Source organism: Cydia fagiglandana, chromosome 18, assembly GCF_963556715.1.
Source record: "Cydia fagiglandana chromosome 18, ilCydFagi1.1, whole genome shotgun sequence".
Taxonomy (NCBI): domain Eukaryota; kingdom Metazoa; phylum Arthropoda; class Insecta; order Lepidoptera; family Tortricidae; genus Cydia; species Cydia fagiglandana.
The window spans coordinates 16,809,507-17,244,893 of record NC_085949.1 but is presented as its reverse complement, the minus strand read 5'-3'; the positions used below and the strand labels follow the sequence as shown (position 1 = coordinate 17,244,893).

The window sequence follows — 435,387 nt, the reverse complement described above, 5'->3', positions numbered from 1 at the left end:
CGCAAGTGCTACGGAAGTGATTTTATAAATGTAAATGATTTTATAAACGATAGAGATGCTTTTAAGCCGGTAGCTTGATTTCATTAGTATAATAAGAATTAAATAAATATTGTTTTTTTTACATTGTGAATTAAATATGCTAGTGTCCAGTAGAATTGACACATGAGACAATGATGTTCTCGCTTGATTATATTGTTTAATTTAATTTTAGTTTGCACACTTGGAGACCTTATACATCTCTAAGTACATATTTATTTATTTGATTTTTATTTTTGATTGTACATACTTACCTATATTTTTAATGTTTCTGACACTTAGAGACCTTTACATCTCTAAGTCAACTTAGGCTAGTAATTATGTGAAGCTATATTACTGTCTTTTTATGTAACATATGAGCACAAAATGCCGTGTCTTACAGCTACATGTTATTACTATTTTAATATTAATATAGGCCGGTAGCTTGAACATGTCATGCTCGCTTAAAAGTCTTTGCTTACGGTGGCGTTGTTGATCGGGTCGCCACTTTCCCGAATGAAGGTTGAGGGAGGCGATGGCTGAGATACGCGTCATACTCGTGAACGGGTGCTGTTTGTGGAGACTGGTCTGTTAAGCTAACACGAGCTATTATACTTAGTAACTTTTATTAATTAATTACAGTGAGACGCCTCATTCTGTTCTCGTATGTTTCTTTTCTTTTAATGAATGTATTAATTATACAGGATATTGACTCTTGGAGACCTTATACATCTCTAAGGATAACTTGATAAACTATATAATCTTATAGTTCTGACACCTAGAGACATTTACACCTCTAAATATTATAGATTTTTTTTGTGTGTGTTTTTTTATCTGTATTTTGTATGTATAGCTGGTCAAGCAAAGCTTGTCAGTAAAAAAAGGCGCGAAATTCAAATTTTCTATGGGACGATAACCCATCGCGCCTACATTTTTCAAATTTGCCGCCTTTTTCTACTGACAAGATCTGCTTGACCAAGTTTAATTCGACATTAAGAGACCATATACATCTCTTAGTAATTGTAATACGTTAGATTGAATTGTTAGTTTTATTTTATAAAATTGTTGATGTTATTATTTTTGCTTTTATGTAAATTCAATGTTGACGTGTAAAAGTGCCCTTGTGGCCTATTTGCTGAATAAATGTTGATGTTGATGATGTTGATGTTGAAGTATAATTGCTTGCGCACACTACATGCGCACAGCATACTACTTATGAAGAGACAGAATATTAGAGTTAGACCAAGCTAAGTTGGCAGCGAATTGGATAGCCCAGACCAAGCCCAGACTATGCAAGTGTTATTTTTAAACGTCCTAATTTCATAGAAGTAGCTTGGGATGACTCTATATTCCTTATTACGGAAGTAGCCCGCACCTTTACTCATTAAATGCTTGGTGTTCAAGAACTCGCAAGTGACTGGCGCATCGAGTTTGACTATGCTCCAGCTTCATGCTCCCTGTGCAAATATCCCATTGAGGCGTTTTTAACGAGGATTATTCTACTAGAATCCAAACGCAAATCAGATGAATCAGAAAAAAAAAGTTTGTTGTTCTGTCAAAAGTGTCAAGCACACGTGTTAGGTTATAAATTATTATTTTCGATAAAATCCATATAAAGACAAATAAATATTGTTTCCAAGTGTTACTTCATAATAAAATGGGCACCGACGAAGCCAAACTAAAGGATTTTAAGCTAAAACCGATGAAGTGTGAGCTGAATTTCCTCAGCAAATCGGACGGCTCTGCTATTTTGTCTCAAGGTAAAAAATCATTCAAATGAATGACTAAATTCAGTATTTCTTATAGTAAATGTGAAGCTTGATTTCTGTTTTATATTTTAGGTAGTACAGTAGCGTTGACTAGCGTCAATGGACCTCTGGAAGTTAAGATGTCTAGTCAGAGTATAGAGAAGACTACATTGGAAGTTCTCTTTAGTCCTAAAGGCGGGAAACCATCTGTAAAAGACAGGTAACTTCCATAATATGCTCTGCAATTTATTGGATTCTTTCAATTTGATATTACATAGTAGGGTATAATCTGAACAAAATCAAATTTGCTCCAATCTCTTATAAAACTTAGCTAATTCTTAAAAGCCTATAAAATTTAGTCTCTTTCTAACAAGCAGAAATTTCAAAATGACGGATAGGGACAAATAAATTAGATTTCTTTCATATGACATGTTCCAAAAATTTAAATATTTAAGTATTCTAAATACTGTTTTTGCTTTTAGGTACAAAGAGAATGTGATCCGTCAAACATGTGAGGAGGCTATCCTGAGCAGCCTGTACCCTCGCACCGGCATCACTGTCACAGTTCAAGAGCTGGAGGACTATGGAGGGGTGAGAATAATTCACTCTTTGTCTTTAGATTATGGCCGTGAATTTTGACAATCCTAAATAGCCGAAGGGGATAGTATATACCATACATAAGAAACGCACAACATGATTCGTCTCTGAATCACTGTCAAACTTTGGTTATGTTGGATTTTTTTTTCTGTACGGTAGTACTATTACTTATTTTGTGGTGTAGTACCGCTTACCACGCTTACCGCGAACCACACGTGTTGCCTCTCTGTCGCACTTGTAAATTCGTTCGTAAATGTGGCAGGAAGGCAACACGTCGAATGTGGTTCACGGTAAGCCCTCTGGTCTTAAATTAGCATTTATCGGCTGCACTAACACCGTGGTCTGTTACATCAGGCAGAACAACATGTTGATCTCTCTGCAAATGGTTACATCACCTGTGTGTTGTGCCATGCGTATTTTATTGCTGAACTGATGGTTAAGCACACATTATTAAATCTGTGTGTTTTAATCCTGAGATTTTTGCAGAGATTGGCCTAAATGAATAATCCTAATTCATTTTGCTCACAGCTCCTGTCAACCTGTGTGAACTCCGTCTGCCTAGCCCTAATAAACTCCGGCGTGGCGATGCGGCACGTTTTCGCAGCAGTGCTGTGTTGTGTCGACGAGCGCGGAGACATCCTACTTGAACCTGAGGCTGACCAGCTGGATGCTGCGAGAGCCGTGTTGAGCTTTGTCTTTGATGAGCGAGACAAGAGTCTTGTTACAGGTAATGTTATTAGTTTATTTAGTTTTGGGGCATATCAGAAAACAGTCATCATCATCATATCAGCCCTGTATCGCCCACTGCTGAGTATAGGCCTCTCTTCTAGCATGCCACTTATCCCGGTCCTGAACTAATCTCATCCAGAAGTGACCCGCAGTACTCCAGGTGTCGTCCACCCAACGAGCCAACATACGCTATTTGGCATATGGCGCATAGCTAAGAAGCCGATATTTGGCATGGTAATGATTGATAACACAGCTTTAAATTCAACAGTATATAATCAGATATCCGCAAGGCATTAAGGTAGCTGCCATAAGTGTCACGTCCCCGCAAAGTAGACCTTTTTGAGGAATGCCCCTTTTGCTTTAACTTAGGGTGGTATTTCACCTGTCCAATTTCTTTGGCCATTGCGTCTCACTCTCTCATTAAGCAAAATGTGAGATGCAATACACATTGGACAAAGATATTGGATAGGTGGAATACCACCCTTACCTTTAACCAGGCTTATCTCAGTGGCTGGAAATGGGAATCGTAGACTTTTCTTACTTCCTAGTTCCGCCGCTCGCCGCTAGATGGCGCTGAAACCAAAACTGACTATCCTATTATTTCAGGATTCACCGAGGGCAATTTCAGCGAAGACACGTACAGAGAGGCCATGGAGCGGTGTCGGTCCGCCAGCCACCTAGTGTTCGCCTTCTATAGGGATATTGTTAGTAAATACTCTAAAGTTATTGGGTGATAGATGTTAGGAATGGACGTGGTTGTAAATACCCTGTTAGAGTCCGTCTAAAGCTAACTTTGTATAAACTTGGCGAACCAAAATGTGAAAGCGCTGTCATACACGTAAAATTTTGATGAAAATAATATATGACGGTTATACTAGTGATGCCGCCACACTTTTTCGTTGCAGATATAGCTTATAGACAATAGACAGACTCTAGATGTAGAATAAGATGTAACATTGTTGCCAATAAGACAATTACCGTTTGGAACGGTAGCAGGAAGTTTGCATACCTACCACCGCTGCCATGCGCTTGTTTGATACCATCGTGGTCTGAACTGAAGGTATACGTTTTATTCATCATGAAAATTGGTACAATGAAGGTCAAAAATATCAAATCAAATATTTCTAATCTTATTGTCAGATGCGTAAGCATTTTATAAAATTTTGTCCCTTTGGCAATTAAACGGAATTACCTTATAAATTACCTACTCAATAATTGGCTTTTTGAAATATCAAATCTTGGAGGATATAACCAAACGCAGTAGCCATCACTAACAGGGTGCCCCTCGAAACTCTATGACCAATGGTCATACACATTGTATGGATTGACGTTTAACTGACATGGCTATTTTTACGTTACGTATACATTTGACGTGCCCCACCCCCGCAAAAATCGGCAGACTGGTTTGTATAGAAAATTACAGACAAGGCCATTTGATTATATCCTCCAAGTATCAAATCAACACTAAAGTCAACTTTGCCTTAAAATAAGGCTGAAGGGCTCCATCATTTGAGGGGAGCCGACATTTGTAATAGTCAAAGAGCTATATTCTAAGAAAAAATTGTGCCTCCTAATTTTGCAGCTGAAATAGATGGCGGTGTACTGCGCTATACCTATACCTAGGTTTTGGGGTCACTGGATTGACAAACATCAAATATTATTAACAACTAAGTTACCGTGAAAATTCATTTGCATGAAACAATGTTTGCCATATTTCACGCCTGAAACACAGGGAATCCTAGTTCAGGCACATGTAAACCATTTTTAAGTCTTTGTTTTATATGAATGTAACCATGAAATACGTGTTTCTTTTTAAATAAATTATGTTTACGTTTTTACCGTATAATGTACAGCGCCATCTACACCAGCTGTCGAATTCGCAGCATGAAATTTTCTTTGGTTTTACGTACCTTGACCTCTACTTTGTTTACATTATAAATATTTTTTATGAGTAATTCCTACCTTTAAATGTAAAAAACAATGAACAAACAAGCGTTTTATTTCCCCATAATTGTCCCTAAAATGTACAACCAATTACAGTGACGTATTTGATAGGCATCACGCGGGATCCGTAGCGCAGGGACGCAAAAATAATAGAATGTAGCTCTTTGTGTCGCCGCTACCGAATATGCAGACACGCGAGGCGGGCACACCGGGAGCAAAAATATTGGTGAAGCTATTGATGTGCCGTCGAAAAGTTCCCACAATTGCGAAACTTCTACATGAAAAATGTTTGGAAATTTCTTATGTTACTTGTATTGTAATCGAAATTTTCCATTTCCAGAGTGAATGTTTCCTTCATTTCATGTGGGATTTTATTCAAATTTCCGAGAAATTTTCTAACTTTTTGGAAACTTTCCGAAAGTTATACTTGTGTATAGGTGAAGCCAGGGGTATTTCACTCAAACTGTTCGAGCGTACTCGGCTCAGGGGGTTATTATTATTACATCTATTCGGTCGTCGGACACTTTCTGCTGAGAAAGACAGAGAAACGTGGGTATTTGTTAGAGGCAGCCACTGGCAGGCTTTGCCACCGAGGTGCTAACAAATAAGATGGAAAATTTTGATATGTGGGAAAATTCGTTTTCGCTGAGTTTAAGTTTCCCACACTCACGATAAATGCCTGAAATATGTTCCCCGTTTCGAGAAGGGTTATGGTTATTATTCAGTAATTTTTTGTGTTGTCTGTAGCGTAGAACTACCTACTGATGAGCCGATTTCGATGATTGAGATGTCAATCCATTCGAGATTATAGGAAGAATATTATATAGGTATTATATTATTATTAATTATATATTATTTTATTAAAGGAAAAATAGTTGCTCGGTTTTAAAATAAAACTAAGTGAATGAGTAAAATAAAACTAACGATTCATCATTGATACAAATAAATCGGAAAAATTCCCTACTATAAGATTTTCACTTTATTTGATTTGAGTGAAAGTGACAGTGGTCCCTGTACGCCACCTACCGCCCGACATTTGCAAAAAAAACCAAGATGGCGGATCGACGCGATCTCGAATGCAAATGGCGCTCAAACGTGCCGCCGCACATTTAAATGTCACCGGCCGGCATTGTGCCTAAATAGCCGGTCCCTTTAATAAGTATACATACATGAATAATATTAGAGAACCGAAGTTTGTATGTTTTTTTTGACGCTGTAGTCTGTAGTTGCAGCTTGACTTTATTTGAATACTTTCGTTTTATTTACATCCTTTCGTTTTTCAGTCTTTTAATAAAATTCACCAATCATCATTCTCCTGTTGTTGTCGTGGCATTTTACTAGCTTTCATTTCACGGCCTGATTTGGGAGCAAGTGGTTCCAAATTTCTTGGAAAAGTTACTTAGCGGACCCCATAGGCACTTAATAATTAATTAAAAATTCTGTGTAAAATCTTTATTCCATATAAATAAATATTACGCATAATAACAATAATACGATCTAGATGCCTCGACACTAAGAATAAGACAAGTTGTGTTAGGTCAATAACTTGGCCCATAACCTGCGTACGAACTTCTAATCTGCAAAATAAAAGATGGCCGCCGCGGGGGGCGCTTTTAATTGTAGCAGGCCGGTACATCAGGGCCTCTGGCCTGTGTGGTCGGCAGGACAAGAAGACTTGGGTTCTGTGCCAAGTGTTAAAAATATTTTCGATAAAGTTTACTTACACTTCCGAAGACATAATTTTCGCTCGTGTTTTAACAATACTCAAAATTAGTAGGTAGGTATAATTTTTAGTATTGGTAAGTGAGGTCATTTAAAAATAGTAGGTACTTACTTTAAAATAGTGGAGTAAATAATGTAGGTATTAAAAAAAAATTGTAATTATGGCTGTGTTAAAAATGAAGAATTGTGACACTAGAAAAAGCAGGGCTTCAACCATTTAGTTGTGATACTTTATTTTACGCACCATGTCAGTTTTGAATGATTCACGGTTAGTTTCACTGACTTATATCGACCGGGACATGTAACTGCAAACGTGCATGGCATGAAATATCGGGAGTTAGGAAACAATACAAAAGGTAATCATGGTTGATATCCCGATCGATATAAGTTTACAGCACCATGCTCATGTTATGGCTCCTCTACACGATGGGCCAACGCCGGCCACTCCAAGGGACGCATTTATGATATTCCTATCTCATTCTACCGCATGGCTGCGTCCCTTGGAGTGGCCGGCGCTGGCCCATCGTGTAGAGGAGCCATTACGGGTACTCCTCTGCTGACGCTACATTTCATGCACCATGTTATTACCTGTAGTAATAGTAGCGTGCTTTACGATTGTCGCGTGTGCGGTAGCGGCGCCCGAGGGTACTGACAACGAACTTTACTGTCTATTAATGGAAATGGACCTTATGTCTTAGCAGTAAAGTTCACTATTGTCAGTGCATGATGGTACCATCGACGATACAGTTCACTGATCCCTTCTGAACCTTATAACAACGACTTAAAGTCTATTAATAGACACTTTTTCGTGTCTTCGGCTGTAGGTACATGGTAGGTAACCGTGTACGACAAGATTCGCCGTGGGCTGATATTAAGTATGCGAAAGCAACGGGAGTCCTTGCACGACTGTTGCTTTGATGGCTAGCTCGATCACTTGTCTATAGAAGTCTGTCTAAGGCCCGAAATATACTCTTCAAATATGTATAATGTGCCATAAGATACCAAAGTTGTTTACAACTTGTGCCTTTTGAGTCTCCTGCTACGCTCAATATTCTAAATAGAAATCACTCCCTACGCTCGTCAGTAGCAAAAACGAACTTTACCCACTTATTCTACTGTAGTAATAATAAATGAACATGCCAGTTTCCACGAATTTCTTATTTTTATCTCGGTAGGATCAGAATCCTACCATAGCTCGTAGTATAGCAGGCTACGTGTGCAAGCAGCAGAAGTGGCTAAAGCAGGCGAGGTGTAGGGCGTGTTCAGATAATTTTGACCCCTGGGGGTCGGCGGGGATAAGGTCTCATTCAGCCATCAGTTCCTTCTGCTGCTAACTGTGCTGACTAAGTATGCGATATATCCTCGATTCCATATAAAACTTAATTATAAGTCCTTGGATTCCAATTTCATGGCTCCGCTCCCCACTATTTATTAAAATCGCGACTTTATCGTCAGAAGCGTTGATTTAGAGATCAGCCTGATGCCGTGGGAATGTCGCCGATGCAAATTCCGCGCGCGGATGAATGTCAGCCATCTTGTATGGAAGGTAGAGATGAGGAAAACAATCTTCATGTATTAAAAAGTGTCCCTCAAAAACATTAAATAGGCCGCGCCGCGGCGCCACTGTGCATCGTGAACCAATTATTGACGGTCTTTTAGCCTTGTCGGTAGTGACCCCGCTTATGAAGCAGGAGGTCCCGGGTTCGAATCCCGATAAGAGTATTTATTAGCTTTTTATTATTTGTATTTGTAGGTATTTAATACCAATATATAAATTAATATTGATATACATATGTAAGTTGAAAAAGATAGAGAACAGAAATTGTGATGACCAGCATCACTGGAGGAGGCCTTCACCCTCACAGGAGGGGTTGTTGCAGAATAAATTACAAGAAAAAAATATAATTACTTACTACTTATTACATAACCAAGCATAATAGAACATTGATTTGAGGAATATTAAATATTATTGTAATACTAAACCTAATGTAAATTTAAGTTTATAATATTGTGTTTGTTTTACCGGCGAGAAATAAAAGGCTCTTTTTTGTTTTTCGTTTTTAATATTAATATATGTAAAAGTAAAATATAAAAAACACTTACAAAACAAAAAAAAAAAACACCCGAACACATTTTTATATATGTATATAATGTAGTGGCGGATTTGCAGTCTTTGCCGCCCTAGGCCCCAGGCCCTGTAGCCGCCCCTTTCTCAGCACCCATCATATTGACTACATTTTGAGTTATTTCTTGTTAACATCAGCGAATGTTTTGTCACAATTTGCCTGCATCTGACCCTTGTTCCAGTCTCTAGGTGTTGGTCGAGACTCTTCGCTATGAGACCGTCCGCTGAGACGACTATCGCAACAATGATCGTCGAGTCAACATCCCACATGGCGGTAATCTCGTATATAAAGTATTACTTACCTAAGTATCACTAGTGAGATTGAGTTGGAAATCAAAACCTGAGTGTGCGCGCTGCGCGGTAGTTTTCAGCGAATGCGAGTTCTTAGTTCGGGGCGAACTATTAGTAATTAAGACAATAACTTGGCATTTTTCCTATTCATTTTAGTTTTGGTTTTGGCTGCGGCGTAACGTTTATTTTTATATTTTGCCAGAAAGTGGGCTCGCATAACCACGTACATATCGATAACATTTTTTAATATATGTTTGAAATGGTCGACACATCCAACTTTTATCAATGCTCCTTTTAGTCATTCTTGCGTAATTTCACTGATCGTCTCCATATTGGTTAAAGCTTTGCTTATTACTCTTAACATACATTTCTCTATCATTTTGGTCAGATTGAATAGATCGTCACTAGCATAAATTAACCCGCCGTATAAATCCATTTTATCGATTACGTCGTTTCTCACTAACAGTTTTCCCTCATTAGGACTCATTTGTATGAGTTTTAAACAATTATTGCATTTTACGATTTTTCGCAATTTGCGGACGATGTACCCAGCAATGTAAGACTGAACCGCGTCACTGGTTTACAGCCTCGTTGTAATCATGGTCTTCATAACCATGAATCAATGGTTACCAGATCCTTCGCTCCTAGTAAGTTCTTCAGCAAATCCTTGCCGGAAACATTACAACCGGGCGTATTAGGGAAAAACGAGACGCCAATCGGTAAACTTGTGCAAACATTTTGGGATCAGGGTGATCGTTTCCTCCACACGAATATCTCAAGACGGAAAAAAATCCGAGACGACTATCGCAACAATGATCGTCGAGTCAACATCCCACGTGGCGGTAATCTCGTATATAAAGTATTAGTAGGTATCACTAGTGAGATTGAGTTGGAAATCAAAACCTGAGTGTGCGCAGTAGTTTTCAGCGAATACGAGTTCTTAGTTCGGGGCGAACTACTAGTAATTAAGACAATAACTTGGCATTTTTCCTGTTCATTTTAGTTTTGGTTTTGGCTGCGTCGTAACGTTTATTTTCATATTTTGCCAGAAAGTGGGCTCGCATAACTACGTACATATCGATAACTTTTTTTGATACTTGTTTGGAATGGTCGGCACATCCAACTTTTATCAATGTTTCTTTTTGTAATTCTTGCGTAATTTCACTGATCGTCTCCATATTGGTTAAAGCTTTGCTTATTGCTCTTAACACACATTTCTCTATAATTTTGGTCAGATTGAATAGATCGTCACTAGCATAAATTAACCCGCCGTATAAATCCATTTTATCGATTACGTCGTTTCTCATTAACATTTTTCCCTCATTGGGACTCATTTGTATGAGTTTCAAACAATTATTGCATTTTACGATTTTTCGCAATTTGCGGACGATGTACCCAGCAATGTAAGACTGCACCGCGTCACTGGTGACAGCCTCGTTGTAGTCATGGTCTTCATAACCATCAATCAATGGTTCACCATTATCTAGTATATGGTCGAGGCTTTCCAGCCACGCTTGCTTAGCCTCGTTTGAACCAGTTACCATATCCTTTGCTCCTAGTAAGTTCTTCAGCAAATCTTTGCCGGAAACGTTACAACCTTTCGGAGGGCGTATTAGGGAAAAACAAGACGCCAATCGGTAAACTTGTGCAAACATTTTGGGATCAGGGTGATCGTTTCCTCCACACGAATATCTCATGACGGAGAAAAATCTCTGAAAACAAGTCAAAATTATTATTCAATAAAAAAATATAGGACCTCGGGTCTCAAACTATCTCCATAATTTTATCTAAATTGGTTCAGCGGTTTAAGCGTAAAGATGTAACAGACACACTTTTGCATTTATAATAGTACTAATATTTGTATGGCTATGTTCGTTTTTTTAGCATTAGAAAGAAGGTAAGCGATAAAAAACGTCCACAGCCCAAAGTTACGCCTCATTTCAAAAGAATTAAACCCAAAAACACCAGGCAGAAATATATTGATGGGTACATTAAGTATATGGACTAGGTAGGAACTGTATCCAAAAAAAATATGTGCCACCTGTCATGCTTAACGGAGCTCTCTTAGACAGAGTACAGAGTTTCAAGTACCTAGGGCATATTGTTACTGCGGACCTCAAGGATGATGTGGATATGGAGCGGGAGCGGAGGGCGTTGTGCGTAAGGGCGAACATCTTGGCTCGCAGGTTTGCTCGTTGTAGTAGTGACGTGAAGATAACGCTTTTCAAAGCGTACTGCACGTCGCTGTACACGTGTGGCCTGTGGGCGGACTACACGCAAAGAGCGTACAACGCGCTCCGCGTCCAGTACAATAACGCATTCAGGGCGGTGTTGGGGCTGCCCCGCTATTGTAGCGCTTCGGGCATGTTCGCGGGGGCCCACACGGCCTGTTTCCACGCCAACATGCGCGTGCGCGCAGCTGCGCTGGTGCGGCGCGTGCGGGCCAGCGCCAACACTGTCCTGGCGATGATCGCAGATCGGCTTGACTGTCCTTATATTGTGCACTGTTGCATCAGGCATGTAAGGACAGGTGTAGGTTAGTTTTGTATGTATTGTTGTGTTTTTGTGTATATATTGTATATCATTATTCTTTAATGTGATTTGTAAATTTTTAAATTTTATTGTTAATTTTAGTAGATTATATTTAAATGTAATGTTATTAATGTTGTGTAATCAAAATGCAAATAATGTAAAAATATGAGTATAATTAGCTTGAATTAATGAATTTTAATTTATTTTTTATTTTTAAAAAGGCTTTCTGGACTTTCTCCAAAAGTAAGGCAGCATACATGATGCAGATTCCATACAAGCAGATTCATATTCATTGGATTACATAATTAGTAATTATTAATTACCTCCAACGGATCTTGAGATAGGGTTGCTGTCATCAAATACTTGTAATCACATGCAACATTCAGCATATCCAAAATTTCAAGTGTTGCCCGTAAAGTTACTTTTAATCCAGTTAACGTGCTCCTTGACACAGGTATTTTTTTTTCGAGCTTTTCCCAGTCTGCAAGGAATTCTAAAAATTCCTGGATTGCCTGAAAAAAGTATTTCTTCATTAAGTAAACAAGCTTCAAAGCTATACAATGAAATATTAAGAGGAAAGGGGACGGCCGCTTCTCTACACAAAAGTATAGTCAGTAGTAGACATTTACAGATATTAGTAAGGAGCAAAAAATATATTCCATACAAATTTTTAAATGTTCCTAATTTTTATATTAAACTAAAAATTACAGTATAGGCTGTATAGGTGCCAAGGGATATATTCAGGTTGCGAGGCGGCGGCGGTTCCGGCATATTAACATTAACACATAATATTCACTACCAGCAACGCATAATTATATTAATTCTAATTATAATCGGCATAAAATATTCTTCACTATAAGAGGTATCTACTAACAAAAATACATTAAAAGGTTGGCTACTTCTGGTTTAAGGCACCGTCCGGCCGGCCTTTCTTTATGACGGTCTTCCCTTAAATGTTATATTGAGTAGACGGACTTAGCTGATAGACGGTCTTCTCCGCATTGACCTTAATTTTAATCGCCAACTATTTCTTACCTTTCTTCGTCTGCAATTTTCATTCACGTACAGAGCATCTCTTGGTATACGCGAAGACATAGCTTGTATCAAATTGAATACAAGATCAATAAATATTTGTGTTGCAGTTGAATCCTTCAATTCCTCGCAATAGGGTTGATAGTGAGCCATGGCGACCGAAATTTCGTGACCAAACACCTGTTTTTATAAGATTAATAATATTAGTTTTGATGAGCCGAAAGTCCTACGAAATAAATCCGGACAATCAATGAAAATTATTGATTTATAAATTCCTTTGGCAATGCTATAATTCGCCTACAAAATTATTATATAATAGTAACGTTCTGGCATCCTCTGTAGGCTGTCAACAAGGCGACCCGCTCGGCCCGGCAATTTTTAGCCTCGCTATACATCCTTTAATTAAGGAACTAAATTCTAAATTGAACATATGTTATTTAGATGACGGGACCCTCGGCGGCGAAGCGACTTCCGTCCTCGAGGATTTAAAAAAAATTAACATAGACCTGAAAGAAATTGGCCTCTCACTAAATTTTTCAAAGTGCGAACTTTTTATTACAGATTCCTGTCCCCGGACAAGGACAATACAATCAACCTTTTTAGACAACTCGCCCCTGGCATCAAAATTGTAAACAAAGAATCGCTTCACCTCCTTGGCTGCCCCGTCCTAGACCAATCCTTTGAAAATTTCGTTGACTCAAAAATTCAAAATTTTACAGCGACATCACACCGCCTGGCCAAAATTAATCTACATTCAGCCTATTCCATCAAAAAAGCATTGTCTTTTCGTTCCAAAATTCACGTATATTCTTCGCGGAACCCATCTTTGGAAACACCCCAATTTGGTCTCAAAATTAGATACATTGGTCGTTGAAACACTCACATCCATCTTTAACATCTCTTTTGACGAAAGGTCTTGGACCCAGGCTAGCCTACCCATTAGGTTTGGCGGTCTGGGCATCCGCAAAATTTCTTGTGTATCCTTACCTGCGTTCTTGTCCTCGGTGCATGGTGCTCAAAGCCTTATAGGAAAAATACTAGGTCCTTCTATTGGATCTATGGAGGCCGCGCACTGCTCCGAGGCCAAGAACGTCTGGTCTATAACCTGTCCCAACACAGACCTGCCTGAAAACCCCTGCTCGCACTTAATAGAGGCTTCTGTTGACCAGAGGGCTGGCCACTATTTCGCCCAGCGTATTAGCATCGCTATACAGCGGGGAAATACGGCCAGCCTTCTGGGCACCTTGCCCGTTGACGGCGATCTGGGGCAAATTTTTTACCTATAGTTTTTGTAAGTTTTATTATGTTTGTTAATTTTATTTCCATGAAAATTATTGATTATATTTATAGGTACATACTTCAGTTGCAAGAGGAACATTCATTACTTGAAAACCTTTCGGTTTCAAATGCGCTGGTGTTAACTTGTAAGCGATTTTTAAGTTAGGCTGACGATAATTCTCTTCCTCTAATACCGCTTCCCAATGTCTTTTTTTCACAGTTCCGTAAGGGGTCTGAAAAAAGAATATTACATTAGTTTGACTTCGTATTATCATTTTATACAAGGCGAAATTGTTATCACTGACCAAACTCTGAGGGTTGAATATATATATGTATATTCACCCCTCAGAGTTTGGTCAGATATAATTAATTACACCTTGTATATTTTTAAAATTATCATTACTCATGCATTACTCTTAATTAACCTTGAACTCTTGTAGCTTATCATCCAAAGTAGATGTTCGAAAACATTTCACTAAATGATTAAAATCTGAAATCATCCATAACCGTCGTGAGCAGTTACAAGGGTGTTCACAGCTAACAGTGTCTTCATTTACACCGAATATTTTCCATACTCCTCGGTTCCAAGGTGCACCGTCCATCACAACAGCATCAACACAAATTCCGCTGTTTTCCATTAAAACAATACACTCTAAAACTATGTGAATAGTATTGGCTTGGAGTTCATGTTCGGGAATGGGAATAAACTGATGCTCAATCGTGGGCACAGCTTCTTCCTTAAGCGTTTTTCTTTGTGTAGGAATATATTTGAGCTCTCCTTTAATAGTTAACTTTTCGTACATATTTATATTTTCTTCTTTAAAATGAAGATGGCAAATATAATCATTTCCTTTTAATGCAATTCCTAACGACTTTTTCCAACTTTCTAACCGTGCCGGAGTCTGAGAATTAATAGAAAAATGAAGAATTGTTGAAGTGAAATTGTGAATTTTATAAGAAAAATATAAAAATCACAATATAATATTTTATTAAATAACTAGCGACCGGCTTCGCACTATAGTTCGTTTTTTTTAGCATTAGAAATTAGGTAAACAATCTTGATGTGTCTTTTAATTGAAAAACACATTTTAAAAATAAGTTACGGCAAATATGTAACAATTATGAATCTAATACGATCATTTATATTCTTCTGCTTTCATCAGTAATAGTTTTTGAATTTTAAAAAGCGTTTTTCAATTAAAAGACATGTCAAAATCGCTTACCTTCTTGCAAGTTCTTTCTAATGCTAAAAAAAACGAACTATAGTCAACAAATTATATACGTAAACCTTCCTCAAGAATCACTCTATTGATACATGAAAATCGAACTGAAACCGTCCAGTAGTTTGTTTATCGCAAAGATACATTCAAACCCACGAACAGACAGTCGCGGCGGGGGACTTTGTTTTATAAGGTGTAGTGAAAATTACATACTTACCGTTGGTTGGAAAAAAGATACGGATTTCGTAACATTTTTCTGTTTTTTCCTCTTACGCCCACTTTGGCAACTGTTTACGATGCAAACTTTTCCCATTTTTACTATAGAAAATATATCCTATAGCGGTGGATTTGCCCTAAAGCCCCACATTCACACTCCTACCTTGTAGGCCGCCTCGTAGTCCACGTCGTTGGGTAGGATTGTGTATGGGGGTTGCGGACTACGAGTCGTCCTACCGTTTAGCCGTTTGTAGGACGGCTCGTAGTCCGCAACCCCCATACACAATCCTACCCAACGAGGCGGACTACGAGGCGGCCTACAAGGTAGGAGTGTGAATGTGGGGCTTAAGGCCTGGTAAGCCCAGGCCCGAGGTGGCTAGATAACAGAGGTGGCAGTCTATATGATGCGTACTGAGACAGGGGCGGCTAGTTTTACTGCACAAGGAAATCCTAAATTAAATAAATCACTTTATGAAAATTTTTAATAAAATTTCAAAAAACTGACAGCGCACTTCACTCAGTCAATAAGGTCTAAATTCATGTTAGTTCCCGGTGCTACCTACTAGCGCCACCGGAGAGATTTCGAACTATTCTTTATACTGACAGCTGGACACTTTTACAACCGTCTTATCATAAAAGATAGCTCTCCTTTACTTCTACACTCCATACATCTTGGTTTTCCTTTTGTCAAACTTCCCTTGATTTATTATTTGAAAAACAACCTTAAACTTAGGTAATAAGGTTTGTATTCGTAAAACATGCGTCCATAAGCTTTTATGAAATTGGTGAGTTTAGGTTGCGTTCAGTGATTTACGTATTTGGGATTGTATTAGTTAAAATCGTTTGTGATGCGCACGGAAGAAAGAAAGAACTTCTTTGTTTTGTGGTGATGCGTGAATTCGGTGAAGTGCGTAAAATTTTTGATTCATAAATCGAGATAAAGGAAGAGAGAGGAGAGATACTTATATGTTGTTTTATAATTAGGTTGCCTTTTGGTGCGACTGCAATGGATATAACTTTTATCTGGATATACTTTAGATGGCGAATCACAACACAATAGACAAAAAATCAAGAAATTGTGAGAGTCAGGATGGCGGGTGTACCTCAACAAATGGAGCTGCGGTATACGTCAGGAGTCGTGCTAGCAATGTGCCAAATGTGCGCCAAAATTGGAGCAATGTGCTCTTTAAACAAAGATATTTAAAAAATAAATCGGTTAAAGAGTAAATAATATTATGTAAAAGGTTGTGAACACTCTCTATTTAAGGATTTTTTTAACGGACACTTTTCATACACGTATAGTGTTCTCCTTGCTCTATGCCTCTACCCCCCATAAACCGAATATTCAGTTATCTCCAAAGACCAAGAAAAGTCTGCAGTCACTTTCCTTGGTCTAACTCTATGCGATGATTGCTATGGGACTATTCCCATTTACTTCTTAGGTACTATAAGCAGTACTATGTTGTAATTGTAAATGCAGACGAAGTTGCCGGTAGAAGCTAGTACGCAATAATACATTGTACCTGCGTACATTGTAGGTATTTAATCAGGCGCACAGCGGGAGGCGCCCGCGCAGCCCGGTGGGCCTAATGCCGCGCTGATGTTACTCATGCACTAAAAATAACCTTACCTCAGGTAAAGTCAAAGAGTAGTATCACTACACCTTATAAAACAAGGCCCTCGCCGCGGCTGTCTGTTTGTGTGTTTGTTCGCGATAAACCCAAAAAGTACTGAACAGATTTTCAAGCGGTTTTCACCTAGAGTCAGACCAAGAATAGTCTGCAGCGGATTTGATAGCCCACGCAGTGAAAGTGTTATTTTAAACGTCAAACTTCTATGAAATTATGACGTATAAATGACACTTGCACTGCGTGGGCCTAAGGCGTGGGCTATGAAATCCGCTGCAGATTTTTTATGGTCTGACTCTATCAATAGAGCGTTTCTTGAAAAAGGCAAAAAAAAAATCACGTTTATTGTATGGGAGCCCCACTTAAATATTTATTTTATTCTGTTTTTAGTATTTGTTGTTATACTTAATAGCGGCAGCAGAAATACTTCATCTGTGAAAATTTCTTCACGGTTCATGAGATAAAGCCTGGTGACAGACAGACGAACAGTGGAGTCCTAGTGGAGTGGAGTGAAGTATATAGGGTCCCGCTTTTACGCTTTGGGGACGGAACCCTAAAAACGACACATTAAATTAAAATAATTTTCAATTTATCACAAGGAAATCGAACTGCGGATGAAGAGCATAAAAGTATGGCTTTCGATCCTTTTGGGACCCTTAACAAAAGATTTCGGCGAATTGAGAACCTCCTCCTTTTTCGACATCGGTTAAACCTATACCGATTATTTTCTGACTAATTTTAGATTCCCTTACTTATAAAAACGAATCATTACAAACTACACTCGACCATCCTTAACAAAGTCCTTTAGGCGATCAAGAACATTAATTTCCATCGAATAAAGGATTCTTAATTATAATCACCTACATAGGTAATACACATCAATGTGTGCTTTTTACGTGAGCGAGTTATCAACACCGCCATCCCAAGCGAAATTGAACCTTAAATATTTGAAACTAGTACCAAGATAAAGCGTGTTTTCCCTTGAAAAGCAAAACCAGTAATTATACAGCGTGTTATTAAACTCTTGCCTTAATGATAGCTTGCAACGATTCGAATTTGAATTCTTCAAAACGGTTATATCCGGCGCAATTTTAGTTTAATTGCGTAAAACCACTTTTATTTCGGTTTATACAAAGTAGAGTAATTTGAAAGGATCAATTATATATATCATCATCATCATCATCATCATCTCAGTCATAAGACGTCCACTGCTGAACATAGGCCTCCCCCTTGGACCTCCATACGTGCCGGTTGGAAGCGACCCGCATCCAGCGTCTTCCGGCGACCTTAACAAGATCGTCTGTCCATCTTGTGGGTGGACGTCCTACGCTGCGCTTGCTAGTCCGTGGTCTCCACTCGAGCACTTTTCGACCCCATCGGCCATCTTCATTATATATATGGCGATTGAAAACCTCCTTTTCTCTCTTCAGTAAGATCCGCCTGATGGGAAGCGGTCATCGCACCTATGGACATAAGTAACTTCAGAGCCACTTATGCATTGTCTTGAGGACAGAATACCCGCTACTAGAAGAACCTCATGTCGGTTCGCAAAGGATTTAACTAATGAGTGTGGAATGCCACATGATGGAAAGAAATAGGGAGTGCTCCCGGTACTGGTTTTCTATGCAAATACAGTACCAGAACCGGGAATTCCCGGTTCTCGCCATACAAACTCAGTACCGGGAGCATTCCCTAGAAAGAAATGAGCGAGATGCCTATTTTGGTGTGTCATGTATCGAAGAAGTGGGAATGAAGCATTGCTCCTTTGGCGGGAGGTGCGGCGATGGAAGCGCGTCAACAACCGAATTATGGAGGGTAGAAGAACTGTTATGGGAGAATAGTTGCAAAAGTCTCCAGCTGTCACCTATAAATAGCATAAGTTCCAAAATTTTCCATAGTGGCGCTAGAGTACCTAGCTATGAACTTAGCCGTTATTGATGGAGTGAAGTGCGTTGTCACTGACTGCCTGCCTGACTGTGACTGACAGCCTGTCAGTGATTTGACACATGACTTAACATATAGACTTGGTCAAGCAAATCTTGTCAGTAAAAAAGGCGCAAAATTCAAATTTTCTATGGGACGATATCCCTTTAGCTCCTACATTTTTCAAATTTGCCGCCTTTTTCTACTGACAAGATCTGCTTGACCAAGTCTATATGTTAAGTCATGTTTTGCTTAGTAGATCACTAAAAGCGAACAGGGCAATGTCAAAATTACCATTTCATGTTGGTAGGCCCCTATTCCCTATTATTTATTTCGTTAAAAAAAAGATAATTTGAAAATTGGAACATTCGATTTACGACGCGCAGGCCAGTAGGCGCGCGCCACGCCCTATTATTATCTGTGGTCGGTTTAAACGGTTCGAATTTCGAACACATAGGAATTAAAAAGCTATTACATGGGGATGGGGGAGGGAGATTCTATTCGGGAGCTTGTTATAACAGTTATTTTTTTGACGGATCGGTGGATTTTTATGACAAATAAGGTGTAAGATCGTGCAAGATTGATGGGATTATGGGGTCGGGAAACCGCGGCTCGCGAGCCGCATGCGGCTCTTTGAAGGTACAATTGCGACTCTTTAAGCCACACCAAAAATTAATACTTGAGAGTTCTACTGAAAACAACACTTGTGGCTCTTTAGGCTACATATTCATATTTTTGTAAAAAGTTTGCCGACCCCTAGTTAGGCCATGGTCCCCACCGTACGAACTTCGTTTTCGTGAGAACTATTATATAATCTCACAGATTGATAGTTATTTTGTTTTACAAGGGGGCAAAGTTGTTGTTTAACCGCTCGTGTTAATATTGATACCCGAGCAAGCGAAAAATTCCAACATTGAACCACGAGCGTAGCGAGTGGTTCAAAAATGGAATCTTGAGCGTTGCGAGGGTTTCACAGCACGAGGGTTAAACAAAATTTGCCCCCGAGTAAAACACAAAATTTTTCACCACACCAACCCGAGGCAAATATTAAATGTAAAATATCAAACAAAATCAAACCAAATCAAATCCAAATGAATGTTATTAAATATTTATTATCCATAATCATCATTTAAAAGTCAATTCTACCAGCCAAGATAAGAAAACAACTCAAAATTTGCATTTGATTACTTTGCCTCACATGTGAATAAAATGCAACTTTGCTATCAGTTCTTGAAGTGCAAAGTAATCCTATCCGAACTGGTGTGGTGAAAATAATAGTACCATACTGGGATCTTCGAAAGATCCGAGGTTTCCCATCGTTAAGGTCGAGTGGCTACTTTAGAGATGTCAAAATGAAGGCTCAAAAGATAAATATATAAAAAAATATTTTACTTCAATAAAAAGATCGTATAATAGAAAATCTATTATTATAATTTGATAAAAATTTTTTTTTCGTGTATTCACCTTGACCGAATTTTGGCCTATTTTTTTCTATTCTGTTTTGGTATTCAAAATACGATACATCGATTTAATAGGTATATGACCTATCGGAATTATAAGTGCAGTTTTTGTTACACCCTGTATATTATTTTAGAGAGATGTGAAAAATATATAAAACCTTAACTCCTTATACAGAAGATTCGCCAAACTCGCGCGTCTGTCACACATCTGTCAATGTTATATATACTTAGGTTAGGTATGATAAATTTTGAATAATTTCAAGTCATGTCGAAATTTTGCTGGAAAGCTTTTAAAAACAATGAAAACCGCAAAAATCTGTTGATATTTTCGAGAAATTTCCATGCGTTGCTAATCGATAAAGTAGTCAGAGAATCCAGCTGTTCTTGGATGTGCCGTAGGTAAGCAAGATTCACTGTCACCAATAGATTATATATATAGGTATTATTAACGCATTTACTGCCACCCTTTTTTCCTGGACATTCATCAGGTGCCGCACTTCGCTGTCACTTAGGGTTGCCAACCGTACTATATAATATAGTATTGTACTATATTTCGGCCTTGCGTACTATATATTTTTAGGATACTATATAGTACGCAAAAATACTATATTTCGATGGGTCCTTACGCTGTGCTTCTTTTTTTCATAAATATGAAATAACAAGGGGTGCAAAAAAAGACAGAAAATTTTTGACCAAAAGTGCAAAATGTATAGGAATCGTAGAAAAATTTCAATCAAAACGCTAAAATAAGCATGTTATGTAGGAAAAACTTTTCTCTAAAATCGAAAATGGCCAAGATATTTGACCCGAAAGTTGGGAAAAGTCTAGGACTTGGAAAATTTCGATGGATGATGTGTCATTATAACACTTATTTGTTATCGTAGAGAATACGCTAAAATAAGCATGTTTTGTAGGAAAAACTCTTCTTTAAGTCAAAAATGGCCGAGATATTTGACCCGAAAGTTGAGATATTGACCCGAAAGTTGCTGTGTAATGCGCTCGTTACCACTGGCTTCAAATATTAAAATATAAAGTCCAACAACTCGGCCATTTTTGATTTTAGAGAATAGTTTTTCCTACAAAACATGCTTATTATAGCGTATTCTCTAGAATAACACAACAAAAAATAGGTGTTATGATGACACAACATCCATCGTAATTTTTAATGTCCTAGATTTTTCTCAACTTCCGGGTTAAATATCTCGGCCATTTTTGATTTTAGAGAAAAGTTTCAAATAAAAGATGCTTATTTTAACGTATTTCTACGAAAACGTCATGAAAAATAGGTGTCGTAATAACATCACTCGCATGAATTTTTTTCTAAGTGCTGCAACCCCTTTGCTTTAGTCCAACCCATGATTTTACACACGCCTACTGACACGCGCGATATTTGGCATACTTTTCATTTATTTTAAACCATCTCCTTGACTGTACTATATTTTCTTTCAGTGTACTATATATTTTATATGTAATTTTGCAAAATACTATATTTCACTAAAAAAAAGTTGGCAACCCTACTGTCACTATATATTACGAACGCGTCTGTGCGTCAAAGGCACAGCGTGAAAGTCACGGTGACGCATATACAGGGTGAAATTTAAATCACTGGCCATATTCGTTCCAGGCACTGGGTTACACTTAAGGAATCTATTTAGCGAAAAAAAAGAGTACATTTTTTTTTAATATTCATTTTTCAATTTTTAAATATTTTCCACGAGACGTGGTCACCCTATTACCACAAATGTAAACAAACCTAATAGTAGGTTTTAACAACAACATCAGCAAAACCCTTATCTGACGTTCACTAAACCTTATAATCGTTGCAATAGGGTCCACCTAGTTAGTGTTGGCGATGGTAGGCAGGTTTATCAATTTCGAGGGTAGTCTAAACCATTCCGCGCTAGCGGTAAAAATAACGGTTAGCATAAGTGATTAGTCACTCGTCACTCGCCAACCTTAAAATAATAATCGCGCGCGTACTAAGGTTTAAAAAAATGTTTTCGAACCGGGAATATTAGAAAATGGTACGGTGTTATTTATTAAGTGGTGAGTGTTTACGTGGTGCACAAAGATTATACGAAATGGAATCAGTTCCACGCCTTCGCAGACAAGGATTGAATCCAAGAGTACTATCTCGTGGGACTTTCGTTAATTGCGTCGACTTTTAATCAAATGTAAGTACATAAGTTGATTCAATTTTTTAAATACGCCTGAATGCAAAGATTCCTGACCTAGTTTTTACTCATTGTTTTTAAGCCACGGACGTTTTGTTAATAATCATTAGTCAGAAATAATATTTTAGATTAAAAATGGGTTGCCTTTGCATTTTGACGGTTCTAAGCCCGTTAAAGTATGAAGGAAAAATTAGCAACTTATGTAGGTAAGCGTCTTATCTCGCTGCAATAGGGTTCATAATTGGTGACGCTATTGCAAACAGCGGGAGGGGCGCGGGGTGTCAATGACCTTAACTGATAAGAGAGAAGCGGATGTAGTGGGTAGTTGTCGGTTCACCATAACGTACGAGGTTTTTAGGACAACTTGATGATGAGTTATTTCGAAAAAAATGTACTGAGCGGTATTAAAAGAAAAAACACGTGTTTAATATTTTTTCGAGTTCTTTCGGGTGTTTCAATTTGGCCAGTGAATTAAATTTCACCCTGTATATGCGTTTGTGGCAGTGAATGCGTTAAAGTAAAATGATATATAGTTGCTTGAAGACCAAATATTTCATACAATGTAAGCATTTGCCCCCGGTCCATCGGCTGGCGAGGCTCTCGAATGATAGTGGATTTTTAAAAACTCAAGTCTTATGAATCAGTTGCCGTCTTCCGGTTTATTTGGGGTCGTGTTGTCATTTGCTTCCTTTCAATCCTACGTCCCTTTTAAAGGAAAATGGACATTTCGTTCCGATTTATCGTCCATACTTGTCATCTGGACTTAAACCTTATTACAAATGCATAAGTTCTACCGATGATCAGCTAAGAATTTTTCTGTTAACACACCTTCTTGATATTGGTACTTGAATCCAGGCGCGGGTATTCCAAGCATGAGCCTTTAGACTGGCGCGAGGCTATAGCTCAAGCTGAGCGGACTGTGGGCTTCCCTACCTCCTTCCTAAATCTGCGGTGGCTCTTCAACGATGAGATCGCCAGCACCGCTATCCATTTGAGGAAACTGGTGAGCATCAGCAAATTCTTATTGCGTCATTTAAGGCGCATCTTAGGCTTCATAACTTGGGATCGAATACCCTTTCATCGGCATATCAAAAAAGCATGGTAACATTGGTAACCCATTCAAGGCTAGCCTAATGGGAGGAAATATGAGGTTACAGCTATAGCCTATATAGCTTACTAAAACTTACTTAGGTTTTTATGCCCTAACCGCTTATAATTCGGTATACCTCACGAAACTACTGAGAACATAGTGTGAACTTTGTTCCCAAAACTAGATAAACAATAGATAGCGTTTGCTTTTAGAGTACAAATATCTACCTATAGGTACCTGCCTCGACAAATTCTTTCTCAGGTCGGCACAAACCACCCTCTCCTGAAATCAGCCAAGAACCTCCTGATCGGCTCCAAAAGCAACTTGCAGTCAGTAGGGCTCATTATTCTTCTGGTCTCCAAAGCGGCTGGACTCAACACTAGGGACTACACTGAAGATCAATATGACTCAGGTGAGAATAACGCTGCGTATTACGTAAGCGAATAACTCGCGAACGCGACGCTGCGCGGCGCGGCGGGCCCAAGGCGCTCGCGTTCGCAACGAGATCGCCCACGTAGGACACTTCTATAGGTATGAATGAAAGGAATGATTCACCCCGCGTCGCATCGCTTCGCTTCGCGTTCGCGTGTTGTTCGCCAGTAACAGAGATAATTCAGGTTATTTTAAGAATAATAACATTTATCGCTATTATCGTTAAATTAAACTTTTAATTTATCGACCGCCGAGTTTTTCTCGTGGGATGCGAAAAGTCCTCAAAAAATCACGTAATTAATGGAAATCCCCTTACTCTTAGGAATCTTGCACTCGCAACGTGCCCTAGCCGAGATAGTCGAGATGAAGCGCACCGGCCACATGATCCACAAGACCATGGCCAACTTGCAGGAGAAGGAGAAATTCGGGGACAAGTTCCAAGACCTGCTCTGTGGAAACAAGATCGTTCTCTTGTCAGGTCAGTTACAGTTTTCCAAAAACCCCTGGACTGTGGACTATCAGTTTAAATCATGATATATCAGCTGAAACACGAGTCTACTCTCAGGCTTATTCTAATTACTTATAGGATTTGAATTCAATCTGGATTAGATATGGATCGTGACGTTTTTGGTAGAAGAAATGTGTTCATGGCCAGATTAGTCTACCATGTTGGGAGCTTTCACAACCTGCCTAGGTATATTCTTCGGTTCGCGATCGCCATTCAAGAACCTTTATAGCCCACAGCAGACAACTTATGAGATTAGTTCATATTAGGTCGGTTGGAATAGGAATTCGGGTTGGTTAGAAAATTCTAGTTCTATTCATGCATAGCATGCATGCATACTCATACTCATACTCATATTTTATTGATAATATAAATTACAGGTCAGGCTTACATGACTAAACTACATTAAACTACATACATGTATGTTGAAGAAATTCTTATCCCCAGGCGACTACTTGCTAGCCAAGTGTCTCCAAAACCTCGGCGGTTTGCGGAACAACGAGGTGACGGAGCTCATCTCCACCGGTCTGCGGGACCTCGTGGAGGGCGACTTCCTGGGCGAACGAGGCCCGGACAATACTTCCATGCCCACTAAACCTAAAGGTACCTAATCCCTTAATCCCCTATAATATTTATCTCGCAAAGTATGTTTAGGTATATGTAACTTACTGAGTATATGAGACACTGCTTCAGCAAGCGACCAACTTGAAAGGAAGCACCATCATAAAACGTTAAAATTACGAAATTCTCACTTTTATTAGCCTCGCTGCCATACTTTATCGCATACGACTCTGCTTCGAGTTAGCTTAGTGAGACCCTATTGTTATCTCCAATTATTTTTTCTTTTGTTCCACCAGCTGAAAACATAGTTGAACCCTATGACTGGGAGAACGAGTACAACTTGGAGAAGCTCGGCAGCAACTCTTACCTCGGGCAAGGAAAGCAGGAGTGGGTGCTCCGGACCATGCTTCAGTCCGGCAGCATCCTCGGCAAAGGCTGCCAGGGGGCCATGAAACTCGCCCGCCGAGGCGAAGAGATGGAGCGAAACGCGTACATACTCGGCGGGCATTTCGCTCTGATGTGGCAACTGTATTTAGACATAAAAGATTTCTTCATTCACCCACATTCGTATTCTCTGGTCGGCGCTCCTGTCATCATGGCTTTGTGGGAGTATCCTTCAATCTACGGGCATGTTTGGATATCTAAAATGGAAAGAAAACCTATAGAGATGAAGCAGCTGCATTATGCAGTACGCAGCACGCGTTCTATGGATTATTTGGCTGGACTTTTGGACGAGGAGCTGGCGGCCATTTTGAAATATAGCGACCGGTTTCCGGTGGAGGATGCGCGTGAGGCTCTGCAGAACATGGCGCGGACGATCCACGGAGAAACGCTGCAGTACATGGAGAATTGAATAAAGGTATGATATCCTGACTTTCTTTTCGCTATACTTAGATTTTCATAATGTAGCAATACGTGAAGACAGTTTTCGATGTAAGAATTTTATTCTTGTATAAGTATTGACAAAATTATAATACCAGCCTAGAGCCTAGCCACTTGAAAGGGCTGGAAGACCTAAAACAAACACATATTATGAACATCATAAGCAAATATTAGAGACATGACCAAAAAAACCGGGCAAGTGCGAGTCGGACTCGCGCACGAAGGGTTCCGTACCATAAAGCAAAAAAAAACGGAAAAAAATGCAAAAAGAAAACGGTCACCCATCCAAGTACTGACCACGCCCGACGTTGCTTAACTTTGGTCAAAAATCACGTTTGCTGTATGGGAGCCCCACTTAAATCTTTATTTTATTCTGTTTTTAGTATTTGTTGTTATAGCGGCAACAGAAATACATCATCTGTGAAAATTTCAACTGTCTAGCTATCACAGTTCGTGAGATACAGCCTGGTGACAGACAGACGGACAGACGGACAGACGGACGGACGGACAGCGAAGTCTTAGTAATAGGGTCCCGTTTTACCCTTTGGGTACGGAACCCTAAAAACGAGTAAAAATGAGCGGATAGTAAAATGTGTATTAACACACTTGTTTGTCGAAAAATAACGAACCTATTGCCTTTAGGAAGTTATTAAGGGTGACGACTAGTCTAACCCTATTAGGTTCGACTTCAGTTTCCCATTGACGTTTTCTTTTACCGACCAAAGAGCATAGGTAAGTTTAGGTACTTACCGTAAACAAAAGTTCCAAGAATATTATTGGTACCTACTTACCTGTATGAGTGTAGTGTATGCAAATATTGAGTAAAGTGAGTATGTATGTATTTGTATCAACTTAACATGGAAATCTCATTAACATATGGGGGAAATCGGGCGGGTGGCAAAAATGATGATCAGCGAAATAATGTTGAATTACCTCGTGTCCGTCAGGTGTCGTACTGTCGTCGGATCACGTCCTGTGTCGAATTATAATAAATGAGGGCAACTATCGGTTCTCGATCCATATTTTGGTAGGTACTTACCGTATTAATTAATTGAATAGGGACTAAAGTATTGCCGCCAGAGTGCAGCGCTAGCACAAACCGTAAACCATAAACTTATGTGAGTCGCTTAACTTCAAGCTCGGGTAACTCCATATGTCAGATTATGCGATTTTGGTATTATGAAAAGGTAATAGGGTAGATATTTGCTGAGAGGGTCGAATGGATTTACCCGAGTTTGAAGATAAGCGACACATGTGTATATATAAGTACTTTTAAGTATAAGTTTTTTGACAATTTTCCACAGATTATGTGTTACGAATTTATACACGTCAAAGCCAAATCTAGCACATCTCGGTCTCTTTTTGTGTACGGATGACTCACAAAACAACACGCACCGCGCTAGTTGTGTTGTGTGCATGCCCATTTGGGCATGTGCTTCGGCAGAGGGGAAATAGTGGGAATGCCGATTCCCTTCAAAGTATTTCTCGAAGATTTGTAGTAGGTATCAAAAGTATGGCATGTCATTACTACTTATAATTTAGGCACATTTATAGACCGACCGCTTAAATGAGTCCTCGCCTGCGCGGTACGGGGGGGGGGGGGGGGTGACGGGGTAGGACGACTAAGGGCGGCGGCGGCGGGCGGTCGGTCTACGTATAGGACTCTGGTGCCTATCATGTTTCTACGAATCGAGTTGGGCTGTAAACCTGTAGGTGAAAAGTCGTGGTAAAGTTGTAGGCGGGCGGAAACGAATCGGAAATTAACTCCGATGCCCCGGCGACGCGTAATGCGACGAAATTGTTTATTTACGTATTCATATTATATTTGATTATGAGTATGACTCTTATGATAGCGGAAGCAGTTATAAAGTTGACCCAAAAAATTTTTATTAAGCTATGAGCTTCATCACATATGTTCCTTGAGTAATTCTAAGCATTTCAAGCCTGGGAGGCAATAAGAAATGTGTGTCTACTCGGATTTGTAATGGATTCAAACTTTCAACCCCTTTTTAACCCTGTTAGGGGATGAATTTTACAAAACGCTGAAATTACTTTTCCTGTCTTTTAATAATATCCCCAAATACAAAGATTCAAGTCCCGCGTTCGAAAATTTTTTTGATATCCATACAAACTTTCAACTCTTTTTTCACCACCTTAGGGGATGAATTTTCAAAAACGCTGAAATTAGTTTTCTTGTATTTTAATAATATATCGTTTTACGAAGTTTCAAATTCCTAGCTTAAAATAAAACTTGAACCCCATACAAACTTTCATCCCCTTTTTAACCCCCTTAGGGGTTGAATTTCTCAAAATCGCTTCTTATCTCTTGTACACTTTATAAATGTAATCTAGTGTGCAAATTTCAACTTTCTATCTTTTGTAGTTTCGGCTCCGCGTAGCAAAAATCTCCAACCAAATTTTTCACCTTTTTACGTTTTTCTTGTAAAATTACTATGAAATTGAAAAAACAAATATCAGCAATGAATTCTACGTCTTTGGTTTATACGAAAATGGTACCAAACTTGCCCTAGTACCCACCAGGATCAGAGTAGATTTTTTTTAAAGATGACGGATGGCGGCCGTCTTTGTATCCCACCCTCCCCCCCACTTCAGGCTAGAAATGCTTAGAATTACTCAAATATCAGATGTGATGAAGCTCATAGCTTAATAAAAAATTTTTGGGTCATGTATGGCAGCGTTACATAACTGACTCCAGTATGAGTGCACCGTGTCTGCTGTCAGCTATGTCTGCTGGGCCCGGTGTGACTGTCATTTGACTAAGTCGTAAGAATTTACTGCAATCACTCAAGTCAACCGCGATGGACCTACATGCAGTCTCCATCACGGGGCGGTCAAGGCGCTCATAAATATCTGAACACGCCTCTATTATTGAGTTGTTAGAGTGCGTGTTCAGATATTGTGAAACCTTGGCCGCTCCGATATATCTGATGGCGACTGTACAAGGGGGGGGCTGCCTCCCTGGAGACTGGAGGTACAATGTATGCCCAACCTCCCCTCCACTGGACTTATCTTGAAAATCACGAGTTAAAAATACTTTTCACCGATCGGTTACGGAAAACTAGTGAAAATACGTTTTCTCTAAGGCGATACGGAAAACTAGTTTTAGCAAGGGAAAACGCGTTTTTACGGTGCCAGTACAAGGATTAGATGATAATTCTGACCTTTATGCGAGGCCTGCGACTTTGTATGGGGATTGGCAGTCTCTATTATTTACCTATCTGTTTTTATTCTATACTTCGTTTTTTTAGCATTAGAAATAGGTAAACAATCTTGATGTGTCTTTTAATTGAAATACACGTTTTAAAAATAAGTCACGGCAAATATATAACAATTATGAATCTAATACGATCGATCATTTATATTCTTCTGCTTTCATAAGTAATAGTTTTTGATTTTTAAAAAGCGTTTTTCAATTAAAAGACATGTCAAGATCGCTTACCTTCTTGCAAGTTCTTTCTAATGCTAAAAAAAACGAACTATATAGGGCAATGTGTATAAACTGAAACAAATTATACATAATGGAAACATTTATTTATAACATTAGTAAATCTCCTTCAAATAACAAACACAACGATATCAAATAACCATAAATGCATTCAAAACATAATATACCAATTCACAATCGTTAAATAACTATTCACTACAATATTCGTGTTCACTAATTAGGTAGGGTCAAGAAGGGAACAGTGGCTCGGCAAAAAATAGCCGGCTACAGTGGCTCACTCAACCTAATTCCAACATGAGAGGGGCTACCTTTCCTACTTTGGAAAATTTGAGTCAGACCAGTCTATGTAGCGATTATTATGCAAGTGTTATTTCAACGTTATAATTTCATAGAATTGTGACGTTTAAAACGTCTGTGCTATAAAAATCGCTGCAGAGCTATCTTGGTCTGACTGACCCTAAGCATAGTTGACATTTCAGTTAAGACGGTTGCTGTTAGAACCTTAGAACATCTTGAAGAAAATTAAAATAACACTAAGATACAAGAAATACTAGTCATTTGTACTATATAAGTTATATAACATATTTAACTCGCTATAGGAAATAATTATCTTGATGTGGTTATTTTGAGATCCAATAAACCTTTTACTATTTTAGTACCCAAAACTACTACAAAATTGTATGCTATATATACTCTGGCAAACCCACTTTCTCGGTAGAAAAAGGCGCGAAATAGAAATTTTCTATGAAGGGACAGACAACCAGTTGCGCATATTTTTTTTTAAATTTGTGCCTTTTTCTAATGACGGCATTAGCATGCCAAACTGTATTTCATAAAAAATAAAAAACATTTCTAACACCAAGGGTAACACCAAAGGGAATAACATGTAATTGGCAACTTTTGTAGTATAAGTGGGTCCTATGTTGACTACACTTACGGTAAGGCTGCTTTTCCACAGGCAGAGACGGGCGGATATGATAGGAATTAACCATTAGGGTCGGCAACACCCCTGATAAGAGATGTGGATAGCAACCAATGCTTTTGGTTGATTTTCGCATCTCATCTCCACCTCAGTGGAATGGCAGCTTAACGCACAAAGTACAGTAACAAAGCACAAAGTAAGTTAGTAAAGTAAAATTACCTTGACACGCGCTTATTCTCCCTTTTGGCCGCCGGACCTAGTCCGCAAAGACGCTCACTCACACGCCAGAGCAAATTTTAAGTAAACAACTAATAAAAAGTTTAGGGATTGCAAATAGTGATATCGATATTTACAATATTATGGTAAAAATCTTTTTAATTTAGCTTTGTTCTTATCCTGTTTTAATTTCATTCCAAATTGCCAAAATTAAACATATGCTTTACACCCGAAAATGTTTAAAATATAGGTATTTAACATAAAAAACAACCACTAAACAATGTCGATTCAAGACGTGATATCGCCGCACTAGGCTGTACGAGAAGTCTTTTATACAAGACAACGGCGCCCATGGACTGCCCGCAATGCAGACCGACAAGGACTGTTTCCGCGCGGATCAAGTAATAATAGTCTCTAGGTCAACGGCGTAAGCGCTTGTCGGTACGTAAACTTTATTGGCGTAACGTTAAAGCTGCGCATCATGTGTCGATAAAGTCTATATACCGGAACTGTTTTAGTGAAAATTACACGTGGGTTGAATTTTTAATGAGTGAAGATATTATTCCGGAATTAGAATCTATCATTATAATTTACATTAATCTATAGGTAAACTTATCAAAAAAACGTTCAACGACTTGTTATAAAAAAATTACACATTAACTTCAATGTTATAACAAAAAAAGTAAAGTCTGATAAACAGGTATGTCCCTGTACCACACTTGTGCGAAGCGGTCGCTGCGGTGTATCCCTTCCCACTAAGCTATAAAATAACATCATTTTTTTTTATCTCTTCTGCAATTAAATAGTCCACAATCTACAATGGCAAATTTACTTGTCTGACTCTACTTTATAGAGCTAAAGAAGCTACCTGAACTTTAAATATAGTTATGCCTACCTGACTCTCGTTCTACGTATTCTAGTAAGTAGTTACCTACTATTCGTTGAAAAAAATTGGCGATTAACAAGTGTTCAAATACTTAGATAAAAACATATTTCTGACTTTATATTTACTTTAAAAATTCCCATATCGAGTTAACATTCCCATCCCTAGCTGTCTTTTATACAAGACAACGGCGACGAGGAACATGAAAAATGTTGAAAATTGGAGCAATTTTTTTAAATGCCTTATTATAAAAGAAGGGATTTATATAGCGGCTTAAAAAGCAAATAAATGAAAAAACAAAGACCTTAAATATGAACACGAGTGTAAATGAAATTGCAATTGTTATTATTTTCACATTAACTCAGTGGTTGAATTTGTGTCTTGTATACAAGACGACGGCGCCAGCATATCGTTCTATCGTTGTCTTCTATACCGGACAACGGCGGTCAAAGGGTTAAAGTCTTAACAATAAAGTCGCGTCCAGATCATTTTGAACACCTGGCCCACTTAGCAACTTCTGCTGCTGACTGTACAGTACCCGGCGATAAAGAGACAATTGGACACGAGAGAAAAATACAACGTTCTCTGAAGCCGAAATTCCGATGTGCAATATTTATTGCCGGATACTGTAAATAATATTGTCTTTTTCACTGTTCTACATTAGTTTGAAGTTTTGTACAATGTAAACAATTAACAGGCATAGCACACATTAAATATCTCACTGATAAAACAACATTTTGTACAGTTTTGTGCATCACAATTAAATTATATAAATGTAAACCTTATACCAAAGTGCATAAGATTCAAAATGGTATGGTACCTTAAAAACTCGGAGTAATTAACAATGGAGCCGCCATTAACAGGCGTTCCCCTCTGTCGAAAATAGGCGGCCAATGGTCAACCACATGTCAACCATATGTATGGACTGACGTTTATCTGACATGACGTACCTATACATTTGATGTGCCCCTCCCCTGCAAAAAACGGCAGACTATTTTGTACCGAAAATTATAGACATGGCGTCTCCATTGGTTATATCCTCTAAGCTTGAAAAGGATATATATATTATAATTAGCTAATTTCAACATATTTATAGATTTTTTATTAACCTTTTAATTGTATGCACTGACTCATTATCACCAAACATGTCAGCAAAATACTCGGCTTTCCTAGCATTTTCTAAATGAAGTAATCTAGTCCTTTCTAGCGCATCTGTTCTTAACACTTCCCCTTTCAAATATAGGAAGTCTACATCAGCTACATTGTCTTTGGAATTATCTATGATTTTATACAAATCTGGTTTTTCATTTAAGGCAAATAACACAGGCGCGCTTGCTAAAGAAAAAGACTCCTTATTTTCAGACGTGAACTTTTGTAACTCGCTAGCGGATTGCCAGGCTAAACATAAGTGGCAACCGAACTGATAAGCCTTCTCTTGCTCTGTTAAGTCTTGGCCTCCTAGCAGTAAAGCACCTTGACAACCTCTACCAAACAAAGAACCACCATTATACATAGTCCGTAAAGTCCACTCTTTAATCGGTGATCCTAAAACACCTTTCGTAGCTAAAGGTAGTGTGTCCGCACATATTTCAAACTCATCCACTCCTATTTGATTAGGTTTCCCTGGCAACGGCATGTTCTGTTTATCCCGTTCACCGTAAAACTCTCCTTCACTGATATCTCTAAGTGCTGTTGATATAAGATACGATAAATCCTGGTTCTTTAATCGTGCTAGCATACCGTTAGCTGTTACGAGTAAATAGTCACCGATTAATAGGGCTATTTTGTTGGCAAACATGGACGTCTCTGTGTTTTTGCCTCGCTCATTAAATTCTATGTTGAGTAAGCCTCGATGGACGTAATGCCCAGTACGGATCATTTCTGTGAGCTCTGCCAGTGTCCTCTGCTGCTCGGAGGAGGAGTGGAGTATGGAGTTTGATTGTGGAGGCCGGATAGCTTTGGAGAGTAGCAGGATGACCAGACCCCATGGTTGGAGGTTGTTGTGCTCGTTGTAGAGGACTGTTTTGGCTGTTTGTATGATTGGATGATTGCTGCCAACCTGAGGAATAAGATAACTATCATTTATATTTGTGAGTCTGCAATCTACATTTCTTAGGGTTATTTAACTGAAATGGATTTTTATTAGGGATGTTTAGACATTTATAAACAACTTGATTCACTTGTTATCTCTCTTTATTTAAACATACTAATACATTTTATAGCTCAAACAGCTTATTGCCATAGCAAGAGCTCAAATTATAGAGTATATCGTCGGATGACAAGCAAAAGTCACTAACTAACATCATTGAAATTATTGGACAATCCCAATAAGGCCTAGTTTCCCCTCTGGGTCGGTAAGTCAGATGGCAGTCGCTTTCGTAAAAACTAGTGCCTACGTCAAATCATGGGATTAGTTGTCAAGCGGACCCCAGGCTCCTATGTGAGCTGTGGCACATTGCCGGGATAACGCGAGGAAGATGAGAAACCGTGTTACAAGTGTAATAAAGTGCATTGTTACTTTAATTTTTTGATAGTGAGTTTTGCTTGTCACCCGACTAATATACATATTTTTTGCCTATATACTTGTTTATTTACATTTTAAATCATTCCCTAGTCTATACAATTAATAATAAACTGTAGAAAAAACATAGACATACATATCATAATTTTATTCTTATTACTAGGCAAAAAGGTGATTTTTTTTTTACTTGCCCTTACAAACTATTAAATAAACATTAATGACAAATGGTATTATTTCCAACTGACACTAATTAGACACAGAAGATACTTGTTTATTTAGAGGTTAAATAAACAAGTCCCTATATAAGGAAATAACCTTGCAACGCAAGCGCGGTCACATGGTACCAGTTGCATAATTTTGGTAACTCCTTCATAATAAACAAAACACTATGTTCACTTTAAATTTTACTAAAACCTTGTACATAAAATTGATTCTACTAAAATTTCCACGAATATATCCCATTTTTAACACTATAAATAAAAGAAAATAGCGTAAATAGTAACGTAACACTACTTACTACTTTGCGTAAATGCATAGCCATATTAGCGAATTCGTCGCTCAATAACCATCTCAGGTTCATGAAAGAGGTCGGATATCCAACTATTTTCTCTGCTTCTCTTATAACTTTGGTCCATTGTGCGAACGGAGGTCGGATTAAATAGTCTTCCTGTGTTACGTTGGTCATGGTGGATTCCAGGCGAATTTGATGTGAAATTAACGCCGTTCGGCGCAAATGGCGTATTAATGCGTAAGACATTTTTGTTATAAGGGGTTTTCTGGCACTTTATAACACTTTCACATTTAAATTATGAAGTTTTTTTTTATAATTTATCACAACACTGTGCGATTAGTGCGATTCGCCGTTGTGGTTATGTCACATTTATTTTGACATTTCCTTGCTACGTTCGGAAACTTTGCTTCGGATTGTGTTGGGTTCGTTCAGAATTTGTTCAACTTGTTTTTATTCGGTTCGAGCATAGTAGGTATAGTTAGTCAAGCAGTGGCCTATTTTATAAAGCTACAAGTTACAATTTACAAGCGGAAGTCTCTTTCTAACCCTATGTGTTAGAACGAGACTTCCGCTTGTAAATTGTAACTTGTAGCTTTATAAAATAGGCCACAGATCTTGTCAGTAGAAAAAGGCGGTAAATTTGAAAAATGTAGGCGCGAAGGGATATCGTCTCAAAGAAAAATTGAATTTCGTGCCTTTTTCTACTGACAAGTTTTGCTTGATCATCTATAGCACCCTATAGAAGTGGTATACGCGTGCCTCCGTGAGGGACAAAACATATGCAATGGGACAATATTAAAAACACGTTTTAACATTCCTGACAACATAGGTACCAAAAACAATCTATGTAATTCGGTCGGGTTATTTGTTGCTCACCATAAACCACACTAAATTTATGGTGGGGAACAAAGAAAAAGTGAGACTGTGATAAAGACAAGCAATAATACTCCTACTGCAAGTTTCATAAGTGCATCTCGTTCGGTCGTTTGGCCCCTCCCCCGTTTCATCTCTATATTATGGTACTCTATGGGTTCGAGTAAAATGTTCAAATTGGCTTAACCAGAAAATACATATAGTCTGGCAAACACGTTTTCACAGTAAATAAGCAGAAAAAATGTATAGTCTATCAAGCCATTTCCGTCAGTAGAAAAAGCAGCAAATTTAAAAAATTTTGGCGCGAAGGGTTTTCGTCCCATAGAAAATTTGAATTTCGTGCCTGTTTCTACTGACAAAGTTGCTTGACAGCCTATATAGGTAACCATCCTTTTATTGGGTGCTAGTACTAGCATAAGACCAATACAGTATAATTTTCTCTATGTTTGAGTGTACCAGCGAATAGTCAGTCAGTCAGTACGTACCGTAAAAAGTCTGTAGCGATTTTGATAGCCCACGCAGTGCAAGTGTCATTTTAAACGTCAAACTTCTATTATGAAATTATGACGTATACTTAACACTTACACTGCGTGGGCTATCAAATCCGCTGCAGACTTTGTTTGGTGCTACTATAGATGAAGAATAATTGAAGGTGAAAATACGGGGCGAACCTCGGTAGTTCAGTTGGTAGAGTGGCGGGCTGGTATCCCAGAGCTCGAGTTTCACCAGAGACAGTATATAACCTCCTTATTCATAAACGCGCTACAAAACTCAATTAGCTAATAATTACATACATATAATCACGCCTATTTCCCGGAGGGGTAGGCAGAGACCACGGATTTCCACTTGCTACGATCCTGACATACCTCTTTCGCTTCCTTCACATTCATAACATTCCTCATACACGCCTAATATAGCTAATAATTGTTTGTCTTTATCTGTCATTTTGACTTATTTGTAAAAAAGGGATAAAACATTATTTAACTAAATCGGGCCGTAAAGTTTTATGAATAAGGGGGTAAATCTTTACACTTCTCCTTTATTTCTAAGCATTCAAACACCAAAACCACAAACTTTTATGTCCATACTATAAGTGACATAGCATCTAACTCATTCACGACGAATGATTTGACCATTTTCAGTTATCCTCTATAAATCTATAAAGATTCTGTTATACATAATACCTGAAATCAATGAACTGCGCTCGCGCACGCGAGCCGTATAACATTGGCCATTTAACTCGGACGCAATTTATTTCGACTATGTCCACCTAAACCACGTTAAGGCGATGCGCTTACCTCCGTTCGCCTAAATTGAATTATCTACTCATCGCTTGAATATGCAAGGGCGTTATAGAGGCAGATATGCACGAATGAAGTGGTTTGGGGTAGGCCCTTCAAGACAAATAAAAAAGCTTGTATCTGCTCCAAAGGGTAAAAACGGGACTCTATTACATACTAAGACTCCACTGTCCGTCTGTCTGTCACCAGGCTGTATTTCACGAACCGTGATAGCTAGCTTGATGATAGCTAGCTAGACAGTTGAAATTTTCACATGTTGTATTTTTGTTGCCGCTATAACAAAAAATACTAAAAAGTACAGAACCCTCGGTGGGCGAGTCCGACTCGCATTTGTCCGGTTTTTTATGGTATATGTGGCAAACGAGCAGACGAACCGCCCGATATTAAGCAATTGCCGTCTCCCATGGACACCTGCAGCACCAGGCTTGCAAAAGAGCTTTGCCGGCCATTAAGATGGGGGTACGCTCTACATCTCTATTCTATTCTATTCTATTGTCATTGAATAATTTTCTAGTCAGTGACAATATTAGACATCACGTTGCCCCTTAAGAGCCAACAGTGGTCATTTCTCCATACAAACGTACTCGACTGTTTCCTCAGTGGGTTTTGATGCTAGAGCAATGATTTTTTCAACACAGATTTATATTGTCAATATCTGTGTCAGACCGTTTTGCTTTTTCTGATATTTTTGTTTTTTAAGGCGCTAGAAGCCCTTCAAAAATGGCCAAAATGTCCTCATTGACTATGCCGCAATGAGAGGCGTAGTATTCAAACCTGATATCAATTAGCCAAAAAAGCAAAACGGTCCGACACAGATAATTTTATAATCATTTAGATTTCCAAATTTGGTTACGATTGGTTAAGTTTTGGAGGAGGAAACAGTCGAGTACGAAACCTCGATTTTTGAGATTTTTACGCAGGGTTTTTCGCCTTGTCCTTATCACACTAGTTTTAGGAGCCGCTTCCGTTAGCGAGACGGGTATATTTACCTAAAATATTTAAAACTCAGCTCCTGTTTCATCTTAACAGCCCGCAGAGCTCAATCAAACGAACGCAGATCAAAATGCAAATGCACATTTAGTCGTTTCGCGGCGAGGCACCGACCCACCATAAACTGCCAACAAATTATACACCGCGTTTATTTTTTAATTGCTACGGACCAACCAGCCAGCCACCGTCTTGCCGGGGGCAGCATGGGTTCTATTTTTGAATTATGGCGCGCACACACGTGATTGGCTTGTAACTGTTCATTATGCAGGGCAACAATGCTTCGAGTTTTGGATCGACTAATGTGCTTGCAATGTTAAAACTGTTAAACATTGTAAATGCGTACACGTACCTAATAAGTACCTAGGTGCGCCCGGATCTGGCAAATAGTCCGTTAGCGCGTCTTCGTAAATCGCTCGCGCTATGCAGCTATGGTGTTAGGTTTAAGTTTATAAAATACATTATGTATGTTAGTCTGTAAGGTATTTGTAATATGATTAGATTAGATTCATTTATTTCTTATTGTAAATATATATACATTAAATTTTACATGTTAAAATAAAATGCGTTTCACAAAAAGATCGTCACATCAAAAATATCAATAATATGTAATAAGTAATCTAAAAACAATAAAATAAAACAGTAATATAATATAATATGGGCCTTGTTGCCTGAATTAAATTTCTAAATAAATAAAAATATGCACACGTAATGCACGGGAGCGGGAACAATCAGCACATCTTCCCGCGTTCGTGCGATTTCATAATACATAGGTATACCTATTTTAAGTAGCACTTGATATACTTATGTGAAGGTGAAGTTGACGAATTTTGTAAGATGTGCAAAAGAGATCGATCGATAAAATTGATGAAGTTCGTCCACGTAGGTACCGCCACGCGTAGATGGAACTCGATAGGTACCCAATTACCCATCGGCTACGATTAAACGCCTTTACTTATGTGCTTCGTAGAATCAAACTAAATGAGATAGAGAGAATAGTGTATGTTACGTTAGGTATATTATATGTTTTCCTTTCTCCATACGACCTGTGATAGGGGCCTAATTAGCACAAATTTAATGTCCTCTAATTAAATTTTGGCTCTCCACTCTGTGTCAATTTGATAGTAAACATGTGACAAATATGAAGATAAGTAAGACCATTATTTTTACTGCTCTCCACATTCGTATTACCCGTTGAAACAATTCGTAATTGCCTATTAGGCCTAGCGCCGTTGCAAAAAATTACAGGTCTACCTATAGGATAGGAAACCGGTACTTAACACTTACTGACGAACATTACCTAAATAATTGAAATCAACCCATCAGTCCCAAAGCCCGGCCATCTTGGTACCATAGAGAATACGGGTATTTTATCTGCGCGCCATCGCTGCAATTACTTCCTAATTGCGGAGCCCAGCGTGAGGCCACGCCTCGTCGAATAACAGCCAGAAATTGTACTTTATATTCTAATTTTGAATTGCTTGCTTTCTTATATAAAATAATACCATGCCTCGACGGAGAATTTTATTATGTAAGGTGTGACAAAAATAGTGGGGATGTGCTTAAGGGTATATTCGGTTTCGTGTTCTAATTAGGAAAAATTAGTCCAATAAAATATTTTACGCGTTTGTTTGACTTTTGTATGGAGGGACTTGGACGACCTGCCCTATAGAAAGAAAAATTGAAACGGGTCCCGACATTCCCGACTAATCTATTTTTTTACACCTCGTAGGTATTCATTTTTTTAGGTGGATCGTTTGATAGTTCCGGTTGTTTTTTAAAACCTTGGTGTGACCAAGAAAAAAAATCAGGAATTGCCAAAAATTAAGCTAGAGCTGGACTGCATTTCCCTAAAGTAAATCAACTCAAAGAAAAGTTAGTCAACTTTGGATGATAAAAGTTTTAACGTATGTTTTGTGCTGTAATCCAAGTGTTACGGAAATGGAGATCGTTAAACTTGAATTGTTTACATCTCTTAATTTGAAAATTTGAACGCATCACAACAAAACAGTTAAAATTTAACGCTTAGTTAAGACTCGTCTATGGCCACCGTCCACTTATAAATATGCATAGAGTAATTTTTGAAAAGCGAACACTTAATAAGTGAGGTGCGGTCCTCGGGCGGACGCTAAATTGCTTCTTCGGTTATTATTCTCCCCATCGCCAATCCTATCCATTTAAAACCAATTATGTTTTATTATAGTCAGAGGAGTAAAGGAAATTACCAACACGCCGTCCGAAAAGGACGGCCGCATGCCGCATCCACAGACAAGAAAGCGTAAGCGTAACTTTTTTTTTTAAAGTGCGCGTACAGGCACGGGCGCGCTGTCTTGGAGCCGGGTCGTGAATGGAGGTCTAATGGACGCTTGGAAATATAAAATTAAATCGGAGATAATGAGTTACATAGGCTATCACGATTCGACGGGTCGTGGAAGGCTTTTGTTCTTGAGGCCGTTGACCCGACCGGTTCCTTCGCGTGATTATGCGTCTGTAATTAAAATCTAACTTTTTGTGCTTTGTTTCACGAGGCTTTTTAATGTTTGACAGGAGATGAAAGCTATACGGCTCGCTGGGGCTATTAAGTTGATATGGGTACTTTGCCCGTGTTGTACCGAGTGTTAACTGTTAAGTACCTAATAGACAACGACGGGTTTTTATGATAACGGAAATCCGACTAAATTCTTTGATTGTTTCTCTCAAGCCACAAGCAACATGCCCTTATGTTATGGCTACCAGTATTTAATTCAACTTAAATTGTTATCAGTTCACCTGCAATATATAGGTAATTTAATATCTTAAATACCGATGTCAGCAATAGGTACCTACCTACGACACTTACCTACCTACCTACGTGGAACAATCTATTTGTACAGTAAAGGGCCAAAAAGAATGCACATCGGCAATCATCGCATTTCCGAATACAAACGAATGCTCATTTCCATGTACATCAATTATTAGGTTAGTCGTTTATCAGAATTTGAATTTAGAACTAAATACTTTATTGTTGTTTTGTTTTGATTTCACGTGAAATATATAGAGCTGTAAAACACGATGTAACTATTTTTAATTATTGCTATATTCTTGTTAGGTAAAAATAATCTTCATAAATATATATTTTATATAAGATCGACAAAAAGTGTAATATTGTAATGACAAATCTCTGTTGAACCTTCTTAAAATAATTACTTACATTAACATCCTCATGTTTTTTAAAGTGGTTGGCTTCAGATAAAAAATATTTATAAACATTGTGGATAATTTCGCGTGACTGGTAGAGTAACGGCTTACCTTTTTTCCCTATAGATGCCATAGTACAAATTTAATTTTATGGGGGTTTTAGCAGCTCTATATATATATTGACTTAGATAGGCGACTGCACTCTCTCGCATTTGAACCATGACTGACAAAACAAACGTCATGGTGTGTGCGACACAGATATCGCTATACGAAGTCGAAATTAGCCGATTGCCTCTTTCTAAAGCTCGATGTGCATTCTTTTTGGCCCTTTACTGTACCTAGGTACAAGGCTATAACCGCGAAAATCGAAGTTCGCAATTTGCGGGCATTTTCTCTATCACTCTAATTACGCCTTCATTGGAGTAAAAGAGAAAGATCCCCGCATTTTGCGAATTTCGGTTTTCGCGGTAGCCGCTCAAATCCAACACCGGGTTTCAACCGAGTTGACATGAGCCGTCTTATCCGTTCCTGGTAAGTGGAAATTATAAATTATGGAATTTGAACATCAAATCGACACACTTTTGGTAACTATTATATACAGACAAACTGATACACTAAACTGAAACTGATCTTTTGAACTAAGTTCTCAGTCTCTCTTAAAGGAATTTTGATAGACTGCCGTATTCGAACTTCAAGATATTCACAAGAGACGACACGTACTAGATCCATTCTAGATACGTTATAGTGTAGATATCAACTAAGTTCTCTTTTGCAACGCAATTCGGGCAACCAATGTCACTTTTACGTTAGATAGAGTAAGATATCTATTAGATGTGAATTGGATCTCTAAGTCATATCCTGTGGAAATCGTTCAAGAGTATCTCCAGAATCGCGCAAATGTCAATTTTGATAGGTTAGATCTTAAACATATCGTTATCGTATCTTGGTGATGTCTAAAAGATATCTAATATATATCTATTTCAAAATCCGAATTGGGCCCAGAGACATGGGTTTGTGCAAAACCATTGAGTTAATTTAATGTAGAATCACCGACTTCAGTTATACACATGCCATCTCCTGACTTAACCTTTCATAGTGTACAATACATATAATGTGTGTGGTGAAGAAACCTTGTGTGTTCCAACCTCGGTTGTGCTGAATAGAACAGAATATAATCGTTCCCGAAAAAAAAGTCTGAGAAACAAGACCATCAAAACAATAAAGTTTGCTAGTTTTAAATTTTTTCTTAATTTTAGATATAATAGTTTAGAATTAATCGTACATTTTTAAGATGCAATGGAACACACTTACAAGGTGGTTACACTGAGAGAAAAATCATCACCAGGAATTAAAAAACAGTTCTGTACTGGGGGAAAAAAATGAAGTTTTAGTAATAATTATGGACGTTTCACTATTTCTGTAAAGTTTATTTATTTCTACAAACAGCTCAGTAATCCCAAATATAATTTCAACAAACAGATAATAGAAATTGCAAGAACTAATAGAAATTGCAAAAGTCAATTTGTTCCTATTAGTAAACTCTCCTTGTCCCCGGATTAAGTTTATTTTTGTAATTCTAAGTGTATTTTTGTTGTACTTTTCTCTCAGTGTAAAAAAAGGCTTATTATTATGTTGCAGCTCCGGGCAAAAGGGTTATGTTATCTAAAGCAATCGAGGTAGGCATTTCGAATTGGTTAGTCTGTAATTTTAACAATCTTTCCATCTTACGTTAATTGTATCTAACGCCTACATACCCTTAACAACATGACAAATAATTATACCATTACAAAAGTAACTGTTAAAAGAACAGCTAACATTTTGACAACTCTCATCGACATGGAACTGTCAAATATTCTAAAAACCGAAACAAATGGCGTAGCATTTAATTGTTGTTAATTTAAATCGGTAATTATCGCCCCGGGCAGAACTGTGATGGCGCGGGCGATCACATTATAATTATTGGCCGTCATTGTTATGGCGGGCTTACATGCTTAGATAAATATATTTTCTTCCACTTTGTAGCTTGGGACCAGGTTTGTCCTTAAATTATGTCCAAAATATGGGTACAGAGCAGAGCCCAAATGGGAAAGTACCTCCACCTTACAGAAAACCGCAGCCAAATATGTAACACTAGATTTTATCATCCCATTAAAAAAAAAACCATTTATTCACGGAACAGCATATTCTTACATGATAAGTACAACCTCCGCCAAACTGTATAACAGTTTGTTGGCAGAAATAGGCTCCTCTTTTTACATACTGATTATAGGCTATTTTACTTAATTTAGGTATTTTAAACTATTTTTAGATACTAATATAAGTTACAAATCTAAGTTCAATATAACATGACATTCTTTAACTTAAGTTTATCCTAGCTTCATATTGTTTTAACATGAGTTTTTTTAAATTTAGACTTAAATACATTTTTGCTGGTGCTTTTCCTAATATTTAAGGGCATGTTGTTATAGATTTTAGGAACAAGATAGGACCTGGTCCTCTTGCCATAATAATTAACTGTTCTAGGTACAATCAACGCTTCATTAGCCAACTTTCTACACAAAAGTGGGTTAGTTACCGGGACTTTAAGCTCACATGGTCCATATTGTTCTAGTGCAATCTGGAATGCTACTTTCTCAAAGACCGAAAGTAAGTTTCATAAGTAGAGTTGTGTCCTGCCGGTGAGTAGTTGCCAGAGCTGACGAGGGAAATGCTCTTCTTCCTCGCGTTGTCCCGGCATTTTGCCACGGCTCATGGGAGCCTGGGGTCCGCTTGGCAACTCATCCCAAGAATTGGCGTAGGCACTAGTCTTTACGAGAGCTGACGAGGGAAATGAAATGAAACGAAATAGGCGTCATAGGCTACGGACACTGCTAACCATTAGGCGGGCCGTTATATGGTCAAAATACAAGTAAATGTTTACTTAGTTTAGGTATTTATACCTTAGTTACAGAGATAACTGACCCCCTGCAAGCAAATTCCTATGCAGGGTAGTTTTCTGGGTGGGGAGAGGGGCTTATATAGTTTGACCAGAGACTGACTCATTTCAAACACAGACAAAGAGAAATCACACCGTCTTTGTCTTACTGACGGTACTAGCATCAAAAATAAAGCGATGAGTATAGTTTGTTTTTGTTCTTATTTCCACTTACAGTTTGCCTAACTTGACATGCATGTAAACGCGCCACGAAGGACACTCAATTTTTATGTAAATTCTCTCTGGCCGTTTTACTTTTAATAGACGACTAGAGGGCGCGTGCGTCGAGTCGATTCCTAGACTTATTTTAATTAAGTTGTGCTCTTGTCCGTATTGTAATAACAGGGATGTTATTTATGGATTTATTTTGACAGTCAAATTTGTCTTCGAGAAGTCATTTATTTTCCAATAGGTTAATCCCAGTTTTCGAATTTAAACTGTCGTGAGTACTCTTTGCTAACATCATCTTTTTCATCTTGACAACGTTTTACAATAGGTACATATGACCCTTTAAACTTTTAACATATAAGTACGCACGGAAAGTGCTACATAGGACCATATGTAGGTACCTACTATAATAATCTATATTAATCGTCCTATTTTCCCGCATTAGTGCGGGAATAATCACTTTCGATTGCATTGTAGCGGTAAATAATTATAACAATGCAATTGGTTTTAGTCAGTTTTTCTGTTACAATTAAATATGCACAATATTCAAATATTTAGTCTTGCAATGAACGCGAAATTTCACAGAAACCTATAACTGAATCAAATTTAAATACCAAACATGTACAGCACAGTGCAAGACCCCGTAACCGATTCAAAAAGTGCTTTTTACTGCGCGTTTATAGTGAGTAAAGCTTTTCTTCCACTAAAGATGGGAATTAGCTTACAATGCATGCACGGCCGGCTTTGATGTGCCGACGGGCTATCGGGACACATGCAAACTTACTTTTTTGTAAAAAGACGGGTAAACATAGGCGAGTTGAGGGACTTTTTTGTGGCAAAAGCTAAAAATGAATCCGTACTAATATTATAAATGTGATAGTAACTGTCTCGGTCTGTTTGTAGGTAAGTACCTAATGTCGGTCTGTTACCTCTTCACGCTTAAACCGCTGAACGGGATGAAATTTGGCGTAGAGATAGTTTGAAGTCCGGGAGAGGACATAGGCACAGAATAAATAATAGTACTAGGTACAGAAGACTCACTCTCTAAGAAAACGCGTCTGTTACGATCAGCACAGATATGGCCGCTAGGTGGCGACAGCGCCACGCGCGGCTTATGGCTTTCCCCAAAATTGGGGTCGAACGGATGTACTTTTAGCTACCTATAGCAAAGCGACGAAATCGCGGAGTGAGCCACGCCTGGCATAGGCCAGTTTTTATGAATCATCATCATTCTAGGCAAGTGAAGTCGAGGGCAGATAGTCTTGATACGATAGTATAAAGAGTTTACTTTGTAGTTAGAAAGACAGTCAGCGAGTATCACTCTTAAAAACTATAAGATATTAATATGGGCTACCAGAGTTTATTCCTCAAAAATAAATAAACAACTAGGGCTTCCCCACTTACCTCACTAAGGTCGGTATTCTAGTTGGCCAATTTCGTGCATTGAGTCTCAGATCTTTCACTGAGCAAAATGTGAGACACAAAATACACATTCGACAGGTGAAATACCACGTACCACCATAGCTTAGAAACGAACCCAACAACATGGTTGATTTCTGCGCGTCTACTAAGTTCCGCTATTCAACACTAGGTGGCGCTAGGAGTATCGTTTTCAATTAACATGAAGTTGGAAGTTAGTATTATTCAATTAACATGAACGTCTTCGTATAAAAATGAACAATTTAAATATTTAATAATTTCTGCACTCATTTCCTAATTATGATAAATTTTACGATTGTCAAACAGTAATACTATGTGCGTTGTTTGTATAAATAAACTAATAAGGTGATAAAAATGGTATTCGAAGAAATTATGTATTAAATCGGATTATGTGCCAATTTATAGTTTAAATACTAAGTTATAGGTAATAAAGGAACAACATAACGTTGACAAACTTAAGAGCAGGTGCGGCGCCGTTTTTATGGGCCCGTTCCGAATAACGTCCGTTTTATGCTTGAGGCGTACGTGGAACTGCTGAACTGGGTATTTACCGTCTACTGAGCTCACAAATCGGTACTTTTAGTTGCCTATTTACTATAAAGCTATTACGTCTAGTATTGCTCTTAAAATTAGTATAGTCAGCCAAGAAAGTGGTCTTCCAATTGTCGATTCTATCATCTGATTGATAGAGTCGAAAAGTGGTAGACCACTTTCTTGGCTGACCATACTAAAAAAAAAACAACCCATTAGGTACAAAAGTAAAGTACATATATGTCAATAGCTCAAAAATTGTAGGTACTTACTTAAATAAGTATAATTACTATAAATATTATAATATATTTAAAGAACGTGTTTTTAATCGATATTTTTTCGATATGAGCTGCGGTTTTTAAACTTGATAACCATCAGATCACATGGCACATAGTCAAATGGCTCCTTAAACCAGTTGAGGGTAGATGAAAACATTAGGTACATGATCAAATAATGTAGGTTAAAGTCAAGTCGTTCAGGGACTGGTCCAGGTGGTTTTGTATTTGGTTGGTTAACCAATAAATGTTATAACTACCCGAAAATTTAAAAATTGTTTGTTTACTTTTATTTAAATACCAAAAGATACAGAGTATACATAGAATAAGTTTACTTAACCTTGTTTTAATCATACGATTCACAGTATCAATAAACTATTATGAGGTTTTTTTTATTTAAAAAACTGTCTCGTATATTTGAATTTACGGTGAAACACCAATCCCTAACATATTCACAACTACATACCTTCAATAATACATATATGTAGACCGCTAAAATTATGTCTGCTTTTCGGCTTTGCCGTAACGTTTTGGCGTAATCAGGTAAAAAACTGATATTTTTATATATAAGGTGCTAACGAATTAGTCACTGATATTTTTACAGATAGTACTCGGTTCTCGGAGTACATTTAAGTATGAAACATCATTGGTTTTACTATTAGAAGTACCGAACAAATTAATTTTTTTTTCTTAGTATATGACATTTATTTCAGTTTATCGTTGGTTTTGTTATGTTTTTTTGGAGAAAACTAGGAAACAAATTTGCTACGTTAAAACACCCTGTTAATTACAGTTAAAAGTTAATTGTTTTAATGCAATGTATTATCTCTTAAAATATCCGTGGCTAATTTGTTAGCACCTTATATACATTCACATGTATGTATAAAAATAAGTCACCCGCAAGATAAGCTACATAGTAAAACTAGTAGATCGCCCGAAGCTAATATTTTATAGTCTGTAGCCTTAATAATTCCTACGATTACGTATTTAATGGTGTCGTGTAGATCACGATAACAATTCAAGATATCTCGGAAGATATAATAGCTCAGGTGTCACTATGTGGGTAGATCTTATGTACTAAGTAGGAAGTAGAATAAATAAATGTGACGTTCCACGGGTAAAGGTACCTTATGGCGGTCGGCGCTTACGCTATTATTAACGACGCTCCAATACGAATGCGGTGCTACGTAACGTAAGCGCCGACCGCCATAAGGTACCTTTTCTCGTGGAACGTCACAAATAGTTCCATTAAAGTACCATTATCAACTTTAATAGTCACCGTTAAAGATGTCGCCAAATGTTGTGTTCGATTCGAACTTTAAGTACGTCAATTATTAGATCTAGAAACGATATGGATTAGATGTGTCAGTGTCAGAAGTGACGTTTTTGTTTGAAGAATCTTAAAGTTTGAATTGGGCCGGTAGGCATGGAAAGTTCATAGTTCACTGCAAAGTGACGATGATCAGTTCGCTGCTGTTTTAAAATTTGATAGAGCGAGTTTCATCTCGGAATTTTATGTTTGTGTGGATTATTTCTACTAACTCTGTGTCAGTTAATTTTTTAGCTGTTTAGGTAGCTAGCTAGCAGGCAGTATGCCAGCATCGTGCTAGTTTCATTTCGGGATTCCCTCACAATTAGGTATTATAGCACTTGTATAATAATGTTTGTGTGAATTATTTCTTCTAACTATGCATCTCATGTTTTACAGTAAGGACGCTGAACACGCAGAATTCAGACCCGCCATATACTTTCTCTGTCGTGCAGCATATGTGACGTTCCACGGAAAAGGTACCTTATGGCGGTCGGCGCTTACGTCACGTAGCACCGCATTTGTATTGGAGCGTCGTTAATATAGCGTAACTGCCGACCGCGGAACCGGAACTTCTTTTACCTGTGGAACGTCACATATTATATTAGTGTCCCGCTGGCACAGAGGGATTGACTTCCGGATCATCGACGGGACAGATATATCTTATATCTACCTTTAAACGAGCAATTCGTGTTTATTATATGTATATATATTTCGGGGATCTCAGAGACGGCTCTAACGATCTCGATGAAATCTGCTATATGGGGGTTTTCGGGGGCGATAAATCGATCTAGCTAGGTAGACATCTCTAGGAAAACGCGCATTTTAGAGTTTTTAAATATGTTTTCCGAGCAAAGCTCGGTCTCCCAGATATTAATTATTCATCATTTCTCATTTCAGCCATACGACGTCCACTGCTGAATATAGGCCTGCCCCTTGTTAATTATTATGCACGTGCAATAGAGACAAGAAATGGCGGGACATTTTTCGTGCTTATCGTCCTTACTTTAGCTCTATAGGTAGCTAGCGACAGTCGCCTGGAGGCAGTAAGTCAGCATCGAGCTCCTTCATTTCGGAATTCCCGCTCAAAATCATTGTAGCAATTTTCCGGGGCATCCGTCGCGAGACGCCGCGCTCAGCTACGAGATAGGCAGAGAGCCAGACGTACAATTTTCATCTTGTACTTACAATCAAGATTTAATTTCCGTACAGTCAGCAGCAGAAGTTGCTAAGCGGGCGAGATGTTCAAAATTACCTTGACGCACTCTTATTCTCTTAACAATAAAGTCGCGTCAAGGTAATTTTGAACACCTGGCTCGCTTAGCAACTTCTGCTGCTGACTGTGCCATTTAAAATGAACGTCAAAAACGTCGTACTATTGTCACTGTGACAAGGTACAAAATCGTACTGAAATTAAATTCCTTGACCGTATTTAAGTCCTAAAATAAAATATAACGAAAAGTGACTTTTTAGTAACATTTTTTATATAGGTACCAGCCTCCACTCGTGACTTAGATCTTAGATCGTAATCGTTAAAATTTTCAAGTTATAAAATGGTATCCCGTCAGTAGGTATCTAATACAACGCTTTTATTATAGGTATATATATTTAGATTTTTGTCGGTTGTGAATTCATGCATGCATGCATGCATGCAGGTATAGGTAGCCTATAGACTTTTGATTGTTAACGACGAAAATCTTTTTCAGGGGCAAACGTTTGCCTGTAAACCACAGGATTAGTAGGTTGGTGTACGGTAGTTTCTATATTACTTTTTCTAAATCATTTTGTATGTTTTTGGACATTATGGATGGAGCAATTGCAAGGGCGTCGCCAGTAGATGGCCTAGAGAAGAACTGTATACCTACTGTAGTCCCTCAAGATAAAACCTCGCTTTCTCAGGTCTTTGTATACGAAGGGGAGGAGGACAAAGGAAGATTATGTAATACTCGATTTGATAAAATACAGGGCAGTGAAACTATTGAGGTATTGGGGACAATTCGAGTGGGTAAGAATAGGTACTTATAGTAGGTATACCACAAATAGTTTTTAATATATTGTATGTATATACAATCATCATTCTCTTGCTCTTGTCCCATTCACTTGGTGTCGGCGCAGCATGTCTTTCTCTTCCACACCTCTCTGTCGCCCGTCATTTCATCATTCATTTGCGTTCGTTTCATATCATCTCATATATAATTGTGTATATAAGATGATATGAAATATGATAATATTATCATGACGAATTAAAACCTAGCTCTCGGCCTAGAGTGGTGGCGGGCGCCGATAGGGTGGCGCGGGGCGCGAGGCGCGAGGCGCTTTAGCGTGCGAAAATTACATTCCGTGAGCGCCTCGCATATCTATCACTGGAAATTCGCGCCAACAGAAATGCCACTGTTGGGCATTTTGGGCACGAGCAGTCTTCTCAACTCTATGGTCATTGGGCAATGATCTTCGACTGCTAACATCGAAATACGAATAGAAACCTGTTTCCGTCATTCGCTTTTCCATAATTCGAGTGACAAAAAAAATCGAATGCCGATGTTCTCTACTACTTGGCTTCTGCCTCTTTCAAAACGACCTGCAGTTACCTAATACTGGAAAATAGCGTCGGGTAGAAATGCCAATATTCCCAATGGGCATGAGTGTAGCAGTTTAGTGGCATGAGTGGTCATTGGGTACAATAGGTGACCAGGCATTGCGGCCGCGAGTGCATTGGCGTCGTCTGAGGCACGTCTACACAGACCTAGACTGCTTCGCGCGGCAGTTTCCTCGCGAGGCAGGTCGTTCTGTGTGGACCCGTCTATTGGTAAATAATGATGTTACAAATTAGCGCCACCCTGGGATGAAATGCCGTGTTCGACCATTTTGGACAACAGCAAGAGCATTTTGATAGGCATGTGCGTGGCATTCTCAACTTAGTGGCCACGGTTGTTGGTGAATGGTCATTAGCTCATGAAGGAGGGTTGGGCCAACCGATCATTTTATGAAATGATTGTCACATCATGAAATGATCAATTCTATAATCTGGCCACGACATACAGAACCCGACCGCTTTACCTCTAGCCCACCAGCTCTAACATATCTAAAAACCGGCTTCCACAAATACCAGCAGACGTACACCTTAAACAACATCCCTGCATTATTAACCTCGCTTCCCCATCAAACATTCAACTGGTTTAAAATGTACCAGTAGGCGAATGTTTACACCGCGTCGATGTGTGGCCTACGAGTCTTTTATTCGGGGAAATTTGTGCAGAAACGGTTCGGGAGAGGCAGATTTAGACACAGCATTGGATTTGAGATAAATTATTTCTGTACGTGCTGGAAACAGGGAAAAATTTCGACTGTTTATGTAATTTTTATCGATGTCTAATAAGGCAAGTGTAGTGTGTAAGGATGACTTTAAAAATGGACCACTAATGATGGGATTAATGTAATCATCAGGTTATCGATTAGAGCATATTATTCGTAGCTTACTGTCGTTACATAATAAATAATAGTACTTGGTACAGAAGGTTCATTTTCTAACAAAACGCGTCTCTTACGTTACGCGTGATATAAGCGCAAGCGCGAGCAGGCGTGCGTTCCATCCATCGGTGTGCGGCAGCTAGCTAGACACCAAAATTGGCGTGGGCCGCATGTACTTGTAGCGAGCTGTCGCACCAAGGAAACATGAATCTGTTGTTTCTTCATGCCTCAAATGGGCTGTAAGTACGCCACCCTATAGTTGGAAGCCCAACAAAAAAGCTGCCAATGTACCGTTATTGTATCTATATTAAAACAGTTCCGTTACTTAGAAGTTGGACCTTGAAATTTAAAACAGACCTTCTAATATGGTAACGCTTCACAAAGGAATCATTTTTAACCACTATTACCTACTTACGTACTTGACTTAAAGTCCTATGTTCCCTAGGTGGGGCAGTCGGCGCCCATATTGCGCCACCATCTCGTGCTGTCTTGGGCTGGGCCATTATAGCCCGATTGTCGTCAACTCGGATGCCACTGAGCGCCGCCCGATTGTTTGGGACAGCCTGCTTTCTCTTGCCTTGCGGGGTCCATTCTAGGGTCTAAGTACCCAGGGATGTAGTCAGGATACCTTCTAGATTGTAATTAACCCCTAATGTCGGTTGTATACACGCGTCGAAAGCCTCTCGCCGAGAGAATCCAATCAGAGACGCCCGAGACGAGACAAGGAAGAGCGAGACGAGAAGGGAGCCGCATGTACACACTCTTCTCTGCCTGTCTCGTGGTCTCTCGACTAGTGTGTACAGCTCGCATAAGAGGGTGAAAACTAGCTTGACAATTAGTAACAACTGTGCGAATGAAATCACGTGCAATGGCTAGTATTTGTATAGATTTTTTCAATGTAAACAGTCTTCACCGATGTTTCCAAATTACCGCTGTTTTTTTTCCAACATTTCTTACTCAGACTAGACCGGATACGAACGTTTTAAAAGCAAGTACTTTTCATCAACGACCAAATGCTGTAAGAGCATGTAATCTTACAGGTCTTACTGCATTTTACTAGACAAACGGAACTAAGGAGGTGGTTTTTCGCAAATGCTGTAAAGGTATATAACAGACACAGGTCTTTACAACCTTCTAGCTGGAAAACAGGATAGGGGTGGCTGTAGAAAGGCAGCAAGACTCAAACAACTTATAGGTCTTTACTCCCTTTTACTAGGATCGCAGTGGGGGTTAGGGGGTAGGGTGGACGGCAAATGAGGTGCAGTAATGCGTTTCTGATTGCGATGCAGTTATTGCAGTGCAGCGCGGTTTAAATAGGTGATGAAACGAACGCTGATTAACTGAACGTATTTATGGTTTTTGGTGACGTTCGGAGAGCAAAGTGGAGGGAGTTGGTATTGGGCTATTGATGCTTGCATACCAAACTCGTATTTTACACGTGATTTTCTTTAGTGGAAGCGTAATTCAAGGAAATTAGAAAGAAACAATAGTACATTGTGCAACGAGGGGGGTAAGCGAGATTTTGTAATCGAGGTCTATAATTCCCGACAGCCGCAGGCCCCCATCGGAAGTTATCCATTCCATAGGGAGTTATAGTTTTTTTTATCACAATCCATAACTCCCGAGGCGTGGTGGTGGTACCTATAGGCCTTTTCCCTTCAATACACCTGCGTGAAATAAGATCTTTTTATAAGCTTATAAGCAAGTGTGATGAAAAAGATAATATAATATCTATGAGTGTAATGAGTATGTTATTAAACATCTACAGTCATTAACAAAAAAATCTGATGTCCATAACTATATCAGAAATAAAAATAAGAGCACCGTGAACAAAGTTTTGTACGGTGCTCTAATAAGCTTGCTATCAGAAAATTTCGTGTCCGTGAAGTATAACGCTACGTCTTACGTAGGCGAACAACGCGCGAACGCGGCGCGGCGCGGCGCGGCGAAAGCGGCCGCCGCCGCGCCGCGCCGCGCCGCGCCGCCTGACATTCGCGTGCAAATCGCGCCGCACCGCGTTCGCAACGAGATCGCTTACGTAGGACACTTCTATGGGCATCAAAGGATTGATTTCGCCGCGCCGCGCCGCGCCGCGTTCGCGCGTTGTTCGCCTACGTAACGCTACGTCTTACGTAGGCGAACAACGCGCGATCGCGGCGCGGCGCGGCGCGGCGAAAGCGGCCGCCGCCGCGCCGCGCCGCGCCGCGCCGCCGGACATTTGCGTGCAAATCGCGCCGCACCGCGTTCGCAACGAGATCGCTTACGTAGGACACTTCTATGGGCATCAAAGGATTGATTTCGCCGCGCCGCGCCGCGCCGCGTTCGCGCGTTGTTCGCCTACGTAAGACGTAGCGTAAGACGTAGCGTTAAAGTCATTCGTTGTGCAATGCATTCATTTTTATAACAAGTTACCTGACGATGCTTTAAGGCCTTCCAGCTCTTAAGAAATACTTCAAAAAATCTTTGATGTTGAAGGCTTATTACAGAATCGAGGACTACCTTTCAGCTCCTACGACCAGTGCTTTTTAACATAAATCAATTACTTTAATGCATTTAGACCAATCCACACACAGAATTCATTATGCTACACCAAGATCCCATAACTCACAGGACGTCGATATCTTCTAATAATCCAATCAGAGTCCCACCCGAACTAATGTTATTGTCAAACACCATTATACCCAGCGGCCAACTTAATGTCCAGTCACGTACATACGACAGGGACACAAATATGTAAACCCCATGCGCTAGACCGAAATGAAACTAATCAACTATGTGCACTTCAATTATGAAGAGTCGTTATTCATTTATTTGCAAGCGAATTTATGCTTTATGACACAGTTTGAACCGCTACTATTGGGTAATGCCTCGTTTTTCAAATTTAGAAAAATCTTTGATTGTATTCTATTTTCTTTTACAATTTAAATGCAACTCTAAATTTAAGAACATAAGATTAAGTTTTGTTTCTTGCGGTTTTTCATTAGTGGTAGAGTAGTGATGTGATGACATCGATCTTGTTTCTTTTATCGACTTGCCGGTCGGAATTGAAATGAGGTAATAAAGAAATTGCGATTCCTTTTATGTATCTTTTTAACATTTCTGATGGGCAGTAATGTATTCGATTAATTGAATAATCTCTTTAAGCTGCCGCTCGGTTGTGGTACTTGTTTCAATGTATTTTCTACACGTGGCATTCTGATTTTGTAGTATTTTAATTACGAGTTTTATTTTGTTTTTATCTGGGAAACTGGTTATAGGGTCATTGCGTCAGTTTACCGTCCAGTGCCTATTTCCATCCACTTGGCGTAGTTGCTACAGAATTGCGTTTAATTTGCGAATGACGGAAACAGGTACTGCCGGCCTAGCCAAGGTTACAATCGCGCGAGGTTACAAGAAGGCAAGGTTACAGGCCCATTTACATGGTTCGAGTTTCTCGCCCCGACCGTGCGATTATCGTAGCACGAGGAAAAATATAGTATCATGTAAACTATACGTACGATATCGCACAAGACCGAGCGATAATCGCCTCGCCCTTGATGATTGGATGTCTCCGTGTAAACAAAATTTGAATGCGAGAATCGTACTTCGAGTTCATGAGCTATTCAGTCGCTATCATGAGTGTTTTAATCTTTATTTTATTTTCATTTTGGACCAAACTCTTTAATTGCCACCTCATGCAAATATGAATAAAGTGCTGCTTCTCTTGCATCCTTGTCTTTGTAATTGATGTCTTCCTGGTTTCATATTTAAGCATTCGTAGTTTTTATACATCTGAAATAACCTTACGTATGTTGAAGTTCCAAATGTGTACGTTTTTTTGGGAAATTTCAAATGTTTTATTAATTGCCATAACTCAGAACAAAGTTTTTCTTTTCAAAATGCTGTTGTCTCCCGCTAACTTTATTTTTCTTAAAGTCAACGCCATTACATTTTAGCTAAGAGCCATAATAAAATAAATGTAACTTAAATTATATTAAAATTAAAAATAATGTGAGTAATAAGTAATATAATTACAAATATTGACAGTATGGTGGTAATCATTAGTAAATAATCACGTAAGTTGACAGGTAAAACTCGTATGAAAATCGGTTCGCACCGATTCCTGCGATACTCGCACGTACGTGAAAAAATGTCATACGAGAACCAGTTTAGACAAGTCGAGAAATCGTATGCGAATATCTCCCTAGAACGCAGCTCCCCGTGTAAACTATTTCGCCTGGCGATAATCTCCGTTCGAGTATCGCATGACATAATCGTAGGCGAGTTTTTATTTCTCGCATGAGTGTAAACGTTTTTATACGATAATCGCCTGACGATTATTGCATACGATAATGTCATACGATTTCTCGCCCCAAAACGTGCGAGAAACTCGCACCATGTAAATGGGCCTTACAAGAGCGTAAGCGATCGACATCTTGGCTACGCGGCCTGGACGGTAAACTGACGCAGTGACCCTACGTTAGGTTAGGTTAGAAAATTTCCAAACGGCAATTTCGTTATAGATCAGTCAGAGGGACATAATCTTCAGAAAAACGTTTTTTATCGCTTATTTCATCAGGCAATATCACGATCTACCGATTTACGCAGTCAAATCGCAAATGACAAAATCGTGACCAGGGGTCAAACTAACAGTGACCAGGGGCACAGAAGCCGAGAGGAGCTTTCCGAGCAGTTTGTCATCGCTGACTGATGGAGATGGTATCGGAGTCTAAACAGTGAGCGTTCTATTGCCCACTAATGAGCCGATTTTATCCACTTCTACACAGGATGATTGCAATACGGGTCATTCTTGCTTCGGGCGGATTTATTAACTTGGTCCACAGGCCAATTCGAACGTGTAACACATGATATCAGGATGACATTAAACTGATGTCGTTCAGTTCTCGTGCGTTTCGCTCGTACTTGTACGAACAAGTATTGGCGCGGGCGAGACGCACGATAACTAAATAACATTATTTAAATATCATTCAAATAGGCATCCTAACCTAATCATCATATATTATAGCGGCTACGGCCTCTAAAATAATAAACAAGCTACTGTAGCAAGGTGCACGCAACATAAGACCTAAGCTTTACGAGGACAAGAATAGCCATAGCACTCGTAAATTGAAATATCCTCGCGGTGCGATACTTAAATCGGTAATTTGCAATAAACATAAAAGTTTTACGGAGCGCCGTAGATCAAAATAGATTGCGCGTCTAATCTTACCTAGGATCGGCATGTTTTCTGCGTAAATCACGAAAAATAAATGCATCCTATATCACTATGAGTACGGATTCGAACGGGACGGTCGGTATCAAAGTGAACTCCTGCTGAGCGCAAGCGTTCGCGACATGCGCCTACCAGCGCGCGGCACCGCGCAGCGTGAGCCGGCCTTTAAACCGCTGATGCCGTAATAAATCGTATTTTAAAACCTCCCCCCGCTCCTGCCCGCCTGGTACATCGGCTGCAACTATTTCAAGTTAAATGGACCAAATAACTGCTTTGATAGCCAAGCCGGACTGTCCGGCGGCGTTTTAACGATTTTTCTCGAAATCTCCGTTTTCACTGAAATTATTTTTATTGTTTTCACTGCGGTCGCAATGCTTTATAACGGTTAGTCTCATTCGTTGTCTTCCGCGTCATTAAATTTCTCCCACGCAAGCTGTTCCAGCTATTTACTTAGTTTATTAGTAACCGCGACTGGGCAAGGAATAAGCAGTGGCACAGAAACATCGTTCAAATATTTCACGACCTAAATATTTGAGTCGTAAGTTCCAGCCACAGTAGGTCATCTGTACCGAACACACCATCAGCGGCCGGTAAATTTTGGCATCTTACACTGCGATCTACATATCTAAATTCGTAAGGCAAATTTTCTTAAACTTTAAGAGGAAATAGATATAAACGCAACATATTAAAGAATATCATGGGGTCCCTTTGTTTCCCATTAAATTTTCAGTCATAATGTATTGTTTGTCATATTACTTATAGTTAGTCATAAAACTGAAACCGTTAACTTTTCAGGATTTTCGTAAGGTTATTCTATAAATTATTAAGTTTGTTTTATGGCAATGCTGAAAAGTTACGCAAATCTGAGATAAACCAATTATGACGAACGAAAATCCGGACAAACAATACATTATGACTTAAAACTATTTGGGAAACAATAGAGACCCGAAAATCATCATTATAGTTAAAGTCGTACGTACCTACAACTAGGTATATAATAAGATACAATACCTAGGCATGTTATGCATGTATTGTAGGTATTATAATTGAAGGGATGTTTACAAAAACAACATGAATGACTACACTGGTTGACACCTGAAACGATTAACAATGTTCTTAAAAAAGTGTCAACCGCTCTAAGCAGTTATGTTGTTTTTGTAAACATCCCTTCAATTATACCTTATTAACTGACACATCTAATCCTTAAACACCCCGTCATGTGAAAAAACCAAAGAAGAGCTAAAAATTTTTTCACTATATCGTAGTTAGTGTCATAGTAAAAGTTGCGCAGTATGACTTTTACATTCACTTTGCAAAATCTATCTATGTAACCTAATGAGCAATTCTTGTTTATTTATATACATATATATTTAGGGGATCCCGGAAACGGCTCTATTTTGGCTTAATTTCGAATTTGCTATATGGGGGTGTTCGGGGGCGAAAAATTGATCCAGCTAGGTCTTATCTCTAGGAAAACGCGCATTTTTGTGTTTTTATAGGTTTTCCGAGCAAAGCTCGGTGTCCCAGATATTTTGAATAGGCACTATAAGGCGTGTTCTGATTTTTATAACAGGTTGTGAATTAAACCTAATATTAAAATCAGAATACTGTAAGAGGAAAAATCACTCCGTATCCGACACTGATCCTAGTTTCGTAGAAACTTGTATGCAGAGCATACCGCATTTGTGGGCACATAAGCCGTTTTACTTCAGGGACAATGACGCATGTCCGCGTATCGCCCAACGTCCACACGGTCTGACAGTGAACCTTATTACTAAGAACATAAGAACCACCTTTGGTCAGGTGCTATACGGCTGCGGCCGCGTGAGTGGTGGCACAGTTTTACGCATTTGTTTTAAATGGCGTTGCTCTTTGGATGATGATGATGATAATGATGATGATGCATTCCTGTTATCCCTCATTAGGGACATAGGGCTCGCAGAAGAATCCTCCATTTGTCACGATCTTGAGCGGCTTCTTCCAGCTCTTTCCAGCCGAGTCCAGTTGAGCCAGTCTCTTTCTCAACTGATCGCCTCCATGTAGTACAAGGCCTCCCCGACCGCCTACTGCCGGCCGCATGCCAGCGGAGACCCTGCTTGGCCAGATGGCTGTCCGGCCTACGGAGTACGTGTCCGATCCAGCGCCATTGTTATAGCGGCAACAGAAATAAAAAAAAAACAAAAAAACAATTTTGTGAAAATTTCAACTGTTTTGTGAAACAATTGTGAAAATTTCAAAATTAGCTAACACGGTTCTCGAGTTACAGCCTGGTGACAGACAGATAGACAGACGGACAGCGGAGTCTTAGTAATAGGGTCCCGTTATTACCCTTTGGGTACGGAACCCTGAAAAATCCATCTCCCGGTTTCCGATTGAGCTGAAATTTTGCATGCTGTATAAGTCGGATGACAATGCAATATTATGGTTTTATGGTACCATCGAGCTGATCTGATGATGGAGACAGGGGGTGACCATAGGAACTCTGTGATGAAACAACGCAACCTATAATTGTGTTAGGGGTTTTTGGAATTGTCTCGATGAGTATTAGTTGTCGGCTGCTATTTAACTGATCACCAGATTTAATAAAATTTAATACCAAAAAAATCTACTTTACCACCCTAAAATAATGAACGATCACCAAAATTATAACACCATTTTAATGTGAAATGATTACCAATTTTATTACATTTTACTATCCTATTAAAGGAAATGACACCAAATGAATCATTATTAACCCAAAAATTGTAAATAATTACCAAATTACAAACCCCAATTTAATGTCAATTGATAACCAAATTTTTACATCGTGCTATCCTATTAAATAAAATGACACCAAAATAATCATTGTAAACCCAAAAATAGTAAATGACCACCAAAATTAGAACTCCATTTTAATGTAAAATTATAACCAAATTTTTAAATCTTGCTATCCTATTAAAGCAAAGCAAAATTTTCTAGTAGCATTTCGTTTCTGTGTGGGTTGCAGTTCAAACCTAACCTAACCCACTTTTCTAGTAACATTTCGTTTCTGTAAGGTTCGCAGTTCAAACCTAACCTAACCCACTTTTCTATTAGCATTTCTTATCTGGAAGGGTCGCAGTTCAAACCTAACCTAACCCACTTTTCTAGTAGAATTTCGTTTCTGTGTGGGTCGGAGTTCAAACCTAACCTAACCCACTTTTCTAGTAACATTTCGTTTATGTAAGGGTCACAGTTCAAACCTAACCTAACCCACTTTTCTAGTAGCATTTCGTTTCTGTAAGGGTCGCAGTTCAAACCTAACCTAACCCACTTTTCTAGTAGCATTTCTTTTCTGTAAGGGTCGCAGTTCAAACCTAACCTAACCCACTTTTCTAGTAGCAATTCGTTTCTGTAAGGGTCGCAGTGTTAACCTAGCCCACTTAACTGATAGCAGTACAAACCTAACCTAACATACTTTTCTAGTAGCATTTCAGTATGCCTACCTAAGTTATGCGGTGCGGGGTACGGGGGTTGAGCGGGAGGGGCTAGTAATTTTGGCATCATTTTACTTTATTTGGTAATATGTATAAAATTTTTGGTGTCATAGTGGTTTATTTAGGTGAAAATATCGCATTTATTTGGTCTTCAAGATTTGGTGATCATTAATGATTTTTGGTAATCATTCAATATATTTGGTATTCGAATACAATTTGAAGTGCAGTCGTAATTAAAATGGTGGTACATTTGTAATTTTAGGCCTTATTTTTTTGGTGTTCAGTAATTTTTTTTGGTAAGCATGATTTTTTTATTTAGGGTACCAAAGTATTTTTTGGTGGTCATTATATTTGTAGCCTTAGTTGTCTGTCGTAAGAAAAGTACAGTCAGCGATAAAAGCTTGTACTAAAAATGAAATTTTTGCCAAAAACTTATTATTAATTTAGGATACTACATATAATTTAGTTACGTGTAGTTTATAAGTTTTTTTTACATTATTTAAATTTATTTGCTCAGATAAAAATTACAACTCATAAATCTAATGTGATATATGATGGTGTACAATACCTCACGTGAAACAAACTATCATCAAAATCATTTATTAAATTAAAGAAGCGGTCCTTTTTATGCAATTGCAGCAATTTGATATTTAGTGACCTGTCACTTCCCTAAAGCATTCCTAATTCAAGTGAAATATAACCAGTGTCCTCGTGTACAAATCAGACAATTACCAGTAAAACACAGCTAGCAGCCACCGTGGCATCCATCCAGTGCGTTTTCAAACGTTCTAAATCGCGAGCTAGCCCGGTGTTCCAAAATACTTGGCTCTGGTGCGTCGAACGCTCCCGGCCGGCCGGTTCAACCCACCAGCGGTGCGGCAACTGATGTGCACCAGGCTTCATTATGTTACATCTTCCTGAATCTTAACTTTGGTGATGGAAAAGGAACCTGGTGCATTAAAATAAGTGATAGTTGGTTCCGTCTGGCTTCAGCAGCATCAGCTGACGGTCTGTCCACCGTGATACGACCGGCTGACGAATTTTTCGGATTGATTTTTGATGGTTCGCCAGACTACCATGAGAATTGGACTCCGTTCGAAGCCATGTGAATGCGGCTGGATGGTGGTCGCAGTGAAAAACGTCCGGCGGTCCGGCTAACGATCGTGTCCGGACGGACAAAAATGGCTGATGTCGCTTTAACAGTGGAACTTACCGACTGACATATCATTGAAAAACCAAATCAAATTCGTATTTTGAGATTAGATTTTCACCATACGAACTTCTTCTTTAAAAATTAATGGCTTCCATCAAATTTATGATGCTTTTGGCAATGTCAAAAGGTCGAAAGTGTCCTTGTAGAGCATGACGTGCTTCAGTACATGTTTTTAGTAAAGATGGACTTTACAAATAACCACGACGGATTGCCTAAAGAAGGTAGGTAGGTATTTGGTAAAGGTAGGTGGTATTTGGTAAGGTAAGGTAAGGTAGGCGTCGGTTCTAAAACAAATTTTTGACGTACCTTAAAATTCGAACTACTTAGGCCGTAATTCTTCATCAGCTGGACACTTCCACGTTAGTTCACTGCATAAATAAGCTATCAATATCACACATTAAACACCAATAATGAGCAAATAAACAAAATGGCGTAGAGTCTACGCTATTATGAAATTTAACCGAAAATCCATCACCAATTTCTACTTCGGGGGCATTCATTAATTACGTCACGTACGTATTACGTATTAGCGTAGGAAGAAGTAGGGTTACAATTTTCGCGATGTTACATGTTTTTAGTAATTTTATCGCGATGTTAATCTTAAAGTACTCCAGAAAACTGTAATTCCGAATCTCATTGTAGTAAGTCGTACATTTTTGAACGCAATCTAAATTAAAGTGAACTATTTGAAAGCTCCGGCGACAGAGCTTCAGCAGGCTGTATCGCATTCGGGGGCTAATTTAAGAGGGCCGCGGGCGACATGTTTATTGGTTAATTAAAGTTTTACGGAACAGGTACCGGGGCGGATTCTGTATACAAAACGAGTTATCGGGGAATCGAGATTAGGCGGAAAGTACGGGGCGCAAATCAGACGTTTTCAGTGTCTCAAAATGGAAAACAAATTTTACTAAAGGTCCATTTGAAATAGTCGGAAACTCCTCATATTTTTGCGTAGGAATCGTAATACTCGGTTTCCAAAATGAATATTTTCTTTGTGTGCAGTGAAATTTTCCTGAATTTTCCGAGAACCATTTTAACTTTTTGGAAACTTTCAGTACCCAATCTTACACAGCTGTAGCTACTCTAAAACACTTACAATACAATATTAGTAAGTTTTTAATCAATTTTACATATTTTTTGAATATTTTCTTTGTTTATTTAGATTTTTCTAAAAGCTTATATTTTAGTGTAAATATTTAAGGCAAGATGAAAAATGCTATAAATAGGAGTAGCTCACAGGCACCAGTTTGTCGTTAAATAATGCAGCTATAAAATATCTCGAGCTGCAGATTCGTTGTAAAAGCTTACCGAGCGATGGCGCGTTGATTCAGGGGGGGGGGGGGGGGCAGTTCGCCGGACGATATAAGAATAAGTATCCATTTATTGCCACACAGAAAACAGACAAGTTACAAAATATAATAAAATAAACTAAAATTGGCATGTGCGCGGCAAAAGGAACGGGCTCAGCATACGCTGCGTCAGCCATTTCATTGCAAATCGCCTGCGCAGCGCTGATTTTCAGTCCGTCCTTTTCACTTGTACGGATCTGTCAACTTTTGCGTTTAACTGACAGGCTGATATCGTCCGGCGAACTGGTAATCTGTGGGCCCCTTAAGGAATAATTATAACTAGCGGATAATCTGTTATTTTTTTTACCGTTCCTTACGGCTCAGCCACGACATTGAGTGGCTTGCGACGGCGGCAGCGATAACCATAGGTTGCAGCGAGACACAGCGATCGGATCCCTTTCCATCTATGGTTGTCGCTCTAGCCGTCGCAAGTCGCTCAATGTCGTAGCCGAGCCGTTAGAGCTACTCGCTCTTGCTCGTGCATCTAATCGCAACACGGCCTGATGCTTCAGTCCGAGTAACGGATCGCACATCTGGCGGACGATATTAACTCTGGGCCACCTTTTATGAAAACTAAAAACACTCAACAGGAGGCAACTAATTTTCTTTAGGACAAAGGACAGTCGAAAGTTTTAATTTATTACCCATTTTGTACCTTGTCACAGTGACGATATACAGGGTGTCCCAGAATTCGACGTCAAGCCGTAAACGGATGATAGACCAAGTCATAACAGTTATCATAAAAATCCAAAAAAAAAATCCAACTCATGTTTTTTAAAAATTATGGTCACTTTAAAAATTCACTAAAAAATCCACACCTGTAATGGTTCTTTAACTCTTGTTACTACAAATTCCATAATTTATTGTATTTTTTTTATTATTGTGTAATCTTGAATAATTACAGGGTGTGGATTTTTTTGTGAATTTTTAAAGTGACCATAATTTTTAAAGAACATGAGTTGGATATTTTTTTGTATTTTTATGATAACTGTTATGACTTGGTCTATCATCCGATTACGGCTTGACGTCGAATTCTGGGACACCCTGTAGTATGATGAGGTCTAGCCTCTTGGGGTTCAATGTCCTAATACTAGTACAAATTACCTCCAATGAAATTTAAATCTTAATGAAATGGAATAGTTTCTTTTATTTCGTTTCGTTCGATTTTAAAACAAAACAAATTCAACTCTATTTTCTAATACCGTTGATTCAAATTCGATTGCCAATTTACCTTGTATGGTGGGCCGCTAGAGGCTAGAGACTTCCATATTGATTGTCACTGTGACAAGGTACGAAATGGGTCATAAATTAATACTTGGGACTGTATAGTCCGACGAGAAAACGTAACGTATTTGACTGTATTTAAGAATTAATAATTTTTCGTGACATCACATGCTAGTGTTTCATATAGATTCCGTAATAGAAATGCGTTTTGACAGTTCCTAAAAAAAGAAACTGATTTGACTAGTAGTTAAATACTCTATTGGAGATCTAAACTTATTTAAGTTATTTATTACAGGGTATTTGACTACTCTAGTCAAATCATTTTTTTTTAACCATCTAAATGATTTTGCTACTATGGAAATTCTATAAAACACTAGCATGTAACTTGAAATTGAAATTATTTATTTCAGGCATAGAACCCATAGTGTTAGTACAAAATATATAATTTAACTACCTATATCTATGTTAGTGTACAATATGTAAAATAATAAATACCTAAAACTACTTAATACTATTTATTTTGATGATGCGTTGGGTTCGTGCAATTGATTCCAACGCCTCATCAGTGGGCAGTCTACTCTATCGACAAATGCGCTTAGGAGACTGTTGGTGCTGCCCTGCACTCTACGCAATAGGGATGCCGCTCTTTTACGCATAATAGCGTAAAAGTCATCCGTACGGGCATCGGCGAACATCCCCGACGCACTGCAGTACCGAGGCAGACCCATCAGCATCCTAAACGCATTATTATATTGCACGCGCAAGGCATTGTACGATCGCTGCGTGAAGCCGGTCCACAGGCTGCAAGCATAAAAGGACTGACAATAAGCTTTAAAAAGTGTAATCTTTACGTCACTGCTACACTTTGCAAACCTGCGCACCAGCATATTGCATCTAACCGTCAATGCCCTGCGCTCTCGTTCCAAATCAGGATCGTCATTAAGGCTCTCGGTGAGCCATTGGCCCAGGTATTTAAAGCGCTCCACTCTCCTCAGAGCGGCACCATTTAATTCAACCCTAGGAACTTCCTCCAGTTTCTTGTTGCCGGCCCTGAAGACGAGTAGTTCACTTTTTACAGTGTTATACCTGAGCCCATGTCTCCCCGCATATTGCTCACATATTTTTAAGAGCTTCCTGAGCGCTCTGATTGAGGGAGCCAGCAGCATCATATCATCGGCGTAACTTATGTTGTTGAGGCAAGTACCGCCAATGTAACAGCCAACCTTGGTGCCACTGAGTTCCTCAATCAGCCCATCCATGTATATATTAAATAGGGTCGGAGACGTTACCCCCCCCTGCCTCACTCCACAATCCAGCACGTATTCGTCTGAGTGTATGCCTGCCCACCGCACAGAGTTGATTTGATTGCTGTACCAGTATTCAAAGACCGCTAATAACTCTGCCGGGAGACTGGTCTCGGACGACACCTTGCTCCACAAGATGTTGTACGAGACCAGATCGAACGCTTTAGAAAGGTCCAGAAAACAGGCATACACTGGACTATCTTGCTTTCCATAGTACTGGATTGTACTTTTTAAACAAAAGATGGCAGACTCCGTCGATACTCCTGGCTGGAAACCGAACTGAGCATCCTTCGGCTTATAGTGTTTTCGAAGTTGCGCATCAAGAAGCCTGTCCAGCACCTTAGCAGTGATTGTCGCCAGCGAAATCGGCCTATAGTTGCCCAAGTCAGACACATCCCCCGTTTTGTTTTTTATTATAGGCACAACAGTAGTTTTCATTAGTGCACTCGGCAAGTACGAATGACTAACACACAAATTAAATAATAGTGCAAGCAAAACGTAACGTAACCTAATGTAACGTAACAATCAAATGACTTACTCTTTATGGTTTTATACGGGGTTTAAAATATAAATTGTGTCTAAAAATAACTACATACTACGTTTCTCTACTAATCTTCTGGTGCTTCATTTCATGTATGGTGTAAAATAATTTATTTTAAATACAGTCAAATACCCTATTGAATACGCATCAGCCCTTCTCTGCTGACGCTACCCAGCACCTGAACGGCGAAACAATAAGCAGAGTTTGCGATTTATCTCCGCGATTACGCGCACTTTCTAACGCTACTCGCAGCGCCTGGCGATGGCGGTTACCTATAGGGAGCGGAGCGGACGAAAGGTAAACAGTTTTAGGACCTTTATTAGTAAAATAATAATTATTAATCAGGTAAATATGGGTAAGTGTGACCGCGGGATAAATGTTGTGACCTGTTTAGGCAGGGTCTCTATTGTTTCCCAAATAGTTTTAAGTCATAATGTATTGTTTGTCCGAATTTTCGTTAGTCATAATTGGTTTTTCTCAGAAACGCGTAACTTTTCAGGATTGCCATAAAACAAACCTAACCTAACCTAACCTATCTACAGCATAACCTTACGAAAATCCTGAAAAGTTAACGGTTTCAGTTTTATGACTAACGATAATATGACAAACAATACATTATGACTTAAAACTTTATGGGAAACAAAGGGACCCCGTTTAGGCATTGATTAAGACGAAACAGGAGCTGAGTTTTAAATATTTAGGTAAATGTACCCGTCTCGCTAAGGGCTCCTAAAACTAGTGCGAAACTAAAACTAGTCCTAAGACAAGGCGAAAAATCCTGCGTAAAAATCTCAAAAATCGAGGTTTCGTACTCGACTGTTTCCTCCTCCAAAACTTAACCAATCCCAACCAAACTTGTAAATCTAAATTATTATGAAATTATCTGTGTCGGACCGTTATGCTTTTTTGGCTAATTGATATCAATTTTGAATACTACGCCTCTCATTGTGGCGTAGTCAATTAGGTCATTTTGGCCATTTTGAAGGGCTCTAGCGCCTTAAAAAACCAAAATTTCAAAAAAAAAGGAAAACGGTTCGACACAGATATTGACAATATTAATCTGTGTTGAAAAAATCATTGCTCTAGCACCAAAACCCACGGAGGAAACAGTCGATTACGTTTGGTTGGAGAAATGACCACTCCTGTTGGCTCTTAATGTTTGCTGCAAGTTCATATATATTTGCTACTAAATACAAGTAGCAAATGTACATATTATACTACTAGCTTTTGCCCGCGACTTCGACTGCGTGGAATTAGAACCAGCACTTAAAGTACAGGGACTGGATAAAATCTGATGGCAATAATTTCGAGCATAATTTGCTTAATTGCTTACACCAAATACACCAATTAATAGGCACTTCCTTAATTTTCTCATTACCACTCTTAAAGGCTTGCTACACGGTCGCCGACAAGCCCCCAGACCGCGTGGCCTTGGCCGGTCCCGGACCGTGTAGACAGTTGTTACCAACAAAATTTGACCAAAACTGACCAAGGACAGACCAAGGTCAGACGGTTAGAAGGCTTGTCGGCGACCGTGTAGCAAGCCTTTTAGTCTATTCGAGGTCCTGAAAAAGGTGAAAAATAAAGATACTACTCCTAAAAATACGTGTGGTGTACCTCATTAGATTCGTCATGATGTCTAGAAAAATGTATTGCGTGTATTCTAAGCACACAATAAATATCAAAAGTTATGAACGAACAAAAAAAGGGAGAGACTATTTTTTTACCCTCTTTAGGGATGACTTCCGAAGTAAAAACTACCCTATGTCCTTCACCGGGATTCAAACTATCTCTATGCTAAATTAAAAATATATCCGTTCAGCGGTTGAAGCGTGAAAAGGTATCTAACAGGCAGGCAGAAAGACAGACAGACAGACTTTCGTATTTATAATAGTATGGATTGCTGATGATAATTATGCGCTCCTAGTACTCATGGCTGACGAAATCTGTTGTACCCCTGGTTACTTTCCTATGAGTGCTCTCTAGAACTATGCGCGCCTGGTACTGTTACTGTTGACGTAACGCCACTGAGCGCCTAGTAGCTAGAGATCGTATTTTCTAAACTAGTTGCTGCCTTCGACTTTGATTAATAATGACAATTTATTTTAAATAACGGGATTCGGAAAAAATTTGTTATAAATAATTAGTAATAAATATTAGTAATAAAATTAGTTATAATAGTTGTATCGTAAACGATACAAGTGCGGAAAAGAGGAAATTCGAAACGAGTGGCGATAAATTAAAACACGACCGAATGGAGTGTTTTAAATCGACACGAGTTGCGAATTACCTATTCGCACGTGTATCGTACAACGTTGTACAGTACATATGACCCTTTAAACTTTGGACATCGCACGAAAAGTGCTATTTTACGCACTAGTGCGGGGAAAGAGGACCATATGTACTGTAAAGGTATGTTTTTATCGTAAAATAACGATTTATCCTGGACAGTTGTAGTGTTTTGCAGGTAATGTAATGTTTATAAAAGGGGCACTTTTCCCTGTAGAATAATATTATGTTTTTAGGGAAACTCCCATAGTATCCCGTCAATTCTAAAACTCATCTAACTAAAAAGGATCACAATCAACTCCAAAATACCAGGGCAACAAGAATCGCAAGGAGTACTACGCTACGCCGTAGCGCCGTAGCGTCGTAGCGTCGTAGCGGCGTAGCGGGCGTGGCTCGAAAATGGCGGCCGACAGTGAGTAATGGCACGCTGGGACGAGTCCGGTGACGCGTGCCGCAGGGTTGCCAACCACCTTACTAATATAATAGGTAAATGTTATTGTATGTCTGGTTGTCAGAGTCAGACCTTGCTATATAGAGTCCGTACTTTGACCGAGCGACCTTTGAGGGAATGTTGTAAATGTCATATTTTCATAGAAATCTGACATTAATGATGACATTGCCACACTATGTCATTGAAAATGCCATGTAGAGTTTGCTTCGTCGGACTCTAATTTAATTACAACGGTCAGAGTGTGGAAGGACTACAATAAATGTCAAATTCATATTATTGTGAAAAATATATTATTGCTTACTGCTAAATATTTCCTTGGAACGAAAGCGTTTTTTTACTAAACAGCTATTTATTATTACACAGCCCAATTAGAAACGTACACTGACAACAGAATGATATTTAAATTATGTTATTTACGGCCAATACAAACGTACCATGAACCATCTCCCACACTAGTAAGCGACAGTTCGTAAACCTTATTACAAAAGGCATAAGGTCCACCGATGGACAGTTAAGAGTTGCTGTTTGTACAGTCGACGTCAAAGATATGTTAACACTTTTGCACCTTATGCCTTTGTAATAAGGCGAAAAATGTAAACATATCTTTGACGTCGACTGTACACTAACATCAGAATTACATGTAGATATGATTATGATATCAGTGTACGTTCGAATTGGCCGTAGCCTTTTCCCATTAACCTACGGCAATTTTGAGCAAGTTAAGAATATTTTATTCGGTTTTTCCAAATCGTGCAAATATCCAAATTTAGCGAAACGATGTAATGTAGGTAACAACAATGTATCAATAAGGGACTGATTACGGTAGCTAGGTAAAAAGAGTCCCGCCTGGTAATCATTTTTATATTATGAATTTCAGATTACATATTGTATGCTTGAGACGCTTGGGGTGTCCTTTCAAATAAACTATTTAATAAAATGTGGTTGTCTTTAAAGTCGGTTTACGGACGATAATTTTGCGTGATAACGTCATAAGAAAACATTACTTTATTACCATTACATTACGTACCGTTACCATGGAAATCTGTCCACAACGTTACCATGGAGATCTGTCCACAATGTTACCATGGAGATTTGTCCACAACGTGACACTTCTTCGTGCATGCTACAGGTGTTCATCGATTTATAAGACGTTATCACGTCAATACAAATTCAAGTAGTATTTTTATTTTATAACATCGAACCATATCAAATCATAGTGGCTACCTAAAATCCAATATTTAAATTCAAAAATGGTTACTACAAAATAATTCGCGATAAATAAATAATTCCCACATCGCCAACCCTGTTTTTTTCCTACAACGGAGCACAGTAAGCAACGCACCGATTGTATCGCTCGCGGATGCTCCGAGCGGACCATTTGTCAACCTTAGCCCCCCCTCCCCTCCACCCCACCCTTCCAACTCGAAAGAAACGCCAAATTGACATAGCTCCAGATGAAACTGGGGGTATAGATTTATGTAGCCTTGGTATGTATATGATGGATGTATTGTTTTGATGATGATTTTACGGGCCAATTCATAAATTTTGCATGAATGAAATGGACTAGTGTGCAGGTTTTTGAAGGGTCGGCAATGCGCGTGTAACCTCTGGAGTTGCAGGCGTCCATAGGTTACGATGGCTTAACGTCAGGCGGGCAGTATGCTTGTTTGCCATCGACGACCACGTTATACCAATAAAAAAACCGGTCAAGTGCGAGTCGGACTCGCGTTCTAAGGGTTCCGTACATTACCCAATTTTAACAATGTATTTTTTTTGTGAAACGTGTATGAAATGTCTTTAAAAAAACCGTAGGGGTCGGATCAAAAACGAAGTAATTAGCCCGACTCACGCTTGACTGCACATTTCTAATAGGTCTTCCTGGCATCTATAATTTTGTGTATTTTTTTAAATATTTTAGACCCAGTAGTTTCGGAGATAAAGAGAGGGGGGATTTTCGGACAGACAGACAAACGCACGAAGTGATCCTATAAGGGTTCCGTTTTTTCCTTTTGGGGTACGGAACCCTAAAAGCTTCCAAATACGAATGTTTGATGACTTTGATGTTATTGTGTTAATGCAGGTTCTGTTCTGTCGTATCATATCATAACAACAAGGTGCGGTATTCAGATTACACGATTTGTTAAAGTTTTGATTTTGTTATTATAGAACTTTAACACAACTTGCACTGTGGCTCGTGCACATCAATAAGTGCAAACTGGATGCCTTATGACATGACCCGCAGTGCATTTCGCGTGTAAGAAGCGCAAATATTAGTTTTCGTAAAATACCTACTACCTAAGTACCTATATATTATGTGGCTAAAAAATAACTGCATTCCCGTTGCCAGGGAGGTTTTGGGAATATACTGAGCAACTTATACTATGGGACCAACCCCAACTTCGCGAAAAAAAATTGGCTGTTTCATACTTGTTACTAACATAATATGGGATTAGTCCTAGTTAATATAAATATTATTCATTCATTCATTCACACATTTTGACTGCCTCATTTTCTATGGTAGGGTAATTTTTTTCTCTACCTCCCCGTTATCTCTTGAAATAGAGATTGTATGAAAATAGTACTTTTTGCCAGTAGCTATACTTCTTTCTTAAGGTTTTCTGTAACCCTTGCGAAGCCGGGGCGTCGCTAGTTCATCGATAAATTTCAACATCTACACGACCTAGATTCACTCGCAAAACTATCCATTGTTTGTGTGAACATTTATCCGAAGTTACTTCTTACTGTAATAGGATTCAGATGCAACGGACAGTGTTGGATTTTGAAAAAATGCTAGACTAATGTCTAGATTATGCCAAAGATTTTTGAAACACCTATGCTAAAATAATGCTAAAATATCACTTGAAATTAGACACTTAAAACACATACTTTTTCCATTTTTACCACCTTTTTCTACTGACAAGATCTACTTGACCAACTTTATATAGTCCGTAGACGTCCATCCGTCCACAAAAGTCAAAATTCATATGAAAATATGAACCACATAAGGCGATGGCGCATATTGTTGCTGCTAAGTTGGTGCAAACTTGGCTTAGACTAAATTATGCAAAAAAATATGCCAGATGCTAAATGGAAAATTTTGGTGCCAAAGCGAGTGAAAATATGCCAGATCTGGCATCATTTATGCCAAGTTGGCAACACTGGCAACGGATGCTGGTTCTGCACTTTGGTAAAAACAGGCGACGTAAGAGAAATGACAAGTCACTACTTAAATAATTCGATCTTAGGGACAATAGTTATTTTCACTACACCACCTCGGAAAGGCTTACTTTGCACTTCAAAAACTTTGCCTCACATGTGAATAAAATGCAACTTTGCTATCAGTTTTTGAGGTGCAAAGTAAGCCTTTCCGAGCTGTGGTGAAAAATATTACTCCTCCATTTTCGTAAAGAACATGCCTGATTTTGTACGGTTAAAAGCACGTAAAAAGTATTAATTTATGACCCATTTCGTACCTTGTCACAGTGACAATCAAATATGAAAGTCGCTAAAGACCTCATACTTATTGTCACTGTGACAAGTCATAAATTAAAACTTACGACTACCAGTACGGATATGATGGTAGCATTTGTCTACGTGACAGCGTGATAAAACGGTGCCCGTCTCTTTCTATCCCGTAGAGTTAAAAAGTGAGAGTTGTTTTATCACGTGGATAAATGTGGATAAAACGATTCGTAATAGGCTTGCAGGAGTTCTACCAGGAGCCTAGTCAGGTTAATAAAGTACATATATCAGTAACAGGGAGTGCAGAAATGCGCGAGTCAATACCTAATTTGTGTGAAGTACCAGGCTCCCAGCAGTGTCCTGCAAGTAGTGGTACTAGGATAGCAGAACAACGAAGGTTTCCCTAGACTTATATCGACCGGGATATGAACCGTGATTACCTTTTGTATTGTTTTCGAGCTCTCGATATGGTTTGTTTGTTTGGTATGAAATGTACATTTAGTTCGACCTTGTACAGTCACCTGCAATAATATGTTACACTATGAAGGCCGCAAAAATATCTGACACGATCTTATTTGTAGAGCCAAAAGAGCGTGTCACATATTTTTGCAGCCTTCGAAGAGTAACATATTATTGCAGGTGACTGTAAAGTCAACGGTAAAAATATGGGTGTACAAATCATTTCAAAAATATGTCCCATAGCTCTTATGTCAGTGAATTAAGAACTATGGGACATATTTTTGAGTAAGTTGTCTACACCCATATTTTTACCGTTGACTGTAACAAAATATAGGCAAGTACTGATTTTCGAAATATGCCATTTGCAATTTAAAAATCTCGTTTTGACCTTTGATAATTAATAGTGTTTACGTAATTTGAAGCCTTTGTCAGGTCTTTGTAAGTGGGCGTTTCCAGTCTGCCATTTATTTTGTAAAATCATGAGGTAATATAAAGTAAGTTTAAAGATATTTTGCATATTCCGTCAATCAAGTTATTTTTCGTTTGGTAATTTCGTGATTGGTATGGATTGTAGGTTTTAATGTGATTTGTAATTCTTAAGTGTTTATGAGAATTACAAATATCTTTTTAAAGAAACACTCAATGCTTACCTATACTTACCTAACCTTTATACCACCGTGCAAATGACTCCCTCTCGGCCCGAAATCAGGCGTGGCTCACTCCGCGATTTCGTCGCTTTGCTACAGGTAGCTAAAAGTACATCCGTTCCACACCAATTTTGGGTAAACCCATAAGCCGCGCGTGGCGCTGTCGCCACCTAGCGGCCATATCTGTGCTGATCGTAACAGACGCGGTTTGTTAGAGAGTGAGTCTTCTGTATGCCAATAGACGGGCGTACCGGACCGCAAACTTGGAACGGTCCGAAGGTCTTGTCGATCGAGTGGGAGGTAGTTCGCCGTACAGTCAGGGAAGAAAGTGGTAGCCCACTTTCTTGGCTGACTATACATACGTCCGTTAAGAACGCAGCTATAGCGTGCTCCACAGTTCGCAGATCTGCGTAATCGTCTCCACACTCGCGTTTGCGGCTTCGCGCCGCGATTCGGCCACGAATGTGAAGCGGACATGGGTGAACCAAGAAAGAGATGTGCCCGGACCAACGTAGCGGTCCGGTATGTCCGTCTGTTAGCACTATAAAAATGAAACAAAGTCACTTTTTTTAAGGTTTTAATATTTTTTACACAATTCGTAGCATTCATAATGCCGACACTGTCCGTCAGTCCGCCATCAGCTGCCATACATAATATAAACCAGTTCTATCATGTATATTTATATTCATATAACGTGTGCCTCACCGAAATTATACAATACAAATATATAATTAACTTTTTTCTCGAACCGTTTTATAATAATTGAATCGACGACAGACAATGCTCTCTTTATTAGGTACTATATTTACAATAACTTGATGACTTTCAAATCAATTATGTATAATGTACATATACATATATAATAAAGAGAAAAATCAAAATAAAATTCTCCAATTAATACATTAATATCTAACAACTATTATTTAAGATTTTTCTCTTAATAAAAATATATTACACACAACAATAATAATAGGGCAATATCAACAAAGGCAGATTGCAAATGATACCGAATATTTAATACTGAAGTTGACTGAACAGAAAATATAATACAAAAAGACATGACGTGTAATTTATTTGATGATATATTTACAAAAGTTAACAAACCCTTTTACTAAAATGAGACGAGACAGTGTGGGTTGACTGAGGCGAGCTACTGTCTTCCAGTACTGGCCATTCGACCATATCTGTCACTTTCTATACAGTGTAATGCAAAAGAGATAAACTTTATGTACTTATTAAGTGGTGAAAGATATTACGGTTAGTTGAGCATATCTCTAATTTAGTACTACGGAGTCTCTCTCTATATTTTAAAAATTGCAGGCTACGTCAGAGTAACCGTTAGAATTAGAACTATCCATATGACCTCAGCAAAACCACATTGTCTTATCTAAAAGTGTCATACCAACGGTCAGAAAAATAACTTTTATCCCATTTTAGTGTGCGTTCACAAGAGGCTAGTTGTTAAACTTTAGACTTGTTAAGAAAGCTGGTATTTTATGTTATATTCGATTAGATTTTTTTCATGTCTCAATTGACACTAATATGGATAATATCATTCCAACGAAGAGTCGGCAGCAAGCTCGTTTCTCCATACAAACGTAGTTACGCTCTCATTTAAAAATGACTAAACATTGTTCTGAAATTTTGTACTTACAATAGGATAAGCTATAGCTTGTGATTGATGATTGATACAAAAAATACAGCGAATTCAAGTTTTTCATGAAAAACTTGTTTTTGCTCTATTTCGTTTATTTTGTAAGCTGGAGCTATATAAACCAATTACAGGCATAGATATATGTCATTGTATGTGCAAGTTTCATTCCAGACATTCATTCATTGTTTCGGTCCAGAGAGATCTGAAGGAGACCGAGATGGACGCAGCAACAGCGCAGGATAGAGAAAAATGGAAAAGACAGACAAGGAGAGCTGACCCCAGATGATGGGAAAAAAGCTTAGGAGAAGAAGAAGAAGTATGTGCAAGTTTCATTATAATTCAACACGTCGTTTTAAAATGAGAACGAAACTCCGTTTGTATGGGAAGGTGAGCCGGCCGCTGCTGCTGACTGTTAAGTGAAGATTTTGCTTCAAGAGTATTTCGTTATTCAAGTTTTTAGTTCTGATTTTTATTTTTATGTCACTTACTCGCTGTAAAGTGGGTTTAAAGTATTTTTCTGCCTGTTGGTAGGACACTTCCCCACAAGTCTGGTAATTACCCTAGGTATAAAGCTTGTTCCGGATAACTAATCCTACAGTTACCACGGCCAGGACCAATTTGACGTTTATCCCGTTCGTATACATGCATAAGGCTGTAATGCGAGCATTACTTAGTGTTCTCATCGTTACGTGATTGTTCCGTTTGATATAATACGATTTTAGTCAATATCGGAAGAAAGGACTAAATTACAGAAGAATAACCCCCTATAGCTTACACTGGTTTAGTACTATACTTGTCGTTGAATCGGTTCGTATAAATAATGTTTGAAGTATGAGGTATGGTACTAAACTCGTGTAAACTAAGCTTAAGATCAAGTTTGGCAACGCTGTCAATAGGGAGGTTTACAGTTTTTTCTTCATGTTACACGTAAAAATGATGTCAAGTAGCAAGTAACAAGTTAATTATTACTTTATTATATTCATTTGTTATTTGCTAGACGATGATATACCTATTTATTGTATTTTATTTTTTTCCGACGTGACTAAAATCTTTGGTCTCACAAGTAAAGGTTCAAAATTAATAGTTCATGTTAAAATACGGAACGTAATAGTAACCTATGAGAAGCTCTCGTATCAGTCGAGGTCACACAGACGGATACAGTCCACCATTTTGAGGTATGTCTTTATGGAACTGTGTTATATCGCGTCAACCATACATTTAACTTTATTATGAGTATATCGATTGTTTTGTTCCGACAATGTTTTCAGGTGGTTTATCAAGCTGGTAGACTGTATCCTTAATTTCATAAATACCATTTTTACAGGGTCATAATTAAGAACGCGCAATTTTATATTTCAAGGTATTTCAATAGTTCAAGAGCCTTTGCGTTTTTTACTCGATGACCCCTTGGTCTGGTGAAGGCATAATATGTCAGGTATCCGCTACAAGACAAAATAGACGTAAAATCTCTTTGTTCAACATCGTAAAATATATTTTTGTCATCGTATACATCGGTTACAAATTGTGCTACATTAATGAACACCAAGGCAAGGTGAAACAATCATACCCGAACCACAATATCATCACAATAGTATATAGATAGGTATATATATCAAAGATATGTATTCAACCTGTAACGCAAAATCACGAAAAGTTTCGTTCGCAATTAAAATTTACTTGGAGAAATTGACGTTACTAGAAGTACGACTGAGCGTGATGAATAAATAATCGGATGGTAACAGACGCAACGCCGGCACGACAATACAAGTTACACAGTAACCTGCGGGAGGGGTGATCTGTGTAGCGACTGGCATATACGAGCAGGCTCGCAAGTCATCGGTCGAGTGACTTGAAACGTCTGAACGCGCCATATAGTTTCAAACTCATATATACCAGTCCATACACAGGGTGGGTGTTGAAATCATAAATAATCTATTTATTACATACATAACGCCTTTACAAAAGTACCATTTCTATTATCATTCGTCCTCCTCGACCCAGTACTTCCAGTGATAGTTACATTACAACTTACAACTAATCAATTATTTATATTTACGTAATAACAATACACAATTAGCTATAAATATTTATACGATAACTATCAAACCATTTTATTGTTACATTCATCGATCTATGCTCCGAGTGATAAAACCGTTTATTTATATTAGGTGATTGCACCGTTCATTAGCGTCCACGTTGTCACTTTTTTTACATTTATTTAAACATTAAAGTTGACTTTAAATCTTAATTTAGGAGATCGTATACTGTTTCAAATATTACAAAAATGTTTTCGCTTTATGTACACGTAGCATCCGTTCTCCTTTAGTGTCGCACGCGTCACGTGACCGTCGCGTGGGCGTCACGTCCCGCGTCCCGTATCACATGAGGCCGCGCTCGGACTCGCGTGCGGAGGCCTCGGCCGCGGCCTCGCGGTCGGCCTCGAGCGAAGGCCGAACTGTGCGAGTTTAATTCATGTCTGTAACAAATTACAAGGTAATTATTATTTTTTACTGATAATGATTTGCAAATTGTCCTAATAATTAGCATAAGATGATGTTTGATGTTAGTAACTGACGATTTGTAATTGCTAGTTTAACATTGAATTACTTAATACTGTTTTGGGACATTACTTAAGTCGTCTTTACTTAAGCAGTAAACTTAAAAGTATAAATAAATAAATAATTATTATTCCCCAACATTAAATTGTTATGAATCTGAAGATCATTGTGTTATATTACTTGATTAAGACTGGTTTAGAAAGCGCTATTACACACCACAATAAATTGGTTTTATAAGTAGGTGTGGCAAGTCCAATAAACCACTAATTAGAGTTACTTGACTCTTTACTATCCTAGTGTAAACGAACCATACAATTGTAAATGATCTGAATTAGTCATGTTTTAATAAATTCGTCATCAACTCATCATCATTCAAAATTCATGGAGAACTTAACATATTGAGGCCGCTTGAGGCCAAATACATACAAATAATTAAGTATCCTTCAGACCATCGAAGTTAACGGAGTGAGGGTGCGCTTTGCGCACTCCGAAATTAATAAACATTATTTTTGGTAGGATAAAACGCAGAGTCCGAAGGAGGCCTGTACATCACCTGCCTTTCCATTATGCAACCCAAAGACCTTAGTTAGTAAACTGTCCCAGTACCTTAGGAAGTTCAGGTACAATCAGCAGCAGAAGTTGCTAAGCGGGTGAGGTGTTCAAAATAACCTAGACACGCTCTTATTCTCTTAACAATAAAGTCGCGCCAAGATCATTTTGAACACCTGGCCCGCTTAGCTACTTCTGCTGCTGACTGTAAACTAGCCGTCTATGCCAGAAGAATAAATGAAAGAGACTTACATGTACAAAGTTCCTTGTATTAGAGATGGTGACCGTAATACTCGGCCGGGTACTGCGCGTAGCCGTGATGGAAGGCCGGGTCCGTGGGAGGCCTGTGCATCATCTGCTGGCCGTCCATCATGTAACCCATGGTGGCCTCGGGGCTGTAGGCGCCGCTGGGGCCCGCGTGCGGGAACACTGCGGGGTAGAACACTGGACGGTTAATTAGGCTGGCTGTGCGTAGTCTTGTTGGGTTATGAGGCCCTGGTAATCAGGACTTACATACAAATAAAAAAATTGCTGTACAACAGGAGCATGTGACACCCCTGGAGGTACAAGTGTTCATAGAGTTAGACCAAGATAAGTCTGCAACGATTTTGATAGCACACGCGTAAGTGTTATTTTAAACATGAAACTTCTATGACATTATGGGCCAGTTGCACCAACCACATTTGACAGACTGATCATCGTCAGCCGGCGCGCCCCGGCGCTTTACTATGAAATTCTCCATACATAAAAATTTTGCGAACTCTTTAACGATACGAACAGTTTGGTGCAACCGACCCTATGACGCTCAAACACTTAGTGGTCATTGTTTTTAGCTGCTCTTAGAATATTGAGGACTGGAATACTAGTATCTACAATAGGTATATTTTGATAGTTTACAGTTTTCCCCTATATAATTGTGGTTTCGGTTTTTGATTCTGTATTTAAAATGAGATGAATTTCTATGCTCTACCAATCAGACCGTAATAAAAAGGGATACCAAAACGATTGCAACATGATGTAAGACTTATTGCCAAACATATTTGCATCTAGGTATAGCACAAATGAATTGTTACAGTTACTGCGAACGACATTTTTATTCGAACGGGAAGACGAGAACCATTCCATCGCAAACTTTCAATAGCCCAATTTAAACTCAAGCGACAAGGATGCAAAACAAAAAAACGTCCCGATTGTCATTCGGAATCGTAGGAATTCGCTCAATTTTACCACAAAACTGTTATGTCTTCCGATTGCGATATTTCGTGGGGATTATCAATCGTAAAGTAATGGTGTTCGTCCATTATAGACGGCGATTTCCGCAATCCTCGTGGGGTCTTTATGGTAGCACGCGCCATTGGCTCAAGAGTTCGGGACAAACACGATCGATGTCAACCTACCCTCAGATCAAATATCACCGTTTTTTGGAGACCTTTTAGTCTGATAAGTTTTTGTCTTTCGTTTTCCTTATGAGCCTAGATATCTCGGTTCTTTGATGCCCTAATGACATATTGTTTTTGTCGATGTGATCGATTATTATGACTACGAAAAAAGTTCTCAGTCATTCTGATCTCGCAAAAATTCACTGTCAAGGGAAGTTTTAGCGACGCAGCAGTATTGGAAGTGGTCGATACAGAGACATTGAACCGGTAAACCGTAGTTCCTGCCACGGGGACAACAGGAAGCAATAACGGAGCCCCCGAGGAGCCCCGCAGCCCCCGCGTACCAGGAAACTATGATTTAAGACGATAATCCTTGGCGAAGCTACTGGACAGTGCAATAGAACTAGATTAACGTAACGATCCAATTGTCTAATGTACCAAGGCTTCAGAATTCTGGCGGCGATGCACTTTAAAACAGGCGTAGACATAAAACAGAGGCGAATTCTAAATTTCCCCGTCGGCGGATGTGGACGCCGCCAAGTTTGCCGACGACGGAAAATGGAAAAACCGGAGGGTGGAAGGATAGATGGAAAATTGTTTTGGCAATGGACTAAAGAAAATGGCCACCGCATTTCCTGTGGTCAAGCCAAAAGGCGCTTTTCCAATCACTATATTATTCGGCGAGCGCGTTTATTATTCGCGCTGCGTGCGCCGCCCGAGCGCGATGTCTCAATCAATCGGTTTTTGTTTACGCGCCGCCATATGTCAATAATGTATTGTTCGAGGCTCATCTTGAGCGAAAAAGGTAGGTGGTACCCGGTGGTTTATTAATAGGAGCCGGTAGGCGCGTGGCCGTGAGTGGTCCGACGGGTACCTACCGGGTGGCGCGCGGACAGGCCCCGTGTTTCAGCGGAACGGCGTTGGCTAATGAATTTATTATAAGGGCATAAATTGCTCTCTGATGCGACGCCATTACCGAGCCGGCCTGTAAATTACAATTCGTTCGAGCGCGGCCATCGCGTATTTCCGACCGATCGTTTATTGAGCTTTTCGCAAGGATTAAATTGTGTTGCTCTCATCACTCCCCGTTCCGCTCGGCTTATTGAAAACGTGCACTACGAATTAAAAGACGATGCGATTCACGAAATTACAGGCAGACAAAAAGGGAGAAAGATCTGTAATCCCGAATAGGCCCTCGAATACATCCACACATCTAGATAAAGGTACCGAGCGAGCATACATTGGCGATAGTCGCCGGAGGGGCGAGTGATGGATCGCCCGGGACGGGTCAACGAATTCGGACATTATTCTTTTTTACCCTTCTTGCGTTCCCGGCGTTCGCAAGAGTAAGCCCTTTTTCTGCGATGTCCTTTTTTTCCCGGGTAGAATTTTTGTCCCGAACATTCTATGGAGTGCGCGACCATTACAAAGTAAAAATAGAATTGGCCGTTTGTAATTCCATTCCGTATTGTGGGTAGCGACGGTTATAAAAGGTTCTCGTCATAAATTGAGCCCGTTCTTGTTTTATTTTCTTTTATTTTAGCTGTGGTGTAGGTAGCCAAGCTAGCAGGCGAGCTACACACACTTATTTTGTTTAATCTAGTCATTATTTGAAGTGCGCAGCTGAGCCAGGGCACCAGGAGGGCATAACTCGCCGGCGGTCAGCGCTAAAAGCCGGGCAAGACGGCCGGCCCCGCGGGACTTACTCAGGTGCATGCGACTGCATACTGTATGAACCTCTCTGTGGTCAGCAAACTCAATTTTCGACTTCAAAGTCGTTTTCGAACGTGCGGCTTCCAATTTCAAACGCGAACGTAATGGCTATTGATGGGGGATTGGAATTATTGCCTTTGGAAAGGGTCAAACGTGCCACCCCTTATTTCTGAGAAGCATTGTGGTACATTTTAAATTGAAACCTAGTTTAAAGCTAATAGATGTGCAAGAAAAATGTTACCTGCTCTATTTGATTGGTCTATCATTGGCTGCACTATCCTACGTCTCGCATTGATGAACCTGAAACAAGGAAAATAAGAGTTATTACATTATACATGAATATGGTAAAAGTAACGTTATTGACAAAATAACGGTTACATCACGAAAACGTTTTGCAAACACACCAAAAAACTGGATGTTTCCATACCACAGTATGAAAATTGACATGAGAACATTTTTAAGAACAAGTAGGGAAATTAAGGGGGCTTTTTAATAGGTATTTAAGAAATCAGCAACTGTTATGTTTGAAGTTGGTGCCAAGGAAGTTATAATATCGGTCAATAATACCCCAGTAAAACTAAAATGCAAAAAATCGATAATTGATAACCCAAAGTTTGAATACTGGTATCATTGGTACAGAAAGAGCATCATAAGTGAGTCATGAGTATACATATTATTATACAGTAATCAATTATCAGTGCAATATGTTCCGTGTCTGCTGAATAAGTAATCCGACTGCGCCCCCGACCGGGTGCATTTCCAAATTAACTGTCATTATGAATTTTGCACGAGTTCCCAGATATTCCTCTGATTGCTTTGTGATTCGATTAGTTTTTCACGTAATTATTGTAATTACGTTGAACTGACTGATGAAAACTCAAACAGGTATGTATTGAAATAACATTTAGTAGTTTCTAGTAAAATAGCGCAGATAAATGCCAGGTATATAAAACTGGTTTTAGAATAGATATATATTGATCGCTACTTGAGTACATATAAGCAAAAATTGTGATATATAAACTATTGAGTATTGCTTAGGATTCCTCGTAATAATGTTTAAACTTCTTAAAATAATGAGATTGACTATGTTATTCCATTTTGCGATTAAACCGGTTAGCACATCACTAACTATGACAGTAATGTAAAGATAGTTAAATAAATAACAAATGGTAGTAACTAAAAACTGTAAGTATATTGAATGTATATGTATGTAAGGCGTCATGTTGTATTACATTGGCAAGAAAACTCGGAAACCCAAAGCGATATCTCGTAATAAACATTAGAAATTATCTCCAATTTAAACTTTGTAACGAAATGGACATCGGCAGAAGGGCCACTATCCCCTCGTAATTACTTAGAGCGGAACACGCCGATGCGACTAATGTTTTGTTAATATCAAGATTAGTTCATTAACTCTTCATCCGGGGCCTGCAACTATATTCCATTCGTATATCGAGTAGAGTCCTACATAAAACCAGTATAACATGAATGTGAGATCCGTGACTATTGTATAATGGGTGAAGCACATTTACACTGGAGTAACTGAGGCTTAGACCGGTCTGTTTAAAGAGTACAGAATACCAGCCCTGCACCCTTTCGCCATGTGTAGCACGAATTCAAAATGGCGTAAGCATTACGCTTAGGTCGCGAATTATGGCGTTGTTCGACGGATGCAGGTTTTACGACGCTTGGGATCTGTTAAATCGTGCTTTGTTTTAATTTCGGCTTTTGTTTTGACTGGATTTTTCGATTATACATACATTGATGGAATTAAGCTGGTTGAAATTTGCTTTGTATTATAATTATTTAGCCTCCCACAGTGGCATAAGCAGATGCATCGTCGAACATTTTGTTGGTTTCCATAATTATATTCGTACTTAGTGCATTTCTACGTCTACTTTTATTATGGCCAGTTATATAGCTAAAGAAAAAAAAACTAAAATTGAAAGTACGTACATACTTAATGCGTGAAATGGCGCGTATTTGATAGATATCGCTCGCCATACAATATTAACGCGAGGTTTGAATACTCATTGTTCTGAAAACAGCGACTAGCAATTTAATTTTAATCCCTTTTATCTCATAGATACACCATCCATAAAGCACAACTACAAAATGAAATAACAGATCTACAAACGCAACACAGAATTTACATTTGTATATTATTATTTTATTTGAAACATAATGGCCGACCCCCGATAACCAGGGGCTCATAAATCATAACAGATCTGGATTTGTTAATTTTGCCGGGGGGTTTTAAAGCCAGGGTGTCAAATGGTCATAGTTGCATTGTCCGATGCACTCATGCACATGCGTCATGATACATCTGTTTTCTATGCAAATGCGACTAATTGTAATGAGATTTAAGCATTACAGTGTCAAATACGACACCCCTCGAATATGTCGCCATTACTCCACGCGTCGCGTAGACCCATTATTATTATTGTGAGATTTCCTTGGCTTTTCCTAAATAGGAAAAGTTAAAAAGGCAATTTGGTTCCTGGAACACGTCCGCCGCTCGCATCGCAACGCCTTCGCTCAGCGAAGAATAAAATTTAATTTCGACTAAGTTTTTGGATTTTAATTACCTGAAGGCAAATTAAATAACGAGCAGGGGCTGAGGAATTCCGTTAATTCTCAGTCGAGGGAGCGAGTAATTTAAAATTTATTGTTTCTTCAAGAATGTGTCACGTGGAGCGTTAGGTTTATTGCGCAAGGCTAACAAAGGTTGAAGGCTGTCGCTCCAAATGTAATTATTGCACGCCCCCTTTCAAACAAACAATAGTGTAGCGCATATACCGTTTTTCCGTAGACATTACTTACGGGTTTTCACCGTTCGGCCGCTTGGGTGAGTAAACAGAGGGCAGGTGGGCGAAAGTGAGGTATTACCTAAGCAATAAATTCCGTTTTTCCCTAATTAAGCTTTAATTCCTTGCGAGTCGCCGCGCCCCGCGCTCCTCGGGGAGCTATACCTCACCTGAGTCTCAGTAGATTGAGTTTTTCTTTTTAAACCGTGTTTATTTTTATCTTCCGATTCGAATACGAATTGTCATTAAAACCAGACCGATTCTTGTTTTACAACAGATAACATAATCATTGATCCCATAAATGTAAATTTTATACGTTCTGACTAATCTTGAACGGGCAACGGTATTCCTAATCGAGCAACGGTATTGTTTAATGTTCTTAACGCCTAATTCAAATCATTTAAATTACAAACACGACCGGACCTGAAAGTTTTTATCTCCGGGACTCCGGGCAAATCCCGAATTCGTAATCCCGGGTACCAGGGTGACATAGCTTATCGCCGGTGGCCGCCGCCAAATGAAGGCATTAGTTTTCATAAAGCCGCCCAGAGATAGCCCTCGGTCACTCGCCCTTACTTCGAGCTCGTCGCTGCGCGCCTGGTATCTAAAGATTGATAAATTGACGCTAATATTAAGGATCCTTGGAATCTTCTTAAGGAATACAGAGATTGGGGCTGGGTAATGGAAAATAGTGGAATTAATCATAATGTCTGAGAGGACAAAACACGCAAGTTATTCAATAGGGCTAAGAGGACAGGGGAGTGGGAGGTCTATCGGAAAGCCCTAAATGAATACAGTAAAGAGATTAGGAAAGCTAAGAGAGCGTCATGGAGGAGGTTCTGCGAGGAAATTGAAAATACGCCTCAAGGAGCGAGACTTCACAGGATACTCTCCAAAGCTAGAAGCAATCAGGTAGGCCTTCTCAGGAGGCATGATGGCTCCTTCACTGCTAGTGAGACGGAGACTTTGGAGCTCTTAGCTGAAACTCACTTCCCAGGGGCAGGACAGGCGCACGAGTCCCAGGTGTTCAGAGGCTTGCATAGGCCTCGCCCGGAGGACTGGAGGCAGGCTGCCCTCGTCATAAGGCCCGGGATAGTGAGGTGGGCTATAAACTCTTTCAAACCTTACAAGACGTGCGGCCTGGACGGAGTAAGCCCTGTGCTAATGCAGCGAGGAGCTGAAGTCCTAATCCCGCATTTGGTTAGAATCTTCAGAGCTAGTTATGCCTGGGGACACTTGCCAGAACAGTGGAACAAGGTCAAGGTATTATTTATACCAAAGGCTGGGAGGAAGGATTACGCTTTAGCCAAGTCCTTCAGACCGATCAGCCTTTCCTCGTTCCTCCTTAAAACCTTGGAAAAGGTAATCGATAAGTATATCAGGGAGAGCTGTCTTCTGAGAAAACCCATACACGACAGCCAACATGCTTACCGCAGGGGCAGGTCTACAGAGACTGCCTTGCTGGAGCTAGTTGACAGAGTGGAAAGGGCCTTGGAAGACAAGGACATAGCCATGTCGGCCTTCTTAGATATTGAGGGCGCCTTTGATAATACACCCATTCGGACACTGGTGGAAGGGCTTAGGGCCAAAGAGGGGGATTCCACCACTGTCCGCTGGGTGCAAAGCATGCTCTCAAGCAGAGTGGTTAGGCTAGACTTGCTTAACACTACACTCGAAGTGGCCACTGTGAGAGGCTGCCCGCAGGGAGGTGTCCTATCTCCCTTGCTCTGGACTCTCGCGGTGGATGGACTTCTGCACAAGATGGCGGAACTCCGAATCGACACTCAGGGGTACGCAGACGACCTTGTTGTGACGGTGAGGGGCAACTGCCAAAGTACTTTATCAGACCTTATGCAGAGGGCTCTCAACACCATAAATACATGGTGCGGAGAGAATGAATTGTCTATCAATGCAGATAAGACAATTATAGTACCATTCACGAACAAGAGGAAACTGGACAAACTTAAACCTCTTGTCATGAATGGTAAAACTATTCCGTTCTCAACAGAGGTCAAATATCTGGGGGTAACACTGGACCAGAAACTGACCTGGAACAAACATGTGGACGGAACCATACAAAAGGCCAGATCAGCCTTGGCAATATGCTGTCGTTTAGCAGGCAACAGATGGGGTCTAAAACCCAAAATTGCCTTATGGCTGTACACATCCATAGTGAGGCCGATAGTGTCTTACGCCTCTGTAGCATGGTACAGGAAAACGACGCAGAAGGTAACAGTGATGAAGCTTGGCAGCCTTCAAAGAACTGCCTGTGTCATCGTCACTGGGGCCATGTCATCCTCCCCGACGGCAGCCCTAGAAGCCATACTAAATCTACCGCCCCTCCACTTACATCTAGAATTGGAGGCGAGATCTAGTATGCTTAGAATAGCGGGCGCGAGGAGAGGTAATTGGTTATCGCAAACTCTGAGACTGTTTAAGGAATCAGTGTACGATATTCCTGTTCTTGGGATGCCATCCGACACTATGTCACCCAAATTTTGTCCACTCAAACTTTACTCAGTGGAAATCCCCAAACGGGAGGACTGGTCAAACAGTCAAATCAAGTGGAAAGAAGGAAGCCTGAGGTGGTACACTGATGGCTCCAAATCCGGATCTGAAGTAGGCTGCGGAGTATACGGTGAAGCGCCTAGGAAAAGTATCAGCTTAAACCTAGGACGTTTTTGCTCTATATTCCAGGCAGAGGTATACGCCATTCTGGAATGTGCGTCAATCAATCTGCAAAGCAACTACGGCAACCATACTATCTATATCCATTCGGATAGCCAGGCGGCACTCTTAGCCCTAACCTCCGATGTCACCACATCGAGGCTGGTTGAGAACTGCAGGCAACTATTGAACAACCTTGGAGCCAGGAACAAGGTTGTTCTACGTTGGGTCCCGGGGCATGCGGGTGTCGTAGGAAACGAGAAGGCCGACGAACTCGCGCGAGCAGGGGCTAAGGGGAAGAACTACAGTCCTGAGCCCTTTTGTGGTATCCCCAAAAGCCTAACGCGGCTCACCCTAAAGACCTACTGTCACTACAAAACCATTCAACTCTGGAGAGAAACAACAGGTTTGAACCATTCCAAAGCGCTTATCAAGGCCTTCAGCAAAAAGGCGTCCTCGAACGCCTTAGCGCTGTCTAGGAACCAACTGCGCAACTTGGTAAGGGTGCTTACCGGGCACTGCGGCCTAAATAAGCACATGCACACCATGGGGAAACGTGACATAGGGCGGTGCAGACTCTGCATGGAGGCAGAGGAGACGCCCTTACACATCCTCACAGAGTGCCCTTGCCTAATGCGTACTCGTGACCTAATCTTGGGCGGACACATATTACGCCCGGAGGAGGTAAAGTCTCTCGAAACCAAAAAGATCCTGCAGCTATTTGAAGTTGCAGGGTTGGATCGAGAGTTGTAGTAGGTGGCGATCACAATAGATCAGGAATGGTCGCAGTGATACATAGGCTTTGGAGCCTTATATAGCCCCTAATAAAGAAGAAGAAGAAGAAGAAGAATGTCTGAGAGGTGCTTGAAAGTTTTCCTACTCCTCCTACATAAATATAAGGGGACAATCTTAAACAAATTGTGATAGTTCGTCATACTATGTATAGGGCTGATAGGGTATGTATTACTTACTACTGATGAATACCCAAACAATAATACATGCCAAAGGAACTTCTAAGATCGCTTTAGTCACAATGATGAAACTTCGTTACAAAGCGTCTTTGAATCTTTTGGCAATAAAACAAACTGTTTAGTAGTAAAAAAATACGGCATCCATGGAGACATCTCTATTACACCAATTTGTACCCTCTACTGATGGTACAAATACGAATATGTATAGTGGTCTTCCCCACAGTCCTAATACTTATACATTATATAAGTTATTTGCCAGAACGTAAACAAAATACAAGTGGTCCTAATTACAAGCACACTGGTCCAAAACTACGTCACCCCGCAGGGTCCCCATAACTCATTATTACCAAGTTGTTTTTCCTGCCGTGCCCGTGACGCCAAACTGCTTTAGTTTATGCGTGTTATCTACCCTTGCCTAGCGATTGCCTCGGACCAACTGGTTTAAACTGAGCTTGAGATATCGCGTTCTTATTGTAACGATTTTTTTAAATATTGATACGTATTCAAGCGTTTTTATCGCCATACTTTATAACTAGCGTTATTTAACATAACGATATTAAATTAAGAACCTTGCTATTAGTTACTATTAATACGTTTAACTAATATATAATATTGCGGAGTAAAAGGTCAAATGGTAAAAGTCATCTAGTCTAGACCTATTTTTGTATCAAGGCCTTTCTCTGAATTTCTTTCATCTTCAGTATACCTACTTAATTACAGTTATTTACATATACCACCGTGACATCAGTGACTCCTACAGCTAATTTCGAAATTCGAAGTTTCTGTATACAAGTATATAGGTATAGAATGATATCCTTGTCACTCTAACCCAGCAAGAGTGATAGGGGAAGCAAGGCTGAAACTTCTTTTTTTTTTAATTTGCGGTACCTAACAGGTTATAAGTCTGAGTGATGAAATCGCTCGTTCTATGTATGCAAAGACAACGCATTACACGATATGTTTTGCGGCTAAAACGTTTTGAGGTTTGTGCCAAACTGAACTTGCGTTTAACTCTTTTTCAAAATCTAATTTATTGAAATCAGAAAACGTAATTTATATCCAAAACAACTTGTAAATGAATATTGTGGTGTAGAATACACAATAGGATCGACAGACAAAGCTGCAAAATCTCGCAGATTTGTAACAGAGTTTCTATAGAAATCTCGGTCCGTCAAAAGGGTGAATAATTCAACACTCGTGACTGTAAGTAGACCTTAAGTCTTTGGTATAAGGACTATGATTGGTTGATGTTGGGAAATGTTCGTGGGATTCAGTAAATCCACTCCGGACCGACGGACAGATCGCGTTTTGATGTGTTGCTATATCTGCTGATGTACTTGGTGATTGATTGAGGGTTCTTGTGTTTTCTGGGCTTTTTTGAGAAATGGGTGAGTTTAAAATTACTGGTAAAAGTACTTTTTTTTTGCATGGAAAATTGTGTCACTCTACAAGAATATGAAATCGATTAGGGGCATTTCACGCAAATGTCATAGCATTGCATTCTTCTAAAACTTTAAAAAATGATGAGAAAGCGATATTTGGTCTAGTAATATTTGAAATAAATCGGCAGCGTATTCTCGAGCTTTAGTTTTACTTGAGGTAGCTGCCAAAGAAGGCAAAAGTATTTACTAAGCGACATTCTCATTGAAATCCCCATTAAAACGTGATGATGTGAAATTGCTATTTTGAGAGATTTTGGAGCGCACATACATTTACGGCATTGACAAAAAATGTGGGATTTAGAAAATCTTATTTGACTCACATCAATATGAAAGCAAGAAATTTTTTTTAAATCTGAATTCCACGTAAGATACACAATGATTCTAAATAAGAAAAAGTCAGAAATACTCAGTCCAGAGCCTGTAAAACTTGAAACCCGCTCAAACTTCAGTTTTCCTCAAATATTTTCAAATATCTCACGTCACGAAAGCTCGAAAAGAAAACAAAAGGCCAGTGAAACGATAGCACGTACAAATTCATCTAATCCATACGTCCCTTGGTGGACAATAAATATTTTTCATGAAATCCAACGGTCGGGCGCCGCATAGAAACTGCCCCAAATCAGGCAATTATAGGTGCGACCAGTAAATACTATAACCGGGGGGCAAAGATCGTGTACAATAGATGGAGTAAGGTCATGTGGGGTAAGAGAAACATAGTTTATTTTGCTCGGGGCAAGAGAAACAGTATGAATTGGTAGTTGCAGTTTGTAGTTGTATTTTATAATTGTTGATGTATGTCTTTTCCATATCTCGAGACCATGGGGTCCCGGACCTTTGGGAGGCATACGTGGGGCCGAAGCCAACAGCGCAGAGGCCCTTTAAGACACTTTAATCTAAAAGCAAGGGATACATATGGCGGATACCATCCCCGAACGCACAATGTGATACATCCGGAGATGGTCCCCGCCAGGTGCAAAGACTATTGCAGTGCAGCACTTTTGTGCTGCGATGGGAACTAAGGTCATGGGCTATAGATTTGAAAGTTGGATGGACTGGATAATGGGCTATGGGAGAGACTAGCGGACACCTGCCGTGACAATCAGTCTCAAAATTGTGTAAGACAGGTGGTGACTCGCCTACTCATTTAGTGGGCTCTACAACGGCCGCACGCACAGTGCGACAATAGGGCAACACTTCGGAGCGGCTGTAAGGTTGTCGAGAGGTGAGTCTGCGGTAGCCAGATCCCGGTGATCCGTTCAGCAGGCCGCCGGCGTTATGACATTTTACACTTCCAACCTGGAGCATAGGTCCCGCTCTTGCGACTCCACTCTGGTCGGCCAATCAAGGCAAGCACAGAGGCGAGGGCCAGATGACAGGGCCCTCTGGAATAGGGGTCCGCGGTGTCGCCACTCACCGTCAGCTCGCCACAAGCTGCCCCCGCGGGGTTGATGTATTATTATTATTTTTCCTTGTATGTAAATTCAATGTTGACGTAAAAGTGTCCTTGTGGCTTATTTGCTGAAAAAATGTTGAAGTTGAAGTTTCCCTACAAATTATTCCACACATCTAACGTTATGCGAAATGATTCGAGGTGACCAGCATTGGAGCTTTAGTAAGTTGGTATGAGAGCGCAATCGTTTGCATCTAAGTTTAGTTTTACTAAATATATTTCTTTAGGTTACATTACAATCTTATTTTATTATATATAAGTTCGAGCGGGATGCATAAATTGAGATCATAATGTGATTTGTAATTAATAAGACTCCTGTGCATGCTCAGTAAACATTAACACAAATTGAGTTTTGGGGAACCTTGCATGTTGATATATTATGGACAAAGCGGTAACCGGGTTATGACGCTCTAAGTACTTTTCAAAGAGCGGCTTCAAAGTCTTAGTTGTTAAACCCATAATACTGTGTCTACAGGAGGTAGTCAATGAAATAGCATAACCAGGGATCACAAGTAAAGGACGGTATAAGGATTGTTAGGATAACGCCTTGGGACTTCGTTATTCCATACAAACCTTCGCTGACAATTATTCTTATTACTTAGTTTTGATATAGCCACGCTATAAATGGTTTTGGCGGTATTTCTGATATTAATAGGGTTGCCAATTGCAACAAAATCATAGGGTAATAATATGTGGCCGCATAGAATTCGATACAAGTTGCATCAAAATTGCATACAACTTTTAGGATGATACGTATCAAAATATGTATGGATTGCTTTAGGCTATAAACTATATCTGTGCCAACTACAGCAAAAGTTTTACAATAAGTAGATACTGAAAAATGCTGTACTATCCCTAAACTGAAAGGAAAAAACTTCACTAAAATAACCATTATATATTTGGCTAGAATAAAGGAAAATTACATTAAAAGCGTCTTTACTCGTTATTCGTAAACGTGATGCTTCGTTGTCTAACAAAAAACATAACGTCAATATTTCCTCGCATATATGAAAAATGTCCTTTTGTATATGAAATAATAACCCTAAGGCCCACTTGCACCATCCCACTAACCCTGAGTTAAGCGGTTAAACCTAATAATCTAATGTCAAATTGTACTGGTAACCATGGTAACTCTAGGTTTAACCGGTTATTCTCGGGTTAGTAGAATGGTGCAAGTGGGCCTAAGCAACCTAAACATGCCTATTATTGGCTAATTTTTTTAAACGTTACTTAAACAGAGACTATTACAAAATTCGTTCCATCATTTTCATAGTATAGGTCATGTCAACATACTTCGTCAAAGCGAAATGACCAACCACTGTACTCTCCCCTCAGTTATTAGAATAAAACTCGAAATCAGTATTGCGACCCAACAATTAACAGAGTAGGTAACATGTGCTCCGTAACTCATTTCGAGTGATGAGACCCCCAGAGGTCGGGGCCGAAACGGCGATATATTGCTCCCAGTAATTACCAGGCGCCCAGCGGATTAAGGAGCCTTAGACTTAAAATGAAGCATTTTCCGCTTGGTAATATATGGGGGCGATTTTTGCTTCGGTTTATGTTGCCTTGGTGGAGTGTATTGAATTGTTGCCCTGGCACTACTGTTATTTATTGCGATTTGCAATGGACATAGATTGTCCTAAATATGTCACTCAACGTGCGTAAAAAATAACGTTAAGTACCTAATAATATAACGTTTTTACTTTATATAACGTTATATATTTTTTTTTGTAATGTAAACGAATATATATGAATAAGTAGGCACAGTTTTAATACAATTAAAAATATACATATTGTTGCAAAAAGTGGACAAACTAGTATTTTAATTTTAAGTGATATACCTACATAGCTTCTAGTATAGACTTATGTAAGTAAATAAAAATGTGAAAGATTTTGACCAACGAATTAAATGGTCATATAAAATGGTATAATTATGCTACAACGATTGTACCTGTCCTCTTTTTTTTAAAACTGACAGTAGAATCTGGCTAAAACAAATAACTTTGGTACTTTATCACCCATAGAGACATGAAAATGAATCCAACCTGGCGTATAACAAATTAACGCTTGCCTAATTATATACTAGGGCGGCATAAATCGGCAGTAAATATCTTACAGTCACAGATGGTGTCAAACCGGGGCCCTGGAGTCAGCGGGCACGACCCTAGACCCTCGTTTTTCGTCGTAGTGTTGCTAGATTAAGAAATAGAAAATGCTAAAAGTAGAGCTTCATAACGCCAATTTTGTTGTCAGTGTCTTAGGGTGGTATTCCACCTGTCCCATGTCATTGCGTCTCACTCTCTCATTAAGCAAAATATGAGCGCAGTCACATTGAACAGATATAATACCATCCTTAGAGGCGTGTAAATATTTTTTTGAACCGTTGGCTTGTAAAGATGCTTGTAAACTCGACTGTAGCAACGATATTTGGAGTTTTATTGGGTTTGATAATAATATTGGTTTAATTATTTACTTAATTTTGAGAACGTAATGCCAAGTATGTTAGTATGGCCGATTAGAAATCCGTTGTCATCATACTCATACTCATTTATTTATTTATTAGGTACCTACTTATATTACTCATGGAAAACGATTTTCCTATAATATGCCTCTGTATAGTTTTAAAGCGTCTTATGAAATATATAATGGATCTAGAGTCCGTCTAAGCTAACATTGCACCGATTTGAATATAACAAAGTGAGGAAGTTTAATTATTTACCTCATTATTTCATAGAAATTGTTTGGTCATTACAAATGCCATGTATAGTAATTTTACGTCAATAGAGTTCAGCCAAGGCAACTCTATCATGACTCAACCATAGAAGAAATAATAGTACTACCGTACAGAAAGGACACTTCCTACAAACCCGAAGTTTGACAGCGATTCAGGGTCAATTCATGCTATCCCTTTCTACTATATAGCACTATCCCTTTCGGCTATTTAGGGTTGTCAAAATTCAAGTGATTATCTTATCTGTGGTCGTGCACGCACAAGGAAGTCAGGTGGTGCTAACCCTAATAATTGCTCGGAGCAATGCTGAGCCGAACGGGGCCGAGTTCGACCGAAGTCAGGAGTGTCTCACCACTGGCTCAAATCTATTGACGTAAAATTACCCAGAAAACCGGGCTAGCTAGCAAGTCTGGCAACACCGAGGTTTCGCGGCCCTACTCGAAGACAGGGTCGCAACAGTAACATGCAATCCCGGTAATAGGTCGACCCGGCGCCATATTGTGTTGATTGCTGACGTGCACGCCGATTTTATTTCTATCAGAAGGGTTGAGGTGCGTGTTATTTACGGTACAACAGTTGCGAGCGAAATTGAGCTAATTTTCGTAGTAATTTGATTTAATTAGATCAGAGACGAGTTAAATATAAACGTTTAATTCGATACAAAGTCGCAAACCTTGGCGCTTCTTATAAAGGAGCAATCCACGGGCTGTCCCGTACAAACGCATTTTATTTCGTGTGTTGCGACTTTTTTTCGGCATTTAAAGCAGGAGATTATTTTTCTGTGGATATTTTTGTCATTGAAAAGGAAACTCTTATACTTGCAAATCTTCAGACAATTTCATGGAATGCTCCTAAAGACACTCAGGTGGTGCGATGCATTTATTTGAAAAGTGTACGGCACTCCCGATGATAAGAGAACCTCATAGCCTATAGGCTGCTACAATGGGGACATTAAGCACGTTAGTATTCCTTTTTCTATGGGCTATATGGCTATTATGTACCGTAGTATGTAATGTACCATGTACGATGATGTATGAGCTGAATAGCCAGCCGCGTTCCTACCCGTCAATAATTGGGATCCTAGGATGTTATAATTAGAAGTATGTGACGTATACAAATGGTAATAGGTATAGTTAATAATATAAAACGAACTTTGATTGGATTCAGATGGTTTCTTGTTAATTGTATGTATTATATTACGAGTATTATGTAGGTTTAAATATGTATGTCGTTGCTTATGTCATGTATGTTAAATTTCAGCGATTAGTAGCATCGCCCACAATCTCTCTGTTTTGCCTTAAGGTTGACTGGTAGAGAATGCTTTTGGCATTAAGTTCGCCTTTTGTACTATAAGTTTACATTTGTGCATTAAAGTTTAAATAAATAAACCTCTCTATGTGACGTCATCTTATCATCTTCTCTACACCAACTATGCCAACGACTTTGTAGATTACCAGTATTTATTATTAACCCGTCTCTGATTAGATTTAGATGCAACCGCTAATGAGGGTGGCGCCGCCTGGTGGTGGGCTTGAGAACTAATTTGCTGTGATGGATTGCAATGCAGTTGCCGACATATGTATCGTGATATGATGTTATATGTTATGACGTGGTGACCTTTTGCCTTTGTTATATTAACATGGTGTTAAGGGGCCCACTGATTAACAGTCCGCCGGACGGTATCGGCTTGTCAGTTAGAACAAAATTTTGACAGTTCCGAACAACTAGCCGATACCGTCCGGCGGACTGTTAATCAGCGGGCCCCTTTAGATCTCTCAGTGGATGTAGCTCGTCCTTATTTAGTGGTATGAGTGTAATATCATATCAATATCAAACGAATAATAGTTGAATGCCGCTTGTGGTCATAAAAAGGCATTTTTTATGGTGTTTGGATGCAAATGAGCGGACGAATCGCTTGAAAGATCGAAGTTATTTGTTAAGTTTGTAAAGATTACGTGCCGAGGTGTCACCAATGTCACCATACACGTAAAATTTCTACGAATGTTTATTATGAAGCTTCCAAGCTTCGTCTCTTCAAAGTCGTCAGAAAGTTAGAGGAAACGGACTCTGGTGAATAGAATCGAATTTAGAACATAAATAGTTATTTGTTTTACAAGGGGGCAAAGTTGTTGTTTAATCGCTCGTGCTAATATTGATACCCGAGCAAGCGAAAGATTCCAAAATTGAATAACGCAGCGTCTTACGTAGGCGAACAACGCGCGAACGCGGCGCGGTGCGGCGCGGCGGCGGCGCGGCGCGGCGCGGCGCGGCGAGGAAGAAACAAAACGTTGATACGTATAGGTGTGTCCTACTCACTCAGCGAAGCGGCGCGGCGCGGCGCGGCGAGGCGAGGAAGAAACAAAAGTTGATACGTATAGGTGTGTCCTACTCACACAGCGAAGCGGCGCGGCGCGGCGCGGTGAGGAAGAAACAAAACGTTGATACGTATAGGTGTGTCCTACTCACACAGCGAAGCGGCGCGGCGCGGCGGCCTTGTCCGGCTAGGGAGACACTCCCGACCGCCTTGGCCGCACACAGACACGGTTTATAAGAAAATTCGTATTTAAATTATGAGTAAACTATGTCTTTTAATGCAAGTAAGTGCAGCGTTCTTCGTTGTCTGAAATTTTGGTTTACTGGCATTTTGATTTGGCACCGCCTTCAAAAACTAAGTACACAATTACCCCGGTGGTTATTAATTTGCTTATTATTAGGTATTAATTACGTTTTGGCAGAAATTGGTTTTACGACGGGATAGGGACTGGAAAAGGATAGGGGTGGGATCTGGGTATATAAAAAAATATTTTGTGCTTTTCAGCGGGTTGGGTTTTTGAAAGTACCTCAAAAGGAAAAACAGAACCCTTATAGGATCACTCGTGCGTCTGTCTGTCTGTCCGTCTGTCACAGCCTATTTTATCGGAAACTACTGGACCAATTAAGGGGTCATCCATTAATTACGTCACACCAATTTCTAGGTTTTTTGACCCCCCCCCCCTTGTCACACTTGGTCACATTTGGCAAACCCCTCCCCCCCTAGTGTGACGTCACATTTTTTCTACGAAATCGCCAAATCGAATTAAGTAAGTACCTAAGTATTATTAATATTTTATCAAAATATTTTTGACGATATAAATATTAGTAATTTTATAACCCAAAACTGCTTAGGAAAGAAAATTAAACGATTAAAAACTATTTTCGTTTTAAAAACTTGTTATTTAAATGTACAGCGAACTAAATAATTTAAATAAATTTTCGGTTACTGATGAAGTTAAAGTGACGTCACAAAGTTTGTGTCTCCCCCCTCCCCATGTCACAATATGTCACATTTTCTTGACCCCCTCCCTCCCCCTAAACGTGTGACGTAATTAATGGATGACCCCTAAGTTGAAATTTGGTATACATATGTACATTAGTAACCTAAAGTTAGACATGTTTTTAGGGTTCCGTACCCAAAGGGTAAAACGGGACCCTATTACTAAGACTTCGCTGTCCGTCCGTCCGTCCGTCCGTCCGTCCGTCTGTCCGTCTGTCTGTCACCAGGCTGTATCTCATGAACTGTGACAGCTAGACAGTTGAAATTTTCACAGATGATGTATTTCTGTTGCCGCTATAACAAAAAATACTAAAAACAGAATAAAATAAAGATTTAAATGGGGCTCCCATACAACAAACGTGATTTTTGACCAAAGTTAAGCAACGTCGGGAGTGGTCAGTTCTTGGATGGGTGACCGCTTTTTTTTGCTTTTTTTTTTTGCATGTTGGTACGGAACCCTTCGTGCGCGAGTCCGACTCGCACTTGCCCGGTTTTTATAATTTTAAAATACATAGGTTCGAAGTTAGCCAAATAATGACCATTCCCCCTCTTTATCTCCAAAACTACTATGTAGGCCTAAAATTTTGAAAAAAAATATACAAAATAGTTTTTTCTTTACCTATAGATGTCAGGAAAACCTATTAAAAATGTGAAGTCAAGCGTGAGTCGGAATTATGTACGGAACCCTAGAAACGCGAGTCTGACTCGCACTTAACCGGTTTTTTTAAAGAAATTATATTAAGTTATTTTGCTTTTATGTTTGTTTATTTATTTATTTTTGTTTCATTATGACGATCGGTTGATCTTGCTGCACGCACGTAATATAGGGACGCACTCCCACTCCCACCCACTCGCACTCGCACTCCCACTCCCTCTCCCACTCTAAATCCCACTGAAAACCGCATCAAAAACACGGACAAACATACATACATATATTCAGGTCAAACTGAGTACCTCCTTTTTTTAAGGCGGTTAAAAACAAAAGTAGTTGCTCTTTTCTGTGAGCTGTAGACTTCGCAATTAGCTTAAAAAAATTAAAATAATTACAGCGAACTCAGAATAGTCGTAAGTGCCATAGACGCTACTGGAGTCTTTTATGCCAATTTCCGCGAATTTGAATATTTTTTAGTTTTGTGCCTATAGAATACAGGAAAAACCTATAAAGAAATCAAACGGGAGTTGACTAATCAAATCAAAGCCGTAAATTCTATATACCCCACGCCTCTAGCCGCGTCATACTCGCGTCTAAAAATCAAATGGATTGATCGCGCCAGATCCGCGCCGCGCCGCGCCGCCGCCGCGCCGCTTCGCCATCGCGTTATAATCGCTCACCTAGGACACTTCCATACGCAACAACGGTTTGTTGTTTCCGTGCCGCGTCTCGCCGCGCCGCCGCCGCGCCGCGCCGCGCCGCGCCGCCCGACATTCGCGTGCAAATCGCGTCGCGCCGCGTTCGCAACGAGATCGCTTACGTAGGACACTTCTATGGGCATCAAAGGATTGATTTAGCCGCACCGCGCCGCACCGCGCCGCACCGCGCCGCGCCGCGCCGCTTTCGCGCGTTGTTCGCCTACGTAAGACGTAGCGTAATGGTTCGATAATGGAATCTTGAGCGTTGCGAGGGTGTCAAAGCACGAGGGTTAAACAAAATTTGCCCCCGAGTGAAACACAAAATTTTTCACCACACCAACTCGAAGCAAATATTAAATGTAAAATATCAAACAAAATCAAATCCAAATGAATGTTATTAAATATTTATCATCCAAAATCATCATTTAAAAGCCAAATCTACCAGCAAAGATAAGAAAACAACTCAAAATTTGCATTTGATTATTTTGCCTCACATGTGAATAAAATGCAACTTTGCTATCAGTTTTTGAAGTGCAAAGTAAGTCTTTCCGAGCTGGTGTGGTGAAAAAATATTTATAAATTCCAAAAGCTGTTCACAGTTGCAAATGCAAACGCACTAATCGCGTTCTAAATCCAAATAAATTGAGAAAGGAACGCGCGAAGCTCACACTGGGCCGCGTTCCATTTGTCAATCTAACGACGCGGGATCAAAATTGGCCACCTGACATAGACAACGGATATCTTTATCTGTTTTTTTTTTTAATTTTGTAATGGCGTCCTCGCGTGTAAGCCACACGGGAATTAGCGGTTCGCGTAGCGTAATCGCCATGTCGCAATCGAAACTAACAATGCCGAAGCGCGCGTTTTTTGTTTTTCGCCCGAACGAGATAAGGCGGTTGATTGTACCGCGTTCCTAGTGTGAATCTTTGCTTTGGATTTAACGATGTCGTTCACATGCGATGTGTATTTGCATTAGTAATCTTGGGAAATTGCGTTTGAACTTTATAGTTGCGCTTGGTTAAAAAGTTATTATAAACCTTACGTGGAATGTACTTATACCGCTATTTGCATAGAAAGCTTTAGTTTTTTTTTACATTTGCATGTGAAAGTTTCTTATAGCTATACGTTTTTGTACGATACATGTATTTGAGTACCTACTGTTGTTCGAGGCTGATGGTGTTATGTAAAGAGGGATATTTTATATGTAGAAAATGGCAACCCTAAGTAAGAAAGTAAGTAATTTATAACGTCCCGTGGTAAGAATGCTTCAGATAAACAAGTTGATCGAAGACGCTCTCAGTTGTATCGCGCGATATCATGACGCCGACGCCGTTTTAAAACATACATTATTTTAATGGAGCCGGTGACGACGACGCCAGATAAATAGTTTATTTTAATTATTACTAATCTCCCGTCTTTGAAGCACGACAGATTTCAGAATAACGTATGATTTATTTATTGCAATATCAAGATCTTATGCTGTGCGGGACAGTTGCCCAATTCCTTATTTCTGGTAGATTTAGATGTAACATGTTTATTAACGTGTGTCTCCTTGGACGTTCTAATTGCTGGTGAAATATAGCATTCACCGGCATCAGCAAACTAGACTAATGACCGTCCTCGGTGACGCGAGATGCGGCGATAGCGGCTGACAACCCTGTCGACGACATAAATCATATGGCAATTAAGCTTTTTAAACGACTCACAGATTTACGACAATTTCCAAACGATTTATTAAACAAGTAATTAAACTGAAATGAAAATGGAACTCACTTTTGCTTTTTAAAAACAAAACTGAAATGCACCGATGAATTTTAAACGTGGAACGGAAGTTCGAACGGTTCTTTTTCTAAAATCGGAACGTGACTGAAATGAAATTGGAATGCACTTGTTTTCCTTTATAATTTGAAAACGAGCGCGGAAAGCGAGCTCGAAATCATAACGAATAGATTTCACCGCTCGATAGCTGTATCGCGCGAGACAAAAGCGACTATAAATAAAAGGATGGTTAAAATTTTAAGGGCCGGTCGGGTTCAGGCGCGCCATTAGAGGCCCTTAGCGGACGTAACGAATGTGTCTCTGGGCTCGAGATGCCAGCACAGATCGGACAATTGTTACCGGCCAGCGTGAAATCCGCCATAACGACTTATAAAAGAAAACCGATTTGATTTCAGAACGTATGAATGGAGCCGCGTTGATCGGAGTGGTTTGAATCGACTCGATTTGCGATTCGCATCCATTGGCATGTCATATCTATTAAATAAATTAGTTTTAAAATGCATACAGTATTTTTATTTAGAAATGACCTCCCCCTGTATCGTATATTAAGTTTTGCGTTCCATTTCACGCTTGCTTGACACGGTGATATATTAAAATTATATAAAAGTAAATAAATAATGTTGAACCAATCGCCGCTGCGGCTCTTTATGTAGATAAGTCTAATGCGATCGGAGCTGCGACCGGATGGCTTATTATGACAATTTTATTGCCGAATATTTAATTAAATGTTAATCTTGACACTTATTAATTGTTTTACTATTTTATAAGGTTTTAACGACAAAAATACCGAGGCTCATCACCATTATAAGAAGCGATTGCCAACCAGTTCCGTGTGACAGGTGATGGCGTTTAAGTAATCGTTGTCTATAAATCAGTTGCGCTTAGGAACGTGTAAAGTTTGAACATTTTTATGGCGTCATGTAGCTCGTGTGAAGGCGATGACGTTTACGTCTGGGAATATAGACGTGTAAAAATGTGGGTATGACTTCATTGGTTTGCAGCCAGGTTTGTTTGCAGTTGGTGCGTCAATGTGCGTACGTCTGTGCAGTAACGGAACGCAGCGGACGCGGCCTCGCGTCTTCCTGTCACAATTAATTTTCGGGCGTGAAAATTGGCGCGAAAACTGTCGCTGCCGGGACGCGGGGGGTGCGCGGGCGGGGCGCGGGGCAGCGCCACCACGACTGGAATTTTAATTACGCACTCGTATTCCGAATACCAATGTCGTCTTGTTTAAATTAAATATAAATTATTCGCTCCTAGGCCCCGGTGCACTCCTGGTATTGTACGAATTGCGAAACGCTGAATAAACCGGTTTAATTAATAATTTGCTCAGCGATTTTAATAACGACTTGCCGTTTGTTAAAAATTAATGTCGCCCACAAGATTCAAATTTGAACATACAAACTAGGAGCGATTACCGTGGATGGAAATTCCAAACATAATTAGACGAGACGTGTGCACTTCTTACAGCGTTTAACAAACTTTGATAAAAAGATTAAGTATGACAGTTTGAAATATAGCCACCGCAGTAAGAAAAAAATAACAGTGCAAAACTTTCTCGGGCGGAGCCGAGTCTCCATTGTTGGCAACTACGCCGAGTTAATTTTGTAGGAAAGAAACAAGGCGAGGCGCAGGTGTTCCACCGCCCCCGTTGTATTAATTTGAGCGTCCCGTCTAATACCTACGTATGATTGCGTTACAACAGGCGCAGCTGAATTTATAAGCAAAGTTGCACGCGTCTGTTGCCCGTAGCTCTGTGCAGATTATGATGTCTCCCGTGACAACTTGGAACGCACCCATTACGCCGCTAGTTCATTCCGCCATTACTGAACGCGTCTTTAATTGTAAATTATTGCCTCGCGGCGGCGGACATTAACATAATTGTTTCAAAAGAATAAGTAAACGATCTACTACAGATCGTAGTAAAGATATTTCGAGTAATTAAGAGGTATATTTGCATAGTGATGCGGTCGGCGTTGTGTGACATTTTCCTGATTCGCCATTTTGTTTTTTATCTCTTCGCCGGTTATCATCTTCTTAGAACTGAAATATAGGGACGTTCATTAACTAGCGGTAATGTTTTTTTTATCTCTCGCATCTCAATTCCGGTTTACAAGAGAATAATTATGGAACACATCAAACGCTTAAGCACACATTCTTGGTCGTTAAAATCCTAATTATCATTTTAGAAGTGGTAAGTATTCGTTTATTACATGTAGTACTACACTAGTTTGTATGCTCAAATTTGATAGTCAATTTTAATTAGGCCATCCTTGGTTTTATAATCTTTATAACAATTTTATTAGGTGATTCACTCTGGCAGGTACTTTTTCGGCCTACTAATAGGTGCCTTCATTAATTAGCTAAAACATAATTACTCAAATAGGTTTTTACACATGTTTTTTTGTAATTATTTCCGGCCGGTACCAGGGTGTAAGAAGCGTAAAGAGCGCAACAGTAAAGCGTAAAGCGCAACCATAGAGATTACAAGTTAACTTTTCCGATCACAACGCCACAGACAAAGGTTTAAATTATCCACGGGTGGATTGGCAGACGGATCCACCCTTTGACAGTGCGCGGGGTGACAAATTGTCTGTTATTTCGCTATCTACCATGAAATAACACTTGCATTCATTACACAAACTTTTGATTATATTAACTTCGGGATATCTAATCTCCTAAACACATTAATGCGATTATGTAATGGTGAAATATTATTCCTTGCGGCAATAGAAAAAACATGTACCATAGATAAGATTATTTTATTTTGCAAGTTTTTAAGTGCTAAAATGAACATTAAAAAAGTTAATTAAGGGCAAGCAAAGTTTAAACCGTTGGAGAATCTAAACAAGCTACGGCCATAACTCAAACGAGGAGGCCTTAGGAGGCCGTTGATAAGAAAGTTTCATTACCCGAATGCTGAATTTAAAACCGGGCTTAATCAAGTTTACGGGAATTATGAGGCTTATCCGAAATCAAGCGCCACCTGTGTGCTTAGGGGGCTGATTGTGCTTTATCAATTTGATAAGGATTTTATCTCATTTGATATGACCTTGAGTCTGGTCCTCTGGTGTCTGATGCGGACTAATAAGTGTGAGCCAAACACCTTATGAGACTACTGGATTTCGTCAGCACCAATCACAGGAGGCCGCTCACGGTCAAGGTCGTCTCAAAACAAAATAAAAACCATATAAAATTGTCGAGGCAGAGGCAGATCAAAAATTAGATGGCGAAACGACCTGGACTCATTCTGTGGCGACTGGCGGGAGCATGCACAAAGCCGTGACGAGTGGCGAAAGTCAGGGGTGGCATTTGCCCAGCAGTGGGGCACAATATATAATTCCTTTTTTTAGCATTAGAAAGAAGTTGCAAGAAGGTAAGCTATCTTGACATATCTTTTAATTGAAAAACGCTTTTTAAAAATCAAAACCTATTACTTATGAAAGCAGAAGAATATAAATGATCGTATAGATTCATAATTGTTACATTGTTGCCGTAACTTATTTGTAAAATGTGTTTTTCAATGTATAATTTTATTACAAAATGAAATGTAAATAGATACAGAAATTTAAATTTCAATTAAAAGACACATCAAGATTGTTTACCTTATTTCTAATGCTAAAAAAAACGAACTATAGGCTACTAAAAAAAAAATTGTCTAGACAGAATCGGCCTCCTGTGTGCTTAGGGCATTTCGTTTGTATTGGATATTAGATTTTGCTTGGGATTAAATTATGGCTTGTAATTAGAGCGGGTGGAAAGCGCAAGTTTGCTTTCATCTTTACCTGAAATTGTTAACGGGTTTCAGGGGAAATGGGTGTTTGAATTGATCCTTAGGGCTCCCAGTTTTGTGACTTTTACAGTAACATAAAAGTGTGAAAATTTTACAGTTGAAATGTAATATTTCAGATTTCTTCACCATACCTACTGACGGACATATTTTTCACATTTGGGTAACTATTTTATTTCTAAAGGCATATAACCAACTTTTCAAAACCACATTTATTTATCTACAGCTGTGTTTTTCGCTTGTCAGCGAATTGACGTTAGTCCACTATATTTTTTGTAATGTTATAATTTTTGTATCATTTGAACGTTCTTAAACAAAATCGAGAAATATACTTTGGTAAAATAATAATGGCTTAATGCACATAATATACCTACTTACTAAATTTAGCTTCCAGATATTACTTCACGTACTTAGTTGTTTTGAATAGTCTATTGACTTTTTCGGCCGGCGTTTGACTCGTCCATTCCAAACCTCAATTTCAAATTCAAAGGTCTCCTGTTTAACTATAGATTAAAGCGGAGATTAAACGTATCTGCGAGTATGTTTGTTTGTTTCGTTAACTAAGTCGTTTTCTGTTCGCCGACAGCGCCGGGCCGCGGCAGCCTTCCCTAACCCCTTCAGTTTGATAAATGGCCAATTACAGAGCGGGCCGCCCCGTCCCTTCTGTTAGCTTGTTGCCTATTTTGAATTGCTTTTGCTTTTTCGTTTAGATTAATATCTAAATAGGATAGATACGGATCCCGCTTATGTATTTACGTTTTTAAACGTAAATTTCGGGCACAAAGCCACCTTTTGTCCGCCTTTTTCGCGCGGCATTGTTTTAAAGTCTTAATGCGCATCTTTGTTCCACTGTCTTGCTCTGTAATACTTCTTTGTGTTTTGAGTTAATGCAGGTTGCTTATGAAATCCTGGTAGATTAGAGTTTTCAGGTTGGAAAATACGCCGCTTTTCACAAAATACCTACTTTGAAAAAATGGCTTACCAATAAAAGTTATACTTTATGAAAAGTTGTACATTTAATTCAATGTGAAACTTTTTAAAAATGTAAAGGCTCAGGTGTTAAACATTCGTGAATTCTTAATTCCCGTCATTAGATGATAAGGGTGCGGTACGACCCTCTGTTTATTTTTCCTGTATTCAAATTCGAGAGTGGGCATAATTGCACAAGACTTAAGCCTATTTAATTTTTTTATCTCGGCAAAGCCGATGCGGCTCATTTGACCGCGAGTCTATGCGTTCATTTATTTAAATTGTCTATGGTTTATTTTTATCTGTGGCCCTCTGGCTAAATGCTTTGATGATTTGTAATAAAAAAAAAGTTTTATATTAATGCAGTACCGAGTTAGAACTAGATAATACAAAGTTTTATTTTTGAGAAATATAACCAGATAATATACATATGTCTTGAAGTAGTGTACAATTATCAAAGCATATTTCAATACACAACAAATGTTTATCCTCGTAAGACCACCCATACAAAGTTTCCCTACTTTCAATTTGAACCCTATATATTTTTTTACATAACATATAAAATTTTAGCTCCATTCATAAACCCATCCATATAATGTCCAGTAACGCTCCGTTCTCATGTCATATTACATATAATAAGCTCATACATACAATAGTTGAAACGAATCCAAAATAAGGCCCAATCACGACTCGTCACCGATTAAGCGCACGTACAATGGAACGTAATAACTATCATTAACTTACGCATTGTGATAGCAATATCTGTTTCAATTGCTCAGCGGAACCAATGAGTTTACACCTTTTTTATAAGCCACGATGCGACCGGCAATTAACTCTGTGTAATTCCATTTTTGACTGCAGGCAGCGACCGCTATGCCGCGCTCCAAATTTATCCGTAATCGTAGGTATAAGTAAATAAATAGGTATAAGTAAATAAATTTGAAATGACGTGAAAAAATTACGCGACCGGATGAGGACACTTTACCACGCGTGGCTCACTCCGCGATTTCGTCGCTTTGCTATAGGTAGCTAAAAGTCCATCCGTTCCACACCAATTTTGGTGGCTAGGCTAGCCATAAGCCGTGCGTGGAGCTGTCGCTACCTAGCGGCCATACCTGTCCTGATCGTAACAGACGCGTTTTGTTATAGAGAGTGAGTCTTCTGTGCCTAGTACTATTATTTATTCTGTAACTTTACCCTACACAATAAACTATGAAAATCGGTCGTATCGTCGTCGTGACGTGTAAAAACCCGTGGGTGCGCCAGCGCAGTGGCGCAACCAAAACAATAGTGAAAACAATAGAAAGACGCCATGAGAAATGGGCCGAGCCGGGAAATTGATGGCCAAGGTGTAATTTTATTACGATTTGGAAGCCCCTGTTCTAATAAACATAGTATGTTCAAAACATGGGCTTTTTTATTAAATAACGCTAGAATAAAAAAAGATCTCTGCTCTATTCAGTCAATTTGAGACCACAATTAATGAAAATGTTTTTTCTAGGCCGGAAGAACGCACAAAATCAAAAATCGTGGAAAAGCCTTTGCAAAGCTAATGACTTAAGAAAAAAAATCTGTGAATATAAAAACACCAATAATTATAGTATAGAGTTGAAACTAAATATCAACTCGTATACACCTTAGGCTTTCATATGAAAATTCTTATTGTTCTGTGTTAAAAATGTATCGGGATGACAGATGTGTACGAAAAGTCACATCAACTGAGTATTTCAATACGTACTAAAAGCTTCAATAAGTGTTTTCTTCAAACAATTGTAACCTGATTAAGCCCCGTAGACGCGGAAATGTAAACAAAGCCAAAGGCACGCACACACATGAAATCAAAACTTTCAAACTTCTGCAATCAATGGCCGAATCACACAATACTGTCGTACATACCGACTAACTGTCCCTTGATCGATGTCGTCTATTAGTGGGACATTATCGCAGCATATCTCAGCTGTGGGTGTTAATACTGTTAAGCCTAAAATATGGACATTTTTAAACTGAAGTTCCGTTCGTGTTAAGGCTAAGTTTCTTCAATATTTTTTTCTAACAGATGTTGGTAAAACTACCCCTTACAGCATATCGTGTATATATTTACCTTTAGAGAAAGGTGAAAAATAAGGAAAAGGATTTTTAATGTAATGGCTATTACCTAAATGTTTTCTAAGTTTCACACGCAATTTATGAGGTATTTTTATTAAAATTATCTTCTTATACGATATGATATATTAATAATAACAATTTCAGCCTATAAACGTCCCACTGCTGGGCACAGGCCTCTTCTCATGCGAGAGAGGGCTTGGGTTATAGTCCCCACGATATGATACAGGAAATTATACTAATTATTATAGAGAATTCGAAATTAATAAACTACACAAATTAATTGTTTATGTAAATAAGGCGCAATTGATAGTTATAAATTAGGCCTTATTTATATTTTTTGCCACATATATTTTCAAAACAAACCAAGTAGTCAATTGAGAAATCGTATTTTTATAAGTAGGTAGCCTTAAGCAAGTTTGTATAAATAACGGCCATTTTTAACCGAAGAGTATCACTCTCATTAATTTGTGTCCGGATATAAGTAAACGTTGGTTTCGCGCCATCCATCTTGGATCGGAGGTCGTTCACTCGCTACCCACGTGCTCATGGGTGCCTAGTACTTCGCTGATTGTTTTTTGTTCATTAATTTAGTTTAATTAGTTTGTTTTTGTTGGAAACGGAAAAAAAGTTGGGAAAAAATCGACGTTTAAAGTTTATCTGAATAAGTTTTTATGTAACTGTAAAAACATTGCAAAACAAAGATAATTGGATAGGTTTTCCAACAAGGTGATTGTACTCTATAGCAGAGCTCAGTATTATATCTATAGAATTAGTGCAAAAATAATTCGCGTGAACCGTGTACCTACTTGACCAGTTTGATAGTTGTCAGATCAGATGTTAATCAATGCGATATCTTTAAAGTAAATTGAGTTGATCATTTGATTCATCAATAACTGTGAATTTTAACAGTATAACGGCCCATAGTAAATAACACTGCACTGTGCAATATATTATAATCAACTGATTAATATATTAAAAGTACTAATAAGGTATATCCACTTCAGAAATTCGCGGTTGGCCCCGAGTCCCCAATGTGGCTGGACAGAATAGAATTCGAACTGAGATATGTATGCAATAAATTTACAATGATGTAATTTGGCAGTGTCATCATTAACGTCAAATTTCTATTAAAATGACGTCCACTGTGGCATTGTTACACTTTATCACGTCAAAATCGATGCATTAGCTTACTCGAAAAGTTCACTGACCCCCAATCAAGTGGTTAAACTAAAAAATATGGCCCATAACGGTATATCGTTATCATAATCACGAAACAAAAAGCCTAAACGCGTTAATGCGTGTTCCCGTGTCGAATATTAACTTTTTTATTTCTAACTTTTTCGACATCAATCACTGGGCCAAATTGCTCGGAATATGGAACTGTGCGTTGAAAGTGTTTTTTATCTTTGATTAGGATAACGGTTGGCAATTTATTCCGAATGCGGGTTGATACCTATTTTTTTATCTGTTTAGAATTTGGTAGCAACATTCCGAAAATTATATTTTTACACTAAATTATTTGAATAATTATTAAAAGTTAAATGCACTATTTCGTAAAAGTCTTAACTACAGCTTAGCTACATTAATTACTTGTTATGTTCATCGTAATTAGAAGATTAGCGTAGTATAAATGCAAACAAATTACGAAATACATACTTAGAACGAGTAAGTCAAGTAGCACAAATAAAAAAAAATATGATGAGACTAGAGATACTACATAACTTGGGGAGAACGAAACGTCATTTTTATTTTTTTAATTTAATTGGGGTATTAACGGAACACAGATAAAGTCAGTCAGCGCTCGTTCTTTTTTTAAATTTTATCTGATGGCTTACCGTTTGAATTTAAAGGTACGTCAGCCTGTACGAAGTTTTAATAGACTTGCTACAATCAGATCTTTGGACTGCCAGACCGGATTCCAAGGAAATTAATCGTTGACAATTTTTTAAGGGGGTCGCAGGCTATTTTTGTATTATTATCTTTTGCAGAAGTTGTAAAATTTTCTACCCCTTTTTGTTTATCTTCCAGGCCCTTTTGCATCCGAATTTTATTTCTTTTAACTGTTTAAACATAACATAGATGGCATAAAAAGTATGTCAATTATGCGTCACATTGTACAACCATAAAGTCACATATCAAATCAATACAGTTTTCCTTCCGGGCACAAACATAGAAAAGGCAAAAAGAGAAAATTTGGTCACAGCGACCGACCATAAATCCAGCTCGACTGGTGCGAATCGCTCTAATTCCTTTGTTTGCTAAAACCGAAAACTGCCACGGGCATTCAGCAACGAGCAATACAATATTTTACTCTTTCACACTTGACCGATTTTTCTACGTTAGAAAGTGATAGACGTACACGTATTTTAACTGCACAATGCTTATTATGTGCACGTTACGGTCTACAATCGCGGTACGCAGCATTCTTTGGGGATAAAACTTATTGTATCACCATTCATGTATTTATGTGATTCTGTTCTTATTAGGGAGTAGGTATTAGGTATTTCATTTCTATATTTGCTGGGGTTCCGTTCTCGTAGTTGGCTCGGCTGTCGGTAGTTGGAGTGATGCCAAGTGCTATGTTAAAAGCTCGGAGTCGTGAAAAGCTTTGTCCTAAAGCTATGCGCTTTATTTGGTGCTTTCGGATCGGTATTATTTAAAGTGTGGTGCAAGCCGGTGGGATTATGTTTATTACACTTAACTGTATTGCTGTTAAAGCGGCTAAATTAGTTGGAAACTGTGAAACAAAGGTATTATATCCGCGGTTAACTTTGTTACGGATAAATTAATGAAAAATTAAACCAGGAAGAAAATGTATTAATCCATTTTGAATACTCACGAATCGGCAATCTATAAGCGAGTTGGACTATAAAATTATGATTCAATATTACCTGGAACCTACCCGCTCTACTTCAGGTACATTAAGCTAGTAACTTATGAAAAATGAGACAAACATTCATTCTACAATTTTTTTAGCTAACAGCGTCGTCGTACGAATCATGTTCGAACACAAACAACATTGGACCCGATTCGGATTTTGAAATAGACATCTTTTAGACATCACCAAGATACGATAACGATATGAGATCAAACCTGTCAAATTTGACATTTGCGCGATTCTGGAGATACTCTTGAACGATTTCCACAGGATATGACTTAGAGATCCAATTCACATCTAATAGATATCTTCCTCTATCTAACGTAAAAGTGACATTGGTTGCCCGAATTGCGCTGCAAAAGAGAACTAGTTGATATCTAAACTATAACGTATCTAGAATGGATCTAGTACGTGTCGTCTCTTGTGAATATCTTGAAGTTCGAATACGGCAGATTGTGGTCTTGAGCACGAACAGGTCAAGTTTGAGGCTCGTGGAAGAACATACATAGTAATTTTTATCAATCATTATCATATCATATTAAGCATAATCGCGGGCAAAAGCTAGGCTAATATAAAATTCTGTTCCGCCTAAAAGGCCTGCTACACGGTCGCCGACAAGCCCCCAAACCGCGTGGCCTTGGTCTGTCCCGGACCGTGTAGACGGTTGTTACCAACAAAATTTGACCAAAACTGTCCAAGGACAGACCAAGGTCAGACGGTTAGAAGGCTTGTCGGCGACCGTGTAGCAAGCCTTTAAAGCTGGTTTGGTAAAAGTGACAAGGAGACATAAAAAGCCTATAAAATTTTGACAACGAACGACGTATAAATTTCCCAAACTCCGAAAAAGCGTATGAACACATCAGATCGGTCATGTAGCTGCCAATAAATCCTGGCTACCGCAACAATGCCAGCAATAATGCCTTGCATTAGCCAGGACACAATGGCCCGCTGATTTATAACGCCCCGGATAAGATGGGGAAACGATGGATGAAACCAGGACTTCAGGACTCTAATGGAGTTGGAATGTTTAAAATTCAGATCCAGGTTTAGACGGGATAGGATTTTCTTTAAGAACGATAGATTACGATCGTGAGGATCGGTGGATTTTCTTGAAGTTATAGGTACCTAGGTTGTAATGGTGTTTAGAATGTTCCTCGATAGCAAGGTCATATTATAGATTGAAAAAAAAACGATATCATATAAAACCTAATACCTGGGAGACCGAGCTTTGATCGGAAAATATATAAAAACTCAAAAATGCGCGTTTTCCCAGAGGTAAGACCTAGATAGATCGATTTTTCACCCCCGAAAACCCCTATATAGCAAATCTTTTCGAAATCTTTAGAGCCGTTTCCTAGATCCCCGAAATATATATAAATAAATAAATACCGGGTGTGGCCTGTAACACAAGCAAACAATTAAAACATAGATTGTACTCCTCAAACGGTGACACTTTTGTTCAACAACTTTTAAAAATTATGAATTATTTAGACTCCCTATTTTTCATACAAAATAAATATTATCTTCAATGGACGCCGTCACCACGCCATATCACTGTGATTGACGTTGCTTGTCACGCCTTAAACATAACAAAATTCGCAATACATTGCGTCTTAGAATAAACTTTAAAGTGTATTAAAAATCAAACCACAAGTTTTTTTTAAAAGTCGCTGAACAAATGTTGGTCAGTATTAGGAGTAAAGCCTACAGTTTAATTTTTTGCTCATATTTCAGGCCACACCCTATATACAAGAATTGCTAGTTTATAGGTATAAGATTAAATGTATGACTGATCGTGAGAAAATTAAAGCTCTGTATCAGCATTGAAACATAAAAGATAGGTACAGAAGAAAATTACTCCAATCCTTTTGTTGGAATTGGGGAAGATGACTTTTATATATTGGAGGAAACAGTACTCGTAAATAACTACACATGTATAAGGTAAATAATGTGATTTAAAATTTACAATGACATTTATTATACTCAAAAACAACGTTTAAGTATAGTTACATATTTAAATACATTTTCCAAAAGTCAACAAGGCTCAGAATGAAGTTCTCTCAACTATCATGTCATAACGAGAAACTTTTTAAGCAGAAACAAAGCCTGGCCAGCGAACCAGCTCTGGTATATTTACACTTCAGCAGAGATATTATCCTCATTAGGTATTCTGCAAAGACGGCCAACAATTATTGCGGCATCCACTAGATAGCTTTAAAAAGGCCAATGTGAGTAAAATACCTTTAAAGATAAGTCTTTTGTGTTCTGTGCGATACATGCACGGCTCACTTACAAGCCTGCATTGCAGCCGCGTGCCAAATTTTTAATTATTCAAGCTACAAAACTTCGCGAATAACCTACATACGAGGCATATATACTATATGGTCCGTATACTACATACCCGCGTCAGCCTTCGCAATAAAAGGGATCAAACGCGAAACTAGGACCCTTTGTCACAGTTTGACAGCTCAGAATGTAGTCTATTAAATTTTAACCGGCCCTTCTCACCTTCGCATTTTTATTCAATGTAACTCCTAAACAGAAAGGATACATTATAGATACGCGACGGAGCAGACACGTACAAAATGAAAATAGGGGCGCCGAGCGAGGGTGGTATGGAAATGTTGGTCAAATATATCATCCGGTGCCTGACAGGCCAATTCTCTTATCGCGCGCGCCCGCCGCCGGCGCGATCTAAGCTAGCTTAGCTAATATAAAATGGTTTTAAATTCAAGTTTAATTCGGGCTATCTGCAGCCTCCCGCACCGTCGTAAATACGCCCGCCACACACAAAGGGGCGATTTACGATTTTGACGGATTTCGAATATTTTAGCACCAGGATACCAGGATTAGGGAGAGTTACGCGAGCCGGCCGGGCGTCTTACACCGGCCCGTCATCTTTCTCCAGATTTGGACGATAAAGATGGCTTGGGACAGTTATACTCTATAGAAAGGTTTCTTCACAATCCCCTAGCTCACTCGCATTCTCCTTCGCTTTCCGCTTTTAATAAAGCGATAATTATTTAAGCGAACGAACTAGTATGGGGTTCTTAGTCAGCAGCTGTGGCGGTCTTTACTGCCTTAATATCGCCTGCTACCGCACAACGCTACGTTACGAGTTCACGCAACTTCGTTGCAACTTGGAGCGGCTTTTCGATTATACGAACGCGTTGTCTTGTTAAGCAACTTAGCTTGATTTGTGTCTACGAAATAATCTGTTTGTCTTCTTTCCGCCAAAATAATTCTTTGTTAGCAGAGGGAGAATCTGCACCGCATCAGTTTACAACACCAGGACATCATAAAGTGTAAACAATGACGGCGTTTTCCATTACAATATGTTTACCGATCCGTGGAGCGGCGCATTATGTATGTTATCCTGGTGGGACGCGCGGGGTGAATTTATGAGGCTCTGGTAAATATTTGGCGCTCAGAGTTCGGACGCTCCGGTCCTGACAACGGGAAGATTGTCGGCAACTGTTTGCACAACGGGATATGGTAATTTTTCAGTTCCTTTAAGTGGATTCTGTTCATACTTCCGCTGTATACAAGTATAGAACCTTGGTTAATCCAAAAAAATATAGCTTGTCGAATAATCAAGGAGCAGAACACAGAAAATGGCGTGGTGTCAAGAGTCATTGGATATTATTGGAATATGTATCATTTCTTTGGTTGGATTTTCTTTTGCAGCACCAAAGTCGAAGACTCAACCGTATACCTCCTGAATGCAATTTTTTCATATTTTTCAGCCCGATTATCTTATCGTCAAGTGAGGTAACCAAGGGACAGGTGGGGTAACATTAGACAATATAAATATTCCCCAATTTCATGAACGTGGCTGACTGCAAGCATTGCATTTTTAACAATCTTTGAATCAGGATTTGCTCGTACTACTCTTAGGGTAAAAATTTCAACTAGCTTAATGAGCTCATAGTCAAAAAACATAGCCTAATTTAATGTCACCCCTCCTGTCCAGAGTTACCCTACGTCACCACGGTACCTATATTAGGTTCATAATTATATATAGGTATCGTCAAGTGGGGTAACTGAGGACATGAGAGATGACTCTAATTAGAATAGGTTCATAACTAGATACTAAAGGCCAAGTTATCACATTCACGAATCTCTTGGGTCTTTGAATCTTATCTCTTTTGCTCCGTAGATACAATCTTAGGTCACCAAAGCTTATCCTAGCTAAAACAAAGAGCCGACGTCTACTATCATTAAATTTCGTAATAGGATATCATAAATTGCAGTAGGTCGGTACCAGGCTGGGCCGCTGTCATCGTTTGTCAGCGCATTTCACGCGTTGTTGGACAATAACGCAGCCGGGGCATTGTGCGCGGCCGGCCGTCTGCGTGACGTGATCACGACGCGCGCGCGATATGCTGACGCTGACCGCCGCGATCTATGCTACCCTGGTACATAGTACTATGTCACACTGACAGCTGAAATTCTAAAGCACTAAACCAATTTGTGCTGCCATGTCTTTTCCGTTTGCACTTAGGGCTGATTTATATGGACGGCTGGTGCGTAATTGGCGGCTGGTGGAGCCGAAAGATCTATAAGCGCTTAAGAGGATATTGGAGCATTCTGGGAGCATTCTATACTGATATTACTGGTATAGTAAAGTAATTCTGTAAAGTACCTCTATGTAATCCAATCGGCGGTCAGTCGTATTCGGGGTATTCGTTTTACGAACTGAAGTACCAAAATTAACCCTCCCCCCCTGAGTACTTACCCGAAAACTTACTATAGGTACTACTTGTAAAGATGGCGAAAACATCCTCAGTGAGACTTTACGGTTAAAACAGGCAGTAATTCTCAATTGAAACACCCGACGCACCCGCGTATGTGGCTTACATGCACCGCAATCAAATTTATATCGGGGCCCGAAAAAAAACATCAAATATGCTCGGTATGCGTCCGTGAGATCAAATCTGAATATAAACCGGCCGGGAAAAAAAAGAAAAAGTAATCCCTGGACCCTGGACGCGTAAATTCGAATCAAAAGGAATCAAATGTCACTTTAGGAATATTTGTAATTGTGTGTCCTCTTAAATGTCTTCTTGTTATATTTGAGTTACTTTGTTGTATTTAAATATGTATGACGTACTATATGAAAGTGTACTGTATGTATTGTCGCTATGTATTTAAGTCTACGTCCTGTCAGAAAGTTTGCCATTAAGAAATAAACAGCGACAATTTTGACAGACATTGGATGTTTTGTTTGACTGCTGTCATAAGTTATAAATTTGGGAAAGACGATCGTTGTTATTTCAATATTTTCATGTAAAATCATGTAGTCACTTAGCAATAATATTTTGCATGAGCGAAAAGAAATATCTGGCAAAATTATTTATAGAGCCATAAGAGCTTGTCATATTATATTGTTGCGTTTTTAATAAATCCATAGATAAATTACGTTTAAGGCCTGTGCACACCGGCTTGCGTGTGCGTGACGTGCACGTGTGCGTACGCTAAAATGTTGAAGCTGCACACGCACACGTCACGCAAGCGGTGTGCCGTCTCTCATAAGAATCTGTATACTACAACACCGCACGCGCACTTACACTTCACGCACACGCATGCGACGATCCGACGCATCCGACGATCTGGCAAATGTCGCATATATATAACTGTCAGGTTACTTGGTAATCTGACAGCCAGTCGTGCAACCATATTACTTTACAAGCAATTAATACATGTAACCTTTTTGTTTCTGTTTAGCTTGTTTTCGAAAATAATGCCAGCGTGAGGTCTACAGGTAATCGACAGAGCTAATTGTATTTTTTGGAGAAAAAAAACATCGTGTGTGGCATTTTTTGGACATGACTGAGTTCGTTAACCTTAAAGTCCTCTTACCCTAAAGCACCCGCCGTCTGTCTGTGTGTATGTTTGTTCGCGATAAACTCAAAAACTACTCAACTGATTTTCATGCGGTTTTCACCTATCAATAGAGTGATTCTTGAGGAAGGATTAGGTGTGTAATTTGTTAACCCGTGCGAAGCCGGGGCGGGTCGCTAGTTGATTTATAAGGTGTAGTGACGATATCTGTCAAACTCTCGACCCCTTAGTCAGTTAATTCGGTTATATCATTTTCCAAGTGTATTTGATATCAAGTGGATATCAACAGAGTTATTATTCTAAAACTGGCGGCAATAAGTTACGGACAGACAAATGAGTTGTCACGTATCGAGATGGTATCTATCCGGGTTCGATTCCCGGTGTCGTATCACACTTTTGCGATTAGTGTTATTTGTTATTAAAAGGAAAGAGACTAAGTTGTTTTAAATAAATACCTACAGAAAGTAAGATTCTTTGTCCCTATCGCACATTTTTAAAATAGCCTACGAGTATGTTGTTTGTTGGGCAAAGGCCTCCCCTTTCTCGTCGTCGGGTCGTTTGGATCGGACTTAAAAGTTTTTTTTTATTATACCTTCTTACTGTAAAATCTTCTCAAAAAGTGGACTTAGTGACGTTTTTACCGTTGAGCTTTAAAGTAAGATTGATTTTGAAGATCGATAAATGTGGTTTGTTACGCAGTGTGATGTTTATCCTTACCTGTAACAAAATAAAACACAATTAAATATTATATGCATAGTATAAGAATTCGATGTTAATACTGCCTAATACATATTGTATATATAATTATATATCTGACTTCTGACTTAATATATTGCTAAAACTCTCTAATTGTTTGCAAGATATGCATAATAGTAAAATTGTCTGTGCAAAGCAAAAATTTTAAAAAATTGTACCTAAGTTTCATCTATTTCTCTAATAAAGTCAAAACTGATAATGATAAGTTCTAAAATAGAATATTATTTATCCAGGCAATACATCATTACATTACGAAAATTACGAGTACAGTGTTCACAAATATCTGAACACGCCTCTATTATCAAGGCTTTAGAGGAGGTGTTCAGATATTTTTGAGCACTTCGGCCGCTCGGATATATCTGATAGCGACCGTCCATGGGAAATCCCACCAGGCAAGCATAATGACCTAAACTTGCACCTTGCAACCCTCAATCCGAAGTCAATTGCAAAAATTACGGCATATGTCAAATTATCATCTAATCGAATCAAGGCTGAATTACTGGCCTCAATCAAAACGTTGTTGTAACGTAATTGTCCTATAAAAGTGGAATTACATGTAATTTCGCTGTTTTCGCCGGGTAATGCCTGGGTAGGGGATAATGAGATAGTCAGTTGGTATAAGTTATTCAATGTTTCGATGACATGAGGTGAACCTTGTAGTGTAAAATGGTGCATTTAAATAGATGAGGGCTTTCCCTACGGCGATCTTGACTTGAGATAAGAAATTATTCGATATAAGTAAGTTCTTAAACTCAAATTCGATGTACTCTTAACTTACAAAAAATATGTCCCATAGTTCTTAATTCGCTGACTTAAGAGCTATGGGACATATTTTTGAGAATATTTGTGCGTCAAAGTTGGACCTCTTACAGAGAAAATAACCGAGACTAGATTGAGATGGTTTGGGCATGTGATGACAATATTGTTAAAAAGTGCCTTTCCGTGACTACACAAAAGAGAGGGAAGGCTACAGACTATGTGGATGACTAACGTCCAGAAGGACATGAAAGAAAGTGGACTGTCTGTCGACGATGCTAAACAGCGGAATATATGGTACGGTAGTACTATTAGTTGTTCTGTTATATGGCGGCTCAAAATCAAGACAGCCGACCCCGCGTAACGGGATAAGGCGTGGACCAAGAAGAAGAAGATTTGTGTAACTATATTTTTACACTTGACTGTACACTGATGCACAGTTCTGCGCTCACACTTTTAGTGTTACAAACATATAGGGAGGGCGATTCTCAGAGATGACATTCGGTGCCTGACTTCGGTGCCAAAAATTTTTTTTAACTTATATAATATGCGAGTTTATTTCCTAAAATCTACCCTTAATATAAAAAATATTGGTAGTGGAGGCCTCCATTAGAACCTTATAGTTTTCAAGATATTTGAGATTTAAAAAACACCGAAATCATGTGCAGGCACTGAAATCAATTTGCGTCACCGAATTCAATAATGCTTACACCAAAATCACATTTAGGTTTTATATCTCAATTATATAATTATTTTAATCATATTTTTCAATCCTATTTGTTGATAAGCGATGTAACAAGGCTAATGATCTCGAAAGCTTACATAAATTTAATAGATATAGACTCAAGATTTTAAAATAACCAAATTACGGCTTGTAAATCAACATCTCTAGAAGATATCCCACACTATATTTATTTATTTATTTATTTAGATTTATTTAGATATTTAATTCAGGCAACAAGGCCCATATTACAAATACCTTACAGACTAACATACATATGTATTTTATAAACTTAAAACTAAACACTATATGACTATATGACTGGCCTCATATAATAGGGTGATGTGTGGTCCTGAAACGAGTTTCAGACATGTCGACATTGTTGACCACAAATTCGCACATTATAATCATTTATTCATTGCATTATTATATCCATGAAGGAGAAGATGTTTGTTTCACGCAATCCGACCGCACACGCATCTAAAAAAAACTTATGTTACCTGCACCCGATAAACAATACACCCTTGAGTGGTGTTCAATGCTCATTAAATATTTAATGTACTTATAAAGCAATATGATACAATACGGAAAACAAGTATTTTTTTGATAAAAGAGTTTAAAAGCGTGAACTCCGTCAATTTAAAACTAAAATATTTCAAGTAGTTGAGTAATGCTTGAAGATCCAATTACCAATTAATTATGATCTCCAGCACCCTCAAACACTTGAGCTAAATTGTAACAAAGTTGTTGACAAAGACATAAGACATTGAGGATTGTTAAAACATTTGCTGTCTTCAATTTGTGTCTATGGCTATCCTTTAGAAATATCGATCATTAGAATGCTATTTTATTTTTAATCCCTTGTTCTGTACATCCTGTCCCTTGGGTTCACCTTGCATAGTACTTACATACACAAGTTATTTTAAAAGAAGTGGGATCTAATTGACTACATTTATTTAACATGGCTGACATGTTTAAAGGTATCGAGGTGTAGGGCCTCCGGTGATATAGAGGACAACGAACATAATTTACTTAATTGGTTGGAAAAGAATATCAAGACAGAGAAAGAAACATTGGGTCTATACCTCTGGTTTAAAAAACTACTCATAGTGAACTAGTGATTTTGTGTACCTACTATGACATAATTTACTTACAAACATAATTTTACGTTTGTACAACGTATCTTTCACTTTTTAGACATGATAAATTAGTACAACAAACTAGTTTACAAAGCAGGATTTGAATTCAGTGATCACTTTTTTGATATCGGTGGTCAAAAAATCCACCGAAACCAGGGAAATCAACACCAGCGATATCAAAATTAATCGCTTTTTAGCAATTACAGAAATAGCATGAACGATACAGAGGAGATGTAACAATGGTGGATTTACGTACTCTCAATGACTTCTTAATCACTTACATAACGATAATTGCACTAAAACTTTCGGAGTAAATTGCACCACCGATCTCAAAAAAACATAGGACCAAACCCAGCGAAGGACGGATAAACGTTTAAAAAATCACTTTATTGTACTGTGACTGTACCTCTACTTTATCCAACGGTTAAGGCACAACTAAAGCATACTATGTATGACATTGTATGAGACACTGAGTTCCTGGTCTACAACTTTGAAGGAGTACTGACATGTTTTGCAAATTACACCGATATCAGTCACTAGCCCGGGACACATCGTAAATTTGGTTTTATTCAATGTGTTGAGCAAACACATTATTGTGATATAAAGAATATGATAAGCTAACTAATACCCTATGCGTGAATACCCATAATAACTCCGATCTAATGCCCCATCTTGAGTAATAATTTTTTGTTTCATAAAATCTGGGTGCGGGACAAGCCCACCGAACATCATTTTTGGCATTTGAATATCTTTTTCTTGTATTATATAAATAATAAATAAATAATTTGATAGTGTCCCAGACAGAATATAAGCTGAAGATCATGCCTAAATTAATTCAGATTTATTGAACAGTAAATTCAATCAATTACTGCCCCGGACACGTAAAAACGGCCCTCCTGAGAAATGCCCAGGGAAAAATAAGTTTTTGTCAAAAATTTCATTTTTGGTACAAGCTTTTATCGCCGACTGTACTTTTCTTACGACAGACAACTAATACCCATCGAGAAATTTCTAAAAACCCCAAACACAATTAGGTTACGTTGTTTCATAACAGAGTTCCTATGGCCACCTCCTGTCTCCATCATCAGATCAGCTCGATCATAATATTGCATTGTCATCCGATTTATACATGCATGCAAAATTTCAGCTCAATCGGAAACCGGGAAGTGGATCAAATTCAACTTGCAAAATTTGATTACAGACAGACAACGGTCAGGTGAAAGTAAATAAAAGCTTGTAAAAAACATTGTATCTATTATAAATTGTAGGTTTAACAAGTGTTGTTTCAGAAATTTGATGTTTCTCATAGCATTACGACACTACTGTATACCATCGTACAAAACTGACGTGTCAAAGCCAGAGTTCGGATGAGGCGGAGTTCGGCGTGAAGGAGAGATTCCAGCCTTCGATGCTTTTGACCGCAGTGCGAGGCCAAAGGCCGAGCTGCAGGAGGCCCAACAAGTCTCAAGCGCTCACAAGTTGTATAATGTATTGACTGATTTGACTGATACAACCTTTTCCTATGGCCTTTTCAAATGATCAAAACGTCACATCCAAATTCTACTAATTTTATAAATGTGAATGATAATTTCGCATTTATACTAATGATGAATGTTATTTTTTCCTGTTTTTTTGTACAATAAAGTGTTTTTAACCTGAATATGGATACAGGGATGATTTTTATTCAGGAATTTATCCCCTAAGGTGGGGGGGGGGGAATTACGATTGTTTTAGTACCTATACATATAATAAAGAACAGTACCTAGTGCAGTTTTCAAAACTAAGTCGCGGGTAAAGGCTACTTGTTCAACAGTTCAACTATAAAAAGGAAAATAAACATAACTCTGTGCCTAGGGAAAGAATAAAGAACTTTTTTCAAGCATCCACGTCGACAGTCACTAATCTCAAAGTGTGGCAATTCCGTTGCGCCATCGGCCAGTCAGAGCCGCCATGATATGTAAATTGTACCTAATTGACCAATTTGTTCCGTTTGCAACTAATTCAATTGAATTTTGTTTACGTGACCGACGCATTGTTGTTTTTAATGCACGTAATTTTAAATCGTTCCAGCTACGCCATCTATTATTAAGTACTATTACTATTGTTGGGGTAATTTAATAATTTTCGCTTTATGATGGTAAATTGTCTGTGTATATACAACAGATTATGTTTATAAGTGTGTGAACTGTGATTATAGTAATTTTATAAGGTTTGTTTTGTTTTGGGGAAAATTGAGATTCAACAGGCGAAATAATAATCCAATTTTGGCAAAGTTGTCGTAATTATGAGTGGGGCACGGGCCAGGCGCTCATAAAGAGTAATGAGCGGCGCACAATGCCCGCTCTAATTAACTATGAACGAGCGATGCCTACTTCCAAGTTTTTCTTCAGATTTCCCGACTGCCTTAACCGTTATAAAAAAGGAATTCATCCCATCCCATTCTCTCAAGTTGCACCTTGCACCAGGTTATTATTTCCTTTTCGCTCTTTTGTTTCAACGATGTCGACATCTCGCTCCGCGCCCCGCCCATTTGTAAAATCGACTGCCCGCGCCGTCCTTGCACCTGTCTCTTTCGTGTCCGGCTGATTTATGTGAGAGTGAGCGGGTTTGATCGACGCTTTGTTTTTCCGCTTCAACAGTCGGACGCGTTAGTTTTTTTTTCGAAAAAGGCGCGCACTGACCCAAGGATTAGGTTATACGTTATTACCGGGTGTAAATTCAGATAATGCGTCGCGATTGCGACGCGAATTCCTGCGGCTCGGGTGTCGTTAGAGCTTTTTTTTTGCAATGCGCAGTAAGTGCGCCGTTTTGTAAAACTATATTTACGATAATGTTATCTCGCGCGGTATTACATTACGTACCTACACCGCGGGAACGCCGTGATGCCCGTGATTAATGATTAACTCGCCCGAGGCGGTTTAAAAAAAAATCAATTCTAAGAAGCCCGAGGTACCTACAGTTATTAGAACGTAGCATAATCAAGCCATTAGCGGTGCCCATATTGTCATCGTGCTATAAATCGGGACGGTTTCGTAAAAAAAGCGCGGAATTAAGATTTTAAGGCTGGCCGCGGAATGGAGGTAAAAACGGGCAGAGTTGACAAGTTGAAAAATAGCCGCGGCTTTTTGGCGGGAATGCCATTCTAATCAAAATAGTTTACGCGTCGATTGGCCCATCGGTCTGCCGGCGTGGGAACGCTTTTTTGCATCGATCGTCTTCCAAAACAAATCGTTCTCGTATCAATTTAACTTTTGAAACAAAAGCTTGACAATCTAACTGTTATAAATCAGGAGAACAAATAAAAACGCCCGGCGAGGTGAAAACGTTATTATCTTTATAATTGCACGTCAAGGGGAGAGTGGGGGCATTTGGCGCGTTTTTTCTCTCGCGATGATATATCGCCCATGAATACGGGATACGCGACACCTGCGAGGCGAGGCTTCCTTATGAATCCGAAATTGCGACTGTGTCAGACGTGTTTATCAAGTAATATTTAAACTGCCAGAAAACACAAAGGAAAAACGTCACTATGAACATATACTTTTGTTACGTACGCTTTTCCTTCGCGCATTTTATTCATAATCATGACAAATAGCCGCTTTATCATGTTTGACTATTGCATTGTCTTCACGGAGATCGGAATCAGTATTCTACGGCCCGAAATATGTTATCGACCCATCAAAAATAAAACATACGATAACAATGAACTTACAAGGCTAAAATCAAACATAAGCCAACAATATACGCTGTAAGTCGTCTGTGCGCGCCGCCGCCCCGCCTCGGAGGTAACAAAGCGCCTCACTATCGATGTCTCTGTCAAAAACTGTCAAAAACCTGACAGGCGCCGTGTCAGGCTAACGAGCCGTGCGGGTCGCCGCGTCACGGTGACGACGCGCTTTCGAGCTGTTGCTGAACAGCGCCACCTATCGGCGAGTAGTGGAACTAGCAGGGGTGTTTTTCAACTTGCTTACCAAGCGAATAATAATCGACCGCTCAGGTGAGCCAGTATAAACATGGAGCCGATTGTTTCAATCTCGAGGTCAGATTAGACTGGTTAGTTTTAGCGTGTGACTCGGTAATCTATAGGTATGAATACACGGAAAGGCTATTGAGTGATTATTACCAAAGAAAAATAACAATCGGTGTCTGGATATAGAAATACATAAAGATGCAAATGAGCGCCCCCGGGCGGCGGGCGGTGGAACGAATTTATTGCAGCGCGCGCACCTCATTATCGCTAACAAGCCTTCGAACTCTTTCTTTACCCCATAAATATTATATTTTACACCTGCGTTATGTCGAGACGCGAATGTTCGGCTCCTCCCGCTCGTTATTTGCCCTAATCGCTCCCCTTGTGGTCCCAAAATTCTAAAGCCTTTACTAGTATGAAATCGAAATAAAATCGAGCTTTTTGCGAAATGAACTCGTTTAATTATTGCATCTACCGACGTATAGATGTCGCTGGCTGTCCAATTGATGCCGCTTTAAAAGTAGTTGAATAGCTTATTTATGAGAGCAAGCTAAAAAGGGCAGCGTGTGAGGTCGACTTTTTACATTAATGTATCGGGAGAAAAATGCCGTTTTTTCGTGTTTGGTAGCGATAAGACAATCTGTAATTTTCTCGTCTATATGCAGGTCAGTGACCTTTGTCGGTAGGTGGCCAGTCGGAAGGTATTAAATTGATATTTATTAATTGAACTGCAAATTGAATGCATTTATAATACGCATTTTGTAAGATTTTTTTGTAGATTGTTGAAATGTCAGTAAGTAGTATCTTTTGTAATTACATTACATACATGTTTTGATAGATAAATTAAATTCTGTAATTGATTCTAATGAAATTATTAACGGCGTTAATACATACATTACTACTCGTATAGCGTTAATTTTAAATACAAGTTTCGACATCAATCGGAATATCGGACATTTCTTAATTTAATATTAGGTTGTATGCTAACTTTAACGCTTTTATAGCCGTTCTTAAATATATCAAATCAAAAACTATATCAAGTACCTACCTATACGTAATCTTATTGGCTCTATAAATGGCGTTTTTTTAACGTATAGTCATAGATATGTGTATAGGTCATAGTAATAATGTTTTACTATGAAATCAAATAGGTACATAATTTGCTAGATAAAATTTACTCGGTATTTACAGACATTTTAAAAACTATAGTTGAGATGGGACATACAGATTTTATTGTACGCTTCACTCATTCGCTTTTTAGGGTTCCGTACCTCAAAAGGAAAAAAACGGAACCCTTATAGGATCACTCGTGCGTCTGTCTGTCTGTCCGTCTGTCACAGCCTATTTTCTCGGAAACTACTGGACCAATTAAGTTGAAATTTGGTACACATATGTAAATTAGTGATCCAAACATGGACATATTTTTTTATAATTTTAAAATACATAGGTTCGAAGTTATTTAAGAAAATAGTCAAAAAATGACCATTCCCCCCCTTTATCTCCGAAACTACTGGGTCTAAAATTTTGAAAAAAATACACAAAGTAGTTCTTTACCTATAGATGACAGGAAAACCTATTAGAAATGTGCAGTCAAGCGTGAGTCGGACTTGTGTACGGAACTCTCGAAACGCGAGTCCGACTCGCACTTGGCCGGTTTTTCCTCTAGACATCGTACTAAAGTTAAGAGAATCAAACGCTAATTTTTGAACAACTTTACAGGCGGGATAATTTTTTAATACTTTAGACTCAATTGAAAAATTTGATAAAACGGGTTAAAACTTTTGATATTTTGTCCACCGGTTTCTGAAATGTGTTTGACCCAGCTGCACCTAAACGTTGAAAAAACCGGGCAAGTGCGAGCCGGACTCGCGCACGAAGGGTTCCGTACCATAAAGCAAAAAAAAACGGAAAAAAAATGCAAAAAGAAAACGTTCACCCATCCAAGTACTGACCACGCCCGACGTTGCTTAACTTTGGTCAAAAATCACGTTTGCTGTATGGGAGCCCCACTTAAATCTTTATTTTATTCTGTCTTTAGTATTTGTTGTTATAGCGGCAACAGAAATACATCATCTGTGAAAATTTCAACTGTCTAGCTATCACGGTTCGTGAGATACAGCCCGGTGACAGACAGACGGACGGACGGACAGTGAAGTCTTAGTAATAGGGTCCCGTTTTACCCTTTGGGTACGGAACCCTAAAAACCGCTTTGATAGACCCTAAGTACCTAAAGCATAAGTGCAGTCGCGTGAGCGTGCCTTGTTTTGCGTGCTGAGCCGTGCTTACGGCCCGGGTTTGCATCGAGCAAACCCAGAAGTCATGATTTTAGACTTATGGGCTTTTGCTAAAGAGGTGGAGGGACAGGGGATTAATGTATGTATGTATTTACTTTATTGTACATAGAAATATAAACACCAGAAACACAGTTACAGAGTCAATTAAATACAACAAAGGCGAACTTATCCCTGAATGGGATCTCTTCCAGTTAACCTTTGAGGAAATGAGTAGGACAGAAGTAACGATGAATGACAAACAAAGGCAAAAGTGTACAATCCCTAAAATAAATAAAATGCACGTTTTGAATACACATTACATACTTCAAATATACATAAATAGAAATATAACAAAACAAAAGATTAAAGATTGGGATTAAAATATTTGAGTTGGAAATACTGTAAATAAACTACAAATATTTTGTTTTCGAAAATGGTTAATAAAGGTGACTACCTTAGTAGCCAGAGCTTTCACGATTTTTGTAGCCTAACCTAATAGTGTCAGAATGCTGTAGTGTCAGGATTAGGGACCAATGCAGATTCCTTACAATGCTCCTATATTGGCTATTATAAAATGTTATATAACATCGTGTGGCAATATTGCCATAGAACGAGACGCGTGGAAGAAAGAGAGGGAGGCCTTTGCCCAGCAGTGGGACACAACAGGCTAACAAAAAAAAAAAAACATCGTGTGACAGGGACAACATAAGAAAACAATGTACCTACTATCACGCTATCCCTGTCACATTATGTTATATAACCAGCACCAGCCAGCATAAGGCATCCTCGGACGCTCTGGTAATCTTTAAAGGTTCTTGGATTTTCTCTATTATCAAAAGTCGATTCGATTAGAGTCTAATTTTGAAATTATATCGATACAAACCAATCACTAGGTACTTTAGGATTAGTATACAATGGTAGTAGTGTAGAATCATAAAAGTCGGTCAAACCCTCTGTATTTTACCTTAATGTCACGAAATGTTGATATACCCAAAAGGGAATCTCTACTATGTAGTCTATAGGTATTTTGTTCATGTATGTATGTGCATTACTTATATTGAAACCCGAACACCACATAAATCCAATACAGGAAAATGAACACTTGTTTTATTCGCTTCCCAACAAATAACAAGGAGTCGCGAGATTATTGTCAAGATAGGAGCAGGAATATCACCGATTGATACCGCTATGGGGCCCCTCGGGACCTTATACTGGGAAAAAATATCCAACTATTCGTACCTATACATATTTAATGGCGAGGCGTGGCCACAATATCTCCAGGAGTACCAGGCGAACAGAAATTGAGAAGCGTTATCGTATCGAAATCCACGGTATCTGGGCCGGCGGTCTCCGAGGAAATCATTGGGAAGGCATCCGGAAAATTTACCGCGCATTCCGACTCATGTGGCGTAACACACCTGCCTCTTGCTTATGCGGACCTAGTACGTGATCTATTTTGTTCGCGTATATTGCCTCCTGAAAAAGGATTCTTTATTTTGTGGTACAAAGCTATTAGGCGGCCATCGATTGAAACCCTAAATATTCATAAAGAAAGGGGTTATTTACTGAATGTCTAGCTATTTCAGCTGGGGCGCCGTAATGGAAAGTCTTGTTAATTATTCAAAATGTCGACACTATAATGGGACGTGCGTGTATAAATATTCAATAGCCGATCGGATCGAACGTTTGCAAGGCTATGTTATACGTGAAACAAATTCCAGTTATCCAAATAACCAAACTTTACATGCGGATAATTGATACAGGAGTTATGGTTCGGGAAATGGAAAGCGTTTTGAATAGGCGTGCTTTGAAAAGAGTCAAAACAGCTACTCTTTATGAACACCAAAATGAATTCTTCTATGTGGACCCTTTTTAATTCATAATACTTAGCAACCCTATGAAAATTTTTGTCCTTTTTATCTAACACAAATGACAAAGTGACGGATAAGGAAGAACTATTATCAAGGGCTTCTTAGAGTAAAAAACCGTTTATGAAAACATCGTATGATGTCATTGGACACAGTAATCAAGGCGCCACTGAGATTGAGAGAAGTTGTTTGTTGCTACCTAGAAACATATATACATAGGTATGTGCAAACTTAAGTAACTAGTAATTAATTATATCCGAGTATTTTCTTACCAGATAATATTCTAGAATGACGCATATAGACTTACAGTTGAAATATTCATAAAAAAATTTTTGGACAAACATCCGTTCCGTACAACATTAAAAGTGAATGTTCTCTGATTCCAAAATCACCGTTTAACAATTTTACAATTCCATAGAAAATTAGCTAATTGTCCAATTAGAAATTGTGAACCGCCACACGACCGGAACCTGCCCAATTAGAACACATTGTCAAACCGAAAACGTTGAATCAAAAACCGCAACCACGGCGTACAAACAACGAGTACTCGTTTAAAAAATTCACAAACGACTTGACATTTGGCTTAAACAGAGCACTATTCGGGTAATAATCGTTGCGGTCTCGGTGCGGGTCAAAATAGGCCAATTTGCGGTTGAGCCGAATGACTTCAAAACATCGTGACATTAACGCAGGATCTCCGCTCGCTGATTGGCCAAATTGTTTTTGAGTGCGCACGCGTTTCGGTCCGGTAATTGTACGTTTCGCTTCGGATAGAGAATAACGGGATAATTTCAGATTGGAGTTTAAAGATTTCGCCGGCCATCTTTGAGGTTATGGCGGTGTAATGGCGGTAATCCTTGTAATCGTGTAAGCGGTGTAATAAGCGTAATTCGTGTAATCGTGTAATGAGGATCGCCGGCCATCGCTGTGACGTGGTAATGGCGAGACGTGACTGGCCATCTAATTGTTTTGCTTTTAAAGTCAGATGCCATACGTATTGGATCCCAGTTAACTAAATATAAATCAGTTGCCCAAGGCAATTGTTTATTTTCAAGACGAAAACAAATGTAACCAACAAACTATTCACTAAATACTCACAAGGACACATACCAAACTGCCCGGCTCCGATTTGATTTATTTTTATATATGTTATAGAGTAGTCTGAAATAACAGACACGTATTTTTTTTAGCTGCTTAACTCAACTTATTGGGAGAAATTGTCCTCAAAAGTACTGAAAAGCGAGTGAGTGAGTGGTAGTAGTCGTTTTGTAAATCCTGCACCTAACAATCGTCTCTTAAGCCCAGTGTTTGACTGGTAGAGAATGCCTTATGGAATTATGGAACTTGCTAATTATGTAAACAAAAGTCACTAGCTAGTAAATTCATCACTCACAGACAATTTCAATATGGCGGTTTGTTTACATATTTAGTTAGCAAGTTCCATAGAATGACATTTCACCCAGTGAATCTAAATAAAAGTGTATAAAAAGTGTGTAAAAATACGTCAATATTTAAGCCAAGCTAACCAAACGAATGAACTCTCGAACTCGCAACTATCCATCATATCACCCACAATAAGTGCCACCACATTAGCACGCGGCAATCAGGAAGGTAAGTGCGTAATTTGTAATTTGCGTAATTGTAATTGCGGTAATAGATCCGGCTCCGGAGGCTGATTGGTTATCTCCGAGATGGACTTTGTTGTTAGATATAGGTACATAATTTGCTTTGGAATTGTAACTATTAATTAACGTTGTCTAGTCAAGATAATCGAAAATGGTCGGTACAAAAATAAATTGTATTTAAGTATATAATAAAAAATTTAATTATTTTTATATTACTAGATCTCTTCAGCCTGGTCTACAGCTCAATACAACGTTACTCTACAACTTTTAAAATCCTAAAAGGTCTATAAAAAATAAAAATACGAGGGATCTCTATTTAGTTAGTGTAGGTAGAGTTATAGTACCTACCTCTCAAAACGTAGGATGAAACATATTAAATATTTTAGCCTATAAGATCCTGCATTAAATAAATCAATTTAAGATCCACTTATGCTCTGAGTATTAGTCTAAAGCCGACCACGGACTAACAGTCCGCCGGACGATATCGGCCGGTCAGTTGTTAGAAACTGTCAGATTTTTGTTCTAACTGACAGGCCGATATCGTCCGGCGGCCTGTTAGTCAGTGGTCGGCTTAAGTCCTTTATATTGGGGCATGTTCACCACTTAACACAAATCTTTTTAATTATACCTACAACTAAAAAAAAATCTACCTGACATTCAGCTATCTATATCTATTACCAGGTTAACATGAGTATGTAAATGCATAGACCGAACGTGGACGGCACCAAGCCTTGTACGGCGGGCCCCGCTGAGCTTGCAAATTGCGACAACTCATTGTTCTCCAAATACATGCTTGCCTGGTATCCGGTGTACTGGTACCAGGGGACGAGATACCGGAATGAATAACCGAATAGATAAGCATCGTCGTTGAGAAATTATCGAGATAGCTTACGGTGTACGGTTAGCACGAGTTTATTTATTGAGTTTCTTGCGTCAGGTTTACATTTCTAGTAATTCTTGTGATGATACTATAACTTCATTCATTCTATTGGAAAAAGGCTTCCATCTTTACAATAATTTCTCCAATGCCAAGTAAATTGATAGCTGGACGTTACAAATACCCACAGTTAATCCACAGAGCAACATGTACCTACGTGCATATGCATAAAGTTCAATATCAGTTTTGACACTTCGATGACGTGGCGTCTGGAGTGACAGCTTTTGTGCTTGACACTGCGTCGAAAAACTTACGAAAAAATAGTTAAATGATCATTCGAATTAGGATCAAAGTGCTATGACATGTGCAAACTGTTAGCATTAAATTAAAAGGGTTACAAGCGTAAGGACATAAAAATCCGATATCAAAGAGACTTCGATGTCCATATATCAAGCCCGGTAGTTAACATAATATTGTCTCAACTGTCAGTCAAACGGCGTCAATCCAGAATAAAATTGATTTTTAGTATAGCCTATTAAATTTAGACGTAAAAACGTCGTATAGTGGACGAATGTATTGGGATGTTTTTCCAGTCATTTTCGGGCCGAGCGCCGCTTAGGAATTATTTTGGAATGATTTACGGCGCGTCTTTATTTGAATGACATTTTATTTGCAGTAAATATTGTGGCGTTTACGAAGGATGTTTATTTTTATTAATTGCTTTTTCTGTAATTCGATTGTTTCGTTAAAATTTCTACAGACGTTGCTACAATAGCTTGCGATTATCGCTGGCTAAGTAGGAGTAAATCAATCGATCTATCAAATGCCTTAATGTATTTGCAAGTCGTATGCGATTATCGGTGACGTATGGAGAGGCCTTAACTTAAAACTTAGTAAGTAGTGTAAGGTATATTATGTATACTATCACAATCCTACAAAAAAATCACCTCTAGAAAGTTTAATGCCCAAGGCCTTTAAAGGCGGACAGCCTTTAAAGGCCTGTTTTGAATCGTTTTTAAGAAAATAAAAATTGAATTGTCCTCGGCAAGTTTTGAATGACTAGAATCGAAAGAAAGTAACTATCAATAGTTACGTACAGATGTAGTGTATAATTGTTTTCTATCGGAAACGTTCGTATTTGTCATGCCACTTCAGTCAACCCCAGTACTGTTTGTACCGAGACTGACTGAAATAACAAGACACGTTCGTACGTTTCCGTGAAAATACGACGGAGAATAATTATGCACTACATCTGTACCAATACAACAATTTTAAACTATAATGGATACCTACCTAAGTTAGGTAGGTATAATTAAGTTCCAATTCCGCCTGGTACCCAAAAGATCACTCTTAAATTACTAACGCGACCAAGCTAACATAAGCGCGACGTGCCGTTCGGGTTCCCATGTGAGGCATTACAAGACGAGCATGGTCATTAGGCGATATTAGCTATTAACCGGCACCCCGGCGAGCATAAGTTACCTCTTGCCGTCTGCGTACCTGGTGCTTTGTTCGATGTTGTTGGTAATTACTTATTTTGTGCTTTAGTTTTGACTAGCGACCCACCCCGGCTTATTTATACTATACTATAGCAAATTATACACCGAAACCTTTCTCAAGAATCACTCTATCGATAGGTGAAAACCGCGTGAAAATCCGTTCAGTAGTTATTGAGTTCATAGTTAACATACAAACACACAAACAGACAGACGCAACAGGGGACTTTGTTTTATAAGGTCCACAATAACTTAAAATATCGATAAGGACGATAAGTGATAGATAGATAGTATTGAATATTATTCATCATAAATGACTTTATCTATCAAGAAAACTGACTAAAACTCTTCTAAAAAAAGCAGCCGCTCAAATCTCTATTCGCATTCTAAGCCCTCCGGCCTACATAATAAGGGTCACAGACATTGCCACTTCGGTCGTAAACTCAACAAGTGCAGAGGACTTTACGACGTCGTAAACGTCTCTGTGACGTCTCACTGAGATCTGACGTTATGCTTTACGTCTATTTACACTCTTTTATGACAATAGTACAACGGTTGTAAAGTTCTGATATTTTTCGCGAAATTGAGCGCTGTTATCGTTGTAGGCTAGGAATAGGCTACTTAGGAATTCTTCGTTTTATGTTGAAAAGTTCTCATGGTGTTCTATTAAATGTAGGATACGTTGATGTTCATTCCAATCAGTTTTAGATACGATGCGCGTGTTTAACAGCCGTATTCGAACAATGAGATACGTCAAATACTAGATATTGAAAAGATATGGAATAGATATGTCATTGTCAAACAAGTGTCAAAAGTGACGTTTTTATTTGAAGAAATGTCAATTTTGACACTTGTTTGACACTGACATATCTAATCCATATCGTTTCAATATCTAGTATTTGACGTATCTCATTGTTCGAATACACGGCTGTAAGTTATTGACGAAAAGTGCTTTCACTATAGTAATTCTATTATTCTAGAAAGGATGACTGTAATTTCAAAATTCTAGTATAATTTTGGAAGTAGAGTTTGTGTTATTAATTAAACCTTTTTTTTTATTATGAATGGGCTTACTCATGGCCACAGACTAGCCGACGAAACGCCGCTTTTGGACGAAATGGACTCCGAACACAAGAAAATTGTATTATTTGACAAGAAAAAATAAGAAAACATTAATTTTATCGATTCCAAGATGACTTTCTGAATCACTCATCGATTTCATCCCCTTGTCGCCTTACGCGACAAATCTATTTATATTTTCGTCAAGTATAATTATGTATTTACCAGGGCATCAGGACCCCGTTACAAGTAAAACAACCCGCTGCCGATTCCGCAAACAGAGGGCGCCTGGGGGGCATTAACTTTACTACACTCAGCAGCACGCATATAAAAAAAAACCGGGCAAGTGCGAGTCGGAGGCGCCCACCGAGGGTTCCGTACTTTTTAGTAAGTATTTGTTGTTATAGCAACAGAAATACATCATCTGTGAAAATTTCAACTGTCTAGCTATCACGGTTCATGAGATATAGCCTGATAACAGAGAGACGGACAGATAGACCGACCGGACAGCGGAGTCTTAGTAATAGGGTCCCGATTTTACCCTTTGGGTACGGAACCTTAACAATGCTTAAAGTCACCCGTCTGCATATTTGCTGATATATTTGTGTGCTGATTTAGAACACTCTTTATATTTGTGCCACGTCGGTAAACAAGCATACGGACCGCCTGATGGTAAGCGGTCACCGTAGCTTGGACGCTTGCAACTCTAGATTCCACGATTAACATGAATATCATTAATATGACAATTGGGGTATTTAAGTATCATGTATAGAGTTAGACTAAGAAAAGTCTGCAGCGATTTTGATAGACACGCAGTGCAAGTGTTATTAATACGTCATCATTTCATAGAAGTTTGAAATTCAAAATAACACTTGCACTGTGAGGGCTATCAATATCGCTGCAGACTTTTCTTGGTCTAACTTTAGGTATTTGTTTTAGAGTTCCCAGTATTACATGCGCAATGCCATTTACTCCGAGTATCTCTCCCATTTTGTATTATATTTTGTTCGTTTCATTCTTCAGATATAACATGCAGTTTTGATTTAGTCATGATATCCGTGTTTATACACTTGTAATATGTCGCCGTCGGCCTCGCTTCAACATTGTTGCCGTAGGCCTCGTTGCCACGCTGGCGGGGCCATGATTAATCGTCAGGGGGCCGCAGATAGTGCAGGGTGCTGTTATCTTTGCTATAATTAGTAAATGCTTTAAAATAGTTATGTAACCCTCTTGTTTATACAATGCATGTTGTTAAATGTTATTTATTTCTATAATATGTAGCTAATCGGTGAAAAAAAACGCATGTCTTAGTCATTTTAGTCCGACAAATATTTTAAGAATAACGTAGGTAATTAAGACAGCAACCAAAATATGTAGGAATTAAAACTAATCTTCTTAAGAAATAATAGTAACCTATTATAAATATAAAATATGTAACAATTTTGCTTACGAATGTTAACGAAATATTAAAACATTTTCAGTGAAAACTTTGGGAAACCGAGCGCGTAAAATTATTAAAGACAAGTATGAAAGGAATGCGACAGTATTAATAATATTCTGCGACGCCATTCCTCACGTCCTATCGGACTAAGTCCTAATTAATCGGCGACAAATTGCCAACGGCTAGTTTTTGTGTAATTATCCCTTGCCGCCATTTTGATTTCACCATGCGCGAAATTTAAACGGCGCAGGTTTGCCAACGTGATGAAATGACATGTTCAATAGTTGAATTTCCTTACGATTTTTTTTTTAAATGCCAAATGTTAAAGGCGTAAGCTGTTTTTTTATGGCTCTTAAGGGTTCAAAACGTAGGGATGTATTTTAAATTCATTTTGATACGCGATATACCTAAACCGTTTTTATAGTCTTTTTTTTAAGTTTATTCTTGACGTGAAACTATTACGCGTAATTTTCTCAAGAAAGTGCTTAGTCCGGTCCAATAATCAACTTCCATTTTATAAGACGGCAAAATACCATTGCAATTGCTCATTCGACCACTTAACAAAAAGCCAGCACTCGACGCTAACAGACAATCGACTGGACAAAAACAAGTCCTCTCATTTCTTCTTCTATAGATACTATAATTAATTTGTCGATTAGTAAAAAATACGTCCCGACTCCCGATGTTTCTACGTTGCTTTTAATTCCCTACATGTACCCGATATGCCGCGTTTTTATTTAGAAAAACGCCTCTGTAAACTCAAGCAGTTTTGGCTTAAAGAACTCACATCCAAGCCATAATTGTTAAAAAAAAAACTGCAGTTATAAGAAGCGTTTTGAAAAACGTCTCAGCAAACTCGTACGACTCAAAGGCGCATCAACTTTTAAAAATAAAACACAATCGGGAAAGTGAACACAATTCAAAAATGGAATTCGCACAATGAGCGACGCCGGAACTCGCCGATGCCGCCCGACTGCGCCCGAATGCTTCCGAAAATTGTCGCGAGGGCGGCACAGGAAGATGTAATGATGTTTGTCAAATGGAAAATGAGATAGGGAAATGTAGCGACTGCCTGAATTTGCGACCTTTTCGCTGACGCAATTTACCCCCGCTTACGTTTCAACCTAATACTTCATTATACCGTAACCGTCGATAAAAAATGCCACGATAAATGATACAGATTACGCTAAACGGTTAAACTGTATACATGAAAATTAATTAAATGCTCTAATAAGCTATGCCCTTTTCAATAAGGAATGTTGACATTTAATTAAAGCGAGCCGCTCCATTCTTACAAGTTGAATTAAGCGGTTAAGATACGGCGAGATATGTGATATTAAATGGTCAGATTAGCTTTACTATGCCGACCACCGCGGCAGGTTTACATCACTATACAATGCCAGAATCTTTTTTGTTTTTAATCCATGATTCTTAATTTGAAAAACACTTAAGGAGTGTAGAAGCAAAAACGCCTCTATCTTTAAGATATTTTACTTTTGGCTTAAAGTACTCGCATCCAGGTCATAATTGTTTTTTTAAACGAAATTTATATAGATCTATGTTTTTATAAACTATTACAATGAAAAGAAATAGTTTATAAAAGAACTTTAATTTACTATCATGAACACTTCATTCGATATTTTATATTTGAACAAGCAGATTCGAAATTCAAATATTCGCAAAACGTTGACGTTCCATATTCAAACATCCAACGCTCATCATAAATCTCTACTCAGCTGATGTTCGAAATTCGAAACAGCGTCGCTATCGTACCGCTGGAGGTCGGCGTGCGGTGCTCAGATAAAATAAATGGATGCTGTGAAAAATGATGACGCCCCGGCGCGGAAAGACATCTGAAAGGGGTCGCTACCTCCACTGGGTCAAAATGCTTTTTGTGTTTTCCTTTACAGCAATGCTTGGAGATATTTATTGTCGAAGGAATTTTTCGATGGAATATTCCAACTAATTTGTTATGTTTCTGTCACTGGCAGAAATATATCTTTTTTTAAGCAAGTATGACCTGGATGCGAGTCCTTTAAGCCAAGTCTTTGTTTTTTTAAACACTTCATTTAAAAGAAATGTATCTATTACGGAGCAATTTCACACGTTTTCTTGAGTTTTTTTTCCGTTTTCTCCTGGGGCGTCCGTCCCGAAGTTACTAGGGTCGTAAAGACCCGAAGAGGTCGCTTAATACACCGTTAAGTGGTCCGGATCTCCAGCGTCACGCCACTCCGCGCCGGCCACTCTTATTTATTTAGAAAATGGTTTAGGGCCCCCTAAGTTTTTCTATAATATACCTCCTGAATTACCTATGAATGAATTATGATACGAATAATTTTGAATACTTATGCGAAATTATTATGTATCAATTTTGAAATATATTGTTTAAAAAATTATAAGAAAGAATCTACAGTATTTAAAGTAACATACCAAGTACTTAGAGTTACATAAATACCTCACAGATACAGGAGAAAGCAAACAGCAAAACCCACTTACCTGTAAATAAAGAACGAGAAAAATTAATTTACATTACAAAAGTACCTGCCTTTTAAATTTATTTATACAGAAAGCCTTCTTAATTAAAATTAATATTTACAAGACGAGATAAGAACGCGGAAGTAAAGATTTTGAAGCCCGCGTACCATGGAATTTGAGATCACATTGATATCATTGTAATAGAAAAAAAATCGCCTTAAAACGGCCTATTTAAAGTTAGACTTTAATTTAAAACGACGCAGCGGAGCATTCTAAAATTAATAACTTGTAAGTAATTACAAATAATCCACCTAAATTGTAATGTTTTATGGAAATGTCAAACAACACATAATCGCCGACGCGGGGTGAAGATCGCTCGGTACGGGGGCACAGTAAAGGGTCTAGAAATAAGGGCCTTTAAGGGACTCCCCGAGTTATCTCGGGTAGTACCATCGTAAAAATAAAGGTTTACTAGCCCGTAAAGAAAATTAAAATGAATTATTTTGACGAGTGTAAAGGGGTTTTTTGAGGCTTAGCCCCCTCTTTATGAGGTAGAGGTGAATTGTTATGGCGTCATGGAGCGTAATTGTTTTCCTTGTGTTTAATTCAAGCTTGTTTTTGGCGTGATTATTCTTCGGTAACTGCTGGCGGGATGCGGCTCGTAAAATTAGGGTTATGCTGGTAAGCCTGGTTATGGCGTGTTTGCCGGTTATTGGTTGATTTCAACGGCGTGTTATAGTTTATGCTAATTTATAATCTATTAAACTTTAGTGAGCTGTTCCTATTCATTGTCAATTACGTGAAATCGAACTAGGAGCCCAAATCACAATTTTTAATTTGTTACGGTTTTGATTTTACTTTGATACCTTGAAGATCACTCACGCTGATTGTTTCATGCGAAATGAATTATTTACTTATTTTAAACTTTATTGCACAATATAACAAATAAAGTACAAATGGCGGACTTAATGCCTAAGGGCATTCTCTACCAGTCGGGTAGAGGTCGTATCAAACCAGTTCAAAACCGTGACGAGTTGTTAAATCGGAATGTGGCACTAGATCTAAATAGATCAAATGTCGAGTTCGAAATTACCTTTAGATTCGTACTACGAAACTTTGTTCGAAACCCAGTGTTAACAATTTCTGACTGCGCCATTTGCCTATACGTAACCTTTTTATTATGTGTTAGATTCTCCCTAAATATATATTTAAAATTCAAACGTCAAGTAATGTTTTATGAACGATTTCCGAACATGTTAACAACAAAAGCCACCCTTTCATAGTAATTTTATTGATAAATCCCCAATAAAACCAATAAAAAACCGAATAAACACCGAAAAAAATCAACTAGGATCGCAGAAACGCAAGAAATGTCCCATTGTCGCCGAAAATGGGCCGATACGCATCTCGGCTAAAAATTCAGGCGATTACAGCGCAGAATGTGAGTTTTAGCGCTGTCAGAGCCATCTAGTGGTGATTTCTGGAGGGTCTGGCCGTTGAGGGATCAGGGTTTTAAAAAGTAATTTTGAAATTGGTGCGTTTATTTGTGAACTAAGATTATAAAGCTTAGTTGTTAGATTTAATTAGATTTAATTTGGAAATCTTGTGGAGATTCGTAAATATGAAATTATTTAAATAGTGTTTTAGTAGGGTTCTTCTAGCTTTCAGCGTCATTTTCAATTGTTATTGTAGATTTTAACATACTTACACATCATAAACATGTCGCAAATAGGTCGTTATAATAATAGATTACTTTTTCAACCAAAAACATCACTTTTGACACTGACACAGTATCATATAACGGAAACAGATCGAATAACTGAAACTCGAATTGGCCCGTAAATCCATACCGTAAAACCCCAAAGTGTAATCCGTCCTAACACCTACGAAATGCTACGGCGTAGCAATCGTAGCACCGTAGCGGTATCTGCCATCTACGAGCTTCCTATGGGGCCCTGGTGTTTTTGATCCCATTCACATACCGTTTCTATGGTAATTTCATGGTGTATGGGATATATGTGTGGGAAAGGGTGTTCAAGTTTAGTATCAATAGTCTTTATTACATGTTCAAGCGATTTCAAATTGTCAGCAAACTTTTTATACCCTAGTTCAGCAAAAAAATTAAGTAATTATCGTGTTTTTGGAAATAGCTATTTGTTTTTAGTGATGTGTGTGATATGGCTGTATAAGCACTGTTTTAAACTTTATTTCACAATAAAAAATTGTACAAATGGCGGACTCAAACAGAAACTTATAGTTAACGATCTGTATTTTTCCTTTTTGTTTTTCTTTTCTTGTACGTTACGTTGTGGACAGATCTCCATGGTAACGTTGTGGACAGATCTCCATGGTAACGTTATGGCCAAAGTACGCAATTTTTCATTAATGTTATGACGTTATCACGCAAAATTGTCGTCCGTAAACTGACTTTAAAGACAAGCGTTTTTTTTTCTACCACCGTTTCAAGACACATTCCGTTTGAAGACCTCAATGTAACCAAATATAAATTTCCATTTAAAACTCAAATAAATTTAAATTCATATAAAACAAACGAACTGAGACTTGAGACCCACTAAACGTATACAAAAATCCAGGGGTATTAAACCTAAGTGTCGTTCGCGAGTTTTACGGGCCAGGGATCGTAAACCGCGGGCCGTGATTCCTGATGGACAATTTGAGAGTTGCAGGGGCGCACAGGGCTGGTTCACATTTACAACTACCGACTTTATCGCCGAAATATCTTGAAAAAACTGTTACTCAAATTTAAACTTTATTTTGTAAGTGTCAAAGTGGTTTTTAGAAATTGTATGTTTAGGGAGATAGAAGGTTGGGAGAGTAAGTGTTTTTTTTATTTTACGTTTCTTTTGTGAGATGTAAATGTGTTTATAACCTATTTTAGGGTCTTATAGTTATGGATGTTTTATCAAGATGGGTTTGTGATGTTGAGGGAATTGCTACGGTGTTTTTTATCTTATCACTACAGGATGCTGTAGGTTTATGGTGAGTATGTGTTTTTGTTACAAGGTGTTAATTTTAAGAACGAGGTATCGTATCATCAAAGAGAATTCGTTATAGAGGAATATTGTCAAAGTAAATTATGTAGTCAGTACATTTACTGCCATCTCTCGACACAAATGATTAACACTTTTAAAACGCCATTTGACTTTGAACCTTATTTTTTCATCGATATGTGTTAAATTTGTAAAATATAAAAAATATTGCCATCTAGTCGAGGATGGCGGAAAGATGGCAGTAAATATACTGACTACATAATTTACTTTGACAATATTCCTCTAGTCTACATTCTCTTTGGTATCATCAAGTAAATCGATGGGGTTTTAGAACTAAATTCTATTGAACGATATTTATGTAATCGTATAGAAATGTAGTAAGTAATTTCAATTAAATAGCGTACTATAATAACGACAATAAATGTATTTCGTCTTATAAATGAATAATTATATATTATATATATTATAGAGTGTCTTTCTTCACCCATCAGCCCATCAAGAAACAATGGTGTTCCGGACATTTGGGAGGCGTGTGCGGAGCCGCAGTCAACATGTAGATGCCCTTTTAACACCGAGCGGATGCTGCTCTTGCCTGTGTCATGGGACGCACTGATTATAAATTCTATTATTAAATATTTTCTTTTCTAGTAAAAATCATGTCCCGTGTACGGCGACCCAAAGCTGTCAAAATTAATTTGTGACTCAAATGTTTTTACAGCGAATCTAAAGGTTGTTTACTTGGCGAGTAAAGCGTACCCTCCTCGTAAGAATGTACTTCAGTTAACACTTTATTGTTACGTTATGAGTGATGCGGACCCGTCTGAGGTGTGGGGCCTATGGCAGCGGTTTTAGCTTTAAGCAACCCGCTGACGCTTATGCGACGTGGTGACCAATGGCGTTGGCAATGGCGTCCGATTAAACGCGACGCTTATGTGTACACAAACGCTTATGCACACAATGACCATTAATAAATGTGTGTTTGTCTGTTTATAGCAAGTCTGTCTTTTATGAAACGCAATAAAAAAAATATGCCCGAAACTAGAATTTAATTCATATCATATTAATAAATGTGATTGACTTATTCTTCATGAAACTAAATCCATATTTGAACCAAACCTTTTTTTGTGAATAATGGTAGAAATAAGTTTCACATTGATATTTGTATCGGTAATCCATGTTTTTTTCAATTCGGTTCTAAAACGCTAGTGTAAGGTACAATGTTCCCCGCTAACAGACGGCCGCACCCTCGCCGTTTACGAGCTACGTTTTACGGCCTGCGAATTACGCATTGGGACAGGTCGGGTCTTTTAAGGTCTTGTAGCTACTGACAGATGCTCGACATAGTCGTCACGGCACGGGGGAGTGTGGAAGGTGTTTTACGTGTCAACTTATATGTACAAATGGAGGAATAAAGGGTACAAAACACTGCTCGTCACTATTGATCGTCACATTAAATAGAAATTAACTACATAAATGGAACACCAAACTAAGGGCCCGATTCGGATTTTGAAATAGACATCTATTAGATATCTTTTAGACATCACCAAGATACGATAACGATATGTTTAAGATCTAACCTGTCAAACTTGACATTTGGGCGATTCTGGAGATACTCTTGAACGATTTTCACAGGATATGACTTAGAGATCCAATTCACATCTAATAGATATCTTACTCTATCTAATGTAAAAGTGACATTGGTTGCCCGAATTGCGCTGCAAAAGAGAACTAGTTGATATCTAAACTATAACGTATCTAGAATGGATCTAGTACGTGTCGTCTCTTGTGAATATCTTGAACTTCGAATACGGCAGTATAGCAAAGAGCCATGGAGCGCAACATGCTTGGGGTGAAAAGGATTGACCGGATCTGAAACTCTACGCGGCGCACCATAATAGGCATTGTCGTTGTCGGGGTCACAACCGCCAGGCTAAAGTGGGACTGGGCAGGCCACATACGACGTATGCACCCACAAAGGTGGGCTAAACTAGCCACGGAGTGGGTGCGACAATGTAAACGCCGGCATGGTCGGCCTAATGGCTCCTCTACACGATGCGCCAACGTCGGCCAATCCAAGGGACGCATTTATATTTATTTATTTAGATATTTAATTCAGGCAACAAGGCCCATATTACAAATACCTTACAGACTAATGTATTCGGATTCGGATGTAGGTTGTGTATGTGTTGTATTTGTGTGTATGTATGTATTTATGCGTTAGAGGGAGCAAGTAATATTGCTATCTTATTCTACCGAATAGCTGCGTCCCTTGGATTGGCCGACGTTGGCGCATCGTGTAGAGGAGCCATAAGCGGAGATGGTGGGTCGCCCTGGACGCATTTCTCAGCAACTGGACGGATACTGCAATTAATCGAGAAGCTTGGAAATCTAGGAGGCCTTTGCCCAGCAGTTTATAGGCTTTGCAAAAAGTCTCAAAAGTTCGTCTAATAATTAATCTGTTAAGCAGTCGATAAGCCGCTATTAGGTCCTATCTATGTTTGTATGTAACTTCACTAAATTGGAGGTATACGGGTATCTTGTGTGCGTGTTTAGTGTGATCCTGCCTAAGCCTACTAATCTCAACTTGTCGTGTTTGGTTCCGGCTATATCTAAGTTTAGAAATTTGAGCCTTGTCCTTTTCTAAGTAATGAAATTATAGAGGTTTTGATTTCGGCATTTACCTATATTTTTGTTTTATTTAAGTATGGTATGGTAAGTATGCTAAAGGTAATGAAGCTATAGAAAAACATGATTTTAGCGGTATACAGGGTGAAATTTAAATCACTGGCCATATTCGTTCCAGGCACTAGGTTACACTTAAGGAATCTATTTAGCGAAAAAAAAGAGTACATTTTTTTTTAATTTTCATTTTTCAATTTTTAAATATCTTCCACGAGACGTGGTCACCCTATTACCACAAATGTAAACAAACCTAATAGTAGGTTTTAACAACAACATCAGCAAAACCCTTATCTGACGTTCACTAAACCTTATAATCGTTGCAATAGGGTCCACCTAGTTAGTGTTGGCGATGGTAGGCAGGTTTATCAATTTCAAGGGTAGTCTAAACCATTCCGCGCTAGCGGTAAACATAACGGTTAGCATAAGTGATTAGTCACTCGTCACTCGCCAACCTTAAAATAATAATCGCGCGCGTACTAAGGTTTAAAAAAATTTTTTCGAACCGGGAATATTAGGAAATGGTACGGTGTTATTTATTAAGTGGTGAGTGTTTACGTGGTGCACAAAGATTATACGAAATGGAATCAGTTCCACGCCTTCGCAGACAAGGATTGAATCCAAGAGTACCATCTCGTGGGACTTTCGTTAATTGCGTCGACTTTTAATCAAATGTAAGTACATAAGTTGATTCAATTATTTAAATACGCCTGAATGCAAAGATTCCTGACCTAGTTTTTACTCATTGTTTTTAAGCCACGGACATTTTGTTAATAATCATTAGTCAGAAATAATATTTTAGATTAAAAATGGGTTGCCTTTGCATTTTGACGGTTCTAAGCCCGTTAAAGTATGAAGGAAAAATTAGCAACTTATGTAGGTAAGCGTCTTATCTCGCTGCAATAGGGTTCATAATTGGTGATGCTATTGCAAACAGCGGGAGGGGGGGGCGGGGTGTCAATGACCTTAACTGATAAGAGAGAAGCGGATGTAGTGGGTAGTTGTCGGTTCACCATAACGTACGAGGTTTTTAGGACAACTTGATGATGAGTTATTTCGAAAAAAATGTACTGAGCGGTATTAAAAGAAAAAACACGTGTTTAATATTTTTTCGAGTTCTTTCGGGTGTTTCAATTTGGCCAGTGAATTAAATTTCACCCTGTATATGGAGCATTCCATGAAATTGTCTACCGTTTGTCCCGTACAAACGCGAATTTTATGATGATTTGCAGATATAAGATGTTTCCTTTTCTATGACAAATGGTCAAAAATATGCACAGAGAAATAATCGACTGCTTTAAAAGCCGAAAAAAAAGTCGCAACACAGGAAATAAAATGCGTTTGTACGGGACAGCCCGTGGAATGCTCCATATGTGGTTATGAATTTATGAGTGTATTCTAATGTATTCTCATGTCGTGTTTTTGAGGTCCCAGTAATAAGTACGATTATTTTACAGTATTTGGGATCAATAGTCGGATCACTTGTGTAGAGTCAGCATCAGATTGAGGTATTAAGTGGGCTTCGTAAAGTTGGTATAACTTTTTACAGTGTGTTAACAGTAGTTGGCAAAACTGGCAGCCTGGCCTATACAGCCATGAAAAACGTTGTCGCCCTGCCTGACACTGTTTGTATAGTCTGCAAAAGACTGAAAGGCCTTTGATGATGATGATGATAACAGTAGTTATGGGTGTTACGTGTGCATAACGAACACCACACCCGCTACTTCCGTCTGTACCTCCCCTGAACAGTGTTGCCAACTTGGCATAAATGGCAGATCTGGCATATTTTCACTCGCTTTGGCACCAAAATTCTCCATTTAGCATCTGGCATATTTTTTAGCCTAATTTAGTCTAAGCCAAGTTTGCATTAACTTGGCAGCAACAATATGCGCCCATCGCCTTATGTGGTTAATATTTTCATAAGAATTTTGACTTTTGTGGACGGAGGGACGGCGACGGACTATATAAAGTTGGTCAAGCAGATCTTGTCAGTAGAAAAAGGCGCCAATTTGAAAAATGTATGTGTTTTAATTTCAAGTGACAATTTAGCATTTTTTTTAGTATATTTCAAAAAGCTATGGCATTCTTTTGGCATAATCTAGACATTATACTAGCATTTTTTCAAAATCCGAGTTGGCAACACGGGAATTGAGGTCTATCTCCCATGCTATTGTAGGAGCCAATTCCACGGGAGATGGCCCCATTGTCCTACGAGGGCTATTCCGAAGTAATTGATAGTGTATTGTGCTTTGATATAGTATTGGCCAGTTTGTTACTATGATGGTTGCATGGAAATTAGATTTGATATGTGAAGTGGCTGTATTGTCCATCGGTAAATGTCTAGGTACATTATAGATACATACTGCCGTATTCGAACTTCAAGATATTCACAAGAGACGACACGTACTAGATCCATTCTAGATACGCTATAGTTTACATATCAACTAGTTCTCTTTTGCAGCGCAATTCGGGCAACCAATGTCACTTTTACGTTAGATAGAGTAAGATATCTATTAGATGTGAATTGGATCTCTAAGTCAAATCCTGTGGAAATCGTTCAAGAGTATCTCCAGAATCGCGCAAATGTCAAATTTGACAGGTTAGATCTTAAAAATATCGTTATCGTATCTTGGTGATGTCTAAAAGATATCTAATAGATGTCTATATCAAAATCCAAATCGGGCCCATAATAGGTTCAGCATAAATGGGAAATTATTAGGATTAAAGTGAGAATTAATACAAATCATCTGTCCTTTTTTGGCTTTTTTATAGGCATGCTGTCCACCTGATTGAAAGCGGTTGTCGCAGTCTATGGACGCCTGAACCAAGACGTGTCGCCAAGTCACACGCACATTGCCGATTCTCTACTCTTGATGTTCAATACCTAAAAATACTAAATGTATGCATTATTTCAAGCGCGCTAAGATGATCAAATTATTACTGTGTTGTATCTAGTTCACAATCTGTAATAGGTCGAATAGAAAAAGACAGCGAAGAAATTGTACCTTATTTTTTTAAAGTTTAATTTAATTTGACAAAATAAATTCCCGTTTCTATTTATGTTGTCTAATTAAATATCTCTACTATCAGCAAAACACTCCGATAATTCGAAAATGGAATCACGAGGGATGAATATAAATTTAAAATGTCCCTCCTTATCAATTACAAGTACCAGGGCCCCAACAATGAGAAGAGACGTTTCCTTATTCCTATTCTTTGCCGAATTTGCATCTTCATACAATCACAATTAGGGGCGCGCTCATTAATTCGACAGGGTCCCAGAGGCGGAACGCGTACAGTCGTTTCAATTTGATAAAGGCAAGATACAACCTTGTCGTTGTATAATTACGGCGTTTGCATCAATGTTATGCGCTAACTAACCGTTACATTCAATATTGGATTGGAATTGTGTCCTAAGAGAAAAGGAGAATAAATTAAGGTAGATAGGTACGGCCCTATTTTCTCAAAGTATCTAATATTTTTAAGTGGTAAGCTCGCTGAATAGTTGGACAGACACGACTAGATGTCGTGGAGATCTTAGTCTTTAGGTCCTTTGGTCCGTCAAATATTATACATTAAATTAGATTGATATTATTATGTTAAATTTGTGGGAAACAAGCATACGACCCAACTGAACGTAAACCATCACCGTAGCCACTTGCTCTCTAAATGTATATAATACCTTACAGGTCAAAATAGTACATAGTTAAAAAATTGGCAACCTAAATGATTCCCATATTAAACTTTCGCATATTAAAGTCGTAAAACTAACGACACATTAGACAACCACAAAATACCCCAAAATGCACATCTTATGCAAATAGTTAATTTAGAGATACGATACCAGAATAACATAAATCGACGGTAGCATTAATAAAATATTTACACTGTTATAGCTCTCAAGAGAGAGCAATCATCTGGGGATCTCTGACATAGCTTACCAACTCTATGTGCATTTAAAAAGTAGCAGGAAATTCAACTTTACTCCAATAACATAAGGTTAGTAATTGTATGAAACTTCTAATGCACTTAGGCGAGGTATCTAATGTTCTAAATGTTGTAGATCTGGACACCTGTTTATACAAGGGACCAACCCTTCCTTAATGGTTTTAGTGTTAGTAAAAATGTTTAACTCAGAATTAATATTTCAAGTGTTTGACCGGGTGTGAATACTTGATTTAGGTGTAATAGGATTTTAAAAGGGTTGGGATTGTTTGATGAAATTTGTATAAGGTGAAATTGAAATTTTTGGTTTTATTGTTTTTGAGGGGAAAAATTTGCGTTTTTTACACTCCATTTAAAAGTTATGAAATTAAAAGGAAAACTGTGATATAATGGTAAATAAAAAAGACCGTTATAGTTAAAAGTAACTTTAAAGGGGCCCACTGATTAACAGTCCGCCGGACGGTATCGGCCTGTCAGTTGTTCGGAACTGTCAAAATTTTGTTATAACTGACGGATACCGTCCGGCGGACTGTTAATCAGTGGGCCTCTTAAGAAAGGTCACCACATTAATCGTTTTAAATAATTCATAAAAAACGGACAATAAAGAAGACTCATTTAGTTTACATAACTATGAAACAAAGACAAATGCGAAAGTAATAGTACATACACTGTATGTAAATTGTAAATACAGTGAAGGTAATGCTAATACTAAAGGCGTAGGGCTTTTATCAATAACGGTAACTTTTTAAGTGATGCTGATTATAATCAACACTTTCCACATTTGAAGATTGACACCATAGAGCCATAATTACCAGTTTAATGGTATAGCGGGACCTCAGACGAGAGGAGACAAAGCCTCCGGCGACCTCTGACCCCGTCACTCAATCTCTAGATTCGTGAGGTCTTCAAATAATGTGCCTTAAGATGCGGCAAACGCTTTTGGTATATTGAGACAAGAAAAGAATTTGAGCCGAGGTGTGGGTATTAATATGTCTTAACCTCCTGAGACCCAAAAGCAGTTGTTTTGTTTTTGAATTTGGTATTCTGTGTTATTCAACAAAAGTTCAAAATAGCTTGTGGAATACGTACAAAAAATTGTACCGGGGGTCCCAGGAGGTTAAAATAATGTTGATGAGATAGGCTCAGGACCGGGATAAGTGGCGTATTCGAAGAGAGACCTATGCTCAGCAGTGGGCGATAAAAGGCGGTTATGATGATGAAAATAATGTGGTTTTAATTGTTGTCGATACTTTATTCTGTAGAGATTCAGTTTTAGGGCTGAGTTAGATTGCCAGAGTTTCATATATCGTAGGTACTATTGTTGCAAGCCTATATTTGTAGTGGAAAATTTCATATGAATTAAAGGAAGTTTCCAGTTTAAGTTCTCATAGGAAATTTCGAAAATTTTTCATTGGTAAAATCAGTAAGTAGTAAGTTTAATATTAAGCTACGGTATTTTAAACCTATCAGTCGAGCTATAGTTACACTAGAATAAATTTTTTTTTCACATTCAATACTGATTTCACTTATGCGAGTTATGCGAAGTTCTAGGCATGTGGATTTTTATATTGATATATTAACAATCTGATGGTTTTCGGTACAGAAAGGAAAACATGCAAGAAAATCTACATAAGCTACAATAACAAGCTTTTGCTAACGACTGATTATATTGACCAAATCAGGCGTCATAACTTCTAAGTCACTTAATACACTAACAACTGATACCACATCCATATCAAACCGGTTCATATATTTCTATACATCGTATTCGCCCGCGGCAATGTCCGAGTCATTAAAGTATAATGGGCATCTAACATAATAATATTATCTGTACGTGTATACGCTGACAATGAGCAGAGTTCATTAACTTTGTATCAAGATTTATCGCCGGTGCTGTTCCTGGTAGATGAATATGATTCAATATCCTGGTTATATTAACTGTTACCTACGAGTATATATTGCATCTTGTATCTATAGGTCAGTACTTAGTTCATACATCGAATCTGGAATTGCAAGATGCTCTAGCAACGTTTCAATACGGGCGCACCGCTCTTAACGTACATATAAGTTAGCAGAGATGTGAAAAATACTTTATAAAAAGTATTTAAATACAAAATACAAATACTTCCTTGATAATACTATTTCAAATGCAAAATACAAAATAGTTTTTGAATTTGTATTTAAATACAAAATACGAAATAGGTATTTTCAAAATACTTTTTAAAAATACAAAATACATTGCGATAAAAGGTATTCTGAGTAGTGAATACCTAGTCTAAATTAAAAAGTATTACTCGGAATTTCCGAGTTGAAAAGACTCTTTATTCTTTGAAATCAATCCTCTATCTAAAGTGCAAATTTCTAGTTGTTTGCTCTTATTAACCGGTAGGATGTAGGCATGGATGATGGTTTTTAACGGCCAATTTTTAAAGCATTAATTTGTAATGTTTTACTGCTAGTATAATGCCTCTCGTTAGTGTGATGAAAACGTCTCGTTTGTGTTTCACCAGGGCAGAAAAGTTTGTTCTCCTCTCGTGCCTTGAAACCCTCGCAACACTCAAGATACCACTTTTTTAACCACTTGCTACGCTTGTGGTCATGTGCGACGTTACTAAACAGATTCAACAGTTCCATGTTAAAAGAATGAGAGAGTTACCAGGATTGTAACATCAGAAGAGATTGTAACTCCTACCTACATTACCTACCTACTATAAAGTATTTTGTATTTTGAAAATAGAAAATAGGTCCCAAAAACTATTACAAATAAAATACAAAATAGTTTTCTTCAAAAGGTATTTAAATACAAAATAGGTATTTTGCATTTTGTATTTGCATTTTAAATACAAGTATTTCAAATAAGTCACATCTCTGTAAGTTAGAACCCTCTCTTGTGACATAGCAATATACAGGCCAAAAAATAAGTACATTCTCGTTGCCAGGGAGGTTTTGGGATTATACTGAGCAACTTTTACTATGGGACCGACCCCGAAATCGCGAAAAAAAAATTACCCTCCCATAGGAAACGGACCAGCCAAAATTTATGACACAGTCAAATTTTTTTCGCGATTTCTTATTTTTTGGCCACCTTGTATTTGAAATCAATATTGTGCGTCCGTCACCAAAACACCAACATGACAAAGAAATCAAACTATACCCCATAAAGAGATGAATGCAATATAGGTATCTTACGAGAAAGCTCTTTAAATGAAGAACTAAAATACCTTATTGTACTAAAACTGTTGTCTATTTTACAACCGGAGGAATTGTTCTGCAGTGGGACGTACAATTATAAGTAAGGTCTAATTTTTTTACGGTTAAACTCAGTAATTTTTAGTCATTTGGGCTTCGTCACCGCTGCTCATGCTCTGTTAGTGCTTAAAAAAGGAGACCTAGGCTCTCCGAAACATGTCGCGAAAATACTTGAGATATACCGTAATAAGTTTTTGGCAAAAATGTCATTTTTGGTACAAGCTTTTATCGCTGACTGTACTTTTCTTAGGACAGACAACTAATACTCATCGAGACAATTCTAAAAACCCCTAACACAATTAGGTTGCGTTGTTTCATCACAGAGTTCCTATGGCCACCTCCGGTCTCCATCATCAGATCAGCTCGATGACACCATAATGTTGCATTGTCACCCGACTGACGTATGTATGCAAAATTTCAGCTCAATCGGAAACCGGGAAGTGGATCAAATTTAACTTGCAAGATTTGATTACAGACAGACAGACAACGGTCAGGTGACAGCTTCAATTAGGTCCAATGATAGTGACCAGAAGCTATATAATTTATTATAAGAAAGGTCCCTAAAATCACGAAGTTTGAAGTGGTATCATTGAAGCCATCGAGCGAGAGCCACTTGAGTCAAAAGCTACTTATATCACTTCCGGTCAATAGACGCTAATTACAATAATATTATCTTTATGATATTTAGAAATCAGCATGGAGATTAAGATACTGAGAGCTTCAGTGAGAAGTGTAATTATCTATTTATGACTTGCGGTTTTTTTGTAGCTGTACATAACATTTTATAAATAGTTTCGAGTTTCGTCATCCGTTCTCCAGTTATAAATTCTATGTAGGGTGACTGCTATATACATAACAAACAAACTAATTGAGATACTTTTTTGTTCTAGTTAATATTTATCACAAACGATTTTAATGATTAGTAGATGGAGCACTTTATCAATGCGGCTTTACCCATGGCTGTTTGTGTAGTAACTGGCCACTCCTTACAAATCAGAAAAATACAAGCCAATTGGAACCTTAATATTAAGAGTGGCTATTTACTATATACTGTGGCTATAACTATAGCAGTCACCCTACATAGAATTTAAAACTGGAGACCTACTTAAACCTATACATTTTAATATGTATTAAACCGTTCCATTAATACAAGTACCTGATTAACATTAATTATTAATTCAAGGTAAAATAGGTTTTAATTTTAAACTGCCGGTTGGTTCAAAATGAAAAAAGTCTTCATACAAAAAAATGCATCCTTTAAAAGGTCGCCAAAGCGAAAACAGTTGCAACAATGCACTTTTTGTCACTTGCAACAAAAAGGCTCAACCTACACGCAAATTCACTCGTACCCTCGATTTCCCTAAACAGATAAAATCTCTATGGTCGAAAAAAAAAAGGCGCGAATTGAAGTCGGCCATTTTAGGGCTGACAGTATCGTGGGCCATTCCTCGCGCATTTTATGATTCTGCCGCGACACCCACACGGGCTTATATGGAGATGCAGACTGTTTGAGTGGTAATTTACTACTGTAATGCCGGCCTTGGTACTTGGTACTTATAGGTTTAAGTGGGTAAAATTAATAATAATATCGACGTATCGAATCGGTAATCTGTTTAAGTGACATTTAGGTAGTCGTATTAATAATCAACGTATTCTTAGGTATAATCAATAGGCAGTTTTTACTATTTAATACATTCAAGATGACCGTACGGTGCGAAGTCTTGCAGTTTTAATAATCCGATATGGTTTCTGTTTCTACTACCCTGTTAAAAATGTTCAGATGATGGTAATGTAAAAATGTTCATGTAATCATTAAATAGGCCCTTCTAAAAATATTTTTTTATACTAAAGAATTTGTACAGCAGACATTAATGTCATGCTGATGGACACAAAGTTCTTTAGAAGACTTTAGAAGACCAACTCTAGGCACATCGCAATCTAACCCCGTAAAAAAATAGTAAAATCTAAACAAACCCCAAGAGGAAAAATTACGAAACGGAATCTCAAGTCTCAAACAATATCTCTAGAATACATCTTCAAATAATATAGAAGCATACATAAATGACGGAGGGATTTTAGAAGGCCAACTCTTGGCCCACCGCAAACATATCTAATCTTACCGAAAAATTACTCGCAAAAATATACTAAAATCTAAACAAACTCAAAGAGAAAAAAATCCAAAACGGGGTCCCTGCCAAGTCAAACAAAACCTCCAGAACATATCTGTGTCCCTAGTGAAAAAAGGTATAAGTCTTGGGCAGCACAGTTGTAAAAGGGTGTAAGTTCTAAGTCACACCTGTGCCCTTTTACTCCTAAGCTGCGTGAGACTTGTACCCTTTTTCACTGGGGCCACAGATATTCAACTATTATTATAGAAACATACTGGAATCAGGTCTGATGGCGCGCGGCGCTCATTACCAGTCGCACTAAATGCCATCGCCTTCGTCGTAAACAGCGCGTTTTACGCGAGCCAATGATCACCTCAACCATGTTAACTGACCCGGGAATAGATGGCATTTGACAATATGCAACGCTGTCGTTTGAAGACGTAATTGATGTGGGTGAAGTAGAAAGTGACATTAGACAGACGATTTAGGAGAGTTTGAAGGAATGTTCTATTGCCACGATACTGTTGTTGAGGTTTTATTTTTCTGACTGTAATGATGTGCAACTTATAATACTGTGAGGTAATTAATGTATGTACTCATCACTCATGATTTTATTAAAATGTGCCCCTTTGAATATTGATTGATAGGTATTTAAAATGTTAGTTAATTATTGTGAAGTGTAAGTAACCAAAATTGTTGCATTGGTTCATATTGATAAACATTGTGCAAGTTCACGCCATTTTATCACAAAAATACGACAGAAAAATGCGATAGAAGTCTTCAAAAAAGTAATAACAAATTGCCAAACACCAGGCTATCATGCTCGAATAAGATGTCCAAATGTCACTTATCACATTTTATAGATCCGGTCGCGTGTCACGTTGTCCCGAAACCGCGCGCTCCGCGGGGAGCCACTTTTCCGTACATTTAAAGTTACCTCAACGAACATAACCTGGTATTAATTTACGATGCAAGTATTTGCATATTACGAGGTGTTTTTGACATTCATTGCAATTAATATTTGCTGTCATATTGAAATATGAGTAAGTAATTTGCTATTTCTTCTAGTTCTCCATCAGACAGCTTGTATTAAAGTTTCTCAGTAATACAGCAAATACATATTATTGGAATTCGTTTTTAGAAAACGCCAATAGAAACTTAAATAAGTAATGTATGGAAATGATCACGTTCCACTTTGTTCCATTTTTTATCCTGGTGCATTTCGTTTTTCATTGGCATTTATCTTGTCGATAAACAATTGCAAACTTGTTACGGTTCCGGGAGATTTTCTGTCCTCTTTTTCTATAAAATCGTGAAAGAAACATTGCAGTTTGATTAATTTCTAAGACTCACCAATTATTTACTTGTAGTATCGTTAACCCTGTGTCCTGTGCTAGCTGCTTCTTTTGGTCTTCTGAGGGGTACGGATGCTGGAACAAAATAAAGATCCATATAACTCCAAAACTATAAGTCTACAATTAAATTTCAGAACATTAAGGACAATATACGATTTTAATTACAACTGTGCCGAAATATCGGGAAGTCGTCAAAACATTAAACAAAGATAATACATAGTTTTTAAGCAGGGCAATGTTGGCGTTTTAGGTATGTTTATGATAGTTATTCACGACTTATCCCTGACGATAAATGATAAAAAGAGTCCCTCATACGATTGTATCGTGAGCGATAAAATTAAAATCACAGAACCTGTGATAAAGGCAAACATTTTTAGGCATTTTAAGCGAATCCCACAATCCGTGGGAACATTAAAAAAGACAATAAAACCCGGGCCGGATTTAAAGCGAGCCTTAAGTGTAAACAAATTCGATCTAATGCACTAATTACAGAAACCTTTTTCCAACACTGTTAAAAAGTTAGGATCGCACTCAATGTCTAATGAGCTAATTGAATTGAGATCGGGATGCAAATTGGATTGGATGTGAGTGCAGTCGCTTCAGGGAATCGGACTTGATTACATTTTGGGCCCGATTCGGATTTTGAAATAGATATCTAATAGATATCTATTAGATATATTTTAGACATCACCAAGATACGATAACGATATGTTTAAGATCTAACCTGTCAAATTTGACATTTGCGCGATTCTGGAGATACTCTTGAACTATTTCCACAGGATATGACTTAGAGATCCAATTCACATCTAATAGATATCTTACTCTATCTAACGTAAAAGTGACGTTGGTTGCCCGAATTGCGCTGCAAATGAGAACTAGCTGATATCTAAACTATAACGTATTTAGAATGGATCTAGTACGTGTCGTCTCTTGTGAATATCTTGAAGTTCGAATACGGCATTTTGTTTTTGCAAGTTTGGTACGCAAATAGATTTGTAACGGATAGTTTTTGGAGGGCGAGAACAAGTTTCATTGTTATGAAGAATAGTTATTTGGATTGGTGTCTTAAATCGAATTATAACTTGTATAGACGACACGAGAATTCATATGCGAGTTTGAGTTGAGTTACGTTAAATTGGTCGATCGTTTGATTTGGATGTAACGAATCTCGCATGCGAGTCCTCGCACAGTCTATCTGAGCTTATAGTTCTTCTTAAAACTGGTTACAATCATGAAATCATGCTGTTAAACCTGTATTCTTATTATTTATTTATTGAAAAATGTGGAAAAATTAAAGGCACATTCGGCAGATTTGAAATATAAAGCAGTGAACCTTGTCAAATAAATGAAGCCCAACGAAGGTTTGAAAAATTGCAAAGTATGCCTTTTATCGTATGTTATAACTTTCTCCAAAATTCATATTTATGTGTAAATATTTCCACTCAGGTGACTCATGGATGGTTTTATGTCCCCATATCTTTAACATGATGACGGAACATTCGTAAAATTACTTTATGGTCGTGTGTGTCATCGCTTACAAATTAAAAGATGTTATTTGGATATTTTTATAATTTTTTTAAATATTCGGCTGTAATATTTTGTCAAAATGGGCCATGAATCTGACCGAGATAATTATTTTTAGTTGATAACTTTCAAATTTCGGATATAAATAATGTTTATCACTGACAAGCAGTGCCGGATTTACCACTAGGCTGAGTAGGCTGAAGCCTAGGGCGGCAGATTTTAGGGGGCGGCAAAATTGGGTCAAAAAATATTTTATGTGCTGTTCAGATAGGGTAGACCAGAATTTTAAGAAAGCATAATTTGTCGATTTTGCCGCCCTCTGTCATGTTAAGACCTTCTTGAAGTACGGAACCCTATAAATGTACCTACCATTTTCTCGAAAAATTTCGCGCTCGCTACGCTCGCGTTTTCATTTAAGTACCTACATTGTTTGTGACCCATGACCCATCTGACTACATTATAAATTTGGGATGGTCGTCGATTCTTGTATCTTCGTGGTATTATGGGTTCCGTTTTTTCCTTTTGAAGTACGGAACCCTAAAAATTTACCTACGTACTATTTTCTCGAAAAAATTTCGCGCTCGCTACGCTCGCGTGTACGTTTAACTAACTACATTTTATTGTGATCCCATATCATTGAATGATATCACAGAACCTAGTAGAACGCCAGCTGTAATGTCCACGCTATCGGAGCAGCTTCCGTCTACTATACGGCTCATATGCGTCTACCGGATAAAAAGCTAGCGATCCATTTGTATGGCATAGTCTTTCGAGCAGACTCAATGCCAGACCCGACCGAACTCCTTAGCTATATCCAGCCTGACTGCCAATGCCTCACCTTGATTCTCAATGGCCAAAACCCAGCGGTACCCACCGGTCACCGATCAGATCAGGCAAATATAAAGAGGTTGCATCGTCATTGAGTGACAAAAACGGCCTATATAAATCTGTATGTAGAATGTGACATTTGTGACGTCACCTTATATGCATTTTAATATGGCTATGGTGTGTTGTACTATAAAATTAAACGCCTCTGACAGGAAAGTACTTTAAAAAACCTATAAGCGAGGCGGATAGGGGCGGCAAAATCGGCATAGCCTACGGGCGGCAAATGTCTAAATCCGGCACTGCTGACAAGTTAAAATAGGTATGTGCCATTTTGCAAACACTAAAATGATATTAATATCAATTATTAAGTCCTTACGATCATTTTATCGAATTTCTCGATAGATTGTAGTTAAAATAAGAGATGCTTTTTATTGATAAAAAAATATTTCGAAGATTAGACTTAATTAAAAATTTTACAAATGAATTCCCTTGCGTAAAGCATAATGTCTCATTTAGGTACAAGATCAGTGGCCAACCCTTTGACAAACATTATATTAGTGAATATCCATAAGACACCTTCATTGTTAGTTGGCGCACCGGCGGGATTCGAACCGCGTTAATAATTTATACACACGTGACTGGGTTCTACTAGGGTCGCATGAAATAGAGGGAGGTCTCTGGAGCCCGCAAAAAGCTGAGGTATTCCAGTTGCTATCCAAGTACGGGGGAGACGAAGGCTCAAGGATAATAGCATATCCTATAGAGAGCTGCTAGAGTTAGACCAATATAAGTCTCCAACGTCAAACTTCTATGAAATGATGATGAATAACGCCAAGCGCGCACCACGATTTTAATTTTTGCGACACGATTTTAGAATCGCGCTGTAATTTATCGCAGAAAATTCAGTGCGCGCACTGCGATGAAAAAGTCGACGATTTGTTCATTCTCGACATGGATGTCGTACCAGTCGCTTGTCGTGAAACAATATGCAATCGCTGTATGACTGAGTATTTATACCACAAAGGTGATCTCCTTCTATTTCTATAATTAAACGGTCAACATCTAGCGTCTCATCTTGTAACTCCATTGGAGAAGCAGGTTCCGATATGTTGACGCTTGGAGAGCGAAATGCCGACTGAGGTCCCGGCTGCGATTTTATTATCGCAGTGCGCGCGGGGCCATACAGCTTCGTATGCTGCAATTCACTTTGCGACAATCGCGTCGCGCGCTGTCGCGGAAAAATGTAACAAATCACAATTTTAAAATCGCTGCGATATTTTTGTCGCATATGCGCGCACCGCCATATAAACCCATACGTTACATTTCTGCGACTAAATTATCGCGCGACAAAAAATCGTGGTGCGCGCTTGGCTTAACACTTGCACTGCGTGTGCTATCACTTATTAATATACTTAATATTAATAGTAAATAAGAGCGATTTACAGCGGCAGTTAAGCCTCAGGGGGCTTTGTTCGCTGTCATGATTTTTTTAAATGTATTATTTTATGTTAATAAATAAATGAAAAAAAAAAAAAAAAAACAAAATTGTTGCAAACTTATCTTGATCTAACTCTAGATTTTTATAGAACCAAGTCAACTGGGGACCAGATTTACTTTCTTTTCACATTCTTAAACGTTCTACAAGTATTATATATATAACGTTTTTATTTTAACTCGCTATTAGCTTCGTTGGTAGGGTCGCCATGTGATGTAAGGGATTCAATCACACCTACTCGAGTTCAAGTGCTGTTTTAGTTATATTCAGATATTTCATTCTTTATCCAAGTAATGACATTCCTTGAAGGGAATTCTGATGTAGATCTACAGTTACAGACCTAAATGTCACGTTATTTTGGTTTAGTTTTAAAAACCAAATAGCCCTCGCTACAATGGAGACATTTAAGAAATATTTCTATACCTTACAAAGCGCCTCGCCAAACTTAACCATTGTCGCCTGTTTCTACATATAAGTTACCCCAGATCTCGAGCTCCATGTAAACTGGTTTTCTAGGTGATATTATGGTAACATAGTGTGGTGCTAGTATAGTTCGGAGTTAGGTTAGGACTCACAATTTTGCGGGACGGCTAAAGTTAGTTCAGAATAGTGAATAACTTTTGGCTTTAGTAATTTAGGGGCTATTATAATTACATACGTGTCCTTTCAACTTGGTTAACCGACTTTGGCGGGATAAGTTATTGTGGCTGATGTGTTTGACTCTAAACCACATCTACAATATTTTAAGCATCTATTTCTAGTAAAGCAGTTTCTGTTTCTGTTAAAACTACACTTTTTGCTTTTATTCTGGACTCGCCATTTAATTTGGACACTCTTGAGTCTTTTAAAATATGTACCTACATATTTTTTTCTGTCATAACGAAATGTATGCAAACTACCCATTTTCAAATTTTGTAATGGCAATAAAGGTGATTTCATACATACGAGATGGCGTATTATCTTGTAAAGCGAGTTACACATTGCATGAAGGGTGAGACCCTTCACTTTGATGTTATTTGATTATTTTTATTCTACTAACCCCGTAAACTAGGTTGTACAGTAGTATAAGAGTTCGAAACGGACTTATTTTAAATCCATTCTACACACCTCGTCACGACACTCCTCGGTACGGAGTGAAACATGTCGAGCGTTTTTCGACTTAATACGTGTCGTGAGTGACCCGTTCTTAATATATTTTTTCTACTCCCGTACTTTTATTTGTCATTTAAAGGGTTGTGCATACACCTTTAAAACCCTACCTTAGCCTCTACCATCAGTTGGCAGAGTATTTTTCACTTACACTGGGTGAATAAACGTGCCGTGAGTCACGTTTTACGTTTCTTTACGGTCTTATGTACCTAACTTCACTCCACTCCAAACGATACTGTCCCTTTCTAACTATACTAAAAAACAGAGCAAGAGTTACGAGTATATCGGAGTTTTATACAGCGCCTCTAGGAGTCACCTAATGAACTAAATAACAAAATTGTCAAATTTTCTCACGTCTACGTAATTTACTATCTATGCATCTCGCTCTCGCATATTAGTGCAAGTGAGATGCACAGAAAGTAATGTTACATATACTGATGGTAGCCGTGAATATGGAGGGTAGAGATAAGGAGAATCCTTTATGACTTTATGAGAAAACTCCTTAATGGGAGAATATTTGCAAAAACTGGGCACGCTGTCAGCTATTATAATTTTTTTACATCTCTCCAGAGTAGCGAAAAAAAGAAAACCCATAAACTTAGTCTTTCATTGTATTAATACCGTACTAAAAATCATGGCGCTGTCATTTTCTTTACAAAACAGTCTGCCGATTTTTGCGGCGGAGGGGACATCAAATGTATTGCTATTTCTAGATGATTTGTACGTAACGTACAAATAGCCATGTCAGTCTGTACAAAAGTTTGCACAATTGTGCAAGTTTTTCGGCGGTGTACCCTTGTTTTGCCGACAAACTTTTCATCGAATATTATTTCATCGACAACAATTCATCGAAACGTTAGTACTAGTAATATTGTTTGGCGTTATTTTGTTTCATATACTATTTATTTCAATTTTTCTTACTGCGTAGAAATAATATTCAACGAATATTACTTGATCGCTAATTCGTTTCAAAATATTTTGATTGGCACAACTACTAAACATCGCAATTCATTTGTGCGACGTATTACTTTAATACATTTTTATATGTCGTACTATACATTTATACATTTTTCTGTTGTAAGAATTTTAGATTTAGGTTAGGTTAGGACTGCGACCCCACACAGAAACGAACGGCTATCAAAGTCGGTTTAGGTTAGGTTAGAACTGCGACCCCACACAGAAACGAACGGCTTTCAAAGTAGGTTTAGGTTAGGTTAGAACTGTGACCCCACACAGAAACGAACGGCTTTCAAAGTAGGTTTAGGTTAGGTTAGAACTGTGACCCTACACAGAAACGGACGGCTTTTAAAGTAGGTTTAGGTTAGGTTAGAACTGCGACCCCACACAGAAACGAACGGCTTTTTAAAGTAGGTTTAGGTTAGGTTAGAACTGCGACCCTACACAGAAATGAACGGCTTAAATTATACCTATTTATAATTTGGCCAAAATGAAAATGGCAGCCTTGTTTCGATAAGAAATATTACAAATTGAAGTAATTTTACGCGTAATCAATTTTATTAAATATAATACAAAATGAAATAAGAAAACCCGTAAAGAAATACCACGATATAAACTATATACAAAATAACTCAAGTACCAATTAAAAGTCCCCGATTTAAATTTACTAGTATCGATTCTTCGACGCAATAACTTGTCGATGAAATAAAAATACTTGAAACGTTGTCTTCCAAATAACATTCGATGAAATGTCTGTCGGAAATTCAAGGGTAAACCGTTTTTCGGCAGAGGGGTAAGTAATAATGTCAACAAAAAAATAAAGAGTATACCTTCGAGACTACTACGACTATGATATTTGATTTATTCGGTTGTCAATATAAAACAAATGTAGGTGTTCTTTCTTCTCGTAAGAGACGCCATTACTATGTAGTCTTGCTTGAGATTAATAAACATTACCTATATGGTGTTAAAACAAGCTTTTCTTTCCTGCTTGGAACCCTAATCCTAAATCCTAACAGTAAGCACTCAATGGCCACTCCAGTTATTAAATGCTCTAAGACCAATTTTGTCACTATTTTACTGACTCAACCTTCATTCTACAATTTTTTAAAGATTTGACGTTGCCATAGTTACAAAAATTATAAACACGTCAATGTTAGTAAACAATGTATAAATTAAAATATATTGTATTCAAGACAAAAATTGCAAAATATGATAATTACGTAAACATCATTAATAATCGAGTTAAAATTATGACTTTGCGTGTTAAAAAATAGGAAGCAAAGTATACGGCGCGATTATACAGGCCTATTTTGGCTACATATTTATTACCTATGACGAAAATAGTACACACATGAGAAGAAATCTTAAAATATTAAAATAGGTATGTATTATATTGGTCCGCTTCAGTCCACATCATGACAGCGGCCGTCTCCTACTACTAAGTAACATTATCTAATAGAGTGTGCGGAAAGAGAAGAGTCGTGAAATTTAGGGGAGCCCATACATTATACCTACGACTCTTCTCTTTCCGCACAGACCCTACGTATGACCTTAATAGCGATCTTAATTTTATAGTACCTATATGATCTCGAGTATATTTCAGTGCCAAGCGCCCCATTTCCAATACAAAATGAACCCACGCAGCGGGTTTTTGGCAATAAATGTGTTTAAATCATATTTAAATTTTCAGATTCTGAACCACCAGCAAGTTTTTGAAGAAAGTTTTATATTTCCTGTTACCAAGTTTACATGAAAAACGATTACCTAGGTACCAAACACAATAATTTGAACAACGGAAAATTAAATAATACTTAGTACTTAAAGAAAAATAAATAAACTCACAGAACATTTGTATGTTTTATTTTATTTAAGATAATAATGCTTAATAAAATACGTAGCAATTCTTGTGTAAATATTATAATAGGTCATGCGGTATGTTCTTACTATTTATGTGTAATGTGCACCCAGCAACAAAAACAGCAACATGTCTATGTACCGCTCCTTGTATTGAGCCTTAATTCTTAATACATATGTAACTTCTACATGCATACGCATGCATACATGATGCAATCCGGGTTTTCATGGAAATGTTGTTTTCAATCAGCTTCTTGCCTAAAACCAAAAACTGCTCGTAAGCAATGTGATTTTCGCAAAAGTAGCAGTAGAAATAGGAAAATATGATGTCAAGTATAACTCATTACCTTTGTACTAAATCAGCCTTTTATCGAACTATTAATTGATTTATCCCTTAAAGTTTTGCTTGAAGTGCACGTACTGTTATAAATTAATACATATTACGTTGAAAATTGCATGGATATTTGTAAAAAATCTGCGTATTTGTTGTGATTACAAGTTGACAGAAATGACACGTTGGAAACGCACGTATTTTTCGTGTCACTGTCACGTTTACTCGCGTTAAATATTTACGCAGAACAATTCTGGCTCAGTTTTCATTATATAATTAGAAAGAGAGCGTTTTAGGTGTGAAGTTAGGCAAGTATGGAAAACTCGCGTAAAAACGTCTATAACTCATGGTACCAATTGAATTTTTTAGTTCTTTACGTGACCGGTAGAGGCTCTGTACATTTACTCCATACATTTTCCTTAACTTTCTCACTGTCTTCACTTCTCACTGTCATTCACGAAACTGATAGTAGAGCTACTTATATGTAGTTGTAAAGACAAGTCTTAAGTAGCGATGGGCGAGTCGAGTTATCTGATTCGAATAATCCGAATCAACCTACAGATGAGTTGATTCGAATCAAGACTATTGGCAATCCGAATCAACTCGGCCACTAAACTGACTGGTAACTTGGTATCCGATCCGCTGACTCGGCGAATGAATCGCCAATTCACCAACTCTCCGAGCCGAGTCAACGCTACGCTAAGGCCATTCAAAAATAAACCTTAATTCGATAGCCCGAAGGTTCTTTTTACAACAACTGCCGCTTGATTCGCCGTTTCAATCCGAGTTGACTGGTACTATGACCATTCAAAAATAAACCTTAATTCCGTAGCCCGAAGGTTCTTTTTACAACAACTGCCGCTTGATTCGCCATCCCGAGTCGAGTTCACTGCTAGTATGGCCATTGAAAAATAAACCTTAATTCGGTGCCTTGAAGGTTCTGTTTACAACAACTGCCGCTTGACTCGTTTGCGGCTCCGCGGCCCGTGACCTTGTCGCGAACCACGCAAACCGTCGAGTCGAGTCAGTTCGAATTTCAACTCGGATCAGTGGCCGAATCGATTCGAATGATTCGAATCGAAAAATAGTGGACTCGTCACATCGCTAGTCTTAAGTCTATTCCCCAAAAAAGAATTTGTGCATACAAGCAGTATATTTTTGGCGATTTTACGATACTTCGTGTAATGCCCTTAACTTAAAAAATATTGAATGAAATACAGTGTTGCCAACCTTATTTTAAATGTCATCTCTGACAAATAAGTGAACCATAGAATTTATTTTTAATTTCATTCATTCATTCATTCTTTTCCCGCGCGTACCCTTCATTTTTGCTACTTCTTGAATTAAAAATATTTGTTAAATTTACAATTTTATTTCAAAGTGTTCGTAGAAAAAGTATTGTTTGCAACGTTGTTTAACTGAGTAAAAAATACTCGTGGCGTCTTTATTAACAATTTTCGGCTTCGCCTCAAATTGTTACTCACGCCACTCGCCTTTTTTGACCTCTCTTAAACAACGGTTGCATAATATACTATAATATAGCCATTCTACGCTATATAATCCGTTTACATAGCTTTATTACAAAATTAAGAGGTCTCCGTCATAAACTGAACAGTATGTAAAATAACCATATCCAGCGATCGGAGAGCGCAGAGGTCGCTAGATGCGCCGATATGCGCCCGCGCAATTGATACGTCAACCGCCATTGTGCGCCATTGCGACTTTTGATATCGCAATTTGTTTTGATATTGATTTGAAATAAATTTTTAGACACCCACGCGACATGCTTCGGAGATCGTAGGCAAAATGGATCCATTTTTAAACGCGCGAGTGGCTAAAATACGAGAGAAGAGAAATTAAATTTGTTTAATGATTTGAAATTATTCTCAATACATCTCGCTTATATTACATGAGGTGATTTTGATAATTTTGAAATTCACTGACATGTACGTAAAACACCTGATTTTATCGCGTTTGGGTTGGCACCAACTAGAATTTGTTCTGTAGAACCTAAAGATATAGGTATAGAATGTAAAGTCAAAACAATACCTATTAAATCAAGTAAATGTTGTTAAATTTCGAATGCAGCTTATTGTGAGGTCCTCCTACACGTTTGAATAGGTACATTTTGTAAAAAGCGAAATAGACATTGCAAGGTTTTCAGTATTCTATATTGAACTACGAGCATTTAACACTTGTGAAACAGACGCCTATCTAACCCCCCTTTTTCATAAACCTTGGCAAACCTTTGTTTTTTGTCCCATTTTAACAAGCACAAATATGTGATAGGGACAAACGATTATTAACGGATTTTTAGAGTAGATGGACGTTTATGTTTAACGCTATTAAACCATTTATGGTAACCGCTTATTATCAACTGGATATAAAAACTTCAGATAGGTACGCTAGGAAAACTTGATGTTATTTTTAAAGTGTTAGTGAGATACCAATACAGTAGAACCTTTTTCAGGTTTTTTTATATTTTAACGATGATTTATAGGTCAATTTTTAATATACTGTACAGTTTTTTTTACGATAAATGGTATTTTCGTTTGATCTCATCGCAAAAAAGTCCGAATTATGACTATCCGAATTAGTCTCACTCGCAATTAGCTCGGATAGATCTCGCAATTAGATATTAGATTAGGGTTCTACTATATATATGTAATGAAAGTAAAAATGAACTAAAACTAAATTCAAGCTAAAATAGATTAAAAAACCCAGCGGCATTATATCGTAGATGCTAGCCTCATACACTAATTATAAAATTGTTTTAAAAATCTGTTATGTTTCATACTCTCCAGTGAAGAATCAAGACGTTACCCCGTGCCTATATTTACATATTCCCATTCCCGCACCCCATAGATTTAGGTGCCAGCAAATGGATTGTTTTCTCCACATAGGTACCGAAATAAAATTTATAGTCTCTTTTTACCCCGCGGCCCGCTCGTGCGTTTTTCCCCATTTCGATTTATTGCAAACTTATGCCGGGATAATCGAGATTTTAATGTACCGGCAGATTTATAACGGTATTGCTTTTCGAAATTTGATATCTCAATAGTTGCGCGAAATTACGAAATTATTGGTTGGACAAAGGGAGTGTAATAATCGAATTTAAACTGTCGTGAGACATCATCATCATCTTCCTCGGATCCCGGCATTATCCCGGCATTTTGTCACGGCTGATGGGAATCAAGGGTCCGCTTGGCAACTAATCCCGAGAACGTTATCGATATAAAATACAAAATAAATGATAAATTGACATGTTTCCGTATTTTTACTCTATGCAGCCAACTTTAAGCATTTCAGTTTTTCATTAGAATTTTCTCGTGATCAAAAAGTGTAATAATTCAACATAAAAAAGACAATTTTACGTAAACATAAAGATAAGATAAAAAAATAGTTTATTCAAGTAGGCATATTACAATGCGCTTATGAACGTCAAATAAACCTTTACCGGCTCCAACCGTACACCTCTGCCCCGAGAAAATTTAAATCCCCCCTCAATTATAACCATAAAAAACCCATCTTATAAAACGCATGGAAAAAGTCTCACCATCATCATTGGCCTGTCACATCAATAAGATGATGGTTTAAGCAGCGTCTATATTAAGAGTGCGGCACTTCCGCAAATTACTATGAAAAAAGTCTAGGCATTTAATTAAAAGTAATAATTTGAAACGCCTCATAAAAAACGTATGTCGAAAGGTTAGTCAATACAATGTACCTCCAGGTATGGTTTTATGAACCTCCAGGTCTTTTTAGTATTAAGATTTATGTGCGTATTACGCACCTCTAACATATGTATCTTATATGACTGTATGTGTTCTGAATAAATAAAATAAAATAAATAAATAAATAAACAATGTTTATAATTAAACATTGTTTTACTCATTGTGTAAACCACCTGTCAATATGTCCCGTGTCCGTCAGCGTGGGAGGTCCAGGTTATGCACTAATGCGGCTAATGCAACTGCAGTGTTTATCTTGAGATTGTTTGTTCAATTAAAAGCATGACAGTATAGAACTGACAAATTCGAGAATGGAACTTCATACTGCACTCTAGGGGAATGAAAACAAATCAATTTGTTTGAAGATTTCTATACAGATACCCATTTTAAACGGCTTTGAGTGTACTTAGTATCGGTGACATAGAACGTGACGGCAATCTTTAGTACAAAATATTTAAGATTTCTTTTCTTCATTGGTATACGAGTAATATTTACGTCACCTTATATGCATTTTAATATGGCTATGGTGTGTTGTACTATAAAATTAAACGCCTCTGACAGGAAAGTACTTTAAAAAACCTATAAGCGAGGCGGATAGGGGCGGCAAAATCGGCATAGCCTACGGGCGGCAAATGTCTAAATCCGGCACTGCTGACAAGTTAAAATAGGTATGTGCCATTTTGCAAACACTAAAATGATATTAATATCAATTATTAAGTCCTTACGATCATTTTATCGAATTTCTCGATAGATTGTAGTTAAAATAAGAGATGCTTTTTATTGATAAAAAAATATTTCGAAGATTAGACTTAATTAAAAATTTTACAAATGAATTCCCTTGCGTAAAGCATAATGTCTCATTTAGGTACAAGATCAGTGGCCAACCCTTTGACAAACATTATATTAGTGAATATCCATAAGACACCTTCATTGTTAGTTGGCGCACCGGCGGGATTCGAACCGCGTTAATAATTTATACACACGTGACTGGGTTCTACTAGGGTCGCATGAAATAGAGGGAGGTCTCTGGAGCCCGCAAAAAGCTGAGGTATTCCAGTTGCTATCCAAGTACGGGGGAGACGAAGGCTCAAGGATAATAGCATATCCTATAGAGAGCTGCTAGAGTTAGACCAATATAAGTCTCCAACGTCAAACTTCTATGAAATGATGATGAATAACGCCAAGCGCGCACCACGATTTTAATTTTTGCGACACGATTTTAGAATCGCGCTGTAATTTATCGCAGAAAATTCAGTGCGCGCACTGCGATGAAAAAGTCGACGATTTGTTCATTCTCGACATGGATGTCGTACCAGTCGCTTGTCGTGAAACAATATGCAATCGCTGTATGACTGAGTATTTATACCACAAAGGTGATCTCCTTCTATTTCTATAATTAAACGGTCAACATCTAGCGTCTCATCTTGTAACTCCATTGGAGAAGCAGGTTCCGATATGTTGACGCTTGGAGAGCGAAATGCCGACTGAGGTCCCGGCTGCGATTTTATTATCGCAGTGCGCGCGGGGCCATACAGCTTCGTATGCTGCAATTCACTTTGCGACAATCGCGTCGCGCGCTGTCGCGGAAAAATGTAACAAATCACAATTTTAAAATCGCTGCGATATTTTTGTCGCATATGCGCGCACCGCCATATAAACCCATACGTTACATTTCTGCGACTAAATTATCGCGCGACAAAAAATCGTGGTGCGCGCTTGGCTTAACACTTGCACTGCGTGTGCTATCACTTATTAATATACTTAATATTAATAGTAAATAAGAGCGATTTACAGCGGCAGTTAAGCCTCAGGGGGCTTTGTTCGCTGTCATGATTTTTTTAAATGTATTATTTTATGTTAATAAATAAATGAAAAAAAAAAAAAAAAAACAAAATTGTTGCAAACTTATCTTGATCTAACTCTAGATTTTTATAGAACCAAGTCAACTGGGGACCAGATTTACTTTCTTTTCACATTCTTAAACGTTCTACAAGTATTATATATATAACGTTTTTATTTTAACTCGCTATTAGCTTCGTTGGTAGGGTCGCCATGTGATGTAAGGGATTCAATCACACCTACTCGAGTTCAAGTGCTGTTTTAGTTATATTCAGATATTTCATTCTTTATCCAAGTAATGACATTCCTTGAAGGGAATTCTGATGTAGATCTACAGTTACAGACCTAAATGTCACGTTATTTTGGTTTAGTTTTAAAAACCAAATAGCCCTCGCTACAATGGAGACATTTAAGAAATATTTCTATACCTTACAAAGCGCCTCGCCAAACTTAACCATTGTCGCCTGTTTCTACATATAAGTTACCCCAGATCTCGAGCTCCATGTAAACTGGTTTTCTAGGTGATATTATGGTAACATAGTGTGGTGCTAGTATAGTTCGGAGTTAGGTTAGGACTCACAATTTTGCGGGACGGCTAAAGTTAGTTCAGAATAGTGAATAACTTTTGGCTTTAGTAATTTAGGGGCTATTATAATTACATACGTGTCCTTTCAACTTGGTTAACCGACTTTGGCGGGATAAGTTATTGTGGCTGATGTGTTTGACTCTAAACCACATCTACAATATTTTAAGCATCTATTTCTAGTAAAGCAGTTTCTGTTTCTGTTAAAACTACACTTTTTGCTTTTATTCTGGACTCGCCATTTAATTTGGACACTCTTGAGTCTTTTAAAATATGTACCTACATATTTTTTTCTGTCATAACGAAATGTATGCAAACTACCCATTTTCAAATTTTGTAATGGCAATAAAGGTGATTTCATACATACGAGATGGCGTATTATCTTGTAAAGCGAGTTACACATTGCATGAAGGGTGAGACCCTTCACTTTGATGTTATTTGATTATTTTTATTCTACTAACCCCGTAAACTAGGTTGTACAGTAGTATAAGAGTTCGAAACGGACTTATTTTAAATCCATTCTACACACCTCGTCACGACACTCCTCGGTACGGAGTGAAACATGTCGAGCGTTTTTCGACTTAATACGTGTCGTGAGTGACCCGTTCTTAATATATTTTTTCTACTCCCGTACTTTTATTTGTCATTTAAAGGGTTGTGCATACACCTTTAAAACCCTACCTTAGCCTCTACCATCAGTTGGCAGAGTATTTTTCACTTACACTGGGTGAATAAACGTGCCGTGAGTCACGTTTTACGTTTCTTTACGGTCTTATGTACCTAACTTCACTCCACTCCAAACGATACTGTCCCTTTCTAACTATACTAAAAAACAGAGCAAGAGTTACGAGTATATCGGAGTTTTATACAGCGCCTCTAGGAGTCACCTAATGAACTAAATAACAAAATTGTCAAATTTTCTCACGTCTACGTAATTTACTATCTATGCATCTCGCTCTCGCATATTAGTGCAAGTGAGATGCACAGAAAGTAATGTTACATATACTGATGGTAGCCGTGAATATGGAGGGTAGAGATAAGGAGAATCCTTTATGACTTTATGAGAAAACTCCTTAATGGGAGAATATTTGCAAAAACTGGGCACGCTGTCAGCTATTATAATTTTTTTACATCTCTCCAGAGTAGCGAAAAAAAGAAAACCCATAAACTTAGTCTTTCATTGTATTAATACCGTACTAAAAATCATGGCGCTGTCATTTTCTTTACAAAACAGTCTGCCGATTTTTGCGGCGGAGGGGACATCAAATGTATTGCTATTTCTAGATGATTTGTACGTAACGTACAAATAGCCATGTCAGTCTGTACAAAAGTTTGCACAATTGTGCAAGTTTTTCGGCGGTGTACCCTTGTTTTGCCGACAAACTTTTCATCGAATATTATTTCATCGACAACAATTCATCGAAACGTTAGTACTAGTAATATTGTTTGGCGTTATTTTGTTTCATATACTATTTATTTCAATTTTTCTTACTGCGTAGAAATAATATTCAACGAATATTACTTGATCGCTAATTCGTTTCAAAATATTTTGATTGGCACAACTACTAAACATCGCAATTCATTTGTGCGACGTATTACTTTAATACATTTTTATATGTCGTACTATACATTTATACATTTTTCTGTTGTAAGAATTTTAGATTTAGGTTAGGTTAGGACTGCGACCCCACACAGAAACGAACGGCTATCAAAGTCGGTTTAGGTTAGGTTAGAACTGCGACCCCACACAGAAACGAACGGCTTTCAAAGTAGGTTTAGGTTAGGTTAGAACTGTGACCCCACACAGAAACGAACGGCTTTCAAAGTAGGTTTAGGTTAGGTTAGAACTGTGACCCTACACAGAAACGGACGGCTTTTAAAGTAGGTTTAGGTTAGGTTAGAACTGCGACCCCACACAGAAACGAACGGCTTTTTAAAGTAGGTTTAGGTTAGGTTAGAACTGCGACCCTACACAGAAATGAACGGCTTAAATTATACCTATTTATAATTTGGCCAAAATGAAAATGGCAGCCTTGTTTCGATAAGAAATATTACAAATTGAAGTAATTTTACGCGTAATCAATTTTATTAAATATAATACAAAATGAAATAAGAAAACCCGTAAAGAAATACCACGATATAAACTATATACAAAATAACTCAAGTACCAATTAAAAGTCCCCGATTTAAATTTACTAGTATCGATTCTTCGACGCAATAACTTGTCGATGAAATAAAAATACTTGAAACGTTGTCTTCCAAATAACATTCGATGAAATGTCTGTCGGAAATTCAAGGGTAAACCGTTTTTCGGCAGAGGGGTAAGTAATAATGTCAACAAAAAAATAAAGAGTATACCTTCGAGACTACTACGACTATGATATTTGATTTATTCGGTTGTCAATATAAAACAAATGTAGGTGTTCTTTCTTCTCGTAAGAGACGCCATTACTATGTAGTCTTGCTTGAGATTAATAAACATTACCTATATGGTGTTAAAACAAGCTTTTCTTTCCTGCTTGGAACCCTAATCCTAAATCCTAACAGTAAGCACTCAATGGCCACTCCAGTTATTAAATGCTCTAAGACCAATTTTGTCACTATTTTACTGACTCAACCTTCATTCTACAATTTTTTAAAGATTTGACGTTGCCATAGTTACAAAAATTATAAACACGTCAATGTTAGTAAACAATGTATAAATTAAAATATATTGTATTCAAGACAAAAATTGCAAAATATGATAATTACGTAAACATCATTAATAATCGAGTTAAAATTATGACTTTGCGTGTTAAAAAATAGGAAGCAAAGTATACGGCGCGATTATACAGGCCTATTTTGGCTACATATTTATTACCTATGACGAAAATAGTACACACATGAGAAGAAATCTTAAAATATTAAAATAGGTATGTATTATATTGGTCCGCTTCAGTCCACATCATGACAGCGGCCGTCTCCTACTACTAAGTAACATTATCTAATAGAGTGTGCGGAAAGAGAAGAGTCGTGAAATTTAGGGGAGCCCATACATTATACCTACGACTCTTCTCTTTCCGCACAGACCCTACGTATGACCTTAATAGCGATCTTAATTTTATAGTACCTATATGATCTCGAGTATATTTCAGTGCCAAGCGCCCCATTTCCAATACAAAATGAACCCACGCAGCGGGTTTTTGGCAATAAATGTGTTTAAATCATATTTAAATTTTCAGATTCTGAACCACCAGCAAGTTTTTGAAGAAAGTTTTATATTTCCTGTTACCAAGTTTACATGAAAAACGATTACCTAGGTACCAAACACAATAATTTGAACAACGGAAAATTAAATAATACTTAGTACTTAAAGAAAAATAAATAAACTCACAGAACATTTGTATGTTTTATTTTATTTAAGATAATAATGCTTAATAAAATACGTAGCAATTCTTGTGTAAATATTATAATAGGTCATGCGGTATGTTCTTACTATTTATGTGTAATGTGCACCCAGCAACAAAAACAGCAACATGTCTATGTACCGCTCCTTGTATTGAGCCTTAATTCTTAATACATATGTAACTTCTACATGCATACGCATGCATACATGATGCAATCCGGGTTTTCATGGAAATGTTGTTTTCAATCAGCTTCTTGCCTAAAACCAAAAACTGCTCGTAAGCAATGTGATTTTCGCAAAAGTAGCAGTAGAAATAGGAAAATATGATGTCAAGTATAACTCATTACCTTTGTACTAAATCAGCCTTTTATCGAACTATTAATTGATTTATCCCTTAAAGTTTTGCTTGAAGTGCACGTACTGTTATAAATTAATACATATTACGTTGAAAATTGCATGGATATTTGTAAAAAATCTGCGTATTTGTTGTGATTACAAGTTGACAGAAATGACACGTTGGAAACGCACGTATTTTTCGTGTCACTGTCACGTTTACTCGCGTTAAATATTTACGCAGAACAATTCTGGCTCAGTTTTCATTATATAATTAGAAAGAGAGCGTTTTAGGTGTGAAGTTAGGCAAGTATGGAAAACTCGCGTAAAAACGTCTATAACTCATGGTACCAATTGAATTTTTTAGTTCTTTACGTGACCGGTAGAGGCTCTGTACATTTACTCCATACATTTTCCTTAACTTTCTCACTGTCTTCACTTCTCACTGTCATTCACGAAACTGATAGTAGAGCTACTTATATGTAGTTGTAAAGACAAGTCTTAAGTAGCGATGGGCGAGTCGAGTTATCTGATTCGAATAATCCGAATCAACCTACAGATGAGTTGATTCGAATCAAGACTATTGGCAATCCGAATCAACTCGGCCACTAAACTGACTGGTAACTTGGTATCCGATCCGCTGACTCGGCGAATGAATCGCCAATTCACCAACTCTCCGAGCCGAGTCAACGCTACGCTAAGGCCATTCAAAAATAAACCTTAATTCGATAGCCCGAAGGTTCTTTTTACAACAACTGCCGCTTGATTCGCCGTTTCAATCCGAGTTGACTGGTACTATGACCATTCAAAAATAAACCTTAATTCCGTAGCCCGAAGGTTCTTTTTACAACAACTGCCGCTTGATTCGCCATCCCGAGTCGAGTTCACTGCTAGTATGGCCATTGAAAAATAAACCTTAATTCGGTGCCTTGAAGGTTCTGTTTACAACAACTGCCGCTTGACTCGTTTGCGGCTCCGCGGCCCGTGACCTTGTCGCGAACCACGCAAACCGTCGAGTCGAGTCAGTTCGAATTTCAACTCGGATCAGTGGCCGAATCGATTCGAATGATTCGAATCGAAAAATAGTGGACTCGTCACATCGCTAGTCTTAAGTCTATTCCCCAAAAAAGAATTTGTGCATACAAGCAGTATATTTTTGGCGATTTTACGATACTTCGTGTAATGCCCTTAACTTAAAAAATATTGAATGAAATACAGTGTTGCCAACCTTATTTTAAATGTCATCTCTGACAAATAAGTGAACCATAGAATTTATTTTTAATTTCATTCATTCATTCATTCTTTTCCCGCGCGTACCCTTCATTTTTGCTACTTCTTGAATTAAAAATATTTGTTAAATTTACAATTTTATTTCAAAGTGTTCGTAGAAAAAGTATTGTTTGCAACGTTGTTTAACTGAGTAAAAAATACTCGTGGCGTCTTTATTAACAATTTTCGGCTTCGCCTCAAATTGTTACTCACGCCACTCGCCTTTTTTGACCTCTCTTAAACAACGGTTGCATAATATACTATAATATAGCCATTCTACGCTATATAATCCGTTTACATAGCTTTATTACAAAATTAAGAGGTCTCCGTCATAAACTGAACAGTATGTAAAATAACCATATCCAGCGATCGGAGAGCGCAGAGGTCGCTAGATGCGCCGATATGCGCCCGCGCAATTGATACGTCAACCGCCATTGTGCGCCATTGCGACTTTTGATATCGCAATTTGTTTTGATATTGATTTGAAATAAATTTTTAGACACCCACGCGACATGCTTCGGAGATCGTAGGCAAAATGGATCCATTTTTAAACGCGCGAGTGGCTAAAATACGAGAGAAGAGAAATTAAATTTGTTTAATGATTTGAAATTATTCTCAATACATCTCGCTTATATTACATGAGGTGATTTTGATAATTTTGAAATTCACTGACATGTACGTAAAACACCTGATTTTATCGCGTTTGGGTTGGCACCAACTAGAATTTGTTCTGTAGAACCTAAAGATATAGGTATAGAATGTAAAGTCAAAACAATACCTATTAAATCAAGTAAATGTTGTTAAATTTCGAATGCAGCTTATTGTGAGGTCCTCCTACACGTTTGAATAGGTACATTTTGTAAAAAGCGAAATAGACATTGCAAGGTTTTCAGTATTCTATATTGAACTACGAGCATTTAACACTTGTGAAACAGACGCCTATCTAACCCCCCTTTTTCATAAACCTTGGCAAACCTTTGTTTTTTGTCCCATTTTAACAAGCACAAATATGTGATAGGGACAAACGATTATTAACGGATTTTTAGAGTAGATGGACGTTTATGTTTAACGCTATTAAACCATTTATGGTAACCGCTTATTATCAACTGGATATAAAAACTTCAGATAGGTACGCTAGGAAAACTTGATGTTATTTTTAAAGTGTTAGTGAGATACCAATACAGTAGAACCTTTTTCAGGTTTTTTTATATTTTAACGATGATTTATAGGTCAATTTTTAATATACTGTACAGTTTTTTTTACGATAAATGGTATTTTCGTTTGATCTCATCGCAAAAAAGTCCGAATTATGACTATCCGAATTAGTCTCACTCGCAATTAGCTCGGATAGATCTCGCAATTAGATATTAGATTAGGGTTCTACTATATATATGTAATGAAAGTAAAAATGAACTAAAACTAAATTCAAGCTAAAATAGATTAAAAAACCCAGCGGCATTATATCGTAGATGCTAGCCTCATACACTAATTATAAAATTGTTTTAAAAATCTGTTATGTTTCATACTCTCCAGTGAAGAATCAAGACGTTACCCCGTGCCTATATTTACATATTCCCATTCCCGCACCCCATAGATTTAGGTGCCAGCAAATGGATTGTTTTCTCCACATAGGTACCGAAATAAAATTTATAGTCTCTTTTTACCCCGCGGCCCGCTCGTGCGTTTTTCCCCATTTCGATTTATTGCAAACTTATGCCGGGATAATCGAGATTTTAATGTACCGGCAGATTTATAACGGTATTGCTTTTCGAAATTTGATATCTCAATAGTTGCGCGAAATTACGAAATTATTGGTTGGACAAAGGGAGTGTAATAATCGAATTTAAACTGTCGTGAGACATCATCATCATCTTCCTCGGATCCCGGCATTATCCCGGCATTTTGTCACGGCTGATGGGAATCAAGGGTCCGCTTGGCAACTAATCCCGAGAACGTTATCGATATAAAATACAAAATAAATGATAAATTGACATGTTTCCGTATTTTTACTCTATGCAGCCAACTTTAAGCATTTCAGTTTTTCATTAGAATTTTCTCGTGATCAAAAAGTGTAATAATTCAACATAAAAAAGACAATTTTACGTAAACATAAAGATAAGATAAAAAAATAGTTTATTCAAGTAGGCATATTACAATGCGCTTATGAACGTCAAATAAACCTTTACCGGCTCCAACCGTACACCTCTGCCCCGAGAAAATTTAAATCCCCCCTCAATTATAACCATAAAAAACCCATCTTATAAAACGCATGGAAAAAGTCTCACCATCATCATTGGCCTGTCACATCAATAAGATGATGGTTTAAGCAGCGTCTATATTAAGAGTGCGGCACTTCCGCAAATTACTATGAAAAAAGTCTAGGCATTTAATTAAAAGTAATAATTTGAAACGCCTCATAAAAAACGTATGTCGAAAGGTTAGTCAATACAATGTACCTCCAGGTATGGTTTTATGAACCTCCAGGTCTTTTTAGTATTAAGATTTATGTGCGTATTACGCACCTCTAACATATGTATCTTATATGACTGTATGTGTTCTGAATAAATAAAATAAAATAAATAAATAAATAAACAATGTTTATAATTAAACATTGTTTTACTCATTGTGTAAACCACCTGTCAATATGTCCCGTGTCCGTCAGCGTGGGAGGTCCAGGTTATGCACTAATGCGGCTAATGCAACTGCAGTGTTTATCTTGAGATTGTTTGTTCAATTAAAAGCATGACAGTATAGAACTGACAAATTCGAGAATGGAACTTCATACTGCACTCTAGGGGAATGAAAACAAATCAATTTGTTTGAAGATTTCTATACAGATACCCATTTTAAACGGCTTTGAGTGTACTTAGTATCGGTGACATAGAACGTGACGGCAATCTTTAGTACAAAATATTTAAGATTTCTTTTCTTCATTGGTATACGAGTAATATTTATATCTACCGAACTATTTATATCAAAAATATACTACCAACTACCAACATCGTAAAGTAATACCTGGCATCCTTCATTCTAAACTTTATAAACAAAATTTAAATAACAATATAAGTAGCAATAACTCTTGTCAGACGCCGCAAATAAATAATAAATCCTTATGCATATGCGATGAAAAATTCAGAGCATCGCAGAAACCGAAATTCCCTAATGATATGCTCTAGAGGAAATTCCCGCGAAGTGTATGGCGTATTTTACAATTTTCCCAGCTTTCGGTGTTGCCATAACAATAATAATATATTCAGGGCCCCGGTGATTTCCAGACGTGTCGTAAAAATCATAGCGTCTCGGAGGTATCCCGGTTTCAGAACGTTCCCGAAGACACAACTTCGTATATGACGGATTATATTCTTCGCTAGTGTGACGTGACGTTTTTGGATTGAAACGTAAATTATGCACACACTTTGCGTGCGCGAAACGCGTATGAATACACAACCGTATTCCCTTTGTAATTTCTTTGCAAGGAAGCATATTTTCGCATTTTAAATAAACTATGAAGCGTTATTTACTGAATAGTTGTGTTTCGTTTGAGGGCAGAAGGCCGACCACAAATAGATGTCAAAAAAGTAGGGTCCCCGAGTATGGGGCCTTTATATCTCACCAGGGAGACATAAAGGTGCGGAGGTGGCCCTAACCCTATCGAAGCGATGTGACCGGCTGATGGATGGCACTATCGCGACCCTCCCTGAGTGTATCCTTCTGTTCCGTGCTTCGCGTTTCTTGTTTATTTATCTTGTTTATGTGCGAACGAGTGCGAAACACCCATTCCATCTGATTCTTAAACCTTAAATCCTTTTTGTTGCTTAAAACACGTCGCTTTTATTTTCTTTATCACTCCATTGGATTCTATTCTCGCCGACTTGTATCCTGCGCGCGAAAGAGGCGTTTTTAAACTGATAATGGTAAGTGACGTCTAAAATAAGTGTCGTAAGTGTCGGACAGTGTGTTAATTCTGTCTAGCCAATTAACTTTAAAACTGTTTAAAATAGGAATAGAGCAACCGAAATATCTCGAGCAAGCTTAATTGAACGACACCTGCCAATTTTTGAAAAACTCCGCACTTTTTCGCCAGGAGCGCACAATTCAGCAGGATATAAAGAATTCAAAAGTCCAATTCGGGAGTTACCGCGACAGGATAGCTTTTAAATTATGCAGATCTGTAATGGACGGCGAGCGGAGCATTTTAGCGAACGAAAATAGTTTCCGAGCGTGACTACACGCCACCATTTTAAAACCGGAGTGATTTTAATTTGACAGTTTCATAAAAACATATTCGCATTTCATATTTAGTAAATCCTCGCTCGCATGAATAGGGATTACGTTCGAAAATCAAAATTGAAATTTGAGAGGCAACGGCGGGCTGAATCGGCCAATGGAAACAAAAGCAGCAGTCAGACGGTAAATGGTCGATACTAATCTCGGAGCCGGAACAGCCGAGCTGACGGCCGTTCGGAAGCCGCAACTGGGCTAGGAAATGAGATAGGTGCGCACAACTCCTAGTGTTCTCTGTTAGCCTGGTACCTGGCGCCTGTAATGTGACGGTTCTGACGGCTTAATGGAATTGGGACGAGACGCGTGACTCAATCAATGGAGGGCATCGTGCTAACAGAACATTTGTATCAGGTGCAAAACTATCTACAATCTACACCTGTACTCATGTTTCCATATCAGTCGGAATGTTTACTTAATTAATTACGGGACGTGGTAATTATTTGAAAGCACGAACGTGGCCTTTTTTTCCAGACCAATTATGGAGTAAAAAATATGCGGTACGTATACAGAAATGTAGAGGTTTTGCATATCAATCGGGCGAAAGAGGCGGTATCATTAAATACGGCAAAAACGATTGTGTCGGGCGCATCAAAGGGGCAAAGAGAAGACTTATTCATGAAGCCTTCGGAGGCTGAATGAAGCTTGGAAATGTCGCTACCAGGGCTACACACGTTCTGCGGTAGAAAATGTTGCATTTAAAATAATGACTTAAATTTATGAAGGTTAAGTTGCTTTTAATTGTACAAAATAAGGTCTTGTGTGGTATGATGTGTGTCATGTTTAACATACATATCTATATCTTTAAATATATAATGCGATTATACTATTAACTTGGTTAAGCAAGGAAAATAATGTAAAATAATTCTCGATTATTTATCTGACACAATCGTTCTAATAGTTAGAAAACTCGTATATTTTTCATTTCTTTCATATTTATAAATGTATTATAATTAAAAAATAAACTATTTATGGTACTACTGATCTATAGTACCCTTAGAGCATTTAATAACCGGACTCGCCCTTAAGAGCTTACCCCTCTGCCGAAAACCTTGCACAACCGAAAACCGTGCAGGAGGGCAATTTATTCTGCAAACTTTTGTATGGACTGACATGGCTATATGTACGTTACGTTACGTTAAGAAACATTTGACGTCCCTTTCCCCGCAAAAATCGGCAGATTGTTTTTTTACAGAAAATGACAGCCAAGGCGTCTCCAGTTACTAAATGCTCTAAGATATTACCTTATTTCATTTGAAATTTACTTTTATCTCTATAAAAGTTCAATACTTGTACAAATACTTACGCCATGACTTAGGAGTTAATAATAATAACGCAATAAAAACAAACATTTATCATGTAACCCTTATAAAAAATTACTTGTTTCATAAAAACTTCACATATATTTGAAAATGAACTAGAACCGTCGCAAGTGCTACGTGCAGCCCTGTCAATGCCGCTTTGCATACAGCCCGTAAATAACGATACGCGGCTTAGATACCGGCCTAAAAACTGCCACAACCTTGCTTGACCTGTTGAAACGTTCTATAGTTTGTTTAGTGCGGATTTTGTACTATAATGTTTCTTTATAGTTTCGATACGCGGCTTAGAACCCGGTCTAAAAAGTGCTGCAACCTTGCTTGACCTGTTGAAATGTTCTATAGTTTGTTTAGTGCGGATTTTGTACTGTCTATAATGTTTCTATATAGTTTCGATACGCGGCTTAGATACCGGCCAAAAAACTGCCACAACCTTGCTTGACCTGTTGAAATGTTCTATATTAGTTTGTTTAGTGCGGATTTTGAACTAAATAATGTTTGTTGTGAAATGAAGGCAAAATTATAACGATGTGCGGCTTAGATACCGGTCTAAAAATGGTTGCAACCTTGCTTGACCTGTTGAAATGTTCAATAGTTTGTTTAGTGCGGATTTTGTACTATAATGTTTCTTTATAGTTTCGATACGCGGCTTAGATACCGACCTATAAACTGCCACAACCTTGCTTGACCTGTTGAAACGTTCTGTAGTTGGCTTATTTTATTGGTTATAATGTTTTTAGGCCCGATTTGGCTTGCACCTATAACCCAGCCTTAATACTGCCCGCAACCTTGCTTGACCTGTTGAACTGTTCAAAAGTTTGTTTAGAAATTTGAACTATAAAAACGCTGTTCTTCCAAATTGACAGATTTTTCTTCCGAACTTGCACACTTGCACATTGAATTGATGATACACACTTAAGTGTCCCACTGATTAACAGTCCGCCGGACGGTATCAGTTGTTCGGAACTGTCAAAATTTTGTTCTAACTGACAGGCCGATACCGTCCGGCGGGCTGTTAATCAGTGGGCCCCTTTAGTCTCATTTATACACTCGATAATTCATTCGATTGCAGACTCGAACAGCGCTGTTTCAGCTCTGATTAGTGCTGCGAATTATCGACTCGTCAGTTTATCGTGGATGGAGGCATATCGTGGATGGAGGCGTAGTGTGTGTCGCTTGCACTTCGCTGAGCGTTATGAGATACGAGAGAATGCAGTGTTTCGAATCAATATACACCGTGTTTTTATTGAATTCCGTTAACTTCGGGGTATGGTTAAGTATGTTTAAAAGAACTAAATGGCATAGTTATATCTTAAAAAAATATTTTTTTTGAGCTTTTCTTAGGAAAAAAAAATAAGTTTAAAAAGTAATTAAATGTAGCATATAGCGTTGTTGTAACATGGACATTACATTTAACTCAACAAAACAATTGAAGTCTGTGACATATCAATGTCATTTCGTAGATCGATCGACCGAGATTGTACGTATACTTAAGTTTAGTAGCAAATGTATGAACTCATTCTAAACACTAATCAATATGTAAACCGGCCCTAAGGCAAGTGTACACACTTGTAGAGGCCTTAGAGGAAAAAATAAATTATTGATTATCTCCGAAATGGAGTTAATTAGAATATCGGTGTCTTTGAGAAAGTTACTTGATTTAAGCTCAGGAATGCACCATTGAAATTAACGGAAATCAAAAAAAACACGGTGTAGAAGGGACCATATCTCTCGCTATATCGTAATCCCGTAAGGGAATCGTATAGGTGGTGTAAGCACGTACTGCTTGCCCTTATAAGTTATAGTTGGTCAAAGACGCCAAGTCTTTTTACGATTGATTCAAGATTTAAAATATTTATTCTTTATTCAGATAGGTTAAGCGTTGATCAATTAATTTTGAGCTAATTGAAATCCCAATAGTAATTTGGGAAAAAATACCGCATTAATAACATTAATCGCACTTTCAGTGTCAATTAATCAATCGCACCGATCTGTATAGAACAAAGTGTGAGAGTGTCATTAAGTCATTATTACAGAACTTTGACATTAATGAATGACATTGCTTCACTTTGTCAGTGCAAATGCAAACTATCTATAATATCTACTACTATGACTATACCTAATAATAGTTCTCTATAATAGTTCAGCAAGCTTTCGCCAACTCTAGCTAATCCCCAAGTCCGCACGCGGGCGCGCATAAACAGGCGTCGCTGACAAATTTCATATCTAACTGATATCGAGCCAAGTAAATCATTCCTTTACGTCGCCGCGTGAGTTATCGGTGTGAACGCGGCTTTATTTCACTGCCGGTGCGTGGCGCGGTGTGTGTACGCGATGCGGTTTCCTCGTTGGTTAAGGTTGACACATCTGCATACATCTGCGAAGAAATTGTCCGAGTGGATATGACGTCTGACTTTCAATCCGGAGGTCGCGGGTTCAAATCCTGGCTCGTACCAATGAGTTTTTCGGAACTTATATATGTACGAAATATCATTTGATATTTACCACTAGCTTTTCGGTGAAGGAAAACATCGTGAGGAAACCTGCATACATCTGCGAAGAAATTCAAAGGTGTATGTGAAGTCCCCAATCCGCATTGGGCTAGCGTGGGGACTATAGCCCAAACCCTCTCGTGCTTGAGAGGAGGCCTGTGCCCAGCTGTGGGACGTATATAGGCTAAATTATATTTATATATAAGGTTGACGAAATACAAAAAGCGCTGGAGGCCTAGCGGTAAGAGCGTGCGACTTTCAATCCGTGGGTTCAAACCCCGGCTCGTACCAATGAGTTTTCGGAACTTATATACGAAATATAATTTATAATTTACCAGTTGCTTTCCCAACGTTGCGACTAATCCCAATAAGACCTAGTTTCCCCTCTGGGTTGGAATGTGAGATGGCAGTCGCTTTCGTAAAGACAAATGCCTACGTCAAATCATGGGATTAGTTGTCTAACTGTACCTATGTTGTAACTGTATGTTATCTACACTAAACTAAACAGATCAAGACATTTGGGGAAATCTTGGAAAATGTGTTAGGTAATATAAGGTGCAGGGGGAAATTTAGACTGCGGGATAATATAAACTAATCGAAATATCTTCCATATTTTACATTAATAACTAGAGTCACATACACAACACATCTTTTTCGCTATCTCGACATATACATATATGCCATTCTAGTTACTCGAAAGAATGTAAAATATGGAAGATATTTCGTTTAATTTAAATTACCCCGTAGTCTAAATTGACCCCCTGCACCTAGTTGAATTTTTTTGCATAATTCATTTGTAAATTTGCTCAACAAACGAATCAGTACGTAAATTAAGTAATTAGACTCTTTAATTTATCCTATGGTAAAAGATAATGTTGGAGATAAATTTACTGTTTAGATTTAATCCAGGTTTAACTCAAACATCTACCCGGGAAGCATAAAAGTTGAAAGTTAGTGGCAACGGCTTAGCCGAGCAAATGTTTGAACAACACATCCGTCCCATGTTTGCCTGGTACATAGCTGTGTTGGCTATAGCTCCCGTTGCTACCCTGGTACAAATCAAACATTTGGCGTCAAATAAGTTGCCTCCGTTTGATAAGATAACATTTTAAGACTTCATTTTTTCGGTGAATGGTTGTTTGTTTTTTTTTCGTATTTTACAACGAATTTAGAAATTTCTTACTTAGACTTCAAGCTTTTTTTTTATAATAAGAATTGTTACCGCTTCTCTTTTTACGGTTCCGTACCCAAAGGGTAAAACGGGACCCTATTACCTACTAAGACTCCGCTGTCCATCCGTCCGTCTGTCACCAGGCTGTATCTCACGAACCGTGATAGCTAGACAGTTGAAATTTTCACAGATGATGTATTTCTGTTGCCGCTAAAACAACAAATACTAAAAAGTACGGAACCCTTGGTGGGCGAGTCCGACTCGCACTTGTACGGTTTTTTTTAACTCATTTTTAAAAGTCGCTGAACAAATGTTGGTCAGTATGAGGAGTACAGCCTAGAGATGTGCGCCGATGGCAAAATCATCGGCGGCGGCGTCCGATGATTTTTTGACCGGCGGCGGCGGCGTGATCGGCGTGAAATCGGCGTGACATAAATTTTGATACTGCATGAGAACGTGGCTGTAGAAACTCTACATTAAAGCCTTTTGAATATTTACTATATTATGTGTGTTTTCTAAATTATTGCCGAAAATTATATCCCGGCATGTCACTTGGCAACCATTTATTACCAATACCAACCTAATAACGGTTACCAACGGTATGTTTAAATATTAAAATAAAAAGGATGCTATAAAACCCTACATTTTAGGCAGTATTTTTACTTACTTTGTAAGCGAAATAAAAATAAAACACAATAAAAACAATCTTTAAGTTACCTTAAATCTATATTGATTTTTCCCAGCCGCTGTCGCCTCACGTAGGATTTGTTACGAAATAATGATGAATAATGTACATTTGTCTGAACTGAAGTTTAACAGAAATGTATGTTAGAATAAAGATGTCATCGTTTTCGAAAGTAAACTTCTCTGGCAGGATGATTCGCTCAACAGAATGTCTTTGAATACCCGTTTTATGGAATATTAAGGTCTACATTGTTTTCTTTACTGCTAGCTTAGTGATGATACTTGGTGATTTAAGTTCTTATAAGTAGATATAATTGTTTAGGTATAGCTTATTACAAAGCTTTTACCTGACTTTTATAATTTTGATTGTAATATATATTGTTAAGTAAAAGAAGCTGATAATCACAATGACTAAGAATTGATCGTGTGTATTTTTTTTTATGAAATTGTATATTATGCGATAATTAAATCAAATCATATCTATATCTATCATATGATGACATTGATGATGATGACCCTCATGCGTGTCACCAGCATCATACGAGAACTCATAAAATACACAATTAATTATAATCGTGGTGACAGCTTGCTGAAGATTCTAAGAAGAAAATAGCATGTTTATGTCCTAGGAAATGAACCTGCTATTTTCTTGACTTTAATTCACTGATTAAATTGACAATAAAGATACTATTGATGTTAAACAAAATGCGTTGTACTAAAAAGCTGTGCGATAAGATATCAAATAATAACCTGCGATCCAGAAACTAGATCTTGTTTAAATTAACGCTAAATCGTTATCACAGCTAACACCGTCACGACAAACATGATGCTAATTTGCTTCACTGGCAAATAATAAGCGAAAAAGCATAAGAATCTTTAAATTATACATCTGACACTATCTACTCACTACGCAACATGGAATAAGACACGATAGGTATCAAAATTTCCCACGCCGATTATACGCCGGTCAAATTTATCGGCGGCGGCGGCGTGAAAAAAATCGTCGGCGGCGGCGGCGCGGCGGCGCGGCGCACATGTCTAGTACAGCCTACAGTTGAATTTTTTGCTCATATTACAGGCCACACGAAATTACTTAAACATTCTACATTGAAACATCATTAGCGTGTTTCAGCACACTACAGCGCCATCTAACGTCTCACTCATCACTTAAAAACTTCAACTCGCACTGTGAAACTGTCACACATCTCCGTTTAATTTTTAACACCGTGTGTGTCCATTAATCAAGCGGGTCCCGCCCCGACACAGTTTTGGCGGGCCCGCCGATTCGTGCGGCGTGCCCTGTCACCTGTGTGGGTAGGTACTAGGTACCGGACATATTCGTACAGCTTTATGTCTGGTATATTGGTTATTGACCTGTAGACGCGTATTAACTGCATTGATCGGAGAGGATGGTTATACTGGTCTATGTTGTGAAGCTTTGCGAATGTTAGGCAGTGATTTGGGTAGATAAATGTCAAGGTGTGATATTGGTAATGTTCGATTGGGTGTGAGGGATTCGGTCTCGTACAAGAGTCAAAGTTCTCCACAAGGCACCGAGTTGGAGCAGTTTTTTTTTACTTTTAAGTAGGTAGTTCCCCCTTTTTCAGTTTTATGTAGTTTTACTGTTTGTTAGTTTTAAATATTGTATTATCTGTGAATAAACTCGAATTTTTAAAGTTCTCATATGTCCTATCCTATGTTATTTATACAATTTTACTTTAGTACCTATCGGAATATATATTAGATGAAATATATCTACATGCATCTAGGTTACATGTACAAATATGTATAATGTTTTAGTTAAAAAATCACTAATATTTAATGCTAATACTAACGTTGTTAGTTTAATTTTATAACCTATGTAGGTACGTATTATACGTGCAGACTTATTGACTATAATACTTGTATTATAGATTCCAGATATCCAACTAGCTTCCCCTGTCAAGCTATGGACCAAAGCACGGATATATTGTAGAATAGCTAATCCCTCTCGTAAGACGTCCGATCACACCCGTCGGGTCCCGATAAATCAACCGGACCCGGTCGGATAATTGATGTTGTTCCATTGTACGAGTGTCGAACGAGGCGCCTGATGGCCGCATTTGCATTCGGTTTTCCAAATTCGAATTACAGGAGTTTAGGATAGTCTGTGCGAAAAGAAAACACCGGCCAAGTGCGAGTCGGACTCGCGCACGAAGGGTTTCGTACGAATACGCAAAAAAGGCAAAAAAAATACGTGTGAATGGGATCCCCGTCAGCCCCACTTAAATATTTATTTTATTATGTTTTTAGTATTTGTTGTTATAGCGGCAACAGAAATACATCATTTGTGAAAATTTCAACTGCCTAGCTAACACGGTTCATGAGATACAGACACCCAGACAGGCTTGGTAACAGACAGACAGACGGATAGACGCACGGACGGACAGTGGAGTCTTAGTATTAGGGCCCCGTTTCTACCCTTTGGGTACGAAACCCTAAAAAGTCTTAAACTTTGGGGATTAACAATTCATCAAAGAACATTGGGCATGAAAATGAATGAATGAATGAATGAATAATATTTATTTCAGGACTAGTCCCATATTATGTTAGTAACAGGTTGGGTACATACTTAAATTTAGTGTTAGTGCAACGAGATGGTTTAAAAATGTGCATTTAAAGAAACACTGCCAACTTTTAATGTGAAAGAAAAAAATGCCTTTCTAGTTTAAAAGTGAGATTCAAAAAGTTGAGCCATTTTTTATCTGAGATGTAATATGTAATAATGTAATTGCTACACGGGAACGTGCAGTTTTTAGTTTATTTAGCGCAACCCCAATTAAAGCGCACGAGCGGCCAAACACAAGTTTTTCTAACGATTCCCACGAGCCATGCGCGCGTAATTATAGGTTCAACTTTGTAATAACATATCACTTCAATAAAATTGTATATCATTCGGTTCCTTTCCCGCGCGGGTGATTAGGCAGCCATCTTGTGGGCGGGCACACCCGAGGCGACACGATCCCTGATTCCATTTTCAAAAATAACACTAATCGCACAATCGAGCACGCGCTCCTCCGAACGTGTGTTTTTCAAATTGGGAATGTCCTTTACCGTTATTACTGGGCGGGGATTTGACTACTGTCACTTTTGACAGCTGTGATTGACATTTATAAATACCGCGAGTCAAGTGAGAGCTTGTTATATTCCGTTCAGAAATGTACGAAACGTTTTTTATTAAGACGGAGAGCTTTTGATGTCACTGCGTTTTCTAAAATCTGATACAACGATCCTGACCTTTATTTCCTTTGAGTTAAGGTTGAAATTCGTAGATGAGGTTAGATTTTAGAACGTGTCTTCGAGGTATAATGTTAATTAAGTCCCCCGTTTCGCCGTACCGCAGATGATTGCATATTGAAACGTCAAAAATCAGTGTTTCTTTTTACTTCTCATTTTTGGCCAATTCCAATATCCTACACGTCACGAGGCGCGGACAGCGCCGGATTTGAGAGACGTAATAGAGAACAGACTGTTTTCCCAGGAAATAGACGTGAAATTGGAATTTTCAATTTCATTTTTAGTTGTCTACGTACTGAAGAGCTGCAAATGGACGAGTTGATTACTCGGAGGATCCCCCAAGTGACACGTGATATGCAGGCGGGGATACGATTTGGTTTCCCGAACCCTTCAAGCGGGTACAATTTCACGAATATCTTCCGTTGGCTGGGATCATGGATGAACTTTGCGCCAAAAAAAAACATTCGCAATTTCCGGGCCGGATGCTTTGCATAACGCAAGGATGCATCTAAAAAGTTTAATCCAAGAAACGGATAGAAAATCATTCATTCATATTCATAGTGCAAGCGAAGCTTTCACGAAAATGGCTCGTGTTCTCCGGATGAGATGCATGAATATTAACGCGCAGCTACCAGGGCGCCATAACTATGTTAGAGCTACTCGCAGCGTACGCTGCATTCCAACGGTGCCCCACGTTTGAAGTTGCGCGCTCCGTTCTGAAATTTGACATTTTGACAGCTCCCGACGTCGGCTGCCTTGCCTCCCCCCACCCCCTCCCACCCCCACTGGCAATAATAACATTACGTATATGAGATTCGAGTTTCTGCTACGTCTGACTTCTGATATGAATTGTTAATGCATCGGTAATTGATATTATAATTTGGGTTCGGTTTGTTATAATAACGAGCAAGTGGTGAGCTCAGCTTACACTTAGGGCTACTTGCACCATTCACTAACCCGGGATTAACCAGTTAAACCTGGAGTTAACATAGTTATCAGTACACTTTGACACTGGGTTAACGGTTTAACTGCTTAACCCCGGGTTAATTCCTACTAACCCGCGGTTAAGACTAAGCGCCAGCACTTGCACCATCCTTGGTGCAAGTGGCGCTTAGTCTCTTATTTCTGACTCTTCTATTGCTTCAAAGCCTGTCTCATATAGACATTTGATCCTTACAAAAAATAGAATCATTATGGTCCCTTATACATATTTAGTCCTCTCAATAAAGGATCTATCGAAATCACAAAAAAAAACACCAATCCAATTTTCATCGTAATATAACTCTTGTAAAAAAATCTTATGAAGTACTTCATTAAGGTTTATATAAGATACGTTATTTTCATATTGCCTTTATTTTTGAGCAACGCATCTATAAATTTTATAATGACTAGTTAAGGTGCATCCTCACCGCAGTTAACTTTTGTGAAGCAACACGGTAACATTAGGTAACATTTGTGGCCTCACCACCTTGTACCACCTTGTTACCTAATGTAGCAGTACCTATTACTTGGAAACGTTCTACAAAAAGTAACTGGGATGTGGATGCACCTTTAGGCTAGACTTAACTGAGTGGAAAAACCCGCAAAAAATATTTTAAATGTAAAATGGCCGTCCGTCAGTCTAAATGTACACTATTGGGAGGAAATGGAAAACCGCGTTAGTGCGCATTGTGCCGCATGGAGCTTTATGTATGGCGTTCTTTTGTTTTCAGAAGAGGCAGATCGAATGAGGATTCTGGTGTAAATACAGTTTTTTTAAACCCTTAGGATACTGTGAGGGGAATGTAACCTTCCCTGGTCCGACCCCGAATTAGTGGAAACCAATTATATTATTATATTATAGGACATTCTTACACAGATTGACAAGTCCCACTGTAAGCTCAAGAACGCTTGTGTTGTGCGTACTTAGACAACGATATATTTAATATATAAATACTTAAATACATAGAAAACAACCATGACTCAGGAACAAATATCTGTGTCATCATGCCCTTACTGGGATTCGAACCCAGGACCATCGGCTTCACAGGCGGGGTCACTACCCACTAGGCCAGACCGGTCGTCAATTTGTCTGGTAAAAGCCACATTTGACCCGGGGTTAACCTGTTAAACCTGAAGTTACCATGGTTACCAGTTTGACACTGTGTTAACGGTTTAACCGGTTAACCCCGGGTTACCGGGATGGTGCAAGTGGGCCTTAGGACACTAAGCGCCACTTGCACCATTCCACTAACCCTGGGTTAACCGGTTAAACCTGGACTTACCGTGGTTACCAGCACAATTTGACATTGGGTTAACCGGTTAACCCCGGGTTAGTGGAATGGTGCAAGTGGGCCTAAATGGGCACCTTCCATGATTTTATAAAGCGCTACCCACGGTGCGAGAAACGGGCGGTTATACCGGTTATCCATAGCCACGGTATCGCACGTAAACATCAAATTTTATTGACACCGTCCGCGAGCGGTTTTTTTGCACGACACTGTGCGATGATACTGAAAAGCGGGTGTTTTATGCGTTCACATTGACTTATTCTATGTAAATAGATTTAATATTATTTGTTGATGTCAAATGAGAATTACTTACGACATATGAAACTGACATGTTATTTTTCTTTTCTATTGGTGCAAAGAGAGCAAAGAGTTAATTTTACTGAGAGTACTGATTTAAAGTCCTGAGCATGGTAAAAAAAATGTGATAGGATCACGAGCGCAAAGAGAATTAGGTACTCGAAGATATTGAGCGTCGCGAGAGACTTGAAAGATAGCATGCGCCAATAGCTTTTCTCTTGTGCTTTTCATTTGATTATAAAATACAATACAACTCTTTATCGCACACCTCAAGAAAATAAAACAGAGAATACAGAAACTTAAAGAAGTAGAGTAAAAGTTAACAACGGGCGATCTTATCGCTAATAAGATTATAGGTACTTAACGCAACGCTTTTAGAGACTTGAATATTTAAATACTTTAAAAATACCCCAATACATATAGTGCCAAAACTAACGTAACTGTCAGATGCAAACGCCCTAAAGCTTTCCTTCAGCAAGCTCAATAAGTTCCTATTTATACATGTCAGTCGGATCGACTATGTTAACGATATCAAAGCGTCCCGATTGCGTTTGTAACAAAGGTAAGGCAAGTAACAGAGGTAACAAAGCGGGCCCTTGGGCGATGCTAAGAGCGCCTAATCAACTGTGAAGTCCTTTTGTAGTTTCTTTGAAGCTATGATGCCTTGGTACTTGCGTCACATGATGACTGAATTTTCAGACAATTTTGTTTAGTTTGGAATTTTGAAGTAACATTTTGGTTTAGAATATACTAACTATTTAGTATTTTACGTAAGAAATATTTGTGTTTATACAATTTTGATGATATGTTGGATTTCACATTAAGTACCTACAAAGCAAATCTATCTATAAGAAAGAGTCTCTTGTCAAGGGAATCATACTTTATATTTCTTATAAACCCGAAAGAATGAGTACCTATATTTTTTTCCTACCGTTACTGACAAAGTTGGTTTGCTAGACTATGAATATGTCCATCCAAATATTAACACAAGACTATATATAGGAAATAGGACAATATTGACGTGATAACGTCTTATAAATCCATGAACACTGGTAGCATGCACGAAAAAGTGTCACGTTGTGGACAGATCTCCATGGTAACGTTGTGGACACATCTCCATGGTAACGTTACGTCCAAAGTATGCAATTTTTCATCAATGTTTTCACGCAAAATTATCGTCCGTAAACCGACTTTACAGACATCCATTTTTTTTGTCTGAAATATAGTTAAATTAGTACACGCCAAATAATTAAAGCTCAGTACCGTTAATCATTTGCTCTTAGTTAGCGAATTCAATTCGAATTCTCAATAATCCCCGAACCAATTGGACTTACCGTTTCCCACATCATAACGACAAAGCGAGACAATTAGCCGTATATCGATCGCGGCGGGCGATAAACGACATAGACGTAATCGAAAGACAAAACATAAAGGCGTGTTCGCGCGAAATTCACGAGCGCCAACAATGGTCGTGTGCCAAGTTAGGGGGGAAAAGCGGGTAGGTACAGTTTTAGTTGAAATTTTTCTAAATACTTTCTAAGGACAAATAAACTGTGTTATTTACTTTTTGCTACCGTGCGGCTAGTATAATTTAAAGCCTAACCAGTACTATATGATCATTGTTAAGAGGGCGCTGTTAATACTCATGTCCAGGGGGACCGTTCAGTATAGTATGAAAAAATTAGGTCGAGTGTAATCCCGCAACATGGCGCGTGATCAATATATTCCTGTTCAAGCTTTACATCGTGACCAGTGATGCGAGGCGGTCTACAATTTCTATCGCATTCATTAGAAAGAGGTAGTAGGTATTACGCGTCTCAACTCGCGCGAGTTATACAGGACTTTTGTCTGTCCAGACTCCTAAAATAACGAAATTCCACGTCTGCATAACACTGATAATGATACTTGCATTCAAACAAAACATTTCCATTTTCCGCCGCCGCCCGCCACTTATTCCCACCGCTTGCATCACTTTTGCAACCAGCATGCGAGTATTCTCGAGTCATGGTATACTTATGGAAGTTTGGATCATTTTATACTGGTCAGGGGGGAGTTTAGTAGTTGTGATAGCTGTGTGGATACGTGGCAAGTTCTCATTGTGTCCGATAACCCTGTCAGCGGCGTGACGGAGTGGCGCGGTTATCGCTACCATTGTGCGCCATTGTTGCCCTTCGACGTCTTCATGCGCCCCTGGTACAGCCGTGTTTGTTTATTGTTTTAAATGCGGTTTTGGGTTAGAATTAGGAGAAAATGGCGTTGATTTTAAAGAAAATTTCAGACCTGCTAGCATGAGTTGCGTTCTCTAGCGCGACTTCAAGTAGGTATGGACTCGTGCGCGAGAACGCAAGTTATGATAGACCGCCAGGTAATTAGTGTTGATACTAGCTCCAGAAAATTTGCCTTGCCTTGACGCAAAATAAGAGGTTACTAAAAACTTGGCTTCTATAGTTGACGCCATACATACCTACTTCAATGTAACGTACTCGTTTAATGTAACTTTCTACAAAATATCTTTTTCTACAATTTGACGCTCTACGAATAAAGCGTCAACCAGAAGGACCAGCAGACCTTAAGACACACCAGCGGTACTTTATACAAGCACCAAGCTAATCCTTCATGGCATTTGCAAAAGCAAAGTGTGGCTATGTCATCATTAATGTCAAATTTCTTTGAAAATATGATGTTTATAATGGAACCTTCCTCGATTATTTTATTCAAGTCGGTGCAAAGTTAGGCTAGACGGATGGTAGGCATACGTATTAATAGGTATTGATTTCTCATGAAATTTTGAATCACAAATGGAACGCTCGTAAAGCAACCGCCATTATCATTCCCGTTTCCCACTTATTCCGTGTTTTACAAAGCTTCCACGTTCTTCAAATGTTTTTATTCGAAAATGGAAAACTGGTGCATTCTATTGCTAAGTTCTAGTAGACCACACCATAAATGGCGCGTATTATCTCTTCTCGAGCACGCCTGTTTTCCGCTCGCTGTGTATAGATTTCCCGGGCTCCTGTGATTGGTCGGGAGACAGCTGTCTTAGTTTTGATTGGTCGTTGTTATACAATTATAGGTTATTGGGCGGATTTCGTTATTAAGTTAGTATTAAATTATTGAACAGTGCGAATTGTTTGTGTCGTATTGTCCTGTTAGCAAGGTGTGTAAAGCTTTTGGTGTTTTAGCTAACTTGTTTTATGAATAATAAATAATCATAATATAATTGAAAGGCACAACAAGTATTTAAACTTTATAGCACAACGAGAAATGTACAATTGTCGGATTTATAGCCAAACGGCATTCTATACCAGTCAACCAATAGCGTCAAACATATGTATGTTGAGGAAGGAGAAATTTATAACTTACGGCGCGATTCGGGAAATGAATTAGACATTCACTAGATATGAAAGAGTAACGATATGTGACGTTCCATTGCAAAAGCTACCTTATGGCGGTTGGCGCTTTCGCTATTATTACCTATTATTAGTACCTTTTTCCGTGGAACGTCACATATCGTTACTATTTCATATCTAGTGAATGTCTAATTCATTTCCCGAATCGCGCCGTTATAGATAATTACGACGGATTTTCTCTTTTAAAACCTACAATATCTATGCGACTAGATCCTCCTAGCGCTTAAAAAAACATCTAAAGACTAGATCGCAAAAGTAAAGTAGTAGTTTATTAATTAATTCCCCTGTTATTATCCTCGATAGTGTGAGTGCAGTTTGCAAATGTATCAAAACGGCTTAATGTTGAAATTATCTGTATTTTAATGTCCGTAACGGCTTTCATGTGAATTATTATGCGATCGTTAGCTTATAAAAATCTCATTGGTTTGTAATTATCACTAAAATTGTAAGTTATTATATTACTTAATACTTAAGTACATTATTTTTCCCCAAAATTTGTTAATATTGGGTATATTTATTCATACCGATGCTGTGTCTACGTTCGATCTTATTTTGGGTAATGTCCTAATATTATTCTTGTAAATCAATTTCATCACAATAAAAAATAATGACTTTAATACGTGAGGTGAGAAGTGAATGTCACATCAAATATAATGTTATTTAAGTTATTCAAATATAATTGCGATCATAACTAATCATAAGAGTTCTGAAAAAATCCTTCAAATTCATTCCTTTTATTGTTTTTTTAGACAGTAGTATAGCTACTAAAGAAGACATACATATTTAAAAAAGAAAGATAGGGCCGACTAACTACTTTAAAGAAGACAATCGTATCCAAAAGCGAGTCACGATAGCCTTTAAAAAGTCTTCTAGACAATGTCTATGAAACAATTACTTAGCCTGGAAGGTGCAGCCAGGGTGGTGGGAGTGGGGGGAGGGGGGAGCCATTTTCATAATGCACTGCGAGTTCTTTAAACTTTAAATAATTGGCTGCTGCGACCAGGTGTCAGACGATTGGGGTTCCGATGGAAACGTCTTTAACCCCCTCTAGTGTTAGTAACTTGTGCTTTATTACACTTTCCCGATGGAGTCGGACCAAGAAAAATCTGCAGCGGATTTGATAGCCCACGCAGTGTAAGTGTTATTTAAGCGCCATAATTTCATAGAAGTTTGTCTTTAAAAATAACATGTACATTGCGTGGGCTATCAAATCCGCTGCAGACTTTTCTTGACTCTAGTAACTTTTACTTTAAAATATTGGGGGATGAAAAACGTAGGTATTTTATTAAACTTTGTTAACTAATTATGTATCTGTAGGTCCCTTTGAATGGATTAAGATGGATTAAGTAACTCAAAAAACATGCATATTTAATCTTTCGTTGCGATAAATAGAAATATTGAAAACTTAATGGGTGACCTTTTTATTATAAAGTTAAAGTACCTACCAGTTGCAGAGATATGAAAGAGGTCCTACTGATTATAGTTTAAGAAATAACTTTAAGTTAAGTTTTTCAATATTTTTAGCTAGAGCTAGAAATTCTTACTTATAAGAAGTTTTTCTTTAAAGCTGACCAGTCCGCCGGACGATATCGGCCGGTCAGTTGTTCGGAGCTGTAAAATTTTTGTTGCTGTCAAACTGACAGGCCGATACCATCCGGCGACCTGTTAGTCAGTGGTCTGCTTTACTTATACTGCTACTGGGTGGCCTTTTTCCTTTATTTCGTCTTTCAGAGGTAAACCTATTGTCTAGTCTAATGTCTTGACAGTTGACAGGTCGTCATAATCGCTAAGTTTCACGGTTCAACAGTTAGACTAGCCCACTTCTTTCACATGCAAAACTTTGCCGCCTTTGTCTACCGAATGTTAACAATTTACGATGTTTTGCGAGTGCATGCAAGACGTAAGAAAGATTGACGACTTTTTTTATCAATACGCGTCCCATATGCGTTAACTTTTTCAGCAATAACGCCATATTTCCGGAATTCCGGCGTACTTAGTTCCCGACAATATATCCGTCGGGCCGGGCGCGCAAATCCGGACTGACGGGGGCTCAGACCAATTCCGCTAATGGCGGCTTAAACTTTACTTTGCCGGAGTTATGAAGCTTTAAAAATACAGTGCATTGCCAAACCTTGCTGGAGATTTTGTTTTGCACCAGGAAATACGTACCTGTAACATGGAGAATAATTATTAGAATTATGCAATAGGTGTTAAATAATCAGGAAATACTCATAGGTATGTCTGCAGCGACTTTGTCATAGACAAAGATAGGAAGTGTCACCATAAACGTTAGTGTGGCACTTTGTCACGTCAAACTACAGAGTTAGCTTATTATAATTATATTAAATTATTGGGAACCTCGGAGTGTCCCACTGCTGGGCAAAGATCTCCCCCCACTTTTTTCAGACTTCCTGATCCTGTTGTCTCGCCATCGCCGACGTGGTCTGCCAGATCCTCGTTTTGAGCTGGGCGCTCAGTGGCGATCTTGGCCCACAGCTTAATTGTCATACGGCAGGCAAAAGACAAAACTACTTATTATTACATACCTTTATCTATTATCGTGATAAGCTAACAACAGATTACATGAGGGATTGGCAGTTAAAGTTATTAATTGATCATAAATACGAATTATGCAATAAAAATAAACACAAAACAAATTATAATTGTAATATATACAATTGGTGAAACATTTTAAAGCTTTAAAGTGTCAAAAGATCGTTTCCTTGTTTTCTCATAAATAAACTCAGTTTCATGCTCCAACTCACCCAATCCAAAGGTAACGGATACCAGGATACCATGAGTCCCGGGGTGGTCAGCGTGCCTAATCGCGCAAGAGGTATTATCGCGCGGGCCGACTTAATCGCCCGCCGGCACTGATTAGCTAAGCTCCCGTCTATGCCCCCCTGGTAGGAATTATGCAGGCACGACTTGCCCTGACCCCTGGTATGATAAAAAGGATAGTAGAACTAATTTTATGTAGTGTTTGTAACGATACTCATACTTTTTGTGGTTTTGAAGGGCGTATGGTCACACCATACGCAGTAAAATTTAGCATCTTAAAATGGTGGACACAATTAAAACAAATTTCATGGGAATATAGTTATTTTTTATTTTTTTATTTTATTTTATTTATTCAGAACACATACAGTCATATAAGATACATATGTTAGAGGTGCGTAATACGCACATAAATCTTAATACTAAAAAGACCTGGAGGTTCATAAAATATACATGTAACTGAAAATTGGTATACAATAGGTACAAGCATAAGCCCAAGGTAGGATACATACAACAAGAAGCAAGAATAACTCATTAATACTTACAGCAAAAAGTCGGAATAATAATAATAATTACAGCGAGGGTCAAGAAAAGAAATATAGAATTCTGAAAATAGGAAGCGTAGTACAGTAAAATAGATAAAAATCAAGGAACAATAGCTATCAAAATAAAATCTCAGAGAGTAGGTAGTTACAGCGGGTCTCTATTGTTTCCCAAATAGTTTTAAGTCATAATGTATTGTTTGTCCGAATTTTCGTTAGTCATAATTGGTTTTTCTCAGAAACGCGTAACTTTTCAGGATTGCCATAAAACAAACCTAACCTAACCTAACCCATCTACAGCATAACCTTACGAAAATCCTGAAAAGTTAACGGTTTCAGTTTTATGACTAACGATAATATGGCAAACAATACATTATGACTTAAAACTTTATGGGAAACAAAGGGACCCCAGTTACAGCAATAATATGTTTTCCTTTAACATGATTTTAAGTGTAGTAAGTGATTTGTGAAAGGGATCAATCCTGCCTAGATGTCTATTACAATAGTTGGGCACTCGTCTGAAAAACGTATGCTGCGCATATTTCTTGCGAGCAAAAGTAACGTGAAAAAGGGGCCTAGAACGTAAGGGGCGGTGCGGAACACTAAAAAGCACTTTTTGTGCGGAACACTAAAAAGCACAGTTATGATTTGCATAACTTCCATTTCATGTACCGATGTCGACAAAATGGCGATGGTCGGTTGCACCAAATTGTTCGTATCTCTACAGAGTTCGCAAAATTTTTATGTATGGAAAGTTTCATAGTAAACCGCTGCTGACGTTGATCAGTCTGTCAAATGTGGTTGGTGGAACTGGCCCTACGACAATAATTTTATAGTTCTATAATTTATTATTTGAAAAAGGACAGTTTTATTTTAGTGATTAGGGTTGAAAAGATAAATTAATTTAAATTGAGTTTTTTGCATTAACAAAACACGATAAAGATCTTTTAACCCAAAGATTACCAGTTCGCCGGACGATATCAGCCTGTCAGTTAAACGCAAAATTTGACAGTTCCGAACAACTTACAGGCTAATATCGTCCGCCGAACTGATAATCTGTGGGCCCCTTTAGAGTCAGACCGAATGTCAGACCAAGCTTGCATACAACACTTCTCCTTTGTTCTATTCTTAGACGGACGGACTCTTTCCATTGCTTTTACATTTGTTTGACAAAAACAGTCTTTGAAAAGAGGGTTAATTTAATCTTCCAAAAACTGACCGTTCTCACATTTAATTACCGATCTAATTAAAAACATTGACAAAGGACAAACAGGGCACTGTCACCTGCACGATAACTCACGCGGATGCAAATGTACCATTATCAGCGGGCCGCACCCGTCAGCGTTTGCGTATGCTAATCGCGAATATTAAAATTAATACAAATACCGCCCTGGGCACGTATTTTAGTATTACGAAGCTTGTGATTTATTCATTCACTAAAGTTAGGTTTTATTCGTTAATGAAGGGTTTTTGTGTGTTTATTTTCAATTTTAGTTGATAATTCTGACAAAGCGAAAAAAACTATAGTTGAACGTGAATATTATTGAAATTTCATTTACATCAATTTGGTTCATAAAAACCTACCGATATTAAATTCTAGGTTCAAATCTTAAACATTGTTAAACAAGAGTTAAAATTGCGTATCTATCTATTATGAATATGAAGGGAAAATTAACCCAGTTGTCTTATATACATATAAATTAAGTATGTATAGTTTTCCCGAGACTGTCTCATTTAAAACATAGATAGAAATTATCATACTATCTTTGCCCAAAGCCGACCACTGACTAACAGACCGCCGGACGATATCGGCCTGTCAGTTAGAACAAAAATTTGACAGTTCCGAACAACTGACCGGCCGATATCGTCCGGCGGACTGTCAGTCAGTGGTCGGCTTTACGCTAGTACCTACTAGCACCCAAAAAAAGCTATGAGTATAGGTATAGTTCGTTTTTTTTAGCATTAGAAAAAACTTCAAAGAAGGTAAGCGATCTTGACATGTCTTTTAATTGAAAAACGCTTTTTAAAAATCAATAACTTTTACTTATCAAAGCAGAAGAATATAAATGATCGTATTAGATTCATAATTGTTACATATTTGCCGTAACTTATTTTTAAAATGTGTTTTGAATTAAAAGACACATCAAGATTGTTTACCTTATTTCTAATGCTAAAAAAAACGAACTATAGTGCGTTTTCTTCTTCTTTACTGACGAATTGAGTTAGCCAGATTATACGTGTAGGTGGCCATTTTCATTTTAACTTGCACTCTAATGCGCGACTTATATAAGACGTGTTAGCTTTCAGTAACGTCTAACCGTTACATTACATTCACAAAATGTACCTATGGGATTTGACATTAACCGTCAGTTTTTTAACGATTGCTAATCGGCCGTTAAAGGTGCACAGTTAAGAAAAGAAAAGAAAGAAAATGCCCAGGTACGTTTCCAAAAATTAATTCTGTTCATTACAAACTCAGAAATTCAGAGTAAACTAGCGTAAACATAACACCTATAACTTCACAGTTACCCCATTCTATATAATTCGCAATAATCCCAACATCAAAACTTCCACGTTACTGCAAACTGAATGGGTTACAGGAAAAATTTCACGCTGCCAACTCCCCGGGAAACTTGGTGCAAGTAATCTAAAGTTAGGTACCAAGGCAGCAGAGGCTATTTAGATGCACATCTTAACTCCGCCATATATCTAGATTGTGGAGTAACTCGGAAAGTGTTTCCCGCTTTTTTAATTCGGAAAAACAAGATGGCGGGAGTTTGGTTCAATTCGGTGTTAATTGGAAAGTATGTTGTTTTGGAATTGGAGTTTTTTTAGCTGAAAGTTGTTGTTTCGAATAATTGGAATACATTTTGCGTTGTTTCATGCTTCTCCAACATCTATGTTTTTAGCTCTTTTTACTGAAAAGCAGTTACAGATGTAGTGCATAATTATTTTTGCACTATAAATTATATTGCAGAAATGTTTGACTAATTCGGGGGAACAACAGTAAAATTTTACATTATTTCCTCTTTTTATAGTTTGTCACGAGAGACCTAATGAAATGACTCATGAAACACAGCTATATGCAAAATACGTAGCAGGAACTTCATAATGTACCTACAGATCAATATGCACGCTTTCTACCATTACTTAGAATAACTGTTTTCACTGTCCATTAGTCATAAACAACGGTATTCACTAATGCATTGAAGTATTCGCGTTAATTATAGGTATTGTATTAACTATTAAATTATCGCAATTGAATGTTCGCAGGCACATTTGAAATGAATTCCTCCTCTTGAATTAGAGGAGGTAGGAGGAGAGGGTTATACAGTTATTATGTATATGTTGGCGGTAGATCGTAAAAATCGGCATATCAAGATATTCCTAGGCATATCATGAAACGCCGCCATTTCATGATCTGACTAACGACTACCAGCCATATCGTTCAAAGCTCAACGTTTGACGATTTGCCCGGCGAGTAAGGACCACCTTATTGTCAGAATGGCCAAGTGTCACAATGTCTAGTGTCAAAAAGTTCGAATGTTTATACACGGTGTAACATGAGGAAACCGAATAATTTTAACCACGCATTTCTGAGGTCACAAGAAGGAAAAAATGTAATATGAGTTTAGGTAAATTTCGCTAAAAAAAAAATTTTTTTTGTTTAGTTTTTTCAATTTTTTGAATGTATTTGTGCATAAAAAATAAATGTTATTGACAAACTGGTGACTTAAAATTGATTTATACATTTTTTTTTTCGTAAAACCTTCTTTTTGTAAAGTGTTACTTGTCACTTTTTGACATCTATCAATAAGAATATTTAGACTACGTCCCATAGCAGCAACATTACCATCAAAAAAGCCTTTTACATTATGTAACAACAAAAACTTGTTTATTTTTAAATTAATATTATCTCTGAAATTAAGCGTTTTTAAAAAAAAGTTTATAGGACATTTTTGTCTCTAAATATGATCAGGAATACGCTGTTAAAATTATTCGGTTTACTCATGTTACACCGTGTATAAACGTTAATTAATATACCGGGCCCTAGTGATAGGGGCCCAGGTGACAAAATGTTCAGGTGTAAAATGTGCACTTTTCAACCACGAACGCTGGTATACGAGTACATATAGGCCTCGAAACGATCTAAAATTAAGTTTAGATTGTATTATTTATTTAATATTGTCTCAAATACTTCTCATACGCATATACTACGCTACAATTTAATACAGAGATACATCGTCACACTCTTTATTCCCCAAGGCACATTAAACCATATCTCACAACGCAGGTGTATTCACATAAATAGAGCCCTTTTTAATATACCCTAGATTTGCAATAACACCAGGGCGTCACGGGTAGGGCGCAATAACTGTGACATCGGAATACATTAATCAAAGAGGTGTTACTGGTGTTAGGCGAGGTTTTTGCGGGACTCGGGATATTGCGACGTCAAGTTATGGTATCCTGGTAGGTTTAATAACTCACGAGTGGATTATGGGAAGAATATTCTTGAAGAATTGTGTCATGGGAGGTTGTGTCAGTAAATAAGATTAGTATGTGTAAAACATAATGCCGTTGAGAATCTTCCTTCCATACTTTTTGTTTGGCTTTCGCGACGTTGAGGATTTTCAGTGATAAATACCTACTGATTTATTTAGCTGGCAATTAAGTAGACTCTGATAACAGGCGTTGAAAATCATCGCCAGCCAAAATTTATGAACCAGCCAAATTTTTTTCGCGATTGCGTGGTTGGTGCCATAGTAAAAGGTGCTCAGTATAATCCCAAAACCTCCCTGGCAACGAGAAGTAGTTATTATACGTAGCCAACCTGTTGATTAAACACCCGTTAGTAAAAATCTTTCTACATCGATTACGCAAATGTAACGATTTGTTGATAAAATAACTATTATGGTTAAAGTTTTGACAGTAGGCTAATCGATTCCTTTTTAAACAGATAACGTAGTCCATTTAAATATTTTATGGCTTTACCTGGCAAAATCTCAATAAAATACCCCTACATGCAATTTCATCCATTTCCCATATTTAAACCCCCGATCGCAACCTGAGACGGACCGTTGTCCACTCCTAGATACGTTATCTTAACGACCGTCCCTGGGGGACACCCTGCCCCCCTCCCCCCTGATCTCCCGGCTGATATGATGCCCTGGTCAACTCTAACTACTAGCTTTATGATAGTTGTTGTTAGGATTATCTTATTGTTTAGGTATTTATAATGGCCACGTAGCTAAACGTTTAAGTTTAGTATTTAATTAAAAGATACCTTATACTTACAATTAGCTATAACTATAAGTAAAAGTACGTGGTTTAATAAACTATATATTATGAAAAGCTTGGTATGGACAAAGTTTTTATTAAGATACGCGAACGCGATAATCCGTAACTTGGATATGTTCGATAAAATGTTATTTGTTTCGTACACAAGTGCAAAGTTTTGTTCTTTACTAGAATACTTATCATATTATATGTACGTATCCGTAATAATAAATACACGTTTTTTACTTTCAGAGAGAGTATACCTATACAAAAATACTTTGGCGCTAATTTTAGCGTAATTTTTGATTATAAAAAGTAATGTTTTATTTTTGAACAAAACGATTTCACTCTGTTTTCACACAAAAGTCGACACGGACAAATCAATTCAAGAAATTATTGCAAATGCAAACGTCTGTTTCAGCTTGGGCAAATATTCTTTCAGATGTTACCGGTACCTCTAGAGGTCGCATTTCTCTTTTCTTTCTCAAAATGGCGGAGCCATGGGAATTCGTGAGGTATAGGTACCTCTACAGCTCATAGACTCACTAGTATAATAATAAATATGTTAATATACAGTGGAAGGACCCGGGTATGTCCTGGACCCGGGTATGTCCTTAAACTACGTCCTAGACCACCGGTGGACGGGCAGCAGCGTCCCTCAAATTCGGTGTACTCGACTGCGATCGCCAACCCGCCTGCCAAGCGTGGCGATTATGGCATTCACCCCCCATAAGGGGGAGGCCTATGTTCAGCAGTGGACGTCTTATGGCTGAGATGATGATGATGACATATTGACATACATTAACAGAAAAATATGTTTAATAAAAACAAATCCGGGAAATTAATACATTGTCATCGGATATAGTTGAAGTGTGCCAAAGGGGTTGGCGTCCCGGGTTCGAGTCCCGATCAGGTTTCATGTTTGCTTTGTGAGTTTGACGGGATAATAGGAAATGTGTTTACACTAATAAATATTGAAATAATAATGATTCTCCTTGTTGAGTTGATAAGGCTATGCGCGAAGAAATGATACAACTAAAATCCTTGCTAATTATATGACATTTGGTTATTAAAAAATACTTATGAAGTCAAACATATCAAATAGGACACTAAACACGTTAAACAATATACACTCAGCGTCAAAAAAATCGCACATCTTAACTTTTTTCTTTCAAGCGGTTTTAAACCTTATATTATATAAGGCAAGATAAGACTATGGGGCCTTATTTGAAAGGTTATGAAACCCTCTATTGGAAAATGTCGTAAAATGGACGATCTACCCCATACAAAAAGAAAATTTTCAGGAAAAACGAATCAACGTGTATTCAGGTTAAAATTGCAAAGAATAAAAACACTACAAAATCGACAGATACGGAAAAAACTAACTTAAAACTAAACTTAAAACCTAGTGCTGCCTCCTCTCGCCTTCCGAGTAGCCTCCATGTGATCAGTCATGACTGTCATGAGTGCCACGATGTGTTTTTGAGGAAAGTTGCTCCACTCCTCAATAATGGCGTTTTGAAGCCTGTCGAGAGTGGCAGGAGCGGGATCAGGCGACCGAACCCGCCGGTTTAGCTAATCCTAGTGATGTTCTATTGGGTTCAGGTCAGGGCTCCTTGCTGGCCACTCCATTACCGTGATCCCAACCTTCCACATTTAGTCTCACCCAAACAACGCAGTGTGACAGCGGGCGTTGTCATGCATAAACTGGAAGTTGGGTCCAACAAAACCATCATATGGTATCACATGCTCCTCCAAGAACACCGTTATGGAACGCCGAGCAGTCAGGGATCCTTGCCTGTGACCACCTTCAGTGCGGGAAAAGCACAGGAGATCAGTTTACTCGTCGATCGAAATGCCGCCCCAGAACATGCGAGATCCGTCCCCTAAGCAGACGGTTTCTTCAGTGCAGGCCTGCGTAAATTGCTCTCCCTGCCTCCTACACACCCCCCTTCACCTGTCGTTGGTGTAAAGGCACACCCTCGTCTCGTCGGAAAAGAGGACATTCCTCTATTGTTCAAACGTCCAATCTTCGTGCAGTCGGCGAAATTTCCTCCTTGCTATTCGATGATATTGCTTTAATTGGGGGCCTGTAGCAGCTCTACGGGGCAACATCCTCTTCTCTTCCGGCTTTCTTCCGATCGTAGAGATGCTTACTGCTGTTTTTTGAGCTGCTTGAAGCTGCTGCGGCAGCTCAACAGCCTCGGAGAAACGGTTCTCCAAAGAGTTCGCTACAATGTACCGATTGTTTCTAGCAGAAGAGCAGTGTTGTCGTCCAGGTCCAGGCCTCCTGATGTAACCACCAGTCACCTGGAACCCCAGCAAGACTCAACGCACTCGGAAACCGCTTATGTTAAATCTTTCAGCAACTTCTTGCTGCCATAGTCTTATTTGCAGCAGTGCCACCTCTTGAGCTGCTTCTTCTGGACTGGTATCCATGTCCAAGGGTTTTTTCTTGATGTAACGGTTCAGTAGTAACCTCAGTGACCTCTGGAGTGCGAATAAACCATAACTAACCTTTACCTTCCATTTTATACCCGTCTAGGATTGCACAACAACGGACCGATTAAAATTGGATCTCGGCCCTTTTTTAAACAAAACGCCTATGTTCGGCGATGGTTGTTTTTATGGACAATAACGGTTTATCTTTTTAAAGTTCATTAATTACGCTTTCAAATGATACCAATATTGACAGGGTACAATGCATTAGATAAGAGTTATATTTGCTTGAAACGAATTTTTGGCGAGGTGCGATTTTTTTGACGCCGAGTGTATGTTTACGCATTTGCATGAGTATGAAGGAAGTTTTGGAAGGTAAAACTACTATTACAAGTCTGTGTTTTTAATAAAACGCTTGACAAGTTTTTTTCAGCCTTCGCATTTTTTTAAACCGGTGAATAAGGGCCGTGTACAGTCACCTGTAATAATATGTTACACAACGAAGGCCGCAAAAATATCTGACACGCTCTTATTTGTAGAGTTATAAAAGCGTGTAAAATATTTATGCGGTCTTCGAAGAGTAACATATTATTGCAGGTGGCTGTACGGTCGCTTGTCACGCAGATCCTTAGGTAAGGCTTTTATCAGCAGTACAGATCCTACAACTAATTAATACGACGATAGGTAAAACAGTAGTATAAGACTGTTACATAATGAAAGGCATTCAAAATACGAGTGTGGATGTATAAAACGGGCTGAAAGCGAGGGTTTTAATGCACAATAGTGTTCAGAAACCGCATGTTACGACCGAGATTTGTTCGACTTTGAATATCGACATTATTATTTTCACGGGATAAGTACACTTTTAAGGGGCCCACTGATTAACAGTTTCCCGGATGGTATCGACAAAATTTTTACAGTTCCGAACAACTGACAGGCCGATACCGTTCGGCGGACTGTTAATCAGTGGGTCTCTTTAAAGTGTTTGTAAATTCTGCAAATAATCCACAACAAATCAAACAAAACAACCTTATAATAACCATAAACCACCAGGATAACATAACATAGAAGACAGTTTATAAATAAAATATGAAAGTATAAACGCTACGCTCCCGCGGCGTCTCAAAGCGAACCCGATACGAACGTAACTCAACACCGCACGCCTAGGAATCCAGCGTTTCGCTATATCTCTGCCATTCTCTGATTTCCTAGTACATGCTAATATTAGGAATACATTTTATGCATAGCATGTGACTTGATCGTTAAAAGTGGTTTAACAGCGTGTGAATTCTATTTATATTATTGCGCATTAAAATTATGCAGTAAAATAACTTGAAGTAAATCTGAAAGTAATTCGCGCCACGAACTAGTATATACACTGCTAGGCACATATCCTACGATTTTGCATCCCTACCCCATAAGAAAGGCCTCATTATACATAATTAGTTTCATTTCTTTACGATAAGTACATGTTTTCCTTCACTGAAACGCGACTGGTAACAAAAAATATTCTTTCGGAAGTTCCGATATACTCATTGGTACTACGAGTCGGGATTCGAAACCACGACGGCTAGTTTGATGGCCTCTCCTGATTATTAAAATTATTAGTGCATATTAAATTATTTGCAAAACAGTCAAAACATGTAATACACCCACGTAAGGCCAAACACCGTATCGCTAACCGATTATTGATCGTCGGTTAATTCAATAACTAACTAACCGGCTGGACAAGGTATTAACCGGTAATTAGAGTCAGTTGGACCACCTGCCGGTAATGATGTTTCATGGTTATACGTCTTGTATGAAAGATATACAATTATACAGGACAGGACAATTTATACAGATATACATTTGGGTAAGACAATAAGGAAAATATGAAAGGATAGAATATTTACTTTTAGGATAAACTCTTTAAGACTTGATGATATTTTGGCCCTATCTCTTTTTCAACAGTAGGTAGGTAAATAAAAAAAACTTTCAGTGCGTTTCAGTTAACCTTTTTATAACTTTTCTAAATTTCAAATCGATAGCGTAAGGTTTCGAAGATATTTAGCGATGTGATTCATGTGACAGACAGACAGACGGACAGAGCACGCCACAAGGATTCTTTTTCTACCTTTTTGGTATCCCTACCAAAAAGGTAGAAAAATAATTCTTAAAAATATGCTTTTTATTTCAAAATACACGGTGTAACATGAGTAAACCGAATAATTTTAACCACGCATTTCTGAGGTCAAAAGAAGTAAAAAATGTAATATGACTTTAGGTCAATTTCGACAAAAAAATATATTTTTTGTTTTGTTTTTTTTTCAATTTTGTGAATGTATTTGCACATAAATAATAAATGTTATTGGTAGACTTGTCACTTAAAATTGATTTTTACATTTTTTTTTCGTAGAACCTACTTTTTGCGAAGTGTTACTTGTCACTTTTTGACATCTATCAATAAGGATATTTAGACTACGTCCCATAGCAGCAACATCACCATCAAAATGGCCTTTTACACTATGTAACAATAAAAACTTGTTTTTTTTTAAATTAATAATATCTCTGAAACTAGGCGAATTTCAAAAAAGTTTATAGGACATTTTTGTCTCTAAATATGATCAGGAATACGCTATTAAAATTTTTCGGTTTACTCATGTTACACCGTGTATTTTAGTTGACATATTTGTTTTACTTTATACCACATCGGTGGCAAACAGTAATTCTGCCTGCCTAATGGTAATCGGTACCGTAGCCTATGAAAGCCTGCAACTCCAGTGCAACTTGCGCGTTATCGATTGTTTAAAAACCCGTAGACTCCTTTTGAAAAACCCCAATGTATAGTCCCATACTGTAATGTACATAGAGCGTTGCCGTTATCCACTCAAGTGCAAAAAGTACCAATAAATGTCTCTCAAAATATACAACCGGACTAGGTAAACCCATATTCAAAGGGCTTAGCCATTTTCCACCATTTTCAATCGAATAATCATCTCTAGTCATCCCGTGAAGGACACATCATTTCCTCACTTCCGGTGGATACGCCGAAACTACCCACTTTTTAAGTCCACGACGTTTATGCCGGTCCGACAGGAAATTCGACTTTGCAGGAAATGGAGTGTGCGAGAGAGACGGCCATATACAAGGCCAGGTAGGCTCGAGGGGGACGGAAGTCTTAGTGCATTCGGATGGGACACTATTGGGTTTCTTGCGTGATTTGAAATCTAATGCCTGATGTTTATGATACCCTGGTCGGGTGTTAGAAAAATATCATTAAAGAATAATGTACTATGTATGTATGATAATACTATTACTTATTCTGTGGTATAAGTTTAGGATACAATAGCCATTTAATATGAATTCAATTTTAATTTAGCATAACTACTAATAGGCCTTACTTGAGGATCTCTACAACAACCGATCGTACGCTGCTCATCCAATAGTCCCCTGAGGACTCCCCTGCGATCTTCACCCGTTTCTTGATCCATCCTAACTGGGGTTTTCTACGGAACCAACCCCGTAAAAGGCTTCGCAACCAAACCAAAAAGGAAATGAAACTGTATCATGTCTGAACCTATCTGTTTTTAACATAATTTATTACCCAAAAAACTCACTCTCCAACTCCCAAAATACTAACTCATAAATTCCTTACGCAACCAAAATACAACTCAATTTTCACGTTAAAAATCTCAAGGAAAGTTTCCTTAAGAAGGGTGAGTCGTAAGTTTTACTCGGGCAAATTGCTGCAAATCCTGGCAATGAGAATTTATTAATATTGGAACACTGTGTTGACGGAGGGACAGAATTAAACCTTAAAAGGATGTTATTTGGCGCCAAAATATAAAGCAAATGAATATACGGGGGTTGTAAGTCTGAGGAGGGGCAAATTGAGTAGTAAGTTAGGTTCAGTGTGCCGTTTTAGTTCGGAGTTGGTTTAGCATTAAGGCATGTCTACACTCCAAAAAGAGGGGCGTTAGAGTCTGTTCGGAAAGAGAAGAGGCGTGGAATGTATTGGGCTCCATACATTCGTGGATTCTCTTTCCGCACAAATTCTATACATTTGACGCCAATGTCTGTCTGTAGCATCGTAGCTCTTAATACACGGATGGACCGATTTCGATATGTTTTTTTAACGTGAAAGCGAGTTGCCTTGCAGTGGTTCTTAGCTATATTTGATAAAAATCTATCCAGTTTGAAGAGTATTCTTTTCCAAAATGATGTAAGGCATTTTTGGGATAAGTAAAATGGTTTTTAAAATCTTATGATTAGCGTAGGGGTTTTTTTTAAGTTTATAATTTATAGTTGGTTGTAGCCGCCGTGCAGGTCAGGATCTCGACGACTCAAATAAAAAGCTTCGATTTGAAGTAAACTATTATAATTTCAATAGGTACTGGTTTTACAAGGGTTCCTTGACTAAACGGTTAAATGTAAAAGTGGTGTGGTGATTGTATGGAGGCTGAAGAAAGAGTGATTTGCATAATTTGAATGTCCGAAAATAGTGGTTAAGATTTGGGTGCCTCTAATTGGCCGCGATACATAATATGTGGAGCGCTCCTATTGGTGCTTTAGAAAAAGCTTCCAAATACTAGCCGAGCCCGACGGCTGCGTTTAGTTACTGTATTATACAAATAAAGGTTGCGTTCGCAACATTGGTCAAACCAACTTGTCAGTCAGTAAGAACCAGGAAAACTATACTTATCCTTTTGTTTTGGGTGCTAGTACTAGTTTATACTAGACAGAGAGAATCATAATATCTTTATCTTATGATAAAGATATTATGATTCTCTCTGTCTATGATTGAAATGAGACAGTCCAATGTTTTACTACTACTTTAAGTTACATGGCAATCAATATAACATGCATTTGACACGAGCAGAATAGAGTAATTTATTATTTTTTGAAATCTGATTTGAAAAATACCCAGGAGTGTGGACACAACTTTATTAGTCTTGGTACAGTTTGGGTGTGGCAATATGCGTGTGTCAAGGTTTTTTGGATAGTGCCAAAATTGTGACCTAAACCTTATTATATATTTTCCTCTTACGCAGTTAACATTTCAAATTGTTGGAAAACATTTTGGATGTACGTGTGATCGAACAGGTAATTTTGTATACAATTTCCCGTAAAACATGCCAGTTTTTTTCAATTTAACTACACTTTTTTGGAAGTAATGTTAAAGTAAGATTAAAACCTGACCTACTTATATGATCACGCGCCATGTTGCGGAATTTCACTGGAACTATTTTTTCATACTATACTGAACTGTCACTCTATACATGAGAATAACTGTTACAGCGCCTAAGTAGGTAATTACTTTTTGACAAGCCTCTTTACCGCCTGTAAACCGCCATAAACCGTATTTTTATTTTTCACCCCCTCAAAGGGGTTGAAAATGTTAAAAAACCGGGAAAGTGCGAGTCGGACTCGCGCACGAAGGGTTCCGTACCATAATGCAAAAAAAAAAAACAAAAAAAAAATGCAAAAAAAAAACGGTCACCAATCCAAGTACTGACCGCGCCCGACGTTGCTTAACTTTGGTCAAAAATCACGTTTGTTGTACGGGAGCCCCATTTAAATCTTTATTTTATTCTGTTTTTTGTATTTGTTGTTATAGCAGCAACAGAAATACATCATCTGTGAAAATTTCAACTGTCTAGCTATCACGGTTCGTGAGATACAGCCTGGTGACAGACAGACGGACGGACGGACAGCGAAGTCTTAGTAATAGGGTCCCGTTTTACCCTTTGGGTACGGAACCCTAAAAACCTACCAGGCCACCATAAACATGGAGCATAAAACAATATTCCCGGGCTTACGCGACTTATAATTATTTTTAGCCCCCCAAAGCTCAGGGATTTGTCCTAAGTCGGCGTCCCGATATTATTTCTGGATCTTAGCAGGTGAGTATTAAAGGCACGGATAAGTTTAAGATTAACGGGATTATGGGAATGTATGATAGATGTCGCGGATTTCGACATTTCTTGTCGGGAAGTGTCGCTTTCCTGGATACGTCGATAAAGTCTTGCAATGTGGTTATTTTTTATGCAACTATGTTACACCAAGAAAAGTCTGCAACGATTTTGATAGCGTATGTGTTATTTACTACTGATAGTTTGACGTTTGAAATAACACTGCTGACTTGTCTGGCTCTGGCAATAATTAGGGTTCGCAAAACTTGACGTCCCTTTGCGTGCACGAGCACAGATAAAATAATGACTAGAATTTTGACAACCCTGAATAGCTGAAAAGAATAGTGCCATACATTAGAAAGGGACAGATGATTCGTCCCTGAATCGCTGTCAACCTTCGGTTTTGTAGGAAGTGTCCTTTATGTACGGTAGTACTATTATTTATTCTGTGAAATGGCGGAAATATCGTGAAACAACTACTGTTTGGTACCTATAGATAGACGTCTGAATGACATTTAAATTCAAAACGGTTATCGCAACACATCTGACTTTCAAATTCAAATCTTTTACACGCAGATTGTTACCGATTATCAGTATCCGATTCTGTTTAAACAATTTGATTTGGTTTCCAGTTTTTGATACGACCTTGAGGTCCTTGAGTCATGTTGTCAAGCATCTCATGCGCACTAATAAGTGCGAGCGAGATGCCTGAAGACGGCTCCCGGGGGCCTAGCCAAGATGACAATCGTAGCGTAGGTAAGGTACATTGATAAACGCCAAACGAATTGAATACATGTACTCGTATAGGGCTGACAGATGCTACATTATAGGGTCGATCAACTATTTCTTGTTGTTATTCTGTCCCATCAGCCAGGACACAATAGTAGCATAGTTTCTTAGAAGAGCTGCTGTACTATGTTCTACAAGTGTGCTTAGTATATATCCCATTATGGAAAGGCCTTATAACTACCAAAACATCTAAGTTTGGTTCATTTAAATAGGAAATAACTAGTATTTTAAGAGTGACCCAGGAGACCGTAACCATGGCAACTAGTGACAAGAAAAAGTTGATTCTATAGATGTATAAGGGTATACATTATTTAAATTTCGATACGACCTTGGTCCGATTCTAACTTTCTCCGAATTACTATTGAAGGTCGTATCAAAAAAAAATACACTGCATCTGTTACAGAATCGGCCACTGTACTGCGTTGAATATAAATTCAATACATGAGGAGTTTCCTTCTACGTCTGCGTTCGATTTGGAATTAATTCAAACGATTGGATCATGCAACGGTCAAACCGTGTAATCACAAATCAAACGTTCCATATTCGAATTTGGTGCTTGTGGCCAGTGTTCTACGGTTATTGCTATCGCTGAAGAGTCGAACTGTCAATATTGAGCCACTCTACCTAATTTGCTTGTTAATGAACATTTCTATCACTTTTCTTGGCCATCTGTCCTTATGTTAACCTAAAAGCGTTGCTTGACCCTAAGCTGCATTAGCTGCATCATCACATTTTATGGTAAGACAGTATTATTTTTATAACATTGGTTTGTACGACAGTTCGACTCTTCCTATGTTTTATCATTTCAAATATATGACGGCAGATTACATTTCTTTCTACATACATTCTTGACGTAACATATCCATAGTGTTATACTCGTACGTTTTCTGTGAATGCACGGAAGATGCGTTGCGAGTGTGGTGACGTGTCATTATTGGGTAATATTTTCATCATCATCATCATAATTTAAGAGCATGGCTCTTGTCGGTGGAGTGTGCGCCAGTTTTCGCGGTCCTCGGCCAGATTCTTTAGGTCCCTGTAAGACACGACATTTGCTTTTGCTTTTAGTTGTTGTGTATAGCTTGCTCGTGGTTTTTCTCTTCCTCTCCTAGCTTCGATTTTGCCTTCTAATATATGTAGTTTAAAAGAAAGTGTCGTGTCTTATCAAGCGACCTTTCATTTTGCCTCGTCTATTTTCTATGGTCCTCAGTAAGTTTCTCTTCTCTCCAACACTTTGCAGCACTTGGGTAATATTTTATTAAATGTTTATATAATTCTAAACTTCTCTAAGTTGAGCTGCAGGCGTATTATAGATGGTTTTATCCGCGTGATAAAATAGCTGTCAGTTTTTAACACCGCGGGATAGAAAGTGACGTATACCGTTTTATCACGCTGTCACGTAGACAAGAACGACCATCATATCCGTGCTAGATCGTTAAATCGGCTCACTCTGTAACATGTATATTGAACACATACGGCATTCATTTGTTTGACCGCGGCGCAGGTGGCTGTCGTGTCCCGATCGAATGAATATTACAAGCGCGTCATGCTGACAGCTATGCCCGATATAGGTCGGATGCGCTTTTTGAGGCCGAATGAAGTATTTAAGTATTGTCTATGCCTGGCCATTTTCATTTCATCGATTTCAATGCTGAGTATGCAGTTTATTTATAGTTGGTCAAACCAATTTGTCAGTCAGTAAGAACCAGGAAAACTATACTCATCCTTTTCTTTTGGGTGCTAGTAATAGTGTTAGACATAGTATGATTCTCTCTGTCTATGATTGAAATGAGACAGTCTATATGAGATTTTAATAAACTGGGTAAACAGTTAATCACATTTTTGCATAACAGCGTGATAACAAAGTACAAAAATACGATTCAAAAACGGATTAGGGATGTTAAGAGTTAACATTGACATGTCTCTCTGTTGTTGTAATAAAAGCACTTAGCGCTAAGCGAAGCAATTATAAGTAATTTGACCGTAATGCTGTAACGAAACGCTAAAAGCTCCCTAATTCGATTTTTCGGCGAATTTTCAACTCGAACTCTAAATTTTTGAAAACTTTGATTCAAAGCTTGTGTTGTGTTTTTTGGCTGACGCTATTCGTAATTCGAAATTTAACTTTTGCGTTTGTTTAGCCCACAAATTCGATTGAGTGCAAGTTTTGCGAAAGCAAACGGCTTTTTTGCAAGTGCTTTAATTTCCAAATATGTAGGTACTGTGTTTGTGTGTTCCAAATATGTACTGAGGAACCTGTATTTTGTCCCTTTGTTTATGTATAAATAGTTTTGGTAAACAAAGTTGCTCAGAAAATGTATGGTACTTCATTACGAAACATTTTTTACAAAACCGGTTTTCTTCACAAAAATGTTTAATCAACACAGTGAAACCTTACGACCAAACCAAGCGCAATTTCATCTAAAAAAATTACGTTAAAATCTTCCACTGAGTTACAAAACATATGGTATTACCTAACTAAACGGAAAATTACATACAAATATTTGTCCTATAAAATGGGAATTTCATAGCTATTATAGTTATCCAAATGTTACAAAAAAAATCTACCCAAAAACCTGTCAAAAATTGACGTCAGCACAAGAAACCAGGATCCCAGCGCAGCGCTGCAGTGTTGCGTAGTAATTTCTAGAATAGCTTCAGGGGGAGGGCGCCATTTCATTACCGGTCCGGATTCGCGCACATAAATCACCAGGGCCGAAGGAGTTCAGGTGACGTCCTCTGAGCCCGGTATTTGTGTTTCACTCCCGAATCCTACTTTCTTTATGGCTATGAATTCGGCGTATTCGCGAGCGCTTGAATTATTTAAGTTTTAATTACAAGCTTTTGGATTCATTAAATATTACCAGCATAGAGTACCTACTTAATTTGCAAATAGAATCTTTGCTAATTAATTCAGGTTTTATAGATTTTGTTTCTTTATAATTAGAAACGTACTTAACAAGATTTTTATATGCGGCGCAGCGACATGAAGTGGTTGGTAGATTGATTGGTAGCTTTTACTATAAGGTTAGCGGATATCATAGCCTATGGGTGATCGCTTCCCTAAAAGGCGTGATGAGCTTTACTTTGTCATTTATTTATAGATTCATGGAGATAGCACAGCGTCGTTTGGAAAATAAGCCATTAATATCCAAATAGGTCTACTTGTTGTTTCCATTCTGGTTTGGAGCCTAGCTGCCGTGTTATCGTGTTACGTAGATTAACTTTATTTATGCTCGTACTGATAGATATAAAACTAGCAAAAACATCAAAAGTTCAAGACTGAAAATCTTCTCTCTGATTTGAAATATGTCTTACCCCAAAAATGATTTTACTTTGCACTCCAAATAAGAAGTCTTGCCTGTGCAAATAACCGCCAACATTGGAACTTGGAATAATCATACAATTTATTTCTTAATTATACTAGAAAAACGCTTAAAATTAAGTAAACCTAGACTTATACCGACCGGGATATAAAACTAACCGTGATTACCTATTGTATTGTTTTTTTTTTTTTATTATTATTATGAATGGCATATTTTGACGCAGTTACATGCATCTTCTTCATCGTTGTAATCAGTAATCACGGTTCATATCCTGGTCGATATGAGTCTAGTGAAACTGACCGTGAATCATTCAAAACTACACTTTAATTCATAGGCTTTCATGCTTTTAGGTTGTAAGACCGAGATGATTTTCCATTCTACGTGTCCCACAGTCCGTAATTGTTTCAGTGTCTGAGAGCACTTTTGAGTCCTTTGTCTACGCAATGAAAAATTTATTACACCCACGGGAAAATTTAATTGAAAAGCGCTGAACGCGCCGCTGCCTCCGATTGTTCGCCGCCATGCGTAAAGCCGAGTTGTAAATGTTTTCCAAGCATTCATGGACCAATTTAATGGTAACGAGTTTACGGTGAATGCGAAAAATTGAATTATTTATTAGAAAATCGTCACGCGTCGCGCTTTGGGGGTAAATTAGTGTTTTTATACAAAAGGTTGACTTTGCAATGTATTTTAGATAGCATTAAAAGAAAAAAAAAGAAATTTCGTTTAGCTTTGCGGTTCAAATATATATCCATACTCTCTACAGTCTCTACAGTCATTGTCAGTTTCAGCACAGTGGTTGACGGTTACCTGCGTTTGCCTCTTATGTTACCTATTATCTCCATGAATAATGGCAGGTAAAGCTCACCTCACTGCCCTTAAGGCCTGTGTCCGGGCCGGAGCTACCGGCGCTTCATTTTCTATGAAAACTATGGAAAGCATCACGTGATCACCTGTCATCAGTCGTAAGAATAGTAAGCGTCGGAAGCTCCGACCCGGACGCGGCCCAGTCGGCCCGGTCTAACGTGAGTCATCCTTAATGTCTATGCCATGATTCCGTTTCAATCCTGGATTAAAAGCTTGTTGGAGACCAAGTCAGGTTAAGGCACTAAAATAGCCACACTTTTTACCGCTTTGTTTTCAAACTTACCTTTAAGTCCACAGGATATTGGTGGTGACCTTGGGGAAGATGCCTCGTTTCATTCGTTTTTCTCGCCGTTGGGCACTATAAATGTTCTCGAACTTACCGTCAAGTGCTGAAAGAGCCACGCCCGCAGGATATTGGTGGCGACCTTCGCAAAGATGCCGCGTTTCCTTTGGTATTTCTCGCCGCTGGTCACTATAAATGTTGTCGAACTTACCGTTAAGTGCTGAAAGAGCCACGCCCGCAGGATATTGGTGGCGACCTTGGGGAAGATGCCTCGTTTCTTTTGGTTTTTCTCGCCGCTGGTCACTATAAATGTTGTCGAACTTACCGTTAAGTGCTGAAAGAGCCACGCCCGCAGGATATTGGTGGCGACCTTGGGGAAGATGCCTCGTTTCTTTTGGTTTTTCTTGCCGTTGGACTCGTCGTCCTCCTCGCCCGTGCCCTCGCCGGAGCCGATACTCGCGTTACTGGCATCCCCTGGTGACAAACATATCAATTTAATGTTAGTTGACAATACAAATAATATGTAAATACAATAGGCATTTTAAAAGAATAGGTAAAACGAAATTCAGAGAAACATTCCTCAAAATTAAACGGTACTGATTTTGAGGAAAATCTAAAGTTCACAGAGTATCACATTCATATCACTTCAGAATTCAGTTATCGTTCGTAACATCTCATTTTATTTTACATTTTGATCTTTACAGAAGTTTTTGACCGTAAAAATCGTAACCTTTAATATTTAAACTTTTAAACTCGTATTAAAATCTTTTTAAACTCATAGAAATCGTAGAAGAACCGTTTCCATAGAAAAACTATGTATACAATAGAAGCTAAATAAATAATGTTAAACCATGTACATGTGTACCAGGCTCGCAGAGATTCGCAAGCATCACCTTATCAGAGTTGCGTCTGGCATATTAATTAGCTAACTCGTATTTATTTAATCACCTGCCAGATGCTATCTTCGGTAGTAATTAATTTGTACCGTCTTGGGTATCAGATTTTAGTCTTATTGTGATCGTGAGATTATGGTTTTGATGGGTTATTTACTTATTTATGCTAATTAGAGAAAAATATATATGTATTTTGTCATATAAAAAACTGTTTGGATTATTGATACTAGTTGATTGTTCCGTGTTCTAATAGGAGTTTACGTAACTGTTACATAATGACAGGCATTAAAATACGAAAGTGGGTTTATTAAACGAGCTAAAGATAGTTTCATAATAATATCACACGAGTGTTTAAAACAGAATACTTAACATTTACATAGATAAGAGATTTGTTGTAACAAAACAATTTATCTATGTGCTGGCCATAATTTACGGTTTAGCGGAATGAAAACATTAAAAATATAATTAAGAGTAACATTAAAAGGCAACAAAAATAAATACAAATGTGACTTTTTTTATTAAAAGAGAAAAGCCCTTTCGATTTTGGAAAGAGTATCTTTTTTGTAGACACAGACTAGGAAACATGGCACTCTAATATAATTGGCAAGTACTCGTACCAGGCACACAGAAGTGTGGAGCACGATAAACAAATTAGCGCGCACTGAGCCGCATCAAATATTCATCGGAAGAACAAATCGAATCAGCTCTCCGTCTTACTGCGAGCCGTGTACCTTTAAATAATAAAACTGCGCTTCCGTCTGTTCGGTAAACGATTGTAAAATATTAACTTAGTTTACGTGACTGTTACATAATGAAGGACATTAACATATGGCTGTGGGTTTATGAAACGAACAAATCAAGTTTCATACTTAATAGTAACAGGGTAACTCGTGTGTTTTAATATCAAGTTATGTTCATATACATAGTTTTATCTACCTACACACATATATTATAAGCTCTCTATGTTTGAAACTGCATTTATATAAAATATAAAACTCGTACCTACAGGTAAGTTATTTTGGTGCTGGTTTTGTAATCAATATTTAATGTCTGATAATTTAATTTTTTTAGTCAATAATATCGAATTGGCGCTCTTCAGCGCATAGACAGTAAAACTAGTGATGTGCCCTGTCGATTCCGAGTAGATAAAAATTACAACACAATGTCGAAACGCATCGCGATATTCGACCGGTTGCATTGTGATGTTAATGGGGGCAAAGTAATAAAATTACTCTTAGGCCATTACGTCCCCTTTAATGTGGGCTATAGGGTGTAACAGTAAAACGTTTGAGATTCGCAAACAACTAACTGACTGTCTTTATAATTGTTTTATTCGTGTGTGTACTAGGTCAAACACATTTTTAGAAAAAGGTCATTTCTATGGATATTACAATAAAAGTTAATCACTCTGGTATATATGTGACGTTTCACGGCAAAAGGTACCTTATGGCGGCTGGCGCTTACGTCGCATAGCGCCGCAATAATATTGGAGCGGCGTTAATAATAGCGTAAGCGCCAACCGCCTTAAGGTACCTTTCGTCACATATAGTCTGGCACATTAAACTCATCCCTTTATTTTGGATGTTGGTACTAGTGTAAGACAAAGACAGTATGATTCTATCGGTCTATGTATGAAATGATAAAGTCCCGGGCCAATTTATATATACCTCGTTTTTCTTATTTGAGTCTCAAGTACTGAAAAAATTTACCCTCCTGCAAGGTGCAGCGTAAAAATTCGCTTTAGATTCCCAAAAAAAAGTGCAGACTTGTAAGGTACAGCGCAAAAATTATGTTTAGTTTTTTAACTTTGCGATATCTGTAGAAAAGACGCGAACGAGTTAACATAGTATAAATGTGTATGACCCTGCTGTGTTTTATTTGGGTTTTGTATAAATGTAAACTGGGTTATTGGGTTGCTGGCATGTGTGTCAGTGTCCCGTTTATCGAAAAAATTCTGGGATAGTCATAACAAAGGTATAAAAGTAACGAATGTAGTAAAAAAATATAATTTATAGGTAGGTTCATTCTTGACAATTTCATCGGCTGATTTTTATGACTAAGTATTATTTCTATTTATTTATCTATTTTCCTGTCTCTCTGTAAGAAGAGTAGGTACACGTTTTTAAAAATGATTTCCAATTTTTTTTAATTACGTTACTACAGAACATTCATTAAACTGAGACTTAATGATCAAATTCAGTCTCAGTGAACAAATATTATTGAACCAAAACTAAACTAACAATATACCCCATCAAACGTCACCCTGTACAGTACCGTGCAAAATCAGAGTGCAGTACCCTGATGCAGTATGTAATCCCCTAATTCATCTTACGCACACACACGCACACCCCTCCCATACATCTGCGTGTGAAAAGTCAAGGGGTGTTCTATCCATCGCTACCAAGCTGTACGCCAAACTAGTAGACCCCTCTCATTATGCAACTGTTGTATAATACAAGGTTCTCATTACCCTGGTCTCGTTCCCATGGCTTGTTAGCAATGAGAATGAGCATCAAGAATGTTTAAATTAACTTTGCCATAATGGAATTGCATCCAGTGTTGGCGCTTTTCGGGTGCTGTTACTAAATAAATTTGGCGTCAACAGGAGAATGAGAATTGTGGAAGTTCGCTTTGAATGTGAAATGAGTTACGTTAATGTGATATGAGATTGTTTCATATTTTTAAGTAAGTTTCCTTGATTTGTCATGTCTTACTTAATTCTGTGATTTCTTTCTTGTAGGTAAATTAGTTATATTTATGTTGACGCAAAGTATTTCTTGTGCAAGTTAAAGACCCAAAACTTCACTGACTACTTTTACTTACTTAGTTACTTTATGGTTAACTTACTGTGTTTATTTTATTATACTTCCTTTTATTGATTTTTGAGCATAATATCTTCACATTGTAGAAATTGTACAATTGGTACACTTTAAGTTGAAATGCTTGAAAATGGTTTCATTGCAAATATTATACAACTAATAACAATTGCGTAAATAAAAAGAATAATCAACTCTCTATGTGTACATATATATATATAGTCCTCCACATCGATTTCGATGACGGCGACCTCAGCAATCAAGAGTTTTTCCTCTTATGAGCTCTTTTAATTGGCTTGTGACATCTCACATTACACAGCGTCAGAGATATTAAAAAATAATCAAATGAGTGTAGAATTTCGCGCGGTATCAATTATGCGGCGGTTCCCATGGCCGCTCATTAGGGCTAATCCTGGGCCCCTGGCCTCCTGGTCCCCTGGCAGTGTAACCGGAGATGCGCGGGCGCCGGCACGCGCCGGGACGCACGTTTAGAGTTGGGGAAAATTTGCGGAATATCGGAGCTACTCTTCTAATACGTCAGAAATTAAGAGAACACAGGAATATTTTTATGGCTCGTCTTAGTATAACTCGGCTTGCTAGCATTCTCAACAAAATCAAAAGAGTAGTGTTTGTGACATGGTAAATAACGCTCTTATAGCCAATAGGGAATATTACGCAAATCACAGGGCCTATCGCGAAACACGAAAATCGAAAGTTCGGTTTCTGCCTCTCTATCACTCTTGCCTATTCGATCGATAGAGAGGCAGATAACGAAATTTCGATTTTCACATTTTGCGGTAGGCCACCTGTAAACAAATCGCCTTGATGCATCAATGTCATAGTGGAAACTTGTCAAAAACTGTTTAAGGCCTAGTATGTATAAGTTACTCTATGGTTTACTATTTGCACTAGTGCTTCGCTTAGGTGGAAGAACATTGCAGTAATATTTTCTATTGAAAAAGCACGTCAATCATGTTTTTCTGGGGACAATCTAACACAGATATCACAGATCGTCCTAGCCCCAAACTAAGCAAAGCTTGTATTATAGGTACTAAGGGGATAAATACACAGAAAACATCCATAACTCAGGAACGAATATTCGCAATAAGCGCACTAACAATTTGCCATGCTAGAATTCGAGGCCGATCTCCAGCTTCGTAGGCAGGCTAGGAGGCCGTTTGAATCGCAATCTTCGCGTAAAACTACAAACGTTTCTCAGCTTCCAAAACTCATTGTCCCTCGTCTGGATTTATGCGACCATTACATTAGTGCAGCAAATGAGAGCTATCGAGTTACGGCAATCAGCTGGAAGTGCTAGGGATGGGACCAGAAGGAAAACTGTCGATAACGGATCGAGAGTCAACATTTGAATTTAAGGTGGCCACTGATGACGAGCCTTCCAACAGTCTAAGTAGCGTGGCTACAATCCAAAATCGGTCCGTGAATGTCAAATGTGTACAATGTGTAATATTAGGATGCCGTCCATTTGAATGAATCGATTGTAACGGCATCCATTTGGAAGGCTCGTCAGTGGCCAGCTTTAGATTTACGTGCCACCAGCTTTTAAAGATTTATCAAGATGCACTGACTGATGTATCATTTACGCGTCTTTTTATCCCTGTATTTATATTATATACACATATTTGTGATTTATCGAATTTAAATGATGAGCTAGGCTCTCCGAAATATATTGCAAGAGTGAATAAAAATAAGCGAGCTAAACCGTAAAGTTAGCTCAACAACTTATGAAGTTTATCTTTATCTGACTATTTTGCATATCTCAGTAGATATAAAGTATATCATAAAATCTCTGTACATATTTCCATTCCAGCTATAGGTAAAATATTACATTACTCCTCGTAATAAATATAATTAAATCACTATGAAATACTCATTTAAGACCTAAAAATTTTTTTCTGATAAAATTTTTCCATCCTTTGGAATGGCTAACACGTAGGTATATTACTTATATTAATCTACTTCGCTAGTCTTACACTATTTTCAAAGTTTTTAATTTAGCGAACTTTATTATGATACGTACGCTTTGTTAATATTAACAAAGATAAATTCATCGATATCCATCGACTTGTTACCGCCCTGACGGCCGCGGTGTCGTAATGCGCTAACCGATTTGATGGATTGGCTTCTTTGCAGTCCCTTCTATTTGCAAACACCCTCGCAGGGATCGGCGGGGCGCGGGCGGGGGGAGGGGCTAATTAAAATTGGCACCCAACGTGGGACCCTTAACACTACGCACAAACTTGAACATGCTGACAGCTTCGCTTTTATGTCGCTGACTTTAGAGTTGATTTTAGAGTGAATGGTTTCTTTTTGGGTTGGTAAGGATTTGGTTGCAAGTGAAAATATTGGCTGGTGACGTAATGACGTCATTTGCGTCGAACTGGATGTAGACGGGGGAGGGGGGATTAATCTAGGGTTTTTTGGGCACTATGCGGGGTGATTAATGCCAGCATTTCCATAACTTTAGCGTATGGGACTGTTTAGATTTATTCCTTTTGGACTTTGCCTCTTTTCATTTTAACTGGAATTTACACATAAAATACACATTTTTGGATTTAGTTTCATAGCAATACTTGCACACTCGTACCTGATTATGTAATGTTATTTTATTACATAGAGCCTAAAGGAAAAACAGAGGGAAAGAGGAAGACCGAGAAAAAATATTTCAACCAAATAAAAGAAAAGGTTCAGGTCGTGTCATACCGGAAGGTTAAGGAGTTGGCAGAGGACCAGACGAGGTGAAGATTGCTCCACCAGCAAGAGCGCAGCTCTTAAATATAAAGAAGAAGAAGAGTGCTTTGCATTATTGATTGAGCAAAGCAAAGGTCTCCATTTTAGCTTGACCAAAAATCATGTGTGTGTTCATGTGTCCGGCTGTTCTTGATTCTCGTGAAATTTCGTTCTAAAATTATACTGGTATTTTTTTGTTACGGTTTTTGGAAAATTTTAAGTACGTCTAAGTTACGGGGGTTTAAGTGATCTACGACTCATCACTAGTGCAATTTTAAATAAAACACTTTTAAAAAGTTCGTATGCTATACTCCCATGCTTTGTAAGCGTTTATACACACAGAGCAGATACAACCCCCTCTACCTACACAGAGCAGATACAACCCCAAACGCCACGTAGCGCTTACGCCGCTTAATTACGGCCATAGACAACGGATGAGTTGACACTCTATTTGTGGGCCGGCCATTTGCATTGCCGGCTCCTTGAGACGTGACGTGCGGGAAATTAAGTGCTGTGCTTTTGCTTTTTAGATGTCGTTAGAAAGGTTATGATTTTAACAGTCATATACAATTTTTATGTATTAGTGTGTTCCAAGAAATTGTCCACGCGGAAAATTATATTAGCTAAATTTCAGACACTAAATTGACAGTAGGTAAGATGGAGTAATCAAAAACTTTGAGTCACAGTATTTTAATCGATCATTATGGCCGAGGTTATAATATACTGTATAATTGTAAAATGAATCCAGAGTTTACCTAATGAAGTAATAATGTTTTAAATGAAGCAGTCAGTATGAATACGCGTACATAATTATAGAAAGCAGTAGATACAGTCACCTGCAATAATATGTTATAAAACGATGGCCGCAAAAATATCAGACACCATCTTATTTGTAAAGCCAATTGAGCGTGTCACATATTTTTGCGGCCTTCTAAGAGTAGCATATTATTGCAGGTGACTATACCTATGTCTTCTAGTATTTTTAAATTCCGAAATTTTATTGTTACAACAGTCATTACACGATCATAAAGCAACATTGTCTACGGCCCTAAAATATCATTTTACGATTCCGCCGTCACGTCTGCGCGATTACGCAGCATTGAAAATTAGCTTAATATCTCGAATTGACGATTCCGGGAGGGAACGACCAATTAAGAGGGAATAACACTCGAATCTGGAATTATCCCAGATAGCGAGTTACGGGGTGCCTTTATAGACCATTATGGCGTAGATTACTTAGTAGACGACGCAAAAACACCCGTCGGTTTTACTTTGCTGGGTGAATATGTTACGGGTCAATTTGAATGTACGCTGACATCAGAATTGTATTTGAATCATATTATCTAGTTATCGTGCCGATACATGTAAGTACGGTAACTATACGAGTAATAACATGATTCAAATATAATTCTGATGTCAGTGTATTGTCGAATTTTCCTAATAGTCACCAGTGTTGCCAACTCGGATTTTGAAAAAATGCTACACTAATGTCTAGATTATGCCTAAATTATGCCAAAGCTTTTTGAAATATACTAAAAAAAATGCTAAAATGTCACTTGAAATTAGACACTTAAAACACATACATTTTGCCGCCTTTTTCTACTGACAAGATCTGCTTGATCAACTATATATAGTCCGTCGACGTCCATCCGTCCACAAAAGTCAAAATTCATATGAAGAAAATATGAACCACATAAGGCGATGGCGCATATTGTTGCTGCCAAGTTGGTGCAAACTTGGCTTAGACTAAATTATGCTAAAAAATATGCCAGATACTAAATTGAAAATTTTGGTGCCAAAGCGAGTGAAAATATGCCAGATCTGGCATCATTTATGCCAAGTTGGCAACACTGATATTCACCTTTAACAACGTGGTTTCGTTTCAGCATTTATCCATACTTTTTTGGTAAATCTGAATACGTCCGTTATATTCTGAACTTTGTACAACAATTAGCTACAATATAGAAAATATGCCATCTGATTGTGAATCAGGCGACAGTATTTTTCAAATAACAATAACAACTGGATGGAGATGTCGATGTAGTATTTTTCAAGAAAACGGCACCTGTTTGTCTACTTCCCGGTCTTCATGAACGCTCCACGAAGAGTCTATATGTGGTGATCTATGGTTAGGAAGAGTCCCGCTTGAATATTTTGTACACACTAAATGTTCGCTAGCTTTACGACCCATTTCAAGTTATGACAGTTTAGGCTACGACCCCTCACCAGGTGGGAACTATGAACTAAGTAGTCTGTCTGATTTCAGTGTCCCGTTCCGTATTTGAGAAAAACGGTATATTAGAGTTACATATTAGTCAGTCTGATTTCAGTGTCCCGTTCCGTATTTGGAAAAGAACGGTATATTAGAGTTACATAGTCAGTCTGCTTTCAGTGTCCCGTTCCGTATTTGGAAAAAAACGGTATACAGTTCAGACTAACTATAGTTAGTCTGAACTGTATATTAGAGATGCCTAAACTGAGAATGCCACCATTTTGTGGTTTCAGTTTTTTTTCTACAAAAGATCCGGATGTAGAACGAGCCTTGTGAACTCTACCTTGCCGAGGTTTTCCCAAGAGATTCCATTATGGGGTTATAAAAGGAATACACGAAGCCCTTAAATCAGTATATGGTCGGTAACGGGCATAATATGTACATCCATAGACTTGACATACGGCTCGATTCAACTTTAAGATACGTCAATTTAGATTAGATGTGTCAGTGTCAAAAGTGGCGTTTTTGTTTGAAGAATCGTCACATTTAAACTTTCACGATTATTTAACATTATGAAACTACACAACGGGACTTAATCGCGTATTTAAGTTTTAAGATTTACCTCCGACGTTTCGAGGACGGCGGAGGAGGGCGGGAGTCACATTTGACACTGACATATCTAATCCATAATGTTTCTAGATCTATTAATGAGGTATCTTAAAGTTCGAATCGGGTAGATAGGTTACGGTTTTACTGGTTCATCAGGCGGTCTATAAGGAATGACTCGGTGTCTGTCCGTCTAACACAGATTTTTAAACCTAAGTACATCCAAAACCGCAATATACCGTTAAATGAACACCAGACGCCCCACGCGCATTGATTTCAATTTTAATTTTAATTGCGGAATATTATACAAAATTACATTACTTAATATTCACCCCCGGACCGTGATTTTTGCATATTTTTAACCCTACGGCCGCACGGGGCCGCGGCGGCTGATAAAAATCGCATATATTAAGTAAGAGGGGATTTCAGATAGCCGGGGTTTTCATTAAACCCGATACGGCCGAGATAGGTGTCGTATTTTATTGCTGGGAGCTTGAGACGTCTTTTAAATTGTGGAATCTGAGATTGCGTTCCCCGGTCTTTGGGATAGTTGGAATCTATTTAAATCTTAAAGACATTGTAAGTGGAAATTTAAAACTTGAAAATATACATTTCTTTTTAAATTATAGATACTTTTTTTTAAACATTGCAAGTTAGGGGTCGTCCATTTATTACAGTACAAAATTTGGATAGGAAAAAGCTTGTAGGTACGTACTGTCACATTTGGCATAACCCGCCCCTACCCTTGTTGCTGTCACGTAATATGTCCAAGAAAAATAATTAATTTGTAGAGATCTTTAAGAAAAAACCACGTTTTTTAAAGCGTAAAAGTTTGGCAATGCGATACACAACGTATGGTAGTTTCTATAACTAAGCTTGCCAACAGGATACATATGTCACAAACGATGTACACCCAGATGCAAAAGTGCATGGCCACCTTATGAATGAATTACATTCATAGTGTGTCGACCTGCTGGAAAAACCTTACTTGATAGGTACCTACCTCTTATTTTATTAAAAATAATTATTTTATTTATTTTATTAGTTTTAATTTATTTAGTTTTTATACTTAATTTTAATCATAGTTTATAAGTTTTGTTCTACAATGTTCTCATATTTATGTTTAATATATACACCATTTTTTATATCATCCATAAACTAAACCTAATGCTAATGCCCATCATTAGTGTAACACATTCAAAGAACAAATAAAAAAAAAAAAAAAATATTTTTCTACGCAACCATATCATCCGAATAAACTTTTAAATAACCAACGGAATTTGACAAGCGAATACGCATTAGTTGCATCTAAATAGGGTTAAACGCCGGGGGTCGACGTTTCGACGTCCGACGCTGACGTTTGGTGACGTTTATGACGTTCATGAGCGCTGACGGACCGGTGACGTGATTCGATTTTGATGATCATTAAAATGGTAATGTGATAGACAACCGCAGACTTCCAATGAGCGTAAGGGGCCGTTCATAAACGATGATCTTACGTTTTTTATGCCCCTTTTGTCAGGTGGTGTGTTACACTTGAAATAACGTAGATAACATATTCTAATATATAGATTTTGGTATATTAATATTACGTAAATATCAGTGCATCTAAGAATATATCAATATTTTTTACAATTTATGAAACAGTCACCAAAGAGTACTATGTAATATGAAAAATAGACTTTGCTTTCTGTAGGTATGTATATTTTCTACACTGATTCTAAATTTTTAAAGGGTCGATACTTATTATTTACACTTAAAATATTTTTGTGATTTTATAGGGTTGAAATTTTAAAATTACACAACCGCAATCGGAACCTGCAGTGGTCCTCAAGAAAACATCTATCTACAGAAAACGAAATTGGCAAGAAGCTTGTCAAAATACATAATGATACAATTAAAACTCTAAATTACAGATAAATGCGTAACATTAAAGCTCTCCGTCTACGTATCTAATATAAAATTTACTATCTTGTCACACAATTGCCCCCACTTTATAAACGTGACACGTAATTTGTGGATGACCCCTAATGGCGTCAAAAATCACCATAAACTCGTAACTTTTTTTACGACAAACGTCAAAGATCAATCAAAGCATTCAATATTGATTTAAGTGACGCATTTAAATTGCGACCAGAATTAGCAATTTACTGCCAAATAAAAAGTTAGGACATGCAATCTTACGCTATTAAATACCTCTCAGTAGGGGGTTAAGGCGCTGTGAGTTCAGGTTCTTGTCAACTCACAGAAAAAAAAGGGCAAGTGCGAGTCGGACTCGCCCACCGAGGGTTCCGTACTTTTTAGTATTTGTTGTTATAGCGGCAACAGAAATACTATCACGGTTCGTGAGATACAGCCTGGTGACAGACGGACGGACGGACGGATGGACGCACGGATGAACGGACGGACGGACGGACGGACAGCGGAGTCTTAGTAATAGGGCCCCGTTTTACCCTTTGGGTACGGAACCCTAAAAAGTAACCGATGAGTTCGATCAAAAAAAAAACTCGCTCGCTTTGGTTCTAAAATTGTTACAAATTTTAAATACTTAAGACCTATGTTCGTGATATTTTTCTATAGAACGAAAGTTGTTAAATCAGGATTCGAATACAGTAAATTACTAGGACGCCTAAAAATTGCTATTCATACTTTCCGGCTACCGTATTATGGTCTAAAGGGGCCCCCTGATTACCAGTCCGCCGGACGGTATCGGCCTGTCAATTAGAACACAATTTTGACAGTTCCGAACAACTGACATCCCGATAACGTCCAGCGGACTGTTAATCAGTGGGTCCCTTAAAAAAGCGCTGCGATTTTCCAAAAAATCCTGGCTGAACCTACGGCACCTTAAAGAACTCGCAGCGGGGGATTAAATGACTCTCGGTAGGTATCCGTTTGATTGTGCCATATTCTTTTACGCGCATTTTAGGTTTGTTTAATAGTAAATAAAGATTCAGATGGAGTTTATTGGCTATTAAACATTAAAGGGGATTTGAATGATTCCTTTTTAAAATTATGATTTATTTATCAGTTACTAATAGAGGCGGACCAAAAAAGTCTGCAGCGAATTTGATAGCCCACGCAGGGCAAGTGTCATTTATACGTCATAATTTCATAGCGGTTTGACGTTTAAAATAACACTTTCACTGCGTGGACTATCAAATCCTCTGCAGATTATTCTTGGTCTGACTCTAGTCTTCTTCCGCGCGCATTTTACTGTCTGTTGATGTTTGATTGTCATTTAAACTAGGCCCCCTGTACGGCTACCACGTAATTTACTTTCTGTAGGTACATCTCGCTTGCACTATACAGTGTGGAAAGATAAGTCGGGCCCTGGAGGGAAACTACCTTAAATCCTTAAGCTGGCTCATTTTACTTAAAGGAGACAGTCCTTTATTTTTAAAAATAAACAAAACTGCATTAAAAGCTCTTTGGTTTTTTTCTTCAATTTGACTTGTCTAAAAAAATCTTGAGTTCTAAATATTAGATTTTATGGATATTTTGTACGACAGACGAGTGTAAGACCTAATGTTTCTTGGAGAAATGTTATCATTAACATTAACTGTATCGACTAGTAGAATAAAATTGCGAGATTTTATTTTTTGTAATTTTTAGGCGGTTCGAGTCCCGGGCGAGGCAAGCGAGTTTTAGAAAATCGTTGAATGCAGTTTTGTTTCTTTTTAAAAATAAAGGAATGTCTCCTTTAAGTAAAATGAGCCAGCTTAAGGATTTAAGGTAGTTTCCCTCCAGGGCCCGACTTATCTTTCCACACTGTATAATATGCCTGAATGCCTAGAAAGTAAGTAACATAGACGTGAGCGAATACGTCAATGTCAAAACTGGTGGTGGCCCTTCTGTGCCCTGTTTATCAAAAGCTTGTATATAACTTGTAATACAAGTGGAAGTCCCTTCCTAACAAAAGCTGAAAAAAAGGGACTTCCACTAGGCACTAGGTCTTTCAAAATAATTGTATATGGGGGCCGCTGTGATGGTTTAGCTGGAGGTTGTTGTGATGGCCGTGAAGTCTGAAGATGCCAGTTCGAATCCGATCTGGGACACTGGAGACCTTACTTATTCTTTACTATATGACATTAGGTTTAACAATTCATTGGTCATTTTATCGTGTAAATATGAAACTACATTTAGCCAAGAATATAAATTGTGTAAAAAAGGAATCCCCAAGGCTCCAACCCACGCGGGGAACACGCATGGACCAGGGTAGCATTAATCGAGGAAGAGACATATTGAAAGTAAAGACTGCAAATACCATACAATAACAATCTGGTGAGTGGGCGATAAAAAATCATGGAGTTCTACTTTTTACAACATTGCAATCTACATCGTACATCGTACATCGTATCTGTGGCTTTAGGCGTGTTGATCATGGTAAAGCTACCGTTCGGATTCAGAAGGCCTTACCGCGAACCAAGCTCGACGTGTTGCCTCCCTGTCACACTTACGTACGAATTTACAAGTGCGACAGAGAGGCAACACGTCGAACGTGGTTCGCGGTAGGCCCTCAGATATAGTACACCAGTGTTACTGCTGAAGTGCTGACATTCACCGAAAATAAAATACAGTTAGACCAAGAGAAGTCTGCAGCGGTTTTGATAGCACACACAACGAAGTATGACACTTGCACTGCGTGTGCTATAAAAATCGTTGCAGACTTCTCTTGGTTCAACTTTAGTAACTTATGGTTATGACATTCTATACATACGTTCCAGGAAAATCTTCGGTACTACCTACCTACCCTTATGGCCTACCGCGACAACCAAATTTTTCTATTTTGTATCATGACATTCATGACCATTTTGCTGTCACTCGAAGATGAGTGTGGCAGTGAGACAAGTCGACAAACGTCCGAAGTAGTTCGGGGTTATGGCCCAGTGTTTCATCATCATCATCATATCAGCCCTTTATCGCCCACTGCTGAGCATAGGCCTCTCTTCGAGTACGCCACTTATCCCGGTCCTGCTGAGCCAATCTCATCCAGAAGTGACCCGCAATTTTCCTGATGTGTTCAAAAAAGGGCGTTCTTGGGACGACCGACTGGTAGCCATCCAGTGGGTCGGCCCAGGTATCGCTGGGAAGACAGTGTGGCGGCGGATCTCCTTCAGCTTCGCTTCAGTAACTGGCAGGAAGTTGCATAGGATCGGTACAGGTGGCACGCTCTCGTTTCGGAGGCCAAGATTCTCTTTGGATCGCTGAGTCAAAATAGTTAGTTAGTTTAGTTTTAGTTTGTTCAAAAAATGCCCAGTGTTTACGTATGTTTAAGTATAAGTCTGTATTATCACTGGTCACTGATCGAAGTCGCCGTGTGCGGTCATATCGCGTATTTATGAACACCCATGATCGCCGTAACGCAATACCGGTGATTAATTTGGGGGCTCCGGGCTCCGCTGTTGTCCCCGACAGGCCCATCTTTTATCTTAATACTATTTCACGCGAATTCAATACGTATTTTTACTAAGTGTGACTGAAGTATGGTTCAAGCAGGTTTTAAAGGGTACCCCTGGCGTTGCAGGCGTCCGTAGGCTACGGTGACCGCTTACCATCAGGTGGGATGTATGATTGTTTGGCGTCGTGGCAAAAAAGGCTCCTTAAGAAAGCAATGTAAGAGTAAAAATTGCAGGTGTACCTAGCGCACGCATAATTAAAAATTTCTAGGCCTGGGAAGATAGCAAATGACTCAACCTATTTGCCGTTTTAATTTGGCAAACGATGTACCAAACACCCTGTATTATTATATTTATTGTTATATTAAAGACAGTTTTTTGTAACGCGTAAGAACGCGTAGGTATGTAGTTACATCTGACAGATGACATATCTACAGTTAATTGCTATTGACAGATACATTTTAAACACAGCCTTTTTGCTTATAGTTTGTATTAAATGCCATCTGCCGTATACAGTTATAATGTTATAAATTACCGACGTCAACTTAATGCATTTGTCAACTCCGTTTAAACGTGAGAGTTTTATTTATATACGATTCTATCAATGATAAAGTATACACTGTTATGTCTCTCATGTTCTAGTATTTCAAAAAAATGCGTAAGCATTTTGACAGATGACGCCAACTCCATACATTAACATATTGGGTAACCGAGAAACCTGTATCATACATGTATCTCGAGACGTAAATTAATACCAAAACAAAACGAAACTAACTGGAAATATTATCAAAAAACCGCACGGCGTCATCGGCCCTTTACACTGATCCTCGATACTTTGTGATACCATCGCATTCTGTGCCTTCAACCGACCGTCCCACCACCACCAATCTAAAACCAACCATATCTTTAAGTGTATAAGAACTAATATTAAATGAAGTAGAAAATTAGCTGCATTAAATTAAAATTAAAACCATAGGTATGTGAAAAACGTATTTAATTAAACGCGCAGCGCCCGCCGATCAGTCAACGCAAGACTATTTTCAAAATGGCGGCAAAATGAAGGATTAAAATATAGATCCGGCTTGCGAAGGCTGCATGCTAAGCGTAGGCTAATTATTTGTCCGACTGACGCTTTATAGGCGCACGTTTTTAGAATATTACGGAGTTATACCACCACACAGATACAATACAAAATATATTTAGGTACTTAAAAGAATGGCGCCAAATATTTAACTAGTCAGCGCTGCCAACTTAGCGCGCGAACTGTCATCGATTTGAAATTAGAATGTTAAAATCGAATGATTATCTATGGTCGTAAAACTCTCGTATTATATTGCCCTGGTGCCCTGGGTTAAATCAGATGTACAAATATCACTGTCAGTGCGCGTCATAAACGCACCAGCTATTTATTCCGTACGAAAATAGCGTGTCGCATCGTAAAATGCAGTTTTGCTGCGAATAATCCTGGGATTAAGTGGACTGATGTCGTTTTGGTGCGTCTTGTGTGCATAAATAAGAGCCGTAACAAGCTTGAATAGTAATTGCTCGCTTGTTATGTTTTCCTGGTGCCCGGAGTTAATTAAGCCGCGTCTATTATTTATAGTTGTTTTCTGACCACGACCATGGGTGAGATGGCTTTTGACTTTTTGCCGGTGTACTCATAGCTGTACTAAATTACTGTTAGACGTAATGTGTATGATTTCCGTGATGTGAATCCTCGAGGCTCCTACAGACGCTGCAAAAAATGGCATGCGATTTTAGATAATTGATCGACCTACCTACGAATTAATACCTAGACTAGCGTCCTAAACTTATTGGAAAAGGCGCATATGACACCTAAGGCAACAGCAAAGCCAAAAATTTGTTTACAGTACATATGGTCCTATTTTTCCGCACTAGTGCGTAAAATAGCACTTTTCGTGCGATGTCAAAAGTTTAAAGGGCCATATGTACTGTAAAACGTTGTACGATACACGTGCGAATAGATAATTCGCAACTCGTGTCGATTTAAAACACTCCCTTCGGTCGTGTTTTAATTTATCGCCACTCGTTTCGAATTTTCTCTTTTACGCACTTGTATCGTAAATAACTATTTTGAAATTTTTCCAGAGGATTTAAATCAGCTTTTAGGCACGTTTCTTTTCAGGCATTGACCTTAAAAATCGTATCCTCGATTATATGACGTTACCCTCCAATAAACAGTAATGTAATCGGAGTACAAATGACCAGGAGCTCAAAAAACCTCGTCCAAGACAAACAGACGACCCGCCACGGAACCCACCCACCTCGTTAAACTACCAACCTAACAAAACTAACTGTCAAAACCTGCAAACCAATTTCAGATTTAACGGCATGTAATTAAGGTTTAAATTTTAATGGCGGCATCGTGACATAAGGCGTTTCAAGGTGCGGGGCAAAGTGTGATTTATTCTTGAACGTCGCCAGAGTCAGTTGGCAATGTTTTGATAGAAGTGTTCGCGGAAATCGTATTTTTTTTTATCCAAGTTGGGGCCAAAAACAGATTTTGCAGCGAATTCCTAAATGTTGGATTATTTTATTTTGATGAGTATTTCACAAAGGTATTTTATGTACACTTGCGTTCCTGTCAGGACTGGAGAATAGCTAACAATAATTGCCAAAACATGGACATATGTACATACCAACATTACAATTATACCTAGGTAGTCTGTTAAACGTAGGAAGTGTAGGAACCAATATTTGGCAGTTATATATTATAACATTTATAACGACGCTGGATGCGGGTGGCGCAAGACCGGTCATTGTGGCACTCTTTGGGGGAGGCCTATGTCCAGCAGTGGACGTCCTCTGGCTGATATGATGATGATGATATTATATAAGATTATTAGTTAAACCGTATGTCTTAACTTCATATTGTAACCTGTAGTCGCCCAGGGGCCCATCAAAATTGCATGTCTTGTCTTGGCAAGTTTTGATTCGTGGACGACTAAAATATGTATGTATTATTATTTTTCAGCTAGATAATTAGCAGAGCTCGGCGGGGGTGAGCTGTTTTCAGAGTTTGCACAACATGGACATGCCTTGTCATTCGATGGTATATGTGGTGTAATTTAATAACTAAAGAAATTATTTTATTTAGGCTGCCTTTCCGCTACGATCTTTACGTCGCCATTAAAACAAATGAATCAAGCAAGCTTTTTTAGCAAACCTCTTCAAATAATATGTATATCTATCCATATTCTACTATTAAAGTTTATCAAGTGATATGATATGATATCAAACCTCTTTAGATAGGCAATAAATCATTTATTTTAATATTTTTTTCTAAGGTGTATCTATATTAATATCTACACTTGACATAAGTGACGTCAAAATGGTTCACCCCTGCCGAGCTCTGATAATTAGATATGGTATGCATAGTGCATTTATGACTACAGCGCTAAGAAATTGGCATAGGCAACTATGACGTCAGACTTGACAGAAGTTTGGCAGAGACACAATGACGTCAGCGACATGTAATCACATTTGCGCGATCAATCAGCCGCGGCTCGAACAACCGCGTACAATGGGCGTGTTTCGGACACCGGAATAACAAATATTTGTCACGTCGAGATAATCTTAGGGCCTACCGCGAACCACGTTCGATGTGTTGCCTCTCTGTCGCACTTGTAAATTCGTACGTTAGTGTCACAGGGAGGCAACACGTCGAACGTGGTTCGCGGTAGGCCCTCTTGTATTGGACATTGGACTTTGTTATCGTAAATATGTAGGACTAGCTTTTGCCTGCGACTTCGTTTGCGTGGAATTAGTTCCAGCAGTTAAGTATAGCGCTTGGATAAAATCTAATGGCAATAATTTTGAGCATAAATGCTTACACCAATTATCAGGCAATTCAAATTATTTCTCATTTTCACCCTCTTTGGGGAAGACCTACGACATAAAAACTATCATGTCCTTCCCCGGGACTCAACATATCTCTGTACAAAACTGTACAATTAATTTGAACCGATTCAGTACGTAAATCTGACGTTATGCAATGTAACGTTAAAAATAACCTCAAACGTGCTATGTATCCGTCGGGCACCAGCTAAAAGGCGTAAACACACCCGTTTATTTTTAATTACCCGATTCTGTGAGTGGAACGCATCCTTAGAAAACTCAAACCGTACTTTTCTTGGAAAAACAAATCTTGTTAGCGCGCCTTATGGTCTATGTATTTTTGTAAATTAAACTGGTGATATAATATATACAATGTATAACACATTTTAACATTAATTGAATGTCAACGCGTTCTGAGACAATTTTACGTTGACGAATACGTTGGGGTCGCGTTCTATTTTTGAATTTGGTGTTCTATTTTTAATTTGTTTTCGTGGCAGCAGATTGAATTTGAGATTTGAAATTAGAATGACAGGTAATATGTAAATAATTTATTGCCAACTTAGACATATTTAAATATGGAGTTTATCTTAAAAACGGCAGTATGATTTCACGCTATATTATTAGAATTGAAATATTAGGACCAATAAATTTTCACATTATTTATTTAATTTATATGACATGCTCCTTAATTCATTTTCCTAGAACATATTTGTCGTACTTTTTCTATTTTAGTTAACCTAAGCGTTTGGAGATGTCGCGTCAGGCCGTTAAATGTAGATTTATATGCGAAACCAAGATTTATGTGATGGCCTGATGATGGACGTTCCAAGAAACGGTAAAACTGAGACAATGTTAACTTGATTGAGATAACATTAACGGCATATAAATTAACATAGCATGTTTTACAACGTCTTAAACGTAAAGATAACTAATATATAATATCCTTATAGTTATTTCAGCGAACGGTGTCAGCCAAGAATCTCGAACAACCAAAGAGACTCTTGGGTGCAGAAGACTCTTGGACATCGTGCAAATAGTCTGTCGGTTCCCCTCTCTGCGTCGCTGACCACCGGCAGCTTTGGCCCTGCACTGCACCCGTTGCTCCCGGCACACTAGGTTAAGTAAACTTAAGTAGGTACCTCTTATAACTTATTAGCATTGTTTAAAACTCTGTACCTATAAACCCCAACTTGGAAAAAATGGTTGTCTGTAAAGTCGGTTCACGGACGATAATTTTGCGTGATAACGTCATAAGAAAACGTGTCCGTAATGTTACCATAGAGATCTGCCCACAACGTTACCATGGAGATCTGTCCACAATGGACACTTTCGTGCATGCTACCGGTGTTCATCGATTTATAAGACGTTATTACGTCAAGAACTGAATAATGAAACTGGTATGGTTATTATAATATTTATAATATTGAATATAACTGATAAACTCGTATATTTCAAATAACTGTTTAAAAAGATGTCGCGCGATACACCTGCCTCTGCGAAAGTACTAGGGCCGTATAAATATTAAAGAGGCAAGCCCGAGCCACATTTGCATACGCTGTTCAATTACGATCCCGGAATATGGTACGCATTATAGCCAGTTACCTATATTGTTATGCTTTTCTGGTATCCGCATGATTGTTTCTTGTTCATGTATTTTTCATAAGGGGGAATTTTCTTTTATGAAAATGTGGTAGGGAATTGGAACAATAAAAATATGCATTTAGTAAGATCCCATTACTGTATGAGTAGATTACATATTAGTTTTCGAACAACTGGTATCTATTCGAATTCTTAAACGTTAAACTTACGGCCCGATTCCAACAATGTTTATAAGAAGTCACAGCGGTACGATACTTATCAGTTAGTGTCAAAAGTGACGTTTTTATGGTTGAAGAAATGTCACTTTTGCCACTGTCAGATTTGTATCGTTCCGCTGTGATTTATAAGCATTGTTCAAATCGGGCCGTTAACTCATTAAAAATGTTTGATTTTAACCATAGGTACCACTTCTAATTAGAAACTAATTTACAGTCTAATAAGAATAAACTGTGATTATTTTTACTTCCCTCTTACAAACTTTGCGTTACTTCCACTGCTAGCGCCACCTACCGGCGAGTAGCGGCAACGCGATGCCAAAATCGATTACTCCGTTTCAATTAGAATCTAACCTCGGGCCATTACCTGAGGCGTTGTAATTTAAATAAAGAACGTGGTTACCATGCGAGACGACCATTTTCTCAAACTAGTTTTCTTTTTAAAACGACAAATGGCCTGCGGTGGGCCCGACCGCAACGCTCTATGGCGTTTATGCCTTGAGCATTATGGCTAGCTCTTGTTAGTGCTTGTTTTATTGTTTTTTTTTTATAATTTCCTAACAAGTTAGCTGTTACCGCAGTTGTGGTAAGTCGATAATCGCCAGGTGCTATGCGCTTCAAGTTGTACCGCAAATATATATTTTACATTGTCTATTTTTTAATACAGCCTTAAAGCCTGTATTGTAAATTAATAAAAAAAAAACTTTGAACCAACTTTATCACAGTTTTGTTTTCATATCAAAATGTACTTAATATCCTCAATAAAACATCCATAAATACTTCTCACCCTCAGAGCATCAGTATCTGTACTGAACGGCCCTTCACTCAACGATAGCTAGTCTCAAGTGACATTATCAATGAGTCTCTAACATTGTTATGTTGGCAGTATAGGTACCACCTAAGCCGACAAGTCAGGTATCGATCACTGGGCATTATTAGTCGCATGTCTGTTTAATCTGTGCGATTATTTCGAATGACCTACGTACATTAGATGTAATCCCATAATGGCGGTGCTTGGTGTTGCCAGTGTTTAAATTTATACCCTTATGTGGGTAAATGGTAGTATCAAAATTAACTGACGTCGTAGTTAATGTGAAATAAAAAAAACTTTTAAAGTAATCATTATTAAATCAATAATTCAGATTTAATATATTAACATTGCAAATGATATAAAAATAAATGACTATGAAATAAAAACTCTTCTATAAATAAAAATATATGATAAACTGCCAAAAACTCCTCTAAACTGTTTGGAATATTATTAAAAAATCGACCGCAAATGAATGGATATTGACAGCGAAGCGGGAAGGCACGAAGACTTTTTCTTTTTCTTATTGAGCCAAGTGACGCCGACGGAGTGCGCATTATGCCAGCCGGTGTTTTTTTTTATCCACCCCCACTCAAATTACTCACTCAGCATGCGCGTAGTGTCATTATACCTAATTTTATATAAAAAATACAGGGTAAACTTATCGTTTTTCTGGTGTGAATTATGCCCTTACGCGTTTGGCGTGCCGCTTAAATGATACCAGGTTTAATTAAAAATCGTCTCGATGACCGGTGTCTCGGGTTGAGGTTACATCGGCAACTTTTACAATAAAATGTAAAAAATAATAAGGACCGTAGCGAAAAAGCAATAACATGCACGTCAGAAATAACTTGAATTACAATTTTAATCTTGTCAAATCCCCGTTTTTATTGGCATCGGGCGGAGGACATAATTTTCGTTTTCAAAGTTTATATAATAAGGAGTACTGGCTATAAGAAATCATATTAAGCCGAGGGGTTCTCTCATATAAATTCGCGATTTTTATAACCGCCTCATTATTATTTTTGAACGCTTGAAATGGCCGCTTATGAATAAAAAGTTGTCTTTATTTTGATGCAAAAATATTGTTAGCCGACAAAAAGTAACGCGAGGGCGCTGCGTAGGCTTGTTTTTATCGGCGAATAAAATCATGTAATAAGCGAAATTCTCTACAGCGATGACATATGTCGGCGGGCAAAAACGGAGAAGGTTTTTCTGGGTTATAACGGGCCATTTAAAATCAATTATATTGAGAGTAATACGAAATGTTTAGGTTAGTTAGCAATCGACGGCGGCTAGTTTGATCGCAGGAATTATAAAATTCCTCGGAGTCACCTGGTCTGGGCCAGAGCTGCATTCCGGAGATACCTGCTCTATTACCAAGTGCCCGTTTTAAATCATACATTTTTTAACACAACGTTTATTTTAAGTAGATGGCTATTCTGTCAAATTACTATAATTTCGGTCAAACATAACTACGACCTGTCAAAATTGGGGTCGGTAAATCATCGGCTTGACCCTTTTTTGTGATTCTTTAATAATTTCTTTAAGGGCTTTTTAAACGAGGTGCATATTTGGAATAGCTGCTGACGGGTACGCTATGGGCTCACTAAGTGGAGCAATCAGTGGAGGAACCATTCTGGCCCGATTAAAATAACGATATTGACTGTCAAAACTCTAACAACGCTTTAGAATGTTAACGGCAAAGGAAATGAGCAGGCTTACGTTTTAGAAGTTCATGAATGAAAAGAGCAAGTTGAATGAATGAAGAAAAACAAACAGCTTTATCCGCCTTGGCCGATACGAGCGGAACTATCGGAGCGACGGAGATTTATTCTCTCTCTCATTATTCATATCTCAACAAAGAGGGGCATAAATTACAAGCCCCGAAAATATCTAAATCCTAATCCATTCGCCTCGCCTGTCCCCGACTGAATCCGATTTTAAAATATTTATGAAAAGGCAACAAAAAATCTAAAAAAACAACTCCAGAGACAGATTTAAAAATAATAAAAAAATACACGAGAGCCAGCGTCGGAAAAAAGTTAAAATGATTGTAGGGCATCGAGTTGTTGCGTTGTTTTTTTACGTATCCCAGTTTCATTAGATTCGTTTCAATTCGGAGATTAGTCGGAGAAAGGTCTCTTAAGGATAAACGCGTTGATTTATAGGGATTCTTTGGACGATTAGAAGTAGGCAATTAATTGTAGTGTGAGTGAGGTGCCAAGGAGTTGGCGAGTCGGTTGCGGAGTCAATTGGGCGCAGCGCATACGGTATTGTGCGTCCACGTGCGCCGGCCCTGGCCGTGACAGTTCCGAAAATTAGTCACGTGGCCGTTAATAGCCGCGAGGGTGGCACTCGCTTTTTTCCCCAGTTGTTTACAACAGTTGGTGGCTATCGATCCGCCCGGATATAGACGTAAATACAGCGTTATTCATCGGAACGCTGTTTGCCCGCCGCCCTCGTTTTTGTTGTCTCGGCTGTTTTTCATCGATTTCCCGCCGGTGCACGGTCCGGCTCATTGCGGGGGTATTATGTGTTATCTTCGGAGGTTCTGCGCTTTTACATGTAATCGGCGGTATCGGGCCGCAGGCCGTGCGTGCGTGTGTGCGTGTGTGCGTCGCTTCGGCTCTCGGGGCGCACTGCTCGATTAGCGCGGCCGGCACCGCCACGCCGCCTGATTGGGCCATCCATCACAGCCGCCGCCCGCGCGCCCCGCGCCCTCCACCCTCCGGCCCTCCGCCGCGAGGACTCCTCTCGCACCCACCACGCGAATTCAAACCTTGTGCAACCCCCCAAAAGGTCACAGTCGCGCGGAGTGGTGCTGGGCCGGCGCGTTAATGCCGCGACGCGCGCAACAGAGATCGAGGCGTATTTTTAAGACGGATACTTAGTGCGTTACATTATTATAGTTTTGTTTTTTTTTTCGTCTCGGCCGTGTAACCCACACGGTTCGTGTTTTCATATGGCGGCCGGGTCGACGCACCGGCCGGTTATGATACCGAATGCCTTTAGATTTTTGATTGAGGTTTTATTTTATTTGGCGCGACGTTCGTCCCGATTACGTTTCTCGTATTCTTTTACCGCTCGGCCGGTTTTTGTTTCGACGCGTTTCATTGTTCGTAACAAGATCGATTTTAACGATAAGCCAATGCTTCTAATGAAGACGTGGGTGTGCCCCGCTTTAATGACTGGGGCTTTTAGCGGCGAGCTACTAGCGCAACCTGCGGCAGCTCTCCATTACCTGTGCGCCAACATTGCACAAACTACCACCAACCTAGCGCAGCTGTCCTAACATCCAATATTGCCAGCGCTAGAAAAAAAATTCCCCCGTTTCGAAAAACGACTTTAAAAAAACCAATCATACTGCTATTAGCATACCACGGCGTGGGTGAAAGGTCGAAGAAGCTAACAAATTGCATTCTCACGCGCGGACCGCACGACTCGAAAAAAATGCGGAAAACCGCAAATTATAGTCAATATCTTATTGGTATCACCGAAAATGGGTGTTCATTATTAATATTGCCAGATTTTACGAGGTATTTACGTTGCTTCCGCGTTTATTGGTTTAGTACATGCATTTTACGAGCGCAAGGCGAGCAGTTTGCTCGGGAAATATTATCTCGCAACGAGGAATTGACAGGTGACATGGACGTGAAGTGTTTTACGACGGGCCGTGTTTTACTGCGGGTCTAGCCTTAATTAGAACCGCTTTATTTAACGAAGGGATTTTATGTGGACGGCCCGTAAAGAAATAAAATTGAGGTGGCGTGTAGGTACCTATGGGTACCTATTACTCTAGTTACAATTAACTATGCTTACCTATAAATTGTGGGGTAGGGTACCTAGTACTGTAAAATTTTGATCCATTGGTTGCTGTGATGGTTGCTTATAAAGGGTCGTCCATTTATTACATCACACAAAATTTCGATTTTATTTTATACTATTCTAATAAACATTTTAATTGTGTTTCTTATCTCGGTTTAAACTGTTCTGTTTAAGGGCAGGTGTTAGAACATATAAACCTAACAGGTTGTAAACATTATGCCATGAGCTGGCGATTATTTTGTTTTATCTGTGGTTTTCTATTTTGTCAGTGTACTTGAATAAATTAATATATATATCGTTTTTCTGTCTACATATATAATGTTTTACCTACTCTAATCCTGGTAGAATTCCACTCCAAACCCAATACTATACCACTACTATACCTTATAAGTTATAGTGACATAACGTGCGAATTTTTTGAGGAATTTTCCCTTATATAGAGTGACGCCTAATTTTAATTCTTCGAAATCTGTAGCAACTCCTCTCATGCATTTAAGTTATGTTAATGACCCAAGCATTGCTTTTATAGCCTTGACTCGATCATCGACATCTCGATACGCGTCATTGCTGATTGCGAAATGATCACACGGCGTTATTAGCCTCAGACAAACTAGTATAAGTATGACCTCGAGTTCCTAAGAACATATGCATGGTCACAGATCATATGTTTACTGGTTTAAGATAGTTCTAGAATTATCAGCCCTGGGGGCGCGGGTCGCGCCAGTAATGAAGTCTGACCCGATCGCATCGCCCTTAAAAGGTTCAAGCGAAATGAGCGCCCCGAGACCGCTGGCAACACTAAAATGCATTTCTGCTTCGGCGGTGAGCTTTGACTTTCTCAAACCAGATGAAGATTAAAAAGATGCACGTGAAAAAGGGTTTAAAGACGTCCATGTAAAGGAGAGATTGGTGTAATGAGTGAGTGGCGGTTAAGTCGTTCTGGAGCGGAAGGAACGCTAACGAACAACGATTCCAGCTCTAATTTGCGGACATGGCGAACGATCGATCTCATTGGACTTTTGAAAAAGGAAACCGAAGGCACCTTATGAGACGCACAAATTGAGCAATTTAGTGCTTTCCTGCTCACTCTTAATTCTACGGGCTCGCTCTGTTTCGTTCTATCTAATTTCGAATATTGGAGGTGAATTCGAAATGAGAATATTAAAAATTTGTTCGTTTTTCAAGTTTAGGCGGGTAATTATGAGCGCTTGAATAATGTATGCCTGGACAAATGGCCATTAAATATTAAGATTCGAAATTCGAATTTTGACAACAAAAAATACAGTTAATTAACAAAACACGTGTAAAAGCAGCAGTATGCTAACTGCCAATCAATCAGATGGTAATAGAGTCGTAAAATAAACATGGACAACTCAATGACACGTTGTAGGTACCTACACAACATACATGCCTATTCATTTAAAACACAATAGCTTTCGAAATACATTGACATACCTACTAATTTCTTAATAGTTATTTTAATACTTAAACAAAGTACCTACTTGAAAACACGTTTCATCAAAATACGACTTGTGATAATTGCCTAAACTAAACATTACCTAATACTCGTAAAACTAAAAAAAAGTAATTTTATTGTTTTAAGTAAATCTAGAAAAAAACTATTACACATACAATATTAAATCCTTAGTAATAGTGTTGTTGTTCTTGTTACATGAACACTGGTTAAAGATAAAATTGATGAGAAAGCACTAAAGCTTCAATAAAAACTAAAAGTCGCGTTGCACGTATTACGAGGCATTTATTACAATTCTCATTAACGCACGTAATTAATTATTACTTCTTAATAGATATTTTTCCTCCTAATCGGGGTAAAAACAGCGCTTGAGCGGGTAACCCCGTGGCATTCCACACCCGTTACTATGGCAACCGACGTCGTGCATCCGACTACCAACCTCCCTCTCCCCCGCACACAAATAACGACCTTATTTTTTACTACAAAAGGATCTAATCAGAAATACCGCTAAATGAAGTTATAACATTCCGTTACGATACCCCACAATCGTCAATACGCGCTCGTAACAATGAAATTGCGACCTTAATGTCTGCCAGTAACGCGCCATTTCGAATGCGCAAATGACTTAAGAATAGCGACATAAGGAATTGTTTTATCTCTTTCACACGTCGTAAAGACGAGATCTCGCGTGCTCGCTCGCTAGTCCTTTCTTTGAGGACGGAATCGATTCTGCCGCGGCGTCTCTTTCCTACGGAGTTTTTGTTCACAGTTATCCGTCTTCGGCGTTCATTCGAGACGTCAGATAAAATCGTTATTGTAACGAACCTCCGAATAAATTGACTGCGCTTCTTCCGATTCCATTTGCGATTCTACTACTTTATTATATTTTATCTGACGGATTTTTTCTTTTCACCGTTCTCACAAACCTTACGGTGCTCTATTATTCATTCAGTATCGATGTTTCGAAGAACTTAGAAATCTTCATATCAAATGAAAATGACCGTCAACTGTGCAATGGCCGGTAATTGATATAGTGTAATGGAAACAGGCAATGGAGCTGACGTGTTAAAACAAGAGGAAGACAGATGCGCGCCAATCATACGCGCGAGAGCGAAATGGATATTCCCGCGCGCCGGACGCCATAACGGTGCAAGTGCATTTCATTGTCAAGCTAATTGTAACCGTAAACTTAGTGTCATTGAGCTTAATTTAGATCGACGGGTGACCGCGTAGTGTTATGACAGATCGCTCAATAGATGGCGTTACGGTATAAGAGCGGTAATTTTGGTCGGCAGTAAAATAAATTTGATGACATTGTAAAGTTGTTTGGAAAGTGTTTTGTGCGATTATTGTGGGCTATATTCGTACTAAAGTTGAGATAATTACTGGATTTTAGTGTTTAATGTCTGATAAAACGTTTCATATAACGATCTTAAGTCTTTGCAAGGCAACGTGTTATTAATGGGATGGGTTATTTCTTAACTTAAAGCACCTATTTGAATAAAATGCAATTATATTAGTTATGTCCAAGGCATTAAATTTATGTTTTGTGGCTTTATAGTGTAATAAACCTTATAATTAAACTTCGATATGAATAATTAGGTACTTAACTTCTCATTTACTTTTCAAAACCGCTGTTCAGATCATTACTAAAACATGCGTTATTTCTATGAATTTTCAATAGGTACTTACTGTAAATAATACTTTTAATATTTTGTGAATGAACATTATAATTATAATAATATTTATACTTGGTTTATATTTTTTGACTCTATCCCTTTGCCGATATCAATTTCAATTTTTTTAAACAATGCGACAACAATTTAAAGTACCTACCTACCTATTTCTGTGAGTGTTTAATCCTAAAAACAAAGAATTATATAGTTATACAATGATTTATAGGTTATATTTTGAATTGACCCACAGTGTGATGACCTTGCAAGACGGATGACACTCGAGCGCCGACGCTCGATACAATCGACGCATCGGCTCGTTACCGCATCGATTTAACTGTCATCGGAATCGATTGTTCAATGCGGTTGTGCCGTGGACAGAATTAACCGAGTTTCGGGTTGAAAACGGGTCACTCACGCAGGTTTACTTTTGTTGTTGCGTGAGTGACCCGTTTTTAAATATGTACCTAACTAAAATGTTGTTTAAAAAGCATGTAGGGCTTTTATTGCAGATTGAATGTAACTTCTTTGATTCTTGTGAAATAAAGGTTTCTTATGTAGGTAACATCAACATTACCTGCTTGAATTTGATTTGCTGTCTATAAGCAAAATAAAACACCATTTTGCATAAATTTTAAGAATGGCATGTTTTTTTTTGAAAATGCCGTGATCATTATACCTATACCTTCCTATCAAATAACGTTACCTATAGGCACCTAACTATAAATATTTATTTCCTTCTGTATACAATTATACCTAACAATCCAATTAGGTACTCATGATTAGTGTTTTCTCCATGTCTTAATTTTTACATTCAAGATGCTAACAATTTTTAACTTTTGAATATCCAGTAACACGTTGGAGAATCGAACCCACTAAGCCACTCAGCCTCAATCTAATCTGTTCTTATTTTATCCTTATCGATGGCGATAGCGTTATCGTTGACCTTGCCAAGACAAGATTGCTCTCCGACGCTATGATGGATGGCTCTACGGATATTTGACTATAGTTGCGATAGGTACCTACTTTGAGTTTCTTTTTAAATGTATTAGCTGTTTTTCATCCAGTTTCTCTCAAAACGATTAGTACAGGCAACATCCTTGTGCAGTATGTTGTTAGTTAGTTAATTTTGCTAAGCGTTTTTGAAAATCGACATGCACTGTGCCTATTTTGCGAAAAGCCCTACTCTAACTACCCTAGCTCCTCTACGAGACCAAGCAACGTCTTCAGGTTGCTAACTGCCTCCTTCAGTGTGCACGGATTCCCTAGGCATTGGCGTAGCTAAGCGCGCCCGGAATGCCCTCGCGCGAGGCCCCTGCGGTCGGGCACATTGAAAGAAAAGGGCCTCGCAGATGCGACTTCGCTCACGGCTAGATCCTAGGTACTTGCTCCAGTATGTTGAGAAAGAGACTGTCTAAACTGGACTCAGCTGGAAAGATCTGGAAGAAGCCGCTTAAGATCGTGACAAATGGAGGATTCTTCTGCGAGCCCTATGTCCCTAATGAGGGATAACAGGAATGCATCATCATCATGTTATACTTACCAGGGTATTCTCCCGGGCTGCCTAGGAACACGGAGGAGTAGACCCGCCGCGCCACGTCGGGCGGGGACGACCACTCGCGCCGCGACGGACACCATTTGCCTGGAACATACAAACAAACATCATAAATATAATGAAAAAATGGTTGTCTGTAAAGTCGGTTTACGGACGATAATGAATGAATTAATGAAATTTTATTCCAGAAATAATCCATATGTGTTTAAAGCTTATTACATTTAAATTTGCATTTAAGACTAATTACGTAATAAAATACAATTATTAATTAAATTAAATTAAGACTTAGAATTTAGATAATTTTGCGTGATAATGTCATAAGAAAATGTGGCCGTAACGTTACCATGGAGATCTTTCGACGACGTTACCGTGCATGCTACCGGTGTTCATCGTGTTTAAGACTTTATCACGTAAAAAAAAGGAAATTGAAAATATTTATTTCAGATTATCCATATTTTTGTGTACATGTACAAGACTATAATAGTAAGTAACAAAGAAAAAAATAAAACTATAAAGACCCGTTATACTCAGATATTATAATATATTTATAGCGAGTCACTCACGAACCGCATCAGAATTGCGTGAGTGACCCGTTATAAATATACTAGGGTATGTTCAATTTTATTGTAGGTACTTAGATATTGGTTGATAGTGAGAAACAAAACGATTTTTATTGAATACTCTTGGTAAGGTAGGTATACTTCTTCTCATTGGTCAAAGATAGTAAGTACAATTTTTACTGTATATATGTATATAAAGTAATTCGGATAAGATCTGTGGGATCCACAATCCTGTTTAGATCCGGATTGCAAATGTATGTTTTGTTATGTAGTCCATGTAGTTTGAAAAATCTTATTTACTTGTAGCATATTTGACAGCAATTTTCAAGTAGGAACCTACTTATATTTATTTATGTTAACATCAAACCATTCTTCATAAAACATCGACATTCCATATAGCTTATCAAACATTAGGTATTTCCACATTTTTTGTCTTCTTTTGCTTAAAAAAAATAAACTACTAGCACATGACCCTCCGCTAAAAGCCATTATGTCTACACATGGGACGATTCTCGCCCAATTCCGATTTAAGAAAAAAACTGCTACATTAGTCCTCCCGCCTATCTAATGGATTCAGCCAAGTCTCACAGGACCCAAGCGTCATTACGAAAAAAAAAATAAAAAAAAGAAAGTCCTGGGAGAACGAAGGTGTTGCCAGCAACACCCTCTGTTTTCTTGCTAGGGGAGGCAATATCATACACCATTAACAATTTTGGTGCTTTTTTAACGGTGTCGCGGAGGGTAACATGCGTCATTGTATCTTGGCAATAATAATATCATAATAATATGCCTTATAGCTTTGCGAAATCCAAAACTGGTAACCTAATATAAAATATAAAAATCTTTTCAATATATATCAAAAATAAATTTAGATACAAATAAGGACATATTTAGTGTCATCACAAGTTTTTTTTAAAGTGAAACTTTCGTGCTGACGTGGCCGATCAAACACACAGCATACAATGCGCAATAATACTGGTACATGTGTATGTAAGTACAAAAATAACCTATCAATAATAAGGTCAAGCTGCACACCTCTAGTAAAATAACAAACAGCTGTATAAATGTTAAAAAAATACCACTTATGCTGCTCTTTTTATTTTAATTGACGAATAATTACGAACGCTGCGTTAGTTGCCGCGGGGGGCAAAAATCGAACTTCGAAAAGAACCCAACCGCCATTATTTTTACCCGCTTTATTCCTTTTTCGAAATTCGAACAAAGCGCTTGGGCAATGGTGCATGTATGATTGATAGCGAGCGACGCGGGCGAAATGAACATTCGATCTTTGAAAATAAAAGCCCTTGACCTCCGATCCTTTTGTTATTCAAAATACATTTTTGTTATCTCCGCTACATCCATGCTATCCCAGTGCAACAATTTTATCGTAACCCCAAAATTACGCCGTAAAGTAAAATTACATCGTTGAAAAACTCGAAAATTACCCCATCACGGTAAGAAACAAGTTAACGCCATAAACAAATACTAAAAATCTGGTAACCGAAATAAGGCGGCACTCTAAATAAGAATTAAAGTAAAATTGCTGAGGTGTGACTCCCCCGGGTAGGGTAGGCGAAGACGATATTCATAACGCGAAAAATTGTAATAACCTGCTGAATATCAGCTAGGGCGAGGTGGCGATGCCGCGTTATTTATAGGAGGGCGACTGGCGGGATTTGTTAAGGAAATTGTCTAAATATGCCCGTTAGGATAACGCATAACACATCTACATCCCAAAGAGTAACACGATCCCTACAAACGCCTCTAATTCCAAATGATACGCTACAATACCCCCATTACCGAAAAACAATGGCCGTTTTACAAAAACATAGCAATTACACATTCATAATTCTTTTTTCACGATACCGAATTAAAACAATTGGTGGCTCGAAAGCTGTTTTGATTTCTATCATTCTTGAAACGGCGGATTTGTGTTCGGGCAACAATCCGTGCTTAATAACAGTGATTGCGTGAATCGGGAATTAGATCTTCCCAGGGGGCGTAATCCAAAGAAACCTACAATTATTTTTACTCGATAATTACTATTAATTATTGCCCGAGCGATTCTCCGACTCCATTCGAGCTGTTTCGGGCTAAAATTGCTCCGGTTCCGAGAAACGGGGTTTTTGTTTTAATTTTGTTTCATTGTTAAGTCGTCGGTGTTGCATTTCTGCTTTTTACACACATTTTATTACGCTTTTGTCTTTCACTTAAACATATATGTCTTGATCGGATGTGTTTAGAAAATATAATCATGGTGATTTATTTAGTTAACCTATTACGCGTATTCAAATCAAAGTTATACACAACTAATATTTTATTTAACTGACTTGGAACGTAATAACGATTAGCACGCACGTTTTAAGAGGCCATTAGGATTCGATACTGAATAAATTAAATAAATAGTTAAATTCCCCATAAATCTTAAAATACGTTAAATTTCCGTGTCCCAGGTACCAGGGTGTAAGCACCTGCCAGGAGTAACCTGCATCCGAAATATAAAAGCAGCCGAGGATGTCCCTCTTCTCACGATAAATCACTCGGACTTTTTCTGCTCCGGAGAGACACTCCCGACTCCCGTGTTTTATGTGAGCCTGGTTTAGTCGAGGCTCCTTGCCTATGTTTTTTTTTCTCTCAGTTATTTCGAAATGTAAGATGGTTTAGAGTTTACGGTAAACAAAACGAAATACTACTATTCCTTTCTTTCTACCTAATGCCAAAAATATAGGTATGTATGTACTTAACTCCGTATCGGTTTAATCGTGTGTCGATAGGTGGCAGTAAATTTACTATGACCGTAACTCTCTATACACTCTATTCTGTTTGTTAATGCCTAAAGTGCCGAAGGTGTTTTATAATTATAAACTTGAACAAACTACTCAGCTTAAACCTAAAATGTTAGAGGAGGTAAAAAAACATTGGCCTCGTTATATAAAATAACTAGATAATTGAAGTAAAAAGCCCGCATGAAGATAGATGACAATGTAATTTGTAAACTTATTTGTATTCGCATGAATATCTAAAAACCCTTAGAAACAGTGGATGGATGGCCTTAATGACATAAATTTGAATCTGACGGCAAGCACATAGTACAAAAAAAACCGGGCAAGTGCGAGTCGGACTCGCGCATGAAGGGTTCCGTACCATAAAGCAAAAAAAACGGAAATAAATGCAAAAAGAAAATGGTCACCCATCCAAGTACTGACCACGCCCGACGATGCTTAACTTTGGTCAAAAATCACGTTTGCTGTATGGGAGCCCCACTTAAATCTTTATTTTATTCTGTTTTTAGTATTTGTTGTTATAGCGGCAACAGAAATACATCATCTGTGAAAATTTCAACTGTCTAGCTATCACGGTTCGTGAGATACAGCCTGGTGACAGACAGACGGACGGACGGACGGTCGGACAGCGAAGTCTTAGTAATAGGGTCCCGTTCTACCCTTTGGGTACGGAACCCTAAAAATGACTTTAAATGTAGCTGTTCGTATGCACAAATACGTCGAAAAAGTTTAATTAGAGAATTCCTGAGGCTACTCCAAAAGCTTTTAATGTATCCTTTTCACATAAAAAGAAATATTTCTAAACCTATAAAACATTGAATACCTACCTACTAATAAAGTTGCATTTTAACTTTAGAATCTAACAATGCATTTGACTGTCTAATAACGACTCATAATCGCTTTCCGTCCTCTCAGCAAACAGTGTAACCTGTCATACTCCCAAACTATTCGAAGACACCGTCTAAGTGCCTATACAACCTCTATACGCCGGGTATAAAGCAATTTCCCTAATGGCCGATGGCTCTGCTGATCCCGCCCGTGTTTGTATATACCCATATATAACCTCTATAGGTAGCTTTCCATGCGTTTAATGACAATTCGTGACATAGCGTCTATAAAGCCAATTCTGTAAAAGTGATCTCATGTGAGTTATCTCCTATTTTTTCTGCGATAATAAAGACAGATGTAATTTTTTAAAAACACATAACACCTACTTAAAAAAAGATGTACAGCAAGTCTTGATTAATCTATTTTTTGCGAGTAAAAGAGTAAAACTGTGTGTAACAGGTTAAATATAGTTTAATTAACCATTTAAAGCCTTATTTAGAGATTATAAAACTCATGTTGCTTACTTGTTAATCAATATTTTAGCATGTAACGATGTTTGCTCCAAGTAGTCGTATAAAAAGCCTCTAAACGACCTAAAGGTTTTAGCACCTGCGTGAGTAGCCGGTAAAAACATTCGGCCATTCAAAACAGGCGTATGTCCCCGAGCGTGCGATTGGTTATAAACCTTTTTATAATACAACTAGCTTTACTAATAAGGTAATATGCTTGTTAACCTACTGGTAAACGTGGAAAATGTCAAGTTTATGTTTTACGTTTCTATTTATGTCTCAAGAAATTACGAAGCTGTAGGTTATACACATTAATCGCTTTTTTGTGGTACGGAATTATTCTTATACATATGTTCATTTATTTTAAATATAAACTAATATATTTGACAAATTGGACTTCATTGTATATGGTCTGGACTGATATATGTCGTTTGAGACTCGCGACTCAAGCTAAAATAGTACGCAGCCTAAGTCCAATCACAGTACTGCAAGAGTTATACATGTATATCCACGCAAAGAAGTTATCTCGTATCTTTATCAGTTTATCACAACGAAAATTATAAGGTGAGAGCTACTAAGGATTTTACCCATTTTAGTTGTTGAACGACCTAATTTCAACGTTCAATATTTCGGCTAGTGAAAATTTTCAAACGGCACGGCATAAGTTCTGTTCTCGAAAGTTCCGAATTCAAAATACCTACCGCGATATTTCATCGCATAGCAGTCAGCAAGCTCAAACGCCTTCCATGCCTTCACAAGTCCGCCATTACGGACGAACCTGAAATTTCCACGTCCCGAACTAATAAACCAACAAAAATGCATTTTTAAACTGAAACTTACCTAATTGCTACCATTCGCAGCTCGAAAACTAATAACTCTAACCCAAAGCAATAAGACTTACAATTGTTTGAACGGAATTTGTATTTACTATCTTATTGGAGTTCAAACTTGACGGGTAGACTTGGAATCGTCATAAGACGGCTCAGGGGCGTCAGTGGAAAACGCGTTCTATTTTGAGTCGGTTAAGGTTTTGTTTTAGTTGGGAGAGGAAAGGGTCGTTGGCTCAAGGGGTGGTTCCATGGAATCTGACGTATAACTCATCCGTAGGTACGGACGGACGGATCGATATTATACCTACCTATTAAGCCGTGTTTGTTTTTCGGCGTCTTGCAGTTACGTAGTATACGTAGAGACGTGTTGGAGGAAACTTTAGGTGAGGTGAAAGATATAGCTCTTTCATTTGTTGGAGCACGGATGTTACATTTAGACCAGCTTCCTGGAAAGGGACTTAGCGTTTCAGGAAAAATGTTTTGATTGAACTACGTGTAAGTATATTTTTGTTCTAAAAAAAGGTATCTGATTATAAGACGTTTCATAAGCATTAAAAGGAAATGATAAATAAAAGAAAAACATGAATAATACAAGAGTCATTAAGAGTTTATATCTCTGTAATGTTAAGACTTAAACACACATGTATGTGTAAGATGTATAAAACAAATGAGTGTAATAAGTATGTTAGAATTTTTTTTTGCCTTAGGTCAAAAGCAGAAACATCTTTTGATAAATATCAAAAATGATCGGGAGCATTTCAAACAATGCCTTCAGAGATAAAAACTATTATTTCGTGGTTCATTGGACTTCTTTCAAGTTCTTCAACATTATGACGGTTAAGTTTTTACATCCCGTATTCGAAGATACGAACCTTCGCAGCATGCGAGCTTTTCCTTATCTGGTAAGAAATCGGCCCAAATCCACAGTTTTTACTCAGCACCGCAAAAACACCCTTATTGTTCCACAGTTTAAAAACAGAACACCGGCCGCAAACGAATTCGAAATAAACAAAAAGCAGAAAACGAAAAAAAATTCAAACATCGAACACGGGAAACCGTTAAAGGTTCAATGGCCCCGAAACCATGATGGCGGAAGGCTATCCATAACCGGGTGACAGGAGCTCGCGTTTTTCGCCCGCCGTTTGACAGCTGTCAAACGCGACCTTGACACTGCTTGACAATCATCGATCATGGGTCACGGCCGCGGTAGGGTCAACGGCATAATGTATATAGATTAGCCTGATTTGAATTATCACCTAGACCTATTCAGGAGTAAACAGGATATCTATTTTAGGCGCTGATCTTGATTATTAATGTCGAATTGAAACACAAGAGTCATTACTTCCGAAAATTCACAGTGAACCCGCTAGGCAAGTCCTTTTTTTTGTACTGAAATTGAGGAGCGTCGCGATCATACATTTAAGTAAATTATTTACAAAATTGGAATCATGTTTTTGAAATAATTGGTTCATCTTCTGGTAGGAATAAATATAAAATCATGCATGACCCAAAAAAATTATATAATTTTCAGTTGGGTTGCGAAAATACCGGATTTTCGTAACTCAGAGGAAGATTTTTAGGACATACCCACTGTGAAATGACGCTTAAATGACGCTTTCTTTACAATATACCTACATAAGTGCGATTTCTATGCACCAAATTTTATCGAAATCTGACGAAACATCAGATCTGACAAAATAAAAGAGGCCCTCGTATTTTAAAGTCTGGGAAATAAATTGAAATCATTTACAAGGATAAATTAGATGTCGAGATTTCAAATCCAAGCATTTTTGTGCATTCGCATAGCAAATCGTACCCTCGTGATGGTCAATGGTGTCCGTATAGCCTATGGAAGCAAATTATAATAAGATATGGTAAATCTCAGCACTCGCACTACCTTATTCTGAAATGCTTGGCAGGGAAAAACTTTACTTATATCCTAAAAGTTGGTTGGAAACTTGCCATATATCAAATTATATTCAACTATGCATGAAATACTGGTAAGTCCTCTGAGCTCACTCTGATTTTAGTTGCTAACTTCTACAAGCTTTATAAAAGTTAAAATTGTATACGCATGCTTTATAAAGTTTCGTATTTTTAGGTTCCTACCAAAAGTTTGGTAATCAGGACTCAATTACTAAACTAAGTCAAGTTGGTAATTAAATACTTTTAATTTATCATAGGCATCATAGCAGACATTAAGAAAAATAATGAATAAATCCACACAGACCTAACTACCCGAAAATGTACAAATTGTTTGTTTACTTTTATTTAAATACCTAAAGATAGCCCGGGGTTAAGCGGTTAAACCGTTAACCCTGTCAAATTGTACTGGTAACTCTATCTCCAGGTTTAACCGTTTAACCCGGGTTAGTGTAGTTTCCCTTGTCTCATGTTCCTCCCTACAGTTCCCTAAAACTAAACTAGTGTAGTCCGTGTAAGTGTAGTGTAAACTATGGGCGTGGTAATGGTGTTCTGATGATGACCGCGAGGGGAGTCGCTCAAAAAACGCTCCCGACTTTTCCAACTTTTAGGGGCTACTTTACTAGCGCACCTGCTTTTTGTAAAACTAGGAGATTTATGTGTAGTAAAAGTTAGCAGATTGTTAAATGCTTAAGTATTAATTTCTTACAATAAGTTCCAGTTGCACCAACTAAATTTGACAGACTGATCAACGTCAGCCGGCGCGCCCCGGCGCTTTACTATGAAACTTTCCATAAGTACATAAAAATTCAGCGAACTCTTTAACAATACGAACAGTTTGGTGCAACCGACCCTTAGTCTGTTACAATAAGCCTGAAACAACAGTACAAAAATTAAAGAAACCATTTGGAAAAATTTTCAGACTTCATACAAAGCTTGAGTTAAACCACGAAAAGTTCTGTAGCAATTTTGATGGCCCACGCAGTGCAAGTGTTATTTATATACGTCATCATTTCATAGAAGTTTGACGTTTAAAATAACACTTGCACTGCGTGGGCCGTGAACTATCAAAATCCTTGCAGATTTATCTTGGTCTAATTAATTCTAACAGCAGTTTGATTTGAAGCTAAGAATATTTTTCAGTAATGTAACATTACCATTAAAAAATCATCCACTGCACGGAACTGCCCAGAGTGGGGCGAAAAAAAAAAGAAAAACACTACGAGTCGAAATGTGCTCGTCACGCGGGCTCGACATACCGTGGCGGTACCATTTTCATAAATTTCACAACCCTAACACACAACAATCAAAATTCACCTTTATCGAGATTAAATTAGGGTCGGTTTTACAAGTTGAGCATTATAAGGCGTTTTGAAAATAGGGTTGGCGCTCGTATAAATGCGGAACGTATAGAAAAATGTGATTACTCATGCCGACGCCGAGAAAAAAATTACAAGCGGGTATGACACGGCCTTACGAGGGAGGCACGTTTTTGGAGCGTAGGTCTCTGAGTTTATGGGTCAATGATCTTGCCTGATTAAAAGGTTCAAAGGTGATATATTGGCGGGCTTTGTTGATGGTATCCGTGATTTCACTGAATCGATACAAGATTTTGTAAAGGCTTGATTACGAAAGTAAAATTTTACGTCTTTTATTTGACTAAGAAGAACGTATCAAAATTAAATTCAGCCGTTGGGTCTTTAAACTGTGCCAACATACCTATTACATACAACATACATTACAACAACATCATACATACCTATTTTAAAAATATCAGTATTTTCATCAGTCATTCGAGTCGAGTATCCAATCCAATAAAAAAGTAGAAATACATAGGTATACTTAGATATAAAAACCATACCTAGTTTGAGGTTTTTATGGTAGAAGCTAACAGTTATTAAAAAAACACATACACACACACACACACACATATTAGCTAGCTCGATTATAAAATGTATATATATCAAGTAAACTGCTGATATAACAGAAGTTTCAAACTAAACGTCGTTGTTCAAATTTAAAAGTATCTATGACTGTTTTGCAGTGGGGTGTAGTTTTGATGACAACGCAATATCGTCAGCGGACTTGTCTTTCCTTAACAACTTTCTGTTAAAACTTTAAGTTTGAGTGTTTCTGCGTAGAGAATTGTGAAAACTAGCACTTTTACATTGTTGTCCGTGACAGGAAATTCGACAGCATTTTGTGACAACCCTGGGTTCCTGCTTGTTCCAAAAGTTCAGTGATATTTTTGAAAATCTACTTTTAATTGTTTTTGAATAAAGTAATATGAATGTTTTGTGCAATGTCAACGGCCGTGTATAAATGTGAGTTAATAAATGTCAACGGTGTTCATAATCTCTTCTCCATTTTGTTTCATTGTTTTGAAACTGCAAATTATACAGGTTTTTTGTTAAGTAGCAACCGAAATTAAGAAAAACTGCCTAATTAAGAAAAACCATAGGAATCTTTCCAATATCATTCGCGATACAACCCAAATTACCAAGCTTAGCAGAAAGTAATTAGCAACGTGAACGTCTGGCAATGGCACCCCGGCGGGGCATCCTCAGAGCATCATTCCAACAGCCTTCCAAGCTCTAGTCTTTAAAAACCAGTATAAGAGCATACAACTACAGATGTAGGTACTTGGAGGTCAGGTTATAATGGTGAAGCTGGAAGATGAAGTTGGTGTTGGTTGCGTAGGCGATGGGAATGGGGGCTGTCTGCAGCACGCTCGAACTTGGATACATCGCTCTTATGATATTATGATCCCCTGGTTGCTTGGATCGAAATTTGATATAAATAATTATGTACATTGTATCCGAAAATACTGGCAATCTACTTAAAATAGGCGATATAAGAAGGATTGCACCTATGACAGAGCCCTGTGGTACACCGGTGCCTAACCATTTTGGACCTATAAATTGTTTCTTTGTTATAATTCTCTCAAATTTCCATAAGAAATCACAAGGAGATCCACAATGTACTTTTTACAAGCTTTTATTTAACTTGCAATGTAGGTAAGTATTTATTATATTCGGGTAAAATCATGCAAGCCGAATTAAACCCTTCCAATAATTCGATTGAGCTGAAATTTCACATACATAATGTAAGTTGGGAGACAATGAAATATTATGCTACCATCGAGCTGATCTGATGATGAACACAGGAGGTGACCAAATGAACTCTTTATTGAAACAATGCAACCTAATTGCGTTTGTTAGGTACAGTCAACGATAAAATGTGCATCAAAAATGATTTTTTTGACATAAACTTATTTAATTTTACAATTCAAAAAATATATTTTCATTTATTTTTCTGTAACCTCTCCAATTTCCCGGCACTCTGTATCATTAAACCCCCTCAGGTGGAGGGGAGGGGGGCGCCCTCCGTAACTAAATTTTGAACTGTCACGCAGATTAATGACGTTAGACCGCGCGATACGCTAATGCTTCCATAGTGTGGATACGACGGAGTTTGAAATTCGAATGTGGTTTGAAATAGTACGTTATTCATTAGTGCACTAAAAAAGGAAATTCATTTAAGAAAACTAATTATTTACCCTTTTAATCGAAAAACTTAGTAATACAAACCACTGTTTTTTTTTAACAAACAAAAATGTTAAAATGTCGTTTTAAATAACATTTGATTCACAAATGTTATTATTTTATGAATAAAAACATTATGGTCAAAATAAAATCGGTAGTAGTAGTATTGGTGCAGGGTTGCGTAATGCATCCCAACCATAATGTGATTTATAGTGTTTAGTTTCAAAATATATTTTTATACAATATGTATGCTAGTTTTAAGGTATTTATGTATGGGCCAATTGGTTGTCGGAAATAAAGATTTTCATTCATTTTCATCATTGGTATTGTACGAGCAACTACTCCACCGACAAGAGCCAGGCTCTTAAATTATGATGACGATGATAATGATGATGATGATGATGATGATGTAAGAATGATTTAATTCAGACAATATTCGAAGCTCCGTAAGGAACTATAAAATAAAACTCGTGTGATGAGCACGTACAATAATTATTTTTGTTATGAATATATCTATTGAATACATTCAAGATTAATGTGAGACTCGGTGGATTTCCAAGTTTGTGTAAAATTAACCCATGAACAAGGCCGAAGATTTATTTGCCATTTTAGATATTTTTACCATTAACAATGAATTAGGTCCCAATTCCAAAATCAAACTAATTCGAGAATTTCTTAAAGGCGTATCCACATTAAGCTCACCCAAAAGAATGGATTTCCGAAATCGATCGGTCCAAATGCTCCGAAAATATTCACAGCCAGCACATGTCGCCCGGTGTGTATGTATTTTTGTATGCCATGTGTTTAGGCATGTGTTCATGTTATAATGTTGTGTTTTTAAAGTTATTCTTAATGTATGATGCTATAAGTAATATGTTTTGAGGTAAGCTAGTAATGTTCTGAAGTATTTTTCAACGATATCATGATTTTGAAAACCGTAATACCACCCAACTATATTCCAAAAGTACTACACAAGTACTACACAAATTAAATTAAATAAAACTCTGTCAGTCTGTCTGTCACCAGGCTGTATCTCTTGAACCGTGATGTATTGAACTGTATCTAGACAGTTAAAATTTTCACAGATGATGTATTTCTGTTGCCGCTATAACAACAAATACTAAAAAGTACGGAACCCTCGGTGGACGAGTCCGACTCGCACTTGTCCGGTTTTTTTATAGTTTGGCCATAGACTGGTCTCATTTCAGACACAGACAAAACCTAGTTATGTTTTATATCTAATATACTATAATTCGAACGCGTGAGTTGTTATTTTGAAGTTAAAAAATAACTATTCTGGTACACTTTTCATTCAAGTAAACTTGAATGTAATAATCTGTAGCTACATGTGTGATCCTGTAATTGGCTTTCCATCTCTTATTAATTTGGGATACTCTGTATAGATAGCTGTTGGATCTCCATAACATAAATAAATAAATAAATAAATAACGTACCTACCTATACTATATAAGTACTTACGGATATGATTGGTCGTTCTTGTCTGCGTGACAGAGTGTTAAAACGGTGTCCGTCACTTTCTATCCCACGGTGTTAAAAAGTGACAGTTATTTTATCACGTGGATAAAGATGGATAAAGCCATCCATAATACGCCGGCAGATTCTTTAGTTACATAAGCGGGTAATATAATGTTCCAATAGATTAAACATAAACGATAATATATCATTATGTTATCTACGATAATACGTATTTAGCAGTCACTAAAACAAATTTATACTACAATGCAACCAGCCGTAATAAATAATTACACCGAGAAAAACCGCAAAATGGCACATTGTGCGCAGATTAAAAACACCGCCATCTAGACACTAAACACATTAATTAAAATTAAAGTGACATTCGGTAAATAAATGGGAAATTAACGAAACCACGATTTATCGGCCATGGCGGATACAGCCGTTAGATAAATATCCCATGTTATAAATAAACCGCGACCTACCCAACTTGAATAAAAACCGTATTATAAATTATGAAAAACATTACACACGAGCCACGAGTAGTAAACGTCACTACGATCAGCTGATCAAATATATTGCTACTATAAAAAGTGAAAACGCGCACTACTCTGTGGCACGAGCCTTTGTCTCGCTCGCGCTACCCTATTTTACTCTTGTAAAAGCGAGACAGAGCGCTCGCAGTGCCTCCGCCGCGTAAAGTGATATATTTAATGTCAGCTGCGTTTAGGACCTCGTGAGTCTACAAAATAATAGATGGTCACAAATAAATTACAGCGAGTGCATTTCTGAACGAAATTCGGCCGGTTGTCGACCTCGCGCGTAAATCATTGCGCGGCGTGAAGGTCGCCATCTTGGAGTGTTCCAAATTTGAATGTTTGCTCGATTGCCGCGCTTTTGAATTTCAATAGGGGCGTTTTGTGGATTGTTTATGTCGTTTTTTCTTTGGTCACAATATTTCTTCTAAAAGTCGGAGTTTAGAGTGATAAATATCTAAATTATGTTTGCAGTTTATTTCATAATAAAAGAGGTCTCAAAGTGGCAGTTTTAGGGTTAAAGCCCTGGACTTAGCGTTCTAGAGTCAGTCATACCTTTATGAGTCATACTCGTATATGCTTATATGTCATAGGTATGTTTTAATTTTTACGTGTCGATTTAAAACACTCCCTTCGGTTGTGTTTTAATTTATCGCCACTCGGTTCGAATATCCTGTTTTTCGCACTTGTATCGTAATATAGGTACTATTTTTTTAGTTGATTATAATATAACAATCACTATAAAATTAGTTGATTGCATTCGCTCATTTAACTATCCCCGTCATAATTACAAAATAATTCTTACCAGAGACTAATAGCCATATCTATCTGGCGACGCCATCACGCGTCATATCGCGTCATCTCTATAATGGCAATTAACTCTAATTACGCGTTTTTACTTTTTACTGACAATTTTGCATTTGCACATTCTCAAATTAGCTTGTGCATCTGATTAGATTTGGAACACGCGTGTTGATTCGTTTCAGCAGGTTTTTGCTGACTTGATTGTATTTTTTAAGGTTAATTTATTTTTTTACCGGATTACGTACATATACCTACATATTACACGATGGCTAAAAAATAACTGCATTCCTGTTGCCAGGGAGGTTTTGGGATTATACTGAGCAACTTTTACAAAACCTCCCTGGCAACGGGAATGTAGTTATTTTTAAGCCACCGTGTATGATTATGTCTGAACTTCTAAAGTAATCATCTTGTAAACACAGCTATGCTCGTTCGTTTGATTTGACCTTGAGCGACATACAAATTCCATAAAAAAAATTAATAGCTTGGCACTGCTATATAAATTATATTATTTAAGTAGGTATCGAATAAGATCTAACGGAAATAGCTTAATGGTTAAATATATACAGGTATTTTACATGAAATAACGTAGAATTATTTTTTATAATGTTAATATGTAGAGAGGAAGATGGGAACTTTATCTGTATAGAGGAGTGGTCGTCTACTATACTCTAAAACACTTCCTATTATTTTGAGAAATATTAGATACTCAATTACACAAACGGGTCTACCGCGATATAATTTCATTGTTTTTACCTTTAATTCCGACGTTTCAGCGGTAGACCCGTTTGTGTAATTGAATATGTGTACAAAACGCGAGAGTTTAAAGTGTTATAATATTAGATACTGCCAGTCTTTTAGACTAGACAGTGATCACTGATCACTTAATTGTACACAACACGTACAAAGTACAAAGTACAAAGGCGAACTTATCCCTATAAGGGATCTCTTCCAGCTAACCTTCGAGTAGGTAGATGACAGGAAAACTCCAGTCAGGTTAAGTCGTATGGTCTGACGAGTGTCTAATAGACGTCCCACTGTTGTAACCATATCGATAACCGTATATAAATAAACGGCGGCTAATTTCGTTTTGTTGTCGATATCTATTGGATTCAGATGCCATTAATCAAAATTGGGGTTCCCTAGCCAGCGGTGCTTATTGGGTGAAAGGGTTCGATTATAATCAGCAAATTGTGTGATGCAATTTGTGGTTACAGTGATTTCTGAATTATAAATATCATTGACAGCAGTATTGTCGACCGGTCTGGCCTAGTGGGTAGTGACCCTGCTTATGAAGCCGATGGTCCCGGGTTCGAATCCCGGTAAAGGGCATTTATTTGTATGATGATTCAGATATTTGTTCCTGAGTCATGGGTGTTTTCTATGTATTTAAGTATTTATATATTATATATATCGTTGTCTGAGTACTCACAACACAAGCCTTCCTGAGCTTACCGTGGGGCTTAGTCAATTTGTGTAAAAATGTCCTATAATAATTATTTATTTTTGCGAAAACATTTTTTCTACTGTTGTAACTACATACTTTATTTTTGTCTTCCATACATCCATGAAACCGTATCCGGGGAGTTTTTTAACCCTTCCAAATTTTGCATGATGTGGTGATTATAATGAGTAACTTTTATTATGAGACCAACCCCGAAATAGCGATAAAAATTTTGACTCTCCTTAAAAAAACTTATTTCCTTTCCCGGTACAGAACTATTTCCATACAATATTTCAACAAAATCAGTTTTGCGATTTAAGCGTGAAGAGGTAACAGACAGACACAGTTACTGTCGTATGGGGCTATTCATAAATTACGTCATTTCATTTCAAATTAGGGGGGGGGGGGGGGTCTGGACATCGGATGATGGTAGAATGACGTAGGAGGAAACGGGGTCATTCGAAGCATAATTTTCGGATGATTTTAGGGGGGGAGGGGGTCGAAAATCGTCAAAATTTATAATATTAATACTGTTAATAGTAGGCATCTAGGGATACTAAAGGCTTCGGACTTAATTATATGATAAGAAAAGTAAAATACTTCACACAAAAAAAAAATATTTTTGAAAGATTTATTACATTTTTTATACCTACTGAACCCTTTCACGCACACTCAGATCACAATCGTTCAACGAAACAATACTCATTATACCTGTAATTAATATCCCACGGATACCGACATGAGCAAATCAACAACTTCGAATATCCACCTTCTCACTCACACCCGCCAAGACAGACAGAGACGTACGAGTTCAATTTCGAACGTCCATATTTTATGATAAATAGCGAAGTGTATTTTCGTGTTCGATTGATTGTTAGTTTTTATTTTTAATTTGTTTTCACGTTCTGAATTTAAACGGGTAATTCTTGCAAACACGTATTGCGGCTTTACTTTTATTTAATTTTCAACTTTATGCGGTTGGAATACAGTTATTTTTAAAAGAAATCCATTTTAAATTATCCAGCTTGCAATTTTATCCCTCGATATTGGTTCCAAATTTGAAATTTAAAACGTTTTAATTTTGGAATTGGGACGCGTTTATAAATGAATTTGTCAATCTGCCGTTTTTGCATAAAAAGTTATAAAATGTCAAAACGATTGGCTATCTGTGACCTTTGGATAACTTACATTTAAGTTTTATAGGCACTTTAGACATATTTTAACAATTTATTTATTTAATCTTTATTGCACATAAGGAATTACACTGTACAAAAGGCGAACTTAATGCCATAAGGCATTCTCTACCAGTCAACATTTAGGCAAAGCAGATAAGTTCCAGCAGGTATTTACGTTTGTTTTAAGACTAAATAACTATTATTTAATCTCGCAAATATTATCATTGTTAACCATTTTGAGAAGAAAACTACACTAATTCGAAATCAATAAAAAATAAATAGTGGTTTCGACCCCGTGTCATTTTACGAGTTTACACCGTAACTTAATTACAGCAGAGGTGATTTTCGATTACACGCGTTCGTCTCCTATCAGAAACGTCATAAAACACCTTTAAATCTACGATTAATTTTCAACCTTAATAGTGAAGTTTTAGAGTTCTTTTTTGATTTGTTGTAAATCGGGTTTGTTCGAAAGCTAATAAATTAACATGCTTTAATGACCCAATCAAAGTTTATGACGCTTGGCGAATCCCCTCTGACTCCTGGGCTCCTAGTCTTCAAATTGACTTATTTTTCGTATAAATATAAAAAAGCGCGTTCGGCGCATAATGATTTTTCGAGTTTTATGAAGATTGGAATTTTTGTTAACACAAATTTTATGTGTGGTTTGATTTACGGCGTTACTGCTGACTCACCCATTGCATCTGCAACAAAAGAAAACACGTCGTTAGAACTTATGACCTCCTGGTAACACTGAACCAGAAAATTTCAAGTTGACATTAATATTTAACTTAAACAAAAAAAATACGCTTCCATCAAATTACATTTTTAATACTTTTTTAATTATATTTTAAAGGACTGATTTGTAATTTTTGTAGTAAAAATAGTTAAAAGTATACCTTTTGACAGTGTGACGTTATTATGAAACTCGCTTTTAGCTCGTTTCATAAAGCCACGCTCATATTTTAATGTCTTTCATTATGTGTCAGTCACATTAACGACTATTAACAACTATAGAGTATAATTTTGTTTATAAGTATTATTATGAGATTATTACCATAAGAACACAGCATATAAAAAAATATAATAACATGACCTGTAAATCTATATATAACACACCATCAGTCGCCTGTCAAATGTCTGTCAATTGACTGTCAAGATACGATAGGATAAGATAACGGCTCCTTCGATAGCAGCTGATAATTTTTGAAATATGTGTATTATTTTCTTATGTATGCTTTGTTGAATAATGTAAGTAGGTACCTATATATCAGTGGCGGTACTTCCATACAAGCCCAAAAGCCGGGCTTGCCTTAGTTGCCTTACCAAAATTACGTAGTGATAAGATCAATAATCAATATAGATTATTTTTAAACCGCGCGCCAAATGAACAGCGTGTTGCAAAATTTTGCCGTGGCGCCTCCTCCGCGCGAAAGAAATCAGGCGTAGCATGAATATCTGCTGAGAATTCAGCTATCCTGCTCGCACTCGTCGGATTGCGGTTGCAAGCCGACGAGTGCGAGCTTGCTTTAATATTTTTTAAATTATATTTTAAAGGACTGTTTATTTGTAATTTTTGTAGTAAAAATAGTTTAAAGTATACCTTTTGACAGTGTGACGTTATTATGAAACTCGCTTTTAGCTCGTTTCATAAAGCCACGCTCATATTTTAATGTCTTTCATTATGTGTCAGTCACATTAACGACTATTAACAACTATAGAGTATAATTTTGTTTATAAGTATTATTATGAGATTATTACCATAAGAACACAGCATATAAAAAAACATAATAACATGACCTGTAAATCTATATATAACACACCATCAGTCACCTGTCAAATGTCTGTCAATTGACTGTCAAGATACGATAGGATAAGATAACGGCTCCTTCGATAGCAGTTGATAATTTTTGAAATATGTGTATTATTTTCTTATGTATGCTTTGTTGAATAATGTAAGTAGGTACCTATATATTTCAGATCTAGTTAGACAGAAGGAATAACTATTAAATCAAGAAATAAAAACCCCGTATGCAATGTGCTAAAAAAATAAATCTTAGTTTTGCTCGACTTGGCGGGGGCACTGCCGTGCCCCCAGATGCAAAAATGACTTGCATCATTTTGGAAATCGATTTCTATCAAACATAGGATGCCGATAAGCAATAATGTGTCAACTCACATTCATTTTGCAATAAGATAAACTCAAAAAAGTGACGTTTAAAGTTGCCATTTTATTGCAAAATTAATGTGGGTTAACACATTTTTGCTAAACAGCATCACCGCAAGGAAACTCACATACTTACTCAAAAATATGTCCCATTAGTTCTTTATTGGCTTACATAGGAGCGATGGGACATATTTTTGAGATGATTTGTGCACCCTTTTTTTGACACTTGACTGTACTAAACTATTGTTGGGTAGTTTTACGGTACAGTCACCTGCAATAATATGTTACACAACAATGGCCGCAGAAATATCTGACACAATCTTATTTGTAGAGAATAGAATCAGGCGTTACTTTGCGGAAATCCATATTAATTAAAACCAAAAATATTACTATACTAATCCGCGAAAAGCAAAGCGCGGATTAGCAAAGTAATATTTTTGGTTTTAATTTTTACTTATTTTGTAGAGCCATAAAAAAAAATAATAATAATTTATTTCAGACTTTAGGTCCATTGGGGTTAGTATCATTATTACTAAACTTAAAATTAGGGTTAACATCATATAAAAAAAACTAAAGAATACATTAAAATTTAAATATAAAACAAAACTAACTTAACCTATGACCCGGTATATACGGAACTGGCGCATGCAGACCGAGCCAGTGCCTCACTAGGGGGCTGTCCCACGTTTCTGAGACAATGCCCAGGATTCTATTGGGGCTGTCCCGTATCCTGCTCAGGGTTGAAGCACACCTCTTTCGCATGATGGCATGGAATCCCATAATCCATAAGAGCGTGTCACATATTTTTGCTGCCTTCGAAGAATAACATATTATTATTGCAGGTGACTGTACCATAAACGTCCTTAACATTGCCTATAATGTCAAACATAGATGTCAATGACTGGTATATTGTGCCAATGATTGGGTAGTTAACCCTAGACTAGTCTCGTCACAGTCGTGACGTTACGAACGCGGATGTTATTTTCAATAATTAAAAGCGTTTTTCTTAACGGAGCGTGCTTGCCTCGGTTCTATTTACATTCCTTGCAGCGGGCCACGACGGCCCGGTGGCACTCTTGTAGTTAAACTATAGTTAACCGCTTGAAAATTAAACTGACAAAAGAAAGTATTGAAACCCAACCAGATTAAACTAGAGCTTAAAGTACTGTAAAAGGAATATAATAATAATATAATGTAACCAGTAAATTCAACTGGAAATACCGACTGCAAACATACACATGTAACGAATTGCTTCTATCCTCTCACTAACCGCCGCCATTTCTAATCTCACTAAAACAACGTACAATACAAATGTCTATTCTTTACTCAGGATACATATAATTAGAAGCGAAGCGTCGCGTCAGATAACCCCTTCAGTTGTCACAGATAGCCCGCGGGATTTACTGCAACGTGTTCTAAACTTTAAGGTCTTGTTTATTTTATTTCCTTTCTTATACGTATTAGTACTATTAGTTTGCTCTTACTCTTTTTCTGTTTTTATTGATAAGATAAGATAAAGATAAAAAATAGTTTATTCAAGTAGGCATATTACAATGCGCTTATGAACGTCAAATAAACCTTTACCGGCTCCAACCGTACACCTCTGCCCCGAGAAGATTTAAATCCCCCCTCAATTGGAGGAGGGTATCCCAATATGGGACCGGCAACAAACTCGGCGGGACACATCTTTTCAAAACATTATTACATCTTATAATTAACATGCATTACGAGTAATTAATACAATTTAAATTACTATAGAATTCATGCAATTATACTCAGTGAGTACATAACTTTATAGAATTTGATATAAAAAATAAACATATATGCACATGAAATCACAAATACGTAGCTCTTTCAGAAAACAAATCAAATCTTACAAAAGGAAAAGAAAATAAAATCAATAAAAGAAATGAGAATACATATTATATGAATCTAACTGATTGTTATGAGATGCTTTCATACAATTTGATGTGCTTTCTTACCTGAGCTGAGTCACCTTTAACTCTACACATAATACAATGTTTTTAATTGCTACTTGTCGTTATTACAGTTTGGAATGTGTTATACAGTTCAACTTGTACGTATTAACATCTTTATTGATTAGTTAACATCTCAACAAGCAGATTGAATTTAATGAGACTTACAGACTTCCAGTATACTAATTTGGCTATAGAAGATGAGATGGAAGAGCTATTCCGCGCACTAAGCCGCGCTCAAATCGCCATCGCTCATGATGACAATGGTATATCGACAAACGCCAAACGAAAAGAGAAAATGTAACGGGGTGACAGATCGATGCAACGAAAAGTAAAGTGATCATTCCCATACAGTATTAATATTATACTTTCGATGGGCGTTTTCTATTAACGATTGTACTTGACTAGGTCCCCTGGAAATATAAATATACGTAATTAAAGCATGGCTCATGTCGCCATATAGTTTATACGGTTTTGTTTCGATGTCCAAGCTCATAACTGTCAATAATATATACCTGACCCGCTAACCGCCCACGGTGCAACCGGCCCCGTGACGCAGCCGTACTTGGAAATGTATGTACGATTCCACTTACTGAGCCGCGCTCACATGACGCCATATTGCTTTCACCTGATCCACGCGCGGATCCGCTGTGTAAGCGAGACAGCGCTATGCACATATTATAGCGATGTCCTGTGAGCGGCGCGCGGCTAACCGTTAGTGTAACCGAACCGTTAACCTTCAATAATCTTAGGCCGGTGGTTACCGCCGGCGCACGGTGCAACCGGCCCCGTGACGCAGCCGTACTTGGAAATGTACGTACGATTCCACTTACCGAGCCGCGCTCACATGACGCCATATTGCTTTCACGGTTTTGTTTCCATCGTGCCAAATACATTAATGTAATCGTTGCGATTATTAGAGCCGTTGTTTTAGTATGTATTCGTGTGAGTATTCATTGAATACATCGTTAACTTATGAATTCCTGCGATATTATACTGGTATTAACCGATATTGATTACGATTTTTTATATTGTTTTCAATTATAAGTTTATTTTAAAATTTATTTCACTTATTTTTTTATATGAATTTTCACTAAGCCGATATAAATATAAATTTTCGATAAATTATTGAATTTTTAGTGCTCTTGTAGACTAAACAAAAACTTAGAAAATAATTTATTATGGCAAATTTTTTATATATTTAAAGTCAGTAGGTTGTACCATCAGTCCATCACGCTACGCGATTGTTGCGCCATTTAGGGTTCTAGCTAAATTCTATACTTACGTATAAAATTTCCAATTTAGCAAGAACTCGAAATGGTATAACAATCCCGTGTGGTGACTGTACAGTCACCTGCAATAATATGTTATTATTCGAAGGCCGCAGAAATATGTGACACGCTCTTATGGCTCTACAAATAAGATTGTATCAGATATTTTTGCAGACTTCGTTTGGTAACATATTATTGCAGGTGACTGTACAACATGCAACGTCAACGCATTATCTGATATCAAGAGAAATAAACATGAAACTTATTAGAATATAGCGTTCGAACATGCCATAAATAATATTACATGTAAAACCTAACTTTTGACAAATAAGTCTGCATTTTATTTAAAAACACAACTAATTTATTTTGTGAACTCTAACTTAGCCGAGTAATTTGAGACCAACACGAAACATGTGTTTTGAAAAGGTTAAAAATGTGTTTATTTTTAATGTCAAAGAACCATAATGTTTGAAAGGTATTTTACAGAACTAAAAAACCGTCATATTCTTAATAACACGACGGTGGTAAACAAGTATACCGTCCTGTACATTCTTAGGTTAGGTTAGAGTTAGCGTAATCGCCCCAATAATCAACATATTAGGCCCAATATTCGACACCTTGCTCTCAACTTTATTGCTATGATTACGGCTTATTGGTGGTCACGTGGTGTTTTCCATAGAAAATGAAGTACCGGAAGCTCCGGCCTGGCCCCGGCCCGGTAGCGTGAGTCATCCTTTACTTCAAATAACCTTATTCAATTACACAAACGGGTCTACCGCGATATAATTTCATTGTTTTTACCTTTAATTCCGACGTTTCAGCTGAGTTGCATCAGCTGTGGTCACGGAAAGACTGACGTCCCAACAAATGTCAACGGAGATATTAATAAAACAACACTGGTCCTGGTCCCCAAGTAGACGATAATTTGTAACCGTCCTTATCGTCTACTTGGGGACCAGTGATTCAAATGTTGAAACCAGCAGATATATCTTCGGACCAGTGTACGGATACTGTGAGTGTTGTGTGTCGTGCCGTGGACAATAAACATTAAACTTTAACGGGTAGCTGCAATTTCTTTGTCTACCCCGAACATTTTTATAAACTAATTTCGGGTAGTTTAGTGTTGTTTTATTAATATCTCCGTTGACATTTGTTGGGACGTCAGTCTTTCCGTGACCACAGCTGATGCAACTCAGCTGAAACGTCGGAATTAAAGGTAAAAACAATGAAATTATATCGCGGTAGACCCGTTTGTGTAATTGAATATGTGTACAAAACGCGAGAGTTTAAAGTGTTATATTCAAATAACCTTTACCTTAAAAAAAATTGAAAATAATATTTTAAATGTTTATTCATAAGTAGCATGTAACACAACGCTTATACCGTTGCGTGCTCGCAGCGAGTGGGAGTCGGTCCCAATAATCGGCTTATATACAATAATAGCCCGGCCGGCTTGACGCACACATGACCCCAGGGTCACATTCCATAATCCCTGGTATTTGGTGGATATCCTTCTTGTCCAGAATTTAAAGTCATTTCAGCTATGTTTTAGTCATTTTAAGAAAAAGTACGTATACTTAAAATTATTTTAGAAGACTGCAAGAATTTAGCAATGGCCGATATAGGTTGACAAATAATAAGCTATCACCACTGAGTTCACGCACATATGACCCCCAGGGTCACATCCCATAATCCATGAATTACATGATATTTGGTGGACTACTTCAATGTAATTTAAACCATTCCTAATTGGAATAGAGTTGCTTTTCATTTGTTTCGTTCGATTTCAAAACAAAAGAATATCAATTATTATTTCCTTTAATATTGATTTCAAATTTCAAATGGCATTTATTTGTATGATGAGCCTTATTAGGAGAATAGGAAAGTAGGTAAAAGAAAATCCATCCCGTGAAAGAAACAGAAATAAAACAGTAACACGAGACGAGGTGAACAGGCAGTCTTATCGCTAAAAAGCGATCTCCTCCAGACAACCAATTAGCAATTACCAAAGAATTCAAAAGCAATCCAAAGCGAAGATAATCAACGCCAATAATAACTGAGCAATTATAACTCCCTCTAATACTCCATTATCAAACGTCTGCACCCGCTCCCGTCCGGATTATTACCCGGATTACCGGATCCTACCCGCCGGATACGGGGATTTGCCCGGATCGGCCGGTGGAAATGATATAAGGTACGATTTTACGTATAAGGTTTTTTCGTTATGCTATTTGGATTCGCGCCGGATTTAGTTGTGTTATGTATGATACGAAGTATGTTGTGGTTTTAGGTACTTATTTTATACCTAAAATGCTACTTGTACGGATATGATGGTCATATTTGTCTACGTGACAGCGTGATAAAACGGTGTCCGTCTCTTTCAATCCCGCAGAGTTAAAAAGTGACAGTTGTTTTATCACGTGGATAAATAAATAAATAAATAATAAATAAATATTATAGGACATTCTTACACAGATTGACTAAGTCCCACAGTAAGCTCAAGAAGGCTTGTGTTGTGGGTACTCAGACAACGATATATATAATATACAAATACTTAAAATACATAGAAAACACCCATGACTCAGGAACAAATATCTGTATCATCATACAAATAAATGCCCTTACTGGGATTCGAACCCAGGACCATCGGCTTCGCAGGCAGGGTCACTACCCACTAGGCCAGACCGGTCGAATGTGGATAAAGCGATCCATAATAGGCTTGCAGGTCGAAGTTCAATTCAAACCCCGGTTCGTACCAATACGTTCTGAAAAACTCATTGGTACGAACCGGAATTGAATTGAACCCGCGACCTCCGGATTGAAAGTGCTCTTACCGCTAAGCCACCAGCGCTCCTATATTTAACCTACCAGGGCATCATGAAACCAAGGATTTATCGACTCGGCGACAAGCTAATGCAGCGTCGCGACTGACTGATACCGCGCGATATGATAGCTGACGCGTAAGTGCAATCGCTTGTACCGATACCATGGGACTCCTACGCTCCGGACAAGAGATGTACATTATTTTTTCCTCTGGGTATTAAGGTCCTTGGGGATTAGGATTGACGGATTTGGTGTCGGTTAATTGTAATAGTATGTGAAATATGGGGAGTTACTAATTAGTATGTTAAGCGAGCGTGAACGCTGTTATCATTGCAGATTTTTTTAAAATGATATAGGAGGCAAACTAGCGGACGAATCGACTGATGGTAAGCAATTACTGTCGTCCATGGACACCTGTAACACCAGAGTGGTTGCAAGTGCTTTGCTTGTCTTTAAGTAGCGCTTTTTTCTTGTAGGTTTAATAGTCTTGCGAATATATCATAGGCGACAGTTCATTCCACAGTTTAGCTTGAGAAAGTGTTTAGAGAAACGGGCAGTTGAGGACTGCCAAATCCTTAACTGCCTTAGCAGGGGATATATCCAAGGTGACTATTATCATTAAATTCATCAACCGTCAACTCCAATGGAACAACAAAAAAAGGGAGAAAAGATACCGAAGTCTGTCATTTATTAATTTTACAGCCGATTTCAATGATGCCTACAAATTCTCTGCTTTGCCCGAAGGTTGACTGGTAGAGCCTCATTGCATTAAACAAGTCAGCCTTTTTTACGATTGTTTTTATTTTGTGCAATAAAGATTAAATAAATAAATAAATGATCAACGATTGTAACCTTGGGTCCTTTGCTAACGGAATTTTGTAAGCATTTTTTAGCTGTGGCAATTTTAACAATTAGGATTTAATAAATCGGCATCTAACCCTTCAAGCGGATTCCCAGCCCTTCAAAAGACACACGTGTAATTGAAGTGCTCCCTGGCACGATGTTTTCCCGCCCGTTTTTCACAAAACAAACTAGGGGAGTGGAAAATAAGAAGAAAATCCCGGAAAATTCGGCAATAGTTCCCTCAGCGTGCCAGGGCCTCATGCGGGGGCTGGACGCTAATGATCCCGCCAAATCCCGCCAATATGGAGTGCGGAAAATACCTGGAAAATGGGAATGTTATTTCCCGGCGTTAGCGGGAAATGTATTGGGTGTAACGGAGGCGTGTGTGTGTTTACGATCCGGGTTCTGTCATCGGGCAATGTTGTTAATTAACAGTCAGACGTACCCGCCGACAAAAAGCCGCTCCCATACAATATAAGTTACGCTCTCATTTCAAAATTTACATGTGGCCCGATTCGAGCTATAACAAAACTTCGTTTCTTCAAACAAAGACCACACTTGACACTGAATCTAATTCATATCGTTTCTAGATCTATTAATTGACTTATCATAAAGTTCGAATCGGGCAGATGCTGAAATTACATGAAACGTGGCGTGAACATTTATTTATTTCGTTTGCCTCTATTATATTGAATATAAAATAACTTATTAAAATAAACTAAAACACAAATTAATACTAAAATAAAAGAAACTGACCTATAAAATAAAAAAAAACCTAATTATAAAAAGAATTCCCCCCCTAGTAGGCCCGCCTGTGGCATGGTACCCATGACGCTGGCGGTGTTTCCTCGCTGAACCGCCAGGGCCATTCGTTGCGAGAAATACGTGCCAGCTCTGGGGTCTCCTGTGGCGTCAATCAGCCGCCCGTACATTTATGTAAAATATGTCTGGTACTAGTTTTCGTTTCTAAAAAATGTTGTAAGTACAAAGAAAATAGAAAGAGTAGAAATTTTGTAAAAATGTAAAAGGGTCAATTTCTGAACACGATTTTTTTTCTGTCCGTGATGAAAATCGCGGGGTAGCATCAGATAATACTTACCATTTTTTTTTTACATAAAGAATCCACACTTTCACACCGGGTTCCATATGAATTCACTGATTAATTGGTTTTTAGAGTACACTTAAAAATACTTAAAGGCTCAAATTACTACTCCCGTGCCCTGTCCGGAATCTACTTTTGAGCATAATGAAAAATCCTACGAAAAATTCTACATTAGTATCACTAATTTAGTGTCAAATACTTAAACTAGATGATATTTACTATCACCGAGCACATACACTATTAACTTCATTGTGGTAAATAACTCGTGATCGAAGTTTAAATTTTGTCCGAGCGCGCGAGTACAATTTCGTCGGCAAAACTCAAAGGGCTCTGACAGCCGACGTCTGTATCTGAACCGCCTCGTGTCCCGCCTCACCTGTACTGGCAGTATTCGTCTGTCTCTCAAAGCAAACGGATGTACGTCAAGCCGCGGCGTGTTCGAGCAAATCGCATAAGTATTTCGGAATCCGGGTGGGCGACAATTTTTTTCTAATTTCGATGCCCCTTATAAATTTTATTTCCCGCATAGCTTTTCAATAACAATTGTCATATTTAGGAGCCCTTTATGTATCTTTATGTAAGCAATAACATAAAAGTTTGATTAAACACGATTTAAATTTTTGGCGAATTTTTTTATTACGATTTCTAATTTCCGTGCCCTAATTCCCATGGAATATTTACCTAAAACAGCTGATTAAGTGGCACGGGAATTAGAAAGTATTACATTTATTGTCAACAAATTTTTAATTGGGGGCACTGTAAGTTAATTGGCAATGTTTACGTCATTATATATATATATTGGCATTGAATATATATTATATGTAATAATAATATGACGTATATCTTTCTATTTTACATTTAAGGAAATCTTAAAGAATGCACAAAAATCTGTGAACGATTTTTTAGTATAAGTACTATAGTACATACTTACAGGGTGGACCCGAATAACCCGGGCAATTTTAATACGTAAGGTAAGGTGGGGTAAGATGACACTGTGGTAAGACGACACTGGGGTAAGACTATCACTTGTATGGAATCTTCGTACTGTTAGTCTTGCGCCACTTATATAAACTAGAGATGCACCGGATATCCGGTTACTATCCGGTATCCGGCCTATCCGGCCACTATTTTACTATCCGGCCGGATACCGGATAGTGACCTTCTATCCGGCCGGATACCGGATAGTGACCTTCTATCCGGCCGGATACCGGATAGTAACATTGTATGATTTCGGAGTTAACAAATTGGATTTAAGAAACAGACACGGTCATAATCGTACTTGTTTATAATTTTAAAACAATATAATCATTCCACTGACTTGCACGCGTACTCATTTCGAACCTAGAAATGAGTCCGCGCGAACTTTTACTAGGAAACAGGTCAAACGTGCAGAATGCGCATCTGAAAAACCGAAATGTAGGTATAGTTCCGCTGGCCGAATATCCGGCGGCCGGATACCGGATATTCGGCCAGTGTCTAGGCCGGATATCCGGTATCCGGCCAAACAACTATCCGTTGCATCTCTAATATAAACATAAAACTATTTTTGGAATGATTACATATTATAATACCTGTACCTAAGGTTACATGAAACAAAATGAATCAAATTTACAATGGTTTTTTTTTGTAAATTTGACAGCTGACAGCGTAAGCCGTATAAAGTTTAAATATCTGGGAGACCGAGCTTTGTTCGGAAAACATATACCTACCTAAAAACTCAAAAATGCGCGTTTTCCCAGAGATAACATTGCACCTAGCTAAATCGATTTTTCATCCCAGAAAACCCTCATATATGATCAAATTTCATCGAAATCGTTAGAACCGTTTCCGATACCCCCGAAATATATACTTGCAAGAATTGCTCGTTTAATAGATTAGTTGTTATAAATTAACTTTTCTAATAGGTACAAGAAAAATTAAATATATCCTATTCTTACTATATTATAAATGCGAAAGTATCTCTGTCTGTCTGTCTGTTGTCTCGTCACGCTTAAATTTGAGCATGTACACAGGCACAATCACTCACAATAGTCACAATCAATATTATTTTATGGTACTTTTAGCATACCCACAAGTTCCAAATTTGAAACGTAATTAGGTTTTAGCTTTTTAAGCCAATACAAATCTAATACTGCAATATTAGTCACGTTCTAAAGATAAGTGCATAAATAACGGCATAATTAAGTTTGTAATTCTACAGGGTGAAATTTAAATCACTGGCCATATTCATTCCCGGCACTAGGTTACACTTAAGGAATCTATTTAGCGAAAAAAAAGAGTACATTTTTTTTTAATTTTCATTTTTCAGTTTTTAAATATTTTCCACGAGTCGTGGTCACCCTATTACCACAAATGTAAACAAACCTAATAGTAGGTTTTAACAACAACATCAGCAAAACCCTTATCTGACCTTCAATAAACCTTATAATCGTTGCAATAGGGTCCACCTAGTTAGTGTTGGCGATGGTAGGCAGGTTTATCAATTTCGAGGGTAGTCTAAACTAAACCATTCCGCGCTAGCGGTAAACATAACGGTAAGCATAAATGATTAGTCACTCGTCACTCGCCAACCTTAAAACAATAATCGCGCGCGTACTAAGGTTAAAAAAAATGTTTTCGAACCGGGAATATTACGAAGTGGTACGGTGTTATTTATTAAGTGGTGAGTGTTTACGTGGTGCACAAAGATTATACGAAATGGAATCAGTTCCACGCCTTCGCAGACAAGGATTGAATCCAAGAGTACCATCTCGTGGGACTTTCGTTAGTTGCGTAAGTTGATTCAATTTTTTAAATACGCCTGAATGCAAAGATTCCTGACCTAGTTTTTACTCATTGTTTTTAAGCCACGGACGTTTTGTTAATAATCATTAGTCAGAATGTCAGAAATTACATTTTAGATTAAAAATGGGTTGCCTTTGCATTTTGACGGTTGATGTAGGTAAGCGTCTTCTTATCTCGCTGCAATAGGGTTCATAATTGGTGACGCGATTGCAAACAGCGGGAGGGATGGGGTGTCAATGACCTTAACTGATAAGAGAGAAGCGGGTGTGGGTAGTTGTCGGTTCACCATAACGTACGAGGTTTTTAGGACAACTTGATGATGAGTTATTTCGAAAAAAAAGTACTGAGCGGTATTAAAAGAAAAAACACGTGTTTAATATTTTTTCGAGTTCTTTCGGGTGTTTCAATTTGGCCAGTGAATTAAATTTCACCCTGTATAGAAATATATGCGATAACAACGTTACTTTTTAGTTCTTACAATTAGTAGGGAAAGTAAAGGTACACTACGATGTACGATGTGAGTATGAATAAAGATGTGTATAGTAATGATATGTGTATACATAGTATCAGTATGATATGGGTATGATTACTAGAAAAGAAGGACAGCCTACAAAAAGAGATGGGATCCTATCTAAAAGATTACATGTAAAAAGATGCAAATCTCACAACGCAGTTCTTCTATTCTACTACAAAAAAATTTTGGGATGTAATGTGAAACCAAGTCGGTTATTTTAGTCAGTGCCAGGGGGTATTTTTTTAGGAAGTTTTTTTTAGGAAGATTATGATATTTTTGAGAAATTACTTAACCAACCTACACTTTGAAGATTTTCCCGCATGGCAGGGACACCCCGTATACCTATGTGTAAAGTGTAAAGTAAGGCGGGGTAAGACTAACTTAGTTTATTTTGATCGGGGCAAGACTAACAGTATGAGGATTCCATACAAGTGATAGTCTTACCCCAGTGATAGTTTTACCCCACCTTACCTCATATGTGTTCAAACAATTTTTGGGGTTATTAATTTATGAAGGCAGCATTATCGATTTCTTCAGATTAACATACATAATAACTTCTTCTCACTGTGCCCCTATTTATTTCTTAGTATCATTTCCTATACGGCCATATACCAGATCATACACCTTGTTTGTACCTATCTACATGCAGATACATAATGACACTTTTTATTGATTAGTTTTGTATGTAAGGCGGACAAGTTTACGAAACTACCTACTCAAAGTATTGTTTTTAACACGTTCGCGGACGCTCAGTCACACCAGTTGGACACCTAAATTTTGTATGGAAATATTAGGACTGTTATAGCATTCCTGTCACTACAAATATATCTTTTAGGTTTGTATATGACGCGTTATGCTATGCAAGGCGAATGCTATGCAATCCGCGTCAATATGAAGTATATTTTTTATACGCTATGTGACAACAAATGCTATACAATTCGGATGCATAAGCATGTCTGTCACATGACGTAGTCAAGATGGGATTTTATATGACATCGCATGTTATAGCAGTCATACATCGTGCTCGATGGACTTGATGGCTGAGACTTCTGACTTCCTAAGGGCGCGATTTTTGCTCTAAAGACTCATTTGCTGACCTCTTCAAACAATTTTCTTCTTCTGTTTTGTTCCCTCTTTGCTTATCATTGTAATATTGAGTCCATCTCATACATGCCCCATGCCAAGCACGTTCGCTGTTCATTCGACCTCAAATTATGTGATACTACCTACAAATTATGCGTTGGAGACCGTCTCTAATCTAAAGGCCCAGTCATGGGTCTCATAGCATGTTGTAGAGAGCCGAGTTGCAATGTTGAGCACTCTTAAAATGAGAGGTTTGTTCTTCTAGATGTCCAAGGTATACGCAACATTTTACGCCAACACTACTTCTCAAAAGTGTCAATATGTACCGCATTACACTTTTTCAGTTCCCTGTAACGCACCGCCGCGTTAAGTTCTGGACGTAAAGCGTCCACCACTTTTCCTGCCAAGCGATAATTCACCCAACTTTATATTCTTTTTCGGATGCATCTGCACCAAATACAAGGCATGAAATATACACAGAATGATACCACAAATGCGTGTCATAAGGTGCTTACCTTGTGGGAGGTGATCATCGAGCGCCAACAGGCTATAATTCACAATTATATGACCAAAACTATGACTAGTAACGTAATTATTTCAATAATAGGTATACACATTCATGCCTCACTTTTTCACATTAATCGTTATCAAAATTTTACTGTAGTATAATTAACAGCAAGTAAACACGTTTGTTTATTAAAACACAATGAAAAACTTAAAGAAATTGGAAGAAAAACATTAATTACGATTTTATAAAAATACGTCAAAATCGCTATCGCGCACGAAATTGACCCAAATTACATGTGTCCACTCCCAGACGCACCTGCCGGGCTACTAAGGGAGCTGCCATACAAAGACGAATGCTATAGCATCCGCGTCACAGAAAGGGGGGCCAATTTGGAGACGTCACAGGATAATTTTTAACTTCGATAAAACTATGTAATATGGCAGTACGCATTATTTGACTCTGGTGACTGGTAGAGGAAAAGTTGATGAATAATATTATACTGTGGTTAAGCGGATTGATAAGCATTTCAACGAAGAAATTTAAAAAGAATAACGGATGCAATAGCAGGCGCGTCACCAGGAGGAGTACAAAAACGGATGCTATGCAATCCGCGTCCGCGAACGTGTTAATATGTATATTTTACTAAGAAAGAGATTAGTTGCCATTAAAATAAAGGAAACGATTAGTCAAATACTTAGTTTTTAGTGTAAGTATCATACTTTCGTAGATTTGTCGTTCGAAACTAAAATTAAAGAAGGTAAATATGTTCGATGCCACTTCAGTATGGTTGCAGTATATTATTGTAGATTAAAATATACATAAATAATAGTTTTAAGTACCAAAATAAGTTAAGAAAACAATTCCCGTGCGTAAAATCTAATTTCCATGGACACACTAATTCCCGTGCCCTGACCAAAATTTTAAATTGAAATAACTTTTATAGTTTTATGAATATTTTTATCCCATAAGAAAATTAATGTTTATTATATTTTTTATCAAATTCTCAGCATAATTTTTTTTGTGTAATGTTGGTATTTCAAAATTCCATGGGAATTAGACAAAAATGCTCGTTTGGTGAAATTGACCCAAAACTTCCACTAGCTCTATTTTTTTTTCTACCAGTCGAACTAGTAATTCCAATTATGAATAATTCTTATGAATTTCTACTTGAAAACTAGAGACGTACTAGAGTTAGACCAAGAAAAGTTTGCAACGATTTTGATAGCATACGCAGTGCAAGTGTTATTAATTTCATAGAAATTTGACATTTAAAACAACACTTGCACTGCTCCGCTTTAAAATCGTTGCAAACTTTTCTTTGTCTGACCCTAATTGACTATCCTTAGAATTAGGTACATTAAATTAATTGCCAACGTAAAAAAACTACGCAGAATCATTCACTAGTACAGACTTTTAAATCATATTAACGCCTTTTTATCACCACAGAGTCTTTTGATGTGGTCCCATCTGGTCGGGATTCGTCGTAAGGGCTGACCACACACGACCGTTTACGATCCCTAACAGTTTTACAACGCACAAACAAACATACAATTCCAAGCATCGCTGTAACGCACGAATCAAAGCTCCGCGCTCATGGGTTCCTAGTACTCTTTTACTAGTAACTCGGTTTTTTATCTCGGTTAATTGCTTTTCTTTAAGGCTACGTACATACTACGCACAGACAGCGTCTAGACCTAGCGAGTCACCTAGCGACTAGCTTAGTCACTAGTTACACTAGTAAAACGAATATTCTAGAATGTTCGCGACAGGCCGCACTGCGCGCTTGGCGCCTAGCTAGTCGCTTAGGTGAACAAACATGTTTTTTTGTAGGCTACGTACCTACGCACAGACTGGCGGCTTAGCGTCTAGAGTCTAGCGAGTCACCTAGCGAGTAGCGAGTGAAACGAATATTCTAAAATGTTCGCGAGCGGCCGCACTAGCGCCTAGCTAGTCGCTTAGCGTGTATCGAAGTAGACAAACGTGTGTTTTTGTCGACTACGTCCCCGCACAGACTGCAAGCCTAGCTATGCCTGCAGACTAGGCTCTTGCGTCTAAGCAAGCCGCCTGTGTGTGAGGCCGTAGCCTTATAATCGCTCAAATTACCCTCTTTCCCGCTAAATTCAACACAAAGCTTTTATTAAAAACCGCAAATAACCCTTGGTTAACTTAACGAGTTGTCTCAATACAAAGCACAGTGATTTACATTTAAAAACGTCATAAAACGAAAATGGCGTTCGCATTCCCGAGTTGAACATGAAAATTTTCTATTTGAGTGGACAAAGGGGTTGAAATTAACGCCCTTATTGTTCAAGAGCCCGATTACTTCGTTATTCCAAAACTGAATTTTACGAGACTCGTCTTTAACGGACAGAAATAGTTCTCTATGAATAGACAATAAATATTATTTTACGACTCTTAGTTGTTCGCAATTAAAGGTACAGTAATCTTAAATAATTTCAGTAAGAAATGAGGCTGCTATTAATCTTAATAAGGGCCTTCCTCCGCGTGTCAAAGATAAAACCAAGAGGTCATTCTGTGAGTGCATTGTTTTCCTAAAGGTAATTAGACTTATTAGTAAACCTCTTTCTGTAATACATTTTGTATGTTTTGTGCAAAACTGTTGTTTGCTATTGGAAGATTCGAGAGCAATTTCTATATGACCTTCCGACTCAAAATACTTGTATAAAACCACAAAGAAATGTTGGTAGATACTGCTGCGTGCTTATGGTTTAATTTAATTAAACATAATTAATCAGAAAGGCCCTGGTTTCATGTCACGCTGATATTAGGAAAACTTCTTGTTTTATTGATATGGCAGGAAAACAAGCAGTCGTATCGCCTGATGGTAAGCAATTACCCTTGCCCTTGGACACCTGCAACACCAGAGGGGTTGCCGGCCTTTAAGATGGAACTACGCTTTTTTCTTGAAGATTAGAAGGTGGCGACAATTCAATATTTTAAACTTTCGCGTTTTGAATACATATTAACTCACATTATTGGGAACCAGTGATAAAGAAGCTAAAGCCAAAGGATCTATCTTCGGACGGGTGCGTGGATATTGTGAGTGTTGCGTGTCGGACTATTGACAATAATTAACATTATGTGTGGTGGGTGGTTTGAAAATGTGATGTCTACCCCAAACTTTTCCATACACTTTTCGTCGGGTAGATGCACAAATCTCTGTTTTGACATTTTGCTGGGACAATCAGTCAGCCGCGACCACGACCAGTGAAACCTGTGTCGAAACGTCGGTAAATAAAGGTAATTGAATATAATTCGCGTTAGACCCGTCTATAATGTGAGTTAATATGGCGACAATTCATTCTACAGTTTAGCTGCGCATTAGTAAACTTCTTTCCAAATAGTCATTTGATATTTTCCCCAAAAACTGTAGCCGTAACGCGTAACCAATTAAAAATAACCGAAGTATTTTAGGACACGCTTGTATCTCACGACAAAGGAACGATGCGCGGCTTCTAGGAACCCCGCTCAGTCGTACATCCTTTGATATCGCAGCAATAATAAATAGAACTCCGTTAGATGCTTCCGCCCCGGTACTTGCTTTGAAACAATGGTGCCATAGAAAACAAATAAATGTTCATCTAGTTGGAATGTTTCTTTCTGGGAAAATCTTTTAAAAGTAAGGTCAATCAAAAGGTTAGTTCAAATTCTTTGACCTTCTAAGCTTAGCGGTTAGCTTTTAAATTGTGAATATTTTCATAGACATTAGTAGCCGTTTGTGAGAATTAATTATTAGGAAATTAATTGTAGAGTTTAGTAGACTAAATAATTCAGATTTTCTCGCCGCTAATTTTTTATCTGGAGTTTCATTTGGAAGTTAATATTAATAAAGGAGTTAATAAATAAAGTTTACAAAGAAAATCATCCCCCCAGAAAACTAGGCAATCTTTGACATTTTGCCTCAAGGGAACATTTACCAGTTTTAAACACGAAAGTGTTAAAAATGTCGTCTGTGGACGTTTCTCGTCAAAAATCCAAGGTGTGACGATAAACAGAACGCAGTCAAGACCACATCAAAGAGATCTCGTTTACTCCGAATCTGTGGACAGTCCGTGTGATCGTGAGACAGGTGTCAGGACTGCTTCAGATCCTCACTTCAACATGACATCAATTCGTATTGTCATGTGCAACTGACATGAAAATGACAGTCCGTCACTGTGTCAACGCGCAAGTTGAGGTAATGAGGAATAAAAGCTTCTTTTTCAAAACTTATATAATTTCTCGACTACCACAATATGTCAAAATAAATTATGAGATTATGACAAAGTCTCGGCTCATCATTAATTTATTATATGCACCCAGATGATTACATGGAAATAGTGACATGATTTTTCGTAACATCTGTCACCTCGATATTTTTTTACTTTCCGTTTTTGGCACTTATCGATGTACCTAAGTACAATAATCATCTTAGCTAGGGCTCCTAGTAATCTTTTAGATGATACCATATGCCTTGAAAAGCTAATGTTAAATAGGTATGTAAGTAAAGATAAAAGACATAACAACTAAACAGATGCCACTGTTTTGATTGCTAAAGCTAAGCAAGAAAAATGGTTAATCTAAATCTTAATGAAACGTGCCATTCCCAACGTTGATGAATCGCCGCTGAAACGGGGGAGGTGCTGGCAATAACTGCGCACGCGAGCTGCAGGGAGAACAAATATACAGCTGGTGCAGGGAATTAAATAAATGTGCAAGAAGATACCGGTGTAGTTGCAGTTGTAGAGGAAAGGGTGGCGACGAGACGCCATGAAAATGACGATGATGTCAAAAAACCGGACAAGTGCGGCGGTTCCGTACTTTTTAGTATTTGTTGTTAGAGCGGCAACAGAAATACATCATCTGTGAAAATGTTAACTGTCTATATCACGGTTCATGAGATACCGCCTGGTGACAGATACACAGACGGACAGTGGAGTCTTAGTAATAGCGTCCCGGTTTTGCCCTTTGGGTACGGAACCCTAAAAATGGTAGGAGATGGACAGAGCTCAATTTGACGGTATTGTTACACTACAACGAGGTTCTCGCATTGGATTGGACTAGATGAAGAAGAAAAACAGGAACTCTCAACCGCACTGAACTATGTCTCGCTTTGAACTGTCGCCCAAAGTGTTTCTGGACCGATACGACCTTCAAGAGAATATGCTGACCTAACACCTTTTACTAACCAACATTGTACGTATCACATTCTTGAAAATAAAGTGTTCTTGATTGATTGATTGTGAAAAGAGCGCACTCCCATCTTAAACGCCGGTAACCCACTTGAAACCCTTCTGGCGATTAATATGTGTGCTTCCTATAAGTACCATAAAAAATACATTTTTAGCTGCGGGTGACTCATGAAAATCATGAAGTTTGTCAATTCAAGAGTCGGTTTTAAAACAAGCATACTCGGAACTCTCATCTGACACTTGGACGTCGGGTCTAATTCACCCAATTGCTTTACTGCATTGTCGCTGGTGGTTATACTTAATCGATTTAGTTTCGCTTCGCAAATCGATTGCCGAAAAACATCTGTGGGAACAAACTTCCCGTCATACTGCTATGACGGGAAGTTTGTTCCCACAGATGTTTGTGTTACCACTCCCATCTTAAACGCCGGTAACCCACTTGAAACCCTTCTGGCGATTAATATGTGTGCTTCCTATAAGTACCATAAAAAATACATTTTTAGCTGCGGGTGACTCATGAAAATCATGAAGTTTGTCAATTCAAGAGTCGGTTTTAAAACAAGCATACTCGGAACTCTCATCTGACACTTGGACGTCGGGTCTAATTCACCCAATTGCTTTACTGCATTGTCGCTGGTGGTTATACTTAATCGATTTAGTTTCGCTTCGCAAATCGATTGCCGAAAAACATCTGTGGGAACAAACTTCCCGTCATAGCAGTGGCTCGTTCAAACTCGAGTACTTTCTATCAAAGGCCAGATAGCTAAACACGCGGAAGCCATGATCGACTCTCTTTCATTCCAATTGCAAACTTATCTCTGCTAGTAAACCGGAGGTCATAACCGGCGAGAAGGTTAATAAAGACGGTTCGCAGTCCAGGCTAAAACGCAGGGCGTGCCTCCACGCCCCGCCGGCTTTTACACTACGACTGACTTTACTGCGCACTTTACGACCGGCCGACGTCTTTTTTGGTGTCTCGAACTGTTTAAAATTAGTTTTGCACATGATTATTGCTGAGAGTGTGTGCGAAGATGGTTTGTTGGTGGATTTGGAAGCGTTGCTTTGGGTCAAGATAGCTATTACTTAAGTATAAAATGCTGGTTTGAGAAATGAATCCGCCTCATTGTTTTACTGATCATAAAACAAAAATTTAACAGATACCTATTTTAAGGAAAACTTAGTTATAAAGGAATAACGTGAAATTTAGTTTCACTCGTAATCATAAGATTTTGATAATAATTACTAGAGTAGCATAGGGCTAGACCCTTCAGATCTCTCCAAGGGTTGCAAAACTGCGAAAATCCAAGATAAATTACTATCCAAGTGGAGTTAATAGAAGAATAATGAAACAATTATGCCTTGCGTGCCACGTAGGTGAGGTCCCACGTCCCACGGCACCCCACGGTACCAGGGGTGCATAAGAAAAAAGTACCCCAAAATTATTTTGATAGACACTTCGCGTGCGATCACCAATTACTCCGTGCGCGCTGGTAATTCGAATTTAGCACATTATCGGTGCGTTACGATTATTTTCGAATTTCGAAATAACAATGGGATGATCGGGTTCGCACCTTTTTTGTTTTAATACGTCATTATAATGTAGTTTTGCTGCCATATGTTAGGGTGTTTAGATAGTGCCATGCGGTTCTGACGGACCCTTTATGGACAGGTGGCATTTGGAGCAAATTTTCGGTTATAAAATATACCTACCCAATATATATATTTTTTAAATCAGACAGCTTATCTAGGCGTACCATATTCCGTATTTTGATATTTCCAAATCAATCTTGAAATTTGTATTATTTAACTGGGATTTAATTAGACAGAATCTACTAAAAAATGTTGGTAGACTAGTTTAAATGACAATTCTTTTAGGTTTCGAGTGTAAAGAAAATGTTGTCTAGTTTTTGGTAGACTTGGTGATGTGCGAATTGCGGAAACTTACCAAAAATTTAGAATAGTTCTCGCAAATTTCAGGAAACAAATAAAAATTGTAGTGTAGAAATTACGCAATTTTTTAAACTTTCCACACATCACTAGACCTTGAACTGTATGAAAAATGTGACGTTGCACGAGTAAAGGTACCTCATGGTGGTTAACGCTTACGTTGTTATTAACGCCGCTCCAATACTATTGCGGTGCTAAGCAACGTTAGCGCCAGCCGCCATGAGGTACCTTTTGCCGTGGAGCGTCACAAATAGTTTTATCAAGTGGCTGGAGTAGGTAAATGCATCTGATCTCGACATCCGGCGCTATCTAATCTATGGTCAGTGTTTGTGGAGGATCTACGGAGATTATACGTGACGTTGCTTGTTCAATGTGTGATAAACATCTTCATTTTTCTTAGTTAAACCAAGCAAACTTTGCACGGTTTTACAATGTCAAAAGTGTGGAAATTACCACCATATCAAACACAGATAGAAACGGCCTGTTTTGAACTTTAATATACATCAAAAAATAACTCTAGGTAGGTACCTTAATAGAGCAAATTTTTGACGTATATTAAAGTTAGAATAAGGCCGAAAGACGATTACGCTTCAAGATAATTGAAGTGTGCAAATGAAAAAATTAGACACACTCTTGAGTTTCATAGCGGCCGCTAACGGCCGCTTGATTGTACTAAAACGTAATTTTTATGTTATTTTATGTCGTTTTTAATGTGAGCGTAACTTCGCCTGCATGTCGACGGTAGATTCGTGACTTCAACGAATAATAGGGGGCGTCCATGAACTATAGGGGGCAGCATAGGAGCCGTCAGATTTTTGGCGCGAGGCGTAAATGTGACGTTTATGCTTCCGATGTAGCCCACAAGATAGAACGTACTAAATCGAACTATACACAAGGAAACGTACCGACGAGAACGGTAGATACAGATACAGATACAGATTTTTATTGGTAAAAAGGTACATTTTACAAGTCATTCGGTTCTTATAATTAAAAATATTATTAACAATAATAAATTAATCATGCAAATGTTATTAACAATAATAAATACAAACCAATGATCGTTACGCATAGACTCTATGAATTCGTCAATTGAGTAGTAAGCTTTTTCAATGAGTAACAATTTTAGCTTTTTGTTAAATATTGTGTCACTTTTCGACTCCTTTATATAAGTCGGTACTGAGTTATAGAGAGTTGGTCCCATGATATTTAGTGACTTTCTTTCTTTCTGAGATGGTAGGGTAGCACTTGCTTTGGCAATGTACATGTGCACATATGTTTTCGATTCAGGCCACAAGATGGCAGACCCTCCAACGCGCACGGTCCCTATATCAGAATTTTGATGTTTGATGACTCTCAGACGTGTCAAATCGGCCATTACCACCAAGAACAACACCTCAGGACCAAACAAAAACTAGTGATGCGACACAACCGACACCTCCACACATCGACATCGAGTGCATATTTACACTCCACAATGTCACAGATTATTGCAGCCGTGTTTGTGTTACCATTGAGTCTCGAGTGTTTTAAACAAACACCATTGGAGAACTCTCGAGCTGCTGCCTCGGTAAATAAAGTTATTTAGTTAGAAAAATCTAATCTGTCGAGTGTTTTATCTCGGTATCCGGTAGAACACTTGGTTACTAAAATTTGTTGGTGTTTCTCACGGTTGCTTGGTTGTTTTAAATGTGGTATTTTTATTTGTAACGTAAAAACTATTGCTATAATTACCTAGATATAGAGTGTTTTAAATGTGGTAATTTACTTTGTAACGGAACAACACTATTGCTAGAGATGTACCTACACTCAGAACTATTTAGTATCGATAAACTGGTATAATGGGATTAAAAATCCCAGAAAATCTTTACAGACAAAAATATGTTCTGAGAATACTAGAAATATTCACACGCTCATCTATTTCGAAATCTCTACAAAAAGAATTTTCATAAATATCATTAGTTACTCAAACAAGCCTTTTGAAACACGTCAAAGCATTTTTACGTTAACCCGCTGTAATTAAATACAAATGTCTCCATGTCTCTATTATGATACTGCGTCTAAACTAGTGTCTCGAACGGTGCCATTATTTCGACAGTTGACAACAACGTCATTCATTAAACGTATCGCGTCATAACTCATGAAAGACAAACTTAGTTTTTCTGCCAGCACACCAAAAGTCCCCACACGTTTTAAAGAAATTACTTCTCCTTGGGTGTAAAGATAACTTGGTTTCTATTTCCGATATGTTTAAAGTTTTTCTCCTGCCAAAAGTCATGTCGCACGCAATGTTAATTAATTACAACTGTCGCGGAGAGAGTATGAATGGGGGTCTAATGAGATGCCTTTGAGGACGAGTATTCGGGGATGGGTAATGAACAGCTACAGACAAGACATCCTCCAGAATGAGCATAGCTCTACCCACTCTGCCACAACATACGGTAGTTTTACTCCATTTTCGCGTCGAAAGTGTCTTTGTGTGACGTCTGTGTCTTTGAATGGACCAATCACGGCACGGGACCTCGCTCACCTCGTCCCCCACACCCCAGTATTTTTGGCAGCATCGGTTTCATGAAATAATTGCTTTAAACTCCGTCTAAAGGATTCCTAGTCTATGTGAACAGCTAAATTGAAGACGACTGTGTAGTATCACTGTTATATTTAGTATTTTCAATTGTTTTTGAATAGAAGTGACTTCAATGTCAAGAATAATTTTGACGTTCAAAATAAAAATAAGTAATAATTATCAACCTAGCCCCACAGTAAGCTCAATGGCTTGTGTAGTGATGGCAAATAAATGCCATTACCAGGATTTGAATCCGGGACCTCCTTCTTCGTAGGCAGGGTCACTTCACTACCGAATCGAGCCGTTAGTCATGTACAAAAATATCTTTGTTCATTGGGTTTTCAGAAAGGAAAGTTACACGTTTGTAATTACTAGTAATTAGTAGACCTAGCTTTAGAAAGTTCATTTCAAAGTTATTTAAATAAACTGTCGTAAATGTCATACTACCTTCTTAGCCTCGAGCTAAGATAATAAAAGTATATGAATTATTGTTATTTGCCCTGGACAGACACATGTGGATAATAAATATAATTTCTGAAGATTATTATATTACTAAAACTTGCAAAACAAAATACTTATATCAAATTCCTATTTGAATTTTGTTGCGATACAATATATCGCATATTTTACCGTACAAGGGTTTTATTTTACTCAGCAGTACTTCCACGAACGAAATGCACCAAATTAAATCAGCGCACTAACAAATTATTTCCAAATGGATAGCTGCCTGAATTTATACTCGTACCGTCGCTCCGTCAAAAATCAAAATTAAAAAACGAAAAGCCCGCGCTCGCAACCACTCGCAACGAAATAATTGAAATCGGCAGCGACACAAATCAAATTTCCACGTCGCATGTATCATAAATAATACATAAAACCTATCTATTAATAAGTTACAATTTGCTAAACTGTACACATTAGTATTCACCGCTCAAAATATTCAAATAGTGAAGCACCGCTCGAATACGATATCGATTCGATTTACAGCGTGACCGCGGCGTATCGTTTTCGGTATTCGGTATCGATTGTTTGCTTGTAACATTGTACTTAATTTTTACGCGCCTATTGCGTCTTATAAGGCGTGGCTTGAATTTAAAACGATTGTAGTACTCTGGCCTCTTCTGGGAATCGATTAGTGTACTAAGCTCATTGTTTTTGCGTTGCGCTACGTCATTCTGCAACGACACGTCTTGAATTCGTAAGCAAATTGAATATTTCGTTAAATTCGGCGTAGATGCGATTATAATAAATTTAAAGTTTGCCACTTGAAACTAACCAGACAGCATAAATCGCATGGGCTTTTTTGCATAATCTGCCCTAGAGGCGTCCCTCAAAAACCTAACAAAGTAACAAGTGTTCGCAAGTGGTCTCTCATTCGATTACCGACTAGTGGGGGACTCGATTCTAAATAACTCGGTTTGCTCGAGTGTCGTTATTCGATTTGAGCGAGATTACAATGCGTAAGTGTTGTCGAGTGGAAAGCTTTATTGTTGCGTTTTTAAGGTTAAGAGTGTTGTGATCGGTATACTATTTTTGTGGTGAGGCATTGTTAACTTTGAATACAAATTAAAGAAAATACACAAATCATTTCTTTGTTGTTTGTGTTGGTTGTGTTTGATCAATTGCTTGAAATAGGGGTTAACTATGAACGTGTTTACCTAAATAAAAAAATTAGGTGAACTTCAGAAGCAAAAAGAGGGATTAGCATATGGTTTATTATTGATAAAGTCAGTCTAGTAATTCTAAACTATCTCAGATCCTGGTAAGGGCATTTATTTCTGTGTTTATCACAAATATATGTTCCTGTGTATGGAAGTTACTTATGAATATAAGTAGGTATTTATATATAACTATATATAATATATATCCTCGTCTAGTACTCACTACATAAACCTTACTGTGGGACTAGGTCGATCTGAGTAAAATTGTCTCGAATTATTTATTTTATTTTCAGCATATGATTCAACATGGCACTCATTTAACTGTCATTTTATACCAGTAGCCAAATGTCCAAGCGATCAAAAGAAATGAACACTCCAGCAAACCCCATCTTCCCACCTCTGGCATTACGACCCTTGAGACAAGCGACCGACGTAAAATCTGTATGGCACGTTAAATAAGACCCGCGATCGTAAAACATCTCTTTACGCTTTGTTTAGGGCCCGATTAGGGATATGCGACATTGTCGCGAGATGGCTCGATCTTTTATAGGCCATGAAGGTTTTAGGCACTTTTGACATTTAAGGTCATTATTTTTGTTGGATGTTTTTGATAGGTGACTTTTACAGTGCTTGTCTTGTATGTTTTTAAAATTTTATGTGGTTGTTTGTTGTGTTAATTTTCAGCAGCTACTTTATTTCATAAAATATAATCCTATGAATTATGGATGACATACTTAGTTGAACAATTATGAACATGGTACAACAGTCCTTCTAACAAAGTATATATCCTTATATTGTCCCCTGGCTGACGGGACAGAATAAAATCAAGAAATAGTTATTCTATCTTTACATAATTGAATTGCAGCTTAACGGTTTTGATAGTGATCGTTTTCATACTAAATAATCATTTCGAATCAAAATACTGACAATAGCTGTGACATTCGTCAAATTGTAACACCAAATTATTTTTAATCTAAACTAGCTTAAGAACTGATAACCTAATATTAATAAAATGTCTGATAATACTTTCAATCGTATTGCAATGTCGGAAGTACCGGCACGCAACTTCCGAAAACATTTGATCGCAATTGAGCAACCATAAAGCCGGGTCTTATTTAATCATCACAATAGAACGTCACAGTCTGGCTGACAAATTCGCACGCCCTCGACATCGCCTTAAACGCGCACTTAAGCCCTACCCTTCCGCTTTCACCCTCGGACGCCTTCATTCTTTTATATCGCAACTTTATTAACGAATAAAGGTCTGGTGATGGCCTCTTAAGAATTAGGATGCGTCCCGTGGCCACGTTAGAGTCAGCCGAGCCGAACAAATGGAGTGTCGGGACTGCCGGGTCGAATGTCGACACTACGCCCATCCCTAGCGCAAATAACTGAATCATTATCGCGTCGTTCCAAATTTGAATTTCGGTGATAGAATTAATTTTGAATTTTGAATGGCTTTTTGACTTTGGAAGCGTAGTGGTTTTATTCAAAAGTTGCAACTTCGTAACACAACATTTTTTTTAATTTTTATTTTTTTTAGTGGTTTTGTTTATAATCTGTGACATAAGTACAGAGGTTTTGTAAAATATAAGAAAGCATTCACCGGTTTTAGAAGTTACGTACTTATATCATACTCGTACAAGTTACTTTTCAGGAATTCTAAATCACATTTCTATACAACTACGTAGGTAATGAGCAGTCTAAGAGGACCTTTATAATTTTGCCGAAAATAGTTGATCATTTACTCAAATTGTTTGGGAACCCGAAAACCCATCTACAAAATTTGTTATTGTTGCGGCTAAGTTAGAATTCCATTTAGATGTTTGTTACGCACATATGAGATGGTATCTAACACTCGTATCTCCTTGATTTCTTCGAGAGCGACGTGATCCTTTGTTTTATGTTATTGTTACTGCGTCAGAAGACGGGAGAACTTTCTATTACCGATGTATTACCCCGGCGACACCGCGTAATGCGACGCTCCGATCTCGGTCGTATCGGCGCTGTAAAACCGATCGGATTTACATGTCTACCGTCCCCGTAAAACGAAATCATGAATGAACTGTATAGGAAACCCAAAACATTATCCTTATGCTCCCATTTTACGACCTTTACCCCCATCCGAACGGCACAACCAAACGCTATAACCGTCTCTGTCTCACTTGTATACAACACGTAGAAGCCGAGAGAGATAATCACGAAGATGAGTCGAAAATTATTTTTTTTATTATCACCATCGGCGGTGCTCTTTTATTTCCTTTTTACGGTCCGAGTACCTCATAAAAAGACAATAAACTTACTATTTACAGACCATCAGGAAATTGTTAGCTGAAGAGGTCCCTTTACGACACATGTTCCTCTGCCGGAGTGCGGTTTACGAGAACGTAAAATGGACGAATGATGATACATTTTTATCGTATAAGCGCGAATCGGGCGTACGGGTTAGCTGCAGGCCGACTAGTTTAATATCGCTAAGTAACTGCGGGGGTTAAAGTTCCAAGAGGAATGAATGTGGGAGTTACTTAAGTTTTCAATATTATGCTTCTTATGTCGAAGCGTTGGTGGCCTAGCGGTAACGCTACGTCTTACGTAGGCGAACAACGCGCGAACGCGGCGCGGCGCGGCGCGGCGAAATCAATCCTTTGATGCCCATAGAAGTGTCCTACGTAAGCGATCTCGTTGCGAACGCGGTGCGGCGCGATTTGCACGCGAATGTCAGGCGGCGCGGCGCGGCGCGGCGCGGCGGCGGCCGCTTTCGCCGCGCCGCGCCGCGCCGCGTTCGCGCGTTGTTCGCCTACGTAAGACGTAGCGTAAGAGCGTGCGACTTGCAATCCGGAGGTCGCGGGTTCAACCTCGGCTCGTATCAATGAGTTTTTCGGAACGTATGTATATCTTTTGATATTTACCAGTCGCTTTTCGGTGAAGGAAAACATCGTGAGGAAACCGGACTAATCCCAATAAGATCTAGTACCCTCTGGATTGAAAGGTCAAATGGCAGTCGCATGTTGACTGTTTATCAAATATCTTAAATAAAAAAATATAATAATTTCAGCCTATATACGTCCCACTGCTGGGCACAGGCCTCCTCTCATGCGCGAGAGGGCTTGAGCTAGCGTGGGGAACAAATATCTTAAGTCTTTTAAAACTAATTTTATTTAACTATCTTAAACAGCTGATCATACCAGAATAACATAACCATAAGTAGCTCTGCCCAAAAATGCGTAATCCAAACAGTAGCTCACTTCAATTTTATTGAGGAATTTAGTGAAGACTCTTAATAACTATTATTAAAGTGCTGCTGTAGTTAATGCGCGCTTTAAGTGCTCTTTTTATGATATACCACTGATTCTCGCTCGATATTACTACCCATAAATTACACCGGATTACTGCTAAATTGTTTTATGATATGTTATGTTTGAGTAAAGAACGGTATGTAAACCGAGCGATTTACTCATGTTGGTTGGCAATATAGCGACATTTAGGTACATCGGAGCTTTGCAATATCTCCAAGCGGGGCGGGTAAAGGATTTCAATATTGTGAATTCCAAGGATGCTCTCGCAGTGCGTGTAATGAATTTCAGGATTGTCTTGTGGTTTTTCGGAGCCCCCGGCCCGGGGGAGCGCTTAGCCGCGCTCCATTGGCGCTACCTAAAACACTAAGTTATTTGTTATTTGAGGAATTCCTTTTTCGGTACGACCGGCGCGAGTACCGCATGGCACGGCTATGGAAATAAGGCTGTTATTTAAGCCCGGCTATTCGTATGATAAAACTGAACGACTGATATTTGCCCGCAGACAATTTCTATGGAGATTTCGGTCTTGTTTCGGGGGTTAAATCTGTGCGGGAATGATATACGGAGGGGCAGTGGGTATTTTCTTTCTGGAAAATATTGTAGTGGAAATATTGGGGTAGCGGAACACGCATGCGATGGTACGGAACGTACGATTCTGTCTGGCGGGTTCGGTGGACCATAAATCTGTGATCGGGGTTTTAATTACCTGGGGAACGTGGCGTGGAGTAACACCTTAGTTACATTTAGTCGCTTCGATATATATTTCAGTGTTTAAACCGTTGAAGCTTAAAGGTATGACTAATCTAGCTGCAATTCAAACTAAAAATTGTATCTTAGCTATGTTTGAAAAATGCTGTAGGTGTAGGTACATCGAAATGTGGTGTCAAATGCATTTACTCAAATCTAAGTTTGATATCTGCTGTATAGAAGTATCGTCAGAATCAATGGTAGCGAATCAGAATAATAGGTTCGCAACAAAAGTAGTTATCTACCTACGTTCCCTAAAAGCATAATAAAATGATATGTAAAGCTATTATATTGTAACAGAAGTGAATTCTACTTCATCATCATCATCATCACAGCCATATGACGTCCACTGCTGAACATAGGCCTCCCCCTTGGACCTCCATACATGCCGGTTGGAAGCGACCCGCATCCAGCGTCTTCCTTCTACTTATTTTTAGAGATTAAGATGTCGTCTGTACTTAAATATTCATTAATTTCATAGAAATACCACACATCAAAATCTGTCCACCCAGAATTGGTGGAACTTGATCGATCCTCATTGAGGATTACTATTCTAGCCCTGCGACCTACAATGGTCGCGCTTTTATCATACGTCATTTATGTCACTTTCAAGTATGTAAGTGAGTGACGCGACACGATATACGATAAAATAGTAACCACGATGAGGGCTATTGAAAAGTAAAAAATTAAAAATACACGTAACAGGTTAATTTTTGAATATCCCTGAGGGTGGCATTCCACCTGTTCATTTGTCCAATGTGTAGGTATTTTGTCTCACATTTTGCTTAATGAGAGAGTGAGATATAACGACATTGGACCAAGATATTGGACAGATGGAATACCCTGAGGTTGGTAGTTCCAGTTTACTGCTGCGGTCGCCCGAGGCGCGCTCTAATTAAAAACGGCCCGTTCTCTGTGGTCCATTTTCATCCTAAATGTTGCCTGTTCTGTTAGTGGGTTGTAACTAATTTACATGTTAATGAGAATTTTAAGGACTTTTATCATCGATTATTGTTGATGGCTAATGGCTATTGTAGTCCAACATACTTATAAACATGTGCAGATGTAGTGCATAGGTAATTATTTTCCATCGTGTTTTCACGGTAATGTACTCGTACGAACGTGTCTTGCTAATTTAGTCAGTCTCGGTACAAAAACTACTGTACACAGGGCTAATAAGGTCGGCTCTTTATCATTTGTCACCATGCTTGTCACGTTCTAACAAATATGTATGTGCGAAAGTGACGCATGGCATGACAGGTGATAAAAATGCGACCGTGATACCGCTAACGATGGTCCTTTTTGTCTACGCGACAGCGTGATAAAACGGTGTCCTTCTCTTTCTATCCCGCGGAGTTAAAAACTGTCAGTTATTTTATCACGTCGATAAATGTGAATAAAGCGATCAATACGCCTGCTGAAGTTGACTGAAGTACCTAGCATGACAAATTCGAACGTTTCCGAGAAAAATACGATGGAAAACAGTTATGTACTACATGTGTAGAGAAAAACACAAGATTATCTAAAAGCTTGGTATATTTAACGTATATTCAAATATAAACTTATCACGGATCTAAGTATCTTGGCTATGGAATTAAAAAACACTATTAACATACATTATTACAATGCGTTACCAGAGGCAGAAGCGCGGTGGCATAGCAAAGCGAGGCGTAGGTCTTTGTCTCGGCCATTACCTATGCAAATGACCACCTGTGCTTCATGTAAGCCTAGTACACAATCCGAAGATGGAAATGGGAAATATTTTTTTCCCTTTGTTAATGCTGCTACCGGTTTTAAATTATTGAGACGTTTCTATTCCAAATGACAGTAGGAACTAAGTTTTTGTAGATTTACTTTAGTTCTGTAAGTTAATTTGCTTTACAAGTGAGTTTGGAACTTGAAACAAAATTTGACTCAAAACCTTATGGCTCCTCTACACGATGGCCCAGTGAGATGGCCATGCGATGGCTGAGAGCAGGCACTATGGAATGGGTCACGTGTCGATGCGTACGCAACATCGCTGGCCCACTACCTCTGATGTGCGGACGAAAAACCGACACCGTGGCCATCCCATCCCGCCGCGCCAAAACCCATCCGACACCACAGGTAGAGAAGATAGTGACCTTCTCTACACGCTGGCCTATTTTAATGGGCCAGTATGATGACTCATCGTGTAGAGAAGCCATTACGACATACATACATAGTGCTTTAAGAATTTAAGTGGGTACCTAGTGTACCTACTCAATTGAAATCGTAAAAGGATTTTAGCAGCATACCTACATTATAAATCGCGTATTAGGTACAACGAAATTTGTATAAGTACATAAGTATCGTTGTTCCTTTGGACATAATCTCTATTTTACTTTTAAGTTATTTGTTAATGTTGGGCTAACTATACTGGCATCTTGTAATTTTCTGTGATATATCATGAATATGGATTTTGACAATAATACATATATGAAAACTGAAAAGGTTTTTGGGCGGACGATAAGGGCGTACCTAGTCGATGTCAAAATGTTATGTCGAAAATTTTATCATTTAAATTGACAGGGTTGCTTATCAAACAAGTGTCTTCTTGAAAACATAATTCTACACTATATTAGGTACTTATATGGACTTTCCAGGCCCAAATGTAAAATACTTACCTAATCTTATATACTTAAACGACAAATTCTATGGATTGCCTAATCTGAAATAAATGATTATTTAATTTAATTAATTTTAATTTAAATAAAGTATACAATCAACGTCAAAACTTTGTAAGTAGGATATAAATAATTCCATGCTTATTAGTAGACCTATTGCGTTAGTACTGTTAGTAGGTATTTACGTAACCTATCACATAAATAAATGCATGCACTTTTCCATCTAAGAAAAATCGTAGCACTATACAGTGTGGACAAAATGAATGGGCCCTGGAGGGAAAGTTCCTTAACACCTTAAGTTAGCTTATTTAACTTAAAAAAACTTTCTATTATTTTTAAAAAGAAAAAAAACTGCATCAAAGATTTTCTTATATTCTTATTGGTCAATAAGGGCGATATTTGCCTACTTATGCCTCAAAACGGCATTTATCCAACTGACAGAAGTTTACCTAGGGCTAAGATGGTTGCCTTTTTATCATTCGTCACCATGCCTGTCACGTTCTAACAAGTATGAAAGTGCGACAGTGACATAACAGGTGATAAAAATGCGACCATGATGTCCGTGCAGAAATAATCCATGAACGAAATCCACAATGCAAGTTTCGATCAACGTTTTTATATAACGACAAACTTCGGAACAAATAGTGCTAACTACATTACAATACTTATTAATAAATCAATTATTATTTTAGCCGAGAAAATAGGAAAGCGGGCAACCGTTCCGTTCGCGCGTAACCGTTTTTGCTTATAATGGTTTCGATCGCTCAAATTTATGAGCTGTGGATGTAGCCCCACTTAGGCACTATTTAATAGTGCGTAAAAATGCAGCGCAGTGCATAAAATAATCGAGTTACTTGCTTTATTCATTGATACTTGGCTTTATAGAGTTAGACCAAAAAAGTCTCCACCGATTTGGGTATTTAGGTATTTAAATAAAATTAAACAAACATTTTTTTTCAATTTTCAGGTAAGTAGTTATAACTTAACGAGCCATTTGAGGGTAGATTTTGTTTACTTTTATTTAAATACCTAAAGATACGGTTCTGTAATGGTTACGCATGTCGCATGATCACATATGTCAACTACTGACAATACTCGGTGATAACAGACGCTTTATCGTGTCATTTACCATGCGATAAACAAAATCATAGTACACCTGGCACAAAACTCATCATAAACAACGTTCGCTGTATCCACAAGTTATCCACAACCTACATATTTCCATGATTTGGGTATTCTCCTACTATTCAAATCAGTTTCTTTTTTTTAACTGTCAAGTCGATTTATTTATATGAACATTACACAATGACGTCACGGTCAACTCACCTACTTTCTATATTTCTATCCGATTTATTAAATAGAACTTGTGTTTAAAGATAAACTGCTATGTATGTTTTTCTTATAATTATTTTATGCATGGTGTGATGAAATAATTTATTTTAAACACAGTCGAATACCCTATTTCACAGTAGGAAAATCGGAAGTAGCACAATAAAAGTTGAAAATGCGGGTAGATGATAAATCGAGACGACGGCTCAGCCGAGCGGCGGACTTAAGTCCCAAAGCGGCTTACTTTAAAAGCTACTCGCGCGCTCGCGATCTTAAATTGGTAAGTGCAAAACAAACACAAACATTGAAGTTTTGAAAGATAAAACTTCTAATAATGTACTTGTAGGAAGCTATCATGAACATCGTTTGTTTATTTGCTACTTGTTAGAATACAATCCCCTAAGTCAGTATTAGTTTTCAGGTAACCACTGACGAGCCTTCCAACAGTCCAAATAGCGTGGCTGCAATCCAAAATCGGTCCGTGAATGTCAAAAACGTACAATGTTTAATATTAGGATGCCGTCCATTTGGATGAATCCATTTGGAAGGCTCGTCAGTGGCCTGCTTTAGCGTTCCTATGAAGGTATAATCATGTCTGGACTTTGAGAATCACTACACGTAAAACAAAGTCCCCGCCCCGCGTCTGTCTGTGTTTGTTCGCGATAAATTCAAACACTACTAAACGGATTTTCATGCGGTTTTCACCTATCTATAGAGTGATTCTTGATGAAGGTTTAAGTGTTTAATTTGTTAACCCGTGCGAAGTGCGTGTAACTACAACTTGTTAGGTAAGTACTTTATAAGGTTTGATTTGCATTTTTAGGGTTCCGTACCCAAAGGGTAAAACGGGACCCTATTACTAGACTCTGCTGTCCGTTCGTCCGTCCGTCTGTCACCAGGCTGTATCTCACGAACCGTGATAGCTAGACAGTTGAAATTTTCACAGATGATGTATTTCTGTTGCCGCTATAACAACAAATACTAAAAACAGAATAAAATAAAGATTTAAGTGGAGCTCCCATACAACAAACGTGATTTTTGACCGAAGTTAAGCAACGTCAGGCGGGGTCAGTACTTGGATGGGTGACCGTATTTATAGATAATGGTACGGAACCCTTCGTGTGCGAGTCCGACTCGCACTTGGCAGGTTTTTTTATAGTGATCCCGGATTTAGGCCCCGTATAACCTTATTCCCGCTTAATCAGATAAACGCAGCCACGGAGCGCGACGGAGCGATAATTATCTAAAAATGCGTATAATTAAACTCTGCATTAGACGCTACATTGCACGGGCGCAGCCTACAGTCTCAGGATAACAACGTCGTAAGTGACTATGAGACTAAAGGCCTACACAGTGGTCAAGGATGGGCCATGCCACGCCATCGCTATTATGGCTCTTCTACATGATGGGCCAACGCCGGCCACTCCAAGGGACGCATTTATGCGTTAGAGGGAGCAAGTGATATTGCTATCTCATTCTACCGCATGGCTGCGCCCCTTGGAGTGGCCGGCGTTGGCCCATCGTGTAGAGGAGCTATTATGTACAGGGGGCAATGGTATACAATAGCGGACGACTGGCCGTCAGTTGTCAACCGTGGTGGGCAATCGGGATAACGTCGGTTTTTTTGGCACACATCAAAGGAATCGTGGCGTACCGTGGCCAGTGGTGTTCACACAGTCACCATTTGTATGTTTAGTTTATTACTGACGGCTTAAATTTTTGACCACTTGATTAAATGCATGCTGCATGCTCCTAAGTACCAGGACTGTAAATAGTAATTTGTAAGTTTTTATTAGGATAGGACTAGGATAAACTAACATAGATATAAGTAATGAATTAAATGTTGATAGCTCGAAATGTCATTATCGTGGAGCAATGAAGAGACTTTTCAGTTTATAGATTTATGTCAATCAGAGACCCGCTGTTATGTATATTGTATGTATACGCATGTATATGTATATGCACCATTGTGTGAACATCTACTACGTGATAGGCCTACAGTTGCGCATAGCAAAGCATGGCTTGGCATGGACCATCCTTGACCACTGTGTACTGGAGCCTTATTAAGACGTAGTTAATACCTTTAAACGCTGTAATAGACGCTACACTGCGCGGACGCTAGCGTTACCTTGGAATAAGAACGTCGTCAGTGTATATAAAATTGAAGTGTGGTTACAACCTTTTGGTTTTGTGTTTGCTAGCAACTGGAATTACTTAAGTAAAAAGCTTAATTTCAAATGGCTAACAAACACACGGCGTTTGTTAGCCGTGGATGATATTTGATGTAAGGCTTCACATTTATACTGGATGATTTTGGGGTCGTGCTCCTAAATGTTTAAAAAGAATCTGTCGTGCCGTATCAAGTGGCCAACCATCTTGCCCCTTCTGTTAGCTATTGTGTCTAACAGGCATCTCTTCTCTCCTGCCATGATCAGGACCTCTTCGTTCGTCTTCCTTTCTGTCCAGCTAATCCTTAGCATCCTCCGCCAACACCACATTTCAAAGGCCTCCAATCGCTCTCTGTCCCGTTGTGTTAGCGTCCACAACGGGACAGAGAGCGATTCGAGGCCTTTCAGATTCTTTTTAAACATCCTGGAGGGCAAGATTGAGGGGAAAAGAGGCAGAGGAAGGCCCAGGCTCACATATCTCAGCCAAATAAAAGAAAAAGTTTCTGTCGTGTCGTACGAGGGAGTTAAAAGGCTGGCCCAGCAAAAAGAAGAGTGGCGATTACTCCACCGACAAGAGCATAGCTCTTAAATACTGATGATATTGACTCTTGGAGACCTTATACATCTCTAAGGATAACTTGATAAACTATATAATCTTATAGTTCTGACACCTAGAGACATTTACACCTCTAAATATTATAGATTTTTTTTGTGTGTGTTTTTTTATCTGTATTTTGTATGTAATTCGACATTAAGAGACCATATACATCTCTTAGTAATTGTAATACGTTAGATTGAATTGTTAGTTTTATTTTATAAAACTGTTGATGTTATTATTTTTGCTTTTATGTAAATTCAATGTTGACGTGTAAAAGTGCCCTTGTGGCCTATTTGCTGAATAAATGTTGATGTTTGATGTTTGATGTTTGATGATGATGATGCTCCTAAATGTCAAAAAATTGTTAAAATGTTCATACTAAACAAATTTCTCCATGGGACCTACAAAATCGCGAAAATAAATCTAATGCACACCCTTAGGGTCGGTTGCACCAAACAGTATGTCACCGTTAAAGCGTTCGATTTTTTTTTGTATAGGATTTTTCATACTTCACTGCTGTTTGACGTTAATTAGTCTGTTAACTGTGGCAGGTGCAACTGGGCCTTAATCTAGTATACGGAGTAATACCATTATTAATTAAGTAAGCACATAAATATAATACATATACCTACGCATAAACATACATAAACACATAATGATAAGTAATAAATATATGTATTACAACTTAAGATTATGGAATAAATATGTCCCCCTCATCCTAGTTACCAAAATCTTAAATATTAAAGATTATAACTAAGTTAAGAACGTGTAATGTTGTTATTTTTTGTGAAATAAATAGATTTAATTATTAAATATTTTTGATAACTACTTTTCACTAATAAAATAATTACACGGATTGTATGCTCGCTTGTTACCAAAGTGGTAAACAAAAGACATATTTTAGTTTAACAATCGATACAAATAGAAGCGTAGCAATCCTAATAATTGATTGTATTTAAATACAGAATTGTAACTGATTAAAACATTCCAAATGTAAAATCGGCTTCAGAACGAGCGCGCACAACCGTGACTCCATTATGCCACGTTCGCGGCTTAATCGATACTAACGATTATAACCGATTTTAATCGATACAAAAACATAGACCACCGACGGGATTTTTTTAATTTGAAATGCGTTTTTTACTCTGGCAATAAGTCCACTTTATGAATAGAAAAGGCACGAAATTAAAAAAATTATATTGCAAATCAATGATTTTAGAGTAGGTACCTACATTTTAAAAAATTAGTGACAAAGCTAGTTTGCCAGAGTATGTAAAATTTGGTACTTATATGTACATATAATAAGTACCGAATTTTTCATAAAAAAATTTCAACGTCTGAATGATTTGATAGGAGCTTTATTATAATTATAACGTTTTAAAACACTGTGGCGTTACTATATCTTCGCCTTTATAGAAGTTATTGTTAATTTCTATTTTTATGTACCTATTAAATCTTTATACTCCTTTTGTACATAATACCTACACAAAGACACAAAATATGGTATACAGTATAGGCACTACAAATATTATGACTAACAATTTGTTGCTTTACAAGTTACTTTTATTATAGTTAACTTAAAAAACCCTATCAGATACTAATTATTATATGTATAATATAAGTATGGTAATATTAAACCTAATTAATGTCACAACTGTTTAATTTCGCCATTTTGTCCATAGGTACACAGCATAGACCACCAACGGTTTGAACTTTTGAGTTTCGAATGTTAAAAAAAGAACGCTAATCACAATGGCGGCGGCTTGATTTGCAAACAGAGAGATGTGACGATTGTATGGTGATTGTATGGAGAACTAATCGTGCTATGACATTTGTATGTATCTTCCTACGCGGTTTATGTACTTGAATGGCCCCTAACTCGTGATAAAAGTCATCGCATTTGGCTATTATACATTTCGAAAATAAAATAAAATTTTCTTTATAATGCATTCAGCCAGTTTGAATTACTTTCTGAAGAAACGAAATTACAACGGAAAATTTCATCCCTTCTAACGTTACTCGAAATTCAAATATTCATAACACCGTTACCTCACCCGCGAAGGCATTCTTAATTCAAAATAATGTGTTTTTTTATTCCGAAAACAGAACGTGTTCTATATTTGAAAGCGACGCGGGGGCGCGTTCCCCTCGCGCGCCAAAAAATATAAATATCGATTGGAACGCTCCCGAGAACGAGTGATAAATCACCTTCGGGAAATTAAAACTGTCTTTAAAACAATACTTTCTTTGCATCCTGGCGCCCCCTGTCCCCCATCCCTCTCTGACACGCGAATCTTGTATACATCTGTCTCGTTTTCGTTGGAAACGGAGGGGCTGAAGCGACATTTAGATTGACGATAAGGCTTTGTTTAGATATTTGCAGATGATTTCGTGTGCATTTTAATTACTTTTATCAAGTTTAATTCTTTTCTCCGTGATAAATAGCATTTTTTGTCATAATTTTTATTTTGAATATAAAGTAACATCAAAGAAAACAAATTTTCTCGAGAATGAAACCTCTAAACTAAATAGATATCGACATACTGCTCAGATCTGTCAACCACAAAATATGTAACACCAAAATGGAACAGTATTTTGCACGCAATTATGTAATTTTATAATTATCAGTTTCCCTACTTTCGAATTCGTAAAATTTTTTATTCGTAAAAATTCGTAAACGAACTAAATCGACTAATAATCGATTGGAACTAGTAATCGCACAATTTACGAACGCACCCATTCCAAACACATTAGCGCGCCGATATCTAATTTCTTTTTTCAAAAACAAAAACTTAATTACTCTCCGGCTATCAGGAAAAGGCGGGAGATAAGGACGGTATTCCAGCCCCGTTATCAACGCTTGATACTTTTCACCCTTCGATTTTTTCTTTTCTTTTGAACCCCTAGAATACCTATCAGTAATTTTAAGATAACTAATGCCTCGAGTCATTAAGGGGACGGGAAAAGTAAGAAAACCTGTTCTACTGAAATAGGGTGTCTGAGTAGCTGTCATTTTGAAAAATGCGCACCGCCATTTTGAATTTCGAGGTGCAATGTGGTTTTGCTTTATAAATTTGGTTATTTGTAATTTTATTTTTAGAAAATTATATGACTTAAGGAATGTCGTTTAGCTTTCGATATACTATTTTAATAGTTATTGTTTCCTGTTACCTTTACGATAGGTACTATGATTTTATGCGACCAGTGCGTCTCAAATTATTAAGCAACGATTAAAAATTTTACGACTCAACCGTTAAAAATGTGTCTATTAAAAAAAAAGTTTCGGCTTCATCAAAATAGGGCAACTGGCCGTATGATACTAAAATGTCCAGAATTTTACGACTAAAAAAAGCAACAAAGTATTCAAATTAAAAAAGGCACAATGGTGTTTTCCTATCTAATAATCATATGGTTGTAAAATACTGTTTGACGTTTAAGGTAAAGGGCCCCTGTTTCGGCAGGTTAAGGCTCTTGAGAGTGAGTTGAGATTTGTGTATTTTTTTTAAATATTACTAAGCATATCAATACCTTGAAAGCTTTTGAATATGTTATATTAGTTCTTTGTTAATAATTTAATGTATAAACTGTAGGGTTTTAGTTGAAACTTTTTTTTATATGAATTTTTTCGTGAACCTCTTATTTGGCTCCCATTTCGTGATACAAATTTAGGTCAGCTCCTAAATTCGTGAATTCTTGTCCCCTGTTTCGGCATAAAGTTTTCTTAGAGTAATTGGTGATAAATTGATAATTTGCTGTTAAATATTTAACGGTCTTACCTACTTACGAATAATTGTAAGGTCAAATTAAAAATAATAATAAAAAAAAAATGTTAAATTGAGAGCTAGCTTAAAGTTTTTTGTACTCGTCGACTTTAATGGTTGAATTAAGACTTAGGTAAACCATATGGGTACTTTAATACTTGATTAAAAGTCAAACAATTTAATTTAAATAAAAAAATAAAAAAAATAATAAAAAAATAAAAATAATTAAAATTAAAAATTATTTACAAAAAATAATTTACTATCTTATACTTTAAAAATAAACATACCTACACAAAAATAAATCAAATTTCAATAATAAATAAAATTGTGCTAGTAGTTAATATGAGAATATACGTGGAACATACCTTAAAATGTTTAACTTGGGTCACATTCAAACTCGTTTTATGAGAATTCTAGTGAAAAAAACATATACCGAATTTCGCTCATACGAAACTTCATGAAATACATTAATTGTTTTCTAATTTATTTTTTTAATTATCTTTGTTGTTATATTTAAAAACAAGCACTCAAAATGTATCTAGAAAATCCTTGATTCGTTAGTGGCACGAAATAGGAGACACACGTAAGATAAAATTACCGCTATTTCGTGAGTCGATTTATTGCAATTTTAAGTTATTTCTATGCATATATTCAATCTTTTTTCTTATCAAATCAATTACTAAGGAACCCACAGAAACACTCCCAAAAACTTTTATTCGAATGGGTTTAGCTTTTCCTTCCTATAAGCTTAACAAGTGAGAGCGCGCACCTTACGCCTAAAAAAAGTGCACGCATACAACACAGCTATTCGCGGCCGTCTGACAGTTTCGACCGTCGTATTACTCTTAGTTTAATCACTAAAATATTGGTTATCATTTTATTGAAGAGATTTAATAATACAGATTTTTTTCATATGTATAATTTGAATAAAAGATATTTGAATTCCTTATTATTTGCGCCAGAAAAAAAACTAACGAAATAACGTACTAGCACGAACTTGGGGCCGTTTACCTTACGACAAATTCAAAAAGATCGACTTCATAAATCTGACAAAATCTAACATTTATGTTTTTCTGTATAAAAAGGTTTTATAAGGCATTAAAGCCGGTGGATAATTCTAGAAAATTCATTTTAATTAACTTTAACGCGGGGGGGAATTAAAAATGGATAATTCCCTTCTTTATTCTTGCTCGTTTTCTTAATTTAACTGGAAAAAGGCGAAGTGAGATGAACATTTTAGATATAATTATTATTAAAAACTTCTTTTGTTTAACCGTGACGGCCGTTGATACGGAGTCGCGCATTGCATTTTAAGCATGTACGCAAGCAGTATGATTGTCTAAAGTAATCAGTGTTTGAAGACTAAAAAAATATAAAAAGTGTTGCCCACCTAGAAAAATATTGTGAGGTTGCCAGGTGAATGTTAAAAAGTGGTCTTGATTAAATAAAATGTCGTCGCTCGAGGGGTGGAGGGACGTGAGAGGAATAATACTAGTGCCTATAAACAATGAGAAACGGTGTTGGATTTGTTTTCGAAATGCGAAATTTAACGGACATTGGTTATTTGGAGGAAATTTTGGAGTAAAAAAAAGTACATAGAGTTAGACCAAGAAAAGTCTGCAGCGACTTTGATAGCCCACGCAGTGCAAGTGTTATTTATACGTCATAATTTCATAGAAGTTTGACTTTTAAAATGACACTTGCACTGCGTGGGCTATCAAAATCACTGCAGACTTTTCTCGGTCTGACATTACCTATTCGTTAGTTACTTTAAACTATAAATTGCGAAATTGTAATGTGAAAGGAGATGGAAACGCATACCTACAGTGCGACATAAAATAGTAGAAATTAAATAAAAAAATCCGTACTAAATTGTTGCCATGTGTAATCATTTTACGTCAATAATGTAACGGTTACGTAGGAAGTGGCGCCCTCATTTTTTATGCTATTTTATGTCGCACTATACTAGAGGACGCTGCCTCAGTAATGTCAAATGAAAATTAATCTTGCTTATTACAGTAACTTTTTCCATAAAAAACTACATTTTTCTTTGTCCATTCAAAAACTTACCCTCACTCGGTTCCTCCTTGAAACTGTATTTCGTGCTTACCTGCAAAAAAAAGGACACGTCAGTAAAAAGCACCAGGACAACAGAAACGGGAGGCGGTCACCCGAAACGAGCCTATATATTATATTAACAAAGACGCAAATTTGAAAAGCGAAATATTTTCGTTCTAATAAATGGAAATGACCGTTAAGTCAGGGGTCGGGGAGGTAAGCCTATTCAAATTGTGCATAATAAAGCGTCGTTTTTGCCAATATTGGCTATTAATAAGGATATCATAGTCGTGCCTATCATATTAATATGAGTTGCAATTTAAAATGGATTCACTTTGCAGCGGCCTTTATATCACTACTATGAAGCTAGCCAAGCCTAAGATGAGTGATCCTGCCTACAAATCAGGAGGTCCCGGTTTCAAATCCTGGTTTTTTGTGTTTAATCACAAATATTTTTTCCTGTGTTTTCTATGCAAGTAAGTACTTAAGTATTTATCCATAATATATCTATATATTATACATCGTCGTCTAATTTATAGTACCCGCAACACAAGCTTATTGAGCTTACTGTGGAAGAAGAGAAGAAATATAAAATTCATTTATTATTATTTATTTTTAATTCTAATATAGACCAGACATAAACACCATAAGTAACAGTTTCTCTATGTATTGAAACAGTAATTCACTAGTTTCTGACCTCCTGCAATTCCTACACACTTCAATCGTATAAAACGAACGTGCATCACGTAAGTGAGTAGTCTGAGCTCTAGGGCTCCGTATGTAATGAAAGGGCTCGGCACAATGCGAGGAAAACTATCGGCGATATATTTTGCCGCAATTGCCGTTTGTATGTACATATTATGTATACTTATTCTCTATTTATTAATGCTCTATAGTTTAGGGAACAAGTAAAAGAAACATCATACTTATTAGATAATGAGGAATTTTAAATGAATATTTCGTATGTTGATTTAGAACTGATTATGAGCCTTGTAACTTGAAATACATTTTTTTTTTCTTAACATGCATCTTAAAGGAAAATCCAGTGTTTTTTTAATTCGAGTATTTAAAAATTTTGAAAAATATAAAAGTTGTCGAATTAAAACTACTATCACATTAAATTATAACAACAGCTACAATTTTGAGCCATTATGTGTGATCAGGACGGACAGACAGACATTAATATTTATAATATGTCACTTGCAATCATCCACTCGGATTGGATGACAGAGGGGTGCCTAGGACTGTCTTCAGAAGGAACCAAAAATGTATTATTAAAAATATATTTAGTACTTTTGTAGAGACCAAACTTAGGATGGTTTGCCATTAGGTGATGGGAAGTAGAAAGAGATAATTATGGTTAGTGGGAAAAATGCGAAGATATTTGAGATCCATATAATTAGTAACGCATCAAGAAAGAAAATTCTGCAGTTATTTTGATAGCCCACGCAGTGCAAGTGTTATTATAAACGTCAAACTTCTATAAAATTATGACGTATAAATAACATTTGCACTGCGTGGGCTATCAAAATCGCTGCAGACTTTTCTTGGTCTAACTCTATGTGATATTTAGGGAGTTTTGACCGCCCAGCCGGAGGTTATGGTAAGCATCTCATAATCAAGCGGGCTCAATTCTTGTTGTTTAAGTATCTATACCTAATATATAATTTGATTTCGAATGACTGACTCAATAATAATAAACTTTTACATCATCCATTACCTATTTACATTGTTATGTTGTTCTGATATTCCATAGATGACGAATGCTATAATAAAAAATCAGTTTGACACCTCCATTTTGTCATTCCGTTTTGCACCATTCCGCTAAAGTTGGCACTACAAAATAATACCATGGTCACAATAAAAAAAAAACAAGTACCAGCATCCCTCATTCACACCCGCTGCAGATTGACATCTGTCAGTGCGGGGTTCCACAGGGGTCCGCTCTGGACCCCATATTTTTTCTCTGGTGGAATAAATTTTTAATCAAAATATTTTCGGAGGGTACCGCCGTTAATTTCTTTATTGTGAGTTAACTCTAGACGGGCCGTAATGAATAAATTAGGTTAAAAGGTAATTCTGGTGTTGTTATAATTATGCAGATTTGGGTGTGGGTAGGGGATAAGCGGTAGTTGACGATTTAATGAGTTTGGTATACTTTATATAGTTTGTTTGAACATACATTTACATACACACTTATAGATATGTCTGTAATATCTATAATGTTCCATAACATATATATTGCATCTACTGCTATTTGTACAATACAAAAACTAAGACAATTTAAGTAAGTATGTATGTGATTTTACCAAACGACTAGCTAAACTCATTTATTTCAATGAAGTTCTAGGATTATTTTCAGTATCAATGTAAGTAAATGAGGTTAAATAATGTATTTTGTTGATTTATCATTCTTAAACCAGCTTCAAGTGCTTTTGAAAGTTTGATAAGCGCTTTAATGAAGTGTAGTGTAGTAAGAAATATCTTACAAAAGTAGAAAACTCTACAATTTGCATTTTCAAAACTCCGTTCAAAGGAATAATAGGTATATCTGCCCAAGTCATCATGTCACCTCGTTTAAAAACAATAGAGGCTCTAAAATCAACAATAACAATCCAGGACAAGAGAATACCAAAAGACAAGGTAAAAGAAAAGCTACTAATTAATAACGACAAAGCCAATAGCCCCAAAGATCGCTGCCTAACGCGTGAAAATTATGCGCATAACTAGAGTAACTAGAGTGGAGTACTTTTGAAAAGATATAGTTTTAAACAAATGGTGATTGGCGAGATTGGACACGCATGTCAGAGGGTAATTTTTTTTAAGATTTGGAGGATTTTCTTGAATATGTATAAGCGTCTGGCCTCTTTGTATGAGATGAGCCGAGAGATGTTGAAGACTCATTCATGGTCTTGATATACAATGTTTCGAAAAAGGCTGAGTCTATGAGGATTTTTCACATACCGGAATCAAAACCAAAATGTGTGTAAATATGTCCTTAAGTTATTAACCAATATGTACGTATAAATGTATGCGTATCATTTATAAAACATAGATTTCTTATTACTATTGTTGGTGTGTCTTACAGTTGATGCTAGACTCCGTCTATGCTAACTTTGCACTAATTTGAAAATAACAAAGTGAGGAAGTATCATTATAAATGTCATATTATTATTAAAAATTGACATAACGATGATATTTTCACATTTTGTCATTATAACTGCCATGCAGATTTAACTTGGTCCGATTCTTTCCGATTCGAATTCTTATAATAATTGTGACGCAATAGAGTCGACCACACTGACAAAAAAAATTGCACTACCGTTAGACCAAGAAAAGTCTACAACGATTTCGATAGAACACGCTGTGCAAGTGTGCAACTGTGCAAGTGTCATATATACGTCATAATTTCTTTCAAATAACGCTTGCACTACGTATATGACTTTTCTTGGTCTAACTCTAGCTCTGTCAAATTTTCATGTACTATAAGATCTCTTCTACTTTATGTTCTCTCTAGACAAACAAATGAAGACCGTAATTGAAAACTGCACAACCGTTCTAAATTTGAAAATTAATTTCAAAATTCCTTGCGACTAGAAACAGTTACGGCGGAATCTAATTTTCCACGTAGGCATGCAGCACATTCCGCTCCCATACTTCAGTTGCATTGCGACTGCATTGCGAATGAGGTTACTTTTCTACCCGGAACGCAGGATGGCAGGATGTGAGAGGAGTTTGAAATTTAAATGTAGAATAGTAGTGCGAATTGGACTCTTTGTTTCTTTTTAACAACGTCAGTTACTGCGGTGCATCGGTCCGAATTGGACTTTAACTAACTTTGCTAAGAGATCCATTCATGTCGATTTAATGTAAAAAATATTCAATAGAAGAGTTAGTTTACATGTTAATTTACAGAAACAAAATGCTTGGGTACAAAATGCATTACAAATATGTAAAACGATTTTAACTAGACCGAACTATTTCATTGTAAATTCAAAGACGCTCCCAATGATTTATTGCTCGTAGTTTCGGCCCTTTGGTTGTACAGACAAACAGCATGGCTACTTAAATAAATATTTCAAAGTTTAAAAAATGCTAATTGGTGACCACTTTAGTCTGATCTCTCATATTTTCGAGTGTATACAAAGTTTGTACTTATTGTACTAGAACAGTGGTGACCAGGGGGTCATGATAATATGGGTGGTGTGTGTAAGAATGTGAGTAAAGAAATACAGTAGCCGAGTTGTAATGAGGGAGATGCGTCTTACGTGTTTGTACTTTGGCCCTGACTATTGATAAGCCTTATTAGAAAGACATAAGGTTCAAGATTGGTTACGTTGTATATTGATGACTTACAAACGGGAGCTTCGGGAACGGTACATTGAGGTCAATGGGCAGGTGGTCAATGAGCGCTTATTTGGAAACAAAGTCACACGGAAAACTTTTAATGAATTAATATTTTAACCAAACTGCTTGATGGAATATAAAGTAAAAACTTACTAAGGTTATAAGTGTGTATTCCCATCTGTCTCCGCCGGGCACAGATGGAAATAGGTGTTCAAATAATTCCCCATTTTTCCCTGCGTTAAAGCAGCGGTCACGTGGGGCGGGAATAAATGGAAATACACCGTATAAGACCGTGCAAAGCAAAATGAATAATTTCTCACATTTACGTATAGATTTCGATTTAGATTTATTTATTTCATAATATGAAATTACAATATAAATTTATATAAAACTTGTTATTGGTGACCGAAGAGCTGGCTTCCTAGCACAACGTATCAGACAACGAGGAAATGCCGCCAGCATCCTTGGTCCAATGCCTCAAGGTCCTTAAAATAGGTCCTATTTTAGATTTAAGCTAGTTATTATTAATTAAGTTTAGTAGATTTTTAAGTACCTATATTTTTAGGTTTAGTTTTAGTTTTGTAGGTAGTTTTAATTTTAGGTTACTTTTTATTGTAACTTTGGTTGTGGTTTGGTGTTGTGTAACAGGTAACAGAGTAGTATTAAAATATTTTTTCTACATTTAATATTTTTATTCATAATTATTGATGTATGCTATTATTATAACAACTATTGCACTAAACTTTATATAACTTCTACTACTTATAGTATTATTTTTTTATCAAATACGATCCGCTAACATTCGTAATCGTTACAAAAGGCATAATTGTGAATGGCCCCTCACATCTGCTGCCGTATGACGAATCATTCCACTTTGACAGGTTTTTGTCATTCCTCTGTCAGCTGTAATTCACACCCTAAGTACAGTCGGCGTAATGTTGATTGACTGTATCTATGAATAATCATTATTGAGACTTGTACGGAAATATTAATTGATGATGAATTAATTACGTATTTTAATTTTTCTTAGAAATGTTAATTGAACTGTATTCTTTGCATAAAAGGGCTCATTTAACAATAATTTATGCTTGGTATAAAATCTATAGTTAAAAAAAAACATGTCTTTAAAAAATGTCTAGAAAAGGAAAATATATAGGTATATGTTTATGTGTAGGTAGTATCGAACTTTCGACATTTAATATTAGTTCGTCTTTTTAGTGCAATAAGCAATAACTTCATAGTTATTAGGTAAAAACGTAATACATATAATATTATATTTACTCGGTACAATAATAAATGAAAATGTTATTTACACAATACACAAGAATCCAACCAAAGTATACATATTCGTACAATAACATATTTCGCATTCATCACTAAAATCATAATACGAATAACCATTCAAACTCTCCATACACGTCACATTCATACATGCCGTCCAAAATGAAATTACACGTGAAATATCAAACAAAACTTCGCCGACTACGGATGAAAAAAGGGTAACACCTTACCATCAACCATTTTCACATAACTCAAGAAAAATCTTCACTCAAATTTCAATCTTAATTGTCAATCATTGAGTTCAATATCAAAGTTACATATTTCGCACGTATATGGTTTGGTACGAGGTAGAGAAACGAATAAATAAAAGCATTAGATCCGTCACAATGGAATAATGCAGCTTGATTGTGACGCAACCCTTTTTTATTATAAAGTCCTGGTAATTGTTAGGATAACACTGGGCTAGTTTGAGCTATTTGTTTGGGGTGGGATTATGTGGAGTTTGAGGGCTGGTGAGAGCGATGGTATTCTAATAGAAATTATCTAGTTATTCAAAGTTTGATTCCCATTGGCGTAACCATGTGCACAATGTGAAGCTTAGCTTATAATAAAATTAAACCAATTCTACTCATGAAGGCCACATACTTGTACATGAAAGAGATGCTTTGAGGCATCTGTAATGGGAATAAATAAAACTGCAGATATTTTTGACTTTTAGATATGACACGATATGTAGAAAGGAAGATAGAAATTTTCGATAAAAATAGTTGTGAAATAGATCATAATATCTAGACATCTAAATGCAGTATTTGAAGTTTAGACAATCTGGCACAGTTGTAATATCATCGTCAAAAAGTATTTGAATTTTGAAGCAACAAAATGTATGACTAAAATGTCACTGCGTAAACGCTGCGTCAATGCGTTGTGGTCAGTTTCACACTCAGCCTTGTTATTTATTGATCTTTGTATCCTGACGTTTATCACTTCAAACACATTTCAACGCCAGTTTTATACTACTTGAACATTATCCCCCTTTGAGCATTTCGATAACCTGTTCTAAACTCAAAACTTGATCCCTCGGCGGATCATTAGCCCTATAGTAATCTGTACAAGTGTATATGTAGTTCCTTATTTCACCTCTTATACATATGTAGATATATAATAATTACATACTGTCATTGTCATCGTCAGTTTATTTTAGTACAGTATTATATCTTGTATTTTATACCTCGGCCCGATGACAATGCCACTTAAATACTTATTCTTGGTTTATAAATCTAAGGGCTACTAGCACCATCCCACTAACCCGGGGTTAACCGGTTAAACCTGTAGTTACTAGCTTACTAGTACATTTTGGGTTAAGGGTTTAACCGGTTAACCCCGGGTTAGTTGGATGCTGCACGTGGCGTTTAGTGGGAATTGTCTCAGGATGTAGGTTGCACTTATAACCAATATCCTTTTATTTTGTATTATATGCCTATGTATGTTTTCCCCCATGAAGAAAATAAAATAAAACACATTTCAACGCCAGTTGTATACTACTTGAACATAATTCCCCCTTTAAGCATTTAGTTAACCTGCTCTAAACACGAAACTTGATCGTTGGGCGCGCTTAGCGGACACTGCGGTTTGGACTGACGAATCTAGCGTGAAATTTAATCAGTTTTTACCGACCTCCGTTGACTTCTGGTCTAGTAACATTATAAGTTACTAGTTACTAGGTCTAGTAATATTATTTCGACTTTTTGAAACCGTAAAATCACACACGCGTAAAGAATTAGTGACTATAATTATTTCCTTAGATACATTTAGATAGTGAAAATTAACCTACTTTTGGCGATTACATACGTAAAGTGTCATTCTATAAAACTTGCTAACTATGTAAACAAACCGCCATATTGAAACTGTTACTGAATGATTACATAGATAGCAAGTTCCATAGAATGACACTTTATATGTAAGGTTTACTCGGGTAGTTCCGAATGTCGAAAACTGTCGGTTTATTCCGAAAAGAGACTTTTATTATGATGGAATTAAGGGTGATTTTCATCTGAATTTCGGAATTATCCGACATTCGGTATTACCCGAATACACCTTACCTATCTATACGTATCAACAAAGTTCAATAAAAAGATGTTGCAAAGTGTAAAGGGCTCGCCCAAACTGATCGAAACGCCGTTACAAGTGCAATAAAAATATGCCCATGCCCAGGTAAATTCCATTTCTAAATGAGCCCGTCCAATCATAAGTCAAGGAAAACTCCGACCAACCACGCCCCGAGGGAAAGCCCCTCTTAATCTAATATTAAACACATTCGGATATTAGATACAAAGTGAGCATTCACAGAATTTAATAATCCCTCTATTTTCCCTCTCCGTCTAGCGTGTACACTCGTCCCGCTCACTCCTGAATTATTAACAACAAATTTTATGATTACATTTAGAACTGAGTGCAAGGAGAACGTGACGAGAAAGTTGAGCGCGGCGTGAAAAATGGCGGGAAATCGACGGTTAATATTTTATTGGTATCGATAGATTTGAGTTATGGGGGGTGAGGTAATTTTCAATTTTGTGACTGAAATATTGATGGCCCCTGAGGCCTAACCCGGATTAAGTGGTACATGTTACAGACCCCATGCGTCACGTATCGGAACTGGCCAGCGGAGTGGGGTATATCATATCTGTATCACTGAAAATATACTTGTAATAAGCTAACTTTCCACTGAGGTGGAGGTGACAGGAGATGAGACGTGCTGCTACAACCAATAGCATTGGTTGTAGCAGCGAAACGGAGAAAACAACCAATGCTATTGGTTGTTTTCCGCACTTCTCATCTATGCTTATCTCTGCCTCAGTCAATGGAATGGCAGCCATAGTGAACTTAAAAAGCGGGCAAGTGCGAGTCGGACTCGCGCCCGAAGGGTTCCCTACCATAATGCAAAAAAAAAACGGAAAAAAATGCAAAAAAACACGGTCGGTATCCAAGTACTGACCACGCCCGACGTTGCTTAACTTTGGTCAAAAATCACGTTTGTTGTATGGGAGCCCCACTTAAATATTGATTTTATTCCGTTTTTAGTATTTGTTGTTATAGCGGCAACAGAAATACATCATCTGAAAATTTCAACTGTCTAGCTATCACGGTTCGTGAGATACAGCCTGGTGACAAACGGACGGACGGACGGACGGACGGACAGCGAAGTCTTTGTAATAGGGTCCCGTTTTACCCTTTGGGTACGGAACCCTATAAACGTGGAATCACCATCATATATAACATTTAAAACTTTCGCGTTTTGAACACACTCACATCGGGTAAATTTTTTCGTCGGGTAGTTGCTCAAATCCCTGTTTTGACATTTTGCTGGGACATCACTAAGCCGCGACCATGACCAGTGAAACCTCTGTCGAAACGTCGGTAAATAAAGGCACAGAATAAATAATAGTACTAAGTACAGAAGACTCACTCTCTAACAAAACGCGTCTGTTACGATCAGCACAGATATGGCCGCTAGGTGGCGACAGCGCCACGCGCGGCTTATGGCAAACCCCAAAATTGGGGCCGAACGGATGCACTTTTAGCTACCTGTAGCAAAGCGACGAAATCGCGGAGTGAGACACGCCTGATAAAGGTAATAAAATAAATTCGCGATAGACCCGTCTATAGATGTTAGTTAACACCGTCATAAGTATGTATAGTCATATACTTTAAGTGAATCACAAGTAGAGGCTCAGCTAAAGTTCCCATGGTCTAGTGCCAAAACCAAGTCATACGGAATTACCCATATGGTTCCCTTTCAACATCCAAGCCAAGCCTCAAATTATTAGAACTATTGTAAAATGGAGCAAGTATAAAATCGATTTGTTGGCGCATACCAAATACCAAGGTTTTCTTCAAGCATATAACTGATATAACTATTGCCGAGTTCTAGTTTAATTTAAAATAAGTATGTCAAGTTTGAAACCCTTAAAATACTTTAAGGATGACTCACACTAGAACAGTCTGGATCCGGGCCGAGGCGTCCGTCACTTGAGTTTTCTATAGAGAAACGAACACAACGGCCTGGGCCCGTTCTAGCGTCACCATTTAAAATATTCTACCTCAGGACCACTTTACTTTTTGACTACCAAGGTTTACTAACCATCTCTACCCTTCTACCCTTACCTGCTTGTAGTAGGTACCCTTATAGACCAAACTATTTATCTAAAACAACGCACTTTTCTAAAATATCTATAACTGCCTCTATAAATATGGCTCATTCCACATTCCATGCAATTCTCGAAGCGTGAACAGAATCGCATCATCTGACAAGCACTATGAAGATAATAAGCTCCGAAGTGTGATATATGTAATTGATTTAAGTATGCGTTTAGATATTTATGACTAGATATCTTCTTTGCTCCATTTAGGTATCTTAGGCACATCACATACGAGGTGGATGTTTTCAAAAATTCAGAGCCTGAATCCCTATGGTCCCTTAACAAAAACAGATATTGTCTTTGGCACCTGTCTTTTTGTCTGGGAAAATCTCTATATTCACGAAATACATTCGGTGGCCCTACGGAAGACCAGCGCTGGTTTTACGAGTATAGCTAGCATTATGCTGAGTTGGGTCTATTTCGTGATGCACACCTTAATTATCTGTTCTTTTCTTGCTGTTGTTGTCTGTACATATCCGTGCATGTTTTGTGATCATCACGAATAAATGTCTTTTAAGTATCTATCTTTGATTATTTGAATTTATTATCTGAACATAGAGGATCTGACATATGATCACTGAGGCACAGAATTTTCGAAAAAATCAGCTCCTGTGTTCCTTAGACCTCTGAAACCATTTTTTTCTACAGTTGCTTTTTCTACGAATCCAGTTCTAAATGTCGTGCAATCTAAGTACGCTCACGTGACTAGAATCGTCCGACTGACAAGGTTTATGAAGATAATGGGGGCCGACGTGCCATAATTCTATTTCGGGAGGGGGCTAACGCAATAATGGTCATATTTTCCCGCTTCGGGTTACCTAGGGAACCCTATTTTTGGATGTGCTTTTGGAAGGCTGAAAATGTATTTATAAATTATGATTATTATTCTCTTTATTTATTTTTCTTTCTCAGACTAGGCTATTTCTAGTGGAGGTATAAAAGTAAAACTTTATGTACACACACATACAAAAACAATACAAGTTCCATATAAATACGTTAGGTATTAAAGATCATGATTTTGGGTTTCACGGGCCTTTAAATCCCGGTCTTTTGATAGGCTTGCGTGGGGATATAGATCCAACACGTAGAGGCCGTTTGGAGAGCTTTAATGTCATGTAGAACGATTTTAGATCATGATTATTATTAAAATTATTATGGATGTCCGAAAATAGAAAATATATTAATTGATATTTGTAATCAAGGAAGATGCATTGAGTATTGGATTAGGAGCAGTATTCATCCAAATATAATGAGCTATAAAAGAGAAAACATGTAAACTCTGTTAACTGTTATTAGATCACAATTTGTTTCTAATTTATCAATTATACCATTAACCTCCTATTGCAGAATAATGTCAGAGACTGAAATCGATATTATATATCTTCGTTCTATAACCAAATCCATATCGAATTCAGTCAATATATGAAATGTTCCGCTCTCAAATAAAATCTTTAAATTATTTACCGAGCGACAAACAAGCACTTTATAGCCCATCAAACATGTCAATCTAGAATTCAGAGCTGCAATCGTCCATTCCTGCCCTAGGCCATAAAGGATGATTCCCCCGGGAAATCCACAGCATATATTATTAATTACTAAAGTCCGATCCGCGCTCGATTGACGTCCACGCGTATAATTGTCAACTGTAATTGAAAAACCCGAATACGCTGACTAATTATTAATTCGTAAATAATTTACCCCCTCCCCCCTCCCCTGGGGCCCGTGATTGAATTAAGGGGGTATTTTGAATTTTGCATAATTCAAGTTAGCCCTTTATGGCTGTTGAGGAGTTTTCGGCGGTTGAAATTGGCATATAATTTTATGCGGGGTTAGGACCTGAATTTTGATGGGCTGAGAAAAGGATTAGGCGGTTTTGGAACATTACATTGATTACATAAATATTACTTAACGTTGCAAAAAAGTTTATATAAAAGCTGATATTGTCGAGAAATCTAAGTAAATATATCTAAGTTTTGTTAAATCATACTGATCAAGGAAGTGTTAAAATACAAATCCAACGCTTTTATTTGAAACTTTTGAACTAGAAATATTTAGCGCAGTTAAATGATGCGTGATGTATTATTGGCATTGATATTACAGACAGTTTTGGTTACTGATACTGCAAAATTGTAGCGGACTGATATAGAAATCACGCACGTTCGTACACTGTCACCAGAATTTTCCGCATGAGCCATGAAAACACAATGCTGACTGACGCACAATACTCGCCGACAAAGCTCCGTTTCCCGGCCGGAAAAGTTATTTTTTTAATCCTCAGATCACTGTAACGCCACAGAATCCAATTTACCAGTCATTTTGCCGTCGCGCGACAAACCGAACAATTACACATACGTGCGGCGAAACTATAATTTCCACGTGTGCAAAAAACCACCGCTTTGCGCCCGCCGCGTCGCTTTTGACGGGTGTCAAACCTCGATAGCGCTTTTGTGTCACACTTCGAATTTTTTAGAGCTAAATCTGAACACAATGTCTACCCACACAAATTACACGTATTCATATGTATGCGATTATCGTAGATGCGGACGATACCACCTCATTTCAATACCTATTGTACGTTGCTCTATCTCGTAAAGTCCTAAGTCATATTCCTGCCATATTGCATGCGTCGTTTGGGTGCGTTTGAGGCGCCGACGACTGATGCCTGTGACAACTGGTTGTAATCATTTCTCAGGTACCTTTGTGGCGATAGACGTGACGATGGGACCCGTCGTGTGACGTGAAGAGGCGTTGACATGTCGTGTCGGATCTAGATCGCGGCGACATGTTAATTGTTAGCTCGTTCGCACTTCGGATATTTCTGACTAGGGTGCGACATTCCCGAATGCTGCAATTATGATTTTTTCGCGCCTAAACTGCTGAAGACCATTTACAATTTTTCCCACAGTTGGTTACAATTATGCTTATCCCTTAAATCAGGCTTATCCCTTAAATAAGAGTGTAAAACTGCAAAATATATGCTCTTAGGGAAGGTTCAAGGCATGTCAGAATATTAAGAGTTAATGAAGTGTTGCATAGGTATTATGTCTCAAATCTTCCAGGCTAGTAAGTAAATGATGACAAGACTAACTTATGGGGCGTTTCATTGGCAGGAGTAGGAGTGATAAGGACAACTGAAGATTTAATTTTTCAATCCAACAAATAAGTATCTAAAAGTTCTATCAACCAGAGAGTTCACACAAAGCTCTAGTATTATATCTAAATCTTCTGATACGTATGAAATGGTGTATTTATTTTTGCTACGTTTGTAACTGCGTATCATGAGAATGAGGGTGTTGTATCCAGCACTAAGGCCTCAAGATTTCTTACCTCCTTAGATTTGTCTAGCGTCAAACAAGTACCTATTATGTAGATGTTAAAAAATTTTTACCGCCTATCATGACCGAGATTGGACTGCTCCAGAACTTCCAGAAGTACCAAGGCCTCAGGGCTAAGCTCACCTGGATCTGTCGCGTCGAGGGTCTGCGGCGGGGGCTGACTGAGGGGGCCGGGGGTGCCGCCGGAGCCGGGGGACCGAACGTCGTCGTTCACGGCGCCGCCGTACGACAGCGACGACGAAGGCGGTCTCTGTTGACAATACCACAACGGTTATGATCGCCTGGTAATCCTGCCAAGATATTGGCTCATTTTTTGAGAAAATTACCAGGTTTTTTTTAGATTTTAGGGTTAGTTAAGCTGAAGGCTTATTAGTAATAAAAATGATGGATGATTTTAGCGATCTCCCAGCTCTTTAATTGAAAGTTATGTTGAAAATAATTTCACACCCGAGCTCCCGGCACACCCCGGCCTCGTTAAGCGCTAATTTTCTTAATTGCTAGTTATTCTTTCTGTTGTAAGTGTTGCAACGTTGGCAGTCAGTTCTTACTGTAATAAATAACGCGTAAGACGAGCACGCGAGCCTTACCAGTTCTTCTGGTGTCCTGGTCCGTTGCACCTATAGACATGAGCTCAGCAGACACAAAAATAGTGAAAAATACATAAACAAAAGTACTAGTACTACTTAGAGTTTTGTATCTTTATACATGTAGGTATGTATTAAATATAATACATATTTAATAACGACCAAACGACTTGTGGGCCAAGAAAACTATCGAGTGGACACCAAACATAGTGCGGCGTCACGGCAGATCTCGAAATAGATGGTGGCAGCACGATCTTGACGTCTTTCGGAAATATACATAGATGGAAGAAGGAAAGGGAGGCCTTTGTCCAGCAGTGGGACGCAACACGTCTTTGCACTAATTTCTAGTCAACAAACAACTACTTATTCGTATCAATAATATCGAATAAATTCAATTAAAATATTAGTTTTAAACTCGCTGTCGGGTTAACCCTAGCTACGCTATGGCGCGTGACGTGACAACAGCTGCGCGTAATGAACCGTACGCTTATGAAATTCCTTATAACACTATTTCCTTAAAGCTAGACACTTGCAATAATTGTAAGTCTACTTTTTATGAAACCCATAATTAGTATAGGTTACATAAAGTAGACTTAAGTATTCAAGTCATTCCTTGAGATGTTTTGAGCTAATCAGGAAGCCATAGATTCAAATAGTATCATCTTATCAATGGGGTTGGCCGGTCGAAGTATTTACCAGATGGCGCCAGCATAGCTTACCTGTCATCCCTAGAAAAGTGTAATTCTTTTAATGTAATTTTATTTTATGCCCTGGATGCCAGCTTTTTAAGCCAAATCTCATAGAAAAGAGGCAAGCTATGATGGCGCCATCTATGCAAACCTTTGACAGTTGCCAACCCCATTCGTAGTGGAAAAATAATATATATTATCCGCTGTCAACGGTCACATTTCTGGCCAGACGGCCTAGCAATGACGAGTGATGCCAATCGTTTGCGCCGTAGCGAACGAAACGATAATCTCTCTCGACTCTAATCACTCTTCCGTATTAGTGCGACAGAGAGATATTAGCGTATCTACGGAGCGAACGATTGGCATATTGGCTAGGCACCCAGGCTACTATAACAAGTGTGTATTTATCCATTGGTATTGTCATGACAACTCATACAATTTGACAGTTAGTGGATGTTCGAGGAATGAACTCTTATAAGAGCGTTCACATTATCCGGTCCGATGTCGGATGTCGGATACGACTACAAAGAAAAAAAATACAGTTTTAAAATCAATTTATTTTCTGTTATTTTTAAATGTCGTTTTAGAATGACAGCGTAACTTAGATTGTATGGCGGCGCCTAAAGTGTCATTCTATGGAACTTGCTAACTATGTAAACAAACCGCTATATTAAAATTGTCTCTGAATGTCAATTTACTAGTGACTTTCGCTTACATAGTTAGCAAGTTCCATAGAATGACACTTTAGATTCGTTTGACTCTTATAACTATAGTTCGTTTTTTTTAGCATTAGAAAGAACTTGCAAGAAGATAAGCGATCTTGATATGTCTTTTAATTGAAAAACGCTTTTTAAAATTCAAAAACTATTACTTATGAAAGCAGAAGAATATAAATGATCGTATTAGATTCATTATTGTTACATATTTGCCGTAACCTATTTTTAAAATGTGTTTTTCAATTAAAAGACACATCAAGATTGTTTACCTAATTTCTAATGCTAAAAAAACGAACTTACTTATAACTACCTGTTAAACTTGGTTTAGAAACTAGTACTAGTGGCACTAGTATCCGAACCCCGTTCCTTCCTTATGGCCAAATCGCACCGGTAATGAGTTAATTGTATCCCATTTGACAAGGACCATAAGGCAGGTGCGATAATGGGCGGGTGGCGTGCGCGCGCGCTCGTTATATCGCTTCCGAACATTACGACAGAGTCAGTATTAGTACTGGAATACTTACTCTGTGCTATAGTGACACATGAAATAGTAGAAATTAAATAAAATGGAATAAAATAATTTTTAAGAAAAAAAAGCGACTTCTATGAGGCCCGGTGAAAGATTATGGTAGATGGTGCACTATGTAGAAAAGGAGGTAAAACCAGTACCTACTTTCTAGTAGCATTTCGTTTCCGTAAGGGTCGTAGTTATCTAGCCTAACCTAACCTACTTCTCTGATAGCAGTTCGGTTCTGTGAGGATCGCAGTTCGAACCTAATCAAACCCACTTTTCTAGTAGCATTTCGTTTCTGTAAGACTCGCAGTTCTAACCAAACCTAACCCACTTTTGTTCGGTTCTGTGAGGATCGCAGTTCAAACCAAACCTAACCCACTTAACGGCGCATGCGGTGCGGTGTACGGGAGTTTGAGCGGGAGGGGTTTGGCATCATCATACCCACATTTTATGGTAGGTAATCATAGTGGTTTATTTAGTTTAGGTATCATAGTGGTTTTCCGGGTCAAGGTCCGGGTCTCTGAGTCAGAGTCCGGGTCCGAGTCCCGGTCCAAGTCCGGGTCCGGGTCCGAGTCCGGGCCCGAGTCCGGGTCCGAGTCCGGGTCCGAGTCCGGGTCCGAGTCCGGGTCCGAGTCCGAGTCCGAGTCCGGGTCCGAACCGGATCCGGGTATGAGTCCGGGTCCCAGTCCAAGTCAAAATCGAAATTCGAAATCACCAAACATGTACTATGCGTCGTTGAAGAGTTCTGTTCTGATCATCATCAGCAGTTCCACTTCATCAAATGCGACAGTTTTTAATGTAAATGCTTGATTTTATGATGAAAATACAAAAAATTCTATACGTATGCCTTTAACATTTGAGGAGTTCCCTCGATTCCTTATGGATCCCATCATCAGAACTCGAGCTTGACAGAAATGTGGGTTAAAAACTAAACTTGCTTAACAAACATAACGAAGAGGACAAATCGCCAAACGTGAACTATGCGTCGTTGAAGAGTTCCGTTCTGATCATCATCAGCAGTTCCACTTCATCAAATGCGACAGTTTTTAATGAAAATGCTTGATTTTCTGATGAAAATACAAAAATCTCTATACGCATGCCTTTAAAATTTGAGGAGTTCCCTCGATTTCTCATGGATCCCATCATCAGAACTCGAGCTTGTCAGAAATGTGGGTTAAAAACTAAACTTGCTTAACAAACATAACGAAGAGGACAAATCGCCAAAGGTGAACTATGCGTCGTTGAAGAGTTCCGTTCTGATCATCATCAGCAGTTCCACTTCATCAAATGTCACGTTTTTGAATGTATATGCTTGATTTGTTGATAAAAATACAAAAATCACTATATGTATGCCTTTAAGATTTGAGGAGTTCCGTCGATTCCTCATGGATCCCATCATCAGAACTGGATTTTGACAAAAACGGGACCAATCTGTATGCATATACATACAATCAAAAAAATAATTTTCAAAATCGGTCCAGCAATGACGGAGATATGGAGTAACAAACATAAAAAATAAAAAAAATAAAAAAAAAAATAAAAAAAATAAAAAACACAACCGAATTGATAACCTCCTCCTTTGGGATTTGGAAGTCGGTTAAAAATATATAAAAATTTTGCCACGTTTTAGTAGATTGTTAACCAAGGGTGGAAAGTGAACCATTTTACCCGAGATATTTTGGCGCTCGAACGAAGAGAGAGCGCCAATAGTTCGAGGGTGAGATGGTTACTTTTACCCGAGTTAAACACTCTACTTTTCATTTCGACTATGAGGAAAGTCAAACACGAGAAATGTAGGTTTATTATTGGTAAGCATAATTCTTTAAAACAAATTATTAACAGATATATAGGTAAACCACATAACTATAAGTCACTCGAATCACTTGAAAATGTAAACGGCGCCAATTTCAGTCGTGCGGAAGCTGGTATGAGAGCTTATAATATGGCATATATTGCTGTTACCCGTTGCTCGAAGTAAAAATTAAAAAAAAAATTACTTTCCACCCTAGGGTGGGAAATACAATTTTCCACCCGGTTATCAGCTTATGAAAGGTAAACTTTCCGAACAGGAGAGATGAAAAAGCATTTTACGTCATAAATGTGACAGTTACGTAGGAAGTAGCGTCCTCATTTATTTTCTAGAATTTTATGTCACACTGTATTAAAATTTGACGTCACCATCGAAAACAAGGGATTACTAATACTACTACAGGTTTGTCTTAGTAATCATTTAGGTCTAAAGAGAGCCCGAGAAATTGATTACTGAATCTGAAAATATAATATCATTAATGTTGTTAATTTCATCTGAAATAATCAGAATGTAGAGTTTAATCTCTGTGAATTCGAGTTTAAATTAAAACTTAAGTTTGAGAAAAGATTAAGAACATTGTTATTCACAATAGCACTGAACATGTATGTATCCAAGTCCATTAGGCGTATTTTGCCCTAGATTACCATACTCGTGATTGATACGCTGGTACAGGTAATTGCCGAAAAAACGCCTAATTGCCGTCATGTAACGGAAAATTGATTGTACGCCTAACGATCGTTAGGTGTCTTACTTGCTCTAATTTAGAGTACCTGAACGCGTAGACAACATGACAAAGCGTAGTCATCTCTCTCTAATATCACTCTTCCCTATTAGTGCGACAGTGACAGTTGCGTTTCGTTCGCTACGGAGCGTTAACGATTGTCATGTTGTCTATGTCTACGCACTCTGGAGATGGAATAAAATGAAAATTGAATGAGAATCGATGAAAAAAAACTCAAAGGTTTTGACAAATAAAACTAAGGATTCAACGAAGGCATAACATCATTGAAATCCCTTGCTCCACTTAGGAATTCAGATATTTATCTACTAAGAACGCTGACATTTTGATGCTAGCACGCGATGTTATATCAAACGTAAAATGGATACTTCATGACACATTTGTCAAGAAATCCATTGATGTTTTAGTATTTGGATGTTACTCAGTAATACATACATGAGCAGTATTGGAGCGCGTTACTGACGATAAAATCGATTTGAAAACAGACGTCCGTTCCATTACGCCAATCCGCTGACGCTTAGATCTAAACCCTAATTTGAATATCGAACACATGCTCTCAAGGACTTCAAATTGAATGTCTGTCCGTTGATTTAGAAAACGGAACGATTAAATAAGGTTCAAAATTAGAACGGTTTTACAAATTGAAAGCGCGTAGCTTATTCAAGTTTTTTTAAATAGGTTCTTTTTGTGGCAGGAAATGTGGACGCTAATGTGTTCCGTTCACACCATGTGTGGATCAGAAATGACTTACTTGCAAGTTCGTCATTATGGTCATTGTTATAATTCTGTTTATTCGTGCAAAGGGCATAATTTCGAGTCGTTAGCCAATATCTGTCAGAACATTTGTTTAATGATGGTGAACCATTTAAACACCTTTTTAGGCGTCAACAATTGAAGAGGCTAGTTATAATTTTAACTGTTTGAAAGCAATTTTAAATGAAAAAAATCGATAAATCAATATATAACAATTAAGCCTCTTGAGTGTATTTTTAATAATGCCAATTATTTTGACGATTCATAAAGAGTCGCTGATTTGGCTTGTGAGGCCAAATTTTTGTTGATGCAACGACTTTCCATGATGAAAATATGAATTGTTATTTTAAACATAATAATCACTAAAATCTTTAACAAGAACCCATTCCGTGTCCTTGCAAAAAGAGCGGGTACTCTTTGAGTTATTTCGCAAACAATAATATCCACTTACAGTGGGTATTGTGACCACATTGTAGCGGGTTCGGTTCCTGGAAGCGTCAGATTTGGGTGAAAGTTTTTGTGGCGACACATGTGCTGATCAAGTGTAGCTCCTGGGGTTTATGGGAGCCTGGTATATTTTTGTGTAACAGATGATAGACGTATGATAGATTACAGTGACCTTTTGCGGCAAAAGAGGTACCGCTTTGCTGCAAGACAAATTAATACTGACAAAAAAATCATATTTTAAAGTAGTAGCTTTTAGCTTGATTTCGTCATATGTTTATATTTGCTTAATTAAAAAACGGCTAGATAGTCAAAAAGCCAGCACCTGCATCAAGAAAAGATGTGTGTTTGAAACACATCATGAAACTAAAACAACTTGCCTCTCAAAACAAAATAGGTTATTGGCCTTATCCGATATTCGAATTTAAACTGTTGTGAGACATACTAACATTGAATAATTTTTAGTTACGGTCATGTCGCGCGAGTGACTAAAAACAAGTGAGTCTAAACCGTAAAAAATATCCCATATCTTCTCTAAGACAAAACAGCGGTCAAACACCCAAACACACTTAGACAATTTTACAGAAAAAACCTTTGTCAAGCAAACATACAAAAAGTTAAGTATAAAACTAGCGAAGGACAAACAAGTAGCATTACAGATGGCGTCCAAGGGGAGACTGGACTTTTCCATTACCATTAATTTGGCCGAATGAGAGTTTACGACATCATCTTGAAGAGCTCGTATGTCTTCAGGTCCTTTATTTGTCGTGTCAAAATAGGAGGATAATTTTGCTGTCGGGAAATGTTACTCTGATAGTTTGAGATGTCAATTGTGTCAAACTTTACTGCGATAAAGTTATAATAAAGTTACTCTCCGTAGGTAGGTACACTACATTACCAATACATGAATATAACATAACATACTACAACCGTAAAGATATGTAATAATAACAGAAAATTTGCTCCATGTCGACTAAGTAGGTACAGCTTACTCGTACTCTATACGTGCACTCCCATCCTCGGGCCTTAAACTACTTCCATATCATATTTCATCTGAATCTGTGCAGCGGTTTAAGCATGAAGAGGTAACAGACAGACAGAGTGCCTTTCGCATTTATAATATTAGTAGGGAATGATTAATTAAATGATATTTTGTGTCTTCCCATAAAATCTGACTACAAAATATACATAATAGGTACTTATTCAATCGCTCTTTGGCTTTGTAATTTTTAAGTATCATCTATATTTTCGCACATCGTGATAGATTCGATACATACACGTTGTCTTCATTATCCCTTCGATACTCAAGTCTGATACCAGTCTCATCCAAGATCTAGTGTCAGCAAAAACACCGATCAGTCGTCAATCAAACTCGCGCGCAGCAATGGCGCGTGCGCCGTCGCCGTGAGAACTGCGAGAGTCAGCAACGCATTGTTGGGGAAATTTAGCTATATGTATCAGTGTTTTTATACAGATATGGATAGACGAAAGAGGTATCAATAGAAAAAGGACGTTCTTTTGTGACGTAATAAACAGAATTAGCGGCACCCCAATACTAATGCGTCACTGGCACTGTAAGCGCCGACCGCCATAAGGTACCTTTCGTCGTAGAACGTCACATTTATAGTGTATGAAGATTCACTGTTATACAAATAGAGGTTTTATTTATAAGACATTTCATAGCGAAGGTATTTACTAACCAAATTAAACTTACTATAGTTTTAGACTTGTAAATCCACTTTCTGTGCTACCTCTGGCCTCTTTCATCATTTGATATTCATTTATCAGTAAGTTTATATTTTTATAAAGGGAAATGTCGTGAGGAAACTTGAATTGGTTTTTTATTTTATTTTATTTCACCTACTAACCTCTCAATAAAAATATGTTCCGTTGATTCAAACCGTCCACCCGGCTGCGCACGCGACCATACATTTCAAGAACAAACACAACTCCCCCGTCATTGTTCTTTTTTCGAATTGTTTGCGCGTGCGGTTGACGTGCGTTTTGTGAACCCCTTTGGTAAAGATTAAAAAAAAATGACTGCCTATGTTTATAAATTATATGGCAATTCTTTACAGCCAGTCCAGTATATTGGACTTTTCTGGTTGTCAGGTTTTAGTTAGTACCTAGGTATTAAAAAAACAAAATTAGATACACATTTTTTCCGAATATGTTTTTTGCCAGAACTGGCAAAGTTAAATAGTTTTTAGGGCTCCGTAGCCAAATGGCAAAAATCGGAACCCTTATGGATTCGTCATGTCTGTCTGTCTGTCTGTCCGTGTATGTCACAGCCACTTTTTTTTAATGCGATGCATAACGATTTTACCTACCCCAATGTAGATTATCTTATGTTACTTGAACTTGGCAAAAAATTTGAATTTATTTATTTCGTTTTTACACTTCGTTGATTTGGGCAATTGCTTTTCATCAACATTTGTCTTTTTTTCTAATGACGTCTTGTTTTGCCTGACTTGGTAATACAGATGCCTCAGATATATCAAAGAAAAGTCTATGCTCTATTGTTGATTCAGACTCGATTAAAGAAAAAAACTTGACACCTAACAGTTACTAGAACAGTGCAAACGTAAGTGCATATAGTAATCAATGCGATTGTTAAGCGTAATATATACACAGGCTGTTTAGAAGCTTGGAAAGGATTTCAGAATAAATAATATATTATGTTGATCTAACACGAATAATATAATAAATATAAAAAGTTGATAAATTCATATAAGCATTGAAAATACCTATATGTACATGCAGTTCTTGATAATTCTGAAAATGAACAGTATGAACAGAAAGTTAAAAAATAGACAAAAATCAAGAAAATCTTGCTATTTTTCTGTACAGTCAACAAAACTATTAGCTAGCACTTACATACGATAAAACTTTAAGTACTATACCATCCTTGCTAATGTTTAATATCCTCAAACTCCCTGTATGTGCCTGTAATTACTCATATTAAGTGCTTATTTACGTTTTACCGTGAGACTCTGATTGTGTTTGAAAGAGCGGCGCCTTTACACGGCTCACAATACCATTATTATCGGCATTATGCAAAAACTGTTCTGATCATGTCTTTATACTTTTAATGTTTTTATTGCGAAATCAGTTGGATGAATAGTCTATAGACTCTATAGAATAGTTGTTAATATAGTTAATAACCTTAAAGATTTTATTGTACGCATAAGAAAAGACGTTTCAAACGAAGATTTTATGATGCACTTATGAATGCATGTTCTAAAAGATGGAGTGTGGACGTTGATGAGGTTTTGTTATTTTCTATAAGTATGTATAATATTAAATAATAATAAAAATGCCTGCTGAAACCGGTTCACGGGTATTTATTGATGTACCCGTGAATGGGTTCCAGCAGGCGTTCTACATGACATCAAAGCTCTCTAAACGGCCTCTACGTGTTGGATCCATATCCCTACGCACGCCTTATAAACGACCGGGCTCGAAAGACCCAAGAATTTTAAAACGGAGATACAAATAATAATAGTTCAGCCTATATACGTCCCACTGCTGGGCACAGGCCTCCTCTCATGCGCGAGAGGGCTTGGGCTAATACGTATACTTAGTCCCCACCGAAAGCTAGTGGTAAATATCAAATGATATTTCGTACATAAGTTCCGAAAAACTCATTGGTACGAGCCAGGATTTATTTAGGTGTATAATATTGTTTTAGAAAAACTTAATATCAGTAGCATTATTTTCTTCGATATTTTCACTGTTCATTCTATATTTTGCTTTCGTTCACACGTTACTGTCTCACGCTAGAAACGTCATACCTATTAATTTATATTTTATTTCGCATTCGTGACTTCAATAAGCAAGTACGGCTATTAAAGTGTTACCGACAGCAACACTGTCCCTTATGCCTTTCGTAATAAGGTCCACCGATGGGCAGTTAAGAGTGGGCGATGATACCAAATCAGAAGCAACTAAAATGATATCCCATCAATTACTGTTTCCGCTCAAGGTCAAGTTTTATTGTCATTACCATCATTGTCGCCGTTACCATCATTCTCATCATGCCCAGGATTTATGACTCCGTGATGACAATTATAAGCTATCATGGCGCCAGGGTCACTGACCCTCATGGGAAGCGAAACACGTACGTGATAAGAAAAAAATCATACAAATATTTATACAGTCCCTATTTTTGAAAGCGTAGAGTCTATTTTGTACTTATCTAATTTTGCGTATCGATAAGTCAAGTGTTTATAATATTTGCCCTAATTCGTAAGCTCTCTAGCGATATTAAGTCGAGATTAGTTTAAGATAAAAATGAAACCAGGCGCGCAGAAAATAAAGGATTAATAGACGCTGGAAAAGCGTCTTGTTACCTAGACTCGCACCTCGGGCAGAAAATTAATATCGTCTCATTTAATATGCAAATAGTCCGGCCGGTCTCTTATCTGTGTTGTCCGGTCCGTTCAATCAAGGTGTCCTTTAAGCGCGCTATCTGCTTGCAATCTCACCTCCTTGCTCTCATGCCGCCTTGGTACCTTCAATTTATTACCGCCTAGTATCATTAACGTAATCTTCATTTTATCTATTTTCTATTCAATAGGTTTTTGAACCTCGTTATGTTTGGTCAATGAGTAGAAAATTTATACGCGTAATCGGGATTATAATTAGGTGTAACATTACAATTTTATTCACCTCTACGTTTAACATGTTAGAAAAACTTGAACAAATAATGGTTAATGAAATAATGGAAGTGTTATAACAAAAAGTTAACCGCGAACCAACCTACATCGTCAAACAAAAAGAAAATTGGGTCAAAGTTTCAATAGCTAATCAAGAGTAATTGTGTTGTAGTACAATGTAGGGAGGGTCACAGTGATTCGATCTCCATTGTTCGGGCCGTAACCGGAGATGGCACGCTCCAGACCCTTAGGGAAAGCTGGGGAAATGTCAAAAGAATGTTCGCCTATGAATTATTTTGTTGGTTAATGATCAAAATGGAAGCATTCTACCAGAACTAAGTGCTTTTGAATGTGGGAAAATCTTTAGAGTTTTTCATAAAAGTCACTATCAAACTTCAAACAACGATTTATAGCAGCTACTTACGAATTTATATCATCCACAAATAATTTTAAAAAGAGCAATCGAACACACGTAGGGAATAGAGAGAGGCCGACAATAAGTCCCTGCGGGACGCCGCAATAAAACATATCGTGCACCTACCACGCTGACTCCGGGTTTTAGTTGATCACCTGGTGCTATCGGAAACTAATTTAGTAATTTAAGTAATTGAGCTCATTGAAATTCATAGTCCTCAACGTCTGTAAATATAAATAAACTGTCTATTCTAAGATTTCTAAGAAACTAATGATTTAAATAGTCAGTGGAGGGCTGGTCAGACGCGAGGTAGACTATGCCATCAGGAGTCGAGGCACGCTGTCGCCGAGCATTAATATTAACAATGTAAATACGCAGCGAGCCACACGTCATTAGCTATTCAACTTAACGGAACGACTAGCATAAATAATGCAAGTGCCGTGGCCAGCTTCGATTGCTTGGCCTCTTCTTCCGCCGGATTCACTAATTGTTACTTTAATTCTTTTATTGTCGTGTTATTTAAATGAGAGCGGGATTTGGGTCGTCATTAGGAGCTCGGGAGTGTCTATGCGGTGATTTGGCCGTTTTTACGAGCACGGGGCGTGGGCCACGCGATTTGCTTAATTGTAGGCACATATACGCTTGGATTACTTCTTTATTTGGAGGAAAATAGCTTATTTTCTTCGCCAAATTAGTGTTTCTATTTATATGATCTCCAACATCAAGTAAGGTCACGTGAGGTGAGAGAAGTAGGTATAGTTTATTTTTCTCGGGGCAAAAGAAATATATGAGGATGCTCTACAAGTAAATATTTCTCTTACCCCTTCTACCTTATTTATCCTTTGGCAAAGATTCTCTATCAGAAGTGCTTTAAGTACTTTCAGCTAGATTATTTTCTAACCGAAATCTATTGTTTTACATAACCATAAAAACGTTTTATACTCGTAAAAAGAGGGCGATTCAAACAAACAAAACGGAAATCGACATGCAATAACACACGGTCCCGTCTATATAGAAAACTCCGTCAATAGGCATTCGAAAGCTGAAGTTTAATTAACCAACGCTTTAAGCTTAATTGTGTGCAGCTAAGCTGCGGTACACGTGGCTAGTATGTACTAACAGAAAATTCGTTGACCATCGATGACCCTTATGGTCTTTCGGATAAGGTTGACGAAAGGTTAGTTAAAGATGGTATAATGTACACGCGTCGTGGGTCTTTTATACTCGGATTAACGGGTGACGGCTGTATTTGCATTTTATTAATTTTTTGACGACTGGTTGATTTGAGTATGCTTTGGTTTGGGGTCTAAAGAGTTAAGAGTATTTTGGTATGGTTGATTTGATTTAACTTATAAAAGTTAAATCAAATCAACCATACCAAAATACTCGTCGTCGTGGTTGGGATTTATGAACTTATAGTAATATAATTTAGTAGAAGTAGTTGTTAATTCCAATTTCTTTACTAATGTTATGGAGTTTGGCTCATAAGATTGGACTGTATTTTAATGATAACTGACTAGATGTTTATACATGAGCATAAGAATGAGAAATAATGAACTAAAATGATAATTTCAACTTTAACAATATTAAAGCTAAATGTGTATTAGAGAGCCATTTGGAACATATATTAAGCAAGTGATTACGTATCAATATGGAAACTAGCAATCATCATGTCAAGTTAGCTGTTAGCCTGTTATGGGAAGTCCATATCCGACTATCAGAATCAAACATAGTTGTAATACTATTATAATGGATCTACGAAGCCAATTATCCCTAAATATATGCTCAACTAGACGGTATAGCACACGTAGGTAAATTATTTGATTTGAAGGATTATACAAACGACTGTTATTTGTTTTTTTTTTTCAAAATCCTGCTTAATGCTTTTATTTATATATCTGATGCTTTTAGAATAAAATGACTGTGTTACATGCTGGGCATTAGCCGTCAAGGTGATCGCATTTTAAGAATCCTATTTCCAGTTTCCAAACTGCCCTATTATTCGAAATATTTTAAAGGTGACTACAACAGTGTCTTTACACACTTAAGAGTCACTACATTTCCTTCTTAACCATAGACTACCGTTAACAAACACGAGAAACTATTCAAACGCACCCCATACATTCGGCCATAGTTATTCTTATTAGACCGCAAGCAATTACGCGCAAAAACAAACAGCCGAGCCGGGGGCGAGGGCTTACGAGCGTACGAGTGTAGCTGTCAGGGGTAGCAATTAGATGGCATTGGGATTTTGACGCGCTGGCGACGTTGAGGACCTTAGGAAATGTTTGATTTTTGTACTAATGACTATTGGTCCACTTTAATTTATCGACTTACGATAAATCCTACATTGTTACCACTGTATTCGTAAACATTATGGTTCTAAAATGATATCATATATACCAATGGTAGGTTTTCATTAACTCTAGAAAATTTCTAGATTTTTTAGTTCACGCTGACCAATAATTAACTCTAGTCTCACATTTTATAAATAAACACTTAATCACAGATGCACTGATTCAATAATAAATAGCCTACATTCTTATCACTACACTAATCAGACTGAACAGTCTTAGTATAATGATTTTAGTGAATTGAAGCTAAAAAACAATTCCGAACACCTTTTCCTGTTATTTTTCAAGAAATCACAAGTTCCCAACTGACCACAGCCTCTTATCGATTCTCTGATTTAAATCGGTCATATGCAATGAGCCATGGGATGTAGAATTGTAGATGCCTCGATAAAAGGAACATTCCAAGGTTGAATAGTAAGCGGCTATTCGGTGCATGGAGATTGTAAAGGCCAGTGATCTATAGTCTCAATGGTGATGACCTGTTTTCTCGGGGGTCATTGCGATTTTAATGTTTTTCGTGAAGCTTTTGGAGCGTTCCACAAAATTGTCTAGAGCCTGTTCGGAAAGAGAGCAGGCGTGGAATTTATTGGGCCCCATACATTCCACGACTCTTCTCTCCGCACAGACTCTTCCGTGGCCCTGTACAAGCGCGAAATTTCTCAGGATTTGCAGCTAGTTATTACCTACTTTTTCTGTGAGAAAGGATAAACTATGCTTAGAAAAATAATCATTGCCTTAAAATGCTGATAATTCTAATACATATACAAATTATATATGCTAATAAAGATAATTTATTACTTTTTAAAATAAACTGAAAAAAAAAAGATATAAAATGCTCCTTTTGTCATATTAGGAAGAAAGGTATTAAAGAGAATTATAAGTATATTAATTTCATGAATAGGCTATAATGTGGTTAAGTTATAATGTGTTTAATGAACCATTTTTATCCTAAAAGTATGTGAGTACATTATTCCTATTAGTCATTAGTATGCAAGAAGTAAAGTCACTACTAGTACAACTTACAACACAGATATGGCTTGTAAGATTGAAATCATATTAAGATCAAGTCTCCTTAATAGAATAACTAGTGTTCAACCATATCCTCCTGAGTCCCCGAGGCCATTATAAAGGATATAATCCAAATCGAATTTTGAAATAAAATGGAATACAAGAAGGTTTCAAATTCAAAACTGCAATAATACAAGGGGGACTCAGGAGGTTAAGACCCTCGAAATCAATAAACCGATTTTTAGACCCAAAACAGCTCCTTCAAACCCCGAAATCCCCGCAAAATCTTCCAGCTCCCAAATTTTTATTCCTGCCATATCCATTTCCTCTTCCTCCGTAACCTGACACCTCATTGTCCTCCCTCTGTGGTGCAGCACAATGCTCGGTTTCCATTGAGGCCTTTGTTAGAACAACATATGGAGTTGAGGGAGGAAATTAAAACGAGGCAGTTTTGAGACTGATTTGAGCCCGATTGTTTGTTGTTGGTTGGTTGGGGGTGGTTTGGCCTAATGAGTGAGGAGAGCTGATGAAAACAATATACTTATTGATTTTTGGAAGTTTCACGTAATATCTTATACCCTTAATTCAGCAACGTTCAAAATACAATTCCAACAACCAACAACCACCCTAATTTTTTTTCTTCTCAACCAGAAATACCAGAATCATTGCTACTTTGACCGCCGCGTTTTCTGACGATTTAAGGGTTAAGCTTTAAAATAAATTAAATACAGCAGTAAAAAAATGATTGCTTATCAAGTAGGTAACGAATATCAATGAGTATGTTGTCGTGTACTCAATTCTCCGATTCTTGCATTATTAGGTTTGTTGTGTGTATCAGTTAAATAAACAAATTCCTACATAAATATAAAAAGTCTACGAAATCAAAAACCTGATGGAAAAAATCTCGGGATTCAGCAATACCATAGGTAGACTAGACTAGACGGCCAAAGACAAATCTAACTCGAACAGATCACAATTACCGAGATAGGCAATCTGCCAAATAACAAACGGCCCTTATCTGAGCGAACCTAACATACTGCTTATTGTACCCATAACCAACCGAATGGAAACAAGAAAAAACAAAAGTACAGTTAAATTCGAAACTCCGAGACAATCCGCTTCTAAAAGCGAAGTGTACTTACATAATAAAAAGGGAACTTTCAAAGATATTAAGAAGAAACTTAAGAAAAGGGATGATTGAAACAAACCCTAGAAGTTTGGGCACGTCCCTCCCAAAGTGTATTAAACCGCCTCAACTTTTGTAAAAAGTGAAAGGAGACAAAGTGAAATAATATAAATATTTTTAGTAATAAAAAGTTGGTATTGGTGGGTTCTGTAGTGGTGTCAAGTAAAAGAGGGCAGCGGATTTGCTTGTGATAAATATTAGACACCCACACCAAAGAAAATCCGACCAAACAGTTACTTACTAAAATAGTATAAATAGCATTTTTTCTTGAATTTAAACTGTTGTGAGGCATACTAACATTGAATAATTTTACGGTTTAGACTCGCTTGTTTATAGTCACTCGCGCGACATGTTTCGGAGAGCCTAGGTCTCCTTTCGCGCGAGTGACAAAAACAAGTGAGTCCAAACCGTAAAATTATTCAAAGCAATTTTTCTGTATTGTTTACGTCACCTTTGAATATATATTAACTAGCTTATGTGTTAAATGACTTAATAATTTTAAATTTAAAAATTATGCAAACTTTAGAGAGAATCTAGGTACCTAAAGTTTTTGTTTTACCGTTATATCCTTTAAAGACGTAGTTAATAAATACTTAACTATTAATAATTTTCCATGCTTTTTCATATTAAATAGGTACTATTCTACATTTCTATTAGGTATGCGTTAAAATGCACATTAAATTTATAACTTTCTGTACATATTAGCAAAAATAACTAAAATAATTATGTTTATAGATTTAATAAACATGTGATTGATCTAATATAGTATAGGTACATCCATTAGACTTCGTTTTATACTGTGTCATACATCGACTCATTGTTAAAATTACCCAAACATTTTGTTAATTTACGGAAATAAATACATAATAGGTCAAAACGTCTGTTACTAGATATGTCGGGCTAAATCCCACACTCATGTACAACATTCACAATACAAGCTACCAGCTATAGTCTCGTATCTTCGGCCAGCCTCCAACTTGGAAGTTAGACAAGGGGAGCCCCGAGAGACGAGGTGGAAAATTTTAGGATGCATCGCGATAACGCGCCTAACCGTTCCGAGCATGTTTATTGTAACGCCGGAAAGTTCCCAGACGTCAATTACCCACGAAACGTTGGCATTGGGAAAATGTATACAGATATTTTACAAGTTTTTGATAATAATTTATTTACAAAAGCTGGTTTCCATGCGAAAGAGAGGCTAGAAGTTAATTTGAGTTGCAAACTTTTAGCAGGCTTTTACGTCTCTGAAAACCTTAATGATTTTATAAAGGATATAAAAATCAAGAACAGTTATCAGTATAAGCAAGTTAAACTTTAAAAACCCAACAATATTCATTGTTGTAGCAAAAGAGTTACTGATAACTGAAGAATGCGAACAAGTAATCCCTAAAACCACTTCTAATACTTTAACCCAGTTCATAATATGTTGTGTTTGGTGAGTGAAACTTAACAAGCTGTTATCGGTCACTCGAGTTTCGACGAGATCCTTATCAAGCATATCTGCCGATAGCTGAACGTTCCCAGGTTACGTAAAGATTGCGTTCTATCAGATTGGGCTGAGGATTACGGGAAATTTACTGCTACGTCAGATTTATATAATGTCGAAATAAATTGTTCAAAAATTCTTAGTAAAGATTAGAAGGGTTACATGTTATAATCGTCACATATGACTATCAATTGGTACAGTGAATATAAAAGAAATTCTCAATCATATTTAAGATAAGCCAAAAATAATCTACATATAATATATCTTTACTATAATTTTGTATTAACTTTCTTTGAACAAGTAATATCAATTCGTTTTTAAACTCAATAGAATAAGATTTTTTACTATAAGTAATGGTGGAATGTACCTACATTGCCATTAAAGATTAATTCTTGGTATTATTCACTTCACACATGCAATCAAAATGCCACACCTATTGCTTTCTCTACTTATACTAAACATTCCATACAACACGCAATACATAAAACAACATTCATTAATTACTGTTGCTTTAAGTTAACAAAAGTACAACCAGTTAAAATAGCCCAGACAAAGGCACAATAACTCTCAGCAAATGACATCAGTAATACCGGAGAAGGCATTAACCAGATATCAGAGCTGAGCCGACATTGGCTGCTACTAATAATAACAACCCTAAGAACGCACCCTTTAAGAGTCTCGACTAATAGAAACCGGAGAGACAGACAATCCATCACGACCCCTCCAATGTATTATTTATGGGGACGTGCGTACCACTGCTAATCTTTCAATATTTTGAGAATTCCAGGGGACATGTCTTGAGGAACTTGCGAATGTGATAGCTGATAAAATCAACCTTGATAATGAAACTATAGAGCTCAAAGTTGAAAGACTTGAAGATGCTGATAACATTTGTGCTGCAGTAGGGAATGCAAGAGATAAAATCAGCTATGCAGATAATGACGACCGTAACTATTAAGACATAGAGATCTTTTTAGATAATATTTACGATATAGCTGGCGTGGTTTGGTAAGAATAATTGTAGGATTTGTTTGTTTTGGTAGGAATGGTAGTAATGGCACTGAACCAGAATGGATGTTTCCTTAATGAATATCGGTTATGAGAGTCACCGCTCTTATGGCTAATGGCAGCTATATTGTACAAGTCGAGGGATAAATAATTAGATTGCAATGGAATTCAATACAGATTTATATGTAGGTATCTTTGCGTAGGTAAGTAACGTAAGGAATGCATAATAGGAACTATAGTTTAAGAAAATCAATTGAATGCATGCTATTTTTTTTACCAACCTTATATCACAAAACAAAGTCCATTCTTGGATATACATACATACAAAACAATATTAAGGATCTCATTACAATCTGAATCTGCTTAAAATATAAAAGTAGCGTGAAATTCCACTAGCAATTCAGTATCACATTAGAAACTCTGTTATTTATTTCAAAAAGCAAAACCGGCTGTACAGAAAACTGTCCGCCGTCTATTTCTATAAATACATCACTTAAGAGAAAAAAATAGAGATTCAACGCAGAGGGTACCGAGAATAGATCCCTGAGGGACTCCGCGGACCGCCCTGTTCTACAAAACTAGTGGTTTTATAAAGTTGTTATTGTGAACGACAGAAGGAGGAATATGGCTTTTAAGAAGTTTTGAATGAAATAGATGTGAAACTATGCGATTGATTTGTGGATATTGCCAAATCATGTTTCTCTCAATGATTTACTGAAGAGGTTTTACTTAGTACTTATAAAGTTATAAGTACAGAAATATAGAGAGAGTATTTGTGAAATATCTTCGACAAGTCAAAGTTTATTAAGTATACACAATTTCCGGCGCCAAGTAATTTTTGAAAATCACAACAGAACAAACAGCTGAATGTTTTGAAGATGTTAAGAAATTGTTTCACAAAATAAATCATCTAAGCACGGCAAGATAAATAGTCCAAGCACAATCATAATCTTCATCAACGAACTAAAATTTAATTCCACCAACCGTCAATCCGTCACTCGGTTTCAAAACGGATTGTTCTTAATTTAAAAAGCGGGCATAACGCAACTCATTAGCCCGTAAGGTAACGAGCGTAAACACAAGCGTAAATCGAAACTTAAATTAAGCGAGCGTAAATCAAGCAAGCACCCGCGGCCATTGTCTCTGCGATATAGATGAGCACCAGAACGAATTATCGATTTATTAACGATTTTGTGTTATCGATTCCATTAGGATTTAATTTCTCACAAAGATTGCTTCGCTCATTTTCGCTTCCGGACTTATAATGATTATAGATAGATAAAATATGAATGTGCTGTTTAAATCCATTCTAAATTAAAGACGACCTTCATTGTTGGTCGCTTTGCAATTCAAAAGTCAACCTTGATCGGAAACAATACAACTCAGAATCGAGTTGAGCAGGTTTTTAGACACAAAGGTGATCTTGGACATCTTGACCTAGAATGCACGGAGCCGCTGCCAAATAATCGACGCGATGTCATCGCAGTCGCACTTGCCAGAGAGAAAATTTCGCAATTATAAATCTAATTCTAGTGCATTGTGACTGTCAAAAATAGAGTTTGTAACCACTCAAATCATAATGGCTCTAAATTTGTTATATATGTCTCAGTTTTACGCCTAAACGACTTTTGGGTGGTTTCATTTGAGTTCTAGTCGAATTTTTTGGTGCTTCATTGTAAATCATTCTTATACCTATATGAAAACCCTTTAGTTTAGGTGTCTAATACACAATATATATCTAAAAACGACGCGTCTTGACAATGTTTCTAATTATAAATGTCTAAGAAGACTCCATTATTTACAGAAAACGCCTATTCGCCTCCAACAAAATTTAGAAAAGTTTAAGCTTCATCTAAATGACTGTGGTGTTAAAAGCAGCGCGAACTCCAAAGACTTCTACATTTGTCAAAGGTGCGCCAACTATCGTAAATAATCCACAGTTAACGGGTGCAATAGCGCGTCTAATTCCGGCATTATCCATTCGAAATTCAAACCCGCATGCTCAAATTAATGCCTGTCCGTTTAAGAAAACAATTGACACAATCGCACGTTCGGGATAGTTCGTTCAACTCGTTCGTGAATCATCGTGCGCGCTCGGGTTGGCATCGGGCCTAATCGTCGGGTGTCGAGCTCGCATATATCTTTGCGTGTGTCATCGGGGTTCATTCCTGGGCTGGTTGGAGCGCCCGCTGACTGACGGGGTGGTGGCAGGGTTTGTCGTGGGACAAATTGACGGCTCGTCACCGGTTACCTGTGCACGCCCATTTGTTGCTGGCGCCCGTCCGGACGGACGGAGGATTTGGAACGCAACTTCCGTAAACAAACAGAGCTTGGTGTATAGCGAAATGCAAATTCGGCGTCTTTAAATCGTTTGTCGATAATTCAGTAATATTCTCAACTGACGATTTACTACTTACTCGACCCATACAAGGCAAACGTACTTCTCATTTTGAAAGCCAGAGAGTTCTCAAGCTAGCTAATCTTTGTTACGGATAATACATCCAGTACAATGTGTTATATTTTTCCTTAGAAACAAATTTAGGTACTCGTCATCTTGCGGTCTACAGACTTACACCCCCATGGAAGTAAAAATATTTGCTTTAATATAAAACAGCATCATGAAAACACAAAATTCAAACATCAAAATGTCTCTGAACATTCTAAGTGCGAAAAACAGATTCAGGCAAACCAGCAAAGATGTAACCTAGAATATTTATATCGAATATTCCAAAATCCATCTCCCTAAATAAACTCGGCAACCAGGAGTTATTTCCGCCCATATACAAAGTATCAGGAGACAATAAGCAAGCCGGCTAACGAGTGTAACCTGACGCCGAAACCGAACCGTTCATTAGGCTCCTCTATTCAGAGCGCCTGGTACGGTATTTACTTACATAGCTTGCGATTTTATATACTTCCTACTTTTGACAGCGTAACTAGAATTATTTGGCTTTTGCTCGCGACTCAGTCAACACATTTGTATAAAAATTATTATCCACCATTTTACCCCCTTAGGGGATTATTACTTTAGTGACGAATACCCCATATTTCTTTTCGGGGAAACTACTATTTGTATTGTATGCCATATTTCAAATAATCCGTATAGGTATAAGTTTGCTTAAAGGTGACCAACGTCATACATCCATCCTCACAATTCTTGACGTTTATATGCCTAATAATATATTCTCAATAACATTTACTCACGAGCATTATATGTATATGAATTAGCAATCGTCTCTCAAGTTTCCATCACCAATGATTATATTATTAGCGACGTATAAGTTAACGCTAACCGGGCAGTTAACAAAAACTTGTTAAGTGCCTCGGAACACGTCTGCCTCACGCTTGGAAGAAGTTATAAAATGTCACCTAACTCGCTCGCTTCCGATCTCGAAAAACTGGCACCAGCATTCCCCTGAGCCCGTTCAGAAACCTTGGGGATTTTTCAAGAATTTATTTCAAATTAAACTTAAAAATCGGAAAATTTCGCTAGAAAGTCTGAGTTGGCGAAAGCCATCAATTACTCACGAACCGAAAAAGTGCATTTCAGTCGCTCAAGAGCGATTAAGAGCGTCTCATTTATCTGTCACTTTTAGAAAAACCGGGTTATCGATGCAGGAATGGAGCCCTAACAACTAATTAGCGACCGTAATAATTAAAGCGGAGTTAATATTATTCGCGCGGCGACCGCAAAAAGCTATCTGGCGTTCGGATTTCGCTCGTCGTATTTTCAAAATCGTCGCGCGGTCATCTTTAAGCTTGGATTCTTTACTGCTGGTAGCAAAAAGAGGCGCAACTTTCACACTGTGACAATCAAAATTAGCCCTTAATAAGTTCTTGTTAAGTCAGGTTATTGGATGAAGCAGGATTTGGGCTTGTGTGTGTCGGTTAGGTGATACGTATTGGAGATACGTGTGATTGTATTCCGTGAGACGCAGGCGCAGCGCACGAGTGAATTATTCTCAAGATAGTTCCGGAGATATGCGCTGTGTTCAAAACAAAACGAAACGGAACGAGCAAATTGAGCTTTCGACTGGATTTGAATCTTTCTTAGCTTCAGTTGTTTAAATTATTGCGGATCAAATTACGCTTTCGGTCGTTATTGTTTTGTGTCAAGTTCTTTTTGAAAATTATAATGCGAGTTATCGCACGTTGTTATCTTACGTTGTTTATTACCATTGTAATAAATCAGCAGTTTATGCGAAAACCTATATTTGAAACGACTTTATTCTAATTAAGAGCACTAGCGTTAACATAATTTAAGTACTTTCTGAGTCTACCGCTATATATCTTTCTTCAACAACTGCACTAACATCTGCGTTTATCAACTGCTCTTCTACATTATTGCAGAAAACAACAAAATAATTCAATGTTGTTCCGTTTTTCACTAGTAAATGTAGCATTTACATCGTTACCAATACGATCATTCATTGCTTATCGACTGAGGCCGCCGTTCCGCAAAAACTGCAGGAATCTCGCGGATAAATTTATTTCTTTATACAGATGCCTAGATGTTAAGTTAAGACTCATTGTTGCTTTTAAATCCTTTAAACCTTTCAACAAAGTGATATAGAACTTGATCGTGTTTATTATTTTAATTCGAACAGTTTCCATTCTAAAAGAATACTGGCAATGCAGAAAATTTTACGGAAAACAAATTCGAAGTTCAAATTCAAAACGTATCCAGAGAAAGCGTTTGCTCGTGTCAACTCGAAATCAAAAGTGGTAGCACTGGTCCGTTCCAAATTTGAAATTGTAATAACTTCGAACGCTATAATATTTGAAATTTATAAATGGAACCCGTTCGCGGACGCCACTTATACTTTTTAATTTTACGATTATCTCGATTGACCTTCGATACAATGCCCGAATGAATACATCGCGGCTTTTTTACCGACCCTGTCTCCTCGATAATTTTTTGTATTGTCACAAAATTGAAAATTCTTACTTGTATAATTTTAAAACCTAACGGTGTACGGGAATACGTTCGGTTTAAGCCCGACAAAAACTGAGGATACTTTTAAGTTTATTCAAGTTAGTGTGCTAAGTGAATACACGTGTGTCCCGGCTTCGTTTCTCTGTTAAATTTAGAACGGCCGCGAGGGGGGATGGGAATTAGTAACGAAGCACCTTTTTATAGAAGCGGAGCCGGAGTTGCGTGACATCAGTATCTCGTAAACACTCCAACATACGAGTAAATGATATACTATGTAGGTGTCCCCTTACACGGCTCAGGTTTACTGAACTTTGCATCTGAATTTGAATTAGGAACATCCTCGTCCACCGTGCTCGTCCGTCTAACCATAGACAAGTATTGTTTTTTAAGGATCGCGAAAATTAAAGTCCTGGGAACCGCCAATCAGCCGCGCGCGGGCGGAATTAAAATGGCGGATTTTTACATGATTCTACAGTAAATGTGGCGAGAGACGTAGCTTCGCGCTGGTGGAATACAAATATATTATAAGTGCACAGTGTATTTGCATTTTGAATTAAGCGTGGCGCCGCGTGTGAAGTCCGCTTGCGTTTCGCAAAAAGGTCCTGAGTCTGCGCGAGTCTCACGGGGATACCTGGCCACATGCAACCCAAAAACCCGCCAACTTTTTTGACTCCAGTCCTTTGTTGCACATTTCCCTGAAACCACTTCTTCTTATTGTGCGGCTTACACGTGAAATCGACGAGCGTGTATGACAGGCGTTGTCAGCGTGAATTTTTGTCTTTTTGCATTAAGAATGCAACATTTTGATATCCTGTTCGTCGTGTTCTAACACCTAACATCCAATTCAAATCTCGTAACCGGCCGGTACGAAATGTACGGTCATACATAATGTATTTAGAATAATTGTGGGTATGCATGTCTGCGATGAGATCGCAATCTCGCGCGATTCGTGTAATCTTACGATAACTGTTTCATGGCGACTTACCTACGTTAGATAAATCATTGTGTATCATTTCTTCAATTGTGAGAGGGAAAAAATGCAGACAAGTGTTCTTGTTATCAAAATGTTTGATAACTTATCGCAAATTGAGGATTTTTACAAACTCACACTTAATACAATTTGTGTGTAAGTGTGTTAATACTTACATTGTGGTTGTGATCAATAACTGGCTAACAAACGGTTTCTTGTGAAGTCATACTTTTTCTAAGCTAACTACATAACTACCAGAGGTGTAAAACATCATCAGGCCTGGCATTTGTTCAGCCATTATTCCAATGAGGGCTCAAGTTTCGCAGAACACCCACCACTGTGATATAAACTCTCAAAGAATGTCCTCTCCAACCCCTACCGATTTCTCAGTATCACACTTCATAGATAAGCCTTTTTGCGACCCACGTTTAGGACAACAGACGTGCCACAAACGAGTTTAAAACGACGTTACTACGAGACAAGCATTATTATTAACCCGACAACTTTAAATACGTCGTCACCAAACAGGGATATCGACAGTCGAGGTCTTTATTCAAACCAGCATAAGGTGTAAGCTTTTTTGTCATGCATGCATCAATAAATTTGTCAATAACAGATATTGGATTGACATATCGTGAACTCAATCTAAGTGTTTCCAAGTTTTTTGAACTGTTTGCTCATTCTGGTATGGGAATCGGCTTATGTTCTGTTTCTTCGACGTTTAATTGTGTCTCTTTTTGCTTAATTGGGGTCTCTGGCACCTCGTTAGGGTTCTCTATAAGGTAAATACCGAACATGACATGTGTAAGGCTATCTAAATCTTTGGCTATTAGGTGGTTGCGCAAACTATATCATTAGTTCCTTGTGAACAACAAAGTCAGATATCTACACCTTTCACGTCATTAAAACATCTGTGTTCCACTAAATTTACACATAATCAGAACCAATGTCTATTAGAAGCCAAGTTATTTTGTAAACCAACGTTGAAAATGTTGCAATAGATGAATAAGCTCCTGGTCTTATTGATAAGTATAAGATCAGTAAGATCAGAGGCCACACTAAGAAAAGTCTTTTCCAGCAGTAAAAATCTTAAACCAGCTTCATTCGTCAATTTCTCAATCAATATCAATTAGGTTTAGCAGTATGTCTCTGGCTCCATTTTTCTTTTGAGAAGATTGATCAGGTATCAAACAGGTGGGTACAACAACAACAACAGGAACAGGAACAGAAACAGGAGCCAGATATTCAGCTATCTGTTCTATCTCCTGATCTGCCAGATTCATCCAAAAATCAAACGCTCCTATAAATCCACCTCCAATTAGGTTGGGAGGTGTTTAAAGAAGTGGCCATCATCTGTCACGTCTGCATCGCGCATGCACTGTGATTAATTACGATGTATTTCTGGTTTTAGGTGGTTTTCAGAATCCGAATCTTACTTTCCATATTGGAATCTAATTAAAGATAATATTATATGAATACCTATAGCTTTTTAGTATAGAAACAAATGTTAAAATCATGAGGGGGGAACCTTTAAGAAGTACTTAATTCAAAAGGATCTGAAATTCTCACCAGGCTAGCATCTGATTTATAGCATCTTTTGGGCGTGTACACACTAGCGTTTTCGCCGCGTTCACGTGGCGTGCCGATTAGTATGGAACCGCCGGGAAAACACCAATCTCCTTCAGGCTACAGTGTAAATGTCTGGTCTAGGTTCATTTATATGCGTATAAATGCAAAATGCGTATTCCACAAATCGACCTTTTATCAAAGCACTAAAACTATCTAGATAAATGGAGTCGTCATCGTTAGCGGACGATGACAAACTGCGTTGTGACAACGTGCGAGCGAGAAACAAACACAACACCAACAAAACAGAACGGGATGGCAGATGACACTCCGAGTATAAAAACCAGAGCCGTTGATTTTATAATTTATTTGTTACACATTTGTCGTACCGTGAAGATGTAAGATACATTGGCTTTTTGTAGACGAATACGTATCGTATGTGATTTGAGATATAATTTATGGTCGCGACTAGCGGATGTCGCACACGAAGACAACAGTCGTTCATTCATAAACGCCATTACTGGTAATGGATAAGTAACCACATTGAGTGGTTAAAATGGCCGCAAAGATACGTCACACGTTTTTAAATTGAGCGGACGGGAAGTGTAACGCAATTTTTCATTTTTACTCGGTAAAGATACTGCTAAGAAAAAAATAAGATATGTTCGAGATAAACTCTGTTGGGAGATAAGACTGTAAAATTTCATAAAAACAGTCGCATTAAGAAAAAGTAAGAATATACATTCATATTTTGCAAACAATTTCAGATAGGTACTTATCCAACTCTGAATTGCAAAATATGGTAAGTATCACATATCGCTACTAGATATTTTCACAACTTTAAATTAAGTACATATAAACAAAACAAAATCGTAACTGAAAGTTCGCCTTTTGTATTCGAATTCGAAAACTACGAGCGTACACGCGATTTAAATTTCGAACACCGACCGTTCGGAAACCGCGCGAATTTTGTTCTCTAATTCGCACGTAAATCAAATTCAGAATCTCACCGGCCAGTTCCGAAATCAATCATGCGCGTATTAAGCGTTGCGCATACGTCTGCCGTATTTCAAGCGGAGATACAACACGCTTTACAAATATACTGTATGTCTGTTTGAAAATTATTTCTAATGTGTACTGTATTGCGTGTTGTTAAGGTTTATAACCGAATGGCTTTCGGAATACACATAGGATGTATGAGCTAAGTGAAAAGTGCTTTATCAATGCATCGTCGCTGATTTCGATGAGTTATATCCAATTATTGCCCTTGTCGCTTGTCTCTGGGCCGTATTTCTTTTTAATTTGGCTGTCCTAGATGAACAATGAATAGCATTTCTCATGTCTTCTGTTCTTGTTACTATCAACGGTGTAATTTTATATGTTGTCCGTTAGATAATTAGTGAGTCAGTTTGTATTTGTATATTATTAAAGTTTAAATACAATGTAGGTATGTATAAAGACGTAGATGACATGAGAACCTCATTTCTAATATGACAAGAATGTGTTTACCTACATGATAAAATTGATAAAAATTCACTAGGTATCTCAGCGTTTGAGAAGTCTCCAAGTGAAACGTCAAAAAAAAGAAAAATGAATACTTACGACACTAAATAACAAATATTTACGACTTCAAAAATTCAAAATCGTTCTCTAACTACCCTTTCGTATGCACACTTGAAGCGAAAGTTGAACGGCCTCTCAATTCTGACAGTTTACTCAGCCCAACTTGGGATAAAATATAGCTCGTGTTCAGACGAGGGGGGCGGTCGGGAAAGGGGGGGAGCCACAAATAGCGCGCATCTTCGAACAAAACAATGCCAGAATGATATGAGTGCTCTTGCCAAACCAAAAAGACTTGACATTTGGAAATCCGCTGGGAGTTGAGGCGTTTTGGATGAGGTTTGATGGTTATATCGTTGGTCTTTTGTTTACGTTCGCTAGATTATATGCGATTTCAATGTTTTTAGTCTGTGCGACAATTGTGACGTTTATTGAATTAAGACAGAAAAATATTTGTTCAAACTCCAACGAATGGCGTCACAAATCCAAGTAAATATCCTAAAACCTAAGATATACGGGTTTTGTTTCTAAAGAACCGTTCGGAAATTGAATTTAGAAGCTTCTGCAAAGAGACCAGTTTAATCGGGAGTGAACTTGAATGACTAATTTAATTTCGGAACGCTCCTTTTTCAACGCTCGAAATCAAGGAACATGAAGCAAGACGAACGTAACGAGACAAAGAGACATGGACGCCTATACATAATAACCGCATACAGACGTACGGACGAGCGACAGCCGCGAGACGGACTATAAATAAATAATGCGCCAACATTTTATTATTATCATAGCGGGGCACGTGTGGGCACATTCCAGACGAAACTGGCAGCGTGTACTGGCTGAAACTCTGACAGGCGAAAGTCCGTTTTGAAAAAGGAACGCTGTTGAACGTACTAATCTTTTAAAAATTTGAAAACGGAACGCGGGCGAACAGTTTCTCTCATTCAGAACGTCGTTTATTTTAAGATACGTTCAAAAGTTTGGTTCAGCCTTGAACTGAATATTCAATAAATCCATGATATAAAGCAATAAAATTGTAAAATTAACATAATTAGATAACCTTAGTACCAAAGGTAAACAAAAAATTCAATTGCAATAAAATTATAGAATCAAAACAATTGGGCAATAAAATTACCTTAGGAGAATAAATCATTCAAGGTGTAATTAACCGCTGTAAAAGTAAAATTTAAATTTCCAACTTATACATAATTTGAATAGCCACTCATTGTTGTGTTCTATTTGCGAATGCGAACGGTTCGAGCGGTAGTCGCCTCATTGATTATTATTTTAACGGACAATTAAAATTTGATGTCCACTTCGCTTCGTTCATCTCCGACTTGCTTCGGCGTTAGTGCTGCGGCTTCCCGAACAAACAACCACCAGTTGTAACCGCAAACAAAAACATCCTCAACCTTATCCTCCTCAAATTAAGGTCGCTTTCCGAAACCCTCACAGGAAATGTATGATCTTCATTGGCTGCAAGTGCTAAACATGAGTGTCCAGACTAAGCGTCAATAAAAATAGTCGTAAAATTCTTAACGCTCACGCAAAACTAAACCTTAACTACCCGTTTTATGGTCGAACATCAACCACACAAATCCCCCGTTTAATATCCAAGTGAGAAACGTGTGAAATAAAAATCATGCGTATGCACACATTCGTTAAGAATTGACACTTATTAAGGGAGATAATTTTTTTAATTGGTATGACGACATCTCTTTATTTAACGCTATTGATGCCACTTGCGTGCTGCTTGCGTTTGATTCGGAATTTTTGCTTTATTACCATGATTGGCATTGTTAACATTCATTGAGGCTGTTTGAAACTGACACCCTTGCCACAACAATACTGGTTAAAAAAAATGTTTATTAAAATGCTGGTTTGATATCACTTTAGCCACAACGAAGCTCGCCGTTATTAAAAAAAACTTTAATCCAAATGATACTGGCTGGTTCGAAATTCAAATTGCCCGATTCGGATTCGCCGCGATTGGCCGCGGGGCGCGTGTCCAATCGCTAATTAGAAAATGTGTTCGAAGATGTGCTTTTACGGAAGTCGAACGTTTAATTAAAGATTTAAAAACCGAATGGGAATTTTCGATTTAAAACGCTATTTCCACTTCTGGTGTTACTGTGTCGGCTTTTATTGTTTTTAATTTTATGACGGAAGCAGTAACCATAGAGGTTGATTGAGTTTTTTCTGAGAGGATAATTAAGAATGATAAAATTGTTGATTGAGCTCATTCATCCAGAGTAGGTAAACAAGTTTGTTCGACTTCGATGGCGGAGTTGGTGAAGTGGAAACTTGTGGTCTAACCGAATTTGTTTCATATTATATTACAGTTCCCGCTATATGAATACCAATCTGAGAATATTTTCTATTGTTAAATAATACATTTCACCAAGTCTGCCAAAAAATGTGAAATATATTTTATTTCTTACAAAAGATTGCGATTTCTTTACTATATGAATAGTTCTGTAGGTAGGTGTATACTCTTTAAATAATACTGACTGTTTACCAACTTGTCAGTATCAGACCACACATCTTCATGTACAGCAAAAAAATCCTTATTTTCTGATAACACCACAATTTTGTATGAAAAATGGTTTCCCTACATGTTTTTGAGTTCTACACAAAAGAGGAAAACCTAGTCAGGAAATGCACAGATGTAACGACAAATTCCTATTGTCCGAAGAGCCTCCTTTGCAAATAGCGCCACGGGGGCTCCAGGCCCTCCACCAGATGTCCACTATAACCTGAACCCTCAACCGTAGCGACTTTAAGTGAGTGAAGGTTCAGGATATACTGGTTTTTGGAGTGCCGCAGGGAGCAACCCTCGGGAAGGGAGTCTTGTAATGTTGCATGCTTCGGTTGATCTTGCAAGAACTTGTTATTGTTGCCTCGATTGTGTTTTCTAAACAGCTGACGGTGGCGTGACATGTATTTTTATATGTACGAGCGTAAGGAAGAGGTATGCATTGTGAAATATTTTGTATTATATGGTAGCGTTCTGAAGGCAAATCTTATAAATGTATGTGACTTAAATTTAATAAATTCTAAAGTAGATACAGCCACTCCAAACTGTTGCAGGCTACTCCAAAATTCAGCTCTCAGAGTATATGGACGTATCGAATATCAATTAGCAAAAACTTTGAAGTTATGTATCTACTTCTAGTCTTATACATATATCCTTTCTGTTATTGTTATTCACCTCATTTCACGATTCTTCAAAATTAAAAAATCTCTTACGGTAATATTTCTTTCCAAAAAAATAGATACAACTACAAGCTATGGACAATTGCTTATAGAAACCTCAAAGGTGTACCCATAAAAAAATCAATCGCCACAACATCCAAGAAAAACATTTTTATCACCTGACAATAGATATTTCCAACAATAAATCCCCCATCCTCGCAATAATTCACAAAACTGCCGCATTAATAAGGGAAACAATCAATCCGCGGATGAAGACATGGACTCCCCACTGCGACCAAATGGGCCGCGTCAGAGCCCCAGCGGGGTCTATTGCTAGACATTTGAGAAAAAATCCTGGAACTGGCAGGCTTTTGACAATTTTGTTGCATTATGTCCCCTTTAGTAATTTTAATAAAGTTAAATCGATCTTCAAAAATTGTTTTAAAGATGCATTTGACAGTAAGTGTTGCTTGGAGTTGACTTTTTGATCCTATCCTCGAGGGACTCAAAATAAATTTTGTATTTCAATATTAACCTCGTATTGATCAATGAAAGTCTAATATGAAATTTTGTAGGCAGGACATATCACTACACCTTATAAAACAAAGTCACCCACCGCGTCGGCCTGTATGTACCTAATGAAGGTATGTTTGCGATGAACTCAAAAACTACTAAACGGATTTTCATGCGGTTTTCACCTATCAATACAGTGATCCTTGAAGAAGGTTCAGCTGTATAATTTGCTACGGTTTATCCGTGCGAAGCCGGGCCAGGTCGAGTATTACAATATGACAAAGTGTATCATTGTAATCTTTTATAATAACTACAACTTAATTTATTATTTATTCGTCTCAGATCTCGTTCGTTTTCTTCAGGTACTATACTTAGTTGCAGTGCTGATGTGCAGTGTGTGATGCTCAGGCAACCAGTATCCAAAATGAGTCAGGTATGAAGACCATGACGATTATAGAATCTTCACAAACAAGTACAGACATACAAACTTATCTCCGGACTTAACACTAGCCACATATTTATTTCTTCCTTGACATTTGTCAGAAAGAATTTACAAGTGCTTCTTTTTTATTCCTATACAAGTTTAGATTCTTCAATCGAATATGTACCTACACGGACTGGATCAAAACCTGCCACCGAACTAATGCATCCCACAACCTTGCAAAAGTATCCCAATAGACAGATGCCATAAGAACTAAACACTGAAATGAACAAACCTGATAATCGCGAGATAGGCGAGAATGGTCCCAGGTTTTTACTTCAAAAATGATAGAAAATTCTGGTTTGTATGTCATAAGAGTAACTTTTGTTGCAAGAACCGATATCTAACTGCTTAATGCCAATGTTTACCGATACACGCCATTGGTTGTTTTACCATCCATCAAAATGGCCAACCCTTCGATTGTTGATTTCCAATTTGCACTGAACAGTAATGATGTTATTTCTTATAAAGGAAATAATTACGCTGAGCGCAATGATAATAAATTACACAGCTTTTACGACTAATTTATTAATAGAAATTTCGCGAGCCTTAGGTAGTCGTAAATAAGTAAGAACGCCTCGGCCAATGGCTAGTAATAAAATCTGTCCGAGTCCGTGCATTGGTCAGCCTCCAGCCAATCGGGCGCGTTCCAGATTTGAAAGCGACGGTTTACGATCGTCTGTCTTTTTGCTGTTTTGGCGCCAAAATTGATATGTGTAAGTGCAACGGTTTGGCTACTGTTAACAGATGACGGTTGTAAATTAGGTGGGTTTAATGTGACGTTTAGATGTCGGGATGACCTTAGGTGACGTCGTTTCTAGCTGTGGAATGCGATGCATATGCTTCGGTTGTAAACTTCTCAAATTATGATGTGATTGCGACTGATCTTTCACCTGCACCATTCGTCCGAATCTCCGTGCGTCTAGTCGATCTCCGTTCGTCCATTTCTCAGTTCGTCAATTGCTCCTACAGTTCACTGGTCAGCATCAAAAGTTCAAGAGATGTCTCTATACCTATAGAACTATTCAACTTAGAGTACCAGACTATGCGTCAAAACTACGTACTTACCATTTTCTGGTAGCTTACCAAAAAGAGATAGGTATGTATCTAATAATATATACAGAACTAATAAACGATTGCAGGTTTTAATTCAACGACGTGTATGTGAGGTGTGCAATAAAGAGTATGATTGTGTGTGTGTGTGTAATGGTTCAAAGTAAAAACAAAAAACAAGGAACACGGCTTTAAAATAAATTCAGTAGGTACAAAATGTGCCCATTTTTAAATTTTCGTTGCTCTCAACAATATTTATTTATTTAATTTTATTTTATTTATTTGCACTTGAATTAAGCATATTTAGCACTTGAATTAAGTATAAAGGACGTCCCTAAGACCTAAACGGCTGTACATTATTATACCAAACGCTGGAGCCTAGACATTCACAGGTGGGAATGTGCTAGGTACCTTACCACGAACCTACCACCTCCAAGTGCGAAAAGGCCGTACTATCACTCGATATCCATACAGTTACGCCCTTTTACTTATTAATACGTAAATTAGGTCAATAAAATCGTATTCTGCGCACGCGCAGCCGTATCGCAAAAAAGGTCGTATGTGAATATAAAACTAGTATAAAGATACGACATTTTGATACGTAGAGTGTCGATGTCAGTTCCGCGCATGCGTAGACGCGCCGTCAGTCAGTCTGTCTGACTGACTGCTTTATTATACAACTGTAAAGTTATAATTCTATTGAACTGTTGGGTTTGATTTTAAAGTCCGGTTTAAATTCATTGCGAATCGTTTTTAATATAAATTTACTTGAAAACGTTATTAGTATCCTGACTAGAAAGTAGGATTTTTTTTTTTTTTAAATTATAAATGGGCTTATTTTTGTATTTATTAAAGCGCCTTTTGATAGGACACGGGAAAACAATAACTATACCTTCAACCACAGGGTGGAAACGTGAGTATTATACATATTATTTGGTGGAAACTGTTATCTGTGGCCTAATTCTGAGGGGTGAATCTGCCGTCTCATATTACATTTCGGTGAATAACAATTTCAATACAGAAATTGAGATCTATAAAATTATATTGACGTAAGTATTTAAGATTACATAAAATATACAAGAGACGGCCAAAGTCGCCTGATACTACTATGTATATCGTAACATATCCTTATTTCTTTAAGATTTGTTTTTTTTATTAATATAAGTAGTACATTGACTTCACCAAACTTACAATAAAAAGTAACCTAAAATTAAAACTACCTACAAAACTAAAACTAAACCTTTCTTTAAGATAAATTTGGTCACTTCGGGTGTCAGAATCTCTTTTATGCAGTATACTGCGCGCACACACGTTTTATAGAATAGATATGACTCCCTTTGATGCAAAAAATAAAATGCCTTTTACACGTTATGAAATTTTAATAGGCAGGCAATTATCTTTTCACCACACCAGCTCGGAAAGGCTTAATTACTTTGCACTTCAAAAACTGATAGCAAAGTTGCATTTTATTCACATGTGAGGCAAAGTAATCAAATGCAAATTTTGAGTTGTTTTCTTATGTTTGCTGGCAGAATTGACTTTTAAATGATGATTTTGGATGATAAATATTTAATAACATTCATTTGGATTTGATTTGGTTCGATTTTGTTTGATATTTTCATTTAATATTTGCTTCGGGTTGGTGTGGTGAAAAATTTTGTGTTTCACTCGGGGGCAAATTTTGTTTAACCCTCGTGCCTTGAAACCCTCGCAACGCTCAAGATTCCATTCTTCGAACCACTCGCTACGCTCGTGGTTCAATTTTGGAATCTTTCGCTTGCTCGGGTATCAATATTAGCACGAGCGGTTAAACAACAACTTTGCCCCCGAGTGAAACAAATAACTATTAAACTTGCGGGTTAAACTTGCTTTTAAAAACATTGGGATTCTAGTTTTCTTTATAATTAACAAGCCTGGTAGAATAAATTAATCTTTTTACAAACATTTTCTATGCCATTATGATTATGACACCTTTTTCCGTACCTAATATTTTCTCGAGTCCGCCATGTTGCATAAGAAGTGACGTCAATGTTATTATGAAATATGTTTAAATGTCGTTATGACTTGACCTATGACCAGCAATATTGACATGCTTACTAATTTGTTGTTTTAGGGTTCCGTACCCAAAAGGGGTTACACGGCTCGATAAAGTCAGAAATTAGTACATTCGTGGCAGCTTCAAGGTAGCCCCTATACCTGAAAAACTGACGGAATACCGACTCAGATGGTACGGGCACGTGATGCGAAGGGGCGAAGAGTACGTTGCCAAAAAGGCTCTGAACCTGCCGGAGAAAAAGAGAGGCCAGGGACGCCCGCCGACTAAGGGTGGACCAGCATGACCCAATTACTTAAGAAAAACGATTTACCCGACCCGACAACCCTCGACAGAATCTCGTGGCGTGAAGTAATTAGGAGAGCCGACCCCACTTAAAGTGGGATGGAGCAAGGAAGAAGAAGACCCAAAATGTAAAAACGTGACCCTATTACTAAGACTCCACTGTCCGTCTGTCTGTCACCAGGCTGTATCTCATGAACCGTGATAGCTAGACAATTGAAATTTTCACAAATTATGTATTTCTCTTGCCGCTATAACAACAATTACTAAAAAGTACGGAACCCACGACGGGCGAGTCCGATTGCACCTGTCCGTTTTTTTTTCCACCAGCTAAAGTCTACAAGCCTAACTATACTCAAAATTCTAAAAACCCTCTTCCTTCTCTCGTCTCTAGTCTGTATATATCTTAAGCTATTTCAATAAAAGTAAACAAAATCTGCCCTCAAATAGCTCCTTATGCCAGCTGAAGGTAGATGAAAACATTATACGATAAAATAATATTGGTTAAAGTCAGGTCGTTCGGTGACAGATCCAGGCGATTTTGTATTTTGGTCGGTTAACCAATAAGTGTTATAACTACCCGAAAATGTACAAATTATTTGTTTACTTTTATTTAAATACCCAAAGATACAAAGTATAGCAAATTAAATTCCCAAAATTCCTGGATTCCATGTTGTCAATGTTCCTCGCACATGGGCCCCTTAAGCCCGGCGAGACGAATCCGTGACGGATCCGAGGCTCAGCGCCCCTTATTCCATTGCCTCGCGCTGCATTATTCATGCCACGTCACTAATCTGTTTAGATACTCCATTTTGACTTGTCTAATGAATGTTTATTGCAGTTTTTTTGACCAGGATTAGTGGGTGGGTTTGGGGAATTCGCTTTTTAGGGTTCCGTACCTCAAAAGGAAAAGACTCTACTTATAGTACACAACACAAGCTTTCTTAAGCTTACCGCGGGGCTTAGTCAATTTGTGTAAAAATTATCCTATAATATTTATAATATATACTCAATATTTATAGTATATACCTAAAATAAAAACTTCCACCTAGGTGCCTCCGCATAACAATGAGCTCTTCGACTGACTATTTCTATTGAAATATTTTAAACGAGTAAAGAAACAGAAACAATTTTTCTTTTTTTTAGTATAGCTTGCAAGTACATATCTGCTTGATGAAAAAAATAGTTTAGAAAAAACTGCTATAAGTAAAAGTACTTACTGTAATTATGTATAATAATTAACGGCTAAATCTTCAAAGAAATTAATAACGTAAAGACACAGACAATTTAACTTTAACTGCCAATTTCAAACGCACAAAACCACCAAACAGCTAAACGACTCAATTCCGTGTATAATTCAAATTTGGAACCAATTATTTCAGCCCCACTCTCCCCAATCGTCCGTCAATAGCAGACTATAAAGAATAAATAAAATATCAGATTGGCGGCCCAGGTCGCACAGATTAGCGCGCAGGGTGCTATAAGCTCGCAGATCACTCTGTCACTAGATGGCGCAAGATGATTCGCGGTCACCACGCGTTGGCAATCAAGTATTCGATTCAGTATGAGAATGCGAAAGCTTATTTCTTAGTTTCGCCTAACCAAGCTTAGTCCTCACCAAGTCACCATATGGCTTAATTATGATGCGGTGACAGTCAATCACGACGGCTACTGAAACTTTGCAATTTGAAGAAAGTATCTTCAACTTCGTTCGCGTTAGCCTCACAAGCCGCGGCCTGTAGCCAACACGCCAATCGCTTACGCTCCGTAGCGATCAAAACGCAACTGTCAATATCACACTAATATGTAAGAGTGATCACAAAACGTTTCATTGTTGTAGACAGCGATTGTCACCTTGGCTAGTCCGGCTGGGCCGGTGAAGTGAAGATCGCCATGCGAGATCTAAAGAAGGCAGTCTACGCGTAAGCCATAAAGAAACAATTTCCTCCCCAGTCTCCCCCCAACGGGATCCATGATAAAAATGCGTTATAGCGTCTCCAGGCGGCTGCTGTCAAAGGTTTCACTTTAAACTCCCTGCCGAATTTTCTTGAGGAAGTTGTGAAATTTTCGAGTCTATTAAATACAGGAAATGTTCTCCGTGAGTGGGATTTTGTGAGCTTTTATGTATAGCTGATGTTGACTTGTGTGTGTGTTTATGTAAACTTGTGTGTGTATATGTAGACGTGTATGTGTATATTTTTGCTAGTTTCCTTGATTCGGTTTAACGATCTGTGGAATTGTTAAATTTACTATTAAAAGGCGGAGAATGTTAAAAAGTGCTTTTGAAAGATTGCAGAATTGTCAGTCAAGTGTAAAAATATGGGTGCACACATCACATCATACTGAATATGTCCCATAGCTAGCAATGTACAAGTTGCAAAACATTCTCAAAATTCAGTAACATTCTCGGGAATATCCGGAAACTTACACGAGAATTTAAATTAAATTTCCAATGAAAACATACCCTATGAGAATTATCAAAAAATGTACTATTAGTATTATTTTAATAAACTCGTAAATAAGACAGTCAGTTAAAATAATTGATAACGGCGGTGTCCAGCGACTTCCTGAATAATTTTTATGGTTCGTAAAATTTATTCTGTATGGAAAATATCGCAACTTTGGAAATTTCTCCTTGGTGCATTGCTACCCATAGCTCTTACTATGTCAGCGAATATTTTTGAGTAAGTTATATGCACCCATATTTTTACACTTTGCACTTGACTGTGCATGGCTATTTTTCTCTTCAATACGTAATTTACCTAATTGAGAAAGTGATCAATATTTCCTGGCAGGATTCGAACCTCCCGACCGTCCCTATCTTTTCAGAGCAACCTAATTATTTTCTACGTATTCTCTTTAAGAGTAACCTAAGATTTTTATTTTTATCTTATGTGAACGGCTGTTGGTATAAAGTAAACTGCCATATTTAATTTAAAACAGAACATTTTATTGTTTAATCCGTTCAGAAAATAATGTTATAAAATTAATCACATTGACATACAAGATGGACGTACACCAAATAGCATATTAATACATTTACAAGTTAGATTTATGAAAATAAGTTTCCAAACATCATAAGAAACCTACTTTTGTTACTCTAAAACCTAACTTAGACAACCAACTACATATTATGTTAAAGAAACTCATATACAGACAAAAATAACTATAGCCATAGAATAATATATACCCCTTCAACTTTAGCACGTCTACCACGAGTTGGTACTTGACATTTATGCTAGCGACTACGTAAACCAATAGGTACATCAGTGCGAGCTAGACGGACTGCGATCGAGTTTACACAGTCGCTAACGTAAACGTCAAGTGTCAACTCGTGGTACGGCTGTAGGACGCTTACAATAGTTAAGTATGGCTCATATTAACAATATGGGAAATTCAAATAATAATATATAACACAAACAAAACAATCAATCAGTCTCAACGCCCAAAATATTCCTTAAGCAATATTAAACAAAACCGAGAATTCATCCTAGTCCGTACAGGAGCCGATTGTACATAATGCCTTTTTTTTAATTTCCTCAGTCTGAATTATACTCCGGCAAACTCACTTTGTCAGTAGAAAAAGGCGTGAAATCCAAATTTTCTATAGCGGGACAACGCTTCGCGCCTACACTTTAAATTTCCCGCCTTCTTCTACTGAAAGAAATGGCTTGCCAAACTATATTAGCATTTTCTGATCTTGGTCAAAAAAATCCTAATGATTCTGAACAAGCCAACCTAAAAAAAGTTCTAAAAACTTTTAGCGCATTTTTTTAATGTTTTCGTCTACTCCTCCGCCATTTCAAAAAGAGAATCCTTTTATAGAACAGTGCTACCAACTGTACAGGACGTTCACGAGTGCACATACCGTCGAAACCGTTACGAAATTCCAAATTCAAACGTAAAACGAACCTTATTTTATTGAAGAAGTTAACTATTCGGAAATGATCGAACACGCCTATTCAGTTAAGCATCTAGTTTCTAGTAGTAACGCGTACATTTATCCGATCTGTCTTGAAGGCGAACCTCGTGATAGTTCAAATTTAGAGTGGGGCGAAGATATGTCAAAATTTGTTGCTACCAATGTATTTACATCATAAATAAGGCTGTATAATCTCATTTAAGTGAATATGTATTATATATTATTCTTATGGGAATAAATAATTTTAAACTGAAACTTAAACTGAAAATTTTTGACGATAATTTACAGTTGAAGGCGTATTATGGGTGGTTTTATCCACGTAATAAAATAACAGCCAATTTTAACACAGCGGGATTGAAAGTGACGGACACCGTTATATCACGCTGTCGCGTAGACAAGAGCGACATCATACAGGGCCTGTCAATTTTGACTCTATCTATTTTGCTTTTGATTTGAGTAAGTTTGGTTCAGCATACAAGGTATCTCCTCTTCTCTCAACACGTTGATTTTTTTTATAAAATTGACTACTAAACTCATCCAAAAATTTTACCCTGACAGTTCACTTTTAAAGACCCACCAAAATTTGAGAAAAAGCGCTTTTAAAGATATAAATTAATCTTCTGTTGATCATACTGTTCAAGCTGATCCAGTAAATTTTATCCATTGGATAACTGATATTCAGCAAGCGAGACAGACGCTTCTCCGTCCCACTCTTACTCTTAACGTTTCACGAGCTCAACCGACAAGCCACAAGCTTCTCAGAACGAGAACTGAGGGTCTACCGCGAACCACGTTGGACGTGTTGCCTCTCTGTAGCACTTGTAAATTCGTACGTAAGTGTGACAGGAAGCCAACACGTCGATCGTGGTTCGCGGTATGCCATCTGATCAATACCGCATTACAAACGCTGCCGAGTTGTTTGTCGAAAATATACAATTATGTCACTACATGATTTTTATTACCATACATTTGTTTGGAAATTCAAACGGGTCATTTAAGTATGAAAATCATCGCAGAAAATGACTATTTTTAATTGCACTTAAGTGTATACGATTAGGTGATCAAATTACAACCATTATTTGTTGTGATGTCAAAAATAAAATATAAGTACCTACTAAACTTGAATAAAATAATATATCAGAAATAAGGTACAATCAAAGAATTTAATCTCCGTAAAATTTCGTACCTTGTCACGGTGACAATCAATATTAACGTCGCTTAGGGACCTCATACTATTATTGTCATTGTGACAAGATACGAAATGGTCCTTCATTTTAAATTCCTTGACCGTACACCTGTTTTATTTCTATATATATTATTTTTTCAGAAATATTCGATAAACTGTGGCCAAGAGTAAGCCCATTCATAATAATAAAAAAAACTAGATAGCAGGTGTAAGTTTAGCCTATAAAATATTTAACCTAAGAATATTTACTAGTACCTGCTATTTCTGTAGGTAGTTAAGTATCACTAAAACTAGACATGCCAGCCCGATTTGTAGTATTTTCGATACGATATTTTACCGAACTTATTATTTAATCATTTATTTATCGTTTAATCATTTAGTTACGTTACTTATTGAAATCTTCTATGTAGTGACATCACTAAATGGTTACCCGACCACAAAAAGTTCACTCTATAGAAAATCGTATCGAAAGTACTACAGGATGCCTAGCCAAAATGACTATCGTTCGCAGAAAATGAAACAAAACACAATTTTCCCTCTATCATGCTTCCATAATATTAATGTGATAGACAACCCGGCAACCTTCAAATCAAGAGTGAACATGCACCTTCTGGGCGAGTTCGTCCATCGTAGGCCACGTCTACGCCTCGGCTAGTCTGTGGCCATGAGTGAGCCCATTCATAATTAAAAAAAAAAGACAGCGTTTCGTTTCGTTTCTCTGCGAACGGTTGTCATCTTGGCTAAGCATAGGTATAGGCATACTTTTCAATTGTATATTTTCGTCAAATCAACGAAGCGACGTTGCCAAACCGCGGCAAGCCTTAACACCTAGCGTATACTGCATACGTATTTTCATCTCACTAACTAAAATGTGCTATTGACATACCACTATTACGTATATGTGATTATCGGGCGTTTAATCGAAAAACATCATTCATCATCGAAGATATCATTGAAGGGAAAGTTGAGGCAACAAGACGGAGGGGGAGACCAAGGAGAACGTACATAGATCAAGTAAAGGAAAAGCTCAACGTCGTGTCGTATCAGGCTGTCAAGGAGAAGGCAGAGGACCGACATACATGGAAATCGCTCCACCGACAAGAGTCTAACTCTTAAATGAATGATGATGATGATGAATCGAAAAACACAATGTTTTATAGAATTACATACTTATAGCTCCATATCATATGTTCGAAAACAAGCTATCAAGATGAAATTCTAAGAAACGAATTGCCTTTTTACATTTAGCGTTTTTGACAAGCAATTGAGCTATTTTATGCACGAATAAACGCGGTAATAATCGCCGCTATTTTTTTCTTTAATGTTGCTGGTGAAATACGGTAATTATAAAAAGCATAAATGATGTTCTTCAGAGAAACGCCACGATACCTATATGTGTACTAGCCAAACAATAACACTAGCAACTACCCAGTAAAATAATTTAAAACTCTTAAGTAACCTTATTCTCACTTAGGCAAGTTAAAATTGTATCTTTTTACGTATACTTCGTTTTCCAATAGTTTTTTTTTAATACATCTAATTACGTTTTTGTTTATTCTAAGCTCTGAAACACGTAGCTAACTAAGCCTGCGACACGGCAATATTGTTTTGGTAATATAGCCAATGACAGTTCAGCAATATTATAGAATCATAATCTGCGATGTAATACCGTCAGAATTTAATATTGCATGTGAACATGTTGACGGAAATATTGCCAATATAATATTGCCAATAGCATGTTGCAGGCCCAAAGTAGGCGCGGTATCGCTAGAGCGGCGGCCTCGCGGTCTTAACGCCTCATTACTTACTAAGTTATTAGTATACACATATTACAATCAACGTTATACGTATGTTTTTTTTTTAATCGTATACATAAATTTCGGTGCAAAAATTACCGAATGCAACGCAACGCAAAATCCAATAAACCAGAACATCCACCGCAAAGTAATTCAAACTCGTCGGATCGCACCCGTTTTCACCCCTCCACTGTTACGTGTAAATTTTGATTTTAAAATGTAAATTCAACGTTTTAGATTGAATCGTACAGTGATAAGAGGTTGGCCAATTGCAAAAACGAAGATTTGTTCTAAAGGAACTTAAACTAAGGCTTTCTGGGAGCGTTGCCAATGAACGCCCTCAGAGGCCGAGCGTACAGTGAAAAGCGAGGGAGGCGGAAAATCTAACTAAAATGCGAGCACCCCCTTACGTACTTCGTTTTTGCAATGGCCAAACTAAGAGCAGGGGTGCACGAGGTAGCTCGTGGTAGAGCTGGGTGCTAGTTGGGGATCGCGCCTCTGAATGAGATGGGGTTTGCTATTGTAGGGGGTACTCACGACGTCGGGGGTGGAGGCTCCGTCGTGGCTGCTGTCGGGGGCGGAGCGCTCGCCGTTGGCGTCGGGCGGCCGCGCTGACTCCCGCTCGTCTATCACGAGGTCGATCGGCATCTTGCCCTTCAGACAGCTGATGTAGCGGTGGCAGAAGTTGTCGCACAACTCGTGGACCTGCGCAGAAAGTGGCGTTGGAGACGATCCTGATATTTTGCGATACTACTATGCTACGCTTAGACGTTGATGTGGAATCTGTCCGACTACCGAGCTAAAACAGAAACGCCTATATTCGACTATGTAACCAGTGCAATTTTGGTCTGGCTATTTTATTGCATGTACGGAGTACTTGAAGCTTATCGCTCGAAATACTGACATTTTGAGCCTTTCTTTCTCGTTTGTTGCCGGTCCTTCTGTATTCTGTATTAAGGCGGTAGTACTTCCAGAATATACTAAACAGCGTCATTTAAAGGAAACTCCCGAGCATATATATTTGTAATACTACTGTAACCTAAATAGATTTCCAAATGAAGTTTGATGCTGGGTATGCAACATGAACATTGAAGTCCAGGCAGTTATGAAATCTATTATATGAAATAAATGCTGCAAAAAAAGGTATAACATATCTTGTTAAAATTTTCCTAAGATAAAACAACACAGTCGTTTGTATACATCAGTTTAAAAATAAAATGGTTAACATTCGTTTGAATTAATGAGACAAACAATACGTAATTTATGTGAAACTTGAATGTCATCCTATTTGTCAAAAACAATTATATTTAAGTAACTATTGTGTTACCGATCAAACGGTGTCAAACAAAGTGACGTCTAAATTTCTCTCCGTTACTCATTAATTCATAACTGCGGATACAAAGTTCGACCTTTAAACTAATATCAGCATACAAAGCTAAAGAAAAAAACACAAGAAAAACAATACAATAGAAACAAAGGGAATACATTTGGACGCTCGGCCAACTGTCGCTTCACTTTTAAAAACTCCAAATGAATCGTAAAAACGGCACGAAACTCATTTTTACTGTTTTTTATTCTTCGGCCCCCAAGCGTGTATTAATTCGTCGCTCGCTGCATACATTCTCATAGGCATAATTAGCTTAGAAATTACCATGAGGCAATAAAAAGACTAACGTAATTTTTAGACAGCTTTTACACGGTGCAATAAAGCTGGCAGGTGACCCGCTCGAAAAAAGAATCGAAAACGAAAAATGAAAATCGAACACGCACGGCGTCTTGGCGGATTTTGAAAATAGAACCGAGCAGCGGAAGCGGAAACGGTGCTCCCGCCGTTGACAGCTAATTATGTCTTCGGGATACTAATTTCCTAATCGACAGGTTTTTGTAAATTACACATCGGAGCACGCACGCGCTGCAGTTTGTTTATCATAATTTGAATTTTACAACCGACCGTTGAAATTCATATTTATGGCTGTGAGAATTTTATTGACACTACAACGGATAAACGCTACTGCGCGAACCGAGCGCTGTCAATGTCAAAATCTTGATTGAGTGTGCTTTTATAAGCTCACGGATGACAGAGTAAACACACTGTTCAAAATAAAATCAAACATTTTCGAGCCTAATCCTACGTTTGTGACCGACGCCGATACTATTTTCGATTTAAGTGACAGCGACTAAGATTTGACATCGTAACTCTTCGGGGATTCAAATTTGGAACTGTTTTCTCAACAATTTGTGAAAGACCATAACGAAATATCGCGGCTGAGAGAAATTGAGCCGTGAGTCGTTAAGCAAAGATTTAAAGTCGTTCGCGTCGTGGTCGTTGATAAGTCGTTGTTTATTAACAGGTAATGCTTTTAATGAGATATTACGGCATTCCGACAGTCAGGTTCGAGACGATTATCGTTTCGAACATCAAACTCTTTCCAGAAATTTAAATTTGGAATGAGCGACTCACGGATTGAGATATGGGGTGTTTCTGAACGAATACTTTTTATTTAAATTTGGAATGTAATGTGATATAATGGCGGTCCGTTGACGTATAGACCTACTCGGGCTTCTATCGCTCTTTTGAACTTGGGATTTAAGTTAAGTCCCTGTTCTTTATGGCCGGTTATTTGAGCAATATTTCCCATCACATTCATAGATATCTAGTGTCATGGTTTAAAATGGAATGGAATAATGGAATATGGAATAACGTGCTTACATTATATAATTAGATTTACTAGCTCTCCCCTACAATGCTATATCAATTTTTTTAAATTTTAGGTTGTGTGGTAATTGGCGCCGCTCCTATTTTATTTATTTTTATTATTCTCAAATTGTAATACACATACAGTTCAAGCTAACTTTTGTAATCCAGAGGTATTGATACTGTTTTTTACTATTTTTTCCAACTTTTCCTAGTATCATTCTGGCGTGGGTTATCCGCCACGATCGGTGTCACGGCCGGCTAAAAGGGACCGTTATATGCCATTTCCTTTGCTAATGCGACGGGCGACATTTCTGATTGCCACGTTAGATTAATCCTTATTTCCTAATCCAAAGAGTCATATCTCTATATCTTTTCACATTGACTTACGACGATTTGGTTTTAAATGATCGCCTTAGTTGTATAATGTTGTAATGTTGTATCATATGCGATTTTATAGTGACATAAGCCATTTTGGTATTTGAATAGTTTTGTAAACTGAAGTGTGAGGCAATAAATAATTTTAATAATATCATACATAATTATTATTATGAATACATATCAGGTATCCCTAATATATTTATTTTCTTTTGACTGCATATATTGAACGTAGTAAACAAATTGTATACTAATTTAACTGCATAACAAAACTTACAGTACCTACCAAAGACAGACTTAATGTCATAAGGCATTCTCTACCAGTTAATCTTAAGGCAAAAAGAGATGATGTTGGCGGTACATTATGAATAGGAAAGTACTAGACAATTCCGAAAGTTATTATGATATATTAAAACATCATCATTTTTTAATTACAAAAAAGTTTTAAAAAATCTGTTGTATGAAATTGTAATCCATTTGAATTTTCATTTTATCCGCCAAGCAATATTAATCCAATATATTTTTCATTATATTAAACAAAAACGTAATAAGCGGGCAGCGGTTCTTTCAAAAAGGAAGATTTAAATGACAAGGGTCTAACATTTAGTTTTTTTCTTTTTGCAAGAGCATGTATCAAGAAATAAATGGACAATATTATACTTCAACGTAAATTGGCAATATTATGCTCCAATATAAATTGGCAATATTTATGTAAATCCCCCGCCATATTGCATAACGCGGCCGGGTCGGATTCTTTCTCAGTTTTTTTTTTATAAAAAATAAACAACCGGTCCTTTGGGCCGCATCGCATTCAAATCGGTTGGCACCTCACTCCGCCTTGGTTAGCATGTGATTTAAAAAGTTAAACTGACATTTAGTTTTAGTTTAACGATACCTTGATTTGTTATTATAGATTTGACTTTACGATTGTATTAAAAATAGTTCGTCATTTTTAATTTATTTTAATATACCCGGCCCTGTGCTGGCAATCCAGACAAAGCATTAGAGGCTTAATAAAAAGTTATAAAACCGCGTGTCGTAAACGGGGTCCCAGGTTCGGTTTCGGTTCGGCCCGTAAACCAACAAATCTGACCTGTCGTAAATCACTTAGCCACGTCGCGCAGATAACGTTTACGATGTACAAACTAAATATTAAAAAAACTACAAGAAGCGTTGTTTGACTTGTTACTTTTTAATAACGGCTTTTTTATAATTTCAACCTAGCAACACTACAATTAAAAATAGCGTGTTCGAATTTAAAATTACGCGTTTGGAACAGCAACAGCTAACGAGCGTCAGATGCGTTCGAAAATTAAAATCTTTAAAATTAGGTTTTTTATACAGAGCACATTACCGAAGGAACCCAAGCGTCTATCACATAACATAATTAGGGAACGCTGTGGGTACATTAAAATACCCAGCGACGGCCAATCAGCTGCGCGACGAAAAAGGACTTAAAGCCGCGATCCCCGCCAGCGGCCATATTTAAAATATTGAAAACATAAATCAAAAAACGTTATTGGATATTATAATGTGATTCTTTCGTAAAAATTGAATAACGTTTCTGATTCCGAATCTCGAACTCATTACAAATCATTAAAGCCTTTGACATTTTTTATACCAGAAACCCTTTTATAACGCTGCTCATAAAATGTTTTATCAAAAAAGCGAAGTAATTACAGCAAAGTGGGGAAAAAAGTGCACTTAACAAGATCTCATTGTGCGCGGGCCGGGCGGGCGGGCGTTCTTTTTATTTTTAATTATTAGTTTTAAGATCAAAAACCTTCACCTGTGAACGCGTAGTGGAGCGGAAATGGATCCAACTAACGGCGTGGTTTTTTTTATCCTCAACAAAAACCGAGACGAGATACAAACAGACGTGTATGGGATATGAGCACAGAGCAAAAAACATTTTTTCGATAGCGGGGACAGGTATGGCGGTTCTAGGAGCGAACGTTTTGTTTCTTACACTGCGCCACAATTTTGAATTTCGAATGCTTCTTTTTTAAACCGCTTTTATCTCTCCAGCCAGCAATTCGTACAGAGGTATCGCATTACATTATCTCATTACACTTTTTTGTGTTTTTCCTTCACTAAATTTACCGGTTCCTATCTCAGTATTTACGGAATCCGCTATGGCGTCGTGAGGTATCTCGTTTCTCGATATAGACGTTAGTGAAACTAGTTTCCAAACGTGACCATAATATTGATATAAATTAATTCCAGAGGAGCTGGATTTGAATTTTACGCGACTAATTAAATCGCGTGTAGATTGTACGATTTGATTGCGGATAGCAAAAACCTCCTTGAGTTTACCGTTACGAGTTCGGGACAAAAACCGGACTCGCCCGAATCGGCGTCGAAAAACTGACAACATTCGCCCCATTCACCGCACACCTGACTATACGATATAGTTTTCGAAATTCGAATGTATAAAACAGAAGGTGGACCGGTTGGGAGATCGATACCCTATCAGGGCTCGGGATCGGTGTGTGTCATTTATATTGCTTAGCAAGTACTGCCTCGGATCAGCCAGTATAAGTGCACTCCCGCACTCTTAACAACGCATATGAATATTAGAGACACCCCATAATCCCCATACTAGCGTCTCCCGAGCGTCGGCGTCAAGTCAACTCTATGGCTGCTGCTCGACGCAACGTTGACGCAACTGCGCAGCTACACCATTTTCCATAGCGCTGACTAAACGCCGACGCTCAAAAGTTAGTGTGGGGTGGCCCTAAGATCTCCAGCAGATTTCATTGGTCCGCTCCGCCGGAGTACGCTGCGTCCGCGCCGCTTTTGAATACGGCCAGATAATCGAAGCGGTATCATGTTCGGACAATGTTAGGTGATATTTTTGGGAACAGGTTCCCTTGGCCCGGTCCAGATGCATTCCACTTTGTTATAACATATATACTTATATATAAATTGGTACTTACTTTTTCTAATTCTAATAGGTGAAACCGTAAAACTTGTATCGCTTGCACCATCTGTAAAAAAGAAAGTATTGTTAATACTCTAACCAAAATTGATAAAGTCGGACCAAACTAGCTCTGCATGGCATTCGCAATGAATGACCAAGTGTGAAATGTCATCATTAATGTCATTTTTTTATGAAAGTAAGCTTAGACGGACTCTTATCTTCTTGTTAAATAATATTTATTTATTATTGCACAATACAAGAAAGTACAAATGGCGGACTTAATGCCATAAGGCATTCTCTACTAATCAATCATTGTGCCAAACAGTAACTTACAATTGGTGGCGGAAAAGAAAATCAGTTTTGAGCGATGAAAGTCAAAAAGTCAAAGAGATGAAAAAGATTAAACGGATAAATTGTTAGGAGCAAACGTAAGTTACATTGTAACCAATCGCTCAATATATCTATCTAAATATCTACATCTGTAGGTACATGATCAGTTTTTATACCATGTTAACTATCATAGCACGTACAAAAACAAAGATGGTATCAAATGGTTTATTTGGAGATGCAATCAAATGCGATGTAATGGCTAATGCTAGTTTAATAGCATCTCTGATTGAAGATGCGTTACAATTCAAATCTGTATGTTTTATTACAGTTGTAATTAGTATAGTTTTTTGGTAATTAAACACGATTAAGTAAGCCAATTATGCGGGTTGAATCAGTTTGATAGCGCCATAAAGCTCATAAATCATTTTTATTTGACTTTAATTGCTTGTTTGTCTTGATACTACCCCCAGTGGACTAACTACTTGACAAGTTGATGCCTATATCTATATATCTTTGGCGGTTATGTTTTCCATAACTAGTGTTTTCCGCCGTTTTTTCCTTTACTTCACACTCTTCGAGATCCTCTTTTATGAGACCAATAGCTAACATCTCATTATTCTGGTGTCCTACGTTAAAGACAATTTTTGAAAAATTCTACGAATTTCATCTTGTAATAACGTGATAAGAGCGACCAAACACACAAACTGTAGATATTGTCTATACACGCCCTAAATCATGAATACAAAACGTATTGGCATAACACGAAGCTACCAGGCATGCATAACATCTGCGGAGGCAATATCAATTAAATCCATATCTCACACGAAACAAAGTACTAACTCCAATAATAATCCACATCAATTCTAAATTCTAACGCCTACGTGTTAAGATTGAGTTTTGATTGCGACTGCTTTCTTCGAGTTCGAAGGTTCTACCACCCTCAAGCTATTTGCTCAGACACGTTGACATAAGCGAACAGATAAAAATATGTTTTAACTCTGAGTAAACTTGCTCCTGTTTGTCTTGTATGGGATCCGTGGCGTGGTGAAAGGGCTTTGCGCTCTTCTTTAGCTATAATTCTGGTATTTTAATTTTTTTTAAGCTTAACTTGGACATTGGCACTTCCAATGTTACTAGACCGTAGACGCAATGGCTGGAGAATACCATATTCCTTACAGATCCAAGACTTATGAAGTTTCTATAATCTTGCTTTCCAAACGTAAAGAAAACTAGAACTTTTTGGCGGTACCAACCACCTAGACGGTTTTCTGTGGACAGGACATTCATTGTAGCAACTTTTATACAATATACAACTACTTAAAACTGTATCAATTGGATTATGTAATTATATTCTCAGACAGGCTTGACTAAAGTTTGTCTAGATATAAAGATTCAGCCCAAAATAACACTAGCCGCGACACCTCCATCTATAGCAGCTCCACTAGATTCTTATCGTACTTTGAAGAAACAAACGTTCTATTTAAACAGAAAAACCAACATTCCAAATTCAAATAATGTCAACGCGCGGATCGAACGCAACCGCTTACCGTCTCAAAACCAGTATAAAGGATGACCTTCGAATACTGGCAGTTGTTAAACAACTAGAGACCAAGTTGTATTGGTTATAGATGAAGATGATATATGAGGAGTGCCTTTTCATAAGGGGTTATTTTTGTATGGTATTCATAGAGAAATAAGATCTTTTGAAATGATACTCCTCATAGGTTGTATTCTGTTTGCGCGGGAGCATCTGTGTTGGTTGTGTCAAACATCTGTGTCTGACAGAGGTGAACTATGCAAACAGTAGCGCAAACATAGAGTGCTTGTAATATGTTTGTTGAAAGGTCAATGATTAGACCTTTAACACTTTTTTGGACAGCAAGCGCTGTTTGACCAAGATTTTTGAAAAACTAATAGGTGAGAAATTACCCTTTTAATTAACAATAAACGTCGAATGCTTTTAATGTTGGAAAATTGGCCCAGTTGAAAATTTTGTTAACTTTTTTATATTACTCAATTTTGGAAGTATGGGGTTGTCGATATTTCTGAAAATATACAAAGAATAACCAAAAATTTTGGTCACTAACGTGAAATTTCACCCTAAGTGGACTAAAAGACCTCGCATTACTCGGTCGATTAAAGACTAAGCTTGAATAGTATTGTATCCTTGACTAAAATATGTTAACGAGGACACCTTGCAACCGAACTGCCTTTATGTAAACGTGAACAATGTCTGTCTGTCTGTCAGTTGGTCACAAAAGTATCGCTCGAGGGAAACATGTGGCCACAAAGGAACTTAATTCAATTGGCCCAAATTACTTCTTGTTAAATACTCGTTGAAAACTCAATTGAGCGTTTTTAAAGGATTTTTGTACTTCGGGTTTTGTTGGAATAAATCTTGAGAGGAAATTGCAGTTTGGACAGTGATTTTAATTTGAAGATGTTACGGACAAAAAATATTTTATTAATGAAACTTTTTGACAAGTGACGCTGACGCCAGTGGCAAATAGCCTGATAGTAAAAGCCCAATCACTATACCGTAAAACAAACTAAAATCATATTTGTCGGAAAATAGAGACAGTTATTTAAGTACAGTTTCTCCTTTAAACAGCCTTGACTAACAACTAATGGCGTTATTCCTAAACGTTTGTCAGTATATCTCTGTTGATAATCGTTTGTCCCTATCCGTCATTTTGGCACATGTGTTGTTAGAGAGAAAATTTAATACAGGTTTGTAAGAAGAGGTTGCTAAGTTTTATAAATAAGGATATAAATCTCAATACGATACGAACATTTACGATTAGGACGTGAAGAACTAAAACATTTACAAGACCGCAACACCTCAGTTCAAATACTTAAGACGAATGTTTTGACTACAACTTTTTGAAGTTTTTTTACGCTGCCTGTGCAAACTAACACCGGTGCCACAACCCACATGTCAAGACACAAACTTAGCTATTTTTCTAAAGTTTGTCGAGCGCCCGGATGTCGCTGCGTTTGTTTGGGCACGTTATCTGTGCATGAATGATGCTTATCAGTGCAGGTAAGACTTAGTTTATGGCGCTGAGGCTACTGTTTTTAAACTCGGTTTAGTTTGTGTTTGCGCGTTGGTTAAGCTCGGTTATCATGGTTTTTGTATGTAACGTTGACGTAATGTAGGATATGAGGGCTGTTATTCTTGTCCTACACAGTGCACTTGACTTAAGCCAGCCAGTGTGTGTACGGTCTTCCATTATGCGTCCTTGTTATGAATCCAGAGGCCAGATTTATATGGATGCGCTCGGAGTGCAAGTTTTTCGATGGCAATAGAAGTCATGTGTGTTTGTTGGTACGTGGGCTTTCGCGGGCGATGCGTCAGCGCGGTCGCCTGCACCGATTTCCCTAACAAAGTCAAAATATTGAGCGCGTCGCCCCCGCTGCCCAGCGATTCGTAATGCCTAAGATTTTATTTGTTAAAAATCGGTTAAGTATCCGTGTCGAACGGCGTCGGTGGGTGGCCGCCATCTTTTTATTATTTCACTTTTTGTCCAAGCTAGCCGCGGGAGGCGCACGGTGCGATTCAGCTTTTTATGAGTGACAATATATATTTTTTATTCGTATTACTCTATTTTGTTGTTCCGAGAAATATATCTCGTTTACCTGTGGTTAATTTTAGACAGCTTTTTAACTAATCAAATCGTAAATTACTTGGTCGCTGGAGGCGAGGCGAACTATAAAATGTTCACTACTTTATGGCGTATTAAACTGATCCCTCGCGGTTAATTTATCTCTTGTGTTTTGATGTTAAAATAAAATTAAATAATACTTACTAATGAGTCTACTTCGGGGTCCGCTATATAATAAGGTTTTTCTTGGCGTATCTGTGAACATAGAAAAAAAGTACATGAATAATTTGAAGATTTGCATGTAATATAAGTTTATGGTGTGTATAGTGTGTTTTGGATTTATAATGCAGCGCGAGCGCAGCCGGGTGGTAATGCTAGACGTGTAATAAAATGCTCGCTCGGTTCGGTGCGCGTGAGCACGTAAGAGAATAAAAACGCAGAGGCGGCAATCTTCACACTTCTAACATACAACTTGTAACTTGGTGTTGTAAGTCTCTACTTATTTTACCAGTATTGATGCCTACTTGTTACTTAAAAATATGACACTAATCCATATTACATAGTGCTATACATACATATTTGGACATCATTACAGTTTTATTTTATAATATGGAAAAAGTGTCATAAATCTATCGCAAGTATCTATTTGTGCAATGACAAAGACAACATCAATAACAATAATATCATAAAAGTATTATTTTAAGATAAAACGAAATATGTTAATAAAAGCCGTTCTTCAACAACCATTCATACAAAAAACTCGTTAACGAGAAATATTGATGCCAATATTTTCTCTTACTAAGTCGTAATTTAAAACATTTGATTTATAAACTGATATTTATCAAGTTTTTAAAGCATGCACTTTCTTTGAATAATCGCATATAGTCTCGTAAGACCCACTACAAAATTTTCCAATTTTTAATTTGAACCTTGTAATATAGTAAATTAGGATGAATTTTATTTGAAACAAAAGAAATGCATTCTTTATTTGGTTTATGAAAGTTCTAATTAGATTGAAACGTATACATTATAATGCACAATTATTTCTTACGAGGATAGATGCCTACACGCACGTTCTGCGGTATTTAATCATTAATACTTAAGAAGCACTTTTTTCGACATTGAGGCTTGACCGGATATGCGATGCTATCACACCGCCTGCTGGACGGATTTTTTTAATGTTATTGACTCATTCAACCTTTTATGAAGGCTGACTGACCTGAACTTACGAGCGTTTAAAAAATTACATTAAAAAAACTTTTTAAATATCTTTGCCAAGATATTTTTGTCCATAGTTGTGACTGCCTTGAATCACTATGCGTCTTTGCTGACAGTAATATACAAAAAAAGTAAACAAAAAAAATATTCCACATGCTAATTTGAAAGCTTCACAAATTTTCACATAATAAAATTTCACAAAACGTTCGCACAGTGTTTCGAGGCGCGGGCAAAACAATCAAAATTAAAATGGACAAAAATCTCACAATCAAGCTATTATAATATAACGCGTAGTTTTTAAAGATTTTACTCTGCATTTTACGATGCTTGCGTAAAAGTTATGGTTTGTTAAACTGATGTACTAAATGATTTTAGTTAGCGGTACATTTTATATAGAAATAAAACGTATCTAGTTTAATGTGAACGGCCTATTAATTGGATATAATAACAATATCAAGTGCACGATATGGAAAAGTTAACTGTTCACTGTGAGAATGTTATGGTTTGTTTTTACATAAAATAAAAGTGAATCTGCTTTAGTTCATGATGAATATAAAGAGCAGAACAGTTTTATTTTCTTTAAAAAATGTTGAAAAGAAAATATATGTGCATCGCCTTCATGTCTCTGTAGAGACGCTTTTAAATGTCATCACCGTTTCGTATGAGACCAAAGAACCAAAAGCGCCGTGAAGAATTTAAACCAGCTACTTATCGATTTTTTTTCTTTTTCAAATAACTATAGAGTTAGACCAAGAAAACTTCTGTCATATTGTGACGTATAAATAGCACTTACACTGCGAGGGCTATCAAAATCGCTGCAGACTTTTCTTGGTCTAACTATGTCTACATATAATATAGAAGACACGTCCACGTCATGTGTACATTTGAAAACATTCAAGGTCATAAACATATAAATAAACATATTTGTATGTGATTTTTATAGAATTAGGTAAAAAGGTGTATATTTATATGATCGTGATTATAACAAGCAACATGTCACTTATCCTGTCTCATTCGCTTAACAATTATAACATCATTTTTAACTAAAAGCTTTCATAACAAATGCATGCATTCTGTTACACGGGTTCATATAAATTATGACTGTAAACGCCGCAGGATAAGGTATAAATTCCTTTGACCTTTAGTTAAACGGATGGCATTAAAATGTATGGAATCGATTAAGATCTCTGGGTCATAAATGTCATCTAAGAATTATTGATTATGAGGAATAATTGACGTTTCAGTTCGATTTTTAAATATTATTAAAAATACGTTGCATTCTTAAACGAAAGTTATTTTCGGCCAGTACTTTTAAACTACTAGGGTTGTCACTTTAAGTTAGTAGTTCTCAATTTTGACGTTATAACGTAGATAAAAAACGGTAATAACCACGGCTAATGGTGAACGTGAGGTAGCGGGTTTGAATCCCGCCCACTACGTAATAGCTATCATTCTTGACGCTGTCATTATTTTATGTTATAACCCGTTTTATGTCACTCTCGTGTTAAGTTTTACTAAAAAACTACATATTTTGATTTAAACATGTACCTACTACACAGTGGTCTAAGTTCCGTGTTCTATGGTCAAAAAAGTTTAAATAAAAGTTTTTTTTTATACTTCGAATGACAATACCCGAGGGATTATTCCCACAAAGGAAATAAAACAAAACTAGTAGATCACGGCGATAAGTCGACGCTGGCCTTTGGAGCAGGTGCTTTGAGATTAACGATAACATTTTTCCGTCCTAGAAATTTAACGATTCTTTGATTTTTATTATTAATTTAATAACACAAATTTACTTTAAACGAGTATAGAAACTAGTATATTTAAGCTCCTTGTTTTATTCCAAGATAATTGTCTGTTGTGCCTGTTTGTTATTCCATACACGGCCCGCCCGAACGGCTATCGTTTTTATATCTTAGTAGGTACTTAAAAGTCCCCAAAATTGGTCTCCAATCTAACCAATCAAAAATTCAGAACCGAAATTACGTGAAACACATAACCCTCCCCCGCCGCCAGCGAGGAAGTCCGTCATTTGGGGGGGCAGCGACCCGTGAACCCCCACTTTTTACCACGAATTAAATGCTAATAAGGTACCCGATCGGCTGATATCGCGTCTTGGGTGGAAATGGTCAATTTCAAGTATTTTTTTCACTGTTTTTATACGCTTTTTGTGAACCTGTTTCGATGCCGATTTGATTCCCACCGAGATTTCGTTTTATTTTTGCTTTTGAATTCAATGATGTGAGAGATTTGCGCCGAATGTATCTGTTAGATATTCGGTATGGCTTGGGCACGCTTAATGTCCCCATTATATTTGATATCACCATAAAAACCATGCGTCGCTGACAAAATGGTAGGTGTCGGACGGGTCGCAAAATGTATCTATATGAATCGGGAGCGAGCGGCCATTTTTACTGCCCCAACATCCCGTCGATTTAACTCAAAAACTATTTCTAAAGAGTTTTTATTTCCCGTTTGTCCTTATGTCTCATAAAAATAAACAACCGTAACTTTTGACTCGTCCCTAAAATCTTTGTCTGACGACAATCGCCGTTCTCTCTATTCATTTCACTTACCTGGGGCTTTATGCTTCGCATTGTGCACTTTCGGTCGAAATACAGTATTGTTTGTGTAATTGAATAAATGCCTTCGTGTAAGTCCTTTTGTGTCGCGCAGGGCGCCCGGCGTCCACACGCCGAGAACTTTACTATAAACCTTGCAATATTATTTTTGCCCGTGAGAATTCGATAATAGACCACTGGTGAATTTCTTACGGAAAAGAGCTTGTCTTCCAAAGCTACCTGAGAGACGGAAAAAATTACGGAACCTGACATTAAAAGCTGCAGATCGATTTTGGAATCTCAACCCGGTTCAATGAAGACTAAACTTTATCGGACACAAATTAAAGCGCATAATGAATTGACCATTTAAAGGGTGCTTATTACCTCGCGCGGGACACAAGTGACGGCATCAAAATCGCTACCAAACGTGGTACCCTGTAATTTGTAATAAAAAATCTATTTATAAGATAAAATAAAGCACCGAAACGCTACCTAAGATGCCGGCTGATCGATCTCGTCAGACTTTTAATAAATCAGCCGGGGCACGGGATTCTGAAGCTTGTCACACATAAGTATATGATTTAGAATCGAACGCATTCCAGACGAGCTTTAATGGTAAATTATTCTATAATGCGCAAAGGTCGAGTTTTGTAATTTAGTTAAGTCGCCTCCTATTTAATAACTTTTTATGAAGCCGAGCGCAGGCAGGTGATTTTTTTTCGTTTTTGTCTTATCGAAAAAATGCTGGCCGGTCGAGCCGCTACTGAAGTAGTTCGGAATTTAAAATTATAGTGTATTAATATGACGCGTACCTGTTACAAAATTTTATTTATAGTGAGCGCGTGTGACGGGCGGGACCGAGGCGGGGACGAGACGATGACGACACGACAATCACACATCGCGACAACGATGTGCGAATATAACTATATCGCCGTTCACTACCGGCCGTAAAACGACGTAATGAACAAATGTCTTTATGGTATCCTTGTAAACGTCAAATATCAGTCATTTCTCCTTGGGGCGTACAAAAAATGCCATAAATATTCTTAACAAAATGACTCCTACTGAATATTATGGCCATAAACGAAGGTCTATAAAATGAGGTTTGGTTGTTTACCTTTTGTCTGTGCTGGAATTAAAAGAACTTAGACGTGGGACGTTCCTTTTGTTCGCAGGGGACCCAGTAAATATGTAAATGATTGAAAATTATTCATAACGGAATGTATTAACGCTTTGCGCTTTGTCGTCGAAATGTGCAACGTGTGATGGTGGCTTTATGTGGAACTACCCGATGGGGTGGTTATGCTAATGAATAGAAAGGGATAATGCAACGTTTTGTTATTCCATGCGTTTATTTCCACCCATTGCTGTATTTTGGCTATACATTTGCTAATAAGCTTCGTTAATCCTGCTTCCTAAGACACTTAAAAGCAAAAATGTCTAAATGACGCTTCAGTTTTGGCCTGCGTATCGTCATCCCCATTAGAGCAGGAGGCCATTATCGGTAGGAGCGGGAAGGAGCATGAAAGGAGCGTTTTTCTTACGTTTTTTGCCCCGAAATCCGTGCGTTCAGAAATTTTATTTTAATACAAGAAAAGTATTCAAAAGATACGAGGGCAGGTAGACGGGACGGGTATTTGCTTAGTTTCAGTTTTTTTTGGACAAAGAATTCAAGTTGATTTATGGCCCGGCTGTGTGACGATTTGTGACCTGTAATTTTTGATGTGAGGTTTGTCACTAGCGAGTTTTGATGTTTGATTTATTAATTTACAAGATGGCGGAGGCGTTATAGTTTTGACAGCTGTTATAACCTGCAATTTGGCCGGACATGTTATTTGGAGACCTTTATGGATAAGTGGATTGTGACCATGGTAATTTTGTGATTAGACGTTTTTGTCCTCGTTGTATGTAATGATGTACCACTGTGCAAAACAAACTAATCTGCGAACATCGAAATTACAATAATTATAATTTAGGGCACAACGATTATTTTAAAACATCTCTTTGAGGTAAACCATAATTACATATGTACTTAATTTACGATTAGGTACGTACAACTACTGAAATAAACTGGCTTAAAACTTAGGTTTTAGTAGTATGTATAGTAGAGTTCCATAATAATTAAAAATAAGACATGTTTCATGATTTTTTCTATCTAGCCATCTTTATCTTTTTAAGGTTTTGGTTGGAGTCTGCCCTTGCAAATATAGACTAGTTTCCATATTTTTTTCACGACAAACCCTTGATTAAAACGAGTAAAAATTCAATATAAAAACTACAATTTTGCGATAGCCTCTTAATCAAAAAAGTCTATACGAGATATACTTTTGAAATCAAAGTAGACCATAGTACCTATACTTAAAACAGTGACAATCCCACCAACACTAACAGTTCCCTCGGGGGTCATTGGGAGGTCAGTTAGAGGGCCAGAGGAATTATAGGGCGCAATAAAGGTGGCATAATGAGTCTTCAGGGCAGTCGGTTAAATGCTGCGCCGTTAAGACGATTACCCCATCCGTGATATAAGGCGTTAAGTTTTTATTAGCCGTTAGGCTTGGGTATGGAAGTCTCGGGATAGTGTGGAAATGGGATAGTATGGCTACAATAAATGTGGCTATGTAAATAAATTAGTGATGCACTGAGGTGTTGACTTTGCGAAACCCCATGGCACCGACATTTTGAATTATAAATTATAACCGAACCGACATAAAACATTCTATATAATTATCGAAACTGCTCAACAGATTTCACGAGAATCGGTTGAAAAATGCGACGCGTGTACCTAGACGAAAACTTCCGGACATACAAAAATAATGTTTGCCCAAACTGAAACTGATACCTATACCTTCGCTTTCGCTCAGTCAATTAAGTACGCTGTCGATTTTAAAGTTAATCAATCAAGTCGATAGATGAATAGAGAAAACAATCATACTATATTTTTCTTATAAAACTGATCACTAATTCTCTCAAGAGAGGCAAAGCATAAGCTTTTGGTGGCATTGTCACTGGTGTTTGTATTTATTTTGCATAATTTTCTTAATTTACCAATACAATTTAAATTTTAAATCAGCTTCATGAAAATGGAATGTAAACGACAATTATATTATGATTTACTTATCGTATATCACTTGTCTATGCATCTAGACAAAAAGGTTGTGCCAGCCCTAAGGACTAACTGACATGGCTGTTAAACAAAACTTATGCGCAATCTATTTTATACCTTAATACGTTTTGCTTAAAGCTCACATTACAACAAATCTTAGTTCCAAGTATCGCTTAATTTTTACGATGTCTAGTTAAAACAAACTATTCCATCTATGATTGCTAGTGGATAATTATATAAAAAAGAACCTTATTATCAAGGTGAGAAAGTTATTTATCTATTAGCACGCGTTGCATGTCCTGTTTCGCATACTTAATTTAATCGTTTTTTTTTAACCAAGCTAAGTCTATACGGCTTTACGGTTTTATGATTGATTAAGATCATAATTAAAAAATCATTCATAAAGGGCATAATAAAGACGTAAGGTTTTTATAGCTTTTTTATTTGATATTTAAGTCTATATATAATAAATACACCTTTTTGACGTAAACGGAAGAAAACAAACAGTATAAAAACAGTTTTTAGAATAGAAATAGAAACTTTTGTTAAACGGATCACGTCTATGAATTTATACGAGAAGATTAAAAAGTTTTTTCATTCCATTCGCTGCGAATTGAAATAAAAACATCGTAAAAAGCAAAGAAAGACGTTTTATTTTGTACATTTCTCGGATCATTCTAGTTTATTTTCATAGTAGTTGACAGTCAAAAGTGTCAAAATACAATAACGTGTCATTTATATAACAACAATCAAAATACTTCTATAAAATAAATTTATTAGCACTCGTTTAAAATCTCAAATGTTTTTTAAATAAACAAATATAAATTTTACAATATTTTTGCGCCGTAGGGGCACCACTGTGCGATGCAACTTAACCCTTTAAATTCCGTATGAACTTGCAGTGTTTATCTAACATTGTTTTGAGCATAAACTCCAACTGTGGTGAGTGTTTAAACAAAAATAAAGTAAAGTGCACCACATGAATAAATGAGCGATCCACCCTTCTTTGGTTTTATTAAACGTTGTATGTATGTATGGACCCCAAGGCGCTTAGTTCTTTTTAAAAATAGATATGGAACCCTTGGAACCCCTAGCAGTCCCAGCGGGAAATTAGAGCGTAATGGTGCAATGTTTGATAAGTTAGCGGGTAGCGGCTGTGTTAATGTAATTTTTAAAGTTAATTCTTTTAAAGGGATGAAAAAATCGATTTAAGTCGCCATTGCTGTTAAGTTATGCATCGCAATACTTAGCTACTTTGAATACTCTTACGCATTCATATAAACACATTTTGCATTTTGTTATCATAAAAGTTATGGAATAGCATTGGTAGGTAAGTATGTATTATTATTTGTAGGTATAGCTCTTACACAAGTCGCTGCATCAATGAACAAATGTAATTTTTATAAATTTTTTGTGTCATCTAGCATTGAATTTTGTTAAGAGTCATAATTATTATGTCAGTTTATAACATACACTTGGGTATTTTATTATTTGGTACTATTATTTCAAACATAATGGTATTTTATAGCACCTAAACGACTGAGTATCAGAATTTTCAAGATTTCTTCCTGACTAAAGATTAAAAACCTAATTTAGATTTATTGTAAAATATAAGGTAATATAATACAACGTCTTAAATTGACAGGTGTCAGAATTAACTTGTAATCTACCCACACTATCAACGGCACATGTTATTTTTGTAGAATAGAAACACTCACATTACTCGCTAATCATTGACACATTGACGAAGCAATCGGACCCCCAGGGGGCCGAAGGGTTAACGCATTACTGGACATAATCTTGATTGATCTGCCTCGTACAAATAACCCAGGTTTGCGTGACGGAACCCCCGTACGGAACCCTGCGCAGCGGGAGGGTTGATTGCACTTTTCGTTGGTATAAAACCTCGATAATGTGTGTCTTAGACCTTATGGTAATGACAAAGGGGTAGTTATTGATTGAATTAACCCCTTTCCGTTTGTTTAAATATTTGCAAAATGTTGAATGCACGAGTATAGTGCCACATAAAATAGTAGAAATACAATAAAATGGAACTAAATTTTTTCCAAAGGTACTAAATAAATTGTTACCATAATTATACTTCTAAAATGTCACAGTTACGTAGAAAGTGGCGCCCTCATTTATTTTCTACTACATATTTTATGTCGCACTGTAGGTACCTACACAATATTTGTAAGAGAATTTTCTTACTTTTATAAAGTGATCCAAATGATCTAGGTATGAAAATTAAAATAATCGTGACTTCGTCTGCGTGGGATGATGATGATGATGGATCAAAACTATCCTGTCCTTCCTCGGGCCTCAAACTATGTCAGTATCAAATTTCATCAAAATCAGTTCAGTGGTTTAATCGTAAGGAGTTAACAGAGAGAGAGACTGACTTTTACAATTATTAGTAGTTAGTGGGGATTAAAAAATCTTTTATCTAGATTGTTATCTGATATATTCTAACAGTTATCTTCCTTTGTCGTGGCTTTTTGCTACTCCTATAAAAAATATGCCTAGAATACTATCATACTTTGTACAATAATTACAGGTAAATTAATAATCAAAAACCACACCTCCTTGTCCATTATCAGCCAGTAAATTAAAGTAAGTAGCAGATCGTCAACATTTCCCCCTTATAAAATTACATCACGTGCCGCGACTAGACTTGAAGACTAGCTCTAACCTATCATTTAGACTAGCTAGTACTTATTTTTCCACGATTTCAAACCCTATTACCTAAACCTCAAGAAATTCTAGGGTGGGTTAATTGCTTTAAAATTACAGAGATAGTAAACGTTTGATCCGTTGATATATTCAGTGGGAAAAGGTTGCCGTCCCCTGTAATTGCGGCCTGAAATGTAATGATACTGTAATTTTCTGGCCGCTATTAGCCTTTCGGGGACTTTAGCAATTGTCATACATTATGTAAAGGTAATTTTAGAGCCTGTTATCAGATATATAATAGTTAAGCTATAATTAATAAGTACATTCAAATTTCCTAGTAAATAATAAGCCAAGTAAGACTATATACATATTAAAATTACATTTAATAAATGGAAATACTAAATAATTTTAGGTTTTTGGCGGGAGAATTCACTGATATTATGTGAGTTCGAGTCTTGATGAGTCGAATATTTTATTATTGAACTCAATGCAAATATTAATAACAAAATAAAACTGTATTTGTTGGAAATTTGCCGAAACTCTCAAAAACATTTCCCTCTTTCTCGGGCAGTTGGTTAAAGTTTGTAAAAGCAGAGTATCACGTTATCCCAAATAAAAGCAACATTATTGTAACACACAAAAGAGGCTTAACATTTCTAAAGTATATTTTATTTTTTACAAAATATTGAATTCCAATGGCAGATGTCCGTTAATCCTTCTTAAGTTGAAACCAATTTAAAATGATATCTCTTCGAATCTATTCAAAATTGGAACACGGTTCAACTTATAACGGACTTATGGATTCATAACCTTTTTTTTTCTTTTTCTTTTACTTTGGCTGTTTGCGTGCGTTCTCATGCCGGATTAAAATAAATAAAATTTAGTTCTACTTATTAAGAATTCATGGTTCATTGAATATTTTTTTGATTGGATGCATTTAATTAAAAATATACAACTGGTTTTCAGTGAGGTATGGGTATTTTGTGACATTTAGTTAAGATACCAAGATATGTCATATTCATTGTAACTCAGGATTTGAAGTCCGACCGAGAAAAGTCTGCAGCGTTTTTGATAGCCCACGCAGTGCAAGTGTCATTTTAAACATCAAACTTCTATGAAATTACGACATGTAAATAACACTTGCACTGCGTGGGCTATCAAAATCGCTGCAGACTTTTCTTGGTCTAACTCTAATTTGGTTAAATTATGCCTCTTTAAAAATATATATTTTAATTCGTTCTTCCAATAATTATAATTATAATTTCTTCTTCTTGAGCTTACTGTGGGACTTAGTCAATCTGTGTAAGAATGTCCTATAATATTTATTTATTTATGTATTATTTATATAATACACTTTTATATACCTAATACACAATGGTTTACTAATAAATAATGTATTTATTTTAAATGACGTATTTTATTTCGTCTACACCTTCTAGTCTAGAGGGTAGAGGAGGCTCCGTGAGAGTCTAAAACCTAAAATAATTATTTTAATACTAATATTTAAAAATAATTTATTAATATCTATGCTCTTATGATATTTAACTTACTAGAAACTTAGGCCTTGTTTTCGTGATATATCAGTTCAGACCATGTTATTAACCGCTCATTTTCGCTACTTATAGTTCGTTTTTTTTAGCATTAGAAATAAGGTAAACAATCTTGATGTGTCTTCTAATTGAAAAACACATGTTAAAAATAAGTTACGGCAAATATGTAACAATTATGAATCTAATACCATCATTTATATGTATTCTTCTGCTTTCATAAATGATAGTTAGTGATTTTTAATAAGCGTTTTTCAATTAAAAGACATGCCAAAATCGCTTATCTTCTTCCAAGTTCTTTCTAATGCTAAAAAAACGAATTATATATTGCTGAATCCATTCACTAGGAACACAACACTAAACACATTCAAAAGAAAGTCTAAACTCTTTTCACATCCCATTGTGTCGAGCTCCAGATACATAACCTCTCAATAACAGACCTACCAATACAAAAATAGCCACGAAAATACCTACCGCCAGTAGGTAAAACACCCTCTAAGCCGTCAGCTGCTTCTGACTGGCCCTCCCTATTCAACCCCTATTTTAACTTGACCCACTATCAAGTACAACATACTCGGAAACACAGGTCTTCTTACGCTGGACTTTGAGCCATCGTAACCAATATAACATGAGCCCCCCAACGCCCATACAAGCGTAGTAAAGTATTGTTTTGTTTCAATACTGCGCGAAGGTCAACGTATGATGGTGGAGACCTGGGATCTGGCCTGTCAAATACATAATGAGTATTTTTTTTATTTTTAGGTACGATCGATGGGAAACAGGTTCCATGCGAATTTCCGCTTAGATTAGTAGGGGGTGGGTTTTTAATGAGATTATGGTTGATAATGTTGGTTTCATGTTGGTTTAGAACCACTTACATATGCTCAAATGTTGATTTAAAGTCGTTATGATATTGTCAGTGTGTATGTTATTAAAACGATTTTTTATTTAAGTAAGTATGTGAGAAGTATCTTTCTACTCTCCAGTGAATTTAAAATATATAAATTGCCATTTATAAGGAAATCATTGTATCAGAGTTGAACAGTGGCATTTATAATTCACAAATAAAACAGTGTGACAACCCTGCCATCGAAATTCAATCATAACCGTTTACCATTTAAAAATGGAACGTGTAGACAATGACGGCGCTATACAGTGTCCTATGCGTGAGAGGGAGATGGTAGTTGGCGCGACGTGTCGTAAGGTATGCGCTGAGGAGCTTCGTAATTACAGTGAGGCACAGGGTGATGTGAAGATGACACTTTCACACTTTTTTTTAATTAGTGTGCAAGCAAGCGAGACTGACATTACAAATTTGTTCATATCATTATTTTATGATATAGGAGGCAAACTAGCAGACGAATCCCCTGATGGTAAGCAATTACCGTCGCCAATGGATACTTGCAACACGATTACATAGGTTGCATAGGGGTTAAAAGTGCTCTGCCGGTTCTAAAGGCCTTTCAGTGAACATGAGAAAAGATATAATGTATGTACAAGCGCTACTAAATTGTTGTTAATTATATAGCGAACTAACGAACGATGGCTTTATCCACGTGATAAAATTAGTGTCACTTTATAACACCACGCGATTGAAAGTGACGGATACTGTCATTATCACGATGTCACATAGACAAATACTACCATCATAACCGTACAGTATTGGTAAAATCCAAAACCTTTTCTCAAGGAATAGATCCTGATAAAATCCTGCATAGTATAGAAAAGTTACAAAAGCAGCCTGTATTGCACGGCGCGCACCTAGTGTATTTATGTCATTATTAACCGGCGCGAATTAATACTCATTTGGCGTCCATTTTTGTCGCATTTTGTGTCGCGGCCGCAAAAACCGCCATTCCTGTCCCGCCGCAAAAACGACGCGGCCGGCGATCGCCAAAAACGGAACGCTAATCGGCCTGTATTGTTCGCTTTCTATATATAAATATGCTTTTGGAAAACATGACGAATTTCCGAAGATCAGAGTGCAATCAAAATATATTCATTCATATCAACCAGTAAAATAACCATTCGATTATATTCAGAATAATATATTTATTCTGTCTTTTCTACTCTTCCGATTATTGTTGTTTAAAAGTTAACTTTAAAAATATATATTTTGACTACGTATAATATTTAATATTAATACGTTGTAATATTTGAGAAAAGTAACTAAAATCACCAGCAAAGTTGAACTCTTATACAATATTTTAGCCAAAATAGAATCTGGCCACAATGGTTCCACTCCAGAAATACCAACCTAAAAACCCCTAACGCATGCAACCGTGAAAATATTCAATGTATCAACCCTAACAACGAAAACTGGCCGACCAATCGCGTTGAAGGACTGTCGCATTGGCTTATTCTAATGTCGAACCCTCGAATTGAAATTTCGTACGTTCTGACTAAATTGTTCCATTTTCGAGTTTTTGAAACTGGACAGTTTTACAGGCACATTTTCTAATTTACGAATGCTAAAATGGGGTGTGTTGCCAGTTTTTTCATCGCATTTTGATGTAAAAGTACTAATAATACCTAGTGCCTACTGCTATATATTGCGAGTCGTTTTTTATTTTTATATTTTTCTTATTTATCTACTTTTATTCCTCTCACAACTACGACGCACTTATTTGTATAACAAAATTTATTAGAAGTTATTAATCATAAAAATGGCTAATCTCTACAAAGACATATGTATAGTAAAGTGCAAATGTAAATAATGTATTGGGTAAAATACAAATTGCAGTCGTAAATTAAAAATAAAAAAACCAATTAAATCGAATTCATCTTCGTTCCTTTTCCAAATCGTCCAGTCGATACTATGGAACGCCTAGGTAAACCAGTGATGGAAAAGCATAATGAAATTAAAGTCGTTGTAAATTAAAAATCGAACGAATCGATTCAATCGAATTGATCTTCGTTCCTTTTTCAAACCGTCCAGTACTAACTATGGTACGGCTAGGCTAGGTAAACGAGTGATGAAAGAGCGTAATGATTAGTTCATCGGCATATTAAAGTCGTTTTAAGTGGACAAAAACGCGACGTGAGTCGGTCGGCGTGTCAGCACTAATTGAGTGCCGCACGCGATCCAGTGTTGCCAACTTTGAATGAAAAAGTTGCTAGATAGGTTCTAATACTGTTTTATTTAGTAACACCACAGGTGTATATGAAGTACTGCTCATAGAAATTGTATGAAACGCTCATTTGATACTTGTATGAAAAAAAGACATAGTATTTATTATTACTCCGTTTTTCTGACATATATGTGAAATATCATTAATTATTTTTCAGCAATACATCATTATACCAGTATAAAGCTGTGTGTGTTCCCAATAGGCGTAGGTAAGGATTTTAGCGCAATGTGACTTATGTAACCCATCTATGAATCTATGAAAAAAAATTGAAATTTGTAAGTATTAGGCTGATGGTATAGTGTAAAATCTTCCAAAAAAAGTGCCAATTTAGCATCAGAAATTGCTAAATTTTCGGTAAGTTGCAACGTTGGCAACACTGCCGCTATCGCATGGTGTAACTAGGCTTGTCTCCAAGTGCGAATTCCCCTACTATTCGATATTGTTTTTCTTTTGTAACCTAGATTTCGTAAGCCGTTTGCAACTGATTTGGATCATTAAATCAAAGTGTGTAATTAAAACTGTATTTTATTATAATAACTAATAAGTTATTTTTCAAGTTGTGCAAACGTTTTAAGTCGATTATTATACAGGTACTTACTTTTTTAACGGATTAAAAAAATATCACTTATCTATTTTTTTTACGACAGTTTACATTGTATACCACAGATATAAAAAATACTACGTTTCTGTTTGATATAACCTTGTTGCGTCGTTACTAATTCCATTATACATAGTTCCATATTTAAACGTACTAGCGCTATCCCATTCTTGCACCGAACTGTTTAATGCTATTTCCCTAATTAATGAAAATGGCCGCATTTGCTGTTTTAATTGTAATAGTGTTTTTGAACTTGGATGAGTAAACATGGAATAGTGATTTCGGTGCGTAAATTCCTAACTGTGAAATGTTTATTTCGCATATCAACTGTTTTTCCTGTTATTTTGTTATTCAGTTATTCATATTCTTTATATCCAACAATAGCAGTGACATCATATTATTAAGATACGTGGGATTAGGTCGATTCGTGTAAGATTGTCCAGTTGGTATTTGTTTATTATAGTTGGTCAAGCAGATCTTGTCAGTAGAAAAAGGTGGCAAATTTGAAAAATGTAGGCGCGAAGGAATATCGTCCCATAGAAAATTTGAATTTCAAGCCTTTTTTACTGACAAGATCTGCTTGACCAGCTATACTTATGAAGGAGTAGCACATCTATTTATTTTACATCCGTAGCTTTGTATTAAGTAATGTTTAATTTCCTACTTTTTCCTTCCTCTGCGCATAATATAGTTGATATTCAGCCTTGTAGTTGATCAGTATGTCCTATTATTAGTAGTTTATGTTACTGCTATTAATTTGCTAACTAGGTACACGAAATGTGAATGATGAAATGTTTTACGGTAGATGCGGAAAGAGAAGAGTCGTAGACTGTGACATGATCTTAACTTCACCTCTACTAACCCAATATTTGGCCAGACTATGAACGCTGTTGCATTTTGCTCATAGCACACAAGTTTTAAGTCAATATTATCAATAAAAATCACAAACAACAACAAACGCAAACTCTCAAGTGAAACCGAGAGCCCGAAACAAGGAATCCGCCGCAAAAACTCAGGGGACGATAAAGCGAAATCGCCGATGCGTTATCGAGAAAAAAAACCTCGTGCGAGCGAAACAAAAAACGTATCGTATCGCCGTTCCGCTCTAGCGCGCTCCAGCGCAGCTGCTGCGCCATTTTTTCTTTTTTTTTAAATTGGATCAGAGTGACAAAGGAGTAAATTGCGCGGCTTGATCCTATGACAATTGATTGTGTTATTGTCGGGACAGATGTAAACAAGGATGGATTGTGGAAAGAGCAACGGTGTTAGCGTGATTGTCAAATAGACGTGGCGTGGGATAATCTAAACTGTGTGATCTTGTCGAAATGGGGCATTTTCCTAATTTCAAAGCACAATTTTATTTGTAGTCTGCAGATTTTTTCAAGTTTTACTGCATTCTTTTTTTTGTTTAAGATAAGTTAGGCTAACTGTGTTTGAATTACTTAAGCAAGAGTAAAGATAAATATGTATTAATATATGTAATTATTCTCATATCAAAATATGTAGTCAAAGATACAGTAATCAGAGTATCTTCCATATATATTCACCGTATGGCGTAGTCTATTTAATAATAATAATAAATATATATTTTATTGTTCTTTTACCGTGGAAATGTGCGTTTATCAGGAATAAGTTTCGATTGAAATATACGAATATATTCATCTGTCACAACCATAAATAATTCTTCACATATTTATAATCTGTTGACATTATATGATTTATGGCTCCATGTTATTTTGTACAAGGTGTGACCAGGATTAATAAATAGTGGCATAATAAAGACATTATCTGGCAACACATTTGAAATTTTAATGTTACTGCCAAATACAGATTGACACGTAAAAAGTGATTAGCAAGTTTTCGTCACAATTTGTGATACGGCCAAGTTGCAAGATTTTTTATCAATTACACTGTTGTTTTTAATATTTTTGACGGGAAAATTACAGGAATCCTCGTATGTACGCAACCCGATTTCACTGACATAAATACTTTGATAAGCATGTCAATATGTACATGTTTAAAACTGTTTATACTGTTTTACGAATAAATTGCCAATATATTGCCGATATACATATTTGTGAGCAGATAGCGAAGTCACCTGGCTCGGCAACCGATAATACATGTAAGCAAACGCGCTCGACTAAGACACAATTGACCTAAAGTAGACTTTATCTCGTCGCAATAAAGTATACTAATATTTGTTTAGTCGGAGTCTTCGATCGCCGTGCATCACGGTCTGCGCGTAGATCATGCTGCGCGCGCGCTGGGCCGTGGCTGCGTTTTTTCGACGGCGCTACTCAGCTTGTAATTAAAATCTCATTGTTACAGCCAAGTTCTTAAGCCACACGCTTCTATCTGTGTAGTTTAATAACAGTAATAAAATTATATACTCTAGAGTAGGTAGGTTATTAACATTGATAGGAATATTATCAGTTTTATGAGTATTCCAGTTTTGTTAAAGGTTTAGCCTTAGGTATATTTATAGAAAACCAGATTGACAAGCTTTGAATATGTATAAACGACGATGAAATCAATCGATATTATTTTTGCCCAGAGCAAAATTAATAAGTAATTTGATTTATAAGTAAGTACTATGTTATAATATTTTTTTACTGTCGCATCTAATTTTTAATACTTACACTTACTAATTAATACTTATTTTCATATTTAATTGCAAAGGTTTAAAACCACGTAACAATTTTGAAATCAAAAACATAACTTTCTCTGAACTTGGCCATCCACTCCCGCGCCCGTGCTCGTTAATGCTGTGCGGGTAACGTACTGTGCCAAGATTGATATGTTATTATAGCTCGAGTATGCATCGATACATTACGGCGCGCTCTGGAGGACTTGGCCTAATTTTTCAACGCTACTTTTAAAATACGCGTGAGTTTTACGTTTCATTAATTTTTGTTCGATTTTATTTGTATTATTGTCCGCGGTTAGTTTCAAAAGATCCATCAGAACGTACACGGTCGCTGACAATGATGATCACTACTTGGTTATGTATGTAAAGTCATCTGCAATAATATGTTACACAATGAAGGCCGCAAAAATATGTGACACGCTTTTATTGGTTTAAGGGCATATGTCATATATTTTTGCGCCCTTCGAAGAGTAACATATTATTGCAGGTGACCGTACGTGCCTTTAGAACACATAATTATTTTAATAATTAATCTACATTGCGCAGAAGAGAACACTTCGCTGGTTTAGTATTACAGGGTTCTATGTTTCTCTTTTATCAAACTGAAATTAGAAAAATTGTCATAGTGACATTAAAAATTACATCTTGAAAATGTAACATAGGACCCTGTAATATTGGGTGGGTGACTTGTTATTCATTAAATGCAACCAAAAAAGTTTAAATTCTTTCCACTATGAGATGAGCGTCGAGGTAGGTTTCGCATCCCACATCGATTCTTAAGACTCTCACATTAAGCAAAATGTGAGACGCAATACACATTGGACAAAGAATGGTCCAATGATTGGATAGGTGGAATAGGAATACCACCTTAAGACCAATTCCAACTTTTTTAATCCCATGGAAAATTTAATGGCTATAACATCAACTGATTATGAGCTAATAAAGCTATAAACAGTATAAACTAGAAAGCACTAGCTCCCACGTTTCAGTGGCAAGCGTGATTCCATTACAATAAAATCTAAAACGAATAAATATCTGTCTAAGCGAAAACACAAGTCAAATAACAGCCATTACAGTAATTAAAGATGGAAATAGCTTATTACTGAATCGATATCTGTATCAGAACGCCATTTATATTGCTACTTGTGTGAACTGCGCTAAAAACTAGGCAACGCAATGGGAATGGTTTTTAATTCAAGATGTTAATATTGCTAGATCACGAGCGGTGTGGCCAGGGTTAAAAATTATTTGGTTTTAAAATTGTTTTTTAATTAATTATTTCACTACGTTACATTCTTGCTTTTGATTATTGGCATATGGTTGATGCAAATTACAAAAATAATACATATATTCTTTCAAGTTAGGTAATAGGTACATGTTTTTAATTGCAAAATTTGTAGCAGTTTTGTTTGTTCCTACCTTCACATGTTCGCTTACAGGTCACATACATAATACTAAAGTTAAGACCAGATGTGTCTAATTACCAGGGGATTGACCCCCCACAACAAAAACAATCGCGAGCAATTATCATTCCATCATTATTCTTAATTACTTGTCATTACAGTGCTCTATAAGAACCGTCTCTACCAATTACTGGAGCGCCAATTTACTATTTATGCTACGGGAATTTATTAAATATTGGTACCAATTATAGTATCTATTAAGTAGATTTCTTGGTGATACCATGGAAGAGAAGTATTATACATAGAGTCTTGTTAAACCATTTTTGAAAAGATACCTTTTAGTGGCGCATATTCAACTAGTGATCAGTTGCATAATATAGTTTGTTCTTTTTCTGAAGTGTTCCGTATTAATATTTGATAATGTATCTCTTTGAAAAATAACGCGACACATTATAGACAGCAAGAAACGATAGAAATAACCAAAAATTATCTAGAACTGGAGTTTTTTGAAATGAGAAAATGTAATATGAAATATCCAAATCGACCGCAGCAGAGTCACCATAACAGAGCATATACATATTCAAGTACTTTATAGTTATGAGTCATCAGTCACAATTGGCAGTCTACTTGATGACAGCAAAAACTGACAATGTCAACGCACCCGTCAAAACGTGGCCAAGCATTGGAATGCTGTCATATTTCTGTATTTAATTAATTAAGAAATATAAATGTAAGTGTAATATGTCTTTGCAATTAAGCGTGTATTAATATTGTAAGAATACTAAAAAAAATGTTAATATGACAAAACAATTTAAAAAAAATTATATGTACCTACCTATCTCATAGTTTAAAATGCTGCATGAACGCTTTTACGCTGTGTCAACGCTTCCCAATGATTACATTTGTGAGAATGGAACGTATGTCACACACGTGGTCTTAATTATTTGTATATTCCCACGTGGGTTAAAGTTAACTTTCGTCACATGATGTAAGTAATATGAAAAACAGATATGTATATAATAGACGACAAAAAACGTTCGTGACACATAGTATAAAGTAGATGCGAGCAATGTTTTTACCTACATATTTATTCATCGTATGAAATTATTTTTAAGTCTTTCTATAACTGCACAAATATATATCAAAGTTCTTCACCCAGATTTTATAAAAAAAGTATGACTATATTTTACGTGTGTAATTGTTAAAGTTACACCCATTTTACATGAAACGGAACGCGCAATCTGTCAAATTCATAACTGTCAATCATCCAATTCAATATTACTAATTTTACTTATAATCATTATTTTGAGCGTGAAGCATTCACAAGTGGCTCTATATATCAATCACTCAGCCACTTAAAATATATTTATAACATAGGCATCGAAAATAAACACGGTTTATGATTTATTATGAGTCGTCACCGAATTTTATCTCAATGCACCCGATAAGTTTTACGATTGCAATTAAGGCGATTAACGCACGTAACTAATGATAAATGGTTTATTAATTGATATCAATCAGACATTTAGTGACAGATTTTTTGTGATTGAAATGTTTTTAAGATGCTATCGGAGTAATGTTGTCATTTATGTTTAGTACCTATTCTCTTAAGTCTCAGGACAGACTATTAGAGACTTTTACCTCTGTTTATTTAAGCTACTATAATGTCCATAATATAGGTTTAAAAAAGTAAGTAATATTTTTTTTTATATTTATCCTTTGTCTCCAAGTAAATATAAGATCACTTATGTAGTATATGTACTTCCTCAATCTACAATAAATAATAACGGTCAGTTCCATGACCAGTTATCTCAGGTCAAAAGTTACAATATAACAACTATAAATACCATTTACTTCCAATAATTACAGTACAATGAAGTCTTTGACTGATAACGATTCAATAATATTGGTAATAAAGGGAAATTTCATATCATTACGGCTATACAAAGTCACTTCCGCCAGAATTGATATTAAAACCTCTTTCGTGAAGTGAAGACGTTAGGTCGCTGGCTGCCACCGCAGTACGTCAACGCCTATTGTGTTCCGAAAAAAAAAACACTTGCGGTAATAAAAATTGACAAAATTACACGGTCTTGATTGTTGGTTCTACTGATTGCCGGTTCTACGGGAAGGATTGTAAAATTACTCTATTTGAACGTTTTATTGTTATTCAAATGATACGTGTTAGTTTCGGCTTGTCATGTTATTACTGTTATTGGGTAAATGTTATGGTTAAAACAGCTTTCTACTATGAGTTTATACTTTCGCTTTTTTAACAAAAATTTACTCATGGGTAATAACAGTGGCGACACCATTGTTCGATTTTTAAACTTTTAAAAAGCGGCGACATTCACCTGACGGCGGTTTTTCAATTCTGTTTTTACAAAAACTGGCTTTAGACGACATCTTGCCTCGCTAAAAAAACAGCAATTCAATTCGCTCCGGCGAGAAACTCACGAGTTATGATAATTAAAATAAAAACGCGTCGGATCGATTATGTCCCACTGATACGAAACTTAATTTAGTTGACGATAAAATTTGCGTACAAACAAGCATAGAGCTAAACGATTACAGCTTGAACCCTGAACAATCGATACTGAAACGCCTACAGCAATCCGATGCGATTCAATTTTACCGTTACTAATTACGCCTAAGACTTATTAAAGCATTACTGTAAGAAATTGCGGCCAGTGATTTACAGCCGCCATTTTGCGCGACATTTTAATATGCCAATGCGTTCGCGCGCTTTTTACTTTTTTTTTCTTTTTTTTAATCGTGATGGGACGGCAGGTGCGTTCACAAAGTTATTCCGGCCAGTGTTCTGCAGAGTAATTTCGGGCAGTGAATGGACGCTGTGTATGGAATGGAAATTGGGGAAGCATGGATTTTTATTACGGATTTTCGGTCCGCCGTTGGGTTTTTTCCGTGGAAATATGAAATCGAATTATTGGGGGATACGATACTCGGCGCGTGGAATTTTTAACCTATCGTGTCTGAAAAACGCCCCATTTTCTGAGCTAGGTTTTAGTTTCATTAAAAAACAAAAAACTTCTTTGGTGGGTTTGCTTTTTATGTCTATCGGAAATTTTAAGGGAAGGCAATTATGCAATGAACGGGAGTAAATGGCAAAGGAAACGGGTAAGTAATACTTTCATATATAAATTGTTTATGGGCAGATACAGCATAGATATTAGCAATTATTTACTACGCATGGTCAACTCAACTAACAGGCAACCTACGACGATCTTATCGTCATTGCCTAGGTAATGTTGCTAGTATCTTCAACAAAGTTGCCAATAGTCGTATAATTTTAAACGTTGATATTATTTTTAGAACACGAGACGTATTCTGATTGTAGAAACAGGATATGAATTCTATCTAGATTTTTTATGGATATGATTTGTCAGTGTCAAAAATAACATTTCTTCAACCAGAAACGTCACATTGACATAACAAATTCATATCAAATTTATATCCTGTTATTACAATCAGAATACGCCTCCAGACTCATATCGGTTAATTTAAATTCTAATGGAAGTTATTTTGTAATAACATTGACTCTATAGTTAGTTTTACTGGCTATATTCAATTAGAACGGATAAAGTTAACGTACAGTCACCTGTAATAATATGTTACACAGCGAAGGCCGCAAAAATATCTGACACGATCTTATTTGTAGAGCCGTAAGAGCGTGTCACATATTTTTGCGGCCTTCGAAGAGTAACATATTATTGCAGGTGACTGTACGAGTGATCGTCACTGTCTCAATACATATAGTCCGACAAGAAATTGTAGAAAATTATTGGGGGCGCCACTTCCTACGTAACTGTCAAATTTTTGACGTAAAATGCTTAAATGCATGGTAACAATTTAGTACGGAAATTTTATAGTTTCATTTTATTTAATTTCTACTATTTTATTTCGCACTATACAATATACATGTCATATTTAAAATTAATTCATTGTCAATAGAGTTGATATCTTCATCTATTGGGCACTAGGGCATTCGCTTTACATTCATGCTCTAAGGCCTGAGTTACACTTGTAAGTTTTACTTACGTAAGTAGGGACAAAGCTATTTGTTAGAATGAGATAACGATATTCATCTCTCATTCTGTAGTATAGCCGTGTCCCTACTTACGTAAGTAAAACTTACAAGTGTAACTCAGGCCTAATATGCAAGAGCGATAGAGAGGCAGATAACGATTTTTCGATGTTGGCGGTAGGCCCTCTGGTGTCATTTAAAGTCAACTCCTAAAGCTATCTATAACTGAACTATAATCTAGAAACCAGATATCTGTACGATATTTGATAACTGAAGATCGCGCTTCGAGACCCACCTCCATCAGAGTGAATCTGCTGCATCCTAAAAAGATTTTTATTCTTATATCAATAAGAGTCTTTATTGCTGGCATGGATGTTGATGTAATATGATCCGAAGCCGACCTGACCACGATTTACACCTTATCTGATTGGTCATACGTAATGGTCTTTATTTATCTTTTCAGCTATTTCCTTGAAATCAGTATTATAGGCAAACAGTTATCCAATATTTTTTAATTAAGCTCTGCAGTTAACTTTAACCTTTTCTCTTTTGAACAAATTCCACTCATTCTAAAATTAATCCTAAATGTAATGTTTTTAATAAAACTATCCAAATAAGGTCCAAAAGCTTCCAAATATACTCCAAAATTAACCAAAATCATCGTTCAGGTGTACTTCTTATTTGAACTTTGTGGTTCTAAGAAAAAAATATATTTATAGATAGCAGTAAAATCTTAAACAAAACCAAAAAAAGAATCAGAATCTGAATTTATTTGTATAAGGAAGACATTTATTTCTTAAAGAAAGGAAGTATCACTTATTGATATTTTGCAGCATAGTTGTAGTAGTGGACTATAGCTGGGTGGTTTTACAGTATATGCCTTTCTATCACTCCGACATATTGGAGCTTGGAGCTATGAAAAAGTCCTCAGTGAATAATGTAAGTACCTGTTTGCTGAAGACAGCGATGTCCTCATTGAAAGACTCTGAGGAGCAGACGTCGCCGCCAGCCACGCCAGGGTCGCGTGGGGTGCACGTTGCCAGCTCGCACTTCTCGAAGATCAGCGCCAGCAGGGGGAACAGGGGGTGCCTGGAACAGGTTGCCAGTTAGTCAGCACATAGTTTTGGTGCACTGTAATGCTGGTCACACGGAGGCAATGAGCAGCAGCTTGGACATAACAGTACGTCAATCTGGAGAAGACCATCTCATCAGACCTTAACGGGATAATTTCGCCTTTGTACACATTTACTGTATTCTCTCTGTGTTATGTACTTGTTTTGTGCAATAAAGTATTTACTACTACTAACTACTACCATCTATCAGGTAAGGTAAGGCCTTCTATATCCTCTTTCGTCGCTTCAAACTCTTGCGTTTGTATTACACATATTTCAGAAGGTAGAGCAAATGGAGCGGAGTCCTTCCTTTCAGACTGTGCCTGAGCGACTTACGTAGGTATACAAAGACGAAAGTTTTTGCCCTGTGACAGTCTTCTCAACCAAAAATTTTCTATGCCGGTAGTCTCCACATTGATAACACAACTTGAACGCTAGGAGAAGAATACTGTCAGGACAGCAATGAAGGCAGTTTATAGCTATCCTATTAATTTTTTCGGAGCAGACGTGTTCCCTCACCAAATTTGTATATATTTTTAATCGACTGCGTTGGCCTCATCACCTCATGTCAACGTGAAAGCAGTGAAGTGCGGGGATGAGCAGTACAGTGTAATTCTCGATGGACTCTTTTGTTGGCGTGATAATTTATGTTCTATGTATATTACTACAAATATTCCATAAAGATATTATAGCTAGCGCTCAATATATATCCTATAAAACTAGTTCCCTCTCTCGAGTACCTATTCCTTCTTTGGTCAACGCAAAATTTAAAGCGTCCCAAACAGCCTTAAATCCCAAACAAATCTTTATCTTAACTTTAAAAGCAAATCAAAGCCACACCCTTCACGCTCTTCAGTCGCGGCAAATCTTATAAATTCAAACAATAGGATAATTGAGTGCGCGAGTGAGATGAGATGCAGATTGTGATGAGACGTGCTGCCGATATCATCTAGTGTCTTGGATGTGGGGTCCCAGTGTCAGCGACACACGGTCACATTGTGTCACTACTTTGAAAAAAATCTCGTACTGCTACTCAAAGTTGAAAGGCAATAACTCTGTAGGTATGCATCCCATAGGTACATAGTTACCACACTTTGCTTTTATTTGACAGAACAAAATTTTTTAAAGTAGTGCCGATTCATGACTAAATTTTTTTAAATAAAAAATTGATCCAAACAAATTTACATATAAAAGCAGTTTGTATATATAACATACATCTTACGTCTTTTATATTTATATATTTTTGTTCGCGCATATTCAGAATGCTTTGGCATATACGCGCGTAAAAATTGACCTAAATAGCTTACTAGTGAGAGATGAAATAGCTAGTAATGTTTCATCAATATTCAATGCATCGATATCATTGAAAGCAATCTTTACGGCATTTTACCATGTGAAAATTGCGTAAAATGTATTCCTTGCAATCAAGAGACGCTGGAATTAATCTAAAAACTCTCTCTCTCATGCATTTCAAGCAAAAAAATACTTTTACGATTACGATTAAAACAAATAGTAAAAACTGGCGCGAACATCTTTAAATCAAAGACACAACGATTTACGAGCGTTATGGAGTTTATAGCAGAAAATTAAAAGTCGGAATATGAAAATACACCACTTATTATTAGCAATTATCATAATACGCGGTTATTGTACTCACACGGTTACGCATCTACGCACAAAACACAAGAAATTGCGTGAAAACAAATAAAATACAGTGCTTGAAAGTGTAAGAAAGCCATTAAAAAAGGTGACCTTTAAATACGCCACAGCTCGTATTTACGGCGGGAAATTAAAAATATTCATTGTTTATGGTCGGTTAGATTTATTCGAACATGGATGCATCGTGGCGTTGAGTTATGAATAATTTAATGTCATAAAATCCGTGGTTTATAGTTTTTTATACTTACACGTAATAAAAATAAAGAAAACTAGAAACGCAAAACAGCGTTTTAATTAAATTTTGACCTAGATCTGTTTTGATATTACGTTTCAGTGTAAAAATATTTATTTCTTCTTCTAACATTAACAAGGCTAAAGCAGTATATATTAATTTTAATTATGTTTTGACAGCACCAATCATTCAAAAGGAATTCGCAACGATTTCAATTCATAACGTTAAGAAATTATATATTTAATAACATTTTAACAACAATATAAAAACACTACGAAAACGTCAAGTAAGTATGTATGTATTCAAATTGACAATTATATCAAAAACGGTATATGTGATGACTATGGTGATAAATCACAACAAAATTCCAATCTCAGTTCTCAATTCTTTTCCAATTTTGAACTTGACATCAGATTACATTTCTATAGAACAAAATTGTGAGTAACGAAATTCGCTGTCACTGGCTCCCGCCCTCTGTTGACAAGTTTTGGTCTGATAAAACTAAGCTCCTTGTAATGGACCAAGTGGCAGAGGTCGCGCCTCTGACTGATACCATCTCATCTTGGCTATGAAACGCAAATTTTTACCAAACATTGTTTAGTATAATGTCTTTTCTGAGTTTAGGTGGAAATTTAATGGAGCTAAAAGCTTTTTAGCGATAAAGGAAAGATTAATTTCAAAGTACCTATAGAAAAATGTTGCATCAAATAGAGGACTATATTGATCTGTAGATAATCCTTCTTCAACTTAACTCTATTTTTTAATGGTCTGTTCAAGATTTTTAGCAAGAAACAGTCATTAGCAAGCTAAGAGAACCTGACTCTTTATATTAAATTCTAACAGGTAACTCTTTCGGATTACTTTTTATGTTTTCCCACGCTATGCCACAAATAGCAACCATAAATAACAAATATCATAAAAAATTAAAATCGGAATCAATTTTCCTATTTATCTCGTCCATAAATTAACAGTATCGACTCGTGCGCAGCTGTTAATGTCACTGATAGCTGCTGTTAGAACCATCAATGTCCTAATATGTCACATTATTTACGTTGTTAGGCTGCTGGTTATATTCGTATTAATATATTATTTTTCTAAACAGTAATAAATGTGGTGAAGGCGAAGATTGGAAAAGTCACAATAGAACTATAAAATAAAAGGAGGAAGCTGTTAAATATGAAAAATAATATATAAAATTAAAAGCGGACACTTCATAAGAAAACATGTTGAGTTCATAAAAAACATCATATATAAGATATGTATAAAAGAAATTGAAGCAAGGAATAAAAGTCTAGCGATAAAAGGCTTGAGAAACTAAAGGAAAAGCAGCGATCACATATAAGTAGGTACCGGGAGGTCAAGAAGATTGCAAACCGAATCAGACCAGAGAGAGAGAGAGAGAGACCTGCTCGTTCCATCAGTTATACCGGCAAGTATTATTCATAGTAAAACTAGTGGAAGCAGTCATAAGAAGAAGTTTCCCTTTTACACAAAGTTTCAATGTAAATAACTCAATTCATAATGCTATGAACTTGAATCAGAAAAAAAATCGAAAATATTTGTCATAATAATAACAAACAGAGATTATGACCTATCAGATAACGCTCTGAGCGCCACGATACGGATCCATAATTATGTCTATATCAGGTAATAACTGATAGTGCGTGTCGTCACGATTGGAGAGTGCTAGTTCGAAGAATGAATGCTGATGTTGCTGGTGGAAAATTGAAACTAGACAACCATGTCAATTGCTTAGCAGAAATCATATCACAGTGTGAATTTTAATTCTTTTGTGCTAAACGTTACGACTGAACATCTAGCGACCTTCACCAAGGAGGAGTTTTGGCGGAAGGGTGTCAAGTTCCGGCGGTTCCGCGGCCGGCTCCCTGACACTGCGGGGTTGCGAACTGCATCGCAGCCATAATTGTGTTTTTAGTTTTAAGATATATTTTGTAATAATATGTATGCAAGTTTTAAGGTATTTATCTATGTGACAATAGTTGCTTGAAATATAATGTTTTCATTTCACAATGAATGATGATGATGAAGAAGATGTTACATGATTTTAATGAAAGTAATGAATACCACAAAAGAAAATATAATGCAACTAAAAGAGGGATCAATCTTAATTTTCATTGTGTTATAAATAAAAAAATCTGAAGAACAGCAGTATAAGTAGTATTATAGAAGATTTGTCTTAGAGTAGCAAGTAGCAAACCATTCCAATGTTACTTTCCAAGCATTCAATCAAATGTCAAAATGAAAACCAGGTAAGGACTCTCTATCCAGAATAAATCTTTTTTTTATGTGTACAGGTATGAGAACTGCTCAAATATCCAAAATGTTCCTCAGTAACAAGTAAAAAAATGGGTCCCATTAAAGTACCCTGAGGTATTCTTAACTTCTATACACGTAAGGTCTAAATAAATGCCTTAAGCATGCCTTAGGATGTAGGAAATATAAAGAAGAGTTTACCAGCTCATCAAAAATATAGAAACATCACACGTTACCACCGGACTCACCCGTATATTGCGTCCTTGTCCCTCTTATGGACGAGCGGCTCGCCAGGCAGCGCGTGCGCGGGCGCCGCCGGCGGGGGGTAGTGGACCGCGGGGAGGTGGGGGTGCGTCAGTCTGTGCTCGTGGTACATCGCGCCCCCCTCCATGTAACCACCCCCGTGGAGGCCCTCGTCGTACTGCAAGAAAATTAAGGTTATGTTAGGTTATGTAACACCAGGGCCTTAGAAGGGAAAAAATCGGCCAGGATCAGGATGTAAAGATGTAGAGTCCGTCTAAGCTAACTGTGCACTGACTTGAACAAAACTAAATGAGGGATGTCATTATAAAACGTCATACTTTGAGATTGACCCAGTTTGTCATTGCGTAGCTTGGTGTAACAACTAGTACTTTACAGGACAAAAATGAAATAAATTCTGGTTATTATTTCATATGTAAAATAAAATATAATAATTTGTGGTCAGATCATGCTACGGCTGCTCCGAGAATGACGGGTGTGTTAGTGACTTAAATTGCTGGTTTTGATTTGTGTGGAGTCACTGCACACCTGTCTCTAACCGTTTAAAGTTAAAGAATGACAGGAAATATTCTATTATTTAGAATAACAAGAGGTATATAACTTCATACTGAATATTTTTCGTCACATAACATTGTCATATTTAAAAATCTTGATAATGTTCATCAAAAATCAATAAACACCTATTTTGCAAAGAAACAAGTCATCGCGTCTAAAGGCATTACAAACCAGAATAAACCCCTTCACCTCTCATTCTATTTAAGTGCCCAAAAAAGGGACAAAACATAATCCTTTTACACCTCTCTTACAATTAAAAAGTTTTAAGTTGTCCAAAAAGAACGAAGGGCACTGAATATTCATTAAAATAGTCGAGTCATCGACCGATGGCTATCTACCATCAATTAAACTTGCTTAAGCTTTTAAAATATATTCTCTGTAGATTACGGGGCTTAAAGAATATTTGACAGGCCACTTAGTGCAGCTTTTGTCTTTCAAGTAATTGTAATTAATTGAGATAACCTCTATTTTACAAACAAATTTTATATGTTCAAACTGTTCACATATTCCAAACAATAATGTGTTTACGAACACGCTTTGAAAACTCCACAAAATTGAGATATGTATTGGCTTAAAGGACTTGCATCCACGCCATAGTTGTTAAAAAAAAGAGATATGTATCATCTTAAAATGTTCCAAACCGCACGTAGCATCTAAGTATTATATGAATAGACCCAACGATTTTGAAGAGCGTGTCTGCTATCAGTGACTGTGCGATTTGGAACGATCGATGCGTCATTACCTCGCCTAAAACGTTAGTAGACATTTTCGTTGTCGTAGGCATGACAAACACGCTCCGATAAATTTAAGGTTCGAAAAATGCCTTAACTTTTTTTTCTACGCAGAAGCACTGGCTGAAACTTCTGCGCAGCAGAAAAAAAAGTTTGTGTCGTTGGAAAAGCTAAGTAGACATCAAATGTATCTCATTTTCACTTCTTATAAACATCCTGTGTCAATATTTTAAACCTGTACCGGAACACATAACTGTCGACGTTAGTTGGACTGTGAGTTTTTATTGCCATTATACAGTTTTTTTATTTCTACGCGCAGTATCAGTTTCAGTCGATAAAGTAAGCACTAGGTCTCGTTACTGGCTACCTACTTAGCACTGGCAATGGCAAGTAAACAATACATACACGTACAGACAGCATATTAGTACAAGGAATTGAAAAAAGAAATACTCGTCGTTGAAAAAAAAACGCGTTTAGCACCTTGCATATAAAATACCCTTAAGTTTGATGTTTCGTAGGTATCATAAAAAGTGTTCTACAATTTTAAAGCCCCTAAAATATTGTCTATGGATTATTTTAAGTTCATAAACTGGGTTCGGGTATTACACTGGCCTTTAAGAAAGATCCAAAATACATATGACCAGTAGGTAATATATGTTCACACGCCATGTTGCGGAATTTCATTGGAACAATTTTTTAATATTTTCACTGGTTTGTCACCATATAAACGACAATAACAGCGCCCTCTTGACAATGATCAATTGATCATACATATATTTACTGCTTTACGAAATAATCAATAAAAACAAAATCAATAACTACTCGTAGCGAACAGGCAACTATGATTAATCCAGCACGATCGCGTATCGATACGAATTACTGTCACATTAATTTAATCTTTATATCTATATGATTATAATTTTAATAAACACTATTAAGATTGAATACTGCTTTTTGTTATGTAAACGGAACTATGGTTTGTTATTGATAACATTCCCTTTACAAACATAATATACGTACCACTGTTTTTATACGAGTAAAAAGGGTTGAGAGTTTTTAACAACCACGCGGGAGTATGCGGGAGTAGCAATAGCACTATTTGCTGAAGAAGCCATTTTAGTGTAGATATTGTTTACACTTTTTTAAATACCTAAAGATACAGACTATAGCGAACATACGAGTATTCCCCTACTAGTCAATTCAGTTTCTTTTTTAGAACTGTCAAAAAGATTTGGAATTTATATGAAACATTACACAGTGACGTCACGGTCAACTCACCTACTTTATACATCTATCCGATTTATTAAATAGATATTGTGTTTTAAAATAACTGCTATTTATGTTTTTCGCGTAAAAAAATATCTGGTGCTTGAAACCACCACACACACCATACATTAAATAATTTATTTTAAATTAATACAGTCGAATACCCTATCCTTCCGTTTACAGTTTTTTTTTTCTAAGTGGGTTATCGAATGGTTTCCCACTGTTTTGCTGACGCTCCGTAGTGTATGGTATTGCATTCACGGGACTTTATTAGTTACCGCCGATGTTAAGAGCAGTAATTGTTTTAGTGCGAATATTGTTCGAGATTGCTGATAAGCTCAATATAAATATTAATATTGCCGGGAACGAAGGTGACATAACGTGGGAAAGGTTAGAAACTTGGGTAAAACATCTTTTATCAGAACATGCATTGATAAACTGCTTTTTTTCATGAAAGGAATCATTGAATTCGGAAATAATGCTCATAGCATAAATATTGAGTAAAATTGCTTTGAAATTAATAAAATTATCCTGTCGAAAAAAATTGCCTAAAAATGACAGCATTTATGCAGTGCAGTGTCAACGTTTTTACAGAATGGGCTCTCAAAAATATCATGTACTCAAACGCCTTGACCATGTGGTGCTCAGATATTTATGAGCTTCTTATTCGCTTCGATATATTTAACAATATCATTGTTCGTTAAATTAATTGATGGCATTCAGTCTTTTTCACACCCCTTATAAATAGGTATTCACTTTTGTATCAAATAAATAATACCCTTATAGTATATTTAATTAAACGAATTGGCATAAATACAAAGTATCCGCGTATAAAACATAAGTATTTAAGTAACCCCTAATTGTAAACTATATAAACCGCAAAACACACGATTCCGTCATAAAAAATTCAACGCTAAATTACACACCGCAAACATCACTGAAGGGAAATTAAATCATTACCAGACCTCGAAGTCGCGGTGGCAATAACATCAATTAACTAGGGATTTCCTTCCGATATAAAATTTATCGATAACTGAATGCTTATTCGGAATTGACATTTCATATATTATTATTAGCTGTAAAATTTACAGAATAATTGAAAATTAACTAAACTGTGATGATTACTTCCCGTCAATGTTACCTATATAGGAGTTTTTAGGATACTTCTTAGGAATTTTAAAATTCAAATAAAAATCAACCTTTACTACTAAATATTTTTTTCATCAATTTTAATGCAAAGTAAACTGAAACCTAGAAATGCATTTCATTATTTTCATTTAATCAATGATGAACTTTATATTAGTAACAAGTAACAAAGTATTTTAATCTTGTGTTTAGTACTTCAAATAGCATACAAATTGTTACGCATTGTTTCCAAATAGATGGGAGAACGAGATCTATTATTTATAATTTATAAGCAAGGATCGGAAAAACGGCCGTCATTTCGAAAATGTAACCCTGTCCCGTACAGCAGAGACTTCATTATGTTAATAAAAAAAATATAAGTGTAATCTAAAATGACGTGCGTTTTTCCGATCCTTGTTTATAAGTTACGGTCTAACGGTGTATGGAAATTCGGCCTTATCACATAACATATTATGACCGTATCAACATTTTATAAGACTACAATAAAGTCAAAATTGGAAACGAAAAATTGGCTTTCTCCGTCATATTTTAAACATAAGTATATTTATAGTCAGTGAGTTTCCTTTGGACACATGACATGATATACGACAAATGAATACACAAGCTGATTACCTTGTACCTTGAAATCGTGAGTAACTTTCAGCCGATGTCGTATCAGTAATCAGTGGCTGTAATACCATAGTCCCTTTAAAGCCAAATGACTTGTGTCAAAAGAAACTGTTAGAGACCACAGTTTACATATAATAAGAAACCCTTTTTATAGGGATTTAAACAACACTACCTCGCAAACAGAGCACTTTAGTTCGTTTTTATATGTTTGCAAACCAAAAAAATAATAGTGCGTAGCGTCACAACCGTGGCACCGGTCTCGTACACGGACGTAATTGTTGATCAAATGTTCTTCCATAATATCAATCGCATTATAAAAGATATTTCTTTTTAGTTGAAGTGGCAGGTTCAAACCGGATATATTTTCCTTCAAAACGACCATCTAAAAATAGGAAATCAATTTAAAATACTTTTAAATCTCCTTATTAAATAACTAAAACATTGAAACAATAAACTTTACGTAATTTTAATGGCAGGATACTTACTAGGCCTAATAATCTTAATGGTTCTAATGTTTCTTGAATGTCATCGTCTTCGTGAATATGGTTGTCATTCACGTATTTATTTATTATTATTATTATTATTATTTTTAAAATTTAGAGGACACATGAATATTTTTAAACAATAAATTGACATGCACCATAATGTTTAACCAAAATCTTACACTCGACATTTTTTTTTATATGATTTGGTCTTGTATAAAAAGGTTGAATTATTTCATTTCATTCTATTTTCATAATAACAAATTAATATCTGTTCAGCATTTTTTGGTGTAAGACATCTACGTCTTGGAGAAAATATCCATTTTAAATAGCTGAATGATTTTTCAACCTCGACCGATGTAATGGGTGCAAAATTAAATTTTTTTAAATGCTTCATTGTTGCTAATCTGTTTCCGGGGGATATTTCAACACTTTCGCCTTTATTTAGATTATTTATTTTAACTATAGTGTTAAATCCAATGTTCTTCTTAATAATTTGATTAAATTTATTATAAACGATTCTACCTTTATTATGTAAAAATACTGTCGACAGCTTCCTTTTTAAATTATTCACTATGTTAATACTTGTATCTAGTGTCAAAATTGGGGATTGCAGTGCTGTAATAGATGTTTGAAGCATACATAAACGTTCAGCAATGAATTTTAGATCCTCGTGTATATCAGGTGCATTTAACGAAATTTTGGCTTTACGAATTGATGAACAACCAGGTTCATTGAATGTATCAATTACTTCTTTAATTTCATTATGGTGTTTAAAATAATAATGTGCAGCTTCCAACCATGTGCCCCATCTGATGATTGTTGGTTTTGGTGGTAGTGGGATATTAGGTAACAACCTTTTAAACGTGTTAATCCTTTTTGGTGACTTGAGGAACACCTTTTTCACACTAGATATCAAATCATTGACGCGAGGAAATAAATGTCGCACTTGTTCTGCAACCCTGTTAATACCGTGTGCTAGACATGTCACGTGGGTCATGTTACAGAAAACACGGCTTAAATTTTTCCCAGCTTTAACCATATAAGGCACGCCATCAGTTAACAACAGTAAAACTTTTTGAGAATGGTTTGCACCCAATACATTTTGGAGAGACTCTGTAACTAATTGCGTTATTGTATCACTGTTTGTCCAATGCAACGCCTTACTTGCAATTAAATGTGGCTTGCTCGGTTCGCCTTCAAGTTTACCAACTAAAACATTTGCAATTTGTTCTCCTTTCGCATTAGTCGTTTCGTCAACGGTCACATATATATATTTGTTTTTAATTTCAGAGCGTATATTTTGCATGGATTCGTTATACACTTTCGGAAGATAATGCTGTCTTATATATGATTCCGAAGGTATGGACGAATTCTTGTATTTTCCGTTGATACAGCTCTGTATAAATAAACAAAAATTTGGATTATCTAATTGATGCCAGGCAATGTTACATGTTACCAAGAATTTTGTTAAGTCCATATAAAACGAACGATTTTTCACGCGGGTGCCTTTAATGTGTGTTTCACTATTCAAGTGCTGCTTGACATTATATTTCTTAGCTACGAGGCTTATCTCACATTTAGTACAAAATATCTTAGATCCACGTATGCATAAATCCGAAGAGCTTTTTAGCCAAGAACGTAATAAATTTTCACGACACTGTTTTCTAGGTGGCATTTTACGCGTAATATTAATTCCATCGATTCTCTGAGCGGACAAGATTGTCATATTATGTCAACGTCATGTTTTATACCTACATCCATAAAGTATGAAAACCGTTATCTTCGTTAATCGACCTTTACGGACTTCAATCTTCATACTGTATAAATAATACAGTTTAATAGATATTGCAAGTTATCATTAAGTATCTCATAATCATAACATAAGTACTGTCATACGAAAGTACAACTTATCGATAAAATAATATCGTGTGTCTCTCCCTAGCAAAATTGTATTCGTGCCACGGCGACTTCGAGGTCTGATCATTACTTAAAACTGCAGTAACACAATAATGATTCGTTATTAGCCATTTACTAAACCTTTATACGACCATTATAGGACTATAACTAAGGGACGGAGAGTAGCAATCTAGCGTTTGCTCCCTAGGTTATGGTATATTAAGCAAATTATGGACTAGGAACCAGAGCGTGCTACATTGATTTAAGTACTATTAGTCGTAGCCACCTGTAGGCCTATATCGCAGGTGGTCGTCTAATAGTTATATAGTGGGCCTTTTCAAGGTGTTTTATTGGGGTGATAATTAATATTAAGTTTTTTTTAGTCAGTCCGTTATTCATTTGCTTTAATTAGTTGTATAATTGCTGGATATGTTTTATTCATGCATGAAAACTAAACTGTATTTAATTGGTACAGCAAAATGGTGTAGGTAATTTTAGAATATCTTACTCTATATTTATCGTTCATTTTTAAATAGAATATTAATTTACTTAAACGTAAAATACATAAAGGTGTAATAAAGTGTAGCGCAGTCTTTTCAGGTATCTCTATTTAATATCTTAAATACGAAAGTAACTATGTCTGTCTGTCTATTACCTCTTCAAGCGTAAACAGCTGAACCGATTTAGGTGAAATTTGTAATACCATTCATATTTGTATTCAATCAATACTTACAAAGATTTTAATCGGTTTGAATGAGTATGATAAAAGCTTTTGTATTAATCCGTATTAGGTATGGCCCTTTAGTGAAGCGCTGGTGGCCTAGCGGTGAGGGCGTGCGACTTGCAATCTGGAGGTCGCGGGTTCAAACCCCGGCTCGTACCAATGAGTTTTTCGGAACTTATGTACGAAATATCATTTGATATTTACCAGTCGCTTTTCGGTGAAGGAAAACATCGTGAGGAAACCGGACTAATCCCAATAAGGCCCAGTTTACCCTCTGGGTTGTAAGGTCAGATGGCAGTCGCTTTCGTAAAAACTAGTGCGTACGTCAAATCATGGGATTAGTTGTCAAGCGGACCTCAGGCTCTCATGAGCCGTGGCGAAATACCGGGATAACGCGAGGAAGAAGAAGGTATGGCCCTTTACCTATCAATGCGTTTCGCCAAGATTGTAAGTACACATCTACACGTACATTAAGGAAAACCCACTATTGTACTAAAATACAGAATTATCCGTTACCCGAACCTCATTACCAGCGATTTAATAACAAATCATATGCAATTCCCGTACAAATCTAGCATAGATAATAAAATAATGCCGGTTATTACGTGGTTAGCCTAGCCTGTACAGTCGGCTCGATTAAGACCTGTGTACACTTTAATTATTGTGCATAAATTATACTGTCTACGATTTCACACTATTTGAATTCCTATGCCTAGGTTTAAATGACTCTTTCTTGTGACTGCATTTTTTGCTATTCTTTTCCTTCCTTTTCATGTATACCATGCAATCGTGAAATTTCGAATCAAAATGTTTACGATTATGATTGTTTCTAGACGATTAATTCACTTGCCTATTTATATTTGTATTAAATTAGTTCTTTAATGTAACATTGGCGGTCTCTTAGCTTAGTCGGTAGTGAACCTACTGCGAAGCAGGAGATCTATTTATAAATATATCATCGTCTAGTTCCCACAAAATAAGCCTTATTCAGCTTACTGCGTGACTATGTCTGTGTAAAATTGTCCTAAAATATTTATTGGCAGGTATCGTAAAACTGCCAAATCAGTGGGTCAAATGACGCATAGATCTATGCAAAACTGAATCAATAAAACTACTAATGATATACAGCTGATTTCAAACTGGTTTGATTCATTTAAATTCTCTAACCGTTTAATTACTCACATATGAGACAAATTTGACTCTATATTATTTTATACACTTTGTTGCAAAAATATCAAATCGTGAACTTAATACTCAATGGAATTTTCTACAACTCATTAGAGCTGTGGACATTCAGAGTACACTATTATAGCAGCTGCATAAATTAAATACAAACTCTATGAATTAATTCTAATGAAACTATTTTAATTTCATGTAAATTTCTGTTTTCTTACTATGTTGCCTAACTTAAAATGACAAGTTCAAGATAAATAGATAGGTATTAAGATAAATCCTAGCTATTATATCGTATTTCACTTGCCTCCATTAGCAAATCTAATCGAATAGGATAATATCCGTGGCCTTCGGAGTAATCACGGTTAAATTATCATCGCTGCATAACGAGTTACATTACATGACGTTTATATGACTAGTTATTATGGATATAAGTGTTACATTCTTCACATATTTAACTTAAATATACCTAACCTACTTATGTATTTTTTACCTGCACAAACGTCGTATAGTTACTTACCTAAATGTTTAAAAAAATAACAACGGCCTAGCTTACGCTACGTCTTACGTAGGCGAACAACGCGCGAACGCGGCGCGGCGCGGCGCGGCGAAAGCGGCCGCCGCCGCGCCGCGCCGCGCCGCGCCGCCTGACATTCGCGTGCAAATCGCGCCGCACCGCGTTCGCAACGAGATCGCTTACGTAGGACACTTCTATGGGCATCAAAGGATTGATTTCGCCGCGCCGCGCCGCGCCGCGTTCGCGCGTTGTTCGCCTACGTAAGACGTAGCGTTAGTCGGCATGTGACCTGCCTATATAGGTACTAAGCAGGAGATCCCGGGTTCGAATTGCGGTAAAAACATTGATTTGTGTGTTTATCACGGATCCTGAATCCTGAGTTAATGGATGTTTTCTTGCTATCTAAGTATGTATTTATCTATATAAGTATGTAGGTATATCGTCGCCTAGTAGATTTGCTTGGGGCTAGGCCGATCTATGTAAGATTGTCCCCAAATATTTATTATACCTATATAATATATTTACTTTGATTAATAAACAATCAGGAACATACCGACCTACCCCTTTGAAATAAGGTAGGTATATAATTATCAGTTAACTATGGTCGTGGTACCTGCGTGCGTAAGTACGTAAGTATACTAGACATATATGTCAACCACCTAGCTTGCATGTGGCAATGATAATTATAATATAATCAATATAATTGTTCATAAGATGTTCGCACCTTTATGACATAGGCATTTGCCTAGGCACGTTTAATAAATGTCTTAAAATGGCTATATCCGTTACGTTCCCATATATGTCATAAAACTTCTAAATTAAGTTGCGTACTGAAGGTGTGTCATGTTGGAATTCTAGATTGACAGCCACAAACGTATTACATACGTACAGGCATACATATTCATAATGTAGGTATATAATTATACATAGCTCCGTATCTCATGAACAAATATTTGTGATAAACACACACTTATATACGCCCTTACCAGGATTCGAACCCGGGGCCTCTTGCTAAAAGACGGTTCATAGGATCTCTTACAACCTTTGAGCAACTGTAAAAGCCGTAACAGACTACCGCACGCACCGTGACCTTGGTGCGGTGCGGTAGTCTGTTACGGCTATTAAGTTCAGTATTCATTACAGATATAGATATGAAGCGTTCTATATGTGTATAATATAAATTATATATTAATATGTATCCAATAAGTCTTTGTTCGTTATCAGTGAAGTAACTAAATACGAAAGATTTTGTTTATATGCGTCCGCCATTGCGGCGTGTGTGCTCGCTGTATCTGGTGTCTTGATAGCTTATCATAATGTCATAATTATAACTAATCCTATATTGACGTAAAAACTACTACTGGATCGTAAATTTTGAATACCCTTGATACTTGGAATCTTGAGCAAATTTTTGATACTTGCGCTTTAAAACGTCAATTTTAAAGCGGAAACTGCTTGATATAGTTTCTTTAAGCATTTCCTAAGTATTTCCTAGATCCTGGTATAATTCTGATAAAATCAAGACAAAATTTAAAAGCATAATTATTTCATTTATGCCGCCTAACCCGTATTTATACTGTATTGCCTTATTATGAGTTATGGCACCATGTTTTCTAAACTTGACCTGACTGAAAAAATAATGTCCCTACTCTATTTTAGTCCATTTAATTAAAATCAAAATGGCGGCTACAATTAAACGTCAACGAACAAGATGGCTGCCGTTTCGGACACGCGATAACGAGCCTAAAGAATTAGCAACGGATTTATATAGCGTTTTAGTCATAAAGTTGCTATTTGGATACTCTTTTAATATATAAAAGTAAGTTAAATAAAATCAGATATTTACTTCAGGTTAGTAAAAGTACTTTAAGTTATGGTTTTTTAACGATCAACCTTTTTTTAAGGGAGTTCAAAAAAATACTGGATATTTTTTCTATTTGATAATGATAAGTTGAAAGATTTTTCTATAAAGCGCTCTCACATCGGTCAATAAAAAAAGTAGCAAAATATTATTAATTCTATATTAAACAATTGTACTTATCTATTCATATAAAATGTCCACTATCTACTTATCTACGTATAAATATAAATTCAGTTTGCGATTTGAGAAACAAAACAAATTTGTGTTGTGAATGTTTACACTCCAACAAGGCGTTCGGTTGATAAAACCATGACTAACTTATAATTAAGAAGAAATGACGTAGATATCTACGCAGGTTTACCTAGATTAGCTTCCCAGAACTTCAACACAAATTTTCCCGAACGAGTCATCTTATATTTATCTCAAGTTAAGTAGGCCTTTTGCAAGATAACAGTTGGACTGTCCCCTCTTGCATTAAACGAATGTCCATCCTACGCAAAGATCCGTTACATCGAATGTCCAACAACGGCTTCAATATAACGCTGAACACTCGTCTCAGGCAACCAGTTTAAGTCTGGTCTTAAGACCTGTAACTAATATATGAATAGTGAGATCACCGCTTAAACTGGTTCGTGGGAATAACACCTAAAGCATTCCAAGTTCAAAACGACAATCTCAATTGTTGCCTCAACCTCAATAACCTCGCGTTCTTCCCTAAAGTGCTTTTTCACATTTCGAATTACATTTAATTCGAATTCAGAACACTGGCTGATTAAAATAATACCGGCTGACGCAACCGTTGTTCGAAATTCAAACGCATTACTGAAAGTGTTCAATGTTTTGGAGACGCGACGATCAATCAAAGCGGGCTTGTTGGAGCCGGGACGCGCTTACGTCACCCGTAGGCGGGTGTCGCTCCATGTGGCAAGTGTAAAAGCGTGTGTGACCGCTTAAATCACTTTATTCTAATTTCGAATCATAACGCCCAGAAAAAACGAACGTGCACTGGGTCCCAATCGGCGTAGACAAATATTTTCCCATAAATTATTTAGGTCAGTGCCACATCGCATTCCTACACGTACGAAGGGATGGGGGTAATTAAAATTCTGTAATGATAGCATTGACACCTCCGTCGCAATCGAACCGGTATACGAGTATTTAAAATGCGAAAAGGCCACTTTTTACGCACTATTTCGCGTCACAATGCGCCTATGAAATTGATCAAACTATAGCATTCCGGAGGGAGTTTTTCTGACCATAACTCATAAATAGAAACGTAATCTACAGGGCGCTAAGCTATCGGCCACAAAATATGTAATGACTACCTTTTGACGTCTTGAGAGCCGGTTCCAAAATTAAATGATACGTTTTAAAAATGGAATCGCTCTGTCCCGCCTTTTTTCCTTCGAGATAACCTTTAGTCCATTTGTGTTGCCATAAAGAAAAAATAAAAACGTGCGTTTTAATTTTTTTAAATGGCATTCCTGTGGTTTTTGCTGGGAATCTCTACGAAGTAATAAGTTGTTTGGGCGGGTTTTTGCGGGCCGTATGGTTTTACGCGTTCGTTTCTTCGTGTGGCTAATGCGCACACGGTAAAGATCTATATGATCCACATATGTCTCCGTCAGTGTTGATGACTGGACTTCTAATTAAACCTTGTATTAATCGTGGTTATTTAAATTTGGTTGCAAAATCCGTTTTTTACGATTGCGGTTTGGAGATTAAGCGTAGGTCGGTCGGTTCTGGGAAGTGAAGAATTAACTTGGATATGAGTAAGCGAATGTTGTGGCTTTCTGAAAACGAAACTTTTGCGGCCGGTTTAATGTTAGATTATTAAAAAAAACATATAGAAGGACGTTTCAAACGCAGGCGAGTGTTCGCGACGCGGGGTGGGTCTGTGACGCCACCCTTAGCTTTCACCTCGCTCGCACCCGCGCCTATAATCTATGGCTATCCCGCTCGACTCTGTCATCTGGCAACGCATTCATACGTCTAGGGGGCCACCAGAAGCGATTCGTAACAGTGAATAATGTATTCGAACTCACAATACCTAATAACACGTAGGTATTTATAAGCGATACGATCACATGTACGCAATGAGAGGATACGCAGATTGGCACAATAAACGCGAACATTAAACCGAAGTAGCGGATTCGTGTGTGTTTTATGTATTTTGTTAAATTGATAGTGGTAAATCAAGCATCGTTAGGACGGTCGTATCGAATTTTACAGCATTCGCGGCAGTAAAACTTAGAAAAACTCTATTATATTACCTTTACTAGTTTTACTACGCCACAAGTCATAAATTCCTCTTCATTCATGATACGATACGTGAATGTCCATTTGTTTCAGAACCATAAATACTAATAAAACGTCCTCGTTACAGGGACAGTTCAAAAATCGGGCACACGACTTCTTAACGACACCTATTAGGGATCTTCTGTCTGGTCGATTTAATTGAAAAATTGTATCCAGGCGCGTTGTTTCAACAGCTCGTACGCTTCCGTGCTTGGACTAACCAGTGTAAGCACGCCCTCTGCCTACGCACGGTTTGTATGAATGATTGTTACATTGGTCTGTTTCGCTTTCACTTGGTAAGGTGTGAGAATGCACTCGCAACGCTGCAAGAGTTGTATCCGACTCCCGTGGCGGATGCGGGCCCAGACGACCATTTATTCCATTTGCCCATCCGCATGGGGACACCGCGCGACGCCCAACGCGCAACCAACGCCTGCCTTAATTACTGGCAACACTTCGCCGTTCTATATTTGAAATATCGTAGGGCCCGTTCTAAAACTAACGAAGGTTACCGGCCAGCTGCAAAAGTCGCATTCGATATTCAATTTGTTAGAGTGTTTTTCTTCGTGAATTTTATAAATAGACGCGTGAGCTATGTTCGACGGTGGATTCTAGAGATTCGCCGGCAGATTTATCGTAGGAAGCCATAACATTCGACTAAAGGCGTCGGATGAAAGTTTTAGTTTCCATTCCATTTTTAAATTGCACTGTTTAAAAACAAACGCGGACCCACCGCACTCTAGTGTTATCTGTGGTCTCGAAATTGATTTTAAGAGACCGTTAACCTTGTAGCCTTAGATTAGGTTTACAAATTGAAAGTGCTCGAGTTATCGCGAATTGCGCGTATTTATGGAATATATCTCATAGAATGTAAACAGTGGGGTCAATAGCTGGCCCTCGACCCACGATAGTGGTATCGTCTGAGGGTCCCCAGTCTCTGATTTCACTTAGGTAAATATAACCTCGTTAAGATAACGATTTCCTTTCGACGCGACGCCCGTCTCCTTTTGCTCTTATTAAAGAATCAAAATAAGTGCTTAAAGGACTTTTATGTGACTAATAAAGTTGGTTATGCTTTTTTATTCCTTACGTTTCAAAGATACTTAATACGCAAACATTAATTAGTCGTTTAAAGGGCGAGTGAAGCTGGTACTAACTTATTCATTATTACTGTCATTTGTTTCACATCTTTCTCCCCAGTTTTCTTTTTAATTTCGAAAGTACCACTTTCAAAATTCCACTATCAGTGTTGCCAGCGTAAAAAATCTTTAATAAAAAGGTCAGATCATAAATAACGTTGACATAAAGCCGCCCACGCGCGCCTTATTGCGCTGTCCGCTTGTCCGTTCGTTACCGGCATTGTGCCCGTGAATGCGAGATTAGCCACACTGCTCGTGATTGACTATTTAAACTTCGAATTCTGAGTGACGCGCTCCAACCGCCACAATTTCTGTCTTCTTTCCCCGTCCAAACCCGTTTTGCAATATAGGAACTAATGAATCACATTATTCTAATATCAACATTAATAAGATAGACTTCGCCGTGTCTTGAATAATATGCTGTCTATTCCAATTTTAGGTATAGAAGTAACCTGTTTGATTTCTCATAACAATTTGTTTTTATTTTATCGCAAAGCTCGCAACGCGGGACGCGTCGGGTGTGCCACCGGCGGGACTCGTTCTTGGCAATAATTTGGTCATCGCCCTGGCCTCATGTTGTGACCGACTAAACCGCTCGAAATAAAACCGAATCAACGCGTAATTCAAACGCGGCGCCGAACCAGCGCTAATCTAACAGATAAGGCACACTAATTACCCGTAACGGCTCTCTATTCATCTTACACCGGCCATAACTCTGAAGTGTCATCGAAAAAGCGCGCTAAACAGCCCAGCGACGCTGCGAGCTGCGTTCCAATTTCAAACCTCGTTATCGCCCCGAAAAAAGAACGCACCAAAAGCCACAGAATAAAAAAGTATTTTTTGAATTTGGAATCGTACGTTCGGTAAACACTGGCTGGCCGGCCAGTGCGTGGTATTTAGAGGCATTGTTGCAGCCCCCGGCTCGATAGTGGCGAGTCATCTCCCGTCAATTAATATTGTTTAATGTACAACTCTAAATCGTGGCGGCGTATTAGAGGACTTAGGGAGGACACAGTTATGTCGATGGGCGATAGCAGACTTTGTGTCGACGAACAACTGCTTAGCGGCATTAGAAACCTTACGTTCTTATTATAACTTTAAAATGTTTGTTCAAAGCACTGTTTAGAACCCGGCTTATAATTAAGTATAACCCAAAGGAAATCATTTGGCAGAGTTACGGTTATGATTGGTCTTACTCACGCTATGTTAGTCGTAACTAAGTAATACAATTGAAAAAATAACCGTTTACAATATTACCTACAGTGTAATTAAAGTAAGAGAAATTCTGTCCCGAATATTTATTTGCAGGTATTTAGCGCTACTAGGAATAATATTTCAAAGTCCAGGTGACAAGAACCACCGACATCACTCTGAATTTAATTCAAGAATTATTTATTACACGAATATCGTTGCCAGCTCAAAATTACGTTTGATTTATGCACGCTCCTAGATTATAGCTGGCAACACCACAACTGCGTCGGCTAGGTGTTTTATTAAAATTCTGGGCTGATTTTAAAAAGGATGTCGGACATTTTGGAACACAATAAACGGTCAAATTAGCAAGCGCGGGAATTAGCACTGAATCCAAAGTGCGCAATTAAGGCGCGTCTACAAAGAGCCAATTCGAAAATGAACAGCGATATTCAAATTGAAAAAGGAACGCGCTGCGAATAAAACAATGAGAGTTCGGTACCTGCCCTCGGGTATGTTCGACTGCGGTCGGAATGCGCGCCGAGTCGACGCATCTAGAGCCCAGTTCGAATCCAAATTCAAATTCGAAAATGGAATGGAACAGCGAAATTTAAATAACAAATTAGTGGGTGCGTTTAAAGCGCGTCGGCTATAGACTGATTTGTATTGATTTCAATGTTGGCATTATGCTAAAATACGGTTTTTTGCCAAGCAAAGTGTCTTCAGAATTACAAGTCTATAATGGATTGTTCATGGCTATTTCTTATTTTACTTTAACGTTTTTTATCTGTAACATTATTTTCATAATTAACTTGTACCGTAATATTATACTACCGTAGGTACGTCTATATTTAACAAAATATATTCTTTATGTTCATACAAAATTATTATAACTAGATAAGTGCGTCTCATATTAAGAAGACTTACAGTATTTTTTTTTTTCAATGTCGCGGTACTGTCTATAATTGTTGGATTTTACGTTGTTTTACTATAAAATAAATACTAGAAACTTTGTTACAATACCCATGTGTCTTTCTATTTGTTTTTGTTAACTTTCCGTTGAATATTCAGTAAAAGCAAAACATTTTCCGAAATTAAATAAAGTTTAGTATAAAGCTCGCGGAAGCTGTAAATTTAAGTCCCTCAAAATACTGTCAAAATTATATTACTGGTATTATAAGCCTTCTTTCACCATAACGGCTTTTGAAAGCCAATTCTCGCCTACTTGTAAATAACAAAATTAGTACCTACTAAAATAGGTATTTTTTAAATTTCTGCACATAATGTCATTAAGTAGGTATTTCAAAGTAATAAAAATATCTCTATCTACCTTTTTTCATCGTTAGAATACACTTTAGAAGCGGAAAAGGCTTTTTTGTGACATGATGATCCGGCTTGGTGACGTTCCATCGCTTTTTTTAACAAAAATTCTTAATGGCCACTCGTAATCGCCATATCGCATTAAAAACATTAATGAGCCAGTCCCACCAGTTTATATCAAAACTAATATATCATTCAGCATACATAAACAGATACATCACTATTATATAATTCTACTACTAATTTATCTGCTCACGGCGGCCGAGGCAATGACCGTTTTAAGTGACATTTATCTGTTACCGAAATGGACTTCCATATTTGAAATTAGAAAACAAATTCGAATCGAGAAAGGCGCGTTTTCTTAAATTCGTAGCTTTTTTAATCGGCGTTGAGTAATGGACGGAACGATTTTTTCGGAAAAAGCATAATTTAATCATTAGAAGAGCTTTTCCTGTTAGATTATGGTAGAAGTACCGTAGAATACGTACGTAACGAGCCGCTATCTAAGTGACTAGTTAGTAATATAACTTCCGTAACATGTCGTAACTTAACACTTTCACGTCATTATTAGCAGTCCTAAAAACTTCGAAACGAGACCTAACGTAGTAACGTTATCTCTGAACGCGACAGTACTAATGGCGAAGCGTTTTCCAACACTTAAAACATAAAATCGACTTGTGTTTATCGTGAAATGTGAACAGAATTGCCTATACAATACCGGTATTATCTTTACTGTTCGAGTAACTGCCAATAATAAGTTTAATGCGCTAAGAACGGTCGCAACGCCCGCGGATCGGCGCCATCTTAGAAAAATAAAAAAATTACTTCAAACGAACCTGTATTTTAGTTTAATCGTATAAAAATGTTTTTGTTTAATGTTTTAAACTGTCGTATGCGCATTTGGCCCGTTTTATGAGGTTTAAAGTAGATTTCGGGAACGGTTGCCAAATATTTATTACCATTGAGAGCCGTTCGCCACCTCTAACACGATATTTAAGCGGACCTTTTACGTCCGAGCTTGCGCGCCAACATGTTGGTTCAATTGTTCAAGATTTATGATATGTTCTGACGTGTTGACGAAATGTGACCTTTGTGTCGAGTTGAAATGTCTTACAAGGCAAATTACAAGTCCATAAGAGGACGAAAATTCGTGCCTGTCTTGAATTTCAGATTTTGAGAAATCGTTGCATTTTTACGAGGTTGTATTACTTGTTTATTCGTCTTGTAGCGTCTATAAGGTCAATAGATATACATGTTTATAGTGCAGATACACCTATAAGGTGCATTAAAATAAATTCGAAAAAGGAATAATTTTGAAAATTCCTAATATCCACTAAACTGAAAGCACTTTTTATCGTAGCAACAGTAAGCGAAATGCCATGATATTGATAAGCCTTGCAGTAGAGTGTTGCTAAAGTATGAAGTGCTTAATCCGTTTTAGGCTAAGTACCTAGATATTAGCCATTTACAAAATTACCCAGCTTTCGAAGTTAACCAATTCACCCTACTAAACATATGTCAGTTAGAGAGTAAAACTCTAACATTTTATATTTTACAGAAGAAACGTAGGTACCTAACTTAGGTATATCTGACTCTATAACATACCCATGTAGGGACGATAATTCGCAATTTATCTACCACACCAAGCATTACTCAAGTATTTTGGTCAAAATATGCGTTTCCAAAACACGTGTTATCAATCCACAATTACTAGGACACAGGGACCATTATCGGCGATTACTGGCAGACAAAATGATAATGATAACGCTATCGATATTTCATAAACTTTACGATACGTTAGTCCATGACAATGCTCGGACAACTCTTGTGTAAACATAATTTCGGACACCGATATTGTTTTTAGGCAATTTAGAGGTACTTTTACAAGCATTTTATTAGTATTTGCTGGCAATATTGCGGCGGCGGCGCGGCGGTTAAAAAAGCGGCCAAGTGCGAGTCGGACTCGCTCATGAAGGGTTCCGTAGCAGCAAGTAACATTATAAAATTGCGGTTTACGATTTATAACGTATTAAAAAAAACTACTTATTAGATCTCGTTCAAACCAATTTCCGGTAGAAGTTTGCATGGTAATGTACATCATATATGTATTTTTTTTTAGTTTTATCTTTTTACCACTTTGGAAGTGTCTCTCGCGCAAACTATTCAGTTTAGAAAAAAATATATTAGAAACCTAAATATCATTTTTGAAGATCTATCCATAGATAACCCACACGTATAGGTTTGATAAAAAAAAAATTGAGTTTCAGTTCTAAGCATGGGGTACCCCCAAAATTTAATGTTTTTTTTCTATTTTTGTGTGAAAATCTTAATGCGGTTCACAGAATACATCTACTTACCAAGTTTCAACAGTATAGGTCTTATAGTTTCGGAAAAAAGTGCCTGTGACATACGGACGGACAGACAGACAGACATGACGAATCCATAAGGGTTCCGTTTTTTGCCATTTGGCTAAGAACACTAAAAAGTCATCACGGCATGCTGTATTAGTTTTGAAAGTAATGCGATTTCAAATATTGGATGCACTTTTATTGCTGTATAATGTGGAACACTACTTTTTATTATATTCATTTTTGTATTTAATTAAATATTTTCAGTGTGAAATTAAAAGTCATATTGAAGATAGATTTATTTATTTGAAATCATATAATCGACTACCTATTTTATTTATTTATTCCGTGAGTTTAGTTAGTTAGTTAGTTATTACGTTGGTAAAATGTATCACTTGATACCGAAAAATTGGTTATTCGTCGAATTAAGTTCCAGAAATGTATTTTTTTGTATTTTTAAGAAACCAAAAGTAACTCAAATGTAGATTAATATAAATACGCAGTTTGTTATATCTTTACATACCTAAATACCTGTGTGGTTTATTTTAACCTATGTATTCAAAATAACTAATTGTAAAAAAATCTCTAATGTAATTTACTAATCCTACCCTCCTTCATAACTGCAGGTAATTTTAATTTTCCCGACTTATCTTTACATTTTATCATCACTCTCCTGATAAGATTTACAAATCCGTAAAATTCTTGGCTAGTATCATAAAAGGATTAAGAAATGTATTATTTATAAATACCTACTGATTCTACCTGGCCTCTATTGTTTTAAAAATTAGTGTTTTGTTAATATTTATAGGTAAATCTTTTTGGTTTTATTCAGAATATGATCCTAAGCTAAATGCAAAATGCAACGGGTAAGTATAAAATAATCCTCTAAAAAAATTAAAAGATGCAAGCATATTTACAATAAAATGTTCATGCTCAATGTATTTTGTTAATCATAAGATTAATCGTTACTTACTATTTAATAACGAAATTATATGTATTAGATAGTTTACCTACCAATATAGTATAAATATAGGATGCTCTTACTATTTTTGTAGAAGTTGACAGTCTTGACTCAAAGCAAGTAAATTTATTAATAGATAAAATAACGCAGACTCTATTTTTATTTTTTTATTTTCAGTTAAAATCAAATACTTGTGTTTTCCTCTTTTTGTGAATTTACAATACATAATAATTATTACTACCTACAACTTCACGTGTATTTAAATAAATTTAGTAGGTAAGTTCACAAGATAGGTACCTATAGGTAGAGCTTTTTGCGACAAGTAGGTATCAGACAAGACACACCCCTATTCAACCGCTGTAGGTTGGTATTTTGACCGACGGCCTACGGCGGCATTGGGTTATGATTACAGGTTTTCATTTTAAATGTTTTTATTAAAATGAGCACAAATACTACATATCTAAAACGCTAGCTTCTTATATGAAATTGTACGTTCTAATCCTCTATCAAGTAGGTACCTGAGTGGTAACGTAGTTCAATGTATTAATTTGTTTTTAAATTTAATTCGCAGGTACCTACTACTACATTTAGGTGTGTATATGCTTTTTGTAGCTGGTTAAGTCCCTGATAGTTAGTCCTCATACACATTTATTATTGCAATATTATTTAAAGAAAACTACATTGATTATTACTGCAACGATATTTTTATTGGGTCGTTTCGGTTCGTATTGGTCTATAAAGTGCCTACCGGTTTATAATGACTAGAAAAGCGAATCGACCATAGAAATTAAATTCCTCAGATATCCACATTTAACACACGGCTAGGTGGAACCTATAAGCACATAAAATAGCGTAATTAGAAATCTAACCTGCCTATAAATATTATAGACATCTATATTTTTGTATATACCTATTTTATTACTTATTATAGGTAGTCACAATTAATGTCCTTATAATAATAATATGATCAATTGTTCAGTTTTATATCACTAAAGTTCACTTTACGATAACTACCCACTTAGTTACCTTTTGGTACAGTTTTTTTATGACTGGTTTTCTAAACGACGTACAGTATTAAAACTTTTTCTAAGTTGTTCATAATAATCTAATTTGTTTTTAAGCAGAAATGTAGGAAAAATATAATTTGATTAGGTAGGTAGATCACCTTAATCACTACCGTTACCGCTTTAACGTACATTTACGAATACCTAGGTGCCTAGACCGAGTCCTAGGATTTAATTGTTTAGTAATGTATAAAAACTACATTTAAATGATAATAATTATTTGATTTCATTTGACTTTTGCCACTTGCTGTCTTTTTATATACAAAATACCAAGGTTTCCAGAGTACCTTTATTTTATACCTAGGGTATATTTAACTAACTTTAAGTAACTGTGATTTAATTTTTACTATTTCTATTTTATACTAAAACATCAACCGCTCGTGTGTGGTCAAGTGAGGTTAGTTTTATGGTGTCATAAAATCTCATGACACTCAATCTACCTATATTATGATAAGCTGATTGTAATTACATGATCCCGTACACTATCTGGCAGATAAAATAATAACAAGTTTATTAATTTCATATTTAATTATTTATTTTATAAAATTTTCAACGCCGACTTGAGTATGAAGTTTTAAAGTGAGCACGCCGACTCTAGTAAACAAGGTTTAAAATAAAATATAAAACTATATAAGTGTGAAAGTACACAATATTATGATTATTGTGTTATCAATGATATGCCTGTTAATGTAGAGTTGATTTATTTGTTTATATATTTAATTTGTTTTAGGTGACTGGCAATAAAAGTACTTAGTATTATTAGGTAGGTATTACATATGTTTTTGTGACATTTGTCTCCTATTATTGTCCTAAAACATTCTAGCAAATTACAGCCTCCATTGTTTGGGATATTGTCAAACCCATCGAACATTTAACTGCCCCAGTAATTTAATAATAAAAGCGACCCAAAACTATACAAAGTAAAGGATTAAAAACAATGCGACAAATCTTTGGGGAGCCCAAAAAAATTCCGTTAGTTCATCTTTGTGGTATCAAAGGACCTTTTTTCTGTCATTGTCAATTGAATTTTATTGTTGGTTTCTCAGATAGGCCCTTTTGTGCCCAACCGTGCGTTTAAAGCTGCTTGTACCTAGCCCCATGGAGCCAAGAGAGCAGCTAACAAAAGCCCCCCGCTGCACACAATTTTATCTCCTTTATTCACGGTCCCAGCTATCACCTCGCGTGCTACGGAACCTGACTTTAACAATTCCGTTTTGAATACCTACTCACTTTTTACGGCTAGGTTTTTAATGAACCCGTCGCATCTGTTTTTACGACGCGCGAGTTGCTTTATAATGTTGATTACGTTATAGTCGGTTAATTACGTATGAAATGCATTTCGTTTTCTTCCCAGGCCTCGTTACGTATTCCTAACGTGCGTCACTTGTTAAAACAGTTCACCGGCGTGGCCATGCTTAATGTGGCTCAACATGTCTCAATACTGATTTAAGTTACTGCTTCAAAACATTCGTTTAACAGGACCGATATCATAATAAGTGTTGTGAGAGTGTTTCATGTAGAGTTTATTATGCATAGTGGGAGTTTATTGTTTGTTATGAACATTATCTAGCTCGCTATCACTTAGGCCGTTTACTCTGCGCTATCAGCTGACAGGTGTTCGTGGTACATACCCTAGGCTGAGCCATGAAAGCTCGGCCCGAGCCCGGGTGCAAGGCTCCGCTGGCCACAACGAATGTTTTTCGTCACGGGCCCCGACACAACACACAAGCACGTGCACACATACACAACAGACACCGTCACAGCGGCCCGCTAGCTCACTAGTGTCATACTGCACTCGCGACGGTTGACTTGAATTGTTCGATCACGGGACGCGTGGCCGAGCGAGGCGCGGGGAAGCGGGAGGCCCGGCGCGCTCGGCAGTCTAGCGGACACTGGCGCGGCCGGCGCGAGCGGGGCCGACGCCGGGGCGTGGCGGCCCGCCCGGCGCGGCGCCTCCAATCGGCGCGCCCGCCGACCCTCCGCGCGCCGCCGACCCTCTCCTCCGCGCCGACCGCGCGCCGCCTCACTCCGCGCCGCTGCGCCGACAGAGACGGTCGCGCACGCTTTTTTCTCGCCTCAATCAGAGTTTCTCTCGGATTTTCTATAGCTAATCAAAATCGCTGTCCTCTCGTACGGAACGTGTGTGATGCCGATGTGCATGATCCGGCTCTATATGCCAGCCTTTATTTTGGTATGAATATTGGAAAACAGAGAATAAACAAGTGTGTACGTAGGGTGGTACGCATGCGTCGACTCTCACATGTAGGTAGAAGTGCTTAATGTGAAAACTTTGTGACCGCGACCCATTCATTCCATGAACGAGTATTTCCGTTATTAAATATGTTGTTTCGGTAGTTTTGGAACAACTGGGTTAGAAATAAGCATTTTAAACCAGATACCATGGATCAAATGGTCATTTTATTCTCAATAACAACACTGTACATTGTACAATATTATATAATTTATTAATATTTGTAACTAAATGATGGGTAAGTGAAGACCCAAGATATTTGTTAGTTTTCTATAGCAATAACCAGGCAAACCTTGATATACCCAAATAAAAATGCTTATCACTAATAGAGACTAATACCTACCTATGATTTTACTTTCGGAGCAAAAATGACAAATAATAAACTACTTAAGCAGCACTTAACGAATGAGCAGGTATTCATAAATTACATCAATAAGAATAATCAAGCAAAAAGTTATTCCTCATATTTACTAAATTAATAAAAGTAGAGCCGTATAGGTATTTCAAACTTTTATTGCAGTTAATATTGATTTTTGTAACTTGCCTTCTTAACCTTGAATTACAAATAGGTATAACTAAATATTTAGGTAGGTATCATCAAATACTCGTAGATAACAAAAAAACAATACGAACTTAGTAAATTGGTTAGCTGTACCTAAAAAATCGGTAATACATACATTCTCCTACACACAGGCATTGAATATTTTATTCAAGTTTTTAGAATAGACTTTAAGAAATGTAGTTGCAAATATAGCTCTTTTCTTTAACAATTTATCTAATGCAATAATTTTCTCATGGAAAGTGCATGCTATTCCATTGCTTTACCTGAATTGCAAGGAATTGGTAATACATATAGTCTGTCCAATTGCACATTTGAATAAGTTTCCCTCAAATTATGACCAAGTAGGTACAGTTTTATTTTTAAAAAGTACTTAAATAGGAGTAATTCTGTAAAATACCTAAACATTAAAAAAAATGTTTCCTGCGTTTTATTGTTTAGATAAATCCACATCAAGTTGATCAAGTCAAGTAAAGCGAGGCCCGAAACCGCCTCCTACCGACCGACATGCTATGGAGATAGACCGTAATATGTATTATACTGCAGCCCGCTAAATAATTGAAATTATTATTAAATATATCTACAAATGTTTGTCTTGTTTGCTAGACGGAGAATGAAGAAATTATTATTATATGAAGAAAATATTCCGGAGTAGTTTGACTTAGGTATTGCAATTGTAAAAGCCTATAAATTAGTAAGTTACTATCTTATTCGAAAACATATTTGGTATTAATGGTAATAGATGAATCTGATTAGGTACATAATTTAAGTACTTACATAGTTAATGGATAAACAATGAACAGCTTAGAAAGACGAAAAATACCTAAATGTAAAGTAGGGAGAAAATACAAGTAGGTATTTAATCTAAAAAAATATACAGCTACTGGATAATTGTAGAAAATCCTTGGTTAAATCGACATTGTAGGAGTCTGTTAGAGTTAAAAATATCATATTACACAATTTATCTTGTACGAGTTTTAGACCCTATCTGCTATTATTCACATCGCGTAATAAATAAAATTAAATTATTGTGAATTTCGGGACCGACAGTCTTTTTTAGTTTAGACAGTTTAATATGTCATACATATAAAGCAATAGAGATGTTTTGTACATTCCATTGCCGAAAAGTATCAAAATGTATCTGTAATATATCACGCCGATTTAAGTACGCGCGCCGGTCACGCCGCCGCCGATCAAAAATCAACGGACGCCGCCTCCGATATATTTGCAATCGACGCACACCCTTAGTGGTTACCCACACTACAGTATTTATGTAAGATATCTAATGACTACAAAACGATTTTCTTTTCATAATTATGTCTTTGTGGATACTACCTACAGAATACCTACAAGTAGGTATTAAATATTTTTAGCACTAAGTACTTAGCGCGGAAAAATATAACACCTAAGCACAGTTTGACCAAGATAAGTCTGCAACAATTTTGATAGCTCACGCAGTGCAAGTGTTATTTTATTTAAACGTAAAACTTCAATAAAATGATGACGTAAATATAAATAACACTTGTACTGCGTTTGCTATTCAAATCGTTGCAGACTTATTTATCTAACTCTAGTAGGTAGTCCTAGAAATAACATGGCGTCAGATGTCTTAACCGTCAAATTTTTGCATAAAAGTAACTTTATTTGTTACTACTTATACAAAAATTGGGTTCTGCGACAACTACATGTTACACCAGTCAACAGGTCGGTGTGTAATAAAAAAATGGTTTCAGAGTATATTGATAAAAAAATAAATATTTTTTATAGCTATTTAAGTTCAGTTCTGTAGTTAAGTATTGTACTGTAGGTTTGCTCAGTTTGATAGAGTCAACTCAGTCAACTACGGGAGCCCGTCCTCGACATGCGATGGAGTTGCACCCACTGCACTGGCTACAGCGACCCGCTATAAGACTTTTTTTTTATTTCCTAGGCTATGCAGACTCACGGCCCAATTCGAACTTTAAAGTACGTCAGCTAATAGATCTAGAAACGATATGGATTAGATGTGTCAGTGTCAAATGTGACGTTTCTTCAAACAAAAACGTCACTATTGACACTGACACATCTAATCCATATCGCTTCTAGATCTATTAATTGACGTATCTTAAAATTCGAATCGGCCAGTCATTTATGTAAGGTAAGAAAGATTGGCTGAAAACCTAACGAAAAACAAGTAAGTAACATAAGAAAAAATATAATATACTTAGCGACCCGCCACGGCGTCGCACGGGTTAACAAATTATACACATAAACCTTCCTTAATAATCAATCTATTGATAGGTGAAGACCGCATGAAAATCCGTCCAGTAGTTTTTGAGTTTATCGCAAACAAACACACAAACAGACAGACGCGGCGGGGGACTTTGTTTTATAAGGTACCTATACTGATTATGCGCTTTAAAGACTCAGTGGGCCTAGCCTAGTTTCGTTTGCAGAAAACGAAACGAAACGCTGAGCCCCCCCCCCCCCCCTCATCTAGCGTCTTTCCAGCGTCGGCGTCTACAACTCTATGGCCGCTGCTCGACGCAACGTCGACGCAACTGCGCAGCGACGTCATTTTCCATAGCGCTGACCAGACCCCGACGCTCGAAAGACGCTAGATGTGGGGGGGGCCTAAGATAAAAGGAATTAGGTACAAATACAAAAATACTAATTCCAATAATTATGTTGTCTTATCACGATACTGAAATATGTAACTCCAAATATCAAAGTACACTCGCCATCAGATCATCAGACATCAGATCATCAGATTCAATTACAGCAAATACTACCTATATTATAAAATTCGAGCTTCATTTAGAAAGCACATACTTTACTCGCAAATCTCGCAATACAGTCAAAAATAAGCATTCAATATTTAAATAAAAGCTTATTTTATTATTAAAATTGACAGTTCTCTACGAAGCGGAATTCGATCCAATTTTAACTTTACAAATGGAACTTCCAGAGAATTACCGGAGTTGAATGATCTCGCTATTCCATTTTTAAATAATTTCCTTTTAAAATTATATTTTCGTTGCGTTAACATTCAGACAAGACGGATGAATACTTACTTAAAATAGTTTCGTGTACTATAATTAAATTTTGCTTAATCTAAATTAATAAAGGAATAAATAATCATTGGACACCATCGTCATCAGGACACGATTGGAGCGACGAAGGTGCTGGATTAAACTAGCACTAACCCCTTGACAATAGAGGCGTCCAGATATTTGTAAGCACCTTGGCCGCTTCGATATAATGGCGACTAGCTACGTTCATTACGCATGCAGGCCGTGTCGCAAGCCCCGCCTACTACGATTGCAGGAATTCGTGGATAAACTACTTTGGCTAGTTTTTGCTGCTGTTTTGCTGGAACCATTAAACCTAGGACTCCTAGGAGTGCCTCGGAGTGGCATACACAGACCATCTCAACTACTACACGGAGCACTAATTTAATGGCTTCCCTACACGATGGGCCATCATACTGGCCCACAAAGCTGGGCCAGCGTGTAAAGAGGGTAATGGCACAGAATAAATAATAGTACCTACTAGGTATAGAAGACACTCTAACAAAACGCGTCTGTTACGATCAGCACAGATATGGCCGGTAGGTTGCAACAGCGCCACGCGCGGCTTATGGTTTTCCCCAAAATTGGGGTGGAACGGATGTACTTTTAGCTACCTGTAGCAAAGCGACGAAATCGCGGAGTGAGCCACGCCTGGTAGTGGTGACACATGGCGCGGCGGGATGGCGAAGGGATGGCCACGGTGTCGGTTTTTCGTGCGCACATAAAGGTAGTGGGCCAGCGATGGTGCGCACGCACCTACACGTGGCTCATTCCATAGTGCTTGCTCTCAAACATCGCATGGTCATCTTGCTGGTCCAGCGCAGGCCATTGTGTCGAGGAGTCATAAGACGACCGAAGTCACCACACATAAGCGCTCCCGTAGAAATTTAATAATATACCGGATCAGACAACGCGTCAAATATATTGATATTGATATTGATATTTATTGAAATCAAATTTTACAGCATTACAGCTAACACCAATGCACTGTAAAATCAAGTAGTAAAATTAAGTACCTAAGTAATAATAAAGCGATTAATAAGCTACCTATTACATATATGTTCTTTCGCTAATAGCTTACGCTACGTCTTACGTAGGCGAACAACGCGCGAACGCGGCGCGGCGCGGCGCGGCGAAAGCGGCCGCCGCCGCGCCGCGCCGCGCCGCGCCGCCTGACATTCGCGTGCAAATCGCGCCGCACCGCGTTCGCAACGAGATCGCTTACGTAGGACACTTCTATGGGCATCAAAGGATTGATTTCGCCGCGCCGCGCCGCGCCGCGTTCGCGCGTTGTTCGCCTACGTAAGACGTAGCGTTAACAAAAAGAGATTAAGGTCTCGAAGTCGAACGAATATTCATAACAAAGAGTTTAGGAAAGTACTAAGTACATAGGTACTTTTGAACGTAAACTGTAGAGATACATACTTATATCTTTATTTGTATATTAGGTATGCTACTGTTGGTGATGAATATTTCAGGGTTTCTTATAAAACGTAAAGCGTATATTTCATATTTTTTTCATATTTATACTCGTACCTATTTCTTTTAGAGTTAAACCTAAACAGGCCCAAAATCACTAAAGTTGTAATTTTTTTATGGCAAAATATCAATAAAATTAGTGGTAGTCGAAATTGAAACTAAATAGCGCGGCGATAAAAAACCTAAATTGCATTAGGTACACCAACGTTCACCCGTGACCATTTCTAAATCTTATTACAAAGATATAGACTCCAGCCATGGTTCGTTACAGAGTATTGCTGTTACATTGTAAGTTAGGTATCGCATACCTCTATCTCCTTAGGGAAAGGTCAGTAGCATTCATTAAACGAATAACGCACTAGAACAAACTTTTTTTATTCATATATAGGTATCGTTAACTATTTGATATAAATTTAAATTTACTGTAGGTGCCTACATAATACTACATTCATTTTATATTTAAGGTATTAATTTGTATAAAACTAAAAGTTTAATTTTTCCTTCCGCTTTCTTACTCAGAACCTCGCTTCTCAAGATATTCAGAACCTCGCTTGCAATGTTGTCTAGCTGTTTGAGATACTACTAGCGCCATCTCGTGCCGAGTAGCGGAACTAGAGTATAGCTTCATGGACGTTTTGAATGAAAATGAACGGTGGACTCATATGTATATACACTGCCTAAGCTTATGTATATATATATATATGGTTATTTTTATTGTTTTTGTAATGATATTGTCATATCATTTTGTAAATTTAAATATTAGAACTTCTAATATTTAGAAGCTTATAAGTAAATTCGGAATGTGTTTTTATGTATCGGTAGGTACCTATTTCCCTAATTTCGTTGCAACATGTCGTTATGAAAAATTAACTTTGATTGTATGGAAGCGGCTTTTTCGGCGAGTTCGTGGCACTTTTCTTAATAGGTACTGTATGTAATATTTTATTTTGTGCAGAGTAGAGCAAACGGAACAAGACCGCGTAAAAGGCCACCTATGCGATGGACTGATCAAATTAAATCTCCCATGGAAAGACCGCTGAACGCATTTGCCAGAATGACATCCAACCGCGGAAAATGGCGTGAAATCGTACGGCAAGCAACATCTGTGCCTGATGTCATGCAGCAGTTCTGTTCACCACGACACTCTGCAAAGAGACTAAGAAGATTGAATATTTTAGTGAAGCATGATATCGTCAGATTCAAATACGTACCTAAATTAATTAATTATATTAATTTATTAAATTAATTATATTAATTTATTCTTACATTAATAAATTAAGTTGACACATGTGACAAAAGTGCGCCCGCTGAAAAATCAAACCTATCCCTGTTATTTTTCAAATTACACTTGATCACATAATCCCCTTTCAACAAAACAGATTTCAAACAACCGATATTTAGAATAGTTGATACCTGATAGAAGAAAGTCGTATGTCATTTGAAATAGTTTTTATCATAGTCTTTCTTTTGCTAGGGGTAAACTAACCTATTTCATGGGGATTAACGGTGTCATTTGGATTAGGAATTGAAACAAGGAAGCTTAGATTTTTCTCAGAAGTTGTTGATATGATGTAATGCGAGTATTTTTTTATATTTCTGGTGATTTGATGTGGTCTGATGGTATATGTTAGTTGCAAGTCAGTTTTATGTCAGGTACACGCTGAAAATAAGAGCCATGGCTTGCCGTGGTAATATGCTGAGTGGGGATCCTGTCTAGCATCTAGTAAGTAAGTAAAGTCAGTAAAATACACTTATTGCACCACAAAAGAAAAATTCAATAACACATTTACAATGTAAATAAAGGTAACAACAGGTTGTCTAGTTTGTGTTGTATGTTTTTATTTTATAGTATTGCAGTCAAAATTATGATGTTAAATAAATGTATTTTCTTGCTTATTCTTTCTTTCTATGTGATTTCAGTATTTGTTTTAAAAATTAAAGACATATCTCAGATACTAAAATCACAATGAGATTGAGACTGAAATTTTTGAGCTATTTTTCGTCATTTCACCAAAAAATTTAAATCGCGAAAAAGTTATAGGCCATTAAACTATTTTCTGGAAACTAATAGACGGCGGCTACTGAGTTTTACATTAATGCAGTAATAATATACTATAAAATAGTTCTTAATTATGTATGTTATATGTAGTACTTTTTATTATAAACATCACAATCGCGACGATATATTAAATATTGACTTTGTTTCATGCTAGATAAAGAACTTAAACTTCTTTAAATAGTACTATTACTACTGCTACTAGTAACCAAGAAAGACTATAAAGAGTCTGTGCGGAAAGAGAAGAGTCGTGGAATGTATTGGGCCATATATTCCACGACTCTTTTTTTTCCCACAGACTCTACCTCGCTAGTCCAATGATAGTCCCTAGTATGACAGTACATTTTGTAAAAACATATTTCTTAAGTTATTTTCTAAATTAAGCCTGTCCAAAAGCTACTTGTAGGAACTGTCATATTAGTACTGTACTGTTATTTTAATTCGTTTGTGGTGAGCGTTCAGACTAGCGACTGCACATCTAGCGACCTTCACCAAGGAAGAGTTTTGGCCGAAGGTTGTTTGTTAAGTTTCGGCGGTTCCTCGGCCGGCTCCCATCAGACACTGCGGGGTTGCGTAATGCATCGCAACCATAATGTTTAGTTATAAAATATATTTTTATAATATGTACTTATGCTAGTTTTAAGGTATTTATGTATGGGCCATTAGTTGCCTGAAATAAAGAAAAATAAACATTTCATTTCATTAAGGACCATCAATCCACGCGCCAGGTTAGGCTTAAAAGTACGCTTAGTGTTCGATTCAGTTTAGTGCAGTAAATAATTACTTAGCTACCTAGCTTCTATTAATTCTTGCATTTCGTTCTTAGTAATATTTACTAACCTCAGTTTTACAACCTCGTAACTACAATAATGGGCAAGTTTGTTTTTCACACATTACGGTTTAGTGGCCATTTTGTGCGCTAGCATTATTAACCATTAAACATGAAGTAGAATTAAACGGCTCAGTTTATATTATAATAATGATTTTGCAAGATTTTACTGTTATTTACTTACTTGCAGTTTTAGTTTATTCATGTGTAATGATCGATTGAATTCTAAATAGGTATACCTACAGGGTGATTCAGGAGACGTGAGCAGGAACAACACTGCGCCTTTCGTAAATTATAAGCAACTGTTTCCTATCAGTATTAGTGAGGTTAACGTAAATTTTCTAGTCGAGTTGAAAAAAAGAGTTATTAATTTATTTACGACATGAATGGTCACCCTTAGAATGATTAGATTAGATTAGATTAGAATACTAAACTACCGATATTCTGTGTCAAATTGAATGTCATCACTGTCATCACGGTCTGGTTACTTTTGAAAACTCGTATCTCACTCAGGTTTGACATTTTATTTTCTTTGTAAAAGAGGTTTTATGTTTATTAATTAGGTCTTGTATGGTGACCATAATTGTAGAGAATTAAATTTGCCCTCACCAAAAAGTTGAAAAATAGGAAAAACTGTGGTTGTTTCACCTAAAAACGACGGTGATCGATCAATTATCAGTTACTGAGTGTGCAGGACGAGTCCTGCTCACGTCTCATGAATCACCCTGTATACCTACACAATATGAAAATAAAGTTTGACGGAATAGTCAAAGACAATAATATTAAGATAAATTGTAAACATCGAGAATCAATCGCTTAGTTAGAGTATAGAGAAAGTACCTTTATAAGAAGACCAAGGCTGCCTTTCAACTGTGGTAAAGAAGAGATGTATCAACATAATAGCATTGGTTGGTAATTCATACTCGTATCTCTCCGCTGGATTACAACTACAGTGGATTTCGGATATAACGACGATGAAGGGACCACCGAAATTTCGTCGTTATATCCGGAAGTCGTTATAGGCAAAGGTAAAAAGATAAAGACATATTGTATAGATTTAAATCCGAAACGTTAGTACCATCGTTCACACTGTTAACTGTGCATCCGTGGACCTTATGCCTTTTGTAATAAGGTCCACCGATGTACAGTTAGGAGTGGTGCTGTCTGTACGTTTCGAACGAGTGAATCTAAATAGTTAATATCTACCGATAAACAAAAGGTCACCACATTTGCTAACCATCTGTCGATGTAAACAAAAGATAAGAAAGTAAAGCTCTATTGTCCTTTGACGACCGACTCCGGTCGCAATATCTGCATGGGATTTCTAAGAACTTGTTACAAATGGTTCATTAAAAACCGTCGCTAAACCCGAATTCGGCGCTACACCCGAAGTTGCTATATCCACATGAATCTTGTACTAAAATATGCTTTAAATTCATGGGACTTGGATTTTACGTCGCTATAGCCGAATGGTCGCTACAACCAAGGTCGTAATAAATGAAATCCACTGTAATTTTATTGGTTGATTCCTGTCATCTCGGCCTCCGAGGAAAGACAGCCTAAGAAGATATTAGTTGCTAGCGCAAGTAAAAAATACAATAACGTATTTGATCCCTTTTGAAGTCCGTTTCCTTTACTTCTTAGGTTTTTCGTTTAAATTATCAATACCTTAGCATGCCTCAGCTCAAACTCGCAAAATACAATCCGAAATCACGCAAATACAAAATAATTTTTACCCGTATCGTAAAATACGTATAATGCAACGTTTAGCCAGATTTCGAATGAATGATAACCCAAAGTTCGGCTCACAACTTCCTGGAAATCGTTAATAACAGGAATATGGAATTAACGTCGTATTAGGTGTTTGTAGCGTTTAATTTGAGGCCTTAAAGTAAGCGTATAGCGGGGACTGTTATTATTACAGTGTTATTACAATCACATAACTACAGAGTCGAACTGTTGGTATGTGTTGAGTCTATCAGTAGGTATAATAAATATAATTATGCTAGTGATATAATACATCGAGGGTTGGGCGATCAAACCCGATATATTTTGTCACTTAAATAAAAACTCTACGCACGTTACATAGTATAATAGTTCTAATTTTAAAAACCTATTTGCACGAGTTATCGGGTTTTACCGCCCATCCCTCGATATAGTTGGGCCGGTGCTGTTACCACTCTAGACCGAAATTCTAATACCTCTGTCGTTGGTAGGTTCCAACCACAGAGGTAGGTAGAATTATAATATATAACAAAAGATAATATTTCGTACATAAGTTTTGAAAAACTCATTGGTACGACTGGTACGAGCCAGGATTTAAACCAGCGACATCCGGATTGAAAGTCGGACGTCATATCCACTCGGCCATCAGGCTCTATTACTGAAAAAAGAATTTGAGATAGTACGAACATGGTGCGCGAAGAGCGTTGACCATGAGTCATGACATGACTCGAGATGTGCCGAATATGTCCTCACATACAATCCAAATAAAATAAATATTTTCAGTAGTTTATTTGCAAAGGAGATGGAATTTTATATTTTGTGGTGCAATCGTCATTCTCATCTTTTTTTTTTTATTAATACACAGTACGGAGCTTAAATCTATACAGATCCCTGCAAAACTGTATTTACAGTTTGCCTGCAGGTAAGAGTCTCTACATACATGTATATTATTATACTTAATTATTATTTAATATGTTCTGTGCATATTATATTTCTGTATATCAAATTAATACTGGTCTACTATTGTATGTCAGCTTCGAATTAGTACCTTTCGATCAAAGCCCTACTATCTTAAAGAACATATGTATTATTCCCATAAACGAAATGATAAATATATATCCATTTGCACACTCTAATACTATAGTAGCAAGGTGCAAAAACGTATGTTTTTATTTGTATTCGCGTTTGGATATATAACGTTTTTCGTTACAAGGGTGAAGGCCCGCCCAGTTTTATAGCTTCTGGCTTTAGCATATTTGCATACCGACAGCTAAAAATAGTATTATATGCCGACTGGTTGTAATAATAGTCTTACATACTAGTAGCAATGGGTTGGCTAGATGTTTGAGGCTGATCGCTAAATTGTAGGGCTTAACTTTAGCCATGTTAAATCCTTCTAATTCCTAAAAGTTAGGTTCGTAAAAGAGGAAATATGTAGGTAGCTAACCAAATCTAAAGTTTTTATATATAAAATACGTATAAGTCGGTCTATAATAGACTTCGTAAAGTGAGGTTATTAAATAATTAATAGTAGTGTGACTGCTACATAATGAAAGGATTAAAATACCATTTTTTCGTTTCTTAAAAGGATCACACGAGTGTTTTAATGCCTAATTATGTACAGGCATTATAGATAGTTTTTATAGTAGTGTACCCTATGATGGGCGTGGAACCAGTAATGGGACAAAAAACCACAAATCCTGTAAAATAAGTGTCTAAAAGTAGTTTATAAACACTGCCTGTATATTATCATAAATAAGAGTCCTAGAGCTGTTTCAGTTTGAATTTTTATTAAATTTGGTTGTTATTTAAGAAATTGGCGTCAACCCAAAAGTTGTCGTGTCACTGAAAAAAAATACCACTACGAATTCTTAACAACTTCGCTAAGAGAGGTGAGTTAATTTATTAAATTTTAATTAATTAATACTTGATGAAAACTAAAATGTGTTTTGTTAATTGCATTTACCATGAGATAAGGTATACAACATACTATGTTGTGAGTCCACAGGTGTAAAAAAATAGTGGTATTTGGCCCAATCCCATTATAGGAGCTGTAAAACTGCATACCTCCTATAATGGGAAATTTACATAATGATGCTTGCCATGCCATCATTTCATGTTTAAACAATACAGAAGTAAAATGTAGTTACGAAATATGTCAACCAGGAGGTATGCTCGGACTTCGGATAAATTAATATCGTTTTTTAGTGTGGGTCAAATCTTGGTAGCCGAGTTTGAGCCACTTTCCCGTTTTCCGATTGAGTTGAAATTTTGTATTCGTAATTAAATATGCAAATTGGATGATAATGCAATATTATGATAACATGGACCAGATCTGATGACCTATTTCAATATTTTATACTGATAGAGTAGTGTCCATTACTGGGGGGCCCATTACTGGAGCTTTGGTGTCCATGACTGGAGAAAAATAGCATAGTTTTGATTTGTTAAGTATGTGGAAACTCATTGCAGTATCTTTGATACAACACGCCTGAAACATGAAAGACGGGTAGGACTTTCATCTTTCAATACGCTAAGCGGTAGACCATTCACATGTATTAGGGAAATATCACAAATACTCCAAATTCCCTCTTAAATGTCCCATGACTGGTGCTGTTACTATATATGTGTATTGATAAATAAATCAATCAATTTATTCGTTGCAATTATGGCAAATGCAATGCAGTTCTGTCATATTTGCTTCCTTCTATGTCAGACCCACAACAATAATTATAAAAGACATTATATAGACATCAACTGTGTACATTATTAGTCTCTGATTAGCCATAGATAACCACAAACAGACTAATAACGTATTATGTCTGGGAGCAATTCATTATAGCATCGCGTGGCTGCACCTCCAATCTAATGGAGTAGTTTTTTAATTCACTTTAAAGTTTAATTCGTAAATGTACCTACCTGTGGTCTGTTGCAGACGATGCAAAGTATTGTGATAATAGTGATAACCATTATCCGTTTTATATATATATGTCTAAACTAAAGAAACATGAACTTAGCCACCTCCATGGGTAGGTACAGTACTTACTTACTCCTCTGGCGCAGCGACCCAAAGTGTGTCTTGGCCTCCAACACGACTGCTCGCCACTGATCCCGGTCCTGTGCAGTTTCTCGCCAGTTCTCAACCCAGCGCTCTCGAGATCAGCGTCCACCACATCCGCCCATCGATACCTAGGTCGACCGACCGGGCGGCGTCCTATCGGTTTTCCCTTAAACGCTCTTTTCACCGCCCGATCACCTCCCATTCGCTCAAGGTGGCATCATACTCAAAAATATGTTCCACAGCTCAGCGAATTAAGAACTATGGGACATATTTATGAGTAAGTTGTATTCACCCATATTTTTACGCTTGACTTTACTATCGAAATTACGATCACTTTCTGAAATAACATTCAAATAACAATAAATTAGAGGGAATTGAAAGAAAATTGCACTGTACTAAGTTGGTAATTATTTACTTTTTCGTATTGGTTATAAAAGATAGACAAAGTATGCTTTCTAAACTATATTTCACGGAAAGTGCGTAGTTTAGTAAAGATTAGTGCAATAATCAGTCAGTAAATCATTTTGGGGCGCGTCACTCGTTGGCTCGAGCTAGCAGCTCGTAAATTTGCCCGCTCAAAACATTGGGCCGTGGCAAAAAAAACTAGCATCTGGGGCATTCGAGTGCAAGGCGGTTCTGAAACTTTAGAAATGTATGATTTGACTGAAAAATATAGAAATAATAGCAATGCTAATAAATATTAACAAACATAAAACACGCATATGTTTTCTTACAGTAAATTATTTCAAGAGTTTCTCATTCTGGGCGGAATAAATACGAAATCCTGATCTGGAACCAAACTGTACCTATGTAATATTCCGTTGAGTTACGAAAATACCATACGCTTTCGTAACTCAGAGGGAGATTTCGTAGGATATAGGTAGGTATATTGAAATAACGCTTATACCTACAGAATAGGGAACTATAATCTATCCACCAAATTTAAGCAAAACCTGACGAAAAATGGAAATAGACCACATTCATTTCTAAATCACCTGATATTTTTTGTATCTATACACAATATGTGCAATACAGCCTGTCTTTATCTGATACCTAATATGTATCTTTACGAAACATAAATTGTGCCGTTTTCAACCAACCTACCCTTTTGGTTGAACTTATTGTCGGTTGTCAATAAGACACTATTTCCATAGAGCTTCAATTTGATTTCTACTTTATATACAACCGACAATGGCACCTTTTAGTTGAAAATGTCACAATTTAAGACGCAACCACAGTTTGAGCGCCATTGCCGAACTAATTTGAAGTGTTTCCCGTCACCCAAACTGCCAAGAAGCGCCGCATCCCGTTTGAAAGCAAAGGTATGCGCTCCGCAATCTCTACATCTATCCCTATGCTCATTCTTCGGCGTTCACGGCGCTTACGATTAAAAGCCAACTATACTGCAAAACGTAATTCAAGACTAAAGAAAGTAAGAAAATGTTTGTATAAATTTTGTATTTATGTAAAAATAAGTAAAAAAAAAGTACTTTTTTGGTCCCGAATTACGTTTTGCAGTTTAGCGACCCGCCGCGGCTTCCCATGGGTAAACAAATTAAACACATAAACCTTCCTCAAATCACTCACATGAGAGGTGAAAACCGCATGAAAATTCGTTATTCGTTTTTCAGTTTATCGCGAACATACACACAAACTGACGCGGGGGGGGGGGGGGGGGGACACTTTGTTTTATAAGATCTAGTGATAATTGATTTCATACTTATTAATCTTATTATACGTACCCAGAATGAGAAGCTCTTTAGAGTTAGTCCAAGAAAAGTCTGCAGTGATTTTGATAGCCCACGCAATGCAACTGTTATTTATATGTCATAATTTCATAGAAGTTTCAAGTTTCACGTTTAAAATAACACGTTCACTGCGTGGGCTATCAAAATCGCTGCAGACTTTTCTTGGTCTAACTCCAGCCAAATTTAATCCATTTTTACGAATAAAAATCGACAATAAAATCAAAATCAGAGCGACCGGCCAAGAGCGGCCAAGGTGTTCCTTTCCTAAATATGTTTTTGAATAAAGACTCAAGACATAATTTAAAAGTGCTTGTTCAGATATTTTCGAGCACCTTGCCCGTGCCGATATATCTGATGGCAAAGTACGCTATTTCATTGCCATGGCTGGCGCCAGCCCTCCGGTAAATGGAGTTACGTAATTTCCTTGTCTAGAATAATATTACGTATTTTATAACAGTTAAATAAACCAATTACTTGTAATTACTTGTTCTATAGTGATTGCTAAAGATAGTTTTCCTCAAGCATTGATCATAATAAGTACAGTTCAAGTATCAGAATCAGTTGTCTAACTCACTAACTCCACTACCACTACAACCACCAATTTAAACATCTTGTTTTGTATAAATAAACTTTTTAGTTTTTAACAACAAACTCGCTGCAGACTTTACTTGGTCTAACTCTATCACTCTTCCATATTAGTGTGCCAGTGACAGTTGCGATTCGTTCGCTACGGAGAGTAGGTACGGAGAGTAAACATTGGCATTTTGGCTACGCAACCTGGTATTGCAGGTGTCCATGGAGGACGAGAGGTAATTGCTTAGGCTTACCATCAGGTGATACGTCTGCTAGTTTGCCTCTCATATCGTAAAAAACCCAGCAAGATGATTTTAGGATGAAATAATGAAAATAATTTTAGGATGGCTAATGAAAACAAATAACTTCTGTTTCGCCCAATGGTTGAGTGGTAGAGAATGCCTTTTGGCATTAAGTCCGCCATTTGTACTTTCTTGTATTGTACAATAAAGGTTAAATAACTTTGTTTGGAAATTTCCATACAACATGTCTTGTTTTTGGGTTTATTTTGACTAGCTCTAATATTCCCAACTAGTTAAAACAAGAATAAGACTTGCTTCTTTAATATATGTATTGTGACATAAGTGACCATTGTTTTGTAATAAATTAATATAAGGTATGTATTACCCGCCGGTGCTAGGTTTTAATGCGTCTATTTACAGCATAAATAAACCTTGACTTATGTACAATCGCCATCGGATATATTGAGGCGGCCAAAGTGCTCAAAAATATCTGAACACTGAATACACTTTAACGTCTTGATATAAAGGCTTTTTTCAGATATTTCTGAACACCTTGGCCGCTCTTTATCTAGTGGCGACTATACCTAACTGTAAGAACTGGCTGCACCTGACGGCCTGGTGAAGAGGATAGTGGACCACTGCTTTTCTATACGAAGGTAGACCATAGAACATAAACCTAGTATTACATAGATGAGCTATACGCGTGCCTCCGTGATGGACAAAACATACGCAAAGTGACAATATTAAAAACACGTTTTAACACAACAACATACCTAAAACAATCTACGTAATACGGTCGGGTAATTTGTTGCCCACCATAAACCATACTAATTTTTTGGTGGGGAACAAACAAAAAGTGAGACTGTGACAAGGACAAGCAATAATACCGCTTTCTCTGCTACTCCTACTGAAATTTCCATAAGTGCATCTCGTTCGGTCGTTTGGCCCCTCCCCCGTGTCGTCTCTATATTATAGTACCTCTATGGGTAGTCCCCATTTTCCTCGCTTGACTTAGTTCCCACTCCCAGTCTGTCCTCAGGGTGACTTTTTCGATTTGAACCCACAACCTCCGGGTTGGAAACCCATGTACATACTATTAATAGGTACCTATACAATACATAGCCGGCCCACCCCAGTCCCATGATAATGGAAATTAGTAGAGACGCCTCCTGTCCACATTGTGGTAAGGAGGAGACCAGCTTACACTTACTAGCAGAATGTACTATGTACGCGGCACCGCGATATAATACATTCGGTAGAGACACACTAGAAGAAAACGAACTAAAGGACGTCGAACTCAAAGATGTCCTTCTGTTCTGCAGGAAAACAAGAAGATTTGAGGAGAATAGTGTGGGAATGCCGCCGGGACAGTAACCTGCAGCTCCAACTCCAGGGAACCGGGCTGAATGAACGCGACAAGCGATCGACAGCCCGCCTGCTTCCGGCCGGGCGTCCCTACACTACATCTACATCTACACCCCAGTCCCATTTCAGCTTGGCGGTCTTAGCTCCAACAACATTAATCCATATATACATATATATGTAATAGTTATCTATAATCGTTCCAAGATCTTTTGCACATATATTGAGGACGGAAACACATTCCTAACTTAATTAAGAAGCTTAGTCGGCTTCATGGAATCCGCCCGTCAGTTTCGAATAGCCACGAAAACGATTTCACGAAGTTTTATACGGCCTTTAGATATGGCTTAATCTAGTTGGAAGCTATTACAAGCTTTTATTTAGTTTCACCTGACCGTTGTCTGTCTGTCTTTCTGTGTGTAATCAAATCTTGC

General features: G+C 37.5%; 4 protein-coding genes and 2 long non-coding RNA genes across 7 annotated transcripts; 2 read left to right on the top strand and 4 right to left on the bottom strand.

The window, feature by feature from the left end:
* The first annotated feature begins 1,579 nt into the window (after window positions 1–1,579).
* Window positions 1,580–5,050, top strand: LOC134673075 (exosome complex component RRP46). The gene is made up of 5 exons (XM_063531014.1): window positions 1,580–1,775; window positions 1,857–1,983; window positions 2,246–2,354; window positions 2,889–3,087; window positions 3,696–5,050. Exons 1-5 carry the CDS (start codon window positions 1,673–1,675, stop codon window positions 3,821–3,823), a joined length of 666 nt encoding a protein of 221 aa, XP_063387084.1. The 5' UTR covers window positions 1,580–1,672; the 3' UTR covers window positions 3,824–5,050.
* Window positions 5,051–20,693: 15,643 nt separating this feature from the next.
* On the top strand, window positions 20,694–76,851 carry LOC134673402 (all trans-polyprenyl-diphosphate synthase PDSS2-like). The gene is made up of 7 exons (XM_063531381.1): window positions 20,694–20,859; window positions 23,490–23,637; window positions 23,986–24,136; window positions 24,479–24,634; window positions 25,109–25,264; window positions 25,519–26,081; window positions 76,713–76,851. The coding sequence occupies exons 1-6, from the start codon at window positions 20,726–20,728 to the stop codon at window positions 26,073–26,075; spliced, it is 1,302 nt and encodes a 433-aa protein (XP_063387451.1). The 5' UTR covers window positions 20,694–20,725; the 3' UTR covers window positions 26,076–26,081; window positions 76,713–76,851.
* On the bottom strand, window positions 32,677–34,980 carry LOC134673394 (all trans-polyprenyl-diphosphate synthase PDSS2-like). Its single transcript, XM_063531364.1, has 2 exons — window positions 34,630–34,980; window positions 32,677–33,650 (listed from the first exon to the last, which is right to left on the bottom strand). Exons 1-2 carry the CDS (start codon window positions 34,867–34,869, stop codon window positions 32,682–32,684), a joined length of 1,209 nt encoding a protein of 402 aa, XP_063387434.1. The 5' UTR covers window positions 34,870–34,980; the 3' UTR covers window positions 32,677–32,681.
* On the bottom strand, window positions 74,853–417,924 carry LOC134673403 (homeobox protein homothorax). Of its 2 annotated transcripts, none has more exons than XM_063531382.1 (14): window positions 417,650–417,924; window positions 394,722–394,894; window positions 390,144–390,285; window positions 366,472–366,522; window positions 362,349–362,399; window positions 356,874–357,041; window positions 314,586–314,712; window positions 258,963–258,971; window positions 241,846–241,944; window positions 212,493–212,641; window positions 151,487–151,563; window positions 80,827–80,885; window positions 77,746–77,937; window positions 74,853–76,862 (listed from the first exon to the last, which is right to left on the bottom strand). In XM_063531382.1, exons 1-13 carry the CDS (start codon window positions 417,662–417,664, stop codon window positions 77,765–77,767), a joined length of 1,293 nt encoding a protein of 430 aa, XP_063387452.1. In that variant the 5' UTR covers window positions 417,665–417,924; the 3' UTR covers window positions 74,853–76,862; window positions 77,746–77,764. The 2 variants fall into 2 exon arrangements, with proteins under 2 accessions (XP_063387452.1, XP_063387453.1); XM_063531383.1 differs by having other exon boundaries at window positions 77,746–77,922; window positions 417,650–417,923.
* Window positions 159,288–160,113, bottom strand: LOC134673512 (uncharacterized). Its single transcript, XR_010099493.1, has 2 exons — window positions 159,646–160,113; window positions 159,288–159,556 (listed from the first exon to the last, which is right to left on the bottom strand). It is a non-coding gene; the product is annotated as an uncharacterized LOC134673512 (long non-coding RNA).
* On the bottom strand, window positions 169,157–169,982 carry LOC134673513 (uncharacterized). The gene is made up of 2 exons (XR_010099494.1): window positions 169,515–169,982; window positions 169,157–169,425 (listed from the first exon to the last, which is right to left on the bottom strand). It is a non-coding gene; the product is annotated as an uncharacterized LOC134673513 (long non-coding RNA).
* Window positions 417,925–435,387: the final 17,463 nt, after the last annotated feature.

What these genes read in the sequence shown, in the direction of transcription:
- LOC134673402 (XM_063531381.1), top strand. Translation starts at nt 20,726, where the DNA reads ATGTCGAAATTTTGCTGGAAAGCTTTTAAAAACAATGAAAACCGCAAA. An exon ending in CTATCCATTTGAGGAAACTG is followed by an intron (nt 23,638 to 23,985) that starts GTGAGCATCAGC and finishes ATTCTTTCTCAG; the next exon opens with GTCGGCACAAACCACCCTCT. An exon ending in TGAAGATCAATATGACTCAG is followed by an intron (nt 24,137 to 24,478) that starts GTGAGAATAACG and finishes CCTTACTCTTAG; the next exon opens with GAATCTTGCACTCGCAACGT.
- LOC134673075 (XM_063531014.1), top strand. Translation starts at nt 1,673, where the DNA reads ATGGGCACCGACGAAGCCAAACTAAAGGATTTTAAGCTAAAACCGATG. An exon ending in CTCTGCTATTTTGTCTCAAG is followed by an intron (nt 1,776 to 1,856) that starts GTAAAAAATCAT and finishes TTTATATTTTAG; the next exon opens with GTAGTACAGTAGCGTTGACT. An exon ending in AGCTGGAGGACTATGGAGGG is followed by an intron (nt 2,355 to 2,888) that starts GTGAGAATAATT and finishes TTTTGCTCACAG; the next exon opens with CTCCTGTCAACCTGTGTGAA.
- LOC134673403 (XM_063531382.1), bottom strand. An exon ending in GAGCCTCCACCCCCGACGTC is followed by an intron (nt 314,713 to 356,873) that starts GTGAGTACCCCC and finishes TATTGTCAACAG; the next exon opens with AGACCGCCTTCGTCGTCGCT. An exon ending in CAGCCCGGGAGAATACCCTG is followed by an intron (nt 212,642 to 241,845) that starts GTAAGTATAACA and finishes GTTTGTCACCAG; the next exon opens with GGGATGCCAGTAACGCGAGT.
- LOC134673394 (XM_063531364.1), bottom strand. Translation starts at nt 34,869, where the DNA reads ATGTCTTACGCATTAATACGCCATTTGCGCCGAACGGCGTTAATTTCA. An exon ending in CTATGCATTTACGCAAAGTA is followed by an intron (nt 33,651 to 34,629) that starts GTAAGTAGTGTT and finishes CTTATTCCTCAG; the next exon opens with GTTGGCAGCAATCATCCAAT.